Genomic DNA, 544,172 nt, shown 5'->3' on the forward strand with positions numbered 1-544,172 from the left:
TTAGTGATTTTCAACATAACCTTTGTATGGGAGGTGGGCGTGGTTATTATCCGATTTCTTCCATTTTCGAACTGTATATGGAAATGCCTGAAGAAAACGACTCTGTAGAGGTTGGTTGACATAGCTATAGTAGTTTCCGAGATATGTACAAAAAACTTAGTAGGGGGCGGGGCCACGCCCACTATTCCAAAAAAATTGCGTCCAAATATGCCCCTCCCTAATGCGATCCATTGTGCCAAATTTCACTTTAATATCTTTATTTATGGCTTAGTTATGACACTTTATAGGTTTTCGGTTTTCGTCATTTTATGGGCGTGGCACTGGGCCGATTTTGCCCATCTTCGAACTTAACCTTCTTATGGAGCCAAGGAATACGTGTACCAAGTTTCATCATGATATCTCAATTTTTACTCAAGTTACAGCTTGCACGGTCGGACGGACAGACGGACGGACAGACAGACATCCAGATTTCGACTCTACTCGTCACCCTGATCACTTTGGTATACATAACCCTATATCTGACTCTTCTAGTTTTAGGACTTACAAACAACCGTTATGTGAACAAAACTATAATACTCTCCTTAGCAACATTGTTGCGAGAGTATAATTACTGAAAAGATAACCAAGAATGATAGAATGCAAGATTACGACACTAGTTTACAGTTAGTTTTTTCCGGTTTAGCTCTTGACAATTCTTACAAAAACAAATACATTGTTCAACAATTTCGTGACGTAACAGTTTTGCGTTGAGAAGAACAAGCATAGAAATGCATACAAATTGTAAACCGAAAAGTAAACACTTTTTGAAATTCCCAAAATAATATTAATTCATTCGTCTTTGAAGGAAAAATTAAATTAAATTTCTAAGCATAAATATATTAATTTTTTAAAATGAAATGTGCAGTGGCTTGTTGTAATAATTATTATGCAATTAAAGGATCGAAAACGAGTTTTTCAGTTTTCCGGCCGATTTAAAAGTTGCCAAAAAATGGGTGTTATTTTGCAAAAGAAATGATATATTTAATACTAAATTAATAATTTCACAATTCTTTTATCATAATTTCATACATCTGATACATCTGAGCTTATAATATATGTATATATTTATATACAACACAAGAAACGTCTTCTCCATTTGAATCACAACTTAATAGACAATTTTATTATCAATCGGCCGATATATTTCTTTAGAAATGATTCAAATCTTTTCACTCAACAATATTCAATCGCTTCACTAAAACTTTTCATTAAAATAGAAAGAATTAATAATATTTTGCGAATTTACAAAAGTGTTTACTTTTCTGTTTACAATTTGCAAGCCATTTGACAGTTTTTCACTCTTGTTCTTCTCAACACGGAACTATGACGTTTCGTAATGGTGGTCGTCGTAATCTTGTATTCTATCATTCTTGAAGATAACACAAAAATGCAATTTGAGCTATACAGAGCGGAGTCTCCAGGCGCATTAAAAAAAAACTATACATTCATACATATGTATATGTAGCATCCAACCGTAATGTGTGGTATTTAGGCAATCAGTCCAATCTTAACCACCCGAATATCTCTTAAACTGGAATCAAGTTACCATAGCAAAAAACCTCAAACTTTTTACGTTTAAAATTATCTCTCTATCGACATTGTCACCTCCTATTTTTGAAAAATCTCCTTAGGGAGGAAAAAGCGGTCGTTAATAATCCATATAGCAATGTGAACAAAGAGAAACAAGGGTATATACATATGTACCATAAGAACATCAACAACGATTTTTGCAAAAAAATTCATTCATAAAAGCTCAATAAATGCGATGATGACGCAAATGGGGAAAAATAAGCGGAAAGCTTTCCGAATAGTGAATGAAGGAGTCAAAAATGAGTGGGAAGCTTTATTTATTTCACACTATATATGTATATATATTATATGTTAGTGCATGTACATTCACGAAGTATACAAACACAGCCATTCAACAGTTTATGTACTCTTCTCTCAGGCGAATGCCGAACTTCCTGTTTATAGGTAAATCCATAGAGTTCTTACGTAAAATGGATTGAATGAAGGAGGCGGTAACGTCTAAGTAGGCGAAACGAACAGTTAAAGGAGAGAATCAATGAAATGTGTTAGTTATGATGCTGTGTCGGCTTCGTGCGAGCTGAATGGCTATCCCGAGTGCATCTCACAAATGCGAGATTTGCACACGAATGAACACGTTAACTCCAGCTCGGATGGTGTTCCAATTTCGGAGCGCATTATCGACCGTGCCCATATGAGCTAGCTCCCCGACAATTTGGTCCATTTGTCAGCATAATTCATTTTTATGCGCAGCGCCCACGTGCGTCAATGAAGAGAGGCCAAAAATGTGCGGAGTGCCAGATATTTGTTGGGTATGCTGGGCGTACATGTCTAAATGCGTATGTGGGAACACAAAAAATAAATGCGAACATGCATTGAGCGAAAAGCCGTTAATGTATGTACATTGTAGACCAAATGAGTAAATTAGTTAAACAGAAATTATATAAGCAAAACCAAACGATTTGTCGTTCATATGTATGAACCATTGTATACTGCAAGTACAGCAAGTTTTTCGAATATTGAATGAAACAACCAGTACGCCTGAGTAGGTTCGCATATCACAATGCATGAATGGAAATCTCCACAAGCACGGCGAATGTCGCAAATAAATTTGAGTAGCAAAGAAATGGAGTCGGCGTGTATTCACGAGCGCCGGAATGCGGTGGATACAAATTCGAAGTTTTGAAAAAAACGAACAAATAATGTCAGTGACGTAATTCAATTTCCAACGTTTTAGTATGTGACATGCCACATTTTTTAGATTATTGACGGTATTGAAGTGTAAACATGTTTAGACTGATATTGCATGTTAAGCCTAGAAAATATTAAATAGATTTTGTTTGAACAGTTCTGAGGAATGAACAGAATTAAGTTATTAAATTTGAAAAAGTTACATTTAAGATAAATAATAAATATAAGCACATTGTAATGGTCGGGTAGAAGGGTCTTTATCTAATAATTGTGCATTCTACGTCGCAGATAAAGGTTCAACTCTCATCCGCCTATACATTGTTTAATTCAATACACTAAAATTAGAAAAAAATGCATACTATTTCATATTATTTTAGAGATTTTGAATCACATTCGCCTTGTAAATTTCACAAAATTAAGCACCCGATTCACTGGATTACAACAATAAAGGCAGGAATATACTCGTATGTATGTATATATAAGTATGCGGAGTAAACTTGGTAACGAATGTGTCTCTGTGGTATGATAAGTAATGCTTCCTCTCCCGGAAGTTTATAATCGGAAATCACATCAAATATTTGGCCTGAAAGTATGCTAAATGAAGTTATTAGTCTCAACTGCATTTGTGTAGAATCTACATACATATTCCGTAAATAGAAACTACCAACAACCCAACAAACCATTTACTTATGAGCATTTATGAGCTGAACTCAGTTATATAAGCCAGTATAATAAATAATGTATGTAGATCTAACAAAGATTGAAAAATTGAAACAACAACAGCAAATAGAAATAAAATATATGAAAATGTGTTCTTATGTTTATTAAATATGTTTTTATCATTTCTTCGGCAAAAGCATGCTGAAAGCAGAAAAGATGAAAAGCACCCTCATTATGGAGAAGATTGCTGAATTTGAAATTGTATTTTTGAAAACATTGCTTCAGAGCAAAGAAAATACCTCTACATATGATGTTGGTAATAAATAAATAATTTGTACTAGATGGAGACTATTTTTCGATCATATATTCCAAACAATACCAAAATTTGTTAAATCACAATGCATTAGATATGCAGACCCAACAGTATGTAGATCCAAATGTACATACTACATATGTATATACGTACACATGTACACATGTATGTATATGTACAAATCCTTGTATGAATTTTTAACTAATTTCGCATTGTAGCGCGTGACGTCAAAGCACTCTCCGGAAAATTACACAACGGGAGAGAACCAACTGCAACAGAGATACACGCATACATATACGTACATACATACATACAAATGAATGCTTGATGTAGAAGTAAATTTTGTTTCCTTAGTATATTGATAAGAGGGAGTGTTCATATACATACATATGTAGGTCCTGCTAAGGACTATTTTATAATGTTGCTAAGTGTTGCCGTGGCGGAAATGCTTTAGCTAACGGAATTAATTCTCCAATGCATTAAAATTTAAAATTATGAACACATATATATTTGTACATATGTAACGAAAGTGTGTTCTAGGAGAGAAGGCATAAAGCAATACATTGTAATATCCACAGTTCTCTAACACCCACTTGCTAGTCAACACCTAATCAGTTGCTAATTCAATCCAATTGGATTGGTACAATCAGTGCAACCGTGTAGGCAACAGTGCTGCCTCTTTATTCCCTTTTCGCCTTTTCCATTTTGACAGCTGTGCTAAGTACGATGGCATGCAATGTATAAGCGCTCCGCTCCTATCTATCTCACTTAGTGTCAATCTCTCGTATTGTATCGTTCGCTGTCGCATCGGTATCGGTATCGGTCTGTGTACAAAATAATACGACGGGGAAAATATTTTATTTTAATTCAAATATAACTACTGAAGGAATAATTACAAATTAAAATTACATATAATAAATTAAGTATGTGTACGTAAAGATCTTAATCTCAAAACTTGTCGCCGTACAAAAAACTAGGGTTCACCAGCACTCTATAGTATATTATCGTGTATATGTGCATATATCACATTTTAATGTACATAAGTGTTGGTGGATATTAAAGTGTTATATGTATATGCAGATTGTGAGAGTGTATTAAAGAGAAAAAAGTGCGGTGTCAAAAATAATAAATTTGTAGTTGGAAATTGCAAGGAAATATGTATTCTAAGTAAATAATGCAGGAAATACAGTAAATGGAAACATGTAAAAACAACACAAACTATGCAACCGAGGGCAGATACAATAACAGCGGCCATTTATTAAATAAAAGAAGTAAACCATGAAACTCGTATAAATATATAAATAATGAAAAATTACGTAGACAGGAGGAGAGAAGATACATGCAGATGTGTGTTTGTATGTACGAACATATGTATGTAAAGGTGAACCAGTTGGGCAAGTAGGCAGACCGATGGAGATACCGATGCGCTAAGTACGCCCGTGGGTACTGAGTCTATGGAGTTTGTGACAAGAAGCAGTCGGTTTGGAAACTGCTCAATCTATAAAGTATCGGTAACGGTGTCCGCGCGTTCACCGCATCGTTCGGCACATACTACGTCAGATTTTCCCTTTCCAAACTGCGCCAACACCGCATTCATTCTCAACCATATTCTCCATCTCCTCATTATCTGCCGTTCTTGCCACCTCCGCTCCAAACTACTCAAGCTTGTGTCGTAAATGTCGACAGCAATAACACAGTGACGATAATCGTCCAAAGTCATCGCCGAAGTCGTCGCTCTCATTTTTCTTATGTTGTTGTTGCTCCTCGTATTAAAGTGATTACAGTTGTTAATTTTTTTGCTGGTTTGCTTGGTTGTCGACGTCTTCATCCATCTATGTATATGTACATATTATGTATACTCCATATGTACAATTAGATATATTCGCCACCGCCGTCTTTCCCAATATCATCGTCGCCTCCGCCCGTGCGCATACCCTTACACCTATGTATGTATATGTAGGTATATATGTACATATAGATTTTTACATATACATATGTATATGTATTGGCCGTCTCGTCGGTGTCTGTTTACCGAATGGAGCACCATACTAGTGCGCCAGCAGAGAGGTCTCTTGGAGACTCCTCAGTTGCTTTTCGACGTCTGAATTGTGAGCGTGTATCACTCTCGTCGGCAGCGACGTGACCTCCTCTATCTGCATGGGCACAACTACAAAACGCAAAACACATACTAATCCGTACGAGTATATACCATAAATGATACAGTTTATATGTATAAACAAATGTTCATACATACATACATATATAGTCTGCGTAATATCGTTAAGCAAAGCAAAATGATATTATTGGGCCAATTGTTTCCATAACATGCAATTTTCTTGTGGAAAGTTAATTCGCTTTCAATTCCTCAGAAACAAAAGCGGTGACCTGCCGAAATAAAGTGAAAAGTGCATATATGTAGGTACATAGCAAAGTGTAATAAAAAATGCTCTTGTATACATACATATATGTATTTTTATTGGTACCCACAAATCATATTCTTGAAAAACCAAGTGAAATGTGAGAAATAAATATATTGTCATGCCGCAAAATCTACTTAGATGTATAAAAAAGCTCAGCTTGAAATTTAAAAAGGATTCGTTTCCCACTACCAGGTTGCTAGACCAATGTAATTATATGAAGATTTTGTGAATGAACTTCTAATACGTAGGTTTAACTGGATATATAATTGCTGCAGTACCTCGTTGCAGTCACAGCCATCGGCATCACTGCTGCTCTCGCAAGTGTATCACCGTTTTGTCAATTCCAATGCAGTGTTGTTGCCTTCATCACACGTTCAATTCGCTGATTGTACTATTGTGGGGTTGTCACATTTATATGTGTGTGGAATTTTAGATATATGTACACACATACATTTAACTTTGAATTCAAGACGCTTAATTAGAAAAAATTGTCTGTTGAGCAGTTACATGTGTCCATTTGTGTATTGAAATTGCACTATAGCTACTTTATCGGACGAGCGAGTAGCTGCCAGCAGCCTGCTCTTGGCAGTGGACTTTTTATATTTCGAATCATAGTGGTGTGTGTACAAAAATTAATTTTACAAATAATGTAGGTGCATATGTGTAAGTATGTATGTACCTACATACATACATAGGTCACATATAAATCATTTAATTGGCATGATGATCATGCATTTGTTATTGTAATGGAATTTGTTAATTTTCTGACGAACTGCAACTTATTTTCCTACTAACGTTTCCTCAATCCTTTTGATCTTGGGGGAAATTTACAATTTTTGCTTACATACTCACTTACCATACTTCCGCCTTCAAACGAGTTCACTTTCTCAGAGTATCGCAACATAATCGAATGGTCTTAAGTTTCGTCTTCACGTAAATTTCCATTTAGTTCTTGACTTACACCGCTCTTTGATAGCTCTTTTGCTACTCAATCTTACAACCACATAATGGTTCACCAAACACACCGTTTTCGATTGACTGATATCTCAATATAGCAAAGTCTAGATGTTTTCCTCAAATTAATTCCGCTTTGAAGCTAAATTAACAGACATTTTCAGGGCCTTTCTTGTCAGCCAGCTTTCAGATATTTCTTCGTTTGACAAATAACTCGCTTTTATCCTTTTTACCAATTCCACTTTATTTAATTTTCTTCGCGTCTGATCCAAGGTAGAATGAGAACTCGTTGTGGACACATAGCCATACATTCAGCTCACCGGCAACAAAGGCAAATTGTGCTGGTATTTTACATACATACATACATATATTTACACATGCGTACATAGATAATTATTAAGTATGGGCGGTGGTTATTAAAAAGCATTTATGAGCTGGACGTTTAGGCAGGAATATAGTGAAGAGCAGGTTTTCGGAGCCTTACATCCAAACAGAGTTAAAACCGCAGTTGTGATTTTGTTTTCAATGTACATTGAAGAAAATGCTACAACTTTAAGGCAAACCACTTTCGAGCAAAAAGGCCTTACGTCTAAAAAAATGTATAGGTATTGGAAAAATATTGAATTGGTCTTGGGAATAAGTTGGAAATAGAAATTAACGAAATCGAGCGCGGGTTGTTCCTAATAAATTCTGTGATGTGATATCTGTGACCAATACAGATAAAGGGAAGTGGTTAGATCTTTGGACAACTACTCAGTATGCTAATCATATACATTACATACATATGTATGCACAAGATATATATGTACATGTAATATGTACGAAAATTAATAAACAAGGCATAAATTCGTGCGAGGCCGTCGTACTGGCCGAATTTTTGAGATACAATTAATAAGATGGTCAGAAATCAGTATATATGGTGTATGAGACCGAGAGGGATATACACGGTCTGTCGCAAAAGAAACAGAACTTTTTAAATATAACTGTTTCTGGTGGCGCCTCCTATTGGTGGGTATATGAAATAAAAAGTTTGATCTCTTGATGACATTTCGTAAAAATTTTAAGACAATTGGATAACTACAATCGATGTTATCGATCAAAAAGTGACAGCAGCTTTTGGTCATCGGTCGTAAAATGCAAAGAGCAAATATTAAATTTTGTTTTAAACTTGGGAAAACGTTTACTGAAACATTTCAAATGATGAAAAAAGTTTATGTTGATCAGTGCCTATCCCGTAGTAATGTGCATGAGTGGTTTAAGCGATGCCAAGAAGGTCGTGAGGACCTCTGTGACGATCAGAAGTCGGTCGTCTTCAGAAGTCAAAAATAAAGACAATGCTGATTTGTTTTTACAATTCCGAGGGTATTGTACACCGAGAGTTCGTCCCACCTGGCCGAACGATTAATGCTGTGTTTTACCTTGGAGTTATGAAGCGTATTTTGTCACGCATTCGTCGTGCTCGACCACAATACCGTGAGGCAGGGTCCTGGCGCCTTTTGCACGATAATGCGCCGTGTCATCGGTCGACGCTTGTAACTGATTTTTTGACAAAAACTCCATATTAACCATTAATCACTCACCCTACTCACCTGATCTTGCACCCTGTGATTTTTACCTATTTGGAAAACTTCGTTTGCTCATGAAAGGACACTGGTTTCAGGGCATTTCAGCTATCCAAAAGGTGACGACCGATATTCTCAAGAGCATTCCAAAAAATGACCTTAAACACTCATTTGAAATGCTAATTGACCGGGCTGAACGCTGTATCGAAGCACAAGAAAACTACATTGAATAAAAAATATAACTTTTGAAAAATATTAATTTTTTGTTGCTTTTTTTAACAGTCCTGTTTCTTTTGCGACAGACCTTGCATAAACCGATTTCGTCCATTTTACAGACTCTCGCAAATAAACCAAGCGGCAGAAAGAAAATAACTCAGCGAATTACGACTACCGAAAATTCAATACTTTCGGTATATTTCGTTGCAACTCTAGCATATGTATACTTATACATATGTACATACATATGTACATATTCTCCCATATGTTACATTTTGAGGTGTTACAAATGGTCGGTCGGTGAACAAATCCATAGTGCTCTGTACCACATGTTTTAAACGATAACTTTATTATAGATGTTAATAAATAATAAAATGACATTGTTGTTGTAGGACGATAACAGGCTCAGCTAAGTAGCGGAGCCAAATCTACTGAATTCTCTTAATCAGCTATGAACGTGAGAGAGCGCAGTAGCTGGTTCAGTTATTTCTAGCAATATAGAGGAAGGTGGTGGGGAAGGCAGTCCGGTTTATCAAATAAAATTAGATCGGATAAGAAAAATACAATAAAAACAATGGCAACATTACATGTGTATGTATGTATATGTATGTATGTAGCAATTCCAACTGATTACTATGAATTTAAATGTAAAAACAAACAGTTGGACAACACACACAGTACATAACTATAACGAATTACGGCTATTGGAATGGTATATAGCGGAGTGTGGAAGGTTGCACCTTGCTATCGAAGTAAGATTCAAAGTACTGGTAACTTTTAGGCATAAAACTTAGAGCATAACACGTAGGTATGTACATATCCGAGTTCGTAATGGAAGAATAGCTTATATCAATTAACTATTTGAAGATACATATGGTCAATAATAATTCGTATAATATGTATTACTTGAAATATAAATTAATCTATTACTCTACTAATTGCGATTTTCATTTTAAGTGTTTTAATCACTCCTCCAAAAGGATGTACTACTTGTCCTATGGCCGTTACTAGTGATTACCATTTAATCACAATGCCGTAATGGCCGCAGTAACGCCATAGTCTCGAGGTAGCGACTCGTTAAGTATAAATAGAGAATTTACCAAATTTGTTTTTCAGTTGCGATCAAAGACGGTATACTCGTACAGATTATAACGACCTTCCAACATCTCGATAATTGTTTTCTAGAGCGATTTGTCTGACCCTACGATTCTTTTCATTGTCCCGAAATTTCTTTCCAGTTTCATTTATGGCACGATGAATCGGTAAATTTTGAGTTCACATAGCACTCACTTTGCTTTGAGCTTCTACATACTAAATACTCATTAACAATATGATTAATATGTATTATCAATTCTATTATTTTGCGTTGAATATATGTATGTATTTATAGTTATTCTTATAATACAAACCACTAAACTCTAAAAAATACCGAGAAGTGCTGGTGAAATACATATACTATATACATGTATGTACATATGTACATACATATGTAGTATGTACATATGTATACATAAATGTAGAATGGATACATATATAATAAAACACACACACGAAAATCGTAAGGAACAAGAAGCCCACTGGTCGTTGAGTCATTCTTCAACGCTTTTACGAAGCACTCCCAGGGGCATCCGCACTCGCGTGTGTGTGTGTGTTTGCCCGCTTAGCCACCGTAATTGACAATCTTCCGTTAATTTTAGTTCGATCAGATATTTCGAAAACGTACACATAATATGAGAAAAAAGTGATTGCAAAATTTATCAAAACCGGCAATAATATTTTTTTCGAAATTATAAATTATCAATCGAGTGTTTTGGGTTGTAAGGATATCTATGGTCTATGAAAAAAAAAAATCAAATTTAAACGGTTGCTCAAATTTCTCCTGTGGACGATTTGTTTGGCGCTTTCTTAAAGTACGTCGAGCTTGAGTTTGTTGTTCTTGATAGCGTCACCGCCATTGCTGCCAGCCAGTGTTGCTAATGTCGCATAGAGCAACAGCAACCATATAAAGAGACATCCTCGTTATTTTTAACAGCAGTTAATAGCCGACACAACTATTCAATCCCATGATCTTTTGTTCGGTTTTTTTGCCTTGCTTTCCTGGTAAATAAAATAACAACAAGAAACCCCACCACCCACTCCCACATCACGCTAGCAGCAATAAGTAACATCAAATCAAAAACAACAACAGCTAACGCATTATAAGTGTGTAACGCATTTTCTGTTTTATTGATAAATCGGTTGTTCGTCGTTCAGTCGGTCAGCAATTCGTTCACTGTGCTCGTATCATAAATATGCCTTCTTCAAAAAATATAGCAACTTATTTACTGTTTACGACGGTCGGCAAATTTCGTTAAATAAAGTGAACGTTGCTCGTTTTTCACAAATTAGTAATAACCAGAATCCCATCACTTTGCTCTTCACTGCAGTTTTATCCGGCAAAAAGCTGAAATTGTTCACCGGCGGCGGGAGCATACGAAGAAACGCCGAACACCAGATGATTTGTTTATTGGTCGGTATATTGGCACATACATATGTATGTACGTAAATTCCTACGCCACTTATACGTCACCTCGGCAATCGACAGTTGGCGCACAGTCGTATAATACTGAATCGTAGAACCGCATTCAGACATTGGAAGAAACAAAAAGTGCGATGTAAATATTCATAGAGAGTACATACCCTATGTCGAGTCCAAGCTCAAAGTCAACTTATCACTTACCCGACAATTGTGGCAATTTAGGAAAATTAATATTATTAATGAATTAACGCATACCAAAACTACATATGTACACATACATATATTTTTATATTCAGTATCCGTAATAATAACAATACAAACTCAAAAACAAAAACAGAAACCAAAAGCATTGACTTCGCGTTCTGTAAAAAAGTAAAGGAAGTTATCGCCAACTACATAGTACATCAGTTACTTTCCAACACTATTTAACAAAAATCAACATTTCCTTTCCATTCCTTCATGGTTGGAACAACTACATTCAAGTGAATTAAAGTCATACATATATACACTCTGAACTCGACTTTACAACGACTTTCAGTACTCTAACTAATGCGAGACAGTCAGAGCACATCGGTACGACCACAGCATTGCTAATGAGCAGTGTGGAGCAAGGTAAACAAGCTGAAGCAAAAACTTAAAAATGTACGCACACAAATAATATTGAAGCAGGTCTAGCCAGCTTCCTGCCCCCGACAAGCCTTAATATTCGTTCACACAGTCGTAAAGTGGTTCGGTACGAGGAACAAGAGCAGCAGTTGTCAGGCGATAAGCCCAGCCATTGAAATACTATATCAGTGCAGTTGTTTGTGGGAACCTGGGGTGTAGGCGGCGACGGTGTTAATAGTACAAATAGCAAACGCACACGCAGCGATGGCAGCCTCAACTTCGGATAACTACAAAGTTCCCTCGACAAGTAAAATTTCTGTAGATAAACTGCTGCGAGTTGGCTATTATGAACTGGAGAAGACGATTGGCAAAGGAAATTTTGCAGTTGTGAAATTGGCGTCGAATATTGTCACTAAATCAAAGGTAAATACACAGATGTAGTAAAAAGTATTTTATTTTTCGTTAATATTTCAATTATTATAATCTACATAGAAAATTGTGAATCTATCATATTCTTGGATAAATGACTTTCTCACCATTCTCACCTCGTATATATGTATGTATGTCTATTCTGTCCATTGTTTTTACTCGTATATGGTTCGCAGGTAAACTGAACATATACATACTTACATTGCATATACATAATAGTCTCCTCTATAAATGTCTACTCCCAAAAAGTAATACTTGGTTGGTTTAGTGGTGGAGTCTTGAGTTAGTATTAGGATGACGAGAGATCGTAATAGTGAGGGGTACCAATGGCGTGGGTTCCGCCCCCCAACAGGAAGAATTAAGTTCAGGTGTAACCCATCATTTCATAATCGAACAACCGAAAATTCGCTAAGGACAAATCCCTTAAGTACTCCCACCGGCGCTGTAAAAATAAATGAGATCTTACTCAAACTGATGCCGAATATATGGACCCAGGATATACAGAAGAATTTTGACCGAAAAATCAGGTCAATATGTGAGATATATAATTGAAGTTCCGAATTCAGACTGGTCAAATACGGACTAATGTAGTATGGTTACCGAAAACATTACTGTCGACTCGAATTAGTTTGCCAAGCATATGTGTATACATTATACAATCATAAGTACCCAGCAGCTGTTTAGCTTCTTGATAGCTTCATATTATCTGCATTAGTAAATAGTTTAAATAACACCCACAGCTCTACAAAACCAAAAAAAAATTGTGTCCTGTTTAGAGCCACCGCCAACATTTAGATGAAAATCCATATTTCCACACCTACTCGTTACATCCGAACTTAGCCTTCCTTACTTGTTAGCAATAAAAATGCAGTTTTCCAGTCATAATTAGGTTTCTGCGCACCTTTTTCTCGCATACAAAGATCACACGTGCTCCGCTCTCAGGCTTCTTAACGAAAATATGAGAAAAATTATACTGAATGTTTAAAGGTTTAACTAAAAACGTGGTATGGAAAAGCTAAAAAATGGAATATTTGATGCAGCGATAACTGGAAGATACAGATTTATCAAAGGTAGAACTGTTCTGGAAAGTATTGTGCTGATTTCCTAAGTATGGTTATTGACGAAATCAAATCTTACAAACCATTGATAGGACAACAAAATCACTGTGAACCAGCGTAATGATAATTAAAAGTTTTAATACACACGACTATTTCGACTATTAATCGTTCATCCTTACACTAAACATAAGTATGTAGTCCAACAAGGAAGACCCATATTAACAGTAACATATGAGGTTCAATATTTCAAATATACAAATTAAAAAGTATTAATTAAAACAAACATACCAATTAGATTTACACCATTTATTAGCGTTGAAATGTATGATAAGGAATATGATAACAGAATGTATGGTACAATGTTTTAACCAAACTGTTCCGAACAATTTTCGAAATATGAAAAAAGGAGTAGAAATCATGTTAATTCATGTGAACGAGACTATTTGCACGATCAGTCCAAATTTAGAGAGCTGATGTAACATTGCGTCTTATAGCCATGACAGACGAGCAAAATTAATGCGCCTTAAAAAACGCTAATGCGCATTGAAATTTTATGGTGACAGACGGCAGACTTGTGCATTTAGACAGCTGTTAGTGAAATTTGTTTACATATTTATTTAAAAAAAAAGTGAAATAAAAGTGTGCGAAAAAGTTAAGAATATTGGAAAAATGGATAGAAAACTGTGCGTTGTTTATTTTCTACAATCTAAAAATATTAAAATTTGTTTTTGTTAATATACTTGCACATAATTTAATTAGCAATATTAAAACTGTTTACCTCTGAAGCTGTAAACACAAACAAGGCGGCAGATTTCAAGCGACATCTGTCAAACAATAGCAAAAATCTGTCATATTTAACCAATGATGCCTACTAAATTCAGCCAAATGCACGAAATTCTTGTGCATTACAAACTTGCATTCACATGGGTCAAATCCGCAAATAAATGTAACTTAAGCCCGCTAATGCATATTAGCGCTGTCGTCTGTCAGGGCTATTATTATAGAAATATAGATATCAACCATTAGGAAAGGATTAACAGACCGGTCTTTACTGTATGAAAATATAAAAAACCGGAACTGCCGCCTTGCAAGTCAATTGTTACAGGAGTAAAAAGCCAGAAACTGAGAATTGAACTACATATGTATGTGTTCATACTAATCATGGTCTCTAGGATAACAGTAATTCGTAAACTTATCCCAAAGCCCTTTTCAAAGCAAATGATAAGATTTTGATACTTATTTGAATAGTGCTGCACTTTTGGTTAGTTGGGTTGCTTACGCACATGGTTTTGTGGTCCCAACGATTGCAAATACATACAAACAGAAATAAATGAAACGATCACTAACTTAAATAAACGCTCAAATTCTGAACACGCACACATAATGAAAATACAGTGATACCCATACATGCATATGTACATATGAATCTATGTATGTATGTATGTATGTACATTTTCAATTATGCTTTTATATGTTACACATTGAAAAGAGTAGCTTAGCGGTCACGAAGAAACCCCTCATTACTCGTATACTTGTATCCTACGGATCAATGCCAATATTACTTTTAAGTTCAACTAATTAAAGACTTTGTAGGGAATAAGGCGACATACAAATAGACAATTCATAGTCAACGATTATAGTTCACAAAGATTTTAAAAAACCTTAGGCTACAATCTGATAATGGAAACTAAAACCTGGAAAAATAAAGAATAATGCTTATTTTCATTGCAATGCGCCATCTTTGTGTTTCCTTTCCTTCCAACCATTGATTTTATATCAATATTCTCCGTTCGTAATTCTCTCACCTTCTATATCTGCCATTTTTATAAATACTATACTTGCATTGTTATCAACATTAATTTTTGTTTTTGTTCCTTCTTCTTATTTCGGTTTCATTGTTTATTTTACAGTTTCGTTGCTCCTATTTCGTTCATTATCAACGATAGATAAGACAAATATGCATATTGTTTTTTTTTACCGTGATTTAGTACATATTAATAAATAAGAAAGGGCTAAGTTCGGGTGTAACCGAACATTTTAGGGAGCCCGCAGAGTGAACTCTCCAAGCCGAACCGAACGTAAATGCGCTCGGATCGGCTCAGCTTTAAGCGTCCACGATGCCGGCACCTTACGATCTCGCAATTTGCAAGAATCAAATCCGAGGAAAATATGTTCCGAACGTCAATAATATAATATAATATTATAATATGACAGATTGACCGATATTGGGGGCTTGAACACTTGTAGTTCGACTTTGAAAATGTTTGATCATAAAGTGACACAACTTATGCCGATTTATTCATTGATACTTGATTCGTAGTGATTTTTCCCACTTTCGTAGAGAATAATAGGAATATATGGGTGGCTTTATGTACTAACACTAATTGGTTAAAATTTGTCAAGTAGTTCATGAGATAAAGGGTTTCACCTAAATGTTGGCGGTGACACGCCCATAGTCCAAAGTTGACGCCCTTTTCTATAAAGCAATCTCGTAGCATCTTTATGTCTCTGCTGTATTTATTTATAGATTTACCGCACTTACAAGTTTTTAACAGAACCGTTATAAGGAGAGTGAGTGGAGTTATAATCCAAATTTACCCTTATTCACTGAATGGATAGGGTACCGTAAAAAAAATTTCACGTTGGATCACATACAATTTGTCAATCGCCCAAAAACAGTTATAAATTGGCCCTCACAGTATCCGCATCTTAACCTCAGGGTATTCTAAGGGGGTTGCCAAAGACTGATAAGTACACAAATAAATCATACATACGTATGTTGGAAAAAGTTTACAAACTCGAAGCATCCGTACCTCGAGGATTGCAAAAAATGTAAAAATTTAAGGGGGCTACCATAAAATATTAAAAGTTATTAAAATTGTACGTTTGTATGCCCTGAACAGGGTGTATTTAGTTTGGCACGAATTTTTTAAACGAGAAAATATTATTATAATATCATCCCTAGATATCGTTGTGTAATATTGTGTAGTATGCTAGTATGCTAAGTACTGTAATTGTGACAAAAAAGTACCAGGCTCTTGTAAATAAAATGCAAAATATTTAATTATTCAACAATATTTATTTTGTCGCCCTTAAAGTAATCCCCACCAGATGTAATACCATTATGCCAACAATATTTAACTCCTCGAAACACTTTTCGAAAGGAATTTTTTGGATGGCCTTCAGCTTCTTCAGCGAATTTTGTTTTATCTCTTTGATCGACTGAAAAGGGGTTACAGGAGCGGCAATTTCGGTTTGGGGAACAGGAAAAAAGCACATGGAGCCAAATCTGGTGAATACGGAGGTTGATCGATGCTATTCATAGAGTTTTACCTTAAGGGGCTATACCAGTGTCACACTTTCAAAACAATTTTTTTTTTTTGCTTTTTCAATAGTTGCGCCAATTGGATATTCCAAGCGATGCCAGGTCCTTCTCTACTTGATCCTTCCAACGGAGTGGAGCTCTTCCTTTTCCTCTGCTTCCCCCGGCGGGTACTGCGTCGAATAGAGCTGGAGTGTTTTCGTCCATTCGGACAACATGACCTAGCCAGCATAGCCGCTGTCTTTTAATTCGCAGAACTATGTCAATGTCGTCATATATCTCATACAGCTCATCGTTCCATCGAATGCGATATTCGCCGTGGCCAACGCGCAAAGGACCATAAATCTTTCGCAGAACTTTTCTCTCGAAAACTCGCAACGTCGACTATCAGTTGTTGTCATCGTTCAGGCCTCTTCACCATATAGCAGGACGGGAATTATGAGTGACTTATAGAGTTTGGTTTTTGTTCGTCGAGAGAGAACTTTGCTTCTCAATTGCCTACGCAGTCCGAAGTAGCACCTGTTGGCAAGAGTTATCCTGCGTTGGATTTCTAGGCTGACATTTTTGGTGGTGTTTATGCTGGTTCCAAGATAGACGAAATTATCTACGACTTCAAAGTTATGACTGTCAACAGTGACGTGAGAGCCAAGTCGCGAGTGCGACGACTATTTGTTTGATGACAGGAGATATTTCGTCTTGCCCTCGTTCACTGCCAGACCCATTTGCATTGCTTCCTTGTCCAGTCTGGAGAAAGCGGAACTAACGGCGCGGGTGTTGAGGCCGATGATATCAATATCATCGGCATACGCCAGCAGCTGTACACTCTTATAAAAGATTGTACCTGCTCGATTAAGTTCTGCAGCTCGAATTATTTTCTGCAGCAGCAGGTTGAAGAAGTCGTACGATAGGGAGTCAGTCGCCTTGTCTGTAACCTCGTTTGGTATCGAACCCGAAAAACGACGACTGCTTCTACCTTCGGTTGCTATTGTTTAATGTACGCGGTTCAACTTTATTTGAATCATTGCTTACTGTGAATGGTACGGTGGGTGCAAGTTTTGGAGAAGTAAGCCAGCAATTACAATTGCTGGAACACGTTAATCACTGGAATGAAAATGAAGTTCGCACACTTTTCGCGATAATCATTTCGACATATCAGCCTTCAAATCCGCGTCAATTATGGGATACGAACAAAAAAGACATTGCCGAAGACATTTTACATGACCTTCGCTAAAAATTGGAAATGGTAGAATTTCGGTTGATACTTCCGTTGGTTCGATATCAATTCCATCTTCCCTTTGTCAATTCACGAAAGATGATTTTAATGAAATTATCGTAACTACGATTCCTTAAGTGCACGCGCAATGTTAGCTGCCAAAAATACCGATGTTGTTGACTTAAACTGGAAGATTCAAATTCAAATTCCGGGAGACTTGCGCTCATACAAATCGATCGATCGTCTTGACAATGAAGACGGCGCCGTGAATTATCCAGTGGTATTTCTAAGTTCTTTGGACAGGCTTGCTATGCCACCGCACGAAACTGTGTAATGGAACCCGACTGATTGTGACGCACCTATCGAATACAAGGGGCAGAGTGCTTGATTCTATGAATTCCTTTGAGTTCTAACGATTTCCCATTTCAGTTCAAACGTATTTCGTTTCCAGTGAAAATTGCATGTGAGATGACAGTCATCTAAAGATAGTCGCATAGTGTGAGGCATAAATTTGGAAATGTTATGTTTTTCACACGGCCGTGGCGTGCTCACGAGTTGGAAAACCATCTTTTCTGTTCACCGGAACAGAAACCAAAAAATGTTGTTTGTCAAGCTGCGTTACATTGAAAAAAAAAATTAAATGATAAATTTAACTCTTTTCATTTCAAAACACATAATTTCACGCAGGACAACGGCTGCGGGGTCAGCTAGTTTTTCAATATTTTTGTAAAAAAAAAATAATATATGTAGCTAAAAATATACTTTATTACGTCCAAAGAACGTCGAAACATTCAATCTAGTACTTTCTTTTAAAAAAATTAACGAAAATCGCCTAATTTTTCATGCGTCACACTGGTATAGCCCCTTTATTCGATTATTTGAAGCTCCTAAAGCAGGCTCCCCCCTTAAAAACTCTTTTTGAAAAAAATTCAGCTTTATCGGGTCGAGTAGGACAAAAACCCGTTTCATACCCAAAATATTCACCAAAATCATTCGAATGGACTCGCGAGAGATCTCTCTAACACTTCTCTGATGATTTCAATCATTCACTTTTTTAGTATTTTCATCTGTTGAAGAGATCGAAGGACGTCCAAACGAGGCATGTTTTCAACGATCCCTCGACCGCCTTTGAAGGCTTTGTACCACACGTAGGCTTGTCTTTTTGATGAAACTAAATGACCGCAAGCCTTTTCCAACATTCCCAACGATTCTGCACGCGAAATTTGGTTAGAAATATAAAATTTTAGACAAATTCTTTGTTCGATATTTTTATCCATTGTAAAAATCGCAACGCACTACTGAGGTGTACCGACTTAAACAGCTGCTGTAAACAAACTTGTTGACAGATCGCGCTCATATTTGACGTAGTAATTAAGGACAGTCCTACCAACTAAGCAAAATACATATTTCTGAAAAATCATTTACCCGGGGATTTTAATTACTATTTCCGGGTGCTTTTCTGTCACAATGTATGTGCCTTTTGGTGTCAATTAAACGACTGCAGCTCTGGAAAACTCTGAACATGCGAATTCGAGCGTTCAAACAAGCCATATGTAGAGTATATCTTGTTATCGACACGAGCGAGCTTCCAATATACAAAGTAAAAATATGGTAAATACATATGTATGTATGTATATAGGTACTACATAGTATCTAATAAAACATTTATTATTGTAATTGCTCATTTTTTCTCAACAAGTTGCAAATTTATAAATTACACATTTACCAGCGGGAGGCAATACAATGAGCAAGTTATGCATACACTAGTACAGTGAAATAAACCTTTACATTCTAAGTACATATGTATGTATTCTCATATAAATAAATATGAGCATCTGAATGCTCTCGAATAAATACAAAGATCGTTTGTTGGAGCTGTTTGAACATTGTGTGGTGGTCATTCATACTAAGAAAATCACTGCCATACATATATGTATGTATATATGTATACTGCAATTTCATTTTCCCTTAGTTATGGAAATATCATAAAATATGCACATTTAGAGTTTGGACACATAAATAACTCTTGATAAGGGATGAGCACGGCAGGTGATAAAAAGGAAATTCTGCACGCAATTATACTTTTAGCGGGAGCGATAAGAAGCATTCGTGTTTGTTTCTTCACAATACATATATACATACGTATACAAATGCATATAAAGGAAAGACTAAATCAGAACAATAATGAATCATTTTTAGCTTCATTTCAATATTCGCCTTTAATTAAATGTGTGTGAGGTTCGAAATAGTCTACCAATTGACTGGACGGATTTGAACCGTTTTTACCACCAGACCACAGTATGACGTATACATGCGTCAAATTTCAACAGATGCTATAACCGATATTTCCGCTTATCATCATATCTCAATTTTTACTCAAGTTCTCGCTTGCAAGGCGGGAACAGACAGATCAACAACTTGATATACATACATATGTATATGGTATAGTGCCAACCGGAAGCTGAAATTCTTACATTAGGTATATTGAGTCTAGCTGAGTATTCATATGAATTGATCCATTTTAAGCACAAGAGATGCTTTCCTAGTTCCGTTGAGATAACTCATATATAGAGCAATATATGCCGTATAAAATCAGTCTGAAGTTCAAAATATTTTATATGAGGTATATGGGAGCTAGGAATAGTGTTGACCCGATTTTATTCCTTGTAAGCAAAGGTTTATTCCGATTTCTAATTAAGTACTGATTTCTACGAGTACAATGCAAAGTGAAAGAATCAGATGGATTTTAGGATTGTGATATAATAAAAGTAGACTTGGTTGTCACTCATTTCATGACATTCTAATGTCAAAGTAATGTTAAACACCGTTGCGAGAGTACGTACATATGTATATAAAATGTCAAGTGAATATTAAGTACTAAATTTGTTAGAGTAGTTAGTGGGGTACCGAATTTCATTAAAAAATGGGCGTTGCCACATCCATTGTCGACTCGCATGGAACTCTATTGAGCTATCTTGACGCTTAAGTTTAATGCTTATAATGATTTTTTTACAGACATTCACAAATTTAGTAATTTATAGGAGAAATTATTGTGGTTATTTTACATATGCAAATACTGCCGAAGGGAATCCGAAACATACATCGAAAGGTACCTACAAACATTGACAGTTTACTAAGAATTTGTAAAGAGCGGAACCTAGAATGTTGACTAAAGTCATTTAACTATATTTTCTGAGAATACTTTTTAATAGAAGACACTATGTTGGCTTTCCTTATATAGGTACACTTGCGGTATTTTAGGGTTAAATGCAGTAATTTATTTAATAAACAAAAAATGAATTTAATAATATAGTTCACCAAAAGAACTCTGATAAAGATGCATAACGTATGTGTGTGTGTCAATCTATATATGTATTACATTCCAATCATTTAAATATATAATATATTCACACATTCATTTATAATAGCTAAATAAAAATAGAGTTTTAATTAGACACGACATAAATAAATATATGTATGTGTGTTTTCAGGTTTTTTATTTGTTAAACTTATAATTTCTTACTTCAAACATTCACGATAACTTTATTGTCGCCCTCTATCTTTTCACACTCATTGCGCAGTTTTTCCAATTCTTTTTCGTTTTTGTCGCAGAGTTGTATTAGTTGCGTATTCGTATTAATAATGCGCTCACGCAATTCCGGCAATGAGCACTGGCTCAAACGCTGGGGCTGAACATCTTCGCGTATGGAGCTGACCACTTGGCGCAATTCTTGCACTTCACAATAACAGTTGTCCCGATAAGTTTTCAAGCTGTCTTCTAAATACGCTTTAAGGGTTTCAATTTCATTTATCATTTGTGATGTTTTATTGTTTTTACTTCTTCCGCTAACCGGTGGATCCTCATAGTGAGTCGCATTTAACTTGGCCTGATTACATTCGAGATACTTTTGCTGGGACTTAAGACGTGTCAGCTCGCAAAGAAGCGATGTGTAAGATTTTTTCTTACGCAAGCCCAGCTCGGCATTGCCGGCGACTTTTGTCGCTCTTTGTGAAGGCACTGCTTCTAAGCATGTTGTGGGCCCAATTGAGTCTGCAGCCATTTTAGGTTTTGAATTATGAATTTTCCCTACGACCCTCATTATTTTCCAGCTGATTATAGGATTTTTGCCAAGTCGATTTTCTGATTTCTTGATTTGTCGCCTCTTAACGTATCTACTTGTCACGTGCAGATTCATGTGCTTCATACGTTTAACACAATTGTCCACCCGAACTCAAGTGAGCTAAATTTACTTCAACCCTCTTTTCATACAGTCTATCTTTAATAGCCTGGTTAAACGAGTGATTGGCTGTTGCTACTGTTCCTTCTTATTTACGGAATGTAATCAAATCCAATCCAGTTGCCACTACCAACTGCAATCTCCTCACGCCTGTTTAGTTTGATTTGCCCAATACTTACACAATTACATACGTACATATATTGAAGTTGAAACCCGCGTGAATAGTTGCTAGCCACTCTGTCCTAGAAAAATAATCGCATTTCTTTCCCCGGTCGTCAAAATGTCGCAAGGCTAGTAACTCTTTTGTGTAGAGGCTAGTTTAATCGATATGTGCGCGCCTTCTGTAAAAATGTTATTCTCTGCCACCTTTTGCTATTACGATTATTTTACTTTTATATTTTAGCTTTTTAGCTTTGGTTTCGCTCCTTATATTGGCCTCTCGGTTTGGCATGGATTTAAAATCTTTTTCCCTACGATGAGTTTTTGATGCTGTGGTTGGTTCACTACTGCTTATTTTTACTTTCCTTTGATTTCCTACTTTCCAATAAATGCAGACTATGAGTTTACTTGCTATTTCCTAAAACATTTAAAAACTGACTTAAGCTCTCTTGACCGGGCCCGATTCGGTTTCACCTGGTTGCTTTTGGATATTTCAACTCTATACTAGTTTGAAAATTCCTTTCTTGTTTTGCTTAAAAAATATTGTTTTCTTTTCTTTCTTATGGAATAATATTGAAACTTGAAATTTAGTCCAAAGGTTACTAAACCTTTTTGTTTCACAGAATTGCTCGTTCCCATGTCAATGCGCTGTTGAAAATACATACGAATAAACAGTTATCTTTTAAAAGAAAGTTATTTGGCAAAGAGAACTTAAATTGCGACAATGTGTTCAACGTATGATAAACATTAAATAGGCATAACCAATATTTTGTCTGATTCATACCTCCGCTTCTTGTATTCCTTATTGTAATTCTTCTCGTAGATTAAATTTTTGTTTATTTCGAAAGCTCTGAAGATATACATAAGTAGTTCCTAACAGCTATATTATTATATTTATAAAACAACGTGCGATGTGAAAGTTGTATCCTCATTTACAAAATAGCGGGGTTTGGAGAATGTTGAGTCTACGGAGAACACATGTACCTATAGAGAAATGACGTAACGTTTGGAAATTGCTTCGTCTACCGATCAAGATTTGCCAGTTCCAATTGCGACGACACTAATACTTTGTCAATCCGCAACCTGACCTCATTGCCGTTGCATTGGAAAATTATGCAAATATCCACGCTCTGCAGTACCTAACGTAAGCGAAGGCTATAAATGAAACGTGGCGAACATATTTAAATCTATTTTTATAATATACCACACACTTTTGAAGTTCGAACGACAAAAAGTTGTCCTTTCAAAAACATACATCAGCTTATTTAGGCCTATGGCTGTTGGCGATAATCTCTAGTAACATGTGCAGTCTAGTCCTTAAAGCACGGAAACATTGAAAATATGTCCTCTAACTTGACACTCCTGCAAGAGTGTTTTATATTCAGATACGTAAACATATGCATGTACATTGGGGTGTTTCATTTAAACCCTTTTTTTTATTTCTTAGCGGCCACATGAAAATTTTGTTTTTATCTAAAACAAATATCCCTTAATTTTGCATTTAATTTTTTGGAGATTTCACGTTTTTCGCGTATTATTGAAAAAATTAGCGAACAGCCGGTTTTTTCGAAATTTTGCAAAGGATAAGGTATAGGAAAATAAATTTGACAAAAAAGGTCTGTCGATCATACAAATGTTTTGATTCAGAGATATACGTATAAGCGATTTTTCCTCAGGAAGTTTTTCGATAGAACCAGCTGTTCACTAATTTTTTTCATTAATATGTGAAAAACGTGAACAATTTGCATGAAAGTACTCAAAGTCAAAATGAAGGTCCCAAATTTGCAGGGATTATTTTCAACATAAAAAACACAATAAGGACCAGGAAATAAAACGGTTTTTAATACACACCCTAATGTACATATGTATGTACGTTTTGTATTTACGTTTCTTTCCCATACATATGTATATTAAACATAGAGACATCCATAAATGTATGTATGTATTTACAATGGTTATTTCAAAATTTTACAACTACGATAATTTCAAAAAGAGTCCTGACACATATGCATGTGTGCATTTACAAATGTAAAACTATTATGGGTTGTTTTGGCAAACAATACGTATTTGCAGGAAGCAAAATCACATGATTATATAATTGTCGTCATCAGTGTTAGTCATGTGCCATTCGGTAATGGCACTGCTCATATATATGATCCGATCGTAATTTTTGAAATATCAATTAGCAAATGTCCTTCCCGCTTCTCTGCTAAGGATGATCACTTGAAAATAATACATTTTTACATAGAAAGTTAGTTTATGAGAATATTGCAAGTATTTTTAGAATAACCTTCAATATACACATATGTATGTATGTTAGATTTTTCTCGCTAAAACTCGAGAAATGCTTTTGGTTAGTCTCGCTAAAGCTCAAGAAGAGCTGGACCAATTTGGCTAATTTTGGTCTTGAATTAATTGACCCAGATAATTCTCCGAATTGCGTTCTTTAGTGAGTGACAATGGAGTAGATAGACTTAGAATACAACGAGTTCGTGTACATCAAACACAACAACGAGCACGACATAATTAAATTCATAAATTCAGAATATCAGAATATCAGAAAGCTTTAAATTGATTAACAAACTGTATCATAACTGTGTGTGTCTGTCAATATCAAACTGAAACCTTATAAATAGCCAGTATTTCAGAAAAACTCTGTAAATAAGCAACATCATGTGCAATTAATCGAAAATAATAATAATTCTTGATTCATACCGAGCATTTCTTTTATTAATTACGGAATCATCTTGTTTGTTTAAAGTTTATTTTATGCAAAAGTTTAGATCTTTTATTTATCATAATTTATTTATCCGTACAACGTTTACCAAGTCAACTAGTACAATAATACTATATATATACAGTGGCTCAAAGCAATAATAAAACAGTTAGAAAACATGTTAACCTAAAAAAATTTATTAATATATAGAAATTTATTTTAAAAAGTAGTATATAATCCATAAATAAACTACAATATACAAGTAAACTTCGGTTCAAAGAAATAATACTAAATTACACCGGTCAACTAAAAAATTTCATGCTCAAATTTTGAATACAGAGATTGAAAAAAACTGGAATTTTTAATTTTAGCTCTCACAGTTTGCTTTTGCCCGATACGAATGTCCCTGATTTCCCCATACAAACATTATACATACGGAAAAATTTCTATGAAAGCACATTATTAAACCAAAAAAATCATTTATTGAACAGAAATCAACTTCAGTTTAATTCCGAAGCTAGTTTTAAAATTAAGGAAATTCCTCAAAAAGTGTGTTATGTTAGATAATTTGAAATTTTAGTACAGTTTAGTGGAAGTGAAATGACGCCTCGTCCTAAACTGCCCTCTGTTGAACAAAGAGAAATTATAATTCCGTTACTTAAAGCGGGAAAATGTGTGAAGTATTAAGCGAAATTGTTGAATGAGCACCCGCAACTGATTTCAATATAACCCAAAGATGTAAAAACAACACGAACTTAAAAAACAAACGCAAACCCAAAATATGCTTCGAAAACTCCAATTCGAGGAAGAAACTTTGCAAGGAGCACATAAATATAACCTTTTTCTTACTGAAAACGCAAAGCTAATTAAGAGCCAACAAAAGCGAACCTTCATCCTACGTTAAAAGACGGCCTTGCTTTTGTGATAGTAGGGCTTGCGATATCGGCTGCTGGACCGGAAAATCTACGCATCCCAAGCTGTCTCTTAGCTTATTGTTGAAGCTTTTTGTTGGTTATTATCGTGGCCATATAACACCTTTTAAAATTAATTTCGAAATGATTGTTAAATTTCTAGAATACTAGGCATTTGTGTTAACTTATAGCTTTTCTAACTGTTCCATTATTACTTTGAGGTTTATTTATTTAAATATATGTATATTACATATAGTATATAAGCACCATATAATACATATAAGTACTGTACAAGTGACAACTTTCTTTTTCAACTTTTAGGTAGCGATTAAAATCATTGATAAGACTTGCCTTAATCGGGAGTACCTAACCAAAACATTCCGCGAAATTTCCATTTTAAAATCATTACGTCATCCACATATTACCCGCCTCTATGAGGTGATGCAGTCAGAAACGATGATCTATCTTGTCACCGAATATGCTTCAAACGGTGAGATATTCGATCATCTAGCGGAGAATGGACCCATGAAGGAGCTCGAAGCAGCGCGTGTATTCACACAATTAGTCTCTGCTGTGCAATACTGTCATTCTATGGGTGTAGTGCATCGAGATCTCAAGGCGGAAAATGTGCTACTCGATAAAGATATGAACATCAAGGTGTGATAACATTCCTTTGCACTTACATATGCAATTTACTTAAATTTCTATACGCTTTAAATAGCTTGCCGATTTTGGCTTCAGTAATCGGTACGAAGAGGGCAGTCCATTAACTACATGGTGCGGTTCACCACCATATGCCGCACCTGAAGTTTTTCAAGGTCTGGAATATGATGGACCTAAAGCGGATATCTGGAGTCTGGGTGTAGTGCTATATGCTTTGGTATGTGGTGCATTACCTTTCAATGGTGACACACTGCTAGAATTAAAAGGACGCGTAGTTACTGGAAAGTTTCGCATTCCTTACTTCATGTCAAGAGGTAAATTTAAAATGTTCCAATAGCAAATCAGAAGTATCATAACCCATTTAACTTTGTTGGCACAGATTGCGAGCACCTATTACGTAATATGTTGGTAGTTGAGCCGGATCGCCGATATACATTGAAACAAATTATTAAACATCGTTGGCTTAGCGATTGGGCAGCGGAACTGAACGACATCAGTGAAAGCATTGGGGGATGTAGTAGTGGCGCCAACACCGCGGCATATACGCAACAGACGGAAAGTAATTCACTTGTTCAAAGCGATAGCAACATTAGTGTTCATCCGCATGGACCCGTGGCTGTTGCTAATCTGGATACAGAGATAATGAGAAATATGCTGCAGTTGCCCGGACTGACTGCCGATATGATTGCTGAATCGGTGCATAACCAACGATTCGATAATATCTATGCCATCTACAATTTGCTTGCCGATAAACTGCAACAAAAGCGGCGTGAGCATCATAGGATGCAACACCAAGCCGCTTATTCAAGGTACATTGAGCATTGCTACACAATATGCATCTTTCGCGCACTAACAGCTTATTTAGATATCAATACTCTATTAAAGGGTCTCTTAATGTGAATTCATCATCAATTGAGAGTTCATGTACTTCTTTCTCACCGAAGTTCAACAGCAGTCACTGTCGAAGATTACCTGTTACCACGAGACTGAATCTACTTCTGTTAGTAATGTTAGAAAAGGTTCTTTCTTTAGCTTCTTCTTCTTTTTAATTGGCGTAGACACAGCTTACGCGATTATAGCCAAGTTAACAACAGCGCGCCAGTCGTTTCATCTTTTCGCTACTTTACTTTACTACTTATTCCAAGCGAAGCCAGGTCCTTCTCCACTTGGTCCTTCCAACGGAGTGGAGGTCTTCCTCTTCTTTTGGAGGATGGAGTTATGTGTAGAAGTTCACGCAAATGCGGAAAGTTTTCTGATCGCCATTCACTTGAGAGTGGCGAGAAACGATTCTTTTACATATGGCTCAAGCAGCTCACGATTTGCGGTCTTTGACCAAGTATCCTCTGGGTAGCCTAAGAACATCCGTTTGAAGGTGAGCTAAAGTGAGAAGGCGAAACCTTATGTAGGGTTGTGCGCTGGGCTTGGGAACCGCCACGTAAAAAAACACCCCCAATGAAAAGAATCAACAGCCTCGGATGAGTGACCTTGGCAAACGAAATAAGGACTACGAATTGAGTACATGCACCTGGAATGTCCGGTCCCTTAATTGGGAAGGTGCCGTTGCCCAGCTGGTTGATGTGAAGGCGACTTTAACGCCAGGGCGGGCAAAGAAGGTATCTTTGGCACGACGGTCGGTAAATTCAGCCTCCACAAGGAAACATCCCCAAATGGGTTGAGGCTGATCGACTTCGCCGGGGCCCGATATATTGTTATCTATTGTACTAGATTCCAGCATAAGAAGATTCGATCTCCGGATCGAAAAACCACCAACCAGATCGATCATGTTGTGATAGACGGAAGACACGTCTCCAGTGTTTTAGATGTGCGTACGCTCCGAGGTCCTAACATCGACTCGGACCACGATCTTGTTGCAGCCAAGATTCGCACCCGCCTCTGTGCAGCAAAAAACGAACGCCAACAAACACAATGAAGGTTCGACATCGAGAAGCTGCAATCACAACAGATAGCCGAACGATTTTCTACTCGACTTGCACTCCTGCTCTCTGAGTGCACTCGTCAACAACTCGGTATAAGGGAACTGTAGGACGGCATTTCAAGCACCTTACGTACAGCTGCAACCGAAAACATTAGTTTTCGGAAAATGCAAAAGAACATATGGTACGACGAGGAGTGCCGTGTTGCAGCGGAGAGAAAACAGGCCCCAAAGGTGATCTAGTCACCGCTGCCCAGAGCATACTTAATTCTCCAGCCTGATGAATGGCAGTGAACGCACAACGCCAGGAGAAGGCGAACCCGATTCACCAATCGATGACGATGAAGGAGACGTTCCATTGCCCGACCATGAAGAAGTTCGAATAGCATCCGTCTGAAAAACAACAAAGCAGCGGGGGCCAATGGATTACCGGCCGAGCTATTCAAACACGGCGGCGAAGAACTGATAAGGAGCATGTATCAGCTTCTTTGCAAAATATAGTCGGATGAAAGCATGCCCAACGATTGGAATTTAAGTGTGCTCTGCCCAATCCACAAAAAGGGAGACCCCACAATCTGCGCCAACTACCGTGAGATAAGCCTCCTTAACATCGCGTATAAGGTTCTATCGAGCGTATTGTGTGAAAGATTAAACAACAACAAACTGATTGGACCTTATCAGTGTGACTTTAGACTTGGCAAATCAACAACCGACCAGATATTCACCATGCGCCAAATTTTGGAAAATACCAGTGAAAGGAGAATCGACACACATTCGATCGATCTTCGTCGATTTCAAAGCTGCTTTTGACAGCACGAAAAGGAGCTGCCTATATGCTGCAATGTCTGATTTTGGTATCCCCGCAAAACTAATACGGCTGTGTAAAGTGACGTTTAGCAACACCAAAAGCTCAGTCAGGATCGGGAAGGACCTCTCCGAGCCGTTCGATACCACACGAGGTTTCAGACAAGGCGACTCTCTAATTCGAGCTGCAGAACTTAATCGAAGAGGTACAATCTTTTATAAGAGCGTACAGCTGCTGGCGTATGCCGATGATATTGATGTCATCATCTCCTGTCATCAAACAAACAGTCGTCGCACTCGCGACTTGAAACTCACGTCACTGTTGACAGTCATAACTTTGAAGTTGTAGATAGTTTCGTATATTTGGGAATCAGTGTAAACACCACCAACAATGTCAGCCTGGAAATCCAACGCAGGATAACTCTTGCCAACAGGTTCTACTTTGGACTGAGTAGGCAATTGAGAAGTAAAGTCCTCTCTCGACGAACAAAAACCAAACCCTATAAGTCACTCATAATTCCCGTCCTGCTATATGGTGCAGAGGCTTGGATGATGACAACAACTGATGAGTCGACGTTGCGAGTTTTCGAGAGAAAAGTTCTGCGAAAGATTTACGGTCCTTTGCGCGTTGGCCACGGCGAATATCGCATTCGATGGAACGATGAGCTGTATGAGATATATGACGACATTGACATAGTTCAGCGAATTAAAAGACAGCGGCTACGCTGGCTAGGTCATGTCGAATGGACGAAAACACTCCAGCTCTGAAAATATTCAACGCAGTAGCCGCCGTGGGAAGCAGAGGAAGAGGAAGACCTCCACTCCGTTGGAAGGACCAGGTGGAGAAGGACCTGGTTTTCTTTAGCTTATCTCCCCTTAAATCAGACACAAAGTGGAAAATTTACCTAGTCTCAACCAAGTGACAGTGTTAATAAAGTGTTCATTTTACAGATAATTCCATTAATCTTGCCAGTTGAACATCAACGTAGAATATCACGGTTTTGTCTTGCGTTTAATGTTGTGCTAACACGGCTTCTGCTCTTATAACTTCAGATTACGCAAAACCAGCATCACTACGGGTGTAGTCGACCGTTCTGAACCCATTAAGCAAGAATCAGTTGATCGCTTGAGTCCGCTGACCAACACAAATGGGCTACAAGGCGGCTTAGGCTTCCAATGGACTGATGTTGCGGTGGATTTGGAGAAATTTAGCGACTTTGAATTGGAATGTCTGGCGCGACCAAATGAGGTCAGTAAAGGCACATTGCTCTGTGCATTATGAAATATAGTATAATTTTCAACATTTCAGTCACAAAATCAAAATCATTTGTGTGCCAATGCTAGTGGAAACGGTGGTAATACACGGCGACACACTGTAGGACCTGGTGATGTGGCACACGAGCAAGCACTTGCCAACCCAAATGTGGCGCCAATCAATTTCAAATGTTCTCCTGAAAATAAGGATGAGACTGGCCCATACTTGCCGATGAACCTGCCAATGTTACAGAATCAACCTTTGCACAATTTAACTATTAAGGATCAGCATCTTTTGAAACCTCCAATGGTGATGGGCGCAAGTAAGATTAATAAATAATTCACATGCTTGTCTATTAATTGTGTGTTTATCTACTTAGGTTCATTTGGACGTCGTGCATCAGATGGTGGTGCAAATCTGCATATTTATTATCCCTCGACGGGGAGTAATACGCACCAAGTAACTGGGCAAACGCAACAGATGGAAGGAAACACGTACTATATTAACCCGAACGTAGCTAATACGAGCGGACTGAGTGGGGCCTCGACCGATAGACATACGGTGGCCAGTATGCGTGAACAAACCCATTTATCTCAATTGGGAGTGGGAGATACTGTTAGCGAGGAGAACAGCGAGGAGATACAAAAGTAAGTGCAATGATAATTGAACTGCGCTTGAGCAAATATAATTCGTTTCATCCATGAAAAACGAACTTCTTCTATAGTTTGTAAGTTTTATTAAACTATCAGTAACTCAGTAAACTCAAAGTTATCTGCTATATTTTAATTTTTTCGGAGCTTTAGATATGATTCATCTCACGGTTTATGAAACTTCAAATAACTTTATACATAAAATGCTTTCTTGTAAAGAATTTAAAAGATATCTTAAAGATATTCTAAAAAAATGTATACAAATTATTGTTAAAAATTATTCATTTTACATACACATTCATTATCAGATATATTCAAATTCGTGGAAAACGACACACAGTCAGTTGCACCGAAGACCTATCAATACAGCACCATCCGGGCGAAACTTGCCCAGTTTGTGGTGTATATGAACCGCCTGTAGTGCCACAAATTCCCACAATCATGTCGCCACAGTCGGGAACTGGCGGAACAAGTGGTGGTGGTGGAATGCGCACGCGACGTACCGGTCTACTTACAGTTACGGAACGCCCGCCAGGTTAGTTGAAAACATTTCACATTCTTATTGCTCATATGTTTAATAATCTGCTAAACGAACGCTGTATAAACATGCTCATAACAGCAAATCAATTTAAAAGGCTTGCGATGCGCATGCGCAGGTTCGCTATATTGCAGTTATTACTCTATTATAATACTATTATCACACTTATACATATGTATGTATATTTATATTTGAATATACAAGTACTACGAAATAATAACTGCTGATTTTTTAAGTTAATTTTCTGTTTCATTATAAACTTTCTAAACTTATTTGTTTTTATTACATATTAACTTTATGTTGTTTGATTTAATCAATTAAATTTTACTTTTCGTTCTCTTTTCGTTTTATATATTCATACATTATAAACAAAACGTTAAAATTTATTTTATTTGATTTTTGCTTGGATATAATGTATATTGTATAATCAACTAAAAACCAAAATGCCGTGCATTACCTCCACCATTTATCGATCGGCTCTTCCCCTCCTCGACGTATACCATAACACCAAACCATCCATTCCTTTATCCTTCCTTGCATCATAGTTATTAGTCCCGAACTCATACGTGAAGTGGAATCGCGTATGAATCGAAATTACCTGCCACCTGCTTTGAAAATGCAGCAACATCAATCGCATACACATTCTCATTGCGCACCGAATCCCACACTCAGTCAATCCCCTCCCACGAGCAGCCTAATGACTTACCATACGTCGTCAAGTTCCAATATTTTGCCAGCACAGGCATTGAGCAATGCAGCTTTGGCGGGGCAACAAGGTCCTCCAAGCGCCACTGGAAATAATAGACGAGTCCATTTCAAGTCCACAAATAAACTTCCAACAGTCCAAGAAGTTGGTAAGTTTTTGTTTTGCGTTATTTTAATTTTAATTTTAATATTTAATACGTTTATTTTCTGTTTAAGATGATTTTTTGTTAAATTTAAGTATAATATAGTAATTTCTTTTTATTTTATTCTTTTCTTTTGCTTTTTAATTGTGATAGTTAAACTATGATTTTCTTAACGAATTGATTAATTAACATGCGAGCATATAAATACTAATATATACATATTAAAAAACTGTAACAAAAAAATATGGATTTATGAATCTATGTACAGACACTGTTTACAACAATTAAAACTCCAAAATTATTATGTATGTATGTCTAATTATAAAAAAAGAGTTAGCTTTTTTTGCTTGCCAATATTTTAGCATTAAAAATCAGTGCGCTACTTACACACATTAACCACTTAATTACGTGCACATATTCCCGTTATATGTTTTCTCGCTTACAATATTATTTGTTCAAGGTTACTGAAATGCAGCAAGTGAACTATTCAGAAAAGAAATAAAGTTGTAATACTATTATAAGTAGTAGTTGAAAGATCGCATTTAAATTAGAGATTCAAAGAGTTCGCTAAATGTAGACATTTCTCAATTAAAAAGCTTTATTTTGACTAGTTCAGAAGCCTTTGAAAATGATTAAAAAATAAATACATTCATAGTAGGATGAAACTCATCGCAAATGAAAAATAAAATAACAAACATTAAGGGAAAATAATTTACGGGTGATCTGTGGTCAGGAAATCGGTTTGAGGCTGAATTTTTAATAGATTGGAATGGTTTATCTCGATTTCCTTTAAAACTACTAGTCCTATTAAAAAGTTATATGGCAATATTGTAAGTGACGAAAAGATCCATAATATTTGAATACAGACAAAAGTCTATATAACTTCAAAATTTATATGAACGTTCAATTAATATTATTTTTATATGTAAAAATTAGGAGAAAAAATAAAATGTTGTAAACTTAAAATACAGTAAGTTTAAACCAAATTTCGTGAAAGAAACACATTTTTTGTATAAGATAAAGATAAGAAACGCAATAACTTGATTATTTGATTTTTTTACACTGATTTTAAGGTTATGTGAAAAAAACTCTTTTTCCAAAAGTGATAAACTTTTTCAATACCCACATGACAATGTTCATAAAACTTTTTCTTTAGGACTGGTAATTTAGCCGGAAATCGAATTAAACCATTCATAACGCTTGCTATTTTATATTTCTTTTCAGATTTGATTTATCCTACTATTATTTTTTTGCTTTCAAAAATTATATGCCCTGGTCTAATAAGGATATATGCATTTTTACTCAAGAATAAACAGAAAATTTCGAATATTTCCGTGTAATATACATATAAAATATATAAGTAATAAGGATAAATAAATTGTAATTATGCCAATTGTAATAAATAAGAGTTTAGCCTGTCATAACTGTTATATGAATATAAATATCCACTCAACATATAATCTTATACTTACTTTTTCCTCTCCCAATGCATTTTTATCTTTATAGGCCGATATAGCCCAGTACGACGTGCTTCAGAAGGCTCTAAAACGCAATTCCAAGGACCGCTGCAAGAATGTCAGTATCTACAAAAAGTATCGGCACAACGTAACTTTCTAATCGCTCCAACACCCCCACTTTCTGAGAACTCGATTAGTTTGCCTGGTAAGCTTCCAAAATTGAAACATAAAACTTTTAAAATCGTTATTCTTAAATACATTATTCATTTTATGAAGTTGTAAGTCCAATGACATGAAAAAGTTATGAATTCCTTTCAGACATGCTCACAATTTCTTCGGAAATTAAAACCACATATGTATGCTATCTGAATTACATCGAATATATATACATACGAGGTGTTTTCCAACGTAAACAGGACTTAAAAAAAAACAGAACAAATGGTTTTTTCGGCAAAATCAATTTATTTTATTCAAAATAGTCTTCTTCTGCTTCAATAGAGCTTTTTGCATGGTCCAAAAGCATGTCGAACGAGTGTTTTAGGTCGTTGGCCGGTATGGCCGCCAGTATGCCGATGCAAGCCTTTTGAATGGCCTCTACGTCTGCATAACGCTTTCTTTTCATAGGAAAATGCATTTTTCCGAAAAAGAAGAAGTCGCACGGTGCCATATCAGGTAAATACGGAGAGTGGTTAATGGTTCAAATATGATTTTTGGTCAAATAATGGGTCACAAGCGTCAATCGATGAGACGGCGCATTATCGTGCAACAAACGCCGAACACGTCGAATACGGCGCACCAAATGCTTCAAAACTCCAAGGTAGAGTACCGCATTAACGTTTTGGCCGGGTGGAACAAATTCTTTGTGGACAATACCCTTGGAATCATAAAAACAAATCAGCATTGACTTCTCCATGCGAGATTTTTTGTGTTTCGGCTCGTCCGATGTCTTCCATTCAGCACTCTGGCGTTTCGTTTCGGCATCATATTGGAAACACCACGTTTCGTCACCAGTCACAATATTGTAAAGAAAGTTTTTGTCCTTTTTGACCTCATTAATGATGTCCTTCGAGTGTTGGATTCTGAGCAATTTTTGTTCGTCAGTCAATTTGTGCGGAACAAACCGTGTACACACCTTTCGTAAGCCCAAATGTTCGGTCAAAATGCGATAAATCGATGTTTTGGAGATATTCAATTCCATTTCCATGAATTTCAATGATGATTTCGGCTGATTTTTGATGAATTCATGCACAGTTTCGATGGAATTTCCGGTGATCACGGATTTTGATTGGCCCACATGTTGATCGTCATTTTTGTCCTCACGACCACTTTGAAAACGTTCAAACCACTCGTGCACTCTGCTACGGGATAGGCAATCATAGCCATAAACATGCTTCATCATTTGAAATGCTTCGGTAAAAGTCTTACACCGATAACACAACTTATAATGCAATAACTCCACTTCCAATCGATGAAATGTCATGATATTCTCACTGGACAATTGATAAAGATAGCAGATTCTAACGCACCAGTCGACATATAGATGGCGCCACAAGGGGGCGCTATATTCACTTTGGATTGCACCTTGTACATAATTATATTTATTTAGTTTTTGTGTCAAGTTCTGACTTAAATACTTTAATCAAATTGAATTTTACCCATTGCTGATTCGCTCACGCATCGAATTTATTGAAAGTAACGGATCTAACATTCTAGTATTATGAAAAATTCCACACATTAGTAAATAAGTTTACAAGGAAATAAATAATATGCATAGTATATGTTTCAACTTCTTTTCCAAAGGTTCTCCTATACACGGTAAGCCCGCTCCACATATGGTGTTCCGACGCGGTCAGGATCTGGAAGTTCCACCAGAAGCAGTGCGTGCTCTGATGCCACATCTGGATCGCCTCGTCAAGGAGCACCGTCTCAGTACAGAAGTGGCAAACAAAATTGTTTCTACTGGAATTGTGCCTTTGGACTTGGCCTGTCATTTGGGATTGACGGCACATTCCGGAAATGTCGCAGTGAGTGGTGGTCACCTAGATATGACGTCAATGCATCAGGCTGCAATGTATAGTTTAAGTGTTTCGCCACTATCTTTGCCAAATAGCGCCAATACAAGCGTTATCGGCGCTATGAGTGGACCCCTAACTACTCAACAACCATCTTGCAGCCACAATATGGGCACATACTCGAAACAAATGTTAGGGAAAGGACCGTATCAACAGCAGCATCATTTTGGACTGGTGCATCCACAAATGCACCATCCTAGTAATGGTATTGTGGGACAATTCAGTCACATAACCCTTAGTCAGGGTGTGGTTGCATCTCCGAGTGGTGGACTCTTCAGTGGTTCAAATAGCAGCAGTGGTTGTCAGTCACCAATCTATAGTAGCTTTAGTGGCTCTTCTTCGCCAAATCCTTATATTCCAGGCACTGGACCATTTAATTCTAACTCCATTAGTGGCAATGGTGGTGGCGGATCTTCGCCACTTCATCAAATAACCAAAGGTATTTCGGTATTATCTACGGGTGGAGGCGGTTCCATTACCCGTGGCACATCAGCTGCTAGTGAAATTGCATCATCCGCTACGTCCATAGCTTCAGCTGCTACTGCTGTCAATCAGCCCTTAGACCTTTCCATGGATGTGTGTACATCTGACCACAATACTGAGATACCAATCAATACGTTTGCTCAACAACATGTGAATTGGATGATACCACAGTTATCTACCTTTGATCTCAAACCTCTAAATTTGTCCCCAGCGCAACCTGTACGAGTGGTACCCACGCCTCCCGCCTCTCCTAATCTCTGTATAATACAAGAAGAGAATGCTAATGGACAGATGCATCATACAATTTCAACTGGGACACCGCATGTCGGTTGCACCGGTGGCCTTATCAATGAAGACATATCATCTTTTCAACCTTCTCATCCACAAATATGTCTTACGGACGTGCAAGGTAGCGAAATCACACTAGTAGCATTGAGTTCGGAAAATAGTCGAGATAGTGATTGCGATTCACTGGAACCACCCGCACAGCTGATGTCTTTGCAAGTGAGTTTTTCTAAAAATATTCCGACTGTAAATGCTTTGCTATTTTTTGCAATTTTTTGATCACCAATAAATCGAATTTGATGTGGTAATACGACCTGGATCTTTTTTAACAGGGCCTCATAATAACTGAATCCTCCAGTGATATGCCTTCGATCACACGCGGTACCGGACGTAAAACTAGTTTGGAGTGTGCAGGTGATAGCTCGTCAATCCGTTTGGAAAGCGATGCTAGTGCAACGAACAATGTTAGCGAGTCGAATCGCCGCGGAAGTGATAAGTCCCTTGGCTTCTCCGACGATTCATTAAGTAATGATTCCAACAATCTGTCACCATGTCAAGAACCATCTGCCAGTTCAGGTTTTAAATCGGAATCGCATTCTGAGATTGGCGATCATACGGAGGGACATTTGTCGCCCGATTCCATTTGTGACTCTCGCCGTATGTCCGAGGAAATGTGTTACGAAGTTCCGTTACCACATGAATGCTCTAACCTCGATCCGACACGCATACTGGAATTAGTCAAACAAACCATCGACCAAACAATGCCACCGAAAGGAGCAGTCCTTCACAAAGGGCTGTCTGAAGAGTATAGTGGCGTAGCTGGTGCTTCGAGTGCGAATGCTGAGGCACGTATAAGCAATGCTTCGAATGCTACCAGTGAATCATCGGCAACCTCAATGGACACTAACAGTAGCACCTCCGGCTGCTGTGGGAGCTTTGTCGGCATCGGCAGCAGCACAAGTACAAATCTCAGCTTAGAATACTCGGGCGGTTTGCAAATAGAGTTACAAGTGTGCGAAGGTCGTAGCCGTGACAACCAAATAGCCGGCAAAGGTATCAAACTACGACGCATCTCGGGGGACCAATTCGAATATGGAAAATTATGTCAGCAACTGATCAATAAGCTGACCATGCAACAGGTCGCTGGTTAAACAGATTACAGCGGTAACATCACGACCATGATCCCCAAGTTCCTTATACTTACATACATATGACGCATTGCAAAAAGAGTGCATAAAGTGTTAGTAACGTAGCATTTACCAAATAAAAGACAAAGACATACACAAGGAACAAACATTCATATACTAATATCGTGATAGAAGTATCTATAGTTGACAAATACGAAAAAGCTTTGCCAATAAATTAATTTAAAACAAGTAAATATCGTACATAATTAGACTCCTAACCCCACTTTTGTGTACGTAGACTTTTTGCAATTAAATATGATAACATTTTTAATATTACGAAAACGATTCAATTTTCATCTACACTCACTCTGAATGATGTACATAAATATTTGGTGTGTATATATTTAAGAATCGCCGGAATTGATCAGGTTTTATTGATGTTTGTATGGTAAATAATGCGTTCATTTTGGCTTTTAGAGAACACACACGTTAATGTACAAGGTGTGTATGTGTGCATATTCGAATATGCATTATACATAGTATATGTATGTAATTATTGCATGTAGATAGACATGTGTGAAAGTTCGAAATTATTGCAAAATGCATATAAAAAATCGTGTATAAATGCTAAGTGAAACTTCTCGTAAATAGAACTACATTTTTATGTACATATGTATGTAGCAAGTAGGTAAATATAACCAGAAAAAATCATAAAGCATATGTACATATGTGTTAATGTATCTGTATACATACTCGTACATATATATAATTACTAAGGTGATATCAGCTAATATTTTCGTCTTGTGCAATGCAAAATAGACTTGTTAAACAAATTTTAAAATTTTAAAAATATTTTTGTCATTTGCTCATGCATAGACAGTAAAATAGTATAAATTTTACTATTTTAGTTATGCATTTGAAATTCGTATTAAATATTAATAAAAATGTTTATAGGTATAATGTATATTAACAATTAAAATTATAGTTAGTTTCCAAACAATTTTAATTTTTTCCGATAATAATAATAAATCTACAAATGTAGATTAATGAAATTCCTCGCAGACAGAACAACATTTCATACATAAGTAGACACACACACAGAATATACATACATATATATCCCATACATTTGAACATTTAAACATGTATGTAGCTCGATTAAAACATTAAGAAGGACAAAATCCGCAGTAATTTTTCGCATAAATTCAGCACGCCAAGTACGCACCTAACAAAACGAAATTTCAACTGCAATAAAATAAATGTCTGCATATGCATGAGGCAAATGAACGCTACCAAAAAACATCCATTTAAAAAAATGTATGTACATATGTAGCATTGAAATTTTTTAATTTCAACATAAATATAATAACTTCTGAAACCACTAGGCGAAATATATTGCTCATTTCATAGAAAAGTGTTATTTTGGCATTATTAAAAATATTTTACATCATCGAAATTAAATTTGCATTCAAAATGTAATACGTATATTAACTGTGGAATATACATATGTGGACCCATATGTACGTACCTATCATTTTTCAACCTTATTTATCTGTCCAAATGATTTTGTTAGTAGGACACATTTTTAAATTTTAGTGTAATCAGATGTTGTTATTCCTAGTTTAAGGAGAACAGCAAGAAGCTCACTACTTTCTAATGAAATTCGAAGTGTGCACATTAACATAATTCTGGTTGCCTTAAGTCAACAATAAGATTTTGTTCTACAATTTTTAACTTTTGGCACACCAGCCGGAAACCATATTTTCAACCCGAAGAGCTCCCTCGGCAGCAAATGCGGATTGGTGTCCGTCGTTACCGAATGAGTTTCATGCAGGAATTACACATAAACAACTTATTACACAAATATTGACCGAGTGCAAACAAAACCCAGAAAATATTCATTCTTTTATACAGAATATATAATTATATTATTCATATATGTATGTGTTGGCGCTAAGTATGATAATTGTATGTAATTTTATTTAATCAAGTAATATACATTATCAAAAGTTGTACAACTTCACTTGTATATATATAGCGCTATTAAAGACAGCCAGAAATGTATGCAAAAAAAACAAAAAACAAGTAAACGCTTCAATAATATTCTTCAAGTGCAACATCAGTAAGAATATAAATTACATTCCATGTAGTAAAATATTTGCATAAATAAATTAAATCAGCCTTAGAGGACCGAACTATTAACTTCAGCTGATTTCATTTCAGAAATAACTCGTAATTTATATGTTTTACTTTTGACTGGTCTTTAGCCCATATCTAGAAATGTCAGGTCGACAAAACTTTGAGCATTTCCTAAAACAACTGATTGGCAAGTAAAGTACTGTTGTTGCCGTACAAGTAGCAGAGCAGGCATTTGTATGTACATATGTAGAATATATGAGGATAATGGTTAAGTAGTTATCAGCTTTTATTCAAGTGCAGTATTTAGAATTTTAATCATACTTCCAATATGCCTCAAACTCCAAATCCTTAAACGCAGTTAACCCACAAAGTAGTGTTACGTTTCTTTATTTAAAAAAATTTTTATGTGTTAATAATTTTAATTTTTGTGTTTTTCAACTCCATGTTTATTATTTTGTTTTGCTTAAATTTATGCTACAAATATACAGTAATAGCTACCATTAAATAAACACTTCTTAAGAAAATGTTAAAAATTATGTGAACTGATGTACCATCAAATTAATTTTGTGGAATGTGGAATTTATTTAGTAAAAACTAATATATTGTTTATATAAAATATATATGCATACATATATATGAAGACTGCTGTGATTTAAACTAATCTAATAATATACATATGTATATAAAGTAACAGTTATAAACTTACAAAGCTCTAAATTAATGTCTTAATAAATTACGAATAATAAAATCAGAATTAATTGTTTTCTTATAATTTTTTTTATATTTTAAGTTTAATTTGATTAAATATGTCTGCATATATGTACATACATACATTTGAAGATAATTGGTGTTTATGTACATATTTTACAGACGCTTGGCGAAGACGATTGAAATAACCTGATTCGTTCCAAAATTTAGTTAACTAAAGAATTCATAATCATTGCACCTTATTACCCTTGAGTGATTTCCAAAGCAGGAGGATAGAGCTATGTGTAAAAGTTCGCGCAAAAGAGAAAAGTTCTCTGAGCGCCATTCACTTGTGACCAGAAACAATTATTTTACAATGGCTCAAGCAGCTCATGACTTCCGGTCCTAGACCAAGTAAACCCTGGGTAACGCAAGAACATCCGTTTAAAGCCGAGCTAAGGTGAGAAGGCAAAACATCCCCTCCACAGTGTTGTGCGCTGAGGTTGATGTCCTCGTTAGAGCAAAGGCTGACATCACCGCCGTCCAAGAAGTGCAATGGACGGGACAAGTACTGAGACGAGTAGATCCTTGTGACATTTACTGTAGTGGCAATATAAAGGAGCGTAAATTCGGTGTGGGAGGGAGACTCCGTTGCCGAGTCCTGCCATTCCCCCACATGGATGAACGTCTAGCCACAATCCGCATCAAAGCGGGGTTCTTCAACCTATCCCTACGCCCCGACGAAAGAGAGGGACGATGCGAGTGCACCTGTGAGAGCTGTGTTTCTCTAGCACAACGGTCGGTAAATTTAGCCAACATGATGAAGCATCCCCAAATGGGTTGATGCTGATCGACTTCGCCGGGGCCCGAAATATGGGCCGATGGATTGCCGGCGAGCTATTCAAATACGGCGGCGAAAAACTGTTAACGAGCATACATCGGCTGCCTTGTAAAATAGGGCCAAACGAAAGCATGCCCGACGATTGGAACTTAAGTGTGCTCTGCCCAGTCCACAAAACGAGAACTCCACAATCTGCACTAAGTAAGCCTTCTCAACTTTGCATATAAGGTTCTACCGAGCTTATTGTGTGAAAGATTAAAGCCCACCATCAACAAGCTGATTGGACCTTATCAGTGTGGCTTTAGTCCTGGAAAATCAACAACTGGGTATATATTCACTATGCTAAATCTTGGAAAGACCCGTGAAAAGAGGATATACACACACTCTTCGTTGATTTTAAATCTGATTTTGACAGCACGAAAAGGAACTGCCTTTTAGCCGCTAAGTCTGAATTTGGTATAATACGGCTGTGTAAACAGTCGTCGCACTCGCGACTTAGATCCCACGTCACAGTTGACAGTCATAACTTCGAAGTCGTAAAAAATTTCGTCTATCTTGGAACCATTATTAACACCAACAACAATGTCAGCCACGAAATTCAACGCAGAATAACCCATTCCAACGAGTGCTACTTCGGACTGAATAGGCAATAAGGAAGTAAAATCCTCTCTCGACCAAACTCTATAAGTCACTCATTAACCTCAAAATTTTATGAGTCGACGTTACGAGTTTCCGAGAGAAAAGTTCTGCGGAAGATGGAGAAGGACCTGGTTTCTTTTCAAATCTCCAATTGGGGCCAAACAGCGAAAAAGAAGAACGATTGGCTGTCGTAAACTCAGCTATAACGCGAAATTGGTGTCTATGACAGTAAAGAAGAAGAAAACCTTATAACAAAAAATTTCGAATACAAGATTACGAAACGTATTTACCGTTACTTTTTTCGGTTTAGGCTGTAACAATTGTTACAAAACCGTATTACATTATAGCCGCCATTATATGACGTTATACTTATAGAATGAGAAGATGAAGCATAGAACAGAAGGTAAATTGAAAACAAAAACGTAAACACTTTTCTTAATTTGGGAAATAAACTTATTTTATTTGTTTATAGTGCAAGAGTTTTAGGGAAATTAATAGAATAATGGTGTAAAAAATATATATTGCACATATGTACATATGTATGTATATATTTTTCTGTTGACAACATAATTGCTAATTAAGTAATTAAAGGAATGATTAATACTGATTGTGCTTGATAAGAGGCAACAGTGAAGAACCTGCCTATTACACCTTTCCCACAACAGCCTGTCTAATAGCGGGATTCTGTAACCAGTCTCTAGTCTCTATTTGAGACATTTTGAGGTAAAGTCTCGATTTGAGACTAGTGACTATTCACTAAACAGTCTCTAGAGTTAGTCTCAAAATATTGCCTCAAATTTGAGACCTGATAGCTAGCAGGTCACAAAACTAAAAAGAACTCTTGTCTGTCATTTTGAATGTACTGAATAGAAATCATCATAGATATTAATCGATTGTCGTTTTTTTTATATTTTGTAAGCAATTCAAACACGAAAAGGTTAAAAATAAATCAATTTTACATAAACTTCGTAAATATTATGAAACAAAGTGAACATATATTTTTATTTTTATTGATAATTATGTTTTTTGACCATGTTATAGAAAATTTAATATTTGTTATCGACATATTAATTTTCATTCAAGTGTAAAAACATCTCTGAATAATGAAATGTAATAAATTTTGTGATTGTCACTTACAGAATAGCAAAATCGTCTCAAGTCTCAAAAATTGTCTTTAACTTAAAATCTCAAATTTAGAGACTTGAGACTGTATCACAGTACAGAATCGCACGGTAAGCCTCTTCTGCTTAGTTAAAAATTATTGAAAAGGTGGCAACGCTACTGACGCAAATAATCTGGTGTTTTTTGATGTTTGACAAATTATTTTCCTTGTGAGAACATAAAATTAAAATAAAAGTTTTTACTTCACAAAATGTTATGCCGACTCTGTTTAAAAGATTCTGATTGCTGCTTGGAAATATTTGACGTTAATGGCGAACAATTGGAAATTGCGGAAATATTGAAACGACACTTCTGGTTCCAGGTGTTTATATCTACAAACCAATCATCAAAATTCATGTGAAAATATTTTTAATTGTTTAATTCCTATTTCAATCTTTTGCTTCAGCCTCTGCCTTCTGACACCATTTCAACGGTGATATGTCGAATTTGTTGGTTAAAAGTAAGCGATTTCCATCAATTTTATTTGACAATAGAACAAGCACATTCGAGTCTGAGTGGTACCTGCGTGAAACTTGAAACCGTAACTGTGACTGATCAGGATTTTACTGAACAGTCTGTTCAAATTAAAGAGGAATGTTTAGAATATTTAAGCATAAATGAGAAAGTTGAAGAATTGATTAATCCATTATATGAAGCAGAATTAGACCATAGTATGAATGAGGATTCAGAAGAAGATGAAATAAAAACCAAAGAAATTAAAAATGAGTCAAATGCTGTAAACATAACAGGTCAGTCAATAATTTCACTAGTATAATAATAAATGAATAGATTTATAGTAATTTCTTTCATTTAGAAAAAATACCGAGACAAAAGCGGAAATATGTGCGAAGGAAACAATGTAAAAAAATACTGGGAAAGAGTAAACTGGATGAAGATGAAGACGACAGTGAAGATGATGATGATGATGATGAGCAGGAAAAACCAAAACGGCAAAAAGTTATTACCTCAACGCCACAAGACGATGCTATGGTTAAAAAATACATTCCCATGGGCTGTGAACTTTGTACATTTGTGGGTGAAGACTTCACCGCAATGGCTAAACATTTCCGTTTGCAACATCCCATGATTAAACCGTACATTCGTTGTTGCAACAAAAAATTAAATAAACGGTTTAAAGTTGTTCAGCACGCGTATAAACACGAGGATCCTGATTTTTTTAAGTACGATAATTGTTGATTATTTTATATTAGTCCTCCTAGAAAATGGTAAAATAACTAATTAACTGCATTCCAAACGCTTTTACTCTAATTTGCTAAGAAATTAATATTTGAATACATATTTTAATAATGTATTATTTTTAGATGTCAGGATTGCCAAAAAGTGTTTTCTGATCGGTACACTTTAAAATCTCATATGATTGCTGCGCATGCCCCAGAGGAAGAACTCAATTTCGCCTGTGACCAATGTCCCAAAAAGTTTTCACGAAAGCATTTATTAGAGTTACATCGGCCTTCACATGTACCAATGGATGAGCGCTCTTTCATATGTGATCAATGTCCAAACAGTCGATTTGCTAGCAATCATTTATTGAAAATTCACATAAGCATGCGTCATCGTCGGGCAACTAACGTTTGTCATGTGTGCGCTAAAGAGATTCGGGATAAAGCATCATTTGAAAAGCATGTACGTTTACATTTCGAAGACAGCGGACCTCGTGTTAAATGTCCACGACCTGATTGCGATCGGTGGCTTAAGGATGAAGAAAATTTGCGGCAGCATATGCGTCGACATAATGATGAGGGACTGGTTTTCAAATGTGATGAATGTAACCGCGTTTGCAAAAATCGTCGCGCGTTACGAAGTCATATACTTTATGTGCACTCAAATGAAGTTTTCACCTGTGAGGAGTGTAATAAAACTTTCAAAAAAGCAATTACTTTGAGGGTGAGCAGGAATATTACTTTTATATATATGGCCATATGTAGTCATAATTAATAGATATTTACATAAATACATAATTTTAATACAAACTCGTTCTTCAGGAACATATGGCACAGCATACTGGTGAAAGCCTCTACAAGTGTCCATTTTGTACTCGAACTTTCAATTCAAATGCTAATATGCACTCGCATAAGAAAAAAATGCACCCTATTGAATGGGACGTGTGGCGAAAAACGAAACAAGGGAGTTCACAGCAGTTGATAAGTAAACAACAGAGCACTTTGTAAATAAAATGCATAGCAGTAATAATAGCTATTACTAAAATTACCAATTTCAGAATAAGTTTCGTTTATTTTTTGTTACATACATAAGTAGCCCCTATACAGGGCTTTTCCGGAAAGTAAAAGGACTGAGTCGATTTAAAAAATGTATTGAACCAATCGTTACAATTCTTTAAAAACTTTCAAAATAGGCTCCTTCTGCGTCGATGCAGTACTGCCAGCGCGTTTTCCAAGCAGTGAAGACGTCACGGAAGGCACTCTCCAGAATAGCTTTCAGAGTCGAGGTGCATGCTGTTGGATCCCCTCTGTCGTCTCAAAATCCTTGCCTTTCGTCGGGAGAGGCACATCTGGGCTGTAGGGCGGCTGTGGAAGCGTTGGGATGCCGACCTTGAGGTAGCTGTGTGAGTAGGGGCGCAGTTGTGGTGCAACTTCCAACCAGCAGCGATGTCTTATCGGACTCGATTGACTCTTCGTTTGAGTCTGTTGAGTTAAAAAATTAAACGAATGCTTAGTTGACGGTCTGAGTTCAAAACCAAAAAACTGTTGCTATACACGTTTGACCGATTTCCGAACACGAACTCGTTTCAGCCTCTTGTTTTGATTCAGGATCATGATTAAAGATCCAAGTCTCTTCCATAGTGATGAATCGACGCACCAAATCCACTTTATCCTTTTTAGAACGCTCTAAATGTTGCTGAGAAAGTCGCAATCGAATGTGTTTTTGTTCCATTGTTAGCGAATGCGGCACCCATTGTGAACACAGCACTTAAATTTTACTAAATCTCTCTCTGTCAATCGACGATCTTCCAAAATCATATCCTGTATTTTGGCTATGATTTCTGGTCTTCATGCGCTTTTTGGACGTCCTTCACGTGGATCGTCTTCAAGGCGTGAACGACTAGGTCTAAAATCAGCAACCAATCTTTTTACTGTTCTAATCATAGGTGAACAATCATAATACACTTTTAACATTCGTTCGTGAATTTCTTTTGGTGCTTCACTTTCCAAAAAAAGAAATTTATCACTGCACGATATTCAACTTTTTCCATTGTAAAAAATGCTGTGACCCGGTGACGCTAAATGGTTTGTAAACAAAGAATGAATTGACATATTGAATGAAATGTGTACCAACAAAACTAAAAAATTTTGAGCTATTAGCAATGTCCTCTCCTATCGAACGACAAAACTTTTTGAACAATACCAAATCTTCTGATATATATGTACCAAATCGCTGTAGTTTCATTATGCTTTAAAATATATTTATTGAAATTAAAAATTTAAATGACATTTAAAATATTAATATAAATATATAATTTAAATATTATTATTTTATATTACATTATATTAAATATTATTATTTACAATATTTTAAATATCCTACAAATATTTATATAATACTTGTACATATGTACAATGTCACACACAACGTAGTTTTAAAATAATTTGCTCATAATAAAAAAATCCATTAACTCAAAAATTATGTCTACATATACTTTTGAATAATAAAGTTAATTACATTACACAAATGAATTTGAATTCCCACTTTTTTTAATTAATTTATTTGTAATGCTAAATAACATTATTATAATAAAATAGTAAAGCAATCAATTACTATCTTTATGTTTCATTTATATCGGTTATATTCTACATGGGTGAGTTCAACGCACATGCAAAAACACTTTTTCACCACGAGTTAAATGGTCTATTCGGAAAAAATATACACATTTTCTTTGCATACATAGGTAGACGTGTTAATAACGTGTGAACCAGAGAAAGTAAATTATGGTATACGTTCTCTGGCTTTTTTCTTATAGAATATAACCGAGTAGAAATTAAAAATGAACATGGTAAATTTTGATAATACGCAACTCATATTGGTGAATATGAACTACCGCCACCCTGATTCAACACAGACGGCCATGTTAATTTTTGTTTAAAATTTAAGGTTTCGCTACTTCTTTATACATTGATTTGTTCTTTGTGATGTATTTAGTTAGATTAAAATAATTTTTAATATGTTTTGCAAACTGTGTGACAAATATTCAGATGGTTTGCTAGGCATATTCGATGAAGAAGGTGTTGAAATGGGTATTGCTGATATTATCGGGTTACACTTTTGGTTTAAGGTACATATATACATACATATGTATATTGAATAAAGATTTCTTGTATAGATCCTACATAAATAATTTTAGTTACACTCTGATGATGACATATATGCAGCGATTTGCCCAGCGTGCTGGTTAAAATTAAGCGACTTTCACCGATTTTATAAGATGGTAGAGCAGGCTCATTCGGTACTTGCAGATAACAGCATTAAAAAGGAGCCCCTAAGTGAATTAATGGACATTGAATTTATTGATCCTAATGTAACTATTAAAGAAGAACCCGATGAAAAGACAAATTCGAAGGCTAAAAAGTCAACAGACAACTCGAGTGAGGTGATAAATCAATTTTGCGAATTAGAAGTGCCCTCTTCAATTAGTAACGAAGCAACAAATACTGAAACGGACTTGCTAAATCCTTTTAGTGAACTAAGCTCCCATAAAATAAAAAATGACATTTTCGTGAAACTTGAACTTAAAAATGGTGCAAACAATTTACCTACAATTGCAGGTGATATAAATATATGTACATATGCACGAACACTTTTTAACGCTTTCATATTATTTTGCATTCTTAAAGGCATAAAATCAACAAATTCAGAAATCCGAAAAAAGCAAAAATACGTTACACTTCAATTTTTAGGCTCTAAAAACATGAAGCGTAAAAATGAAAGAGATGAATCTACAAAACCAAATGATTGTCCGAAAAAGATTAAAGGTCGATCAAGTATTAAATCGAGTTCGGAAGACAAAGAGATGGTTAAAAAATACATTCCTATGATCTGCGAGTTGTGCACCTTTATCAGCGAAGACTATTCTTCTGTTAGGAAACACTTCCAAAAACAGCATCCAAAAATAAGATCATACGTAAGATGTTGCAATAAGAAATTATTTCACCCTATTGAGATCGTACGTCATGCGTATAAACACGACAATCCTGAATTCTTTAGGTATGTTAAATATATGGATCTATGTTATGGTTTATAATTATAATTCCGTTAAAGGTGTAAAGACTGTAAAAAAAATTTTGCGGAACAGTCAACACTCTCCCGTCATATGATAACTGCACACGCACCAGAGGAGGAACTAAAATACAATTGTGATCAATGTCCTAAGAGATTTCGTTGCCAAAAGAAACTTGAAATTCATAAGAACTCGCATGTGCCCCAGAACGAGCGAATATTCGTTTGTGACCTATGTCCTAATAGCCGCTTCGCCAGTAATGATCTTTTGAAAATTCACGTATGCAAGCAGCACGGTCGACCAACCAATGTTTGTCATGTGTGCGCTAAAGAGATGCGAGATAAAGCGTCATTTGAAAAGCATGTGCGGTCGCATTTCGATGATGGTGGTCCGAAGGTAAAATGCACATTGGATGGTTGTGATCGTTGGCTCAAGGATGAAGATAATCTTCGACGACATATACGAAGATTACATACCAAAGATCAAAAAGCGGTCACATGTGATACATGCGGGCGGGAATGTAAAAATCAAGATGCATTAACAAGACATAAATATCGTGTTCATTCAAATGTCGTATTTACCTGCGAGGAATGCAAAAAGACTTTTAAGCGAGCGATTCATTTGCGGGTAAAAATTAATTCATTTATAATAATTTTATTTAATTTACTCTATCAACGCAAAATTATGTCAGTTTGTCTATATACGTATTTTCAGGAACATATGGCACAACATACTGGTGAAATTCTTTACAAATGTCCATTTTGTACGCGTACTTCCAATTCAAATGCAAATATGCATTCGCATAAAAAGAAAATGCATCCCCTAGAATGGGAGAATTGGAAAAAAACAAATAATGGAAGTTCACAGCAAATATTAAGCAATCAACTGGAAAATACACAAAACTTGTATTCATTATATAACAATTAATACATAACCAAAGTGAATGTTTTTGCATTATATACACATACATATGTATTTATATGTACAGTTAGTATAATAGCTCTTGACTGTGGATATTTTACTATTATCAAATAATGTATGTCTTAAGACTCCACATTTTATGTCACAAATACACTTAGCTAGGGTGAGCTTAACCACCAGCCACTTATAGTGGTGTAATCGCTATATTTTCTAAGATTTAAGTGCTAATGTTTTGGCAAAGTTATTGAGTTTTCAGTTGTAAGACTTTCATTTGCAATAAATTTGTATATAGAGTGGTGGCCTTACAATTGGAAACGATATGCTAGAGAAGATCGCACATTGTAAATGCGTGTGCCGCTATTCATAGTGTGGACAATGAACGGGTTTTGTAAGTGAATACATGGCAATTTGCTAGTTGGTTATTAAAAAAAATCAAATTGATTTCCCGGTTTGTGTTTCTTGGCTGGCTATGCAATTAGAAACGTGGAGTTTTTATGCTCTTGCACCCAGTTGCTACAGAGTATTATAGTTTGGTTCACCTAAAGGTTGTACGTATCACCTAAAAGTAAACGAGATAGATATAGAGGTATGTATATATACATAAATGATCAGGATGACGAGAAATCCGGTTGGTCCGTCCGTCCGTCCGTGCAAGCTATAATTTGAGTAAAAATTGAGATATCCTTGGAATTTGGTATGTGGTTTCCTTAGTACAAAAAAAATCGAATTCATAGATGGGCGTAATAGGACCACTGCCACATCCACAAATCGCCATTAACCGAAAACATATAAAGTGTCATAACTAAGCAATAAATTAGGTGGTACAGAGTGAGCAAAAATTTAAGAAAAGTATATCCTAAACCACTTAAGCTACAACAAGCGAATTTTCGGAGAACAAAACTTCTACCGACAGTGTGAAAATGGATGAAATCGGAGGATAACCCCGCTCACTCCCCATATAATGGTAATGTTACATTAAATTTTACCACCGAGATGGTATGAGAGAGCCGTATGGGAGCCAGTATGAAAATCGGACGATGGGCGTGGCACCGCCCAGTTTTTGGCGAAATCCCATACGGGAAAAATCGATTTGGGCAAAGTTGGTACGTGGCATTCTTCTTACATTCTTATGTCAAATTATAAAAATGGACAAAATCGGACAACAACCACGCTTACTTACCATATACTCGTAGCACAATTTCAAATTCCACTTGATTTGTTCAGTTTCCAGTACACAAATCAAGATGCAACTAATATAACGGGATAAAACTTTGCACAAATAATGTCTTAAATATGTACCACTTTATGACGAAATATTGTTCAAATCCAATCGGATGGAAAATCATATGTAAGGCTTTCTCCAAACATTACCCTAAGCCTCAGGTACTCTGTATAAACAGTATGACTCAAAACACACCTCAAGGATAGTTAAGAGCTGGTTTTCGAATAAAAATACTGATGACCAGCGCAGTCGTCCACAAAGTCCCTATCTCAACCCAATTAAAAACTTATGGGCAATTGTGAAACAAGACCTTAAGAACAAAACCCAGTGAAATAATAACAAATTGTTTCAAATGGTTAAACAAAGTTGAAACAGCAGATTAGACATTGGACTTTAAAAGATCAAGTTGCATATAACCATAACTCTAGCTACATATGTACAGGGATGAGATACCTGAGATTTTATAGGCCTATCTTTGTTGAGACTATAGCGTATATGTAGTATATGTTGGATAGTATCAAAAAATACTTCCTCGATAGCCCAGGAAGGTTTTTTTTGCTATGCTAGGATAAACTATTTAAGTATAAGATTAACTGATAGCATTTATCCTCACTCTGAATGGGATTTGTTGAAACAGTTACAATGTTTCCTTCATATTACTATTTAAGCATTTGCAGCTAAAACACAATGCTCATTGCAAGCAGCCATCCCCAATGCTGGCTCGACTTCCTTTAGGAAACTCTGAAAATATTTAGAATATACTTTTTTGCACTGTACTATACATTTAATACATATTGACTTGAGTTATGTATACGACACCTGATTAGAAACTGTATTCCAGAAAGTGATAACATTGGTCGTTGAATTTCGCGTATGATTGGTACTGCTTTTATTAAGAAAAACAACCGTTTTTTCAAAATAACACCACATATAATCTGGACGTATATTTGCAAAATATATAAATGAATCGACAGCCATTGCAATGCGTAGCGATTTTCCTTCCCATGAAAGTGAAGAGATCTCATTCCCTGGAACCTTTAAAGGGCGTATCAAATGTCGGAATGGGGAGTAAAAATTTACTTGATTCGATTATTTCGAAGTATTGAAATCTATAAGAATTCCACAAATAGAAAGCACGGAACCGTCTTGATTCCACTCAGCAGCTATATTTCGCATACCAGAATCGATGATAACTGGGGCTAAATTAATAAAAACACATAGGCGTATATATTTATTGTTCACGTGTAATTTACACAAAATTACATACCGTCATCGCTTTCATTTCGCATAATTTGCAATTTGCACGTCTCAAAACAAATAGCAAGAACTGGTCGGTTGGATGGTGCCCGTCCCCTATACCAACAAAGTGCCGAGATTCTAAAATTTCTATTTGGACTAAGGGTGACGCACTGTACATTTAGCTTCATCTGTTTTTGATATGAAATGCATAGATTTTTATGCGCTAAACTATTGTACATACTTAAGTATATACCATTAACTTTTGGTAGTTAAATGAATATTCTTTAGCTCCTTCCCCCAAATACGATTTCCATCAACAGAGCCTTAAATTATGTAGCATAAGTACGTATACAATATCAGCTAGGTGTGAAAACTGAGAAATCAGAAAACGTGAGTGAGTGAATATTATTTAAATCTTCATGTTGGTCTTGGGCTTGCGATTTATGTTAAAAACGTTTACGATGTATCACTAGTTTATACGTTAACCAAGTGATTCGAATCCAAAACCGTGAATGACTATAGTATGCACGCATTCAGTAACTCCATTATATATACAAACCTACAATGATGGCGCCATCCTCGTACACTATGCATATTTTAGCTCCATCTGATGTCCAACACATACTATTAACGAACCTACAATGTTTCTACAATAAGCGAAACTGTTACTGCTTGGTGGTTATACGTTTAATTCAAACCGCTGCCTTTGAAACCACATGATGAAAGAGAAACTTTGCAATATCACCTATGACATGGTAATGGAACAGGAAGTAGCGTTAGATACAACTGTGCTGGTCACCAATAGCTTTCAACTAACGAATTTTTCTAATATGATATTTTTTTCTTTACTACAGTTACTCGATGGTTGTGTGATAAAGGTTTTGAGGCGCTATTCCAACCGCATTTAATAAACTTTAAAGGAGAAGGCATAGCTGGGTCAGTGTTTAACACCACCGGAATTGTACGAGCATATCCTGCAGGTAAGTGTAAAAAATATTCTAACTTGCTAAAATTTAAAATTCATCTTAGAGATATGCTACAACGAAAAGATGTGGTCTTTATCTCCGCCGTTACTTAGGCTGAAATGGCAAAGGATCGTGATGGTTTTTGGATATGGGTGGAAACAAGAAAATTAAGAAAAATATTACAGAAACTTGCAAAGAGCTACCAGTAGTAGCAAGGGCCAAAAGTTATGGAAAAAATATAATATTGTTATTATTTTAATGTTCTTCTTCTTCTTTATTGGCGTAGACACTGCTTACGCGATTATAGCCGAGTTAACAACAGCGCGCCAGTCGTTTTTTTTTTCGCTACGTGGCGCCAAGTGGATATTCCAAGCGAAGCCAGGTCCTTCTCCACGTGGTCCTTCCAACGGAGTGGAGGTCTTCCTCTTCCTCTCCTTCCCCCGGCGGGTACTGCGTCGAATACTTTCAGAGCTGGAGTGTTTACGTCCATCCGGACAACATGACCTAGAGAGCGTAGCCGCTGTCTTTTAATTCGCTCAACTATGTCAAAGTCGTCGTATATCTCGTACAGCTCATCGTTCCATCGAATGCGATATTCGCCGTGGCCAACGCGCAAAGGACCATAAATCTTTCGCAAAACTTTTCTCTCGAAAACTCGCAACGTCGACTCATCTTTGCACCATATAGCAGGACGGGAATTATGAGTGACTTATAGGGTTTGGTTTTTGTTCGTCGAGAGAGGACTTTACTTCTCAATTGCCTACTCAGTCCGAAGTAACACCTGTTGGCACGAGTTATCCTGCGTTGGATTTCTAAGCTAACATTGTTAGTGGTGTTTACGCTGGTTCCAGGATAGACGAAATTATCTACGACTTCAAAGTTATTACTGTCAACAGTGACGTGAGAGCCAAGTCGCGAGTGCGACGACTGTTTGTTTGATGACAGGAGATATTTCGTCTTGCCCTCGTTCACTGTCAGACCCATTTGCATTGCTTCCTTGTCCAGTCTGGAGAAAGCAGAACTAGGCAGGCGCGGGTGTTGAGGCCGATGATATCAATATAATTTTTTATATATTAATGTTATAAAATATAAATTTGGGTAACAAATACTTTTGTTAGCGCATAACTAACCTATGTGTTATGCATAAAATAAAGTATTTGTTACCCTTAACAGACTGTAATGAGATTTAATAACAAATATATGTATGTCATTCTGTTAGAACAGACAGCTTGCCATATTTTCCATTAGTTAGAGCGAGAAAAAGATGAATATCAAGTGGCGATGGATTACTTTTTTCCCAATCTCTGAACAAAATTAACAAATAGTTTAACGTTTGCAAAAGTGAACAATAACAAGTCGCTTACACGCTTGCTTACAGATACCCGTCTTCCAGGGGAGTTAAATGGTCTACCCGGATAGAATATACAGATTTATATATAATATTATATAAGCGAGCAGAAATAAAAAATAAACTTGGTTAATATTGATGAAATTTTTGACAATACGCAACTCATATTGGTGAATATGAACTACCGCAACCCTGATTCACCATAGACAGCCATGTTAATTTTTGTTAAAAACTTAAGGTTTCGCTACTTCTTTATACATTGATGATTGTTCCTTGTGATAACATTTGATGTGTATTTAGTTGGATTAAAATAATTTTTAATATGCTCTGTAAACTTTGTGTCAAATATTCAGATGGTTTGCTAGGCATATTCAAAGAAGAAGGTGTTGAAATGGGTATTGCTGATATTATCGGATTACACTTTTGGTTTAAGGTATATACTTATATACATTGAATAAAGATTTCTTGTATAGATCCTATATAAATTATTTTAGTTACACTCTGATGATGACATATATGCAGCTATATGCCAAGCATGCTGGTTAAGATTAAACGACTTTCACCGATTTTATAAGATGGTAGAGGAGGCTCATTCAGTACTTGCTGATAACAGCATTAAAAAGGAGCCCCTAAGTGAATTAATGGACATTGAATTTATTGATCCTGATCTAAGTATTAAAGAAGAACCCGATGAAAAGACAAATTCGAAGGCTAAAAAGTCAACAGACAACTCGAGTGAGGTGATAAATCAATTTTGCGAATTAGAAATGCCCTCTTCAATTAGTAACGAAGCAACAAATACTGAAACGGACCTGCTAAATCCTTTTAGCGAACTAAGCTCCCATAAAATAAAAAATGACATTTTCGAAGAACTTGAATTTAAGAATGATGCAAACAATTTGCCTAAGGTTGCAGGTAATATAAGGCATGTGAATGTATATATATACGAGCACTTGTTAACTCTTTCATATTATCTTGCTTTTTTAAAGGCATAAAATCAACAAATTCAGAAATCCGAAAAAAGCAAAAATACGTCACACGGCAATTTTTAGGCTCTAAAAAAATGAAGCGTAAAAATGAAAGAGATAAATCTACAAAACCAAATGATTGTCCGAAAAAGATTAAAGGTCGGTCAAGTATTAAATCGAGTTCGGAAGACAAAGAGATGGTTAAAAAATACATTCCAATGATCTGCGAGTTGTGCACCTTTATCAGCGAGGACTATTCTTCAGTTAGGAAACACTTTCGAAAACAGCACCCAAAAATAAAATCATACGTAAGATGTTGCAATAAAAAGTTATTTCACCCTCTTGAGATCGTACGTCATGCGTATAAACACGACAATCCTGAATTCTTTAGGTATGTTAAATATATGGGTCTATGTTATGGTTTATAATAATAATTCCGTTAAAGGTGCAAAGACTGTAAAAAAAATTTTGCGGAACAGTCAACACTCTCCCGTCATATGATAACTGCACACGCACCAGAGGAGGAACTAAATTACAATTGTGATCAATGTCCTAAGAGATTTCCTTGCCAAAAGAAACTTGAAATTCATAAGAACTCGCATGTGCCCCAGAACGAGCGAATATTCGTTTGTGACCTATGTCCTAATAGCCGCTTTGCCAGTAATGATCTTTTGAAAATTCACGTATGCATGCGGCACCGTCGACCAACCAATGTTTGTCATGTATGCGCTAAAGAGATACGGGATAAAGCGTCATTTGAAAAGCATGTTCGGTCGCATTTCGATGATGGTGGTCCGAAGGTAAAATGCACATTGGATGGTTGTGATCGTTGGCTCAAGGATGAAGATAATCTTCGACGACATATACGAAGATTACATACCAAAGATCAAAAAGCGGTCAAATGTGATACATGCGGGCGGGAATGTAAAAATCAAGATGCATTAACAAGACATAAATATCGTGTTCATTCAAATGTCGTATTTACCTGCGAGGAATGCAAAAAGACTTTTAAGCGAGCGATTTATTTGCGGGTAATTTATAATAATTTTATTTAATTTACTCTATCAACGCAAAATTATATCAGTTTGTCTTTATACGTATTTTCAGGAACATATGGCACAACATACTGGTGAAATTCTTTACAAATGTCCATTTTGTACGCGTACTTCCAATTCAAATGCAAATATGCATTCGCATAAAAAGAAAATGCATCCCCTAGAATGGGAGAATTGGAAAAAAACAAATAATGGAAGTTCACAGCAAATATTAAGTAATCAACTGGAAAATACACAAAACTTGTATTCATTATATAACAATTAATACATAACCAAAGTGAATGTTTTTGCATTATATATACATACATACATATGTATGTATTTATATGTACAGTTAGTATAATAGGTCTTGACTGTGGATATTTTATTATTATCAAATAATGTATGTCTTATGACTCCACATTTTATGTCACAAATACACTTAGCTAGGGTGAGCTTAACCACCAGCCACTTATAGTGGTGTAATCGCTATATTTTCTAAGATTTAAGTGCTAATGTTTTGGCAAAGTTTTTGAGTTTTCAGCTGTAAGACTTTCATTTGCAATAAATTTGTATATAGAGTGGTGGCCTTACAGTTGGAAACGATATGCTAGAGAAGATCGCACACTGTAAATGCGTATGCCGTTATTCATAGTGTTGTGTATATGTGTATATACATAAATGGCCAGGATGACGAGAAAAGTTGAAATTGACTGTTGTCACTGACCGAGGGAGTCCGTTCACGATTTCTCGTAAAATAAAGGCTAAAGTAAGATATCAAATTAATGAAGAAATTCGGACGATAAGAAGGCGTTTACAAGAGTTGGGCCTTCGTGCGTTCATTGCCAATAAAAACCCCTCGTATCAGAAACAAAATATCAAGAAGCGGTTAAGATTTGCGAAAGAAATGTAAAAATTACCAATACTTCAATAGAGTACTCTGGAGTGACAAATACAAGTTCAATTTATTCCAATCGGATGGAAAACATGACCCTAAATCCCAGTTACTCTTTGGAAACAGTATAAGATGGTGGAGAATCTGTTATGGTTTGGGAAGCCTTTTAATGTCGTGGTGTTGGCTCATTTATCCGTGTTCAAAGTATAATTGACTAACATCAATATAAAAGCATTTTGGAGAATGTAATGGAACCATATGCCTTTGAAAAATAGTATGCCAATCCATTACATTTTCCAGCATGACAATGGCTCAAAACACACCTCAAGGATAGTGAAGAGCTGGTTTTCGGATAAAAATACTGATGGATGGATGAAAAATACCTGCCCTGTCGTCCATCTCAACCCAATTGAAAACTTCTGGGCAATTGTGAAACGAGATCTTAAGGACGAAAACCCGCGAAATAATAACGAATTGTTTCAAATGGTTAAACAAAGTTGAAACAGCAGCCATGCCAACAATTAATTCAAAGTTTACTTCGAAGACTGGAAAATATGTATGTATGTTAAAAATAAGTGTTATCCAACAAAATATTAAAAATCTAATCCATTTTATTCAATTTTATATAGATATTTTAAGTTATTACTTTCGTTTCTAATAAAAAAACCAGACAAAATTTGCTCTTTTATGTTTTGCTCATTTTCTTAAAAATGTGATTAATGTTGTTGTTTTTATGTAAAAATAATATAAAATGTGTTGCAATGTTAATTTGAATTAATCGTTTTAATGTGGCAATATACATTTTTAAAATAAATTACGAAAATTATTTACCGCAGAGTCGGTTCCAATTATAGCAGCACCATTGTATATTACATTTTATTCAATTATAGATGCACTTTCAGTCTATTGTACCCTCCCTCTCTTATTACAACACTTTGTCTAACCTAATCGCAGTCGCCTAGGCTGACTAAATAGGTAGAGATACTTCGCTTCGATAGCTACACTATTTCTTCTTAGAATTAATAATTTTTAAAGAATTAGTAATATAAATGTTTTTTTTTTTATATAATGCTTTGAACTTTACATTAAATTTCAACTGTCATTGAAATTATCAAACTGTGACAAAGAGGACAGGTATGATGTCGTGAGATTTCAACTGGGATGGCACAATGATGACAAATGCCACAAATCCAAATATTGCTGGTGGGTTGAGTGATGGGTTTGCCTGATGACACACATGCTGGAAAGCGAACACCACAAATGCTACAGGCTGGCAGACTAGAAAATATTTATTATTTTACTACACATGTGTATAGAGATATCATAAAAATGAAGATCCGAACCTATCGGGTACCGGCGAGTTGCATGCGTAACATTTAACCATTTCATTTCTGGTATCTTCAGATGTATACTTTGAAAATATATTTTCCGCGAGCCTTTTATATTCCTGAACTCTACACTCCGGTATACTCTCCAAGCATTTTAGCTTGGTAAAAGCCTTGGCGCATGTACCTAATGTTAATTTTTGTTTCGATAAATTAATTCCAATACCAAAATATTTAGTACCCACCAAATGATCGATCTGCACAGCAAGTAAGTGCGAGTATATTATATACATCTTCTGTTGGCAAGATATCATCATAATCGCACAAGCGCAATGCAGTAACGACAGCATTGCGCGTAATACCAAAACGTAACTGACGCTGTGCCAACATCCTGCAGAAAATTCAATATAATAACATATCCACAAATGTATTAATATGTATTAGTACTTGTGCTTACATAAAATGATAAGCTTCCGCTGCATGCCACATATGTTCAACGACGTGTGCGTCTTCTGGACTCATAGTATCCAATATGGAATTTCTATCCACTTTGTAACTCAATTCTACTGTGCTCAACGATTTTAGATGTTCCTCGGATAATAACGCAGCTAGAATATAGAGCTTTTTAATACGTAGCATGCTGGAATCCTTTTCGACTCCCCGTTGTGCCAGTTTACCCAGCAAACGCGCGGCTTCCAAATAAAATCCAGCTTTCTTTTGTAGTTCAATTGCTTCTGTTAGACGATCTTCTTTGATAAGCTGAGCTGCATGCTTGCTTAACAAATCTCCAATCTGTGGCATATCGAATTTACGAGCAAGCTGCACCGCCTCTCCCCATTGTCGCAGATTAACACAAACATTTACTGCCGATTTAGGATCGCCCATTTTTAAGTACGCCTTGACTGCCTCTGTACACATTCCTGTAAGTGAGTGAAGTTTAATTACTTCATATTTATGGTATGGCCTATCAATGTTACTTACCAACTGATGCCAACATCTCGGCTATTTTTGCTAATAATGGACTTTTTTCAGGCAATTTATCAATGCATTGTTCCAATTCATCAAATCTCTCAAGATGATAAAGCGCATTCATTAAACCTTCTAAGTGATGTGATTTTTCATAATATTCCTTTGCGCTCTCCCTGTGAACAGTTGAGTAAAAAAAGCTTGTTTGTTTTTGAAGTACACACTTCCCGAAATTTGGTGACATCTTGTTCTTACCAAGAGCGTAAACTTGCAAAATGGTTGCCAATTTCGCGCCAAGCGGTTTCCATTTGTTGGTCGGACACTCCCGAACCCATACGGTAAAGTTGAACAGCACGGAACCAGTCGCATAGAGTAATGCGTAGATTAATTGCCAAATCTCTGTTCCCAAAACAAGATAATATACATACATACAGAAAGATTTTAACCAAATATCGATGATTATAGTTCCCTTATTTTAGTTACGTACTTACCTTCTATCAGCATCCATGTATAATTTCTCTGCTTCCTCGTACTCTCCATAGAAAGCGGCTACTTCGGCTTTTTGTAACATGGGCGCTGATATGTTTCGCATACGTTTAATTAATTGAATTCCCTGATAATTAGCACTACGCACAAATGCATTTTCAGCAATGCCTAATTCGAGTTTTTTTAAAGCTGCTTCAGCCAACAAGCGCCATAAGCGCGGATGTGGATTATCTTCAATGAACTGCTTCGCGTCTTCTAAGCCCACATGATGCAATAAATCATCAGTGTCACGCAACGATTTAACTCGCAACTGTATAATATGATTAACGGAATTTTGAGTCTCATCACCACTAATTATGTCATCTAGTAGAACACTAGTAATCTCCAAATCTTCAAAAACACATATATAACCGGAACAAGAAATAGGTTCTTCGGGATCATTGCCACGAAATACATACATGCGCGTCTTTTCCATTAATGCGAGTAATAAAGGATTATCCTTGGCCCAACAAACGGCCCAAACATCCTTTCGTTCAACTCGACTGAAATTCAACTGTGATTGACGATCATCGTCCAAATCAAGCAAGGTCATAACACCAACATCATCTATGACGGCTGCACGACTAGAAAAGGGATTTTACTAGATTTTATTACATTCAATAAAATTAATTACTGAGAAAAAATTTACATACCTGGAATTGCAATTAATCGACAATTTATAAGGCTTTGCATTAATTTTATGACGATTTCGAAGCGCTACGTTCGGCACACTGTACTCATTTATAGTGCCCGAGGAACGTGCCACCAACAATATCTTCTCGGACATGGCGAGTGCGCATATGGGATCTATGTTAACATGTTGCTTATAAGCCTTTTTATCATAACTTGCGCCCCCTGTAGCAATTACTAAGTCTTTGGCCATTTCGACACCAGTTGGCGTGTCATCTATATGAAATCGATTCTCTTTACGCACCTTCGCTCCATGCAAATTCGCTGCACTCTACAGATATAAATCAATAAAAAATCTACAAACGCTTCGAAATTATAAAGTTGGATCTTACTTTGGGCGTGTTGTAGTGCCAAATGAGTACTTCATCGAAAGAGGATATTGTTACATGTCCAGAATTAATGGCAATAAAATTTGGTTTCATATCAGTGTATTTTGCTGCCAAAATGAGACCGAAATAAATAACCTTAGTTTTGTGATAAAATCCACACAATTTTTGATTAAAAACTTGTGAACTCTTTTACCATCAATATGATCTTAAAACCACTTTAGGTATATTATATTAAAATTATTACCAGAATGCTATAAGAAAATATTTGCATAAACGAATAGTGTTTATCATATAATTTTCGAAGAACCGTCCGTATAGTATTTTCCGTCAGAGTTGCCTTTGACACCGCTTTTAATTAAATAGATTGTACTGCGTTGGATTTTTATACAACTCAGAGTTTTTAAGATTACAAACTCTTAATTTGCGGCCCGATATGCCATCACATTAATGATACATATACATATGTACATAACAGCCTTATTGTTGTTCATTTTGAAGTATTAGAATAGCACATTCCTTATAGTACTTCAATTACACATTGGGCTTTAAAACATTCCGCTGCATATAACTATAACTAACTACAGGGATGAGATACTTGAGATTTCATAGGCCTATCTTTATCGAGACTATAGCGTATATATAGTATATATTGTTGGATAGTATCACAAAATACTTCCCCGATAGCCCAGGAAGGTTCTTTTTGCTAGGCTATGATAAACTATTTCTTCTGTATCTATCTTGAAATATCAGAACTTTTCCATGCACAGTAATTTGGTCTTAATAAGATCTTTTGAAAGTAGATAAAGTAAAAAAATGTGTTTAAACAATTTTTTTGTGCGGAAATATCATATCATAAAACGCTGGTTGACTTGTAACTAGAATTGGATCACTTATTTATGTAACCTCAAGATTTGATATTATGTTTGGAGTTTTACCATTGAAAGGATATCAGTTGTGTACTTACAGTCAACAGTAGTACCAATAGAATTGCACAACATCAACTGATAGCATTTATCCTCACTCTGAATTGGATTTGTTGAAACAGTTACAATGTTTTCCTTCATATTACTATTTAAGCATTCTACAGCTAAAACACAATGCTCATTGCAAGCAGCCATCCCCAATGCTGGCTCGACTTCCTTTAGGAAACTCTGAAAATATTTATAATATACTTTTTTGCACTGTACTATACATTTAATACATATTGACTTGAGTTATGTATACGACACCTGATTAGAAACTGTATTCCAGAAAGTGATAACATTGGTCGTTGAATTTCGCGTATGATTGGTACTGCTTTTATTAAGAAAAACAACCGTTTTTTCAAAATAACACCACATATAATCTGGACGTATATTTGCAAAATATATAAATGAATCGACCGCCATTGCAATGCGTAGCGATTTTCCTTCCCATGAAAGTGAAGAGATCTCATTCCCTGGAACCTTTAAAGTGCGTATCAAATGTCCGAATGGGGAGTAAAAATTTACTTGATTCGATTCTTTCGAAGTATTGAAATCTATAAGAATTCCACAAATAGAAAGCACGGAACCGTCTTGATTCCACTCAGCAGCTATATTTCGCATACCAGTATCGATGATAACTGGGGCTAAATTAATAAAAACACATAGGCATATATATTTATTGTTCACGTGTAATTTACACAAAATTACATACCGTCATCGCTTTCATTTCGCATAATTTGCAATTTGCACGTCTCAAAACAAATAGCAAGAACTGGTCGGTTGGATGGTGCCCGTCCGCTATACCAACAAAGTGCCGAGATTCTAAAATTTCTATTTGGACTAAGGGTGACGCACTGTATATTTAGCTTCATCTGTTTTTGATATGAAATGCATAGATTTTTATGCGCTAAACTATTGTATCTATATACCATTAACTACTGACCGCAAAATTTCCTTGGTTGTCATAAAGATGACATTCACCATTAGCTAACCCAAATAATATTAAACGATTATCTGGACTCCATTGCACACTAGTTAAATGAGTATTCTTTAGCTCCTTCCCCCAAATACGATTTCCATCAACAGAGCCTTAAATTATATAGCATTATCAGTTAGGTGTGAGAACTGGAGAAATTAGAAAATGTGAGTGAGTGAATATTATTTAAATCTTCATGTTGGTCTTGGGCTTGCGATGTATGTAAAAACGTTTACGATGTATCACTAGTTTATACGTTAACCAAGTGATTCGAATCCAAAACCGTGAATGGCTATAGTATGCATGCATTCAGTAACTCCATTATATATACAAACCTACAATGATGGCGCCATCCTCGTACACTATGCATATTTTAGCTCCATCTGATGTCCAACACATGCTATTAACGGTCGATTTTTTTCGATCATTAGTCATCTCTTCGTACCAAGAACCTTTGTAGATCATCCAAACCATAATCACACCATCCAAATCCGAAGAAGTCAATTTTTGCTGACTTTCGTTCCAAGTGACCACTTTAACCCCTTCCTTATGCCCGTCCAGAGTTTGATTCATTGACAAATTAGATACAGCAGCTAGACTACCCTTATTTGGACCGCTGGACGCTGAATAAATGAAGGCGGTAATAATATAGATAAAAAAAATACTATAGTACTACCTTGCTCTAGTTTCAGGACCTTAAGCAGACCCTCAGAACCAGCGACTGCTATGTACCCGTGCTCCTTATTCCAAGCTATGCAATTTAATTTTACATTGTTCGGTATAGCAATCTAGATGAGATGTTTAACCACATTTTTTTATTGGTGTGAATATCATATGTATATATTAAAAAATAAAGACCTTTTTGCTTAAATATACAAACATGTTGCTCAATTAAAGTATTGGTTGCTATCTTTCGATTAAATTGAACCAAATTGTTTCAATGTCCCAAACATATAATAAAACTTGTTCCCATGGCAATTACGAATGTTAAATTTATATTTGTTTTGTTTATCAAGTGTTGTTTTTACCGCCTGCAAAGAAGCTGTATTAAATCAACGTTCTGCCACCTGTTTATGATTTGTTATGTTCACCGTTTAGTAAAATACTTAGGATACTGCCTAAACTAAATATAATTATCTGGCAGCACTAATATATCTTGTACAGCTGCTACATATATTTGAGTTTATTAACAATTGTACGGAGAATATTTCATTGGACAAAAATTACTATAAATTCAACATTTCATTATTATTTTTAACGTGTGACCGATTAGCGCCTAAAGTAACAGACAATTACCAGGATGACAGAACATATTAGTAATCCTTATGATATGGATAGCTCGGCATTTGATTCTGAAAAATATTTGGAAAAATTATTAAAAGTAAAGCCATACACCCTTATTTCTTAAGACAGTGTTTTGTAAATTTTTGTTGTGATTCACAGGATTGTACTTTAAAACAAATAATGGATACTGAAACTGCAGTAATAAAAGACACTCAAACGCTACATTCCGATATGCAGACACTCGTCTATGAAAACTATAACAAATTCATATCGGCAACAGATACTATACGCAAAATGAAAAACGATTTCAAGGAAATGGAATCGGATATGAATTTGTTGCGAAATAAAATGAATTCCATAACATCGTTTAGTGAGCAAATTACAGATACATTACAGGGGACTCGTTCGCAACTGTGTCGTCTGTCTGAAAAACACTCGCTACTTAAACGACTGCAATTTTTATCCTCTCTTCCAGCGAAATTGAAGGGTCTAATAGAAGAACAAAACTACGCTCAAGCTGTTCAAGACTATTTACATGCACAAAAGGTGTTTGCACAATATGGTCGACAACCCTCATTCGATGGCATTCAGAGAGATTGCGCATCAATATTGCTCGACTTGAAAGGCCGCTTGAGGAATGATTTTCAAATGGCGAGTAATTCAGCTCAATCATTAAGTGAAATTGGTGAATTATTATTGCAGTTAGACGAAAAACCTGCAGATTTGGCTAATGAAATGCTGACTTGTGCTGGAAAACGTTTGCACGAACAAATAGTACTACTGCAGGTATTTGTAATATAATTTAAGGTAATTTTTATATAAATGACTTAATGGTTGTTATATAACAAGGATCAAACTGAACGAGACATGATTGAATTTGTTGATATGGGCATAGAAGGATTTCTCAATGACCTAACATTAGTGGTTACTTCATATTTTGATATGTTTGTAACAAAAAGCTATGATAAAGAAAGGTAAGATTTGCGCTATAAGTTTTTCAAAAGTGCCTTCCGAATTGCATATAAATCCATATATGTTTAGTGATGATTTTCAAGAACATTCCTTGCGCCAATTAAACGTATTTCTTAACCAAAATATTGACAAATACATGACACTCGTTCATGATCGTGTTGAATCAGACATTGGCTTTGGTGATACGCAGATACTGCTTCGAGCCCTAGATCGCCTCCATCGACGCCTTCTGGCTATGCGCAATATTTGTCGTGGATTGGAAATACAACGTAACACAGTAGACATCATAATCGCAGCTGCACATCAACTTTGCGAAGCACATTCTAAATCATTAAAAGATCACTTCTCCGATAGCCTTAGCTCTGTACGTTTGGCACTAGTTTCTGCAAAAAGTGACAACAATAATGGGGCAAATTTGAATGAATTAATTACTAATTTGTATATGTCAATGGTGGAAAAGGTGAAAGGGGTACTACAAGATTTATTGGTATTTCTGCAGACGGATTGGTCATTCAATATTAAAGCAGATTACAAAGGTGGTCTATGCGTTGAAGGTATACGGGAGAGTTTATTAATTGGTAAATATAAATAATGCATGCGACCTCAATTTTGATTATATATAGTATATCAAATTTATAGGATTCCTGCGTCATATTTCTAAAATGATGTGTTCGTTTGCTGAAATCTCTAGTCCAAGTCCTCCAAATCTTCTATTGGTTTTGTCAAAAACATGTGTTGAAATGGAGCAGAATGGTGTACATATTCTGGTAAATTCTTAGGTCTACAGTATTTACAGAAATTAATATTACTAGTTTTTATTTTAGATAACTTTGGTTGACGACTTATATGAAATTGATTCAGAAAACAGTGCAGTATTGACTCATGAAACCGAAATTTGCGCAGAAATGCGCGAAACTGCGCAAACCCTATTAGATGCATATGTTCGTTTACAGGGCACAAATATTTCACAGGTATTACAATTACTATATATGTATAATACATATTCATATGTACATATATACATTATAATCATATTAGATGATGAGGAAGAGCGTAGAAACTCGTGATTGGCTAAACTGTCTTGAACCTCGTTCAGTACGGGCTGTAATGAAAAGGGTTGTGGAGGAGCTGGCGTCAATTGAAACTGTTGTGGCTAGCCTTTATGAAGCGGGCGTTAGGACGACAGCAAGCAGTGATTCTAGTCGTAAAACCCATTTTAGCACATTAACAACAACTAAGCAACATTATCGTTCTAATTGGTCGAATTATACGCCATCACAATTAGAATCTAATTATGTCTCGAATATTCATCGATTATTTTCGGAGCGCATTGACATATTTACTAATGTTGATTTTTCAAAGGTATCCATTGTGACTGGTATCATTAAGATTGGTTTAAAGGTAAGTTAGTTTGGTGAATATCTTAGGATTGCTTCTTTACAATTATGCATATATTTTTAGACTCTTTTGGAATGCGTACGTCTACGCACATTTAGTAAATTTGGATTGCAACAGGTACAAGTGGATACTCATTATCTGCAAATGAATCTTTGGCGATTCGTGGCTGATGAAAAGTAAATATCGTATATCGTTTAATTTACTAATGATTCCTTACATAAAAGTATTTTACGAACTTATTTCAGTCTCGTAAATTTTCTGCTTGATGAGATACTCGGATCCGCTGTACATCGATGTTTAGAGTCCATACTTATGGAACCCAATGCGGTCGAAATAATATGCGAGCGCGGTTAGTATTATCTGTTCCAGTTCATCGCTTTCAAAACAAATCATAATATATAATATAATCAACTGCTGAATATCACTAATTATTTTAATTTTCTGCCCATATGCTAGCCTAAACATGGATATATTTAAAATTGAACAGATTTGTATTTGATATAAAATAAAAATTTATTTCAAGTACCTTACACTAATTTATTGTAAAAATTATACTATTGTCGTTCGGATTCGCGTCTTCGTTATCACTGAAACCTTCTGTTGTCACTAAAATGTTGTGTGTTTCTCTTCCATCGTCTGATTTAATCATAATTAGTTGTGGCATAGAATCATCATCACTGCTGATATCGACTTCTGTAGCATTTTGACTATTTGGAGATTTTGTTTCGGTTGATTTATCTTTATCTATTTTATCGATATAAACATCCGGTTTCGCAGCATTTTCACGCCGCTGTTTGCGGGTCTCTTCGAATTCTTTAGGATGCATTTTCTTACGATGTGAATGCATATTTGCATTGGAATTAAATGTTTTAGGACAGTGTGGGCAACTGTATAACACCTCGCCTGTATGCGTGGTCATATGTTCCTATAAAACATACACATGTATATATATTCCTATAAGTAATTAACGAATGCATATTTTAGAAAATACCTTTAAAGATATGGCTTTTTTGAAAGCTTTCTTGCAAACACTACACTCGAAAACGCGTTCAGATTTATGAACATAACGTTGATGACTGAGTAGGGCGCTGCGGTTTGGCGCCACCTTTCCGCAAATACTACAAACGTGTAAGGTGCCATCGTCGTTATGACGTCGCTTATGTTTCTGTAAACTATATTTATCTTTATGCCATGATCCACATTTTTCGCATTGAACTTTCGGCAAAATAATACCAGAGTGCTCCAACTGATGTCGGGCAAAGGCTGTGCGCCCCCTTATGACCTTCGCACAAACATCACACATAGTGGCACCATAACTCGAATGCATTGTTTTCATATGTGTGCTCAGCATGTTGGCTGATGCAAACCTTTTGAGCAAAAAAAACTTATAAATACTTTTAAAATTACGATAAAGAAAACTATATTCACCCTCTTTTACAAATATCACAAATGTGACTACGTTCTTCATGAATAAGACGATGTTGTTCAAGGATATAGGGACGTGCAAACCGTTTCGGACAGTGTTCACATTGATACTGTTTTTCTTCTTCCGGCTGGTGTTTGATCAAGAAATGGTTGCGCATGCATTGTTTATCGGCAAATGTTTTGTCGCAAGACTCACATCTGGACATAGAAAAGTTTTAACAATCAACAATTACATTTCGATTTGATATATATAATAATATAAGTTTACCTATAACAATCTGGATTAATATGTTTTTCTATATGTCCTACCAAAAGGGCTCGTTTATTAAACTTTTTATTGCAGCAAGTTGCGTAACCTTTACATTGGTGAACTTTCTCCATATGTTTTCTTAATTGAGAAAATGTCTGTTGTTCCGTTGCACAAATATCGCATACTAAACGTATACATTGCGCGATTTTTTCATCAATTAGACGCATTCGTTCCTCATAACTTTCCTGTTGCGAGTCATCACCTTCATTTGAATCAATTTTAGATTTCGTTTTCCCTTTTTTGTCCCTTGTATCACTTTTGATTTTAGGTGGTCGACCTCGACGTTTTCTATTTCCAAAATCTGCCCTTTGACATTCATTGTTCATTATTTTCAATTCGCGTCCTGATGTTCTTTTGATGGGTTCTGAAATTTTCTTAGTTTTAGAGCGAGTGGAACGAAGTTGTCGTTCTAGCGGTAAGGCAAGTGCGTCTGAAATTTATTATATATAAGTATTTAGTAAATATTTATAGTTTGATTTTTTGTTTATAAAATTTATCACCTTCGCTTTCTTCCACAATACCCATAACTTCTTCCATAAATGATTCACTATTTATGTAAGGCTCGTCATTATCTATCGACTGTTCACATTTCAATTCATTCGATTCCACACAGTTTAAGCCTTTGATAGCAGGCTTTTCCGGTGTAATGATATTTTGTTGATTGTTTATTACGTCATCATCATTACTGAAGTCAAGTTTGGGAATTGTGGTTGACAAATTTTGTTCTAACCATTCATTGACATCTTTTTCGTCGGTTATTGAATAGTTACGCTTCCTACTGCAATTGGGCTCTATATCGGTCTTTAATGAAAATCGCTCTGTTAAAAGCCTATGAGCTTCCTCAACACCTAAGTAAAATTCATTGAAATTGGAAACGCTAATCCAACACGAATTGCATATTGCTGTAGATATTGGGTCGTCACTCCTTGGCTAAAAAATAACCTTTCAATAAAAGTTGATAATAAAAATGTTGTTTTGGCAACCTACCTCGAACCAGAAGTATTTAGCAAGTACTGCAGCCACATTCAATTCAATACCTATCTCGTCAAAAATATTAATTACATCTTTAAAATGCTTCAGGCATAATCTACAAATCATTTTTATTTGTTTTTATGTCCTTAGGGTTAATTAAAATTTGATGAAAAACTTTCTGTCAGCTATTAAACCGAATAAAATAGAAAGTACAAATCAATCCAGCAGTAAACAAAACTACACACTTCTAAAGTGTTGCCACTTTTTTAAGAATAAAAGCAGAAACATAAATATTAAACAATAATATATAAAAAAAATTGGATTTACAGCCCTATTCTGAAAAAACCTCTCAACTGAGTTGAGAGGAAAAATTTGAGAGATTTCTTGTGAGGCATATTTTGTGAGGCTATTCTTGCTCAAACCTCATAAGAAAAAAGCTTAAAAAAGTCACCACGTGAGGTAAAAAGCTTTTTGCTGTCAAACAGCTGTTTTAATAAAAATAAACAAACAAAAACACAAGTGGATAATACAGATATGTATGTATGCGTCTGTGCTTGAGGGTGAAACAATCCCAATATGGGTACAATCGATTGCGCCGATTGTGCCCTTGATCCCAAATTTCGTGTAAAATCTTTAAGAGAAAATTTATTTATTTATTTATATTTATTTTTATTTATTTATCTTACCCCTTCTTTGTATCTGAAACATCCTGCTGCCCTTAACATCCATAATTAATTTCGAAATAAAGTGCAGAGCTCTTGACACAGAGGACTGGCTCATAGAAGGCATATTACTATTACCAACGCATTTTTGGTAAGAGCCATGCCCGTAAAAATACAAACACGCCAGGAAACGCAGATCAAAAGATATACTCGACTTCTGCACATCATGCGGCACCAATTCACCTAGAAGTACTTTACATGGCGATTTTGGGAATCGCAATGTATTTATAAATGTTGTGTCTTGCATAGTAAAAGGATCGCTTTTGTCTCGTAAACCCTTCAAAATTTTCCTCCTACCCCCGATTCCTCCTCCACAACAATTGCCGCATACATAAGAACAGTTCCTCCATGCTAGTTATAACACTGAAATATTTTTTAAAAAATGTCAAATATTGATGTAAAACAAAACAAACACAGATGTTTTGTATTATGATGGCTGCTTTCACACGTCACAGATATTTGTGATAATAGTGAGCATTTGAGCTTTTGAATTTTCGCCAGAATAAGGTAAACCTCACTATAGTGAGAAACATCACTTTAGTGAGGTTGGTGACTTTTGTGAGGGCATGAGAGTAGGGCTGTAAAAAAATTATTTACTCACTTCCGGAAAGCAAAATGACTTTAATTTTTGATAGAATAAAATTGCAATTTTTTTTTATTTTTTTTTATTTTATAAAAGCTTACATAATAATACAATTATTATACAAACTTAAGAAAATACGCAGCACTAGCATCATGGGCTATTGCCCATGCAATTTATATTAGCCTGTTCAAAGAATTTTGACAAATTTATTTCTGATCGATAAGATAACCCCATTTCTAAGTAATTTAATCGATATTTTAATACTATAGAAGAACGATTAGCTTAACTATTTGGGAACGAAATTTTATTGGATTGGTTTTTTTTTAAACTCTGCTTGATATTTATCTACTAAATATGAAGGTAAATATTAAGGTGATCTTCTTCCACTACAATATGACATATATGACATACTTTTCATTCGTAGCGTATTAGTGAAAAGAAACTGGAAGCTTTCGCCGTTGGGAACATGGGCAAGCGCACCCTTTCCAAAAAGGAAATTGAAGAACAGAAGAAAAAAGAAGATGAAGCTGCCGCGGCACATGTAATCAGTTATTTAATTATAAAAAAGTATATGCTCTAAACTTCGTTCTTATATGTGTCAGGTATTTAAAGAATTTGTGGAAACATTTCAAGAAGCACCTAGCGCCTCCTCCAAAGTATGGGTGAAAGCCGGTACCTACGATGCTGGTTCAAGACGTAAGTTTAATGATTTTTTTAACTAACATAATATTTGTTATTTATGACATATTATTTTCGAAGGTGAAGATAACCGCGAAAAGGGCAAATTGTATAAACCTGGATCAAAGCTGGATGAAAAAAGCGCAGCAGAAAAGGCACAGGAATACGCTAAAATGCTTGCATCGGACCTTAAAAAAGATGTAGTTCCGCTAAAAAAGAAAAGCCAAGAGAAGAAAAAAAGCAATTTAGAATTGTTTAAAGAAGAATTAAGACAGTAAGTTACCGACAACTTTACCGCACTGTATTAAATCCATCATTTCTTTTAGAATACAAGAGGAACGTGAAGAACGTCACAAATACAAACATCTGGCGGGTCAAGCGGTAGTTCAACAGATCGTTGAGAATGCACCCGAAGCACGGGAGTCGGGATCATTCGACACCGGCGACCCAAATACAACTAATCTCTATTTAGGCAATCTCTGTCCCAAGGTACGTTTTGTTTTAATATTGTAAAAATTTGTTACATATTTTATTTTTACATTCATCATTTCAGATTTCAGAACAACAGCTAATGGAAATTTTCGGACGATATGGGCCGCTGGCTAGCATAAAAATTATGTGGCCACGTTCCGAAGAAGAAAAACAAAGAGGTCGTAATTGTGGATTCGTTGCTTATATGAGTCGTAAAGATGCCGAAAGAGCTCTCAGAACTCTGAATGGACGGTACATAATGGGTTATGAAATGCGCCTAGGTTGGGGTAAATCCGTACCAATTATGAACCAACCCATTTTTATACCACCTACGCTTTTGGAACTTACTTTACCACCACCGCCATCTGGTCTACCATTTAACGCCCAACCACCACCTGCGGAAGCGCAAAATATACCAAGAATAAATTACAAAGAATACACCACAGAAGAAGAGAAGGAAAATATGGAAAGGGTAATAGACGTTGATTGTTTAAATTTAATGTTTTCTCTCTTCAATAAAATGTCTCTTAATTTTTATAGATTCTATATAAATCTGTTGTGAAAGTCTTCATACCTACAGAAAAGTGAGTTGATAAAGTTGCTAAATAAAATATTTAAGAAATGTTCATATTACATTACAGAGCGGTACTGAATATTATACATCGTATGATTGAATTTGTCATACGTGAAGGCCCTATGTTTGAGGCATTGATAATGAGTCGTGAAATAGAAAATCCATTATTTTCGTTTTTATTCGACAACGAAAGTCCTGCGCACATATATTATCGATGGAAACTATTTTCATTATTGCAAGGCGATACTCCCTCAGAATGGAATGAAAAAGAGTTTCGAATGTTTAAAGGAGGTCCTATCTGGAAGCCACCAATAGCAAATTTTTACACAATGGGTATGCCAGAAGAACTGGTCGTTGATCCGGATGCCACCGTGGTGCACAAAGGTGCACTTTCAAATGCGTACGTAATCAAACAGCAAGGATGGAATTTTTTTTTATTCATAACTAAACCGTTTGATTTTTAGCCAACGCGTTCGCCTAGAAGACCTTTTACGTCACATTACACCTGAGCGCTCACGCATTGGTGATGCAATGATATTTTGCATCGAACACGCTGACGCCGCCGATGAAATTTGTGAGTGCATTACCGAATCGTTATCCAATCCAGACACATTGGTATCAAAAAAAATTGCTCGTCTTTACCTCATATCCGATTTATTGCACAATTGTACTGTGAAAGTTTCGAATGCTTCATTCTTCAGAAAAGCGTAAATATACATAAGTAAACATAAATATTTTAATGGCAATATTTAACAACAGCACAACTATTTCAGCATTGAAAAACATTTAATGGAAGTATTCGAAAATTTGCACAATTTTTTCAATTCAATGGAGAGTCGGTTAAAAGCTGAGGGTTTAAAGTCGCGTGTTATCAATGTAATACGAGTTTGGGAGGAATGGACAATATATCCTAAGGAATTTTTGGCAAAACTGAAAAGTATATTTTTGGGAAAACAGGTATATAAGAAGTTCTCCGCAAAGGAGGTGTATAACGTAATGCCGACAATCAAAATCTCGAAATTTAGAAACCCGACACTCAAAATACCGACAAATCAAAACACCGACGAATCAAGAAAAGGTGGCGTTCTTCGTTCGAGGCCCTGCGGCCTCCGGCCACGAACACGCTCAGGATCATAACCCTTAGTCGGCAGAATTCTCTTTCTGTGCTTCGATAGAAATAAGGGCGGACAAGATAAAATATTTTTCACATGTCGGCATTTTGGTTTGTCGGTGTTTTGATTTGTCGGTATTTTGATTTGGCTGCATATTTAAATTTTGTCGGTACTTTGATGTGTCGGCATTTTGAATTTCGATATTTTAAGTGTATCCCCCGCAAAGGAATTCATTTTTTTTACAAAAATTTTGTATTTATATAAGTAAAAATTTATATATAAAAATTAGTTGTCAGGATCAAAGCCAGTATTAAAAATTTTAGGTTTACATTTAGAAAACTCATTTTTTCCATAGTCAAATAATCGGATCTTCTAGTATATGTATATACATAAATATATTGTTTCTCGGAATTTTTTATATAAAGATCGCGCCATCCCCACCTCCAATAGAGGAAGCTGTAGAAGAACTGCAAGATGACATTGATGGGGCCCCCTTGTCAGGTGATGAAAAAGACGACGAGGACTTAGATGGTATACCATTGGATGGTGCAGCTTTGTTAAAGAGCGCTCTGATGAGGGGATTGCCAGAAGCAATGTCAATTCAAAAAACTACACCCACAAGGCGGGGTACTGGTATTGAAGAAGATGACGACATTGATGGAGTACCATGTAAATTCTAAACAAAAGTATTTCTACAAATTACATTTGTTGAAATTAATCCATTTGTTTCTTAATCACAGTGGACGAAGACATTGATGGCATACCTTTGGAAAAACTACCTTCTGATGTCAGCGATGCTCAAATGAGGTCAAATACCAAGAGTGGTGCGTTCATACCATCGAAGTGGGAAACAATTGATCCCGAACAAGTTGAAGCTCAGGCAATCACAACTAGTAAATGGGATACTTTGGATCCACCACAAGCACCAAAGTTTTACGACTCTAGTGATGATGAACAGATAAGCAATAATGTTGCACATCATTACGACGACGATAAACGCACAAAACTACGTGAAATTGAAGTAAAAACAATGCAATATCAAGACGAGCTGGAAGCAGGTTTGAGACAACTAAAATCTGGCTGGACTATAAGTGAACAAGTTGAATACTTTAGACGGAAGTTACTAAAAAGGGTCAGTAGTTCGGCAAGAATTGAAAGTAGATAAAAACAAAATTTTGTTATTTCTTATAGGACACTGATGTAGCAGATTCACCATTATCGTTTATCAATACAAAGGAAAGTCGTCGAGGGAGTGAATCTCCAGATAGCACTAGCAGACGAGCACGTCGTGTTAAGCGGTCACCTTCGCCAGTACAATATAATAGTAGCAGTTCACGATCATCACCAGCGCGTACAAATTATAAACGATCACGTTCTCCACTAACTACACGACGCGAAGTATCGCCTACCACTTCTGGCACGCGCAGCTCTAAATCTTCCAGACGAAATCGTTCACGTTCCCTTTCCGACTCACCAAAAAGGTATGCAGAACGCACACTATATATACCAAAATCAGCTCGATATGAAAATTCACCACGTTCCCGCAAATCGCCTTCCCCCGGCTACTCATCGTCGCGTTCAACTAAACGTGATGATAGAGAACGAGAATATCGTAGCGAGAAGCATAAAAGCCGCCATAAGCATTGAATTCAGATGGAAGGATACATCAGATGGAAGGATACATCATAAATGTATTTAATATAAGCATTTCCAATAATTAAGCAATAAAAAATAATAAAATTTATTTAATGAAACTTACACGTTATCATGATTTAATAAGTTCGGTATGCAGGTATACTTTAAATATCAATGGAATTCAGTTTCAATGGAAATAAACTAGAATACGAGGCAGAAACAAGCCATAGCCAATTTTATAGCTTGAAGAATTTCCTTATCACAAATTTACCATATTACTTTAACGTTAGTATATACGTTTTTTAGATATAAATTCAGTACAGTTCCTTCAAAAAGAATTGATTTCGCTTTCTTGTTTATAAATCTCTATTATATCTTCAATAATTTCCCAGTGTTTTTCTTTAGTCAACTCACTGACAAATGGCTGAAAGATAATTGGTAAAAAGATTATAAATTTCAAAATTTTTTATCGTTAATTGAACTTGCCGTATACCACATGGATGCTTCATCGGATTCATCAGCAAGTGGGACCTGAATGCCATACGATTGTAATGCTAAAGACAGACAACATATTGCAACGTGTGACGGTTTGTGGTTAAGGATTTTTGAACTGTGATGAAAATCTTGAAGAAACGAGGCTGCTGACTTTGCTATCGGTACTGATGACCAAATGGTATGACCTAACCAAGATTGCAGCGTTTTCATGTAGTAAAGCAAATACTGTTGTAAAAATTGTAATACATTTATTTGGTATACATGGAAGCGTATAGTTGCATAATACTACCTTGTGTGGATGTTCAATGTTCAAATCAAATTTCAAAGTGCGAGCGATTAGCAACTCCGCCTGAACTATGGCATCGCGTATTGACCAATATTCCTCTCCTAATTCTAGTGGTGGCATCCCACGATTTAAGGTGTTATGTGTAACATTAATAACATCTCGAATTTTTACAGGATCGTCCTTAATTTTTCCTGCTAGGTATAATGCAGAAGCAGCAATAAGCTAGGAAGAAATCATAAGCACCAATAATAAAATTGTATTATATGTATATGTATGTATGTATGTATAGTTGTAAATTTTTTTATTAGTCGACTTACATATTCATCATAATCAGTGGTTGAAACTTCTTTAAAGAAGCGGTGAAAAATTATAGCTGCACTTGCTGAGGTCAGTGGCTTAATTTGCAGTTTAATAGCGCATTCAAATAGGAAACGTGGCACAACACCAGGCTTATCCACTTTGCTGAAATTATTACAATTAAGTTGTATATTTTAGTTCACAAGTGCGATGTTTTTCGAATTACGATATTAACTTTACCGATAGTCTGTTGGTTTTTGTTTCTGAGTTTTATTCGCTTCAGATCGCTTTTGAACTGACATCACGTCTAATAAGTTCTTCATTGTTATTCCTTTAATAGTCCTGTGTTAATACAAAAATTTGACATTTTTTTAAATTAATGTTTATAACTTATTGAATTTTTATAAAGGCATTACTTTCTAATAAGCGTACTTTATTAGCTATTATGCTATTTGAATAACGTCAAAACTGGTTATTTGACCCCAATGAAAGCGAACGGCGAATATTATTTTTACAAATTTAAAAATTAATGCATTTGTCATAATTTCAAAGGGCTACTCTGAAAACTTTTAATATTTTATGGTTTTCCTACTATATATTTAAAACTAAACTCTTCAGTGGACAATATATGTTAGCATTTATAAATTGGTCTAATATACAGTACACACATGTCATGTACACGTTGTTTATTCCCCCAACCACCCCACACTCTTCCAACGCAAACAAAATATCGCTCAAAAATATTTTGATTTTAATATTAAAAAACGTATGTGATTTTTTTTTATTAGGACTTTGTAATTTTGTTTTGTTGTCGACTTACCAGAATTAACAAATTATGTACACATAAAAACGATACTTTATTAGCAAGCAAAATATGTTATTCACCAAAGTAAACTTTGTAAAGCACTGTAATTCTGAGAAGGGATCGGACAAAACTATCGATCAGTGATGTCAATTCAGAATAAAAATAAGGCCAAAATTTATTAAAAATCATTTTATCGTACAGATAACATAATATTTTTATAAAATACAATAATTTTAACAGTTTGTAATTAACAAAGATAAAAATTTATATATTTTCTATCCATTTTCTCTTTTTAGCTTTTTTCCCTTCAAATTCAAATTTTTGTATGAAACTTGGCAACCATGTTTATTAGGCGTCAATACCTACCATTATTGATTTTTATAATATTAGTAGATGTGTTAACGGCATTTTTGTAAGTGGCAAAAGTTTTTGTCGGCGTTGTTCCTTTTATTAAAGGTGAACGATTTGATAAAACTATTTCATATTATTGAAAGTACATATGAATGTTTATAAACGATGGAATTTTTATAGCGGTTAATTGTAGCAGTTTCCGAGTGTCAAAAGTGTGTTGGAAGTATACACAAATATCACTGTTCCGTACATATTTATGTATTTGAGTGAGAATATTGACCTTCGGTTCATTAGTATATTCCATATAAAAAAAGTTATATAAAATCTAAGAGATGTACAAAGAAAGTTTAAGCCATTCTTCAAGTATAAGTACAAGTATAACATAAGTATGCATGTATGTATGTACGCTGTAGTAGTTTATGACATATGATATACTCTAGTAGTTTTTAAATACACATAGCTAATTCCGCTGTTCAAAACCATAAATAAATAAAGTATCAAATGGTGTTACATATTGAAGACATAATACTAGAAATGGGAATTCACTTAACACACTCATCGTTGAAAAGGTTAGATTGTTTACAATTAAGAGGAAAACGAGCGTTGCGACATCTTAAACAACAAATACATATGTAGGATTTTTAACGATTTTTCTTTGTTTGTTTTTTCGCGTGATTCCTTTTTCTATATTAACTATAATAAAAAATGCTTTCCAACATTTTTCAAATTATAATTGAGTTATGAACATTTTTTCCATCTACATATGTATGTACATATATGTATGTATAATATGTGATTTATTTTTAATAAACACAAATAAGTAAAAATCTATAATAATATTACAAAATTTATATCATAAATGTATATCGGCGTTGGCGGCCTTCTGCCTAGCCCGAATATAAATAACATACATACGCATTAGGGATCATAATGAACCTCGGAGAGCACTTTTGTTGTGAGAGCCTATAAATGTTTATATAATATTGCCAAAAATAGATCTTCAAACATCCAGTGTGTGACTTATCCGTTTATTAAAATTGATTTAAAATACTATGTTTTAAAGCCCAAACCTTTCTTTGCCCCCAATATACCCTTTATCTTGATTTCCGACTTTCCAGCTAACTTCTTTTGTCGTTTTTTTTAAATAGTTGATCGCATAGTTTAAAATCGTTACATTCATGGATTGATACAAAAGAAAAATATTTCAATCGATTTTCATATAGCTTAAGAGCAGAACGTTACGACTGTCAATATAAATCAGTTTAGGCAATTAGTTTGTGTGATCAAATTGATAGCAAGTTCTGGATCGTGTAACTGCAGCGCTAAGCGCTGAATGGTGTAGGTCTAGACCTTGGTCACAATCTCTCTATATACATTTTTAACAAAAGATTGAAAATTTGAAGCTGATAATAAAACTAACAATTAAACTGAATTGTAATTCATTCACGATTTCGTCGAATAATGAATTTTGAATTCTTTCTCAGCATTTTTTAATAATAACATTCCTTAACACCTGAAGGTATTTCCCCAACTTTGTGAGACTATAAAACTTAGCCCTTTCTTACTTTGTTTGTTTTAGATTTCCGAATAACGTCGTTTTTTGGGCGTTATCTGATTCCGTTCATATGCTTTACCAATATCTTCAATTCTCCAATAGTACTCAGGATGTTGTTTCCACGAACTGACTTGGACTTATGGGCTTTCCCGTAAGTTGTGTGGTCGCTTACATTGGAATTGCCGTAAAAGATCCTGACCGCGCACAATTTATATCTGAAACTCGAGAGAGAACTTTTTCTTTCACTCGAGAGAGTTTTTTTTATTCTAGATAATATACGATCTTAAGGAAATTTGAATATAAGCCATGAAAATAAGGCTTCAAAAAATTTAGATTTTTTTTGCAATAATTTTGGTTGCATTAAAAATTGTCTAAAGACTATCAATAGTCTTAGTCGTTTACCGGTTCGTCCTATTCGTCGAATTGTTAAAAAAAGATTTCGTGCGTACAGACTGAAGTAAGTGGATCACATTAAACGTCAAGAATTTCCTGATTTAAGTTTGGAAGAACCTGAAAACGATAACGATTTTTCTAAGAAAATCATCTTCTCGGATGAGACTCACTTTCATCGGTGTGGTGCGGTGCGGTGCTGTGCGAAGAAAATCCACAAATTATTCATGAACAACTACTACATACACCTAAATTAATTGACATTTTGGTGTGGTTTTAGTCTGGTGGAATCATTGGTCCGTATTTCTTTCGAAATGAAGCTGTTGACACTTTTACTGTCGGTGATAACCAACTTTTTATTGTCGCAATTGGAAGAAGTTGATCTTGACAATATCTGGTTCCCTGAAGACGAGGCTATATGTGCCACCCAGCACGTACAACAACCGATTTTGTTTGGAGATTCGATTATTTCAAGAAATTGTGACATTGAATGGCCTCTAAGAAGTAGTGATTTAACACCATTTGGCTTCTTCTTGTTGAGTTGTTTCAAGTTATTGGTATTTAGCAATAAACCAGACTCTCTTCAAGTTTTAAAAGTGAATATTGAACGTGGTATTCATGACATACGAATTGATTTAATGGAAAAAGTACTTTAAAATTGGGTTCAGCGAATTAGTTCCTGCAAAAGAACTCGTGGAGGCCATTTGAATGAAGTTATATTCAGAACTTAATTGTTTCGATTTTACTTCACATTAAATAAACAAGAGTTTTTTTAAGACATCATATAACTCTTATTGGAAAACCTTTTATTTATAATCACTCTAACTAATACAAATTTCTAAATAAGAGTTGTAAAAAGGTGCATACATTTTTCCTAATGAACCTACTAAATGACATGGGACGATTCGCTGTTGTTGTTGTTGTTTTAACGGAAATCTAATCCCCGTTGGGATGGTAAATGTCATTTGTGTTGTCGTCGATGTCATCTAACGGTAGGCCCAAGAAACGTGCTGTTTCGACGGGGTCGGACCAAAGGGAGAAGGGTGTTAGATGGGTGGGGTTTGTGGGGCATGCAAAGAGGTGGTCAGTATCATGCGGAGACTCGTTGCATGCAGGACATACGTCGGGTATGTCAGGGTCTATTCTGGATAAGTAGGAGTTTAACCTGCTACAGTATCCAGAACGAAGTTGCGCAAGGGTCACACGCGTTTCTCGCGGCAGCTGGAGCTCTTCGTCTGCGATGGGTGGTGGTTTAACTCCAAGAACGCCATTCACGGGAAGGGAGTCGGTGAAGGTGTTAATGGCTCCGCTGTGAATGGCGGTCAGTACCTGTCTGAAGTTAGTTGCGTCCGAAGTCCGGTCGGCGTACTGTACGACGTCGTCGACGTAATCCAGGAATGACCTTTTGATGCTCCTAGGAGGCGGTTCCGCTCCAAGCAGATGACTGCAGGGGTGATTTCTGCGAAAGCATCCCAGCAGGAACTGCCTGGAGAGGAGTTTATTATGCTCCTTAACTGGGAGCATAAGCGTCTCACTGTGTAGGTGTTCAATGGGAGACATCAAAAGGCGTCCTGTAGTGGTCCGGAGTGCAGTGTTCTGACAGGTCTGTAGTTTCCTCATCTGCGTAATTGAGGACCGGCCGGCCGATTGCCTTGTATGTTGCCAACAACGTTTCTTTGTCTTTTCCCCATGTGCTGCCGGCTAGCGACTTGAGGATTTTGTTGCGGCTCTGTACTTTGGCGATAATCGCGGTCGTATGAGGAGAGAAGGAGCATAGACTGTCGAATGTTACACCTAAAATCTTAGGATTGTTGACAGTCGGAATTTTGACGCCGTCGACTGCAATGTTAAGCTCAAGTCTATACTCCTTCGTCCAGTTTGTGAATATGGTCGCTGTGGATTTGGGGGGGGGGGGAAAGTGTGAGATTTCGTGCAGTGAGGAAACGAGAAAGGTCGGAGAGGTAGCTGTTTACCTTCGAACACATGCCATCGATTCCATTGCCCGACGCCAATATCGTGCAGTCATCAGCGTACGAGGTTATGGAAACTCCTTCTGGTGGTTGTGGGAGTTTCGAGATGTAGAAGTTAAACAGTAGTGGAGAGAGGACACCACCCTGCGGAACCCCCTGTTTAATTCTTCTCAGTTTAGATGTTTTACCTCGAAATAGTACGGATGACTGGCGACCGCTCAGATAGTTCATGGTCCACCTCTTTAGCCCTGGAGGGAGCGTAGTTGTTTCGATGTCCTGCAGTAGCGTTGTGTGATTGACCGTGTCAAACGCTTTTGACAGGTCCAACGCTACGAGGATCGTTCTTTCGCAGGGTGGTTTCTGGTTGAGGCCACGAACTATCTGGGCGTTTATGACGCTAAGTGCTGTGGTGGTGCTGTGCACTTTTCGGAATCCATGCTGGTGGTTGGCTTGGCTCAGGTGGTGAGTGAAGGTCGGGAGTAGCAAGGCCTCAAGTGTCTTCACTACTGGGGAGAGGAGAGTTATCGGTCGATAAGATTCCCCTTTGTTGGCGGGTTTCCCAGGTTTCAGTAGTGGGACCACTCTTCCGACTTTCCACACATCGGGTATTTGAAGAATGGTCAGCGACAGATTGAGGACCTTGGTGAGATATCCTACTCCCGTCGAGCCTAGATGCTTTAGCATTAGCATGTTGATTCCATCAGGGCCAATGGATTTAGATGATTTAGCTTTTTTGATGGCACCCTGAACCTCCTCATCGGTGAAAGTAAGTGGCGCGCCTTCGTTTGGCATTTTGCGCAGCCGTCGGTTAACACATCGTTTAGCTTTATCTACCGAAGGGTGCAGTGTAAATTGCCGGCTAAAATAGCTCGCGCACTTCTTCGGGTCCGAAGAGGCATGACCATTGAATTGAACTTCAACTCGGTCGTCTTGTCTCTTCGGGTTAGACAGAGCTTTGACAGTAGCCCAAAGCTTACTCACTCCGGTGGAGAGGTTACAGGACTTCAGGTGCTCTATCCATTTCGTCCGCTTATGTTGGTTTACCATTCGCCGAATCTCCAAATTGAGATCCCTTATTCGGGGATCCCCGGGATCGGCATGGCGTAAGGTGTCGCGCTCATTAGCGCACAGCCGGTTCTACGCACCGGAATTGACTCGGATTTCATCCGACCAAGGGCTGTTCTTTCGGCGATCTAACCCCGTTTGGATCGGTAAGTGTTAATTTGTGGGACGATTCGCTCAACAGCAATTGTGCCAAGGAACACGTGACAGACTGAATTCAATTCATCTCACCATCCTGGTTATTTATTTCAGCATCGATATTCATACCATATAACTGTCTCGAAAAGTTTTACCTGTTAAAAAACCCATTAGGTGAACAAAACTTTTTACTCTGTGTCAACATGTCGCTTTAGAATAACAATATAGTATTAGAAAATAGAGAGCTTCCCGTGATATCAAGTCACCTTTGGATCACCATACGAAATGGGTATACAAATTTAAAAACATATGACATATTATGATAAAAAATTGTGTCGAAATAGTAAAGAAATTAGATTAAAATTTTATATGTATATGTATGTATGTATGTACATATGTATGTATATATGTATATGGAAAAGTGTTATAACTTTTTCTGTCGCATGTGTAAAAATGTACATATGTATAGACTCTAAAATTGATACATACATACATATCAAGCTCAATGCTTAATAAGTTTCTTCGATTTCTTATTTCCGAGATTGATAATGTAAACAAAGGTTTTAATGTTTTCTTATGTCTCTACATCCAAAAAAAAACATATTGAGAAGAGAAAAGCAGTAGTGCAAATTATTCATAAATTGAAGAAGAAAAATATATTGAGTGGCAAAGTGAACAGAGGAAAATCATGAGAGAAAATGTGTTAAGTGAAAACTGGTATGATGTGTTTATGAAAACGCCTCTGTGTATTCAGTTCAAACAACAAATTGTTAGAGTTCGGGAAATACACACTAGACAATGAACGACAATTTTCATAAAAATATTACTCACAGACGCGAATGCAATAGACGTCATTGACTAAAAAAAAGATGGATTGTGCCTGGTGGAAACGATGATTGGAACATTGGTATACATATGCGAAAGTATGCACGCACACACATTTGCACAGTGAGTGCGGCTTTGATAGTGGTTGTGGTGATAGTCTAAAAGTTTTCACTTCGAAGACGAAATTTCGCCATCCAAGTAGTCTCCGAGTTCTACTTGACTAGATCGAACGTGAGCATCGACTTTACTGTAAGGTTCCAAAAACATACAAATAATGTCTGTGCATATATACATACATATGTGCATGTATAAAGTGATGGAATACGTTTAAATAAAGCGGTATATTATTAAATTGAGAAATGTTCATTTAAAATAAAATTTCAATTGAAACAACGATAAAATCACATTATTTATCTAATAATAATTTGATTAAGTTTAATAGTATTTATCTTGGAAAACAAATACATATATATATATATATATATATGTGTAAATTTTGGCTCGTTGTGGAAAAAATACCGAAGATACTAAAAATTTTTAAATTTGAAATGCTCAAGATGTGAGCTAAAAATAAATAATTACGGGCAAATTTGTATTTAGTCACAAAACGCAGTGCGGATCGCAAAATTTTATGTAATAACACATTTAAATGAATACTACATGCATAGTACATATGTACATACATACATTATGCATTTAATATAAAAGTAGAAATGAAGTGAATCAAGTATACATATGTATGTACAGCGCGCATACTATATACATAAATATATTTATTAATATGAAGAAAATAACGTGAATACTGCATATACAATACATCAAATTTGATAACGCTTTGCGTAAATGCATCCACCATTTACAGGTGAAAAGTGGTTTTATACGTTGGAGCAAGTTAATGTTAGAACTTAAAGGTGGATAGATTTACATATAAAGTTGTCTTCAGGGCGTTGCATTTGTACATTTAATAATTACATAAATACATAATACATAAACAGACTACCCGATTAGGTTCCGGTTATTACAGCTGTTGACTGTATTACTTAAACCGATTTGGCCGTGGGTTCAAGTCAAGGCCGTGGCAGTGAGGCCACTAAAGTGTATGTTGTACAGATAAAGTGAAAAAATAAATGCTTTTATTAATTAATGGTGAAGTTGAATGCCATAAATTTAATATTTTTACTAATTAATTAATTGTAAATGTATACTTATATCACGGTTTCTCAAATTCAGTTGTTATTATCAGCACCCTTATTTACAAATTATTTATCATAATTTGTTTTTTTTTACTTTACAACAAAATATTCTAGTTGAAGCACATTTATCTTATGTATATATGCATTCATGTGTATATTTGAAATATTATACAAGTTCCAAACTAAATCTACTTATTATTTTTTTACAATGTTGCAAATATGCAGTGCTCAGAAATAGTTAACAAACTGTGACTTATTCGGGCAACCGGAAAGACATCAAATAACGAACAAATCATTAAAACGTATTTTTTTCAGATAGAAATGACAAAATAAAATTCACAAATAAACAGATTTAATGGGAACTACTTTTATCAAGCGGGTGCAACCAAAAAAATCGAAAAACCGAAAACATAAATAGTATAACTACATATAACTACTCAACGAATAATAAAAAATACTTGTAAATAAATGAGAAAATATACACAATAACAAATTTGAAAAATATTTAAAAGCTGAATTCAGAACCACTAGAATATATGTTCATACATATTTGCAATACCTGTGGAGAAATCGGAATATTTTTTATACATATGTACATACGTATGCACACAAATATATTCAGAATATATAGCACATAATAAAGGCCGTAAATATCGAAAAACCAATAAAGCAAAAATGCAACAAACGCGTTCACAGCGGAGGCAATCCAGTCATCTTTTCCAAATGCAAGATGGACTGAGTCCTAAAAAAACAGCCGTCATAATTGTGACCGTAGTTGGTTGCATTGCAATACTTTGGCCGAAGGTATTCTACCCGATGATGTTCGGTAGCAACGTGCCCGCGAAAAGTGGAAATTTAAAGGATCAACTTGGACCGGGAGGTAAGTAGGCCAAAAATTACTCAAATGCACAATATTTGCCAGTTTTCTTTTCATTATTTCAATTTATAATAATCGGTATATTATTTTTCACATTTTTTCTTTTGTATGGAAAACGTATATCTGTTGTAAAATTGTGCGTGCTGTGTTGTGTATCAATATTAAGGTTGTTGTGATGTTGTTATTGACAGAGATAAATTTCTGAATGAAACTCCAACAGAAATCGGTCCACAATTGTATCGCAAGCAACTGAATTTATATACCGGAGAGATGAGTATGTTTTCACATGTTTACACATTTAAATCAAATTGTGTTGCTGACACTACTAAACCTTTAAAAAAATGCATCATTATATCTTTATTTACATGAAATTCGGCCTAACACCAAAATACTTAAAACCGATCGACCCTCTCGAAATTACTTATTTTGTACATATTTAATCGTCTTTAAATTTATTAACTACTAATAAAAGTTAGTTTGCATAACCGAAATGTGTTTAATATTATTTGAGGACCAAAAATACGTTATGTAAAAGTGGTATCCACTAACCCGCGCGTACAAGTTGTTTCACTATGTTTCATCTGCTACGATTGTTAGTTCTAGCGAAAGTAATATTATCGGAAGAAAAGGAAATCGCAAAAAATAATGCATACTAATGCTGTTCTAAATTAAAAATCTAGTTACGAATTTGATTCATAACATTCAAACAATGACTTCATTGATAAGCAGACCGTCATGATATCCTTAGTAGCTTTGTAGCAAACTTTAATCGATTTGTGTCTGCATTTGCACCTTGACACTTTCTCCTTATCGGTCCAAATATCAAGAATGTTTTCATCTAATAAATTATCTTCAGGCCCCTTAGATATGGATTTTATGTAAAGCTTATTTTTGAAAAATGTATACCTTTTTCACCTTAACGGTGTTTTATTTGTTGTTTCGTAGCAACACTAACTCAAGTTTTAGAAATGTAGATTTATTGGTAATCATCATATAACAATAGATTCTAATCCAGGTTTACGGCAGGAGCGTCCAGCACATTTACATCCCGAATCCATCTATCAAGCGATGCGTGAACGGGGTCGTGCCATTCCTGCAACTACACCGACAGTGCCAATTTTGGAGCGCAAAGGATCAGCCAGCAATCCACCGCCACGTGTCGTTGATGGCCGGGTGAGTATAACATGTAGACGGCTTAAACTGACGTCCCGACCTTTAAATCTCATAACGCAATACTCATAATTTCCGATACTCTTCATTTAGTATTATATATAAAAATTATTATTTATATATGTATAAAAAGTACGTGTCACTGTATTGAATAGTATAAAATGTATACCACGGCAACGCGTGGCCGGATCCCCTAGTATAATTATAAAAATATTTCTCGATTTAGTAAGTTTCCCTTTACCGCACTCTGGAATTAGTCAGAGTCCCAATTTATGTACCCCGTAACTTATTCAACCAATTCGCTTTAAATGGTCTGGGTATAAACATAAAACAATTTAAATTTTCATTAACAAAAGCATATATACTATACATATACATATATGTAATAATAGGTACATATGTAGAGATGAATAACACGTATAGCATATATACATAATTCCGCTAGTGTACCATACTACCGATGTTCGTGTATGTACATACATACATATAGCGATAATGAACTTTGAGTAGAAATTAAGAATTTCATGGTCAAAAAAACCCGCATTTTTCGCTCTACCTATAACTTTCGCTTTTCTCTACGAAGATAATTTCGACTTGTTTTGGTTCATGCATAAATTCTGCATTTACATTAGGAACACGCAGCCAAATTTAATAATAAATTTGTTCACATGTGGGTTTTTGTGGTATGAATGTAACGGATATCATTAATGTTTTAATGCTCTCGCAGTCACATACTGAACTCTTACATTCAATGGACCCAATACAATTATAATAAAGAAATATTTTTACATACATCCATGGATTCCAAGTTGTTATACATTTCACTTTACAGCCTGGCCCTATTCCCGGAATGCGCCCACCCATGGGCGCCGGATCTATGCATCAACCGCAGGCCCGCGCTGGTAATAGTATGGGCTTCATAATGCCACTTTATACAATTGGGATAATAGTCTTCTTCGGTTACACGATTATGAAGGTAAACAAATTAATTTAGATACATTTTTTTAGTCTTAGGCAACAATAGTTGTCTTCTATATAGTCTTCAAATTTTCAAAATTCCAGAAATCTCCAGAAAATGGCTTAGTAATTGATTTTCTTATTGTTACTTCGCAGATAGTGTTCAAGCGGTCAACGCCGAATGCACCTTATGGACCCATGCCTACCAACCCCGACTTTAGAAAAGAAGTCTTTGGTCAAGAAAATGGCAGACAAGTTGACGAAGCGCATAATTCTAAACTAGGTGAGTTAACATATCCATATTTTGATAAGTAATTTAAACTCTGAGGTATTGTTTCTAAATCAATGCTATCCAATCATTGAAACAATTATGTGTAGGTGCGTAAAGAAAACCATATGTACATTTTCTCCCAATATTATTGGTTCATCTAACGGGGTTTTGTAGCAATGTAAAAAGATATAACCTTAGCTCTATATTGTGTACTTGTTTGAGTCGGTCCATTCTAATATTGTTATTGAAAATAGAAGGGATCGTAAAAACATACATATCTATATTAAAATTTGTAATTTTTTTAAGTAAAGTTCGCACTAAAAAGGAAATACTTGTGTTTAAATGTTGTTAAAGTAAACGTTACCACAGTTTAAGTCCTGCCATACCAACGTGATATAGACCAACTTATTTAATTTGATAAACAAAGAAACTAAAATTTTTTGAATATACAAGCTCTTGTATTTGGGTACTAATCCCAGACTCTACTTCTCTGTTTTTAAATGTTCGTTGTGATTTTAATGAAATTATAAAATGGAATAACTTAATAAATGAAATTTTCTATTTAAAAAATCATAATTCTTGGTCAAAAGTGAAATAGCTAAGCGACGGCATCTGTCATTAAGTGGAACGTTTTACTTTTTCATACCATGGGTATAAAAATACATCTGATGGTTAAAGTTAAAATATTTCAATCACATATTCGCATTCGTTTATGTACTATGTATGTAAGTATTTTTCATCGTAGGTTTATTCCATACATTATTTTAGTTTTAGAAGATATACATATATCTATAAGTATAAAAATATGTAATTTTTTTTAAATATATACTCAATCGTAACTTACTTCGTTTATCTTCATCTAAAATTATAAATCAGGGTGGCGCGAACATCAAGCAAGTAAGCAAATGTTTTCAAAACAATGCGAGTATATTTTAATGAACATTACACACGCATACCTATAAAACGTGATTACATTTTGGTTGAAAGTATTTTTTTTTTCTAGTTTTTATATCAATCATTTTAAAATATGTCCTACTTTTCTGACTGTGTACTTAAAAGCATACTTTTACTCATGAACGATTTATTGCGATTTCTTTAGAAAGCACTGTAAAACTGATAGATATTAACTCATAACTGCAAAGGGCACAAGACTTTTTAACTTTTCATTATTATTATTTATTCACACCAAAGCCCATTAAGCTTAAGCTAATATCCGACTTTTGTTGTTGTAAAGTATTATGATGTTGTAATAACACAGACACCCATATATTTACATACCATAACTTAAGCCACCTTATTCCATTTTACTATAAAATTAAACATCCGGTTACATACACAACTTATCCCGTTAACGCTTTTATTTACTTTGCGCAATTATGTACGTAGATTTTATCGTCATACCATTTTGAATGTACTCATAATTTTATTAAGTAACAGAATTAAGCAATGTGTATTATAAGAAACTAGAATTTAAAAGTGGAGTGTGTTGTCTATTAATCCACTGAAACAAAATACCGAAACCAATAACATTCTAGGGTCAAAACCATATGAAAAAATCAGCAGTGGTGGTGGCGGCGGCGGTGTTGCAAGTGGCAGCGAGCTTTACAATGCCAGTTTGGCTACTGCCACGGCGGCATCCATTCTTTCGACGCAGCTGAAGCAGCACACTCATGGCATACCCAGCACTTTTGGTGGTGCTGGCACTGGCGCTGGGGGAAGCTTGGCTGCCGGATACAGCAAGGAAACTGAACAATTGATGGAAATTGAGAAATTGCGTAAAAAACTTGAGGATACCGAAAAGGCGATGGCAAAATTGATCGCAGAAATGAACTCAGACCAATACGAAGCTAAGGTTAGATAGACGCTCCCCAAAACATATACATACATACAAACTCATTTATTGCAAACTGTAGACGTTTCCATAAGCAAAGTTCATTAATGCAAACTTATAGTACATACTTATCAATGAATAACAATGAACAAGCGGTTCAAGTCAAATTGCATTATATCTTCAATTTATTGTTCTGCTAGGGACAAATTTAATACAATAAATATACGCTGAAGTTGGTATTTTTTATCAAAATAAGTGTTTAAGATTTAATTACAAGACTTACAAATTTCTATATCTTTCAAAATTTCACTTATTTCCGCCTGCTGTACATATGTACATAAATGTGATAAAAAAAAATGTTTAAACAAATTCCACAAAAAAGTATATAACATAATATACATTGAAGGTTAAGAGCATAGATAATTCCGTTTAACAGAATTATCGACTTTATTTCAATAGATGGTGCATTACTAGAGCAGAAAAAGAATATTTCGACGGAATTAGTTAACATATGGTATATATTATATGTAGTACAGTTATACAACAAAAAATACAACTTCAGCAAGTATTTTGCCAAGTTTTTGCAAGTTCATTTTTGTTGTAATTTTTTAAGTATATTTATAAGAAATTAATTTTTATAAATATTATCTAAATATCGAAGTTAATTGAATAATAATTTGTAGCTTTTTGTGTTCATAATAGACTTCATTAAAAATATGTTTTATTATATTATTTTTATTCATATGTTCATTTCAAGATGATCGCCATACAATTTATAAAGAGTAAAATGAATTAGAATATTCACAACGAATCAAATTAAGAACGAAAATCATCTGAAAGTCAGCTCTAACGCCAACACACCACCAACCTAAGTACTAGCAAATAGATACATACATATACATATGTAAATTGTTTGTCTAATGCATAAATTCTACAATTCAATTTCAAATTGCCTACGACGCAACCCATTGGCTCCAAAATTGTGCAGCACCTACTGAATCAAACAAGAAGTAATTAACAAAGTGAAAGGCATTATTGAAAATAATCCATATTACATATTGGACGAAAATCAGTTAAAATTGTATAACAGAGTTTGCGTTTCTATAGTACTAAGTGGCGCTAAGCCGCTCTCCCTCGAATGTTTTATCTTGCGGTCCCTCATTGGTATACGAGTACGATGAAGCTGTGCGTCCTATACTCCAACTTCCCATGACCCCTAGGCATGCCATACAACTTAAATTGTTTGTGTAAATGCATGTTTCCATAAACACTACTAACTTCCAAATATTAAAAAAGTATATGTATATCGTAATTTAAATCATTCGTAATTAGTTTCAGAAAAGTATTTATAAAATCTAATTTGGTAAAGGAACCAATCAAGAAGAGGACATATTTTAAATGATTTTTTTGCATTACTTACATGTGGTATGTTTTCGAAATTATTCCATAACTAAATTACTATGATATACTTCTGTCTCTATACCATATTTGGGCTATTACCGGCGAAAAATCTCATCTCTTCTCACCACGAATCATTCAAAATTGCAATTTCTTTCAGTCATATTACTTCATTAATTCACTTTCAACACATATACATAGGTATAAGTACATTTATAAAATGTTCTCTTCAGCAAAAATTAAATACCAATCCTTTCTTTTTCATTATTCTTTCCATATGATACACGTGTTCGAACTCTGTTAAAAAAATAAAACCATAAAAACTCGACAAAATTGAAATAAATTCACTACTCAAACAAAAACACATTTACACGTGAAAAAACGAGTAGTTGTAACAGCAATTCAAGGTTTAATTGATGCTGCCGATGAGCAAATAAAATTACGAGAGAATAATGCGACTTCAGATACACCTAAGGTTAGCCCCGCTCACATATGTAAATTTATTTCATGACCGTTTTCACTAAATTCGTACTCAAATTACCTGCTACGAATATCAAAATCTATTTATATTTACTCTAACCAATTGTTTTGAAGCTCAAAATCATTTTTTAATTATCTTAAATATTATTTAAGTTGTTCTTACTTCCATACTAACTGTTTAATTTTGAATGCGTGTTGTGTTGGTCATTTATTTATTACTCATTTTGTGTTTTTAATATAATTTATGTAACTGGAGTATAGCATGTTCTTCACTAAACATTAAACCATATTTGTAGGTATGGTACATACATATAAATTTTTATATAAAATATAGCTAAATAACCGCTGCATTTTGATTGGTTTTGTTGCAATTATCTGAGTCTTTTAAAATACAAAACTTTTACAATATGTATGTGCAAATACAGTATACGAGTATAAGCTTTAACATTTTTACATATCTTAATCAACTCAGAAATCAAGCGAAAATCCGACATCGAACTTTGGAGACATTTCCAATGGGCATACGAAATCTGAGCAGGAACATGAGCATGGAGGTTATAAAGATACAAACGAGCGATATCTGGCGAATAGTGAAACTCCCTCGAATGTAGATAGAGAACATAAACATGAAGTTCAGAGTCCTATTAGTAAAACCACAAGCGATGCTGAACAAAAGAACATCCAACAACGAATGAAAAGGGAAGGCAGTGCTGATCGATCAGTGGCGGTAAGTATTTGATTATAAACTTTAAAAACAGACCAACATATTTTGAAACTATTGAAATGTACATATACATAACAATTATACATGTATTATATTATGTATGCATGCAAAATTCACAAAGACTTTATAGAAAGGGAATTGATATTTGGCATTTTTTGATTTCCGCTTGTTTACAAGAGCCTCAAATTATAAATGCACATTAAATAAATTTTACAGAGACTTGTAATCGAAAAAAATCTCAATAAAAAGCAACTAACAACTATTTGTTAAAAAGTTAGATCTAAATGTTATTATAGATAGCATTGATAGTTATTTTAAAAAGAAATTTTCATAATTTTTATATTTTGTAATATCTTCTAATCTTTCAATATTGTTTAGGTTCTTGGAATGGAGGTGACAGCAAGTTGTGAGGGTGGCCAAAAGTGGACAGGCCGCCCTCCAACACCTGTTTTCTTTTCGCACCATGAGCATGTAAGTGCACCAGGCTACCGCGAATGCAATTACAAATAGGCTCGTACTGAATCTCCCGAGTCATCATAAACTTTGCACAACTCTTCCAATTACCCGATATCCATTTAATTGAATGGTTCTTGTTCATGGTTCACTCATTTAATTATAAGAATCTATCTTAATTCAACACAAAACCCAGTGTGCATTGTAAGGGGTTAAGCCAGTCTAAAAGCCTCAATATTTTAAGGTTAAGGAAAATGATTTTTCATAAAATGGAGGCCTCGTTAATGCTGGCCTAGCTCCTTAAGCTGTTCATCAATTTTTGCTATTATTATTTTAAAGAGATTTCAACTTCAGATACGAAATTAAGTAAATCTGCTTTTATTAAATATGTGCATCGACTGACACAGGCCATGCATATAATTTACACATATTAGAGTTTTTACTTTTAAATGATGGCATACTTTCCATAGTGTTGAAATTTATTTTAATTGCAATAAAGCAACTTCTTTCTGTTAAAATTGTTTAGTCCAATGGTAATAACGAAAGTCAGGCGCCTGAACCGCAATCCATCTACTTGGAAGGTGCTTTGGCGCACGAGTCACAAATATTGGTTACCGATTCGGAAATAAAAACAGAGGAAGTTTATGACAAAGAGTTGAATGGGTCACCAGAGGAGCCAGCGGTAAATAGTGGAAAAAGATTAGTGTAAAGGACCATTTAATTATACTTTTATTTTGATGTATTCTTCAGGTGGTGTTGAGTAGTAAGATGACATTATCGCTAATCAATTTGGATACAAGTCATGAAAATAATTATGTGGAAAATCAACCGGAAATCGAAAGTCCCCTGGCGGATGATATCGAAATAATTGGTGCTGACGAAAAATAGAAATTATATAAAGAAATTAATATGAACTTTACTAAATTCAATTGACAAAATGTTATAAGTAAATTGGATTTCGGTCAAAACTTCTTCAAATGGCATGAACCAAGATCTTCTCAATGTTCCGCAAATATATTCGGCAATTAATAATATACATTAATACTTAGATAAATTTCAATAAAATTATGGTAATCTCTATGAATGAATTATACATTTATAGTATTTTCTAAGTCGTATCGATTTAGAGTTTTAATGAACTTTGAACTGAAATTGTTTTCCAAGACCGAGAAGTTTACGCCATGCATGAATATTTCTAGACTCTGATTATATTTGTTAATTGTATATTTGTCGTAAACAAAAATAAAATCATGTACTTCCGTTGTATGGAAATTCTTTTAATATTGATTTCAATTTGAATATCCATTATATTATTTTATCCATTAAATTCTAACGCTTTTCTTGTTTATCCACTTTTGCTCGTATTCTTATGTACATAAATGTGTACATGTGTGCTCAAAATATTTAGTATGCCAAAAAATCAAAATTAACTAAATTGTCACATTGATGCTCACATTTCCTAAACTAAGTTAGAAAATGTTTTCATTATAACTGTTTATTTAAAAAATTTATATATGTATATTTATGTATGTAACAACATAAATTTATTTAGCTAGTGATTTGTCAAGAGAACATGCATATGTATGTATGTATATATAATTGTTTGTAAAAGACCCCGAATTGAAATAGAATACAATTAGTAAAATAAAAATAATAGTTATTCATTTAATTTTGCAATGAGATCAAATGGTGAGTAAATAAAATTCTTCAGATAAAGGCTTTTTTACAAATTTAGATCGAGTTGACGAAAGTTCCAATTAAGAATAAATCTCTAAATTTGCCTAACTATTTAATAATAATTAAGGTCACGTGAGAAATGTTTAAACGTCGCATTCGCATGCAATTTGAATTTCAATTGTTAAAATTTTATATTCCATTAGGCACAGGGGAATGCAAATACTTTTTGCTGTATTTGATCACTCCAACTCAATACAGGGGGAAAAGTTACCGATTGACTTACTTATACCTCTATTAAGTAAATTGTTTACACAGTTACCATTTTGTATACTCAGATATGAATATACATAGATAGTTATACTGTTATATATCGGGTGATTTTTTAAGAGCTTGATAACTTTTTTTAAAAAAAAAAACGCATAAAATTTGCAAAATATCGGTTCTTTATTTGAAACGTTAGATTGGTTCATGACATTTACTTTTTGAAGATAATTTCATTTAAATGTTGACCGCGGCTGCGTCTTAGGTGGTCCATTCGGAAAGTCCAATTTTGGGCAACTTTTTCGAGCATTTCGGCCGGAATAGTCGGAATAGTTGTCTTCCAAAGCTGGAATAGTTGCTGGCTTATTTCTGTAGACTTTAGACTTGACGTAGCCCCACAAAAAATAGTCTAAAGGCGTTAAATCGCATGATCTTGGTGGCCAACTGCCCATGCACCCCGAAAAATGCACTGTTTGGTGTGGTTTGTACGCTGGTGGAATCATTGGACCGTATTTTTTCAAAGATACGCCACCAAGATCATGCGATTTAACGCCTTTAGACTATTTTTGTGGGGCTACGTCAAGTCTAAAGTCTATAAGCCAGTATTCCAGCTTTGGAAGACAACATTTCCGAAGAAATTCGGGCTATTCAAAAAGTTGCCCAAAATTGGACTTTCCGAATGGACCATATCAACATTTAAATGAAATTATCTTCAAAAAGTAAATGTCATGAACCAATCTAACGTTTCATAAAGAACCGATAGATTTTGCAAATTTTATGCGTTTTTTTTTAAAAAAGTTATCAAGCTCTTAAAAAATCACCCGATACATATGTATAAATGACCAGGATGATATAAAATTGTAATTTTGAAAGGGGGTCGCAGTAGCAAGATAAAAGTAGCCTTGCAAGACATACATAGAAGGAGCTTTCAATAACACCTAGCCTAAGGGCATACTGAGCGCCTTAAAGATCTGTGCATCTCTGAGCCTTTTGGCGCCAAGCCAGGTGCCAAATACAATCTTACACTTACTGCCCCTACTGAGGCATTCGATGATAATTAAAAAGTTCCCTTTTCTTTCAATCACCCCACGTTTTCGAAATCCAATGGAATTGCCACTTGACATATTATATATGCCGATACATAGCCGAGTCTCGGTGAAACCAATCCCAGACTTGCTCGACAAACAGGCAAAGGTGAGAACTCTAGTAGGAATACTAACCGGTCATTGTCTACTAAGCAGATATGCTAGTAGGTAGAGGAGGATGAGACGATTAAACATCTTTTAGCCGATTGCAAGAATAGCAACTATTGAAGGCTTCTTGACGACCAGATATGTATGCAACTTTTCGTAATGAAAAAATGAAATCAGAAGCATTGTGAGGTTCAGAGAGAAGCCACAGAGTGAGGGGACTTTAGTCCAAGTGGTCAGACAGCAATTAGCTTTAAATTATTCATAATGTTGCAAGTATTCTGTATTTTGTTCTTATCAACGGATTCAGTAACATAACTTTCGATCCAATTGGAAAATAGTAGAAATATAAGACATAAAACGGACCAATATTATTTAAAATTGTTACAAATCTGGATTGCTGGCAATGTTGCCTTGGAGACTGCACGTTGCTAATGTTTAGCAATTAATGTCTCAATATGTTTCATACCATTCATTGATAGCAATTTACTGTTGTTTTGGTGCTTTGACAGAGTGGTTTTCATTCAAAACGTGAAGCATGAAAAATAGTAATTACATAAATACATACATTTACATGTATGTGTTAGCGTATGTAAATATCATTGCTCATATATATTTAATTAATTATGCAACAATTATTATATGAAATTTTTTTCAAAAAATACATTTGTGGAAAAAAGTACCAAAATAAAATTTTGTCGTCCTCATACAAATTTTAAACTGTTTAGGAGCTCAAAACATGCACGATAGTGGTTATTTTATTAGATCAAATCCATAAGAGCGTTGTCAACATAAATGGCAATGTATTTCACAGATTGTTAGCCAATTTACATTGGCTGTGTAGATGCAGCGTTATTGCCACCAATTATTTCTCACGAGTGAATCGAATGTCAATTGAATACGTTGCCGTATGCAAAAAGTTGAGAGTTGGTCTACCAAATGCTTTGCCGGTAGATTACGCATTGACAATCCGTCGCCCTCCGTATTATGCTTCATTTAGTCACCGACATGCTGCCCCACCGTAGTTACAAAGTGGTTGTTGATATTCACTCTTGATCACATTTGAGCAATGTTGTCATTGCTCTACTTGTATAAATGGTTTTGCACACATCTAGCTTTTCAGTTTGTTTTTCATAATGGAAAGTATCAGAACCATAATTAAGTTATAAAAATTAGTCCACCTTTGCAAAATATAGTACAATATATTATTATTGGCAACCCTGTGTTGTAAGAGAGCAATCAGCTGACTCCTTTCTACGGACAAAATCCAGTTTTCGCGAATATACCCGTATACGGACGGAGATGTGGACGCTAGAAGCGGTGGCGAGTATTCATTTACAGTGTACTCTCATAGGATTGATCGTATCAGTTGACAGCGTAAGTGCACACTGTCAAATCACTTGCTTACTTTTCCGCTGCGTAAACAATGTATGCACTATTGGCACGCTATAAGTCTGAAGTAAAGGGAAGCAACAGTTTAATTAAGTCAGACATAAACCTTTTGTTCAAAATTAATGTTTACTTTCTTTTAATTATAATAATTTGAACCATTTTATCTCTAGTTTTAGAAAGTTCATCAATATATTTACGTATTTTGTTATTCTTTTATTATATTTTATTTCATACATTATTTTTATTAATATATTAAAAAATAAATGTTTAAAATATGTGGCCACACTACTCTCTAGTTAATAACATCTGATTGTTTGTCAAAATATTCTTTGTGCGGCTACAACTGTTTTCGAAAGGAAATTACGTAAAATTGTGAGTAAATTGTGTTTAAAAATGAGAATATCAAATTAAAAAATGTAGTCGAAAATATCTACACTAATGCAAGTATAAAAACATTGTCGTTTCCTTTTAATGGCATGGTTTTCAGTTTTAAAAATACTTATTTCAAACCATAATGTATATTAAAATATTCCAATAATTATTATAAAACATATTCAATATTAGTATATACTTTTTATGCGTTTTTTTAAGCATTTACAATGTCGATCCTGAAATCACAATATTACGATCATCCTGATGGACAGGATGCATTTGGAAAAATAGTGGCCACAAATAAATATGCCATTGGCACCGGACTTGCATGGTCAACTTTCGATGTATTAATGTTATCCAAACCACAAGGATACCTACCAACATTAGCGCGATTTGCATACAACACAGGTCCAATGATGGGCATGGCAACTGCGTTCACATTGTCAACTTTGGTTGCGACGAATGTACGCGGCAAGGATGACAAGTAATAGCAGACCTCTTAAATTAAACTAATACACCAAATATTAACATACTTTTAATTTCAGATTGAATTATGTTATTGGCGGTTTCGCCGCTGGTGCTGTGTACGGTGCATGGAGACGGAATCATGTTGCCGGCCTCGTTGCTGGTCTGTTTCTTGGTAAGGAAATGAATATGTTTTAAAAATTTTGTAAAATGCATATATATAATTTGTGTATAAAGGTATAGCAGGTGCTGTGAAAAAACTATCAAAGGAAGAAGGATGGGAGTTTTTTCCACCAATCAAACATCAACAAGGTTCTTTAAATGGTGTTCTTCATGACTTTACTCTGATGAAAGACCCTGCCAAACGTACCGCTGAGAATTAAAAATAAAGATGTATGCTAAAGAAAAATAAACCAAAAACATTTACTTTTAAATATTGTAAAAATTACACAACTATGTGTATTAAGAGAGGCAAATTAGAAATTAATACAAGAACAAAGCCTTGTTAGTGTACCGAATGCTTACATAAACCTTTATAATTGAAGTCTCATTAGTTTTATTTCTTTTTTCGTATGATTCCCATAATGGGAAAAATAATTTGGTGAATTCATTTCGTTTTAAGTTCTGAACTGTTTTATAAATTGTAACTCTTGTTCTAATTGCACAGCTCGGTTACCAGTTTATAATGGTATACGAAATCCACTCTTACCCTTGTAAACATAGTTTGCCTAATCACAACAAATTATTGTTAACACTAAACATACCATAACGGGTCAAATGACCCATTTTGAACTTTTGCATTGAAAATGCACGTATAATTTTATTGCGATTGCACATTTGACTTCATGACTTTTTCTAAGTAATTAATGTACAGTTATACAAATATTTTTTTTTTTTTTTTTTTTTTTTTTTTTTTTTTGTTTATTCTGAGTAATCCTTGTTGTATACCGATATCTACCACAACGGGTCATTTGACCCGGAGAGAATTTTTCTGTGTTATGAGATTATCGAGTCATATTTGTAGTCAGTAAGTTGCACATTCTTCCAAAGCTCAGAATAATTTCAAGAAAATATCACATTTTAGATTGAAAATAGCTTTTTAGTGTAAGAAAAAGTGGCAAAAATTGAAAGTCTTGGTAAGTACCTAGCTTATACTTTATTTTGATAGCTATAGTAATACAGATCATTTTTACAAACAAGACAGTACAAGTTCTTAAAAGATATAAATAATATTGGCTTTTCAGAAATTAGTGAAGATGAATTTTCAGAAAATGAAGATATATTGGTTGCAAATAAAAATGAGTTTGATTCTACAGATACTGACGATGAAGAGGCAAATATTGTGAATGTATGTAGTGGCCGAAAAAGAATAAGATTACTCTCAAGTTCGGAAGAAAGTTAAGTAGAAATAAATGAACAAAATATTGCAATTGATGGATCTGTTTGGGAAGAAATACAAATAGGTGGCACACGGAAGACCACCACTTCATAACATTTTCAGGCAAAAAGTAGACCCAACAGGATATGCAAAACGCCATATAATGAAAGGTAAAGTTAGTACTACATTTTCATTGATAATTGTCCACCGTATTATGAACCATATAAGAAGACAATAGAAGAAATTGGAATCTAAAAAAAATTAGATGCATTTATTGGAATTTTATATGCTCGATAATTTGAATATTTCCTTTTTGTGGAATAACATATGGATATAAATTTTTTTTCTGAAACTATGAGCTAAATAATTTTATCGAAATTCTTAGATTTATTCGTTTTGATAAAAAAGTCAGCTGATCCAACGGTTGAACACACATAAATTCGCTTTGGTATCTGCAATTTGGGATATTTTCATTGAGAACAGCTAAAACTGTTACAAACCGGGTGAAAATATTAAATCAAGCTATCTAAGCTGACTTTTGGACAATTCTTTTTCGATAGCATCGTCCTTCCATATAATTTATATATATGTGTATGTATATCTATATCGGCTAGATTTAGGTGTCAAACTTTTAAACTGTACTCGAGATATAATACAAAAAACTATTTTGATATATATTCATATATATTTAAGTAGGGCGTTCATTTTCACTGCGTTCTTAATGTAACTTCATACACTACCATGATTTTGACACCGATACTGAGCTACTACAAAGATCATTCCTACACGGCAATTGGCTGGTCGGTCAAAAATTATAAAACTCGTGTATGTTACTGTGTACGAACGAAGGGAAAAAACTAATTTGGATATAAAAGACTGTTAAGAATGGAGTTGTATCTATGCATGTTTATGTTTGAAGTGTATCTATATCGGCTATTTATGTCAAACATACACATAGTATATATTCATATATATTTAATAGGGCTTAATCGTGCTTCTCGCAGGTGTCGTTTATGTTTGATGTGAATTGCTTCTCGCAGGTGTCGTGTTATGTGAATTGCGCAGTGCAAAGGTGTTTTCTGCATTATCCATGTGTTTCAAACCGAGTTTGAGACCATGACGTTATTAATTCTTATTATTTCATGCCGCAGAAGGCAATGGAGGACGAAGTAACTATTAAATGTTCTTTAGGAAATTATTAGATCACCTTATGAAATTGGTTGTTCTATTATATTTTTTTAGACGCGGATGCTGCCACGACACTTAAATATTTGAATGTACATTTAATTAAATTGTATGTACATACTTATGCTCATATATCCGACTAACAAGTTCTGTTCTTAAATCTTTTGATTTAAATTTTATTTACAATATCTTTCGAAATAATAAAGCTTCTCAAAACGATTTATATATTATTTAATATAAGTAGTTTGAAGTGCATTATGTATAATAGACCTACCAATAACATTTTTTATCATCAATATGTATATATACATATATACAAATATATTATGTATGTACATATGTATGTGTGTATGTAAACAAACAAACGTGCATTTTGAATATATCGAAAAGTGATTATTTTCTAAACGTTCGGCACACACGGATCATGACACACCCGTTGTTGGCATTCATTACTCAATCAAGACCGCATGCATTTATAAATTACAATTGTTGTTCCAGTCTGAGACACCGTCTTTTAAATGTCCATAAAATTGCCACTGACAACGGCCAGGCGACAAGGCGGTACACAAATTCCTCATTGCGGAGTCAACAAAGAAATAAAAAAAATACGCGTTGCACAAAAAATCACATTATATAAGTGCATATACATATATGTACATTCATGCATATATTTATACGAAGTAGAGAAATGTTATTGAAAAACCAAAATGGAGGGGAGGAAAACTGAAAAAGTAACACAAGAACAAATAAGAAATTATAAATGTACATATGTATGTATGTACGAATGTAGGCACTACATGTATTCCACATAATCGGACACTAAACGCCAAGTTTGGTTATTGTTGGTGGTGCAAGCGCTGTAAAGATTACTGCGGATGAAGACAAGCCAACAAATACTTTCAAAATATCGCACTTTTGTACATTTTTACTATATACATATAAATTACCATGCTATGTATATTAAGTATATGTATATGAATATATGAAATATAAAGGTGCATTCATGGCCAGATGTGATAACGACGCGACAGACAAACACTGAGTAACAGTCAAGTTCCAAATACATCTACCAACTGCATGCAATCACAACGGAAAAGGTAAGTAAAAACAAGAAGATGGAAATGAAAATGAAAATAAAGACAATGACAAATATTCAGAAGAAGAGCAGAGTATTCATTTTTTAAGTATTACTAATGTGTTTCGGTATTACTCTTTCTTTTGACGTGGATTGCCTTCGTTGATCAGGAAACTTAACGGCTGAAACGTTATTATTGACAAACCTTTAATATGACTCAGTGTCAATGGCAGGCAGGCCTCAGTGCATAGCAGAAAGTGAGTTCCTAGAATTATGTTGAGTAAAAAGACTAGCTAAATTGAATTTTGTTTCGGGTGCTATAAATAAAAATAATAATTTTACTATCAATTTTTAACAAGATATTTATTCATGTTTCAATAATAAGTTTTTAAATAGAGGATTCAAAAAACTCAGGTTAAAGGGTGCTAACTAAACATCTAAAAAACAAATATATTACAAAATGTTTTTTAAATTTGGTTGTTAGACATGACGTACAGTTTCGTTAGTGACCAAGTTCAAGCTGTTTAACTTTTTGGACACCAAAATGTACTTTTAAATAATTAAGCCATTGAAGCTGCCATAAATGGTAACTAAATACATAGGTACGTGAAAATCATTTCATTCATTTCTGAGATAATCGCAATTTTCTTAATGGCATAGGTACCAAAACAAAACCGATAAAAGCCAAACCAATTAGTCTACAAAAATCATAAACTATGAGCAAACACCATGCCAATAAGTCGGAGAAATTAAGTGGAGGCATCTAAAGTGCAGCATACGCATACGCATACCTACTATGTATGTATGGTCATATACCAGGCAAGCTAAGAAGTTCGAAGTGTTTCTTTGAATTCGGTCTATAGTTATGTAGCTAGACCACATTTTAGGTGAAAAAAGGTTTGATTAAACAAAAATAATTTAAAGTAAATTTTGTGTTTTAATGAAGCCAAGTCCCTTCAGCAAGGGATGTTATCATTTGTTAGACATATAAACCTATACCTAGCTCGATTATTTTAAAGGTTTACAAACAATTGTCACATTAAAAAGAACTTTGTTTTCTATATACGAGTACTCTTACAACTTATCCCAACCCGACACATCAATCAAGATTTATTTCAATTTAATGCCTTTGACGCCTTAAGTAGTTCGTAGGCCCTTCACCGTTTTTGGTCTATTGCATTGTTCATCTAATACCATCACTCATATCAACTTTCATAAAAGCTCTCAAATATCAAATCGAATGTGTGACTCAAAATCCACTTCAAACTGAATTATTTTCAATATATGGTACATCCAGTGAATTGAACAATTTATGAATGTAACAGTGTCCAAAGCCATTAAATTCAATTGCTGAAAAGATTTAATGCATTTGTACATATGTATGTATGTATGTTTGTGCGGTGCAGCATTGCGCTGCGTATATACATACATATGTATGTAAATGTAGCATAGCAACCCAAGAGAAAACGAGGCTATCCCGAGCGTGGTTGCGTACGGTTCCCTTTTTACATACTTAGCATCACTGCAGTAGCAAAAACTTTTAAGAGATGAGTAAAACAGCGAGATGTTGGTCACTGTACAGCAACAATTTTCTGCTCCGAATAAATGTCAGCTCCCAATATGCCTACTGGAACAATTTGACTCTTTTTCTGAGTTATCCTAAGATACGAGACGCGTATCAAGTGTGGTACACATTATTTCATACATACATATGTATATGTATACTCGTAAATATTTCACTTATGTTGCGAGTAAAAAGCAAGCTCAACAAACCAGCGTTATCAATATTTTTCAACACTGCCCGTCGCGCATACCAACGCTTGCTGTCTGTGCATGAGTACAGCAGAGGTCAAATGAACGAGCGATCGTTCACCCAACTCGAGCGCCGCTTCTAAAATGCACAACAATTTACGCATTTACTCAAATGAGCTGCAACTGCAACCAAGACTACAGAATAATGCACCAACAAAAGCTGACGCTACGTCTGGCGTCTGCATTGGTGCACCAATAATCTCCCCACTTGGCTGCCATGCGACACGCGGCAGAACATCGGGGCAGCTTAGTGGCGACACACTTCAACCATTGGCACTGTCGCACAACCTCCTCCCATGGCATCACGCCGAAGCTGAAGAGGGAAAATCTGTTTTGTATTTGCATGTCTTTACCCAACATATTCATTGCAGTCTACGCCAGATTGCCCCATTGAATTGGATTATTTTGATTTTATGTTGCCACTGTGTATTCGCTCCTTCCATCAATAGCTTTAATCTTTTTTGCGTACGGTACTGAGTGCTGGATGGGTGAACGCCGTAGATGAAATCCCAGCCATGAAAAACAGTCAAATCATTGCCAAAAACTTTTTGAAAACAGGTCCTAGTTTACATTGACACAAATCGTTCTATCCATGTTTAGTTCATCTTAAGTTAAAATATATCACATTAATTTGACGACCTCACCAGACATTTGACATTTTCTTTTAGGTAGTCTTCTATTCTCAGTCTTGAGTTCTCATTTTAGTCAGAATGTGCTTATATGTGACCTGGTCTACGGAAAGGGGGCTTAGGTGTCAAAAAAAAAGGAGAACAATTAATGAGATAACGAGAAACTGACGATTATTTTTAACAGCTTTTCCCAAAAAACTAGTTTTCGCACGTTAGCTCCCTTTTCGTAGACCAGGTCACATATAGTTTTATTTTGTACCAAAATACACATTTTTTTCCTGTTACGTAAGATATATGTACTTTTATGTATAAACTTATGGCATGATTAAATAGCACTAACAATAAATTTGTAGCTAGGGACTAAGTTTTAAAAGCGGGAAAATTGATATATTGGTTTTGTCAGCCAGTTTCCCGATTCAGTCCACTGTGGTTGGGAATTAAAAAATGATGGGAGAAATTGTTTTTCCTTTTTTGTATTAGGGCATACATACTTATGTACATATGTACATACTTATGTACTTTTAATTCTCGAGTGTAATTGAATTTCGTTGCATATTAAAATGTCTATTAAGAATTCATTTTCACACAGTCGTTGTTTTTGTTACAATTATTATGCTTCAAAAGCGTGTATGAACTATTTTATTAATTACATCAATTATCAGGAGTAATCACAAAATATTTGAGTGATAATGATTTTATTCATGTTTCTTGCCTTTTGCCATGTAGGATATGACATTCTTCTCCTTAATTGGCGTAGACACGCGATTATAGCCGAGTTTACAACAGCGCGCCAGTCGTTTCTTCTTTTCGCTACGTGGCGCCAATTGGATATTCCAAGCGCAGCCAGGTCCTTCTCCACGGTGTACAGATCTTCCTCTTCCTCTGCTTCCCCCGTCGGGCGAATACTTTCAGAGCTGGAGTGTTTTCGTCCATTCGGACAACATGACCTAGCCAGCGTAGCCGCTGTCTTTTAATTCGCTGAACTATGTCAATGTCGTCATATATCTCATACAGCTCATCGTTCCATCGAATGCGATATTCGCCGTGGCCAACGTGGACCATAAATCTTTCGCAGAACTTTTCTCTCGAAAACTCGCAACGTCGACTCATCAGTTGTTGTCATCGTCCAGGTATCTGCGGGGATACCAAATTCAGACATCGCGGCGTAGAGGCAGCTCCTTTTCGTGCTGTCGAAAGCAGCTTTGAAATCGACGAAGAAGCGGTGTGTGTCGATTCTACTTTCACGGGTCTTTTCCAAAATTTGGCGCATGGTGAATATCTGGTCGCTTGTTGATTTGCCAGGTGTAAAGCCCCACTGATAAGGTCCAATCAGTTTGTTGACGGTGGGCTTTAATCTTTCACACAATACGCTCGATAGAACCTCATACCCGATGTTGAGGAAGCTTATCCCACGGTAGTTAGCGCAGATTGTGGGGTCTCCCTTTTTATGGGTTGGGCATAGCACACTTAAATTCCAATTCCGCTGCTTTGTTATTCTTCAGACGGGTAATTGACTTTAGTCAGTATTTATTAATTTTTTACCTCTTATGCAGCAACGGATGTAAGTTACTTGTGCGCGTAAATTAAATTTCCCTGCTGTTATTTCACACTCTATATACTCTTTTTACTCGAGAATATCTTTTGTAAAGGAGAGAATGAAATATTTTCTCCGCTACCAGTTCACAGTTGACAATCATAAATTTCTGCATTCCAACGGTGAGAAACGAACCTGCTGAAGGTTAGACTCCTGCCACTAAAGCATAAAGAAATAAGAAAAAGAGCAAACGTGAAAAGCACGTTATGTGCAAATTTCTGCATACAAATCCCATTCGCACTTAAATCTGCTTAATTATTCATTTATACCGATGTAAGTATGTACGAACATACATAGTATGTATGAGACCCTATATACATAAATATATACATACATACTTGTTCCTACGTATACAATAAATCGTACACAGTGTAATACATAAAGTATTAAAAAGTATAAATTCAGATGATGCAATCATTATATACCATATGACTTACAGATTTTAATGTTTAAAGGTTTGCAAATAGTTGTAAAAAGTTAGGGCGTTGATACTATGGTAAACAGTCAACAGACATACTGCATACAGTTGCTCAAACAATTGAGAGAACACTTGGCGAAATAAATGATTTATTCGAGTAGTAAAAAACTACTAATAAATGATGAAAATTTTGGGGCCTTTGAATTTTGTGGTACAAATTTTCACAATCTCTAAAACCTGGTTGGGTCGACAACTAGTACCAATTCGAGCAATGTCTCTCACTTTCTGAAATGTTAACTAACTACCCCAAGACTACCAATGTACAACTATCAAAAGTATGTACATATGGATAAAATACGCGAACTTTTGCCAGTGACAGTGATTTTAGTGTAACTTTCTTTTTCATTTTTCCATTCGAGTTGCCTACATTTGTTATGTATAAAGCGAAAATCGAGCATAGATATTTTCTACGTATAATAGGTTCAGGTACTAGCAGTATATGTGTGTACATATGCATATATATACATATATATCGTTTACTATACATACATAAGTACATACTCGTATTCATGCGGGCTTAAGTCTTTGCGTATGCGAAGCAATTATCTGTGTTCATAAGCCTCTGATGATTCATAGAAGAGCATTGATCAATTTAATGATCTAAATGTGATCGACGACCTTGCTCTTCAATTAAATATAAATATACATGCATGTACATGCATTATATTACGGTATATTACATACCTACTTTATGTGCATATTACTGGGTAATTACCGCTGGCGGTTGTGTGGGTTATATACCACCATTCGCAAAGTATCTTATGGTCCGATCTTTTAAAAATATAGAAATATAAAATACAATAATAAAAAAATTAGTACCTACTTATGTTTACATATACATAGATATGTACGTATGCCGAATTCAGTTCAGTAAACTCATATCATAGAAAAATTATACTGAGGTACTAAACGAAGAGCAGAAGATTAGAGTAGAAATAATTTCAACCATTTTGAAAAAAAATTTGAGTATTCTCCCTTTTGACCGAAGCGAAATTAATTTTCGGTATTTATATAATCCTCAGTATTCCTAATTACATTTTTTTATTTTCAATCTCAATAAGTAAGCAGTATGTAAACACACAACATGGTTCAGCTTTCTTTTAATTCTCGCTAAAAGGAACCGAATGTCTAAATATTGTATTTTATTATGTTTTTCTCAGTACCATTACCTCATACTACAAAGCAAATACGTTTCCAGGTGAGGCCAACATGATTTAACTTAATAATGAATAAACTTCAAGCGAGCGCATTCTCATTAGTCGCACCACATGATATCATAACAATGGCTTTTTGCGTCTTCAAGCATTAAATGTGGGGTAAATAAGTTTAAAAAATATCGCACAGTTAAGTACAAATATATATAATAGAGATCGAGCTGCGGGATCCGCGGAATTAGTTTCATGAGCAAAATGGATAAGTTAAATTTTTTGGAAAAATTGCAGGCTTAAAAATAAAGTTGAACTTCCACAACCCGGAGTTCTCCATAACTCGTACACTTTAATTAGCAATAAAAGTCAAATTTCGTACAAATTTCCTTCGATAAATCGAACTATTAAATTGACACGTGATTCTTTAAGTTGCATTTTTCGAGGAAATCCCATTTTGTAAACAGCTGCTCACATAGAAGTCGCCACACGTATTTAGAGCTAGCTATGAAGAAGAAATTATTCAACCGCCATCCATTAATCACTCGAAAATCTTTATATTAGCCATAGGGAGCTCAGGGAAGTATTGAACCAATTCAACCCATTTTTAATACATAGAAGTACTATTATCAGGAGAGGATTTTCTCTGAATTTTAATTGTATAATCCATACATTGACCGATGCTTTCGATCAAAAGTCAATTAAACGAGTAGATACTGGAGTCCACATTTCCGATATTTGGGGGCTTGAACAGTTTTGGTTGGACTTGGACAATTTTTCGTCAAAAGGTAGCATATTTTAAATCAGTTATTAGTACACAGTTTTATCCTCTAATATCTATTGCTTCTTGATTGAAAGAATCAAGTGGAATTTAAAATTGTGCTATATGAGAAGTAAGCATGGTTGTGGTCCGATTTCGCTCATTTTCGCACTGTGGTCGGACCCCGAGATATGTAATTGTACCTGAAAGTGGGCGGTGCCACGCCTATCGTAGAATTTTTACCCCGGCTCCCTTAAAATCCTCTCATACCATCCCGGATGTAAAAATTTATGTCTCGATTGTATTTAGTTATAGATTTATCGCACTTTTAGTAGTTTTTAACAGTACCGTTAAAAGAGGGGTTATCTTCCAATTTCAATTAAGGGATATATCCTTAGTGAATTTGGCTATTGTAGCTTCAGTGGTCTAGAAGACATGTACATTAGACCTACTAGAGGGCGGGGCCACGCCCATTTTATCAAAAATTTTTGCCCAGAGATGCCGCTAATACTTGCGATCCTCTGTGCCAAAGCCTCTGGCTGACTGTAAATTGGTTAAAATTTCATCTCCTTCGGCGTCATCATCATCCTCGCCACTTTCGTTATTTACATAAATATGTGCGAAACATCTTCCAATATGTGGTTATCTGTCAACATACCAGATGGCAACTTCACCGCCAACGTCTACACAATCCTCAAAAGTTTCGAAATTTAGAGAGTTTTCAGGAATAGTTGCCTAAAGATAATCTATTTTCAATGCAGTATCCTTCAATAAACCATAATAATAATATTTTACTGAACCCGCAAGCAGGGAAGCTGTTTTGAATACAGAATATGATAATATTTTTCCACACTTTTTAAGCAATCTGCATAGCTGTTAATATTGTGCAATTTAACTTTTTTCTTCTATGCTGTTAACCAAATTAATAACCATTTCCTGGTGGTATAATGATTTAAAATCTTTTATAATACCTATATCGAGGCGCCGTTCAATTGTCTATGAATAACAATATCATCCGATTAGTAGCATCATTTAGTATTTTCAGGCATTCGTTAATATAGTTGTTGTCATCCACTCTTTCTTATTATGTCGATAATGCACTGGAAAGCTACAAAGGAGTTGGTTTTGCTGACTTTTCGTTTTAGCAGGGGCGTAAATTTTCCAGTGCCATCCATGTTTATTGCAAATGATAGGGTCACTCTTTTCTACAGGATGGATCTGGCAAACTCTTGTACAAAAACCCGGTTTCGTCTGCATTGAATATACAAGGTTTGTCCGGAAAGTAGTATGACTGATTTTCTTCCGCCGCGACTGTACTTGGGAGCGTGCCCGCACTGACTGGATTCGGTAGAGGGCGTTCCTAGTTAACGAACGAGCGGCTGGTTAGTTGTCTCCGAGTACCTGGAGAGTCGCGCGACGTGTTTTTGTGAGTGGTGTAAACCGAAAATTATGGAGGGAACACTTCTCCAGCCTGCTGAATGGCAGTGAACGCACAACACCAGGAGAAGGAGAATCCGATTCCCCAATCGATGACGATGGAGCAGACGTTCCATTACCCGACCATGAAGAAGTTCGAATAGCAATTGCCCGCCTCAAGAACAATAAAGCGGCAGGGGCCGACGGACTACCGGCCGAGCTATTCAAACACGGCGGCGAAGAACTCCACTCCACTCCGTTGGAAGGACTAAGTGGAGAAGGACCTGGCTTCGCTTGGAATATCCAATTGGCGCCACGCAGCGAAAAGAAGAAACGACTGGCGCGCTGTTGTTAACTCGGCTATAATCGCGTAAGCGGTGTCTACGCCAATTAAGAAGAAGAAGAATAAGTAAACCGAAAATGCAGCGTTCGTTAGAGCAGAGGTACGCCGTTAAATTCTGTGTGAAACTCGGTAAATCTGCGACAGAGACGTTTGATATGATCAAGCAGACTTACCCAGATGTTACTTTACCAAGAAGTGGTGTGTTTCGGTGGCACCAAAAGCATTTTTGACATCAAAAGCATCGTCCACCATGAATTTTTTCCTCCTGGACAAACCGCCAACGCCAAGTTTTACGAGGAAGTCCTCAAGAGATTCAAACGAAGAGTGAATCGGGTCCGACAGGACATCGCAGCCAATTGGAAGTTGCACCACAACAAAGCCCCGGCTCACACAGCCTTTCTTATGAACAGCTACCTAACCAAGGCGGGCATCCCAACGCTTCCGCAGCCCCCCTACAGCCCAAATGTGGTCCCCGGACTTTTTTGTTTCCTTGCCTGAAAAGACCAATGAAAAGCAAGCATTTTGAGACGATAGAGGGGATCCAAGCAGCATGCATCTCGGCACAAAAGGTTATTCCGGAGAATGCCTTCCGTGACGCCTGCAATTTTTTTAAACCGACTCAGTCCTATAGTATTACTATCCGGACAAACCCTGTATTCTTTGATTCGTAATCCTTTCATTCAGAACATACGCGTTCATTAACGGACATACTTTCGCCGCACATTTTTTGAATGTTTAAAATGATCTAGCCAGCCACTGCTGGTTTTAATTTATTAAAAGACTAGCTGACCCCGCAGTCATTGTCCTGCGTGAAATTATGTAATTAGAAATGAAAAAGTTGAATTTATCATTTCACTTTTTTTCAATGTATCGCAGCTTGATAAACAACATTTTTTGGTTTCTGTTCCGGTCTATAGAAAAGATGGTTTTCCAACTCGTGAGCAGGCCACGAATATCTGGCCGAGTGAAAAACATAGCATTTCCAAATCTATACCATACACTATGTGACTATCCTTGTGTCTCAAATGCAATTTTCACTGGAAACTGAATACGTTTGAACTGAAATGGCAAATCGTTAGAACTCAGAGGAATTCGTAGAATCAAGCATTCTGCCCCTTTGTATTCGATAGCTGCGTCACAATCAGTCAGGTTCCATTACACAGCTTCGGCGCCTGAAGATTGTGGAACATAATAACGACAGATCCAACTTTGAGACGCAAATGATGCGGTGGCATACCAAGCCTATTCAAAGAATTTAGAAATTCCACGATCGATCAATTTGTATGAGCGCAAGTCTCCCGGAATTTGAATTTGAATCTTCCAGTTTTAGTCAACAACATCGGTATTTTTGGCAGCTAACATTGCGCGTGCACTTAAGGAATTGTAGTTACGATAATTTGTCCAATGTCCGAATATTCGTGATGAGTTCATCTTTGGTGAATTGGTAAAGGGAAGATGGAATTGATATCAAACCACCGGAAGTATCAACCGGAATTTACCCATTTCCAATTCTTAGCGAATACGATGTAAAATGTCTTCGGCAATGTCATTTTTGTTCGTATTCCATAATTGACGCTAATTTGATGGTTGATCATCGCGAAAAGTGTGCGAACTTCATTCCAGTGATTATCATGTTCCAGCAATTGTAATTGTAATTGTATGTAGAATATCAAGATATTTCCGAATAGAGCAAGTTCTCGCAAACGGTTCACTGACGAAAGTTGAGAAAAAAACTCGTAAATGTTAATTTTGTTGCTGGGGGTGTTTTCTCTGTCTGTACTGTATTCTCTGTGTTGAAATAGACTATCTGGTCATTCTCCAAATTAACTGCGAGACGCACAACAGTCGGAAAACGTTCATGAATCGCAAAAGTAAATATCATACAAAGCGCTTTATTGCAGTTCACGTATCGACCGTATCGTTCAAGATCAGTAACCGCCATGTTGCTTCCTTTGGCGACGTATTTACACACGTATTTTATCGATTACACCAAACTGCAATACGCAACATTGACATGACTTTTGAATGTGAATTAGACAACAGTGGCGAATATGATACGATCCATATGTTGTCGACTTCGAAGTGTTGTTAACTTCGATATTCACGCCTCTAAATTGAATGCTAAATGTTCTGCCACTGTCATCTGGTGAGCGACGCTGATACATTGGATATCCATCGTTTCTAGTTTGTGTTTCCGAAAGAAAAGCATCTGGATAGTGTTTGGTACATTTATTGTTAGACATACAAACCGAAGTGGTATTGTGATGCCCGTAAGGTACATGAACCATATTGGTTTGGTATAATTCTGCTTCTATCTCTGGATAAGGAATTTCCGCAGAAATGATTTCATCAATTTGATTTGGTGTAACCACCATCCACCATCCAAAGAAGAATATGTGCGTGCGGCAAACCTCTCTTTTGCCACTCAACAGAGTACATCCAGCATCTAACAGCACCACATATACGTTGCTTTAGGATAAAGTTTACAAAACATCGCAACTGTTGTTTGAAAAGTTGTCCTCTGACATCGTGACGATCGCTTGCTTATTGCCCGCGATCCATAATTTCATTCGTATGTCATCGCATCCTGGGAATACTCGGTCATGTGCCATGGGCTGTCAATATACATACTTATGTTGATGCCAAAACGAACGCGACCTCTTCGTGGCATCGTAACAAATTTTAATCTGTAATTGAGCACTTTGTGTGAAACACACATAACGTTTTCACGGAATAAATTTCAAAAAGAAAAAAAGTTGAAAAAAAAATTTTTGTATGAATTTGTTATTTTTTTGGAATTGTCCAACTTTCCGACTTTTCCTCACGAAAAGCATATGGTTTTTTTATTTCTAAACTTTCATCTATCCACAGCGAACAACCTCTGAAAATTCCATCAAGATTGGTTCAGCTGTTCTCGAGCATTAGCGTTACTAACAGCATTCATTCGTTTGTATGGGAAAAAGAAAAGGGCTCTTTTTAGGGGTTTTCCGGCAATTATTCGAATTTTTTTCGCCATAAAAACCATCCTAGAGCCTCAACGAACATTTTAAAAAAAGAATTGGCAAAATTGGTCCAGACGTTTTGGAGTTATGCGCCAGCATTTAAAATCATGTTCGTTTTTATTTCCTTTTTAAAATCGTATTTGAAAATTTATTTTCCTCATAATATTTTTTTTCGGAAAATTTTCCAGAATTTTCTTAAGTATTCTCCTTGTTTGGGCGGAGACCTGTCCGAATTGGTGGTAATCACCGAAATCGGTCCAGGCGTTCTCCAGTTATAAGCGTAGCGTCACTTTCTTTTATATACATATGTAAGTATATAGAAGATGCTTGCAGAATAAACTCTTTTATTTGTAGAATGTATGTTATGGTTGATGGAGCGATATCAAAATGTTTTGCCACTTAAATTTTTTTTTGTTCCATTATCAAAGGCTGAAATAATGCTTATTTTTGCGCGACTGATAACGTTCTTACGCGTACGTTTTTGTGGCATTTTATGGAATGAAAATTCCGCGAAAACAGCGTGAGAAACACAAAACTCCACATGCACAGCGACATAATGGCGCCATGGCAATCTGCAAATCCTAAAGGTGATTTAACGATAAAAAATTTCAAAATAAATCACGAAACAAAATTCCCATTTATAAGAGGTTTAGTCTTGTTTGAGTTTGGATTCGACTGTATTACTAATAACTAGTAATTGCTAATTGTAATAACATTGAAATTTTAATATTTAGAAAATCGTAACTGTTAATTAATTTTGTATGATTATATACATATATGTATGCATATGTTATATGTTATTTGCCGGCAATGGCAAGAGGATAATATGGATATTTCATTTGTCGAATTTAGTTCCATTGTACAAGTATGTACATATGTATATTTCATATTTCATATACATAGCTGTGCAACATTTAATGAGTATCGGTGCAATTGATTGACGATATGATATGACAAACATTGTATTTGTATATGGCTACATAAGTTCATACATTTTTTTCTCCCCAACAAGAAAATTGAAGAGATACATATTTGTGTACCTACACATCTTATCGCACACATACTTATCATATATAAACACTACAGAGCATAGAGATATGAAAATGTACAGACAACATTTAGGTTATTGATAAGAAAAGAAGTCACTAACGTAGACACAAAAAGCTTTTCGGTTTCAGAAATGCCTGTGGAATAATGATAATAATTAAATAAAAATAATATGAGCATATAAGTTCATAATTTAATATTTTTCGCCTTATTATAAAGATGACGGTTTGCCATTACACCTCTACTGGCTCGAATAAATTTCAGCCGAGAGGCCCAATTTGAGTAAAAAGGCTTCAAATGTTATCACTACTGGGAAAAGGAGAATTATCGGACGATAAGACTCCCGCCTGCTTGCTGAGTACCTTGGTTAGGTAGCTTACTTCCGTCGAGCCTAGATATTTTAGCACCAACGTGTTAATTCCGTCTGGGCCAATGGATTTGGATGATTTCGCTTTGTTGATGACACTCTGCACCTCTCTTGGCTGAGAGTAAGTGGCCCGCAGTCTCTTGGCATTTTGGGCAGACGCCGGGTAACACATCTTTTGGCCGTGTCGGTTGAAGGGTACGGCTAAAATTTCTCGAGCACTTCTTTATTGCAATAAATTCCAACAAGATCGTCAGTTTTTACCGCACCATTATATGGGTAGTGAACGTGGTCATCTTCCTACTTCATCCATTTTTACAATTTCAATTACGAATTGAGTTGTTGTAGCGTTAGCTGTTAAGGAAATATGTTCATTAAACCTATTAGAGGGCGGGTTCACGCCCACTTTTTCAAACTTTTTTGCCCACAACTTACAGTTCTATACCTTAATTTAGTGCTTAGTTATTATACTTTATATGTTTCCGGTTAATGTCGTTTTGTGGGCGTGGCAGTGGTCCGATTATTCCCATCCACGAACTTTTGTACTAAGGGACCCGCATACCAAGTTTCATCAAGATATCTCAATTTTTACTAAAGTTACAGCTATCATGGACGAACAGACAGACAGTTTATATATACAACCGTTAGGGGAAAAAACTATAATACTCTGTAGCCAACATGTTGCATGAGCATAAAAATGTACACATATGTATGTATGCAAACATCAGGGGCGTCGCGAGGATCCAGATCATGGGGGGGTGAGTCCCTTTGAAATGCCGACTCATTTCAAGAATTTGCCGATTTAATGTATATGTTTATAAATACATATAAAATAAGGATATCTTCATTTCGTTTATTAGAACATTTGTTTATTCGAATACTCGTTCATTTGAAAGCCAAATCACTCGCTGATTTGAATTTTTAACATTGCTGTATACCTATATGATACGATATGATAAACTAATCATAATCTCCTTCGTCAATTTAAACAGAACGATAAAAGTAAATTAGGAGATAACCGACTTCTGAAAGAATGACGATCGATAGTAAATTCATTCTTCGAACTTAAAAAAAAAATATATTCAACCACTGTTATTCGAACATTGTAATGTTTTAATAATCCTCGTGGAAATTACGAAAAAGTGTCTTTTTAAGCTTGCTTCCGCAATTATAGAGCTATTTATTGCGTTTTACTGAAGTTAGAATTGTGTCACACCCCCCCTCGCGACGCCCCTGGCAAACATACGTATGTATTGAGATGCATACTCAATTCAGTACGAATCGTCTCGCAGCATTTATTTCCCTGCTAATTCAATCAATATCCAATTAAAGTATCGATGATTGACACCAACTCTTCACATCAAAACAATGAACAATCAATATCTACTTTAATAAATTTGATATTTCACGTAATATACATACAATGTACATATATAACATACAAATAAGTACATACATTTACAAAATACGGATATAAGTACACTCTGCAGAGATTCCCTTGTTTCGTAAAAGAACTTATTACGAAATATCTTTTGAAATATCAAAATCAAATAAAAACGAATACTTCAAACTCAGCTCATTCTTGCTCCTCTTTCATTGGGCAATCAATTAAATTCAAGCCGAGATATGTACATGATGAAATGTACATACATATCTGTGCACAAATACATCCATATGTACTTGCATACTACAGGGATTGTCCGAAAAGTAGTAGGATGGAGTCTATTTAAAAAAAACTTCAACCAATTGTTACAATTCTATAAAACTTATAAAAAATAGGCTCCTTCTGCGTCGATGCAGCGCTGACAGCGTGATTTCCAAGCATTGACGTCGTCACGGAAGGCATTCTCCGGAAAAGCCTTAAGAGCCGAGGTGCATACTGCTTGGATCCTCTCTGTCGTCTCAAAATGCTTGCCTTTGATCGGTCTTTTCAGGGAAGGAACCAAAAAAGTCCGAGGTGCCACATTTGGGCTGTAGGGTGGCTGCGGAAGCGTTGGGATGCCGGATTTGGTTAGGTAGCTGTTCACAAGAAAGGCGGTGCGAGCTGAGGTGTTGTCGTTGTGCAACTTCCAATCGGCTGTGATGTCTTGTCGGACCCGATTGACTCTTCGTTTGAGTCTTTTGAGGACTTTGAGGAGGAATAAATTCATGGTGGACGATGCTTTTGATGTCAAAAAAGACAATGAGCATCGGTTTCGCTTTGGATTTGCTCATTCATAAGCGACCTCTTCCTGGCCCTCCAAAAAGAGCTGGTGCCACCGAAACACACCACTTCTTGGTAAAGTAACATCTGAGTAAGTCTGCTTGATCATATCAAACGTCTCTGTCGCAGATTTACCGAGTTTAACACAGAATTTAATTGCGTACCTCTGCTCTAACGAACGCTGCATTTTCAGCTTGCACCACTCATCGAAACACGTCGCCGAAAATGTTTGTCGTGACTCTCCAGGTGTTTGGAGACAATTGACCAGCCGCTCGTTTGTTAGCTGGAAACGCCCTATACCGATTTCAGTCGGTGTGGGCACGCTCCGAAGTACAGTCGCGGCGGAAGAAAATCAGTCCTATTACTTTCCGGACAAACCCTGTACACACATATACCATATTGAAACATAAACATTTCATCAGAAGTCAAACAAGAAGTGAACTATGCAAATATGTATATAATTCGATAAGTATTATATACATATGTACACATCAGTATAAATTCAGACGCTAACAATTATTTATTAAGATTTTACAGAAGTTTGTACATAAGTACATTATATATTATTTGTACATATACTGTCATACATATACAATATATTGTGATCTTTATGTGCATATGTGTGTAAGTAATAACACTCTCCCTTTTCCAAGACCATATTCCTTTTTTATTTAAAACAAACTTCATTTGACAAAATATTAGATTAGAAATTAACTATAAAGTAATAATAAGTGTTTTTGTATTGTTCTGAGTCCATCCTTTTGAATTAGAAATGTGCTAAAGTCTTGTTGTAATCTTTTAAAAATTTTAATTAAATGTTTAATATTTCTGACTGGTTGAGAAAATATTACAATTAAAGAGCGTTGATTATATCACACTAATCTTATGTAGGCACTTACATACATACATATGTATATGACATTCGAATAGAATGATATGATCTTTTCATCCAATTAATTTCCGAGAGAATTGCTTTCTTTTTATTAACTATTTATCTCCCCTGGGCTACGCTGAGATAAACTATTTGTATTAAAATTGAATAACAATTATACGGTGAAATACATAACTAATCAACCAATTCCCCGTTCGTTGAAGGTATATTTATATTTTGCAGTATTACCCCACCATTAATTCAAGTGCAAACCTTCTTTACCTTTTTACTGCTGCTTACATGATGGGGGGACGTCGTGGATTCTCACGAGACTCGTCAATACTAAAACATTTCAAACTATTCGTCTTAACATGTAACTATACAAAAGCTTCCGCACATTGTCTAAATATAAATCATCTATTCAATTGTCCCAGGGGCACATTGTGAACACAATGAATTTGTTGTTGTACTTCTCGAATCAAGGGTATAAATCCACATGAGTATTTTTAGAAGGCTCCGTAGCGGGTTCACAATTGGTTTGCTTATAAATATTTTCCACCCGCAGAAACTAATTCAGTATACTATGAATGTTTCGAAAGCAATCTTGGGACGTCTTAAGTACGGCATTTAATAAAAAACTGTTCCCACAAGACTTGGTATATTTACATGGTGCGCTCTACACATTTTTTTGCATCTTGTTATATTTACATATGTATATTGTTCCCTATTACCCTTTTCTTCACACTTATATGTACTTTAATATACCATACTAATGAAAGGTGATCCTGACTTTGGGTTCTGCAGCCAAAACATCAATTGACAGCAAACAAAATGAAACATATCCAAAATTAATTTTATAAAGTCAGTGTCATGTCAAACTATTATGTCGTGTGTCCTCACGTTGAGGTTAGCCGGGTAGTGGCATACCGCGCTCGGATGAACTATTTCTTAAGTATACGCACATAAGTATCTTCGAAGAGTACACATCCACACAACAATATAACTTCATTATCTTTAGTACATTAAATACTCAACAGAACAACTAATGCAACATTCCTTCTACACTTTTCCTTGCATACGCACAGGTAGACCGATCGCAAGCGCATTCACTGTCGCATTGCAAAATAGAAGAACTAAAGGAATTGAAAACAGGATCTAGCAAGAGTTGACTATTCCTCACTCAAATTAGTACATACATACATACATAGGTATCCCCGCATTATGAGCACAGCCTAGACTTAACTTGGAGTGCTTTGTGTTGATCTTCATGTGTGTGTTTGTAGTAGATACTTGAAGTTTTCTACAAGAATACCATAGGTTGAGAGTGGCGTGAAAGTGATCATCTAAATTAGCTCCAAAGCAGGCATTTAAATTTTATGACACTCGCCGTCGTCGCACTGTTATTTATGCGTGCAATGCACTGATAACAACAATAACAACGTCGGCAGCAATAAAACATGCGACCACGAATACAATGCCATATAGAATTCGTGTAGTGTCTTTCTTGTTTGAAATGGGAGGGGTTTGTCAGCTGTCATAGCCCCAGCTATACTGCGTGAATTCTCGTACATGGGACCATCATCCATTGCCTTGCTGACAGTTGGCGCTGGTAATTGGGTGAAAGATGCGTGTTGCAAGCCACGAGGCGCTTTTCAAAACAGACGATTACTCAGCTCGAAGCTTTGCATTTTTTATTTCGCGTTTTTTTTGTTTTTTTTTTTCTGTTTCGAAGTGATTTATACACTGTTAAATCTTATAAATTCTTGAGTTTATTTTAATGCAAAGCGACAACGACGATATCCTCTGTTATTTTTCGTTATAATCAAATAGTAGCTTTAGCCTCACAAGTGGGTAAATTAAACAAACAATAGAATGAAGCTTAACAAAAGACATGCTGCTCATACTCGTGTTCATGGTTATTTTGACACGTAAATAAACGAGTTTTTCGCACTTTCAGACAGTATTGGGAGTATTAGGATTGTGAAAGTAGATCAAAGAGACGTTCGTCAATGTTGACCTTGGCTACAGGTACAGTTTTTCCAATTATGTTTTAAGTGTTTTCGAATTACCATCATAAAACAGTTTCTGTTATATACCGAATATTTTGGATGAGATATTGACTTAAATAAAATCAATTTTTTTATTTTTTTCAACTCTGTTTCTGTTTATCAAGTAATTTGCAGGCGAAAATTTCACAAGAGGTTATGTTGATTATATAACATACTAGCTTTAATCGTATTCTATCGCCTTCTAATTATGCGTTATGCATTCGACAGGTGGGCCACCACCGATTGTTGAATTGATTAGCGATAGAATTATGTATAAGCGCTTGAAAGCAGGGAGACAGGGAATGTCTTAAAGTCATGCAGGATCACCACGATCATGTGCAAAAGCCCCGAAGAAAAACATGCATGATTTTTACCCACACGGTCTCGAAAGACTGCAAGACGATTGTTGGACTAATGACAAGTCCCAAACTACTGGCATCACATGCGAGCCCATCGAGTAATGACGACATATGCAGAAAGTGCATTAAGATAGTGAAACCTCTATTATACTTCGTCTTGGATATCTAAGAACGTCTCAGTTCAAGGTACTAGATGACGTCCTGTATGACGAATCTTTAAACTCAAATTAAACTTAACCTTCATCTGGCATTACTAATGACCAGTAGGACCATGATTGACGTGACAGCCGACGAGTATAACCTAACCTAATCTATGTACATTAGGGTGTTTATTTTTTTTTTGAACTTTTATTTTTTTTCAGTCCCGTCACGAAATTTCCTTGGAAATACCCTGAAAATTTTAGCCCTTAATATTAACATTAAGAACTGGACTAAGGCCTGTAAAAAAAGTCCATAAAAAATACACTACAATCGTGAGTTTTTATCTTTAAATCCCTACAGATCAGAGGTATTTTATGGCATCGCTTTGACTTTAGACGCATATTTCTCAGAATTGTTCACTCTACAAAAGTGCCCAGTGCAACAAAGTCGTAACTCACACCAGCGAGGTAGTACAGGGCTTAAACCTGATTTTTCCCTGAAATTCGCATTTCTCCCAGACCGTGCTGGGAGACCTGCGACTTCGACAAACACCGACAATGTGACTCGTATGCGCAAAGTTTTAAACTCAACCCGTCGACTTAGTATTCGTTTAATTGCCCGGATGATATTGTGACGTAGCACTTGAACAAGTGTAAGGTGTGCACGAAGAAAATTTTAACATATGTGAAAGTGACTCCCAATTTTTCAAATAACGTCATCACAGGTGACGAGTAATGAATCTTTGAGTATGATCCCTGAAAAGGCCGATGAAAGGCAAGCATTTTTGATCAAACATACGTAAAACCAAACAAGCCAACTGCCCTTTTTTTTAACTAATACTTTTTTCATTTTGACTTTTCTTAGATGTCAATGATATAAATTCCGCCAGTTAAATACCAACATTTTACTAATGTACCTAAAATTTCCATTTCATTAACGAACAAAACCGAAATGGAACAAAAGATATTTATGTGTATATAGTTTTCAATGAGGTAGGTTATGCAAAATAAGTTAAGAGAATACATTTATAGCGTTAATTCAAAGGAGCGTCGAGCGAAAAAAAACAATTATTCCGCTTAACAAGTTGCGATCGATTAAATAATACGAATAATGACCAAAAACGGGAAATAACAAAATGAATGTTGATGTCAACTTTATGCTAATTTCGTTTCTTTTCAGTTGATTAATTCTCCACCGAAATTTTTATGATTGTTTCGTGAAGTACCTGAAAACATTACACCAACCTATGTAGTATAAGCCAAAAGCGATTCCATATATACATATACGTACGTATGTATATATATAAATATGTATACATATATATACGTATTTGAACTTCTGAATAAAAAGATACACCCACAATTCGATTGTCATTGCTACCAAATAAAACCCCTTTCACTTTTGTTCAAACCTGCAGTCGGGTTTTAGTAAAGAGGACTCTTGGTTTACTAATGTTGCATTTTATTGTCAGTCAAATCATATTTGATACTAGACATATCTCAAACATACCGAGGTAAAGGGTAAGTTTTCAATGACTTATATACATATCTTTGATTATACATAGTTTTTAAATATTCTTACCCTATAAACTCTACATATTTCCACTTAATTTAATAGACGTGGTTGATAATTACAAGGTATCGGTTTTTATTATACTCTTGCAACCATTTGCTACACAGTATTATAGTTTTGTTCACCTAACGGTTGTACGTATCACCTAAAACTAGTTGACTGTCTGTTTGTCCGTCCGTCCATGCAAGTTGTAACCTGCTTAGCTTCGCGGATGGGCGTAATCGGACCACTGCCACACCCACAAAACGCCATTAACCGAAAACATATAAAATATAAAACTGTAATTTGTAACAATTAGAAAAAATGGGTCCCACCCTCTAATAAGTTTAATATACATACATACATATATCTTAAACAACTAAAGCTTTAACAACGAAATTAGTCCAGGGCAAATATTACAAGAGTTCTTTCTTTTCGATGGTGTGTAAATTGATGAAATTGGAAGATAACCCCGCTCACTCCCCATATAACGGTACTGTTAAGAACTACTAAAAGCGCAATAAATCAACTAAATTCGCCAGAGACATTAAATTTTACATCCGATGTGGTATGAGATGATTTTATGGGAGCCGGTGTGAAAGAGGGATGAAAAGCGTAGTTTCGCCCACTTTGTAACCTTGGAATGAAGGAAAGAGTTATGATAGGAATAAGAAAAAGAAAATACAATTGCTTGGGCCAATTTTAGGTTCAAAATCGTAAGATAACTTAATCAAATATGTACCAAGCTCGTCAGAATGTCCATTCTTTTGGAAGAGCTTCGCTTAATTTTAAGGATAACTAAATGCCAATAAATTTCTTAAAACAGTACCCTGTTCGTCAGCCTTTTAGCATTACTGAAAAGAGGAAAATAAAGAAATTCCATGAAAATTCCAAAAATTCAATACTTAGTGCCTTATTCATTCTTTGGCTTCTACATACGTACATACAGTAGTTCAACTATTTGATCACACCTGGGTATCAGAAAAATGTTTTTGTTTGCAACTTTTTTATTTGGAATGGCAATCCAATTTTATTTTATATACAAAATTAAAAGTAAAATAATAAAATTAACACATTTGTTTTTCAAACACTTGCTAGATTTTATAGAATTTTAAAAAATGTCTCCGCTGCACATTTCATCAATTGGTTGACATAAACAACTTTTTTTTACTTAATATTTAATATGACCCCCTTTTGCTTTGATACTGCCTCAATTCGTTTGGGCATGGACTGGACCACCTTCCTACAGAAATCTCCGCTAATATTTTGCCAGGAATTTTTGGCCTTCTGTCATAAATCGTCAAGATTCGGACACTCACCTTGGTCATCAGAAATCGTACGCTTGACCTCAACCCAAGCATGTTCGATTGCGTTGAAGTCTGGCGATTGAGGGGGCTAGTCGAGTTCTTCAAAACCATTATTTTGAAGTCAAATTTTAGCTACACGAGAAGTGTGTTTCGGATCATTATCTTGCTGAAAGAAGACGTCCGACACATTCTTGCCCCACACTTCCAGACTCTTGCACAAACCTTGTTGAAGGATATCAACATATTGGTTGGCATCCATTCGTCCGGCAACACTTACGCACTCTACCCCCTCCATCCTCATACACCCCCACACCGTTACATTACCGCCTCCAAACTTGACCGTTGGTTGAACAATACGGCTAGTCAAAGGTTCTCGGGGTTTCCTCCAAATCCATTGACGCCCGTCTTTTCCCAGACGGTTTATTTTTGTCTCGTCGGACCATATGACTCGCATCCAGTCATTTTGGGTATAGGTTTTCAATTTTTTTGCAAATTGGAGTCTCAATTTACGGTGTCGTTTTGTCAAGAGTGGTTTTTTTACTTTGGCACGTCCGTGGAATCCATTTTTCCGCAATTTCTTCCTTATAACTGCACTTGTTACATTTACTCCATCCCTATGGACACCAAACTTTATCTGCCTAACAATGCGCTTTTCCAGGTTGGCATTCAAAATTGGCTTTCGTCCAGGAGGGTTTTTTACACATAAAGGGCTCATTGATTGCCTTATTTTTGAAATCACGCCTACAGAAACACCAACGAGTCTTGCAATTTCTCTATGCGTTGTGTTTAAATGAATAAAACTTTTGATTTCATCCATTTTTGTTGCACTTAGTTTTTTCATCTATAGTCAAGCCAAACTTAAGAAAATAACAAAGAAAAAACAACTATTAATTAAAGAATCAAAAGAAATACTTGAATTTCAGAGCAATATTACGGCGATCAATACCCATTTACTTCACAAAGTAAACTAATTAATCACATGCCTTTGTCTACATTTGTAAATATTCTCTGAAAAGTAACGGCATATTTTGGGTAATTCCGCACTTACTAACTGTCCTTGCATAGGCCTACTTAGTGAACTTATTTCTTTTATTCAAAAGTTTATTTAAATAAAAAAGAGCAAAATAGAGTGTTTTTGGAAATGTACTATATGTGATCAAATAGTTGACATACTGTATATCCACGAAAATTAACATAAAGCTTAATTATTTTATAATGTGCAATATTTGTTATTTATCTAAAGAAAACCCGTTACCTTTGTAAGAAACTATCGGAAAGCAAGGCCAACTATTATATACGTTTCTAACCGAATCAAAGAGGTAAAATGTCCAAGGTACTTGAAATAATGGCCAATTCACATACCGCTGGAGGAAAAAATAGTAAGATTTTTAAATTTAATTTTCGCGTGATAATTCATTCGTCAAAATATTTTTTTCTAGGTTGTGCCAAATGTTTTTCTGAATTACATAAAGTGCAATCGGTGATTTTTCCGATGAGTGGAATTATTCAACAAAGAGATTTTGTTTGCGGAATAAAATCTGGTGCCGTAACGTTTAGTCGCGAGCAAGTATTTTTGATTGGTACAAATTATTCAAAGAGGGTGGAGGACGCGTTAACGACAAACCACGACCAGGACTATCAACTGATGATCAACAAGTCAATAGAATAAAGGAATTGGTGCTTGAAATTCAACGATTAACAGTCAGAGATCTTACTGGCATCATTGGAATATCGGAAGGATCAGTGAAAACTCTTTTAAAAGATCATTTGGGCCTAAGAAAAGTGAAGGCACGATTGGTACAAAATCACTAAATTTTTTGAAAAAACTGCGCCGCGTTAAGGTCTATGAAACAATGCTTTCCGACTAGCAGGATGTCATGAAACGTATTATTACTGACGATGAGAATTAGATCTATGCCTACCTCCCGGAAACAGAGGATCAATCGGCCGGATATCATGGCAAAGGTGAGCCAAAGCCGAAAAAACCACGTCAAGCAGTTCAAAAATCAAGATTATTGAGGGGTGGTTCACTCCAAATTTCTTTCGACCGATGAAACCTTCAACAAGGAATACTATTTGAACATTATCTATCGTTTGCACGAAGGTATTCGTAAAAAGAGGCCAGAACTGGACCCACCGATCTTGGTTTTTGCACCACGATAATTCACCGTCGCATACTGCAATGATATTTCGTGATATTTTCGTCCAACATCGTGGAGCAACCACTGTTTTGAGTCAATTGCAGACTTTAAACGTGAATCGCTATGAAAGTTAACAACTGTTTCGAGAATTGAAAATTTGAAATTATTATGAACAAAGCCTTACTATTTTTGCTCATAGCAGTATAACTTTTTTTCACTTTACGTCAGACATTTGTTTTGACAAAAAGCTCGATGTACGCTTTGTATAGGACGTTCACATAAAAAATTTTTGACGCGACCCAAGCGGAATGTTGGACAACTCTCATCCTTTTGCGTTTTGCCAAGTAACAGTCGTCATTTCTATTATAGAAGACACTGGAAGCTAAGGTTTACTTTATAAATTATAGCTAATAATATTTATTGGTGTATCCTTTTTTATTTTTTTATATTTTTATTTAAATTATTTAATTGTTTCGAATGGATATAATTTTTCGATTGGACATACAAACATAACATTCGATACGTCTTTATAGTTTAATTTCGGCACACTGAAATATTCGCGTGGCACGTGACATGTGTACATACATATGTATAGTATATAAATAAGTACATATGTATGTCTGATAATTTGTATTCCTATTCCTTATGTTTGTATATACATATCTGATCAACTTTGACTTCAAGAAAAATCAGCCATTGAAGTGACCCGAATGTACTATACGTTCATATTATCGCTCATGCTGACACATACACATATGTATGTACATAGATTATGCACATAGCTCGCCACTGTCATAACTTTCTACATATACATACATACATATGTGTATGTAAATATGTAGGAATTTGTACACCGTAAAACGAAACTTGTGTGTCAATGGCTTTGTTTTAGCTGAGTTTTGTTATTGCTTAAGCTTTTAATTGCATAACAAGAGTCGAATTGCTTGGTGATATGTCACGAAGTGTGTCAACGTATACGTACTATAAAACGCAATGACAGCAAAAGTTGAGAGTTCTTGTTGTGAGTTCATACCCATATAGATATGTATATGTATGTATATAAATATGTACAAGTACATACTCATCTTAGCAAATATTCTTAGTATTGTATGTATGTATGTATGTACTTCAATTACCCAGGTGTAAATATATACTATGTAAGTATATATCATCATTGTCAAGTTTAGTGACAGCGATGACAATTATTAAATATGATAAAGCATTTAAATCGCACTACTGTAACCGTTCTTTCTTTAAGGGTTCGTCTCAGTGTGACCCCCCGAAAAATCACTAGTTTAATGTTGGAATTACCTAATCGGTCCGGTTTCTTTTAATAAATAAATACTTACATTCATGACTAATACAAAATGATTTTTTTATGTTTATTTATTGGGTGTACAATGTACACTGTACATATGGTGTACAATGTACACTGTACATATGTATGTATAATAGTTAAATAAATTGTTGAAATGACACGTAAAAGAAGGTGCTGACGATGTCCACGATAGAGGCCGCAATTTTGATGTAAAACAAAAATTTCGAAACCAAAAATCTCCCAAATGATATCTGGAATATGGGAATATCGACATCCAAGACTGATTATTTTATAACTTTTTAATTTGTGCCATAAAATTGCGCCACTAATTACGTCGTCCTATTTAAGACTTTATTTCTCTATAAGCGAACATCTTGGAGAAGTTCTTAAAAATCTTATTTCATGGTTCTTTCATGTTCGGACTATGATGACAGATTTTAACAAAAACCTATGAAATGCACCAATTCTAATTTATTACCCGGAGTAATAAAGTGTCCACTTTCTTCTCAAAATTAAATGAAATTAGCTTCATTGCCTGCTTCATTTAGTTATACAATATTTATAGTTCATATTCTATGGACATATGTAATTACATAAGTACATTCAAATAAATGGGCGTTTCATATCACTTACTGATCAAAAAGCCACATCAAAATTCACGAACTAAATGAAAAGGACTGGAACGCATAAACACAGTAAATAATTCTAAGATTAACAAAGGAATTGAAACAAACCCTGTTGGATATATGTATATGTTTACCATGTCTAATAGGCGGACATTTGGGGCATAAAATATTACTTCAACTGGCCGTTGATCATCAATATCCGTTGACCATGCAGGGAAAATGAGAAGGAATCGTTAAAATCGGGAAGCTACCAAACTGAACATACATATTTACATACGCCCTTATCTGAGAGAAATATCACCAGTTTAACTCAATTGATTAATATGAATGAATACGAGTATTAAATTAGAAATCACTGAATCTACACTTTCAGATTTTTCATATAATTTTAACATATATGTTTCAACGATATTTAATAATTTTATAATAAAGAGATTTGCTTAATTTCTACTTTAAACTATTTATTAACGAGAGTGGCTTTTCTCCGACCAATTGCTCATAGGAGAAAACCTAGTCGACTTAGTAATTCAATTTGCTGTTTGCATATACTACGTGGTTCAAAACCAGTTCAATTCTTTGTAGGCTATGTACATGTGTAAAAAGACCCAAGCACTATTTACATGTACTTCATTTAGGGTTTATGTCTGTTGGTTAGAGTTTATTTTGAGGTCATATTTCATCAATAAGGTTTCCAATGAAATTTCCCCTCTTGTTGTTAGGGACTTTATTGTTATTTCTGGTTGGCTATATTAAATTGATTTTGTATTGAGAGTGTTGTTATTTAACAAAATTGATGGTTGTCGCGAAAATATAAACACGCCACACATACATACATACATGCCTATAACAATTTTATTCGCCTTATGCTTTAAAACTAAAGCTATAATTACCTCTAAAACCTCAGTAAACTTAAAACAACTCATATTTGCTATAGGGGGTCACAGTGATTGGTGAGATTGATAACGCCAGAAACGTTAAATTTGTCGATAGGATGATACAAAAAGCTTACAAGTGAATTTTTAGTGAAATATCATATCAACATTATCACCAGCTCTCTTCCCAACGTTTGAAAATGAACCTAATCGGGATACGTCATTACATTACATACATACATTAATATATGACTATTTTAAATACACGTTTTAGCTTATTTGGCACTAACATCCATTATTCCCAACAATTGAAGAACAAAAAACAAGTTCGCATTTCATAAATTCTACAATTTTTAAGACTTTACAAATCCATTATGCAGTTATTGCATTTGTTTCTGGTTTCAGTATTTTCTCAGTTATTATTATGCCAAATGTTTCTTGCATATTGCACCGAAAACCAGATTTATCTGCAGAAATATCATTTTTCACATTTTCAATACTTTCTTATATAACAAGCAAACGTACATTAATACATACTTACATACTTATTTATGTACAAACTTATGTTTCTCAATTGCATTTTCGACTTGTTCGTTGCTTGGCACTTCATTTTTACCATTAGATAAACGGTATAACATAAATGTGTACATGTGTTTATGCATTCTCAAAATTGGGGGTAAGTTCTTAATATAAATAACTACATATATTGTGTGAAGCCAATATCACAGAAATAGTTTTAAAGTTTGCATTTCGAAGTTTATTCGAAAAAAATAACATTAATACATTTCTTATGGAAATAATATTAATACATCATTGTTTTGAAATTAAAAAAATTAACATGAATTTATTCTTAAGGTATTTGAACTATTCCTGTGAAGATGCATTGAAGGCCGACGGCTATATGTACACATGCACATTTATACTATGCCTGTTAAGGCGATTATAGGTCAAAAGTTGAGGTTCTTACATAAACGATTACTCCTTTGATTAGCTTTCTCTATCTTGGTTCTTGTTATATGTATATTGGACAAAAGAAAGACTTATGTATATACATAGCTTTAAGATACAGCCATGGGCTCATAAATAGCATATTTGGTTTTCAAAAAAAATCGATTATTTATTCATTAGGTTTGTCACTTGTGGGCTTAAACAGACATTAGTATTATTACTTATTATTTTAAAATTATTAACTTTCATAACACTTAAGCGCAAAAACAATAAATGTTCTATTATAAATAAAATATAGACGGCTTGGCAGCTGGGACACATACATACATACATACCTTAGTAAAGAAATTATATGTGCACGACTTCAAAGCTGTTGAATTTGGAAATGAAGCGAGCTATCAAAGTTTTGGTTTTTGTTTATATATGTATTTATATAGTAACATCATATAACAAAAATTAATTAAAATTCCTGTTGTACATACAACAAAATTAAAAACTGAACATATGCTTCATAGAAAATATTTATATGTGCATGTTATAAAATAAGTTGTTTTCTTCAAATATTCTGATAAATTAGGTTTTTAGTAATTAATATGCTTTCCGTTATTCATTTTGACTTGGTTAAGTCGAGATGGCATCGATTAAACCAAAGATTTTAACGTTGACATGCCTATTGAAGCCCATTCTCTTTGTATTGCCATTTTTGGCTGTTTTGAGGTAGTAAGCTGGCGTCCACTTTTAAAAACTCTAGCAGATAGTATTCCCCACAGATGCTCGATAGGGTTTGAATCTGGACTTATTGCTGGCCACTCCAAAAGCGGAATGTTTCGTGACTCGAAAAACCTTTTAGTAAGGGCTGCATTGTTGATCGGGGCATTGTCTTGCTGGAAAATCAAATTGTCCTCTTAAAATTGGTCTGCAAATTCTATCAATTCACTATCAAGCAAGTCTAAATAGATTTGTGCATTCATTTTTGTTGATATGTAGCTTATTGGAGTTTTTCCTTCATAACAAAAAGCTGCCCACACCTTTATAGAACCTGCGCCGTGTACTCAACGGAGACACGTGCGCCGAGGGTTTTGTGTATGATTCCAATATATATTAAAACCATCAGGTCCATCGAGAATAAACTTTTTTTCATCGCTGAACACAACGCTTCGCCATTCTTCATCTCAAAATTGGTATTTATCTGTAAATGCTAGGCAAAATGTCAGGTTGTGGACCCCGCTGCCGTTGTATTGCGTGAAATTGTTTTGAAATTGTGGTACCATAGAAAGGTGTTTTATGCTAGGATTTTGATGAAAAATTTGACAAACTCGCATTCTTGTGACATCTAAATCCAAATGACGCTTTATTTGTGAACAACTCATTTGATTAACGAGTGCAAGGCGTTTGCATCGAAAATCTATTTTGGATTTTCCACCACTGCGTTGATTAGTGCCATACTTTGAAGGGTTTTTTAAGAAAATACTAAATGTATTTCTATGGCGGTTTAGTACTGTGCAAATTTCTTTTATTTTTATACCACTTTCACGCAAACTTAGTGCTCGTCCCTGCTCAAACTCTGAAAGGATTCTTGACCGTGGCATATTTGAATACAAATCCGAAATTACTTACTAGAATTTTATTTTAATTATTTAAAATTTTAAATTATTTAGTTACTTTTAGATTCTAAAATATAATAATAAATAATGACTGTATATTACAAGAACAATCTATTATAAAAACAAGTGTACAGTTACAGAAAAAAAAGTTACAACACAAAATATGTATGCACATATAATTTCTTTACTAAGGTACATATGTAAGTAGCACAATCTGAACAGAACTTTTGCAAATACAGATGATTTTTGATGTGTACATTTCATATGATATGTAAGCACTGTCTTTTCCGGCATGCAATGTATTCCTCGTCCAATTTTTTACAAAATATCTTCTAAATAATTTTTACTGCCAATAAAAGTAAAAAACACGTTAGAAATTCAAACTAAACTGTGTTCTTAAAAATGTGCTATTTATGTGTTCACTTGTGTCGTCACACAACCTTACATATCAACCTTTCTGTTATTCTAATGTTAAATGGCAATCTATGTATATCTACATATGTATATATATAAAAATCAATGCCACTTTCTTTGTAATTTCATCACTCATAAACGGCTGAACCGATTTGGCTGATTTTTTTTTTTGTTGTATTTGTTATTATTAGGAGAAGTTTCTTATGTAAGGAAAAATTAAGAAAGTTGCCGGAAAACCCCTAAAAACAGCCCTTTTCTTTTTCCCATACAAACGTTTCATTTTGTATGTACATACATACATATATACATAGTATGTATCTTCATGAAATCAGAAGTTGTTCGCTGTGGATCTGGAAAGGGTGAGACATAAAAAAAACCAGATACATATGTACTTTTCATAAGGAAAAGTCGAAAAATTGGAAATTTCCAAAAAGTGACTTTTCATACAATTCTTTATTGTTTTGTTTTTCAATATTTTGATTTGTAAATTATTTGAATCGTTCAATTTCGGTCGCTTGCTTTTTTATTCCGGCTATTTAAAATAATAATTATTGAAAATTATTCAGTGAAAACTTTATGTGTTTTTCAAACGAAATGATCATATAAGAAATTATTTTAAAGAAAATGCCGGCACGTCCAAAATCAAACAAAGAGTATCACTAAGTACAGTGCGACGTCCACGAAATAGATTTGAAGAAGCTCATCATGCGAGAAATCCAGCAAGACCTACGCGAATACGACGTCGTGTTTTGGAAGATATGTATGTTGATTACGACCCTTTAATCGACTATAATGTACATGGATATATTGGAATGATGGATGTTATATGCCCACATTGTGAAGCGGCGAAATTCTCGGGTGAAACGGCTGGAATGTGTTGCGCTAACGGGAAAGTAAAAATATATATACATATATACATATATGTATATATCAAATAATAAGCATTTTTTCAAAATTTGAATATTTCATTTCTTCAAAAAAAAAAACAATAAAAAAACCTCACTTCTATATGTATGTATATAAAAGAAAGTTCTTGTTAGTTACACCATTTATAACTGAAGAAGAGCTAAACCGATTTGGCTGAAAATTGGTGTGGAGGTAGCTTAGAACCAGGGTAAGGACGTAGGATACCTTTTATCTCTTTATGTCAAAATTTAATACAACTCATAAATACTAAAATTATATTTCAAATCATAAGCATTTGTTCAAAACTCATATTTGCAGGAATCATTTGAATATATGCCTACAATTATATACAGATTCTTCTTCAAAAATAATACAATTTCTAAGTATGTATTTGTAATAGTAGAAAGGAACTGCAACTAAATACACAGTTCAATGGATTATAACTGGCTCAGTAATCAGTCCTTGAGTATGTATTATACAACATGCATTCGAAAAGACTGATGTCATAACCTTTCCATTCGACTTTTTCGTCTTTCCACGCCAAAGAACCGGTTCATCATATGCAGTTCACTAGAATGACAGTCGACACACACCGACGCAAAAATTCGGTTTTATTACGATTGAAGAGCGCTCAAATACTTCTCAGAATCAGTTATTCGTTGTTTTCATTGGATTATGAACTTGTGAGGCACCCACTTTGCACATTGCTTTCGAATCTTTAGAGCATCTTTGTCCTCGGTGCTCAATTCGCCTGATTCCAGCTTAGAAAATATCTTTTCAACGGTGGATCTCCCTGAGCCCAAATTCAACAGTATTTTACATCCAAAAGCAATGCTTTATTAACAACCGAAATGCTTTATGATCCATTTTTTTGTAAACTAACACAAGTTGCTTCACAAAAATGCTATATCGCATTAACAAATAGTTATTATCCAACTAATAGAAATCATATAGATGGTAATAGTAGTATTATCTATGTATCAGCCACAGTGAAGCGTGGACGGGTCCTCTAGTATTATATAGATTATTTCAATAATTTATGAAAATAAAAAATAGCATGTACTATGCTGCTATTTTTTATTTTCAAGATATTAGACAAAGCAACAAGTAAGGAAGGGCTAATTGGTCGGAACTTAAAACTAATTAAGTAAATTTAAATTTTTTTAAGTAATTTCTTCTCATCTACAAATCAATAACTTCGTATCATGTGCATACATATACATATGTATGTATGTACAACCCATAAAAAAGTAGCTAGAAAATTTGTTTATGTAAATAATACTGTATCCACCCTGTGCCTGGGGTACATTCTATTATATTCACGATGTGCAGCTGTTTTATTGTTGCACACTGAACTGCAAATTTAGCGTTTCAAATGGACGGCGAATTCTGCTTACATACTTCTGAATGCAGCTGCTGGCGGAAATGAAAAAAATATTGAGAACAAAAGATGAAAAACTAGAAATAAAACAAATTTTGAGTACAATTGCGCGGATCAACTTTTAATAATGGTATTTACATATGTATGTATGTATATGCGAACGTACACATATGTTGTATGTAAGTGTGAAATTAATACCAACATTCAATTGTGTAGCAGTCATCACTCACTCCCGAAATTATATCTGGAAAAACCTGAGGGGGTTGGCACTGCATATGGACCACACCAAAAAAAGTCGCTAATCAAAAGATAGGGAGTGTCCTATCTCAGCCGTGAAGTAATATAACAGTAAGTAACCTATGAAAAATAATTTTAATATACATAATATATAAATTAATTTGTATAATCAAAAAACGGCTCAAAGCAAAATTTGCAATAAGTCTTTATTTTAGTTTGAAAATTGACAAAATGAGACCAAAATTAATTCTTATATGACATCATTATGAGTTCCCTCATTAGGTTAGTTTTTCTTTCCAAAAATTGTTTAAATCGGTTCAGTATGTGGCTTGGCCTTCAAATTCACTCCAAACCTTTATCTAGCCTCCCATATACACATGTATGTACATAAAATAATGACAACCGCTATTTGGTAGACTTGGTGGTTCGGTTAAGGTAGTTTGAAATATTTAAATGGTTTTAGTACTAAAAATGTATGAAATCGGTTCGGTATAAGTATGTAAGGATTAATGAGTTAGATATCTCAATCAATTCAGAAGAATTAGCAATTAGCATAATGTGGTTCCATTTCAAAAATATGGAACATATTCATTCACTTTCATGTCTAATGAAATTAGTCCCACTACTAGAATTCATAAAAGTGTGAAAATGATGTTAATTGTTTACTTTTTTTTGGCATTTCGAAAGTATTAAAGTGACTGCACATGCGCAGCTTAACCGAATCGGCAACAGGTAGTTGAGTTTTGAAACGTGAGTAATACAAAGAACTTTATTGCATGCATGCGTGTCATATTCAATGAAATGGCATCGGTTAATACCATGGCGTAAAATACTACACCGGCATAAGAACATAAGACAAAATAACGAGCAAACCACCCGAAGTAAAGTAGAGCTGAGCAGACTTCGTTTCAGAAGCCATTATCACAACACCGAACGGATCAGCACGTAAAAGCGAACGAATAAACACGGGAATATTCCAAATGGAACGTTGTGCTGAAAATGTGGTTGAATAAAAAACGCCGTAGAATAAAAATATACATACATACATATGTACGAATATTTAGTCAAAAGGTATGAAGAAAATGCACAAGTCTGCATATTTATACACAAATGCATGCATGCATATACATATGTATGTACATATACATATGTATAGATAAACATACGTACATAAATACATTTAAGGTGAGTATAAACGATATAAAACACAGATAGAAAAAATACTGGTTTATGTTACCGCAACCAGTAGCCGTATCTGCCCCTACTTCCAACCGATACTTCCAACGACAGCAAGAAGCGAAAGCCAACATTCACATTCACACCAATGCAACTAAGCGAACATGGCAACTTGGATGGTTTGCTTGTATGTACATTATTTAGATGTGCAAATGCATTTGTATGACAGTGGAAATGCCACCTTTACATACGAATGTAGATATGTATGTATGTACATACTTGTATAAGTACGATTTATAAATTCAAAGGCAACTTACAAAAAATGCTTCTATTTTAGAATGCGTCTGGATATTTCTACTTCAATTTTCAACAGAAAAAAACGAACATCATTATTATGTAGGTCATTTATCATTTAAAGAGAAAATGAATTTTCAAAAGAAAAAAATATCAAATCAATCGTACAACGTGTATACACAATAACCGTTATGTTTAAGTTTGTAAATCGAACGACAATGGTATTACAGTCGTTTTAATTATAATATTTAACAATTACTATTTAGAGCCTTATTACACACGGCAACTTTTGTTGCGGCAACTCTTGGTTTATAGGCGAGGGGGCGACGAGGAGAGGGGAATCGCGCCGAGTTTCCAGTGTTCAGCAACTCGCTTTGTGTTCTTATTCGTAACAGTTCGCTGCGACGTTTTTCGGCATTCGTGTTCTTTCTTTCGTAGTACATAGTTGCATTTGCGTATATTTTTTTGAAATTAATATTTTAAATATATTTAAAAAATTTAATTTCATCTTTTGGTAAGTAATTTGCAAATATGTATACAAATATACATAATATAATATGAATATTTTAGAAAATGGAGTATGACGAAAAAATCGAATTAATTAAAGATATTGTGAAATGTATGGAGGAAGCCATACAAATTGATTCAGATGATAGTAAAAAAGATGATATATGTTTGTTTTAATAAATAAAATGTATTTCTTAATTGACAGAGCTGATAAATATATGTGATAGAGTGACCCAAATACCTATAAGGAAAAAGAAACGACAATGGGTTAAAGTAAAGAGTAGACAATGGGTTAAAGTAAAGTGAAAGAGAATGAGAAAAAATCTCGAACAGAGTTGCGCAACACAAGTTGCTCGTGTGAAGGTAATGGGCGACAGCAAAAGAGAATCGCCCGAGAATTAGCAACTAAAGTTGCCCCATGTAATCGTAGACTTATAGAAAAGCTCTGCATTCATGCATATGTACATATGTACATATGTATATTCAAACACGCATACACTTACAATAAGTTTTTTTTCATATATTGTATTTGTGGTTTGTGATGCATTTACATATTTGTATGTTTGCACGTTCGTGTAAAAATACGTAGCACAGAATCGAGCAGTCGGTGGCGACACTAACAGGAATTCGACAAAGACGTAAAGTAAACAGCAACAGATGGCTCGCCGTGAAGTCGACTCCAAACTAACGAACACGAACATATGTATGTATAAAAGATGCGTGCAACTAATTAACAACGCTAGTAGGAAAAATCTAAATCGGTTGATATTTTCATTTTCGAAAAAAAAATTTCAACTGTATGTCTTAAAGATAAATTGTACATATTTAGTTATTGTAAATTAGCTAATTTTGTTTTTGTTATAAAAGAGCTTTTATAAAATAAAGGCATTTTATGACTTCAAAGCCAGAACTAGGTCGTGCAACTAATTAACAACGTTTTCCTTTTTTTTGGAAGAATTATTTTTTTTCGGGTTTAAAGTTAATATTTGGTTGCAAATCCATTACTGTCAATCACGGCTTGATATCTAAGAGGCATTGACTCTACTAAACTTTGGTAAGATGTCCTTTAGAGTATTATTCCACTATTGTTTAACCTTTTAGTATAATTCCTGGAAATTTCCAACTTTATGGGAACAAATTTTTTTCTTCAAATGTGTCCAAAGATTTTCGACTAAGTTTAAGTCCGGGATGCACGAAAGCCAGTCTAATAGAAGCACCATGTTTTCCTGAAACCATTGTGTTGTACCACGGGCAGTATGTTTCAAGTCGTTATCTTACTGGTAAATTCACGTTACGGGCATATTGTCATCAGGATATGGTAACATTTCATTGTCCATGATTGAAATGTATTTGAACTGGTCCATGCGCTCATTTATTTTACAAATAGGCCCAACACCTAACCACGATATGGCACCCCAAGTCATTATGCAGCCACCACCATGTTTTAAAGTTAGCCTAGTGTATTTGGGGTCCAACTCCTTGCCTCGAGGCCTGCGGGCATAAGTTTTTCCATCTGAAGAAATCTTATTTATCTTGCTTTCATCGAAAAATAATACTATTTTCCACTCTTTTGCTGTCCAATGGCGGTATTTCTTTGCAAACTCTAAGCGACTTCTTTGATTGCGTTCAGAGAGTAATGGCTTCATCCTTGAAATTCTTTCAAAGAGTCCTGCCTCGCGTAATCGTAGTTTTACGGTAACTACAGATAGTGCATCTGAGCTTTCACTAAAAATTGCAATTCGAATTTGTTTTACCGTCTTGTGGGGATCCTTTTTTGAATCGCGGATAATTAACTCGTCCTTCCGAAGAGTAGATTTTCGATCTCTCTTTTTTCTTGGAACTTGTTTTGTCATTTTATTCTTGTTGAAATACCTAACTGCATTAAATAAAACCAACCGCTTGGGGAAATTTAGGGTTTTTTCTATGTCTCCGTAAGATTTCCCATCCTGGTACATCTGTACGATAACATCCCTAATATCCTTATCACAAGACCTGTGCTTACTCATTTTTTTTCACTAAAATTATTTATTTCCTTAATAGTAACTTATTTTAATAAAAATATAAATATTTAGTTACCTGAACATAACTAATTTCTAAGAAATCTTAAGAATTCTACACGCGTTGCTAATTATATGCACGACCATTTTACTCACTATTGCATAAAAGTCCTCAACTATTTCAGAATAACGGGATTTTTTGCAAAAAAAAATGTCAGCTAAATCTGACCATACTTTCATAGAAGATAATTCAAAATAAAATTATATTTGTACCCTTAAAAATTTTTCACAAATCGTCATTTAATTTATAGGGACAAGTCGTTGTTAATTAGTTGCACGCATCTGTATGTAGGGTGGCCCTTAGTTGTATGGAGGAAAAAAAAATATTCTGGATTCTCGATCGCACCCCCTAGAAATATGCGAATAGCCCAAAAATTAGTATATACAAAGTTTTGGGTCAATCAAAAAAGGTTTAGAGGTTGCGCAAGGAGCTTGAAATCCTGAAAAATTAAGAATTTTTGCCATTTTTATGTCTCAGACTTCCATATTTCAAAGCCACACTATCCCTTGCTGGTTTTCCATACCGTAATAAGATCTGCATTTTATTACCTTTCTAAAATTACCACAATCTTAAAAATCGGTTGATTGATGATAAAGTTACAGAAATACAAATATGAAAGTAAATTAAATGTGTTGCACGTGCATTCTCAAGCGTCGCATGCTCGTGGTATACCGTTATAACGGTTCTAATGTCATAAAAATTTATATTCTGTATTGCTAAAAGCTAGTGTGCTAACGTAGTCGCAAAAGTGAGTACAGAGAAATCGTGGCGTGTAGACAATTTAATTTGCAAAATATTATAAAAATGAGTGAATATAATTTTCGGTCGAAAATTTACTTAATTGGAACGTCAAGCTCTCAAATTCTTGGTGCAAAACTACCATCAAATAAACAAGTGTTATCAGTTTTTTTTCATAATCATAACATAGTGAAATTATCAATTCGTAAGAGTGCTAGATTGACTATAAAAGAAGTGTCCGTATTTTGGGAAAAAGCAAGAATACCAATTAGAGATGAAAAACACTGCATTGACAAGTTGGAAAATATGCATAGAGAATGGCAAGCTATTGGAAAAAGTAAAAATCGGCCTAGTGAAAAGCAAAAACAAAAAGTAAAGCAATTTAGTGAAATGTTAGATGATTTATTTGATATTGCTCATGCTAATGCATTACAACTAATTAAAATTGACACCGACAAAAAGTTTTTGATAAATCAACGAAGAAAGGGGCGACCAGGATGTTTTGGTGTTGTTGATACCAAAACTGCCCAAAAAGAGAAAAGAAAGGCAGCGATTTTAGAAGAACAAATGAGAAGAAAGATAAGAGTGGTAGACAATATGGAAAACGAAAATGAGGCAATTAACACAGGGATGTATTTGAATGAAACTGTAATTTGAATGGGGTGACATTTATGTACTTGTAGCAGGAGAATTGTCTTCAGACAGTGATGATGTGCATACAAGTTTGGAAAGTGAGATGGAAGAAGATTCTCATCCATCATGCTCCACTTCCATCAAAAATCGAGGAACGAAGTACGTCTTCACTGAAAGAATCGTATCTGCCCTAGATAAATGCAAAATTAGTGATCGTTCAGCAATGCATATTGTCACTGCCGTTGCTGAAGCACTAGGACATAATACAAATGAACGCATAATAAACCGTACGTCATTGCAGCGCCAAAGGCATTTAAATCGGTTAAAAAAATCAGAAAACAACAAAGAAAACCTCAAGGTAAGTCGTGTACGGATTAGATCATTGAATCGCGGTATTCGGGTAATAAAACTCTCAAACAAATTTTCTTACATATGTATATCCCTTGAAATTTTTTAATTAAAAAAATATACATTACATCTATATAGCACTTGAATGAACAAATTTTGAATGGTAATTTTTTTTAAATAGATACACTGTGGCACTTTGCATTGGGATGGAAAACTCCTTCCGGAAATAACAGGTCGAGAAAAGGTGGAACGACTTCCAGTTGTTGTTACTGACAGGAATGGCGAACACTTAATAGGGGCTCCAAAACTATATGCTGCAACGGGCTCAGAAATAGCTGATACGCTGTACGAACTGATATTTGAATGGGACTTGAAGGATCATATTGTGGCCTGTTGTTTTGATACGACATCGACTAACACGGGCGTAATAAAAGGAGCTGCAACGTTGTTAGAAAAAAACTTGAGCGAAAGCTTTTGTATCTACCTTGTCGGCATCATATATATGAAATATTGTTGAGAGGGGTTTTCGAGTGTTATTTTCCCGTAAATACGAGTAAAGACGTCCAATTGTTTCGCCGGTTTCAAGAGAATTGGGAAAATATTGATAAAAACAATTTTAAAGACTTGTTACAAAACAATGAATTAAATTTACTTTTGAATGATAACGTAGATACTATTTTAAATTTTTGTAAGGAAGAGATGAAAAAGAAAATAGTTAGAGATGACTATAGGGAATTATTGGAATTGACGTCTATATGTCTAGGAGCAAATAACGGCGTAAAATTTCGTGTACCAGGTCCAACTCATCATGCGCGGTGGATGGCTAAGGCATTATATTGCTTAAAGATCTATTTATTTCGTGAACAGTTCAAACTAACGGAATATGAAGAGAATTCGTTAGCAAGTATATGCGCATTTATTATAAGATTCTACGTTAAGCTTTGGTTTAACTGCACCAATCCATCTAAAGCACCTCTTCAAAACTTATCTTTTATTAAAGAAATTCACGAGTATAGAAATGTTAATAAAATAATCTCTGAAATCGCAATAAAAAAATTTTGTAAACACCTCTGGTACCTGTCTGAAGAATGTATTGCATTGACATTATTCGACGATGACGTTTCTTATGCCATGAAACAAAATATTGTGGAAAAAATTAAAAACATCGACAACTGCGACAAGGAAACGGAAAATGTAAAGAGGGTACACATAAGATCCAGTGAAATCAATGAATTTATAAGAAAAGAACTACATGATTTTGTAACAGCAAATACAATTGATTTTTTTGGACGGTTTGGGATTTCACCTCAATTTCTGCAGGTAGATCCACTTTATTGGAAGGATACAGAAACCTATCAAAAAGCTAAGGATATTGTTATAAATATAAAAGTGGTTAACGACACAGCAGAACGTGGAGTAAAACTCATGGAAGAATATAATAGAATACTAACAAATGACGAACCATTCGCTTTCTTCAAAATTAAAAAAAAAGTTAAGTAAGGCTTTGAGACGTCGTTCTTGTGTTTTAACAAAAACAAAGTTATTATCTACGAATCAGTTAAAAATGAATCAAACAATTTAAAGTCGTAATATTTTTTAAGAATAATCTATTTAACAAATTTAATATTACTCACATTAAATTCATCGTTTTACGTGTCAATCCTTTTTAAATTCATAGCTATAAATAAGATAATACAGAAAGTAATAACACTTAATGATCATAAATGTTATGACACCTATTTGAGTTTTGTCATGATTATGAGTTTTACAGAAATATTTATCTCCCGATGAAAATACGTTTGATATTTTTTTATCTGATGCATCCGTGATCTGTATTCGAGAGATTGCTAAGAGATTGAAAATAATTAACTATGAAATTACTATAAGAGAATGTTTATATTATATGTTAATTTGGCCGTTCTTCGTCGTAATGATGAATACTCAACACATTTGAATAGGTATATAAACTGTTGTTTTTCAAAAAAGGGCCTGTGTAATTTATGGAAAGTTTTATATAAAATAAAATACAATGTAATATTGTTTTATTTTTTTTATTTTGATTCTCAAACTCATCAATAATCACACTTTAACCATATACTCTCTACTTCTTTAATAAATTCTGGCCAGTAAAAATCAATGCCTTACAAAAATAATTTATGTTCGTGTTGTATGTATTTGAATGTATGTATGTATGTATGTATGAACATTAAAAACACACATAAATGCATACCACTAATTACACTTAGCTGTCTAGAAACAAATGTCCGTATATGGACTTACATTTGTATATCGTTCTATATTAGTTATTGTAACTACAAGTGGTTTTTCGATTTTGTTTATTTCTACCCTAGAATATTTGGAAAAATATTATGTTACATTTACATTTTTAGATATGTAAATGGGACTACATAGTTGAAAAGTACTCTAAAAAATCGTCGTCACCTTTATTAAGGTATGTATGTATATGTATATGCAGTGTTTAAAATATAATTCATATCAGAATTATTTTTTCGTATCTCATATATTTATGTACATATCCATCAGCGCTATATCGAGCTATAGTTACGTACTTGTATCTGAAAGGACTTCAAAGGGGTAGGGAGGTTTCCCTATGGAACTTATGACCCTTAATGTGTTTTAGTGTTTAACTATATTTCTAGATAAGATATGTGGTATGATTTCGGTTTCAGTTTGCATCCATTACGTTAAAATTTGAATTATTTTAGTATATAATTGAAGACTTCTTCGTACGATATAAAATAAATGGAACCAGAAAAATGTTACCAAAATTATACTGATATCTAAATGCTTTACTTGTGTTTATTCCTTTCAAATAACACAATATTTGTTTGATTTTATACGATGTGTATTTATATGGATATTGCATTCTTTCCTGGATACTACACTCGCTATATTTGAGATTGTCAATATGTTTCTTAAAAAAAAAACTATTTAATATAAATATTTGTTCAGTTATTTTGTGAATGTATGTGCGAACACTTTTTTCTACAATATGTTTTTACTTATAATTATGTACATCACTTTTCCATATTAAATTACTGACGAAAAAATAATTTAAAAATGTATGTATGTATATTAAGCCAATCGCCAATTTACATTTGCATATGTATTTGTGTATTATTTGTGTAAAATTGTACACATTTATGGATTTAAATCCATACAATACGTTACCATTAGCTATGGTCTTAATTTTAAAGTCTTTTACATTCGGTATGAAATGTCAATGGAAGTCTATAATCCAGCTTTATATACGCCAACCTTGTTCATCATCTACATTTGAATCTGTGTCGGATGGTTCTTCGCCATACATATCGGCCAATTTACGGAATCGTGGCCCGAAATTCGATAAATAATCAAAATTGAGATCACCATCATCAGTGCAGGAGGCTAGACTAGAAAGACTGCCATCCGAGTTACCATCACCTTCGTACGCGTAGTTCCGCACATCATCCACCGGATACGTGCCGGCTTCCCGATCACAATTCTCTTTTTTATCACCCAAAAAGCCGCCAATATCGGGAATTTCATTATTTGGATCTTTCATTGATTGTAAGGTATGTGGATCTTTGTACAACTTCTCTTCGTAGAAAGGTTGCGAGCGCAACACGTTAAGATCATAGTCGGTGTCTCGCTCACCACCGCCCTCATCTTCGTAATTGATTATTGTTTCTCTTATATCGTCAATATCCTTTTCATGCCAACCATTCTTTTGCTTCTTCTGTACTACCACAGCCAATAAAATAATCAGCAGAAGAAGTATGCATGCCACAATAGCAATGATAAAGTTGCGGTCAATGCCGAAACTAACGGCCACAGCAACTGCGCGCTGACAACCAGAATCGATGTTACGTGATATTGCAGGCGCTCCCAAATTGTATGTATGATTATTGATCGTCAAGTTACGTATGCAACCGAAGAAACCTTGACGGCTCGGCGTATATGTCCAGTTCAGTTTTCCACCTAGCTGCAAGAGATCCACTGGTGTGCCACCAAGTTGCAATGGCGAATTAACATTTAAGAACTCATTGGGACCTTGCGGTGCTCCCAAACTAATACAAGTTGATAGCCGGCAATTGTCGACAATCATTTCAATACTGGTTCGTTGTAATATAATGTCCAACTGATAAGATTTGCCGACCTGTAGCTGAATGTGCCGATGCTCAATACGTATGGCACCTGAACCATAGTCCACAGTAAGTGTGGGATAACCCTTTATCAACTCTAGTGACAAGAAGTCAGATAGTGGCAACAAAGGATTATAATTTAGCGGTCCAAGATACATAATTAGACCCTGGTCAGTTTGCGGCGCTACCTCGAAGCTGATTTTAGTGTTTTCGCATGGCGATATGGGCTCGTAAAATGCATAGCCATTACCATAGAACCCAACCGATACTAATTCACAGTGGGGTCCGGTAAAACCGTCTATGCAATCGCACATGTCGTTCTCTCCAATGCGCGGAGTTCCACCATTGAGACAGTAAGTGCTTATTCTTGCCTCACAAACGCAGTGCCATTCAATAAAGGCGGTCACGCCAACAAACGACGAAGTATTCGAGTATATCATATAAGGAATATTCGATTTATGCAGCGTGTTCATGCACGATGATTCGCATTTGTACTTTTCAATAAGACATTCGTCAATGTTAACCATTAGCATTTGTAAACCCAACTCGTTCTCGAGTTTTTGTTGGTTCTGCGCCACAATGCCATTCAATTTTTCTGGTGCATAATACGGTGAGCCATGTGCTGAATAACGAACATCTAATGTGTTATTGGCATTTTGCAATACCGTGAACACATCTACATTTGTAACGGAAGTATTGAATAGTTTTGCAAGTGAATATTGTAGGCGATCTTTTATTGAAAGAGAATCGTCAGCTTGAGCGTCGCGTGGCACACTGATAAAACTCTCCTTGGTAATGTTGTAGAAACGAATGCTGCCACTTTTGTCTACAGCTTCTTCAGGCAGTTCACGTACAATAACAGTAACATCAGCATCTACCGAATGACGTGGTATAAAGGTAGATTCCTCAGTAACAACAAACTCAAGCAGATATTCACCCTCTTGTGTTCGCTCCAGCATTGTTATCATGCCAGTGTTTGGATTTAAGCGGAAATTATCATGGGGAAAGCCATTTTTCCAACGAAACTCTTTGTCATCAAGATCCCAATCGTCAGGGTCGTCAACAAAAACACGGCCCACATCGGTGTCAGGCGCCTCACCTTTATAGTTGTAAATGAAAATACGCGAAGAACCCTCTGACATAGCATTGTCATTGTCGTCACCTATAATCAAATGCAAAATGCTTACTTTGCTTTGTTTTGGTTTTCCGGAATCGCTTATTCTTATAGGTATATAATACTCTTTTTGTTCTTCCCGATCGAATTGTACATTTGCGAATAGGTAATCGTTGTCGATGCTAAATTTGGTTTTAATATCTGCGGATGCCTCACTATCGATGCCGAACGTATATGGTGGTCCATTCTGTGGTTCGTCATAATCATTTGCCTGTAATTGCACAACTTGCCCAGGATTACGATTCTCTTGCCAAATTACAGGCATTGTATTCACCAAAAAGGGCGCATTATCGTTTATATCCTGCAGATTGATGATCAAATGTGTAACAGATTTCAAGCCCTGTCCATCTTCATCCACTGCCGCGATTAACACCTGCCAACTCTTGTGACCATCAGGAGGGTCACGGTCTAACGGTTGTATTAGTTTTAAACAGCCATCATTATCTATGGTTATCATCTTTTTCTGTTCCTCCTTAACCACTGAATATTTGATATGTTGATCTGCTGAACGATCCTTTATATCCGGATCATAGGCTTCAATATTCAATATACAATAGTCAAAAACCATTTCTTCTTGTATGGTTTTCGAATATTTCTCTTTAAATTCTGGAGGATTATCGTTGACGTTAGCTATTTTTATTTTTACAGTGGCATAGTCATCATAAATCCCATCAAACGCACGAATTTTTAACACATATTCGGTGATATTTTCGTAATCAAGTCGCTGATTAACTGTTATTTGGCCTGTCTTTTTTTCAATTTTGAAAGCATTTCCAACATTTCCACTTTCGATTGTGTATACAATTTGTGCTGTATTATCTTCGTCAACAGCTTCTACCTCGATCACCATAAAATTTATGTTGGCATCTTCGGGTAAACTGTCATGTACATATTCGGCTAACTGAAAATGTGGCTTATGATCGTTTTTGTCCGCTATTTCAATGCGAAAAACTTGTTGCCCTCGATTTGGTTCACCGTTGTTATACAAACTAGAAGGTGAATTATCACTTGCGATAACTTTCACATTGTAAAAATCACGCTCCTCACGATCGAATGTGGTCAGCGCAGTTATATTACCAGTATGGGGATCAATTTTGAAATACTCTCGGTTATCCGCCAACTCAAAAGACACAATATTATTTGCTTCTGTACCGTCCATATCGAAAGCACGTACCTGCATTACAGGTGTACCTGGTAGTTCATTCTCAAGCAATGTACCTTTGTTCACTTCCGTAAAATATGGTATGTTATCATTTACATCGACAACTTTAACTTTAATGACATGCTCTGCAACTAAATCGTATGTATTGCGCGCAATCATCGTTAGTGTGTATTCCGTTACCGATTCATAATCGAGCAGTTTGCCTAAACCAATCGTAACCGTAGTACCCGTTTGATTGAACACAAATGTCTTTTTACTATTCGTTTGCTCTGTACGACCGGTAACTAATTCAAATATAACTTCTGGTTTATCGGGAACATTAGAAACGGCTCGCAAAGTTGCGATGGGCGTGGAATAGTTCATATAGTCCTCTTTCAAATATATAGGATCTTCGATGGGGTCAACAAACGATGGTGGCTTCTTCGACGATTCAACAACACGAATACGAACTTCAATTTGTGATTCTTGTTTGGAATCTGGACTTATTGGACTACTTGGATTATACGCACTAACAGTAATTGTATAATATTGTCCGGGACGCTTATCTATTGGACGGTTTAGATAAATAATTCCGGCTGCTTTATCGATTTTAAAGTACAAATGATCACGAACAGGTAGGATTTCATATTCGATAATACTGTTATTGCCATCATCCAAGTCACTGGCTGAGATGCGCATTACAATTGCATCAGGCTGCAAAGAGAACAAAACAGAAAGCCAAAATTCAAGTAAGGATATCCAAAGGTATAATAATTTTATGAGCATAAAAATAATGGATTTTCTCGACTAGCCTATAACATATTCATATATACATATGTATATTATATAAATAAAAATGTGTTTGTGTTGACATACACCAAATTTTAATCGGTGAGTCTAACTTTCACAAATTGGTATCGACTTAAGTGCGGAAATGACCGCCAACTGCATGGATAGGTAAACGATACGTGAAACACTCACAAAGGAAACGTTAAATATGCGTTAAAAGGTTAATTATTGGCACTGTTAAATAAATTTGTAATTAATTTTGGCATATAAAATTGTGTAATTTATTTAATACTTTCCTTTAGATGCGCCCATATTAAATAATAGACACACATCTCAGCTAATTTCTTTTGTGATTATGCTCTGATGCCTTCAAGTTACATTAAAAAATAATTAGAGTAAAAATTACAATGACAAGACTCAGCACGTATTTTTCTGCGACATTGCGCAATGAAACTCAGATGCAAAAGGTTTCCATGCACTAAAAGAATGAGTGCTAACAAGGTGTTCGCTGGTGCATTGAACTTTGGAACTGGAATGCTTACAAGAATAAAAAATACCTGGTAGAAAAGCAGCCCACATCTCTAAGTAAGCTCAAAGCAAATGTTACATGTATTATGCATATTTATGTACCTCTGTATATACAGTATTGGAAAAAACTAAAGCAACCCCTATATTAAAAAAAAAAAACAAGAAAAAAGGTTAACTTCGGCTGCACCGGAGCTAATATATCCTTCACAGGTGCATTTCTTTGAGTAACTATGTGCCCAGTTTGTATGGAAGCTATATGCCATAGTAATCCGATCTGAACAATTTTTTCGGAGATTATGTTATTATTTTAAGCAATAATCCATGTCACATTTCGTGAAGATACCACGTCAAATGCGAAAGTTTTCCATACAAGCCCTTGATTCCGATCGTTCGGTTTGTATATAGCTGCCATACTATAGTAAGCCGATCTGAACAATTTCTTCCGATATTACATTATTTCTATGAACAATAACTCATACCAAATTTTGTGAAAATACATATGTATATCGTCAAATGAGAAAGTTTCCCATGCAAGCATTTGATTCCGATCATTCAGTTTGTATGGCAGCTATATGTTATAGTGGTCCGATATCGGCAGTTCCGACAAATGAGCAGCTTCTTGAACAGAAAATGACGTTAGCAAAATTTCAAAACGATATCTTAAAAACTGAGAGACTAGTTTGTATATATTTTCATACCAATGAAAATTAACAATCAGCCTCGGATGAGAGACACCCCCTTTTGATGACGACCATGGCAAACGAAATAAGGACTACGAATTGAGGGCATGTACCTGGAATGTCCGGTCCCTTAATTGGAAATGTGCCGCTCTCCAGCTGGTTGATGTCCTCGTGAAAATAAAGGCTGACATCCGAGTACTATCATTCACTCCGGTTAATGAACGTCTAGCCACAATCCGCATCAAAGCGAGGTTCTTCAACATATCGCTGATTTGCGCCCACGCCCCGACGAATGAGAAGGACGATGTGACCAAAGATGCCTTCTATGAACGCTGGAGCGCACTTATGAAGCCACCAACCAGATCGGTCATGTTGTGATAGACGGAAGACACGTATCCAGTGTTCTAGACGTGCGTACGCTCCGAGGTCCTAACATCGACTCGGACCACTATCTTATTGCAGCCAAGATTAGCCCGCCTATGTGCAGCAAAAAACGCACGTCAACAAACACAAGGAAGGTTCGACGTCGAAAAGCTGCAATCACTACAGACAGCCGAACGATTTTCTACTCGGCTTGCACTCCTGCTCTCTGAGCGCACTCGTGAACAAATTGGTATAAGGGAATTTCGTCTATCTTGGAGCCAGCGTAAACACCACCAACAATGTCAGCCTGAGACGGCATTTCAAACTCCTTACGTACAGCTGCAACCGAAACCATTGGTTTTCGGAAAATGCAAAAGAACAGCTGGTACGACGAGGAGTCCCGTGTTGCAGCGGAGAGAAAACAGACTGCCTACCTCGCAACGTTACGATCGACCACAACACGTTCGGGATGGGATAGATACCGAGAGTTGAAGAGGGAAGCGAGACGCATTTGCAGACAGAAAAAGAAAGAGGCCGAAATGCGTGAGTATGAAGAGCTTGATAAGCTGGCCGACAGGGTTAATGCTCGAAAATTCTACGAAAAAATGCGGCGGCTTACAGAAGGTTTCAAGACCGGAGCATACTCTTGTAGAACCCCCCAAGGTGATCTAGTCACCGATGCCCAGAGCATACTTAAATTATGGAGGGAACACTTCTCCAGCCTGCTGAATGGCAGTGAAGGTACCCGATTCCCCAATCGATGACGATGGAGCAGACGTTCCATTGCCCGACCATGAAGAAGTTCGAATAGCAATTACCCGCCTGAAGAACAACAAAGCGGCGGGGGCCGATGGATTGCCGGCCGAGCTATTCAAACACGGCGGCGAAGAACTGATAAGGAGCATGCATCAGCTTCTTTGTAAAATGTAAAGCATGCCCAACGATTGGAATTTAAGTGTGCTATGCCCAATCCATATAAAGGGAGACCCCACAATCTGCGCCAAATACCGTGGGATTAGCCTCCTCAACATCGCATATAAGGTTCTATCGAGCGTATTGTGTGAAAGATTAAAGCCCACCGTCAACAAACTGATAGGACCTTATCAGTGTGGCTTTACACCTGGCAAATCAACAAGCGACCAGATATTCACCATGCGCCAAATTTTTTAAAAGACCCGTGAAAGTAGAATCGACACACACCGCTTCTTCGTCGATTTCAAAGCTGCTTTCGACAGCACGAAAATATGCTGCCTTTATACTGCGATGTCTGAATTTGGTATCCCCGCAAAACTAATACGGCTGTGTAAACTGACGTTGAGCAACACGAAAAGCTCCGTCAGGATCGGGAAGGACCTCTCCGAGTCGTTCGATACCAAACAAGGTTTCAGACAAGGCGACTCCCTATCGGCCGACTTCTTCAACCTGCTGCTGGAGAAAATAATTCGAGCTTCAGAACGTAATCGAGCAGTTACAATCTTTTATAAGAGTGTACAGCTGCTGGCGTATGCCGATGATATTGATATCATCGGCCTCAACACCCGCGCCGTTAGTTCCGCTTTCTCCAGACTGGACAAGGAAGCAAAGCAAATGGGTCTGGCAGTGAACGAGAGCAAGACGAAATATCTCCTGTCATCAAACAAACAGTCGTCGCACTCGCGACTTGGCTCTCACGGCACTGTTGACAGTCATAACTTTGAAGTCGTAGATAATTTCGTCTATCTTGGAACCAGCGTAAACATCACCAACAATGTCAGCCTGGAAATCCAACGCAGGATAACTCTTGCCAACAGGTGCTACCTCGGACTAAGCAGGCAATTGAGAAGCAAAGTCCTCTCTCGACGAACAAAAACCAAACTCTATAAGTCACTCATAATTCCCTTCCTGCTACATATATAGTGCAGAGGCCTGAACGATGACAACAACTGATGAGTCGACGTTGCGAGTTTTCGAGAGAAAAGTTCTGTGAAAGATTTATGGTCCTTTGCGCGTTGGCCACGGTGAATATCGCATTCGATGGAACGATGAGCTGTATGAGATACATATATGACGACATTGACATATGTAGTTCAGCGAATTAAAAGACAGCGTCTACGCTGGCTAGGTCATGTTGCCCGAATGGACGAAAACACTCCAGCTCTGAAAGTATTCGACGGAGGACCCGCCGGGGGTAGCAGAGGAAAAGAAAGACCTCCACTCCGTTGGAAGGACCAAGTGAAGAAGGACCTGGCTTCGCTTGGAATATCCAATTGGCGCCACGTAGCGAAAAGAAGAAACGACTGGCGCGCTGTTGTTAACTCGGCTATAATCGCGTAAGCGGTGTCTACGCCAATAAAAAAGAAGTTCGTATATATACAGACAGACGGACAGGCAGACAGACGGACATAGCTAAATCGACTCAGCTCAACATACTGATCATTTATATATATGTATACTTTATAGGGACTCTGGCGCTTCCTTCTGGGTGTTACAAACTTCGTGACAAACTTAATATACCCTGTTCATGGTATACAAATAAGTTCAACTTTAAATGCATTTCAATAAAATATGACTTATCAAGAACATTTGGACACTTAACGGGACATATATTAAAGTTTTGCCATCATTTTAGGCAGTGACTTTTACAGTGTAGTAGTATTAAAAAAACGAAAATCATAAAAGACAGATATTAGTCAGAATTTAACGATACAATAATAAATGATTGCAATAAAAGATTGTAGATTGATTGTAAAATATTTTAATAACCGATGTTTGCTACAGCCTAATGCTGTCTTAAATCAAGAGACAAGGCCACGTTTTTAAAAACTAATCATGAATTTTACGATATCAGTAATAGAAAATTATTAAGAAATAATTTTAAAAATATAACAAAGATGTAAAAGAAAGGCATTATTTAGAGAATTGAAAATAACAATTTTTTGACACCAATTTTAAAGAAAATAAATACTAAAAGTTTTATGTGTTTTAATTAAAAAGCAATTCAAAACAAGTAATGAAGGTCGGATGTAACCAAATATTTTTATTCTCGCAACTTAGCTTGGGGAAAACTTTGGGAAACCAGGTGTTGGCAAAACCTTATATTAAACTATGGAAATTATTGGCCTGATTTCATTAATTTTAGAAAAAAGGAATACATCGTTATTAATAGATTCCTTCTGAATTTCTATAAGATTTCTTATATATTGATATAATACGATATATGTATATTATATATTAAAACGATAGGTGTGGTATAAAGTCAACCGGATGTTAGGACAATTTTTTTTATATTACGTATGTATATGTGGACAAAGGGAAGTATTGACCGGCTTTTACCCATTTTTTGGCACAAGGGCATGCTGTCATCACAAAAATATTCTTCCCGAATTTCAAGACTGTTCGAATGGCAGTCCTTGGCCGTATAAAAACGTGGATCCATTCAGGTTATTTAGACCCGACAGTCGTTATAACGGGGTCCACATATTTGGCGTAGATTATACCGGGTTTTCCAATAGGGATGGTATGGATTTTTTCGTTGCAATCAATAATGTTAACAATTTTATCATGGAAAGATATTTACAAAAAGAATGTTTAAAAACTATTAAATTTTATTATCAAAATAACCGTTCACCTATTGCAACTTTTCGTGCGCTTTTGCCATTTTATGGTCACAATAACCATTTGTTAAAGAGTTCGAGCGAACATTTTCTTTACATAATGTTCCAATATCAATAAAACAAAGAATAGTAGTTCAGGCAAGCGTTGCTGAAGACTGTAATTTGTCGATTCTAAGACGTTACCAAGAATTGGGACTGTCTCAAACCACAATATGGCAGATTTTGAGAAATGATTTGGGCTTGCATCAGGTCACCGTAAACGTCGTGAATTTGCGGTACGGTAAATTAACAAAACTGTGCGAAGAAAATCCACAAATTATTCATGAACTACCATTACATACACCTAAATTATGTGTATATACAATTAAAATGACAGTTTGGTGTGGTTTTAGTCTGGTGGAATCATTGCTCCGTACTTCTTTCGGAATGAAGTTGATGACACCGTTATTCGATTATTTCAAGAAAATGTAACATTGAATGGCCTCTAAGGAGTTGAGTATAAAGACCATTTGCCTACTTCTTGTGGGGTTATTTGAAGTCATTGGTTTTTAGCAATAAACCAGTCTCTCTTCAAGTTTTACAAGTCAATATTGAACGTGCTATTCATGACACACGACATGATTTAATAGATAAGGTACTCGATTGGCTTATCGAATTCGTGGCACAATTCCGATTTCTTTGGCGCCGCGATTTGAAAGTAATGTTGGAAAGAGGAAGTCCTCCTGATCCCGCAAACGCTTAGTTTACGAGATATTCGACCTTAAAGTTCAAAAATTCCCAAATATCGAACATTTCAACAAGCTATTTTACCGCATTAAACACACTTTACTCACATTTTTCACTTCAAATTAATTAAATTAAACTATAAACTTTTAAATAAATCCACATTTTACACTTTTGACAGTTTTTTTTACCGAAGAAATCTTTTTAATAATTACATTTTACACTCGTAGTGAACATCATGTGTGTGCTAAAAATGGAGCGCTGCCATATTATAATAAGGAAATTCGCTGAAATTTCTTTTTTCCCAAAAATTCCTCTATCCATTCATATGGAAATGTTCTTTATTTAATTTAATAAAGAAATTTAACTAGTTTATAACGAAAACTCAAATTTTGTTTCAAAATCAGTGCAAGATAACCAAAAAATATAACCACTTTATAACGAAACTCAATATATTTTTTTTTTTATTTTAACGCAGAAAGGAGTACTACGCGAAAGTACTTCAGTCACCCCGGGTATTCGCTCGATCAGGGTTATTTTTTAAAGCGCGGTCGAAGGCCGCCAACGCCGTAAATAGTACTACGCGAAAGTACTTCAGTCACCCCGATATGATATAAATTTTATAATATTATTATAGATTTTTACTTATTTGTGTTTATTAAAAATAAATCACATATTATATATGTACATATGTATATGGAAAAGTGTTCACAACTCAATTATAATTTGAAAAATGTTGAAAAATATTTTTTATTATAGTTAATATAGAAAAAGGAATCACGCGAAAAAACAAACAAAGAAAAATCGTTAAAAATCCTACATATTTGTTGTTTAAGATGTCGCAACGCTCGTTTTCCTCTTAATTGTAAACAATGTAACCTTTTCAACGATGAGTGTGCTAAGTGATTTTTAAATTAATAAATTTAGGTAAAATATAGCAAAATAAAAGTGAAATGTGAACTTATTTCAATGTTTAGAGTGTATATTTAAATAAACAGAGTGAAAAACGTGAAAAAAATTTAGTGAAACTTAGAGAAATACCATGTGTTATTAGTGCAACTTTTTGAACTTTTAATCGTGAATATTTTAAAAAATAAAAGTCATTTTTATATTATTTTTGGATATTTGGATATATGCATGTATAGTTTTAGTCCAATTTCGAAAATTTTTGGTCTAAGCTGATATATGTACATATCTAGAGAACATTAATTGTGCAAAATTTTAATCTAATAACTTCTTTCATGTAATCTCACACCAAATGGTGTGCCACGCCCCTTGTCAAATTTTTCACCTGAACCTACAAAGCCCTTTCCTACAATCTTGGTTGTGAAATATAAAGTTTGTGGGATTTATTTTGAGTTATCACACTTTTGGTAGTTTTCGTTATAACAGTTATACAAAAGGGGTGTCATTGTTATTATCTAAAATTACCAATTTTTACAGTACATGAATTAGTGCTATAAAACTTCTTCTTAGCAAATTAGGCGGTTAGCTTTAGGTAATTTATTTTTGCTCTATTCAATGGCAACTTGCCTTTGGCAAATTTACAATATACAGTTATGTAAAAAACAATAAAGTTTACATGAAATAAAAAAAAAAATCACATAACTTGAACAGACATTAGACATAAATGGATCAAATACAACCTACATTTGGGAACTATGAAGTCATTTTAAGAAAACTTTAACTACGACTAAAAACTAATTGTGATCAATTTAATATAAATAAAAGGTGAAAAAACTGTTTAGTGATGTGTTAGTGGATATAATATTGAATAATATGAATAAAATAAGAAAAATTAAATAGAAAAATGTCATAATTTATTCGTGAAAAATACGAATATCTCGCAAACTATAAGACTCCTGCGACAATATTTCAATATTGTATGTATTGACAAGTATGATTTATTTTCTACAGTATTTAGAATTGAGCAAAACATTTAGTCACAATTTTCACTTTTGTTACACACGACCGTATTATTAAGTTAAATAGCAGTAATCCAGGGTCCGCATATTTAACGCCTAATACCTTCGTAGTAAGAAGCAACTTTGTTTTGTCAACACTCTATACTCTTCTTCAAATTTAGTGTAATTATAAATGGATTATACATATGTATATGAAAATGCATACATATGTACATATATGTATTTAAGAGCACTCACCTGTTTATCTTCCGAAATAGACTCGTCATAACGCGCCTTATTAAAAACTGGAGCATTGTCATTTACATCTTCAATAATCACTTTAAATGTGCAAACATCATCTAATGTGGGATTGCCATTGTCAGTCGCCTGCACTGTTACATACACCATTTTTTCGTATGTCGGCTCATCGCGATCAAATCGATGAGTTGTTACAATTACCCCCGATTTGGGATCAATGTGAAACTTTGATCGCTCTGTAGCCGACTGAACAAGACTATATTTGATTTCTTGATCAAAGTCAGGATCTTCTGCTTGCACCATTATAACAAAAGTATTTTCAGGTTCCTCTTCCCTGACGGACGGTTTGTAGTTAGCACAATTTTTAAAAGCTGGTTTACGATTATCCGAATAATGCTTAGCACTGCTTTCGTGTGTCATCATGGAGGACGAAGACATGCCAAAATATATGGCAGAATTTCCTGTACGCGCTGCAGGTAAAGCCGAATAAAGTGAGCTAACGGAATCAGGAGAAGGGTTGGGTGAACGCCTTTGTCTGATAAAATAGTTTCCTCCAATCATCTGTGAGGAAAACTTATTTGAACTTAGTTCATCTTTTTGCAAATTGGATGGAATGTAAAACACGAAAAATGGGTCATCTCTGTGACTTGAGAGAGAATTGGACGCGCTGGAATAGCCGCAAACTAAAGTGGCTGTATGTAGATTTATTAAAGCTAACACAAAAACTAATGTGTGATACTTGTGCAGTTTTCGACATAAATGCTTTTTTGCTCGCTGGTGATATAGCCGATGATGTTGTAGTTGGTAAACTTGAGTTTCTGAGTGTAGTTGTGGAGACATTTCGTAGCATTACACTTTATGCACCCAAATAAAAATTGTATTATGTTTTAGATATTTAAAATAACTATTTCTTCGAACTTTTAAATAAAATATTAGTTATTTCATTTGTTACTGTTAAATCTTTTTTCGTTAAGGCACACAATTTTAAGGTAATCAATCCAGGGCGTGTGAGTCACCCAGTATTATATATTCATTCACCTTTCTTTTCTGCGTACGATCACGGCGCCGTTGTTGTTTTCTCAAGCACCAATTAAATTCTCTCCGACAAATATTTCATCGTACTTAGTATTGCTTAATTTATTTGAACCTTAATTTGAAACACGTATCGTTTGTACATTTCATAATCGTGGATATATTCAAACAGCAATTTCTTTTAATCTTCACCGTTTTATTTATGTACACATATTCTCACTAATCCTGGTGTCGTCGCACATAGCCCTGTTATAATTGTATGGAAACTGTGCTTTCAATAAATATGAAAAGCGGTTTAATAAGGCACACGAAAATACATCATGTATTCTTTATATTTAAATTACTCATGTATTTCATTTATGTTTAATATAATTTTTGCTATTTGTAAACACACCAACAATTAAAAACACAAACTTCACAATTTAGATATTTCCAAGTTGACTCTCTCCACTGATGCTTTTTGTTTTTTGTTAAACTCGTTTTTCATGTTTGCTTTGTTCTATAACTTCCAACATGCCTCTATTACATACATTTACTTGAAACAGGTAATTCCAGGTAAAAATAGTGGTTAATACGAACACTGTTGACACTCACACAGTCGGATCTATACGATGCGATGTGCGCTGCGCTTCCTACATTTAACCAACGTTTCACTTAAACAATAGAATACACATCATGTATACATTTATGAACGGTTACTCTTACTTCTGTAAATGTAGTTGTTCACGAATCCAACTTAACCGAAAGTTTTTACCAATGAAGTCGAAATTTTCACATTCACATTCACCTAAATTCCATTATATATTTCAAATTTGTAAAGTCTTACTCGAATACCGGTTTTGAAAAGCCTAAACGAACTTTTCGCACTGCATATTAATATTCAAAATTTACAACTCATATGGATAATACTTTAACCGTTTCTTTTATAATTCAAATTAACTTCACTCCTTCCACGAATCAGTCACACAAACACCAAGCACGCCACAGAAGCGGCACAAATTTACCTCAACCAATCTCGACGCTCGTTCAGCAACAAATGAGCTTCCACCAACAAAATAAATGCATTCACATAACCAGTGATGCCAGCTATATTGCAATATTTATATCATTCAGGGGTTGCTTTAAAGATGTGCCCTCTATTAAATCGAAATATTTCTTTATGTAAATTACTTAAATATCTAACATTTCTAGCTCATATTAATAGTCCACTTATTCTCCAACTATTAAATAGTTTTACGATATGTTTATTATTGGCATCTTTGTGCTGCAATCCACAATAAAAATTTCACCGTGAACTGACGATAGAAATGTGTATATACATATATATATATATATAAATAATGCTTTGATTGGAGGCAATATCATAGAGGAAAATAATTTTAAGTTAGTGTATGAAATAACAGCAAGACATTTTATAGAATATATAAAATTTTAAACCATCTGTGGTATAATCAAATGATGATTCTGTAATCTTCTAATGTAATAGTGGGAACAAATTTACTAGTAGCCATCTTATGTGGGTCGTAACTGAACTTAAAACACTTCCCATTCCAAAACAGCGACAAACAACTTCACCCAGAGAACATCAAACATTTACATTCTCTGCTTCACCATTGTTTATAATAAATCTTATTAATACTGAACGGTAAAATGTCGCAAACCGAAGGACGTGTTTTTACTGAAGCTGAAAAAGCACGCATGGAACGTAACCGCATAAAAGCTTTACATCTCAGGCAGGCCAAACTAGTTGCATATCCTTATCGAAAAAAGTAAGTTCACAGAATAAGATTCGTGTAAATATACCTACAAATGATTTATTATAAAACTATGCTATAGAAATGGAAGTTCAAACACCGACCAAGATTCAATAATAAAAGTACAGGGCACTAAATATATTGATAGTGGAGGTGGCTTTCTGTTAGAACAACCCGTTATTAAATCAGCGGTAACTTCGGAAACCATAGAAAATGGATCTAGAGGTTCTAATACAGACATCGTTAAAGTTTCCAATGATGCAATTAACATACCAGTAAACTACGAGGAATGTCTGGAATGTGGAGATGCTTTTGTAGAATCTTATTTGTTTAGCAATTTTGGTGAAGCTATCTGCGACAAATGTCGCGACCCTGATGGTCGTCACTCATTGATTACCCGTACCGAAGCTAAGGCTGAATATTTGTTGAAGGACTGTGATTTTGACAAACGTGAACCTCCATTACGATATATAAGCCGAAAAAACCCACACAATGTTCGGTGGGGAGAAATGAAACTTTATCTTTTAATGCAAGTTGAAAAGCGCGCAATGGATGTTTGGGGTACTGAGGAAGAACTGAGCCGCCAACATGAACTTCGTGAAGAAAAGCGTGAAGTAACTAAAGTGAAAAAATATAATAAACAAATGAAACAGTTGCGTATGGAAATTCGAAGCAGCTTATTTACAAAGAAGACGAAATCGACTCATGAACATGATTTTGGCCCCGATACGTACAATGAGCATGACGATAATTATACACACACCTGTAAAACGTGCTCCTTCACAGAAACCTATGAGAAAATGTAGAACATTTATTATGATCATACAAGTATTAAATTAAATAAAATTATTTCCTTATTAAACATGATTTTTTATATTGCATTAAGATATATTACTTCAAGAATAATACCTATTTTTATTTCTTTACATTAATGATTGTATCCAAGCATACATCAACAGTAATCCAAACCGTTTTTGTGTTTTATAATATTTATTCTTTTTTTATTTATTTTTTGTTGCAGAGAATGTAGAATTATTAATTGTTCTACATTCTCTGGTTTAATGCAGAGAATTCGAGTCTCGAAAATCAATATACTGCAAAAAGGTATTGTAGAAGATGAGCAGAGAAGGTTCACGGCGCGAAGAACGTAAAAATATTTTTGGCTAACTCGGTCGAGATGAAGGAGTTTCACCACTGCCAGCTCGGCAGGAGAAAATTTACCATTTTGGCTTGAACAATTTAATTTTTTCAATCCTAAATGATTTTTACTACGAAATTCATTTAGAACTAAAATTCCGTTGACGATTTCTTCTTCAACTTTCATTTTTGGCGAAATTTCCCCTCTTCTATAGATATATTATTATATATGTATATGTACATACATATGTATATACTATATGTACATATATTAGACTTAGAAAAAAATCTAACTACTTGTATATAGTATACAAAAACTTTTCCAATCAAAAAGCAGAATCCCCTCTTTATCTTTCATTTTGGCGCAATTTCCCCCGTAAACCATACATAGAAAACATACTTTAGAAAAAGTCATATGTAACATACAGGAACTTTTCCGCCAACCAAAATTCACCTGCATTTAAATACACATGTGTGTATGTATATTGCCCTGCATTGGTTCTCTTTTATTTATATTTACATATATTAACATGTTACTTCTCATAGACTCTAATAATATGTTCGGACCGACATTGAAAACATTTTGAAAACACATTTGTATGTTGTGGAATCTAAGTCGTTCGGACCGACAATGTGTGTTTTCGATGAGTTTTCGCTGACAACTATCAATAGCGGCATTCTCTTGCTCTTACAAGATTGCACGATGACACAAAATGCAAAAATCCTATACCGAAATATGCAAGGCCAAGAGACCACCCATTGCAGAACCTAGTGATATATGATGGCACGAAAATAAACGTGGGGTTTGGTCTGACATATGTATTTATAGCCATTGCAAATAATTTTCTGCGTGTGTTTGTGTTGTGCCGTTGCACCATGAGGAAAATTCTGCAATTTCTGCACCGCCCAAGGTTTTGCAAGAGCAAGAGAATCCCCCTAATATGAGAATATTAAGCGACAGCTGTTTCTGTATATGGAATGTAAACAAATATCAAACGACAATTTAGGGCCGGCAAAATATGTCTTCAAAAACATCGATTAAACTAGAGCAGGCACCGATTATAATGAGTGGAATGTAAGTTTTCAGCGCAAACGTTTGACAGATTTTACATGAGCGAAAACACAAGTCCGAACATAGTATAAAAACCCCTCAATCGCTGTTAAATGTGGTGAAACACGCTTATAATTTGTCTGTGGTGAGACTCTCTCATCTCTGACGAGTACCCCTTCGAAAAGTTACGATATCTGAAACGCGAATATTCTCTATTACAAACGTTCTCTGCTCTGCGTTTACGTTCTCATCTGACACATTGATTTATAAATGTCAAATCTATTACTCAGTTGTTGGTGGATATTTATGCATTTTTGTACGGCTGGTGACTTGGTGACTTTTTGAGAAATAGTCAAGAATTTTCCGAATTTGATTTTTACGTTTTAGACGGAATAGTTTTCTAGTGGTTAGTTGACCAAAACCACTTTTCAAATAATTCAGATTATTTATTTGGGTGTGCTGGTGTGTTTAAAGCTTAAATCCTAACATAAGTGAATATCTTAACAAGAAACCTCGCAAGAAAGTTAATCTGTAATCTGAAAAATTCTGCCTGACAAAATGGAACAAACACAAATTACCGACGCCGAGAAAGTGCGAATTGTTTCCGACTTTATTATGCATGCGCCACCTGGTGAATTCAACGAAGTTTTCACCGACGTACGTCAATTGCTCAACAATGATGCGTTGCTAAAAGAAGGGGCTAGCCATGCCTTCGCACTATACAACAAAGAACAATTAACTCCGGTGCACATTGAGGGTAGCGAATATAATGCACTTATATCCGAACATAATGATTTGGGTAAGTATATGTGCTAAAAATTTTGTCAGAAAATATTAGTCTCTGCATAACATACATATATCCACGCAGCTACTACACACGTTGAGTCATAGCCAAAGTGATATTTTGTTCACTACTTAGCTTATCTTAGCTACATACAATATGATTTGTTTACTTGATCCATAAAAAATGTCCAAACAAATATATGGCTGATATCTTGAATTCGATAATAACTATCTAATATTAATAGATCTTTCAGTATTTCGTAAGTTGAGTATCAATTTTACTGATCCTAGTATAAATTTTAAAGTTTTTAATTTTTTGTTAATATACTTAATTAAATAAATTATATATATATAGAGTATTTTATATATATATAGAGTATTTTATATATATATAGAGTATTATAAATTTTAAAGTTTTTAATTTTTGTTAATATACTTAATTAAATAAATTTTATATATATATAGAGTATTGCGGGGTCGTTTCTACTCTCCTATTTATTTTATCGTATATATTGAATTTGCATTCCCGTACTTCATTTTACAAGGACAAGTGAAGAACTTACATACTTAACAACATTTATTATAGAACATTTCCTAATTTTATTAAAAAGTCCTGTTAAGGTAGTTGGAAGCTAGTTTTAGTTCTACTAAATATTTTCCATTTACTCACTAAAATTACATTTTAAAAATATTTAAAAAATTTTTCTGCAGTATAAAAATATTTTAATTTATAAAAAACAAAAAAAAATTTCAGGTAATGGTCGTTTTTATGATCCTCGAACCAAACAATCTTTTAAGTTTGATCATCTACGAAAAGAAGCCAGTGATTACCAGGATTTGGAACCAGATGTTACAGCTGAACCGTGGCGTGCAGCACTTGATTTAGAAACGATTAACTACACTAATAGTCATTATCGTAATGGTGTATGTATATGTATTTATTTTATCACCAATAAAATGTTATTAAGTATGTTTCATTAAAAGGTATCTTCGGTATTTGGAAAGACACAAGGTGGTCAAATAACTTTAACAGTTTGTATCGAGGACCATCAGTTTCAACCAAAAAACTACTGGAATGGGCGATGGCGGTCCCAGTGGAGTCTCGCATTGCAACCTGGAAGTGGAAGTGCAGAACTTAAAGGAATGCTTAAATTACAGGTTTGTATGAGAATTTAGACTAAAGTAATAAGTGTTCATACAAAATATTTAAACATATATACTGTCCCAAGCCATGGAATTATGAAAGATATCCATTTTTAGAATGTTTACTCTTATCTGCAGAATTTATTGAAGTAAGGAAAGTTTTCATTTACTTTCCCTTAGAAAACGCTTATACCTACTCTAGACATCAAATGAAAGTATCAATTTCTCAGACGTTATTTCAATGCAGATTTGTTTACATAAATAATTAGTAATTCATGCAATATTATATTTCTATAGGAATTTAAACAACAAATTATAGAAAAAAAATCTTTTTTCACTTCAAAATAAAAACTCTAGAGGTAGTCAAATGAAAGTATAAACTTTGAAAAATACAAAAGTAAATTTAGTAAATTCTATTTTCACCTTGTTGCACGATGATGTTCGTAGTTTCCGTTACATTGTACTAATGGAAACATCCAAACCAAATCTTTCGACCAACTTCATCGATGGAATTTCAGGGTTTTCAGCAATCTTTCTTCTTATAATTTAAAATTCAGTTTTACTTTGAAAGAAATGAAGCAAAACTAAAATTATACTTTCATTTGACACGCACTCATAGGCTCACCAGCGAAGACTAATCACTTTTGATCATATATATGTACATATTTTTTGCGTATCAATAATAAGTGCAAATTTTACTCCAAATGCTTATTTACATAACGGTGCGTCTTCATGACATGCTTTATAAATTTATCTGAGGTCGTCAGTTAGTAATATATTTAAACTTTCATTTGATGCCTAGTGTATATATAAATACATATCTAGGGTGCTTTAACCGAAACCTCAATTATTTGATTGTTCATACATTTTTCGGCTTATAGGTTCATTACTATGAAGACGGCAACGTGCAACTTGTTTCAACCAAGGAGTTCAAGGAATCAGTGGTTGTATCTAATGAGCAGCAAGTGGCCAAGGAAGTTATACGTTTGATTGAAGAAGCTGAAAATGAATATCAATTAGCGATTTCAGAAAACTACCAAACAATGTCTGATACCACCTTCAAAGCGATGCGCCGTCTTTTACCAATTACTAGAACTAAAATTGACTGGGGAAAAATAGTAACGTATAGTATTGGTAAAGAATTAAAAACGCAATAAGGTTCGGGAGATATTGAGGGAAACTGTGAGAGGAATACCGACATATAAGAATTAAAATATTAAATTTCGGATTGCCCATTCAATCTTCTTATAGCGCTCATAAAAGATCTTAATTCAAAAATCTACAAATTAAAAGGGGTTAAAAGTTAATAGATTTAAATCGCTTAGTTTAAAAATTACAGAAACTCCTCCTATTAATCACATGATGATAATTTAAATAAAAAATTAAAACGCTTTTCATAAATGAAATATGGATTTTTGTAAAATTTTCATTAAAACCAACACTTGCTTTATATATTTTAAAAGATTTATAAATAAATATGTTTAATATATATATATACGTATATCTGGTGACTGTTCGAATGTAACATTAGAGAGCTATATTTTGGAGCAATTCACGCACCATTGTCGCCTTTGCCTTTGAATGCGGAAAATGTGTTAAGTAATGTATTATAAGGTACTAATTTTGTCAAAAAAAAAATTCTGGACTTTTTCGACAACATGAAGATTTAGTAATCTTGAAATCTTGACGGTATACATACTATACATTTATAATATGTGTATGCATAAATATATTAAGGTTGGTCGCGCTCCTACTTCGTCTTTTGTGTAGCAAAGAAGTCAAAACCACTTTTGCAATATATTAGTTAAAAATTTAATCAATAAAATATCGAAGCAAACTTTTTTTTTTGACATTTATCAAACGTTACTGCTGCTTAGAAATATATTCTTAATATATCTACATACATATTTTTAATAATTTTTTGAAGCATATTTCTCTCTTTTGCCAACTATGCGCTCGGCTCGGCTTTGAGCGCTCACTATGAGGCCCCCTTAGGTATTAGTGCTCTTCACGTTAACGTAATGAGAAAATTGTTTTAACGTACAACTTAATCGTTGACTGAGGTTTGCATTGTTTCAGATTTTTTTATAAGAAAACGTTTGTCAGGTTGGGAGCTCAACTCTAATTCTAAGCGATCGATGAACCAACTCGAATCAGGTGTCCGATTCGCCCAGAAATACATTTTACCTAAAAAATAAGTTAGTTATCATTTGCCAGTTTTCGTAATTTTAATTGAATACCTTTATCTTTAACACCTTTTACATGAACCATAAATTGGGCAATTTGCCCGTCAGAAAAATTGCTGCTGTCACTTAAATCAAATCCAAGCTCTTTAATTGGTTCACCAAGCAAACTCGACGCACCTGGAATTACATGTTATAAAATATTTGCTATAAAACTATGATACATACCCTTGTGCTGTCTTAGGGTTTTTAGTGCTATTCGGAAATATTCAGAGTTTCTAATGTTATCTTCAATTTTATAACGCATGTACATTACAGCCGTAATGGAGGCAAATGCTCCATAAACAGCAATTTTTCCTAGTGTTTTATTTGAGGGAAATCGCATGATTTGAACTTAAAATCTCTTTATTTCATTGTACAATATTAATTTTATAGAATTCAGCGATATGGATTTCTTTTGTCTATTTTTTCGGATGAATCAGCTGTAATCACGAGTTGCCAGTATATTTTGCAAGTAAAAATTTAAATATTTGAGACAAGCAGCTCAACTTTTAAAACTATCACGCAACCGAAAATCCCAATTGGGATTTTTCTTTTAACTCACTTTTAGAAGATGAAAATTTTCAACTCAGTAATCCTTGCAGAGGAGAATACGACTCAGCTCCTTTATATATTAAATAAATTATTTTTTAATGGTAGCGCTGTATCTGATAACCAGCTGATTGATATAATTAAGGTTATACAATTCCAACTGTTCAAATCCCATTATTGGTGCTATACCCATTTTATTTAATATCCCAGCTAAAATTTTGTAAAATTAAAAATGAATGTTGCTATTTTCACAAAATCAATATACGCTTTACGGCAAAATTTGATAACACAATCATTATGGAGATCGTATGCGAAGCCAGCGCCTGGTAGGTAATATCTGACTGATGTTGTCCTGTTTAATATTAAGTAATACCATATTTCAGCTGCGATTGGAGGGAAAAAGAAGAAACTAGGAAAGCTTGGTCCAGTAATAGAAAAAAAAGAAATCCCAGTTGAGACCGATGCTAATAAACTAGTCAGTTATGTTTGTGGAAGCAACATCTTAAAAACCGGTGAGGATATTAAGGTATGTACCAACAATATTTTAGTATAAATATTTGTTGACTGTTGCTATTAGCTGAAAGCAGATTCGGAATATCCTGACTGGTTGTGGTCTATAAATGTTGATCGTATAATACCTATAGAGCAAATGGACCCAGAAACAAAGCAATATTGGCGACGTCTTCGGAAGCAGGGTCTCAGACGGAACAATCAACTAAGTAAATTGAAAAAATTTTAGTTTAATATTTGTTATTCAATCGTATTAGTTATACAAATTGGAAAGATATTAAAATTTATTAGTACTCTCCTAATAAACATACTCTTGTTTATCATTGTATATAAATCAAGGGTGATCAAAATATTTAAGTCTGGAACCACACGAACTTATCAATAAAAACTACAGCAACGAAATATTCCGATTAAAAATTAATATTTCTACTGAATAACAAAGCAATGGCTTATCATGTTAATTTCGAGTGATCCACCGGGGATAAAATCCGCGCCACCACCAATCAACTTGCTTGTTGTGGTCTTTTGCATATTATTTTCAAAAATAAGTTGGCTGTGGTAAAATGATTAGTGCCTATACAACATCTGTAACTTTTTAAAGATTTTCAGATATATAGTAACTCAACTAAAAATGATGCCACTGTTAACGGGCTGTGTAAAAAGTTTGGAAGAATAATCAACCGACCAGCATACTAGAGCGGAATGTAAACTATGTAAACATTGTACAATACACAAACATATGGTAATATACGTTCATATGTAGTTGAAAATAAATTGTGCCGTTTCCATTAAACAAGCCATATTCCCACCGTTGCCCGCCTAAGAAAACGGCATTCTTTCAAAAACAAAGTCTGAGACAATGCAATTTTAACATATAAACTTTTTTGAAAAATTTGGCTTGTTGCTAATTTATTAAAATAACGTTTAATCCATTTCATTTTTACAACTAAATCTAGTGTAAATTTATACCATTACCGTATAATGGCAGATAATTTAAACGCAATATACATATATGATACATAAATTTAAATTCTTTAGAAGCATATACTTAAAAGATCGTATCTCAATTAACTTAAGGCTATCACTATAAATAATAAAGCGCATTTTTTACAATGCAAATTTTTTCAGATTCTTATATTTAATTATTCTTTGAGTGCAAAACTTAGTTTTCCGCCTTTCATTTGTCAGCCCTGAACAAAATTCATATGTATCTTTGTTATTTGGTAAGTTGCTATTTTTCAAAGTCCACATTAAAACTTGTATCGCAGTCAGCAATTCGTGGGAATGTAGTTTACACGATTTAATAGTAGTTTAAAAACGCTGCACTACACACCAAACTTCAGGATTTTAAATGGCAAGATATGCCTTGACTAATATTTATTATGTTGTGCCAAGAGCTGCATATCTGTAAGGTATTTGATAATGTGTACTTTTGCCTCGGCCTTCTGTCGTACCCCTAAAGTGTTCAGCATATCGGTCACTACCATACCAAACGACTGATCCTCAGCGCTAACTGCTTGAGTCATTGAATTTTGAAATATTTTAATTGTATTTAGCATATTGTCGTGATTGTCCTCCTCGGTACGTTCTCGTTTTAGTGCTGGTTCATAAAAATACGGTTTTGGGTCCTTGGCGGCGGCGGTTAACTGTGTGTCGCCTGTAACTGTAATTTCTAAACGTGAACCTAGGTGTATAGTATTATGTTGAACTTATGTGGACAAATTTTACAAATTGTAAATCGTTTGATACATACCATGCGGATGTGCTAGAGCCTGCGTTGATGTTGTGGCGGTGCCATTAAACGGTTGTGCAAATACATCCACTACAGCTTGTTGTTGTGTTTGCTGCTGTTGCTGTTGATTTGGATCAACTTGTGCAACCTGATTGTTGGTCTGTTGTACATTATTACATTTGCCTAAGAGAGATTCTCGATATTGTCTGCCAGTTTATTTAGTATATGGAGTAGATAACGGAATTATTAGATTTATAAATATACATAGGTATATGAAAATGAGCAACAAAGTACCTTATGGAATCCACAAGGAATTGCATTTGTTTAAAGTAACGCCAGCGAGATTCCTGACACAATTTCATCTCACGTGCGAATTTATCACGCAAACTTTTCCAACGTTTCGTACATTTTTGTTCTGAAAATAATTTATTTATTGAAGTAATAATGTGTTTTTTGTTCCAAAATTATTCGTTTGGCTGCACATACATACAAATGTACGTATGTATATTAACTGCCACACTCCTTTAGCAAAAAAAAAATATTAATACAGCGTCATATAAATTTTCTTTATGAAACTTCTCAAAATAATGTCTACTCTGAACAAGGTATTGTATTTAAAAAAAAAAAATTAAAAAAACTAAAATAAAACAGTGTAGAAAAATTATCAATGAAGCGGTAAAAGAGGAAAACCAAGAACCGGAAACGAAATGGAATAAAAAAATTGCCACTTGTTAAAAATCTGCATGTACTTGATAAGCTGTTGATAAAGACGTCGCCGCAGACTGTAAATTGAGTAGACTAGTGACAGTGCAGTTCTGCTTTCCAGTTTCCCCCCACAGACGACTGCACCGGAGAACTTAAGGCATAAGTTCTCTGACTGCACTGCATTAACTTACAAAACTCGCATATATAAATACTTTGTTCTTATAGCTGATTCATTCACTCTCAAAGATGTTTATACGTTGTCTAAAACTTTCGTACAACCCGCAGCGCAAGAAGTCAGCAGACGCACTCGGCAACAAAGTACAGCAACGCAAGCAGTAGTCAACAGCGGCATTCGCACGTAGGAGAAACGCGGTAGCTTCGTCTGTTTCGCCGTAAATCGAACATTAGCAGCAGCCATTTCTAGTCACATACAAAATGCCACATTCGTGCATACATACATATGTATGTATGATGTTTGTTAGTGACGGCGCCTTCTTCTGACTGAACTTAGATATATTGTGAAAATAATTTTTGTATACAAATCTTGAAATTTTTTATTTTACATTTTCGACTTGCAAATCTAACGCTCAATAGATTTTTTTTCCCCTGATACAATATATCACCACATACGTTCATAGATAGTACATAAATACCTACCAGGTACTCCAAGTAGTTCTGCAATCTGCTTCCAAGTTTGGGCCTTCCTTACAAAGTGTTTGTAATTGTAATGTGACCGGTCGTATATAACAGGATTTTGCTTTACTGCCTCAATAAGATTAAGATCGAATTGAGTCTCCAAGTTAGCATCCAATTTTTCCATTTTCAGGGAATATTTGTTTTCAATTTTAGTTACCGCTAAATTACTCTTGCACGTTTATTTTTCTGCTGCTGTCTACCGAGGCGCCCACCGAATTCTGCCAATGATTTACACACTTGGATTCTGCAGAAAAATATATATTTTTATTTTCTATCAAAGTCGACGGTGGCTGCTAACCGTCATATATTTGTTTGTTGTTTCTTTTTCTATTAAAGCAGAGAAATTTCTTTTGTAGATGTTTGTATAATCACTTGAAATTCCGAACTGCGAAGCGCCGCAAGCGACATGAAAAACTACTGCGGACAGAGATAGCCGATGCCATTGACGATGGCCGAAAAGTCGACGAAAACCTCGACTTCGGCTGTCTGATGCGCAGCGCTGTAGCAGAGATGCCACAGAATCGGTGTGGGCAGCATCGTTTTAACTCTACCAGATGTATAAATTTATTACACCTGAATATGAATTACGAATTATTAAATACATATATAAAATTTACCTGTAAATGTGACCAGTGTAATTAATTTAAAAATCAGGTAGAGTTGAGACGATGCTGCGCATGATTATTGGCGATACATTTTTGTTTTAGACTATCGACTTTTGTGTAGAATTGGCAATGCGATTATTTTGTATCAACTTGAATGTTTTTTCTAAGCTAACAAATATTGTTGTCATCAAAGCTGTCATTAGTAAATGGGTAGAAGTGAATATTCTTTTATTTTAATTCTTTGTTTTATATATTGACTGAGATCAGAGATGGATACTTGATTTCTATCTTCTGTTCAATAAAATTATTATTGAATTCGATTTACTAAAGAGAAATTGTGAATAGTGGAACTGGTAGGAAAATATTACTTGTTAACATAGGACGAATGAAGTAATAGATACATATGTACTTATCTCACATGATAAAATGTACACAAACCTTTGTTTTTATAAATAATTATCTGCCAACGCAGCATATGTTGGTATTTTGGAATATTGTGAGAATTATTTAGGAACATTTTTGTACAAAGTGGTTCGAAAAGAATATTAAATTGTGATCCAAACAAGGCAAATGTGAAACAATCATTATATTCATTGCATACGCCGAGCTCTTTAATAGCTTCTTTAATAGCTATAACTTCAAATTAATTAGTTTATTATCTACATTGTTCTGTAAATACATGCTTATACTAGACTTGCCTTAGTGTTTATCAGTTATATTATTCTATTAATATCAAATTTTTATTGTTTCCTTCCCATATTTCCGTTGTAGGTTTGTGTACCGATGTGTGATAAGGTACACAATTAATGTTATGTATATACATATGTATGTTGAATATTTAAATATGCGGTCACTTAATTTAGAAGATATCTTTTATTTATTTATTAAAATCAAATCTATTTCTACAGATAAGGCGGGAAATATTGAAACAAATAATTTTTATGCTCCAACATCGATACGGTAAAAATAGCAATATGTACGATATTCCGCTGGGTGTCTGGGCGGTACAAAAGCTAAGTTTGGCGTGCTGTCCACGCTTACAATTGCGTAAAGATTTTATGTGAGTCACTGAAATTACTCCTTAGTATGAATATATATTTATCAAATAAAATATAAAAAAAAAAAAACGTATTTATCTAAAGCTTTAAGGTATCAACCATCATTCTGACTTATTTGGCATATGCTGCTTATCATATGTCCAGAAAACCAATATCCGTGGTAAAATCAGTTTTACATGAAAACTGCACAAATCCAAGCAATACTACAGATAATGACTGCGGCTACCCACCTTTTGGTGAGTATTAAACGTTTAGTGGTTTACTAAATCTATATAGATATTTGGATTTGTTATAAAACCTTGTTTATTTTAGATGTTCCTGATGCATCCACATTGTTTGGCACATTAGACTCGGCATTTCTTGTCACCTATGCCATATCGATGTTTCTTTCTGGCATAGTTGCAGAACGTGTATCTCTCCGTTATTATCTAAGTTTGGGCATGCTATTTTCTGGACTATTCACTCTCCTTTTTGGTGCAGCCAAATCGTGGAATATACATAATATGTGGTATTTTGTTCTTGTTCAGGTATTGGGTGGCATAGTTCAAACAACCGGTTGGCCAGGCGTAGTGACATTGATGGCACGTTGGTTTGGTAGGTCGAAACGGGGCCTTATATTCGGTATTTGGAATAGCCACACATCAGTTGGTAACATCCTCGGTACTTTGATAGCTGCACATTTTGTTGAAAGTAATTGGATGTTATCATTCGCTGTGCCTGGCGCCATTATGGCGGCCTTGGGCTTCGTAATGTTTTTATTTATTGTTGATGATCCAGAAATCGTTGGTTTGCCTTCAACACGAACGCATTTGGCAGTGAATCATAGCAATGCTTACGATGATGACGAACGGATATCAAATGCAGCCAGTTTTGAAGCGGTAAGTTTGAATATACATATATAATCTTAAAATGTAAAGCAAATTTAATAGCGTATGTTAAAGATACAAATACATATTTTTGTAGCTATTTGAACTTAAGATGAAAAATTTTTTCAAATTATTCCAAGTTAAAGATATGTTTTTTTCTTTTTTCACAGAACCGTGGCATTCATGGCTATTCAGATGATTATACTGTAAGTGTATGTATGTAGTAATGGTTTTATATTTACATAATTTCATTCTGCTAATTTTGTGTGAATAACTTACAAAGTTATCTGATTTGCTAACGGTGGATTCTTTTAAATGCGCTTTCTATCAAAACATGTTGTGTCACTATTTCCATTCTTTTGTGGACTGACTGTCTTTATTTGTCTGACCTATAGGAAATAAACCATCGTGCATCTGAGCGTACTCCGATATTACCTCGTAGCAGATCACCAGCAGTTGCACAAACTGAACGCAATGCAGTTGGCATTCTTCAAGCTCTATTGATTCCCGGCGTTGTGGAGTTCTCCTTGTGTTTATTCTTTGCCAAACTTGTCAGTTATACGTTCCTCTATTGGCTTCCATTATACATACAGTCTTCCAGTAAGTTGTGCCGTTATATTTATAAAATTATTTTGTTGTTTATATACATATATTGTCGTGTATGTACTTTTACAGCTACCTTAAGTCCCAGTGTTGCAGCTGACCTTTCCACACTCTTCGATATTGGCGGAATATTTGGGGCTATTGCAGCAGGAACAGTATCTGACTATTCGGGTATGCCAGCCACGACTTGCTTTGTTTTGTTAATTTGTTCAGCGCCATTGGTAAACATCTAATTCAATAATTATAAAAATGTGTAATGAGTTGACCTTTCTGAATTGAATTAATTTAGCTATTTATGTATGTGCACTTTGGGGGCTTATCGTTAGTCATCAATATCATATTACTTTTACTAGCTGGTTTTATGGTAAATGGACCATATGCTTTGATTACGACATTTGTAAGTGCCGAACTGGGGCAACATCAATCGTTGTCGCATAATTCCAAGGCCTTAGCTACAGTAACCGCAATTATCGATGGCACCGGATCAATTGGTTTGAATAAATTTTTATAGATTACAAATAGTTTTATTTATTATAAATTAAAAAACAATTTCTTAGGAGCTGCTGTGGGTCCCTTCATTGCCGGTTTAGTGTCACAAAGCGGTTGGGAGAATGTGTTCAACATGCTCATTTGTGCCGATATATTGGCTATGGTTTTAATATCTCGTCAAGTGGTTAAAGAGCTTCTCAGGCTACGTCGCAGAAACCGTATACGTATAGAGTAAGGCCTTGCATAATGCAGATATTAAATTTATTATATATATAAAATATGCTATATATAGTATATACATATATAATATTGTATTTTATCAAACGCTATTATTAAATACGACCAATAAATCTCGAGATAATATATAAATAAGTTAAATAGATATAAATTATTTAAATAGGGTTTTTTGTGATTTACTTGATAAAAAATCTCTTCCGAATGTAAAAATGGTGTATGCATGAAATACAGCGTAAATGGTATGAGAGTATTTTTAATGTTACTTTTAGAAGAGAAATTATTTTTTTCAGTTACAATTTTAAATTATTTGATACCTTATGAAAATAAAAAAATAGTTTATATATTAACTACTACTCATTATAGAAATACTAATATGGTGTAACCGTAGATAAATCTAATTCGAGTATTCTGGTTTTAATTGCTGTGATCCGCTTTTATATTTAAAGACAATACATTTGAATTGTGATACGCCATTTCACTTTGTAAACGTTGGAAGAAACTATTGAGAGAAATTAAAGAGTTTCATAATTATTATTGTTAAATTTAAGTGACGATGCAAGCAAGGAATTTCGACGTATTTATGAAATAAAATTATAACTTGTGTATTTTCTTCTGTTGTTTTTTATTAACTTACTTCGAAGTTTGCATACAAAATTAAAAAATAGTTTATTAACAAATACTTTATACTTCTATAATAAACATCTGATATACTTATGTACAATCTTAATACGCAGCCAATCTAAAACTTTAACAGGATATACATATTTGGATTCCTACATCTGCTTTTATAAAAATATAGGTGTACATATGTATAAGTATAATACATCACCTTGTATAGCATTTTTTGTTTAAACTTTAAGTTTATCCTTTAATATTTCAATGCATGATGCTCCGTCCGACATACAATTATTGTGCAACACCACGTCCCATTGATTATAGTCGTCCAAATCGCATTCGGAGGGCACATCGTCGACACCATTGGTGAAAACCCAACCTCGCTCAACGCGTATTGTGTCTTTCGTATTAATCCGTATTGTAAGCACAAGCGAACCGTAATTTTCGTGGAAGTATTTAATATCTGTCTTTCGTCTTACGTCGCTAACAATTACAAATTCGGCTTGCGCATGGAGCATTGCAGATCGACAGAAGTACCCAAAATCCGTCATACGCACGGAATCGCTCCACTCTATCATATCTTTACGATACTTTTCCTTATACGGACCGTCGCTCAGCAACTCACTTAAGTTCAGATTAAGACGTTTTGCCCATTCCTCTTTTATAGGCTCTGAAATGTGTACTATTTGACATCTGTCGCCAAGGATATTTTGCAATGTACTCGAAATGTAATCTTTTCCCGACTTTCTTTTTCCGCTAATAAGTAGAATTTTTTTCACACCATCCATTTTACAAGTTCCAAACCTAAATGCCGTTATAATGTTTCCGTTTTTATGTATGTACATATGTATGTGTTGTTAAAGCAAAATTTACTTTTACAAAAACGTATGTGCTTTGTATCTTTAATATATGCACAAATACTTAAGTAAATATTCAACATGAGTTGTTATTTTTTTGATATAACATTACAAATTTCTATACTCTTCCTTTACTTTCTGACGCAGGCATTTGCATTTGAGTATAAAATTCTGAACTTTGATTATAATCTTTTTCTTATTTAAAGAATTTCTTCGTTCATTATAAACTCGACTTTGTCGCAGATAACCTGAAATTCGGAGATATAAAATACAAATGAATACAGACATATGTATATGAGCATATATTAATTTATTTATTATATGAAAATTAGTATTTTATCCCTAAATTTCCCAACAGTTGAATCAAAGTTTATTTATTAATTTATAAGAAAAAGATGTTACAGAACTGTTTAGAACTCATCTTCAAAGTCGTTTTTTAGTTTGAAATGAAGCACTTACTGTATTTACAAATTTTTAATAAGTTTCAAGCTTTAAATACATAAATCATCGTTTTCACTTAAGAAACTAGAGAATAACAAAACTTTCTAAATAAAATCCAATACAAAAAACAAAACTAGAGAAAAAAATTACAACTCAAATGTTGCGTTACCAACCATGAAAAAAATGTAGATTAATGTTATCGAAGTATTGATGTGGCAAGAATTCGGGATATTGACATTATATTAAAAAAAATTTAATGATTTTATTAGCTTGTCAGCTATTTTATTAGATTTGCAGAATATTGCTATATAAATATATATACACACAGTGTATGTGCCAGTGAATGGATATTCTTGGTTGAAATCGATTATATGGCATCACCACGACAGCGCTGCGACGGATTGCTAGGCTGAAGTTTTCGCTGCCTTTTCGGCCATCGTCATCGGCATCGTTTACCTCTGTCCGCAGTCGTCGTTGGAAGTCGTTTGCTTCGCATTGGCGTAGCTTCGCAGTTTGGAGTGTCATATGGTTACAGAAATAGCAAATGTCTACCAGCTAGAATAAAAAAAGTAGCTCTGCTTCAATTGGAAAAAATTTCACTGCATGCAGCGACTGTTGACTGCGATTATTTTAGAGATCTTTGTACGAAATCCAAGAGAAAAATTCGTTGACGAAGTTCAGTGGACGTCTCGGTGGGCAGAGGCAGAGAAATAAACGTGCTGGTTTAATTAAGTGATAAACTCGAAAGTTATTAATTTGAACGATAATTAACATAGAAGAAATGGATAAATTGGATACCAATTTGGAACAACAATTTGATCTGAATCTCATCGAAGCGGTCAAAATGAATCCGGTCATATACGACCGTTCCCACTACAATTACAAACACTTTGTAAGGAAGGCGCAAACATGGAAGCAAATCGCTGAATCGCTTGGAGTGCCTGGTAAGATTTTTCCAGTCCAATAACAGTTGTATGTGTAAGTATGTTCCATTGTAGCTTGCAGATATGGAACATTTAGGTACATTTTATATATCTACAAACCTACATTACACATGTGTATGTATATCTAATGATCTATCATATTGGTCAACCTCGAAATCATAAATATAAAAAATACTATTACAAGGAAATTAAAACCGACGAAAATATAAATTACCATTAGTTTGTATTCTCAGCTGATAGAGTTTTTTTCCAAACGTAATTGTATAAAAACCAAGCAACGAAGAACCTTGTAGCAAAACCTATTTAATATTTCACCGTGTTGCATTACAATATATTAACGGTGCAGTATTAAAATTAAAATAGAACAACATATCGCATATGAGCCAATTCTCTGTATGAGCTGGGTGGCCAACGGGCACTGAGCCTTTTTTACTTTGAACATATTTTTTTTTGTCAGTTATTAACGACAGAGACGCGGGCGGAGACAACTGCAGCAGACTCGTTTTCGTTGCTATCGTGTATTTGGTTTCCATCGCCCCTCGACTTTCGTTAACGTTGGCGGTTTTCAACCATTTCGAAGATGTCGATGTCGTCGTTGCTGACTGCTTGCGTTTGCTGTACTTTGTAGCTTCGAGTGTGACGCGTTTTTTAATACAACAGCCTTTGTGTGAAGGAGTTAGCTATATAATGTCTAATATGTTGCGATAGTACGCACAGTGCAGCATTTGTGTAGCGACGCTTGCCAACGTCAATAAGGCAATGCAGAGGGTCGCAAGCTACAAAGCAGCAGCACTGCAAAGCCAGACAGTGGCAGCAACAATTTTGTGTACATTCTTTGTATTCCCAACGTTTTGCCTTATCTCGTGTCGATTTCACTCAATTTCCTTGGCTGTCGGATTCAATTCGCGCTGCTTTTAATGTTCTCTCGTTCAGTCGCTGTTTTCCATTTCGCAGCGGCGCCATATTCTCCATTTGTAACATTTTTACATACCCCTTTGTTTACATAGCACTATTTCATCGAGCAAATCAAAAGTCAGTCATTCTAATGGTGTTACTTATAAAACTATTATCTTGCAATTAATGACATGTCCATATTCATATGAGGAATTTATACAATATGTGTTTATTTTCTTTAAGAACAAAAATGTACGAAACGTTGGAAGAGTTTGCGGGACAAATTTGCACGTGAAATGAAATTGTGCCAGGAATCTCGTTGGCGTTATTTCAAACAAATGCAATTTCTAGTGGATTCCATAAGGTAAATGTTATTTTTTAATTTTTAATAGTAAAAATAATGGCCGGGATTTAGAATAGCATCCCCGGATTTCGGGAATAAAATGGGTATCACTGGAAAGGTGACGTTCTCCAGATCACAAAAATATGTATATATAGTTGCCGCTGACTTATAGTTTTAAAGATATTTGCATTTAAAGTTGAAAAATTTATAACTTTTACATTGGTAATTTGTATATTGTGAAAAACTTGTTCACTTATATTATGCACTTTTCACTTACTAACACTTCACTATAACGTTTCTGTATATTAATTTTTTTAATATTTGTTGTAAATAAAGCTTTATTTTAATTATTTTATTTTAGTTACATATCTCTGCATTTGCACAATAAGAAAAGGGTTGCCATGGTTATTTTTTTTTGGAGCGCGGCGCGGAAAAGTCACCTTTCCACTGATACCCATTTTATCCCCGAAATCCGGGGATGCTATTCTAAATTTTACCCAAAATAATTTCAATTATCCTTTATTTTGTAGACAATATCGTGAATCTCTTTTGGGTAAATGTAATACTGTACAACAGAATACAAATCAAGTAGCTCAAGTTGATCCGAATCAGCAGCAACAGCAACCGCAGCAACAAGCTGTTGTTGATATATTTGCACAACCCTTTAACAGTAGTGCTACAACTTCGGCACAGGCAATCGCACATCCGCATGGTAAGTTGATCTTATTTACTTGTATAAATGCGTTAATTTTTTATTTCTAATTAATTTTATAATAAGAAGTGGCCATGGCTTACTTTTAACCAAAATAATCCTTTAGTTGCTTAAAAGTAATATTGTATTTTGAATTGGAATATTGTTTTATATCACACTATACACTTAAGTTCACGTTTAGAAATTGCAGTTACAGGCGACACGCAATTGGCCACAACTGGTAAAGATCAGAAACCATACTTTTATGAACCGCCTCTGAAGCGCGAACGTGCCGAAGATGATAATCACGATAATATGTTAAATACGATTAAAATTTTCCAAAATTCGATGTCGCAAGCGGTTAGCGCTGAGGATCAATCGTTTGGGATGGTTGTCACCGACATGCTTAACACTTTGGGTGTTCGACAAAAGGCCGAAGCGAAGGTGCATATTATCAAATATCTTACGGACATGCAATTGCTGGCACAGCATAATAAATATTAAAATAAAAACGCATTGCAATCTATACATCAAATGTGTGTGGGTGCGTATAAACAGTAGTTTTTGTAATAGTCATCTTATGTACCAATAAATACAAAAGATAATTAGCTTAAAATGTAGAGTTGCGATTTGAAAGCAGCTAAGTGTCGTGTGAAAATTTACCTAGAAATATGCAGTTATTATTATTTTATTTTATTGAAATGCCACAAATCTAAATTTAATTTAATTTTAACATAACATGTGGTTAGAATCGTTTAATATACATATTTATGCTTTAAAAAAATTTTAATTATCTTAAATTTAATAATTTCAATAAATTATTTATAAAAAACACAAATGATGTACATATATATAAGCTGCATTATTATATTTTTTGTGTGTAAACCAATAACAGGAAACACTAAACATACAGTCGCACCTGTGAATCCATTCATTGAAATGTATTGAATCACATCAGCGAATTGCATATGTCATTCTAACATGTTTTGCTTAGATATATTCTCTAAGAAATAATAATATATTTTAGATTTTTAATTTATGCATAATAATTCTTAAATGAAACTTAATATACTATATAGGTTTATCGTATATACATAAGCATTTACTATATATACAAGTTTTTTTTATTGGTATCAAGATTTTACTGTTGATGCAACTGATCCCCCCTTAACATTTTGGAATTAAATTTTATACATTATCTTCCTTGACATTAATATTTTTATAGGAATGAAAACATGGGAGCAAAACTTTGCGTAAATGCTGCATTTCAGGTATGTCATCAAAATAACTCCCACATTGGCCAATATACATATGTACATACTTACATATGTCCGAATTTTAATAACATATCTCGCAGAAAGGACTACATTTTATTATTGTAGCTTTAGATGTTAAGGTTATACGTATATTAAACCTATCAGAAGGTGAGGCCACTCCCCTTTTTTAGCTCCCAGATGACGCCTGCACCAAATTACAGTCTTATATCTTAATTTAGTGCTTGGTTAAAGCATTTTATAGCTTTTCGATTAATGACCTTTTGGGGCGTAGCAGTGGACCGATTACAACCATCTATGCCCTCACTTATTTTTTTGGCAAAGAGGCACGTGTATTAATTTTAATTAAGGTATCCCAATTTTTACGCAAGTTTGCGCTTGTACGGGACAGACAGACAGTCACTTGGAATTCAACTTATCATCCGGATCATTTATATATACATATATAGAACTCCATATACATATATGTCGATTAGTTTTAAGTGATACAAACAACCACCACATATACTCTCTATACTCTGTAAAAAATATTGCAAGAGTATCAAAAACATTTATAAACGGACAACGGAAGTTAGTCTAATTGGCTTGAAGGATTTTACCAGTGAATAGTCGTTCCTTACTACCTTGGGTAAATATCACTTTCGCGGTCCTCCAAGGTCTAGGGATATACGCCATTGCAAGACTATCTCTCATCAGCCGAACAAGATGTGTCAGTAGAACGTACTCTCCCTGTTGTAAAAGTGCTGAAAAGACACCGTTCGCCTCCGGAAACTTAAATTTCTCGAACGAAGCCATAGCTCAATTGTTTGAGTTACGGGGGAATACGTTTAGGGGAGAGTTGCTTCTCTCCTAGTGCGAACCTTATTATATGATCCGATATGGAGGGCTCTGATAACACCTTTCATTTTAAGATTATTCCGTACATTAGCTCGTTGCTTAATGTGATGTCAAGCACCTCCATATATACATAAGAGATACTCACATCGTGTGTTGCAATCCGTATATCCCCATTCCAATTGTTGGACATTTGCATCACATCCCAGGATCAGGGGCAGCTTGAGTAGCCTGCAGTAGTTCACCAGGCTGTCCACAGCTGTGGATGCATTTCCCGGAATATAAGCTGCAGCCAGACAAAGTCCACTTCTTCGTTGTCCTTGGCTTGCACAGACACTAGGTTCTGTGTCAGAAACTTTGACATGCAGGTTCAGTTCACCAGGCCACTACAGGATCGGTTCCATGAGGAACTGGTTTTCATCCTCCCCGTGTTCCGCGCTGCCATCCAGCAAGTCCTTTATACCCCCCAGAAGCTTCTGCGTAGAGGTTATCAACCCTTCTTGTAGGCCTGTCTTCACGTCAGGGACTTTCACGATCTCAACAGTGAGAGGCATGCTCATCAGCATTTTTTCTGCTGCTCCGCTCTCAGTGGTCATCTTAGCTTATATGGCCTTGTGTCTACCGAGCTTAACCTGTAGTTTAGACGGAACGTCTCATCGTCTGGTACCGCTCATGCCCGAGGTTTTCATGCCCTCCGGGACTGCCGGCTGATGGTATATGGGGTAATTGGCATCCTTTTCCTATTTCTCTGTTTTTGCGAGCACTCTCGGATCAGTCCGATGCGACTCGTCAGAGCAGCTTGTCTGCTGGGGCAGCTTTGGTGGTGCTCATTGCAGTCGTAGTGGCCGCAGTCGATTTCGCCTGCTGTAGAACTGTGTCAGCTGCATAATCCGGATAGTTAAAAAAATTTCGTAACTCTTAACTTTCTGGGAACTACGAATATGACTGTCTTGTTAATTCAGACAATTTATCGTCGATATTATTTTGTTCATTATCATCATTATTCCTACGAGAGAAATATAACGTATATATACGTTCTCTGCGTAAAAGGAAATTGATTTAGAGCGTTGGCAATCCTATGATGTATAAGTTTATGAAAAACTACCTGTCAAAAGCATATGGAATAAAGTGAGAAACTAATAAAGAAATAAATATCAAAACATCAAAACTCGTAAATAGTTCAATACAAATTTGATTAAGAAGCCAATAAAAGAAAAGAATACGGAGACTTCTTGGTATACAATCGAAAGATTATGTCCTGTACATTAGTTAGAAATTCTGGGACAAAATCAATCACAAAAATTTCTTGGGGACTTGAACGCAAAATAAATATGTATATATGTATATATTAATAGTGAAAATTAAGAATGGTTATTCTTGTGAAAGATATTAATCGAGTGTAAACCACAGGATTATAAAAGTAGTCGCAAAGTGCGGCATAGAATCCAATGTTTAAAAATCACACAAAAGTTGGAATCTCAGCAAAAGGCGCTACCGCAGCAGCGACCTTCAATCAGGTAAGCCTTAAGAAATTAACTATAAGATATTCAAAAATATTGAAACGTCCATACCAAACTAAATCAAAATAATGTTGTCCCAATTTATTGTTGTTGTAACGGTTATGTTATCCTCACTTGGGTGGTAAGGTTCATGTTGGTTGTCATCGAGGACATGTAACATTCAACATGCTGTTTCGACTGGGTCGGTTCATGTGAAGATTGGTATTAAGTGAGTAGGCTTTGCTGGGCATGCAAAGACATATACTTCATATGTCGAGGACGATTCTGGAAAGTAGGAATTTAATCTGTAACACTATCCAGAATGAAATTGCGTAAGGATCTCTCTGGGTTCTCGCGGCAACACGAGCTCGTCGTATGCAATGGGTAATGGTTTGATTTCAAGTGAACTATCTTCTGAGAAGAGTCGGTGGCTCCACTTTAAATGGCAGTCAGCACGTGTCTGAAGTGAGTTGCGTCTGAAGTCAGATCGGCGTACTGTCCAATGTCGTCGACGTAGTCAAGGAAAAACCTCTTGATGTTCCTAGGAGTCGTCTCCGCATTAAGCAGACGACTGCGAAAGAAAAGTTATCAGGAGTTAAGACTTCCCTTTGTGTTTCTCAGGTTTCGGTAGTGGGTTTTCCACTCATCGGGTATTTGAAAATTGATCAGCGTCAAGTCGAGGACCTTGGTTAAGAAACTTACTCCTGTTCAGCGTAGGTGTTTTAGCATGTTTATTCCATCTGGCCCAATGCAGTCTCTTAACATTTTGCTCAGCCATCTGTTAACAAATGGATGGCTTTGTCGGTCGAGGAAAAGCACCAAACGGTTTTTACTCTGTAGTAGCGCACCTATTTTCGGGTGATATTCCAAAGATAACATGTAACAGGAAAAATGTATACATTAAATATTTGGAGCTCGACATCGCCTGACCGGGTAGCTATAACTAATATACTAATTAGAATGGAAGTCATGGTTGTCAATGGTTGGCGCGAGGTGCACACCTGATACAGATAACATAGCTTGTGGTCCACTTCTTTCCTTTGGAGATGGGATAGAGCCTTCTGCCGCAGATGCAGCAGAAAATGACTTCAGGCCGGGGTTTGACTCAATGCCAGCTCCACTCGAGAGGATGCGGAGCAACACTGTTGTTAGGTTGTTGTAAAAAGTTAACGTACAGTTCCAAACAGGGTTATATCACCGAAATAACGGCACGGACAGGCTGTCATACTGTATTTTTATTGTTGTATTTGAGTTCTTATTGTTGCTTATATGGTTGCTGGTATATCCACAACTGTTATTAAAATTTTTTAAATTAGTAATTTAATTTAAATATTTTCAGCGTGAACCACTAATTTTCCTCATCATAATGCGATTAAACTTAAAGAGTTTCCTATTCGCACTCATCGCATTTGTAGTACTTACCGGCGTAGTATTATATTATTTTTTTCCGGAATTCTTATTCCCTCATAATTTGGTACACAGTTGGGATCGCCGACTAAGTATTCGCGACGGTTATGATTCAAACATAATAGGCGATGGGTTAAACTCTATTTCCGCCCCTCTTCAGAATATTGAATGCTGGATTAATCAAGAGTATTCGATACCGTGCAAGCAGAGCACAGAAAACCATGAAGTATACGTGCCATTTTCATTTTTACGGAACTATTTTGACATAAATGGTGCAATGGTATCAACCACAAGCAGTAGTCTAAATGATAATAGCAACAACAGAGGTGATAGTGTGGTACCCCGATTTGCATGGTCACATAGTAACGCAAAAGTAAATGTGCCCAAAGGGAAGTACGATACTCGTGGACGCTTCGCTTACTTTGAAAACTACAATGTGGAGGTAAGTTTATCAATAAAATGTATTATTTTAATTGTGTCGTATTTATTTCGAATATATATTCATTTATGTTTATAGGTACGAGATCGTGTCAAATGCATAAGTGCAGTCGAAGGTGTGCCAATAAGTACGCAGTGGGAGAAAAGTGGATACTTTTATCCTACTCAAATTGCACAGTTCGCTTTGGCCCATTATAGTAAACATTTAGCTGAACCGCCACCAAAAATTAAGGTATTTTATCCTTTATATACGTATGTGCATATATGTATGTAAATTTTTATGAATATTACTATAACATATTCCAAGGTGCTTGAAGATGCCGATACTTATAAGGGAGTGTGGCATACACCAAAATCCAGCAATATTTCACGCATTTGGCATCCAAAATTTAACACATCTGTAATTCAATACGAAACAGCAATTGGCTATGACAGCGCAGTGAACATGAATGTTAATGAAACATTTGAACTAGTACTAAGCGTTGATCTGTTATTGGTCACTAATAGTAGTAGTCTTATGGTTACTCTGCAATCTCGTGAAACTAAACAAAATTACACATTGCACTACATACCCGCCGATTTGCGACTAAGTACTCAGGAGCATAACATATACTATGGCATGGGTACTAGTGCTATAAATAGATGGCGTCATATAACGCGAGATCTCTCAATCGACGTACAGAAAGGTTTAATAAACGGCATTGAAAAGAAACTACAATCTAAGATACGCCGCAATGATTTGCGTGTAACGTCGTTTGCGTTTCTCGGCGTTGGTTTCTTCGACAATATTACGCTTTCAACATACGATCATATGGCACATTTTTACGATGCTGCAGAATGGTTTATACATAATCAGGATGTAAAAAGCGGTGGTTGGCCGAATCCGGTAAAACGTAGCTTAAACGGTTTTCCCGAACTTCGAGCTGGCTGGCTTTCAGCTATGGGCCAAGGGCATGCGATTTCTGTGTTAGCCAGAGCATACTATCATTCCGGTGGTGATAAGCGGTATTTAAAATCAGCGGCATTAGGACTCAAACCTTTCAGAGTTTACTCAAATGAAGGCGGAGTACTAGCGCAATTTATGGACAAGTATTATTGGCAAGTAAAAAGAACATATTAGTGATGAGGAGTGCTAAATGGAAAATTTTTTTATTTGTCAGAATTCTGTCGCTAAATATAAAATATTTATGTGTATTATTATATTTTATATTAAATAGGTACGAGGAATATCCAACAACCCCTCCTTCATTTGTACTAAATGGTTTCATTTATTCCCTATTGGGATTATATGATCTAAATATGACAGCACCATCAAGCATTGGACGTGAAGCTGGTCAGCTTTTCAATCAAGGGATGTTGTCATTAAAGAAAATGTTACTGCTTTACGATACTGGCTCTGGCACCAGTTATGATTTGCGGCATTTAAGTTTAGGTAGTTTTCCAATATTTAAATAAATAAAAAAATCTACCGCTAAAGTCTATGCCGATTTGCTAAAAATTTTAATAGGAACTGCACCAAACTTGGCCCGAGACGATTACCATGCAACGCATGTAAGTCAATTACTGTTATTGTCTACAATCGACAGTGATCCCATTTTAATGGAAACGGCAGAGCGATGGAAAGGTTACATGTTTGGCAAACGCGCCAAACACAACTGATGGCGTAACAGACGTATGCGGCACAAAAAATCGTTTAATCCAGTGCGAAACTGAAACTCCGAGTGATATTAAATTTAATCGAAATTAAGTTTTCTTTTATTTACTTAATTTTATTAACAAATTATGTATAGGCTTTACTTTTATTATTTGTAATTTTTAAATCGCTTTTCAAAAATTATAATACTTTTAGTTGCAAATATCAATGTTAAAAATATTTCATGCGAATTATAGTATTTATATAGTGTAAAATTTCTCAGCCAAATTATACAATATAAAATGACTTTTGGTGTAATTTATAAAGTTTACGTTTTAAAAGCCAATTTCTCTTATTCTTTCATATAACACATATACTATTTACATTTATTACATATGTATTTTGTCCTGGTTTGCTGTTACTTACATTTATCGAAAAAATTTCTACATTTAGTTAAATTCATTAATTCGTATAAACTGAATACTTAGGGAAGTATTTTTCACTTTTATAATAATTTGTAGAATAGTCAGACAATTAGGTTTATATGGTTGTAAGATTCTCAAAGTAAATAAATACGTGTTGTTATACTGTTAAATATCATCGACTTCGTAAGGGGAGTGATAGACAGTATTTATTAAGTTACTACAGAAATATACATTAAATACAAATTAAAATGATATTTGGAAATACAGTTATGGAACATCGGAAACTAATTGCTAATTTTTTAATCAGGGTGTCAATTTTAATATTCGGCGACATTTTTGTTTGCGCCTGCGTGAAGTTGTTCATTACTATCTAGTTCCACAATCAATGCTGATGATAAAATGATTTAGATTTCTGCCTTGTCACTTACATCTTTCTAGATCGATAATAATAATAATTCCTACATTTGTAAACGTATGCAAGCGATATTCATGCTGATTCCCTTCATTGTCTTATTTAATATATAACTGCCAAAGTATTCCGAATCAAGAAATATTGCACGGTAAACCAATTACATAGGCTACAAAACAGATTAATAAGTAAAAAAAAAAATTGAAAAATATTAATATTTTTAATAAGATAACATAGATCTGTATGAAACATTCTTATAAAACTTTTAAAACCACGACATCGCAATTCTTAAATTTTTCTTGAATTTATATTTGTTTCACAATACTTTTAATTAATAAATAAGAAAGTATGCATGGTAGATAGTTCAAACACTATTTATTTAGTCTTACAATTGTACAGTTGCAAATGTATACAATGCTTTCATTAATCTTTTAAAAAATTAATGCAATAATGACATAAAAACTCTTGAATAAAATTAGGCTTATATTTATTTTGTTTTACTCAGCATTTGTCAGGATCTTCGCCATGATAAAATATGCGATTTAATCGAAGGTGGTCCATATCTCCTTTTGGCTTCCGCGACAAAAGCATGCTCCATTTGATCACAAATTAAATCGAAAAATATATTCGCAATATTACTGTGAATCCGGGATTTAAATTCAAAAGCTACTTTAAAATCAACAACACATGATTGCGGAATATCCTTAAGGCCGGGACTAAATCGCCAATCGTTTAATAAAAAGTTGAATAATCTGCCATCATTACATACAGATTTAACCAGATTAGGAGCACTAAGCGAAACATTCGACGTATACCGCTCGCTAAGTGGTGGAAAGCCAACTATAAGATCAGCTTTGAAACCGCCATTTCTTTGACTATGTACAAGGGATTTTTTGACATATGGTACAAATTTATAGTAATTGGAAACGTCAGAAACAACAGCGTACATTTCATGCATTGAATAGCTGCAAATGGGCAAGATATCAACTTAAGTAAGTAATGGTGCCCAAGACTGGGCGCTCAAAGCTGGGCCGAGCGTAAATGGGGAAATGCGCAGTCCTCGACTTTAAGCGTCCACTCTGCGGACACCCTAATATATGCCCTTATGCCTACCCTATTAATTCTTTTTTAACATATTCCCGATTTTTATTCGTCAGATCACTGAAAGTGAAAAAAGCTCTTTGTGCGTAATTTAGGATACCTCCAGCAGCCGTGCAGCTACAAAAGAAATAAATTATAGTTATTTCTTACATTTGTTTCTTTTTCCATATTTGCAATCTACGTTATATAATATGCAATTTCGATTTGTTTATGTATGAATTATTTATACTTACGACAACTGCTTACAGGAGTAACACACAAGCTTTGTATTTGACAGTAAAATTTCTGCATTTTTAAGCATTATAACTTAATAATGCAACGTGAACATATCCTGCTATCATCGCATAATCCTACAAGTAATAATATAATCAGCTGTTTTTTAACTAAACAAATTTTCTTTGAAATTACTTTTGATATTACACGGTTGCATGAAATCATATTTACAAACCGTTCACAAATTTTCTATAGATATGTTCCATAAATTGGGAGCATTTAATAATATTGTGAATATTCGAAGACAACCCGTACCGAATGGGAATTTTTTTTTGTGTTTGTTTAGTGATTGGTTACTTGTAGGATTACACAATATCACCTATTGAACATATAATTTAAAACCCACTACAAAACAAATGTCGGAGTGCTTCTTCATTTTTGCGCTAATGTTTTAAAATGCAACACATTCCCATTAAATGAAAAGGCGAATGATTTATCGAGAACAGATTAAGAGCACATATTAATAAAAAGCATCCCTGTTAAGGGTGCTTGATATTTTTTTAATTATATGTTTCACTAAAATATATAAAACAATTTATCTTGTATGAAATACCGGTAATGTTATTCAAAATATTAAATATTCTAGCATAGGTTAATATTATTTTGTTCTACTGTGTTTATTCATTGTAGTTTGAATTTCTGGAGAAAGAAGAAGAATGTTGTATTATAAAGCAGCTGATTTTACTTTTCTTAAACATACTCAACCTTTTCATCTGCTGTTCATAAGTATTTTTTTTAAATATCGTTAAAAATATGTCAAAAGGCGTTGACGACCCACCAGAAAATACTTCTGAAACCCCCGTCTCAATTGTGAAAGACTCTTGGTCTGTAAGTAAAAGTTCTCTCACTTTATTAAAATTTCAAAATTAAGTTTTAATTCAGATCCGACCATGTTCTGTGTATAAAGACGAATACGACGATTGCACAAGTATAAAAGCACGTTTCCATCAGTATTTTATTTATGGCGAAAGTGTTGATTGTTCCCAGTGGAAGAAAGATTACGATAACTGTGAGCGTTACGTAAATTCCAATGGAAACGATGTGTCAGCTGGAGAAGCAGTAGTTCGTAGTGAAGCGGAGCGTCGACAAAAACGCATGGAGGCGTATTTCGGTAACAGTACATGGAAAAAACGAGATAATCCTCCGGAAGACTGGTCAAAGCCTTTACCAGAGTGGTTGGCTAAGAAAAACGAGAATACGTTTTTAGAGTTGAAACAAATGGAATTGGATGGACGCAAACCAGTTGAAGAGATAAATAAATCCTACTGTGCCATAATGTAGTCAGCAAAACTCAAATGTTAACAGAGTTTATTTTGAAAATATATATACAAAACGATTAGCTATATAAAGCTTATTTAGAGATCATAACACAGTTTCATTGGTACTTATTTTTTAACTTATTTAAACTTCTAAATAAGCATAAAATTACAAAACATGTATTTGTGTTTATATACATCTCCCTATCAATAATTATAGAGCATGTAACCGTTATTCGTGTTACACGCATTTTCACAAGTTATTTGCTCATAAAGTGTTACGTTTAAAAAAAAAAATCATAAAATATTATGTTTTTTTATATCATCTAGTAGCGTCCGTGCGGAACTTGGTGCTCGATTAAGTTTAAACAAAATATTTATATATAAATCATAGCACGATATCCGAAATGACGAGGCCCTAAAAATATATTTCAATTACTGAATTTTTTTTAAATAGAAAATAGTGATTGTTATTAATACCACAAGTTATATTCGAAAATTAAACGTCTGTAAAACCAGAATAAGTAGCTTCGAATTGAACTGTATTTGACGTAAATGCAATGTTGTGCATACCGAGCCATCGTACGTGGTCTATCCACTACATCACCATGCTGTCGACTAATGGCCCGTATGGTATTTAAATTTCTTTCAAAAGTAAAATAATATAGTATTTACATATGTACATTAAGTGATAAGTGATATATGAAATATTTATTTCGATTCTACTTACCGCACTACAAAAAGCATATTTCGGGGCATTTCTTTAAGTGTGCCCATGATTAGCTCAAAATTTTTCTTAGCAACCTGTTGAATATATTCGATGTCACTTTCGCTCAATTTCGTCTTAATACGTCCACCGTGTATACGAATGGGTTGCTGAAAAAGCACTTCCGCAAATTTCATATGATCTTTTATGCCTATTTGTCGTGCGGCTAATTTCATTTTTTGTTCATCTCTTAATACCGTTGCTTCCCAAAACTCACAAAGAGGCTTGCGTACTGATTCGGGTAAGTATTCGTATAATCCATGATCTAGAAGAACTAAATCGGCTTTTCCTGTTTTAGGATTTTTTCGTACATATACTATAATGAAATAGGAAACGTATCTTTTATTCACATTGACAGCAGAAACAATAAGTATTAAACAGTTTAACATCGAAAAATTCGATCAAAACCATATTTACCGTTTCCCGGATGCGGGTCGGCATGAACAAAACCTGTGTGGAATATTTGCTCCGCAAACATGTTGAAAAGTTTTAAGTCTACATCTTTTAGATCAAGATTTTCGCATTGTATGCGTTCAACGTCGTTCACTTTGAATCCATTAACCCATTCCATCGTAAGGATACGCTATATGAAAGTAATATTAATCAATGTAATAATATAAATAATATATCTGCAGAATTTTTGCCGAGCTAACAACAGGATTGTCCGACTACCATGGAAACTAATTTATTGGTAATTACCGGTTTTGTGTAAGTCCAGTAAATATGTGGAACATGCACATATTCAAATATCTTCAGATCTTTAGCGCAACGTTCAGCGTTTTGGCCTTCATTCTCAAAATTTAGTTCTAATGTTAAGTTTTTCCGTAAGTCGCGTAATATCCAACCGAAATTGTAATTTTTAAAAAATATTTCTATGACATCCTGCAGAAACATAATTGTTCCCAAGTCACTGGTAAATCGTTTCTGCAAGTCACCATATTGCACCTAGGTCCATAAGTAGATAATTCGTATTACTAATGCAGCTAAAATTAAAAAATAATACAAACCTTTACTGCGACATCTTCACCAGTTTTTAATTTAGCTTTGAAAACTTGTGCCAGACTCGCTGCAGCAATTGGAGTGTAATCAAAATCAGAGTAAATTTCTTCAGGCGTCGAACCGAAATCTTCATAAAAAACACGTTGTATATCCGTTTTTGTTGTAGGTAAACATTTATCTTGTAATTTCTCCAATGTATTCGTATACTCTTTTGGTAATATATGATTAATAGCAGCAACCCCTTGACCCATTTTAATGTATAGACCTCCATTTAATAAGCACGTCTCAAGCAAACGTTTAGCGCTTTTCAAATGTACTTGTTTAAGAAGGAAATCATAGTCAGAACAATTTCCATTTTTTGGGAGCATATAATAATCCATTGCAATTAAAGAAGCTGTCTTAAGAGAGCGTAGGAAGCGTATTGTAGCTCCACAGTAAATGAATTCATTAACAATTCCATCATAGGTAATAAAACCAGTTATAACTCCTAATAAACTAATGCCCAAGTAATGTTGCCTATGAAGAGGTTTTGTAGATATCTTAGAAAAATTACGATGTAAAGAGGAATGGCGAAGGTGTGTAACTTTTATATATTTGCTGGCTGGAGTTATTCCTTTCCAGGTAGTTCCCTAACAATTAATGAAGCAGTTATTATAATTTTTTACTTAAGTGAATCAACTTACGAAAATTTTATTCATTTTCCTTAATCACATGAATTGGCGGCGATTTGTGCTTACTTAGCTATTTTTGTTTTGTTTTATTCCTCAACTTCTGTTAACAGCTGATTGTTATAATCAAAACAAAAATCAGATGAGCCTTGGTGTATCCTCAAATTTCTTTAGTGATACAAAATTTTACATTTGTACCGTATAGTACAATAGTGGATCATGTGGATTCTTCATAAAATGTTTATTTTTTAGGTATTATCATTTATTTATTTTTCGCTATAATATAAATAATGGAATATATAAAATTATATGGGTCTTTCACGTCTGATATTATTTAAATTTGTTATGGTATTAAAAATACAAACAAATGCAATATGCTTTATCAAAATTTTATGCAACACTGCTTATTGACCCCACACAGCTCCAACTACCCTAAAATCGATAAGGCAATGCATGTGGAGAGGGATACGAAAAATGTTTGATATATAGTGGTGAAAGTTTATAAATATCTGCTGTTAAACATTTTAGAATAATGTATGATTCAGTCTACCCTAATATACTATATATTTTACTACTTATTTGTTTCGTAGTAAATTGTCATGCGTCTATTGGAGATCGCACACAATTCTTCCATAATTGTCGACAAAACTGTGAGCGACAAAATTGTAGTGCTGGTAAGCAAATATTATGGTGTGTATATGCACCAAGCATTAAGAGTACGACAGTGGACTGTCTCAGTTTAGTGGAAAAATTTAACAAAAATAGTACTCCAAATTTTATATATGTAGATGGGATCGAAATTCAGGAGCAGGCCATAAAATACTATCAACAGTCTGTATTTGATAAGGCATTTGCTTGGAATTGTGCAGATGAATGTCAGTATGGTTGTATGTGGCGCACAGTAGATGCCTTTGCAGAACGTGGTTGGGATGTTCCACAATTCTATGGAAAGGTAATAATTCTCTTCTTTTTTATGAATTAACTTCATAATAAAATTAAAAACTTGTTTATGATTTAGTGGCCATTTGTTCGTTTTCTCGGCATGCAAGAGCCTGCTTCGGTGTTGTTCTCCATATGCAATTTAATTGCGCACGTTCGAGCGCTCCGGCGATTTCGAACTGAAGTTCGCGCAGATAGTCCGTGTTATAAGTTGTGGCACATTTTTTCATTTGTAAGTGCTGTTTTAATTTATATATATATAAAAATTCAATTATCCTAAAACTTGGACCCCTTAGGTGTGCATTAACGGTTGGATATGGTCGTCAGTGTTTCACACAAGGGACTTTCCTGTGACAGAGTTAATGGATTATGCATTTGCGTACAGTATTGTACTTGTGACATTTTACTGTATGGTTATGAGGTAGGTAAATCTATTGCGAATCCTATTCTTTAAAATATATATTTGCTTACACATCTTTATAAACAATTTTCAGAATGTTATATCGTCATTCATTGATTCTTCGAGGGCTGATTTCATTAATGTTCCTATCATTCTTCGTCAACTACTTTGCGTACCTGAGCTTAGGGAAATTTAGTTACTCTCTTAATATGACAACGAATGTATTAACTGGTAAGAAAATTTTATAAAGATTACAAATATCTATTAGCTTGACTTTAAAATAATCTTATTTTTATTATCCTCTTAATATTTTCTAATACGTAATTTTTTATCATTAGGCACCCTATCTGCACTTGGATGGTTTATTTGGTGTTACTTTGAACGTCATCGAAGGCCGAATTATCGAAAAATTATCCGCTTCTATATTTTATTTGGGATGTCAATGAGCCTAGAACTATTGGATTTTCCTCCAATTTTTTGGATAATCGATGCCCATGCTTTGTGGCATTTAGCCACAGTTCCAATTATTTCGGTGTTTTACGAGTATGTAAATTAAATTATTTCCTTTTTCGAAATTCTCATCTTATTTATGTTTAGTTTCATCATTGATGATTGCCGCTCGTTACGTAAGGAAATGCAATTTGAGTTTGAAAAGCTAGGCAAGCAGAACTGAGGCTTCCAGTATTTTTGTGATTATGAGGCACTTAAGATTAATTAGCAAATTTTATTCTACTAATTTTAGAATCAAAGCTGTATAAAATTTTATTCTAATTATGATGTATACATGAATTAATAATAAGAATGGTACAACTTTTACATTTGTCCGCATTGTGATATTGTTACTGGTAGTTTAGGTTTATTGTTTGGGCCTGTAGGCACATTTTCAATTTTTCGCATTATAAGGAGTCCGTCTAGCACACGTCCAAAAACAACATGCTTTCCATCAAGGAAGTTACATTTCGCACAAGTGATAAAAAATTGACAACCATTTGTATCTTTACCACTGTTAGCCATAGAAAGAAGGCCTGGCGAATCATGTTTTAGCGTAAAATTCTCATCAACGAATGTGCCGCCATATATGCTCATTACACCTGTACCATCTCCCTAAATATTGAACTTTATTAGAAACACAAATTGTTTAACACTTCACATTACATACATGGACAAAGTCACCTCCTTGAATCATAAAATCTTTAATAACACGATGGAAACTAGCGCCTTTGTATCCCATTGGTACATCGTCCGGCCGGTATTCACCCGTGCAAAGTTGACGGAAATTTTCTGCCGTTTTCGGTACTGTATCCGCAAACAATTCAAAAATCATACGACCAATTTCCTAAACAGAAATTTTCAAGTTTAATGTTGACGGACTGCGAGATGTGTTTATAACTTACCGTCGTACCAACAGATATATCAAAGAAAACTACTGGATTGCTGGGGTTGCGTAGTTGTGATAGAATTTGATTCCATGTTGGCATTATACTTTATATTTGCATATAATTTATTCAACTCAATTTCAGAATAATTGTCCACGTACTATAAGTAAAAAAAATGTTAAATGACAATTAGCGGTTAAGCATATGAGGACGAATGTTGTAAATATGTTTGTATGAATTTAGTTAGCATGCATCGTTACTTTGTATGACAGTTGTCAGTGACAGCCTGTCAGTCCTTAAATCAGCTGTTTTCTTCTGTAAATAGTTTACAAATTCCGTTTATAATTCTGGGCGCAAAAAATATTGTGATTTAAAGTGTGTTAAATTTAATTAATTATTCTTCCGATAAGTTGTAAGTACGCATTCATACGGAAATTCCAAATGTTATAATTTTAATAACAGAATTTAAGTGAGACTCAAAAGCCTTTAACAAGTGTCAGAGGAGAGAAATGGGAAGTTATATTTGATGGTGTATAAAGTTTATGAAATAAAATAAATTTTCCTGGGTTCACACAAACTATAATGTATAACCCATCAGCTTTTTGTTAAACGCAAACGGTACAAACAACATTTAATAATTTATACATATTGCAATTATAGCAGAAACTGCTAAGTATTTGTCGTAGATAGATGGATAATAAATGAGGTTTGCTTCGCGACCTAAGGTCTATGGTGTCCTGTTCTAAGTCACAACACATTGATGAATTCCAATAGGTAGTTACTATTAAAGCGAAGTGAACACTAGTAGGAAACATGGATCCAAGAGCCCTTATGCGTATGCACACTGCTGTACATTCAATCAGCATGTGTTCAGGCCTATGTTATAAAAGTGCGTCTTGAACTTACAACGGTCAGAGTAGAATGCCGGAATTTATTATATTTAGACAAAGCCAAAATTAACTCACTTCGGTGGAGAAGTTGCACGATCATTCCATGCGTTACTGCTTTGAACTTCCTGGTGAAGTTTCCTCTTTTGGTAATGCTATCCCTTGGGAGAATAGCCAATGGTATATCGATATTTATGGCCTTCATTTGCTGTGATGAAATTAGCATTCTCCTGCCAAACTCTTCTGCTGTCATTTGAAGCAATGTATGGTTGGCTGCTGATTGATTCCTAGGCAAAGCGATGTGAGTTCTAGCATGACTTCAAGTGCTTTGGCGGGCACGTACGCATTGCGACCCATATGTAAATAATGTAGTACATCCACCTGATAATCTGTTGCTTGGAGCCACAGGATTTCTCGGCTAATCGATTGCTTTAGTAGTTTTGACCATGGTCAGGTTCATATGTGGCTTCCACTGAAGAGTTTAATCGGATCGATGATCGTTTCCGAGGGGATGATGTGCAAATCAACCTCACTACACCATCCCTTTGCCAGACCTAATCCCCTTTGTACGATGTCTCAGAGAGTGCCTTTAAATTTTCGTTTCCGAAAATCCTTGTCAGCGGATTCCATTACTAATAATTAGATCATGTAGGTCGTTCACGACTAAACTCCATAATAGAAGGGAGAGCACTCCACCATATGAGCAGTCAATTGTAGTGCCGAGACGAATCCTGGTATCTTCTGATTTCAGCTATCCTTGTGCACAGTACGGCGTCTATTCATCTGCGTGCAGGTGCTACCACATTCCTTTTCTCCAGTGCTCTTGCCACGCTTTCTTTGCTTTTTAAACATGCTCTTGCGCATGTACAGGTGCAATTGCAATCAATGATATTTTCCATACTCTTAAGTAAGAAGGAAGTTAGACTTATTGTCCTAAAGGCCAACATGCAGTCTGACATGGTTCTGTGATATACGCCAGCGCAATTTGTCCATTAATTTTCTTTTAGATATGTAAATGGAGCAAAAAAATTAAAATGCCAGTAGCTTTTTAAGTGCAATTGAGAAACAAAAATACTTTAAGAACTGCAGTCGGAAGAAACAATAATATAAGAATATATAACTATGAAAAATGTAGTGGAAAAGAACTTAGCTTTATTTGATAGTTCTAAATCTTTTTTAATTCGGCAAACCCCACTTTTATAATTTCTTTGTCGATAATTATTACCAGAGCTGCAAACCACCGCAAAAATCGACGCGGTTCGGTTCAGTGGTTCAAACCATTCAGAAAAAACTTGTACCGGTTGAACTTATTTAGACTTATTTAAAAATATTCACCAAATCACTTTAGAGTATGCAAATCTTCAATAATTCATGGCGTTGCCATCAAGCAAATTTGTAGCAGTATATCATAACGGAAAATAATTCGAGCTGCAGAACTTAATCGAACAGGTACAATCTTTTATAAGAGTGTACAGCTGCTGGCGTATGCCGATTATATTGATATCACGTCACTGTTGACAGTCATAACTTTGAAGTTGTAGATAATTTCGTCTATTTAGGAACCAGTATTAACACCACCAACAATGTCAGCCTGGAAATCCAACGCAGGATTGCTCTTGCCAACAGGTGCTACTTCGGATTGAGGAGGCAATTGAAAAGTAAAGACCTCTCTCGACGAACAAAAGCCAAACTCTATAAGTCGTTCATAATTCCCGTCCTGCTATATGGTGCAGAGGCTTGGACGATAACAGCAACCGATGAGTCGACGTTACGAGTTTTCGAGAGAAAAGTTCTGTGAAAGATTTATGGTCCTTTGCGCATTGGCCACGGCGAATATCGCATTCCATTGAACGATGAGATGTACGAGATATACGACGACATTGACATAGTTCAGCGAATTAAAAGACAGCGGCTACGCTGGCTAGGTCATGTTGTCCGGATGGACGAAAACACTCCAGCTCTGAAAGTATTCGACGCAGTACCCGCCGGGGGAAGCAGAGGAAGAGGAAGAGTTGGAAGGACCAAGAGGAAGACCTCCACTCCGTTGGAAGGACCAAGTGGAGAAGGACCTGGCTTCGCTTGGAATTTTCAATTGGCGCCACGTAGCGAAAAGAAGAATCGACTGGCGCGCTGTTGTTAACTCGGCTATAATCACGTAAGCGGTGTCTACGCCAATTAAGAAGAAGAAGAAGATGTCATAACGGTTGGATTTTTAAACAAGTTGTGTACTTTTTTTAAATGTTTAAAAATGTCTATTGAATATTTTTATTTTGAACCGAACCGAACAATTTTTTTGAGTTGCTTTCTGGTTCCATTTCCGCAGTTATAAATAAAAGTGGTTCAGTTCGTGGCTTGGTTCAAAGCCAAAAACCGGTTTGCAGCCCTGGTTATAACACCCTGGAGAATTGAAAAATTAATAAATCTTTGAAGCAATTTCTGATGCCACATTTGAGATATCGATCTTAACGTCCTTTTTTCTTCAAGAAGCTGCCGATATTGGATCACTATAGCATATAGGTGTCATACAAACTGAACGACCAAGGACAAGTTCTTGTATAAAAACTTTTTATATTTGACGATTAAATTTTTTTCGCTTGGAATATCCGATTGGCGCCACGTAGCGAAAAGAAGAAACGACCGGCGCGCTGTTGTTAACTCGGCTATAATCGCGTAAGCGGTGTCTACGCCAATAAAGACGAAGAAGAAGAAGATTAAATTTTTTAGATCAGACCACTATAGCATATAGCTGACATACTTGTACAAACTGGCCGGTCAAAATATACTTGTAGTTCTTGCATATAAACTTTTATTTATTTGTGAAGGGTATTATCGCTTTGGTGCTGCCGAAGTGAGGTTTCTTTCTTGTTCTAATTAATGCAAACAGCTTTTGAGTGGTGCAGAAGATATTCGATTGAAGTAGAAGAAATTTTTTTATTACAAACTTATTAAATCTTACAGTAATCAAACATTATATCTATTTAAAACATTCGTCTATACGAATACTATATGTGTATTCTAATAAATTGGCATTAATATTATAAATATACAAACACCTTTATTTATATGGACATACATATGTATATAAATTTTTAATTGACACAGGACTTACATCTAATGTTTTGCATTACATAATAAATAAATAAATAAATACAACTATTCCAGTGAGTATATGAATATGCATATGTGGTGCAATATCTACGTATGTGTGCATAAATGAGTGCGAAAAATCAGAATGTAGATCAGTAGGAACACAAAAAGAGAGGCGAAATGTGACGATAAGGAACAGTTATGCTCTCGTGAAAATCTGTTAAACTAGATTAATACTTAACTAATATAACTTAGACAACTTGAAAACTTGGTCCGATCAGGTTCAAGTTTAAGTTTAAGTATCAGTTTTCAATTATATCTGATACATCGCTCACTTCAAGTATATACATACATAACTGTAATACTACAAGTATTAATTTAAAGGTAATTCGGGCTGAAAATGGGACTGCTGACTTTTTAAAGTAGTATATACTCATGTTTGAATACCTTCGGCATAGTTACATTTTTATACACCGGATATTTAATAATTGTACAAAGAATGGCGGTCATCGCCTAGGACTCTTGATGCTTCAATTTGTATTTAGCCTTTCGAAGTATTGGCTAATTACTAGCCTCGTCGGCTTCTTCATCTTCGATGCCTCGTAATTTCTTCTGATCCGACGTTGCTTTCATAAAACTTTGAAGCATAGTGTTAGAGTCTACAACCAAAATCGGTGTGCAACCGTCCTTGAGATGTTCATTTTGGCTTTCGTACATTTCTCGAGATATACTTCGTGTGAACGAAAAACGTAAAGATTTGGTGCGTGTAAGCTTCTTTTTAATTGGTGGTTTGCCAATGATAGGTTGAGGTTCCGAAACGACTTTCTCCTTTTCGGGAGTTGGGGATAATGCAGGCACATCGCGAAGGATATCATCGGCAAATGCTTTGATTTCACTCCAGGCGTCAGCTGTTGAGAGTAAATTGCTTATTAGGATTTAATTTTTTTTTTTTATTATTTACAATCAAAGCTTTCTAAAAAAAAATACTGTTGCATTAACACACCAAACTTCTATTTATACTCTTGCTACATGTTGCTACAGAGTATAATAGTTTTATTCACCTATCGGTTGTACGTATCACCTAAAATTAATCGAGATAAATATTGGGCTAAATGACCAGGATGACGAGACGAGTTCAAATCCGGGTGGTTATCTGTTCGTCCGTCTTTCCGTGCAAGCTGTAACTTGAGTAACAATTGAGATATCTTGAAACTTGGCATATATGTTCCTTGGCAAAAAAGTAAGGAGAAGTCAGTAGATGGGCGTAATCTGACCACTGCCACGCCAACAAAACTCCATTAATCGAAAACGTATAAAGTACCATAATCAAGCTCTAAACTATGATATAAGACTCTAATTTTGCACGGAGGATCGCAGTGGAAAGGGACATTTGTGTGGGAAAAAATAGCGCAAATATTATAAGAACTCCTACCGACAGTGAGAAAATGGATGAAATCGGATGACTACTAAAATGTCACAGACATTAAATTTTACCTTCGAGATGGTATGAGAGAGCTTTAAAGAAACCCTAGCCAAAATTAAAAGGGCGTGGTAACGTCGACTTTCAGGTGAAAGCACATATGTATATCGAGACCCACCCAAACGTTTTCACACAAGGTGGTACACCTATAATGCATTATTCGTGCAAAGTTTCATCCTGATATATTAATTCATTCTTGATTTGTATACTGGAAAGTGAAAGTTTCAAATGGAATTTAAAAGTGTGTTATATGGTGTAGTAGACGTGGTTTTTGTCTGATTTCACCCATTGTCGCACTGCAATGTAGGAATGTCAAGAATCGTTAAAATTTTACAAAAGATTTTATAAAATCCTTTCCTAACATGTAAAATTGTATACCTCTTGCGCATTTAGTTATAGATTTTTCGCACTTCTAGTAGTTCTCTCTAGCGCCGATTTTCAATACTAACCCTCCTTGAGTGCCAAGGAACATGTGTACCATACCAAGTTCCATCATGATATATTCATTTTTGTTCAAGTTATTGTTTGCACAGGCGGTCGGACGAACAGACGGACAGTCATTAGTCAACTCGTCTTGTCATCCTGTTTTTATATAGCCGAACAAAACTATTTTACTGTAGCAACATTGCAAGAGTATAAAAATTAATTTAATTATTAGTTAAAAATATCAATGATTTATGTAAATAAATATTAATATGTCTATATAAATTTGGCCACATTCCGGTTTTGGCGATAATATTTTACGAAAAATTAGCTAATTTATTTATTTAAAGTGATCGATTTTGGCCGTTTTCAAATTCTACTTACTTATATCCTTCTCTGTGGCATGTTCGTACGTCACGCAGAAGCGTATCACATATTTGCCATTCACCATCGATGGTATCATATGCATCTTGCCCGAGTGATTTATCTGTGCCAGCAGCTCTTGATTATACGTGTCTTCTGCGCGCATGCGGAAGCACACCAAACCCAGGTAAACATCGTTTCTAACCTCGAAGCGATCGTCCTTTCGCACAAGCATTTCGAATTTCTTTGCTAATGCCATATGATTGCGTATATACGCCTGCAGACCCATGATACCATATGATCGAAAGACAAACCACAATTTAAGCGCACGAAAACGACGACTCAACGGTATACCATAATGTCGATAGTCTATAGCCTTCTCATGTTCATGTTGTAAATATAAAGGGTTAACGTTCAAAGCTGTCTTCAAACTCATTACATCCTTAACCCACATTGCGGATGCATCAAAATTTGTAAGCAGCAATTTGTTGGGATTTGTGTTAAAAGAGTCAGCATATTCCAAACCTTCCGAGAATTTACGCATTTCTGGTAAAATGAACGAATTGCCTGCATATGCACCATCCACATGGAACCACACATTTGGTAAGTCCCTACACACTTTACCGATTTCGGTTAGATTATCAAAAGCGCAAGCGCCTGTTGTGCCAACTGTTGCAACAACGAAAAATGGGGTAAGGCCAGCGTTAGCATCATTTTGCATTGCCTGTCGCAACAGATCCACACGCATGCGTCCTCGTTCATCGGCCTCAATAATACGAAGTTTTACGAGGGCCATTTTAGCCGCTTTCTCTACCGAAGAATGTGCTTCCTTGCTGGCATATGCGATCAATTGTGGCAGGAAAACGCTTTCGTGTATCTCTGAGCACATTCCTTTCAGTTTTTGAATGGCACGTGAACGTGCGGTAATCATACAGACGAGTGTACATTCGGATGCTGATCCTTGTAGTGCACCACCCCCTCGACTGCCGGGTAGATCACTTATGAAGGCTTTTGGTAAACCGAGTGCTTTCGCATACCAATCTAGTACAATAGTTTCAAGTTCTGTAGATGCGGGGCAGGACGCCTGTTTGGTAACGAAGCATGTGAGGAAAAATAATGAAAGTAATTAAAAAAATATTGATATACAAACTGCCGTCTAGGCGTAAAGGCTTACCCATGAAAATCCGATCGAACCGATAGCTGAACTTAGCATATCGCCCAAAATTGAAGGGAATGAGTTGCCCGCTGGAAAGTATGCGAAGAACTTCGGATGGTTCCAATGCACAACACCAGGCATTACTTTTTCTTCGAAATCAGCTAGAACATCTTCGAATTTTTCTGGTTTCAATGGCGCTTTAACTGTACAGAAACAAAGCGAAAGAAAATACATAATAATCAATAAATAAATCTACATATGTATATGTATACGTAATCAACAATTCCGATTAGTTCAAAAACAATTGGCATTGAGAAAAGTTCTTTGAATGCAGGTGTATGTATAATATATACAAACATTGTATACATTGTGATAGAAAAGTAGCAGGAAAATATTTAATTTTTCATAATTATTTATTTTATCGCCTTCAAAGTAATCCCCACCAGACGTAATACACTTATGCCAACGATTTTTCCAGTCCTCGAAACACTTTATACAAGCACTTTTTGGCATGGCCTTCAGCTCCTTCAGAGAATTTTGTTTTATCTTTTCGATCAACTGAGAGGGGGTTCCACGGAGCGACAATTTCAGTTTGGGGAACAAGAAAAAATCAAACGGAGGCAAATCTGGTAAATACAGTGGTTGATCGATGGTATTCATTCGTTATTGCTTTAAATTCGGTCACAATTGTACTCTTTTTGAAAAAAATTCAGCTTTATCGGGACGAGTAGAGCAAGAACGCTTTTCATACCCAAAATATTCGCCAAAATCAATCGAAAGAACTCGCAATAGATGTCGAGCTCTCTTGCTATCTCTCTAACACTAGCCTGACGATTTTCAAGCACCATATCCTTCACTCTTTTAATATTTTCATCTGTTGAAGAGATCGAGGCATGTCTTCAACGATCTCTTGACCGTCTTTGAAGGCTTTGTACCACAGGTAGGCTTGTGTTTTTGATGAAACTGAATGACCGCAAGCCTTTTCCAACATTCGCAACGATTCCGCACGCGAAATATGGTTAGAAATACATAATTTTAGACAATTTTTGAGATCAATATTTTTATCCATTGTAAAAATCTCAACGCACTACTGAGGTGTACCGACTTAAGCAGCTGCTGTCGTGCTCATATTTGACATAGTCATAGGACAGTCCTACCAACTTAGCAAAATACATTTTTTTTTTTAAATTTCCGGGTGCTTTTTGGTCTTAATATATATGTGTATATGGCTTTGGGTGAGACTATGCCTCATTGTATGATTAACGAAAATGTTTACGCCCACAAATTAAACGTGTGCATGCGCGTTCGGTACATTTCGGGTGTATTTAATATTTCAATTAACACTTTAGCATTAGTCTTGTAGAATAACATGGCGTGTGAGCTAATTGGGCGCTAGTTTAATAACAGATTGGGCATGTGCACACGATCAACACGTATATGTATACCACACACACGTGAATGCGTCTGCATGCACATTCATTTGTACATATGTATGTACATACGTGTTTGGTTATTTTTGGGCAATGCGTAGAGATATACTAGGATCAACAATAACAAGCGATGCTATGACTGATAAATAGATTATTAAAATTTTCTTTAAACAAAGAGTTTGAATGGCTCATACAAATAAACAAATAAATAAAGGTGCATATGTATGTTAATTTTGGATTTTTTTGCAAACATAAATTTAGCTAACTGTAGGATTAGCAATGCCATTTTTGCTTTAGATGTTTGCTTTTGTTAATCCATAGTTGTTGCTGTTGTTTTTTCGTTTATTTATTGGCTGCTAATTGGTTAGCACCTATGCACATACTTTTACGCTTATGTAAATAGCATGAAAGTAATCATGCAGTCGATAATGTTTACTCATTTAGCTATCTCTCGTTATTTAGCTGTTTCGGAGATTTCGTGGGATCGGCGCGTGTACACGGCAACGGTAAGAGTTGTTAATTGTAGAGGCAAAACGACGAGGTATTTGAAGATGTTTAATTGTTAATATGAGGAGGAGTAATTTTTTGGGTAAAATTTTGTCTTCAAAATTACCCACAACCACGTTATTTACTGCCCACATATTCATATTTCATAATATATTTTATTTAATTTCTCCGCTTATGCATGTACATGTATGTGTATTTGTATTCACTTCAAAATTGGGATAGTTTGTACTGGTGATTTGTGGTTTCCCTTATTTATTTGCATTTTACAAAACTTGTACATATACATATGTATGTACATATACATATGTACATACATTTCTGTATGTATGCATATAATAGATCAAGACAGTAAGCTTGTATTAGCTTGATATAGAAACATATATATTAGAAGTTATCACCCCTAATATCTTGCATTTGCAGCATTTCAATATTAATGCCTTTTCCGAGTTTATTTCACATTACTTACTAATTTAAAAAGACGGAGACTAAAGATGAATATCTAAAACCCGTTGTTTATACTTATGTATGTATGTATGTATATATCATAATTTCGAAATAAAGTTATTTACCTGGTAATAGTTTTTTTAAATATCCTGGATCCAACGTTGGCGCTACGTCTCGCTGTTCAATATTTTGTGCATAATCACAAATATAATCCACCATATCCTTGCCATATTTTCTAAACTCTTCAGCATTCATTTTACTTGTTTTTTGAGCTAAAAGCTTCTTACTGAACTATTAATACTTTTAAAATAAGTCTTGTATTTAGTGTTTTCACTTTGGTTTCGCTTCTGCGATTAAATGATTTTTATTTTTATTATCACCTCGAATGTCACTTTAATTTGAAATGTTTAATTCAATTTGAAACACTTTTATTGAAAAATCAAATTTTCATTACATTATCTTCTTATAAACGGACTATTATATTTGAAAAATTTGCTGGTATCACTCCTTAACCGCGCTTTATTGTATTTTTATGAAAGTGATTTATATGTGGTCCGAACAATGTCTTACCACTTCCTTTACACGAATGACTTGAGCTTTGTCCAACTGAACGTCTTTATATTAGCAAGTATGTGAACGACGAGTTGGTTCGTTTGCCGGAGATCGATCCGTACTTCGTTCATGTGGGCTCGTTCCGTTCATAGCGTTGTAGACACGAAATTAAATGTACATATGCATACATAGGCATAAACAGTAATACATGCAAATTTCGTATGTTTGTAATGCAGATACTACATATGTATAACCATCGCAGGCAGCATTGCTTTATTGCTCTTAACTCGATCGATCGTCACCTCCTCGATGTAGCCGCTTTAGGCGGGGGCAGAACGAGCGCGTGATCATTGATCATTGGGAAGGCAACATGAACACACATACAATACCACTAAATACCCAGCAAGGAAACCCCCAACTAAATGAAAAGTTTTTAATTATATAACTATGGGAAAAATACAAAATAGAATAGAATTAATTATTATTTTGGAAAAATAATCATTAAAATAATATACATACATATGTACATATGTATTTTTGTATATAAGGTATGTACCTTATAAATGTGAAATAATTGGCTCCTTTAGATGGATTTCCAGTAGGGAATGCTCAACCAAATTTCTGATATTTTTACCGAAGAACACGTTGGACTAATTTGTAATGCTCAGGTAGCGACAGATTTTGTCTACATTGCCCATTAGGTTTTTATCGTTATGGGGTCTATTGGTATTTAGGTAATGGGTAGACAAGCAAAAGCTGATTTCATTCTAAGTTTGAAACCTTGTTGCCTGGTGTACCACTTGCATGGGGAAAACCATGAATGAATGAATTTGATAGTTGTGAATTTTCGCACCAATAGAAAATTGAATATTTTACGTAAGTATATATGTGAGCAGTTGTGTATGGTATACATAGTATGTCGTGGTCATAAATATATTTATTATTCAAATGAAAAGTTGATAAACTGTTCATGACGTTTGGCGTTGCGTAAAATATTGACGGTTCGCGTGTCGCCGCAAGCTGTTGTATCCTCACTTAATTAATCGCAATCAAATACTTATAGTTATTATGTACATATGTACATGAACATTGTAAAATATGTTTGCGTTTTCTAACAAGAGTTCCGAGTTGTAACTTTTCGAATTGTTCGGTAAAAAACACAAAAACCAAGACAGTGTTCTTAATACTTATTTCAAAGTAAGAATTTTTGTTCTGTTGCTCGAATTTTTATATGTGCGTAATTAAATTTACATTAAGTTTAGATTAAGTATTCTTTGTTCCATAAACAATATTTAATTGTATTTTTCGTTGATTTTTGAAAATAAATACTTTGAGAAGTGACAAAAAGCACACAATGTGTAAGATGGAAATTTTGTCTGCTAAGAGTGCAATCACAGGCTAACCTTTTCGGACACTAGTTCTGCAATATATTAATGCAGAGTTAATAGTTACCGGTTTTACAATTTTTCTAAACCTAATTCAGATATATTGTGAATCGAACACTCATTTGATAATTTTCCTAACATACTACGAATAGAATGACTCGTAAAATTGTTTTTTTTTTTTGGTATAGTTTCTTAGGTTTTAAGTCGTTTTTGTCATGAAGCACGCTTTTACATTTAACATAAAAATTCCCCAATGTATTTAATACGTAATTGAGTTTATTTAATAACTTAATTTGAACTGGGTAGTACATATGTAGTAAAGGTAATGGTTTTGTTGCTTTTTCCTACTTAAGTATTAATTTGCTATAATAAAATATCGCCTGCTCGGCAATTGGAAGCATGTTTACAAGTAATTACATAGTCTATCGAACTTGTGAAATGCTGTTTGGTTTCTGCAAATTCTTCCACTACTGTGTAATGAATTCTTATAGATGTACATACTTATGTCTCAAGAGTTATTAGAATTGAGTCGATTCATCCCAAGCCTATTAAGTAGATCTTGTCATTGTCATAGATATATTGACCATCATGACGGTGAAAAAAATACTCATACTAAAAGTACTAACCAATTTGAAGTACTGCCATTATAAATCGTAGACGTTCGGGTTATGTACTTTATTGCAATTTATAATACTGTAATCAATTCATATACTGAATATAAAAATTTCACAAAACAAAACGATGTGGGCCAAGTTTTGAGAATCTTTTGAGAACTCTTCTGCAGTGACTTTCAGTTACGAATCTGAGTGGATTTGTTAACATTTTTTCCTTCATTTCCCCTCTCTGAATCCGACACTGATGTATGTAAATGGATATATAAATACATACATACAGGTATGTATATGCATTTCTTTTGTTACACCATTCTATCATCGCTTAATTTACATAATTTATATGTATATGTATATTGTTTTCTTCAACATGAGACAGCATTTTTCACTGCAACAAAGTCTCGTCAAATTTATATATGAAAATGATGTCTGTCCCTTTTAACGAATTGCTTGTTAGGAGTTATAAAATCCTTCTAATTGTTTCATTTGCTAACAAAACATTAGACTTTACTTCAACTTAACATTAATGAATACATGAGACTATTAAAGATGCACAATCATTTAACGGATCGGTTGGTTAGATTAAAGTTGCTTTAACTACTGAAACTCGTAAAATTAAAGGGAATGTCAACACGAATAATAAAAACCGGCAAATTAGGCAAAAAACTGAACTTTAAGCATTCGATTCTATGTATGTTTATATACTTTATGTTAATTAAGGTATCTTTGAAGAATTTAACGAATGCCCTCGCGGAACTTACCATTAGAGTTACAAAAATTTATAAAAGTTGACGCACCAGATAACGCATCGCTTAGTTTAAATCAATTGTTTTTCGAAAATAATAGTTATAAAAATATGAAATTAAAAATCTGTATGTTCTTCATACATATAAAACCGTACAATTCGAAGATTGGTCGTATCAAACTCAAAGGTATTGCGAGGCATAAAGGTATATGACTACTGAAAGAGAGTTTAATGTCAAATAAAATTGCATGATCCTTAATCAATGACTCAATGACTTATGAGTCTGTAGTGCACACTTTGGATGAAACTGGTAGATACGAAGTCAAAACTTCAAGCTGTCTCAAACATTCTGATCACTATCGACTAAACCTGGGGTAATTATTCTATCTAGAAACTGGAACATTACCCATAGCTATTGTCGCTGTATTATATTTAGTATTGAGGCATTTATTATTTAATAGAGGGTATTAGCTGGCAAGCTTAAAAAGAATGAATGATTAACGATGTGTTAACTGCTATTGTATATCGCGTTATGTTATTATATTATCTTCGACGGGAATTTTCGCAATTCGAAGATTCATATACGCCTCCAGTAAATGTATATATGTATGACAATTGCGGTTGGTGGGGCAGATCTCATGCCATCTTTCGCCAGTCCCACCAAGCGTTTCGGTAATTGAGTTTTGAGAATATACTCAACGGAGAACTCTCGGGGAATCACGGCCAAAGAGCTGAAAGTGATACACAGCTGAGCTGACGTTAGACAAACTTTGCAATATCATACGTTCATATCGTAACCCCTCCCTTTATTTCCCTAAGTAATTTGAAATTCGCGTCTAGTATTTGTTTGGCAATTATCGTTAGCCGCAGTTCGCTAAAAAATATTCATCATACATAGCAAGCTCCAAAGGAGATCGGTTTGGAAACAGAAAATGCTAATGCCCAATGCGTATGCCGTGAGTTTCATATTTATTTGCACATGCATGTATGTATATTTGACTTCTGTAGTAATCTTTGTAGGATGCGTCACGTTGCTAAGAAAAAACTTTGCGTTCATAGCGCTCTTCTACGTCACACCTGCCACCTTTACGTTTATAGATTGCAACAGGTTGTCAAGTGAGTTGCTCAAATTCGTGGGAAACACGCTTAAACTCTCGCATAGCTCAATTAAAAACTAAAGTATTTGCCGGGGCACGCGTTCAATTGCACGTTTGTTGTGCTGCCGTTTCCTGTGGACTGGTTTTTGCTATTGGAATTGCGAAATGAAATACATAACATACATACTTACATATGTATGTATTTGTTATTGTATCTATTCAGTTCAGTTTCGATCTAAAAAGTGTCTTGTGCATTAATTTATAATAATAACCTATTCGGAACTTACGATATTATTAATTGATTTAAATGGAATGATGAATGTTTGCAACGGTGGGGAACTCCAAGTTTACATTTGTATATCTATATCCAGCATCTGATTCTCAAGAATGATAATAATATACCAAATATTTCTTTTGTAAGTTGTTGTTAGTAATCGGTACTGGTAACAATATTATGCTGGTCGTGGACGAGTTCTGACCAACAGTGGTGGATCGAAGGATACACAAACTGTATACATAAGTATATACATTTATGGATTTAAATATTTTGAATACCACATTCGTAGCTGCATACTTTCTTTAACGTCTTTTCTATCTTTACTTATTTAAAAATTGTAGAATGTATTGCAAATTATAGTTTATTAGTGATTTCGGCGCAACTCTTTCATTACTATTTGCCCCTTCTTGTCCTAAGGTGATGTCTAAACATTTCCTATTGGCAAATGATCGCGGCATTTCGGCATGATTTGCAAAACATTTCGTTTCTCTATTCGTGAACTGATGTGGGCAAGATTTTATTTTATTTTTATTTTTTTTGCTTATTTCTTTCTGATCTTCCGCTGGCACATAGTAACACTTGGTCGGTGTCTGCGCAACGCTTCAACGCGCCCAACGATCGAACATGACTCATCGGCGTTAACTGAAAACGTCACAGTTCAAAAATCAAAGACACCAACACAGTCACTTTTTTCAGCACAAATACATAAGTATGTATGTGTGTTTTAATTATTAGCGGTCGCAACACTTGGTACCGCTATCACCACCATTCACTACCACTGTCCAATGTGAGCAGAGACAGGGGGTCAAGCACGCTGCTGCACTAACCTCTTTGTAGGTGCCAGTCGGTGTTTCCATTGATTTGTCCATTTGCCATTCGGAATTTGTCCCCTTTTATTCTCCACATTATGTTCGTTTTTTTTGTTTCATACTGGGCATTGTGGAGCTGCTTTTTGTTTCAAGCTCAATGCCGAGTGTTGTTTTATTTTCAGTTCCGTTTTTGATGGCATAGATATGCAGGTTAATTGTTTATCACGCAAATAACAGATATGTACATATGTATGTATATTTGTAAGCTGGTGAATTGATGTTACTACATGATATTTAACAATAACACACATGTGTATTTCGAATATCGGATTGTGCCTCAATGGATCGCCTTAACTCAATTGCGCGGACAATTACCGGCGCATAGGACGCACTTGAGGTTCACTCGATGACGTCGTTCGGTAAATTCAACTCACAAGTTAGCATAAAATAGTCAATCTAAAACATCTAAAAATTAAATAAAATAGCTAGTTCAAACATATTGTATATGTATGTGTTTGTGCCATTTAGGTCTCTCACTCTAGGACATCCCGGGTCAATGTACGACTTTGAATCTCACAAATAGGAGAATTTTTAAACACAAGGTTTCCATATTTCAGTCTGTGAATCAATAAAATCTATGTACATACATATGCACCTATTCCATTGATTTAATTGAATATCATTCCATGTCCAATCCAATTTCCATTTCATAGAGATTTCAACAACATAAAAAAAGATACTATGTGTACATAGATTATTACATACATAAATATGTAGTTGTGAACATAAGTTTAGATGCTGTGCCGTTGAATATAATTCAAGTTGTGCGCGAAGGCTTCGGTAGCATAAACGTGTCCCCCACGCCTATTGTGTTGGCCACTTGATATCAGTGTGCGCTCAGCTGTTGGCAGCTCAGGTGTTTGGACAAAAGTTGACAGGTTTGTTAGCCCGTATTACGTGTGAAGCTGTCTAAAAGCCATGTATTTATTTATTGGCATTTATTGTGTCCGTGTATTTTACATTTTCATAAAGTCTTGGAGGTTGGAGTCTTTTTGTTGTTTATCTTTCGCACGCTCTTCGAATGAAGAATCAATTCGTTATGGATTGTTGTGAAATTATGTTGGATTGTTTTGTAATTTTTTGTATACTTTAAATACTAGTCACTTTAAAATTCGGTCAGTTGTGGCCGAATCTCTTTGTGATATTCTTAAAATTATACGCTGCGATGGCAGTTTCGCATATAAATATACATATATATATTTAATCTATATTAATTGGGCAGAAAGTCAACGTAATTTATTATATTACTTCCTTGATTTCTAAGTTCTTACGTTTTATACCGATTTATTTAATTTTCTACATATTTCATTTTATATCATATTTTTTTTATATTCTTTTTTTCTGAATTTACCCACAGTATAGTTTTACCATATTTAGTTCGAAATTTAAATGAATTCCAATGACGAATTCCAAAAAAAAAAAATCCAATATTCAAATTTAGAGGCGTCAAAACAATATTTATTTATTGATGTACATACATACATATGTATTTTTGAATTGTTTGCAAATCTGGATACGTGAATGCTGCCATGCAGCAAGTATTCCTGCTGAAATGGTGATTGTATTGTCTTTCGATATTCAATAAGTAAAGGTTTAATGGTAATATAAAATACGACAAAATTTTAGGCTTTTTTGTGGCTTCATAATTACACTTCGATGCCTTGCATTTCAAGCCTCTGAGTCGCTGTCGCAGAGTGGAGATACGATTGAAAACGATCCCAAAGAGACAGTCGATTGGACTGGACTAATCACCGATCTACGTGATAGTTGGCAATCACCGCTTTATTACTTAAAAAAACGTGGTTATCTGCCTCCAGGCAATGAAAATTTATTGGAGCAAAAACTAAACGAATTACGAGGCATAAAAATCAATGAACATAATTTTGACGAATTCGGAGAGAAAGCTGATGAGAATATGGAAGAACTTCCTAACGCCTTCTCAGCTTCTTCCAGTGTTTTAAGCTCAGCTGAGCCAGGTTCAATCGATTCCGTTGAAGATGCCAACTGCAATCAAGCCATTATTACATCTGGTAGCCAGCAACAAGAGCCGCAGGATTCTACAGACATTTTGTTCAAAGAACTTTCAGTTGATATGCGTTCTGATGCTGATTCTAATACCGAAACAGACCGAGACTCTGAAGAAGATTTAGGAAGCCTCAAAAATAATATTGCAAACGCTTGTGCTAAAAAGCCGTCTACAGCCGCGACGAAATCCAAGTCCAAATCAAAGTTGAAATGTAAGTCCAAGACTAAGCCAAAATCCAAGCCTGGATTTTTTCAAAGACTAAAGGAAAGCTTTTCATCAATATTTAAAAAACCCCAGGCTGCGAATTCAAAAGAGGAACAGATAAAAAAGCCTGCACTTTCATCGGATTATGCCAACTATTTTGTGAAGTATTTGGCTCATAGAGACATGAATACAGATGCGAACAATTTGAGCGTTAATGATTTAAATAGTCGATATGTTGGTATAAAAAGTTCTAGGAATTCAGAACGTGTTGGTAAGGGTTTACACCGAAGAGAGTACAATAGCAAAGACTTAAATTCCAAGGTTTCAACGTGTGGCGATCTAAGTGATAAAGAAATATCATTGCAGACAAAGAACGATATTGCATTTGAAAAATTCAGTGACGAAGCAACAGGTAAAAAGGATTCGGTGTTGAAAGAATTTCCATTCCAAGATTTCAACTTTGGAGATTTAAATTTAAAAAAGCTAAGTACAAAGGATATCAGAAGTAACAACAAAGCTGATGACCAGTTTTCTGATCTAGAAAACTTTAAATCGAAAGATGAAGAAGTTAATAAGATCGTGCATAGTTTGGCGGAACAACATTCTACTGCAAAGGATCCGTTTAAGAACGAAAAATGGGAGACAAAAGGTGATTCTAGTTTGAAAGAATTAGCACTGCCTAAGGACTCCGAAAATTTACTACTTGAAAATAATAAATTAATCCATGAAGATTATAAAGACCATAATGTGAAAGAAATCGTGCCAATTATAGCAGGAAAAAGTATTGAAGAAGTAATTGGGAATGGGAAGAAGGAAATAAGTTCCAAAAACGAAGTCTCTAATGAACTTACCGCGTCAAGTTTTAGCATGAGAAGACCGAATTTTGATGCGAAAGACGATACAAGCAAGCTTTTGGGTCTCAAGAATTTTGACTTCTCCTTTCCTGACTTAAATTTGAGGAGTTTGGCTTCTACCTCTAAAGATATCATATCCAAAGATAATAGTTTTGATGATTTCGCCAACTTGGGTATGTCCAGTCTTAAAATGAAGGTGCTTGAATCCGACGGGGAAGAAATTGATACTCCCACTGATATTGAAAGTTCTGGTTTCGCTGCCAATGAAGACATATCAAAGGAAAGCGACGTGAACGAATACGGCGTGCGGAAATCAGATGACACAAGCTTAAATATAAAGAGCCACAACGTTAGGGTTGCAACCGGGTTAGCGGAGGCTAAACAAACAAAAATAAATGGCTTCGTGTTAGGGGATCTATCCGCAATATCAGATAAAAATAATCTGGACTTAGATCGACAATTTACGAGGCAAGTTTTGGAAAAGGTTATGAGGAGTACAGTTCAAGAGCGTGAGCTTGACAAGCAGTAGATTGCGGTAATTACTATTTTGAAGTAGACATATTTTGTAGTCGTATTGATACCTTAAACAGTAATTATTTAAATGGTGTTCAGTTATAGCAATTTATTTAAATAAACAGTTTTACGATTTTTACATGCGTTGTTTTCCCCCTCATTTCGATGGCCAATCTCTTGAAACTTAACTGAAACTAAGGTTACAGATAAGTAAGTTAACAAGGAGTATTGGTAGCTGCTTGATATATTCTAGTATATGAAAATATAAATAATTCTACTTCTATGCGTATTTGCATTCCGGTTCCATTTAAAAATAGTATGACTTTGTTTATTTTTCGTTTTATTCATCGAAAATTATTTATCGCTTAAATTTGCAAAAATTGGCAAGCGATTAGGTGTTCCGTTATGAACAAAATTGAATCTTTGTGACCAGTAAAATCTTTGCGAAGCCCAGGTTTTTACAATGAGTTGAGCGATATTTTAAATGCAACGTGCACAAAAGGATAATTGTTTTCGTCATGTTGGCAAATATTTTTTGGCTGCATGAAAACAAAACTGAAGTATCAACAAACATTTTGGTTTTCTCTTGTTACCATCTCCTTCATCCCCTAACCCTTTAAATAATAAATCGTAGTTTACAAGATATTAACATAGGTGTAAACACATCTATAAATAAGCCACACCGAGAAGATCACACCTTTCCTAAACACTAAATGCACATGTTCATATGTACATACATACATATGCACTTACGTATATGTGTGCTAAGTGTGTGGGCCCAGGGGTAATTTTGTTTACACTTATCAATACACACATGGCGACTTTGCATACACATTTCTGACATGAAATGAACTTGTTAAATCCACTATGTATTGTCTTAAAACAATATGTGTATGTAAACAATTCAAATCGCTATTATTTGCGCAAATAGAGCGCATGAGAAATATCATCAAAATATTTCTGCGTACTCATCTTTGCTTCGAATTTACTAGATCGGAGGCCATAAAACATTTTTGGAACTTTTTAAAGACCCCCACAAAATATATTAATTAACTTAGACACTACGAATATTTACTTACTCATGTGTGCTTTGTAAATTTTATAATTAGCACATTGTTTAATTTAGGATTTGTACGTTCTACATATTTCTATAATCAATTATTTGCGAAGCTGAATAAACAATGAAGAAAAGAAAAAAAAATAAATTTTCATCGAAAATCACAACTGCATTTATTTAAGTTAAGAGTTAATGCTTTCTTTGAATTTATATACACATGTACATATATAAAACTTAAAAAAAAAAACAGAAAATGATGCCTATTTCACCTGCAAATTTTTGATTTGTCGTGGACATGTATGTATGTTTGTTCATAGATACGAAAGCATGTGCTTTGCTTCTATGGTTAAAAACTTCGCCTTCCATACATCTACCTTTTTACATTTGTATAAATTATATCCATATTTTCAAAGTTTTGTACATTACTTAAAATGTAAGAAATGAATCTTTAGCGATAGAAGGAGACTTGCTTGTTAATCAGAATTTAATTGACAGATGGCTGCTAACCAGACATTGATAAAATGTCCCTAAGATGGCCAGATAGGAAAATATTGCAGAGATACAGGAAAACATCAATGTCCTGAACTTGTTTTGGAAGTAATTTGTGTTTGTTAATACTTTTTTGTTGTAAAGCTGGCTGCGGAATAGGAGCAATTGTAATTTTTCTGAAAAATATCTCGTCGCGCGATGTTTAATGTTAGTACAAATGATATACATATGTACAAAATTAATTCGTTTTGCATTTCATTTGTTTTGTACTAATTTGAGAATTTAAGTGAAAATTTTACTTAAAGTTGCCACATTATTTAGGGATGCCGAGTGGCATTAATGCTGAGCGGTTAAAAACGCAAAAGTAAAGTAATTCATTGTTCTGTGCTTTGATTAAATATTTTTATGACCAATATTTGTATAACACATCTAGGGATAACAGATCAATATTTCTTTCATTAAATAATAGTATTTTTGAACTTGCAATAAGATCCAATTTATTTAAATGCTATAACACTAATAATATAACTGTTATAAGCAAGTATTTTTAAGGATTTTATGAATTAAATTTTGCATTGCAATAAATAGTCAATTTCGCAAGCAGAATGGAAGCTTCCTTTTGCTGCTCTTGAGACAACGTTTGGAGGCGAACATCTTTTTAGGAGTGATTGCTAGTTGTGGTTAGTGAGAGGCCGCCTTTTCGTGGCGATGATGTAGTTTGCTTTATTGGTGACTTCTTCAGATTAACAAAGCCCAACTCATTGTCAGGTGATGGCGAAGATGTGGCACCGGAATTGCGTCTCGACGAAATTGCTCGTACATTTGTGTCTAAATGACGAAAACTACATTAAAGAGGGAGAAAGAAATATTCAGCTTCTCTTTACTTGTAATATTTGCTTGAAACGAAAATGTAAAAAACTTTGCATACCGCAATGAAACATTACTCTTCTGCCCTCCGTCATCATTGTTACTGTTGAAGAGAAACGCTAAGGGCCAGGAAATCCACGAATTCCGATCCATCGATGTTTGTGTTCTTATAATCGGATTCGAAGAGTGTCCCACTACCGGCGATGTAACATCTAATGACATATTTGGCGTACCTGCCTTATTGATAGCCGGGTTATAGATTTTCGGATCGCTGACCATTCGTACGAAGAATGAGCGTTTCTTAGCCAATGTGTCTTCCTTCTTTCGATTGATGATCTCCGTTAGTTCATCGTGTTGTTCCTTTTCAAGCAATTCGTTAGCAAAATCAACTATGGTTTCCCAGGCATAATCGATGTCATCTTCACAGGCATTTTGTGCCACCGCACAAAATCGTATAATGTATTTATCGTTGACACTAGCAGGAACCATATGCAGTTTACCTGATTCATTAATGGCGCTGAGTAGCTTCTCATTTAGCTTGTCGTTACCTTTCAATCGGAAACAAACCAATCCAAGCTAAAAGAGATTAACCAAAAACAATCCTCAAATAAGTAAAAAAAAAACGGGAAGAAAGAAGGAAAAACGTTAACTTCGGTTGCACCGAAAGATTTCTTATAAGAACTTGATTCCGATCATTGCTATAGTGATTCGATCTGAACACTTACTTCGAAGATTGCACCATTGCCTTAGATAATGAGCTATCCCGAATTTTGTGAAGATGACTCGGCAAATGAAAAGGCTTTGAATACAAGCACTTGATTCCGATCGTTCAGTTTGTATGGCAGCTATATGCCATAGTGATCAGATCTAACGATTTCATCCGAGATTGCACCAATACCTTAGACAATGAGTTATCCCAAATTTTAAGAAGATGACTGATCGTTCAGTTTGTATGGCAGCTATATGCTATAGTGTTCCGATGTCGGCGTTACCGACAAATGTGCAACTTCTTGGCAAGAAGCGGACGTGAGAAAAGTTTCAAATCAATATCTCAAGAACTGATGGACTAGTTCGCTTATATACATACAACCCTGTTTAGGGTTTAATTAAAGAGTACGATGTACTTATAATACAATAATTGTACTCATTTAATGTCGCAAACTTGTGTGCAAAACAGCTGTTGCATGCAGTTTATTTTGCGAGAAAATTGCAATTATCCGAGACTATTTTCAGTAGCATTCATTATTTTTAATTATTTATAAAAAAACGACCTCGGATAAATGAAGAACATTTGACTTATTACAATATTGCGCTAATTTAACTCAAGTTGCGACTTTGCCACTATTACATAATTGCCACATTGAATGAGTCCCCTTAATATTTCACATATGTACTTTTTGGTTTGTTATTTACTACTACGTGGTAGTGTACATATAAACAATTAGTGAAATCAATACGATATACGACATATTATATAATGTTTCACCAATTCATCAAGGCGGTTACAACCAACGAACAAACCGACAGTAACTGCAATCTGTGATTACCCTTTCAAATGTGATGGGTTAGACAAAGAGTCTGCCAGTAGGTTAGGCAGTCAGTCAGCTGCAGTGCTAACCAGTCAATTGATCTGTCAATCAATTAAAAGCACTAAAAAACAATTTTAATAAGTAAGGAAAGCATAAGCGCGGCCGGAACCAACAATACATATGTATGTACAAATATTTACTTATTTAAGTCTTAAAACCTGTTTAACTTAGGCTTGATGGTTATGCGATCTTTGCTCTGATGATATCTTTGACTTTGATATTTGTATTTCTTATTGAGATCTCGCAAATTTAGTTATATTTTCGGTAGAGAGTTAGGTGAAAGTCCTCCTACTAAGTATACTTTTTTATAGTTCAATTTCGACCAAATGTGTTTAAAAATGCTTAATTTACAAAACTAATGCACCTTATGTTGCGGCTTATGAGTGTTGATGTGAAGCTAAGCGCGTCAGCCAGACACAGAGGCGAACTTTAAGTTGTACGGTGCCATACGTATGTATATACATACATATGTACATAACTTATTTACATATGTATTGTAAGTATGTGTAGGTAGACATGCAATGTTTACACGAATCGAGCGATGGAATCACAAAACTTTACTAAGAGAAGCAAAAAAGTTCAGCCACCTACAGGTATTAGTACATGTTATACCTCTACATTAAAGCGGGTCACTTCGGATGATTAGGCGATATGTGATCCATAACTAATTAAATGTTGAATATGGTATATGTATATATATGTATATACATATAAAAGTAATATGTGTATGTATTTTATTTATTTCCACGACAGAACTTGATAAAAAAACCAAAACAAGAAAAAACGTTAACTTCGGCTGCACCGAAGCTAATATACCCTTCACAGGTGCATATCTTCTAGTAACTATGTGTCGAGCTTGTATGGAAGCTATATGCTATAGTAATCCGATTTGAACAATTTTTTTGGAGATTATGTTATTATTTTAAGCAGTAATCCATGTCACATTTCGTGAAGATACCACGTCAAATGCGAAAGTTTCCCATGCAAGCATTTGATTCCGATCATTCAGTTTGTATGGCAGCTATATGCTATAGTTAACCGATCTGAAAAATTTCTTCGGATATTACATTGTTGCCTTAGAAAATAATCTGTGCCAACTTTTGTGAAGATACATTATCAAATGTGAAAGTTTTCCATACAAGAACTTTCAGTTTGTATGGCAGCTGTATGTTATAGTGGTCTGATATCGGCAGTTCCGACAAACGAGCAGCTTCTTGAACAGAAAATGACGTTCACAAAATTTCAAAACGATATCTTAAAAACAGACAGACGGACATGGCTAAATCGACTCAGCTCAACATACTGATCATTTATATATATACTTTATAGGGTCTCCGACGCTTCCTTCCGGGTGTTACAAACTCCAAGGTACAAAACTTCAGGGTATAAAAAGTTAACTAAGAACTTAAGAACTTAATTCGGATCGTTACGTTTATATGGCAGCTGTATGCTACAGTGATCTGATCTGAACCATTTCTTCTAAAATTGTCTTATTACCTGAGATAATGATTAATGATCCATGCCAAATTTCGTGAAGATCTCTTGCCAAATGAAATTGTTTTTTCATACATGCACTTGATTCCAATTGTTCAATTTCTATGGCAGCTTTATGCTGTAGTGCTCTTGGCCGTTCCAACAAATGAGGAGCTTCTTGATGAAAATAGGTGCAAAATATCAAAAACTGAGGGGCTATTTCGTATATACATATACAGACAGACAGAGAGATGAACATGGCTAAATCGACTCTACTATCAAGCTGATCATTAATATATATGTATATATATTTTATAGGATCTCCGTCGTTTCCTTTGGGGGTTACAAACTTCGTGACACTCTTCATACAGACTGTTTAAGGTATAAAAATGTACACACAAACAATTTAAAGCTTGGCTCCGAATGCACCATTTTTACTTAGTTGAATGATACACATATCTATATAAATTGTATACAAAATCGGTGGGTGTTTGTATACATACATATATTCATGGAAATTGTAGATGGGTTGATATGAGCTGGGATTTCCTAACACAATATTCGGCTTTCACAAGCCATTCAATGCAAAAATGCGTTTTTGAACTCGAGTTCAAATGTTAATTAATTTTATACACCCGGAACATGTTACTACATAGTATAATAGTTTTGTTCACCTAACGTTTTTTTAGACATGTGGTTCTCAAGAGTACATAAAACGCATATAACTCAATGTTAGGGCCAGGATTTGGTTTGGTTATAAAGATAAGGGTTTGCCATTATGTTTTAAAAATTACTTCGGGCAAGTGACCGCCGCGGCGAACTTGGAAAATTCCATTCGAGAAGTCGAATTTTTTACCACTTTTTGCCATAATTTGGGATAATGCCAAAAATACTAAAAGTTTCTTTCAATAAATTGATTGTTTCGTTGGCTGTATGTTATGCAGCGTCATTTTTTGGAACCAAAGTTTGTCCGCATTAACATTCTCTATTTCAGACACAAAAAAGACATCAATGTTGGCTCTATACCCTATACCGTTTCCCACTAACATTATGGCTGCCGTCATTTTTGAAAAAATATGGACCAATGATTGTCTCTGCCCATAGAGCACACCAAAAGGTATCTTGTTGAAGATGTAACTGTTTTTCAAAAATGGCTTGTTATGATATTCCACTCCAATTGCGACAATTTTGTTTATTAACGTACTCATCCTCAAATTCAAAAATGCACTTCATCACTGAACAGAATTTTCTTACGCGAATCCGAACCTCGATTCGGTAACAATTTTGTAATCGTTGTTCCGGAATAATTCTGTTCATTTTGAAATGGTAAATCAAACTTAGTATAAACCAAGTAACAACTCTGAAAAAAGTATAGCCTTATTGAAAACTCATGAATCCGAACCGCGTAATATCGGGTAAATCCTTATCCTAACCTCCATATATCTAATATACGAATTTCAAACTTATATATCGATCAATATGCAAAATTATGGTAACATATAATACTGGACATCAGATATATGAAATCGGTCCCCAAATTACCCCTCGTTATTCCAGCAGACTTTATGTTATATCGAATCTTCATAAAATTGTGTGGAAATACTCCAGTTTTTCTCATAACCTGAATATATGTACCTGATGTGTTGATTTCGATCTACTTTTATGATAAACAATTTGTGTTGCTCAAAATGTGTGATATTCTAATAAAAGTAAGTGGACATGTTTTCTTAAACAACAAATAGTTTAGATTAAATTAGATTGAAACCTCATATGCCTAATATAATCAATATTATATATTCTTACATTTTTATACTCTTGTAGCATGTTGCTACAGAGAGTAATATTTTTGTTCACCTAACGATTATACGTATCACCTGAAACTAATCGATATATGTAGATATGGGATTATATATATACATGATCAGGATGACGGGATTAGTGCTTACAGTTGAATTTTTACCGAAATGTGTGAGATATGTAATTGAAATTCAGAGATAATCCTTTCTTGATAGTAGCATGTCCGTGTGCTAGAAATTGCTTGAGTCAATACTTCCCTTAGCTCCCACATACCTAATATTAAAGTTTTAGAACTTCCGGGTGACTTTATACCATATATAACGGCCAATATGGGAGTTATATTAATAAAATTGAAACAGCTTGTTTTTCTAAAAACGGTGCACAGTTGGGCTTTGAATTTATAAAATCGGGTGCAAACTCGCTCTAGACCCAATATAACTAACAAGTTTTATGTTATTGAAGGCACTTCCCTGGCTTTAATCATTTCAAGTTGCAATAATATAAAATGTTCTGTTATACCCCGAACTTATTACTTCCCTACTTGTTTCATATAGCTTTATGCAACACCTAAAAGTATTTTCCCTTGAATCGCAAGAGTATAAAACATTCGGTTGCATCCGAACTTACCCCTTCCTTTTTTGTTCAAATTGTAAACGCTTCAGCTTTTTAGCCACTCACCTTAACTTGATTACAAATCTCGAAGCGTTTATCTTTAAGCACATGCTGTTCGAAACGTTTGGCCAATTGGATGTGACGTCGTATATAGTTCTGCAATCCGGAAATTCCGTAGGAACGCAACACAAACCTATTTAGAACACACATTAATATTACATTTTTCATAAAATTATCATTTGTTAGATAAGAAAATTGTACGATGCTAATTACGAGTACAGATATTGAAAACTGTCAAATTAAATTAATTTTAATTAATTTATTTATAATTCCGCATTCTCCTCATTCTTAGGTACATAGAGAATCTGTCATCTGCCCCCTCTCTGGTTCCTATAGAAGAGATAAAACTTCTGTTTGCTAATGAAATTGCTTTTTAATTGAAAACTACCCGAATCCCTCGATATCAACAATTAATTTTTATAATTAAAATCCGTAATTAATGGCAAGGTTTACAGTACTACCTGTTGTTGTTGTTCCCTTCAACTTCAAGAGTTCGAATAGGTAAAATTAATTTATTAATACCTATTTTAATAGATTTGCTTTCTAATTGATTTTAACAAATTCCTGATCAATGATTTTTGCTCAGTGGTATGTCAAACGGTGTTATTTGATTTGAAACCATTACAACTACATACGTACCACAATTTCAATGAGCGAAAACGTCGACTGAGCGGAACTCCCCAATGACGGTAGTCAATCGCTGCATCATCATAGCAATGCTTCAGATACAATGGATCCACGACAAGTGCTGATGTCAAGCGGATTCGATCGCGGACCCACAATGTTGAACAGTCGAAATTTGTTAATAGCCATTTATTGGGATTCGTATTGAATGAATCAGCGTATTCGATACCCTATGCACAACAACAACAATAGAAATGGTAAGAAAATGCCGGCTTAAGTAATTCACACAAACATTTATATAGTATGTACATACATACATATATAACAGGCATGTGTGTATGGTAGATATGTATGTATATGGGCAATATTAATAATGTACATTCCAATTCCAATTCTGCGAAATTCGCATGCACATCAAAATAAATACGATTAATTGCGTACCGTTAAGAGTGGCTTCAATTCGGGGCAGATGAAAGAGTTGCCGGCATAGGCAGCATCCACATGCAACCAAACACACTGAAACTTTTTCAATTCCTTGCCAATTTCCTCCAAGTTATCAAAGGCGCACGAGCCGGTAGTTCCAAGGGTGGTGGAAACGAAAAATGGCACCAAGCCTTGCAATTCGTCCTCCTCCATTGCCTAAAGATTATAGCAGTACACAAAATGTGAAAACTGTTGCGTAATATTTCTTAACATTTTCAATGCTCACCTCACTCACGGTGCGCCCGCGCAAGCTAGCATTTTCATCTGGCTCCAAAATTCGCAGTTTTACAAAGCTTATCATGGCAGCTTTCTCAACACAACTGTGTGCTTCTTTAGAGCAATAGGCGATCAACTTGGAAAGTAAGTGACTTTCCTCGGTAAACGGATGTTGAGCCATAAGACGTTTGAGCGCCTGAGCGCGCGCGGCCAACATGCTGACCAATACGCACTCAGAGGCGGAAGTCTGTAATAAAAAATAAAAAGAAAGCATTAAGCGTAAGACCCAAGTTTTAATATATTTTTTATTTTATTCATAATATTCCCATTTTACTTTCCTGTATAACTCCACCTCCTGTGCTGCCCTCTTTTAAAGCTAAAAAATGGTCAGGTAAACCGATTGCTTTTCCTAAAAATATGTAATTTTTACCATTTGCATAACTGAATAGAAATAAAATAAACACCCATACCCAGCCAATCCAACACAATTGTTTCCAGCTCCGTACATGCGGGACTTGCGGCCCAGGAAAACCCAATGCAACCGATACCATCCCCGAGCATATCACCCAAAATCGATTCGAATGCATTTCCTGCCGGAAAGTAGGCATGAAACCGTGGATGCTGCCAATGCGTGACTCCAGGCATTATTTTATCTTCCACATCTTGCATTATCTTATTCCATTCCTCCGGTTCGAATGGAGCCTCAGCTGTGTTTAAGCGCATTTTGTATGTAAAATACATATTTGAAATTATATTGGTCAAAGCAAATATTTTCCCTACAAACTCAGCTTTTAATATAAAAGTATAAAGTCACTTCTTTTTGAGAGCGGAGCAGTGAGTGGGATAGTATTTACAATGGATTTGACCTAATTTGCAAGTTTTTTGTAGCCATTATGGTGCGGTCCGATATGTATAGCTAGATATAGTAGATATATATCGAAAATATCGGAATGAGGCAATCATGATGTTTCAGAGAAAAAATAAACTTTCTATAAAACGCCATTTTGCCCATCCATGAAATATGCGTAATCCACATCTTTGCTTGATTTTTTTAATGTTCTATACATATTGGTGCGGTGTGTGAGGGAGATATCTAAGTAAATAATTGTTGTGCCTGAAAACTTACATGGTATTAAATGTCTTAGATAGCCGGGTTCGACGCTGGGTGTGACACGCCGGTCTTTCAGGGTGTCCAAATATTTGCATATATATTCGACCATCTCTGTGCCATGCTTACGAAATGCTTGACTATCCATATTTCGTGAATGATTCTTATACCAAGTTCTTCGAGCCTAAGGAAATGAGTAAAAGGCAATAATATAATATGAATACTATATACACTGTCTAGTGGAATGTTAATATACCAAACAAGTACATTAAACTCTAGAAAAGTGGTTTTCACGAACAGAAAGCCTATCTTAAGTAAGGATAGAAATAAGCAGTATCCTGAGGGTTCACCTTAAATCAAGCTCAATTCATAAGAGAACACTAAAGATAATTTCCATTTATTGTTTTAGGTCTTGGAAGGAAAATTTAAAGGATGATATAGTGAACAGTGAAACACAGTCAGAAATTAACATCTTACTTTTATAATTAATACTTTACCTCAGCAATTAACTTCGTTGAAATTCCTTTTATTTTTCAATTTCTTACACAAATTACACGGTTCATTTAAAATCTGTATGCATAGGTATTATTATACTTGAAAAGATAATCAACGGAAATTGGAAACTTTTACACGCTTAAAAAGCGAATTTATTAAGATTTTAAATTTACTCCAAGATAAATTTATACATCTTTATTATGTATGAATCTACGGGCATGTTTCTTAATAGAGGATATTAACTTTTGAACGGTTTTTCTTGTCACTTTGGACGTATATTCATTCCACAAAGGCAATATTGAGCCATGTTTATTATTATTCACCGATATTTTACTATTCGGCGAAGCTGTCGACAATTAGGCCGACTAAGGATTCTTGATATTACTTTCTCCTTGCTGATTTGACACCACTTCATGGCAATGGAAGAATAATGAATAATGTGTGAACGCCAAATCTGGTAAAATTTTAAAGAATATCAGTGCGTCGAGTAAACGGCAGTCTTTTCTCAAAACGCTTTTTCATATACATAAATATACTATGTCATTGTGCCCTCCAAATTATAACTTTTTGACAGTATTTATCTTTTTTATCCACATTCCCACCTTATTTAACATAAAGCTCTTATCCAGGATGTTGATTTCCGTCGCGTTTGACATAAATTTCGTCATTTATTACAAGGCAGCCTTTGAACTGTGATAAAATTTGATTGTACACAAGCTGTATTTAACTTTCAGATAACCCAATTTTTATTTTTAATTTTATTAATTATCTTCGTTACTAATTTTAGATCAAGTGCTCCTCTTTTCATACACTTTTTTTAGCTCTTTCTATTCTCGTAAGTCTCTAGATTAATTATACAATTATGTCATGCAACTACAAACTGTTTTTTGATTTAATTTCAATTTTTGAACATGTCTTTGGATTGATATCGGATTTGCTACAAATTCGACTCTATTATTTTTCGATTAGCCTACTCTATTTCAGATTTAAAGGACAACAGACATGCATGACATTGAAAGTTCCTATTGTACATACATATATCAATTATGTGCTCAGATCAACTGAACTGATTGAGAAATTTTGAAAAATAACGGAGCAGATCATCAAATGAATAGGACAATAAAGTATGGCTTTTTTAAAGCTCTCCACGATTGATTGGGAAAATATATTTGTGTTGTTATATCGTATATCAAAATTAAACCCAAACCATAAAAATACGTATTTTCAAACGACGTGCTTTAACAAATGTAGTTTGTGGGATTGGATTAACTATTATTTGTAGACGCCGTTTATAGCTAATCTTTCCTTCTATTGCGATATTCGCCGTTGAAAACGCTTAAGTCCATTAGTATTCGTGGAAGGTTCTGCTTTCCAACTAAAAGACTAAATCTTTTCTATTGTTCTTTTTCACTAGCGGACCCAACTAAAATGCATATTTTCTCAAAGGTTCGTTCCATCGCTACTACTATAAACGATAGATTTATATTAGTGTAATGGAACATGTATGTATTAATAAATAAAAAAATCTAGTAAGTAAGAAGTAAAATACTATTTAATGAAGTTCTTGTATGGAAAATTCTTTTTTCATGTTTGACGCGATATTTTCACAAAATTTGGCATAGATTATTGCCTAAATCAATGGTGCATTCTCCAAAAAAAAGATTCCGATCGAACCACTAGCATACACCTGCCATACAAATGGACCGAAAATGATAGCGATTTTTTATACCCTTTTATGCTATGAGAAATGAACATGTGAAAGATATTATGGCCTCGATGTAGCCGATGTTTATGCGTTTACTTGGTTTTGTCTAAAATTTAAAAAAACTTCACACTAAAAATGCTGTTTAACTATAAAAATATTTAAAGCATGTTGCCAGTAGAAATTTGAAATTACGATGTCACAAATTTAAGGCGAATCTGACATTCTAGTTGTGAACATTATTCAATTTTGTAAAGTTATGGGTTATAGATATATTTCGTAGAGGTGCAGGAGGTTTTGTACGACATATTTTTTCAACGAGCACTATAATTCCCTTATTATTTATGGCTCACTTACTAATATTAAACATAAGGAGCACGATTGGTTTAATTTTTGTTTCTTTGCATTTATTGTATTCAAAAAAAAAAAAATTATCCAACACAAACTACCTTTTGGCCAGTATTTTCACTTCTTCTGAACGGAGAGTTCTCAGAATACCGCTCAAACTGCTGCCGCAGCAGTAACTGATCGTTCGTTTGTGATTTAACCAAGATATAACCTCGGTATATTGTTCCGTGTATTGCTTGCCACGCAGCATCCAGTCCACCCACACAAACTTCGCACAATTCCAGCACTTATTAAAGGGTGTAAATAATGGAAATAAGGGAAGGAAACGAGACATTTCTGGGGAGAAGTGTGTGCAAGGAATGTTCGTTGCAGTGAAATAAGTAAAATGTTTGTTTCACCGCAGTCATCATTCCGTAAAGTTGGTTAGCTGTGCATACGCCTGTATACTTACTTATATTTGATTCAAAGAACCACTTTTTACGCTTACAAATGTGTTTATATATTTATGTATGTGAATGTGTACGTACAGACACAGTGCTCCAGACAATTTGCTGTTATCAAAGTTGATTCCTCACACCATTTCTATTTCGGATCCTGCGCCATCACTGTTCACAAATATTAGGTTTGTGTTAGTAAATAATTGCGGTTCCGGGGCTGCATTGGACTTTCGTTTTTGTTTTTATTAAGTCCCTGTTATGAGGTCAAACATTTAAATAGGAAAACGTGAGAAGATGCCAAAGCGCGGAGTTCGGACTGCGTATTTTTTCTTTCTTGACAATATTTAATATGCAATGCCGAGATAACAAACTTACATATGTACGTATGTATACATTTGTGTGGAGGTATGTGATATGGGATTTGTTACCTTCTTTGATTTCCTTCAAGGGGATCTCGTTCTCAATAAGCGAATATAAGTAAAATATACAGAAACATTTTAACTATATGTCTTAAAGATAAATTGTTCAAATATAGTTATTGTAAATAATATATTTTTTATACTCTCGCAACAATGTTGCTAAGGAGAGTATTATAGTTTTGTTCACATAACGGTTGTTTGTAAGTCCTAAAACTAAAAGAGTCAGATATAGGGTTATATATACCAAAGTGATCAGGGTGACGAGTAGAGTCGAAATCCGGATGTCTGTCTGTCCGTCCGTCCGTCTGTCCGTCCGTCCGTCCGTCCGTGCAAGCTGTAACTGAGCTGAGATATCATGATGAAACTTGGTACACGTATTCCTTGGCTTCATAAGAAGGTTAAGTTCGAAGATGGGCAAAATCGGCCCACTGCCACGCCCACAAAATGGCGGAAACCGAAAACCTATAAAATGTCATAACTAAGCCATAAATAAAGATATTAAAGTGAAATTTAGCACAAAGGATCGCATTAGGGAGGGGCATATTTGGTCGTAATTTTTTTGGAAAAGTTGGCGTGGCCCCGCCCCCTACTAAGTTTTTTGTAGATATCTCGGAAACTACTATAGGTATGTCAACCAAACTCTACAGAGTCGTTTTCTGCAGGCATTTCCATATACAGTTCAAAAATGGAAGAAATCAGATAATAACCACGCCCACCTCCCATACAAAGGTTATGTTGAAAATCACTAAAAGTGCGTTAACCGACTAACAAAAAACGTCAGAAACACTAAATTTTACGGAAGAAGTGGCAGAAGGAAGCTGCACCCAGGCTTTTTTTAAAAATTGAAAATGGGCGTGGCGCCGCCCACTTATGGACCAAGAACCATATCTCAGGAGCTACTAGACCGATTTCAATGAAATTCGGTATATAATATTTTCTTAACACCCTGATGACATGTACGAAATATGGGTGAAATGGGTTCACAACCACGCCTTCTTCCAATATAACGCTATTTTGAATTCCATCTGATGCCTTCTCTGTATAATATATAGTACATTAGGAACCAATGATGATAGCGGAATAAAACTTTACAAAAATACGGTATTTGAAAAATATGTAAATGACGTATAATGAAATCTCGATTATCACTTTATCATGCGAGAGTATAAAATGTTCGGTGACACCCGAACTTAGCCCTTCCTTACTTGTTTTTTTTTTTGTTATAAGATAGCTTTTATAAAATAAAGGCATTTTACGACTTCAAAGTCAAAAATAGGTCGTGGAATTAATTAACAACGCTTTCTTGTTTTTTGGAAAAATGCTTTTATTTCGGTTTTAATGTTAATATTTGGTTGCAAACCCATTACTGTCAATCACGGCTTGACATCTGCGAGGCATTGACTCCACTAAACCTTTACAGATGCCCTTCGGAATATGATTCCATTCCTTTTTAACATTTTCGTATAATTCATGGAAATTTCTAACTTTATGGGAACGAACTCATTTCTTCAAATGTGTCCAAAGATTTTCGATTGGATTTAGGTCGGAGCTGCATGAAGCCCAGTCTAATAGAGTCACCATGTTTTCCTGAAACCCTATTTATCTTACTTTCATCAGAAAATAATACTCTTTTCCACTCTTTTGCTCTCTAATGGCGGTATTTTTTGGCAATCTCTAAGCGTGTCCTTCGATTGCGTTCAGAGAGTAATGGCTTCTTCCTTGAATCTCTTCCAAAGAGTCCTGCCTTGCATAATTGTCTTTTTATGGTATCTACAGACGGTGAATTTGGATTCTCCCCAAAAACCGCACCTCGAATTTGATTTGCCTCTTACGCTTACCCATTTTTTATTCACTAAAATTGTTGAATTCCTTAAGGTAGTCTGGTAACTTATGCCTATTTTCATGACTTCTTTGGAGGGTGATTTTGGCTCTTGATGTTATCTGAAATTAAATATTCTTTATTATTCTTATTCTGTAGACATGTCATTCTGGTTGGAATTACTGAACTTAATTTTCAAGACAACAAAATGGCGGACTTTGAAAAAAAGTCATTTTATTTTATCAAAGAAAGGTTTGTAAAATAAAAAGTTAGGGGTGAAAAAAATTCTCGTTAGTACCGACGCGAACTATAAGTGTGTAGAACAACCTGTTAAAATTTGAAAGCAACCGGTTCAGTAAAAAAAGTTAGGACCCGGGCCGGCCAGAAAAACAATGTTTTGAGAAAAACGCGTTTAAAGTTCCGGTCGACCTTAAAAGTTGGACTCCGATGCGCTGTATGTTCAAATTAAGCAAAAAAAAAATTTTCGATTTTTTGAACCCAAGTTACCAGACTAAAATTTTTTCCAATCGGAATCAAGTTCTTGTATGGAAAACTTTCACATTTGACAATGTAATATCCGAAAAAATTGTTCAGATCGGATTACTATAGCATATAGCTTCAATACAAACTGAACACATAGTTACTAAAAGAAATGCACTTGTGAAGGGTATATTAGCTTCGGTGCAGCCGAAGTTAACGTTTTTTCTTGTTTTACCCTTAACAGATTTACAGAAATTGTCATTTAATAAATAGGAGCAAGTCGTTGTTAATTAGTTGCACGCATCTGTACATAAATAAGTACGTACTGGTATGGAGCGAAGGACAAGACCTTTTAAGATACCTTTTTGAGTCTCGATGCAAACACACAGAACCAAAACAATAGGAATTTTGCAAATCTATATCATTTTCCGCACAGAGGCGAAAATTTTGAGCAACTGAAAATGAAAAATTCGATTATCCGAGAAATAATGATGACAACAACAACTTGTAGAAGTTGAAACGAAGCACACATGTTATGCACCGACTCTTGGGTCGCCGGTTTTAGTGCTGGAATGCCAGAAAAATTCTTGCAATATAATGTCCACATACAACTGAACAGTCTTGAGTTTGTAGTGTCGAGTCTTTATGTGTGAGCGCGAATATACCTTACATATATGTATGTATGTATGTATATCATTGGATGGGCTAGAAGTCAGCTGAATACTATGGCAGCGAAATACTCGGAATAAACTTCAATTTCAAATATGTATATGTACATATGTAAGTCTATAGCATATTCATCTTTTACTCATTAAGTTCTTTTAAATGCAGCTGGCTGCCCTCTGCCTTCAAATTTCTAATAATAAATTGAATTATTGTACGTGGCATCGATGACTTTGCAGGCTGAGTTGATGTTATTGTTAACGAAGATACCACAATTTGATGACAAGTCATGCGACATAGCAAAGCGAATGAGGGCCGGAGGCTTGATGGCCTATGAGAGTGAGAGTGTGGATAATAGCGGTGCGCGTTATTGCCGCTAAGGAATTTTAACGCATTCTATTCGAACATTCCTATCACCTCTTATAGTTCTGCTTTTGTTGTTGCTGCTATAAGAAGAAGCATAATAACCATAGCTGAATATTTGAATGAGTGTGTCTGGCATGTCCTTATTGCCAACGCAGATCATGTAGAACTCGTGCTGCATACATCAATTATATTAAAGCGGCAAAAGCGTGGGCTCAGCACACTCTTGGAATGTACGAGTAAATATGTATATGTGTATATGAGCGTATTCGTAAAGACTTGAGCGTGCTTCAAGTGTATAGTGGCTGAATCGAACGTCAGTTTCGTTGCCAAACACTTGTAGATTGCACGGAAAAGTTCAATGATGATAGCTTAATTGACTGGAGCGTGTTGAATATTCCGTCATTTTCCCAATTACGTTGCCTTCAATGCCGTTCTTTTGCATAGCTATTTTTCAATTAAGGAGTAATTTCGTCATTAGTACATGTGTAGATTTGAGAGTTGTTGTTATTTTTTTTAATTAGTTGTCTTAGTAAGAAGACTAGCACTAAGAAGAAGAAAAAAGTGGGATTTTTTCAATATTTCAACGGCTTTTCAAATAAATCTGAATTAATATTTACATTATTAGTTTCAAAATTTATTGATAACAACAAGAGCAACTGTCTATATACATACATCCTTCATCTTTTTAATATTATGCAATAAACCTACCGATATTTTGAGCAGAATTTAACCTTATATATTTATGAACATAGATCGGTGAAGTTATTTCACAGATAACTACTGCTATAAACATACGCAATGAGCGTTTCGAATCGTGCTTATTGGCTTTCGTTTTATTTTAAAACTTTCTCTCGGCAACAGGTTGAAAGAAATTAAAATTTTCCATGAAAGTGGTTGCTCTCATTTATTTGAGCCAACAGGCGTCGTTTTCTTTAACCATTCAGTGTCCTTGGCTCTGCTAACCTAATTTATTGTAGGAAATTGTTTTACAAATTCCTTAAACGAAATAATCCACGAAGAAGAGGAACGACATGGCAAAGACATAGCTTGATAGGCACACTGAATTCATTCATTGGCCGCCAACTGGCACACCCACAGCTTGTAAATCAATTATGCACTACGCTCTACCGCTTCCGTGCGCACTAATGACCAGTTGGAACCACTAAAACTTTCACGTGTTTATACCTGTATGTATTAACGAATGGATTTTCTTTATCTTTCCATTGTAGTCTCAATTCAATAAGCAAAACAAAAAAACGTAAAATATGATGCACTATCGGAAAGGTGAAAATATCGAGCAGGAGTTAACCAAAGATGACTTGCCATTCGCTGATTGTTTGTCCAAGTTGCCACAAAAGGACTTTCTTTGGATGCGCGTACGTACATACATACATATATATATGTAAATATGAACTGTATGCTCATTTTTAATACAAATTTACCCACAATTTTGTGTACTCTTGTATGTGCATATGTATGTACAATATGTAGGTAAGAGGGGGTACTAAAGTACCGAATGTTATTAACTATGCCAAAAATGCTTTGGACAATGGCGAATATCGAACAGTCGTTTGGAGCGGTGTGGGTGGCGGTGTGGTGAAGACGGTTTCTTGTGCAGAAGTATTGAAGCGAAGCTATCCGTTGTATCAGTTGACCCGCATGGATCAAGTTACGTAAGTAAGATAATATATATTAATAAATATAATTAAATGCTTATCAATGTACATGTAACAGATTTATATACAATTCGTGCATTATTTTATAGAAATGAAGAGCATTGGGTGCCGCAGATGGACGGTTTAGAGCCGATTATAGCTAAACGAAAGGTGCCCAGCTTACACATACTGATGACGTTGGATCCAATCGATGAGAGCATTGGCGAGTAAGTTCAGTAACGTTTTACTTACACAATAGATCCTTCATGCTGGTTGATACACATATTCCGACCATTATGATACAACTTCGGTGATTTCACATCGATGAGGCTATGAAAAGATATTCTAAAAACTTAGTCGGTTGTAAATCGTACCGGTAAAAGTGTTACACTAATCTGCCAAGAAAATGATGTTCCCCTTACTCTTTTCTTGGATGAGTCCATCATGCTCTAATCAAAAAATTCAACTTGCAAATAAGTACGGCATATAGATATTCAAGTTTTACAATAAAAAATATAAGTTTATATTGAGTTATAAAAATATCAGTAAAATATCTCGTCTGGTGATAAGATCCAAGTTTTTTATATAATTTTGTAAGCATTGCAGCTAACCATTTCCCAATGTAGTGTGTTTTTAATTTGCATAATATCTTCAACAAGATGCCATATTACATTCCCAAGTTTTATAAAGAATCTCTCGAATGTTATGCCATCCTACCTCTTGTTTTGGCTTTGTTCCAGTTTGAATTTAAAACTTTACTCTGGCATTACGCATCGAATCTGTGTTTAATTTTTTAGCCAAGAATGTTACCCATCTGTTAATATTCATCACATACATATTGAATAACTTTAGAACGCATAATGAAGTTGAAATCAAAGTAACTGTCTGTCCGATCGTCCATCTGACACGGCCACAAAATACAGAAGATACAAAACTGTAATTAAGCTTAATGTCCACTCGACCTAGATCAATCAAACTTGTTGACAACAAGTGTGTTTAGCTCTTCTTCATACAGTGTGTATCGGATAAACTCTAGTTTAATATCGAGAATGTATGAAATCGGTCCGTGAATTACCTAGCTTCTAATTATATGGATTTTCATTATTGTAGCAGACTTTATGTCGAATATGTCAGTCAGAGTATGAGTTATCTTCATAAAATTGCATGTAATAGTGTTTTATATTTGTTGCCTTTTTCCTCATATACAATATATTAAATTTTTATTAATTAGGTTGATTTTAAGGTAAATGTCTCCGACATGGAGAAAAATGTGTTAAAACTAACGGAGTCTACGAATGTTATGATTAATACCCATTAAGTTTCTTCGAAAAATGAATTTTTACTTTTTTAATATAACGTTTTACCAACACTTGCAAGTATTTACTCATCTTTGATCCAAACGAATTGCGAGAGTATAAGCTATTCGTTTAAACCTCAACCAATCCCGAAAATATAAAATTAATTTTCAGTATTTTTTCATTCTAATTATCCGTTTATTTCTTTTTTCCACCACAGTATTCAGAAGCCCAATACGACGACTGAGTACTGGAGATGCCCGAGCTCCACCACGCAACAACAAAGACAGACACAACAAATAGGACAAAATAGCGAAGGCTTGAGACAGCGACGGCAACATGAACAAAAACGGTTGTCTAAGGAAAGACCCCAAAGCCAGGTTGCGCGACAAGAGAAGGTAAAGGATTTGCAAAGAAAAGAGCAAAGCGAAAGGCAACAGAAATCGCAAAATCCAAATAAAAATCGTACTGAGCTACGACATAATAACAGTAATGGTCAACATCGTCAGCAACGAGCTGAAAGAAAGCAAAGTGCGAAACTACAACAGCAATCTGCCCAGGCTACGCAGATGGAAGTTGGAACATCAGGTGCCACATCTGCGCCGCCTACTAATATTTCAAGTTGTATAGACACTATGGAATCTTGATTAAGAAATGGGTTAATTTGATTTGTGAAAATTAAGGAAAAGCAGATCTTAATCATGCGTGCAACACAACGGCGCAATTATAACTTTTTATGATATAGTTAAAAAAATATTTGAAAAATATACCACAAAGATAACATTTAATTCTGTTCGTGTATTTAACTATATTTTAGATATATTAAAGCACTAGTTGATGACAATAAATGTTGATGTAGTAGATACAGAAATAACTGGCAGATAGTCCTTGATCTAATTGTCAGAAAAAAATTTTTGGGGTTCCTAGGTATCAAATTTTCTAGGAAAGCTGTGATAAAAATCTGGGGTATTTTCTATGAGGAATGAGAAATAAGTTCATAACAAAAACTGCTTTATGTGTAAATACTACTGCTAGAAAGGTATTCAAACTGATATCTTACATAAGTTTTTTTTATTCCTTAGTTTTTATATTCATTACAGGTTTATTACATATTTTTTCATTTATTGCTGTTTATTAAATTTTTCCGCATATTAAATTTATGTATGTTGTATTTATGGTTGTTACTTTGTATCTATTGTTAAATAATCAAAAGTGGAGACTACATATAAATATATATACGTATACTTTTTTTTGTTTTGTATCTAATTTGTTGGATGTTTCAATCACTTTTAAATAATTTGATCATTAAAAAAGAATCTACTATGTCGATATATTATATTTAATTTTTTTATGTTTACTATAAATAAAATATTTCGAAAATGAACAGCACATTTTATGACATATAGTTAACGTTTAGCTTCAGTATGCTGCTTATGAAATTGCGAGATTAACTAATTACAATGACTGATTCTCGACGAGTTTAGATTAAATAAATCCCTCACGATCATCATCGCATGTTCTTTCGACAACTAATACATAATTAAAACAATATTTTCGATGTAAAATAAAAAATGTTAAATGTTTGCTCAGAATATATATATTTGGGAATTTACGTGTACTGACACTAAAACAAAGAACCAATTTCTATATTCTGCTTTAAAATCTATAAATAGATTTTTGTTACTATATAGCAAACAAAAATTTCAATAGCACACATTGCAATTTTCAATTAAATTATACTAAAGAAATTTTAAAGCAATTAATTAGACTTATTATTTTTATTAGAATAAATTCTGCCAATACTCTGCTTAATGTTAAATTTTTGCCACGGCATTATCAAAGGGATATTAACAGAATACCTTTTTTTAATCGAGTTTTGAAGGTTTCATCCTTTTTTATAATTTAAAGACATTTTATTAAATGTTTTATTTTGCTTCCAGACAATATATAGATTATAGAAGAATAATTTGCCACATTGAGAAAAATTCCACAATGAGGATTTCTCATACATACTGCTCTTCCTTCTTTTGCATTTTCTTTCTTCTGAATTTTCATTATAATTTCGCAAAAAAGATTGCTTTGATTTCCGGTCTTTTTTATATTTTAATACATATTTTTCATTAATAAATTTCATAATTATTTTTATTGTGGTTATAATGTTTTAATGACTTGCTTTCTAATTATGATTTTTCTAGTTATTATTGTTTTGTTGTTACTGTTGTATGAGCATTTCTCATACGCCTTTGTTTTCAGATTGCGCTGTATTGTGTTGGATATAAATATGTTGCATTTGTTTGTTGCATATGCATTTACACACAATTTTCCAAGCTCTGAATATAAAAGTCCTAAGCTTCACTCTCTCCAGGTGTTGCAGTTTCCTCTTCGTTAATTGGAACAATCAGATTCTCCTTGGACATGAGATTATACTTCGTGACAAAATGAGTGAAGCGATGACATAAATACGTTTCAGCCTCAAATTCATCAAATATTCGCCGGTGATGAAAATACGCATGGGAAAATATTCGGTAAACACGACGACACACTGAACCTAATTTGGTCACTGATGACTCCTTGATTGAAACCCTAGCGAAAAGTGTAAAAATACTGAAATTTAAGCAATAACTTATATAACTATAAATACTACAATTTTGTAAATAAAAAGAAAAAGAATAGGGTAATTCAAGCAATTAATAGTTGTTTTAATAGCGGGGCACATTAAATGCAGAGAACGCTCAATCTAACTTCTGAATATCTGTCTTCTGACCTTCGCCTTACTAATAACTGGCATTATGTTTACCTGCTTGGGAAGTATTTATTACTATTCAAGAGACATGCTGCGCCGTCCAGTGTATGTCGTGTATAATCAATGGCGGGGCATTCTTTTGGGGTTTTATGTGCAGCACATAGGAATATCCATTGATCGGTGGCCGTCATTTGTGTGCATGTCGTAGGTGAGCATTGTTTTTGCAAACGAACAGCCAGTCCATTTAGTTCCATACAAAATTGTCTATACGAAAAGTAAAATTTAATGATCTAAAAATCGTATGTTAAATATTCACCTGAGATGTTCGTATTTCCAAACCCCTTCATCTTGAGCTTCTGGCATTGTCAAAATTAACTCAACATTTGATGGATCACGTTTGATCAGTTGCTGAATGTATTGTTGTACAGCCAAAGTGCTATCCATTTCTTCTAATGGTTCATCCGCCCAGCGAGAGAAATCCTGCAAAGTAAATTCGTTTCTACTTTTTCACCATATGCTTCGACTACATGTTAGGTCTAACTCTGATTGAATGGAAACTGTATTCACATAATAAAGACTAATCACTTTAGCACTTCCTTCCTACAAACCTTTGCTTTTGTTCCTGGTCTGTTTCTTCGCAGAATCGTCGTGCTGTCCGCCATCTTCATGTTTCTTTAGACTCTTCCCTTTTTAAGAAAAAAAGAAAGGCAAGTGAAGTGTTTGTTCCCTATTATGGGCGTGTTAATCAGTTTTATACTACCACTATAAGAATTTAAATATTTGATAATATAATTTAATTTAATTTCAATAAATATTCGTTTTAAATTTAGTATATTAAGAGTAGTCTTTCATATGAAAAATCTTTAGTTTATCGTAATCCTCTTTCCACTAATTTCTCGTTTGTGAAAATTTTTGACAACTCCTCCGTTCATTGATTCAGAGTGGTTGTATGAGATACATTCATTACAGGGTTGAATTTAACGTAACAAAAAATATTTACGATGGAGGAGTGTCACTTCAACTACGACGTAACATTTGTGTTATAATTATTATTTTATTTATTTATTTTTCGTAGACACGTAGTCAGAGCTACTGAATTATATTTTTAATAATTTAAGAGTATTATTAATATTTGTTTCTTTTTTATTTTGCATGTAATTCAGAGTTAGTCCGGTTAACTACACATAAATAAATATTTTGTAGCACCGTTGTGAACTGCTTTCGTGCGACGAAATCCACATGAAATACGTGTGGCAGCATTAATCTCAATACTGAAAATAAAAAGACAAAGGATAGGAAAGTGAAAAGACGATTCTGACTGTAACATAAATTGCGTTTCTATTGTGCGAAAATTAAGTAAAATAACTAATTTTTGTGATATTTACAAATAAGAAAATCAGGAATTCAAAAGAGAAAATGTCGTACGCATATTTATTTAAATATATTATCATTGGCGATACTGGTGAGTCTATAAATTGTTTAATGAAAACTGTCAATTGTGTACACAAATAAATTAAATGAAAATTATGACAATGAGTTCTTTTTGCAAAATGTTTAGCCAGTGCATATTAAACGTAGAGTCAAAACATTAATTTTTAACCAAAAAGAAGACATTTAAAAGTTTTATGTTTTTTTTTTATGTTACACGAATATTAGCAGCTGCTTAGATTATTTTCATTAGTTGATACTCGTGTGATGACGAAAGCAGAGGGTGACATGTACCTTGAAAACCTTTTTGGAAAATCGATATTTTGACATTGTTGCTGTGTTCTAGCATACATAGATAATACTTAATAAAATTGAACAAAGGGTATCGGTATTGTTCTAAGTTTCCTTATAAATTTATTAATAATATGGTAATAAAATACAAGTTAATCTTTAATATTTATTGTGATTTAAAAACTGTTTGTCATATATAAAATATCTAGCTACTCGTTTATTGTTTTTTTTTAACTTTACACGGTCATATTAACTTAATTTTGCAAATGAAAATAATTAAATTTCTGTTATGTTCGCATACCTAAACAAACATACAAAAGAAAAATAACTGTGTGATTAGTATAAAAGATACAAATATTTATGATTAAATTATCGCATATTTATATAATGACATTATTATTACTAATTATTGTTATTTTCTTCTAAGGTGTCGGAAAGTCATGCCTTCTACTTCAGTTCACCGACAAACGCTTCCAACCTGTGCATGATTTGACGATTGGCGTGGAATTTGGGGCACGCATGATTACGATTGACGGCAAACAAATCAAACTACAAATCTGGGACACGGCTGGCCAGGAAGCGTTTAGGTATAATGTTAAACGGCCGATTTAATAAAAATTTAAACAATTTCGATGTACCTTTCAGATCAATTACTCGTTCATATTACCGTGGAGCAGCCGGAGCTTTGTTGGTGTATGACATCACCCGTCGTGAAACCTTTAATCATTTGACTACATGGCTGGAGGATGCGCGCCAACATTCGAACTCAAATATGGTCATTATGCTAATTGGCAACAAGAGGTCTGTAATAAATATCTAGTTGGATATGCTTTATTAATATACGTATGTATGTATATACATATGTATGAATATTTTGAATTTGCAAAACCTTTTTATTAGCTTTTAACCCCACATATATATGATGATTCATTCTCCTAAAGTTTATCTCCATTCTGTTTGCACAAACATATATATATACTTGTGGTATACATAGAATTATTTACAAATCTATATTTGTATTTACCCTCAATGATAAGCTATTATATTTTGCATAGTGATTTGGATTCACGACGTGAAGTTAAAAAGGAGGAGGGTGAAGCTTTTGCACGCGAACATGGTCTAGTATTTATGGAAACGTCAGCTCGCACAGCTGCCAATGTAGAGGAAGCGTTTATTAATACAGCGAAAGAGATTTACGAGAAAATACAAGAAGGTGTTTTCGATATAAACAATGAGGTGATTACTAAATTTATATAAAGATTTATTAATTTTTGTAAAAATAATACAATAATATATAAATAATGCAAATTTGAAATATTATATTTCTTGTATGTTTACAGGCAAATGGCATTAAGATTGGACAACAGCATTCCCCAACGAATCCCTCACTGCCGGGTGCTGGTAATCAAGCTGGATCGGCTAGTAGCGGCTGCTGTTAAGTGGCACTTCACAGCTGCGGCTGAAGTTAGTGATTTTTTCTAACATATACAAAACCAATATAACTATTAACTAGATATTTTCCTTACTTCACAAGTTTATTATATTTTTGTTTAATTTTGTTTATGTTGTTTTTTATTTTAAATCAACTAAAAGTGAAATGTGTGTAACGGAAAACCGGCATTTCAAAATATTCTTATAATATAAGATATGAACGAATCTAAAAAACATATAAGCATATATCAGTAGATCAACAGCACGCAAATAGAAAATCAAAACCAAATAAAGTCTTTAAAACTTATTTAACTGGCTATGAGATTATTACACTTATTATGGAAAGTGTCCGGAGTTTAAGCAGAGAAGTTTTTGAATTATGTGCTTAACTGAACTGAACTGAAACAAAATATACATACATAAAGCCGTTTATCTTTTTTTGCTATAATAACCAACAGTGTGAAAATGAAAATGGAATGGTACATTTAAATTTTCAAAATCACTGGAATATTATTTCTAAATACATGGTTGTTTTACACCACGGAAACTGTTTGTAAGAAAAAGTTACTACTTTGAAAAAACTTATAAATTGGTGAATTTTGGAAAACGTTTTAAAAATAACTATGTATGCCGTGAGTTTCCAATAGTCACCAAAAAAGTCAATGAACAATAATCTGGGCTCCAACCTTAATTAACGATTTTGACTGGTGCTGCTGGTGACGCGGTGACGTTCTTTTTCTCATTTCACAAATTTCGCAAACTTCGCGCAAACGTTCATCATAATTTTAAACGCTTAAAGATTAATGCGGGCAATACAAGCTATTAGAATTAAACAAAAGAGACAAAAACCAAAAGTGTTATAAGGGCTTTTAAAAATACCAAAACTAAATACTACAAGCATATAATTAAACCTTTTAATATAATTATTAATTGGTAATTAACGATTGATCTTACAATACCTAGGAACAATTAAAATATAACACATATACTCTATAAAAATATGCGAAACAAAAACACTAACACTATAATAATCCAGAAAAAATACACTGTTTTATATAAGTAAATTCTAGAAACAAGGATTAAAATTATATACGGACTTAATTACTGTATTTACATGAATACATTCAAAATCACTTAAAAAGTTATCGGTATACATTTTCTTATATAAGTATATTATAATATATAGCAGACGTCTTTTGCTTGTCTTTGCGTTGTTTTGTGTTATTGTTGTATTATTTTTTATATTGTATATTGTTGTTTTTTGGAAAATTTTAATGCGTTAACAAATTTACACTGGAACTGTAGGTGTGCATAAAAAACATTTGAATATTAAAACAAAAAAATCGTAAGGGAAGTGGCAAATAATGGTTAAATAAATGAAAAACTTCTCGATTATATAGATTTCTTGACTGGATTGTCTGTGCTTACAAATTCTAATTTATATTTTGTTCTTTTCTTGGTTCCCGTCTATTTACTGTAAGGAATGGTTATTTTCTAAATTATTTAAGCGCATAAAATAAATGAATTTATTTAAACACAACCATGAAATATATAATAAATTATACTTAAACTTATAAACCTTACATACCTACATACATATTTACACGCGAATATTTGCATTAATGGATATTTTTGAATTGATAATTTTACACAAAATATTGCGAACAAAATATGAGATAAATATTGCAGAAAAATTATTTTAAGATAATTAAAGTTTGATATGTGACTAAATAAAATTAAACAAATAAATACACTTACAATCAGATGAAATGTATACCCTTTTGCTTGCGGAATATTATTTTTTGTTATGCTGAAGTTGGCGGGCAGATCCTCTGGATATCCACTCGTAGCGTGATATCTTAGGAGTGCTTTCAGTAATTTATTCAATAGTTACATACATATATGCATATATGTATATTCCGAGTCTCGCACACTTATTTTTTAATTATTTTATTGGGATATTCGTTAGGTGTGAGTTTACATGTTCAATGAATCTCACTCATCTAACCTCCATACAATTTCAACAAGTTGCAAATAACAGGTGGAAAAACATTACAAAATGCGTCATAACGAAACAATTATGGCCAAAATATGACAGGAAAAGAATCAACGACTTATTAAATAGGTCAAGAAAAAGCATTTACAGAGTAACAGCTACCACAACAGGGCACTGGCCATTTGGTGAACATGCATCCAAAATGGGTATGCCCTACAACGGCATCTGCCATGGCTGCGGAGTAGCAGGGAACAAGGAAACAATCTTCCACTTTCTCTGCGAATGCCCATCTCTAGCACATATCCGACACAAAACACTTGGAATCCATCAAGCACCAAACCTTAAATGGATTTCCACTAAAAGCATATCGGACATAAGTAGTTTCATCGAAACCTCAAAATGGTTTGAGAGAAAAGGTGAAACGTAATAGCAGATACAGGAGGTTCTACGAATAGTGTATCAAAATGGCACATCAAGTGCTAATTGAGCCCGATAGGGCTGCATTCCTACCTACCTACCTAAGCTCCCTCGCCCTATATATGAGTTTCTCTAGGAACTAGGAGCAATATGTAATTGAGATAATTTACTTACCGTAATAGAAACAGGTGCCGCTTTTCAGTTTTCTTATTAAATTAATGTACAATTAGATGAATGACAATAAAAACTAACGTGTATTTCTCCTGAGGTAGATATAATAAATTACAAAAAACTTAGAAACTATAACAAATTTGTCAGCCAAAAAAATTTCTATATTTCGGATACATCACTGGATCTGACTTTCTCTCCCTTGTCGCAGAATTCTATCAGGTAGGAGGCCGCTCCAGATAAGACTATAAACGCTCCGGCGAAATAGAATGCGTCGTCCCATCTGCAATCGGAAAGCATATACATAGTTTATTCGGTAATGTAAATGGAATTGTAAATAAGAATTGTTTATTAGCTTGGATTGAATTTTATTAGAATAGATTAGGACTAGAATAAAACTCCAAAATGAGATTTTCAGAAGAAGCACCAAATGTCCGGTCTGAGATCTTGAACGCGTATATACATACATATATACAATTGTATACATACATATATACAATTGTAAAGATTTCAAGTTCGCAAAATACCTTAAAAATGGCAATGCTTCGTTTCTCCTATAAAAAAAACCTTCCCTACACCTGCGCAAATTTACATATTTTTCAAGTTGAATAAAATAATCTATAATATAGGGTACAGTCTAATCAACACCACTAGATTTTATTATTGATAGCAGAATTGGTTTTTCATTCGGATTGCTGATGACTGAGTCTTTTCTACATCTTTGCATCGCTTCTGATAAATTTTTGTTTACATGGCTTCTAAGGTATACGAACGTATTTTATATACATAAATATAAGGCAGCCAGACAGCAGATTATCTCAGTTTTAGAATTAAAGCGAGGCGTGGAGAGAGGGGTTTCCAAAAGCAATCACTATATAAATTGATTTTAACTCACCTCAGCGTCATTTCAAAAATTGCGCCAGCAATCGGTGGTCCCACTATCATACCGACGCCTTGAACCAACAGCACCAAACCATAGGCGCGAGTAAAATCTTCTAAATTCACAATTCTGACGCAAATGCTTGGCGTAAGCGAATAAGAACTGGCGAATGTGAAACCGAAGGCTATACAAGCTAGCAAGAGTCCAACATAGGTGTTCACCACGAGTGGCATTAGAAGCACCGCGATTCCACAAACTAAAAAAGATGAATATATTAATGACAAAGAAGCAGTATATCAGTTATATTATAAACAATATATCACTCACCTACCATACACGCCGAATAGCAGATATTCACATTCATCCAAGAACGATCACCCACATAACCCAGACCGATCATGCCTATGGTTTGCGCGATTCCAATAACCGAAATCATATGCGCACTGTCCACTGCTTCGTAACCGTGGATTTTCATATGCTCCGGCAGATAAAGATATGGTATCATGAACCTATAATTGTGATTGCCAGTATTAGTGGAACTGTTTTTTGTTCGTTGAAACTCTCGCTTACCAAATGAACAAAAATAATATTGACAAATTAAATAGTGTAAATTTCGCATTTGCAAATAATGAGAAATTAAACGTCGATTTCATGGCGCCAACCGCATATTCGTACCAAGTCTGCAAAACAGGTAATACAATAAATAAATTCAAAATGAATTTTTCTATCTATATGAGTACATATAGTATGTATACTTAAACATCTCTATGTACGCTAAGTACTATTATAATTATATACCTACATAGTATGTATATATAATCCGAAACACCACAGGACATTGCATCATACTTGTTCCTATATAATAACAATAAACACATTTCCTTGTCAAAATGCACAGGAATCCCAATTTTATTTAACAAAGGGTGGTAAATTTCTTCATCGGTGGTACCGTTTCAAAGAGTTTCATACCTTGCTTATGTACAATAAGGAAATGCTAATTTTAAAGGCTGTAAGCCTTTCCCTTTTGGACTACTTTATTTGGTTTTGAGCTATGATAAAGAATATAATCAGGAAAAGGTGGAAAAATCGCTTCCAAAAAAGAATAACAATACACGTAAAAGAATTGTCCTACTCCACTCCTACACATTATAGGATTAGTCAAATTTATTTCGTGGCGTTTACCCTCAATCTATAAAGTTTACTTACGTCTTCTTTCACCTTTGCATGTACCGCTGTCGAGTGCCGAAAGATATTCGGACAGGAAGTCGTACGGCGAAAATATGGTTTCAAGGTTGTACTACGGTCACGTGAGATATTATTGTGTATTCGCATATTCTTCTGGAGATTGGCACTTGGTATTGAGCTAGTTTGTCGTAGATTCAAGCGCGATATTAACTTCATTGGTGGGCTATGAGCTTCTACATAATGTTTTGAGTCTTTGAAAACATCATTTTCCAGCTTCAAAATATTTGTACAATTAGTCAGATTTTTTACATTATCTTCCAAAATTAGTGAAGAACCGTTATTATTTAATCTACGGGCAGTCTCATTTGATAACTGTTTATTATACTCGGCGTCAATAGATTCTATATTTAACTGCTCGACTTCAATTGTAGTCTCAGTAATGTCACCCATGAGTGCGTTAATTTGGGACTCTATAATGACTGCTGTTTTCTTGGGTCCATGTGATGTTAAAGATGGCATATTTCCATGAGAAGAAGATTTCATATCGTCTCTAAATCGTTGTGACAAATGCGGATACAGACTACTGACTTTACACTCGTGATCTAAATTTTGAGATCCCAAGAAGGTAGGAATGAGCATCTCGCTATATAAACGTTTCATGTAATTGGTATCATGGATTTCTTTTCTTAGATTTGCATTACTTTTAGTCAAAATCATATCATTTAACGTTTGCTTCGTTGGATTTTCTTTATGGTTTATAATAGAAATGGGAGATGTGGGTAAACTTTGTGAACGAGTTTCCTTTTCTAATTTTTTTTCTCCATTTATCCAATCGGGAGCACGCATTAATGCACCACAGATGCAAGTGTTCAGCATAGTACCGGCGAGAATTAATGTGGCTATTCTCCAACCGTAGCTATCAATAAGCCATTGGGTCAGAGGTGCATATAATAATGTGCCGATTCCCGTGCCAGACGCAGCAATGCCAGTAGCGAATGTTCGTTTCTTATCGAACCAAAAAGCGATTGATACAACTGCTGTTACATATCCTATTCCCAGACCCAAACCAGAAATGATACCAAATGTCAACATCAACATTTCCACAGAGTTACAAAGTGAGGAGAGACCAAATCCGACGGCTGATAGAAAACCTCCAAATATGGTCATTTTACGACAGCCATACTTATCAACTAGATTCGACCAAATCGGTCCCATTAATAGTGGTACCGAAAAGAATAACGAACTAATCCACGCCGTCTTTGAAGCGGATTCTCCAAAGTAATTTAACAATTCAGAATTAATCAGACCAAATGAGAACCCTAAACCATCAGCGATTAGAGAAACAATGAGTGAGGCTATTACAATGATCCAGCCGTAACCACCATCAGGTACCGCTGGCGTCTTCTTATCTATCGAGTTCGAACCTATCGAGTCGGCCGATTCATTAGAGATAAGACGATTCGACGTTCTCGTGGCATTACGGCTATCAAACATTGTGAGTGTTTCTTTACTAGTTGTAGTAGTCAGGCGGTCATTGCCATCGTTCACCCTTATTGGACAGCAAATCAGCAGACGCTCATTGATAGCATGGTCGCAGCTTGTAGAGAGCCTGGGAAATTCAACCTCAATACAATCCTGTTGGCTGTATGATGGATTACATCTTACTGTTGGTATCACTGGTGTCGTATTCGATCTCATTTCTCTAGTATTTGGGTTGTTTGTGTCTACGATTGGATGTTCCAAAACCATGCTGTTTTCTTACTGATTTTACAACTAGTTGCAAGTCGGCTGTTTAAAATGGCACTGAGATTAAACTTGCTTGTATGTTTTGTTGAATCCTGTTTACGTTCAATTAAATTGTTAGCGAGTTTTGCCGCAGGCAGATTCGTCTTATATTTAGCAATGTAACATAATTAATTTGATTCTTTTCTACTTTCACTCTACATTTATATCACAGTTCTTAGCACAAACGTTTGTAAGCATGTACACGCGGTAACGGAACGTCTGAATCGCTCTGATTACTTTCGAATCTAAAACTAATGGCGCACTTCGTCTGATGGAATTGGCGGACTTATTGCGACTGCAGCGCCGTAGGTGATAACACAGCTCGGGAAGTCTACTCGTAACTGTGCGCGTCCACAAAAGACGCTGCTCTGAACTGAGAGTGGAGCACTCTGTCGGAACAGAATTTCTACACACACATATGTAAGTACAAGTAAGTGATGGTTCGACACAAAGGGAAGACAAGTGCGTGTATTGGACTGATTGAGCTTTTGTTTAATTTAAAAGCCACAAGTATGTATATAAAACATAATTGATATACCTAATACAGATTACCCTGAATTGTAATGTAGATAGAAAATTTCAATTGAGATCGAACTAACAGCGATTCCAGGCTCAAAAAGCCTTTAATTTGAAAAAATGCCAATACGATTATCAACAATGAAAGTACTGACTTTCTCGCCGGAAGAAGAGGTGTTCTCGTAACACATTTCTTCTGAGAGAATGCGAAAGTTTGAACTTAATCTAGATAAGAAACTGATTAAAAATATTTTCAACTCTTTTGCGAAATTGGAGACTCTGAATTCTGATTTGTACCAATCGTGATTTGTTAATTATTACAAAATCTTGCTGTTTAAAGAAAATTTTAATGAGTTTAGTGTGCGTGGTGCGAGTCTGAAAGCCTAAACAATCAAGGATAAATTATGTGGATTATTTATCATTATTTTATTAACGTTCTAACAACTTTTATGACCTACTTTTCTTCGATGTAATATTTTCAGAGGCTTCGTAAGGCAACTTCACCACTTTCTCATAGTACAGAACAGACCGAAACACCGAACGAGTATTGAAAATAAATTGGAGCTTGAATCAATTAGCTTGGACTAGTTGAATTTACTGTTAGGTTCATATACGTTGGCATATATGTACATACATAGTATGTATGTCAGTATGCTTGTATGGATACCAATATTCATAACAGAGTGGAAACTTGTTGGTAAATCGTGTTCAAATAAGGGAGGAGTAAGCATTTTTTCTTCTTAGTAGCAATGTAGGTTAGATTCATGGAATATTTATTTTTGTTTGAGTGCGAATCCTAATGAAAGGAACTAGTTGCTGCCGAGTGGCTGATCGAAACCGAAAAACTAGTTTTTTGTTTTAATTTTCCTCCCTGGAATTGGCGCACCCGATGAGCGAAAGCTTTTCGAAAATAAATGTCTCATCAAAAGCCTATGAAAACAGTTAGTTAGCTGAATACTTGAAGTCCATAACGGGTTTGTTATTGTTTACTTTAAATTCAAAAATTTTAATATTATTTATTTGTATTGCGTAATTTTATATTTATTAAAACATTACTGTTTTACAGTACAATGAGCATAAACGGTGGACATCCTTATAAATGAGTATTTGAGTGGTTTATACAATATTTTGTCGCTGTTTGTGTAAATGTGCATGTGTGTGAATATGTCTTTCCCTCTATTTTAGAGTTTTAAGCCGATATCAGTTTACTCCCCTCCCTCTTTCTCCTAACAATTCCGCACGGATGTATACTTTAATCCAATATTACATGCCCAATTGAATTTTTTGTAAAACTATAGGTTTGTTTGTTAAAAATACATCGTGCGTAATTAAAGAAATTTGTGAATCTAAGAATATTATCAGTGTATCCGAAAAACGTAAAAATATTGAGCAAGTGTATGTCTACAATGTTTAGATAAATGTTTACATAATGGCATAAAAGTATTTTTTTTGCTTTTTGTGCACTAACTTAAGTGTTAAAAGGCTGTGCCTTTCGCCTGTTTTTTGTTTTCATCACAATATTTTTATTTCGGTTTTTACAAAAGGCAAATAAAGGTATGCGAACGCGATAAAATGCTTTGTTGCATGGATATTTCTTCAAAATCTTCGCTTTAACGCTTTATACATATATGTATGTACATACATAGATGTTGGGACAAGCTACTAAAAGCTAAAAAATATAATTTATAGCCAATGAACTCGATTATTTAAAGTTAAAATCAGTGGGTTGTTAAATTAATTCTTCTGAAAGCAGTTTGGTAAAATATAATATATATTGCATATTATATAATTGATTTGTGTAAAGTTTGATTGGCCTGTGGGGATATACATACATATGTATGTACATACATACTTACAGTGCACTCGCACCTGGATGAGCGGTCTATTCTTATACGTACTTTCGCAACAAGTTGCAGCAGAGTATAATAGTTTTGTTCATATAAACGAGCTAATCGAGATTTATATAGAATTATATTATCATGTCAGGATGGCGAGACGAGTTGAAATCCGTCTATCTGTCCATTCGTTATAACTTTTCAAGTTCACAGATACCGAGTATGTCGAACAAAGTGCCTATGACTAATCTATCTGTGAGGTTATCTTAATGCAACTCCGGCAGCATCTTTTTGTTGTAATAATATGTTGTGACATACAAATGGGTCAACACTTCTAGCCTGCGTAAGACTTCAATGTTTCGGTTGGCATTGTACCGTATGCACTGGTCAATATATAAGATACCTAGCAAAATTAAGTGGCCAAGCCTTCATACTCTACATACATACAATGATTTTCGTTGTCCTAGCAGACTTTATGTCGAATATGTCACAAAATTGCATAGAAACATGTTCTAGAGTACACTTGTGTAATAAAAGGCTATTACGTATATAGAATAGGACCTTGATGAAAATGAATATTATGCACAGTCTGTTGTGCAAAAATTACGTTCACTTTAACCAGAGCACACTGTATATGTATGTATATTTTATGTGTTTATCTAAAGTTCTTTAGAAAAAAATGGATTTGTTTTTATATCCCCATTATTTTATATATAGTAAATAGTTCTTGAGCGAAATGAATGTTTTCACCTTTTTGGTTTGTATGTATATCAAAAGTTTTAAGCAATTCTTCTCTCTTGGACAAATGGACTCACTTAAAAAAGTTAAGTTCATTGTAATAAAAAAATCATAGTGGGGGCGTTTTAATTGCTTACGGTTAATTTTTTTGTCGTTGCGTTGACTACATACATACGAGTATAATATTAATTTTGCGCATTATTTGATTCACAGATTATTATTTTATTCTCTGCATATTTATTGTGCATTCTGTGTGTACAAACAAAAAACATACAGAACACAAAAATAATTGTAAAGGACCAAATAAATGCAATTCATACTTACATTAAATATGTTTGAAATCTATATATTGTATAATTTTTAGAATTTTTCGTTCGTTGTAAAAACCTTCCAACTGGCAGATTGAAAATTAAGAAAATGAAAACCCTTGCCACCTATCTGTCAATCTGTTTACAAATTAATCATCAATTAAGTTTTTATTCTTCATTTTATCGATTTACAGAACACAAATTGGTCTGTTGTACTGTTCCTTGATTTATTTATGTAAGTGTGTTAAAAAAACGTTAAGTTGTAGTGTGTGTATTTGTTGTTATCACAAAGATACGAAGTAACTTGGATATAGTGCTGTTTTTATAATAATAAATGTGCATTATCTATGAGTGTATACATGTTCGTTTGCAAATTCTAATTTTTAATCGTCAAGTACATGAGAAACAGTTGTAAGCATGGTTCAGTTCAAATTTAATAAATACATACGTACAATACATAAAATTATTATAATGTATGGTATACTGTTGTACAAACATACATACATATGTACACGCATATCTTGTACATGTTACACAGAAGACTTTGTTGCTATGAACTTTTAATGGAATTTCATGCATCCCCATTCTCTATCAGGGATTCGTAATTTAATGTATTAAATTAGTTCTCTTAGTCTCGGAGACATCGCTGTCGCTGCCTTTTTCTCGCTTCTCACAAAATTCTATCAAATAGGAGGCCACACCAGATAAGGCAACAAATACACCGGCAAAGTAGAATGCGTTATCCCATCTGTGAAAAGATTAGATTAATATTTGGTTTAGTTAAGTTACATACATAATTGAGTGCGTTTAAAAGTACCTAGAAGAGAAGTTTTCACTCCCTATCGACCATTTACGTGTAATCGCCAGGGAAATCACAAATACATAAACCTATGCACATTTCTATTTTTTTTGTTATATTATTGTATGTATATACACATATATGGTATTTGCATACATTTAGGCTCACAAAACAGCAATATTTTACTTCAACATATTGATGTCGAAGGCGAATCATAAGGATGTAGTTAGCTAAGTATAATGGAAACCTGACAAACATCTTTTCGTATTTTGTAAATAGAGTCGTTGTGTTCGTATATCTCCATCGAAAAAAGTTACAGCTGTTCACTAATGAGTGAATTCGCTATATTGTGAAATTTTTGTATGAAAAAGGGAAGAATGCCACGCAAGCCACCAATGAAATTTGTGAAGTTTATGGAGACGACGCTCTATCAGTTTGTGTGGCACAACAATGGTTCACTCACTTCCGTTCTGGAAATTTCGATGTGAAAGATGCACCTCGTTCTGGTCGACATATCGTTGAAAAAGTCGATGAGATTATGGAAAAGATTGATCAGGACCGTCACATAAGCAGCCATTACATCGCTAAAGAACTTAACATTCATCATAAAACGGTTTTGAACCATTTAAAAAAAGCTGGCTTCAAAATGAAGCTCGATTTTTGGGTACCACATGAATTGTCTGTGAAAAATTTAATGGACCATAATAACATCTGCGATTCCTTGCTGAAACGAAATGAAATCAAACCATTTCTGAAGCGAATGGTAACAGGAGACGAAAAGTGTATCAAATGTGACAATAATGTGCGAAAAAGATCATGGTCTAAAAGTGGTGAAGCTCAACAAATGGTCGCAAATCTAGGATTGACACCTCGAAAGGTTATGCTGAGTATTTGGTGGGATTGGAAAGGAATCATCGACTATGAACTGCTCCAGCCTGGTTGATGATTCCACATTTTACTGTCAACAACGGATGAGATTGAAGCAAGCAATCGAAAAAAACGGCCAGAACTGATCAACCGAAAGGGCTTTGTCTTCCATTAGGACAACGCTAGACCACACACATCTTTGATGACTCGGCTAAAACTGAGAGAGCTTGGCTGGGAAGTTTTGTTGCATCCACTATATAGCCCTGACATTGCACCATCGAACTACCATTTGTTTCGGTCAATGCATAACTCCCTTAATGGAGTTGGAGTGAAAATTACTTTTCGCAGTTTTTCGCCGAGAAACCAGAAAAGTTTAACAATGATGAAAAAAGTGATCGACCAAAATAGTACATATTTGGCTCATTAAAGTTCATCATAAATATAAAAAAAATTTAAGTGATTCTGATCTGATTAGAAATACGAAGCGACTTTTTCGACTACCCAATATTAATAATCTACTATTCATTTCCGGTTAGATTTCACAATAGTAGATATCTATGGTTTTGCGTAAGATGTTATTTCTTTGGGATTGCAGTTTGGTCAAGGTTGCACTTACATACCTTAGCGTCATTTCATAAATAGCGCCTGCAATTGGTGGCCCTGCAATCATACCAACACCCTGTACCAAGAGCACCAGTCCATAGGCACACGTAAAATCATCTAAATCGACAATACTGACCAAAATGCTAGGTGTAAATGAAAATGAGCTAGCGAAAGTGAATCCAAAGATGATGCACACCAACAGCAGTCCAATATAACTGCTTACAAGAACCGGCATTAGAAGCACCGATATGCCACAAACTGAAAGTAGAACGAAAGTAAAAGGCCATGAGTATGTGAGTATATAATTAAATATACATATATAGGTTGTCAAAAAAGTCTTGCGGTATTTTCGCTAGTTGGCGTTGAAAGCGCGAAGCTCTAGTTTTATTCGTCGCATCGGGTCATGCTATACCTCTTGGGAAAGCTCATTTTAAGTCGTTCGTGAGTTATAGCGTCGCAAACATGGAGCAAAATAAAGAGAAAATACGGCATATTTTACAGTACTACTACGATAAAGGCAAAAATGCATCTCAAGCCGCCAATAAAATTTGTGCAGTTTATGGACCCGATACAGTTTCCATTTCCACCGCACAACGATGGTTTCAACGTTTTCGTTCTTGTGTAGAGGTGGTCGAAGATGCCCCACACTCCGGAAGGCCTGTCGTCGAAAATTGCGATGAAATCGCTGAATTGGTCGAAAGAGACCGGCATAGTAGCAGCTGTAGCATCGGTCAAGAGCTGGGCATGAGTCATCAAAAATTCATTTCAATTTCAACAAAAAAAAAAAATCAATAAAAATACTGCAAGACTTTTTTGACAACCCATTATATTCATATAACTGATAATACAATCCTTATGCTCCCACATTTAAGAGCTTTTTCTCTTGTGAGAAGTTTCTATGCAATCATGCTGTGCTATAAACTTAGTTTACTCGACAGACCTCACAATCGGCGAATCCTATAGCGGTTATACAAACGGACGGACATTTCTTCATTTACAAATTTCATAATTTTGTTATTATAGTTTGATTATCCTCATAAATTCTTACTACATGGTAGAGTAAAATTATTTATTTTGCCTTCACATATTTTATAAAGGCTATACGTAATACTTTAATCATTTGCCTATTTTTGCACTTCGTACTTACCCACCATACACGCCGAATAGCAGACATTCACATTCATCCAAGAACGATCGCCCACATAACCCAGACCGATCATGCCGATGGTTTGAGCGATTCCAATGGCCGAAATCATTTGTGCGCTATCCGCCGTTTCATAGCCATGAAGCTTCATATGCTCCGGCAGATAAAGGTAGGGGATAATGAACCTGTGATAAAAAATAGAAAAAACAAACTTTTAATCTTTGATATACTATATATTCGCCAAGAATACGAGTATAACAAATAGAACAAGCTCAAACAAATATATGTACAACACTGGCGGTGCAACGCTGCGCTAACATGTCTTCGACGCATATGCAATTGAGTTGCGATTTTTACTTTGGTTAAGAAAATTTTCCTTTCGCATAACTCGTGCCAGAAATTCTTGCTTCCATAGAGGAGATGATAGGTGACTGAGCTTAATCATCCCTTGTTTTAAAATTTCATGATCATATCCAAATACATTGTAATGACATGTTGGGTTGTTTTTGGATAAAATATTTATTGTTACCAATCGAAACTTGCAAATAAATACCAGATATGTGTTTATATACGAATGTAGTGAATTTACTTACCAAATGAATAGAAACAATGTGGATAAATTGAATAGAGTAAATTTCATGTCCGCGAACAATGAAAAATCAAATACTGTCTTCATTGTGTCGATCATACTCTCGTACCAGGTCTGAAAATATATAATTCTATCAATTCTTCACTTTATTGTTATTTAAAATCAAGAGCATATTGAAATAGTTTCAGACAGAGTGCAGATAATAGAGAAATGAGAGCAAGGATCAAAATAGGGACAAATAGTTTTTACGGTTGCACTTGGGTTCACGTTTCAGTACTTCTCCACGTTATATTAAATTTGAGAAAAAAGTAAATTCTAACTAAAGTCTCACAATAAGATAGCGATTGGAGTGATTATGCAGTCCAAATATTTCTGAAAAATCGGCTGAGAATATATGTACTAAGTGAAATTTCGAGAAGTACAGTAGTACCGGCTTCTGCCATTGCCACTGTAATTTGAAAATTTTACAAGATCTTGACTGGGCTAATGGAGGACGATTGAGATTGGGGAAAACCACTATTCAAACGGTGAAAAAGTTTCTATTGATAAGGACAACCACATATGTAGAACACAACATATAAAACTTACGTCTTCTTCTTCTTTCGCGATTGTTGTCATTGAGTTCCGGTAAATGTTCGGACACGACGATGCGCGCAGTCGGTAGCGATGTGTATTTAACATGGCGCCACGATAATGTATGGAGTTGCGGTGTATACGCATGTTCTTGAGGAAGTTGGAGTTCCGTAAGGATGTATTATATCGTAAGCTTGGTCGAACCGACGGTTTCTTTGACTTAGAAAGCCGACGCATGCCGCTAATGCTATCGGTGCGTGCACGTTTCGCTGGCTTAATGCTGGCATCATTTTCCGGTATTCCAATTATTGCCGCATCTTTGTGTAGTTTTCTTAAATTACCATTTACAAGTTCTGTATTACTTTTTTTAATTGACATATAATAAGTCTCATCGCTCAATATATCGACAGAATTGTGCCTCAAGCCGTTAGGTTTAAGGTCCACAAAAGATGTAGTGGCATTTTTTGCACTGAAAAAATTTTCATTCAAGGAGTAACGTGAGTTGGCCATATTGCCATCAATGGGGGAGCTACGTTGGAATTCGCGTGGTTGTGCTTTAGAATTTACACCATCCATAGCTTGTTGCGAAGAAAACGATGTATCTGATGGTGTAGCGCGATCAATTTTTTCAGAGGGCGAGAGTGTTTCTATCGAAGCCAAGAAACTCTTTCTTGCATCTTCAGCGGCTGTTTGAGCAATACCGCCCATCATTGTGTCATCGGGTGATCCAATAATGGCTGCTGTTGGATTGGGCCCAGCTGAAGACATAGATAATAGATTTTCTCGTGAAGGTGCTTCCATTCCTTCTTTATTTCTCAGTGAACGCCTACTGAGGCTCTTGATTTCGTAAACGCATTCTAAATCCTGAGAACCTAGAAACGTCGGTAAGAAGATTTCGCTTCGATAGCGTTTCATAACGAACTCGTGTGGATCATTAATTTGTTGATTAGCCTCAGTGTTATTTTTTGTTACCAACGTGTCAAGCACGGCCTCCTTCGTTATCCCAGTATCCAACAGTTTTTTAATTTCTTCGAGACAAACGCTTGAATTCGAAAATGTGGTCATACTTTGTGAACGACTTTCAAGACGGTTTTCTTCTATTAACCAATCCGGATCACGCATCAACGCGCCGCAAACGCAAGTATTCAGCATAGTGCCCGCGAGAATGAGTGTGGCTCCGCGCCACCCATAACTATCAATTAGCCATTGGGTCAGAGGTGCATACAAGAAGGTGCCGATTCCAGTTCCAGAAGCACCAATACCAGTAGCGAAAGTTCGTTTTTTATCGAACCAAAAAGCGATTGATACAACTGCTGTTACGTAACCAATACCCAGTCCCAAACCAGATATGATACCAAAGGTCAACATCAACATTTCCACAGAGTTACAAAGTGAGGAGAGTCCAAATCCGATTGCAGATAGCAAACCACCAAATATGGTCATTTTACGACAGCCATAATTATCAACCAGATTCGACCAAATCGGACCCATTAATAGTGGTACCGAAAAGAATAGCGAACTAATCCAAGCCGTTTTCGAGGGTGACTCTCCAAAGTAATGCAACAGTTCAGAATTAATAAGTCCAAATGAGAAAGACAAGCCATCAGCAATTAGCGAAACAACGAGTGAGGCTAAAACTACGACCCAACCGTAACCGCCATCTGGTATCTCTGGCTTCTTTTTATCTGTTGAACTCGAATCAATCGAATCGCCCGATTCGTTTGATATAAGACGCTTACGTTTTTTAACATCACTCTCCTCCATCACTAAAAAGGTGGTTGTTGTTGTCGTGGTTAGACCAACATTATCGTCATTCACTGTGATGAGGCAATGTTTTAGGAGCCGTTCATTGACAGCGAAATCGCCGTCATCATCATGTAAATCGCTTGCCGATAGGTCACAGAATTTTACCTCGGGAAAGAAATCGTGTTTAATGGATTTGTTTAGTGGTGTTGTTGTGGGTGTAGGCGTAGGAGTTATTGATGCCACGATTGATTGCACGTCGGTTGGCGTGGACAGGGTCTGATAGACTACATTATCCGGTTTACTTTTAACATTCGTTTGATTCGCAACCATTTTTAGGTTTTGTGAACTATTTTTAACAGGATAAAAGATGAATTTTCAGTATGAACGTACGCAAGTGCCTTATGTAATAACAGACGATGGCTGTTACTATTTTTCACTAATATTTTCCAATTAAGTTTTTTTTGTGTACGTCTGATTTCGTCTTGAACACAGTGGTTTTCAGCAATTTTTGTTATTGTACTTGGTCTTATAATTGCCTATATGTTTATATTTCCTTTAATACTTAAATTTTAACTTTTTCTCCGATAAGGCTGGATTCTCACCGGTTCGCCGTTCTGCAGTTTCAAGTCACGACAAACAACCAGCTTTTTAAAGTTCTTTTTATAACGGTATGTTGGTGAGAGTTTCAACTCCGGTTTAAATGTCACACCACGAAACTCACTGTAACAGCGGCTGTGGCGAAGAATATTGCGATCACGTGCCTGCTTGCACGGTATGCTCGACCTTACACTCAAAGCAGAATACCAACTGTGCACTTCAATGAGTTAAATTTTTGGAGCTCAAGCTGTGAGTTCCTGCAAATAAGCCACAAAATACATTACATTTTTATTACAGTTCTTTGATTTGTCAAAGAGGGGTTAGGTCGAATTTAATAATGTATATAGCGACATATGTATGTAAATACATACTTGTAGTCTTTTGTCTATAATATATGTATAAAATGTTATCGACTTATGGATAATTACATTTATTCTCTATCAATGTTAAAAATAATATATTCGATTAGGTTATGTTGAGTCAATGACTGATCTCTGAAATAGCTCCACACAAGTTCTTTGAAATGGCAGGGAATTTCTGAAGATGAATTTTAGATGGATTTTAGGTATTAACAAAGTGACATGAAATCATAAATCTGCTTGGCCGAATTATTTTTATTTCAACTATGTAGTTCATTTGAATGCGAAGATAGAAGTGTTGGGGGTAGTTCGTTACGAAGGAAGTAACCATAAATTTGTATGTTGTTGCCAAAGAGTCTATTTAAATAAAAAGTACGTGTCACGTTGTTTGTCAGGGATAAATTCATAAACTACATAACCGATTTTTAATAAAATTTATTGTTTAGCTTAAATTCGATGCAACTTTAAAGATAGGGTAGTTTATATCTCATTTAATAGTCAAAAAATCTCATTGACAGTTGAATTTCCAGAGAGGCGTGAGAAACAATATCATTCAAGTTGCAATTAGACCTTTGGCAACAAAGGCTTCGTTAGGCAAACGATAAACTATTCGGCGATACTACCTTACTACTGAATATTATTTCCGACTGACCTTGCCGAAAATAGCGTTTGGTCATAAACAAGATCACCGGACATATTCTTAAAGCAAACATTTTGACTGGGAAATGTAATTGAAAATGCGATCCTGTTGCAGCGTATTTTAGCTACATATTGAGAATCTTTTAGAAGGCTTCAGCTTCACATTTGTTTAACTTTCGTCATGTAAATGAATAAGCCTGAAAGCCAAAAAAATATTTGTTCTTGGTTGACTACGTTGCACTTGGGATCTCCATCTTCTCTGCTCTTTTCTAAATATAGTTGGAATTATTTTTCTCCTTGTTCTCTCAAGAGATTATTACAATAGATGTTTTATGCTTTCGGAGAAGCTTACTATTTAATTTTCCTAATGCTAAGAAAGCCCGCAAAACTAATACGGCTGTGTAAACTGACGTTGAGCAACACGAAAAGCTCGTGCGACTTCTTCAATCTGCTGCTGGAGAAAATTATTCGAGCTGCAGAACTTAATCGATCATGTACAATCTTTTATAAGAGTGTACAGCTGCTGGCGTATGCCGATGATATTGATATCACGTCACTGTTGACAGTCATAACTTTGAAGTTGTAGATAATTTCGTCTACTTAGGAACCAGTATTAACACCACCAACAATGTCAGCCTGGAAATCCAAGGCAGGATTGCTCTTGCCAACAGGTGCTACTTCGGACTGAGTAGGCAATTGAAAAGTAAAGTCCTCTCTCGACGAACAAAAGCCAAACTCCATAAGTCGCTCATAATTCCCGTCCTGCTATATGGTGCAGAGGCTTGGACGATAACAGCAACCGATGAGTCGACGTTACGAGTTTTCGAGAGAAAAGTTCTGTGAAAGATTTATGGTCCTTTGCGCATTGGCCACGGCGAATATCGCATTTGATGGAACGATGAGCTGTACGAGATATACGACGACATTGACATAGTTCAGCGAATTATAAGACAGAGCCTACGCTGGCTAGGTCATGTTGTCCGGATGGACGGAAACACTCCAGCTCTGAAAGTATTCGACGCAGTACCCGTCGGGGTAAGCAGAGGAAAAGGAAGACCTCCACTCCGTTGGAAGGACCAAGTGGAGAAGGACCTGGCTTCGCTTGGAATATCCAATTGGCGCGCTGTTGTTAACTCGGCTATAATCGCGTAAGCGGTGTCTACGCCAATTAAAAAGAGGAAGAAAGCCATTATCACTGAATTCGTTTATTATTTTATAGCGTATGAAATATTTTCGTTTACAACTAGTTATCTAGAATATACAAATATGCATATACATAAATGTTACACACATAATACATACAACTACAACTTTATTGCTGCATATAAAATCATGTGTTGTTTGTTGACATTTCAATAGTTTTGATATTTTTTACAATAAACTTTAACACCTCAGTAATTTCTTTTTAAATTAAGCAGTCGATAAACAGAGAAAATAACGATCTCATCATGATACTTTTGAAAGACTGCTTGGGTGAAAGCAACAACTAATTTTCGCAAACCTAACAAATAATAGATAAAAAACAATACCAAAATAAATACAATCAAGACAAGAATCGTTTGAGTTCCCTTCTATTCAACACCCTAAATATTGGGGAATAGTAGAAATTCAAAATAAACATTAAAATGAACTGTCAAGACGAAAGAGACAAGAGGTTGGTAGATGGCTGGGAGTCGAAATGCGTATACAAATGAATTTAGGAAGACCCTGTAGGAAAAAGTAGAAAACTCTTTTAAAAAAAATTATATTTTTTCTAACGAGACTTTCAAGTAATAGCGTTATTTTGCTACTAGAAAAGCTAGAATTGCAATTATATTTGAAAGAGGAGCAAAAGAAGTAAAGTAATGTTTTCAGAAAAAGACCAAAAATCCATGGGATTAATAGTGAAATTTGGTAATACGTTGTTAAATCTAATGATTTGAAGAAATTTCGAAAACAAAAAAAAAAACTGAAAACGATTTCAGAGCTCTATGCAATGGAAGCTCGTTGAGCATAAAAACAATTATGTTATTCAATAAAGAACTTTGCTTGACTTTTTAGGCAACTACCTTCTTAATTACATATATAAAACTTTATAGTAGTTATTTTACAAAGAAAATTCGATTTTAAACTGGCTTAAGTGGCAAATTTTTATATATGTAATTCAAAAGAGTGACACTAAATCAATTGATCGCTAGTGGTTGATATATTAATACAGTTAAAGAAATGACTGCCAAAAAATAATTTTTTTGAAACCTACTTTAATGTCTAATGATTCTATTTTATTTAGTTTGTTTTAATAAAAAAGTAAGTTATTAATTTCCAAACAATAAGAGTCAAGTTGGTTTCAGAATTAAATGTTTAAATAACATTGCTTGTACTGAGTAAATGAGATATTTTTAGGTAGGCTTTTTACAAAAAGTTGGCCAGAAGATCTAACTTAGCACACTAAGTGTGTCACAACACAAATTCACTAAAAGTATTTCCCTGAGGGGCTCGTATGTGAACACACCGAAAGTGATATATTTACATTTAAAGAGTATATTTACAAATATATACATAAGTGAGACTCTGCATTTTTGCGAATTAACGTCAAACTGTCTGTCCGCTCTCCCCAAGGTTGGCAAACCTAAGGCGTTGATAAATATGAATATAGCCAAAATATAAACTATGTATGTAGTTAAATCAAGAGAGAACGGGTTGCCCACCTTCAAATAGAAGGGCGACGAACGAATAATACTCAAGGGTTGGATGCCTTTTATTTCAACTAATGCCAATTTATCCACTTTTTGGCGTTTAAAGGCATAATATCATACGGCTTGGTTGGTACCAAATGATCATTACGTTAATGTTCAGTTCCGAACCATACTCTTCCTTATGCCATCCGCTATTGTTATGGGCAAATTTTATTACGCAAATTGTACGAGCCGAATGACGTTTAAAGACTTTCACAAATGCACGGTGAATTTCATTCTAAATATTTTTGACGATAAAAATAGAATTTTTGTTTGGCAGTCACTCATACACTCGACTACATGCTTATGTACATACATACATACGTATGCACATTTACAATTTTATAAGCGCAAATTCATATTTCTATAAAATACTAACGGAACAATGTTGTCTGAAATTTCTTGACGATTTTCGCTATCAAATAAAGGTATTTTAAAGATATACAATGCTTTCTCAATCGAAACTTTGTTTGAAACTTAAAGAGAAGACATTACTGAGGTAAGTCGAATACTCGTATTATAAATGCGCAGACTTACCACAAGAACTTATTTTCCACTTCGGGTGACTCTGCGGTCGGGTTGTGTGTTTGCCTTTGTATCTTCTTATATATTAGTTTGTGAGAGTTGATAGCCGAAATAGTTTTACTACGCGAATGATCACTAATGTTTAAGTTGTTACTCGCACTCGCACTCGCACTTTCACTTTCAAATTTGCTATTATTATTCTTATTAATATTACAAGTATGTTTACAACAATTAATAATTTTATTACAATCACAGTGTATTGGTAAATTAGCACTAATAATTTGTATTATTATTGCGGAGGTACCTCCGATAACTTCACCATAAGCGCATAAATCTTCAGTTATTTTCAATTCACTAACACTATCGAACTGGTGTTTATTGATGAAAATCTCTTGATTTTCACTGGCGCTTCTTAAACGCGGATCACGTGGTGTATAGTGTAGAAATACTTTATTCGATTTACTGCCGTTATTGTAAGTACGATGATTGTTCGACGAGAAGGAGTTATTATTAAAAAGTCGTAATTGTACAAAGGCGGCCACCGTGATGTTGTTTTGGTTATTTACTGATGGTAATAATGAATAGAGGGGGGCTTCAGGGATAGCTTTACTAATGCGTGGGATTTGATTGGTTAACGCTGTTGTTGTTGTCTCGATTATAGATTTTATTATATTATTGCTGTTGCTGCTATTGTTGTTATTATTATTGTTTTCTAACACTGTTCTAATAGCTCTTAATATTTTTGATAATATTACAGTTAATTCTGTTCCACTGTCAGTTGCTACTGTTGCTGTTGTTGTTGTTGTTGGCTTATAAAGTGATTTTATGCGAAAGTCATTCATCAAGAATACTAACTTCGATTTAACCGCGTTGTGGTGGAAATGTTGGACGCGTAAATTAATAAGCGATGCAATGAAAATAAATACAATGTCGATGAATAACGGAGACACCGTCGATGGCGACAACGATGTGGATACTAAAAATGCGATGGGCACACACTCGACTATTAATTGGCTAGAATATTGCTTTGGGTTAAAGGCTACAGTTGTTTCTGCTACACTGCTGCTGCTGCTGCTATTGTTATTGTTGTTCTTTTTGTATCTGCTGCTGCTGCTGGGCGCTAAGGCTGCTACGAATGTTGTTTTTGCTGGCGTTTTAGCTGCAACTATTTCTGCTGACAATTGGTGTCTGACGAGCTTCGCTTTGAATTTGGTTGCACTATTGCAGTGCGGCGTCGTCAGCTCCAACAACGTCTTTGGCAGAATCACAAGCACCGATAGAATCCACATGCGGCAGGTAGATTTCCCTTGGCTGAGCGTATTGACCAATTAAAAATGTATACTCGTATAGTTCACCAAAAATGGCTCAAGTATTTTACATTAAATTTTGTAGCAAAATTTCTTTTTCTTATGATTATTGCATTATTTTGTTTTAGTAAAAAAAAACGAGAACAAACTAAAAAACAAAATAAAAATAATTCAAATTGTTTCTTCGCGACTGTCTCACAGCAGTGTTGTTTATCTAATGAGTGTGTGAGATTTATTTTTATTTATATTGACTTTTGCAATTCAACTGCGTCTTTTTCACTTCGTTGTTTTTGTTATTTTTCTTTTGTTACCACATCTATTTGGCGTGTGTCAAATGCACTGGCAATCTTGCTGGGTCGGGTTCATTGTTGAAAATCGGGTTTATTCTACAAAGTAGCAAAATAAATTGCGAAAGTATAGTTGACGAGCTCGTTGGAAATGACTAATAAGCGCTGTTGGTCAACTGTAAAGAACGGTAAAATCAAATATAAGTAACAGATTTTTCATTTGTTTTCAATTATGGATTTTATGTGGATATATGTATGTTTGTACGTATGTATTTGGCTTTGGCATTTTGCGATTATACAATACTTGAAACATTATGTATTTATACAATCAAATTATTGGCAATCCCCACTGAATATAAAATTCCCTTCCAGCAGCCTATATCATATTACAAAAGTAATGGTTTAATAAAATGAGTATAACGGTCTACTTAAATATCTACATATGTATGTGTTCTTTCTAGTATTTTTTTCATTTCCGGAAGCTTCTTTAAAGTGCAGGGTTTGGCTAAGTCTACATTTTGCTGCTTCTTATTAATAAAAGATCTGCATTGCAGTGCTGCCACCTTTTTTGGGCCAAACTGGTAACCATGCTACAACTAAAAACTAACTCATACTACTTAGTTTATTCATGTAATCTATAACAATAAAATTCAATTATAGTATGGCGTTATAAATTCCTTACTTTGCAAATGAAGATTTTAGATTATTACAATATCTTTTGGAATATTGCTCAAACGATTCGTACTATATTTTCCCTGAACATACATACATAATGAATGTGAACCATTATCAGCCAGATGGGAATGAATGACAATTATATCGTTAGCTTCCCTTGAGTCACCACAAGCCAGACAGCGCAAGCGCAAGTGATCGTTTTGCGTAAAGGCAACTACAAATTGTCCACAGTTTTTCATAATAGATATCTTGATTGAGATATTACCAAAATAATGTCCATGTCCGGTCATTGGAACGTACTCATATACGGTTATAGGAATTGGTTTTATATGCAACTATAATTATAAATTTATAACTGTGCGAATTGGGGAATTTCACTGCATATCGACCAGAAATTTTGCACCCGTCCGTTTCTCACCAAGACGCTGCTCATTTGTCGAAACCACTGATATGGGACCACTATAGCATATAGCTAGCATATAAGCCAAACGATCGGAATCAAGTGCTTGTGTAGAAGCTTTGTCTTTTGACGAGATATTTTCAAGAAATTTGGCATGGACCATGATAAAGTACAAGGATACAAACCCAAAATTAATTGTTTAGATCGACCTACTATTGCATATATGTATGTACATAGCTTGCCATATAAACTGACCGATCAAAATAAAGATAAAGATCTTTTTATTCTCTTTTATGCTATAAAAAAAATGCACCTCTGACCATATGGCTGCTGAAGCAGTTGCAAGTAAATGTAAATACAAACCAAAAGTTTATTTTTGCTATTTTTATTGCTTCGAAAAAATTCAAGAAGAATGGGGAAATCGCAGTGCATCATAAGCTGCTTTATTTTTGCACAATACTGTCCATACACACAAACAACAGCGCATACCAGTATTGCATTCTATCAATCAAAATCCGATTGGCGATTTGCAGATTTAGCCTTTGGAAATATTTACTTATATGCTAAGTTCAATGCTCGAAATATGGGGCAGTAAATTTTTTCGCAATTTCCAAATATTGGTCTGATTAGGTGTACAATTAATAAATCGTTTACATTCAAATTTGTGGACATGAATTTCCTTACTTCAAAAATAGCAGATTCCGCTTTTCAGACTTAAAATATTAATTTTAGAGTGTTCACCATGCTTTCCGGCAAACTTGTTTTCCATTTTTTCAAATCTTCGGAGCGAACTAGTTGTTGTGGTGTTTGAAAACTTAAATATTACCATTTCAATTTCACTAGAACCTTGAGCTTGTCTAGTTTTAACTATATTTAAGATTGTATTACTTGTTGTTAGGCTTTGAACAAGCAGACTCAATAAATAAAAAATTATTTGTTTATATCAGTATTAAAGCCATATATCACAGTTTATCTCTGTAACCTCATTCATTAAGATATGTATACATATATGTATGTATAGTTAGTAGATAAATATACAAAAAAGGGGTAGTTTTATGAGTTGCTTGTAAATAAATAATAAATAAATTAATAAATTAATAGGATATTATATTTATCTTAGACGAAGTATGGAGAACAAGCGGCAACGAAAGCTTGTTTTCCTAACACAATTGAAAAAAATCGTTTTTAACCTTTAGCCACCTAACGTCTTTTTTAGACACTCTACCACCTAACGTCGGTCAAAGTTAACTTCATTTTAGTGTTTAAAGTATAAATATAATAATAAAACACGCAAAAACCGCCCATAACTCTTTTGTACCTTTTATTTAATATTAACAAAAAATTAACTTAAAAGAAGTTTCATACTGCAATAACATTTTTTATTCAATGTTATACGAATTTTGTAAGAAAACGTAGATACTTTTATAAAATGAGATCTAATTAAAAAAAAAAATATTCGAACTTAAAATTTTTTTCTTTTTTTTTATAACTTAAAAACATGGACTTCAATAATAAATTGTTTTAGGCGCGAATAAATCGCAATTAAAATAAAATTGCTACTTGCCAACAATCACAATTTTTGGCGGCATGGTATGCACATTTTTTGGGAACATTCGATACAAATTGGATTTTTGCATTCAAAACACATGTGGAATGTCTTGCGTTTCTTTTTGGGATCACATAGTGAACAGGTTTTACGTTTTTCAAATTTTTCTACGTTGTCGGCTAGCAATGTACTGGGTACCTTGATCCATTTTCAGTACATGGCGAATAACGCCTTGAAGTTCTCTGTGTAATCCATTCTGGTATGCACGGCGTTCTAAATGTGGTTTCACGAGATCTTCAGCTAATTTCTTCATAAAATTAAACCGAAGTACCTTTTCCTGTGTTTGGTTCATCTTGCTTACGATATATGCATTTACAGCAGAAATATCTAGCATTCTATAGATGATCGCCATTGGCCATCTCTGCGTTCGCCGAGAAGTGGAGTAAATGGCACATTTTTGATCCAGCATGTCTACTCCGCCTTTTGTGCTGTTATAAAACATTACCATTTCTGTTTTTTTAGTATTAGGATCAATGTTGGAAGTATGATACATGCTGGACAGAATAAGGATGGATTTGTTAGCCTTTGGCACAAAAGATGCCAATGTTGCATCGGACGTGAATCCAAAAATGAAAGAACCAACTTTTCGATGACGACTAGGGAAAAAGTTAGGAGAATTTCTCGTTTGTTCTTTTTAAGGGTACCCACGAGGGTCAGCTGCTTTTTCTTCAAAATGTTCATAAGCTCAACTGAAGTAAACCAATTATCGGTTTTTATATTTCTGTTGGTGCCTTCAATCGAAGATATCAATCTCAAAACAGCCTGGGTAGGTTTGCCTAGTTTATGGTACTCAACAGGTAAGCCTTCACTGTCAGAGTCCTTTCCCAAGTATAGGTAGGCATTCAAAAGGAACCCTGTTGTGGCGCCAGTAATGCACATAATTTTAAGGCCATATTTATGAGGTTTCTTTGGCATAAACATTGTGAACCTGCACTTTCCGCGAAAAGCCACTAACATTTCGTCTATGCAAGCGTAGGTACCAATTGAACAAACTTCTTTGCAGTTCTCCATGAACATATAAAACAGGTGAGATATCGGTGCTGCTATATCTGTCAGACGTCGTTCACTTCGAGTGCAGGCATCATCAAAACGAATACAATTAAGGAGAACTTCAAATCTGTTTTTGCTCATTATACAACGGTAAATTTCTCTACCAGTTCCGTCCGTGCTGTACCAACTTAAGTAATGTGTATGGTTTTCTTTAAAAATTGATGTATAGTATAGCAAACCAATAAAAGCTCTAAGCTCAATTATATCTAAATCCTGAACACATGTTTTGTTTTGATAGTTAGGCCTCATTTTTCTGATTTTTTCGTTTGTGTGCCGTATAATTTCGTCTAACATATCATTTTTTTTTTTAAATAAATTCCATAAATCTAAGGGTTTTGTATTTCTGTGCAACACATCTCTGAAGAGAGGTTTGAGACCAGGTACGTCTCGTACAATGTTATGCTGCGCAGTTCTTGACCTTGAAATCGCGGGAAAAGCAGACCAACGAAACCGGTTCTTACCGAAATAACTCCTATACCTTGCCAGTGGTATATCGTCGTCAGAAGACGAACACTCGATCGCGTTTTCTTTCTCACGCGATCTGACTCATTTAGTTCTATTTCCGATTCTGGCTGACATTCGCCATCAATTACATGGTCTACAGGAGCGTCTTTTATGTCACTGCAGTCTTAATTTGGTAATTCATTGCAACTTCCTTCAAACTGCGACTCCGAGTCCAACTCTTGCAGCCATCTACCGATGTTTTGATCATGCGAAAACATAATAACTCTATAAGACCACAAAAAAAATTATTGGCACTAAAATTCCATAAACACCTAACGTCGGTCACCATGACCGCAAGCAAAAATGTTTTACCTCTAGTTTTTGAATTGGTACACGAGAGAAAAGAAAAAGTTCATAGACGGACAACTGCGCAGCTTGCATAATAACGGGAATATTTAAAAAATAAAAAACGGTAGAGTCACTGAGACCGGCGTTGGGTGGCTAAGGGTTAAGAATCATATGTTTACATACTTATGTACATACATAATACCATATTTCACATACACTAGCACCTTAAACTCTGCAACACATCAACACCACGTGACTTAGTCTAAAAATAAAATTATTTTCTATCCTTTATTTTTACAACCGCGACTTTATGAAAAGGTAATGACCATATATTATTTATGTTGTTACATTACATTTGTTTCGATTCCGGTCCACGTATACTCATTCATTCACACGCACGAAACCTGAGTATGTTTTACTCCCCGAGGAGTTATTGGCTCACTCAACGCCGCAGTCGCCTTACCGGCATTCTGCAATAAATCTGTTTCGTCATGTACATTTCTTACTGTTAACTGCCGATTGGACTATTTGATGGGCCTACTCCATGCCGCGAGTAACCGTATAACAAGACTGAAATAATTCAGCACGTTATTAGATCGGCTAAGCGCCGCAAAAAACTATTCTCCATAAAACCTTAACAAAGGCCTATGTATGTATGTATGTATATCTACTAGTACGCGTTTGTGTGAGTGTGTGAAGATGATGATAAGCTTATACGTTGAAAGATCGGCTGATGGCAGAAGGGAAGTGAAGTCGGCAGAGCCAGAATGCCTCTCCAGTGAAACAACAAACTAAACTCGCGCCTGTCAGAAATTTTACAGTTTGATATAAACTTTTTCGAACTAAAATAAACTAGTCTAAAAAGGACTGTTTTGCGCTATTTCTAGATTGATTTTTCAAAGCGCCATTTTTGTTTGACTTCTAATTATTGAATCGTTTTAACATTAATTAAAATGTACAAAATTCCCCAATACGGACAGTCCTTATAACCGGAAAGCTCTCATAAATGGACAAAATTCATAATATTTTCATACAAAATTCATATTCCAATTCCTATAACCGGATATGAGAACATACCAATGACCGGGCATGGACACTATTTTGGTAATATCTCGTTCAAATTATATTTGATAAACGGAAAATATTTTAATAGTTCCCGATTTTTGAATTTCTATTAATTTGTGGTGTTTGAAATCAGTTTTTTAAGAACAATATGCAAAATGATCACAGCAAACCAATTGACTTGCGCTGCCACCGTTTGGCTCGCGGTGGCTCAAGGGAAGCTAATGTTACGTACAATAATTGTCATTAAATCCCTTTTGGCTTATAATGGTTCGCATTTATTATATTAGTTCAGTGGAAATATAGTTCTGAATTGCAGCTTCGGACTCTAAAAACACGTTTTAAACACAGTCTACTCCCCCATGTCCATGTGGACAGCTCCCTTAGCCGGAAAAAAACACTGTGACGGTGGGTGCCCGATTATGAGGAACTTCACTGTACACTGAGTGCGTGAAAACGCTTTGTTGTTTCAACGACAAATCGTTGTCAATTGTGGGTTTTGAAATAATTTTGAAATATCATTCTTCATTGTTGAGATTAGCCTATTGGCTGAAAGAGCAGCTCATTGAACTCGCTCGCCGTTCAATTCTATTTGCTTAATTTCTCATGTGGAATCGTGTGTGCCTATTTTTAAGTGTTCATTTATTTGCTTATAGTTGTTGACACTAATTTAATAACTGTTCTTATCGGCGAACGTCATTTTATGTGAACATATGAATATACATACATATGTATGTATGTGGCTTGGTTCGACTATTGTAAAACTTTTAGCGATGGTGATTTTGTTACTATTTCTATTTTCTCTGATTGTTTTGCGTGTTTCACTACGATTATGAAGGTGATTATTGTTTATGTATTTAACAAAGGGCCACGCGCCTCACTGTCTTATGTTCATAGTGCGAGAGTGATATTTGAAGATATCGACTTTCGGGGTTAGATTTTGCCGCATTCCGAAATTACTACTTAGGGAAATTGCTTGGTATAAGAGTGCAATTTACACAAATAAGGAAGGACTAAGTTCGGGTATAACCGAACATTTCATACTCAACTTCCAACTTGCAAGGATTAAAGCCGTTGTAATACCTTCAGGTACATAAGGCTTGTTAGTTATATGGGGCCTTATAACTCGATTTTATTCATTAACAAATATGCACCGTTATTAAGAAAACCCGTTCTCTCAATTTCAATTTTATTAAGATAAACGCCGGAAGTTCGAAAATCATTTTATTAGGTTTATGGGGGTTAAGGGAAGTATTGACTCGATTCAACCCATTTTAACACACACGCATACACACAATCATCAGGAGAGGATTCAAAATTTCAATTATAAGCATATCTCACACATTGTCCGACAATTTAGGTAAAAAGTCAACTATAAGCACCAATGTCTCTGTGTATTTAGCTATTGATCTATCGCGCTTTTAGTAATTTGTAACATTACCGTTAGGAGTGGGCGGGATTGTCATCCAATTTCATCCTTTTTCACACTGTCGGCAGAAGCTCTTATAATATTTTCTGTAAGCGAATTTGGTTGTTATAGCCACAGACATTCGGATTTCAATTCGTCTTGTCATCCTGATTATTTATATTCACCCTGTCAAGAAATGTATCGGGAATTCTTCATTCCCCCCCCCCAATCTCCCGCTTATATGAAAGACAGGTAATTTTTTTTCCTAGGTTGTTACAACTGTCCTTAATATGATGCCAAAAATTAGTGTCAACCAATTCACCTGATATGGCCCCCTGTGACTTTACCTTTCTCCACACTGAAATATCCACTTCGGGGAACACCCTTCGACTCAACTGAAGACATCAAAACAAATTTGACGCGCGAGCTGAAGGCTCGGAAAGTGCCTATAAAAAAATGTTTTGACGATTGGAAGAAGCGTTAGCACATGTGCTCTCGATACATTCTTGACAGGGTGTATGTGCATCTTCTTCTTCTTAATTGGCGTAGACACCGCTTACGCGATTATAGCCGAGTTAACAACAGCGCGCCAGTCGTTTCTTCTTTTCGCTACGTGGTGCCAATTGGATATTCCAAGCGAAGCCAGGTCCTTCTCCACTTGGTCCTTCCAACGGAGTGGAGGTCTTCCTCTTCCTCTGCTTCCCCGGCGGGTACTGCGTCGAATACTTTCAGAGCTGGAGTGTTTTCATCCATCCGGACAACATGACCTAGCCAGCGTAGCCGCTGTCTTTTAATTCGCTGAACTATGTCAATGTCGTCGTATATCTCGTACAGCTCATCGTTCCATCGAATGCGATATTCGCCGTGGCCAATACGCAAAGGACCATAAATCTTTCGCAGAATTTTTCTCTCGAAAACTCGTAACGTCGACTCATCGGTTGTTGTCATCGCCCAAGCCTCTGTACCATATAGCAGGACGGGAATTATGAGTGACTTATAGAGTTTGGTTTTTGTTCGTCGAGAGGGGACTTTGCTTCTCAATTGCCTACGCAGTCCGAAGTAGCACCTGTTGGCAAGAGTTATCCTGCGTTGGATTTCTAGGCTGACATTGTTGGTGGTGTTTACGCTGGTTCCAAGATAGACGAAATTATCTACGACTTCAAAGTTATGACTGTTAACAGTGACGTGAGAGCCTAGTCGCGAGTGCGACGACTGTTTGTTTGATGACAGGAGATATTTCGTTTTGCCCTCGTTCACTGCCAGACCCATTTTCTGTGCTTCCTGGTCCAGCCTGGAGAAAGCAGAACTAACGGCGCGGGTGTTGAGGCCGATGATATCGATATCATCGGCATACGCCAGCAGCTGTACACTCTTTTAGAAGATGGTACCTTCTCCATTTAGTTCTGCAGCTCGAACTATTTTCTTCAGAAGCAGGTTGAAGAAGTCGCACGATAGGGTTTCGCCTTGTCTGAAACCTCGTTTGGTATCGAACGGCTCGGAGAGGTCCTTCCCGATCCTGGCGGATCTCTTCGTGTTGTTCGCCGTATTAGTTTCGCGGAGATACCAAATTCAGACATCGCGGCATAAAGGCAGCTCCTTTTCGTGCTGTCGAAAGCAGCTTTGAAATCGACGAAGAGGTGGTGTGTGTCGATTCTTCTTTCACGGGTCTTTTCCAAGATTTGGCGCAAGGTGAATATCTGGTCGGTTGTTGATTTCCCAGGTCTGAAGCCAAACTGATAAGGTCCAATCAGTTTGTTGACGGTGGGCTTTAATCTTTCACACAACACGCTCGATAGAACCTTATATGCGATGTTGAGCAGGCTAATCCCACGGTAGTTGGCGCAGATTGTGGGGTCACCTTTCTTATGGATTGGGCATAGCACACTTAAATTCCAATCGCCGGGCATGCTTTCGTCCGACCATATTTTACAAAGAAGCTGATGCATGCTCCTTATCAGTTCTTCGCCGCCGTGTTTGTATAGCTCGGCCGGCAATCCGTCGGCCCCTGCCGCTTTGTTGTTCTTCAGGCGGGCAATTGCTATTCGAACTTCTTCATGGTCGGGTAATGGAACGTCTGCTCCATCGTCATCGATTGGGGAATCGGGTTCGCCTTCTCCTAGCGTTGTGCGTTCACTGCCATTCAGCAGGCTGGAGAAGTGTTCCCTCCATAATTTAAGTATGCTCTGGGCATCGGTCACTAGATCACCTTTGGGGGTTCTACAAGAGTATGCTCCGGTCTTGAAACCTTCTGTAAGCCGCCGCATTTTTTCGTAGAATTTTCGAGCATTACCCCTATCGGCCAGCTTATCAAGCTCTTCGTACTCACGCATTTCAGCCTCTTTCTTTTTCTGTCTGCAAATGCGTCTCGCTTCCCTTTTCAACTCTCGGTATCTATCCCATCCCGCACGTGTTGTGGTCGATCGTAACGTTGCGAGGTAGGCAGCCTGTTTTCTCTCCGCTGCGACACGGCACTCCTCGTCGTACCAGCTGTTCTTTTGCACTTTCCGAAAACCAATGGCTTCGGTTGCAGCTGTACGTAAGTAGTTTGAAATGCCGTCCTACAGTTCCCTTATACCGAGTTGTTGACGAGTGCTCTCAGAGAGCAGGAGTGCAAGCCGAGTAGAAAATCGTTCGGCTGTCTGTTGTGATTGCAGCTTCTCGACGTCGAACCTTCCTTGTGTTTGTTGGCGCGCGTTTTTTGCTGCACAGAGGCGGGTGCGAATCTTGGCTGCAACAAGATAGTGGTCCGAGTCGATGTTAGGACCTCGGAGCGCACCCACATCTAAAACACTGGAGACGTGTCTTCCGTCTATCACAACATGATCGATCTGGTTGGTAGTTTTTCGATCCGGAGACAGCCAGGTGGCTTGATGAATCTTTTTATGCTGGAATCTAGTACTACAGATAACCATATTTCGGGCCCCGGCGAAGTCAATCAGCCTCAATCCATTGGGGGATGTTTCGTCGTGGAGGCTGAATTTACCGACCGTAGTGCCAAAGATACCTTCTTTGCCCACCCTGGCGTTAAAGTCGCAAAGCACGATTTTGACATCGTGGCGGGGGCAGCTCTCGTAAGTGCGCTCCAAGCGCTCATAGAAGGCATCTTTGGTCACATCGTCCTTCTCCTCCGTCGGGGCGTGGGCGCAAATCAGCGATATGTTGAAGAACCTCGCTTTGATGCGGATTGTGGCTAGACGCTCATTCACCGGAGTGAATGATAGTACTCGGCGACGGAGTCTCTCTCCCACCACTAAACTTGCGCTCCTTTATATGGCCACTGTAGTAAATGTCACAAGGACCTACTCGTCTCTGTCCTTGTCCCGTCCATCGCATTTCTTGGATGGCGGTGATGTCAACCTTTAGTTCTTTAGTCCATCAGAGTCCGGACATTCCAGGTGCATGCCCTCAAATCGTAGTCCTTATTTCGTTTGCCATGGTCGTCATCAAAAGGGGGGTCTCTCATCCGAGGCTGATTGTTGCTTTCATTGGTAAGATTTTTTACGTGGCGGGTCCCAAACCCAGCGCACAACCCTGCGGAGGGGATGTTTCGCCTTCTCACATTAGCTCGCCTTCGAACGGATGTTCTTAGGCTACCCAGAGGATACTTGGTCAAAGACCGGAAGTAGTGAGCTGCTTGAGCCATATGTAAAAGAATCGTTTCTGGCCACTCCCAAGTGAATGGCGTTCAGAGAACTTTCCTCACCTGCGTGAACTTCTACACATGACTCTATATATGCATATGTACATACATATATACAACTAGGTGATACAAACAACCGTTTGAGGAACAAAACTATTATACTCTGCAGCAACAAGTTGAAAGAGCATAATTATACATATGTACATACATATGTCGGTGTGACAATAAAAAATATATAACACTTTAAAGTAGCGTTATTTGAATTATGTCTCTCTGCGATTCCTTATCTTGAATTTATGGCATGCTGTGGAATGTTTTAGAGGCCGCTTCTTCTAAGAAACTCGAACTAGCCCTCGCACCGTCGTTTTTATATCGGCTGATTCGTACGAGTATTTGTTGTAGTTATATTGCATACAGTAATTTGTGATACATATTATTAAATAATAAATAAATATACTTTAGATTTGATTAACATATCTGATGAGCTTTTGATTTATGGAGATATGGAACAGTTAACTTGAAAATGAGAGAAATTGACACACGTCTGAGAAATCCCTTTCAGGCGTGTTTAAATGACTACAGTAGGTGCAAGTGGTACTCACACTTGTTGATACGTGATAATTTTCATTCCGATTGCGTAAAGCCATACAAAATAGTCATATTCATATACATACATATGTATTTATTGTTGTAGTGAGCTGTTAGGTATGAGTAGTATAACAATCACAATTGCTTAATTCAATTTGTATACCCACGCAAAAAACGTTCCTGCGAAAATTTGAGAACCAGGTGGTCTTGTGAATTGGAGTGAGTATTTTGTGTTAATTATTGTGAAAAATTGTGTAAATAAAATATTTATTTAGTGATTTAGCCATTTCCGCCTGTCTGCCCCTCTGTATATAAGCACTAGTTTGCTCAGTTTTTGAGATATCGATCTAAAATTTTGCCCCCTCTTCCCCCCAGAAGCTGCTCCTTTTCGGAACCGTGGATATGGAATCACTTTAGCAGATAGCTGACATTCAAGCAGACGGATTAAAATCAGTATACGTTTTTTTATAAAAGATATTTTTTCATATTAAGGGTGTAAATTGTTGGACAAGAGTGCTATAACTAATGCTTCTTTGAAGGGTACTATTACCTCGGTGGAGCCGAGTTAATGTTGAAAAACAATCATTGCGGAATATTTTTCGAAATAGAAGATGACAAATTAAAAATATAATCCCTCATAAAAGATAAGAATTGTAAAATGTTATGGCAAAATAATGAAGATGTTAGGAATGGGAAAGATTGCAAAGCTTCGACGAATGAAGCCTCGAATCTCTCAATATTTTCTTGGTGAGTTAATTATTGGTTTTATAATTCATACTATTAATTCATGCAAATTTATTGGACAATGTTACTAATTATGCGGTTTTAGAAGCAGCTTCCCAAAATGAATTCGACAGGTAGACCTCAATGTAACTAGCACAATATCTAAAACTATGCAATTGAAAGTTGATCTGAGCCTCGGAGTGTAGACGCGAGAAACAATAATTTCGACAAAAACCCATGGAGGAAATGCATTTACCATACATTTCCGAACCATTTACATTAATAGTGTCATAACTCAAAAAGTATGATTTTTAAGTTGAGCATGTAGAAATGTGCGCAATTTAATAAACAGTCGAGATAAGAACGCGAATTTATTTCAATTGTTTTTTCGTTTGATTTCGTAATCACAACAATGACCCACCTTAGTAGTGCTAGGGCGGAGCTTGTTTGTTTTTGCAGATAGAACGAGATATTTTGTGTTACAACGATATTGTTAAATATGTAATTACTATACTTTCTTCATGACTTTTTTCTCAACAATAACGACACACTTATCTTATGACAGCGAAATTGCTTTATGTTTTTCACAAATAACGTCCTCATTCAAATTGGAAAACATTTATGGCCCAGAAAAAACTTTAGTACACCCTTTTTAGGCTACTTACGCTCAGATTTAAGGAGCTATACCAGTGTGACACTTAAAAAAAATTTTTTTTTGCTTTTTCGATAGTTTATATATTCAAAAATATCCGTGAAATCGGCACCGTCGTATCTTGAATAGTTTTGGAATGGCAGCGCTCAGAGGTGCAAACATATACATATAAGTGAAACTTTAAACGCGTTTTTCTCGAAACGACATTTTTCAAAATTGCTGACATCATAACTCAAAGAGAAATTGACAGATCGACTTCAAATTAAAACTGGGTATAGTTGAGTATGTACATTTGCTATACAATGGACTGCGATCTTTTTATATTGGTTGAAAATTGTCAATTTGGCATTATAAAAAACGACCATTTTTTCGTAAAAAAAAACGATTTTTTTTTTCAAAATTACGCCATTTTCTTAATTTTTGATTTTTTTTCAAAGATCGTAGTTCATTGTATAGAAATTATATTTAAGTTTAATAAACATTTTGAATTTTTTTGTTTCAGCTACTCATTCGACCGGAATCATGCCAGCAGTTGAGGCACTTTTTTCTCGGCACTTCCGCAGACAGCACGTTATTTTTCAATATTTTTGTACAAAAAAAAAATTTTAATATAGCTAAAAATATACTTTATTACGTCCATAGAACGTCGAAACATTCAATCTAGTACTTTCTTTTAAAAAACTTCACGAAAATCGCCTAATTTTTCATGCGTCACACTGGTATAGCCCCTTTATATATTTTAATTTATTCAATGGACTTATGGCTTATTTCGTAAATAAGAGACAATTGAAAACTATAAAACGCTCTCGTTAAAAATCGACTTTTTTGAGTTATGACACTATGCATGTGAGCGACATTCAAAAATTCTCAAATGTGTAAATTTCATCAGTTTGAACACACCACATTAACTATACAATCATGTCTATACATTTGATGTTTATGACTTTCGAACACTCCAAATATAATCGCAAACGTTCATAACGTTCAATCTACAATTCTGTAATTTTACATATTGAGGGTGATATTGATATTGCTGATATTGAAGCTTTGACTAAATAAATAGAATAATATGCGGGACATAAGAGGAACCACTATTTGTCTATCTGAATTTTACGAAACAAAATCAATATCTTAAATAGTGATTTGTTCTTATAATTTATTTCGAAAAAAAGGTTCCACTTACTGTACTGTTCCAACGCTTCCAAGTGCACTTGGACAGGTACGGGTACTTTAGTAAATACTCGTTACGGTGAATTAATGTCCAAAGAACGATTAGTTGCGCAGTTTATTGATAAGATATAGGAGACATACAGATAACTTATCGCGACGCTTATCTTTACAAATATTTTAAAGGCTTTTGCAAGCAATCGCGCATGCTTAAGTGAGTCTACACATCACTCTACTTAGGTACTTTAATGAACTGATAAGTTATTGCAGAAATTGGGTGATGAAGAGCCATTAAACCAACTCCCTCAAAATATAGAACAAACAGAGTATCATGGGGAATAAATATAATACGTTTGCAGGTTGTTTTTTTATATTTAGGGATTTGTTTACCCTATTGTTGAAATCTAGCAACTCACAACTTTATTATGGCGCAAGCTGTTAATGCAAGGTCGTCACTTGAACGACGCAGAACAGTAAATTCTGAGTGGTACACAACCATTTGATTGGCAGTTGTCTCTCCACTCTTCATCATGACAATGCGATCACACATCGACTGAAACACGTGGGTTTTTGAGCATTTAGAACTTCAATTAAAAATTAGACTAAGCGTTTAGAATGCATGGTTCGAGAGACCTCAATGAAAGTGGCAAAAGTGGCAAAAGTATTTCGACAATTGGTTCAAACGCATGCAAAAGCGTATAGATCTGAATGGAAAATATTTTGAAAAACAATAAAGCGATTTTTGATGATTCTTGTTTGTTTTTGTTCTCTAATCATGAAATATAAAAGACAACCCTTGTATAATAAATTAGCCTCCATTAATTAGATCTCATGATATGGGTTTCGAGTACTAAGTGATTGCTACACTTGCTCTAATAACAATAATACACTATAAAATATAAAAATTATTTAATTGTCTGATAAAGCGAGAACTTGATTCCACTATTTATGACTTATATATTTCAGAGATCCTTTTTCGTTTCATTACGAATGTATGTACCTTTATACGTAAGTTCTTATTGGGTGTAATGCTGTTAAAAGTGCGTATATATTTTATTATCTGGAACACTATACGCGATAAGAGTTATGTGTGCATACATACTTGAGTACAATAATCATATAACAGCCAAAGGCAACATTTCAAAAGCAACATTTTAAATACCTGTACACGAAAATAGTTCCACTTTTAATTGAAATAAGGTATCTCAACGTAAATGAGTGTTCTGTTATGGTATGGTATGGTATGATGGTGGTGAATGATGGTATAGAAATCGAAGAACCTCAATTGCATGAATTTTTACCTTTTCATATTTCATCCAAACCTACAACCTATCATACTGGTTAACAACTCCTCCTGACTCCTGTCTTATGTAATGATATACATAATAATGGAAATTTCAGGCAACTGCCAGTTTCCCACAGCATATTGCGAGTTTTGTGGTATGAATACTTTTAACATATTTAAGAAACGTTGCATTCTTATAAGTTGATAGATTATATGTATATTATTCCTTTTTATTTTATTCCATAGTTATTTGGTCTGTAGGAACGACTGGCGTAATAATGAACTTTCAAACAAAGTTGCTCTTTGCAATTGGGTTATACGAGTGCTTGCATGAGTAATACTTTCTCCTCCCTTTGTTGGAAAATGAATACAGGACAAATTTGCATGTAAAACTGTGAACAAATTACAAATTACAATTTCAGAGTGATAATAATTTTGTTTACCTAACGGTTGTACGTATCACCTAAAACTAATCGAGAGAGATATAGGGTTATGGGTTATGTGTATATAAATGATTAGGATGACTAGAAACGTTAAAATCCGGGTAACTATCTGTCTGTCCGTGAAAGGGGCAGAGGTCTAAATTAGATGATGGGTGTGACACTGTCCACTTTTAGGTGAAATCACATATCTCGAGATTCGCCCAATCTATTTCAACAAAATTTGGTGTGTGACATTCAACTGTATTAAGGGTATGCCATTTTACGAGTATAACCAAAAATTGTTCAAATCCAACTAAAACTGTTCAAGTCCGTAGGTCCCGAATAATACCAGGACCTAATGTTGACTTTTACCGCAAATATAGGTCAATATGTGAGATATATAATTGAAATTTAGGGATAATCATTCTCAGACAATGCTATGTCCGTGCGACGAAAATGTGTTGAATCGGGTCAATACTTACTTAGATCCCTGATGTCTGTTACAAAGTGAAAAGCACATTTATTTAAAAATGTTTAAGAGAGAGAAAGTATTCGATATATTTAATCTAATTGCAAATATTTTCTTTAATTACCAAGCCAGGAGGTATAATAATGACATGAACTGAGGATTTTGTTGACCGTTGTTGTCGTGAACATTTGTAACTTAAATTGTCAATCTATTAATGCAGTACCCCGCCTAAACCAAAAACAATATAGCAACACCAACAACAACAGTAAAGCTCAATTTCATTTTTTTATAGTTGATTGATGTCAAACCGCATTAACCGCAGAGTTAATTGAGCGTAAGCTCAGTAGAAACATGAGCTGCTGTAATGCTTAGCTTTGTTATTGTATTCGTGAGTGCTACGCAAGTGATCTGGAATCACTTAATTAGTCAGAAAACGCATGAAGCGGATGGGTGGGCCAATCGTAAGAAGGTGCTAATCCATCTGAGGCTCGTGTGTAACTTTTCCGATTATTTTAAGGCGTGCAACAGTAAATACACAAACGTGTATGCAAGTCTACACATACATACCTTAATGTTCATAAGCTGTCCTAGGTTACATATGTACATGGGAAAAGAAAGGCAAATTGGGCACGGTCTAAATTAAAAAAAAAAATGTTTATATTGGAAAAATTTTTTTTGGGCAAAAACTGAAACTTCAGTTCAAAAAAAAAAGTGCAAACTGTTCAACATACATAGGACATAAGAAGTGCATTCAACAAATGAACACAACAAATTCCTAAAGTATTTTCAATTTGTGTTGCATTATTGTATATATGTAAGTCGATTTATTGAAACGGTTATATGAATGCATCTCAAAGTTTACTTTCAGTCTTATTCAATATTTATAATAATTATACTTAGCATTAACTTTTTTTCATTGCCAAAAAAGTGTTACACTCTTCGACTCTTCGAATAAAATAATCGAGCTAATTTTTTCATTCGGATCTCCTACTATACCATACACATACTAACATATATCGCTTGTGGGTATCAATGAAACAGTATTAATATTAACTGTTACTGACACGCCTGAATTCAGAAATAAAATCAATCTTGCTAGAAGTCTAATTATACCCAGGGTATATTAAGTTTGTCACGAAGTTTGTAAACCCAGAAGGAACCGTCGGTGACCCTATAAAGTATATATATAAATGATCAGTATGTTGAGCTGAGTCGATTTAGCCATGTCCGTCTGTCTGTATATATACGAACTAGTCCCTCAGTTTGTAAGATATCGTTTTGAAATTTTGCAAACGTCATTTTCTCTTCAAGAAGCTGCTCATTTGTCGGAGCGGCCTATAACATATAGCTGCCAAAAACTGAACGATCGGAATCAAGTTCTTGTATGGAAAACTTTCACATTTGATAATGTATCTTCACGAAATTTGGTATGAGTTATTGTTTATAGAAATAATGTAATATCGAAAGAAATTGTTCAGATCTGCTCACTATAGCATATAGCTGCCATACAAACCGAACGATTGGAATCAAGGGCTTGTATGGAAAACTTTCGCATTTGACGTGATATCTTCACGAAATTTGACATGGATTACTGCTTAAGGTAATAACATAATCTCCGAAAAAATTGTTCAAATCAGATTACTATATCATATAGCTTCCATACAAAATGGACACATAGTTACTAAAAGAAATACACCTGTGAAGGGTATATTCGCTTCGGTGCAGCCGAAGTTAACGTTTTTTCTTGTTTTAAACTGTGTGTGACCAATGCAATACCGATCTTACAGGCTTTATTTAACCGCAAATAGACCAACATAGATCTCCACTCACTTAAATTTTTGTAAGAAATTTGGAATGGCGAATAATGCCCCATAATTTTATTGAACATATGCCCGTATCTACATTATACATATGTATTTATATTTGAACTATGTACTTTGTACTCACACTTACACAAATACTTCTGCAGTATTTATGCAGAATGGCGTCAATTCACTGTAACTGCGGCCTATAAATTCAAACATTAAGGCCCAGTCGACATAAAAATGTAAATATATATGTAAATTTCATATTTACATAACCTTGAAAATTTTGTAAGTATTTACGAGCATATAAAACAATAAAATTGTTACCCTAAAATGTCTGCTTATTTTTGAATTATTCTCATTGCAATAGTTTTGGTTTAATCTACACTGCCAGTGTAAATGCAAAGATGCCGACAATATTAAACATTCCCACAGATTTTGCTTCGGCTAAATAATAAATTTATAAACGGTATTAAGGTCAACTATGAAAATGAGGTCATTTTATGTTGACATACTCTAGCTGTGCAACATTTGCCAACCCGCTGCCTCGTAAATCCACCAACGGGTCAAACAATCAAGGCGTTCTGTCTTCCAAATAGAATTCCTGCTCCAACACATAGCAAGCACTCTTTTGGGGAGGTTGGTGGCGATAATCAACACAACGTGTGACTAAGCAAAGTGGGACTCAAGGACAAATATACAATCTCATCTCATTACTGAACTTTCCATAAAAGAAATATGTAAAAAATCCTTGTTAAGCGATGAAGTGTGAATAGAAAAAAAGAAGAACAAGAGCACACACTCAAATGTTATCCCAAAAGCCGAACATTTCAGGCAGAAAATATCGGTTTAGAACTGCAGAACTGGCAAATACTAATAAATACTTGTAACTATACAGCATTGCAGGTTTTACATATTTTTCTTTTAACCGAAGCACTTTGTGAAATTAAAATCGGTTTTTTATTTTATTCCATTGCTGTTATATTTCGAACCATGTGTATGTATTTTACACTAATGAGTTGAGTGCCCATAATCCGCACACTTTTGGGAGCGCGCAACGTTGTTGCAGTGAAATGTTACAAAATTCTTTGCCCAGCCGAAAGCTATGCCAAGGGGAGAACAATACTATGTGTGTCACCACGTGTCTGAAGATATGCATGCTGGTGTGCTTTCCATAATTCATAAGGATAGGCCCAATATAGAATTATAACAATGCTGTGCTAAGTTGCAGCTTTCAGCGGAGGCCGAACAAAAAGGTGTGGAATGCATACAAATCTGAATTTATTTAGAATTCGTTTGTATTTTGTGTTAATTGCAATGCAGCAACTGTTTCGTACATATATCACGTAAAAAGGCTTCTAGGGTCTCATGACATTGCGAATGGGAATATGCAAACGCACGAGAGTTTCTAAAAGAGAAAGGCTCATATAATCTATGTATGTACATGTGTACAAAGCCGTTGCTTAACCACCCACACACGAATTTCACTTTAATTTATATAATGGAGAGCAGCAAAGGGAATCCTACTGATTCATTTAAAGCTGATGCAGTTATACCTCATACATATAGTGTGTATATACCCTTCAAGTGTTTTCCTACGGTCAGAGTGAAATCCTGCAACCGTTGTTATAATATACAAGGTGTGTTAAAAAAACGAGAATTTTCGTCCAATCTTAGCGGCTGCTACACTTTAGAAGCATTTGTATCAACATAAAAAATGTTTTTGACATACAAGTAAATACGGGTATTTTCTGGACACATCTCTTATATAATATACCATAAAATCATCTAAAACACATATAAGTATTTTATCTGTATTGGTGCCCTTTATCCTTGCTTATAGTCTTTAATGCGATGCTATTACTGATACATTTCTTACCAAACGTGTGGGGACTACAACTTTACCACCGACTCCAGATCATCTTATAGCTTCTACACGTGTACCTCTCTATAAACACTGTCGTTCGTCATGAGATCATATACAACACGCAAGGAAGGGCTAAGTTCGTGTGCAACCGAACATTTTATACTTTTGCAACTTGCCGCAATCAAAGCCAGAGCAAACGTGCGAAACGGAATCCAAGCAATTTTATATATACATACATACATATACTATATACATATGTATAACTCCACTGACCGACATATTCAGCATGAGGTTAGTTAGAAAAACGAAAACCATTATATGTAGTATATGGGAGTCGGGGTAGTATCGACCCGATTTTATCTATTAACTATTATCATGCCACATACTAAAAAAATGTTCCCTGGGTTCCATTAAGGTACCTCAGATTTAATCACCAATCATATGGAGTAAGGACAGCCGGATGTTCGAAAATCCTAATATTAGTTAAATGGGAGCTGGGTCGTTTTTACCTTTTTAGGCGCAAGGATACATTGTTGTGGGTAAATACACTCTCTTATTTTCATCGAGATAACTCACATGTTGGCCGACGTATGCAATATAAAGTCACCTGTAAGTTCGAAAATCTTTTTTTAGGTATATGGGAGCTAAGGGAAGTATTGACCCCATTAAATACATTTTTGACAAGCAGGCATACAATTATCAGGAAAGGATTAACCCTGAATTTCAATTATATATCACACATTGCCCGAGCGACAAAAAATTATGGGCCACCTCATATAAATAACGGCGTATAATGGGACCTTTCAAATCATTGTAAACACAATTCGGAAATCAAAGGTTTTACTCACAAATATTTGAAAATAAAAGGAAAAAAGTGAAAAAGCGGACTAACTTTTAGAAAATTTGCAAATTATATACATATGTATGTAGTTATATGATAAGATTTCGTTATAATTGAAGCTTAGTTAACCCAATTTTCGCTTTTCTCAACCCCACACTCAATCATCATTCGGCCGGTATGCAACAGCATAGAAAAGAAACTCTCCGAGAACCACATCTCTACAAATTATGAACAGTCAGCTTATATCGAAGTGCTAAGTTTTACCTATTCACACATTTGAGTTGCAAATGTTTCGAAGCAATCGACGCTAATCTCGAAAAATCACAACTTTGACATATGTATATGTATACATACATATGTATGTATGTGAATTCTTACACATAGATATACATACAAATACGAGGATTGTACAAAAATGTCGCGAATTTTAAATTTTCGCGGGCTGCATGTATTCGACTTTCGATGTTTTTTGGCGTTATGTTGGTACTCATATCCTTTACTTATGCTGAAAAAGAATATTACCTGCAAGATATGCGCAATTTGTGCGAAGCTATCCGCCGGAAACGCTCGGCAGAACAAAAATTGGCTAACGCATCGTTTCGCCAAAAACATCACATTAATGGTGCCGCAGCCACCGAATTCCTCAGACCTAGCCACAGTGATTTGTTTGTTCCCAAAACTGAAAAAAGCCTATGAAAGGACGACGGTACGCTAGTGTTGAGGAGATAAAAACTGCATCAAGGAGGAGCTAAGCAAGATCACCAAAAATTACTTTTTTCAGAATTTTGAGGATTGGAAAGAACGATGGTGGAACTGAAATATATCTGGGGATGATTACTTTCTTAAGAAATACACAATTCGTGAATCGTTATGAGCAAATCTCGTATATGTATACACAAGCATAGCATTTCACAGCTGCTTCTGGCGCCGTAACAATTTGGCGTCGTTGGTAACTAGTTGGTGGCCCAGCCAAATGACAATACCAGCGGCTAATTTAATTTTCACGTTCACTAATTTGATTTTCGAATATACTTACATACTTACACACTTATGTACGATACCAGCCTCAACTTTTGTAAACGTGTAATGTAAGCGTATAAATAATAATAATAGCTTATGTAAATGTAGGTACATACATATGTACGTGTGTAAATAAGCATTTATTTCTATACAATACATATTCTAGTCTTTCCGATATTATCGGTGTTATGTCATATGGTGCAGGCACACCGTGGGTACTCTTGAATGGGCCATAAAGCTCGAAAACGGAAGTTGATGCGCTTGATGTGCGGCACAACGCTGGTTGCACGGAGCAGCGGTCGCTGGACTTGAAAGTGACGTAAGTTTTAGAAATTGAAATTAAAAATTCAACTACCTCATTCTTGCGTGCGGTGACAAGAAGGGCAAATGTATACATAGTACAACCTCTGGGTATGACTGAATGCATTTACGCAGGAGCTTATGCCCGTCAGTCGCGATCATGTTTTATTTTTACAAGTAGACGTGCCGGTTACACTCTCGTTTCTGTTTTGATTTCTATTTCCAATATTTATTTTGTTGTTGTTTTGCAGGCAAAGTGTTAAATCTATGCGACCTTTTATTATAATTTTATTGTGGATTACAATTTGCGTTTATTTTGTCTACAATTTAACATTTTACGTAATTCGAATTCCGCCGACAAATTTCCTTGAGACTTCATTCAATATTATTTGGCCGAATTTAAAATCTTCATTTTGCATTCAGCGTTTACATTTACCAACCATTACAACATTTCATCATTCGGATTATCCTCACTGCTCTGATGCATAAGCAGCGGCAACGCTGAGGATACTTGAGATGAAAAGCATAGGATAGAATAATCCGAAGCGACAAGATACGATTTGCCAACGGTGCTCGAGTGCCGCCTTGTTTGCTGCTGCTGAATTGTATGATATAATCAAAGGCATCGACGCCACAAAGCCACCAAATCTAATTAGCTTGATGGCCATAAATCTTCAGGATCTCCTTGACGTTCCTCATTACGACACTTGTTTACTTATTCCACTTTGTTTTGTTTCGTCCTATGTTTTCATGCGTTAACTACGCTGATGTAGATAAAAGGATTTACCATCTCTAAAAATTGCTTACACAGTTACTTAGTCGCAAGTAAGTTTTGAGTTCAGAACTACTATAAGTCAACTTTGCCAAAATCACACATAGATGGCACCACCAGGGGGCGCTAGATTCAAAAAGTCCTGTTTACTTTGGAAAGCACCTTGTACGACGACATTGACATATGTAGTACAACGAATCAAGAGACAGCGACTGGTCATGGCTAGGTTACGTTCGCCGGATGGTAGAGAACATTCTACGAAGACCTCCACTCCGTTCGAGAGATCACTTGACATCTCGAATTGGCGCCAAATATCGAAAAGAAGAAACGACTGGCGCGCTGTTGTTAACTCGCCTATAACAGAATAAGTGGTGTCTACGCCACCAAAGAAGAAGTTTATAACCAGTTCGTTTCACTGAAAGGCAGTTCCACTTGCCTACAAAAATATGTATGTACGTAGGTGCAGCTTTGCCACATGCAGTTATTGAACCACTTTTTAATGTTTTGATGTTGGTTTTTTTATTGAGTGTTTTCTTTATCAAATAAGTATGTATGTAAGTTTGTGGACATGTGGAAATGCTGGATTTTTAAAAATGTTTTATGTACTTATGTACATATGTACATACTTGTATGACTATAAGTGTGTATACACTCCTAGTTTCTTGATGAAACTCAATCACAGGTCACATACATTGGCATATACATATGTACATACATGCATACACATGGATACCTTTATCTATATATGTATGTACATAAGTATACATATAAGTAAGTATTTGACGTCAACTACGTATTATTGAATCCGACCTAGTTAAGCGCTTAATAGCGGGTAATTAGATGACTTCGTATGTTTTCCCATATCATATTCGAGGCCACTTGAATTATTGCCTACATTTAGGGTGAATATGAATGAAACAAAGAATCAAATTGGGTACAAAAACAAAACCACTCCACGAAATGGGGTCTCAACGTATTTTCCGCGTGCCATTTTGTGAGTAAAAAAGGATCGTCGAATTTCCAACCGGCACCGCTAATGTAAGCATACTGCCCATGCATTATTGTTGTCTCCCATTACATTTCGCTGAACGATATTTACTTATTTTTATTTAATAGTTTATTTGATGGTGATTGTTAGGAAACAAAAAGATAATTTGATGTTTTCTATTCAAAGAAAGGATTGACCTTCTTACATCCTAGAAGTATACACAAGTGCGTGTAAGAGTGCATAAATGTGGGTGGTGTGTATGTTCATACATTGCCTCACCAATTTCAACTTACCAAGGCAAAGTAAACACATTCAACTATAAATTTTATACGTAACTTACTATCGAGATAACCAAACTTAATCCACGCCATGCGGTAATGCAATAAAAAACGCAAATCAGTTTAGGCGCCCCAGTCATCATAATAAAAAAGCGGTGAACTGACTGACACACAGAGTAGAAAACAACACAACATTAACGTCAGTGAAATGAAAATTCCGCAATGTTGGATGTTTTTGTACAAATATGTAAAAATAGACTAACTGCTTTTTCGGCCTCATCTACACGTAAGTGATTATTATAGCCGAAAATATGTAGATATACATATGTATGTACTTAACCAAACATGTGACGGTACCTGTACATACATGTATATGTACATATACATACATATACATATATACATATATGAAATCACGAGACACAAACAGCTCATAAACAAGAACACTCAAGATAAATATATGCATTTATACAGACATGCGTACATATTTTTATAGATAATACAGTGAATGACAGGTCTTTGGGATGTACAATGGATGCAAGGTACTGCGAGGCCCCTAGCTGATGAAATGTCTAACTGAACACTAATTTCTGCAGAATTAAGGCATCTTCAACTGACCGAATAAATTTAATCTGTTGATTAATGAACAATATGTTTCCTCACTTTTTTGTGTGGTCAAACAAGGCAAATACAAGGGCAAAACCGTTATCACGATATTCGGGTCTACGTACCCGAACGGACACATATTTTTATTCGACCAAGGACTGTTAATACGACATTATTCCTCAAAATTATTTGGAGATAGTGTTCTTCCGCTACAACAACAACAGTGAGAAAACCAGCTAACGCAACTCGCATTAGGCCAGTGTTTTTCGAATTCCAAAATTGAATGTACCAAATGAGTAACATGGACCTATGAGCAACTTGAATAATCAACTCAATAAAGTACAATTCTGATATCAATTACATATAAGCACACTCGGCTTTTTATTCCTAGGCCATTCAATGTCAGTAACATCGACTGTGCCGCCACTAATAACCATAATTTCGGATGTAAAGGGTGTCCCAAAATTAACGAAAGCTGACTGTTTAGGCTTAGTAAAAATGGAGCGTTACACGATAGAACCACTTGTCTTCATTATTGAACGATATTTCAAAAATAATGAAAGCTTGGATGCTGATTTTTCGAGCAAAGTTATCTTAAGCGCCAAAATTGCCGTTTTTACGGTTCTGACAAGCCACATATGATTGTGCAAAGACACACAACGTTTCACTGTTTGGTCTGGATTTTGGGCTGAAGTCATAATTAGACCATACTTTTTTGAAAATGACACTAAATCGCGCGATTACGCACAGCTCTGTTGCAAAAAGCGCACAACCACGTGTCCTTTAAACTAGGAGATTCAACGTTGCAACAATGAAATCCAGCCACATTTATGCAGAATAGTTATGGAAAATTTCGACCAAAGCCGTAAAGGCCATTTGCCGATGTTTTATTCCATAGATAGCCCCATCTTATGTACTTTATGATACTAAAAACTGTGTTTTCTATTTAACTCCGATCTTGCGTTAATTTTGGGACACCCGTTATGTACCATACGTCTTTCGTTCATCTAATTACAATTCAATTTGTTATTCAAATTGCTGAAATTATAAACCGAAAACAAGACTCAAAAGGCGTTCATTTAAAATACGACTTGCATGCTATGCTTGAGCAACTGGATAAGCAAGCGTATATATGTAGTATGCTCAGAGATTTGATTCGAATTATTGTGCTTCTCAAATGAAGATTGCATTTGTCAATTAATAAAAGAAAGAGCAGTGACTGTCGATAATCGCGTGCACTCAGACTCACTGCTGTATGAACCCCGCAGAGAAGCATTAAACTAGTCAGGAAATATACTATTTAGTTTAGAATTTCTTTTGGACGAGTTATAAAAACACCAGACATGTACATACAGAATCCATAGTAAAGAATCAAATCTCAGATCAGAAATTAGTATTTACTGTATTGTTAAAAATTAATATTTTTTATTGATTATTTCTCAACCGAAAAACTAAGCTTGTGTTTCATAATATTTTGACACAGCTTGTCACGCTGATCATTTATAAGTAAATACTTATGTACGAGGTAATAAAAAATAAATATTAGTTCGTCTACATTAATGTGTCGCCTTTCCGTATCAAGCCTTTTTTTGGATAGCCTTTAGCTCTTTCAGCCATTTCACGGAGTAGATACCAGAAACTGGAGGAGAGCTTACCGCGCAGATGTCAAACTTGAAAAATCGGGGCCATACAACAAGATATTCATATGGTAACGAGTAATATATGTAGTATTTTTTTTACATTCTCTCATATAAAGTTTTGTGTTTTGCAGAATTCTGGAATTGTGCTATTTTTGAGTGCAACCGAAATCAGTGAACTTTGAACAAAAAAAATTACAAAGGAAAAGTTAATTTAATCCAACTGTTATTTTACAAAAATAAATATAAAATATTTTGACATAAAATTGCTCAATAAAACATGGTTTAAAAAATGTTTTAAGCGTGCTTTTCTCTGGGCATAGCATGTAATAAACGATGAACAAAGCTGGGTTAAGTGAAGTCTACGTTTATGAAATAAAACAACTTTTATCAAGATCAAGATATTGCTGGAATATGTACATATGTATATATCGCTTTGTCAGCAAATCGCGAATACAAAAGACCGCACATACATGTGTAAATGTATGTATGCACATATGTACATGCGTATGTAGATGTTTTATATCGTCGAATATCAGAGTTCACAGCTGTTTGATATGTGTCTGTATCGTTTTTGAAGCTTCCAGAAACGGGTTCTGCTAATTACTAAGACTGCAAAGTGCGTACAATCCAGTCCAACGACGTGCAGTCATCCATATAGTATACATAAGTATGTATAAAAGATATAAATTCACTTAGCATATGAAATAAATACGCCGCTATGTATGTACAAGTATATGGATCGTATATACAAATGTGCAACTTTGTAGCAAAATTGTATACCAATTATAGAACGATTTTCCAATGGGTTTCAATTAGACCAATGGCTTTGCGCCACAATCCAACTATACATGTTTGGCCTATTTTTGAAAAGGTATGAACCGTTGTTTGTATGGCGAAAAGTGTTGATTTTAGTTTGAAGCACACTGATCTGTAGTTGATCTCAGATTTTTTTTCAACATTTTACAGTTCGCATTGAGTTTCATTACTTATTTAAAACTTTTCGCACAATTTAAGTGCAAGTGATTTAATTGTAAAAGCGGAATATAAAAATGCACATCTAATTGACTCCGTTCCGGTCGACGTTTTCGAATATACATACATACATATGTACATACATATATACTTAGTATATGCATATGTAAAACATATTTAATTCCATCATGATACTACATTGAAATGTAAATTAAGAGCACTAATTGTGCTAATGTAATAAATTATATTTTATTATATTTTTATTTAACTAAGGAGAAAACACAGCTACTCACACGGCTGAAGTTGTCTTAAGTCGAAACAGTGCTCCAATTACTTTACCAACTTGGCATTTCTTCCGCCGTCATTACATATGTACATACATACACATTTAAATATATACATACCTACGTAAATTCCTTAGGTCTTATATTTCGGAATAATAGAAATTGGTGTATTTATCATGTGGGGTCTAAGAGATGATATTGACTTCTATATACATATATACATATATTTCTCACATTTTGACCGGATATGGACCTCCAGACGGTTACATATGATGTAAAGTGAACCAGTCTAAGCCATGAGAGATATTTTCTCAAGTAATGGAACTCCTGATGGTACGGACTTATTTTTTTCCGGTTTTGCAACCATATTACATTTTACTAAATTTTAAATTTAGTACTAGATTTGGGAAAATCGATCTTCTAAAAATGGCGGTGTCCCCTTAATTATAGCCTGAATTGGCTAAATTAAGCTTACCAAGAGCAACGTCAGAGACCTTATAAAGTATATACAATCGTATATAAATAATCAGCATGGTGGGCAGAGTCTATTTAGCCACATCTGTCTGTCTGTTCGTTCGTCTGTTTATATATAGTACGTCTCAGTTTTTGAGATACCTACCTGAAATTTTCCACTCGTCCTTTTCCCAAGAAAAAGCTGCTCATTTGTCGGAGCGGCCCATATTGGCCCGCTATAGTATATAGCTGCCATACAAAATGAACGATCGGAATAAAGTACTTGTATGCTATGCTTTTCGTTTGACGAAATATTTTCAAGAAATTTTACATGAATTATTGCGTAAAGAAAGAATGGTGCAAACTCTGAAGAAATTATTCAGATGATGTCACTATAGCTTTTAGCTGATTGATCAAAGTTCTTCGAAGGAACCTTTAATATTACATTTGTGAAGAGTACTATAGCCTCGGTTCAGCCGATATAAATTTTTTTTGTTTTTGAATTCTGATGTATACTTATATACAACTATGTATATAAAGATTGTCACGGCCACTAACCAGCATTTTCAAAAAAAATAATACAAATTTCATATTTCCTTAAACTGCCGAAGAAGCCAAGCAAAATGAAAATCGCTCAAAGGCTTTGAAGAAGCTTGCAACCAAACCCTTCTACATAAATAAAAAAAAAAAAACAAAAGAATAGGGAAAGAGCATTTGAATGATTGGCATAATGACAAAAAAAGTATGTGTTTGTATGCTTTTATACATTTTGGGTTAGGTCAGGACGCTTTTGTCAATGCTACATACACTTCTCAACTCTGTTCAGCTATTTGCCCATAGCAAGAAAACTAAGAAATAATGGAAATAAACGAAGTCGATACATGCAGTCGAAACATTTTTATTTTGGAACGATTTTTAAGAGATTGGGCTGCCAAACCAATAACTTTGAATGGCTTTATTTTCATTTCAAGCTAAAAAACAAGTTCGTAAGTATCCGATTGCTTGTATGCTTACTCAGCTGGAAAGAATATTTGATTGTCGCATGTGAAACAAACTTTTAGTGCATATGTACCTATGGAGGGCGATTTGGTGGAATTAGTACTCAGTATATGGTACATATGGATTTGTGAAAATTACATTCCAGTCTGATTTTCCATTGTAGGTGGCGTGGCTTAGTAAGTGGTCCGAAGTTGCTCTGCGAAATTTCAGCTTTGTAAATTTCAGCATAACTGAGATATGCGGGGGCTAATGAGGGTTGTCAGTGCATCTGAAATTTAATATATGTGACAATCTATTGATTGGCTGTTCGTCAAGAGTCGATCAAAATCAACTGTGTTACGAAGTCAAGTTAAATTGAAATTGTGAAATAAAGCGGGTGTTGATATTGTGTAATAAGTATAAATATACTATATAAAAAACGCATCAAATGTATAGACAGTGAAAGTTTTTAATATGCAAGGAACTGCAGTTCTGGTGCATAATAACAATATCAGTAAGCGTACAGACGGCTTCATTTAATAACAAAACTGAGCAGATGTGCTCGCTGCCACCAATGTGAAGAACAAACTCAGTTTGGTTGCAGAAAATGTGAGGTAATACTTCATTCAAAACAATGCTGTTTTGACTTCCATAATGGATTACCACAACATGAAGGGAAAATAAAAAATATTCAAAAAACTTATCAAAAGAAAAGCTTTGAATAGTTTTAATATGAATTAACATTCAAGCGATTAAAAAAAACTATGTGTTTAAACAAAATTAAAATTTCTAATTCACAAATTTTTTTCAGCATATAGTACACACATCTGCACAATGGGTATTTCAATATTGTGAGTATATTCAGCTCCAGGATCTTAGCGGCTTAAGAATATTTTTTTCTTAGTTTTTGTTTGTTAAGAGAATCCTTTACAAAAACCGGTTATGATTAATTTTACAGGTATTTCTTATTTTCTAGTTTGCTGGAAAGCTTTGATAATACATTTTCTGATTTTTTAAAATGTCTCAACTTTGACCTTGAAAATGGGCACCTATTGATCTAAAGTTTGTCCTGCCTTATAAAGAGTGTATTTGTTTGACATTTCTTCTATGAACTAGGAAAAAAAATCGATATCTACAAAAACTTGCGAAATATGATCCTTCGCGTGAACACTGTTGCGTGTGTATTTAAATACCCATCGGGCAGAAATGGGTTAAAGTAAGTTTTTGTACAATAATTGTTATTTCTTTCACACAATGTTTACGTCAAAGCTGTACAAAAACTTGCTTCAGCTTTCAAATTATATAACACAACTTCTCCATGACAATTTTCCGCTTCATTATCGATTTAACGCGTTTGGAGGAAAATTTCACTCATTACAGCTAGGTATTCTTGTTGCCATTATTGCCGTCAATGCGTGCAAGCAATCGGTCATCTGACCAAATGATCAAGTAACCAACAAGAAAATAAACTATTAAACCCAAGAAATGCAATAATATTCATATGACGGATACATATGTACAAACTATTATATCAATTGAAAAGTTCCCGACCTCACACTTGATGGCGCTATTAGAATTAAATCTTTAGTTAGCCATAACCTTCAAAATGTGCGTGCATAAATTCGTCTGCTGTCGGATAATTTTTTCGTGAATTTAGTTGAAGCTTGATGATGAATTTCAATTCAACCATTAAGGATTGGTATGCTAAGTGCATCAAAGAAGTCCATAAAATAATTTTGGATGATCATAAAGTGAAGTTGTTCGAGATAGCAGGCAGTCTAAAGATATCAACAATATTTTGGTATAAAAACCCTCTGTGGAAAGGGTGCTGCGCGAGCTAACTTTTGAACAAAAGCAACGACTAGATGATGATTCGGCGCAATGTTTGGAGATGTTCAAGCTTAACAACCCCGAGGTTTTGCGTTCATATGTGACTATGGATGACACATGACTCCATAATTTCATTCCGAAGTCTAATCGACAGTCATCCGAGTGGGCTGCCGAAGAAAACCCGCTCCAAAGCGTCGAAAAACGCAACAGTCAGTTGGCAGATTATGGCGCCTGTATTTTGGAATACGCATGAAACAATTTTTATTGACTGCCATAGCACTGTGTCACAAGTCATCGAGTTGCTTCCGCAGCCGCCGTATTCTCCCGTTGTGGCCCCAGCTACTATTTCCCGATATCAAATCTTAAAAAAATATTCGCTAAAGCTGAGGACTATTTTGAAGCATAAAACAAATCATACAACAAAATTGGTATCGAAAAGTTGGAGGATCGCTATACTCAGTGTAGCACTGCAGTCGTTCACATCTAGGAGTTTCTAATTACAGAATGTCTTGAGACGATATTTTCTAAGGGCAAAAGGAAGTCGGCTGGTTGGGCTTTCGGTGTTTTCGAATTGCATGGTAATGCTAAGTAGTTGGTTTCATTGTATGGTATTGAGGTTGGGATATACATACTATATGCACATAGTACATATAACCATATATAGTACACACATATGTTTAATAAATGTTGAAATACGGCCAACAGGTTGCATACTGATTGATTTAAGGGCGCTCAAGTACATTGCAAGCAGACTTCGACTTTTAATAGGTTTTTACGTTTGTTTTCATTATCTATTCGTGTTTACTATATGAAAGGAAAATACCCTACAGTTAGTCATATTGATACCGAAGTGGGTCTTCAGAGTATCTCTATATTGTATCATTAGATTTGAACTCAAAAAGGCCATACCAAGATACATACATATGTTGCGATTATATAATGTATTAGGTATATACATTATTTTCCGTTACTGTCTCTTGTCGAATTATGTAAAAATAAAATTGGTAGGGTATCAACATAGGCATATGAATGATTGTGGTACAAAATATATGTACATACATACGTTTATATGTATGGATATGTACATATGCGTGTGCTTTTGAATAATATTAAGATAAATGTTTAATGGACAAATAATGTTATACGCATACATATAAAAACATTTGCACATGTATAGACACACATATACATACATACATCCATATGTACATATGTATATAAATATCAATTGAATCAGGGCTATCGATAATAACTCTTGGAAAGTATTGAAGTGGCAGTTGAGAAATTGAGAACTTAATACAATAGTTATAAATTTATTTAGAAAAAGTGTTTTCCTCTATCTATTTCCTTCTTCATATAAAGTATCTTATGTACATACATATGTATATCTATGTATGAGTTCGTATTTCTGGTGCAATTTGCTGCCGTGGCCCTCTTTATGTATGTACATGTTTAGAAAATTTGTATTTGTGTTATTTCATTCCCACGAAAAGAGCTGAATACGATTCGTCTATAGAAGCATCAGAGAAAAACAAAAATCTAAAATTATAGTTTATATAATAAATTTGTTATTTTGATGATGAGAGAGCAATTTTAAAGAAAGTCAATTTATTTTAGACAATACTTAAGTGCGTGCGTATATTATTTACGTAAACATCTGACTCAATGACGCAAACAAATATGTCTCTGCGGTGTCTGAATTTCGAATTCAAAGCATTCATTTAAGTTTTTGGCGTTTTCTCAGCCTAAAAATAACCCACTGACATGAAGCACAAGAAACTGAAATAAGCAGAACATTTGTAAAAATGCGGATATTTTTGATGCGCTAAAACTTTGTACATAAATAATGTATTAAGCAAGTTATGCAATTGAAATGTTGATTTTTTATATGCAAAACTGAAATAGCAAAACAAAGGAAAATGACGGGAAAATTTCAGTTTGTAATTATCGCAATTCATTATATGCAAACATGTACTGTAAAAAAATACGTACTAATGTACGCACATACATACATACATATGTAGTACATACATAAATACGAATCGTGCATATACGATAGTAGTCACTTGTACTCACCTTCACAGCTGTTTTCGCTTTGAACAGCTAAACAATTTGTCAACAAACTTTTATTTGCAAAATATTGACGTTTATTGGAGTTTCAGATTTGGTTCGACTCTTTTCCGCAGCTTAAATCCGACGACTGTGTTGTAACTTTGAGAATGCACGTTTTCTACTAAAGGATATTCTAACTTTTTGGGGTTGTTCTCGTTTATAATTTTTTATTTACATACAAATGCAGGAATACTTCTCTCACTGTTGGTTTGTAAACACTTGCGCTCTTTGGCAAATAAATATTGCGTGCTCTCCCTGGTATTTTAGCCGACCAGCAGAAATGTCATTCGCACGCTTTTCCTTCCTGAGTCAATGTCAATTTTATTGCTTCTTCTTTCATATATGTATTTAACACAGTTTCTTAACTGTTTATTGTACATATATGAATTTCTAACCAACACACATGTCTATATGTTATAACAATTTATTAATGTAGCACATAAAGCAATCGACACTTTGTGGCACATTCAATCGAAGATTTTCAAAAAACAGTTTACATTTTAAAACCAATACAAAATACACACCAAGAACCAAGAACCAAAAACGCTAAAGTTGGTTAAAAGGTTGTGTTTTTTGGTATTGTTTGCCTTTGACCGTTAACTGCATTGATAACAGTGCTTCTTGTGGTCACAAATTTACTGAACAAATAGATATTAGCTTCTATTTAACGTTTATGTCGTCGCTTATTCGCTTAGTTCATGAACTTTAGGTCTAATATTCCAGCTATCACTTCGAATAGCATTACAACACTCCGTGACCTCCGTGCTTCTTTTCGCCGACGTTCTGATAGGTGGCTTCGATTTTCCACGAAATGGGTTTGGCTGGTGCTTTCAACGAGAGGGACGAGGTTTGCGGAATCACTGAATACTTTGTACTGGCTAAATAAATGATGTATTCACGAATAAAATTGTGGGGATATTTTCCTTTTCATTACGCTTTAAATTTAAGTAAAAACTTATTTAGCCCTTTCAGTCACGATAGTGAATTTGGTAATCAAAAAAGCTGATAGTGGCGTCTTCCTACTGTGTCTATAACCGTATTTAAGCAAGTACAAAATTTTACTAAACTCATTTCTACTCCCCAGCTGAGTATTTTAACGAATCGCGAGCAAAAAGGCACATGCTCGGTGAGTAATTGGGATATTAACGAAGAGTAGGCGACATTGTTACTATCATGTGTTCAATTGACAACTAGCTCATTTTAGTTGAATGTAATAGATTATAAAGCAGCCAGTGTCAATGAGAAGCATACTTTCAGGCGGAGTAAAATTGGTTAATGATTTTCAAAATTTATATTTAGGGGTTTCACATAGTCTCATAAAGTTATAAGTTATAACGATCCGAAAACATAGCGTTCAGAGCTGAATTTGCGTAAACTTATGTTAGTATGCAATCCAACAACGAACTAGTATAAAAATTTATGATTTTATGATGTTTTATGACACATTGTGAATACTCCAATTGTATGAGGAAAAATTTATTAATATTTATGTACATTTTAGAAATTATGAAATGTATGCCACACTCGTGTCCACGCAAAGCTTACCACTCAAAATTTTCAAGTGTTGTGCATATTTGACCTTACTTTATAGCGGTACTTTTTGCGGTATATAATTTAGTTAGAATTAAGTTACTGACATGTTATTTATCAAAAATATTAAAACTTAAAAACAAAATACATTCAGCTATAGATAAAATCATTTGAAAGTTAGTGAGCTTTACAAAATGCGCTCGAAATGTAACAGACTGGTCTGCGATGAAAAAATTATATTTTTTATTTTTTTAATTTAAATTCATTTGCAATATAGTTGAAATTAATGTTTTATTTATTATTTTTTAATTGGAACACGAAGTTTAGTCGTTAATACTTTAAAAACAATAAAATCGGCCGCTTTTTTATAAGCACAGGAAAGCTAGTTTGTGTTTTACTCATTGCATGTAATAAATTAAAAATTATAATTATAATTACATAATATAATTTAGTTTACTTATGCTTACTGAGAACATAAAAAAAGACAAAATTTAAGAAAATCTCGAACGAACGAACAAGTCCGAAAAAAAAATTTAAGAAAATATATGTAGTGGTAAATTTTGCGTGGCCACGAGTAAAATAAATAATTATGGCATTTTTCCATGTGAACTGAAACCGGCCCATATGCTGAGACCCCTAGCCAAATTAAGTATATATGTATGTATGTATGTCTCATCATTCGGTTTGAACTGGTGAGCACGTGATCGAAAGTACAACTTAATATGGTAAGGTTATGAATATCATAATGAAAGGATATTTATTATTTCGTTTCGCCAGCAATATGACTAATTACTATTATGTCCAATAATATTATTTTCAGTTCGAATCCATTTGTACCAAGTTTATTATGGCGCTAAATACTTTCCTAACTGTAAACACGGAAGACATCCCTACTAAATATCAGCCTTGTTTTTTATTTCAAAGTCATTACTGCATACCACATACATATGTACATACATACATATTGTTTGTGTTAATTATAACTTTTATATTCCAAAGTCAAAATGAGTTGGATTAATGCGAAAATATGAAAATGCCAGACAATCTAGTGATATTGTTAATTTTTCGATTTTGTAAGTCATCAAATTAATGAACAAAGCACCAAAGACAAAACCTATCCAAAAGCAAATACAGTGTCGCGTCCTTCAATGAATATAAATACGTGCATACAGCAAATATACACACTATTAGTTACTAAGTAAGCACCTTCAATTTTGAAATTTTATGGTTTGAGTGAAAATTTTCCAAATCTTTCCTTGCATTGTTTTTCCAAATATTTGTCGTTCCGGAGTGATAATATTGCTAACAATTCGGAATTGATGCTGCTCTTTGCTCTCTCGATGCTCTCGGCTGCTGAGAAGCTTTTCTGAGTGTGACGACCACCGACTGGCACATTTTCGACCAACATATTTGTACTCACTAATATATCATTAATACATACATACATATGTATATTCCTACCAGAAAAATAGATTTTTCAATTTTCGTACCATTCCGATTTTTGTCTTTTTCCTTTGTGTTCAACTTGCGACAAGCACACTAACTTTGAAACACACACACCTAACGAATTTGGTACCGATCTTAGCGATCGAGGCAAAATTCACCAAAATCCTACGAAATATATTTCAGTTGCGAGCGGACCTCTGCACGGAGTGGAACTAAAAATTAAAAAAAAAAATACTAGATATAATCAGTCCGCGGAAAACGTTGAAGTTCATATAAATTTCCTACTACATACTAAATATACATATATATATAAATTTATATACATATATATATAGTATATATGAATATTTTGTACCAAAAATATACTAGAAAAGAGCATAAATATAATATATACATATCTAAAAATATAAATATATCGAAAACATGTTCATTTGAAAGCATCGAAAATTACTTTGAGCGACGAATACATCCGATTTTGCAGCAAATTAAATTAGAAATATTTGGAAAAAATCTTTGAAGTGTTTGAGCAAAAAAATCGGATATAATATTGAAATAATTGAAGTTCTTCAAGCTATCGGAACAATTTGTATAATTTAAAATTAATAAGATTTCAAAAAAAAGTGATCATCCTTATATTGTTTGAGCAACCACCAGCATCAATTACTTAATCGACAAATTTTTTTATATTTTCTCTTTCTGGTTCTAGTTCAATTTTTTTTCACAGATGAAATTTTTAATTTTAAGTTAATTTAAAGCATATATAAAAGCCAACTGCATAAAGTCTACGTCGTGCGGAAAATTCGTAACGAAAAATTGCCAGCTGCATTTTTCCTAAAGGAAACAAAAAGTAATAAAATAAAATAAAATTCATTCGTTCAAGCTAAGTCGGAACGGAAACGGAGCGTAACGTTGCGAGGGGATCTGTGGATCGGGTTAGGAACGGAGTGAGATACATAGAGTGGAGTGTGTAGATTGGAGCGTAACGTTACGTTACCAAAAAATAACGACGGGGTCGTAACGCCAACGACCACCACACATACGATCGAAAATTAGAAGTATGACTTTTTCGCGGAAAAAAGTGCTGACGTTATGCGTGTGCACGCTATTGGCACTCATCAGTTTTCCCGGATATGTAGACTGTGCTAACAAAAAGGGATCACAGGCCACAGTAGCGCCACCACCGGCGCCCATCGAACCCGAGGCTGTAATCGAAGAGGTCAATGCCAAGCAATTGGAGAAATTATTGACCGACAAGGATTATGTTGCTGTCTTCTGGTGTAAGTATTCTAAATATGGGAAGGGGGTTGATACTTTCACTTACATAGGGTCCACATATGTAAATATACATAGTAGGTGGCATTACTGAAATTACCCGGCTATCAGCAAACAGCAATCAGAAACAGCTAAAGGCAAAACTTTTTCTGGAAAAAGAAATGTTTGCAAAGAACCAGTATTTGTTGAGAAGTACCAAAAAATAAAAAAGTGCCTTTCCACAAAAAGAACTGGTGCTATAAAAAAATAAAAAAAGTAAAAGAATTCTATGGACATATGTACCTACAAAGTGGCTGAACTAAATAAAAATCGGGGCAAAAAAGTGTAGTAAAGTGAACTAAACTGTACGGAGCATCGAAACCAGAAGACCGAAATAGTGTTGAGCATTCCAATTCAGTAACGATGGGTAAACATACGTACGTATTATATAAAAACCGCAGCAAAAAATTAAATCACAAAAATGAGTAAAAAATAGAATGGCAAACGTATAACATGCACAACAACAATAGGAAAAGGCAATGTGAAACAAGTAATAGAAAATAAAATCACAAAAGTCGAAATGAATAAAGTAATCGAAAAGCAAAAGAAATTTTGAAATTCTCACACTAAAACGTCTAAGGCAAAAATGTGAACAATTCTGCGCTCGAAAATTTTTGAAATTGTTACGCTGTGTTCATAAATATACATACATCAAAGTAGTATTGGTGACTCTTGAAAAGCTCCGCAAGCATACATGTCGATTGGTAACTGTTTTGTTGTTGTTGCTGATGCCTAACGATAGCTGTTGTTTCCCCACATCAGCTGGCAGCAAATGTTTACGAACACATACGAAGCAGCGAAATATTTGAGTGTAGTTGTGTGCGCCAAAGAGGGACAAACAGTTGGTTTTCAAAGTGCACCTGTGAAATTCACCTTGCTCAGCCAGAGAACATAAAAGAATTTCTTTTCTTCTTCTTTTATGTTCTCTGGCTCAGCTTTCCACGCTACCAACAAGCTCCCTCACTAACAGAATCTAGCCAGAGAGCATAAAATGGTAAAAGAATTGTTTTATGTTCTCTGGTCTAGCGCAGTTCCGCTCTTTTCATCAATTGCATTGTGTGGGAACACTTGAACTTTCCCAACACTGGGAACATTATTCAATATTCACAAAAGAAAAAACAAAACTGAAATGCCTCCCTCGCTATGCTGTTCCATTTATATGTTATTGTTTCGTTCGCGATTTTACCATCAGGGGGTACGTACCATTATGTAAATCGCAAAGATGGAGAATAAACACCTGTTATTGTTGATACCTTATGCTCTTGCAATGCCTTTGAGTCCTAATTAATGAGTTGTGGCGTGGAAATGGCCAATAAAGTATGCAACACAACAACAACATTATCCCACACTTATAAATTGCGTTTTAAGTGTATTTAATCAACGGCTGACTTAGTATTGTTTGAAAAATGTTTTCTGCTACAGCAGTAACGGCACCTTTTATCCTTCGAGCGAGTAAACTCTATTTCTGTAAACTTTTGTCTTCGAGCTGTACCTTTAACCTAAAACTTTGATGAAAAATAATACTCCATAAGAATTTATTTCGCTCCATCAAAAATGTCCTTTTAGTTTTTTCCGTAAAAACATTCCTTTCAAAGATATACTCGGTGCAAGTTTGCTTTCATAAAAGTGCCTTGTAAATTCTGTGTTGCTCACAGGAGGCGGTATTTTTTATTTGAATGCTCAGTTCCTGGATTACAGAGTCCCAGTGAGCTTGACGTATAACTATGCGTATACCTTTCATGGTAAAGAAAAACTATTGCGACCTTTTTTGTAGAACGGAAGATTTTGAAATAGATTATAATAATGTATTTGGATCGTAAGTTTAATTTACGTGTTACTGCAATCTAAATTGGTTGATTGAACGAAAATAATTGTAGTCTACTGATTTTGAGAAAATTAGTTTGAACTATTTTTATATGAGAGGCACACTGAAATTGTTAGTTACAGAGCATAGAATTTTCAAGCGGTTTCTCGCATTAAAACACTAAATGATACTTATGTATTGTATGTATGTATGTATATGGATCCAAGACTTTCTTTACCAGCAGTGCGCAAAGTCAAATTAGAGCAAGAATAATATGGTGACCGTGCTTCAAAATTGAAAACACCGAGTTAATACTATTACGAGATCCAAAAACGAATGGCTTAAAGGGTGATACCAAACATATAATAGAAGCTGCTTAGCTAAAAACTTTTAGATTTTTGGCCAATTGCTTTTCCTACATCCCAGTTTCTACCATATTTCTAAATTCTTTACCGCTTCGGGTTGCTTTCAACGCCGCGATGGGATGCACGAAATTTCAACACTACTACCTTGTTTCGCACATTCGAAATTGCACTCGTAATACATTTAATTAATCTGAAGATGACGGATCAAGATACAAGATCAAATTTGCCTTTATAGATTCTTATGTAGAATAGAGCACATGAATTCTTCCAAACATGTATGGACTCATTCGTTTTGCAGCGAAAAGTTAAAAATCAGCACACGAGCATTATATACATACATACATATGTACATATGTGGAGAAGACAATGAAAAGATAAAAATATCTAAATTTTTGCAGAGAATTATTAAAGATAATTTTCTTATGGGTTTGAAAATATACATGAAAGCTCATCATTGTAATCCATATGTATATGTACATATGTAGCAAAAGCATTTGATGAAAAGAAAACTTGTTGATTAAGTAAACAATTGAGTTTATGGTATAGAGTAATTTGTTTGTGTGGAAAACTGCCTTTCTTGCATTAGAGCACCAGATGTGCCATCAGTGATGTGCGTATTCGGCAATATGGAAAATATGTCTGAAATTGAAATTATAAACTTAATACTGGCGATAATCGAACAAATGTTAAATAACACGGAGAGTAATATATTAGAAGCCGCGAAGCGACACACCAATTGGAGTCCCAGTCTTATGTACATATGTATTTTGAATACTTACATAGGTGTATCCAATCTAACTAAGTGCAGCTTGTAAAATCCTTTATATTGGCCTAGTTCCACTCTTTTATTTTATTTTATCTTTTTTTTTTAATACACGTAGCGTTTAAGAAAAACTCAACTTTATTCATGGATAGATTAAATCTTTATAGTACATATGGTGAATTTAGACGAAGTTGTAGCATCATTTTTGGAAACAAATTTGTAATTTTCAGAGTAAATGAGAATTGTTTTTGTATTACTGCTCTTATCTTGGATAAGTTCGTACTATACTTTTTTACTCTCGTAACATATTGAACAGAGTATAATAGTTTTGTTTACCTAACGGTTGTTTGCATCAGCTAAAAATAATAGAGTTATATAAGGTTATATATGCATATGTATAAACGATTAGAATGACGAGACTAGTTGAGTTCCGAGTGGCTGGTTGTTTGTCCGTCCGTGCAAGCGATAAATTGAGTAAAAATTGAGATATCTTAATGAAACTCGGTATACGTGTTCCTTGGCAAAAAAGGGTGGACGAGTTTGCCATGAAATGAAAACATATAAAGTGTCATAATTAAGCACTAAATTAAGATATACAACTATGACTTGGCACAGGGTATTGCAGTAGAAAGGCGTACCTGTGGGCTGAAATTTTTGAAAAATGGGCGTGGTATCGCCCTCTAAAAGGACCAAATTCGCTCTAGATAAATCCCTACCAACCCCTACCAACACTATAAAAATAGATGAAATTTAATTATAACACCGCCCACTTCCAATGTAACGGTGCTGTTAAAAACGACTAAAAGCGCGATAAATCAATAAATCATACACCAGCGACATTAAATATTAATTCTGAGATGGGAAGAGAGCGCTTTTTAGGAGCCGGGGTCAAAATAAGACGATGGGAGAGTTACCGGCCACACAGGTGAAAACCCATATCTCAGGACCTATTCGACCGACTTCAACCAAATTTGCTAAATAATATTATCCGGACATTCCTACGTTACGGTGCGGGAATGAGGAAATCGGACTACAACCAAACCTACTCTAAATACAACACAGTTTTAAATTCCATCTAATTCTTTCACTTTCCAGTAATCAAAACAAGAGCCAACCGATGTACCCGGATAAAACTTTGCACGAATAGTGCATTTGAAGTGTGCCGCCTTTTGACCAAAAATTGTCCAAGTCTATTGAGCCCCAGATAAAGAATATTTGGAGCTCAGTGCCTATTGCGAACTTCCGAAAATATTGGTAAACTTTCTAGATATACTATTGATATACGAAAGAAATGCTGGCTTTGATTCTTAAAAGTTGCGAGAGTATTAAATGTTCTGTTATACCCGAACTTAGGTTTTTCTTACTTGTTATGGAAATAATGTACATATATACTTGACTATTTTGATATTTTCAACGATAAATTCAGTGTCGCACTACCGCAGGTAGTCTCTCATTTACAAACTATGCTTTCTGTAATTTTTGGGGGAAATCCTTAAAAAAATTGATACTCTTTTCTTAAACTTTCGTTACTAATGCTTTGGACAATTACGTTGGTTTCGGCGGTCCTCAGGGTAATGTTTTATAGAAATTTCCAACTTAAAAACACATCTAGCATAAATCAACAAATTGTGATTTCTGCCGCATAAAGTTAGAGCGAAATATCAGCAAAAAATCATTTCCGGCCTTAGAGAGTAAGTCATTCAAATGGCATGTAATTAACACAACCAAAGGCACCACTGTGAGAGACGACAGCGAACACGTCAGCAACATTTAATCGATGGCAGTTTTGCATATTTATTTTTAATTTCATTTCGTTGTCATCTTTTAGTTTTAAATCAGATATAGTACTCAAAGCGTTGCACGTATTGGCCTACCCAAATGGAATGAGTACATACACACACACACACATATACATGCCAAATAATAGTCAAAATGCATTAGAATTGGCAATACATACCCACAAACATTTTCCTGCACGAACTCTGGCGCAAACTCAACACTTGTAATTACAATTACTAGTGCCAATGCCGAAGTACCCACGCCCCTCGACGACCGAAAGTAGTGCGGGTGCAGGCAGGCGCTGACAAGGGGTTTAGTTGGCAATGGCTGAAAGCGGCGTGCGGTCACTCAGCCGCAACCCTAATCGTTGTGCATAAATTTGTATGATTTAATTCAAAAAAATGTTGGCAGTTTAGTGATCATTAATAATCCGCTCTTGCTCGCAAATGCTCCTTTTACCATTCATTCAAGATCTTCGGATACCCCCACAGGTGTATACGATCACACACACACACACACGCTTACGAATGTTTGTTTGTAGTAATATTAAATGCATTGTTGCATTGGCAATACTTAACGGCACCTCGTCGTACTTGCACATTCAGACATGCAAATATGTCTGTTTTTATAGACAACCTACTGAAGGGATGCATCATCTTTTACAAAGTAATTTTGATTTTGTGAGATCTAAAAATACCTTAACATAAAACGGTAAACACATTCTGCATCATTCGTGCCGCTTTCGAACCTCTACTTTGAAATGGTGGAAATCTCAACAACCAAATATATAGCAGTGTTCGATTCGCCATTTCCTTCTTTGTTATCATGTACACTGCTTTCTTGTAAAAAAATTCGCATTTAAAACCAAAAATCAAGTTATCGATTTGAATTTATATAAGAGAGTAAGCTGATACCTCATTAAAGTGGTATAGCCGCTATCTTACATGCTGTCTAGTTTTATTTTACACACTTAGATCAGTTTGTACCATTTTGAATGGATCCTATGACAAATTACTATCAAAATTTAACATTTTAAAATTGTTTATTGATTTTTAAAACTCAAGACTTGAAATAAATCATAGCTATTTATAGAAGCTGTAAGGCACGAAAGTAAGATGTTGTTAAAACGTATTTTTGTCGTGGGAAGAAGGAATTCTCCATCAAAGAAAGAAGCGCAAGACAATTGCTCATGTCAGTAAACATGTTGTCACAGTATGCAACATAGGTGCTGCACGTTTGTCTGAACAACAACACAATTTGCCTCTTCTCCAACTGTGACAGATCTATTAAGTTTTGTTCGTCTAAATATGTTTGAAATTTTATTCAAGCGATTACTAAAACTGTACCACCCAAGTTATTTTTTCTAAGTCAAGGGATCATTTTGGTCAGAGGTTCAACAGGCACTACTTTATTTTTGAAAACGTGCTCCTGGTATGTCTTTCCATAATTACTTATACAAATTTTCTGCCTTTAAGAAAGACCTGCGTGCTATTTATTTCTCATTTACCATTTCTCTTTCTTTTCCTTTCCAGATGCGCGAAGCTGTATCACCTGTGACAAAGTATTAGCAGAACTCGAAAAAATCGATGATGATACCGATTCATTTGGTGTCGACTTCGTAAAGATTAACGACAAACGACTAGCAAAGCAATACGGAATAAAAAATTTCCCAGCACTCACGTACTTCAGGTAAATAATAAACTAATCTTTGAATACATATATAGAATATATATGTATACATAAACGAGGTTAAATATTAGCACAGTTCAAGATCTCGCGTCCCTTAATCTAAACAAAATAAAAAACCTAGTAGCCATCCAAAGAAAGTTCTCTACTACTTAGGTTTGAATATTCGCTGAAAATGGTTAAGCAGTGTTGGCGAGTTTGGGATAAAGTGAATTTTCTCAAAATTAAGCAGAATTGCAAATTATACGTATATTATTGGTTTCCAAAATAAGTACATTAAGAAACAAAACCGACATGGAAGCTCATAGACACTAATGTAAAAATATTACCCACAGGGAAAAAGAACCAATTATCTATGATGGCGATCTCATGGACGAGGAGGGCGTACTTGATTTTCTCACTTCTCTCGAGGCCATGGACCTGCCCGATCGCATTGAAGAGGTTAATTCAAAGATACTATTAAAGATTATCGAGGATACTGACTTTGTAGCTGTTCTATTCTGTAAGTTCTTTGTTGTGTTCATAAACCGAATTATATTTTATTTTGCTATTTTCAAAAGTTGATTTCACACTTGTTTATGTAGTTGAATTTCGCACATTTTGTAGTGACATTTGAAGCATTTACTATATACCTCTTAAGCATCATTTATGAAGATTTGCACAAACTTATTCAGTCTTCTTTTGGGTTCTTTAAAAAAAGTCCGCAAGCAGTTGCAGTTTTTAGTCTATGAATTACCAGGGATTGAAAATTTTTCACTTATTCAAAAAACAGCAGTTAGGATAAGTCGCAATTTCTTTTACACATAGATAACTAAACTTTTTACAATTAAATATCACACGTCAATTTAATAAAATAATAACAGAAAAATAATTGTAACTAAAATTCAAACAAACACAAAAGTTAGGATGTTTTCCATTTAGGGTATATTAGGACGGATTTCAGCTAACCTTTGCATTTGTGACTAACAAAAAAAATACAAAGAAGTATAGAGTAAATAATGAAACAACCATGTGGAGTCGAATGCGTATCGCTGATGATAAAAAAGGACAAAATTTAATATTGTAATTGAAAACTAAAGAAAAAGAAACAAAGTAACAATATGATCACTATGAGAGCAGCTCATAATATACTTCGAGCGTCTCGCACTACATACTACTTAATGTCTACTAGACTTTTGGATTTCTACTGTACATAAAACTGTTCTGAAATATCGACTACTTCAGGTCCCGATCATGCCACGTGTCCGCCTAGGGTGATGGGTAAGTGAAAGTGTGCGTTTAAAGTTGGATTTTCGAAACTCGCCTATTTATCAGTCAAAATTGCCTACCCTCCAACTTACCAACTGCATCACCACTACCACCTCTACCAAGAAAACAGCAACAACCAACAACAATCATTTAATTAAATCTCTTGTATTGGTCTTGTGTAAATAGTCATTAATTTTCTCCCACGCACTTCATCCTGCACTGAATGCCATGTCCTGAGTGATCCACTTAGCTCTTTTATCACCTTATGACGAACTTCTATTGTTGCCAATACCCTCCACTTGTTTGTAAATATGTATATATGTATGTATATATACACAAATATGTATATTTGTATATGCTGGTATTTGCGCTGATGTTTGTATGCAAAAAACTAACGTCATTTACATTGGTTGTGACAAAAGCTTTGCCGTGTTTGCTTCTGCTTAACGCTTCTTTATGAAACAAAACTTAAATTGCTTCTGAGTCGGTGTGTATATGTATGTATTCTTAGATATGCATTATCTAAGGAAGTAGTATGTAGTATATGTATGGTATATGTATATGTAAGCAAATAGCCCATAAGTAAGTATATTTTGACATTTGGACACACATTTGAAGTTTTGATCCAAAGAGAATACTTATGGTCACAGAAATGAAAATGAAATCATTTAAAAAAGACAAAGAAGTGTACGAATTTATACTTACATAATTATGTATGTATGTAAATAAGTTTGCTGGTGTTTAGTGAAATTCTTGAGACCTTGAGGATTAATTACGTTAGAACTCCGACGCACGGATCAGCAGGCGCTGGTTAATAACCTTTCACTAGAAACATACATATATTCGCTCATCCCTTGTTCACAAAAATAAGAGTGGCGGCATTAAATTAAATATAATAATTGTTTACTTTCTAACAAAAACAAATTTAATTTTATAATTTTTTATTACAAAAAATTCACGGTCGGTAATGATGATTTGTTTTTTAAACAAGCTTGAAAAAAAAAATAATAAAAAAAAATAAATAAAAAACTTACATACATATGTATGTATGTTTCATGAAAAAATGCTTATCCGAGAAATTGACTAGGTTATCCTCTAAGGGTTGCCCACTTTAATAAAATTTCAACAGCACATTCCACTTTGTCTAATATTTTCGTAGGTACCTTTCGAGCCATTAAACCTTCAGGGACCTAAATTGTTCAACAAGAAAATGTACATTCAGTAACATCTTTGAGCAAGTTCCGTACCATTACTATGCTACAATATCAAATAATTCAAATTTGCCTAGTCTCACCTCAAATTTGCAATTCTTTTTTTACTGAACTCATACCAGGACCACTCGTAGTCTGCCTTACCTCAAATTGTCTCTCAGTGCGCAAAGTTCAAATTTGAGCTGAGGTTGCGCCTAGATCGCGTTCCATGTCACATTTGTTTTGGAATTGCTGAATCACATTCTTATTATTTGCGTTTGTGTATCCCTGGAATTGAGCACTACAGCTCCATATCGGTGAGTACATACATTGGCTTGAAAAGCGTGTATTGAAAAAGTTGGTGCAGACATTGTTCTTGCTTTGAAAAAAATTGAATACAATAAGATAACTGCAAGAACAGGAAATGCAATTCATTTAAGCTATTTTCGTAGCAGACTCGCGAACACAAAAGATTAGACAAGTTCATATGGCTCGTATGTTTTATCAACGACAACGAGATGCCCACCCCACCGGTAGCTACAAGAAAGCCACATAAAATTAGAAAAGTAAATTTAATAAACATGAATACAACTCTAACTAAGACACATACATACATATGTTCATACATATGTATGCACCTACATATACATTTGCCAATTTAGATGCTGACGGTGGACGAATTTCATCGTGGCATTCTTATTTGTATGAGAAACTCGGCTATTTGCTGTGTGACTGCATGTAAGAATACTCAATTGTAGCACCAAATGTCTGGGCTTGTCGCCAGCCTCATGGTGATGGCGGTAGCGCTGTATGGCATTGGGCGTCTCTGACATTCTATTTTCATTTGAATTTCTATTTGGAGAATTCTTTTCATTCAGTATTAGTTCTGCATGTTCATATATGCTTTAAGCCAATAATTAACCTGCGGGAAATATACTCGCAGATTTAAGCTTTGATGTCAAAAAATATTTTTGTTGTAGAAACTTAAAAGATTGATTGAAGTGTGACATGGCCCCGCATCTGGTTAAAACCTTAACCCTGAAAACATTTAAGACGCATTTGCAAGGAAATCAACATCCATCGTTAAGGATTTTCATAGGCTATTTTGGCGTTTTCAGTGTAAAAACTGAATTGAGCGAGTCATTATTTTGTTGGACGAGCAGTATTTTACGGTATAACGAGCATACTTACGGTTTGGATAATAATAGAGAGGGTTCAGGATTCGAGCGCCCCTATATCGGCATTCGTTGGATAGAGCATTTCATATTTAGGGCATTTTTACCGCACACTCTCATTTGGAAGAACGCCGTTATTTTCCTCATTCAAACGAAACTTCTGTGTGAAGTGAAAAATAAATCACGCAAATTTTTTTTTACAAACACAAGCGCCACCAGATCATCAGCATATTCGAAAAGCGACTCCACAACAAAACAGAAATGAACTCAAATTTAAAAATAATAATTTTTATAAACAACGCCGCCTTACCGCTTTAGCAGAATAATGATGTGGCGCGTATTTGGATTTAAATATCCGCATCGAATGTGGCAACAACACAGGTTTATGCACACGCGTGACAAAGGCTGGTGCGAGCGACACACGCACTCATACACTCACCGCGCCAGAAGTAAGAAATGCAAAGCAAATCCCCCGAAGTGTATTAGCAAGCATTTTTCGAGCGCTTGCATGTGTGCGTCGTTGTCTGTGTGTGTGTTGTGGCGTGATTGTGAAGCGTAAAGTAAAATGAAAAATCACGAAGAAATCGTGGCCGCGGCCGCAGCCACAGGCAGGTTAGTGTCCACCTACAATCGCTGATAAAAATAGCATTGAAACGATTTCGCGCCAACGACAAGGCGAACACAAAGGGGCAATAAGAAAAAATGAGAAACGCGACGACAGACACATATTGATTTTCTATTCATTTTGTGCAAACCTATTTACGTGGTACTCATATACATATGTATGTAGATATGGACCACCACACACTTGCAATTTGGCATGTGTGTATAGGATTTACCATGCGACCCTACATTTGTACAGCTTGATTTCAAATTTATAAGCAATGAACTCGTAAATAATATTCTCAAGGTCAACTTTTATGGACATATCACATTGGTGCCTATTGCTAGCATGAAAGTAAACGAGTAAATGGAAACGTTGAACAAATACAAAGATAACGTCTTCCAAAAGATCGGAAAGGATCCATTTTGTTGCTGTGTTCGGGTGTCAAGCTAACGATTCAATGCGTTGTAGATACGAAGAAGGATGCAATCGTCTACTAAGTATATCAAGCGGCCAATAATAAAATTATGAATGCCCATTTGAATATCGCAAACAGTTTGCTGGTTTAGCTCCACAACATTGTGGATCCTATCCCAATAGGAAAACCTATTTGGGTAGTGGATTTGGCCACTACTTTCACATACTGGGATTATAGAGACACTCGTAATTCCAATGGGATTCTTAACAATGAGTAATAATTAAACAAAATTACTTTGGGCAACATGCTGCATGAGCACTGAAGTTTATTGTGTACTCCAAAATCTCCTGCAGCTAACAAACTATTTATACACATGCATATGCATATTATGTACATATATTCAACTTGTTTTGTTGGAAAAAAGCAAACAGCGGATAACAATGGAAAACAAATGAGCCTAGGCACTTTCATATAACGTGTAGAGTATGGGGGAAGGGGAGGTAAGCTTCATTTCTGACAAAGCATCCTCATTAAAATCGGCACTGGCTGAAGTGCTTTGCACTTGCTTTGCTAGCTAGCTTCGTCCCAGCTGCTGCTACGGTAAATAAGAATTTAATTTTGCAAAAGCGCCGCTGATGGATTGGTCCACCAATATAAATATTCAACATTAGTTGGTAGCACATTTATGTATGCAGTAACCTTCGCATTGAACCGAAATTGGTTCTTTTCCGACATCACAGCATGAATGTCTTATGTTTATACCCCAAAGGAGGTGTTTTAGGAATGCAATTAAGAGGCTTGCTCTATTTTTCATATCGACGACTAAAAAGCAACAATGCTCTTGAGGGGGCGGTGCATGCAAGTGAGTGCAGTCACGTCCCCCCCGTCAGGGGCTCGCAGGTTGGCTAGCAGTTTGGTCCACTTTGTGTTGCAGTGGCTTTTCGTGGCGCTATTCGGTGTGGCCTACAAGTGTCTCGTATGGGTGAAGGCGAACATAGCCAGCGCGTGTGCCGCCATTGAATGATCTTCGCCATGTTCTTGTTGGCTGCGACTTTCGCGATTTCGCCGCTGACAAACGCTTTGTGAAAATGGCTTACGAATTGACAGTCGAACATTAATTTCTGCGCTTGGACGGGCCAACAGAATTTTTAATTGCATTCGCAGTAAAACACATAATTTAGTTTGGGTGCAACTCGAGCAAGTGCACACAAACACAGTACAAAACTTAGATATGCGAACATAATTACATAGCCGCTTGTGTGCTGAGTGAAATTTAAATGTAAAAACATTTCATTTTGAAAGAAATGCGAGTGGCCTGAATGGTTGGCAGTGGTGAAAATGCACTTTAAATCGAAATACCTGGTGTATACTTTTTAGTTTTTTTCGCGCTTTTAGCTTATTGTGTTTGATGTACTGCAATGGGGGGCGTATACGCGACCAACCCATTCCCACTTGCATATCATATGAGTATACACAAATATGGGCGTGTGTGGTCGCAGGGCACACTTGGAGGCAAACTATTTCTGTTTTACAAATGCAACAGTCGTTAGTGTCAGGAATTCTCATGTCGGCCTCAGGTCTTGTGTATATGTATGAACTCATGTACTTGAAAATATAAATTTGTTTCCTCGCAGCTTCAGTTAAACGGTAAGGGAAACCCACAGCCATGTGCATATGTATGTAAAAATATTAAGGAAAACGTTATGTTCATGAAATCTGTCCAATTATGGGAGATGTCCGGATATGAGGCTGGTCCGTAATGGAGAACTTCACTATACATATGTACATATATGCTTCTTAATAGTATTATTATATTTGTTCAATATATGTGGAACATAATTCCTTTTGACATGTATGTACATATATTAAGGCGACATACAGCAATATAAATACGGTTGCTTTAGTTAGTGCAGTTAATGCTCGTATTGATCAATTGAAGAGTGAACTAAGCCATCTGATCGCTTCATCGAAAACTAAAACATCCGTAGTCACAATTGCAAATGGCTGACATTTACCATCTTAGCCAACCGTTGTGAGGTAAATGTTGTTGCTTTTATATTAGTGTATCGCTTCGAAATAGTCGTCAAGAAGTTTTCGTGAATTATTAACCTTTTTACATGTGGAATATGAAAAATTCAAATTAAACTCATTTTATTACTAAAAATCGTCGTTGTGGCCATAAATTGCTAGTAAATATATAAATGTATGAGCATTTGGCTCTGCACACATCTGCGAACTGTAATGAGTAATTTCACGAAATTTATATGTTAAAAACATTTTAATAAAATACACAATCAAATGCAAATTTGGCTTCGAGCCAATTAAATTTCACTTAGAACTTGGTAAGAAAGATGATAGCAACGGACTAAGAAACGACTTATGTTGACTTGGTGGCAGTAGATACCATATGTATAGAGCCTTGATTTTCTTGTTTTAAGGACATCGTTTGCATTTAGTGAGGATTTGCAACAAAAATAAAAAAAGAAAACAATCATATTTAAATTCAATTAAATATAAATAATTATATTTGAAAAAATAAAATAAAATAATACAAAATATGATACAACTACAAATCTCGCTGTTCTTCTATGAAATTCACCACACCCCGCTTTCGGTGTGTAGGTGTATTTCCACGTTGATTTCTCCCGATTTGCACGAGCATGCGCCCTTATTATAGAAATTCAGAAGAAAGAGAAGTCGGAAGCTTACAGAGAGAGAGCTAAAGCTTTTTAAATTTGAGAATACTCTCTTCACAGAACCAGAACGTTTATTTACATGTCCGCAGCGAACAATGCATTTACTTAGTAAATATGTTACTGCTTAACATGGCGACGGAGAAATTAGAAACAGAAGCAGAATAAATATCACTTTAATTTATCACAATAAAATAATTATAGCCATTCAATAAAATTCTGTTCGGACAGGATTATGCGAAAAATGCGAAATCAATGTGTATGCAATGTATCTGCGGAGCTGATACCGATTTTGAAATCTCAAATTAATACAATCAGTTCCAAATTTTTCAGTTAAGAATCATTAATTTAAATATTTTTAACTGCTGAAAGCTTGCGTCCATCTGTTAAATATTTAGAAATAAGTTTCTAAGCAAAAGTTACAACAATGACTTGAATTCATACTCACAAACAGATATTATGTACAGGGTTGCACCGAAACATTTGCCGAAGAACAGAACTCGTTATCATTAACAAAACTGGTATATATGTGTGTAATTGAGAGGACATTTCTTTGGTATAGCATATGTATATATGTATGAATTTAAGGCTAAACATTATGTTTAATTCTGCATGAACTTGAAATATGAAATATACTTATGCCCTAAATAAAAAATCAAAAAACCAATGGAAATAATATATATGATGTAGAATTTATATATTTTTCATAAAAATATGTACATACATATTTACCACATATGTATGTACGCACACACGTCTCCTTTGCACGCGCAAAATTACACATATACACGCACCCACATATATGTATGTATGTATGTACACAAACGCGCGCTCAGCTCTTCACATACTTGTACTATAATCCAGATGCCCCGCACCGCCCCGCATTGTTATTACACCTACATAGTATGCACGGCCTGCGCTGCTCAACGCCTAAAATGCACCCAATTCCCGATCGAAACCTATCGATTCCTCCACAAATACAATATTATTTGCGATTATCAGAACTCGATATTAACAAATATCTGTTCCACCCCCGAACAGATAAGCCGCAATGTCGCAAGTGTGCCAAAGCTTTGCAAGAACTGGAAAACATCGACGATGAAGCAGATCAGTTGGGCATCGGTTTTGTCAAGATTCATGATGAGGCATTGGCCGAGGAATATAATTTGGGCAATCTTCCAGTATTGGTTTACTATCGCCATCAGACGCCGATCATATATGAAGGTATGAAGAACAACGCAAGTACTGCCACTAAAGGCCGCACATCACAGCTATCCTAATCCCCGTTAGATCAACATTATACTATATAATATATGTGTTATCCAGGTGAATTGTCTCGAGAAGAGGATGTCTTAGAATGGCTGGTGCAAAATAAATCTACCGGTGATGAAGATGACGTCATAGAAGATGTTACTGCTAAAACGCTGTCCACACTAATCAGCAATATCGATAATCTGGTTGTATTATTCTGTACGAATTCGAAATTATAATACTTCAAATATGAATACTGACTGAATACTGATTCTCATACGTTTCACAACTAGATGATCATGGTAATGATGATTCAATGACCGTATTGGAAGAGCTAGAACAAATTGACGACGACTGCGATAAACACGGTATTCAATTTGTGAAAATTGACGATCCAAAAGCCGCAGCCGAATATGGAATCGATACGGTAATGCATAATGAATGACAATTTTGAGAATGCATACATACATATGATTAATAAAAATGTCTATGCGCACGCGTGTGAACAGATTCCGGCAATAGTATATTTCGAAAAACAAATTCCAAATATTTATGACGGTGATCTCATGGCTGAGGAGCAGATACTCCACTGGCTGGTGGGACAATTAGAGCATGACGAAATCGAGGATGTTACAGATGAGATGCTTGACAAGATGGTGAAGGAAGGCCGTGTTATGGCTGTGCTATTCTGTAACTATACCAATCAATTGATTACTCCCCCTTCTGCCTCCTTAGTGCTCCGCGTTAATGTACTGACCCATTTTCCCCATTTTAGATGATAACAATGATAAGAAATCGCAGAAAGTACTCGAAGAATTGGAGAATATCGACGATGAATGTGATGCATTGGGTATAACTTTTGTGAAAATTGACAATCCTGAAGAAGCCATCGAATACGGCATAAACAAAGTTCCTAAACTAATTTACTTTGAAAAAGGCATTCCAACCATTTACGAAGGCAATCTTGAGGATGAGGAGAAATTGCTCAAATGGCTCGAGGAGCAAACCACCTCCGATCAAATTGAGGATATAACCGATGAGATGTTGGATTTGATAATAGAAAAGATGCCCTATGTCGCTGTGCTCTACTGTAAGTTGTTGCATGAAATTTAGCGCAAATTGGCCAATGAAGCTAGTACGAGCTAGCCTGAGCGATCTCGTACTCGCTGCAGTGATATTAGCCCCATTTGCAATAATACATTTTGCTTCCAGAAAGGAAAGGAAGAATTACCCAATTTGTACATAGTCATTTTATGTAGATGCAGATATTCGATGTTCGTGCGTGAGTGTGTTTTGCGTGAAATAGATGTTGTTACAATCTTCTTTTATGGTGTATAAGTCAGACAGAACGTAAAGCCTTTTCGCGCTAAGCCTTAATTATGCTTTCTGTGCTCACTTGGGTATTAATGAATTTAAGCCGCTTTATAAAAATATTTATTAAACTAAAATTATCGCACAAACTACACAGATGTCTGCACAGTCTATAAACGTAGCGCCAAGATAAGGTCAGTAACAATCAAATACTTGTACGGCAATTATTAGAGATTACCTTATATTTCCGGTATTATTGCAAACATTTTATGACTGGTGTTATAAACCTCTCTCAGGCTCATATATTGTTAGTAATAACTTATTAAAACTTCTCAGTATTACGAAAAGCGGCTGACTAGTATTTAGAACTACCACAAACGGTTGTGCAAACATCTGCGTCGTCTACATGAGCTCTTAAGTGTTGTTGCGATCGATATTTGTTGTCGTGTCTACGAAACCTAACCACTAATATCTGATGAAGTGCTGAGATGTGATTTTAAATAGGTCAGTAATAGTAGATAGCCTTAGGCAATATAGTTTCTCCACAAGCGTTTGGCATTTAGTACATTAGTGTATTGAAGTTTATCTGCAACAGGAATAATTAGGTTTTTTGTATATAAAAAGTTCTTTTGTTCGTCAACGTCAATTAATGGTTTTGTTCATTTCCGTCCCCATAGACGACAAGGACCAAAAGAAATCGCAAAAGGTACTAGCCGAACTGGAGAATATCGACGATGAGTGTGATCAAAATGATATCGCTTTCGTCAAAATTGACGACGACAGTGAGGCGAAGGAGTGGGGTATCGATGAAATACCGTCGATTGTCTTCTTCGAACGTGGCATACCACATATTTACGAAGGTGATTTGATGAAAGAAGACGAGCTGTTGGGTTGGCTCGTACATCAGAAGCGCCATTCAGAGATCCCCGAAGTCACCGACGAGATGAAGGACAAGTTGGTTGAAAATACTGAACATTTGGCCGTGATTTTTTGTAAGTTTGCAGAGATCCCTATCGCAATATAACAAAAACATGCAACACTATTCTTTTGACAACCAACTTGTAATTTAGTGCACCATAATGTACTGGATACTTTTCAAACAAAATTATAAATACCCTTAACACTTTAAAGAGGAAAGAATTAATAATCTTTGATGTAAAATAATTTTGTCTGTTGAATGCGTTCCGAACTATCTTTGATATTTCTGATTTAGTGCACATTCACATATGTATTTTCAACGTTTTATTTGTATTTTTTATGATTAAGAAGGCGCCGAAAGAAAAACCTGAAATGTTCTAATGCATTTTATGTACTTTTGATCAGATGACAAGGATGATAAACAAGATATTCGGGTACTCAACGAACTGGAGAATATTGACGATGAACTCGAAAAGGAGGGCATTGTGATCGTACGCATTGACAATGCGGCCGAAGCGAAAGAATACGGATTAGACCATTTGCCTGCGCTCATTTATTTTGAGAACAAAATACCAGCACTCTACGAGGGCGATCTAATGAACGAGGACGAAGTATTGGAATGGCTGATTTTGCAGAAGCGTACCGCCACCATTGAAGAGGTCACCGATGAAATACTGGTCGAATTAATCAATGACCATGAGTATGTAGTCGTATTCTTCACCGGTCCTTGTGAGCCGGGTGAAAAATGCGATAAGACATTGAATGCATTGGAGAGCATTGACGATGAACTGGATGAAGCAGGCATCATTTTTGTCACCACCGAAGACACCAACATCGCCAAGAAACACAACATAAAAAGTTATCCACAACTGGTATTCTTCAGAAATCGTGATCCATTAGTTTTTACAGGCGATTTGGATGATGAAGACGAGGTATTGGCATGGATCACAGATGAAGACACTCTTGAGATTCCGGGTAAAATTGAGGAAGTGAACACCAAAATGTTGGATAAGATACTGTCGGAAAATGATCACGTGGTGGTATTCTTTTGTAAGTGAAAGATGATCGAAGCCTTTTGGAAACTTTTTATGCACGCTTTCCCTTGTAACCTTTTTACAGACCGTGAAGGCGATAAGCGCGCACAAAAGATTTTGAATGAACTGGAGAATATCGATGATGAATGTGAAGAAAAGGATATTGACTTTATCAAAACTTCCGATCCTGATGTTGATAAGGAATACGATCTGGCTAGCTTGCCAGCATTAGCGTTTTACAGACACAAGTTCCGCACGATATATGATGGTAAGCACTTCTTGAGTTGATTCTTATATAATGATTCTTAGCAATTGTCAATTCTTGTATGCGTCAGGTGATCTAATGAAGGAGGAAGAAATTCTGGATTGGGTTATCGACCTTCATGAATCCACAGCTGATGTTATCGAATCTGTCGATCGCAAAACTTTGCAAGTTTTGATTAACGACGTAGAACACTTAGCTGTGTTTTTCTGTAATATAAATAGTTAAAATAAATTTGCATTTCTGATTAAAAATATCAACTTATTTAGATGATGACAAATGCGAGACGTGTCCACAAATCTTGGAGGAATTGGAGACCATTGATGATGATACCGACAAACACGGCATACAATTTGTCAAATCGAATGACGTGAAGTTGGCGCATGAAATAGGAATTTTTGCATTCCCAGCTTTAGTTTATTATGAAACGGGCGTTCCAATCATGTATGACGGTGAGTTGTGAAAAATCTGCTATTATTACGTCTGGTATAGCTTAGGAGTCAAACGATATATTGCATAAATATGTAATCACATGTTTCTTATTTTTCCGACAGGTAATCTCAAAAATGAAAATCGTGTGTTGCAGTGGCTGATCAATCAAAAGAGTAAGTGTTCTTTGTTCGAAAGTTTTGTTTCCCAGTTTCGGTTGAGAACACACATACAATTCTATTCCTAGTCCTTTAACACGAGACACACACGCCACATAGCATTAAGACTCAGTCAACATATTCATATTCTTTGACTCATGAGAACTCTTATTCATGTAGTATATTATACACACACTTAGATCTCAGTCTATCTACATTAGTGAATACACCGATTGAGCAATGATAAAAAATAAAATTTGTTAACTTTGTTAGCGCCATACATTGATCGTATGGCCAAGCGAATTATCAAAGCAATTCTGACAGTCTAGGCCATATCCATAAAGAAGAGGTGCGTATATTTAGTTGAATGAAAAAAACATATGTTTGTAGTTTACGAATACGTCTATCGTTTACGTATTAAAGCCTTCATTACTCATGTGCATTTTTTGAATTCAAATTGACTCGCCTGACTTTCAACCACATTCCTCTACAGCTCGTATCACTTTAACTTTACTGTTAATTGAATACCTCTTTCAATGGTATTAAGTTGAAAGCTATCTGGTTTATTATCAAAACTAAACTGTTGTCGATACAGGTGAGGATGATGATGATGATGATGATGATAATGATGATGATGATGAAGATGATGAAGATGATGATAATGATGATGATGATGAGGATGATGATGATGATGAGGATGATGACGATGATGAGGAAGATATAGACGATGACGAAATCGAAAATCAAATTAAACGGGGAATGAAAAAAGGACGTAGATACATTGATAAATACGATGACATTAACGAAGACAATGACGATGACGATGATGACGATGACGATGATGACGATGATGACGATGACGATGATGATGAGGACAATGATGAAATAACCAAGTTGGTTTACCCCAAAGCGGAGAAAAGTAAAGAAGAGCAACTCAAACGATTAAAGAAAATTATTAGAACACAACAAAAAATTGATGATGATGATGACGACGATGACGCTGATGATGATGATGAAGAGGATGTTGATAACAAAACTAAAAAAAAATATAAACTAATCAAGCGCAGAATTGCATACGACGAAGACGATGAGGATGATGAATCCGGTGACGATGATGCCAATGATGATGGGGACGACGACAATGACGACGAAGGTGAAGATGAACCACACATGCGAGTGCGATATAAAAAGCCGGGTTCACGAAGATTACGATTTAAAAAAATAGTTTTTAAAAGTCGTTTAATAGAGACAGACGACGACAATGATGAGGAAGGTGAAGATGAGGACGATGATGACGAAGAAGATGATGGTGATGATGATGATGATGATGATGATGATGATGATGATGATGATGATGATAATGATGATGATGATGATAATGATGATGATGACGAAGATGACGATGAGGATGAGGATGATGAAGATAAAAGGCAAAGTGTCAAAAAAAGAAAATACATCTCAATGTCAGAACGAAAAAACCAGCGTCGCAAATCGGACGATAATGGTGACTACGATGACCGTAGAAAAAAAGAATATCAGTCTAGCAAACCGAATAGAAGCAAAACATATAAAGACAGAAATGACAACGACGACGACGACGACGAGGACAACGACAATAATGATGATGATGCGAAAGACGTTAAAAGTCATCCAAAATTGCGCAAGCCAATAAAACCTCAGAAAATTCATCAAGCTAATGAACTTTGCAACAAACGATTCTTAGATAAGTTAGGTAAATCCTTAAAAACATTGTTGGCAAACGAAGACTTAGTATTGTGGCACTCCCCACCCCTTCCTTTATTGATGTAATTTACATATAACGAGTATGCTCATAACCTACCTATTAATTACTACATTTTAATAAAGAAAAATTTAACATCGTGTCTGTACATGTTTATCTTAACCAATACAGGATATACCATAATGTCAAAGCATAATCGTGCAATGCCAAAAGGCACGCAAGATAATCATTTCGTACCGGAAGCTGAAGGTAAAACAAACGACTTAAATATGTTCAAAATTTTGGCTCAAATCAGCAACAGTAACAGTGCTTTTCGTGTGCGAAAGTAAATATATGCATCGAATTTGTAATTACCACATACATATGTATAATGCGTCCTGAAATACATAAGCCACCCAGCAAAATGCTTTGCACGATTACGTACAAGTCCTCCTGAAAGGGTTTCTTGTTAAAATAGTTCGAAAGATGCATTCGGAAACGAAAATACGATACTAATATAAATCGTTTGCTGAATTTGTAACACTAAAAACAACAATACACGATTGCCTATACACCTGGGGGCAGAGGGAACTTCCACTAAGATATAATGGCGCATGGCGGGGTTTCCTACTTTTTTTAAGAAAAGACACAGAAATTTAAAATTTAATGGCAACTGTTTATTATGATACAAATTCCATTCTTTGGCATTTATTTTTTTACGTCTCAGATTGTCCATCCGTTGAGTCCAATTTCCGATGACTCGTTCAAGCATTTCGACTAGTAACTCGCGAATGACGCGTGATGCTTTGCGCCAAGCCCTTGCTCTGCATAGACTTTAGACTTTACAAATCCCCAAAGAAAAAAGTCGCCATTGATGGTTACGTTCTCATCGGCATCATTTTTGAAAAAATATGGACCCAAGATTTCATCGGTCGAGCGGCTTCAATTCTTGCACAAGCTGAATTTTGTACGCTTTTAATTTAAGATCTCGACATAAAATGTGCCTAGTCGTTCCATACGTTCCATGCGCATTGCTGCGAACGACGGTGAATCGAGTATCCACGGATTTCGTGTACAATCTCAGCTACGACTGCCATATTTTTTTCATTGCTTGCAGGCCGTGGTATATTAGGTCGAATATTATCTAAAAATTAATGCTGGGTGACGGTGTTGCGAATAGTACGCTCAGTAGTACCCTTCTTGGATCACTCGTTAGAAGCAAGTATTCTGCTTGGGTACAGGTACTTTTTCAAGAACTAACTTCACTGCAACCATTAAATTTAGAGGGCAGACATCGTAAAAAAACCAAGATGAAAATAAGATTTTTATAAAAATTCAACTATTTTTCTTGAATTCCGATATATGTAAACATCGAACGGGATGAACAGGTTTAGTGCTATTTCATTACTCATATTTAGAAAATGGTGGATTTGATTTTAGTATGGTTATCCTTAACAATCTTATAAGAGCATCATATTATTCTATTACTTTAAGCATGTAATTTTAAAATTGAATAAATTCCAATTTGTAAAAGTCCATATTCTTGGCCATCGGTCACCTGAATGGCGCTATTTCAAATGATATCCGTAGTCGTGTGTGTCCAATCAGGCCAATATTTATAAATTAGCTCTTAAGACAGGTGCCTCAGTATGCACGGACGCTTTTTATCCATAATTCGCGAAAGAATCAAGTGTAGAAAGTTTTGAGAGAGCTCTGCAAATAGTTTTCGATCACAAGCACTAACAAATTCTGTCTATTGACCATACGTAGCCTAACGCGTACCCCACATTACGTTCTTTACTGTTTGATACAGAATTTAACCCTGCCTTATTGTTGTGACCTTAGCCAACAGCCTAAAGGCAATGCGATTGTGTTAAATACTTTGAAAATATATGTCCCTTAACTAATGTCTAATAATTTGTATGTATGTAAGTGGTAATACCTACACGAACCGTTAATGCAATCCACTTTAAATTTTCCCAAATTGTCTAACAGCAACAACAATTTTTACAATTTCGTTTGTTCATTCGGTAGTTTTACTGATTTTGGAAGATTCAACGAACTAACAACAACTACATTAAAAATAACATAGCTGACACAATGTTTTTACGAAAAAGACTACAACTTGATTTTTTCGAGCGTACAAAGAACAAGTTAATAAAGAGGATTAATAACAAAATGCAAGGAGTATAATCATTGCTGTTTGTGGAAGATTTTTTTTTTATTTTTGGGTTTCTTATTTTATAAGTAATAGTTGTATTTGTTTAATTATTAATGCGTATTTATGTCCTAAACAAAAACAAAATCATTCTTCCTGTAATATAAACTAAGAAACTACGAAAGAAATCTCAAACCAACTGAAAGTATTAAAAATATAATAAATACCAAGAAAAAAGACAAATTGATTATAAATATATTTAGATACATATGTGTATGGAATTATATAAATGATTATAAAAATTAGTCACTCTTATCGATTTGAATACAATTGAATCGCTTAGCATATGTAGCACATATTTAGAAGAATGCCAGCATCAAAAGCATTTTGTCAGTTATAAATTCTGTTTGTGCCAATTTTGTGTGTTTCCTTGGCTGGGCATACAAAAGAGCCTACTGTGTGATGGAAGTACTAGCAGGTGAAGCACGCTTTGCGCCAAAATCCAATTTAAAATTTTCTAAATTTTATTTGAAAAAAAAAAACACAAACGAGAAAACGTAGAAAAGGTTGATAATAAATAAACAAGAAACTTTTCTAAAACCTATTTGCAACTTAAAATTTTAAAGTAAGTTTTTACTAACTTATCTGTGGCTTTTCATTAGTTTGAATATTTCGAATGTCGCTCCAAAATAATTTGTGTTGAGCATTAAAACATACAAAATAACAAATAATGGGCGATATATCAAAGAAATTGCGAAAAATGTACCGTTACATATGTATGTGTACTACCTACCATTAAAAGCACGAAAGCAAACCTTCTTTAAAGGAAGCAACTAGAAAACTAAAAAAACTATATCGTTACTTTCGTGTATTTTTCCACCACTCTTTTGCGTTCTCTTTTAACTACTCTACTTAGTAACATTTAGTTTGCATATATTATGTTTTGTAATTAAAAGAAACTGTTAAATAACAACCGCAAAACATTCGTTTATGAAGTTTGTATAGACGTGCTTTGTTAGCAGACTTGCATTTTTTGTCTCTAGATGCCACTACTTTTTTGAGAAACAATCTGACAAAATGTTTTTGTTTGTTTGCACACAGATGACGAATGTTTCTATGTTGGATTGGGTCACGACGGCGGCTCAGCACGGCGTGGTAGTAATTTCGCACCGAACGCATACAAACCATTCCAATGTTGTCCCACTAAACTGGAAAAGTCAACGAAAGTTCCCAAAATGACCGCACAACGCATCGGCCACGGCGACGGCGACGCGGCAAATAAGCGCGGCGGCAGCTCCACAGGCAACTTTCAATTTGGACCGGCCACAGCAAGCGGTGGTACAGGTGCAGCCGGCAAGTCGGCCAAAGCAGCTCATAAAAAGGATAAGGATAGCAAAACCTCATTCAGGCAAATTGTGAAGAACGACGCAGACGATGATGACGACGACGACGATGATGCTGATGACGACGACGATGACGATTATGCTTCTGCACCAATGGGAAAAGTCTCCTACACCAGTCCTCGTAAATCTAGCGGCTCCGCAGCGAAGAAAGCTACTGGCGGCAACAAGCAGGTGGCCAATGATAAATCCTATGACAGTGGAAAATCGTCGAAAAAGGCTAAGGATGGCGATAAATTGAATGTGAAGACCGGTATGTTCGGCTTTGGCAAATATATTATCTGGTAGTTAAAGGTGCCAGTTTGTATGTCGATAGAATTGAATTTGTTGCCTAATATGACATACATATGTACATATATATGTAAGAGATATCAAATCAATTATGTTTGTATATATGTATGTATGTATGCTATGACGTTGTGTTTGCTTTACATACATACATATGTACATTTGCATTTTTGGAGAATGTGCGTGGAGACATTTTTTCCTGTTTTTATGTGTTTGTTTTATTCTTCTTCTCTTTTCTTCTGTGTCTTGCAGGCTTTTATTATTTGCATAAACGACTAAAAAATCTATATGACCTTTTTCAGGATATCTCTCTTTGGGAATAAGGAAGCAATATAATTGAAAAAGCAATATGTAACCAAATATAATAATTTACACACACAAACAAACACCCACACTGCATTGTTCATATGTACTAAGATAATTGAAAATATCCACTACTAATTATACCCTGTGAAGATTCATTTTAGAAGAAATATGTACATATTTACAATATACTATATATAAAAAAAAAATAGAAAATACTAACAACATACAATTGCTTTATTGTGTGCAAAAACTATTTGGTCCCGACTAATTAAATTAATAAAATTATGAGAGTTTATTCTAGAAAAAAATTGTATTTAGTACCAATCACGGAGTCGCCAAAGCTACGGTTCCTTAAAAGCATAGAACCCTATCCCAGGTATAGCACAGTAACATTGTATCATGCGCTCTTAAAAAATAGCATCCCAAACCATTGCATATCTTTTTTATGAAACCGATAACAACAACAACAACATAATTTAACAGTTTAAATGGTTTTTAATAGAATAAATTGGACCTCAGCGAACGCATGAATACTAAATTATATCGAATGGTGCTATTCACTATACTGAGACTTTGCTTTCAAAGTTCGGACGTTTTCCGATAGTGAATGGCTTAACTAATGAATATTTAGTGACTAAATTGGTAACAATCGTCACCCCTTTTGCCAAACTATGAAAATCAAAATATTTCAATGAATTAAAACAAAACATCCATGGAACTATACACGCCGACATACAAATGTGTAGCCCAATTAGTTTGTCCTTGAGAAATACTGCCATGGCACACCGCTTACACAAGCGCAATACTCGCCAACTTCGCAACGCACATACATACATATGTATGTATGTATGTATGTCAATATGTTCATAATTTCTTTGAGGTTATACATAAATGTGAGTATAATAAAGCAAAAATTATATCTTGAAAATAAGAACGATATTGGAAATGGATCAGTTTTACTAGGGACCCAAAATATATTATCAAATATAATCACCGATGTGGTGATTTGGATATACAGTTGTCGTAAATGGACAATAACAACAACAACACAAATAAGAACCCCAAAGCGAAGCAACAACAAATATTGCAAACGTTCCACTACTTTGCAGAGATTGTTCGTTCGACAGACAACTCAATCCAATACAATTCTTCAATTCTCAGAAAAATAAAAATTAATTTCAAACAGAAATTAATCGCCTTCTAAGTAGATTTAGTTGTTATACAGCATTTGCGCAGCACAGTCCTTAACGTGGAAAATGTTCAAATTAAGTAAATCACTTATGTACATATGTACATATATCTCAATTGCATGTACTTAATTAAGAAATATCTCGTTATCTCGTTCACACGTTTTCTGTAGCTTAGGAGTCAAAGTTCATGACTCATGACTGTGCTATGCGTAAATCTGTTTTTGTTTTTCGTTAGTTTTCTTTTTGTAGTTGCTCAGAAAAAAGCTCCAATTCTTCCGATCACTCTTTATGCTCCGCTTTTGATTTACCCCAACTAGAATGTATGTATGTATGTCCTCACATTGGTTGATGTGTATTCACATAAGCCACTTCGTTTGCTTTTGCTCTCCATAGCCGTTCGACCAGCCTTCTTGCCAAATCAAATAGAATAAAAGAAGCTCAATAAGATAAGGACTTCTTCCAACTGAAGGCAATTTGTACTTGAAAACTCAATAAATCAAAAAGAAAAAAACAAAAAAACAAAAAAGAAATGTCAGTTAACTATTTTAATTTTTATACTGTTATACTAGAGAATCTTAACTATTTACAAACTTTTATTGTTAAAGAAGAAAACAAAACTCACTTGATAATCTCCAAAGTTGGAAAATTTATTTTATAATTACAACAAACAATTTTTGTAACTGTACTTAACACTTTTGATACTATACATTTACACGTTTTGTGCCGTTTTGTGTACACTTTACAATGTAGGGGACTTGAAAATTTTATTGCTAACTTTTTATTATTTATTTTGCAATATTATATATTGTACTTATGTATTTATAACGCAAAAATCTGTTAACTATTTTCGGGGCTGATAAGAAAGCATAAAAGCATAAGAAGTAAATAAAGAACATTGTAATAATCGAACCGAATGAATGCCGTCCGAAGACAACAACAATAATAACGACTTTCCATGCGTCTATGTAGAAATGTATACTCGTATAAGTATAACTAATATACATAAGTAGGTAAAAAGCGCTAACTAAATTTAGCGGAGGCACGGTTTTCGATTAAAAATTGTTTTTATATTTTGTTATGTAGAAAAGTTTGTAGTTGGTGTGAAAGAGTGGTGTTGCAAAGCGAATGTAACACACACACACAAACCAAAATATATATGTATATAAATACATATACATATGTATGTGGTGGGAGCCGCTAGGTGGCGACCGCTGGCTTTTTGTAATTTTATTTATTGTTGTACCGGTATTGAAAATACCGTTAAACTCACGCCTTTTCCGGTTGGCTACACACGCACATACACACATATGCACGTCAGTGGCTAGTTACATTAGCATCTCGATCCGGTATGTGTGGATGTGTGTGTGCACGCCTGGAAGCGCTGTTATAATTTAACGAAGTTAAAGCACTTGTTATAAATGCAGTTTTCTAATTTTAATTATAATAAAAAATACACTCACACACATACACAAAATTATGATTAATTGAAATAAACAATCGAAATGTAACTGTTTTTCAGAAATACAAAACAAAAAATTAACTTAAGTAACATACAATGTTGAACAATAGCGACTTTTTGAAATGTATGTACAACGGTATAAAAACTCAGGCACACCGAGTTACGTATGTATGCATGTATGCCGATATGAATAATAGTACCACGGAGCGATAGTTAAAAGCAAATAATTTCAATTGTCAAAAACAAATGTTTTACAGAAAAAAATATTAGTAAAATTGTAATTTTAAATTTTTAGAAATTTAATAAACAGATTTATACAAAAATCAAACCACAAACGCATTTAAGAAAACTCAAAAGAGCCTGAATTCATAAAGGATCCATAGAACCCTAAACAATGTATTAACACACATTTATTATTTTCTACAAATGATCCACGCCTTTTATCTCTATTAACCGCTAAGGCCTTCCCTTCAGCATTGCGACTGATAATGTTTGCAAATTCTAGAAAACACTTATGACTGTTATTTTAGATGCAAATTATGGTGTTTGCATAATAATGAAGTATATATACTACATATTGGATATATATGTATAGAAGAATATACATATGTATATATATATGGATGTATGTATATAATTATGAGCCTTTGTGTTTGGATTGTACCCACTTCTGTTATTAATCTCATGTAGGCTAAAACCCTCGAGTGTATGGGATTGGCTGTCGTCTTCCCTCAATGTTCTTCTCATTCTAATTTTTTTGAAAAAATATTTTTAACAAATTGTTCTTAGCAAAATCCCTAACAGACTGCGAACAAGTCATTTAGATCAGATGATGAATTCAAATCAAAAGGGAAAGCCGGAAAAACTAGTTCTTATATGACCACGATCGCGGATATTAATAAAGTAAGAAAAAATACATTTAACAATAACTTAAAAGTTAGTTGTTTCTGCATGAAGAGGGAAATTGGAAATTACAAGAGTTTCCAGCAAAATTGTATTATGCTAATTTTTTTGTTTTTGAAATAGTGCCGGCTTTTCCTCCAAGCCATACAAATATTTAATAAATATGATAGACAAAGTATTCTTGTTTTCAGCATAAAAGTGTGCGTGATTGTGTGTGTCAGCGTAAATGCGTTGGTGTTTTGTGTGAAATTAGTGTGTTATTCTTGATACCGCGCATAAATCAGTTTGTACCTGTAGGCGGTCGACATTGAAGTAAAAGAGATATTCTAAATTCACATTTGTATTATTTCGCTAACAAGAAGGGCGGTATTGGAGCCTTTTGAATGTATTCCGGCATTTGCTGAAATTAAATACGAATTCGATCATTGTGATGGTGCCACACTGCAAATTCAATTTGACTAATTGCGACCTCGCAGCAAGTCTAACTTATCGGGTTATATCCACATGAAAGTTCGGAAGAATGTGTTTTTTTGTTAATTTTTTCTGGAGGGTCTTTTTATTGAATATATATAATACATAAAATATGTGAACCTTTAGCGAATTTCACGTTTTCTAAGAATTCATATTTTATTATTAAGTCTACAACTTTGCTTGCGCCGTTTTTTGTAAATTTAAGGCTTTATTGTATAAAAACGGTCCAAAAATGTTTTCCCTTATTCCCTCAAAAAGCAATGCTTAATTAACACACGAAATGCTTTATGATCCATTTTTTTATAAACTAACACAAGTTGCTTTACAAAAATTCTAAATTTTTTAATACCTAATAGAAATCATATAGAAGGTAGTAGTAGAGTAATAGTATTTTCTGTATGTGTCAGCCTCAGTAAAGTGTGGACGGGTCCTCAGCTCAATTCGGCTCAAAAAGTGACATTTTCAGTTGAGAATAAGTTTGGGATGCAAACAGATCTCTAGAAATATTTTGTTGGATTATTGTTGACACAAATGTCCAAGATCGATATAAAACGATTTAATCGATTTAATCGACCAGTGCTTGACTCTAGAGACATCTATTGGAAAACGGCGGAAGCAAAGTTGTAGAATTGGATTCCGTCGTTCCTGTAGAAGATCTCCTGAAAGTCCTCCACAAAAAGGTGTTTGGAGGTGAGGAAGATATCTCTGATCCAAATTATCTGAAATAAAAAAAACCAAAAGGATTGCTTTAAGGATAGACCAGTGCAGGTAATGATGAAAGAAATAGTCAAAATTTTGATGTAACACAAAATGGAAGCTTCCCAACAAAAAAAATATTTTTTTGCACGAAAATTTACCATCTAAAGTGACTTAAAAAATCTAAAAATTTATCAGAAACTTTATTTCTTCGTTCATTATCTGACAAAAGAAGAAGAAGAAGGATCTAAGAAGATCCTGTGAAAATTTCAAGTCAATTGGTCAAGCCGTTCCGAAGAAATATTCCTCACCGACTTTGGAAAAATCGCTTCAAGACAAACGCATTTAAAGAGCAGCTGCTACTCCGGGTTACGGTTTCGCCTACTTTCAAACGTTCGGAGACGTCTTTACAAATACGCAATATTCTTGAATATATACATATACATTTAAAATATGCAAAAAAAAAATCGATTGTTTTCAAAATTACACGTGGATATAACCCCTTATCGCAGGTACTCGGAAGATCAAGTTTACTTGCCGAGATGAAAGTCGCAATTCAAAATCGAATTTAAGCACAATGCCAACTCGGTTTGGACAGTTGACACATTCTGAACGCAAAACATAATACTGGTCTGCAGGACTTGTTCCCCTAATCATCTGGTTTACAAAATTTGTCTCTGATATCATTCATCCGCCGTTATCCAGATATTCGCACCACTCAACGGAGTTTAAGCCTATACAATACAAATACACATAAATTTCCTGTACTCAGTTAGTTATGTAAATAGAGGGTTTCTAATAATATACTAGACGCTTCGTAACTCTTTTGAATTGATCGGCAAACTGCAGCAAACAGGTAATGAATATCTCAAGACATTTTTTTATAAACTAATCGTGAGTAAAATGAAAACTCCATTTATTTATTTTTTAATAATTTTACATCCAAAATGAACAGGAAATATCGAAGATCCACAAGTCGTCTTCAAATGGATTTTGGAACAAAAGGCCGATGAAAGTATCGAGCTGATAGATCGTGACACTCTAAATGAATATATTAACACCAAAGATTTTCTGGCCGTCGTCTTTTGTAAGTAAAACGCAAACAACAATAACTACAACACTAAGTAGATGTAATAACAAGCTAAAGCAACAACAATATCAGCCAGACTGCAAGTTTACGTTGTTTTTATGACAACACCAAGAACAGCCGATGCAATTAAAAACTATAAAAAGTGTTTAAACGTGTTAGCGCTATTAGTTTAGATAGTTAGCCCACTAAAAACTGTAACTGCTTGTCATAAAACCGTCACAATTCGTTCAATTGCGTAGTGTTTAATTAGTAACCATTTCAGTTGGCTTAATTAGTAGTATATTGCTAGAACATCGAAAACATAAATTTCCTCATTGACATCATGAACTCCGCTTATCGGTTGCAGATAAAGAGGACGATCCCGATGCACCGCGCGTGCTTCGCCACATTGAATTGATTGATGATGAGGCGTTAGAGTACGGTATCTATATTGTCAAAATGAACGACAAGCTAATGGCGAAGAAATACGGCTACCGAAATCCCCCTGGCATAACATACTTCCGCAAAGGCAAATACATCAACTATGATGGCGATATCGACGATGAAGAGGAGGTTTTGGATTGGCTCACCAGCCCCGCCAACATGGAAATGACCGACCACATTGAGAAGGTCAACCGCAAAATGTTTGAGAAAATACGAAAATCATCCGATTACTTGGCTGTGATCTTCTGTGAGTACCGATCGTTCTTCTATATATATGTATATATGTATGTATGTTTCCAATTATGCATTTTCTTCGCAGATAGCGACGAATGCAAGCAATGCCCGCGAGTACTCGCTGAGGTGGAGCACATTGATGACGAAGCCGATAAGGCGGGCATCGATTTCGTGAAGATCGACGACAAACAAATGGCAAAAGAGTTTGGCGTTTTCGCGCTACCTGCAATTGTATTCTTTAAGCCATCATCGAAGGAACCAGTTATCTACGCCGGTGAGTAGACTACGGATGTCCTATGAGCTAGTCGTAGTGCAATCGGTTGGTTTGTTGTTTAAAATGGGGCATAGAAAGAATGCTTGACCGCGGCATTATGTTTAGTTCCATGAAAAGGACCAACATTAATGGGCAGGTGATTTTCAATGACTCTTAAAGCTTTCAATTGCTTTAGAATGGACATTCCAGGTGCATGCCCTAAAATCGTTATCCTTAGTGCGTTTGCCATGGTCGCCATTCGAGGCTGTTTACGCTTTTTCATTGGTAGTGCTTTTTACGTGGCGGGCTCCAAACCTAGCGCATAACCCTGTGGAGGGGTTGTTTCGCCTTCTCACTTTAGCTCGCCTTCAAACGGATGTTTTCTGGCTACCCAGAGGATATTTGGTCAAAGATCGGAAGTCGTGAGCTGCTTGAGCCATATGTAAAAGAATCGTTTCTGGCCACTCCCAAGTGAATGGCAATCAGATAACTTTCCTCACTTGCGTGATCTTCTACACACGACTCCATCCTCCAGCTATAATCGCGTGAGCAGTGTCTACGCCAGTAAAGAAAGCTTCAGAGTGGCTAATGTAATTTGCTGGACATACATTTACATATAATTGCCACAACAATATGTATTTGTAAAACTGATTAACAGAAGATATGAGTCCCTGTGTTTGCTTATAACTTATAGTTTGTTGTATTTTTTATTTCAGGTGATCTTTATGAAGAAGAACAAATTCTTGCTTGGTTGCTTACGCAAAAGGATCCAAGTGGGGATGTTATCGAAGATCTTGAAGGCGAGAAACTGGTTCAACTGATCGAAGATTCCGGTGCGATTGCGGTGTATTTTTGTAAGTAAACAATATCATTTCCTTATGAAATTAGTGGCAGGCTGCAATCGGTTTGGTAGCATTAATGTGCAAAGTTGTAAGCATTTCCTAATTATTTCTATAGGGAATTGTCCATTCTTTCTAATAACTAATTCAGTGTCTCATGTGACAAGGTTGAATGCAAGAAAAAATCTTATTTCAACCAAATCCAAATATAATCATAACAGTGAAAGGTAAAATAAGGCGAACTGCCTTAAATAGTATAGTTCTATCGCTCCGAGCGGATATTACTTTTAAAAAGAAACTGTACAATTTTGCCATGACTCTAGAGAGCACTTTGAGTTCTTGAAAATCACAAAGTAGTTTTATGAATTAGGATTAAAGGAGCGAACATGTCTGAATGCTCCAGCAGTTTATTCTAAGTTTCATTTCAAGGCAAGAGTGCTCATCACATAAGAATAGACTGGCAGAAATCTCATGCTCTGTCAATGCTCTGGCTAAATTCATCACTTTTTTATATTAAAAGTTTTGATGGCCTAAAATGGGCTTTTGTTTCTCACAATAGAGCGATTCATACTTTTAAATTTATAAAATTTGTTCTTGAGATATTGAGAAATATTTCCTTATAAATTTTAACACGCACCAATAAATCGCGTTCCTTCAATTTTGAGCTTGTCAAAAAACGTATGTCCACAATTTTTTGAAGAGTGGTCGAAGGCCGGGAATTGAAAATTGTAAAACTCTTAGTTTCTCGAAACCGTTTTTGTCTATTTAATAAAGTAAAACTAATTTTATTGTTTTGCTGAATTGTCAGACCTACCGCAGATTTCTTTTCAACTTGTTACATTTATTGTTACACTTTTGCGCAAAAAGATTGCAGCACTTAGAAATATACATTACTTGTCTAATACTGATTTACTTAGTTTTAATTTAATTTTTACAAATGTAATTAACGACATAAATACTTTTACTTGAAGCTAATTTTCTAATCCGATCTTTCATTCAAGTAGTTGCGGTTCATTGGCGACAAAGAACTTCTCTTCTGTGACTAACCGTAGAATAAGACAATAGTAGATAATTTTTTTTTATTCTATCGATCGAATTTAATGATATTTTCAAACTTGAATTCTTTCCAATTTTAAATTAATTTAACAAATACAACAACGATGACAACAAACAATTTTAATAAAAACCACTTCTGACTCTACTTAAAACCCAAAATACATAAAAACAAAAACAAACTCAATAAAAATCAAATCAAAACGAAAACCAAATTCGAATTGAAATCAACGCTGAACGTAGGGAACAAAACACAATGTGACATTTGTACTTCAAAGGCAGCACGTAAGGCGAGACTGAAGAAGGAACGCGAGGCGCAGCAGCAGGAGGGCGGTGCGGGAGCAGCAGCATCTTTCGGCGGTGAGAGTGAAGCAGCCGCAGCCGAAGCAGAAGCGGGGGCCGAAGCGAGTGCCGCCAAGACAGCGACTCCATCCTCCGCCGCCGGCAGCAGCAAGCACGACGATGGTAGCGAAACATTACCGTATCACAGAAATTCCCAAGACCCCAAAAATACCGATTGTGTAAAAGAAACTTTTTGATTCCTTGCCACCTTGCGTGATTATATGCATACATATGTATATTTGTATTTTGTAAATAAGTTTGTAGAGTTTCAAAGTTTTGAGCAACCTTAAACCTTAAGTAAAAGCGTATACATACCCTCAAGTTCCGCATTTGTTTTTTTGCACGTCCAACCATTCAAAGTAAAACAAAAAGAGACCAAAAGCTCTAAAGCTCTAAACAACCTCTAGCATTCTCTACCGTTGCCCATCCTCACGTAACAAGAACTACATTTTTTTTACACTAGTCTCCTAGTGGACTTACTACTGGGTCCACCATGTACATATGATAAGCACGTAAATCTCTAAAAATATTTTGATGGGGATTTTAATCTACTAACCATCTTTCCAAAAATATGGCACCTTAAAAAATTGCGATCTTCGATCTTATGCTAACTTTCTCGCTTTTTTCTAACACTTTAATGTCTAACCCCTCTCGTATGCTAATTAATGCATAATTTTATTTTTGCTTTGGTTTCTGTATAGATGCCGATGGTTGTGAGCAGTGCACCAAAGTACTGGAAGAGTTGGAGAACATTGATGACGACTGTGATAAGCACGGTATTACATTTGTTAAGACACGAGATTTCTCTGTTGCTGACGGCTATGGCGTGCACGAGTATCCAGCCCTGGTGTACTTCGAGGGAGGTATTCCAAATGTCTTCGAAGGTAGGTAGCAACATTAGTGAAGTGCTTAAGTCCCTGAACATGTCGACAATGTCTCGAACGACTGATGTTGACTAAAATAGCCCACTTTAAGAGAATTTAGAATAGCCCCCCTCAATACAATAGATACGGAGAAAACAGAGGCTGAAAGCAGGACTATCAACTTAGGTTGCTGGCCAAGAGTTGTTCGCGACCTGAAATACTGACAAACCGCAGCGAAGAGAAATAAGTAACCAATGTCTTTAATACAATGTGCATTATTCTAACCTCAGGTGAATTGAACGAAGAAGAAGAGGTCTTACAATGGCTTATCACCCAAAAGACTGAAGATCGCATCGAGCTAATCACCCGCCAGATGCTGGAAACTATGGTTGAGGAAACACAATACTTGGCTGTTTATTTCTGTAAGTTTCCTCCAAAATTAATGGTAATCCTTTTGATTTACACTTCTTTTTGATAAGTGTTGCTTCAAATATTCTAACTGTTTCTTCCCCTGTATTGTCCATTCATAATGAACCTTCACACTACCCCACATCAACAACACTGTCAATACAACCATAAAAATATTATATAAAAAACAAACGACTACACATTCCGATCCAACACAAACCAATACCGAAACCACAAAACTCCCCAGTACCCACTGAGCGCAAAGGAAAACCACCCGCTTATTGCCGCAGTTTCTGTTCGCCTGCCTCTTTAAACGGAAGCATGAACAACACCTCGAAACACGCATCCAAACAATTTATAAAGAATTACATTTCACGCAAAAGAAAACGTATCGAAAATCAAGGTATTCACAGAAAAATACTACATAACCTACGAAATTTGTACATAACCAATTAATCTAAATACTTACACTCTGACCTATATGGAAAATGGTACATGAGCATATTTCTTTTGTATTTTCGAAACTAATTTTATGCTTCTGGGTCAGCATGATCGCAACTAAAGTTAGGTTAGCTTTGAATATTGTGTTTACTTTTTACAAAATGTCAAACAGCAGAGTATCTTTTCAAACTAAATGTCACTTGTAAAATAATAAATATAGTATATCTAAAAACTGCTTAGTCGAAATTGGTTGGGGTGATACGAGTGGTTGATTCCAAATGTATTATAAGCTACAATTAGAAGCCTTATTCTAAATCTCTGTTTTCAGCAAACTGACGTAAAACATACAAATAATTCCCGAAACTCCTTCTTTCATACAAAAATATATGTATATGTCACGATAAGTTTAGAATTGGTGAGCTCATATAATGCCACTTTACAAGATTTTCCCGAAATCAAAGGGCCTGAATCTTTTAAATACTCCCATGGTGAATAAATAATTAAAGTCTAAAATAATTGATTCTGCGCTTTAATCCGTCAATGCCCATAAAATATTTTGAAAGAAAGATTAAATACAAAATCTAAAGCTAATATTTTCATGTCCGAAACAGTCATTAAACTAAACACAAAAAATAAAATCCAAACATAGCTTATTTGAATGTTATTATGTTGAATAGGTTCTTTGTTGTATGTGACTTCGTAAAGGTAATTTATATTCCTATGCACTGTAATACACTTCAAAGAGATTTCGGCCATGCGCGGCCATTTCCGTTGACCCTTCGGAAAAAAGATGCGCCCCGTTTGGCAGGATATCTCCTTACAGGATCATCTAAAATACGTGTTTTGGTTAAAACCTTAACTTAGAGCTTGGACGAAGGAAAAATAGCTGAAAATTTTATTTTTGGCAGACATTTTTACAAAAAATGAAAATTTTGCGACTTCTTTTTTCAAACAGTTGTAATCGATAAAAATCCTTCGTTCAAATCTTTAGGAATAGTATCTTAAAGGCCTGTGTAAAATTTAATGAAGATCCGTCTTGAGAAATATTGCCAACCGACTTCAAAAACACAGTTTCGAGAAAAAACGCGTTTAAAGACGGCGCACTTAGCCTAGCTAGCCTCGAGCGCACAAGTTCTGAAGGCTGTATCTCCGAAACTATTACTCGGAACAATTTGAAAATTTAGGAAAATATCCTAGAGATGTTGCAGAATTTAATAAGACATTAACAAAAAATCAATTTTGAAACCCGTAAACCCATGTAACCCCTTAAAGATTTATAAAGTAGATTGTTATTGCGTGAAGTTTATATAATACGATTATTAAGAGTTTTTTTTCAAAACGGAAAACGGAATTCCAAGAATTTGCATTGTATATGTTACACATGTATCAATTTATTGTATTTAGTTTGGAAATGAATACCTTAATTTTTGGCGTTTTCTTTCTCTGTCCCCATGTAACACAACTAATTAAATTTTCTTTTTTAAGCTAACTTAATGCACAATTTTGCCTTGCTCCTGGAGGCACAAAAGTATGCAAATCCGAAATACTAAATTTGTAGATATACTATATAAATAGTATTTTTTATAATAACAATAATAACATCTGTCTTCTTTAACTTATTTCTAACCTTCCAAACAATAGATAAATATCAATTGCAATTAATCCAAAGAAATACTAACGATTAATTATTTGAACATCTAGTGCGTTCCATATTTGAAATACACATTAACTTAAAATATTTATAAAAATTCCCACGATGTTACTGTAATAATATCAAATAATGATTCTAGCTGTTGAAATTGATAATTATTGGTTTAAGACTAAAAATCGTTCATTGTTTTTCGTTATCCAGACAAAATCAACTGTAATATTTGCGATCAAATTCTGGAAGGCCTTGAACTGATCGACGACGAATGTGATGTCTTTGGTATCCATATGGTCAAAATACAGGATCCGCAACTGGCAAAACGTTATTCGATAAAGACATTCCCAGCGCTTGTGTACTTCCGGTAAAGTATTGCCAATTGTGTTCCAATTAAATGTCGCAAAAGAAACGAGCCGAATTAGAATATATTGGAAGGTTTTTTTAATAAATTCGGTTGATGCAATGCGAGTGGTTTCAAATAGATTCATTTAGAATTGCCTAAGAAAGTTGGGAGTTTCATTAACGCCATCTTGATAACTCCATTCTCTCTCTCAATTTAATGCCAGTGGATCTAAGAGTTAAATTACCAACAAGTTGTTCAACGACTGAGTAAATATCCGTCTATTTAAAAAGAAACCTTATCTCCAACTGAATCAAAGTATTTACTCATTCAAAATCAAGAAGCACTGAACATTTATTGAGTATTTCATCAACCCCGCAACTAATATGCTTTCAAACTTATAAGCGATAATATCAGGGGGTCCTAGGTCCTACGTTATCTTAGAAGACATCAATGCCTTCTTTTATGTCTGACTGCATTTGTATTAATTTGGCATTTTCTTTCATAAAGAAACGGAAATCCTCTGCTTTTTGAAGGCGATCTACAAAACGAACAATCGGTTTTGGAATGGCTAATTGACGATGACAACCGCGAATTGGCAGATGAAATTGAAGAAGTAAACGAACGTATGCTGGATCGCTTAATGGCTGAGTCTACGCTATTAGTGGTGTTCTTTTGTAAGTAACGATGTTTCTAATTAACTTCAAGATATCTCTTTGTCTGTGGGAATATTTTCTTTAACCAATCAATTTAATATACAAAACATTATAGATGAAGAAGATTGTGCCGAGTGTGAGGAAATTCTCGAGGAACTAGAAGAGATTGACGGCGAAGCTGACATGTTTGGCATTGACTTCGTGAAGATTGCAAGCATCGAAGCGGCTAAGAAATACGATGTCGTGAATATTCCCTCACTGGTCTACTTTAGGTGAGTAAATTAATATTTGAAAAAAGAGTTTTTGCTTCGAATTAGGCGAAAATAGTGAACAAAAAGTTTACCAATAACAATCACTGCCTGATTTATATTTCAGAAAACAAGTTCCTGTTTTGTACGACGGTGATTTGCACCAACACGACAAAATTATAACCTGGTTGACCTCACAAGATGTTTTCGAAATCAAAAATGAAATTGAGGAAGTAAATCGTAAAATGTTAGATAAACTGCTCGAGGAAAACGAATTTATAACGGTGTTCTTTTGTAAGTAATATTAACTCATACAAAATATCGGAAAAGCTTTTCACAACATACGACATAACCCTTTAGATGAACATAATCAGCAAGACAGTATCGCTGCACTGGAAAAATTGGAAAACATCGATAGTGAAACGGATAACTTGGACATTACATTCGTTAAGATGGCCGATTCGCGTTATGCCAAGAAATGGGGTGTTACAAAGCTGCCAGCTATGGTATATTTCCGAAGAAGGTTCCCCAGCATTTATAGAGGTTGGTGCGGGAAATTTTGTTTTAGGAAAATCTGAAATATCTATGCGTTTCGAATTTCTTCGTAGGTGATCTTCTTTCCGAAGATGAGGTTTTGGAATGGTTACGCAAAAATCGCTTCCGCCAGCCAGAACTGAATATATTCATGTATGCGCTAATCGCATTGGCCGTTGGTTTCTTATTATACACTGCCTTCCTGTTGCAATGCTTTAAGCCGGCGCCACCGCCACCGCCGCAACACCCAAAACAGTCGTGATAAATTAAAAACCAAAAAACAATAAATAGTTACCATTAATTAAAGCGTAAAGAGGAATAATGAATACACTGGAAAAAGTCTATAAATTGGAGAAAACATTTCAAACACACATTTCAATAAATACATCGACAAAAGAATTAAAGATTTTTCGAATTATCATCCAATTCTATCGTCTAAATTAGACGTAAGGAGAACTACTACAACGAATTTTTAGCAAACATAGATCCGAAAACGAATCCAAATAAACATTTACAAATAGAGAGAGAGAGACATACAAAGGATCGATTGAAGTACATTTCGGGAATACTATCAGAGAGACAAAAGAAATACTTCTTGGCGAAAAATTAAAAATTAAGTCCACAAATATGCAAAAGCTAGACCGCCGCAACTAAAACCCAAACGAAATCTACAATGTATTTGTGTAAAGGCAATTGAGAAACTTAATTGATTCGTTGCCGTACGATTGTCGAAAATGAATTTGAATTTATTAAATAAACTTCTGCGAATTATTTATTACTGCACGTATATATGTACATGTATGTGTGCAGATATACACGCGCACACGACATTACATGTTTAAGCCGTTTGTATTCGCATATATGTATGTATAAATATGAATTTTTTGCTACAAAATGGATAAAATAAACTATTTTTTGGATGATAAGAAGCGAATGTGTGTTTATTTTCGATTTATGGGTTGGCAAAGACTGATTAACATTTTATCAGTAATTTAGATTGAAATTTAACAGTATTTTTATGTCTCACAAAGTTGATTGAATTTTGGTATAATTTCATGCCCTACGATTGGCAAGCAACGCAAATCATAGTTTTTCTTTGAAAATTAGGAAGGATGCGTCAACTTCGGCGACACTGAAGCCATAATACCCTTCACAATTGCAGTTTTTATAATATAAATGATATGAAAAATTATTTATTTTGATTTTAAACGGACAGTGTGAATGACAGCTAAAAGCAATAGTGGTCCTATTTGAACATTTGGCAAGAGTCAAAGCCAAATTTCATGAAAGTATCTTGTCAAACAGGAAGTTTTCCATACAATGAGTTGAGTTTGATTGTTCAAGTTCAGCATTATCCGATATCGGTTCCGACAAATAGGCCAGACAAGGACGTGGGAAAAATTTCAGATCGATATCTCCAAAATTGAGAGACTAGTTGACGTATATACCGACGGACAGACGGACAGCTCGTCACGGTGGTCATTTATATACATACATACATACTTAATAAGATCTCCGATGTTTCAGAATTTTACAAGCTTCGTGGCAAATTGAATATACTGTTCAGGGTATAATAAAAAAATGTGCAAGTACATTCACATAAAAAGGTTACGACGCGAAGTCAAGCAAAATCTCCGCCAATCTTTTTCATTGAGGCATATCTTTTGTTTCCTTCGCTTCTTTGTTTCTGTATGAACTGATAAGCAAAGCGAGGAAAGATGTATGTGAATGGGCCTATGCAGTCCTCAATGCATCACAGATCATTGAAATATTTTTCTATGATTTCATGAGGGAGATCGTTCATGCCTTTCTTACTGATAGGATGCATAAGTTAACCGGTGTTAATCTATTGGAGTTTCATCATCTTAAACCCTGCCCTTAACAATAACAATAAGTGCACTCAGCTGTTGGTGTCTCTTATCAGAAGATTTTGACAGTTATCCCTTATCAATACTTTGTTCCAAACAGTGTTGCCAACACTTGTACAACCTAGGATGTTTTGCGGATCTCTCCTTCAATGCAGCAATCAGTTTATGAAACAAGTGCTTGATTCAATTATATAATATAACGTCTTGTCGATAGCCCAAAAACAACAATTTGACAAAAGCAATTGGATTCATAATGTCAAAATCAGCCGTTTTCTTTTGTATTGTTTTATTTTTATGATTCAAAAATTAATTCTTAAAAAATTTCCACCAAAGAAAATGCATTTTTTTAGTGGTAACTAGTGGTAACATGAAAACAGAAAACGCATGAAAAAAGAAAATCATAAGTGATTTTGATATTATAGAAACAAACACTTCCTTCGTAAGAAGAAGCACGCTCCGTGTCGACACAACCTTCTATAATTGAATCATGAACAAGTGTAAATACTACATTGTTCGTTCAAATCATTCAGTCAAATATTATTTTTTACTAAAAATCACTCATAAAAACTGTTTGTGTATATTTTCCATTCATTTATAAAATAAGCAAAATCATATCTTGGTGTTTAAAAACCGCAACACTGTTTCGCTTTTCAGAGGTGGGCACAGAACAATCGCAAATAGTTCCAAGTGAAATCGTGAAACAGCGAATAGAAGAAAGAAAATTGACATTTGTTTTGGGTCAGCAGAAGAACGAAATAAAAACAAAATTGAAAAAGATTTGGTTATCCGAATACCAGTAAAGGCAGAGAACTTTGTCTTGCAGCTGCTAGTACATATGTATGTACACTTATAACATTCGTTGCATACGCTACCAAGACTCACTGTGAGCAGCCAAGTTGACAAGTGGAGAGAGTTAGCAATGTGTGCCGGAAGAATAAAACACCATTGAGAGCACTGTTATTATTGGATATTGAGTGGAGCTACGCTCACCTGGAGGCGAAAACAAAAAGTTTACATTTGATTTTGATGTGGAAACCAAATCAAAGGGAGGAACAATTTTCAGTTAGTTTTTGTTGTTCCGCGACTGCTGTGAATTGGATAATAAACGCGCTTGTCTCACGGACATATTATGGTGCCATATCAAATGAGAAGAACACTAAGAAATATTAACTAAACTGGCAGCCGTGGAAAGAATAAAAAATCGTTTGAAAAATAAATGAATTAATAAAGTGAAACGAATTTCAAAAAAATTAATGCGTAAATTGGTAAGTTTGACTTTGTGAAAATAAATTAGTATTTGCAGTTGTGGATTTAGGTTTATTGCTAATATAATTGATTCACCTACAAAGTGTAGCATCGAAAACAGATGTGCTAGTAAACAATAATAATAACCTTGAACTCACTCCAACTAACCAACCTAGACGTTGAAACTACTCTTGGTAAATTAGTGATTATTACAATTTGCATAAGCCGAACTCACATTATCCCAAAAAAGGCCAACACTCGGTACCTAATAAAAAGTTCTAAAAAGCAGATAAAATGCTCTAGCCTCAGCGACGTCTTAAACAGCTGTTGACATGCTTGTTTTACTGCACGCCAAACATATATATTTACTCTTAAATATGTTGATATGTGTGGGATGCATGTGCCTCCAATCATCGATCTCACAATGCGGAAGTCTCAACCCATTTATTTTGTGTTTTGGCACCGTTTATATTAATCTTCTAATATTTTCTTTGTTTTTGAAATGTATATGCCTTTATTATACCGTAGCCATGTATGGTAAATATTTTGTCTTTTAATTAACATTGTCCAGCAAGTCTATTTTGCAATTTACAGACTCTGGATGTAAAGTCGCGAGTGAAGGTGAAAGTTGTCAGCCCCACAGTTTCTGTTGTTAAAATTTACACCAATATTATGCCTTGGGTTATGTATATATATACATACATATATGTATGTATGTTTATGTTTGTAGTCTTGTAAATGCTAACCAGCCTAGTAGGAAACTTTCAGGCTGGTGTGAGTGGTAATTGGACGAAATGTGTTAACATAGAAGATTTCTTTTCTATACAAATGTTTACTCACTTAAATTTAAATTTTATTATATAGTTGTATTCATTTTCTGCTTTCGACTCTTCATTGCTGTTATCAAACAGCTTATGCTTATGAATTTTACACAAAGCTTTCCAATGCAAGCTTGTGCTTAATACTCATTTGGGACCTAATGAGAATGACTGTTCAAATACTGATTAATTGCAAATATGTATGCATGTCTGATAATATATATGCTATGCGTACATACATATTTACATATGTAATGTATGTATCCAAATTTTTCTATTTTATTGCTAATTGTTATGTAGATAACTTTTGTATATTTAAAATAGAGCTATAACTGTGCAAATACCTACAAATAAAGATCTTAGTAACATATATTATCTTCTTATTAGAAAAGATCGATATAGATAGTCTCCTTAAATGTATGGTACACCCAACCACATATTATTCTTCCCAGTAGGGTTGTGACTAACGGATGTATTAGTTGCTATAACTATGGTTTCCCATACATTTTAACTTCATATGTTAGATATAAAAACTCCTCACTCGATCTGAGAACCATTAATAAATATATTTATTTAATATTTGATACGACTAGAAGTTAATTGGATATTAATAACTTCGTGTTCGCTTGTACATGAAAATAAACTTATGCACACCTTTTGTGAAACTTTTACTAACTAAATGAAATTATATCATGGTATAGTCCCAAATATGTTTCAATAAGTTTGATTGCTTATAACAACGAGCACAAATATTACGATAAATGTATTAATATTGTTACAAACGCTCACTTTTTGTTAAGCGACGTATCAGTTCAAAACCATGCTGCATACATACATACATACATATGTATATATGCATGTTGTTTAAGTACCTGCATATAAAAAAAAGAATTTTCTCTAATTACATGTTCATATTCCATTACTACTCGATTGCGCCTAAAAGCACCAAATTAGTGTTTGACTTTCTAAATATAAATGTTTATGTTTATAATTTTATACTTTTTGTCTTATTTGCTCGTAATTTTTTTAATATTTCAAATTTGCAAAACGATTTCAACTAATTCTGACCTAAACTTCATTTATGATTTTTCTACGCTGTTTTGGGTGCAAACTTTTGGTTGCTAACTTGCAGTCTACGGTTATTCCCATAATTTTGTTTTACAAAAAAAGAGCAACAAGCAATGTGACATTGAGAGCTGCATACACAACGTGTATTTTTTCTCTTGTCACATCATGATATTATTAAAATTCAGTGTATAAAAATATATAATATGTTTAATTTTATTAAAGATTCCAATATATTAAATGTAGACACATTAGTTGGGTTTATATGCACATATATTCTGAGTTAATTATGTTGATTTTATTTTAAATACCTTAGATACGAAGCAAAATGTTTTGATAACACTTGAACACCACTCGGGTTTGATCCTTTCAAATTGCTAGTGTATAATTCCAAATTTTTCGGAGCGAGCGATATATAAAGGAGAATATGTACATAAATGCATTATCTATATAATCTACTTAACTATTTCACTATTATTATGTTTATACATGTGGATATTTTCAATTCTTGTTTTCAGATATTTCATAGGAAATCTTTCGAGCGAAATCGTATGTAAACACTACTATGAAATTGGATGAAATTGTTGCGTGGTGAGTTCTTTTCGAAAATGGTATTACAGTTAGACCAGTCTTACGTTGTTTCAGTATGAACTGTTAAGCAAAGCGAGGAAAGTTTTATGTGAATGGAACTTTATATACTTGCGATGCAAAAATTTAACTCACTCACTTCTAACATATTTATTTATTTATTTATTAATATCAGAATAAACTTATGTAATGTCTTCCAAAATATTTTTCTATACACGTAAAATACCAAATACACCATGTTTGCCGATTTTTTTTCCAATTCGCCACTTACTATTATTTTAGGTATCAGAAAAAGATTGGCACCTACGATAAGCAGCAATGGGAGAAAACTGTGGAGCAGAAAATTTTAGATGGTTTTAACAGTGTTACACTTAAAAATGCAAAGCTCAAAACAGACCTGATTGATGTCGATTTAGTTAGAGGTTTGTTTGCCAAAAATCCCACTGAATATGTAACATTTTCAAATACTAATATTTACACAATTTATTTCCCTTTGAGTAGGCTCCACATTTCCAAAGGCCAAGCCAAAACAATCTCTTCTAACTGTGATACGTTTGGCCGTGTTGCGGTACTTCTTCTTGCCTGTCTTTTCACGATGGTGGGTGAAACAAACATCGCCAAACACGTTCGCCGTGCTGCTATTAATGTACATCACACAAATGGTTACTTGGGCAATGTACACCTTCAATTTACAACGATTTGGTGGTATCGATAACACAAACACATCTTCGTCTCTCATAGACACAAATTTGACGAGGAGCAATGCGACCAAGGCCGATCTAAATTATGGAAGTAATCAGGTAGAAGAAGAGGTACGAACATGCATGCGTATGCTGAAAATTTATGCGCACAAGGACACATAATTATTTTGGGTTCCCTTTTAATAGCACGTTGTCACCTTATCGGACCTGATTATACCTATGGTATTGGGCTTGCTGCTCAGTTTTATACACTCGCAAATAGTGGCAACTAATATTTTAACTAGTGTAAAGTCCAAACATAGACGCTGTTCGAATGCCAGCCACAGTGGCAGACCACCACGACAAAGTGGTGAGAATCGTGTACGCAGGCGCAAGAAACTTGTTAGGTAAATTTTCACAGACATCAGTAAAACGCATTTCAAATCACTCACGTAAACATATGCACACATACACATATGAATATATTTTATTTAACATAAATATTTACTATATAGATTGCGTAATCAAGATTCTACTGATGCTTCAACACAACAACAGCAGGCTGCAATAGTGCAACAACAACAACAGCAGCAGCAACAGATAACCACTACACAAAGTACACAACAAACACGCTTAATATGTGCCATGCAAAGAATGCAAGCGAATTCCGGGAAGCTAACCAAAATAAATAATGTCACTACTAATGTCGTGGAATCGGCGCCAAGCAATGGGGCTGCCGATATAAACGACTCCACAACGCCAAAGAAACGGCCACCAGTGCCACCAAAAGTAACACCAGCTCGCATTGGCAGCGCCGAGACCTTCAACAATACGACCATAACCACGACCGGCATTCGTCGCTGCACCAGTCCCGCCAAACTGAAGCTTGATCTCAAATGCGCAACGGAAGCGACGACAACTGCTGCAGACTTTAGCAGTACCAGCACCGATTGCAATACCGATAACCATAGTCCTACGAATAGTCATAGTTTAGGAAATAAGAAACGAAATGTAAATTGGCACTCGCCCATACATAACTATGCCATAGTAAGTAGCGAACCGACTGTGGTGAGTACACAAGAGAAGCAACAACAAACCTCACCGCAATCACTGTCATCCCCCTCCGGCTCCGCTTCAGTATCGGCAGCGACCACCACCACGACTAGTGAAAGCAATTCTCCGAATACAACATGCGGCTCCACAGGAACAGTGCGTAATAAAAGTGGTGCAATTGATGCCAGTTCTACCACTTCGAGCGCTGACTCTTCTCCCAGCAGCAAAATGGTACGCATCGATACGTGCGTACAAGAATTTTATGATGATCTCATAAGGCGAACTGATTGCCTAGTTTCCGAACATCGAAAGGAAAATATGGCGGATCATAGCGCGGGCGGCGTTGCTGCTGCGTCTGTGTCTACGAGTGCGCCCAACCAAGGTTCCTTGGCGATACCAGCACTTCGTAACAACAATCGACGCCAAATCTGTGAAGATGATGGCTTTGAGAGTCTGAATGGCAAAAGTTCAAGTGGGGAGGAAATGAATATAGCACTACCGGTTTCGTATGCAGAGACACCGGCGCTGACCGAAGAGAATAAACTACGTTTGCGATTAAATGCAACCAATCGGATAGAACGATTGGAAGATACCAGCAGTTATGAAGGAGAGGTGAGTTTAGATATCACAAACAATCTATTGTCCTTTATTATAAAAAGTTTTGCAAACTTTTTTGATTTGCATTATGAATGTTGGCGCAGCCACAATCAAACCCTTATTATCGCCTCAAACCGCTGAATGAAAAAATGCGGCCACTCGCCTCATGTGAAATCTATCAGCCATCGAGGAAACTAAATGTTTCCGTTGCAGCAGATGTAAGCAGTGGCGAAACCGATGAAGAGGGTGACGATGGAGAGACTATATCTAGTCCTGCTTCGCTGGGCAACGCTTCTAATTATACTGAGTGTACAACTTCTGCTACAGAATGGCTTGGTGTAACCACAAACAGTAATATTATTAAACTAATTAATTAATATTCCTACAAATCTCTTAAAACTCATGTTATGGAATTTTCACAGGTGAAGAATGCAGTTACAGTTCGGAGTTGGAGAATTCTGATAACTATAAAAGTAATCAGTTTTCAGATGAGGATGGCTACGATGCAGATTTCATGCCCACCACCATTTTGAATCCACACGGCACGTCAGATCGCAGTAAGTTCAGAATGCTTTCAAGCGCGAACCAATAATTTTTTTATTTGGATATATCTCTGTCAGTCAGTTGCACTGTTTGGGAACAACGCGAGATAAAAAAAGCACAAATGTCCGTGCTTGAGATTTCATCCTGTATTATTGAGCGCGTTGAGTCAATGCCGGAAACAAACGACTACATCTATATTGGTCTGGGGTTCTCATTCATTCTCTCTTTAATACCATCTTTTTGTCGGTTGTGTGAAGTATTTTCGTCATTTAGTGTTCCTCATACTTTGTGCTACTTCTTATTTGCCTTAGGTAACCATCGACAGCGCCAATGCCAATGAAATCAATTACCTTGAAGTTCCTATGCTGCTATGGCAAAAAGCAGCATTTTCCTTATGGAAAATATTTGGCTTTGCCTTTGGTAGTACCCAGTGGGAGCGCACTGTGTTGGTCATAAGCTTCCTCCAACGCCTCTGTCTCACTACAATTCTTTTCATTGTGTTCGCTGTGGCAGAACGGACTTTCAAACAGAAGTGGGTGAATTTGCACAAAATATGGCAAAAATATATCCAAATCTTTTAACTCAATTTATAGATTCCTCTATGCTAAGCTCTTCTCACATCTAACTTCATCGCGTCGTGCACGTAAATCCAACCTGCCACATTTTCGGTTAAATAAAGTACGAAATATCAAGACTTGGCTTAGTGTACGCTCATATCTCAAGGTAAAATATATAGGAATGAAATAATTGTATACCTAATTAAAGCTATAGACATGTATATACATATATGAAATAATATGTCGTTATTTTCAAGAAACGTGGGCCGCAACGTTCTGTCGACGTCATTGTGTCAGCGGCATTCATAGTCACCTTACTATTGCTGGCTTTTCTCAGTGTGGAATGGCTTAAGGACTCGGTGCATTTACACTCCCATTTAAATTTAGAGGCGCTGATGTGGTCTACAACAATTGGGATATTTTTGGTCCGATTTATGACTCTTGGCAATAAAATACATCACAAATATCGAAGCGTCTCTGTTCTCATAACTGAACAAATAAATTTATATTTACAGGTATTTAACACATCATTCATAACAGATCTATTTACGTGAGTTAAACTTTGTCATTCAATTATTTTTCGATTTCAACGCAGATTGAACAAAAGCCTAAAAAAAAAGACGAACTTATGGTATCCAACAGCGTACTCAAATTGGCTGCTGATCTGCTTAAAGAATTGGAAACACCCTTCAAAATATCAGGACTTAGCGCCAATCCCTATTTGTTTACCACAGTGAAAGTTGTCATACTCTCCGCTCTGTCGGGTGTGTTAAGCGAGATGTTGGGTTTCAAATTGAAACTTCACAAAATTAAAATTAAGTAAACCGGAAAAATTAAACAAAATATTTTAAATATTCCAAGGATGTAATCTGGACCCCCTAACGTGCTTGAATCGTACAAATTCAACCGAAACAGTAGTAGCACTAAGTTTCAAAATTTATGTATAACCACATAATTTATTATTTAAAATATTTCAAGTGGTCTTATTTTTGCTCTGATAATTTAAATTCAATATTTTAATCGGATACTTTTCATATATGAAAATGAATAAAAAAAATGTGTATTTAATTTCAACTAATAAAGAAGGATACAACCCAAAGGAAGTCTTTATACTTATGTACATACATGAAACGAGCTTTTATAGTACTGTTGAAAGAAAACTAAAGCTATATTAAAGGTAATACCAATTATATAAAAGCAATACATTAAGTATAGAAACAGTACTACTTACAACGGTCTTCCTCGAGACATTAATCTTTCAATTGCAATGAGTTCATCAGCCATTTAGTAACTATATTAATATATTTTATTTTATCACAATAAGACTTTAATTTTTAAATATTCAAGCGTCTTTAACTATTTTTTCTTTTTTATTTTTAATACTTAGAAACCAAAGAAATCTACGCTAAATATTTTTGCTGGTACCTATTTAAGGTAATTCACTTGGATTGATCAAAGCATTTAAATGACCGCTATTTTCGGCGTTTAATTTCGTTTATAAGTTTAAAAACATAAAAAGAAGTTGGCAACGCGATATGACAGTTGTCAAATTCACCTCTGTACGTCATTCTCCATCTTCATTGCTTTCGCCGCAATTACTCGTCGTTGGCTTTGTTAAAATTATCTGAGAATTAGTTTATTTTGAGTCGTGGAGGTGAAATAAAGTACAATTATTGTGCGAAAATTAAAATTGTGTTGAAAGGTGAAAATTTAGCTAAATAAATATATATTTCTCTGTGAATAAAAAGAGCTGTGAAAAAGAAACTTGGCGAGTTACTTACTACTAAGAACAATTCTATAGCAAGAAGTCGTTCCTACTCATTAACGCCTTAAATGTCAGCATATAAAATTCTTGATACGTATATGTACATATGTATATATTTAAAAATGTATGTACATATATAGTATTTGCACAATGTTAGTCGGTTCTAGATGTTGACTTACCCACCCACTCCCTATCGTAGCAATACTTTCCTTAAGCTAACTTATTTTTGTTATTGTGAATGTCTGAATGAAATCAACAAATTATAAATTTGTGCAATATATGAAATAAAATGAAATATATTTAATGTGGTTGTGTTTGTGAGCCAAATATGTCGAAGTGTTCAAGCAATACGAAAAGGTGAAAAATAAATTTTTTAAATGAAAAGAAGCTACAATTATTTATAAAAAAAAAATGTGTAAAACAGCAAAAATTTCTTGTATGAAAATTTTAAAAATTGTAAAAATTTACACAACCCCATATAGATATCTATGTACTTAAACTGTTACCGTGATCGCGTGTTAAATTCTGACCATATATTGCTACTGATATTAATTTTAATTAATTTTTTCTACAGGTTTATATTGAATGAAAAGTGATAGTTAAGAAATAAAAAAAAATTATATAAGAAGCGACGTCGACGTGTTAGCAATCTGGCAGCGAAATGCTAGAATCGCCTAAATTCATAGATAATGACAACTATCAAGGCAGTCGGGCCTTCACTTGGTTGGCAGATATATGTGGCTTATCAGTAGACTTGGTAAGTATGGGCTTTGAGATGAAAATGATGAAAGCTATTATTATTTATTATGTACTATTTTCTTGATGTACAACCTGTAGATATACCTGTAAACTCCACACAGTGAAACAAGAAACTAATTCTTGAAAGACCGCATTGCCATTGAATTATGTACCTCCTTATCAGTAATTATGCTATGCATGCGATGTTTATTGCTGACATCTATAGATGTGATTGAGCAGTGGTATTCATGCTCTAAACTTGATATACTTATCTAGGTTTACTATTTTACGCTTGCTTAAATGATGCTATATTAACATATGGTAGCAAATTGAAAGTCTTAGGAACATAATTTCAATGACAATTGTTCAGATTATCCACTTTATTTAACACTTTGACCTCTTCCTTGCAATAATGTTGCATGAATAATTATAAAAAAATATAACAAATAAAAGATTTGGATGGGTAATGCCGAACGGAGTCATGTTGTGCACGTACCGGTGACGATGATGTATGACGAATTACATAGGAACTCCATGCCTGTTTCAAAGTTACAAACATTACTCTATAGCGTTCTCATGTCTGTTACTTTGAGGGTCGTTAGATACTCGGAGATCACACTCACATTCGCAGCCGCTTTTGTGGGCCCTCTCAAGAGTACATTCACATTTATTATATATACGATTGTGTCAGCTAACATTGCAAAAATATGGGAAATGGAGGTGATAGAATATATACGTATGTATGTACATATGTACATATATCTAAAGAAATTATTGCTGTCACTAGCAATGAGATGTGCGCCACCCCCAGCTACAAATCTGCCCGCATTGTTTGTCACACTAAGGTGCTTCTCGGTGTCGATGATCTAAACTGCACCTTATTTGTGTGTATATTTGTTTTTATTTCACTTTCCATGCTTCTATTTTTATACGCGGTTTGCCATGAAGAATGCATACGCTCACAATTTTATACTTACATATGTACATATACATATGTATGCGTATGTAACAACAGATGTACATTCTTTCCATTTATATCTAACCAAAGATTTGAATAATTTTGTTAGCATCACTGTTGTAACATATTACCCACGATGCAAATCTTCGTTCACCTACTAATAATTTAACTAACTTATTGCTTTGTCAGCTGCATACTTTGTCTGATTGTGTAATTTTTTTATCATTTGCGCAGCTTGTGGACAGTTGTGTACTACTTGCTAGCTTCAATTTATGAATTTGGCACTTCGAGTTCGAAGTTATGGCCTTTCGCCCACAGGCATTTGTACTAAATTATCGTAAAATTACATTTAATTTTGCTGAATTATTGTTAAGCAAAGAAGAAGAGTATTTCTATTAAATAATGAAATGAAATCATGGCGACAATGGTAAATTCCTTTGAAAATATTAAGATACGTATTCAAATCACACTCTTGATTACTTGCAACTTTGTGAAAAGTTCGTTTTTCGGTATCCATTTTTCTTATGCGATAATAGGATATTTAAATAATTTTTGATTTGAGGATGTTGTATTGCTTTGAGGCAAAATGTACGGGTAGTAATCAACAGGTGGTGCCAGGTTCAGCTGCTGTATGGTGAACGATAAGAACGTCTCAACCAAGTTCCCAGGGTTTCTGTCAAGTCACTATCGATATGTGTGTCCTGATGAAGCACTCATTCTTCTCCCTATTTATAGAAAATTATATATCCCGAACGTTACAAAAATTTAAGTCCTTTTTGACTCCATTTTGAAAAATGTAAAGCCACTGAATTGTGGCGAGTAATTTAGAAGAATTAGTCCTCAACTATATTAAAATAATGTATAATACAGCAATCCTTTTTTTGGGTAAATTTTAGAACAGCATACCCCGATTATTACAAATGTTTTCATTTTTTTTTATTATAAAACAATTTCCGAATTGTATACAAAGGCTTATGATTTTATTTGATTAAGTCTGATGTCATAAATGTTTGAAATATGTGCATACACACATACGAATGTACATATGTACATAAACATACGTACATATATACATAAATTAAAAAATTAATAAATTGCGCAGCTATTGATCAAGGTCTCTCTTCAAAAGGTTCCAACCGATTTCCACATTACACATACACATACAAATAGACGCTTAGTTAGATTTACCTTCAAAAGGAATTATATTTTTACAAAATTCAAAACAACGATTACATATGTTCATATGTATCATACATACTCACATGCATAAATATGTATATGAAAAAGTAATTGTCTTGCCTAGAACTTGTTTACGGCAGTACCGCACATGTGTATGGACAATTATGTATGGATTCCGACCATTTACATCTATACATATGTATGTACATATTTCCGACTGACCATATTAAGTGTGGATTTATTGAAATCAGCATCTAATTTTGCGATCATCGCCGAAATGGCTGAGCATTATTCTTTATTGCAACGATCCAAAGAATTTCTTAATTGCTTGGATGCGCAATTATTAACTGATCATTATACCCTGAACAGGGTATATTAAGTTTGTCACGAAGTGTGTAACACCCAGAAGAAAGCGTCGGAGACCCTATAAAGTATATACATATATAAATGATCAGTATGTTGAGATGAGTCGATTTAGCCATGTCCGTCTGTCTGTATATACATATACGAACTAGTCCCTCAGTTTTTAAGACATCGTTTTGAAATTTTGCAAACGTCATTTTCTCTTCAAGAAGCTGCTAGTTGTCGGAACTGCCGATAACATATAGCTGCCATACAAACTGAAAGATCGGAATCAAGTTCTTGTAAGGAAAACTTTCAGATATAACAATGTATCTTCACAAAAGTTGGCACAGTTTATTTTCTAAGATAATAATGTAATATACGAAGAAATTGTTCAGATCGGCTTACTATAGCATATAGCTGCTATACAAACTGAACGATCGGAATCAAGGGCTTGTATGGAAAACTTTCGCATTTGACGTGGTATCCTAAGGTAATAACATAATCTCCGAAAAAATTGTTCAGATCGGATTACTATAGCATATATGTAGCTTCCATACAAACTGTACACATAGCTACTAAAAGAAATGCACCTGTGAAGGTAGGGTTACCAGATGTACTGATTTTTTAGACCCCCGTACTGATATACTGATTTTTCAATGAAGTGTACTGATTTTTCAATGAAGTGTACTGATTTTTGGCGCAAACGCCTTTTTTCGCAAATTTATCCAATTTTATTGGATACACACACGCGCATTCGATAAACGCACCGAACGATTTATAAGCGGATGAAAAGAGACAAAATATATCGATCTTTATTGAGACTTTCGATACTGTTATTCAATATCAACCTTTACTTTCACACAGCAAGACTCGATGGCTTAGTTTAAAAAGCATTAAAAGCTTACCTTTTATCAATCGAAAAACCTGCAAAATTTATGGAAAATTTATTTTCTGATGATTTGGCTGAAAGCTATCTTTTGTTTGTCCACTAATTTATGTTAAATTTTCAATGTAAAATAGCATCAATAGAAAGCGAAGGCAAAAGTGTTCTTTAAATTAATTTAATCATTGAATCCGTTGCTAATTCCTTGCGCGAGAGAATCAAGCACAAGTTTTTGCCTCTTACTCTACTTTCAAATCTTGACACTTTGAAATCAGAAGGAAAAGAAAAGGAATGCCTTGATTTCCATGAAAGAACCGTCAGTGTTTATCAGGAAGCTCTTGAATACTTGTTGAAATGGACTTCATCTTTGTCAATTAAAAGTTTTCCAATGGTTGAAATTTGATCGCACATCAAAAGAGGTTCGATATGAAGAAGTTGTGCAAACAATGCAATTTCTTGAATCAAAAAATGTTCATATCCATGAAGAGAAGATAATTGATCAATTGGTGAATTTGAACAATTTTATAGAAAAGAAAAAAGAGAAAGACGAAGATTCTATAAAATTTTTTTCACAAACTTCAAATTACCAGATTTGTGCATTTTTTAAAGAGAATTCAAACATTGATTCCTTTTCTGAAATTTTGAAAATTGCGCAGTATTCTTCTATTCCCGGACATAATGCTAATTGTGAAAGAATTTTCTCTCTGATCAATTTCTAATGGAGTGATGAACGCCATCGTCTCCTTGTTGAAAATGTTCGCAACATGATTGTCACTAAATATATAGTAATTATAAGAACATGCCATGCAACGATTTCCATAAGTATATAATGAAAATTGAAAATGTTGATATGCTAAAAGCAATCGGCAGTGCCAAAAAATATGACCAAAAAAATGTAAATTTTTCAATGCTGGAAGATAAATAAATTCTACCCATTTGAGACGCTGGAATTTGTGATCCATCTGTACCCTGCTCCTTTTCCTTTTACTTTTTTTTTTGCTTTTTTGATGGAGACGTACTGATTTTTCGCTGGACCGATCTGGTAACCCTATGTGAAGGGTATATTAGCTTCGGTGCAGCCGAAGTTAACGTTTTTTCTTGTTTCATTTTGCATTGGAAGTATTACGTTAGACTAACCATCAATTGAAAGTTTAGCAAATATGATATCCTCATATAGTGTCGTACAAAACATTTTCAAAAAAAATTGGATCCTGCATCTTTACCTCTAATTTTCTGAGGCCTCACAATTTGTCTCATAGGTTTGTATAAAAATATTATATATTTATGACATAAATGTGCGATCAATGCGCTTTTTAACAATTTCGTGACGCTTTTTTGAACATTTGAAGTACGAACCCCTAAATTTTATTTGCATTTCTTTCTCACCACATGGCTTTACGGATAATTTCTATAGATGAACCGATTTCTTGTATTATGAATACGATGAACCGCCGTACCATACCAGAAGCAGAAAAGCATCCACAGTCCATAAGCCATTGGCTTTTACGTTTATTATTTAACTTTATGTTTTTAGGGTTGGAAGAGTATTACATTTTTTTCTTCTTTATGTTAAATGTTTTTTTTTTTGTTTACTTTAAATGTTCAGTCGATCTATTATTATCTTTCTAAAACCCGTTATGTATATACACCCTGTTTAGAAAGTATCGGGGTATTCTTCATTTAAATCTCCCGTTTATATGGAAAACAGGTTAATTTTTTTCCTAGGTTGGTACAACTGTCCTTAATTACGATGCCAAAAATTAGCGCGATCTGTCAACCAGCGTGCTTACAGCAGCTGTTTATGTCATTCGACCTCAGCTCTCGCGTCGAATTTGTTTTGACGTCTTCAATTAACTCAAAACGGTTTCCCCGGAGCGGTTCTTTGAGTTTCAAGAATAGCCAGAAGTCACATGGAGCTAAATCAGGTGAATACGGTGCTTGCTCAATGCTATTTGTTGAGTGTTTGGTCAAAATTTAACACAATACGTTAAACATTTTTGTAAAATTCGACAAACACTACTGAAGTCGACTGACATAAACAGCTGCTGTAAACACACTGGTTGACAAATCGTGCCCCAGGAGATTAGAAAATTAGATTGTTTCCATATAACACTACCACAACTTAAGCCGTATTTCATTGTCTCCCAACAATTTGCCTTAAATACCAAAGTCACAAGTAACTTCAACTTGAAAACAATCTTTTGTGCCCTCTGTTGTGCGTAATACTCGTAAAATAATAACAATGTCTGTTCGTTCTGCCATTATTCGCAGTGTTTGCAAAAAGTGACTAAATTATGTAACTATACTTGACATATGTATCATACATGAACCGAATCGCTTGCTTGGCTAAAATTTAAATTGCAGACAATAGTAATCGTCTGCTCGCATATTTAAATCCACTTTCCTCGTAGTCCTCAAGGCTCATTCATGATTGCGAATCGCTTCTTTTAAAAGAGTGGCGTGACTGGGTAGTTGTTGTGACTTCCCCTTCATTTTGGCTCTGCCAAAATTATCACCAATTTTTAATTCGTTGAGAAGTATTCATTTAGTTCTGAGAGCTTAATACGCTCATAATAACGCCGTCTGTCCGCTTTTGAGTTTTCTATATAAGTATTAAAAGCTCGGGGAAAAACCTATTGAATTGCAAATATATTTTTATTTTCTTGGCATTGGCAAGAAAGTAACTCTGTCTATAAAATGTATATAGCTCCATATGAACCTAAGACCGAACAGCTGGCTTAAATTTTTTGTTTTTTTCGCAAGACCACTTCCATTTGCACATAGTGATTACCCACTTCGGTCGTATTTTTCATCGCCTCCCAATGTAATTTGTTAGAACACCCTCAAAGTGTGTGTGCGGCGCGTCAAACTCTAATTAGAACAGTTGGCTGGTAAACTCGCACTCGAATAACTGACCCACTTAGCAAATATAGTTAAACACTTGCAACTTTTTATGAACGAGTAGGCACACATTCCACATTTTCCAAATTCGATTGCTACAATTAAGCGGCCTGTTTGGAGAAGTGGCTAGTGCCGCGTTGGTAGCCCAGCTGAGCTGGCCGGTCAAGCGAGACGAAAGCACCTGTTGAAGTGGTTTTGCGGTTTTTACTGCCGTGCTATTGCATAGAAAGACACTGAGTTTCATTTGTTCACTATACAATGAGTGAGTGAATTTATGGATGGACTTATGGATGGCAAGCCTGTATTAACCCTTTGGCAGCGTGCTAAAATTGTTAAAATGTTTTACTTTTGATTGTCAGCACTGTCAATCATATCTTTCAGTTTACTTTCAGTAAATTATAATAAATAACAAGTAAGGAAGGGCTAAGTTCCGGTGTCACCGAACATTTTATACTCTCGCATGATAAAGTGATAATCGAGATTTCATTATACGTCATTTACATATTTTTCAAATACCGTATTTTTGTAAAGTTTTATTCCGCTATCATCATTGGTTCCTAATGTATATACTCGTATTATACAGAAAAGGCATCAGATGGAATTCAAAATAGCGTTATATTGGAAGAAGGCGTGGTTGTGAACCGATTTCACCCATATTTCGTACATGTCATCAGGGTGTTAAGAAAATATTACATACCGAATTTCATTAAAATCGGTCCAGTAGTTCCTGAGATATGGTTTTTGGTCCATAAGTGGGCGACGCCACGCCCATTTTCAATTTTTAAAAAAGCCTGGGTGCAGCTTCCTTCTGCCATTTCTTCCGTAAAATTTGGTGTTTCTGACGTTTTTTGTTAGCCGGTTAACGCACTTTTAGTGATTTTAAACATAACCTTTGTATGGGAGGTGGGCGTGGTTATTATCCGATTTCTTCCATTTTTGAACTGTATATGTAAATGCCTGAAGAAAACGACTCTGTAGAGTTTGGTATAGCTATAGTAGTTTCCGAGATATGTACAAAAAACTTAGTAGGGGGCGGGGCCACGCCCACTTTTCCAAAAAAATTGCGTCCACATATGCCCCTCCCTAATGCGATCCTTTGTGCCAAATTTCACTTTAATATCTTTATTTATGGCTTAGTTATGACACTTTATAGGTTTTCGGTTTCCGCCATTTTGTGGGCGTGGCAGTGGGCCGATTTTGCCCATCTTCGAACTTAACCTTCTTATGGAGCCAAGGAATAAGTGTACCAAGTTTCATCATGATATCTCAATTTTTACTCAAGTTACAGCTTGCACGGACGGGCAGACGGACGGACGGACAGACAGACATCCGGATTTCGACTCTACTTGTCACCCTGATCACTTTGGTATATGTATATAACCCTATATCTGACTCTTTTAGTTTTAGGACTTACAAACAACCGTTATGTGAACAAAACTATAATACTCTCCTTAGCAACATTGTTGCGAGAGTATAAAAATACAAAGTAAGAAGAGCATTCACTCCAATATTAATGTTTGGGATTGTGGGAGGAGGCCAGCTGATCACTGTCAACAGTCAAGCATAACTATATACATATCTACATATTTATACGAAAGCAGAGATGTGTGCGAGGAATGCTAATGTTGTCGCCTCGCAGAATGCTAGTATGTTAGAAAGAAGCTCATGTGTGTGGTTGCCGTCAACAGAGTTGGATCACTTCAATGTCATGCACGTAAAATTGGGCCTTTGGTTAAACGTGTCAGACCAGTTTTGTCAACTCTTTACTTACGTAGGTACATATAAGTTCAAACATACATAGTTATTCACATATCGAAGTTCTAATTAAAATGAAAACTCGGCTACATTAATAAAATGGCTGATTGAGTTTTTCCAAATTTGACTCCTGGATAATTATCTTTTATTATAACCTCTTATATTTAAGAAGAAGCATTATTTTATGTTTCTACAACTTTTTTTCCGTTTTTATACCCTTATCAGGTGCTGGCTTAGAAAACATGTTTAGTTAACGAGATTTCTTCACGAAATTTGGCATGTATTTTTGTCCAAGGTAACGGTACAATTTCCGAACAAATATAGATCGAGCTACTTTGTAATATAGCTGTCATTCAAACTGATTGACCGAAATCAAGTTTTGGTATGGAAACAATTATTTTGTTTAATGTGGTTTTGTCAATGAAATATTTCTCACTTCACGTTCAAAGCCATTCGTTTGTAATTTAATTACTCTGCCTTGTTTGTTTTGCTAATTTTTTGTCATGGCTTCACTGCATTTGCTTACATCATCGTCACCGTCATGCATGTTGGACGAATATTCGTCATATTTGCATACGTAAATAGTCTTTTTTCAATTTATTTTTGCAAAGAACACTGACTAATCAATTATTTGTTAAAATTCAATTGGCTTTCGCTAGAAGTGGCAGCCCTTAATGTATAATTTGAATTAACGCAGCTGATTGATATGCCTTGTACAGGTGTAAAGCGGGGAATAGGTGTCCCTGTGAGGTTAAGTCACATTGCTGTAGCTGACTCTTTTCCAAAGTGGTAAAACATAGCAACACTTAAAAGTTTGTTCAAGCTAATCACTACCTAATAATTTTCCTCACCATGCTCAGCTCCTTCTCTTTAACCAATAATAATGTTCATCAATAATGTTCTGGCTCGATATTCACTACAAATATTAGAACTGGAAATAAGTCATTACTGCAAACGCTAAGTTTAAGTCTAATATGTATGTATATATGTACATACATATGTACCTATATAGCCATCTAATCGCAAAATAATTAGTCCGTGTGCTATTTAAATGAAAGGGTTTTATTTCGCAATTAAAAGTGACGAATCAAAATATATTAAGATTTACAGTAATGTAAAAACCATAAACGTAAAACAAGTAAGGAAGCGGCTTAGTTCCGGTGTAGCCGAATATATCATGGTCTTGCCACTTTACACGATCAAAGCCGGGGCATATGGTTTGTTAGATTTTATTCATTTTGGGTACAAAGATACACTGTCTTTAGAAAAGTATGCTCTCTCAATTTCATTAAAATGTATGTAAGCATCTGAGTCAACTGAAAGTTCGAAAATTTTAAAAATGTCGATCTCGGCTTCTTTAACGCTATAATTTTTTAAACAATGTCGGTCGCTATAATCCTTATAGTGACACTTCTATGACGAGAACATTAAACATTCTTCGGTTCAGCAGTTGACTGACCAACCAGAATGCATGTGCGGCGTTTTCAAACAGCGTTCAATGTGCAAAAATAGCACCTAATTTAAATATTAGTTTTTTCCAACAAAAAAAATGCGAGGAATTACTTAAAGGCGATGATTATTAAACGAAGTCGAGCGCTTTTGAAGGCCAATCATTTTTAGTTGGATATCTCTAAGCAATACTAGGCAAATTTAAGTAAGTATGAGTATAGGTGAGTGCGTCCCAAGTGCATTCGAAGAGCTAGCTGAGTAATTGTAATTGCATAAATTAATAATAGCAAAGAGGTGGTAATACGAATACTAAACATATTTATTTATTTACTGAAAAGCTTACTTTAATTTCACAATTCCTTAAGCCCACTGGCGATCACTTTTCAACGAGAAAATAAAAAAAATCTAGCCGGAATACACAAGTATGTTCTATTTTAGGTTAAGAAGTGCTTCAAAGCAGATTGAAAATTCGTATCCATGTAAATACAAAATGTAGTAAATATAAATCCGTTATTTTTCTAGTAGATGGGCCTATATCTCGCATTGTAACTACAAGCTCTACACGGTATTCAAAAACTTCTCAGACAGTGACTAGTGTTTATGATCTCGATGATCAGGTGCGATTTTGGTTTCGGTAATTTTTATGTCCGCACCTGCCACTATCTGGTGATTACTGTCTGTTCTTGCGAAAGGTGTTGCGGGTAAAAAATTCGCCTCAAGAGAATCTTGTTGAAATGGACTTATCCAGTTTAACCTTTAACTTGTTTTGGCTTTAACCTTTCAGCTAGTTCCGCCTTTTTGTTTGAGTTAGTTCCAGTTAACCAATCCCTCCGGTTATAGCTTTCACTGATACATCAATTGGATTTCGCCAATAATAATGAATTACCAACTTTTTCCCCAAGACAGCTGCTGCTAGTTCATGTGACTGTCGGCAACAGCTCTCCAAATGCCATAAAATGGTTCAGATTTGACAGCTATTCTCTCGCTTCCTGCCTGCTGCGCACTTCCCAAACACATGCAGCTTTGTAGCGCGCCATAAGAAGAGTACATGCATACACATACAAACATACGAGTGCATAAATATTTATAAAAAGTTACATGTACCGCCTTCGCCTTCGCGGCGAGCACGAGCTGGTTGCATGCTAAATTGGCACCAAAATTGGTTTTACATAAAATATCAGAAAATGAAATTCCTTTGCCTTCTGCCCTTTTCTCTTTCTGCAAAATTGCTCATTGAAGATTTTCCATTATGAAACACTTGGTTATCGTGTAAAAGAGTTTTGGTGCTCGTAAAATGTATTTAAAAAAATTCGATGGATTAAGAATTTTATTCTTGAGAGCTCACACTTTCAGGGTGACGGAGTCATCCGCTTTCAATGGAACTTCGAATCTCGACTTTCTACTTTCATGATACTGAAATTGCGCAAATATTTTGAAAATTTTAGGAATTCAGGTGAAAAGCGAACAATTCATTCATTGTTCTCTTCCCTTCACATTGTCAGGCCTCTAACATTTATATTGCAACACTAAAAAGTTTTCCATTCACTTTCGCGCTTTGCACTTTTTATTATTAATTGTCGCTCTACCGTATATGTTCACACATATATCGGGTGATTTTTTAAGAGCTTGATAACTTTTTTTTAAAAAAAAACGCATAAAATTTGCAAAATCTCATCGGTTCTTTATTTGAAACGTTAGATTGGTTCATGACATTTACTTTTTGAAGATAATTTCATTTAAATAACTTGATAACTTTTTTAAAAAAAAACGCATAAAATTTGCAAAATCTCATCGGTTCTTTATTTGAAACGTTAGATTGGTTCATGACATTTACTTTTTGAAGATAATTTCATTTAAATGTTGACCGCGGCTGCGTCTTAGGTGGTCCATTCGGAAAGTCCAATTTTGGGCAACTTTTTCGAGCATTTCGGCCGGAATAGCCCGAATTTCTTCGGAAATGTTGTCTTCCAAAGCTGGAATAGTTGCTGGCTTATTTCTGTAGACTTTAGACTTGACGTAGCCCCACAAAAAATAGTCTAAAGGCGTTAAATCGCATGATCTTGGTGGCCAACTTACGGGTCCATTTCTTGAGATGAATTGTTCTCCGAAGTTTTCCCTCAAAATGGCCATAGAATCGCGAGCTGTGTGGCATGTAGCGCCATCTTGTTGAAACCACATGAGTCAACATTTAAATGAAATTATCTTCAAAAAGTAAATGTCATGAACCAATCTAACGTTTCAAATAAAGAACCGATGAGATTTTGCAAATTTTATGCGTTTTTTTTAAAAAAAAAAGTTATCAAGCTCTTAAAAAATCACCCGATAGTATATGTATGTATGTACATATGTGTGCCTATATGCACACGGGAATGAAATGCAGATGAGAATCTCGAACTGCGCATACAATTGCGCTCCTCCTCCCTCTCCCTGGCTATTGTTGTTCGATTTGCTTTTATAGAGTCACGTTGTGATTGTGTGCATTTATGTATGTGTGCGTCGACTAGCCGGGGTAAAAGGGGGCCAAGCCCTCTCCCATCGCCTTAATAGCTAGAAAAGTACAGCGAGCGAATATGTAATGTGCGGCGATCGACATCTTCAAATTCAATATTTGCTCTTGTATTGTCTGTTCATATGTACATACTTATGTACATATGTATGTAGTAGTAAAGTGTTATCAGCTTCACAAGCCTTAATTGAATGTACGCTTTCTCATTTACATGTGTATTTACCATACATGATAGTTTCGCACTTAGGTATTTATGAATTATCTCTCATATTATACGTTGTATTATTATTCGTTCACAAGTTCGATCATTCGAATTAAAAAAATATACAAATTTTGTAAAATAAGATCAAAACACGCGTCAGAAACGTTTCTATAGCTGTGGCAGACATAAACTCTTCATTAATTAGCTCGAACAAATTTTTGAAGAAAACAATTAATAATAACCTTCCGGTTACGGTTTTTTGGCTGTAATTTTTTTAAAAAATGAAAAACTTTGATTCTGCATGTGGATTATTTTTATTTGGTCTTTTAAATTTTTTTACATCAAGTCGAGAATATGATATCATGTAAATGGCCGCCGCCACAGTTGATTGTCATTTGAGCCCTCTTTATGGCATTTTCCATCACTTTGGCCAGAACTTCCGGCGATAGGACCTCACATTCTTGACGCATATTCTCTTTAAGAGCTGCAAGAGTCTGAGGCTTGTTGACATAAACCCGCGACTTCATTAAGCCCAATAAAAGAAGTCTGGAGCGCACACCATACAGTGACTTTGAGCGGGTGTAATGGCTCTTCGTGGGTTACACGTGGATTTTCAGTGCCCCAGACGCGTAAATTTTGCTTATTTACGTACTCGCTAAGATGGAAATGGGCCTCATCACACACGATTATTTTTAATGAAAAATCATCTTCCTCTTGGTGGTGATTAAAGATGGCTTGAGCGTTAGACGCGATTGGCGGTCAGCAGCTAACAGCTGATGCACCGTCTGGACTTTGTACGGAAACATCTTCAAATCTCCTACCAATATTCGCTGTAAACACCGTCGACTGATACCCATTTGCGTAGCACGTCGTCTGGTCGATGTCGACGGCGCCTCCATGACATCATTTTGCCACGCCTGGAAGCATCTCGTGTTGTGCCAGTCTCTTCAAGGCGAGCGGCTAAACATCGCAGTTTTTCACCAGTAGGCGTCGGACCGCCAGGAAATCTGCGACGAAGTTCACGTTGTGCCGAAGTCACCGACCGATTATTGGTCAAATTAATAGTCACCAATAACCCGCGTTCTGGAGCAGTTTATAGTTTATAGCATCTTCTGATAGGAGGATTACTTTTGCGCCACTCTGTACAACAATTAACGGTACATCTACTATAAATATAGATTTTTTTAAACTGAAACTGAGCCCAATAATAAATGTTTCGATGGTTATCCCACTTTTTTCACAAGCAACTATCTTACTTGCTGGCTATACTTCATTCACACCTGCAGTTTTATAGACGAAAACATATGGAGTATAATCGGGATAACCCTCTTGACATTAAAACGTCATGCAAATTTAAACATTTTTCTCTGAAGAGAGTATACAATATATACATATGTATATTGCGGATTATCGCAAAAGTGGCTTGGGTTCTAATATGTACTATATGTACATACATATGTATATATATTGTACGCTGCCGTTTTGTATTTGGCTGATAACGAAACCTCCGAATGAGTTTTCTCTTTGTTTTGATGACCACATCTATATTGGTATTTGGGGTGGCGTGATGTGCCACCAACAAATGCGCACACAAATATGCATGCTTACAAACACAGACATGCATATGCGATTGTAAATGTGTAAGTAAGAATGAAAACAAATTATTCAACAATTAAATTTAGAAATAAAGTTTCTGTGCAAACTTTTGATCTAAATAAACAATCCCCCTTCCCTCCCTCTAGGCTCGTAGTTTAATCAAGAGCTATTCGATTCAATTATTATCGCTATCAGACAAGTTTATTTATATATGTAATTGATGATAACTGTGTGTATAAAGTATTTTGCTTCCGGTCGCGTATTCTATTTATCACTCCCTTTGTCATGATCTTGAAATGAGGGCACAGGTTACTGTATCTAAGCAAGTGATCATGTGGTTCAAGGTGATCTTGGAGAATCGGAAATCATATTGTGTAAACTTTCATTTTTAATAAAGAAGTAAGGAGACATATTTTATAAGAATATCTTGAGGTAAGAATCGAACAGAACAAGTTTTTCGTTGGGCTAAATTCATCTCATTACTTTCTGATGAGTGTTTACGTGTTTAACACAGTTCTAGCAGAAATAAGAAATATGAATATGAAATATGCGTCCGAAATTCCCTTCCGCCGCGGGGATGATAACCCCACCAGTTATCATATTTATTTCTAGAATCATTGAAAATTTGCTTCTTATCGCATGCGACTAACTGATCGCTATCATTTTATAGCCATGACATCCATTTACTTGAGTTAATAAGTAATTGAGCATCACCAGTACCAGTAAGAATACAGACACACTCCTGATTAAAATGGATTTCAAACTAAAATACCGACATGTGAAAAATACTTTATCGTGTCCCTGTATTTACTTTGTGAACAGAAAAAGGGAACTCGCCCCTTTCTACCGAAGCACTAAACGAGAATTCTACTGATTAAGAATTATGATCCTGAGCGTGTTCGTCGCCGGAGGCCTAAGGCCGTAGGGCCTCGATCGAACAACGCCACCTTTTCTTGATTTGTCGGTGTTTAGATTTGTCGGAATTCTAAATTTCAATATTTTATTGTCGGCATTTCGTTTTACACCCGGAATTATTTAATTGGGTCTAGTTATTTCCTTCTAGACCATTATTGTCTTGTCTTATACTCGAAATATTTGACAATTATGTTGTCCATAGATAAATGTATTTATTTGAAAATGACCCACGTATATTCCCATTACATTTTTCTATTAATTTCACTAAAAAATGTTTACTATAAACTAATAAATTAATTTTTTGTTGACAATTTGCAAGCTGTCCTCTGCTTTTTCTCGGCTCAAAAGAATTACGAGTACGTCACAAGATGGCGGTTGGCGTAATCGCGTATTCTATCATTCTTGGCTTGTTATAAAACTTTACGCAACTCTTTTTATTTATTGGATTCAGTGAAGTTCCATTTTTGGCGGAGTTTCACGATTATGTGCGTGGATATGTGTGTTCGATATTGGAGTGAATGACCCAAAAGTCCACTCATGGTTTTAATTTGGACTTTGAAAAGTACAGTTGGTTCATTTACAGTTAAATTCAATGTTAACATACCCTCATAAATATAAAGCGCACTTACAGTTTTAATTTTACTTTATTATGCTTTATTTAATTGCGGTAATTTGCTAAATTGTTAATCTACTTTTGCATTTTATGATCTATTCGACGGCAAACAATTCAGAAAACAGCTCTCCACCAATTTTTGAGTCCCCAAGTCCAACGCCCCATTAATTAGAATATATGTATGCGTATACCGACAGGTGATAATTACAATGTATTTTCTTTGATTTTTGCAGGTTAACTTTTTAATATGTCAAATCGGCGCACTTTTTCTGGCCTCTCTGTTCCGCTCGATTCTGCATCCTTCCAGGGTATCGGCCCATGTGCGACACATTTTCGCGTTAACCGTGGGCTTGGCATTTGGCTATTTCTGCTTTGGTCCACAAGCCATACATATTGCAGGACTTCCATCTGTATGCTACATTGTGATACGTACGCAGGATCCGCGGGTGGTGCAGCGGTAAGGATATATGCATGAACCTTATTTCGTCAACATCAAGTGCTAAATATTTACATTTATCTGCATTTGCTTTACAAATTTACATTTAAATTATTAACTACTGCTCTCTTACTAATGCAATTCCCTGTATATTTGCAGAAATGTCATGCTCGTCGCCATGACATACCTGTTGTGCATCCATCTGATTAGGCAGATCTACGATTATGGCTCCTACTCGCTGGACATCACCGGTCCGCTAATGATAATTACACAAAAAGTAACAAGCTTAGCGTTCAGCATACACGACGGCTTTGTGCGTCAGCATAAGGTGAGTGCGAAAAACTGACAAACTACGACAAAGCAATAAGTAGGCACTAACGGCACGATGAGTGGCAGCCAATGGCGTTAGCAGTAGCGCGTGAGTTTGGCTACAGGGGTGGAGAACCTGCGAAAATTTAGTCTCCTTTAGTGATATTTTTATGAATAATACCGCCTATGATTTCACATGTTTATTTGTTTAGTAATTTCAACTACTAATTTGCTTTTCAATTGCAGGACCTCACAAAAGCACAACAATATCACGCCATTTATAAGGTTCCCTCGGCGCTCGAATATTTCTCATATGTGTTACACTTTCAAGGGTTATTGGCGGGCCCATTGGTATTCTACAAAGACTACATTGAGTTTGTTGAAGGCTACAACCTCCTAAAGCGACCATCAACCAATGTGAGTAGAACAAGCACGCACGCATTTGGAATGCATGCAAATTTTGTATATATGCATGGTGTACGTCAATTGAATAATATTATTGTTCGAACTTACGTTTTGTTCGGTGAAATTTGGTGAGTGCCAACGACTACTGTAGTAACGATGGTGAAAAGTTCTTGACAAAAATTGTCTATTTTACTCAAAATATTGCAAACTTTTTTGTAGTTACAAGCAGGTTAAAAAGTTCGTATATTATAAAAACAATACTCATTCCTCGGTAGAATTACCATTTTAATATTTTCCTTTGATTGGTGACCCTCAAGCAAGCCTTTTCATGGTATTAGCAGCCCTTTTCTCCACAAAATGGTGTCCTTTAATGTACGGAATTCTTTTTCATCCTTTTTTATATCAAAACTTGTGCACTCAGAATGCTATACCTCGCGATCCAATATTATGACACGTGTCCTTTGAGGGTTAGGTCTAACTAGCAATCATATACATATATTTAATTCTGGAGACTCTATCAAATAAACGACATGGGGTTTTTAGACTGTCTGGTAAATAGTATCCCATTATCTTTTGATATGTTCGGATTTCATGTCCAACGTATCGTAATGTATAATACTCACAATGCCTCGTATCTACATGTTAATCTAATGTCATTTGGATACTCTTGAAAATATTCAATTTCGGTAAGAACTTATTTTGCCGAAAGTACTGACCACTACTGAAGACGTTATAAAATTTTCACATTTCTGCATATCTATCTGTCTGTAGACATATAATCTTATTACAAAGCTTTCTACATTTGTGCGCACATCTTGTGATTATTCATATGTTTCCATTTTCCTTCTTATTGCACAGGGCAATTTAGATAATGGCAAATCAGAGTTGGTGTTGGAGCCCTCCCCCGTCAAGGCGGTCATCAAGAAGGTCATCGGCAGTATGGTGTGTGCATTTATATTTATGAAATTCGTGAAAATGTATCCCGTTAAGAACATGAAGGAGGATGACTTTGTAAATACCAGCTCAATGGCGTACAAATTTTGGTATGCCATGATGGCCACATCATGCATACGCTTTAAGTATTATCACGCATGGCTACTAGCCGATGCCATTTGCAATAATTCGGGTCTGGGTTTCACCGGATACGATAAGGATGGCAACTCCAAATGGGACTTAATATCGAATATTAATGTGCTCGGATTTGAGGTATGTTTTGGGCATCACTTGCTGCAACGAAAGTACTTATCTTCCTTTCTTTGCAGTTTGCCACAAATATGCGCGACGCTATCAACAATTGGAACTGCGGCACAAATCGTTGGTTGCGCACCATTGTTTATGAGCGTGTGCCGAGGAAATACGGTACTGTATTAACATTCGCTTTGAGCGCGGTCTGGCACGGTTTCTATCCTGGTTACTATGTGACATTCGCCACCGGTGCGCTGATGGTAACTGCTGCGCGCGTGGTAAGTGCCTTAGCTAATTTCTGTGTCAAGCAGCATTATGAAAAGCGTTTTCATTTTCGTAGGCTCGTCGTATGTTCCGTCATCGCTTCCAGCGCACTCAATTCACGCGTATGTTCTATGACATACTCACATGCCTAACTACTCGCCTAGTAATGGGTTATGCAACATTCCCATTTGTTCTGCTTGAATTCATGGTAAGTTCGAGAAGAAAGCTCTATGTACATGTAGGTATGTACTTCAAAACACAAAAAAAACATGCAACTGTAAATATTACAATTCTGAAAATACACCTTCATGGTCAGGACGTTAAAATTTATTTGAAATCAAATTTTTTTTTAATGAAAACAATTCGGTAAATATATATAACCGAAATAAAATATAGTATCTTGTTATCCAAAGAAAAGAAAGTTCATAATTTCGCGAAACTGAAAAGGTCAAATGAAAAGTTATTCGATATTGAAATCATCCTTCATTATTATCCGATACCTTTTGAATTCAATTTATCCGAAGCAGTTGATAATAAGCGTTTGTCCATTCTATACGCATCATACCTTAATACCTCACATAACTAATGAAATAATTTCTTTTCTGCTTCTCTCACTCTCACTACAGGGCAGCATTAGATTGTACCTGAAATATTATTTATGTTTCCATATAGCTGCACTGGTTACCATTTTTATTTTACCCAAATACATACGCGGCGAACAACGCCGAGAACGCACCCCACAAAAACTACAAAACCCAAGTGAAGAAGATATCAAGTCCAACCACTTCAGCACCGTCTCATTGCCGGCGGCAAACACAGCTGTACAGGACGTTCTTAATGACATCTCAGCGAAAATACCTCAAGGCAATAGTAACGATCTCAACGACGACTATGAAAACCTCAGTGCTCCAGCGACAAAGTCGAACCTCAATGCACCACAACCGGCACCGCTGCTACCCACCGTAGCGTGCGCACGCGAAGCGGTCAGTGTGAAGCACGAAGAGTGCGAAATGGACCAATTAGGCAATAAGATCAAGGAAAAGATCGGAACGGAGACAAAGAACATTGAAGAATTCATTGATAAGACTGTAGCGGAAACTGTTAGCGGCATCGTTGAGTTGAAAAACGATTTGATGCGCAATCGCGACTTTCCCACAATACCCATATCACAAGATGGCCTACGCAAACGTGTTGGAATCGGTGCAAATGTGACAACAGGAAGCGGCGGCAGCGGCAGCGGCAGCGGGAACGAGACTATTGACAAGCTAGTAAACGGTGTCGAAGAGAGTGGCGCTTTTTTGAAGAAAGAAATCGAAGTGATCAATGCGGTGGTGCAACAAGCAAACGTCTTGCCAGCAGTGCTGAGCAATGGACATGCTAAATAGTAATAAATGCCAACAACATTTAAAGACAAGTGGTGGAGCTGACCGGAAACAAAGGCGGCGACGAAAACCACGAGAAGGATGGTGAACGAAATTCAAGCTATTGACAGCGGCAAAGGGAAAGTAAAATATTTATGATCAACAGAGAGAAGAGAAGTTTCCAACAACAATCGCATGAAAAGAGTTTAAAATGGCAATTTTAAAATCCAAAGGACTTTTATACTGAAGCAGGCAAAATAATCGTAAACGGGAGTAAAGCACATCACGGAAAAACACCATACACACGCACGCACACGCAAGCACACAGGAATATTAAGCACAACATTTACAACAACAACTTGCATAAATACATATTACACATTTGAATGTGAAAAAACTTACTTTAACTTTACAAAGGAAATTGTTTCAGAATTGCATTGTGAGCATTTCAAAATTGTCATTACATTGTTTGTATCCATTAATATCCGTACTGTTATTTGCACATTGAACAAAGCTTAAAAATACTTCAAAATACATTTTTATTAATCCATTTACCCGGTATTTTCTCTTTTATTTTGTTATTTTTATTATTTTCAAATTGGAAAACTTAAAGACATTTCATTAAGCAATATGAAATTAAATCCCAAACAAATATAGTTTATAACTAATTCTCAAAGAATATTTCCCACCCAACACACAGCACTAAGTCGAACAAGAAAATTAGGGCAAAACTGTTGTTATATTGTATTACCAAAGTGGTTAGCCCAGGGATGATTGATTATAGTGCTAATTTTTACCGTCGACGTAATTAAAACCTCAAAATCTAAAGGAATTCTTCCCAATGTGGACTATACTATCGTAACAGATACTTACGGTCCCACCAGCAAGATCTGAAGTTGAAAGTATGATCTGATATACTATGTGCCGAAGCTGAGTTGTTTAGTCATTTTTATTATACTCCTTAAGTAGCGCCTAAAAGATGCAAAGTGAAATGGGCCAACTTCAATCCAATGCTTATGTCTGGCTTATCTTTTATAATCTGATTCACAAAAAGCAAAATACTTCCGAAAACATGAACACATAGTAGAACCGCTAACTTCCATTGGTTGTCAGCCAACTTTTTATATATGTACATATGTATGTAAGTACATACTATTATCCACACACATCCATATACATACATACATACATATATATGCTGTGAGTATAAACCACACAATTCTAAGGCAACACTACTAAGTTTACACCAAAAATTATACAAAACACTGCAGAAGTGTAGAAGCATAAATAAATAATAATTATGGATAAAGTTATGTAGTTAAAATCAAATTTTGTAGTTGATTGTCCGATTCAATGTTATAAATGTTTTCCAGTCTATGAAATTTAAAATATGTCTCAAAACAATTTAAATGCAGTGCTAAACCAAAGGGTAATATACAACAAATTTATATATACACATATACACAAACGTAGATAAATGCGCAACAACACGAAAAATCAGCCATAAAGAGTTGCAACAGATAACTCACAATTTTTAGACTGAAAATTTGTAACAGTAAAAGAAGAAACTAAATGACAACAAAACACAGCTGACAAATAAGAAATCCTAAAAAGAAAATAAATTATATGAACAACGCGAATTTATTATACTCAGTTAAAGAACAAAACATTTAACATAAAATGTGAAAGGTAAATTGAAATAAGACGCGCTACAACAAAAATCGCCTCAAATTCCTTTGAATTATTGTGCGGATGCCACTTAGAGCGTGTAACGCATAAATGAATGCGCAAATTTTTAAATTATTTGTTACGAATACTTTGTATACACTTATTAAAATAACTAGTACTAATGGAATGACACACTGTATGTGTGTCTGAAGAAATTTGATATTCGAGTTTATTTTATACCTCCTTTTTGGATGAAGCATTGAATGTTGTGACTGGTTCAGAAAGGATGTGATAGGAGCAGAATCCATTATGATTTTTTTCATCAATTTAAGAGTCTTCGTGTTATAAATAAACTTTCTTTTGATTCCTATTGAAATAAATGCCTAGTGTTTATCGCCTTTTATTTGCGAGTAAAGTTTATCTTATTTCCTAAGCAAAAATATTGGATTCATAACTCGTTTTCTGCTGAAATGACACAACTTTATTTGATTTTTTTAAAAATAAACTAAAAGCAATAAAAGGCTAATACATTAGCATTTTAGTTTGATTTTTATAAAATAAAAATACTATAAAATTATTTCGAAGTTTGCAAGTTAAATGAGCAAGAAATCACATACAATATGGAATGAATTATTTTTTAATTTGAAATATTTTTTCACAATCAAACATACTTACATAAATATGTATGCATAGCTAGCAGATGAAAAGTTATAAACGCTAAAAACAAGTTACTAAAAATCACAAAAAAACAAAATGGCATGAAAATCGGTGTTTACAACATAAAAGCGAACTAGATAAGTGAAAATTTTGAATGTAATATAGTAAACGATTAATTTATTAATATTGAAAGATAAGAATAAATGCAGATATTTTTAAAGAGTGGTTAAATGTGTTTTATTTGAATTTAAAATGATTTCATATTTGAAAGTACTACAAAAAGGGGGGGGTCGAGCAACAAATATTGAGATGAACGCGACCATTTTTATTTGGAAATTAAAATAAAATGTAAATATTGATTTAGCATCGATTTAGAACTTTAAGCTTCCAGTGATTTTGTAGAATGTTCCATGTTCATCACCCGATGTATGATGCATCACACACAGATGGACCTCACTACACTCCACTCTTCCAAAATTGTAATCACCGTAACGTTTTAATATTTCACGTGCATCGAAAGAGCCTGCTGCTTTCGCGTCTAACTGTTTGCGATACCGATTATTCATTATAGTCATATGCAGTTTCACATTATCTCGCTCATAATCATCAAACCCTAAACCACTACGCAAAAATGGCTGCAGTGCCAAATCAGCAAATTTTTGTAATTCAGGGGATTCTACTCGGGCATATAATACGCGTACTGCACTTGGGTCATCATTCATAATTTCCAGTCCCCTAACTTCAATTTGAAATGGTGTTCGTAGGTCAGAGAGATATGCCCTTGATTAAAAAAAACTAATTTATATATATATAAAATTCGAAAACAATACAGTATCTCGTACTTGCAACTTTGTAATATATCTACAGCTTTAGAACGCTCAGCGGCATCTAGCAATACGCATGTGCTTAATGTTAAATGTATGCACTCCTCTGTTTGGAAAAGCATTTCATCAATACCCGGCAAATTAAGCTCCAGTAGTTCTTTCTGAGGTAAGAAAATCTATATAAGTAAATTTATAAATATAAAACTTATTTGTACCTTAAATTCACAGAATCGCTCCTTTATTTCACCATAACTTAATGGTACACAGGCAAAATGTGTTGGTCGCATACGTTTGCGCAGAGAAACTATTAGCAAATTAATCTTTCTACGAGCCGTCATAACGTTTATTCGTGTTTTACCTGAAAAGTTGTAAAAGTGATATAAATTTTATAATATAAATATATTTACAACTGACCTTTTATAGTGATATCTTCGACTTGTTTCGGACCTTCTCTAGCGCGTGGAATAAAAATTTCTGTACGCGTTTCTGATTCAATGCGCCGTTTCGTGCTGCCTTTGAAACCGATCAAGCCACCATAAAAACTCCTAAAATGAAGGGATTCTGATTAAATTGGCATTAAAAACAAGGTAATAGCCTCTTACTGTGCAACATGCATAGTCAGCTTATAATGACCGCTTTTAAGTTCCTCTATTTGCAAATTTTCGCTATCTTCTTGCTCATCATCGTCATCTTCAGCATACAAGTCTAGAATTATAATCGAGTATAGGATGTGTAAATGGTAAAAGCGACATTTGTACATACCTTGCTCCATATATGCAGTTTCGCTATTTGTTGTTTCAAGTTTATGTTCTTTGCGCTGCATAGCTGCTAGTTGATTACCAAAGTCTTCATGTATTAAATTCACACGATAACAGCGATTGTTGTCCATTCGTTGTAATGGTGGCGCCAATACTTCTCGGCTCATTGTACTTTTATTTTGAGATCTTTACCACAAATAATAAATAATAAATAAAACCAAACAAAACGATATCAAAACTACGAATTAAAATATCAAAAGAAAAATTATGATTATGACCAGCTGATCATTAACTGTCAAAAATTATATTCACCACAAAATTCTTTCCATTTTCTACACGTGCATTTCACAAATATCGTAAACAATTTTTATAATTCCTTAAGTTAATATTTCGGTATTTAAAATCAAAACAATTACAAATTATAGGAAAATTAAAAATGCCACCAGTCTTGATAGGAAAGGAGCCACCAAAATCATGGAAAAAAATTAATGAGGAACGAAAAGCTCTAAAAAAGCAACGTAAACAGGAGAAACTGCTGAAAGATTTGGATAAAAATTCACAGTCTGTCCTCGAGGGAGCTAAGGCTAATGATGAAGGTAAAGACAATATTAAAGCCGATCCTTCAACAATAAGCATAGCGGTACCAGGTTCTATATTGGAGAATGCACAATCTGCCGAACTACGTTCCTATGTGGCTGGCCAAATCGCGCGCGCTGCTTGTATTTTCCGTGTACATGAAGTAATAGTGTTCGATGATGTAGGTGTGGCAACGGCACGTGAAACGAAACGTAATTATGACTCTGATGATGGTGAAGAAAAGGCAAACGGTGGTGATTCCCGGCCGCCAACAGTGCGGAGTAGTTGCTTGCAATTAGCGCGTATCCTTCAGTACTTGGAATGTCCTCAATATCTACGAAAGTTCTTTTTCCCCTTACATAAAGATTTAAAGTACTCGGGCTTGTTGAATCCATTGGACACGCCACATCACTTGCGTCAACAAAACGTGTTTCTATATCGTGAAGGCATAATTTCGGACAAAAAGGCAAAAGACGGTCATTCGTATGTTAACGTGGGCTTATTGAATGACGTGTTAGTTAATAAAGCCATTGAACCGGGTGTCCGCGTCACAGTTAAGCTGGATAATGTGAAAGGTATACTTAATTGATTTTATTGTTTATAGAGATTTGATCGTTTTAAATTTTTCTAGATAACAACAAGAAACTGCGGGGCAAAATTGTCAGCCCAGAAGAACCCCGACGAGAAACAGGCATTTATTGGGGTTATTCAGTACGGATTGCTCATTCTCTTGCTGAAATTTTCACAAGGGGTCCCTTTGCTGGTGGGTATGATCTTACAATAGGTACTTCCGATCGTGGTACTAATGTGCACGAGGTGCCAAACCGTTCGTACAAATTCAACCATCTACTTATTGTATTTGGCGGTTTAAAAGGTCTCGAAGAGGCCCTGGCTAATGATGAAAAATTGAATGTAGATGACCCTGCTCTACTCTTTGATCATTATGTGAATGTGTTGCCACGTCAAGGGTCGCGTACAATTCGCACGGAGGAGGCATTGTTAATTGCTTTGGCAGCACTGCAGGAAAAATTCGAACCCAGTGTACCGGAAGTGGAGGAGAAACTTGATGAATACCAACTGCCGCGCAGTGATGATACTGGCATCCGTCCAGATGTGATTAAAAGTAATAAGAAAAACAAAAAACGTAAATTTGAAGAACATGTGAACAGTCATGAGGATAACGAGGAAGAGCACCGAAAGAATATAATGGAAAGTAAAACGACACTTAAAAATTCAAGAGATGAAAACCAGCGTGCACCTTCAGAAGCTTCAATGCAATTTAATAATGCCTCGAGTAAGATTGATGACGACTTCGAAGTAGTGCCAACGAATGAGATCCAATCAATGGTACCAACTAAAGATTTAGGGGATCTAAGTCGCTTTGACTAATTAAGTTTAATTAATACTGTAGGAAACTAAATAATCATTATATTATAAATTGTTTATAAACATTTTAAACAATAGACCTTTGTATGTCCTTTTAACCTGCATTTAAAAGATATACATACATATATTCTTAAGATGAAATTGAATATGAGACTTTTTGAACGAACACTTCCAACTATTGACATTATTTCATCATCATATGCCTTTTTACTTGTTAATGTACAAATGATCATATTGAGATTTTTTGTATAATAAATATATTGGTATATCTAATTTTCCCCACAATGAATCAATTCAAAATGTATGTTTTCTGTAAAGATTTATTATCTATTACTAATAATCCACGCTTACGAATAACTATTTATGCAAGCTCCAGTTAGATGGAGTTAACAGCTTGCATATATGAAGTTTACATACTCTAAACAAAATATATACATAAATGGATCTTTATAAATGCTGTATTCCAGTGAACTTTGCATTTCGCGACCGTGAGCCTTTTTCATGAAAATAAATTTATTTAATAGCAAATAATATTGTACTTGCAACAGATGAAACTTTAGTGTCGCAGTAGTATTTATTGTTCTGAGCAGACCTATGTACACATTTGCTCACATCTACGTCCATCTACGTCTACGCGTCACATAGCCTTATATTCTGATAAAATTTTGAATTTTGTTTTGTGCGAAACTGTTATGCCGGTTATGTTGGTTTTGCCGTTGGTTACATTTTTCTTATATTCTACTTTTGGTTTGTATTATTTTTACACAGCTCACTAACACCTATAATTATTTATAATGTTTTGTTTTAATTGATATAGATTAGACTGTAAAATTAAACCAGTTTTTGTGGTTTCTTCTCAATTTCAATACATTTTGCTAAAAACCAATATTTTTTTTTATGTTTATTTTAGGTACCAGTGCATGTTTTTACATACATATATGTACATAAAGATGTTAGCGCTAAACGTAACCTAAATATTGTACCTGAACATACACATGTGCATATGCACATAAATGAGTAAAAACCGTAGGTACATATCTACAGGAAATGCTTATCTCATTAAAAAAAAAAATCTGCTATGGTGATTGATTTTGGTTTGGAAAATAACTCAATTAGGTGAGTTTAAGCTGGAAATGTGTCAGAGCAGGTCATGTGAGACATTTTTATTTGTATGAAACCTCTAAATGTACGAACCTAAAAAAGTATGGATTATGGAATGACTTCTGATAAACTAACTCATCTTATATCCGTCCACAGTCCTCAGGATTAGCATGTTTCTCAGGATTTATTAGCAACAAACGAATAGAGCTTCTAATTACGAGTAATGAACTGAGAAAGCTGCAAAACGAGGCTTCTTAGAGTATAAGCATTCAAGAGTGACACACATTTTACAGACTAAGCAGAATTAAAAGCATTTAAATAAAAATTTTATTTTGGAAAATACTGCGTATTTAAATAAATTAAAACTTATTACACTTTTCTGCTTCTATTTGCAATCGGTTGCTTTTAAACATTATAATTACTTTGCCTCCTTGCCACATTTTTGCTTTGATATGAAATACGTTCACACATACATATGTATAAATATGGTTTTGGTAGGAAACTTATTAACTAATATATTGTACATTATTTTTTATAATTTCATTTAATTGTAATACTTTTTCAATACATACATACATTATTATTTATCTTTTCGCTACACAAAATTTAGCGAATAGAAACTGCACAAATTTCGTTTGTCAGTCCGGTTCAGAAGTATCCACCAAGCACCGAGTCGGTATATTTGTATATTGTGTAGAACTACGCAGTGCCACCGAAACTAAGTCTTAATGCATAATGATTATAAGACTAAAAACATATAAATTTTATAAATATGTATGTACATAGTAGGTATATGTATGTACCACATTTTTTCTAAAAATTTAGCTTATTTTCGTTGAGTTTTTGACAATATCAGAACGTGACCGCAATAATAACTCAAAATTTAGAGAATCACATTCTAAAATTATATAAGAAGAATAACGTAAAATAATGGACTCCGTCTTTCAACTAAATATAATAAGAAGCCACGTTATCGTCAGAAATTATCAACTATGGAATGTACGTGTTGTGAAAACGAGTCTCTGGAAAGATATCCTCCTCCATTTCAATGCGCGTATCGCTATTGCCCAGCAACGATTCGGCATCCTCATCTAAATGACGTATTGGATAGCTGATGCCATCACCCATGCTGTTCGAAAAGGGGAGAAGAATATGTGTGCTATAATTGCTAATATACATTTTCCAGAATAGAAGCTTTGATATTCGAGCAGATAAATACATATAAATACCAGATGTTTATTAAATTTTATGAAATTCATACAATACTTAACGTATGTAGGAACTCTAACTATGAATTCCTAACTCCCATGATTCGCTAATTTCTGAGCGGAATTTTGTATTGTGACCATTTTCAAGTCCGTTTTCTCCGTATTGATTTCATGGTTTTTCAATTTTCTTTCCACGAATTAACGAACATTTAATTTAGATATAATAAATAAATAAATCATGCACAATTACTCAGTGTTTTCAAAAACGCTGCTGACTAGCGACTGAAAGTGAATTTGGCAAATTAAAAACACAAAATTGTTTTGCATAATTCCATCGTTTACTCAAATAAGAAACTACTAAATACATTTAAAATATTTAAGAATTAATTGTACGAAATTCGGTATTAAAAAGTATATTATTATAGTTTTGAATGTATTACAAAATTACGCAATATGTATGCATGTATGTATGTATGCAGTAGATAGATAAATAGATAAACCAATTACATTTTTCAGTGAAATATACACACTTAGCATGAGGGTATTACATCGATAAATTAATATTTTATACAATAAAGACACTGGTGGTCAAAGAGGAAGATCACTACAATGTCATGAGCTGCGTGAGCTTTTAGCCACTTGGCATTGCATGCCTTTTCTATTTCAATTTTTCCATAATAAGTTGAAAGAGGCTTCAATGAAAAGTAAAAGTGAGAGTTAAATGAAAATATTTTACAATGTAAAACATAAAAATACCAAAAGGAATTAAAGTATAAAAGGCTTATTCTAACAAGCACTTACTTAACATTACTCTAGTGTAAATATGTATATATATATACAGATAGACATTTGTTCATAAGAATTTTTAAATGCTTTTTTAAAACATTAAATTAAAACACACTTATTATATACATATATGACCTTCTAATCATTATTAGGTATGTACTATGAAGATATCGTTGATTCAAAAGGAATATTTTTTCCTACTTTTCTCTTTTGCGATCATATGTATGCAGCTTAGTTTAGTTTTTAAATGCAGTTTATATTGTAAAATTTTCCAGCGTTCTGATATTCGTCAACGCCTTCGTCCTCAATACAAAACTAAAAAAAAATTACTTCGGGAAATATTTCCAATATAATAAGACTAAATAACAAAATCAACAAGATATTTTCCCTACTAAAAAGGAGAATTGTAGGTTTTTAACAATTCAGTTATAAAGTACTGGAAAATCTTCAGAGTCTCGTTTTAACCCGATTTTTTCCTTATATTTTTTCAGCTTTATAAATAACAATTTGAAAGGCCCACCAATGGCCTTCATAATTATCTCAATTCCAATGGCATACATAAAGGAGTACTATGATATATTTAAGCTGATGGCTTAACCGCTAGTGCTATATATATAAATTGTAATTGTAATTAAATTACCTTTTTCAATTTAAAAAAAAAAAAAAAATGATATATTTAGGGGTTCACTAACGGCTTAATTCTATTGATTTCGAATCGCAATTGAAGTCGTCGCGGTCTTTAATTATGTATTTATATAATTTTTAATTTTTTAAATAACTAATCGTTGGATATTCTGCAGCGAACTAAAATATGAATGTAGCCACATATTTAGCTAATTCTAAACGTTTTGATTATTTCGTTGTTGCTGCTGTTCGTCATTACTGCTTTCCAAGTCTCTCATATTGATAATCACATTCCCGTTGGCAGTGTCCATAGTTGGCACAACTAAAACTTCTATGTCGGTCGCTGTTGGTGTGGTCGCTTCCACCGGTTGTGCCGGCTGAACTGGTATTACAGCCACCATTCCATTGACTCCAGCGCCAACAACCGATTTCACCGTTGCAGTGGAAGCCGCAGATACTGAGCCGACAGCAGCGCCAGTCATATTCAGTGGCAGTGTATCGTCTTCGCGCAGCAACTCATGTTGGCTGTGTTGTTTTCGTTTTTGTTTTTGTTTGATGTAGATAATAGCAATAACAAAAAAACAACAAAAAGATGTGTATGGGTATTTACTCAATTTAAAATAAAAAATGTGAAATGTAATGGGCGTGGATAAGAAAAAATGCTGCGAGTAGCATAAAACAGTTCGGAAAATTTTATTTTATTTGTTTTGGTTCTACTAGCGTTGCCAAGCTGCTACATTACATTTGAACTTATCTGCGCACTATTTAACTGGATTTAATGCTTCATATGCTAACCTGGTTCGCTGCGTGGTATCGCCCATGGAGTCGTATGACTGCATCTGATGCTGCTTTTGAGTTGTGTACGTCAATCCATCGCCGACACTGCGACAAATATGAGTGTGGTAATGAAAATTATTCGAGTTTAATTTTGTTATTTGGTTTTAGTAATTTTTCCACGGTCGTTTACAGTTAAATGTGTTATTGTTATTATTTTGTGTGCGCAGCATTTCTATTTGATTATTTCGCATTTTGCACAGAATGCACCGAAGATTTAGGATAGTAAGGAGGACAAGGTATTGACAGAAGGATTCATCGTTTCATTTGAACTAAGTCAAAGCATAAGACACTTTCATTACGATGATTAAAAAAAGCTAGCTATAAGAACTAAGCAACTCTTGTTTCAAGAAAAAAACATTTTTTGGAAATTGGGTGATCAAAATAACTATACCTCAACACACTTTCCAATTCTGGCGAATTCCAATAAGACTGCGTCCAGACGAGGATTTTTTCGTCACTCATTGTTATCAAATTCTCTTTTAATGCTATTTCTTTTATATCACATTCTCAAGTTCTTATATATATTAATGATTAGCTAATTTTTATCGCTATTCGTCTTTTTCAAACCTTACATACTTATATATTTTTGTATTACATACATTCGAAGCCGAGCGCTATTGCAACTATAAAAAAATTTTAAATGAACGGAATGTGGAAGTGCGTACCAGTGACCTATTATGTACACTTCGCCTTTTCTCAAAATAGTCCTCGTGCGAATCAATTCTGGAGTCAGTGACCTACAATCTCATTGTCCAGACACTCAAAACGGTAAGAATATGTTTAATTAATTTAATCTTAATTGCGAAGCTTAAAAATTCGTATTGTCACAAAGCAAGGCACTCTGCCCATACTTAGATACTAAATTCTGTTCGCAACAAATACAAATAAATGGTTAATTTTCTTATTTTCAGATATTATTAAAAACTTACAACTACATTTTCGTTGAGTTAAATGATTAAAATTAAGATTGAATACGAAATCATAGTTAATAAAAATAAAAAAGTAAATGCTCACATTAACTGCGCATGAGTGAACGGATATAACTAACTGATATGTAATAAACATGTTTTTAATTTGCCAAATAAATTTTTTTTTATATAAAAATGCTATTTACATTCAGTAGAAATCAGAAAATAAGAATTAAAGGTATATTTAAGGCAGAGGAGAATTGTTTACTCAGTAGTGCACATTCTAAAGCAAATAACATTTAACAAATTGCAAAAACGAAAAAGCTGCACACACATGTAAATTGCACATATCAGCAAATTTGTGAACAAATAAAAAATGTTGAAAACACACATACTACGAAAAATATATACAAAAATCATATAAGCAACAAAAGTTACCTCGTGTAGACTGGCAAAAACCACAGTTTCCAGTTATCACCGAACACTTCCTGGAAATTGGCGTATTTACCCAAATTGAAGCCATTCTTGTCTGGGCCACCAATGCGGAATATTGGCGCTCGAAAAGCCTCTAAAGAATTTAGGGTATATTCATTAGGAAATTGTTTCAATTTGATAAAATATGTTTTTGCTATTAGCTCACCTAACGTTGTACGATTCATAAGCGTCAAGTAGACATGGTAACCGAATAGGCTCACCAAACTTATTGCAAACATTATCGATACAAAGAACAGGAACACTATGTTAAACCGTCCCATGCCACTATTCAAATCGCCCTGTTGTGAAAGTTCCAACTTCATTTTTGAACAATTTTGTAATTGTTTGATTTTGTATGGAATTCAGTGTAAATAATAACAACTACTTGATCAAAACATGCCACATGCATACAGCAAAGAAAAAATAGTATTTGTGTGTGTGAGTTTGCACTTACCCGCCAGAAGCGTATGAAATACTCCAACGATGTTAAGGCCACATAAAGGCAATAAAGTAACGCATAGCCCAAAAAGAGTACAAAATATTTGTAGTTTGTGAAGTTGACACAATTGTTAACCCACGGACAATGATGATCCATTTTGAGTACACAAGCACCACAGACACTACAGTGATGTGCACGATCTGGCTTGATTATTTTGCATTTTTCACAGAAACGCACCGAACCATTCAGTGTGCTAACAACGAATTAAGAGGAAAGACATACATTTGAATTAAAGAAAATTGATAATATTCATTTAAAGCAAACCGATTTGTGACTGGCAGCGTCTTGGCAAAATTTTCTAGTATTCTCTTTTGTTGATCCTGAGTGTCAGCATGAAATATGTGCTCTATTTCTGCTTCTGGAATTCGCCACTGTGAGAGGTTGAAAAACAAAATTTACTTATACAACAAAAATTATCCGTAAAAAATCCCTTGTATTTAAAATAATTTTAGAGTACTTAAAGTGTTTCGGCTTGAAAGCATAATTATTAACGGTTTTGGAGATATAATTTTGGCCACCATATTCAATTAAAAAATTGTATTTAAATTCTTCCCAAAGTAAGGAAAAATCGAAATTAACGCTTTTAGGTAAAGTCTTGTAATAAGAGAAATGTAAGGTATTAATTTATTTTCGTACTAAATATTCGAAAAGAAAACAGAATTGCAAAGTATTTAGCTAAAACCCAAACCGTATCAAATATGACGTCATAATATATCCGGTTTAGCTTCTCAAATACTAAAGTTGAAAACGAAAAATATACAAACTGACTCAAGCATTGTGATCGGCAAAAAAATTTAATAATTCATACATACTTATAATGGATCGCTGATTAAATTCTTTATAAAATACTGACTCATTTCGATTAATATAAAACATTTTTTAATAAGTTTCGCACCTGTTACATGAAGTAGGGGCTTTCGGGATAATAATAAATTGCGATAACGCAAACATTTCAGATAAGAATTGATAACCGTAAAATGTACGATTGCATTAAACCGCAAACGTATACACATATGTATGTATTTACAACAATGCAGTGCACTGTGTGCTTACACTTACATTCGGGGGAACTGTACCGACTGGTGTAAAGATGGTATTCCAATAGGACCAGAAAAACAATACACATATTATATGATAAAATATCAGAAAAACAATTTGTTCAAAGACGTTTTCGATGGATACTGAAAATAAACATATAACTGTAATTTAATTACTGCAAACGAGGCAATTATATTTGATACGTACGTAAGCAAAGCGACACCACATACGCATAATAGGACCATGCGATAACAGCCGCGATGAATATGACTGGTATCCATTTTAGTGCCGCCATACAACTGCCTAAAGCTGTTGATTTTTTACTCTCACCATCATAATTGCCCATTGCTGCTGACATGAACTGTTTCGGTATAAATTTGTGTGCTTGTTCTGAGGGCTAGCTATAGGTTAATGGTCAGGATTTGGCTTTGCATATATTGCGCACACATCTAGTAAGTGGTGCTCCAAATTTCTTGTAAAACTCGGTGCCACTTTCGAAACTTGCGATTCTTAAAAATTCTCTTAAATAGCTAATATATATTTACGTTACAAAATCACTAACACTCAATTTACTATCTATCGCACTAGTTGTACTTAAGTACAATTGATCACCCGCGCTTCGCCTGCAGTCGTTGGTCACCTCAATTTACGTACTTAATCATTTACTGACTGTTTTATATTTTCAACAATTTCTATTACTCCTCTGCCTTGGTAATCACTTGCAAAACAGTACGTATTCTAGACATGGCTTCTGTATGCCTCTACGTCTTACAATTGGATTATAACAAAAGATGAATACTTTGCAAATTGGCGGCTTTTGTTCTTCGACAAAACGGAAATAGTTGTTTAGCTTAGTGAAAGTGAAATTAAAGTTTTTCGTTTAAAAATTTTTGTCTATGTGCTGTTCACTATTATTGGAAAAGAAGAAAAACACAAAATAGCAACTGTCAAACAAAAAACAACGGATAACTAAACCAAGTGCTGGCAAGTGTTACGGGATAGTGTTGCCAGAAACGATGAATTTGACATATAGGAATCGTCCAAATACAAAAGATTTATGGTACACTCGAAATATTGATCCTCGGTTTAAAAATTTAAATTTATGTAATTTTGATATTTCAAAAACAATTTTTACATAATTATCAGAATAGACAATTTCTGAAAGGTATTGCGCAAAATAATCGAATTTACGATAAAAATAATTCTGAAAGGGACATTATAAGAACAAATTCAGAAACTGCAATTTATATACATATTTCTAGTCTAGAATTCAAAGAACTAATGAATTTTTTCAACCTATCCGAACGCACGTCCGAATGCAAAGCAATCAAGTCTAAGCAAGCGAGCTTAAAAAGAATTTAGTTAACAATATTTAGTATCGGAAAATGTAACCCTACTTGTCCAAAGTACACCAACATACAACTCTGTAGAAGAGAGAATATTGAACGTATGCTAAAAGAGAGAGGGAGGGAGAGCGAGAGCCATCGCAGAGCGTATGCGCCCCAAAACGCTTGAGGGGGGCCATGAAAAAGTATGCAAGTTGAATTGGGTTGCACAGAATTGAGTCAAAGTAAAGACGTTGCCGAGTACAGTGAAGTATACTAGATTATCGGAATATAGTTTGAACGAAGAATCCATCAAACGTATCAGTTTAAGAAAATGTAAATTTCATTACTATAAACCGTTAATTTGAAATATTAATGAATGAAAAGTGTTCTAAAAAATGCCAAAAGTGAAATAAAAACCCAAATAAGCTAATCGCTTATGTATTTGATTCGAGCAAAAGTTCGTTAAGTGAAAAGCAACAAAATTTTTATCATACACTTTGCCCAGCGATTACAAAAGTTACTACTAGACGGTCAGAGTCAATCTTCGTTTTCCTGTACGAATGCCACCGTATATGTACATAATATGAAAATACATACATATTTAGGTTTAGGCATTTGCATTTACGTATGTACAGTCGCTGTGCGGATTTAAGAGAACGAGCAAATGTCCCGAGTGTTTAGTATGTCTGCATAAAAGTTTTTCAGTCTTTTTATTCGCCTGTCTACTCCACCCCACCTAATGCGGTTTAACGAAAGGTGAAATATGATGAAAAAGAGAAATATTTCTGTGCGAGTGTATACGAGCAGGTATACTTTGTATGCATGGATATGTTCGTAGATAAAAATAGTGTGTGAGAAAACTGAGTGTTGTTGATTTTTCGACGACCGCGTTGAGGCTATCGGCTCCAACAACTACGATAAGGCGATAAGATTGTTTGTATGCTCTCTTCATCACGTTTGACTGTTTGTCCGACCCCAACCCATCATCTTCACGTGGACACATCTGTGTTAGTGTGCCGTGTTCATGTGATAAAAGAAACAGTGAAGGTGATATCTCTTCAGTCAGTTAAAAATATGATAAAGGCCCAAAGAGCATTTGAGGGTCTCAGTGGCATTGAACTACCTAGTGGATAACATATTTAATGTAATGCTTGCAGTTAGGCTCATATTATAAGCGCATACATTATATTAAAAAATGTTAATGCGAGTGAGAGTGTGGGTGACATACGGGGTAGCGTGTGATGGCAGTATATTTCATAACACTGTTTTGCCCAGCAATAACATTATTGATTATTTGAGAGAAGCAGCCCTTCTCTCTTCTTCGACGTCGTTATAAAAAGCCGGCTGCTGTGCGGCTGTCATGTCCTAAATTGGCTATGGAAACATATGCATGTCGTATACATTCTACATATTACATTACACATAGTAGTAAGTACTACTCGGTGCATTTCGAATGAGCCAAAGTACAACCCACATCCATACTACCCCATACACCACCTAGGCACAATGTTGATTTTGTTGTTGCCATTTATGATACGGGCTTTGTTGGTGGGTGATGGTTCGCGAGCCAATGTGCGCTCTCATACGGCTTTCGCCACGGTCTTCGCTGCACGACTTGTTGCGATTTCCTTTCGCTACCTATGCTATTAACTCGCCTATATACAAATGTATGTATCTACACAATTTTTGTACTACATATTGGTTATACATTAGCCTCGGCAGCAGCATTTGTAACGAACGAACAAGCGGAAATTAATGCTCATTCATTTTCTTTACTCGACCACATGTCGGCGGGTTCAGTATTGCGTTATCCTTGTGTTTGCAACATTTCAGTAAAATTCAGTTGGTTTTCAAGTAGACATTTTTGTGGAAAATCAATTCGCCTTGCTTTGCAGTAGACCGCGGCGATGATGTACATATGTATGTATGTATGTATGCTGCAGCGATTTTCACCTGCCATTTAATGTTTTCGTTTATTCATTTTCATTAAATTCCATATCCATTCGCTGATTTTTTGACCGAATTATGCGATTCGTCACTTAAAAGGATTGTGCAAGTAAATTTCGCCCGCAAAGTAGTGAAAACAGAAAGTAGAAATATGAATAAAATTGGAGCAATTTGTCGAATATCTCTTTCAATATTACGACTATTGACAAGCGCCGAATTCTTTAGCACTCAGACAAAAATGAGATGAATCTGAAGAGGAATTGGCTTCTTACAGATTAAATAATTATTTTAATAGAAATGCAACTATTTTCTGTATGCAGCTACTGATGAGTTTTTTCCACCTAAAACTTCACGAATCTGTTTTGAAAGCCAAAGTGTTCCTTCAAAAAATCAAATCAGCTGTTCAGCCTTCCTAAACTTTTCCATTTTGAGGATACTATCTTTCATTGCATCCGATAAGCCACTAAATTCTGTCTACGGCATAGCACTACTACATTCCTCGTTCTGTTATAAATATAATAAAATTAAATTGAATACAGATTTTTAATAAGCTCTCAGAAACGCGTTATTTTATCAAATAAATTTTAAGAGCCATATAAGTAAACTAAGTCCAAGATTAAGAAGCTCGCGTGTGTTCACATTTAAAACAATTTTAAAAAGAAGAAATAACGTGCAAATAAAAGTGATAAGTTTTGTTTGTTGTTGTTTCTTGGCGGTGATACCTTTCGGTGTGCCACATACTCGTATGTACAAGCTCTCTCTGGGGGTTGCTTTCGAGACTTGAATTTAATAACTTTTCCTTCTAGGCAGAACCACTGATACGTGCTATTAGCCATCATTTACATGTATGCGTGCGGTATATAAAAATCCGGGGAAATATCCACAAATGGAAAGTGAATAGTTTGAAACAGAGATTAAAGTTTTATATAGACAATTGAGGGCTGTGTTTTGTTAACAAGAGAAAGTGTAAAAGCAAACCTGCTAACTAACTACCACGTCTGCAATCGTTCAGCTGGAAATTGTGAATTACCTGTGTGTCTGTGGTTTTGTCGCCTTAAGAGAACACTTTGGCAGAAGATAAGCTAACCGAAGGAATTGCCATACTAATTTTAGGAACATCAGAGAGAAATCAGGTGAGTCAAAGCAAATATGACATAAGAATAAATATTCAAGTGATCTACGATGCAAAACGTGCATTGTGATCCAAGTATACGTATGCATTGTGTAGCTTGAGGTGGGCATCGTGTAATACCGTACGACTTTGAAATGACCAGCACTAAGGCAAAAAACGCTGATAAGTTTGAAATAATTAACGATAAATTATCATAAATCCCAAAATGCAGAGCCTTGTTTTCCATTTTTTCTAAATATAAATCTTAAACAGTTCTGTGAGCTAAGCAAGACAGTTCAGTTATGTGAGTGTGTGTATCTAACAAGTCTTATGCTTCATTTAGTCACCGACGCAAACTGCGAACCGAATCAGCTGATACGACCTACCACCTTGTACGTGGATATCGGCGAAAATTGGATTTTTTATAACTGAAAAGCTGGATGTGTGCTAAACCATTTATGCAAATTGAGCAGCAACTACTTTGTTAGTACGGAAGGGCGGCATGTCGATGACTAAATGAAGCATTAATGCCGATTTCAGTTCTTATGCGCATTTTCCCCCCACGCAGAATATTTTTATGTCGGTGTGTATTTTCGTTCTGAAGACATTCACTTTAAAGTTTGTTTGCGCAAAGAAACACAGCAAAGTCCGTGACAGGAGGCACAACAGGTCGGAAAATGTGCTGAATTACCGAAGGCAAATTGTAATTTACGAGTTTCCGAGCTGAGCGCTGTTCACGAGTAACATATGCATGTATGTAGGTGCATTCACGATATGTATATACATATGTGCGTATATGCGCACACGTACTTTTTCAACGTGGCACTTTATGCATCGAGTTGATGTTCTGCCCGGTACTTACTTGATAGTGCTCCCGGGAGCTAAGGCGCCGACACTTGCCCGATAGCTTTTTGGTAGTTTGTTCCAATACGCAACATTAATTGAGCTCTGGATTGTCAGCTGCCAGATTAAATAATGAGTTGCCCATTATTAGGTTGCCGCTGAGGCTTTATTTTGGGCATTTCCTGCTATTTTCTAAATTTAATGAGGGTTTCGAAATTTGGACATTGGTTTAAGCTTTTGTCAGTGCATAGTTAATCTTAATTTCACAAAACAATGTTTTTATGAAATATAAACCAAGTTTTTTTTAAGTTTTCTTTTTTGTGTTCGAGAGAATAGCCGTGGTATAGTGCATAGAGAAGCAATTCTTGGTATCTGTCATGGTGGTCCAGATATCTAAGCAAGTCTTCAACTTGAGTCCCAACAAGTTTAACAATTAGTGGTTGGTTCTCAGGTCTCTCTTCGTCAAATAGTTGATAACATCATTTACTTGACCAAAATAATTTATGTGAAAAACTATCCAAATAGCCAATCAACCAAAAATAAAAATGTACATATGTTATGTAGTATGTATAACTTCAACGACAGACGGGTCTAAGTAATCGGAACGGACCCGGATTTTTGTCCGGCCAATGACTGTTAACTCGGCAACCATTCTACGAAACTATTTCATGGATGTTTTCTACCGCTACAACAACAGAAACAAAAATAACAACAACAACTTGTATATATATATATATGTACCACATACTCTTGCTAATATAATACTATCCCTTCTACCTTCACATTAAAATGCACATCAAACCACATCACATTACATGAAAGCAAAAATCGTCAAATATTTCCTCTACAGACTCGCTTTACTTAAAAACTTTAAAAGCTTTACTTTAAAAATATTTTGTTTTTTTGCTTTTAAAAGGAGCCTAAAATTCAACACACAGCAAGAAAGGCTGAATTTGAATATTTACTCGTATTACCGACCCTGAAACCCTCAACGCTTACTAAAAAATTACTCCACATAAAATTTCGCATTTCTTCCTGTGACTAAGGCGTCCTATTAAAGCCTTTTTCATCCCAGTGGGCTGTGCGCACTCGTTTGGTTGTGTATGTGTGTGGGTGCGGTGTTAACCCCTAGCTGCGACTCAAGGTTAGGGTTGGGGCCGTATCGCAGTTCAACAAAATTAATGAGTCATTCATTGCGAATGAGTGGAGGTACAAGTACTATCCAAAGGTGCAGCAGCAGCGTCAACAGCCAGCAACGGTTTCGGCAAATGATGCTTCGTCAACCGCATATTGATGCATGTGTTTGCATTATTCGTGTATGTGTGCACATAGCTGTGTGCTATAAAAAAAGCGTAAGAAATCTGTTGAGCGCCTATTTGTAGGCAATGAAATATGCGAAAATTGCAACACATAGCTGATATGAATAGCTTTTCTTATTAATACTTTGATTAGTGAGTTAGGAAGCGATGGAAGCCATAACTCGAATTGTATTGAAGACTTCAAAGGCGGATTTGCAAATAGTCTTTGGTCGAATCTGTTTAGCGTCTATTTTGTATTTAGTATCAAGATTAGACTTTTATGGTCTAAAGCCTGATGAAATCCCGACTTCGAATTTCTTTCCCGCCGGTGCTCCAGGCACACAAGATCAAGATTTAATAAGTTATATGTATCGAGTTAGCAAAGTCGTATAAGAAATAATTATATTTTTCATCGAACTGGATAAAGGGAAAATTACGTTAGTTAGTATCTTTGAGTTATTCGAAAATCAGCTGTTCTGTTCTTTAGAGATAGCTTGTACAAGCGACGACTTATCAAAGGTAGTGAATCCATATCCGGAAATTTATTTCAAAAACTTCGAACACCGAATGAACTCTTTGTTGATGAATATGCCTGCTCCCGTACACAAGGATATTTGAAAGTTAAATGAGAACGAAGTACACGGAAAGTTAGAGCAAATAGAAAAATAGAGTTTAAGGGCAAAGGAAGTCGACTAAATTGGAGATTAACTTTATCTTGAAAGTAAAACAAATATGCCATCCATAAGGCATAGAAAGCGCATACGTAGGCGAGCAAGTACAGTTACACATATCATAAGAAGAGAAGAGTGAGAAAAGACCGAACGCGCTATTAAATATCGCGGAGCTTCTGCTGAGGGCGATATACAACAACCGCTAATATAGAAATAAACTAGCGCTTACATATGTTCCATGCCGAAAATCATGTACACATATACTTTTGCATAGCCACAAACAGACTGAAATGAGGGGGAAAGCGGAAGTAAAGCCGTCGTCTGGGAAGGGTGTCAAGGTATATTAAATGTTTTTCAACACGAAACCGCACTTTGTGACAAAAGCAGCATAGCAACAACTACAGCAACATACCATCCGTCTGTCAAAGCGCAAGTGCCAGCAGGACGCCAAAAAACCAGCTGCTGTGCGGCAAATTTTGAAAAGGGGTAATGACAACAACAGCAGCTACAACAATAATAGCAAGGCAACATCATAATCATGAAGAGTTTTGTGCATGCCAAAAAATGTACTCATTTTATAAACATTGACGACAACAACAACATACTATCAGGCGTAGCCGCAACAACAACATTCGCGTTAAATCATCAAAGGGAATTTATTTAGTACGAGCAAAAGCCTCGCGGCTCAAATCTGCATAATGACAGACCTGTTTATAGATATTACGAATTACTTTCGAAATGATGAGCTCCTTGCGATTGACGCCCGTACGTGTCTGTATGTGTGCGATATTTTTCGTATTGCTGTGTTCCGTTGATGGATGGCTATATTGATTGATTGAATTACGGCGCTGAGCGCTCGAGCTTAAGATTCATGGCTGTCCGCTTGTCAAATGCCGAATGCCGATTGCCAATTGGTCGGCTCATTGTTGATTGAATCATACCTACACAAATATGAAATGGAGTGTTGATAAAATGTGGATTGATGGTAAATTACGAGCGTTCTTATCTACGAGTAAGGGATTGTTGAGTTGATATTCGGGTTGAACCAACCGGTCGGCGAGGTTCAATTCGCACAACGATTTTGCGTGACAGCTTTTATGTTTCTTGCAGTTTTACTCTGCTGTTCTGGAAGTTATATGATTTCACAGTTTAATAATGGCGTTTGCTTCTTTCTAAATTTTAATTATTGAACGATTACGCCCCGTAAACATGTGTATTAAATATGTTTTGCACACTAAGTACACCCTTATCGAAGACAAACATCCGTTCGATTTTAAGGCAAGGCAGTGAAGGGTTTTATAAAAAATTGATTTCAAATGTTCTATTTTTAGCGAAATAATATCATATTTTATTTTACTTAGATATCGTTTCAACGAGTAAATGTCAATATAAATATAAATGTGTACATTTTAACTACAACAGGCGCTGAAGAGTTAGATAAGAGAGTGAGATAAGATTTACCGGCGGCCAGTGTCAGGGAAGTTATGTTATTATATTGAATATATGCTATATATTTAAAATATAATTATAGTTTTTGTTTTATACACATACAACTTATGAGCTCATAAGTACCCAGTGCCCAAATGTTGAAATCCACAAGTCACAAGCCAACTAGTACGAACGACAGGCTCAACTAGTCGGCCGACAATGCTGGGCTAGGATGAAATGGCAACTGTCAGATTTATCATGTCTCATACCAGTTCAAAAGAAAAAAATAAATAGAGTTCAGTTATGGAACATAACCTAAATTAATAAAAAAACAAGAAAAACTGTTATACTACCTTCATAAATACAAATGTTTTTCATAAAAAAACTTGATTTTGATCGTTCATATTGAATGGCAGTTATATGCTATAGTGGTCCGATATCGGTGGTACTGTCAAATGAGCAACTGTTTGGAACGGAAAAAAATGTTTGCAAAATTTCAAACCTACATATATCTCAAAAGGGTTGGTTAGGTTAAGTAACTCTGATAGACTCGTTCGCCTCGCTCACACCAATTTTTGTCCTTAGCGATGCCAGATGGAGTGCCGTTTGGTAGTCCTTAACGCGAATTTCCTCACTATCGATATCTTTTTCAGTGCCTCATACTGTGATGTCTCTGAATGTTTGAAGCGTTGCCTTGCTAGCGCGGGACAAGTGGTCAAAAGTTGGTCCAAGGCTTCCCTGGTGCCTTGCTCTTGACATTTCTTGCGTTTGCCGCCACCAGTATGTAACCAGTGAGTTTTCCAATCATGTTCTGCTATCTCTTCTATCAATCAGGGATGTTGTGGAATCCAAGACAGAATTGCTTAGCTGTCAGAATTGCAAACCAATTCTGATTTTCAACGGTGCCACAGAATCTGATTGGATTTTCGTCTTTTCGGACATATGCAAAACCAATATTCGAACCAGCTGTTTACTAATGTGACAAAACTTGCAAATGAATACATTTGGAATCAATCCTATTAAAGTTTTTAATGAGTTCCAAATTAAAGAAATATTTTAAGAGATAACATTTATCGAATGAATAAAGACGCATTTAGGTCTTAAATTACGTTTATTACGTTTTGTAAATCTTCTTTAAGGGGAGGCTGCTTTAGAAGCTTCAAAAAATTGATTTTTTTTTGCTTAAATCTCTTTAAAAACTATCTAAGAATATTTCCCCAAAGTTATAGATGGGAATTCGAAATATTTGTCGAAGCTGGAAGGGAAGTAGTGACCGAGCGTCTAGCAGATATACTTATGAGCGCTTGGGCAGAAAGCGAAAACTTTGAAGCGATTTCTCGGTTTTACAGTTGTACGATTTTTCTTAATTGGCGGGCAGGATAGAAAAAAGCTAAACGTCGTATGGAATTGGGGCAAAGTTTATTATCTTTGGCTTTAAATTATCTTCTATTTAAACTAAAAAAAATAAGAAAAGTTAAGTATGAACATATGTTTAAAGTAAAATTTTTTTAGTTAAAACCACTTTTTTTTTTAATTTAAAAAAAATATAAAATTTTACCCTTTTTTCAATTTTCCTAGTTTAACTTGAACATAAGTTATTAAAAAATATTAATCTCTTTGAATTTTTTGTTTCCGATAGAAATGGCAATTGCTTCCCAAAGGCAAAATGTAAAAGATTTCGTATCAAAAAATTCGCGGATGATGTTTAAATATACTTATAACTATAAACCCTAGAAATTTCGCCTTAATCAATTATTCTTTCCTTCCCAAAAAAAACCTCAAAAAAATCGATTTTTTAAGCCTCTAAAGCAGGCTCCCCCCTTAAATATCCGCATTTTTTTCATTGTTGCATTAAAAGCTAGCTCCGTGGCTTTTCAATAACAAAGACCTTTTCTCGGAATATACTGCAGTTGTCCGTTAGGTTAAAAGGCTGCCTTATGCCTAACTGTGGATAGAATCGATACTACTCAGAACAGATTTTCTAGAAAAGTTAAATGCCGTTGAAATGTTCAGGAACAACAACAGCAAATTCCTTATATTCAAGAGTCCTTTCAATATTTAATATCAGTGTATGGGGTGCAGACTCTACTGATCTATCTTTTGTGTATGCGTGTTGCTCTTTGGAAAAACTTCCTGGAGGCGCCGAGGCCCTGAAGTGCACGTCTAAGACTTCCTTTAATGTTTTCTGCAGGAAAAAAGTTAAGCTTACAGGCCTAAGCTCCTTCGCCACAGCACGGATAGACAAAGCACATATTGCAGCATTGTTGGAATAATACCATCCATATCAGGAGATTTGTATGGGACGAATCCAGTGGCGGATTTGCTCTAAGGCCCAGTAGGCCCGGGCCTAGGGCGGCCAGATATTAAGGACGGCAAATCGTGCCAAAAAAAATCACTGATAACAACAAGATTAACAAGAAATAACTCAAATGCAAAGTATCTTAACCGTATGCTTATATAATCTTCCTAAATCACTATTTTTGCGTATCAAAGTATAAATAATTTCGTACATCCTACATATAAAGTATCTAGGAAGAATAGGTACTTAGGTACCTAACCTATTGTTATAACGCGCATGCGGTGCGTCGCGCCGCTGTGACCCCGTGCAAGCCGAAGATATCCCACTCGTACCAGGAGTGACAAGAGTAGGAGTGCAGCCCAATCCTCCGGACCAGGAGCTCTACGAAATCAACGACGATCCAGCTAAATGGACAATCGACGAGTTCACGCGTGATCACATTTGTAAGAACGGAGCCAATCAAAACATCCAAAATGATTTTCCCAAGAGTGAGCGCATTTACAAAGATAAAGCGCGACAGTTGTCGAGATATTTATTCGAACGTCAGCTTCTAAATGGTGAAAAAGTTCCGCGAAAGTGGCTAATTTATTCCAAAAGTACTGGATGTGTTTTTTTGGTCCTTGTTTGCTTTTTAATGGCGGGGAGAGTCAGTTCGACAAAAAAGAAGGTTTCAATGACTGACTCGAATGTCAACTCATGAGAATTCGCCTACTCACAGATTATCTGTTCTGCATATGAAAGAACGAAGCAACGTGTTAGGTCGCATTGACCGCGCATTAACAATGCAATTAGATGAAGAAATAAATTACTGGAAAAACATTCTGAAAAGAGTAGTTGCATGCGTAAAAGCACTTGCATCACGTGGTTTGCCTTTCAGAGGACACGACGAAAAATTTGGATCAATCCACAATGGAAATTATTTAATGTCCATAGAGCTTATCGCCGAGTTCGATCCGTTCTTAGCTAAACACATTACACGTTATGGAAATCCAGGCTCAGGATTTACGAGTTATCTTTCTTCAACAACATGCGAAGAGTTCATTCGACTTATGGGAACCAAAGTTTTGGAAACAATTGTAATGGAAATATTAACAGCAAAATATTTTTCTCTGATCAATGACTCGACACCGGATATATCTCACGTAGACCAGCTCACTTATGTAATCAGATATGTCCTGCCTAATGGATCACCTGTAGAACGGTTTCTCAAGTTTATTCCAAACCCAGGCCACAAATCACAACAAATGACAGATTCTGTTACTTCAACTTTAACTGAATTGGGAGTTGACATTTCAAACTGCCGCGGGCAACCATATGACAACGCAGCTAACATGTCAGGCAATTATAACGGCCTGCAAGCTAAAATAAATGAAATGTCGCCCCTTGCCGATTATGTTCCCTGTTCAGCACACTCGCTGAATTTAGTAGGTGAATATGCAGCTGAAAGCAGCCAAGAAGCTTGTTCGTTCTTTTCTCTACTCCAAGAGTTATACAATTTCTAAAAAACTGTCCTTCGTACAGGAATACGAAAAAGATTTTCGACGCAATCGAAAGCGTAAGCTGCTTCCTGGCGAGACAAATACAGGTGAAGAGATGCCACAAAAAATGGCCGTGAAAATTTTAGAATAAATACTTTTTTAGTAGAAATTGATACATTGTCAGAAGAACTGAAAAGACGTCGGGATTCTTATAAATTACTCTACAATAAATTCTTTATTACCAACCTGACGAATGTAAACATCTCAGAAGTCGAAGATAAGGCCAAGGCATTGCAAAAGATTTATTCTACTGACTTAGAAGACGATTTTAAAAATGAGGAGCGAAAGAGTGCAGTCAGTTTGTTGAAATGGTTACGAACCGAAGGTCTTCAAACCATTTACCCAAACGTGGATATTGCTCTTCGTATGTGTGTGTGTACACCTGCCAGTAACTGGACTGGAGAAAGATCGTTTTCTTGTTTGCGGAGAGTGAAAAACTATTTACGCACAACAATGACGGAGCAGAGGTTAACCGATCTAGCTTTGCTTAACATAGAAGCTGATTTTTTAAGCAAATTGGGTTGCGAAGATTTGATTAATGGTTTTGCTGCGCTTAAGTGCAGACGAGTTTTGTAACACATTGTAGGAGTAAAACATTTATTTTATTAAAAACAAAACCTAAAATCATTTTTAAATGTTTTATTTAAATGTCCAATCATCCCTGAAATCTCGGAAAATATTATAAACTTGCCTTATCCGCTAGATTTTAGTTAAACAATTTTCTGAATCAATTAAAAGTGGGAATAAAGTAAATTCATGAATTATGTCATTAGTCTATAATGATGGGTGCTGAGAAAGGGGCTGCACATGGCCTGGAGCCTAGAGCGGCTAGGACTGCAAATCCGCCACTGGACGAATCCACATACATGTTTCTTGAATTACAATAAAATCGATAATTGTACTTGTAATCTAGTACTACTTCTAGACTAGTGCCGTTTCTGCAGAGTTTGGTATTTCAATGCAGGGTACATTCAATGAGGCAAGTCAGGCCGGCCTATTTTGTTTACTTTCTTCTCTTTTTTCGCTCAATTATTGTAGGTGTGTATGCGAGTCTGATATAAATAGATGCTAAATAATATGTAATTAACAACTTAACGGTTTTATTATAGTGGTACGTGCCCCATTAACATTGAACTTTTCAAGTGAATCTAAGCATTTGAAGCCACTGTACGCATAAGTATGTATTGTATTTTGGATTGCGGGTATGCAACTGTATAATGTAGACATGAAAAATGTAAATGCGGTGGATTAAAATTATTATCGAGTCTTACTCTTTAACATCGGGAAAATATTTGGTTTTCATATTCTGGTCCCGCATACAAGTATTTCAGCAACTGACAGCTCTTGTGAAAACGAAACTTGAAAAAATGTACTTTTAACAAATAAAATTTTCGCAAAAAAAGAACTATATTTACTTATAAATGTATGTATTTGCATTAAGCATTTCTCGGCTGCAACCCAAACCAATCTCTTGTCTTCATATTTTTTGTTTTTATCTTTGTTTACTCTCTGATATTTACTTGATTTTAGCATTCAATTTTTACTTTCCTCACATTGTTTTTCTTTAATAAACATTTTTTTCTGTGTTGTAGACAATTTTAAATATTTCTGTGCCTCGCAGCGGAAAACTCATTTATTTTTCAATCTACAAATGCACACACTCATGTACATATGTACATATATGCTTCTGTTTTAAAATGTATTCGGCTATTCGTGGGATTCCAAGAAAAGACATTTTCTTATATATTTTGCAACTGTGCATATATACATGCCTGTGGCTGTTTTATATACCAGATGTTATAAATTATTGTCGGCAATTTTTAAGTAACAAATTGTAGGCGAATTAACTTTTCTTTGACAATCATAAGATCCAACAAGACATCCTCCTTTCGAATAATTGAATTTCAATTATTGAAGGAAAATTAAACCTAATTAGATCTCAACCGCAGAATCATAGATCTCCTTTTTTGGGAAAAACTTGTAAAAATTCCATTTGAAAGAAAAAGGCTCTTACAACTATTAACATTAAATATTTGTAGAAGCAATGAATCAGGGGCCTCTGTCGGAGTTCGGCAGTACGGTTTGTCAATCAAAATGTCACTCAATTTTTTGCATATGTGCCATATTAATATATTTCAATGTTTGGTTGAAGATGAACTCTGAGTTGTCACGTGAGACTGACTAGCAGAGATACCCGCCCAAATATATACGCATACCTATATACGTACATATAGTATACTTAACCTAACTATTTTGGGGCAATGTTATCGCTCTGCTGTCTGCCGTTATTGATCGACCCCAGGCTTGGTTTCACATGCCAAAGCGAGATAAAAATGTTATAACATCGACGCGGTGCTCTTAGAAGCTTTTCGCTCATACTTTAAGCACACATTAATTGAAGTCTGGTCAGTGGAATTTTGAAAAATATTATCACTTTTGACATTGAAAGCTTTAAAGTTTCTTAAACTGAAAAATACATTCCAGTGTTAACAACATCCTGCCTCCTCAATGGACCCGTCAAGCTTTCCGAAGTGGAACAATCAAGAATTGTAATTGAATATTATTTGTTGTTGCTGCAAAACCTCCAAATATTTTACCTAATTTATACTGTTATTCACTATACAAGTCAAATCCAATGTCAACAAGAAATCAGTCAAGCCGCTACAGACAAACTCGACAAAAGTCGGCTCAAAGAATAAGTGAGACACGAAAAGTTGGCGGAATGAACAAATAACCTTATTAAACTGTTTGTACACGATACAAGCCATTAAACGCACACAGCGAATGAAGGATTGAGGAAAAATGGTTCCATGACCTTTCAGGCGACCCAATGATCAACACACACACTCATGTGCGAATACAGTAGTAACTACATTGAAATAACAAATCAAACACACACATTAACACACTAACACATTTTGTGTATGGATGTAAGTATGAGCATAAGGTTCTGCCACAAGTTGACTAATCGACTGAGGCTACCCAATTGACTGTTGAATAGTGGCTGTCTGCTGTTGGGCAATAGCACTGATTGACGCCAACAATAACAACGACAAATTGACGAAATTGATTTAACAAAACGGCGTTGTTTCTTTTGTTGCTTTTATAAAAGCCCTCCGACACATGTCCAACAGTGGCGCCAACACCCAAGCAAGACAAAGCGGTTGTCTAGAAATCATTGGCAAAGATAACGGCTATTTTGAGTGTAAGAAAAAGACATGGATTCACTTTCGTTTGTGCGAGCAAGTGGAGTAAGTTAGTATCGCAGACGCTTTTGGTACACCTTATCTGAGAAGTCACGCGCCGAAATTGCGAAAATGGCTAATGGCAAATGGCCTTACTGCCCTGGGGCAATAAGACAATAAACATTGTTGTAGCCAGTCATTCTGTGCTTGTTCTCTCGCTCGGTCGCCCACATTCTCGTACGCAACCGTTATTCGCACTTCGTCTAATGACAATGATAAATGAGGTGTGAATTCTAGTTTGTCGCTGCTCGCTATTTTTTTCTTTTCGGAATTTTGCGTCTCGAAGACATGAGCGTTGAACCGCAAAGAACCAATAACATGCTATGGACGTGTGCTATGTCACCATGCGTAACTTAAGTACATCCATTGATTCTGTGAGTGAATTTATTGCCTCCGCCAGACGGCCAGACGGCCAGTCATCCAGTCAACGAATCAACCAGTCTGCCGTTGAAGCAGTGTGGCGGCTAATAAAGCCACGATTGAAGGTAGCAGGTGTGAAAGCGCAAGTACATGAAAGTGAAGTATACAACAACAACAAGTAAACACATTATTTATTTATAGAAAATAAATATTGCGAGCAATAAAGCAAATAAAACGACAACAAAAACTCACTTAACGTCTGGTTGATTGCTATTTAACGCCGCAATTCCATCAATGGAAATAGCGAAAATATCGAGCGGAGCGGCGCAAGGTGAGGCAAGTATATTTCATATGTGAGTGGCTGTGCAAGCGTAAACTTGATTTTGTGCGTTCGATATGTGCTTGCACTTACATGTAAGTCCACACATACGCGATGCTTGTAGGCGCCGTGCCCCAAATGCTTGTCTGCGGACCGGTGTTGCCACCCATACTGATCAAGCGTACACTTAAGGCAGAATCCTGTCTAACGGGTATGAGCGCATAGACATTTCAGGCATCTCGTCAAAGTTCATTGGCATGCAGCAGATTTCAGTCAATATTGGGTCGCATTAGTGTTTTTTTCTACAAATGTTGAAACTTTCGTAAACTTTGGACTTATTAAAAATATTTTTAAGACTTGATAACTCTAAGAAATTCCTGCTTTATCCACTGCCCGCGGTGCGTATGAGTGACTTTGGGTGACGGCTAACGATTAGTTGAGGAAAAATTGCGAATAGTACATACATACATACATACATGTGTTTAATATACATACATATGTACAAGTGTATAATAACTTTAGTGTACTCAATTTTGAAGCACAAGCTGCCACTCAAACCTTACGCTTACAAGCAAATGATGAGAGAGCTAAATATTGAAGAAGAAGATAAGCTTTTTTAAATGCATAAGTAGATATTGGTGATTTTCACTGTAAACGCCTCTGCAATTTTCCATTTGTAGATCACAAAAAATGCTTCCAAAATTATAAAATCAATTCAAAGAATGGCTTCATCAACGTTTGTCATGAACAACCCAAGTACAGACATACATACGTACATATGTCCATATATGATAGCCACATAGCTCAAAGTCAGTCAGACATATCATTTTGTTAATAAACATTTAATTAATTCAATGCGTGTTATTGACAATTGACAACAACAGCAACAACACCACACACATGTTCATCATATTGCCACAAATATACGTGCGCATTTATGTGTGAGTGCACTTGCATGTGTACAGTGTTCAGTAACATGTGGCTGTGCGTGCACAGTTCACCAAAAAAAAAGAAAAAAAATCACAAATACACCCATACGAACATACTTATGGTACATATGTGCAAGCAAATGTAAAGAAACTAATAACTAAAGCGGTAAGGCGAGATTGCGGCTAGATCAGCGATCCCACCGATTCTGCTGCCCTCATGCTTCAATTGTAGTTGACACTGAGTTGCTGAAATGAAATTATTAAAACCAAATAAATTAGTCGTCTGGTCATGATTTGTTTTCGCCTTTCAGCGCAAATTCAGTCAATTTCCGAATTCACGTGATTTATTTACCGAACAACGCGGCTGCCTTAGCTGGACGGCGCAATGTTGCCGACTTCATGTCAATGTGGTTCGCTGGAGCTGCATGTTTTCTTCAGTTTTTCTTCAGCAAATAATTTGAGAATATTCGGCTATTTTCACAGTTATTTGCCTATAGCTATCCGATCTGAGCAATTACTTCGGCCAATCAATAAAAATCCATGCAAAAATTTCTAAGATTGCTTGTAAAATGAAAAAGTTTTTTCATACAAGCACTTCCGATCATTTAGCTTGTATGACAGGTGCATAGTGTACCGATATCGACGGTGTCAAATAAGCTTCTTGGGGGAAAAAAGAGGTGTGACAAATTTCAGATCGATATCTCATAAGCTGACGGACTAGTTTGCGTATTTCAGACGGACGGACAGAAATGGTTAAATCGACTTAGCTCGTCATGATGAACATTTATATATGTATATATATTTTATAGGGATTCCGACGTTTCCCACTGGGTGTTACAAACATCGTGGGTTTCGGATGATTTAACAACTGCAGCCAATTGGAAATTGTAGTTTTGGGAAGAACGGTTCGAAGATAAACTGATGGTACTGAGCGGTTGCATTTTGGAATGTTGTATTTATTTAAATGTATTTAAAATACTCATCGACAATTTGAGTTTGCTATCCGAATATGCAATAAACAATAACTTTTAAAAATTTCCCACAAAGCGTATCTCTTGAGTACTAAATGGAACCCTTGCAAAGTTTGCCCTTTGTTTCGCGGCATAATACAAAATTCAAAATTTCTCCGATTGTCCTAAGTGTTTGTGTGTAGCGTAAGTGAACTGGTCTCATATATGTATGTATGTAATTAGTGTCATCAGCCCAAATGTGCGAGTTTTTTTATATATGTTGGCTTACATTTAAATATACTACATACATATGTCTGTCTTTATAAATACATTTCACTTTTGTTATTGTCGTTTTTTGCTCTTTTGTCTTTTGACAATTAAGTACGCTTTGCTGTCACTTCATTTATTTATTTCCCTTTGTCTGCATCTAAAGTGTTGGTGTAAACATTTTGACTCAATTGACAACTTTTAACATGACTTAACATCTCGCAGATTTCTTTTTCTCCACTTGTCTCTGCTTTGCTTTGTTTTTGTTGTCTTGCTTTGCACATAATTTATCGGCTTAGCAGCGTAGACTTTTTGTCGGCGGCATGTTGCGGTGCGCCGTGATTTCCACACACTCCCACATACCGATATCTGCTCACCTCAGCAGGTGTCTTCATGTAGATGGGCATGTACCAACACATACCCTACATGAGTTCATGCGAGTGGGTATGCCTCCATTAGTGCCCATTGTTTCACTTGCTTTTGCCATTTCTACATTTCGGCCTTTTGAGCTCGCTCGTTCAAACAGCGAAATACTTAGAAATTGAAAGTAAGTGGCAAGTACAGAGCTGATCACATACATGGCTGTGAGTGCATATATACATACACATGAGTTCGTGTGTCAGTGTTCTCGTTTATAAAGAGTGTGACAGTAGGAAATTTGAACTTTCTTTTTTAACTATTTTTCAACACTTAATCTCAATCTTGGGCTTTGAAAGTAAGCCGAGGAGTACCGGGAGATAAAGGGCGTTCCGAAAACCGAGATGTTCAGTTGCCAGTTAGCAACGTAGGCAATTTATAAATTATTTTTATGCTGAACATTGGCCTATCCGTACAATGTAATTGTGGTAAATCCCAGTTATTTTAGGTGAGTTTTGTCGAAGAAAATCGAGTGAGAAAAGCTCTATGCTTTTGCAAGACTTCACAACATTTTGTCTTCAATTACACTCAGGGAAGGGGGTTTACACTAATAGTAAAGTTAATCATATGTATATATGTAAATACATAAAAACGGCGGCAGTACTATTATAACACCCTTTATTTGCAACATGCCAGAAGCCGTCGCCAAATGCCGGTAGCCCATTTACGAACTTGTACACGACGAAATTAATTACTGACGGCACAGCTACTGCCAACGTATTTACAAGCACCTACAAACGTCCATAAATGCATGCAGGTGTGCTTATCTCACCAGCGAGATGACTTGTGTTAAGATAGGAGCCTTGCGCGCTCGCCATGTAACAATTCATTCAGCTGCTCTTCTCATACTCGTCGTTATCTCTCTCGTCTTATCTGCTGTTGTCTATTTCAGCAACTCAGCATTATCTCTCTAGCGGTCAGTGCTTTGGCTGAAATTGGCTGAAATAAACCGAAAATTCGGTGGCTGTTTCTCGCCGGCGATCTCATCTTGTGTAGGCGTTTTAATAGAAATCACACTTTATGGTGCGTGGGTGCAGATGTGCTCCATTTATTGCAAACACACATTTTTGATCGTTTCTTTGTTTCAGAGAATTTGCTTTTAAAATGAAACAATCATTTAATGTATCATTTAATGTGTTCTGAAACATTTTATGAAATTTGAATTTTGCCAGCTCATTTTAAGCAGATATGTAAGTTGTTGGTGTATGTAAGGCGAACTGGGAAATAATGCTTAAACTCGTATTTAATTGGAAAGTGTTTGGGGTGAGAACACGACCACTAATTGGTGGATTGTCGGGTCGTCGCTGAACACTTTTATAAGGAACAGTTCTCCATTACTCACGACACTTTTGTTATTATATTTTATTCACTTATTTATATATTTGCTTAAAGCCTCAGCTTATCGATTCCAGTATTATGGAGAGTTGCACAAAATAATTTAAAATTTTGACGTTTGGTAAAAGGTCGCCTTCCCCACTTTCTAGGGAATGCGCATGTTTTATGAGAGATGTGAAAGTAATGCCTAGAACATTATAAATTCACACATAAATACTGACAATATTGTTGCTCTTTGTCTGGCATCCTCATTCAACATGAAATTTTCGGTCTTTTTTATCCACACTCCCTGTGTGACTTTTTAAAAATGTTTTTTGAGTGCTTCATTAAACAGTGTCTAAATTTTTTGTGATAATGCCGAGTTTATTGTTTTCATTTCATTTATTACCTACAATCTACTTGAACTTTTCACTGCTTGATTTCGATATGTGGTATGTGTGTACGTATCAAGTAATGTTCTTCAAGCTCATTAACTATTTTTCTTTACTTTTTTCTAGGTATGTCCGATAAATTCAATATTCAGGGTGCAACTTTAGTGGAAGTCGTTGTAATATTAGCAGGGCAACACGCTGTAAGTTAACAACTGAAATATGTGCTTTGATTTATTTACCTCTTTTAGGAGTTCTCCAAAGTATATTTCAGGAAAAAGTTGCCAAGTCCAAATTGATGCCCATTCACATGCTCAACGAAACGCTCGTCTTGAGAAACTATTTTCTCCCAAGTTTACAAATACAAACATAGAAACTAGCACCGCTAAACTCTCCTTTCATTAGCAATAGCTAGAGCGATTGCTTGATCGTGAAATCTGAAACAAATTCTACTGAACAGAAATTATTCTGCTTTTCTCTCAGATCTTATGCGTATATGATATGTGTGGTTTACTTCTGAAAGCCGTCACCCACTCTCAATATGCATATTCCCTTCAGATCCTACAATTGCAGAGTTGAGTTTGTGTTTTCCACTTACTATCCTACAAGAGAAAATCCAGATGCCCCTTTCCTCTAGCAAAGTACTAAGTGAAAGTTTATTTGCTTCTGTCAGCAAAGTTCTTCACCTCTTAGCTGAACTCAAATGCCTTAATAAGTAAAGCTTTGTTAAATCAATTAGTTTAACATGTCTTATCACTGTTTGCTCTACTCTGCAGAAGTTTAACAAATTCGCTTAGCGGTGATATTTCTCTCAGCAAGCAAGTTGGAGCAAATTGTGCAAACATCCATGCTTTTGTATGTGTGGACAGGTGTAAGCGTCGCTGAGAATGTCATCGGTGTTAAAATGACGAGCCGCGGGAATTCGAATATATGTATGAGTTGTGTGAGTCAGTGGACTACACGGTCTCCGGACACCTTTGCTTCTAACTAATGTAATTCACTTTGTATTTGGTTGCAGTTTCCTGTCCGTTAGCGGTGGCATCAAACGCTCGCCTCTCGGAGTTGTCTAATTAATTCTGTTTGATATTTCATTAATTACGGAATTTTCTGTTCCGTTATGGAATTCAAATTTCCTTTTACTTTTGGGACTTGTAGAATCACTGGTACCGTTGGAGAGACTTGTGTAATGTTACACCCATATTAATATAAATTTGAATGCAGCTTTAAATGCTGAAAAATTCTATCGAAATGATAAAGATGTGTTAAAGAATTCAGTAAGTTGTAAGCCGATTTCAAACTGCGTTAGATTTTATTGAGAATATGTTCAATCCTATATACTAAGCCCAGCCCAGGGATGCGCCATAGCTGTATCGTGTAGACATAAACTCTCTCTCATTCAATAAACTCATGGCTGAGCTTGTTTTTCCGAATGGCGAACATAAAATAATGAGAAATTATTTACAGCCGCCACTTCCTAATAAAATTTTAAATCAGTTTTGCGCTTCGAAGAACTTGTGCGCCCATTTCAATTCACTCTCAATTTCGCCATCTTGTGCGCTAGATAACTGCACAGCATGGTGTTGAGTTGGATTTATTTTGGCATTACTCGGATTCGCGTTGTGCAGTGTTGTTGTGCTTTCATGCAGAGGACATTTAGTAGAATTTTACAGTTGATCTACTTCAATATGCCGGCACTCAGTTTCCTGATTTTCATAGTGAGTCAAATGGCACTCAAACTGACGACATTCAAATCTTTTTGTAATAAACTTCGGTGCCGCGTTGGAAATTTTACGAATAAGTGCTTTATTTGGGCAATAAACTCGCAGTGTGGTCCACGTGTACATATATTTGCGGTGTGAACCCCCCTTTGGTTGCGTAAAATTGAAATTTGCGAGATAGCTTTTCAAGCGCTGCAATTTGATAACATTTTACATTTAAATTGCATTCATTCTGTACCGATTTCTCGTCGCCTCAACTCATTTTTTTCCTTTTATCTTTCCAAGTAAGCAAAGGCAGTAAGTAAAGGTTCATTGAAAAGTTATCAATTTGGCTTCCTCTCTTTGCTCATTGTATTCCCAAATTGTTTGGTTTAAAGAGTGGGCGGCGTCAGTTGGACTCTTTTGCGGTTAGCCCTGCAAAGGTTGGCAGTTGAATGAGTCGCGTGATACCACCGCTCACCTGGTCACCAACACCCAGTTTGTGGTTTAGTTTACTTTCGCCATATGCATACACCTTCAGATCATTGCCAAAAAGAGATTATTTCTTTGTATTTGAAGTTCTCTTTATGGCAACAAAAAGTTATGGGAAGAATGATCTGGCCATAAGGTCATCATCTAAATCGTTTGTTATAAGAAACTAGATAACAGGGGTTACCTCAATCCTTCGATGAAAAATATACGTCGACTTCGCCATGTTGAACTGCTCTCTCAATCAAAAAATATTATGCGAAAGCAGCCGCGAAGTTAGTCAGTACTATACAATACAAGTAAGATCTCTCCTTAATTGAACCAGACCGTTTGATATAACCCATTGTTTGTTCGATTCGCCAATCTCAAAGTTTTGACGAAACGATGACCGCCATGAGGTATCTTAAATTAGACGTGCTGGGGTGGCTTGAAGCATTAGCTGCAGCACAAGTGTAGTGACACGGTGGATTGCCAAAAAAACAAGCAAATTTGGAGAAAGTCTGGAAAATTTTATTTTTGTGTGGTCGGAGACACCAGCGAGTATAAATACATATAAGTATGAGATTCTGTAGGAAATTTTTGAAGTAATATTACCCTATTATCCGCGTCTTTTTCAGACTAGTCTGAGCATATATTTTTTATGTTTTGCTTTGTAAACCAATGACGAGTGTGTGAGCTAATTACAATGTTTCAGGTAGTAAATTTATAGGAAAACCTCGAGTACTTCGTCCGTATGATGGTGTGTTTGTAAAAGAGTGCTGTTCGTGTCTCCACAACTTTGATTGTGGTAAAGTAATTGTTAGAGCGAGGACTTGTCTACTGATAAGCAATTTATTTGCACAATTATTTTCAGTCTCACACATACACACATACATACATATTATATAAACATCTAATAGTCATAGAGTTTGTGTGCATGTTTGAGTATTCCTACGACTGTCAAATGCAAAGAAAAACTCGCTGTTCCGCAGTCAGGAAAATGATGGAGCAAACATCCGGAAAGTGAACACATTTTGTAATGGAGAAGGATCGGTGAAGGGGCAGAATAGTTTTCTGGTCAACTGTCAAAAGCACACATATGCAAATGAAAGCGCAGCAAAAAGCAAAATGTGATTTTGCAATTTAATCAGGGCATGTCGTTTGTGGTGATAACACTACTTTTGTTGTTGTTATCGCTGTTGTACTCAACATTGTTGGTGAAATGAATCCCTTTGTTTTCACACTTACATAACCGTATGCGAGAAGACGTCTTCCTTGTGACAGGTGAAGGCTTATCAGCAGCTAGTTACGATCTGCAACATACTGCACTGTGAGCTAATAAACGGCTCTTTTGATGTATGTTTGGTTCACCAACGCTTATCATTGCATTTCAGTGTAATTGATAATATAATAATTTGCCCACGGGCAAAAAGCGATAACTTTAAATTTGCTCCCATGAGAAGTTCCAATGAGTTTAACGAATCTGACAGCATCGTTCCTCTCGCACATTGTTTGATTTGTTGAAGGAAGGAATGCTCTGCCATAAGTTAAGTTAGAGAGCTAAACTAATAGATTCCGAAAATTTCATCTTAAAATAGTACATGTCAGCATGCCATCGCCCACTCTCTTGAGAAACCACTTCACTTGCTGGTGTTGCGTGCTGGTATAATTAACCCTGCTTGCAAAATGACGTCATTTGATCCCCATCGGTTCGTTAATGAGCAAGGAGATTAAAACAGTAGCCTTCTCCCTTGCAATAGTATCTACAGCTCGGCTTCTTTCGAATTCAGTCCAAATTTATTTTTTATTTTACATTGACTTTTTTTACATGTACATTATTCGGTGAGGTTGTCGAAAGGAGAGATCGGTTGGAAAGACAAGAACCACTTTTATAAAAAAATGCACTTATAATTGTTCCTTCCTGCTCACTCTTCTATCCTCATGCATTTCGCGTGAAATTCTCTAATATATTATATAAGCACATAATTTTCTCAAATGTTCGACATGTTTCTGCAATTCCTTTAAGAGACGGGCGACCATCTACTCCAATTGTGCCATTCAGAATTCCGGACACGTTGCTGCTTTTATTTCAAACTGTGGCGCAAAATGTTGTCCATAATTTCATTTCTGTCTATAAATACATACATATATGTATGTAGATAGTGCACAGCCGAGAGTGAGCGTGCTGCAGCGAGTTGCTACGTGCACACACACGAGTTCGTGCAAATATGGTTACCGTTATTACTACCGCAAATGTGCGCTTAAACACACTGACGCACACAGAGACCGAAGACATGGTGTCCTCGCTGACGACTAAGCCTGTGGAAGAAATTCTATTACTCTATTTTACGTATTTAACGGTACCATGTTGCAGCAATCAGCCCAGCTGCAACAGCCAGAGCACTTTTCTCTATTACTGCGCCATTTCTCTGCGCCACTCACTTTGCCCAGTTTTACTCGTAAGGGTACTTGCACGGTTTCCTTTGACACTGAATGCTCGGAAGCCGTCCTGGCGAGGATTTGTTGCCTTTGGCTGGCTGCTGTGGGTGTAGGGAGGGAGGAGGTGGTGCTGAGGACTTGTGGCGTTGCAGCACTCGACTCACTTGACTCATTCGCACAATGACACTGAAAATAGAGTGTCTCTATCGCCAGCACAATGGGAAAGAAATATAGGACCAAAGATGAAAGAAGTCTAGTGGAAGTGTGTGAGCCCAAAAAGAAGAAGATAAACTTTTTCGACAATGACAATATGAAATTATGAGCCCGTGTAGGCTGCGCCTCCTGTATTCTCCATGTTCGCGCTATGTGATTGCACTGGTCAACAAAATCAAATTTTTCTGATGCCTGCACTCGTAGACATCTTTTAAAAGCGTCCATGAACCATTGGTGTTGCAATTTTAGTATACTCTTTTATCACTTGTCTGTCATTTTGATGATGGAGTTATATTAATCTGCTTTTTTGAACCAAAAGAAACATCGAAGAGTCCAGGAGTTCAGTAAAAGTGTTAAAATAACTAAATACTATAAATAGAGATTAACAATCATTCAATAATTCAGAGTCAGGTGAGAAGTTCAGAATGAATACTTAGTTAACACCATCTGATCGACTTGAGCAAGAGCAGACACAAACTTCCTTAACCTCAAAAGATGGTGTAGATTAGTGTTATGTCGTTATTTTTCGAACTTTTTCCGTTGTTGTTGCATGCAGCAGCGGGCTCATATAACTGCTTCACGGCCACAAGGCAGAAATGGCAGCAAATATGCGCTTTAATGGCGCTTCGCTTCGCGAGTCTGTTTCAAGGGCAACTGTCTATAACTCCCACATACATATGTACAGGCACATGCACAATGATCGAGGATTCGTATATGAAGCCACCAGCAAAGCAGTAGACCGTATTCGTACCCATGCCGATTCTTTGTGTGTTGATCAGTGCGTCCCAGCTGGGAGTCGTCTCCATGTGAAAGCAAAAGCAAACAAATATATACACAACCTTACACTCCTCGAGAACTCAAAGCACATAATACATAATGCATAATACATGTATATAGACTGATTCTTATTTTGCTTTTTTCGGAGAAAAGAAATTGCCGCTCTGCACATTTTCGGTAAACATTTTAGTGAGTGCTGAGTAAAGAAGGGTTTTGAGCTACAATTTTCTCTCGCTCTGCATCCAAATTTGATTAAATCTAAGTGGGTGTGGGATTGTCTCAGAGCTTTTTAAGGTCTGATTCAGGTACCTAATATCCACCCCATATTTAAGGTGATACCATTTTCGCCGTGTTTGCTCATTTAAATAGTGGAGTAAGCATCGCTATCGCTACTCATCTCATCTTTTCAGGATCATCTTTAGAATCATTTCCTCGGGTTGCTATTGAAAAGCTGTTAGGCCATAAACTCTTATTACTGTGAATTCTAAGAAACTGGTTACTTAATAAGTGAGCACCTGAAGGGTTTTGAGCTCCCTTATTTAAGGTGACCTGGTACTGACTGCTGCATTTCGACGTGATATGTGTTGTTTGGACTTCCGTTGCAAAACAGCCACGCCATTATTAATCACCCCCATAAAGTTCCGTTAGCGCAGTGGATAAGTAGAAACAGTAGAAAATTCAATTCGTATGCAAAGGGTTGTGAGCCTATGAATGCCCGTTTAAAAGGAAATGGAAATGAAAGCGAATAGTAAATTAACTCTCCGATATATGAGTAAAAAGTTGCAAACAGCCAAGGGTATTTATCCGATAATATATTAACAATGAAATGCGTTGCTTGCTGCCACATGACGCAACGTCGGATAAAGATGGATGCCTAATAAAATGAAACCTGGAGCTAAGCTTCGAATACCGATTGAGTAATCACCGAAGTAATGGATAACGTCTCTAAATTGAGCAATAAAAGGTCGGGTTTAATATAAAATGTGGTCACGGTATTCCGAAACCCCGCTACGTCAGTTCAATCGACAGAAGTGTGCACTCACAATCTAACATTATACATAGTTCACAAGTGCAATTGTTTACGTATGTAAATATATGTATGTATGCATGTATGTACGTATGTGTACATGTGTGTGAACATTTTTATTGAGTAATGCAATATGGCCGGTACATGGCTAATGACTCTGTAAAGAGGTTACAAACTACGTCAGTACTCGGTGTATGCCATGGCAACAGAAAGCAATAATTGCAATAATAACAACAAACACCACGCATATGTAGACATAAATCACTGCAAATATTGCCATGCTCACATGTACACTGACCATGTTATGTAATTTTAGAGCGTAAACTGCCAGCTTGATCCCCATGAGGCTAAGTGCCTTCGCTCGAACTTATGGTAATGAATCTTAGATCCTTGTACACTCACTCCGTTACTTAAGTGGCATGTGTATCTAGGTGTATGTGTGTGTGTCTGTTTGCAAAAGTGGAACGGAAATCCGTTGGCGGCAAAAGTGCCGACAAATATGGTAAACACCACAAACATTCGCGCTTATTCATGAGTGCAATAAAACCACAGCCATGTGGTCGTGTGTGGGGTTATGCACGACATCAAGGATATCTTCGCTATGACTTACGAGCGTCAGTTCCTTAGTCGGACGAATCACGCCTCATCCGCGCCTGGCTATTGCTAGGCAAGTGTTGTTGGCCACTGACCACCACCACCGACTTGATAAATATCTATTCCTGTCCCATTGCTTGCCTTGATTGTCGTTCACATTACATGCATACATCATATGCATATATACCCCAGTATATATGCATATGTACATATATAATCATGAATTATGAAAGTTTATGTATTTTTGGCAGGGTATTTGCCCTATTGAATCACTCGTTGCCAATGCGTGTGCGAGCATCTCAATCGATTAATGTTTATATGGTCGGATCGAAACACACATATTCGTATGTGAAAGGGAATGTGTAAATGATTTAGACCAATTCCAAGACAAAATAACGATATATTTGCTTGATAATATTGATATTGATAGTAACCAATATTTAGGTTACTGGACAGTTCTTCGGAGAACGGAGAATTTATTTATTTTTTGTTGTACCGAAAAACGGCAGAAAATTTTTGGAACAACTTTCCAGTAAACTACAAACGACAAAAATATACACTAACGTCACAAACTCCATTTGTTTATGCGTGCACCTTGGGCCAAAGGGCGATGCGGACAAAAGTATCGAAAGCTCGAGCGCACCCATATGTACAATCGAATATGAGCACATTGGCGTGCTGACTGCATGTGCGGTTACCTTTTGAGTGCAGCTTATTTGTCATGGTGTCATGAGGTCGCACAAACACATACACCCTTCATTCCCGCACATGATCACCCACCACACTCACGCCAGCCCTACTTATCCTTATGGCACATCTGACATGCCAATTTAGTATGAAATTAACTCTGAACACTTGTTCCTTAAAAGGTTCAAACGCTCACACAACTACAACAAAGCACGGCATTTGTAGCAGATGCCAGCGAAATGATAATAACTCATACGCCCGTGCGCACCGCCATTGTAACAAAATGTAAGCAGTTAGTGCCCTTGCACACAGCGATGCACACCGCCAGAGACGAAGTCAACAAAGAGCATGAAAGGCAGGGCACGAAAGGACGCACGGGCTGATAGCGAGCGCTTAGTTATTGCAACAAATTTGCTAAGCTGCCGAGTTACAAGCACTCCGGCCAGCACCACCCACACACAAGGTTTGAACTAACGCTTTACGCGCGCGCGTGTGTGTGTGTGTGGATTTCATGTTTGTGCGGTCTGGCGTCCATTAGGACAAATTAGATCAAAATTACGCTCGCATCATGTCTGCTGGCGGTAGGGACAGAGGTCTCCGGCGTAAGTGAGGGCAGTCAGAGTGCAAACCAGGTACAAAGTCGGTGCTTGCACACGAACACATACACAAAGAGTCACATACGCATATAGCAGTATAATCGTGTTTTTTCAGTGCTTCCGACTTCCACGGCTCATCAGTGATGGCACAAAAATGCCAAAGCTAATGACACAAAAGTCCCGACTAATAAATTTGTTGTTGTATCCAAGTTATTTTTTAAACAGACGACAAGAGACTTTCTTTCAGTTATTGAATGCGCTTATTTGTGGTAAAAGTGGTAAAGTGTGGTAAAGCTTCTTGAAGTTATTTTGAAACTAAAACAAGAAAAAACGTTAACTTCGGTTGCACCGAAGCTAAATACCCTTCACAGGTGCATTTCTGTTAGTAACTATGTGTTCAGTTTGTATGGCAGCTATATGCTATAGTTAACCGATCTGAAAAATTTCTTCGGAGATTACATTGTTGCCTTAAAAAATAACATATACCAAATTTCGTGAATATATCTTGTCAAATGTGAAAGTTTTCCATACAAGCATTTGATTCCGATCGTTCAGTCTGTACGGCAACTATATGTTATAGTGGTCCTTGAAGAGAAAATGACGTTTGCAAAATTTCAAAACGATATCTTAAAAACTGAGAGACTAGTTCGTATATATACAGACAGACGGACAAATGGATAGACGGACAGACAGACAGACGGGACATGGCTAAATAGACTCAGCTCGATATACTGATCATTTATATATATACTTTATAGGGTCTCCGACGATTCCTTCTGGGTGTTACAAACTTCGTGACAATCTTAATATACTCTGTTCAGGGTATAAAAATATTGTTTGTATTGCAATTAACCAAATTCTGGGACTATAAGATATTTGCTTTTCCTTCTTTAAATACTTAATCTTCATTAAGCTTCCACTTATTTAATTTTCACTAGTTTTATTTTCTAAAATCTGTGATAAAGGGGTTTTGGAGCTGAACAGAGAGATTACATGACTAGACTTTGCAGAGGATGTAAAGGGACTCCATCTTAATTATTAACTAAGCAGATAAAAGTATAAATATAAGCTCAAGACCTGTTGCCACTTGTCAAGCTTTCACCCAGAATTTCAAGCATACAAGTATTTGGGTTTCTTTTCATCACAGAGAGATTTTCATTCAGACCCTAGCAGCCGGGAAACAGACATTGGACAATTGATTTTCACACACGACACGAAAAGTGCTTTGACAAGAACGAAAACACCCATTGACACAGCACTAATACTATAATAGCGGTAATAATAATAACGGTAAAAACAAAAAGTGAAACTTTGGCAATAAAATATTTGAAAGCAAAAGGCACAAGTGGGATAAAGTATTAAAGCCAAGCAGTTGTTGAGTGGGTAATGGAAAATTAGAAATAAACAACAACAATAATAGTGCAACAACGTCCACAAGGCTACACATGCTGAATCAGTTGTAGGAGGCACTCGCACAGAGGGTGGGCGCGAAACGTACCAAGTGAACTTCGGCCATTTTCATATAATTAATGCGTCTTTTTTGGCAGCTCAAATGTGGTGTCTGCCATGTTGGGCTCGTGGACAGCAGAAAGGGGGAAATCGGTTGCAACAACATTGTAGGTGCAAACTGTGCTATGGGTGCCTCTGTTTCATGTTTGTAGCTATGTGTGTCTGCCGCGCCCGAGACCGAGGTGCTGGGAACCTAGAATTCGAGTTTCAATTGCTTTTAAATTATTATTCTCGGTTTCTTGCCTGCCAAATCGCAACCCACGCCAACACACAGCATCTAATTACAAAAGCATTTGTAAAAACACCCCCCAATCGCCGTCAGTTTTCTATAAGCAGACAGCAGATGTTCTTCTCTTCTTATCTTCAGGCGTGTTTTGTTATATTTTTAAGTCGCCTACGGGTAGCCGAGGCACTTTACTACCGTAATGCCCAATTGGCTAGCACATCAATTCGTTAAGCGCTGACAGTTGCACAGCAATGCCCAATTTATTGTGAGTAGCTGCAAATTAATTGCGCTTGTAATTCGCGCGTTGGCTTAAAAATGGTAAAAATTCGTTGATTTCGTGCACGCAACGCTTTGGCGCGAGCATTGAAGTTGGAACGGGCTTAAAGAAGCGTCGCTCGTTATTTGAGTCCACTTAATTGGTAATTATAGACGCTGGTATTTTTGTTATATAAAAGCCTCCAATTTATTTACAATAGTTATAATGTGAAAAGGGCCATACATTGACGCCATTTTTAACTCAACTAATTCGATTCAATTCCGTCTGCCGTCCGTAATCGAAAGCCAGAAAATAATTCGCGCTCACAATTTATTAGGAAAATAGTTGAAAATGAAATTATTTACTCAACATTAAGTACATTGCTTTACATACCAGATTTATGTGAAGATTGTAATAATACCTGACACAGACGTTTATTAGACGTAGACGTTACGTATACGCCACGGCGGCCAAAGCTGAACTTTATGCAAAGTGTATGTTTGGAGAATTTGCTTAACGGTATTTGTGCTAAAAATATTGCAAATTAAAATTACAATAAAGAGTATAAATAGTATTCTAAGAATATATTCAAATTATTGTTAGTAAGGAGTCTAACATTAGACTTCTGCCATTAATTGCACTTTAACTTTATGAAAATTACTTTAAGGGTTTTTTAAGAAGAGTCTAATTACGGCTCATTCATCTTAAAGATTTTCTATTTTTTTATTTTTATTTAATACTTATATAGTCGGTTTACAGACTATAAAAGGCTTCTGTCTACGTTTCTTTCTAGTGTGAAAGATCGTCGATTAAAAAATAAATACCACATCGAATGTCTTGAAATTGAATCACGGTATATTTATATTGTTTTAAGAATGCAAAGTGAAAGTCGAGAAATCTATTTAGAAAATATACTTTAGTTTTTGTATTCATCTACAGTGTAATATGAATGATTTTCAATGGATTGCTTCGGGCAGAGTCATCACTTCGTAAATTGTCGACATACACACATATTTACACATATATACATATGTATATAGAAGAATATGTAAATGTAAAAAAATAAAATTTGAATTCTTTTATTAATTTTTGTAAGTGTATATTGAATGTGAGAGCCCTAGACGTCACTCCTTATTACAATCGGCTCTGCACCTCTAATTATGTACATGCAATATATGTGCATAAACACATCAGATATATTCATGGAAATGAGCGTTTTACAAATTACCATTTATCGTGTGTTCCATTGTGTTTGCCCTGGCTGCCCTCACATCCGCGCGTTGTTCGGTCCGCCATTTTGTGAATTTTTGTTTATTTTTTATTGTCTCGAAATGCATAAGTTCACGGCAGACGCGTTAAAATGAAATATGGGTCATTCTTTAACATCGCGTTTCTGTATTTGCATGGCGGGCTGACCCTAAACTTACGTATGTGCGCCTGTGTGTGTGTATTGTACATTAACATACTCGCATGTGCGCGCATAATTCACAATAATTCACCTAAGCGAAGAGCGGCAAACGAAATGGCCCCGATAACAAAAAGAATATTTACCTACATTTAAAAAGCCAAATGCATTATTCAGCCGGCGAAAGGCGAACGGCGAACGGCGGGGGCGAAATGCGCAAATGAATATTTCCCAAAGTTTTTAAATCATATTTCAGCTACACACATTTATTTCGCGAGCGTTGAAATATGATTATTCGCTTAAATGCAAATGGAAAGACTCACTGAAAATTTATTTACATATGTGCGCACATGTACAAATACATATGTATGTACAAAATGTATGTGTTTCAGTATCGTTTTTAATTTTCACGAGGCCGCAAGATATGCGCGCTTTCGCTTTTTAATCGAATTTGCTCGCAAATATTCAAACAAAAACTGAATACAGTACGTCTTACTGAGAATTATTTCTGATGTGCAAAATGTGCCGAAATGCGCTGGAATACTTAAGAATATATACTAATTAAAAACGGCCTATGAATCAACCATTTTGATGTTCTCCTGCATATCGTTGATGCAATGAAAGTTGCTTCAAGGCCCACATTTGGCATGCAGGTTCGGTGGTGGTAAATTTACTCATACGTCACCATTAAATGCAAAAAAGTGTCAAGTTCACAGAACCCCTGTTCCTGCGTGAAAGTGCCTAGCGGAAATCAAAATGTGATAGTAAAAAACAAATCAAATAAAACAAGGCCATTTTATGTTGAATTTTCCAAACTTAAATACTTAAAGCCAGGCTAACGCTCTTAAAGTCTGCGCAGGCAAAGAAATTACAAGTCAGAGCTTAATCCCCGGAGCAACAGAGCGAAAGCCATGTAACAAGCGAAGAGAGTGTGAATCCAAAACCAACGAATGGGGAAAATTTGTGCGATTTATGAGCAGAATAGCGCAAAGAGTTGCCAGCAAAAGTTGCGGCGCAAAAGCTGCGACCTCCGTGGAGAGCACAAAGCAGCGTCGCCACAACGATAAGGGCGCAGCCAGCAAGGCGAGATAGCGATAGAAATCTTGCAAATTATTTTTATAATTGAATCGAGCAATGCAAAGGCGGGCGGCGCTGATTTTTGCGTCAAAAATTGCAGACAACAGCTCTAGGGAATACGCGCAAAACATATGACTTATGCGTATACATATGTATGTACTTTTACTTATCTGCAAGTGTAAGTAAATGGATGGTTATACGAGTATAGGGTTTGCTTGGATGTGTATGCGCTACACGTTGTTGTGTTATTTTGTTTAAACAACCAGATTTTTGTTTTTGTGATATTGAAGGAGTGTGAATTTGCTACTAAATTCTCATGAGCCCGACAGTAGGAGCTCTAAGGGGTTAAGCCATAGAAAACTCATTATGTATGGACGGAGGTCTGGTGCTTTTTGGAGATTCTTACTATGGGAGCAAAATGATTTTCAGAAATCCAACCTTGGGACAACGCCTGTTGAGTAAATAAAATGTTTGGTTGTCAAGCTTTCTCCATACAATATTGCATAAGAGTTCATGTTGTTGAAAAGTTTTCCCTGAAGCACAGCTGGACTAGGTTGGCGCGAGAAAGCATGCAATTCTCCGATTCACTTTATTACTATTTGCATTCGCACTTGCTTTGACCTTCGTGCAACCATTTGTTTCCATTGCAAGTCGCGGACGTGACTAAAAGAGCGTCAACTCAATTTCCACCAGAGTCAACAGGCATATACCTATAAATATACAAATATCTATCTAAATGAGCTTGTAGGTATTCCATTAGCTATTAAGCTCAAATAGCAGCTTGTAAGAATCGTTAGGAAATACATATAATTGACTCATTTATATTATTCCGTTTAATAGTAAATTATTGACCTGTTATTAATGTCTCCGACTATTTATAGCGCATTTTGAGAGCCGAGGCTCATTTGCGCTGTTCTACAGAAAAGAAATAAACATAGAATTTTCATTTAATTATTCCGTTTTCTTTCCGTTATTCTTACAAAACTCGTCTGATTTTAGACTGGGGGAGTAACATGCATTTTCCTCGGATTAAACTTGAAAATTGAGGTGTGTCTTTGCTGACAAGTATAAGCTTCACACTAGAACTATTTTCTTAATACTAAATAACTGAGTTTATTTAAAAATGCTGACTTTAGAAGTTTTCAGTTTTAGAGCAGTTCACTAGAATTACTCAAGCAAGTTAAGCTAGCCACATATTCGTTCGAAAGAAAGTAAAATGCGAATGATGTGCCACCTTTACTCAGCTGAATAATTATATGATTTCATGGCTCTTGGCTTGTTTTACCTAACCTCACATTTTGCACATTTTCCCTTATATGTGAGCACTTTAAGTTTTGCTTTCTGTTTGAAGTCGATTTGAATTTCAGAAAACCCTGGCTTCTCGGTAGCGTTGTTTGCCAACGCTTATAAACTAATTCATCAAAGTCTAGTCAAGTTCTTCGTGTACATCGTGTGTGCGCTTGCTGTTTGCAAGTTTCCTCGGCTTGTTTGCGTTCGTTGTCGATAGCATTCCGTTTTCACATAATAACTTGGCAGCCTTTGCTTGGCGGGTCATCATTTATGATATCCTTTTTCTTCACTTGCGTGACTTTGTCAAATTTGCTGCGCATAGCAAAGATGTACTTCATATTTGTTTTGGATTTGCAGAAAGTTCCCTGGCATGTCATGTCTTGGGCGAAAATTCCTTGCAAAATGCTTCGCTGCAGCCAATTTAAATTGGAAGGCAGGTTGATAAAAGGAAAGGAGACATTTTAATCAAATTTAGCATAAATATCTCAAACCTGCGTCAAATCAAAAATGCCGTTAAATGTGTACACGCTTATGGAGGGCGACGCGAGCCACAGAAAGGACAGTAGACACTAGATAGACCCATGGTCGATGCTTTAAGAACTCGGAATACATACGCATCGTGCAACTGTGCTTTCCCCTCTTCAGCATTCCGTACTTAATATTCTATTTTTCTGGTACATTTAAGAATAATATTCAATAGTTCTTCGAACTTCTCTGAGAAAAGTTTAGAATTTAGGAAGCTGTCATTTTGATTGTCCTAAACGACACATATGTGATTTTATATGCGTGTGGATATGCTAGCAGACGAGTGCAAATACAAATATTAGTACATGTTTTACCCCATCCAATGCCTCGTCTCTTTATGGCTTTCTGCATCGATTCTCCGTCGCTCAAATCATCAACTCTGTGTTTACGCAGTTCTCTTTCAAGCTGTTTTATTCACACTCCCGCCATGTAAGCGCTTATATAGAAGAATATAGCTTATGTGTTTATGTGTGAGTGTGTGTGTTTGTGTCTGTTTGCTTGGCTCCCGCTGGTGTTTGCCTTTGCTCGCCTTTTTGCTGCGCTGTCACTTGTTCGCATCCCGATGGGTGAATTTAAGTTGAATTTAATGTCAAACGCCGTGTCAAGTCAACGGGACATTCTGACACAGAGTTACTAAGTTACTGGCTTGTGTGTACGTGACAAACAGCGAACGAGCCGCTGAGGGTAAAAGTTCCTGCATAAACCAACACTCATATGTCATATGAATTTACGTGGGTTTATATGACAGAGCTGCGGAATTTCATTATGTTTTGCATGGCTCCTAAAGTCCATTTAATCGCTAAATAATTAAGATAGCTAGTTGATTTCGAGAAGAGCTTCGAAGCATGTAAAAAAAGCAAAACTTTGTTGTTAACTTTAAAAATCTTAATTTATTCCTCAAAATCAATGTCATTCCGCTCAAAGTAATCCTCCTTGGCCCGTATACACTTGTGCCAACGCTTTTTCCAATCCTTGAAACTGTTGTTAGAATCAAGCGATTTACTTTCAATGCCTTCAATTGACTCAGAACGGTTTTCTCGAAGCGGTCTTTTGAGTTTGCTGAATATCCAGAAGTCACACGTAGCCAAATCAGCCGAATACGGTGGTTGCGGCATGATATTGGTTGAAAATTTGGCAAAAACTCAGGAAGAAGCAATGCTGTGAGCGACGGTGCATTATCGTGGTGCAAAAACTAAAGAGTTGTCGTCCTCATTTTACGAATAGCTTCGCGTCCGACGCATAAAGTTTAAATATTATCCCTTGTTGACAGTTTGTCTGGTCGGAAAGAATTCGGAGTGCATCATAATCGATAATCGAAGAAGACTGTCAACTTAACCTTGATTTTTGTCCTCCTGACGTGTTTTTTTTTTGACTTTGGCTTACCTTTGCCACGATATTCGTCTGATTGATCATCTGTTTCCGGATCGTAAGCATAACTCAAGACTCATCGTTAGTAATAATACATCCTCGTTCTCGACGCTTTTTGAAGAATTTGTACCAATCGAAAACACCTGTTCCCGACAAACACTCTTCACCGAAGGCCTTTTCTAATATTCTGAACGTTTCGGCACCAGAAATGTGATGAGGAGCATACAAAGTTTAGCCGAACTTCTTTGTTGAATGGTTTCACTCAACATAAAAATCGCCGAATGCACTTTATGTACTTCAGAAAGACAAGCCTAAAAAATAAACCTAAAAAAAATATTTCGACAAATGGGTTTTCATGCGAAATTTAAATTAAAAAGTTTTACTATGTTTTGCCCGCAGTAGTACATATGTATGTATATTTTATATTATGATGTCATATATGCCAAATTATTGTCTCATTTATCTGCTTGAACACACACATACACAAATATAGGCATATCTTATTGAGAGCATTTACCAACTACTGCTGGCTGCTGAGTAATTTCTCTCTGGCAACTGCTTTTGATAGCGCTTTTTTTGTTGGCAAGATTCCCGCATTTGCTCCTTCCGCCGACCTTGCACTTAGCAGCGCGAAAATCCCTCACAAGAACGCCTCGCCGTGGGCGCTGTTCGTCATGACATTTGACATTCGTTTGGTCATTAAAAGTCCCGCAATCGCCAAAAAGTCATGGATACGGTTTCGTAGCGTCGCTATGCCTGACATAACGATTGATTTCGCTCCGGCTTGAATTTATTGCTGACTTTCACTTTTACCTTGTTATTTATTGCTTTCATTACGCTTTTGGCTGGGACAGTGGGAAAGCCTTGAATTTATTTCATATTTCTCTCATAGTTCGGCTTGCTGTGACCCAATTTGAGGTTGGACAACCTGCAGATAACAAGGCGAATGCGAAGGCCAGCTGTATTCTCCCATATATACGCCCACACACACTTTGCCGACATCATTTGTCAATGCGAGTACACATAAATCGTGCAATCCGTTGAACCCTTTTCACGAGAATCACGAATTCCCAAAGCAGCTATTCCAGCCATTTAATTAAGCAAACAATCAATTAATTAACTTTCGAACAGCATAGAGGTTCAATACTTATTTCCGATTCTTCAACTGACTCACACACACACGTACTCACGCATACCTATTCACACGAAAATGCTGCTGTGGAGACAGAGCTGCGAGGGCGGAGTAGCGTTGAAGTTTATCTTAGTCAACAACAACAACGGCAACAGCAAATGGATAGTTGGGACAAAGGAGGAGCGTAATTAATTAGACTACTGTTTACATCACGTGTAAACTTGTTGTTGTAATGGAATACAAACACTAGAAAGACAAGAAAAATACTGGAAGCTGTGACCTCGACCACAAAATCAGCAATGATATTTATTATTTTCCTCCACACTTGCTTGACTCTTTTCATACAATTTGTGGAGTAGAGAGGAGTATTGCATGCAAGTTAAGATCAACGCTTTCCAAGCACTTGACATTATTCATGGGCCAAAGTGTTGTTTGAATGAGATATTTTTCATCGTTGCAGCACAGTATTCATCATTACCACCCATTATTTAATATTACTCTCAGATGACAAATACCTAATTTTCATATCACAGTTTCTCTCGATACCACTAGTCATCACTGGTTAATAATTCAGACCTTCCCAGCCTGTTCGAAAATGAAAATGGGATATTTAAGAACTAGAATCATCGCCATATCCAGTGCTTGCGGCGTGTTCTCGTCCGAGGTCCCTTCACTCATTTATTCTGTGGTTTTTTGCAAGCTTTTAAATTTTCTATCATCTCGGTTACCTCACTGGCGTTGTCCTTTGGCACCTCTGTAAACTGTCTCTAAGCAGCTAACTGACATAACCTTTTGCCGTTGCCATAAAATGAATGAGAAATATATTTCATGTGAACATTTTTCAGTCACGATTCTTCCCTGGCGATTTTATATTGATTTATTTCCGACTGTCTTTCTTTTCGTTTACATTGTCGAAACTTTAGAGGGGAAGACCTTTTGTGTCTATCAAAACTGGAAAAATAGTTGCCTAATTATTGTAGTAAAAATAAATTAAAGTAAAATCATTAAGGTAAATTATCGCTGATAAAAGCAAATGTCTTTGAATGACTGAGGTCCTGACTTCTGCACAATTTCTGAGGTTTTGATAAAACAGCCGGTAGGCTGGGTCTATGTTTACGCTTACATGCTTATACACACACACTCATACACTTGCTTTCCACCTGCAAATACGCAGAAACGAATAGAACGCGCTTGGAAAAATATGTTCGGTTGTGCATGTGTGTCCTTCTGGTAATATGAATGGGTCTACACCCCTAATCATCTGAATGAAGATAAGTACTCAATTACAGGCATGCTTGCCGTCATTTACCTGAGCACTGCAGCTTGTGGTCATTTCCTTTGCAACACTGAATATCGAGCGAAACGCCTCCAGGGCAATATTAGCCGTTGCCATGACAGCGGATGCCGGTTAGAAGTGGAGGGCACCCACTGACTATGCGTGCGAGTAAATGATTAACAAAGTGCAGACTTTCCTCGCGGCAAACGCTCTCCTGATGCTTCTGTGGATGGCGAAAATGCTACGTACTTAGTGCTCACATACATACAAGCAAATCCATGAAACAATCATCAGCATATTCTGGACAAATGTGTAAATATGTCTTGTGTCATTCATGGCTCGTGTGCGATGCGCGAGTGGGCGCCTCTATGGCCTTGTCCATGTAAATCGTATTTTAATTGGCGAGTAATCGCAACATCATTCATTCCGTTAACTTATTCAGGCGCACATCCACAAAAGCTCCCACGCTGGTTCGTACGTTTTTCCAATTGACATCTATTTATTATCTACTGTTTATCTTTAGTCATAATTTTAGTGACGATTCCTGTCGTTGTTGCTTCTTAAGATGTACTTTTGGCAGTAAATATTCACGCTCGCATTTACTAAGGTTTCGAAACTCTTGTTTTTATACAAAAAAGTAAATTCTATTCGAACAGATTGAATATTCTAATAAGCCTTCACTAAGAGAGGAAGTGGGAGATTAATTATTATTAATTATCTAAATTTCATAAGCTTAAAAAACCCTTCTTTTCAAAGCAGAAAATTATGACTTTTTCTGTCATTTAGAGCTTGATTTCTTCTGTACTCTCCACTTCTCATGATTGCTTTTACTTCGACTGTCTGCTGTGTCAAATTTCAGAAGAATACGATTTATGGGTTGGGTTGTAATGCAACGGTTTTCAGGTTTGCACAATTATGACCATTTGCCAATTATTTTTGTGAAAAAGTCTAGTCTTAATGAATATCAGTTTGAAACTTTTCTTGTCTTTATTGAAGTCAGAGCAAGAAAAACGTTTATTTTGGTTATCAATTCTGATTTTTATTTAAAGAACGAATCAAAGAATGCTTTATGATTACAACTGCGAACCTACCAATCCATAGTAGACCAAATGTGGCCCGCGAAAATAAGAGAATCATCTTACCGCCTTAACACTCCTCTTAGGCGCTCGTGGGTTATGCGAACAAGTTTTATGATATAAGCATTTATACATATTTATATTTATGTTATATTTGTGTGTAAATTCAATCTGTTTTATGTATGTATGTACATCTCTACAGTTACGTTTGCGTGTCCTCAAGGACACTCGTGCGCGCAATTCCGTTGCGTATTTATGCGTTCCCACGTCCACACCTTCGAAAATGTCGGTTTGTTTATACAAAAGGCGCTGTTGCCGAGGTGCTGATGTATCGGGACCAACCTGTGCCGTCTCAAACAAGAAACCGAAAGTAACAAAAACAATAAACACCGCCTAATTTGTGACGTAAATGAGCCAAACATTCAACGAAACAAAAACAAAAATAAAAAGAAAAACAAAAACAAAAAAGTAAACAGTAAATAGCAAACGCTAATAAAATATAAGAATCATAATATCCAAATATCCAGCGACCGTGAATTGAGTCACAAGAAGCAAGCAAACACAACACCTCAATATGTTAGTAGGTATTTTCCATAGGAAATTTTTCACTTACACATACATAGGCTCATATATGTACATATGTACATGCACATGTGCATGCGCGCAGGGATGGTCGGCTAATAATAAAAAGTGAAATATCGTAAACAATGCTTTTCGGTTGATCATCCATTCGAGTGGCATTTGTGTACCCGCTGTATATCCAGTGTATCTGCTGTGTATCGCAGTGTTGTAGAGTTCTGGCCAGAAATATGTTCCCGTTATTTTAATTTCTCTCATGCAGTATGCACTCCTGCGTTCGTTCAATGAAATCAGGAGATCCCTAAGCATCAGGGTCACAAATATTTTTTTTCCAACGTCAGAGTGGTCATTTCATGTTTTTAAAAACACCTTTTGGTGACTAACATACATACAGGTTTTGTGTTTAATAGCGCTATCCATCAAATATCCATAAGTAAGCACAGGTGCTTACCCTCTCGAACGTAAATACACAAACTTTACTCTGAGGACAGATGTTGCGGTGACCAAATCGTTGATAATTCGCTTGAATTTCGCTTCATAAACTCCGAGGAAGGGCAAAAGTAAACTGGTTTCGTCCGGTTGGTGGTCGTTTGCTGGTCAATTGCATCACTTCGGAGAGGGGAGTATCAAATATCATAATAAATATGAAGAAAACGTGCATTTGATGTTAAGAACAACAAAATAATGAGATTACACTCTGCATGACTAACCAATCGGCCAGGCGTCTCTCGGCACAACCGAAAATACAACAACAAAGATTATAAATATTCAAATGTTTGCACTAATATTTACCTTCAGTGACAGTGCGGCTGCAAAGGCAGTTGCTAATTCGAGGTTTCGCACTTTAACACGCGGGTTTCAGGAATATTTCGAATGGGTTTTTTGTGAAAATGTGTGCCAATTGGACCCAGCGTGGGTTAACGGGGCTCTTGGTTCAGCCTCTAATACACAATAATCGATAAGAAGAGCGCAGTGACGAAATGAAAGCAGTCTCCCTTATATGTTTTTAGTTCCACTACAACTGGGGTGGCAGCCCTCCGCTGCAATACAAAACTTTCCGAAATTCCATTTCTAAACTAGAAAGAGTATACGTAAATCCCTTAGAAGTTGGAATTTCCTGCTCCACGAAATCAACCCCCTCTCCATCGCATGGTGTTACTGTTTCTATTAATATTCCCTTGTGAATATTACCTGATGTAAACATGTTTGTATGTATACCATATGCGTACATATGTACATACATACTTATATAGATATTAGTGTACATTACGGCTGCTGTTTTCGGTGTTCGCCTAGTTGACCCCCACTGGAGCACATTCGTGCATGTACATATGTGTGTATGTTTGCTCGCTGCTCACTCGATCACTCACCCACCAGGCTGTGAGGCTTTCAGCTTTTCTGTATTTGACATTTTATTTATTTGATTGCTGCGCTTTGGCGTCGTTTATTTAAGCATTTGTAAGTTCACGTATTCGTATTCCAATACACGCGTTCGTACAATGCCAACATTACCGAATACATATGTACCTGCTTACATACATATGTACATACAAATGTATAGTTGTTGTGGTCGTTGTTTTTTGCTTTTATTTTAGGCGCTTTCACGTAAGCTTCGCGGGCGCTTTACGTGCTGTTGCCGCTTTTATCGACGACTCGATGTGTTTGGGTATTTCAGTTTGTCCGAATTCGTGCTTGCTTTGACAGTTACGGCGATGCTTTAATTTAATATTAAATTTTTACTTCGAAAATAAGGTGAATCGTTCGAAAATGCTTACACAATGCTCTGATTACTGCCTTACATACATACATACATAAAAATATGACTGAAAAATCGATGTGCAATCATGTTACAAGTATATTTACACTCACCAATATGAGGCAAACACAAAGGATAGATGACTAAGCAAACGCCAACGCTCTTCCGGAGCTGTTTCGCTATATTTCTTTAAGAAAACTCAAGTCTTCGCTTTTGGCTATTCTTGCAGCAATGCTTTGAGTGATTTGTCTCTTGGGTTTTGCTTTTCTTTAAAACATAACAGGAAACAAGCAAAATCTTCCAGACTTCCATAGAAGAAGTACTACATACATATATGTATGTCTTTTATTTGTTATGTGGCAATTTGTATTGCTCGATTGTACCTTCATTGTGAACGTGTATCAAAAATATATAATAAGTATGCAAATCGTGCACATATTAGCTGCAAAAGCCATACTTCACTGAGCCATGGCCCACTTCTGCCAGAAATTACCAATTATGGTATAGAGAAGAAGTATTGAACATGCACATCCACGAGGTATGCTCACACATGTTCCAATAATGCCATCGATTACCTGAATAAATAATCCAAATGGCAGTGCAACATACGAACACATAATTATATTGCATGCAAAGATATGCACGTATCTCTAATTGCCCGTTTGGTGTCACTGACAGCTGAAGCTTTTTCGAGCGGCTAGAAATTCAAACAAAGTCATAATGCGTTTGGTCGCCTCCGCTGGTAATCATTAACCTAATTTGGCATTCCAGACGACAGCTTCAGAGCAACCATAGCGCGCTTAAATTCATAGCAAAAGCAAAATAAATTACGAAAAACAGAAATCAAAATTAATAAATCAAGTCATTACCGAGTGCACAGCCACACATTGATATGTGTTTCGGGTTATTTCGTGTATTTACGAAGTGTGTAAGAAATACCTATTTATCAATTCTGGTTGAGTCTTTATGTGGCTTTAAGTAACCGTTATACATGCAAAATTAGTCGGATGAGTTAATCTTACATATTTGGATTCAACGATGAATTGCTGAAATCGCGGTGAAATTATAGCGATTTGTCTTTATTACTAACTTATGGACTGACACGCCATTCGATGCACACATACAATTATCCAATTTGCTTTGCGCAACTCCTGCTTTGATAATCGAGTATAGCGATGATTTCGCGGCAGCCACTCGAGAACACTACAGGGATTCCAAATTCTTTCAAATGTGGTTGAGCAAGTAAAGTTTTGGATTGCAAGGTGACCCTAAGGCTAAACACTTCTAAGTCCGCCTTCGTTTTAATATGCAAGAACAAAAGAATTTGGTGGAAATTCGCACCAGCCTCGGCTTTCTCAGTGTCTCCGGTTACACAATCCACTGAAACGTTGCTTGCTCGTATTTCACTGACTTTGTTGTTGCAGTACATAGGAATTTGGAAACTGGTTTAGGCCACAATTTCGCCAGAATTCATTTATAAATTTTTGAAACTCACTTGGTACGAGTACATGAGTGTAGGCTGCTGCTTTGCATAGTGCTTGGAGGGTTTCTAATAGCAGCGTGTGAAGAAATTTCAGGGTTATGTTGCACATCATACGAAATTTGATACATATGTTATATTAATATTTCATGCGGCTCTCTGTTTATGTGTGGGTATTTCACACATTTAAGGAGTTTTTTTGGTGCATTCATGATAAGTATGTGTCGATTACTAACGGTTTATCTGTTTAAAAATATTTGTCTAATTGGCCCGGACTAATTCAAATTATCGGTTCGCTTCATTTGACGAACCGAAATTTTTGTGTTGTAATTAGTTAACAAGAACGTAATAGCCTTGACAGACGGCAGCGTTAATCCGGATTAACTGCGCACTTAATCAGATCTAAATTTGTAGGTGACAGACGGCAGCTATGCGAGTTTGAAACTCTCATAAACAGCTCATTGTCCTTTTTATAATATTTTCAATGAAAATTGATAGAAGATAAACATTACAGTTGCTAGCCGACCAATTTTTACCAAACCATTTTTTATTACAAAAACATATCAACACATTATTTTTAAAACTGCATCATAACATAGAAGTTTTATTGATATTATATTGAGAATTTGATAAACAGCTGTCAGGGTTGCTTGTATTTCATTCACAATAGATGAAAATTGGCCATTTTTAACAATGTTGCCAACGAAAATCTCACAAACTCCCTAAAATTTTGAGAGTTATTTTTGGATTCAGTAACGGAGTTAGCTGTGGTAACTCCTGAATTAATCCCGAAAAATGCAATTAATCTGGTTTAACGCTGCCGTCTGTCAATTCTATAAGGCAGCTTCATAGAATCAACAGACTTCTTAAATAAAAGCGCTCTTCTATTTGACGTGGAACTTCTAGGCACCCAACCCCCAACAGGAAAACAGTCTCACCGAATGTGAGATTACATTATTTTATTCCTAAGTATGTGTACAAAGTATCAAATACTAACATGCATGCAGCTATTGCGTACAGCAAATCGTTCGTGGCACCCTGTATATGTGTGCGCTTTTGGGGGTTTGCTAGTGAACATGCACTTTGGCATTGTTAATGGAGCTCCCGCTGGTGGCTTATAAATGTCAATGTTTTATGGCACCTATTCGTGGCAATAGCATCCGCCCCACTGATAAAAATATAATTTATCACGAGACATTAATTTATAATACAGTTATCACAATATATTGCTTAATGGCATGACATTATGGTATAGTGACGGACACGAGGCCTTCGCTGGACCCACAATTTACTGCAGGGAGTGAAATTAAAATGGAAAATGTGTCATTTGAAGTCAAACTTATTTGTAGCGCAAATATATGTACATATATTGCAACAACAAATAAATTTATGGTTTTTGGAATGTATAAATACTCAAAGTGTGTGTATTGTTTTAGAAAACACAATAAAGGTTGTATGATTTCGAAAATGGTTTTTGGGAAATAATTGATTTGATTCCAGCAAAATATTTATTCAAAATGATTTCCTTTATTGATCAATGCTGTCGAGTTTTAGTTAGTTATAGTCTTTGAGAATAGATAGTTTAAAACACATGTTTCGATTGGTGGTTTGAAGCCATTTCGAATAAATTATTGTAGTTTCCTACTTCGGGTTCGTGTACTACTATGTAAAACTCTGACCGTTCGGATCTATGACAAGTAACATTAGCGTTTAACTCGTGGATCAACTTGATGGCATAGATACCTTCTCAAAGAATTATACACAACCAAAAAAAATATAATTTCGATGGCTAGCATTTTCTTCTAGCTTAATTCATTTTCCCATTGAATGAGGCTTGTATGAAAGCTGCGCGAAAACTTCTCATAACCTCAGAGTTTCGAGTTTTTTGTCCGATAAATAAGGTAATCATAAGGTACAAGCCGGCTTCCAACAAGCAATCGACTTTTTAAGAAACTTTTTCGTGGCAAACATGCGACCGAAAGCTTGGCAATCACCATTGCCAAGCCATCATATGAAAAAGCAAACACTTTGGCTTCCAACATTTTCCACTTGAAAGTTCGATAATTCAGTAAAACTGATTTTTATTTCATTAAAATACTTCACAAAGCTGTGTGTGCTTCCATAGAAGAAAAATTCAATATTAGTAAAGTCGGGTGATCTCATACTAAACAGACAACTGCAAAGACAAAAGCAGAAAGAGTGAAGATAGTCCGGCACCAATACAACCAACGATGTCTGAAGGAAGTGAGTGCTCGGATGAGCAACCGCCGAAAGCTCAGGCCAGCAAGACTACGTAAGTTCCAAATATATACTTAGATATCAAATTGTACCCATAAACAAATGGATCATATTTTGAGGTGTTCCTTAAAGCTGCAGCTAGACAAATCTCGGAACTGAAACTCTAGCTATTTTAGTAAATTTATTTACGATCCCCAGTTTGCAGTGGAAACTGCAAACGAGCAACGATGCAAAAGACCCAATAAATAAGGAAAGTTGCGATGAGAATTGATTGCTTAACAGCGTCATAAACAAGAAACAAAAGGACGCCTGTGTTTATGTATACGAAACCGTTATTTACGCTTCATGTTAAGTGCCTCGCTCCATTCGTCGCCATGCAAAACGAGTGCAAACGACTCCATGGCGGCAATCAGGAAATTTTCACTCACCCTGAAAGCTATAAAGCTGCGACAGCATGCGGGACAGCTTTTGCCATCAGGCTTGATAAACATACTAAAGCTTTCAAAAAATTCTAAATTTTCTATTTCTCTCAAAATATGCGGTTCCATTTTATTAGCGATGGTTGCGGCTGCCACTCGTGTCATAAATGGGAATATATAGACTAGCGGGTTGCCACATCTGATATCGAGGTCGACGAAATTATGTAAATGTGTAGATTCTTAAGACTTAACGGTAATGGGCAATGAACTTAGAAGCATACTCATTTGTAAGCTACTACTATATGGTGCTCTTACATGAATACTCACCAATTTTGTCGCCCTATTGACTTCGGACCCTTAACACGTGACATTTCCAACAGGGCAATGCATAACAAAAGTCAAAGCAAACAGTTCAGCAAAAAATGCATCAGTCTACGTGCATACATATCTATCGTCGCTCAGTCACTTAGAAAGGTAGCTTAACAAGCGTTAGCCAAACCCATAGCCTATACAAACGTGTGTGTGCGTACCCCAAGGCAGCCCACCTTGACCCATTATTTTCAGTTGTTGCTATTTCAGTCTAATCGAGGCGACGTGTGTTTGTTGTCGATTACAAAATGCCGACTGCGGCCGAATTCAGCTAATATTATTCCAATGCATCGATTTCATTGTTTATCTGACGCCAACGGCTACGTAGGAGTCTACGTACAGACTTATGATCCTATATACATATGTACATATGTATATATCATATATAAGTAGGTGCATGTCAGACGTCTGTCGGCCTCCTAGTCAGTCGGCGCTGTGTTCTCACAGTTATTTCGCTCTTTATTACTTTCGTTGCGAAAACGGCAAAAACTTGTTCCGTTTGAATTTGTGGCACTTGTCGCGTCCGTGGTGCATTGCGGCATTTGGCGTTAGATTGGCAGCCACACACACAAATACATGCATTACAACAATAAATATGTTTGTATAGCGCTCTGCTACCTTTTCGCAATGCATTTAATTGCGTCTAGCGGCTATTTTCGGAATTCGCAAATAATTCATGGCGATTACGCTAATTTATGGCGTGACTGAGCTAGCTCTTCTGGGCCTTTGTCTTTGTACCAGTCTGATTGTAAATGTTTGCCAGGAAGAGTCACTGAGGCAGGTTATTTGCTCAGCGGGCATCCAGTGCATTTAGTACCCATCCGTGTGGCCTACAAGGAGAATAGAAGTCAATATAACTTATTTTGACTTCTTTTCAGCTTTGAGGCGTTTGCCTCAAACCTCCTATCTCTTTCACTCAATTTAAAAAAATGTATTGAACCAACCGTTACAATTCTTTAAAAGCTTTCAAAATATGCTCCTTCTGCGTCGATGCAGCGCTGCCAGCGCGATTTCCAAGCATTGCAGGCGTCACGGAAGGCATTCTCCGGAATAGCCTTGAGAGCCGAAGTGCATGCTGCTTGGATCCCCTTTCATCGGCCTTTTCAGGCAAGGAAACAAAAAAGTGCGGAGGGAGCACATCTGGGCTGTAGGGTTGCTGCGGAAGCGTTGGGATGTCAGCCTTGGTTTGGTAGCTGTTCACAAGAAAGGCGGTGTGAGCCGGGGGGCGTTATCGTGCTGCGATGTCTTGTCGAACCCGATTGACCCTTCGTTTGGAACTCTTGAGGACTGCCACGTAAAATTTGTCATTGACGGTTTGTCCAGGAGGCACAAATTCAAGGTGGACGATGCCTTTGATGTCAAAAAAGACAATGAGCATCGTTTTGACTTTGGATTTGCTCATTCATCAGCGACCTCTTCCTGGCCCTTCAAAAAGGTCTGGTGCACCGAAACACACCACTTCCTGCTAAAGAAACATCTGGGTCAAACAGGCTTAGATCATATCAAACGTCTCTGTTGCAGATTTACCAAGTTTCACCCAGAATTTAATCGCGTACCTCTGCTCTTCTGCATTTCCGGCTTGTGCCACTCATAGAAACATGTCACTCGAAAATGTCTGTCCTGACTCTCCAGCTGCTCGGAGACTTGGACTGTCGGAGAATAGTACGTTAGCTAGGCACGCCCTCTACCGAATCTAGACGGTGAGCTCATGCTCCGAAATATAGTCGCGGCGAAGAAAATCAGGGTTCCTATTACAAACCCTGTATTTTTGAAATGTTTATATGTGGGAGTTGTGTTATTCTCTCCACTCGTAAGCCGGTCTCTTCGTCTCTTCATCTTTGTTTGTGTACGCTCGAGAGCTTGTTCAGTAAACTGTGGAACTTGCGGCATTCGAATGGCCAAAACGATCGTGCGGTGCGGGTAAATGGTCGAAGTTTGTAGATATGTGAACGCAAGTGACTTAAACAGTTATGTCCATATATATTTACTAATTTGTGAGTTGAGTTTTTAAGGCCCACAATAAGCAACTAATATCAATTCATAATTCTTGAGAGGCATATTTTAATGCGCTATAAAACGCTTACTAAGTATTTTTAATCACAGTTAAGCTTTATCTAAATTAGTACACAATCGTTTAATTTTCGATATTTGGCAGCTAAATTTCACCCGTTTTGGAGCCTTTTCTTGAATCGGCCCGCCAATGAATGATCAAAAATGTAGGGTTGCCAGCTAAATTAAATATATCTTCCTCTTCTGTGTTCCACCTTTACACTAACTACTTTTCACTGTTTCATTATTACTTTCGTCGTTGTTGTTGTTTGTTGTTTAACAAAATATTAACTTTTCAGCAGGAGCATGAATATCAATTAGTGCGGCTTATAAGTGCAGCTGCGAAGTGTGTTTGTATCACCGGTGCTAAAATATACATATATAAATATATAGACACGACTGCAGACGTACCGTTTGTACATGTATGTGCGTGGGGAAGAGAGCGCCAGCTTTCATAATTATGCAAATCGTTTATCCGCAAACACAGAACTTTGTGTTTAGTTTCAAAACTTTTCACTTTCGACTCAAATGCGTGCACATGTACACCCACCGCACCGTATGTACGAATGTGTGCTAATCGCTCGAAAACAAGCACTTACGTTTTATTCCACCCCGTCCCTGCTCCCGCACCGTGCTATCTGCCAGCGCGCTGCCATTTTTGTTTGAGTTGCATGCACCTTAAAATGAATTTCCCTCGCTGGGAACGCCTCGCCGATCCGGCGTGAAATGCCGACGCACGCACACATATACTCGTCCGCCTCGTCTGCTTGCAGCGCCATTAATGCCACCTGGTCTACGGCTGTAAACCGCAGCAAGATCCGTAAGTTGCCGCCTCACCGACTGTTGCTACTTCGAGTATGCGCCCACTGCCGGCTGGGGCTAAACGCTCCCGCTTACTCAAATCAGGCGAATCGGAAAAAGTTTTTCAATTAAATTCATTAATATGCAATGATTAAGTGGTTGCCGCTGCGTGCATCTCCATCGAGGAGCTTAGTTTTGGTACCGCGGTTGCTGTTGTTGTTGATATATGAATGTATGGCTTTGGCATGCCTTACTGTTTGTATTTGCCGTGCAGTCATTCGGTTCAGTCATCGGTTGCTGGCGCTGACGGCGTTGATGATGACTTTGCCACCTTCGCTTCGGCCACCAAATCGCCCAGTAAACAGTTTACGCCAACGAATGTGGGTGGTCCATTAGATATGCATAAGCGAACACACATACTACAGCGGCAATATATAGTAATACTTTTTAACTTAAATTTCACAAAGGTCTTCGGTGATAATTTTTTGTCATGAGCAAGTGTTTTTGATTGGTACAAATTACTCAAAGAGGGTCAAGAATATAATAAAAAAAATTGGTGCTTGAGAATCGACGATTAACAGTCTGAGACCTTACCGGCATCGTTGGAATATCGGAAGGATCAGTGAAAACCATTTGAGCTTAAGAAAAGTGAAAGCTCGAGTGGTTACAAAATTATTTTTTCGAAAAACAACGTCGCGTTAACGCCTGCAAAACAATGAAACGTATTATTACAGGCGATGAGCCATGGATCTATGCTTACAACCCAGAAACAGACGATCAATCGGACGAATAGCGTGGCAAAGGTAAGCCGAAGTCGAAAAAACCACGTCAAAGCAGATCAAAAAACAAGGTTATGTTGACAGTTTTCTGCGATTATCGAGGTTTTGTGCACTCCGAATTTCTTCCGACCGGCCAAACCGTCCAAAAGGAATACTTTTTAAGTGTTAAGCATTGTTTGCGCGAAGGTATTCGTAAAGGGGGTCGGAACTATGGGTCGACAACTCTTGGTTTTTGCTTCACGATAATGCACCGTCGCAGACTGCGATATTCTTCGTAAGTTGTTTGCCAAATTTGAAATCAATATCATACCGCTGATTATGCAGCAAACTCAAACGACCGCGCCGGGGAAACCTTTTTGGAAGACATCAAACGAAGTTGACTCTAACAACTGTTTCAATTCACTGATTGGAAAAAACGGGGAACTTTGAGGAATAAATTGAGATTTTTAAAATTATGAACAAAGTCTTAATATTTTTTGCTCGCAATAGTATATTTGCGTAAAGGCTTTGGATTGCGGCCAACTTTGGCAGTTCCGTTAGTGGGTTTAAGTTATAAGTACAAATTACTTGTTGAAAACGACTTAGCGGTCCGCTTAGGGAACTTGATACTTTTGTTACTCGCTTTTATGGAATTGTGTAATGTCGATATTAGAAGTGGACATGATCTCGGTTAAGTTAACAGTCCGAACGCATTTCTTTGAAGAACTTACTAACGGTGCGATCCGCGCTCGGAAGCGCTGATGTATTACATGAATGCCGTTACTCAAGTTCAGTTTGTGCGCTGGAAAGCACAAATATATATTATTCTCACTTCCTAAATGAAGCCTCTTCCAAAACACACTGCAGTTTGTGATTTGACGACGAATAAGTTTGTAATTAGCAAAAGTTCTCAAAACTTTTAAATCAAAATAACGCGATTGTGTGGCATGTTTTCGGTTGCTGTCGCTGATTGGCACAATAATACTTCGCACTCGTGCCCTCACACCCCAATGTATGTACGGTATAAACACATTCTGTGAAACTCATTATAATGATGTTATAGTTATTGTTGTTGTGGTTATGGACATTAATTTGGCGTTGCTACAGCTGCCGGCAATTTCAGTAGAGTGCCGAGTGATTTAGTTAAAAGTTAATTTGAATTTGCGGTGAAAATAATAACGGACTACACCCATCACTCGTAACATTGCTCATACGCATTGGCTTTGCTACCCGAACACCAACACGAACATACCATTTCAGAAGCACTGATTCTAATTTACGATTATATTTATTGTTTGCAAGTCCCTCAGGTGTTTAGTTGTGCGTTCGCCTTCTTATTTATTCGGCCAAGTTTTCAAATGAAATGCGCTCTTGAGTTATTTACATAGTGCTAATAATCATAGACGATTTGTTTACCTTTCGGTCCATATATCGATGTTTGGCGACCGGTGAGTTGGATGGTGAGACGTCGAAATAACTCATTTACGCCTGGCATTAATTTAGTTTTATTTGCGAGACGCAACTGGGCATCTTTCCATCAATCTCAGCTGCCATTAACTCTTTATAGCCGAATCTGAGGCGGTAAGCTATTGTGGGCGATAGATGCCGAAACTTTCGTTCAAGAACCCCTCGCATTGAATGTTGACTTCTTGTCTGTGTTATGAGTAAAATATTGCATTGTGTAGAAAGACAGTCGCAAATATTTATATAATCAGTCTCCAATCATGTTATGGTATATCTCTGACCGTCTTTTCTACTAGAGCATACTTTCGTTCTCTCAGGCCAAACATGGAACTCCACCTGTGTGTTGCGGTTAAATGCGGCTCGTTTAGGGCTTAGGTTCGTCTATGTAGTGTTTATAAGAATACTAACATATATATTACTATTCTTAGAATTACTTATTTCGCAAATATCATACGGACTTAAGAAATTCCCGAGTTTCGCATCACAAATAACATATGTATGAACCTAACTGTTGTTTTCCAGGAAACCGTTTAATTGAACCTGAAATGTGTTTGAAATGCAAACTTAACGCTTTTAACTTGAAAATATTTGTCTCCATTGCTTTGAAGTCATTCTTAAATTTCGTGTTGTCTTGTACGTAGGCACGAGTATTCGAATGTTTCTGCAAGAGGAGCCGCAAATCACCCATACGTGGGTATTTTCGTGTTCCTTCGACATCTGCATGACATATGAGCTCGTGTTGTGAACCGTAAATGCCGTAATTGCCGCGATATTACCGCATAGAGAATACAACAAAAGGAGAGAAAGAATGTTTGTTGTGCAGTTAGAAGTCATATTTCAAATCTAAATGAGCCATACAAATTATTGCACTGGCGCATTGTTGAGCTCAGTTGACTACGTTGTCTTCGCTGCCTGCCCAAAAGTGCCTAGTGGGAAAAATGTTTCGTGTATCTGCAATGACAACAACAACAGCAATATTGTGAGATTCCATGAACTTATTAGCCCTTGAGAAATTGCTGAAAGGTGTTGGTAATTTGTCACATTGAACTGCAAAAAGAAACTCTTTACGAAGCTTCAAAAGTTGAAACCATTCATGGCGGTCGTGAAGACTGTTTCGTCCCGTTTTCTCTTCGGAAGCATTTTAGATCAAGTAAATCCGTAGGCTGACTTATGTACGTTGGTTTTTCCAACTGGGCCGCCACTTAGGTGCCCAGCGACACCAAGCAACTCATTTATTGACAAGTGGCACTCATGATACCCATTACACGGCAAGTGACTCGCTCTTTAGGTAGCGCCGACGCGTCTCAAATCCAGACAGACGTCGTCTACTGTTTCACCTGAACAGCAATAATAACAACAACCAATAATAATAATTGTTTGCAACAATTTATGTTGTAATCCGAGGCAGCAAATGCAAAGTCGCTGTTGCAGTTGTTGTTGGCGCAAAACACTCATACGACTGCATAACAATGCAAACGAGGGTGCTGACAGCCTCGGCCAGGTATTATGTTTTAATTCTCCTCGATGTTCGAGCAATTTCAGCTCAGCTTTTTTTTGTCGGCTCATTTGCTCTGCTTCAGTTTTGCTCGAAATTTCAATCAGTCACGTACGATTCTATACCGTTAGACGTAAATAGTGAGCTGTGTGCATTTGCGCCGACTTCGGATCGCACTGCCGAAAACAACCGAAATCGTGTGTGCATGTGAGTGTGTGTGGGATATAACTATAAACGTTCGCACACGCCTATAAAGTGGAATGCAATATTTTACGAAATTTCCATATATGTTTTTGCCATAAAGAGCAGCAACGTTTATCGGCTTAATTAGTGCGACGCTGGCAATTCGCCCAATTTCGGGGAAAAAATGTTTTGCACGATTGCATTTTGGCGCCGTCACTTTTCGTCGAACACGATGCACTTAACTTGTATATGAGTTCGTAACATTGGATCTTCTCGCCGTTTAAAGAAAGTTTTGCCCTATGAAAATCGTGTATATATACATACAATCGTGTTTGTATGTAGTTCGCTAATACTTTTGACTCCATATATCGTGCTAGTATACGGGGTTGCAAAAAATGCACCAAGGAAATAATTAAATTAGTTTTGTAAACCCGAAAATTAAAAAAAAATTAAAATTTCGGATCACTTTTTAATCCCAAACACCGAATTGAAAAATAAAAAAAATTAATCCCAAATTTATAACCAAAAATAGAAGAAGTTTGAATTTAAATTTTTTCTCGTTTGCTTAATTCGTGTTCCAAAATTAGAAATAAAATCTGAGAATCAAATTTTGAAACTTTTTTCAGTAAAAAAACTGGCAACTCTGCTGGTATATACGTCTATGTACGTGCGTAGGTAGACGTGTGCGTTAGATATATGGTTGCTTAAGCTATTGCTTTTGAAGAGACTCCGAAAAGTACTCAGATGTGCAAATTATCGAAGAAATTATTAAATTAAAATGATTTGTAAGACATGTTATAGCTACTCCTTGATTGATATGAGTGATTCGCACCGCCTCAAAACGCTCCCTCTGATATCATGTAAATACGACTTTTGTAACGCCAACGCCAGGTGTTTCTTTGTCTTCCAATTCCAAACTTGAAACTTTCTAAGCTGATATTTAATAGAGAAAATAAGCGAAGATAACGAGGGGGCCTGAGGTAAACATTTTCAAGTAGATAAGGTTATACTATATATATACTATAGTATATACAAACATCTACACTACATATACATACTTTCAGGCAACTATTGTTATAGTGTTAAGTCAAATGTGGCGATAAAAAGCTGAATATTCCCATACTGACTCCGCATTCAATAAATATGCATGAACAACAACCGCAACCCCCCACCAAATGCTTGCAAGATAGAACTCCTCGAAAAGCAAGTGCTTTTGACGTATAACGGAAATATATCAACAAAAATTGCATACCAATACAAATGCAAACAACACTGCTGAATGCTGCTTCAATTGTTGTTGGGGCACCCTATCGGCCACACAATCGAAGTGGGTAAGGGGTAGAGTGCATGGCTTCGAATGGTATTGTTAATTGTTGTTGTTACTATTGTGTGCATTTCGATGATCGCAGTGTATGTGACTGTCAAGTATGCCTGTGTATGTGGTATGTATGTGAGCATCTACACATGTTTTGTGCACGAACGAAATAGTTTGACACATTTGCCTGCGAAACGCCAATAATAACCCGAAGCACAATCACATTAAGCGCTTTTTTCGCTTTGTTATCTTCGACACTACCAGATACCCTGCAAAACATGCGACAAGTGCGGGATGAGTGCGCGATTAGTCGCAATGTAGCACGTGACTAGAGGCATTTCTGGTATTTTTATATGCAATAATTATACCCTGTTGTACTCGAAAGTCTGCAAAAAGAGGCTAATCGTAAAAGATAGTACAAAAGGGTAAGTTCTTGCAAATGGTAACACAGAAGAGAAACATAAACAAAGATTCAACTAATCTATCTCCAACTATATCCTAAACACACATATGTGTTGGAACTATGAAAGTTCATTCAAAATTTTACCTTATAGGGAGTCATTCGGGAGTACTATACATACTTACATATATGTTATATGCATGTGCATGTATGTGTTTTTGTGTGCTGTAGTAGTAGTAGTGCTGGGCGACCCTGGAAATCGAGCTCTACATATACGCATACCCACACATTTGTGATCCATCTACCCGGTAAGGAACTTATCGTTGGACCGTACATATAAACTTATGCAATTAGACCTGCCTACCATGACTAGATGCTCGCGCACTCCCACTTAAGTTTTCCAATAAAGAACACCTAAGGTACCTTCAATGGACTTAAACATATTTGCGCACAGCTCAGCTGCAGCTGACCCTCACATATGTATGTTTTGTATGTGTATGTAAGTGCTAAGCCTCACATGTTTATATGTATGTATGTCTTAAGTGTGTAGAATTTGTCAAATGCAACGGTGGTTAGTCTGAAGCCCTACATGTAAGGCAAACCAATCGATCAGCCACGCAAGCCACACTCGTATGTACCATGTATATTTATGTATGTGTGTTTGTATGCGTACACATGAAACAGGGGGTGATAAAAGCCAAAGTTGTCAGACATTGTGATTTACTTGGACAGGCAGATCAGACAGCTAGCCGGCCAATAAGTCAACTCAGAGACAGTAAGTGGGAAGCGCACTGCGTCATACTTGTATTCATATGTGTGTTCAAGTGTGTGTGCACAATAGTCCTAGCAGCCGCTTATGTGTGGAAAACGTGGTCAAACTGCAGCATTCAAAGGCAAATGCGGGCGGAATTATACAAACAGATATTGAGCGGTTTTGTGTCGTTATATGCATGTGTTTGTAGCTGCCGAATAGCCGCCCCAGCACTTAAGCGTACAAACCACTTTGTGGAATTAATTGGGCGCTGAGCACAATCGGCTGGGAGAGTCCCGGTTGGGGTAGGAAAGCACTCATAGCTCCTAGGAACTGCCCTTTGATTATCTAGGAGGATCTGCAACTGCTTTCCTGGGATGCTCCTCCAGATTGTTATTTAGGCTTGATTTTTTTGTGCTGATTGTTAACGACGGAGCTGCTTAAAGGAGTATCAAATTAAATTTATTTATCTGCTGAGTTTAGGGAAATCTGTAGAGGTCTCCACGCTATCGCTTCGATTTCAGGCTGAAATATAACGGTATTTTTCACTTCAATTAATCAGCGTGCTTACCTCCTGTGAATTGCCTCTAAACCTTCACTATTTCCCCCTCTACTCGCAATTACTAGTACAAACAGAATCAAATGAATTTCCTCTAGTTTTCCGCGCTCCAACTCAAGCTTAAGTTCCGCCAGCGAAAGCACGCAAGAGCGGCTTGTTGTTAAGCACGTTCCGCTGCATTGCAGCTCAGCTCCTTTCCTGGCCGCACCCACCATTAGCACTACATATATCTGAATATGTAAAAGTGTACGTAATTGTTGTTGTTTTTTAGTAATTTATATTGGTGTCGATTGAGGAAGGCGCTTCCGCTGGCGGACGCACAAGTGCGTTGATTGGGCAACAACAAAGCGCGCTTATGGCCATTGGCTGGCGGTGGCAGTTGGCACTTGTCCATGCTTGATGGCTGGACATTCATACACAAACACACCTAGATAAATACGTGGAATTGTTTATTTGGACAGACAATAGCGCGCCACAAATGGAAGCGTGTCTGAGCACCCGCCGAGCCATTTATAAATAATGGTCAGCCATGCCGCCGTCTCGCTACGAATTAGCTCCAGATGCTGCTAAGTAGCGGACGAACGCCGACTACTTAAGTGACGTACTTACAGCACGCACGCATTCGCTCCCGCACACACATACATACAAAGGCAAAAGCATGAATATGGGAAGTGCGTGTTCGTGAGTTATCAATTGAAGTTATCTAATTGTGTGAGTGGTTATTTGTTCAAGCACCTACGCGTCGGATTTACACCGAAAGATATGATTCTTCGAAGAGTCCTTAACATACTTTGTCCCAGCTCTCGTTTCTGCAAACTAAAAAGACATTTACTAAATCTTTGACAATTTTTTTCTTTTAGAGCGGAAAACATGTCGACCGATTCTAAGCAGCGAATTCAGGTGCCCGAGGCGTTGAGAGAGGTGCTCTTGGAGTTTTCAATAGCGTATCTGCTGGAACAGCCCGGAGATGTGGTCGATTATGCAGTACAGTATTTCAATAAATTGCAGTCGAATCGTCAGGCCGCTGCAAATTTCTATCGTCCAGATTCCCCAGAGAGCAGCATCATATCACAGGAAGAAGGTAAGCACCATACAGTAGTTTACAAAATCTAAGAAGAAGAAAATGAATATATCAAAAATGTATTTAAATTTAAAGTGAGATTCCTCTTAAATGTGAAACGCGGCTTAAAGTAGTATGCATCGAGTATACATTTGAGCTACTTTAACAAAAGTGCGGCTTCACAATGTCTGATTGCGTCGACATTTACTCAGAACTTAACCGACAAATAGCTAAATAACTTGAAAATCTCTAACAGTATTTTAAGTTCTCATTCACACTGGTTCCTTTGTGAACTCCTCTCCAGTAATAGGACCTATCTGCTGGTCGTCTGGTGACAGCTTAGAGAACACATGTTCGTTATAGCTCAGTGGTAGTTTTACTACTCTCATTCCTCGCTCAAATAGATTTTGTGGTTTCGATGAAGCTACTAATGTCCAATATTGATGGATGGATTCCGAGTGTTCTGTGTCGGATCTGCGATAGGCCTGGGCATATTCACAGAGAAAGTGGAAATTTATTTCCTTATTCCCTACTAGTTCGCAGCCTCGCCAGATGTATCCCAGCGCGTACTGCGTCGAATACTTTCAGAGCTGAAGCGTTTTCATCCATTCAGACGACATGACATAGTCAGCATAGCCGCTGTCTTTTAATTCGCTGAACTATGTCCATGTCGTCGTATAACTCATAGAGCTCACCGTATGCCACATTCGCCGATGCCAATTCGCAAAGGACCATAAATCTTCCGCAGGACCTTTCTCTCGGAAACTCGTAACGTCAACTCATTAGGTGTTGGCAAAACTTGTAACATCGTGTCTACCCATATACTTATGTATCAATATCTATGTGTATATATCCACTCACCTTTCGTTGTGGCATAATTTACGTGCGTGAACAAAATTTCCAACAGTCCTTAGGCTCTCGGCTTTTGAATGTCGTGAATGTCGTCAATGTCATGGCCTTCGCACGGATATTGTGGCATTACATTATGCTTCCATTTGCTTGACTCTTTGGTACTTTTGGTAGCCGGTGTTTTGCATGTTGTGTGTTAGGTGTGGTTTCGGCGAATATATTCACTTTGGCGCTTGTCATCGGTGATAAAGTTTGCACGCAAATTTTTTGGATTTTTTCTCGCGACATTCGGCCAAACCTAATTAAAATGGATAACGGCTGTTTCGAAGGGCACCAATCGACGAAAACTTTTCACACAAATTTAGTTGTACCGTTATATATGCATTTATCTAGATAGTATGCTCATATTAAAACTTATAAATTTGTGCGCCTTCTCACCAAACTGCATGCACTATTAACCGCATGGACGCACTTCCACTTCGCTGTACCCCCACATGCCTTGTCTCGCTTCGACGGGTCAAGTGGCATTTATTAGGTTAGTTCGTTCAGATTATGGACGCTTCTCATTATGTGTCAGCAACTTTCTACATGCTCACATTGTTATTATTTTTATCGTTGTTGTTCTTGTTGTTTTAGTATCCTTCGTGCAGTCTTTCTTCTCAACATTCTAAAAGTGTGTTTGTTTTGTTGTCTTTACGCTCGATCGAACTTGGTTAAAAGCGCTTCACTCAAGCATTTGACCCGCTTTGCTCCGACTTTGGCCACTTCACTCTGCTTGCCACAATTTGCGCAGAGATTAATCAGCTTCGCCCCTGCTGCCGCCGTCGTAGCGTCAGTTTATTTTTGCGGCAGCAGCTGTCAGCATTGCGGCCAACATCGCTTCACTAACGGTTCGGTTCTGGGTTGTGCGGACAACTTGCCTCATTAAGGAACTATTAATTATTTGCTCATTCGCCCAGGCGGTAGATGAGCCAGGTGGTGCTGCGATTCGAAACCTAAGCCATGCCAATCACCTCAAAAGCTGCTTTGTGACCATTTTCACGAATGTCTGTTTATCGCTTGTTATTATTATTTTTGTTATTGCTTACTGAAATGTGAAAAGGTTTTTCAAGAGAGCGGGGAACGCGTAACACTAAATATGCGCGTAAATAATGATTCTGCCTAGCATATTCGATGGGCCTTCAAATGAGGCGCTACCATAGATTCGCTGTAACTTATAGTTGGTTAGTTGAATTCTGGACTCATACCTAAGAAAACATACGCCAAGATAATCTGAATAAAGAATGGGTTAGGGAAGAGACAGCGAAGCGAGGTCCTTACAACCTTAGGTGTCTTCTGATCTCATTCAAATATACACTCACACAAAGCTTCATTCATTGTAGTTTAGTTTATTTCGCTTGATGGCTCATGTGTAGCGCCTTAAGAGTCATTAGAAAAACGTATAAATGCGCACAGTACACACTTTCTCAACTACACGCACACATGGGCATTGAGAGTGCTGGGCCACCTACAAATATTGATCGCCGCCAGTCAATCATGCGGCATCAAAGCCTCTGCACATTGACAATGCCGCATTCATTAGAGAGCAAGAGCATCATTTACATGTACAGTTAATGTTTCGGCCCTCTTCCACTACTGGGAGATGGCTAAGCTGCTTTTTTTAGCGCATAGCTTCTGCCTTTGTTCTAACTCATCCTTCGAATTCTTTTCCGTTTATGAGAAATAGCTTCGCGCTTTAATAGCGACGCTACGAACCACTGCTTCACATGTTTGGCTGTGCATGTGTGTGTGTGGCGATGAGCTCTTGTCGGCCATTAACAACGTTTTAATGCGATTTATTCGAGTGCGCAGTTGCCTCTTGATGGTTCCGTCGCTTTCCCTCTCAAATCCTACCTTCGCTTAATAGCTAACCGTTCCTCCGAGGCAATGAGTGAAAGTGGTGAACAATTTTTGTTGTTTTATTGGTTTGATTGCTTTGTACATCTGCCTTGCCACTAGAACAATAATTTTTGCCTCGGCTTGTTCCTTCTTATTAACCAGTGTGTGAGTGCTACCTTAACATGAAGGGTGCCTCGTTAAGTAAGGACGACTATTACTACTACTATAACGTGGTATATAGATTTTTAAAACTTTTAAGAACTTGGAGTAAACGATCATTATAAAAAAATCGAATTAGTTATCGATTCCTTTTTGGGTTTACTCGTTGGTTTATACAGAAAATTATATAACTTTCAATTATACGGTTACCAAAGCCAATCACCCTTTATTACAACCGTTCTTTTCTTGTGTTTGGGTGTTTGTAAGAGCTTTATGCTTCTGGATATGATGACAAGTACGGCTCTTCAGCTTGTTGGATTCTGTGATTTCAGTCGGATCCAACGGTGTGTGAAGGCATCACTCAGGGGTGGCCGCGGCCTATCGTTGTGTATTTTAAGCCGCTTCATTGACTGCTCCCTGTGTTTCCCTCTTTCCACTCCAATGCGCCCATACCCACATACATACAAACACCCTCCCATACATACATGTACATACATACATATAAGTAAGTTCGCTCAGATGGCGGCGAGGTCCAACCGCAGCCGCAGTCGTTCGACGTCCAGTGTAGCTGTTGGTTCGGCTTTGGAGACACTTATGAAAATTTAACTCGCTGTACTGTGCTCGTAGCGTTTCAAGCGTTGCGCTGTCGTTCCGTTCGAAACGCTATTAGTGAAGGATGTGTTGCTAATTAATTGCGCTCCACGTTGGTCCTCGCGCGCGTCTTTGTCGCTTAATTATCGAAACTGTAGAAAGCTCGACTCATCACTTTGGATTATCCCGTAGCAACCACACCGTAACCGTTATTTGCATAAAACAGCACTTCGCCTGTGATAGGCAAAAGACTGGCAAAGTCCGAATTTCGCAAAAAAAAACAATAAAATTTGCATATCTCGAGGCGCAAGAGCGGACGCCCGCGCAAAGTGTAGACAAAATTTATCGCCGCTTGTTGTGACCCCGTTAACGCGTTGGTACATTGCTAATAGACAAAAGTGCGCACCTGTTACGCGTCAAGTGCACATTATCGCAGTGCTCGTTTTGGTGAAATTCCCGGGGCGTTGAGGCGAATTTACTGTGTTTTGCGAACTTCGCGTACTTCGCCGTCAAAGGTGACGAGAACTCGCTGTCATCGTTGGTGTTGCTGCTGGTGGCACTTGGCAGTATTATTTTAGGGTTTCTTTGTTTCTTTTGCCCTGCGCCCACACTTGCTTGTCGTTTAAATTAATGCAATGCTTAATTAACCCAGAAAAGCCCAAGCACGAAGCATAAAATTTGTCATTAAACGCGGAACAACAAAGGCGCGCCCAGCTTTTTATGTTTTTTGTCGACAATTATGGGCACACACACGCACATCTTTCGGCGGTTCTGCGAAGAATATTATCTTTCCTGTCATCCAACACAGAATTCCTCATTATTTAATTTTTTCCGCTTTCGTAGTCTTCTGTGTGTCATCATGCACACTTCGATGTTTGATAATTTTCCCACTTCGTCTACTTAGATGCCGGACTTCAATTTGGTTTAGCTGAAGATAGTCCATTGCGGTCTGTGATAAAGTGACTTCTTCTAGTTCCTGCTGCAGAAAAGGGCATGACTCTGTTGAAAAAATTGTTGAGATGTGGTGTGAAAACTCTACAAAAGCTTCTTATAGGCTTAACAGACGGCAGCGTTAATCCGGATTAACTCCGCATTTAATCAATGATTTTTTAATTTTTACAAAACCAATTTTTATTACAAAAGCATATCAACACATTATTTTTAAAACGGCATCATAATTTAAAACTTCCTATCTTATTATTAAAAATTTGAAAAGCAGATGTCAGTGTTGCTTGTTTTTCATTCACAATACATTGAAATTGCAGCTAACTCTCTAAAATTTTGAAAATTAAATGGGAGTTAGCAACGGAGTAATCTTCACTAATTCCTGAACTAATCCGGATTAAATCAGTTAAAACAGTTAATCCGGATTAACGCTGCGGTCTGTCAATGCTATTAACACTCGTAGTTTGAAGGTCGTTCAATTTATTTTGCCTTTGATTCTTAGTAGCGATTCCTGTTCCATGTTGATGCTCAGCTTCACTTGTGCTATCAAGTTGAATATGTTCCGGGGAAATTCATTTCTTTCTGTCCGGTGACCGGTGCAATTCATGCCTAAGTTCATAAGTTAATTCGATTTTCTTACCCGAATTCGAAGCAAATCTGGCAGAATATTTAGACTTTCAGCACTTTTTACTTGAAAGTGGCTCTTTATATTTGCACAAATTGCGAACTGGATCTAAAAGTTTTATTCTAAGAATACCCCTTTCACAAATATTTCGCCGTAGTTTTTCGTGGAAGGCTGAATTTGTTAAAATACCCCAAGGTTAAACCATTTTCCTTGGGTGTCGTTTAAAAGAAACATATAAATGCATATAAGTAAAATGTGCTGGCCTAAGTTTTTAAATATGTTTATACAAACGCTTATACATATATGTATTTACTATCCACACATTCCATTTAATTATTTCGGCACTAAAGTCCTTCCTTCATGACTTCGCCACTGGTAACCTTCGCTCCTTTCCGGCGCTTGCTTGCTCATTTCACTTTCGTCTGCTTAATTATACTCTCGCAACAATGTTGCTAAGGAGAGTATTATAGTTTTGTTCACATAACGGTTGTTTGTAAGTCCTAAAACTAAAAGAGTCAGATATAGGGTTATATATACCAAAGTGATCAGGGTGACGAGTAGAGTCGAAATCCGGATGTCTGTCTGTCCGTCCGTCCGTCTGTCCGTCCGTCTGTCCGTCCGTCCGTGCAAGCTGTAACTTGAGTAAAAATTGAGATATCATGATGAAACTTGGTACACGTATTCCTTGGCTCCATAAGAAGGTTAAGTTCGAAGATGGGCAAAATCGGCCCACTGCCACGCCCACAAAATGGCGGAAACCGAAAACTTATAAAATGTCATATCTAAGCCATAAATAAAGATATTAAAGTGAAATTTGGCACAAAGGATCGCATTAGGGAGGGGCATATTTGGACGCAGTTTTTTTTGAAAAAGTGGGCGTGGCCCCGCCTCCTACTAAGTTTTTTGTACATATCTCAGAAACTACTATAGCTATAACAACCAAACTCTACAGAGTCGTTTTCTTCAGGCATTTCTATATACAGTTCAAAAATGGAAGAAATCGGATAATAACCACGCCCACCTCCCATACAAAGGTTATGTTGAAAATCACTAAAAGTCCGTTAACCGACTAACAAAAAACGTCAGAAACACCAAATTTTACGGAAGAAATGGCAGAAGGAAGCTGCACCCAGGCTTTTTTTAAAAATTGAAAATGGGCGTGGCCTCGCCCACTTATGGACCAAAAACCATATCTCAGGAACTACTAGACCGATTTCAATGAAATTCGGTATATAATAGTTTCTTAACACCCTGATGACATGTACAAAATATGGGTGAAATCAGTTCACAACCACGCCTTCTTCCAATATAACGCTATTTCGAATTCCATCTGATGCCTTTTTTGTATAATATATACATTAGGAACCAATGATGATAGCGGAATAAAACTTTACACAAATACGGTATTTGAAAAATATGTAAATGACGGATAATGAAATCTCGATTATCACTTTATCATGCGAGAGTATAAAATGTTCGGTGACACCCGAACTTAGCCCTTCCTTACTTGTTTTCGCTTGCATTTCATTACATATAGTATACAAGCATAATATAATTATTATTTCAGTGTGTGCTTTTGTAGTTTATTCCTTCAGTTTTTCAATGCGGGACCCTTATTTATGGGGAGCGTTTTTTTGAGTGGTTTAAATTTTGGAAAGCTCCCATGTCGATAACAGCGAAAACGAAATCATTGGGGGCATAAACCGAATACGTGAGCAGAGCACCCTTCCGGCAATCCTATTCGAACACCATGACACCATATAATAGCATTAATTCACTCCTTCCTCAACTGCTGAGATCACTAAGGACGTTGGAACAACAGCAGAAGAAGAGGAACCGCAGTTACACAAGTCCCACAACTTGTGTGGAAAGCGCTCATCTACTTTTGTCTTAGAATAAAACAAAATGCCAGTGGCCTAACCTCACTTTTTCTAATACCCACTATCATATACGGCAGAGGTTTACGTAGAACTGATTCCAAGATGGCGGATATTGTTTGCAATATCTTGCAGTTACATTTATCTTTCACCCAATTCTGCACTTCAATTCATCAATGTCTTATCCCGGATCCTTTATACCATGCGCGTTCACAACGCTTTTTGTCGTCTGGTTGGGTGCCGGAGAGCAGCTTGTTGTTGTTCATTGAAACTTGTCAAAGATACGCAACGGGATTATGTCGAAGCTTGTGTCATTTGTTGTATTGTGCACATATTGGCTGCAATTGTAAGGGTTTCCCTTGCATTCCCTTTTCTCGCCTGCAATTTGTAGGTGTGGCAGGGCGGCTCCAGATCCGCTGAATCCTCTCCTGGGTTCTATATTTAGTCGCTTTAGCTGGAAACTTCGCACTGAACTTTTTAATGCCGCACTTATCTGCTGCTTGTAGTCGTGGTGTTTACATACACATGTGTGTGTGTGTGTGTTCGTCAGTTTGGGCGCGCGCGTGCGTTAATAATGCCAATAACAACAAAAATTTCAAAGAGAATACATTCAGCGACTGGCAACATAATTTCCTCCATATACCGACTCATGCGCGCGTCTGTGTGTGTGCCTCCATGTAACACTAGCAGCAGCATTTAGCTGTGAAATCTCAAAAATAGCTCCAATTAAAAGCAAAAACAAGAAGAAAATTGCAAACTAACTACAACTAACTAATACAATCAACTGCGGAATAACTACTTGAGCAAAAATAAACTGCGCCAAGCAGCAACAACATCAACAATAACAGCGCATCAACAACCAGGCATCCGTCCGCCCCCACGCACCGCCACCCACGGGGCAGTGAAGCATTCGCACATTCGTACGAAATTTAATTAAGCCACTCAAGTGTGCGCGTGTGTGTGAGCGCGTACTCGCAAAGCACACACACTTACCAACGCCCGCACGCCGGTGCGTGGGCGTTACTGCATTTCTTCGCATTCCGCGCGCATCGGCTGCATACCCACGCCCTCGTTGCCATAGCCACGCACAACACGGCCGCGAAAACGCTTCTAACAGCGCGGCGCGTTGCTTATAGCTGCGCGCAGTCTACTGTGAACGCGTAATTGCTTGTGGCACGCCTGCCGCCGGCGCATCGCTGCTGCCCTTCACCTCTTCCGCACGCATTTTTCTTTCATTTGAACGCGCTCGGGTGCTCGCGAGTCGGTTGTGTTGGCCACCGTACATCGTCATCGGCAGCGTTTCACCCGAAAATGGCTTCTCAAGTTTCCACTGCCAGTATGCTTCTCGGTAAGCTAAAAACACCCAACACACACTTATTAAGTACAATTATCAAACTTATTATTATGGCAACACTGTCATTAACTCCCGGTAATACAAGCGGGAATGAAAGCTTGCCGTTGAAATTAGAGCAACAACAAAATCAGGACAAGTTTCGCACAACAGTCGGGGAATCCTTCAATGAAATCTTCAATCGAGTTATCGAGCCATGTTCTATAATAATTTAGCTCTCTGTGAGGGCCAGCTCATATAGACTGCAAAATTCCGTTATTCAAAATCTTGCTATAAACTTTAAACCACAAAGGATCATTTAGATTTGAAATATCGGATCTGAGCTTAAACTATTACAAATTGGTGTTTTTGCCTTGGATCCTGCTATTGACAGTGACTAATAAAAAGACCTTTGGTTAATAATCAAAAATTTACTTTTACTTCGAAATCATATAGTAAAATTGTTGTATTTTGTTGTTGTCTTGTCTCATATATAGTACTTTATGTCTTTGCGTAAATTGAGTATTACCGCATTTTTCCAGTATGTTTTCCGAATATGTTTTCCGATGATGAAATTCGCTTTCTTAAGTTTCCCCAACTAGTTGAATGCAGAAAATGCCCACGAGCGCTTCGGAGAGTTCCCAATTCTCCCGCTTCCACATCTTCAAATTGGAATTGCAACATGATTGCAGCAATTAAACGCCAAAGTGCATTCTTAATTGAGATGCGTAAATTAATTGCGTTTTAATGCGCCCATGGATTGGGGGTGGCACGGCCCCACCAACGCAAAGAAAATTATGAATGCCACATGGGAATGTCGGGCTCGTGCCGCCATTGCTGTTGTTCGGCTGCAGCTGCTTGCCTTTGCTTTTGTGGCAAACACAATTTTGTTGTTGTTGTTTTCTGTTGCTGTTACAGCCCCATTCAGTTGCACCGAAAGGGAAGTGAATACCGATTCGGAGAGTCCTCTTGCCACGGACGATGCTTGAATGCGTGAGTGGGTGAAGAAGCGGAAGAGTGGCAGTAAACGAAATAAACGGAATCCGCAATGCAGAGCTCAAGTTTAATAAATTTGATCAAAATGAGTTTACCTGGGGAATATTACGTCCGGAATTTGGTCTTCTCTCATCTTTTGATTTCACTTATTTCATTTCACATGGCAAGTCTTTCTGCTTTACTGCATGCAGACAGGTTCAGAATACAGAGTTGCAGAAGGTAGTCGTCTAGAATCTAGATAAAGGAGAGAAGGGAAACAAGAATGTTTTATGCTGAGACAGGACTTTCAGAGACAAAGGATATGGAAGAGTCGAGACGTCGCACTTTTCGGGCAAACTATCGCAAAGGACCTCATTGTCTGTCGATCGAAGAAAAGAAAAACTTGATAAAGATACAGACATAAATATCCACAAATCGATAGCATATTTTGCGGCTAATCACTTCATACTCACCCAGGCATACTTGTACGTACGTAAGCTTGTGTGTGTGTGCATTCAACACTTTGCACAAGTGAACATTCTACACGCATTTGCATGCGTTTTAATTAAATTTTATGGAATTCCCACTTGTTTGCTGTAAATATTTGTCAGTGAGCCAAACCGGGGACGTGAGCTATTCAAGCACCAAATTGCAAAAACACTCAAATATGTTATTATGCTTTCCTCGCATATTATATTTTGCGTGGAAGTCCACCATGAAATTAACAAATGTTTTCGCACACACATACTCACACGTGCACGCATATGTGGACGTTGGAATGTGCGTGTGTTTACATGATGTGACTTTGTGAGCATAAAAGTCCATCAGACGTCAGTAGACGGAAGAATAATACAATAGCACTAAAAGTTTGCGCTAATTCTATTATTTTTGCTATTTCGAGAAGCATATTCGTTGTGAATATTAAAATAAGATTATGTTCATATCTCATGAATTAATTTGTAAAAAGTAATTGAAGAGTTTACTGCAAACAACATCACGCCCAACGAAACTTTTCGCCTTTTTTGTAGTAAATCTTAACTTAACTTTTATTAGCTCTCAACTTTACTTTTCAGTCAGATTAAGAACTCTTCGCCCCACCTAAAATCACTTGTCATCTGCAAAATGGGTATTCCGTCTGCGTCGGCAGGAAATCGCTTTCGCATTTGCCTTTATATGTGATTTTTAAGTGTGAAAACTCGCACTTTATATCGCCGGCCGCATCCTTCTAACATAACCAACGGCGCCTGCTGCCCGACCCTGCATTTCAGAGAAGGTCCGTTCAAAATGATTTATGCTGGCGCAAATTGCCCGTCAAGTCTCGCACATTTGTTCACTTAAAGTGCAAATCATTTAATTTAATTAAGTTTTTGACGGAGCACCGCAATATTTTGCATATTAAGTGCGACAACGCAGCGTCTCGCGTCCAGCGTGGCGTATGAATAATGCACTTAGCAAACGCGCGCACACACACTCACACACATACTCACATAGCATACATATTCAAATCGTTAGTGGGATTTGAGTGCTGAGAGCGCTGTCATCGAATTCCACAACAAAACATTTAAGCACAGGCTTCCAGCGCCCAACACTTCTCCACATCCCGAATTTAAGAAAAAGTATTTTGCTATTTTGGGGTTCAAGCGACCGATTGCCGATCAAAAAACTGCAACCTTCTTCATGCCAAGACGTTAATTTTTCTCGTTTATTTGTTTATCTTCAGAGCCAGTCCGCCGTTTTACCACACGCCGCAAATCCGTATTTGCCGAAGCCTATGATCCAGAAAACGACGCCGACGATGACGAGGCCGAACGCAAGGTCTATCCCAAATCAGATGAGCAACGTGCACGTCTAACCGATTCGGTGAAGAATGTACTGCTGTTCCGTTCGTTGGACGATGAACAGGTGAGTGCGTGCCATCAGCGGCACAAACACATACATACATTTGCATTTCTTTGAACTGCATTTCATTTGCGGTTTCCTGTAGCGTTTGAAATGAACGCACAGAGATAGAGCATCGCAAGTAAGATGCTTTTGTTCCCCCACGGAATATTTTATAGCATTCCTTTAGGTCCACCAGTGCATGCACTATGTTCAAGGCAACCTAACCTCAGACGCATACGCTTTCAACACCTGTTTGCTGAGCACTAAACAAATTTGTATTTATAACCGAACAGCAACTCAAAGAAACCGAAGGTAGAACGACGCTTTCGTATGGAGCATGAATTACCGTTGCCGCTTGGTGAAAGAGTAAGCTAAGCCTAACGTTTCCGTGAGCCACATAGGAATACAATTTCTGTATTTTCAAAGCTGGTCTCAATAATTTTTCTCCCGTAGAGAGACCAAAATAGATTCGAAGAATACAACACTTCTAATACAAACACACACACATGCAAATCAATTTCAATATTTGTTCTTCATTATTCTCAAATATGAAATTGGTCTCACATGTTTCAATACAAAAACAGACAGACATGCAAATTCGTGTTTCACATACATTCTACATTCAAACATTTTGTTTTTTTCGCAGATGAATCAAGTATTGGACGCCATGTTCGAGAAGCGAGTGCAGCCGGACGAGTTCATCATTCGCCAGGGTGATGACGGCGATAATTTCTATGTTATTGAGTCGTGAGTATCGCATTTCAATTATGGTAACGCCCGGCTAAGTCGTGAGTGAGTGAACTAAACGGGGATTGCTGTGCGCTCACCCTCCGTTCTCATGCAAATTTATTCCCCATCTATGAGTGGAATTAAAAGGGATTGATTTTTTTGTTTATTGCAATTGAATGGCGATGGTTTGGTGAACAGGTTTAAATGATAAAGCATCTCATACAAGTTGCCGTTGCTCGGCTAAAAGTAACGTCGAGTTGAGGTCACAAGCCTCGAAGTTTGGTCTTTTCGTAATAGTGTTTATGCTCCTCGGCTGTGATAGAATCTAGGGACCTATTTTTTTAAACATTAATAACGAGTAACAGTTAATAACAAATTCTTACAGTCAACTCAAGTTTAGTTTCGAATATAATTTTCTCACCAAATTTTCACACCAGCTCGTGCCCTTATTAATCGTTTAATTTCTCTAAGTTTTGTGTTCTCCAAAATTGAAAGCGCTTTCTTCATTTAAATCAAATTCGTCGAATTATGAGGTGTTTAATAAGTTACCACTTGGCAAGCGCTGTAAAATACCTTGGTGAATTGGAGACATGAATAACGCTCTCATCAAACCCGGCAGTCGTTCGATGTGTGATTTAAGCTTGCAACACCCTTAACTTTTTTGTTAAATTACTTCAAGCTAATAAGAATACTTAATCATATTTTAACTAATTCTTCCCTTTTTTCTCTTTTAATCTACTCTTTGCTGCACGAAAAAAAAAATGAATAGTGGAGTTTACAAAGTAATTTGTAATGGTGATCATATTTTCACTTACGACAATACTGGAATATTCGGTGAATTGGCATTGCTCTATAACGTACCAAGGTGAGTGAAAATTCCATTTATACAGCATAAGTATATGTATATAAATAAATATTTATATTATGAAGTATGTAAATGCTTAAAATTTTGTATAAAAACATTTATTTCAAAATTATATGCGCTTGACTACCAATCAGCATTAAAGTGATGAATAAAAGTTGCTGCTCATAAAGGCAACAGAATTACTTTTTCTAGCAAAAAAAACTAAAAATTCCTTGCATTTATAGAAAATATAAATGTTCCCATTAAATTAATGAAATCACATTTTTCGCCTTTTTGGCGCACAAAAGCTTTTTGAATGGAAAAAGTGCTGGAGTTTAGTGCCTTAATTATCCTTAATACAACCTGGCCGAGAGATTGTGTTTGTGTGCGTGGTTGTGTCCGACAGCTGGCAAGCATGTGTTCGCATGTGGTTGTGTGTGTGTTTGTGTGTAATTCATCGTTTTTATGGGAGGAGGCGTTAAAGTTGAAAATAGATGTTTATTCAATTGGAAGTAAAGCTTAAAATAAACTTAAAAAGTCATTTTATCGATTTACCTTTGCTCTACACACAGACACACACACTCATTGTTACAAGCATATGCGCATGCAACTAAATTAAAAAGGGTGATCAGATTGGGAACTAACTCTTTTTAAGGCCTAACATCGAAAAACAGCCATTTATGTAACGATTTTCGATTTCTTTCAGAGCCGCCTCCATACAGGCTGTCACAGAGGGCCTACTCTGGGCCATGGACCGTCAAACGTTCCGCCGCATTCTATTGAAGTCCGCTTTCAAAAAGCGAAAAATGTACGAGACGCTATTGGACAGTGTACCAATGTTGAAAGCGTTGAAGGTGAGCAACCATATGCTTATTACTCAAACAGAAGTGCTCTGTAATTTATACTACAAGAAGCATTCTATACATACAAGAATTTATTTCATTTAATTTTTGAATATTTTCATTTAGTCCTATGAACGCATGAATTTGGCCGATGCATTGGTTTCCAAGCACTTCTCTAGTAATGAGAGAATCATCAAACAAGGTCGGGAGAACGAACTTACTTAACTAAAAGCACTCAAATCTCTACAAAATTATATGCTTTACTCCTTGCAGGTGACGTCGCTGATGGCATGTACTTCATAGAGGATGGCAATGTTTCGGTGAAAATGGATCAAGATGGCAAGGAGATAGAGATTTCGCGCCTAGGTAAAGGTCAATATTTCGGCGAGTTGGCTTTGGTTACACACCGACCACGCGCTGCTTCCGTCTATGCAGATGGAGATGTCAAAGTTGCATGTAAGTGAAAAAGACCACAAAATTAACTCAACTTATTGTTACTTTCGAAAGTTAGTTCTTTTATGTACTCATACCACATCCATTGAAAAGGAAAAAACATCAATTCAACATTCAAAACATTTATTCATTATATTTTAAATTTTCGAATTATTGTTTTCCGCTAGAGACATTATTCTATCAGTGTAAAACTATTCTGGTTTCTCCGCGAAAAACTGCGACAGTAATTTTCACAGACTTCTCTTGAAGTTCAATCTCATCAGTTCTTGACAGTAAAATGTAGAATAAATCGTTTGACCAGGCTGGAGCAGCTCATAGTTAATGATGCCTTTCCAATTCCTTCAAACACTCAGCATAACCTTTCAAGCCGTCAATCCTGGCTCTGCGAACATTTGTTGAGCATCACCACGCTTGGACCCTTTTTCGCACATTATTGTCGAATTTGAACCGCTTTTGGTCTCCTGTTACCATTCGCTTCAGAAATGGTTCGATTTCATTTTGTTTCAGCAAAGAATCGCAGAATTTAATTCGATCTATTAAAATTTTCACAGACAATTCATGTGGTACCCAAACATCGAGCTTCTTTTTGTAGCCAGCCTTTTTTAAATGGTTCAAAACCGTTTGATGATGAATGTTAGGTCTCTTAGCGATGTCATTGCTGCTTATGTGACGCACCTGTTCAATCTTTTCCATAATTTCATCGACTTTTTCAACGGTAGGTCGATCAGAGCGAAGTTCGTCTTCCACATAAAAATTTCCAGAACAAAAGCGAACGAACTATTGCCATACGAAATACGAAAATACTTTTTCGACTACCAATATTTTTAATTTTCAAATCATTGTGTTGAAGTGCTTCAGCGTATATACCGTTAATACTATACTATTTACATTAACCTATACAATGAAATATACACATGAACTTTAATATACGTATGTATGTACATATGTATGTATATATTTAAATGTGTTTGCAGAAATCTTTTTTTACTGAAATCTTTTCCTAGTGGATGTGGTATTTAGTATTCTTTTGCCTTTTAAATATTTAGTTTGCCATTTTATTTTCATTTCTCTTGTGCATTAGCTTGTTTTTCCGCCTATGTTTTATCTTTCTAAGCTTTTATTAATTTAATTTTGTTTTTATTTTTCAATTTTCTTCCTAATTTTCCCCTGCTAATTTTACTCCTTAAACTTCGTTAAACCGTATAACTTCGTATCTGTGAATTCCTCCGCTTGTGCTTGCGTAACTGTATCTGTATGCTTTATATATGCCCGATTTGTTATACAATACGTGGGCCCTATGTTTGTAGTCTTAGATACCGATTGCTTCGAGCGTTTGTTGGGCAAATGTGCGAATTTGTTGGAGAGCGGCATCAGCGGTTACCGCTACCTAGACGATGATTTGCGCATTTATTATGACAATATGAAAATGCTGCAGGACATTAAATTGTAGAGCCATTCCGTTTGCTTGTTGTTTTATCATTTTAATATTAGTTGTATGCTTTCATTACTTAACTTTTGTTATTATTAATTATTTCTATGCAAAAACCGAAAACTCTTCATTTCGATTTAAAAAAGTAAACTTTCCTTTTAACCTTCTTATCCACAAATCTATTTTAATGCCCTTTAAATTCTCCTTAAAAATCATCAATAATAAAACTCAATAAACAATCAAATGCTTGAATCGACTTGTGCTTGGCAATGCGTGAAAGATTTGGACAAGAGCGCTTTCGAGCGAATACTCGGGTTCCTTACGGATGTGCTCAAGCGAAATGCAGAAATCTATGAAGAACAGTTATCGAATCTTGCACGGGAGAATATATTTTAAAAATCTTTCACTTTTCTTATGTATGTATGGACAGTAGTTTTCTGTATACGTTTGTGTTGAATTTCGTGCACTCAATGTTACAAGTCTCCAGGGAAATCCAGAATGGAATGGATGCATCTAAATACATTCCGTTTTGATACTAACGCTGAGTAAATGTTATAAGATTTATATGCATACAAATAAATGCAAAGCAAAAAAATATTTTATAATTATTTCAAGTTATGAAAACTGGCAAAAGATAGAACTGATACACTGTGGGCAAAAAATAGTAAGACTTTTTAATTTAAATTTTGCGCGAAACCCCATTCGCTGAAATATTTTTTTCTAGGCCGGTATGACAGTTACATCTGTGCCAAACGTCACATCAAAATAATCATTAGTGCTTAGTATAAGCTTGTCTTTCTGAAGAACATAAAGTGCATTCGGCGATTTTTAGTGAAATTAGTCAACAAAGAAGTTCCATTGAATCAATACTTCCCGGCTACCAGCATGTTATGAAACATATTAAGCGTCACGTCAAATCAAGGTTAAGTAGACAGTTTTATTTGATTATTGAGATGCCAAGCACTCCGAATTCCTTCCGGCCGGCCAAACTGTCAACAAGGAATACTATTTGAGTCTTATGCGCCGTTTGCGCGAAGCTATTCGTAAAAAGAGGCCGGATTTATGGACCGACAGTTCTTGGTTTTTGCACCGTCGCAAACTGCGTCGATCCTCTGAATCGCATCGCGCTTTAAAGGCTATTTCGGAAATTGACTTTAACAACTGTTTCAAGGATTGGAAAAAACGTTGGCACAAGTGTATTATGGACAAGGGGGATTACTTTAAGGGGTACAACATAGATTTCGAAGAATTAATAAGGAATTTCGGAATTATGAACAAAGTCTTACTGTTTTTTGCTCATATGTAGTAGTAAGGCATCCGGCGGATCCCAAACACAGCGCACAACCCTTTGGAGGGTGTTTCGGCTTCTCACTTCAGCGATGTTCACGCCAATAAAACAAAGCAAAGCGCTGTTTCATTTCAGAGGATACCTCTCTAAGAGAATTAAAATTTCCTTACAATATATGTACACATATAAATCTGTATAACTACAATCTTCGGTTGATAACGATACTGAAAGGTCTCTTAATATGAGCAGTTTAAAAAGGAGGGAATACTCGTATAAAAAAATGAATGAAATACTTGGCGAGACCTCCATTTAGTATACCAAAATTGTATTCTGTCGTCCGATTTGTAGCTCTAATAACAATTAATATCAATTCCATGATATATTATACAGAGGCCGAATTAGTTTTTTACGAGATCCGGTCGGACGGCAGTTTTGTATTTTAGATTTTATTATTATTTTTATTGTTATGTAATTCTTTCATTAACGGAAATACAAAAGCACAAGCTACTAGAGGAAGCACAAGTACTATTCCGAGCTTCAAGTACTCACGAAGGTGTTAGAAAAGCACTAAAAAGTAAATAATTAGATCGGTAGTTGCTTGTTAGAAAGCAGGCCCATAAGTTCTAGGTATGTAATGGTACCCTGCCACTTCCACCGTCATTTTCATCACCACTTTGGAGGCAAGGTCAACTAAAAGGCGCATTGGTAAGGCTCGAGTAATAATTAGAAGAAAATAACGGCGCATGTTAGCTTCTAATCTTGGTCAATTGGGTTACACCGCTTTCAAAAACACAGCCAACCAAAACACACACCAGTACCGATTAACAATTACAAAACACCAAAGAGACACTTGCTCCAATTGGGTAAAAGATATCCTCACCACACACACAAACATGCACAGTGTTTTAACAACAACAACTTATACCTTTTACCAGTTCGCCAAACAGTAATATTTGAATAACAGTTATGAGAGTACCGTTAGACAAGAAAATACCGTTAATGAGCTGAAGTAATGGAAATTATGTTGTCTAAAGTAAAAAAGGGTAACGGTTCTTTTAACACTTTCTGCATTAATATACTCATTGAACCCTTTAATAAACGGATTGTCACACATACACATAAACACACTGACACTGCCAACACACATAAAAGCTTTTATTGACAATTTAATATTCTTTCATGAACCGATTTTTAACATTTTTGGTATTTTAGTGCTCAATGCGTAAGGCCGTTAATTATCGTAATTCCCAGTGTAAGTGGGAAGATACTAACTGCCTGCTCCTCCGTACCAACCGTCTTCAAGACCTGCGATCGACAGTTCAGTTCGTTTCTATTTCAATGGGTCGCAATGTCAGAATTATAGCCCAGACGAGTGAGACTCTGTAAATGCGTGCCAATACCAGGAAAGATTGGTCCCAGATCCCCCAAAAGTTTTCCTCAAAACATTCCAATCTTAAAGTTGAAATTAACTGTTTTTTTCACATACAATACACTCATTTTTCCTAACATAAAAGTTCCCTAGTTATTATATTAATGGAAAATGTTTTAAAATTAATTCAAATCTTCTGAAATCTTCTCAAATCCTCTCGAAAAGTAACCAAATTGTGCAATTTCAAATCGAAATAAAAATAACTTAACTTATTTTTCCTCAGAAATACACTGAAGTTAAAAATTTTGGTTAAAACCCACATTTGAAGAGGTGTTGGTTCCTTAAAAAATTTGACAACAGAACTTAATGATCTACATATGTATGTAGTTCCTGTAAACCTTCGGAAATAAAAGTGTGAGCAAGACCTCAATCAGCCGCAAAACAGTTATTTTTTATTATTCATATATGCCGTTATATACAATATTTACACCGAAACTTTAATTGATTTGATTAATACTCACCGATCCCAACGGGGTTAGATCGCCGAAAAAGCAACCCTTGGCCGGATAAAATCCGTGGGAACTGAAAATATACTTTGAATAAGCAAACGTATACATATGTATGTATACGACAAAACGCAAGAACTTTAATTGATCGAACTCAACAGTCTCAATAGAGTAAATTTGCCTCTCTTATATAAATCCCGTTACAATTGTAAATATGTGTGTGTGAACTTGCTTGTGAGGGTGTTGAATCTTTCTGTGTTTCCATTAATTTTGTAAATAGGAATCTGTTAGTCTTATACTTAATTTTATGTTTTATTTTATGAATTTATTTATTTTTCTGTTTTGCCTTGGACATTTCCACTTATTCCTACTTCAACGAACTGCAGCATGCGAGTAAAGAAGTATTTGTAACATAAGATTTGTGTCTAATTGGCAACTGAAAATCAGCGGAAAAGTGTTGTGCATGCGGCCACACTAAAAGCAAATAATAAAACAGCAACAACAAATATTTGAATTAACTTTTGAATTTCGCTAAGCACATTTGAATAATCTCTGCTCACAATTCTCTCTACTCACTTTATTTAGTCTTGGAGGTGCGAGCATTCGAGCGCTTGCTGGGCCCGTGCATGGAGATCATGAAGCGCAACATTGACGACTACGAGACGCAGCTTATCAAAATCTTTGGCACCAAAAACAACATTAGCGATACACGATAAAAAGTCTGAGTTCCAAGCAAACACACACACAACTAAGAATACACACGCACACACACACACTGACCGCCAAAAGCGCTCACGTGCGAAGTTCACATACACAACAACAACACCAACAAGAACTACAACTACAACAATGCCACTCTAAAAGCGGTGGCAATATAAATCTACTAATAATATCATTAATAATTTAATTAAAATCCAACTGAAGCTGCAGCAGACGCCATTAGTACGTGTAGTTAGGAATACAACAACAGCAGCGGCAGCATCAACAACAACAGTAACAGCATTAAGAGCAGCTTACTAAAATACAATAGTCAATCATGTTGAAAGTCAAAGGAGAGGAGAATCACTAAAGTAACAACAGAAACAGAAACAGAAACAGAATTTACAAATGCATCAAGTGCAACAGCAACTAAAACAGCATAGCATAATACTAGACCAAACCAAGTCCATATTTATTCACAAAACATATTGAATTGTAAGCACAAGAAATTAGTTTAAAGCAAGAAAGTGCTTATGTATGTGTATACTAGTATAGTATGCGTATGTATGTATGTATGCATGTATGTACTATTATCGGCGAACGCCACACAAGCCAATGCATCCCTGCAAAGAGCTTCAGCTAGTCAGGAAATGTAGAAACTCCCATCCGGAATCGAAGTAGACAGAAAACAACAGTCTTCTTCCAATCATAGAAGGATTTTCAGATAGATTTCTCAGAACTGACACAAGGCTGGCATGTTTCCGAAATCTGACAAGCCGGAACTCATAGGACAACATCATTTCGCGCCGGGATGCAAGCGCTCGCCGCCTACATACAAACACAAACACACATACATATGTGTGCGTAAGCACTCACACAATACATACACACATGCATACAAGCATATCTGGTAAAGTAAGTAAAGTATATCTTCTAATTTCTTTCTACTTGTTGTTTTTATAGTTTGTAAAATGGGAAGTAGTGGGTGTGAGCCAGGCGCTTGAAAACTTTTCTTTTGCTTACAAACATACATATACATAGATACACACTGCTTTTCTGCCATTCTCAAGCAAAAGCCTTGGAAAACAAAAGCAACAAATATAAGTAAAAACAGTTAATTTAAATGCTTAAACGCTGCTCTCAACCAGAGCAAGAAGAAGAAGAAAACGTAGAAGTAAGCGAACACACGAAGTCTCAGCACAGTGAGCCGTCGAGGCGAATGTAAACCTTAAAAAGTAAATAGTTAAAAGCAACAAAAAGCAAACACAAAACAAAACAAAACCAAACATAAACATATTTATTAGTGTAATTAAAAGTTTCAGCGATGCAGGCCATTACGAGATTGTTAATGAGAGAACTAGAGAACTAGAGGCGGGAGAAGGCAAAATATGAAAGATAGAAACATTTTAGTGCGGACACTTCAAAGGTGGTAGTTCATTTGAAATGGACCGCGGTCCGCTAGGTTTTGCGAAGATAAACACACGCACACACATACACATACATACATAAACATATTTGTTATAAATAAAATAATTTGTATTATTTATTTTTAATTGCAAAGCATATTATGTACATCTGGTTTATAGCAGAGCCATCAAACAATTAATATGATCTTAACAAAGAAGTTGTAAGCGACGTAAGTAAAATATAAATAAAAACAAAAATATTAAAAATAATATTAAAAATTAACAAGATTATTGATGGGTAAAATCAACATGTAATTTGTACCGTTATTTTGCGTTATTTACAACTCAAACACACAAACATACATAGATATTTCCGACAACAAAGCGACGTATTCTGAGCCACAAACCAGAAAACAAAATAAGTTAAAAGTAAAAGACATGAATTAAAATAACGGTAGAATTGAGAAGTGCGTGCATTTCAATGGAAATTATTAAAAATCCACGGCAATTGTTTGTTTATTTGCTTCAGTTTTGTTCGTTGCCACCAGAGGTGACTCGTTCAGTGTTTTCCTACTACCGAGCAACGGTACCCAGTAAAACCCGAAAATCATATTGAGAGTTAGATGGCATATCAACCCATTAGATGAGTTGCATTTATGGGGAAAGGTTTTTGTCACGAATGTTAAGTCAGTTGGTCGCCGAAGATCAGTGAAACATGCGCACCCACCATTAGATGGCTACACGATCATATACATATATGAGTCCATGTCCTTAAGTTCCGTCAACCTGGCGCTGAGCTGTTTAACCAGCCAGCAGTTTTTAGCTGTATAGAAACTGGATCGTTCTGTGAATTAGTTAAGATGGGAGCATATCAGCCAACCATAGGTCATGACCATTTCCTCAACTACGCCGCACTAATATGGTCGCCTGGATGCAGTGGAACGCAGATAATGAAGCTTCAGACTTGTCAGAACACTGCACTCCGGACTACTACGGGATGCCTCTTGATGTCTCCTATTGAGCACCTACATATTGAGGCTCGCATGCTCCCAGTTAAGCATAATGAACTCTTCTCCAGGCAGTTCGTGCCGGGATGCTTTCGAAGAAATCACCCCTGCAGTCACCTGCTTGGAACATCAAGAGGTCATTCCTCAATTACGTCTACGACATTAGACAGTGCGCCGACCAAACTTCGGACGCAACAAACTTCCGCAGCATCGTTCTGGATACTGTAGAAGGTTAAATTCCCACTTATCCAGAATAGACCCCGACATATCCAATATATGTCCTGCGTGCAATTAGTCTCCGCATGGCACTGACCACCTCTTTGCACGTCGAAACAGCACGTTTTTTAGGCCTTCCGTCAGATAATGTCGACAACAACTTGGCTAATCCTTAACGGGGACTAGGTACCCGTTAGGACAGCATCAACCATTCATCTCAACTGGAGTTATACATATATTTTTAAAAGATACCTTATGATGTCCACTCGCTGACCAACTTTCACCAGATACCGTTTTCAGTTCAGAATTTAGAGATTCAAATCGAGCAAAGCTGGTTCATCCGTTCCCTGAATCGAATGGATAAGGGATTTTCGTATTTACCTAAAATACGAGTATGTACATATGTATACACCAGCAATCCTTTGTTAGTTACAACAACAGAAATGACAATGAGCCCATTTGTGCATATACACTCACTCTCATTATGTAGAAATGCGTTTGCATGGGTGTGGAATCGTCAACACATACACAGGAAATCTATTCACACAAATCCAACTGTATTGTAATTAGCTAGTAAGGACATATTGAAGTACTTGTAAGAATACAATCACCGTTTTACATTGCACAATCGAAATGAGAGGAGATCATCAGAAGAAGTAGAATAAACCGTAAAAAGCGTTAAAAAATACCAAAAATGTGAAAAAAATCATACAAACCGCTCCGCGTCGATAGTGCCGCACGCTTAAGTAAGAAGATATTTGATTGCGAATGGAGGAAAATTTGCAAATTTCGTTTCTTCGCTTCGATTTCAGAAGCAAAGTAAAAATATTCAAGATGTTACCTTAAATTAGAAGAAAAAAATATGAAAAAATAAAAATAATCTTAACATCAAAATAAATCCGTTGTGTGTGTGTGTATGTACCTATGAATTAATGAATATATATAAGCAAAACAAAATGGAGTCCTAAAAGTCAGCATGTCATTAATCAATTGCGGACCTTCTTGCAACATTGTTGGATCCTATTTACGTATGTGTGTATGTAAGATAAATAACTGTGAGCCTCCATTGATTTGATGTACTCGATGTGTTAACTGTATTTTGTTCTTTTTTATGCGTGTAACTAACTAGTCAGAGACGAACTTAAGCAATAATGCCCGTGCTTGTTAAACTCATATTTGTTACCGATAATCCGCAGCACCACTTCCGACGGACGAGGGTTCGAAGTGAAAACTGAGCAAACTGCGTTAAGCGAGTGTGCATTGGCACCGACGACCCCTAACGGGAGCCGGCCATGCCCAGAATGAAGTTCGAAAAACACCCCAAGTGGAAGCTTATGCCACAGCTATCCTCCCTGAAAGTGGTGAAGCTAGCTCAGGCTGTCGTAGCCGCAGAAAGGAAGGGGAATGTAAGCGTGAATCGCAATGGTCAGATTAAAATCAAAATCGTTCAACCTTTTCTGTCAACACTCACCTCTGCGGCGAGATCCTATGGCAATGGATTTTCTTTTGAATAAGACAACTTGCTTAAAGCGACACCCTTCGTCCACTCACTGCTGGCAATCAAATGCACAATGTACCTTGCCCTTCAATATACAAAAATATGCATTTCGACATCTTCAGTTGTAATAGTCGCATGACCCGCCAATGCGTTGCCAAAACTATCTGGTCCAAGCATACTATTTTCAATAGTTTCTGTGGTGGATTTGTTAAACTTCGGGTACGCTTTTCTGTTGTCTTTCCAACTTCTTTTACAAATTCCCTCGACTGCTGCGCACATTCGCAGCGAATGAAAGGAGATATCCAATGAAAGTCTACTAAGGACCCCAATCACTAGAGGGAAGTCCATGGTCGGTGTGTGCGGTTAGGGGTCTATAAGACCCTTGAACCCCGTATTTTTGAGTATGCTCAACATGGATTCCCCTTTGCGTTAACTTAGGCACAAACAAGACCCTCGCTAACATGAGCTTATTTTACCTGAACTGCACTCTAATGAAATAATGTATTTAACCGTTAAGCGATACAATTGAAAAGCAATTTTCAATTAAATTTAATTATAAATAAGTGAAATGTGTAGTATTTAATACAAAAAATAAAAATATTTAAATAGTAATTAATAAAGAACCTAATGAAAGGAAATGCGAAGTTTTAACTTGAACGGCTTGGAAACAAGGTCGGTAAGCGAACAGGGTTAATTAGGCAGCTGGAATACAGTTGGACCGTAGCAGGAGCAAGTATTTCAAAGAGCACGCAGGGGCTACTCGGAACACAAAACTGAGCACCACGAATTATCTGAGCGATATATTTTCGAGATATTATTCCAAATTAAGAACAATCAACCAGGGGGTTCCGGAGACTGCCGTCCTGCGATGATGAATTTAAAAGTCGGCGGTTCATTGCACGGAACCAAACCCAATGATTTTGTTTACAAGCTGGAAGAGAGACATCCGCTTTCTAATGGACCCCATTTCGGACGAGATTATGTACATGTCGATGGCAGCACTACACTCTCACTTCCTCATTTAACGTCAAAGATCTTTCCGACGGCTTGAGAAGTGCAACTACTAACTGTTTACTATCCGTCCCACCCAGTCGGGTCTACGTAATCGGAACAGACACGGACTTTTACCCGACCAACAACTGTCAACTCGGCAGGGTTCCTCCAAATTACTATCAGAAGTGCCTAAAATACCTATTTCTGGATACCGAATTGAAACACCAGGGTCTGTTGGGTGTCCACTAAACTTTATTGTTTTATTTTTATATCTTTAAAAACTTGTTTTTGTTTTTTTCTCGTAATGTTAAAATTAGTTTCGGGTACGCTCGGTTTCTACGTGAGTACACTGAATGGTTCATACCTAGGTGTATGTGTGTGAATGTCGCAAGATGTTTATAATGTTCATTTACAACACGCGTTGGCTCAAAATCGGTAATACTTCAACCGATTTTCAATACTATCAATTTTCGTGTTTTTTCGCTTTCGTAATCGCTTTAGAGGCGGTGATTCGGTAGATAACATCTTACATAGTTGTATTTTCTTTATTTTTATTATATTATTATTTGTTTTATTCAAATTAGAAATTGTTGTTTGTCTTGTTTAAGCATACTTCAATTTGACAAATTGGTTTGTTTAATATTCATTGATTTTAAAACTAAAAATCTAACTGTAAAGATCGTCATCACCATTGTCGCCTGGCGGATTCGCTGGTACATTCGGTCCAGAACCTTGGGAAGTGCTGCTGGCACCCGGGAATCTATTTTGTTATTTTGTGGATAAAAAGGAAATAAATCAATTAGCCCTCATTCGCAGTAAAAATCAGGTCGAGATATTACCTGAAGTTCTGTCCAAAGCCGCGCGATTGCTGCAAAGTCTGTGCAAACATTTCGTATTTCCGAATATCGTTGTCCGACACCGAACGTCTTGCGAACTTCATCGCTTCTTCAAAGTGTGCACGTGTGATTTCCGGGACTGGATCATCCTCGTCCATCTAAATGTTGCGGCAGTTTCGAGTAAGCAATTAAAATCAAATAATTTTTGTTTTACTCAAGTCTTACCTCCATAGTTTGCTTCTCTGCGCGCTCCTTTTCCCGACGCACTTCGGCTTCGATTGCTTGCCGAATAGCCAACTTACAGGCACGCTGACAGATTTCGGTCAAATCAGCACCTGAGAATCCTTGTGTCACCTTGGCAATGTATGTAAGATCGACATCCTTAGCCAGTGGTGACTTGCGAAGGTTTGCCTTAAGAATAGCTTCACGCGACTTGTCATCGGGAAGTGGAATATAGATCAGTTGATCCAAACGGCCAGGACGCAAAATGGCTGGATCAATAATGTCGGGACGATTGGTTGCACCAATGATGAATACGTTCTTCTTAGCACCCATGCCGTCCATCTCAGTAAGAATTTGGTTAATAACGCGATCAGCGGCACCACCGGCGTCGCCTACATTACCGCCACGTGCCTTAGCAATCGAGTCCAATTCATCGAAGAAGAGCACACAAGGAGCAGCCGAGCGTGCTTTGTCGAAAATGTCTCGTACGTTTGCTTCGGACTCACCAAACCACATAGTAAGCAATTCGGGTCCCTTAACCGAAATGAAGTTAGCCTGGCATTCATTAGCAATAGCCTTAGCAAGAAGAGTTTTACCTATGTGCGGAATACGAACAGTAAGTATACTCATATTCAAGGTGGAACAAAATAGTTTTTCAAAACTCACCACAACCAGGTGGACCGTAGAACAGCACACCACGACTGGGCTGCATGCCGAATTTCAAGAATTTATCCGGATGTTCTACTGGATACTGTACCAATTCTTGCAACTCCTTCTTCACACTTTCCAATCCACCGATATCCGACCAAGTAGTGTTGGGCACCTCCACCACAGTTTCGCGCAATGCTGATGGGCTCGACTTGGTCATAGCATAACGGAAATTCTCCATAGTTACGGCCAAAGAGGCCAATACTTCGGCATCGATTTTATCGTCTTCCAAATCGATGAGATCCATTTTTTCACGAATCTGTTGCAAAGCAGCTTCGGAACAAAGCGAAGCCAAATCAGCACCCACGTGACCGTGAGTTTCAGCCGCAATTTGCTCTAAGTCGACGTCTTCATGCAATTTCATATTTTTGGTGTGAATACGCAAAACTTCTAATCGACCGGTGGCATCCGGAATGCCAATGTCAATTTCACGATCGAAACGGCCGAAGCGACGCAGCGCAGGGTCAATTGAGTTCGGCCTGTTGGTGGCGGCCATGACTATAAGATGCGAGCTCTTCTTCATGCCATCCATAAGGGTGAGCAATTGCGACACAATACGACGTTCCACCTCACCATGGGTTTTATCACGCTTAGGAGCAATAGCGTCGATTTCATCAATGAAAATAATAGCAGGCGAATTCTTCTCAGCTTCCTCGAAAGCCTTACGCAAATTCGACTCTGATTCACCGGCAAGCTTAGACATGATTTCCGGGCCGTTTATAAGGAAGAAGAATGCACCGGTCTCGTTAGCGACAGCGCGTGCAATTAACGTTTTACCTGTACCAGGTGGACCGTACATGAGAATGCCACGTGGTGGTTTCACACCGATAGCCTTGAAAAGCGAAGGATGACGGAGTGGCAGCTCCACCATTTCCTTTATTTGAGCCAGTTGCTTGCGACAACCGCCAATATCGTCATAGCCCACAGCGTTAAGCGATTCCTCTTCTTCCTATAGATCATAAGTGAAAAAGTGTTCTTAAACTAAAAATAAATAACTAGTTTCGTATAACTTTACCTCGCGTTTAATTGGATCGCCATCACAAAATATAACGGTCTCAGGTGCTACAATACAGTACGGCTCCGGATCGGTGAGAACAACTTTAAATTCTATCGGACGCATAGCAGCGCGCACAATGAAGTTGTCACCCATGTGGATGGGCCGGTAAGCTTCCAGGAAATATGGTTTCAAGTAGATTTCGAAAAGATTACCAGTCACACCTTCTGCCGTGTCGTCGATAGGCAAAATGCGAACACGTTTGCCGTACTTTACATCTGGACACGATTGAATGGAGACCACGTCGGACAAGTGGACACACAGATTGTTGCGCACAACACGATTCATGCGGATCTTCTCATTAGGGCAGTTTTCATCTGATAACACTATGCAGACAGTTTCCTTACGGCGCTTGCCCTTCAAAATAACCGTATCGCCTCTGAACAATTGCAATTCATCCATTTTTTCCTATGCAATGCAGGGAAATAACAATAATATTACTCAGCTGATAAAATAAATGACGAATTTTCTTTTAAAAATAAAAAAATTAGAAAACGTACGTACCCGGCACTAACTAAATATATATAAACATTTCAATTATACCTGCGACAATGACACCACGGAGTTATCATCGTTGACGGCTTCTTCAACGATTAAACGGTTTGGGCGGTCCTTACGCTTAAGAATTGCGGTAGCTAAATCATCACTGTTGGGAAGAAAAACAATTTTAAATCAGTAAGTGGCTTGAAAAAAGGCGTAATATTTATATATATATATATATATAGAAGTAAAGCTCATCACACCGCTTGTCACTAGAAGCTTGAGCGCAAATAGGTCCAGAATTTGCTCCAGAAGGTTCTCCGCCTTTGCCGTCTTTCTTATTTGGACCCGTCGAATTTGGCGATGGCAAATACAATGAACCTTGTGTTTTTTTCAAACTCTGCTCTTGTTCCTGTCTGTATTTATGTACAAAATTTGTTAAATCTTGATCCGCGTCCATTAAATCATCATCGCAGACATCGTCGTCGGCATCGGGACTCCAATGAAAAGGCACATGATGGCGTCCACTATTGCCTCCACTTCCAGAATTACCACTACCACTAGCCATTGTTTGGTTTATTCTTTTTTGATAGTTTATTTTTTTACAATTGCGCAGACAATTTTCTTTGTTTGAAAGTATTTCAAAATTCGATTCAAAGCGATGCCTTCAAATTTTTGGTAAAACTTTTGAAGACTGAGTTATTTTGAAAGATATTTCAATACAATTTGAAATTTGTAAAACAGGGTGGATTTCTTAAGCATATTGACATTTAGAAGCGTACAGTGGATAGCTCTACTCTTGTTCATGGGCATGGGTAATTACAGCCAGAGCAAATGGCGTATGAAAGGCTGAGTTGATGCCGCAGCAGGTCATTTGTAGCACTGCATATACAAATTGCTGTTTTGAGGTTATTATTTCAAAGCCTTCAAACAAAAGTTTTTATTTAAAAGCATATTAAATAGCAGGAAAACTATTAATTTTGATCATTTTTACGCTATTTTAGGAGGCATTTCATTAAATTAAAATATATTTCGTCGGTGATGACAACGCGAAATTGAAGCTAGCAGTGAACTCGCAGTCGCAGTCTCTGCAGCAGCAACTTAGTTTGACAAAACACAAAGTCGGCTTTTCAGAATTAACGAAAATTATGGTCTTTACACTCACCCTTTAGAATCGGCCATATTGGTTGTTAACACTTTATGCTTAATTCACTAAATATATGGAAAACTTTAAATATTATTTATACCAAAATCACTTAAACGCGGAGGAAAACTTTTCACTTTGCAACGAAGGCGGCAGACAGCGAACGCAAACGATTCTTTTTCCTGAGTGTGTCGAAGGTTCGTTGACGGGAGTCGACGTTCAGGCAGCGCAGCTGCGATTCGGAAAAAATTTCAGAGTTCTACTTTTGAGCAGCAAGTTTATAAGAGTGAAATGATATTGTTCTCCGAAATTTTCATCTTTATTCGGTATTAACATACTATTTCCATGCTCATTACTACTCGCTGTAAATATATACGTGGAATCAAAAATCAGGTAATTTGTGGAACCAAATTTAGTCTCATTATTTTCAATTATTAATGTTAATTGTAATATTCGCATGTGCTATCTAAATACAACACTGAAGCGAATGTTCGCTGACTCATGAACAGTGCTGCCCATTCGTAAAGACACGTCAGATTAAGAAATTTGCATTAGTTTGCACTTTTCTCCTATGTAGCTCAAGACTACTTACGAAGGTACCAAATTTCCCATCTATGAAACTGCAGAGAGGGGTATTTTCAAATCATTTGCAAAATATTAATATTAATTTGAATAAGAGTATAAAGAATTAAGCTCTCGCACTGGTTATAGAGCCATCTAGTGTAATTTTTTTGGTTTGAAGACGTGCTTATGTAAAAATAGTGATGCCACAAATTTCAGTTAGGTTAAATCGGGAAAAATAACTAGACATAGCCAGGGATAATCTATTATTATTTCTGACGTAGCTGTGGACCAATAACAACTAAATAAAGGATATTGTGTATTATCAATTAATTCTTATAAAATTTTTTACTTATTATGTTAATGTTAATCTTTATGTGTATATAAAAGAGAAAGGAAATTTTGTTTGTATGTTTCTCATGGACTCGGAAACATATGGTCATGGATGGTCAGGGACTGTTCCTGTGAAATTTGGTGGGGATCTGAAATTTTTTAATGTTCTTTAATGAATTATCGATGTGCATATCTACTTAGATTTTTAAATACAATTACGCTGACGCTTCCTTCTCCTTGCCTCGCATAATCAATATTTCAAACTCACCCACTGTCTGTCAGTTTCAAACATTTTCCATATGCAGATGCATAGATACCTTAGAAAATCCTCGAATTAACACAATATTTCCTCAAAAAAATAACTGTACTAAAATTTCATAGTACCATCTTTATCAGAACGTTCTATGCCTCCTTAAGTGTCTTCCAAAAATATTTTGTCTCGGAGCATTTCGATTTGTGCCTATTTTAACAGGCACATTTATTTTAGGCGTAGTTCAATAATTTCGTAACTTTATGAGTACGTACCAAACTTGTGGATAAATAATTCGAGTACAAATATTGCTATACTAAGGCTATAACTCACACCAAACATCCAGGCCATCCAGTAAAAATCGCTGGGAACCAGTATGTTGTACTGCCGTGAGTCATCCACGTTATAATCCAAATTTATGGCACCAATCGCTTTCATGTCGTAATAGGTCATAACTTGCCAATGGTTGATAAGTCCCGCTTCATTTACCAACGCAATAAACCGATTTAACGCCGGTTTGTATATGGAGTTCTCGTTAATAGGCATACCCAGGATGAGCCAGTCGTCCAATATAAAATCGGTGGCGAGTCGAAAGAGTTTCCGACGTCTGAGCGATTGTTTCAACTGGATGATGGGCCACAATGAAGTGGTGACAGTATAACCATAGGTGGTGTTTAGAGACAAACGAAGTGACAAAAACTTTGACCAAGACGATATTATCTCAAATCCGTCTTTGTAACGTGACCAGGCAGCAGCGCCAAAAAGATTTATGACAATTGGGACCTCTTTCTCATTAACAAGACAACGAATATCCGATTTTATAAGGTCCTCGAAGCTGCTAATACGCGACTTAGTAGGCGGTTGGGTCAGAAATGTCTTCAAATACACTGCGAACAGGCAACTGGTGATGAGTCCCACAAGGAATATTGTAAAATAAACATAGCTCATTCGCCAATTGTTGTGCGGACACATTGGAAATGTTTGACCTAAAATGCCACGAAAGACTTGTCCAGGACAGCAGAGCGCACCCCAAAATGTTCTACCCGAACTGTGCCGTCGAATTTGAAAATATTCAAATAGATTTAAGAAAAATCCCAATGCAACGCCTATCAAAATAATAAACAAGAATAACTGGGATTGAAAGATGTACACGAACATTTCGTTCACTTCGAGGTCGCGCTCTACCGGCAGCATTATCAGCCACTTGGCGAATTCGAAAGGATATGTGAACTCCTGAACGGGGGCGAAGAATCTGTAAGAACTCAAACTGGTTGCAAAGTCGATGACGCCCGACCGCGTGCTGTTGTGCTGATCTCTTTGATATATAGTTTCGTTGATGTTAATAAGGCGCGGAAAACGCAAGGTGGCGTTTAAATGTTGTCCAAAAGCCTCCACCAGTTTGCCTATGTAACCGGACATTTTCAGTGCACCACTGAGGTCTCGATACAGAAACGATCTCGGTTGGTTCTGATCGGGCTCTGTGTAGATTGGATGACCGTGGAGTTGGCGAGTTTTGTCGGGGAAATAGTTCGTAAACGGCATGAATGGAACGGCCGTCAGTTTGAAAGTAGGAAATGCATCGAACGTGAATACCATATGGGTACTTATAAAATCACCAAAAAGTGCGATGACGTTTAGAATTTGCAGCACTTGGCAATGCCGAAAGAGTTTTTCGACGACTTGTTCTTGGTGCACCTCTGCGTCAGCTTCCGCCAATAGAATTACATGTGTATCACGTATGTGCTGCAATTGTCTCGCAAGTCCACCGATTATACTGAATGAGTCAACGTTGCGCTCCACACACACCATGACGAGCAAATTGTGGTTGAAGAGTATTTTCAATTCCTTTTGGTACTGAGTTGCGGATCGTAGTTGTATCATCGGGGTCTCCATTTTTACCCAAATGTCCTTGTCGAAAGAGTTTGCTGCACAGTTTTCCAGCAAGACAGTTTGGTACCGCTGTCTATGATTCAGTTCCACAAGGAATTCGATGAGCCTTTGATTGCGGACATTTTCTCCTTCCTGTTGAACAGTGAAAGCGAGCGCCCACGAGAGGAAATGTATTAACGCCAGTGACTGCACAAGTTTTGAGAGCGCTAACATTTCGATGCTACTAACAGTTATCTTTTAGTACCGTAGTTCAGGAACCTCGTTGGGATACTGAATGTCAAGTTTCTCGCAAGTAAATAATATTCAAACGTTTGCCATCCCGAAAGCCCGTTTGCCATGATTTAGCAACTTCCAATAATGATGGAGATGACAAAGCTTCCGGGGTTCCCAATTTATGTAATAACAGTGGACCGTTCAACAACAATAATGAACGGTTTTATTGGTACATACTCCAACTTAAATGTTCACGAAGTACGGAAGGGATCTGCTGGCAAAATAAGTACCACTAGTTAACTGTACACCATATTAGGCAATTATCTGTAAGTGTGTATATCCAATAGGCAAATTACTGATTTATAAATTAACGCGAAAGATAATCTTCAAACAAACAATGGAAAATGGCTGAATTCAGCTCGTCATCAAATTATGGCTTCGAAAGACTACGTTGTACTTATAGGCAGTACAAAAGAACTCCACATAATTAGATGGATTCGCCTTCTTTGCTTACGACCGAGGGCTGAAATGGAATATGACGTTATTAAAGACTCAACAGTTTTCTATTGCATCGAAATGCAGGGGCGACCAAAATAAGTGGATTATACTTGGAAGAATCATTCTTTTCTATCAAAAAAGGTACAAAAGTTCGAGCGCTTCTTGAGGGGAGTTTAAGGAAACAATTTGAAATATTACGTCATTACAGGCACTTCGGTATTTATATACAAACATTTTTAGAAGCGATGTAATATCTTATGGGTAATACATTAAGGAGGCTCATTTCAGCCCACAGTGAGACAGAGTGTTTTCGGACGATCTCCGAAGTCCTAATTAGATCGTACTTAATTGAGTCTTTAGAGTCCAGCAAGTGTGTTCTATTTTCCTCGCTCTTCGCCTCTTTATGTTCGTGTTATCACAAATTACTTCTTGTTTGGGAGCAGACTCTGTCTGCCACAATTTAGCCGACCCTCCCCTACTGTTAAAGATTAAGTACTAAAGATTTTGTCATCCATACCACGAGTCGCAGTCTAGTTTACATCCGGAAATGTTACGTATATGGACAATAACAAAAAATACTCGCTAATTCATATAAAATTATGCATTCACCTATGATTCACTTGTCGCTCTATTTTTACTTCCTCTTCGACCTTTTGGATTGAAACAAAAACAAATACGAATCTTCACTGAAACACATATGTTCACACCCACAAGTGAACATATGACGCATCACATCGCGACTAGCAGCTGGAAGGTCACGAGCGCCGTCATTGAGATTGCATCTGATTTAAAATCTCATAATCGAGCAGCAAGCGAGCCAAGATAAACTAAAACACTGAAACACCAAAACTGTGCATTTAAAAGCGGGTATTTGTATGTTGATGGACAAAGAAATATGCAAATGACCAACACTCGACAATTTCGAGTTCGTATTTGATTACGAACAGCATATTTTGTGTTGGGTAATTTCGGTTTTAGTGGGTGACAGCGCACACCGCTGGAACCCAAAAGTATGAAGTGTGCAATAAACACCCATATGCAAATGTGCTGAGGAAGCTTGCGAAACCCAAAATTAGCCAAATAGTTTCGGTATCCGATTGCTTGGTGTTGCCCTCGGCTTTTATTGTGAGAGAGTTGTTTTTAAACACTCCAAAATGAATAAAAAAAAAACCGACCACTGACACTTTACGTGGTCTTTTGAAAGATTTTTATTGCGGTGTTAAAAATATTTATTGAGTCCAATTTGTTACGCTTTTGCTGATTAATTTTTTAAGAAACGTGTTGTCTTTATTAATTAAGTTTTTGTGTTTTTACTCTCGCAACATGTTGCACAGAGAATAATGGTTATACTCATATTCACCTACCAATACTTGTACATAGCACATGGGACCAATCTAGATACAAACAGATGAATCTGTAGTTTACATGATATGTCAGGTACACACAGGGTTTGTCCGGAGTAATAGGACTGAGTCGATTTAACAAAAAATTATTGAATCAATTGTTACAATTCTTTAAAAACTTTTAAAATAGGCTCCTTCTGCGTCGATGCAACGTTGCCAGCGCGATTTCCAAGCTACGATGGCGACACCGAAGGTATTTTCCGGAAGAGCCGAGGTGCATGCTCCTTGCTTGCCTTTGATCGGCCTCTTCAGGCAAGGAAAAAAAGTCAGGGGGCCACATCTAGGCTCTAGAGCGGCTGCGGAAAGTTTGAGATACTGCCCTTGGTTAGGTAGCTGTTCACAAGAAAGGCGGTGTAAGCCGGGGCGTTGTCGTGGTGCAACTTCGTATCGGCTGCGATGCCTTGTCGAACCCGATTGACCCTTCGTTTGAGTCTCTTGAGGACTTCCACGTAAAACTTGGCGTTGACGGTTTGTCCAGGAGGAACAAATTCATGTTGGACGATGCCTTTGATGTCAAAAAAGAAAATGAGCATCGTTTTCACTCACCGCGGCTTCCGATTATAAATATAACAACGCTTTTACGTCTGCCTCAAAGGAGGGCATTCATGGCTCTGTAATTAGAGGGCACATTGACCAATAATACTTGACTTGTGCACTGAGATTTGGCTGCTCCTGCATGTGTGAGCGCATGTGTGCGGCTAAAAATGATATTTGTCTCAAGTGTTGTTATTGTTATTGTTGTTGTTGCTGCTGCTATTGCAACTCGCACTCGAAAGTTAATTAGAAGTTACGCAATTTGGTTGACCGCAACACGATCCGTAACCGAATACTTTCAAATTCGTTTTCAAATTCATTTGAGCAAGTTATGTGTGCGCTGTCTGTGCGCTCGTCGAAGAGATGTTGCGGAAACAACGAGATACGAATGCGAACACAATGCATGGACCACATGAGGGTATGCTTATAGATACATACATATTTACTATTTATCTTGGCGAGCCCGGCAAGTGGTCATGTGAGCAGTTGAGGATGACCTGTATGGTGAGGTCGATCGGTGTCTTACATACTCTCAAGAAATATTGGTGGAAACCGTCTATGACTCGCAGATTTACACTCCTCCTACTACATTAAGGAAACACTTCGAACGATGAATGAGACTCTGCACGCAGTCCTAGCTGCACCGATAGATTTAAGATATAAGAGCACGAATGTGTCTTCCATATTGTAAGGACCAACCTAATACTCATATAAAACATTTGTAGGTTCATTTCCCGTACAACTTTTTTCCACCAATCATGCAGCATTGGCGATTGGAATGGTAAGTGAGTGGCCCAAGATGAGGCACATGTATCGGGATTCACCGCAACAGCAATAACCTGATCAATATCTCAAGCAATTTGTAGCGAAGAGTTGGCTAACACGCGCTTCCAACTCGCAACTGCTGGCTTCGAAAGAATCACTTTAGCCATTCACCTGCCAAAGCCATTAACGACAACAACAAACACAGCGCTTGCAAAATCGCGTTCTACACACAAAAATCATAAGATCTGCAGCATCATTCGCAACGAACAAGAGCCGCAGTCGTTAGAGTGGGCGCCAGTTATGTAATCGACGACGCTTGAGCGGGTCACACGCTAATTCTGGCCGCATTTCGTTTGCTGCTATTCCGGTTCATCCGCTAATCGCCGGCTTGCGTCGCATTGAATCGAGGTGCCCGCGCACTGTGGCTTCCTTTCGCTTTGTCAGATGGACAGACGACGGCATGGCCTTGAGCGGGCCATTTGTTTTAAGCAACGACGCAATCTCAAATGCTGCAGCCGTCAAGAGAACTGCAATAAGTTTACGCTTCTGCTTCTGTTTCGCGTTTCAGTCAGCGGATTGTCTCAGCTGCGGATTGCGCCGAAGCTTATGGTCTTGTGGCTGCGTGCTTTAAGACATTGTTCCGCTGGTAGTCGTAATCGCTGACAATGCAACACCATTGACGAGTCAACAGTTGCGTTGTGTCGTTATGCTCTTGTTTTTCGTGGACCAGCGCAAATTATTAGCGGTGTTTTCGCAAATGACGAAGAAGAAGATGCGCAAATTATAAGCAATTTTGATTGACAAGCGTAAACTTTTGATTTTGTTAAGCTCCGCCGGTCATGGACTCAGCTTGAATGTGTAGCAATTGTCATTCATGGTTCCTGAGAGCGGCGTTTGCTTGTAGAGCGGAGTTAGAGTCCCTTGGGTAGCCAATGTAACCCGAAATGTCCTAATAATGCGGATTGGCAACGCGATATTTCTGCACTTAGTAATTGCTTTGTTGCAGATCTTAACACAATGAAGTTATTAATTTTCGAAAAATGCGACAAAATTGAAGTCTTTACTCAATTTAAGTAATTGCAGCGGCACAAACAGCCATCAGCGAGCCACCGGAGTGCGAAGTGCAACGAGGCGAAGCTGTCACCGCCAGCACTTTCAGACCGAAAACGCTTTCCCATATTGTGGTGTCTTACAACGCACACCCACACACACATATGTACATATGAACACATATGGAGGTTGGAGGGGAGCGTAGGTGCAACAGCGACTTTTGCTGTGGATGAGAATGTCTAATTTTTCGATTTATTTCCTTCCTCATTGTTTGCAGAGAGAAAGACACAAATCAAAAGAAGCAGAAAGCACACACAAAGCAACAACAATGACTGCTTCGCTTAAAGGCGGCGGCACGCACGAGTACTTGAGCGAGATTTCACGCCCGCTTAACTGCACACATGCATAGCTTCATCCAAACACGGAAACAAAAACAACAAAATCAAATGAATGAGGCATCAACAATGCACGAGGCGGTGCGTTCACCAATGTCAACTTTACGCCATCGCATACACCTGCGCTGTCATGGCTAGGAAGGCGCGTTTCCAGATCTAACGGGAAATAAGTCTAATTTCACCTCGCTTAATTAACGAGCGTCGTCCGCGAGCCTCCCGCGAGCTTCCCGCCACCGCCAAGCAAACGACACACTCATATGTATGTATGTCGCGTGTCAACGAATACGCTTGAGTGCAGACCCACAAAAACAACACTTCATCGGGTAATGAATGAAAATAAACAAATATCATGGCGACAATTGCGCCACTTGGCTGGCTGGAGGGCGGTGCGGCGGCAGTCACCAACTGGTGTCAGTAATTGCAGGGCCCGCGGTGGTGAGCGGCGGTGGCCGTAAGGCAACTCAGACACTGGGTCACAAATATGGCCACAACAACAAAGCAAATTGTGTGCAATTGCAACAAGTGCTCACAGTTGTGCATATGTGTGTGTGTGTGTGTGTGTACACTGGCGGAAAGTCAAATAACCCTAACAACAACAATGATATCAGATAACAGTCAACATTAGAAGCATTAATCAAAAGCGCTACAATTGCGTTCCAGCATAACTACTTACATACAGACACACACACACACGCGTGCCCACACAGCCCCGGAAGGGGTTAGCCCCAATGCCGCGTCTTGGTGGACCGTGGCGGCAATAACAACAACAGCGGCGCAGCAGGAGTTCGCTTGAGCGTCGAGTTGTGTGTGTGCGCACGTGCACTGTTGTTGTAATGCTGTAATACTTTAGTGGTGCTGCTAATTGGACACATTAATCGCGGGCTAAGAGATTTGCAACAGAGGAAGGAGTCTGCTCGGACAACCGCCAGCAGGGCGTCCCCATTGGCTCACACAGTATAGATAACAGCAATGTCTTGTACAACAATAACAACACGAACAACACTCTTTTTTATAGGCGGAGCGGTACTAAATGAAAACAAAAGCGCACAAATATTTTCACACACTCATTTTCATGCATAATAACCGCTCGCATACCTGAATGTGCGAATGAATGTATGTATGTATGTACATACATTATATCTGGCTCTGGTTCATAAATATGTGAGAATGCAAATCTCATCGCCGATTTAATTGCCTTTCGTGTCCACAAACGTATAGCTGTGTATTAGAGGGATATTACTGTTCCGCTTGCCTTTGATTTGATTGAAAGCATTTTATTTATTTTATTTTATGCCATTACTCGGCTATAACCGTCAATAAAGAAGAAGAAGAATTGAATGCAATTTTTTAATTGAAACTTGTACAAACTCGTGATCGTTTTTCATTCTCCAACTAATTATTTTAACAGATTTCTGAGTTTTGATGTCCGCTTGGTCGAAGTCCTTGCGGTCCGTCGGAACTATTGTTCCTTGCAGAGGCTTTCTTTAACGTACTCGAGATTCCGAGCCTCGTCCATTTCTCAATAGAATCATTTATTTAATGTAATTATTAGAGTTGGCGGTGGGACTAAATAGGCTTCCATTATTCCGAAATTGTTGATTTTTTTTTTCAAATAAGCTCCGATAGTTATTACGATAAAACCCACACAATTCTCTAATGAATTAAAAAGGACATTTTGAATATCTGAAGGTATATACCGCACACACATACATATATATATATATATATATATACAGCGGCGGATTAAGAAGGGTAATTGGGGGAAATTATAGAAGGAATCGATCGATCGACCTGGCAAAGGCACCAAGTATGATAGACTCGCTGCTTGTAACGTTCCAAAATCGAAGACAAAAATATGAGGAACATTTTCGATCCATTCATTCAGACACGAAAAAAATGGCGACAGAACTGAAAGTTGACGAAGAAAAACCAAGAATCTGTGGCCGGCACACAAAACGTGACAATTTTTGTGTGAGAAATTGCGAGGAATACTACAGGGTGTCAGTGTACATTCCTCTGTTGGATACAATCGGCAAAGATTTGAAGACGCGCTTTTCTAAAGAAGTATTGGATGGATTTCAACTGAGTTCGCTGCTTCCAGAGCCACCTAAAGCGATTAAAGAGAATGTGCTTTGAAAATCAAAGAAATGGAAAATCTTATTGGCTTCTTGATACATATATTCACATTAAATTAATGGGACTTTTGAGTGCTAGGAAGAGCTTATTTGTTCCATCCCGCACTTTTTGAAGACCTTCCTAAACTCGTTCATCTCTCTCAATTTCGAGTATAGCTGGCAGGTTTCCACGTCTGGCTCTCCCATGATTAGCCATGTGGCTTTATGTTTTTATATTTTCACTATGTCCTTGAAGTTTTCCCAAATATATCACTAGAAGTCAAAATTAACTCTCAAGGAGTAGGAGCTTATTTTTGAATGCCTTTGGCAATGAACATTTTCCGGGAATGGCTGTTAGCACAAGCATTAAATTGTAGATTTACTAAAAATTGCTTCACTTACCCAATCTCCTTAAACTGCGACCAATATCAGTTCGCTGCAATGGAAGCGGAGCAATTTGCTTTTACTAAATTTATAACTTAATGGTACAATTATTGTCCATAAGGCTCGAGTGGGAAATGGTGCTTTCATTTTTAAACAACAACAACAACAACAACAACAAGGGAGAAGTGCAAATGCTCTGCACTCATTTAAAAGAGTAATCGAACAAAAACTACCGCGTCAGTTGAACAACAACAAGAACACCAAATTGCAATTATGACTGCAATACCGAAGCAGAGGAGTCCTCTGCCGCCGACCTTTGCGACAGCCAAACTTAGCGACCAATTAGCCATTGCCACACAGTTATTGTTGTTGTTGTTCAGATTGTTGTTGTTTAGGTTGATGTGCCGACGCTGTTGCTGATGACTGGGCAATAAGTACGCAAGTGACTTTCGGTTTCATAAAAATTAACAACAACAACATTTACGAAAATATTAAATAACAACAAAACAAAAGATTGCAGCTAACGCCCCAGCATCTGGCAGTGCTTTTGGATGGGAAGGCTGAATTTGCTGTTCAAAAGAGTAATAACAATAGCAACAACAGTAATCAGATCTAGTTACGGCACTCTGTCTGATGTATTTGCTACAATAACAATTACAATTAAGCTGACATGGGTCACATAGCCAAGAATCGCTTTGCACTTGTACAACAATTACGCAAGATTCTCGCAGAAGACGCCCTCGTTCACTACTACATGTGTAGCAAGTAAGGGGGAAGAGTTCGGTTGCAGTAGAATATGTGTTACTTAGACGCTTGGGATCGCGAAAACGCGGCCGCAATCAGCGTCTCTCCTCTAGCTTGTGAACCACCGTCGTGTTAGTGCTTCAGTTATTGTTGTTGTTACATGTTAAATCCTCTTTCAATGACATTACTCAGCGGGAAAAGAAGTGCAGAACTAAAGCTGATTAATAAGTGCTTGGCGCGATTTAAAGAGCGTAAATAATTAGACAACTCGAATCCGAAGGTCTCAATTAAGGGCGAGCTGCACAATGGCGATTTATGTTGCCCAACAGTGACGGCGGAAAACAATGAGTTCAAGTTGCGGCGCCCCGCACCATGCCTAGAAGTAGCATGCTTAAGCTTGACTTAAACTCTGTTTCCTCAGCAATTCGTTCAGACTCTAGAAATCGTTTTAAATATTATCGATTGTTGTTGTTATAATTTCCAACGCTTATTTAGGTGAATTAACGCTGCGGGTTGCGAATGGTGGGTGCTGGACGTCGTCAAGTCCAAAAGATCGCAGCTCCACAATATTATAACCCAAAAACAAAAACAAACAAACAAACAAACAACAAATGACAACTTGAAGCAAAGGAAGACAAAGGCGAAGATTGAAGCTGAAAATAATTAAATTATAATTAAGAGCGGCGCTTAATTGGCGTAGCGTGCAGTTTACAAACACACTCATTTAACATGCTAATACTGAAAAATGTGAAAAGTTTTGGCATTGAAATTAATGGGCGATCGCGTCGTACGAACGCTACAGCAACAACGCTAAACAATCCAAATAAGCGATTAGAAACACGGCATTTTCGGGTTTTCGGATATTTGGACTGCTGAATTTTGTAATTGCTGGCGTCAGCGTATTTTAGCTTGGTTTTTACAAGCGCTGAAAATATTTGTTATGGCAATTAAAAATTGGAAACAGACACTACGCACACATACATACACATGTCTGAGTAAATGTGCATGAAAGCAAGAGATAATAATGATGGGCTAATTAACATTCGAACAGCAGGCAAGACACTCGTTCGTGGTGCATTCCTAAGAGGTTGCTTATTTCAAATGGCGGCAAATAAGTAGTTGGCCTAAAATTGGTGCTTAAATGTTAGAAATATAGAAATCGGTTTGTGGACAGGTGAATATGAGGGTAGCGGCAACTGGCAGATGGAGCTTATTGCTCGTAATGACGGATTTCTGGCAGGCAATTCGAGCGCTCTGATCATCGTTCAAAAGGATTTTCCCATGAAGAGTGGCACCAGTCATGGCATTAGATGAGTACTCAAGAGTTCGCAACAGCCTTACAAATATGTTTACCTTCTATTTCGCCACACTCGTCGTCCGCTGCGTAAAGGAGATGTTCGACACTATTCCAAGTGGCTAAGTGCCAGCTCATTTAGAAGGCTTATCTCTCAGCTCACTGATTTGGAAATATTTGCAAGCAACAACAAAGCAAGAAATTTAGAGAATTATAAGAGCTTAGGCTTTGTGTGGGAGATAATTATTAAAAAAAATATCACAATTCGACCACAGTGGTCAGTGGTCCGTTTAAAATTGCGTCTCTGCTCGAATTGTGAGTTTTTTTTTTTAAATAATTATCTCGAAGCGCTTGCTTCAGTCAGATCATTGTGAGTTACTGTAGATCGTTGCAAGATATCAGGTTGTTCAACGTGTTCGTATAAGCCTTGAATACGATCTATGTGAAGGACGTCCAAAAAGTGCATCAACACCAAAAATCATAGCCAAAATACAAGATATGGTTTTGGAAGAATCTCGATTGACTAAGAGAGATTTAGTAGAGACTTTAGGCATCTCATTAGGCAGTGTGAGCCATATTTTAAGTGAAATTTAAGGTTTTCGAAAGTTGTGCGCTCAATGGATGCCGCATTCGCTAACAATGGAACAAAAACAAATTCGAATGAGACTTTCTCAGCAACATTTGGATCGTTTTAAAAAGGATAAAGTGTATTTTGTACGTCGATTCATCACTATGGATGAGACTTGGGTCTATCATCATGATCCTGAATCAAAACAAGAGGAAAGGAGTTCATGTTCGGAAGTCGGCCATAACCTTATGGCATCAGTTTTTTGGGATGCGAGAGGAAATTTGTTTGTGGATTACTTGCTTCTTGGACCATCCATCGTACTCACCGGATTTGGCACCCAGCGACTTCCAGAACTAAAAAAATGTATGCGGGGCAAGCGTCTTTCATCAAATGAAGAGGTCATAATGTCTGTTGAAGCGTCTTTTGCAGACCTTCCGGATTCTCACTTCAGGTATGTGATCCACTGATTGGACGATCGTTGGAGCAAGTGTATTCATATTCAGGGAGATTACACTGAATAATAAAGTGTATTTTGAATCATAAAATAGTATTTTTCGTAACAAACGACAATACTTATTAAACAACCTGGTATACCCAAGCATTGCATGATCAAGGAGATAACGAAAATGAAGATAAATCATAAATGCTAATAAAATAGGCAACTACTTGTATGTATACTGGAAGACATTTTTTGAAGGCAGTTCAATTTCAAGTCTAAGTGGAACTGTCAATCCAGTTTGTCCATCACATCCACCATTCGGGTGAAAAAAGATGATTGAACTCTCAATCGCAATGTGTACATCTATGCTCTCACCTCTGAAACCGACCAGACAATAGGGAACGAATTCAATGTCAGTCAAAGAGTTTCCTGTTCGATTTCGAGTTCGAGATGCACAAACGAGTTTGGCATCTCATTATATCAACCAAGTCAAGCTTACGTAATTCACGTTCCAAATTCGTTCAATCGAAAATCGGTAAATTATTTCAGCATGTTAAAAGAAGAAGTAAACTGTACGAAGTCAACGTAAACGAATGCGAGCACATTCAGTGATTTCCGATTTCCATCAACTGCAACAACATATTGTACTTGCAACAACCACATGCGCACGCATTCGCGCTAGAGAAAAAACGGTTCCCAAGGCGCTCTACATTGTGCAACTTTAATTGAGACTTTGGCATTTACTTTGTTTTGAATTTCATTATTTATTCACTTTTATTTGAGGAAGCAATAACCTCTTTGAGCGAAGCTCCATTGCTGCTGAAGTGCTGCGGCGACATTGGCTATTGAACGTGTCAGTCGAGGAGTGAATCTGCAATTTAATCGAAAATGTCTAACCAAATGAGGCATGCCACTAAAGGCATATTGCAACAGCAACAACAATAACGAAAACGCTTATGACTGTAATTTCGAAGTAATTAAGAGGAGTCTAACATTAGAGCAAAATCGAGAGCAGTTAATACGAGTGAGTGAGACGATATCTTCGGGCGGAATCGGCAATAACTATGTATTAAGATGGTAGAATAATTAATCTGCTACTTCGAAGTGTAGCTCTTTTCTTGGCTGCGCAGATTCTATAAAATTCGTCATGGGAAAACTTTGCAGGTGTGAATTTTTCGAAATTATTTTCCAGGTTTAAAATTCGTATTTTTGCATTTCAGTATTTTTCTACATTAAATCCTATGAACATATCTGCAGCTAGTCATATTGACGCAAGAAGACTTCCACAGCAAAAATTCTGAAAATGTTTTCAGCTTTTGAAGTTTTGTACTCAGAGCATAGCGGCACCACGTTTTCTCTTTGTTACCTTAGAGAGCTCCCTACTCTATTTCACTTATCAAACGGGCAGTGCTTCTTCACTCCGACGTCAGTTGTTTCGGCCAAAAGCATTTCGAGCGCTTTTGTTTGTTCGCATGCTGCGCAAACCCTTCTCCCTCACACACATTGCAATTACGCATTGTTAGGCTCTTTAATCCCCATAATCGTCGAATAAAACAGTGCTTTTGACTGCTCATCATTGCCATTATCGGCGATTAGATGCGAAATGCGATCACTGCTGATGATTACAGCGGCCAACGACGGCATTGCATCATACAAATTGGGTCTTCGTTCAGCCGTCTCCGATTGCTGCCACCATGTGGTCGATATTGAGCGTTTTAGTACTTGTTGCCGTCTGATGGTTGGCCATTAGTGATTCGACAAGTAAAACCTTGAACAAATCGTTTTCTTTTATAACGCGCCTTCATTAACAGCGTCTGGTGGGATGTTGCACGAACCAAAAAGATCTATTTATTCATCAATTATGATTAGGAATTTCTAGTTTTTGCGTTCATTAAGATCGCTCATTAATTTTGTGTATTTACAATTAATTCAATTGAAAAGCATTTCGGCATTCGGCAATATATTGTTATTATGTGGCCACAAAGGTCGTATCTTTTGTGAAAAGCCTAAAATAGTGAATTCAGTTATGACTAAGGGAGCAAAATACCACGTGCTCTAATACAATAATATAATAACCCTATTACCATCCTCCCTCCCAACCAACACGAGAAACCCGATTCGATTATGAAGTTGAAGTCTAAGTGAACAAGAGGCAAGAGTCATTTCAGACCAGTTCTTTGCTAAAGAACCTCGCAGATTTTGGTTAACATTGTTTTTCGTAAATAAGTTAAAAAAGCAAGGCATTCTAAAATTTAATAAGGGGAATAAATAAACGAAACAACATACACCAAAATCACGATTCCATACAAAGGGAAATAATATGACTAATGAACTCATTACTAGTCACTGACTGTCACCAAGCCGCATACATACCATATGTCAGTCGACAATCAGATGTCATCTATTAATTGTCAACTCCATTTTAGGATTAATTTAAATAAACGACACACTCGCACACTTCACGTGCCACGAGAAGAAACGACGCCACACCAACGTAAAGTGTATGAGCGCCCTTTCCAAGGGTAAGAAGACAGTTGTTTTGCTCAAACAATTTGGTAGTTGTTGTTGTTGATTGCGTTACACCACTCCCTCCGGAGTAGTCGCTTAATCGTCAGTGTCAATTATAACGGGAATGTGTGTACTAAATTAGGATGAAGGGGCAGCTGAAGGGGAGGCAAGTGGGCGCCACTGTCGATGTCAAAGAGCGCGGCGACGGTCAACATTCATTTCACTTCATTCATTCATTTGTCACTGAAATTTCAGCTGTCAACACGATTACAAGTTGTTGCCTTTAACTCCGATATTTGTTGCTTAAGTTCAATAGAGCGAGTATCGCCAACAAATTTATTGTAAATTACTGTTGTAAGAATTTAATTTTGTTTCCGACTCATTTGTCAATTTAGCCCCAAAGCTTGCAAAATTCAATATTGTGAGCGATTTGTTGGATTGGTTTGGTAGTATGAAACAATTTCGAGGTCAATTCATACCAGATTTGTTTGGATTTAGTCGAGCAGTGTCAAAAAATATCTTTTTTTGTACTCAAGTTATAGTTAGGTTAGGTTTGGTTAATCTAGTCGGCCAATAAGTCACGCATAGACCGGTTTGGTCCTGTGCGATACCAGATGGAGTTCACTTGCTAAGTCCAAGACGAGTATTCATCGTTTAGGATGCCTGCTCTTGACGCGAATTTTAACAGATTCTGCGGCCTCACTGTCGATACCTCCTTCAGTGTATCATATTATGGGGCCCCTCGATCCTTACAGCGTAGTCTTGCCAATGTAGGACAAGGGTACTAGAGATGCCCCATTGTTTCCCTGGTGCCCTGCTCTAGGCATTTCCTGCCTCCCCCTCGTAGCTCGTTCCATCGGGTTTTGATTTTCTGTACCTTGCTTTTGTTACGGTCGTCGTATAGACAATGCATGGGTTTCCCAATGTTGTTCACGTTTTCGGATGTTAGCCTGGCACCATTTTTGGCAATCTCGTCATTATTTCATTGGCCGATATGCGATAAGAGGCTACAGATTTGATTGCTGCTTGGCTGCTTACGTAGATGTTGACTCTGGATTTGCTTGCAGGTGCATTAGAGGCCAACTCCGCTGCTTTCGCAATAGCAAAGACCTCAGCCTAAAATATACTGCAGTGGTCCGCCAACTTAAAAGGTTGCCTTATGCCTAACTCTGGACAGTATATTCCCGCACCAACTCCATTATCCACACAGCCTTCAGTATACATACATAGATATTTAGAGTGCTGCGCGTAGCCAACATACCTTTACGCCAGCCATCTTTTCTATGTTTACTTTGAACCTTTTTTCCCCAGTTGAAAAGCGGAGTCATGCAGTCGGTGTTTGTCAAACCACCATTACCCTCCGAGCTTTGCCCGAGGGCTCTATATGTCATTTCTCCTGAGCGAGTCGACTTTGCTGTGCAGTTTTCAGCGAAGAGGACTCTAGGTGGCAGGTTTAGTGCCAATTCAAGAGCCGCTGTTGGTCCCCGTTATGCACAGCGCAGCGAGCCTCTAAAAGTTAACTTTGACGGTAAATTTTATTTTAAAAAGTGTCTTGACCCCAGCGTCACCTATCGGTTATATTTTCCGAATACAAAGAGATTTTCAAATACGAGGAGCTCTAAAGAGGATTGTACTGACGACTTGGCATGAAAGTCCTTACTCACCACATACTTATTCTAAATACCGTGACCCCGTTTTTCTTAGGAATTTGATTCATTGATGTAGAGCCACCCGTAATAAGGTCAGTGTATGTAAGCGTGTAGGTTAATTGGTTATTAAACCCTGTTTGCTTGCTTCTAATGTTCTTGGTAGTAAAGAGTAAAAGTTAAGTGGCTGTTGTTGTTTTTGCTATTTTTGCACGCTAATTCATTAGTATTACAAAGCGTACTAATCGATCACAATTATAATTTCTTTAAACAGTTAACTTTGTTTGTTGTTATTCAACTCTGAACTTGCCTCCTTTGGCAAATAAAAGACCAATTTATTAGCCAGGAACATATGATGATTGCTCGTGGCAATGCACCTACACTAACACATACGTGCATGTTCGGTTACTTTATTGCCACAGCCCATTTATTTTGGACAGCGTTGTTGCAATAAAACTGTGTTGTCCCCAATGTTTCAAAGTATGATGTTCTGACGGTCTGCTTAGTTTCTTCTCTGTGTTTGCTGGCAGAAGTATTAAAGGGCTGCCTCATTAAACTCGGCTTGAAATATGCCCAAGTTTAATTCCCATTTTGAGTATCTAGAGTTCCGGTACATTCCGAAGTAATATCATGTCAATGCGTTTGCCTCCGTTGTTGAGAATAGTTGTACTACAAAGTACCACTTTATAACGAAAAGTCTCTTAGTCTCTTGTGAATAGTATTACTTTGCAAATAGCATACACTGAATTCTTCACATGCATTATTGACCCCATATTTGCTGCCGTCCATGTTGCCAATCCCTCATTATTCATTGCGTAATATAAACATTGCTAATCGGGTCTCGGGTTACTTAAGATTAATCAAAAGGCGAGCTATCCCAGCGGGTTCCTAATCGAAATGTTGAATTGAAAAATCGATGCTTGACTCTTTTATTGGGTGAGGAAGATTAATTTGCAATACTTTATGTAATAGATTTCTTCTTTTTTACCACTGCCCTGGTTACCTAATCGCACACACTGTTAGCGATTTTGTGTAGTGACGATAGATTCAGCATTTAACCTCATTACAGTACGAAACACATACGAAAGCTCGAGTATACTATATACATACATACATACGTAATATATGGTATGTATAAAATAATGATTCAACACATAAAAAATAGTCATTATATTTTGCCATATTTTACCTAAGGTCACACCGTTAACCGAACAAATTGTGGGGCTAACACAAATTATCGGATCCATGTTGTCAGAGATGCCATCGACGCCAAATAAAATAATAAATGTTGGCAATGCTCGCCGTCAGCGCCTCACATACTCATAATACATACGTCAGAGGAGTAGAGGAGAGTCATTGAAGTTGTATGCACCCTGTATAAAGGCAAACAAGACTTGCTATTATACTGCAATTTAATTTTATTGATGCCATTTTCAATGGCCGTTCTGGTCAACACTCGTTGAATAAAATTTTACTATATTTGCCTTCTGAATTTTAGAAGATCTTCGTCCTGTGAGTGTATAAACCTATTCTATATGCAGATGAGTATAAAAAGGATCTCCCGTAGGCAACATGTTTTAGTTGCTCTACTCTGGAAATTCAGCCAAAATGTACTCCGTGTTATTTGTTCTTCTGCAAATGTGCGTTCATTTGCATTTTGGTTGCTTCGCCGCCGAGCCCGAAATTTTACAGCCAGTCATCGACGGCCAAGTGGAGCCAACAAACTCCTCGCATCTTTTGCTCGAAGCCATACAAAGGGAGGGCGACTTCAGCACGTTGTTGTTGTGACGTCGTAAGCCAATAGACTGCTTTGCTGACCTATCTGACTGGCGTTCGGCGAACTTCACGGCCAAACTAATCTTTGACGCGAATTATAGGATATACTTGAATGCATACTTCAACCGCGCGCTGCTCAGCGTCGTGTGTCTTGACGCTTTTGTGGACTTGAATCTGTTGGAGAGTATGTCTGAAAGTTTGCAGCACATGCGGGAGGTTAGAATATTATTTCTGCTGAAAAATTTCACTACAGCGCAGTCGGACGAGCTGGAGGAACTTTTCACTTTCTGCGACCAGCAGCAAATGTTGAATGTACTCGCAGTGTTTAGAGATTTTCCGGCAACCGGTCGTTTGAACTCTTTCACTCGTTTTCCGAATTTCACTTTGGAGAGTTATCCGTGGTCTGGGATATGCTATCGGAGTCGTCTTAAGGACTTGCAGGGTTATGAGTTGCGTAGCATGCCGTCACAATCCGAACCGGGATCCATCGTTTATACAGATGCTCTTGGTGAAAAGCGCAGTTCTGGTTATGTTTACCATCTAATTTCCACCTTCGCCGGCAAGTTGAATGCCACACTTACTTATAGGGCACCGCTGAATGTCGGTGCGAGCATCGAAATCTCCATTCTGGCAGACTTAACCAGCAATTATGAATTGGATTTGCCCATTGGCTTACAAATGCCTGTGGAGAACGTTTCGCTTTACGCATTCTCAGACATTGTGGAGATCAGCAACTGGATGCCAATGCTGCCACGGTCGGGCTATATTGAGCGTTACCAAATCTACAAGTATATCTTTCAAAGCAATACGTTGATAATAGATGTAACGATTTTCATTATCTTCTCATTGCTCTACACGTACATAATCAATGGCCACGAAAGCCATGTACGAAGCGTAAAAGAATTCCCGTATAATGACGTGGTCTTTAATGATAAAATATTTCGTGGAGTTATTGGACTACCGTTTCAATTACGCCGCAAGCGAACTTACAAATTTTATTTTCTATTTTTTTTGATTTTCCTGCAGGGTCTGATATGGAGCACTGTCTACAGTGCACAATTGCATGCCTTTAGCAGTCAACCACCTTCGGGAGAACAAATAAAAAGCTACGCCGATTTAAAAACTCGTGGCATACAAATCGTTCTTCCGCTAGAAGAGTATGAGGTACTTGAGAAATTCATGCCCGAGTCTTTTATGGTGAGCTACAGAGATCTTCTGCTCGTTATTCCCGAGTTGCGGAATTTCTACACACTTCGGAAGAGCCTCAACACAGGCTTCGCGTATTCCACATATTCGGAAATGTGGGCGATGGTCGAGCGTCAGCAACGCTACTTCTCTCAACGCCTATTTCGCGTTTCCGAAGAGGTGCAGTTCCATCGCCAAATTTTACTAGCAGTACCCTTGGCTGAGAATAGTGTCTATCGCGCTACATTCAATGAATATTTGCTAGAGATGCAGGCGTACGGTTTCTGGCATCACTGGACTGAAATGAGTTTGTTTGAAATGATCAAGGCGGGAAAGTTGAGCTTGGAGGATTTGACTATACCTCGCCACTATGAGCCTCTATATTTTCAGGATCTCTATTATATTTGGTTGATGTATATTTTTGGCATTGGCATTGGAAGTCTTTGCTTCATGGCAGAAGTTTTAAAGGAAAAGTTTAAGCAAAGCAAGAGCTCCAGCGATGGTCAGGGCTATTTTACATTGCTTTGGAAGGAGCTTAAGCATATGTTAGAATAGACATGCAAGAACGATAAACGTTCAATTATTTACATAATTTTGTATCGCTTTTGGTCCTTCACTTAGTCTATACTTAAAAATAAAAAAAAATTGTATAAAGCGATCGATTCGAGCTCAGGCGATGGCTTAAGATTGAAGAATACTAAATAATGAGATATTATTAGTTTATTTCCGCATTTATTTTTTCACTTGTTGTTTGTTCTTTAATTTGAATAAACAAAGTTCGGCAATGAAAACCGCACCGCCTACACTTAAACCACATAACAGTAAATAAAATGGCAATTGGATATCTTGGATGCTGATATTGTGGAATTTTTCCGCGATTTTAGATTCCACCTTCAACAATTGGCCACTTGTTACCATATCTAGGTAAGTCACTGTACGCCAATGCTCCAAAAGCCCAGTTTCCACGACGCGCAAGGTCATCATATTCAGCGGCTCCATGATGTACGAATTCTCGGCCAAAGGTATGCCCATCATCAATAAGCCAAAAAATTTTAGAGTCGGAGCTAAGCAATACAGTTTTCTCTCAAATGTTTCTTGTTGTGCCTTGAAGATGGACCAAAGTGATTCTGGCATTGAATAGGCATACGCGGTGTCATAATCTCTCCGATGACGTTGAAATATTCTAGTATCCTCCAATAGTAATATATCCTTGAATGTTCGATTGAAATCAGAGCCAAGTGAGTCTTTCACCGTTGATATTTCCTTGCGATCAAACATTACTTCCAAATTCTGGTCTCGCATGTCGTCGAAAGTCAATATTTCCTGCTTTAGAGGTGGTCTGGTGAAGAGGGTTTGAAAATATGCCGTGTACATGTTGTTGATGAACAAGCCCAGTAGAAATAGAAACACGTAAAGTGTTTTCAGTGATAGCACTGGGTGTCTTTTTATGATAAACGAGAGACCGAAAATTCCCCGAAAAATATTATCGTTGACCAAAATGTCAGTCCAAATGATGCCATCGGTACTTTTATAGAATTGATGCTTAATAATAGAGTCCAGTACTGAGAAAATAATATTGAGTATTATCAAAATGCCGAACACTTGGGCTGTAACGACTATTGCGTATATTTCGGAGTAATCGAGTGGCCGAGGACAAGGTAGTACAATAAACCAGCCACTCAGTTCCAGCGGATAAGTCAAAAATGAGTAAAAGTCTTTTCCACCATAGGATAGGGGAACCAATGTGATTGCTACGTCCAGCGAACCATTTGTGACAAAATCTAATAGAACCGTTAAATGTAATATTTCTCCTGGAATTACTGGATAGAGGTACTGCAAGGTAATATTGTATTTTTCTGCAAAGGTGAGCAGCAGGAGCCCAACATAGCCGCTCAGGTGCTGTTGGCCGGCCGAATCCACATAAATAAGGCAGCGGGGCACAATTTGTCCCGGTAAGGTAAGGAAATGTTTTCCCTTCAGATCTCTTTGGTGAAGTGGAAAGTAGAACTTGGAGCTATTTAAAAGCTCGCGTCTCCAATGTCCGTTCGGAAATGGATAATAACGATAGAAGTATGACTGCAAATCGCTGAAACCAATAACATTTATGATATACTGTTCCTCCCAGTAAGCAGTCAAGGCGTCTAGCAGACCCGCTGTAGGTTTAGTTGTTCCAAACAGTAGAATAATACGCGTCTGACGGCTACGGTGCAATTTAGCGGCCAAAACTTTGAGTAGGTCGAGATGTAGACGGTTTGCGGGCAAGCACACAATGGCGATGACGTTGCTATTGAAGCGGTCCTTTAACTTGTCATTCGAAGCACAATCTGTGGAAATGATTAGGGGTACTTGCATTTTCTCTTCTAGTTCACTTACAGAAAAGCAAGGCGTTGTTGCTTCTCCCAACACAAGTATTGTATTAAAAGCGTTCTCTTCATAGACCCTTAGGAGTAAATCCACAAAAGCACCGTTAGGAACCGCATCTTCTGCCAGAGGCCAGAGCTCTGCGTGAGTTCCGCAGTTTGAAAGCTGAAGTGAGACCAAGAGAAGCAGACACAACATATTTAACTGTTGTCTAGACAAGTACTGCTAAGTCTCATGACTCTAAGCTCACATTTAGTTCTACAAATCGCTCGTGCGTGCGCAGAACACAACATGTGCCATTAATAATTATATTAATAATAATAGTAATTAATAATAAGAATTAATGGTAATTAATAATAGAAATTAATGGATTTCTCTCACGGAAGGCTCAGGTGGAAGGCGAATATACAAAGAATGTGTCTTCTTCATCCGAGGAATACCGCTACCAACAAGTATGGTTCATCGGTCGTTGACCATAGATTAGGGAAGTGATAATGAGACATTAATAAGATCAACTACCCCTATAATCATGACACCGGGAAAACGGCTACGCAAAAAAGACTTAGAAATTTTGGTTTTTGAAAAGGATTTGAGTTGCTGATTCACCTGTAAGCACTGTACACACGGCAGAGCACAGTTGGTTTTTCCAGCCTACCCTGTATTTTGCATTCCCACCCACCAGCCTTACATTTTGAGAATGATAAATTTGCTTGCTTGTTCTTAACACATGTTTTATCCCACGCTAAATAAAATATGGAGGGAGAACTATGGCAAGTAAATTAATGAGGAGTTATCACATTATTTAGTTTAAAATTGGCTGTCAATTTAAGATGTGATATTCAAGCCAATAATATGTTTACTGCCAACCTTTTTGACACTTCGTCAAAGTTTTTTATCTAGACAGAGAGACTTTTTCTTCTTTATAGGCGTAGGCACCGCTTACGCGATTATAGCTGAGTTAACAACAGCGCGCCAGTCATTTCATCTTTTCTCAACGTGGCGCCAATTGGAAAATCCTAGCGAAGCTAGGTCCTTCTCCGCCTGGTCTTTCCAATGGAGTGGAGGTCTGCCTCTTCCTCTGCCTCACCCAGCGGATATTGCGTCGAAAACTTTCAGAGCTAGAGTGTTTTCGTTCATTCGGACGACATGGCCTAGCCAGCGTAGCCGCTGCCTTTTAATTCCCTGAACTATGTCAATGTCATCGAAGATCTCATACAGCTCATCGTTCCATCGAATGCGATATTCGCTGTGGCCAACGCGCAAAGGACCATAAATCTTTCGCAGAACCTTTCTTTCGAAAACCCGAAACGTCGACTTATCCGACTCTGTCATCGTTCATGCGTCAGCACCATATAGCAAAATTAACGGCGCGGTTGTTGAGGCCAATGATATCAATATCATCGGCGTACGCCAAGAGCTGTACGCTCATATAGAAGATGGTTCTCTATTTAGTTTTGTAGCTCGAATTAATTTCTTCAAGAGTAGATTAAAGAAGGCGTACGAAAAGGAGTCGCCTTGTCTGAAACCTAGTTTGATATCGAACGGCTCGGAGAGGTCCTTCCTGATTCTGACGGAGTCAGCTTACAAAGCCGTTTTAGCTTTGCGGATATACCAAGTTCAGGCATAGTGGCAGTTCCTTTTCGTGCTGTCGAAGACGGCTTTAAAATTGAAAAAGCGGTGGTTTGTGTCGATTTTCCTTTCACGGGTAGACTTTCCACTGGTAAAGTCTAATCAGCTTGTTGACGAGGGGTTTTAATTTTTCACACAGTGCGCTCGATAGAACGTTATATGCGATGTTGAAGAGGCTTATCCTACGGTAGTTAGTTAATTTAATGGGCTACGTGTTCTCTCTTTGATGGCCATAAGTGAAACCTGGTCACCTTAATTACAATAACACTTGTATTGCTTGTTTCCATCGCCAGAAACTCTTCCGTGATATATTAGGTGTCACAAATCATTGCCTCCCGTAATCAATCAAGCCGCGTTTGCCTCCTCATGTTCTGATGACACTCTTAACCGACACTTATGCATTTATTTTCGATGAGATAACATCGTTCACCATATTAATTTCATATTACAACTTTTCTATTAGTTCCTGTAATCCATTAGGAAATTGAAACGAATCGAAGGACAATAATGGAGCATTGTATAAAATACAGCGAAACAATAAACCTTAAATCAGTCTTATAAGTGCGTTCTCAGAGAGTGTTTTGAAGCGGAAATGTTAACTTCCGGCAATATACTGTTACTTTACAACTTGCCACTGCTAATGGGTTATCCAGCTTTGAATTGGAACTCTTCAAATGCCTCAAGTATAAGTTATATTCTGAGGAAAATTGACTTGGAGCGAAAAATTAGCACAGTTATCGTCATGAACGCCTACAACTCCCAGCCTAGCTGCCTCTGTGATGATGATATTAAAATAATTAGCATGAACACGACCGTTAAGCTATTAAATCCGGACAGCTCTGGCTCACCTTCCAAGCGAGCCAGCAGCGAACTGCTTTTAATCCGCTGTCTACCGGAGAGATTTTCTGCTGAGCTTATGGAAGCAATGCTCAACCTCCTTGAAAATAGGCGAAATGCTCGAATGCTCTTCATTTGGAATGAGGAGTATTCGAATGCAACGAGTAGGAAGCGTATACAGTTGCAGAAACAGCAACAACTGCTCTTCGAATATTGCGCTGAAATGCGTTTGCTGAATGTAATCGCCATTTACCGGGACTACTTGAGAGACGGACACTTCTACACGTTCAGCTATTTTCCGGAGTTTCATCTTGAATGTAAAAGAATGGATGAGGATTGCTTCCCAAACCGCATAAGGGACTTAAAAGGCATTGCTTTACGAACTCTGCCCGATCAGTTGGAGCCTTGGACTATTGTGTGGCGTGATCGGAACGGTAACATACAGATCAGCGGCTTTTTTACTAAAATCTTGCGAGAGTTTGCTAAACAGAATAACGCCACACTTTCTTATCCATTGCCTGTGGAAACAGATAACTTTATAGAAATAGGAACTTGGGTTCCCCTTTTACAAAATGATACAATTGATGTAGTAAGTGGAATCGTGATTGCGGGCGATGTTAACAACTTTATAGACATAAGCGCAGCTGTGCTGTCAGTGGATTGGACAATTATGTTACCTATGCCGTCACGAATACCCGACAGCGAAATCTTTGTGTTCCTTCTCAATTCAGTGTTGGGCCTATTACTGCTCAGCTTACTCTTTATATTTTCTTCCGTCTTCACCTTTGAGAGTTTGATTTTGCAACGCCGAACGTCAACTGAAAGTTTTCTCTTTTTCCTTTGGACACTCATCAACGTAGTGCTTCGAGGGATAATTGGCCAACCGTCGTACGTTCGAGTAGAACTTTCAGCGAGATTCTTGAAGCGCTTCTTATATATAATTCTATTCTTAAGTGGCATTTTTATGAGTACATTGATATCTGCAAGTCTTCAATCGTATCTGACTAGCAGTCTTCGTTATCCGCGTATAAAGAAATTCGCAGAGCTGTACCACTCGGGAATAAAAGTAAAAATAAGCAAATATGAGTATAGCTTGCTTCCCAGATATTTCCCCCCGAAATATCTTAAAGTGTTAGATGATATACTGGACATTGAGCCTTCATTTGAAGAAATCCAACGGCAACAATCAATATTGGATCCACGGTATGCCTTCACAGTACTCAGCCCAATGTTGTCTGTCATGAGCAAGTATCAATCTCACTTGCAGCAACCGCTTTTTTATGTGAATAACGATATATATCTAAGTAAGGGTATACCGATGGCCATACCATTGCAGAAGAATTCAATTTACACGGACGCGCTCAATAATATGATCAATGAAATACAAAGCGTGGGCTTGTTGGACTTATGGACCGCCCAAGAATATGACGATATGGTCGCGGCAAAAAAACTGAACACCACTAATCCAGTAAACGATGTGCGAAGCGAAAGTTTGGACTTAAGCAGCTTCTACTGGCTGTGGTGGTTGTATGGCGTCGGTGTAGGTCTATCGTTTCTGGTGTTCTTTGCTGAACTTTGGTGTTATGGCAGAGCGGTAAAAAAGCATCTGGCTAAGCAGGAAAGCGAAAGATCATCAACCGACGGGACAGCCCTTAGGTTGACCAATTTCGGATACCCTTTTCACTAATCTAAGATTAAGAATGTCTTGAACTGTTTCTTTTCAACTATACTATTGACTGCTTTTGATGTGAATCTTTGTTGACAAATAATTGTAATAAAGCTATAAGAAATTGACTAATCGAACTTATTAGGGTAAGGCTAAAGATAAGAAGAGTCGTGGTACCACTTGGACTAAACACGATACTGTCTCCTAAATCCACATGAGACATTTGTTATAGGGATAATTCGGCTGTGAGAAGTTGGCTTGAGAAGATCTCTGCATGGCCCCTTTTCAAACACAGATATGCTTCTTACTACAAGGTTACACAAGAAAAAATATTTTGAGTTTTTTTCCGAATTTTTATCTTAAATTCGTGCTGTAGAAGTAGTAATTTATTATAAAAGAGTTTCCATGAAGTTTATTTTTTTATTTTTTTTAGCATTTTATTATATTTTCTCAATGAAATTTTGATCTATTACGGATAATTAGAGCTAGGCACATATTTATAATTGCGTCGAATATATATGTATGGGGACGGTGCGGAGGCGAGCATAATTAAATTGCATTCCCTTTTTTCGCCCGCCGTCTAACCGCTCTTTTTCTTGACATCTTCTGCTCTTTAGGCGCCACTTTTATTGTTCTTTTGTAATACCAATGCTCCGTGAAAAATACCAGGGTTGATATACCCATTCAAATTCTATAGAGCCACAACAACCAGTAAGAGTCCTCCAAATCTAGTTTTGCATTTCGCACACCCTCCATCCGATTTCTTCGCCCCTATCATATCCTCATGCACCTGCCTTTTCCAAAGGTCAGTCAGTCCGACCGAATGTAATCGGTTTATCATTAGATTGAAAGCTTCTTTGTAAATCGAGTGTCTCTGCAGCGGCATAACCAGCGGCAATCCTTTAGTTAAATAAAGTTTTTTGCTCACATAAAAAAGAGGTTGTTTCAAATAGGTCTGATATCTAGCCAAGACATCCCATAGATTACTGAACATTGTATAACCGTAACGGGTATCTAATATGTACGCTGCCTTTGCAGTTTCTCCAGCGAGTTCGAAGAAATAAACTTTTTTTTACTATGTTCAGGTTGCCTTTACTCACATATAAATCGAGAGCCATGGATGCCATCTTGACTTGTTTTGATAGTTATATCGGACTTTAGGAATTCTTCGAAAGTGTTGATTCGGGGATACCGAACGGGTGTCAGCCACTATGTCAATTGAGTTATTTTGCAATAAAAACATCAGTTCTTCTAACGAGGGAGCCCTTTCTGGCTTGACTGCCATGGGGTAGCTAACCGTGTCATTACTTCGTTTAGCGAACCCTTTTACAAATCTCGTCAAAAAGCCGCCGATCTGTATGTCACCATTACGATCTTATCACACAAGGCTCCATAGCTCTAACTGATCGGGAGCTATTCGTATGGCGACACCTTCTAAGTCCTTTATCCGGGTTGGAAAGCAATCCTCATCCATTCTTTCCCGTTGACGATGAAACTCCGGGAAATAGCTGAATGTGCAGAAGTGTCCGTCTTTCAAGTAGTCCCGGTAAATAGCGATTACATTCAGCAAACGCATTTCAGCGCAATATACAGCTGTATGCTATTGAGATCCGATATGAACAATTTCTTCGAAACTTACATTATTGCCTTCCAAATTTATATCTCAAAAATTGAGGGACTTGTTCGGCTGTATATAAACAGGTGAACATGACCAAATCGACTCATCTCATCACGCTGATTATGTGGAAATATATTTTATAGGGTTTCCGACGTTAAGGCATTTTGACTTACACTTTTCATTCCCAATGGAGTTAAATCACAACTATAAGAGTCCAGATTATACAGACATACACTGCCGGAGGTTTAAAAAATTTGTTCGAAATATTTCCAAACTTGTCCACAGGCCATCAGTTGTGAATACCATTTTCAAAAGGAGTTTTCATCTTGAGAGTATCCGTTGGTTTTGCCCGAATTTAAGCTCTCCTTTAAATTAATTAACACACATACATTTAATCATCTTAGTTCTTGCGGGGTGTTCTCCTTTGTCTACACTCTCTTGATTAATGACGCACATACTGGAAAGCTTGTTTAGATTATAGTTTACCGTAACCGTACCGTATCATCAATATACACATCAAGATATGCGCTATAATTCCTCGTATGTGAGGCTCAGGTGTACTTTTAGGTAAACCTCATTTACCGTAATTTATTTACAGTAATTAATATTTCTCATTAGTTACATATGTACTTGTATGTGTCCAGAGCTGTTTCCACTCCGAGGCAAAAGAGTTACTTCAAATATTCCTAAAAAAATCGAGAAAGTTAACGGTCTTCCATCTATTCCGGTGAAAAGAAATAATTGGAAAGAAAACAGCGAATTTCGTTTCATCTCTTTGATCGGCTGAAAACGGGTTCTACGGAGGGGCAATTTAAGTTTGGGGAACAAGAAAAAATCATACAGAGCCAAATCTGATGAATACGGTTCACCGATGGTGTTCACTATGTTTTTGGCATAAAATTCCGTCACAATCGTGGCTCGATGCCATGATGTATTATAATCTTGTTAAGTCCATGGAGTGTTTTCCAACGGTATTCGACGAATGTTCTCAGGCAATCGCCTCAATACGGCCAATAGAACTCTTTATTGACCATCTGTTCCTACGGAGAATGTGGATTTGAAATTCGCACGATCAAGCATGTCCAAAGAGATCTGTTTAGGTACTTTTTTTGAAAAAATTCAGCGTTATTGGGACGAGTCGAGCAAGAATGCGTTTCATATCCAAAATATTCACCAAACTCATTCAAACGGACGCGTGAAAGATGTCGAGCTCTCTTGCCATCTCTCTAGCACTTGCCTGACGATTTTCAAGCACCATATCCTTAATTTTTTTTAATATTTTCATGAGCTCTCGACCATCTTTCAAGGCTTTGTACCACTCGTAGGCTTGTGTTTTTAATAAAACTTTAACACCGCAGTCTTTTCCAACATTCCAACGATTCTGCACATGAAATTTGATTAGAAATACAATATTTGAGACAAATTCTTTGTTAGATATCGCATCTTTTTTAACTATCATTTACCCGGGGAATTTAAATTACGATTTCCTTTAACTTTTTTGTCACAATGTATATAAAGTGTTAAGAGAACATCTCCAACACTATTTCGTCTCTAAACTTAAGATAAATATAGCTCTTTCAAGTCGGGATATATTTCAGTTTTACTGGAATAATGTTCTTCTGCTTTACTTTAATTGGTAACGCCAGTACATCTTGCTTTCAGTATTATTGGGGCCGGTGTATATAGTAAATATCCAGACAATTGTTTTTTAATAATTTCTAATCCATTCGATGTGGGTGTGGTTTCTTTTACGTGTCCTCAACTAATAATATGTTATTACTAACTAGTTCGATGCGATAAAATCTTTGGACTTCTTGCGGCTAACTGACTAGAATTTGAGTCAGCCGAATCGATACTCAACTAATTTAACGTTAATGTGCAGATGATGGTTAAGAGCTTTGCAATCGAGTTTTGTGCTATTCAGTAGAAAAATTGTATCCAAATGTGGTGCACAAGCAAAATACTGTGGATACTTGTGGCTCTCTTTCATACAGCCAACGCACGTCTAATAATAGGAGAAGATGAAAATGTGAGCTTCGCTAATTTCTCCAAGCTCATTGACAAAATTCGCATGGAGCGTGCAATCGAAACGGTGGTGATGTTTAAGGACTTTCACGACCAGCAATCCTGTTTGGGCGACGAAACTTTGCGCTCACTTCAGCGCTCAAATATCAGCGTTATATTGTTGAATGCCACATCCAGCTGCCAGCTACAAGGTGCCGATGTCAACAGCGAATTGCTGGTAGCGCGTTGCGTCGCTGAGCCGATCCAGCCACATCTGTTGGATCTGATGGTCAGATGCCTCGGAGTGGTGCGCGATGTACGGATCCTCTTCATATGGAACGTCAATTACGTAAACGCGTCGACAGGAAGGCGCAACGAGCTGCAGCAGCAATTGCGGAAACTTTTCGTGTACTGCGCCAACACGAAGTTGCTAAATGTCATAAGCGTGTACAGTGATTTCGATTCTGAGGGCCACTACTACACCTATAGCTACTTCCCGAGTTTCCATTTGGAACGAAAGCAGCTGCAGAACGCTTTCTTTCCCAATCGTTTGAAGGACATGCAGGGCGCCGCCTTGCGCACGCTTCCTGACCAAAATGAGCCACGGTCAATTGTGTGGCGCGATCGTTGGGGTCGTCTGCAAGTAGGTGGCTATATGGTTAAAGTGATTGAGACCTTTGCTGCCCACCACAATGCAATAATTAGCTACCCGAAATCGATCGTGCCGGACGTCACCTATGAGTACGATGTGATATTCAGTATGCTGCAGAACGAAACGATCGACTTTTTGATGGGCTTGACCGGAATCGGTTGGAAGTTGAATGCGTCCCAGGTATCAGCGCCGGTGATTTCTATGTTTTGGGCCACAATGTTACCGCGTCCCCCGAAACGACCGATAAGGGACATCTATGTGCTCATATTTACATCAATTATCGGCATTATTCTGTTGCTTTTGTTGCTGATCTTCTCTTGTCTGCTCACTTGCGAGAGCACGCGTTGGCGTCGCAATCGTCGAACATGCAGCAACACGTGTCAACTCTTTCTTTCCACGCTTACGATTGTCTCTTTGCGCAGCATGCTGGGTCAGCCCACACACGTACACATCACCGCCGCATTCACGAAGCGCTTCATCTGTATTCTACTATTTGTGGCCGGTATTTATGTGAGCACCATCAGTACCAGCTACTTGCAAACATATCTCACTAGCAGTCCCAAACTTCAGCGAGTCAACACATTTGACGAGTTGCTTTGTGTGCCGACACGCGTTAAAATTTCCTTAGCCGAATACAATGCACTCGTAGATTTCGTTGGTCCTCGATTTTTGGAGAAGTATACGAGTGTATTCCTGATCACACAATCCATAAATGATTACTATTATGAGCGCAAAACTCTGAACACCCATTTTGGCTATACCGTTCCGCAATCGTTGTGGAAGACGTTTGTGGAGTATCAAAGAAGATTGGGTGTAAACTTGTTCTACATTAGCGATAAGATGGTCTTGGCTAAAAACATACAAATGGGCATACCCATGAGCCCACATTCCATATACCGGGGCAAGCTAAATGTGCTGATCCAAAATTTAATAAGCGCCGGACTCGTGGACTATTGGGAAAAGCTGGCTTATGGCGATATGGTGGCAGCAGGAAAGCTCAATAAAACGATTTCGACGCCTTACAACTTAAACCACAGTCTAACCTTGAGGGATCTCTATTGGATATGGTGGTTGTATGGGGTAGGAATGTGTGTGGCGGTTGGGATTTTTCTCATAGAGCGAGGCGTTGCGAAAAATCAATATTGAAGGCTTTATCAGGAGTTCACAATCGTTTTCAACACAATAAATGCACATATATTATATACATACATGGACCGATATCATGCAATTTAGGCAGCGAATTACATTACGCTATACTATTTTATGCTTTGGAGAATAGGTCCACTTAACTACACCAAAATGTATAGTAACAATAAAACTTAAGGGATCTTCATATCCGATATACAGTGGCTCGCAAAACGTACCGGGTTTGTCCGGAAAGTAATAAGACTGAGTCGATTTAAAATAATTTATTGAACCAATCGTTACAATTCCTTAAAAACTTTCAAAATAAGCTCCTTATGCGTCGATGAAGCGCTGCTAGCGCGATTTCCAAGCATGGAAGAAGGCATGCTCCAGAATAGCATTGAGGGCCGAGGTGTATGCTGCTTGGAACCCCTTTCATCGGCCTTTTCAGGCAATGAAATAAAAAAGTTCGGGGGCTACATCTGTGCTGTAGGGCGGCTGCGGAAGCATTGGGTCCCGGTCTTGGGAGCTGTTCACAAGAAAGGCAGTGTGAGCCGGGGCGTTGTCTAGTGCAACTTCCAATAAGCTGCGATTTTTGGCTGGACCCGATTGACCCTTCGTTTGAGTCTTCTTGACGACTTTCACCTAAAACTTGGCGTTGACGGTTTGTCCCAGAGGAATAAATTCATGGTGGGCGATGCCTTTGATGTCAAAAAAGACAATGAGCATCGTTTTTATTTTGGATTTGCACATTTTTTCGGGTCTTCATCAGCGACCTCTTCCTGGCCCTCCAAAATGGCCTTGAGCCCCCGAAATACACCACTTCTTAATCATATCAAACGTCTCTGTTGCAGATTTACAGAGTTTTACACAGAATTTATTCGCGTATCTCTGCTCTAACGGACGCTGCATTTTCGGTGCATGCTTAGAATTTGCTTTGCAAACCCTTTGACTTCAGATAATTTTTGATCAAAGTCGTCACACATCAGAAGAAGAAATATTTTCTAAGTTTTGGATCTATCATATCTGGTAAGTGGTGGCAAAAATAAGATCAAATAGGTCTAGTAGGTATGCCATTTCTGACAGTTGGTGACAGATTTGCTTTGCTTTGTCAGATTCATTATAAGATTTTTCATTTAACGGAATTCTAACTTGCGCAAAATGTGGACCTTGTTTCATTGGTAAGATATCTCTGTCATTGTCTTAAGAAAATCGTAAGAAATTGAAATATTGGTATATAAGTAAACGTAAGTGTGCTTCAGATACTACTATGATGAAGTAATTAGAAACGCCGTTATGTGAATATTTCGCTATCGAAACGACATTTTCCCAGAGTTTCTCTTCATTTGAAGTATCTTCTCATGTCGTTTCTTTTAATCGCTGCTAAAAGTGAGTCTAATTAGAAAGAGATTTGAATTGGGCTCGATGGTTGTCAATAGAGAATTGTGCGCGAAGGCAATTTTTTATTTATCAGCACTCAAAAGCCCATTAAAAACACATTAAATCAGTTGTGAAGGCATACAATGATTAATTCCACGAAAGTTATTATTAAAGCTCAGAAATATAGAAAGAAAACGCTTTAAAGTGGTATCTACAAAAGCCACAGCGCATAACCGAAGGAAATCGGGCGCGTGCCAGTCAAACAAACATTGAATTGGATGAATTTTACAAAATTGCTTCGAAGCGACCACCAAGAGGATCACCACATACATACATACATATATGACGACTGTAGCGGTCCAACGCTTACATGCACTGAAATTTGATGCTCGAGCCACCGATTCGCCGCAAGTGGAGACGAAGATCAATTCGCCACAACCAGATGGTGGACAAATCGCTCGCTCAATCCATCGATCAAGTCAAGAGAATCGACAGCTAAGTGAAAAACCCGCAGCTTCGCTCAAACTTTATAACTAATAAATACATTTTTATCGAGCAAAAACAAAAACAAAAGCAAATACAGAAAAACTACAAAACAGCAATCGGCCGTGCTGCTGCTGACAAATTGCCAATATCGAAAGTGAAACCGTTGCAGTCGCAGTGACGTATCGCAGGCAAACCTGTGCTGCAAAAACACTTGTAGTTTGCTGCGGCTTCCCAGTAGGAAATCATGAGTGAATGAAATTTCGGTTTGTGCTTGGTTTTCATAACGGAACTCACTTTGCCCAACTTAACGCATTGAGTGATTATAAAAAACACAAAAAAAGACAGGAAGAAAGGTAAGAAAATCCGACTGAGATTGGCGTCTAACAACCGCTTCTTAATAAGCTCAAAAGAAGCCAAAGATTAATGATTCAAATATGTGGGTTTCTTTCTTTTTGGAGGTCAGCAACATGATCACATAATAAAATTTTTATTAAACTAGTGACGTGATTATTTCCTTGTCTTTGTACGACTTGAAGCTTACTGCTACACACTTCACTTTCCCACAGGGTGGTTAAACCGTCTTGCTGCTTGCTAAAGATAACAGCTTGTTTATAGCATATCGATGTAGTTGGTAAAAACACGATTGGCGACTGCAACTGGCGGTCACTTTGCAAGGGAATGCGCGTAAATTCCATATTGTAAATCAGTCAAACAACAACAACTCAGCAATCGTAGGCTTAACTTTTTGGAACAACTTTTTGCTTTGTCTAATTTTTTTATAACTATTTTTCGAACAAACGATTTAGGTAAATGCGAGTTAAGATGCAAATACTATTGACTCAGTTAGAGCTGAAAATAGACTAGTCCGAAAGCGATCGACTTTATTCCGATTATTGAACGATTTATTAATGAGTTACTCTCGATTCCGTTATTTAAGTACAAAAACACATACAAATTTTGAACATTTTGTTGTGTTGCTTTAAGTGCTCAGAAATTTTACTATAATTGAACCACTTTTGTTTGTTGCTTTTGAAACTTGGCGTATTTCTGGCCGATGTCGGACCATTGACTTCTCGACAACGGCAGGCCAAAGCGCCAGGTTTCCAGTCGCACAGCTGAGTAGTTGTAAAGTAGTTCATAACTGCAGCGCACACACTCATTTATACACATATGTAGTATATGTATATAATATATTTGTATAAATATTTTGTCGATGGGTAGGTATAAATTCCTGTACTTCCTTAGCGCTGACACCGTTATGCTTTCATTCGCGCGTAAAAGCCGATAAAGCTGCAGTTGTCGCCACTTTACAATGTTTCTGTTGTTGTCACTCACTCATTTCGCTTTCGGCGGCATTTTGCAGCTCTGGCGGCCGTGTGTTTTTATTACTTCGGTGAGTATTAATAAATATGAAAAGTAAAAACTCAAGCACCCGAGTACACATATGTATGGCATTACATCGTTAATCCCGTTAAGTCATCGCACTCGTTAATGATAAAATACAGTTTTTACGAATGGCCAAGCTTTAGTGTCCATCCTAAATATCGTGTGTGTGTGTGTGTGTGCATCATAACTGTTTTGTTGTTGGCAGGTCTTGTGGTGGATTACCGCATAATTTGATGTCGTCTCATATACGAGCATTAGGTGTCTGCATACAGTCGATTGTTATTGTTGTGTTTATCGCATTCCACTGTCGCTCCGCTTGCCCCCAGATTTGCATATTCAAATACAAAGAAACTGGTGTTTTGGCATCTCTTTGTCAACCTCACAGATTATACAATTATACAACAATATCAATATGCTAAATGTCTTGATTATCAGCAATTTAATATGATTTAACATTCATTGTGAGTTATGTAATTCACCTTTGGGGTTTTGTTGGTTGTCTAATGAAAAAACTCCTCTCATAACTCCCTAAAAACAACCAGCATTTGCACGGTATGTGGATGGTAAAGTGTTCCGATGTCGATTCAATTAAGGCGTACTTCCGGTTTCTAGTTTTCAATGAGGGCGAGAAAACTCTGTTTTGAGTACTTCAAGTGGACTTTAAAATCCAGTTGTTTTGGATCTCCAAGTTCTACCTACTTGGTAACTCGATTTACGAGATTTACTCCTTCTCACAGCATTCTCGGCGGAACTTCTTTATATACGGTAGTTGAAAAAGTCTTTTCGTATTTTTAATTAAACTTCCAATTATTTTTTTCATATTTATAATGAACCAAATATGTACCATTTTGGTTGACCACTTTTTGTCATTTTCCCGCTGGAGACATTATTCCATTAGTGTTAAACTTTCTAATCCCACCAAACACTCAACATAACCTTTCGAGGCGTTAATCTTGGCTTTGCGACCATTTGTTGAGCTTCACCACGCTTGATCTTTTCGCACATTATCGTATTTGATCCACTTTTCGTCTCCTGTTACCGTTCGCTTCAGAAATAGTTCGATTTCATTTCATTTCAGCAAAAAATCGCAGATCTTAATTCGGTCCATTAAATTTTTCACAGGCAAAACATAGAGCTTCTGTTTGTTCCCAGTTACGACGGCTTATGTGACAGTTCTGGTCAATCTTTTCCATCATTTTATCGACTTCCAACGGTAGGTCGACCGGAGCGACAAAATACGAAATTACTTCTTCGACTTTCTGGGGGTGGTGCCGATCGCTGAAGAAAATATAGGAAAACCTGAAATAATGCTTCCGTTTATTGCATTTCACTTCAAATTGGATTGAAAAGTATTGATTACCTCCTGGTTGCTGGAAAATGTACAAGGCACCCACCACATTTCCAGGATAGGGGTCTTTCTCTTTGTGAATCAAGCAGGTTTAAAATCTGTTCTTCATATTGGGTGTTATATTTTTGTAATTGCAATCTTTAAGCGATTGCGGTTCACTTTTGCTTTATCAAAGCCGGCTCAACTGCACTGATGAAGTGGAGGGAGACAATTCCATGATACTGGTCTCACCGCGCAAACTTTTACACCAACATCAGGCACATAATCACATTCACATAAACAATCGTATGTCATATACAGTTTTTTGGAGCCGCGCATGCGCCTATTTCGGTGCAAGCGTACGCGCCAGGCCATCTTCCGGCTTAAATGTTAAGTCATGAACTTGCTCCGAATGGTGAATTGGCGCTGCTTTTGTTTTTTTAACATTTTCGTCCAACTCTTAATTGCTACTCCATTCGGCTGTGAGCTCAGCGCAGATAATCTGCCACCCAAAGTCAAATGAAAGTAAAATGTTGTATATTTGATCCCATTAATAAAGTGGTCGGGCTGCTGTCTGGCTGTGCTTGTAATTGCGATGTCGAACATGGAAGGTAATGTGAATTACGTGTTGCGGAGTGAACTTGCGTGGCATGAGCGCATCTACACACCGAGATTAATCAAGTCCATTTGCAAGCAACAGTTTGTGAAATCATTTTCAATTGAATTAAGCTTCGAGACAGTTTCACAACCAAAGGGACTTTTACTAGCTTGAAGAAGTTAATGGTCTGGTCTGGAAATAATATTTATTTATCGAGAGGATTTGTCAAATCTTGCAGCTATTTTTTGCTGGAATCTATGGGCAACGAGGTAGAAGAAGAGCAATGGAGCAGTTGTCGCAAAGCAGCTGAACCACTGCTTGGGCACCCCTGCTTCATATCCCTACACGTTTGGTCGACAATAAGGTATCCTGCTCTAGAGTGAAGCAGAGTCAGCCCTTCCATAGGAAAGGTCAAATATTCTAACATGAACCTAATGACCTTTCTGGTACTCGCGCGGCAGCATGTCAACATTAGCGTAAGCATTGCATTTCTCCGAGTGAGGCACTCAGCTGTGCCAAGCACAGCTCAACAGCAGAGGAGTTTCAGCGTTGTGGTGGGTTTTGGTGTACGAGTATTTGGCAAAACCATGGTGAATTTGTGAGCAAGCAGCTCATCTGCGAAACAAACCGCCGCGGTGGCCAGTGGGAGCGCGACCGTCTGCGCTCAACCGCTTCAGCGGCGCGATTATAAACACTTTTACTTGCGCGCTTGCCACAGTTCCGAAGAGACAACGTTTGTTACTGTTGTTGTTACACTTTTGCTTTTCAACAGTTGCTTGACCCCCTCCCTGCCGTTCGCGTTGCGCTCTGCGATTGCACTACTCTCGGCTCGTAGAAGACTTGACGCAACGCGCTGAATGGCCGTCTCGACCGCGCTGCCAGCAGTGATGGTGACGCCGGACAAGCGCATGCGCAACGCGCCGTTGTTTCGCTTTCTACGTCTTCTTTTAGCGCAATTTTGCTGCTTTGTCTCGCTTTTGTCTTTTCGCCACTTCTTGTGGACTTTACTTGTCGTCGGCCGGAGAGCGTCTTTTTTGGCGCTTCGACGGTGTCGTCGTGGTAGTCGAAAAAGAAGCAACCAGCGTCGCTTTGGCCGCCTCACTGCAATTTCAATTCCGTCCAATTCAGTTCAACATTAACCATAACGTCGTACGGTTCGGTGGTGCGCGTGAAACCCTCCAACGATCGAGTGACAGCCGTCTGCCGCACACAAACACACACATACTTTTATGTGCGCTGTTTCAATAAAACATATCGCTGTGCACCCACACACATACAAACGAACTCTGCCTTTGTCTTATGAGAAGGACATTCGCGTGCTGTTTTTGTATTTGTTGTTTATCTCTGTTTCGTGTGTTTAAGCTACTCGGCGCTTCTGCGTAAGTAAACTGCCTGTGTTTTGGTGTGAAACGGATTAATGATAGTTGCACTGCCTGCGCTTAATTTATGCTTGCCGCCAAGTGACACCCAGTGAAACTTTCTTCGCGGCAGTGCGAACTCGCCTTGGCATGAAAAATAGTTACAAAATCAAACATATGCCAAGAAGATACTAATTAACAGTAAAGTGCGTACGGTTATTTGAATTACAACTTTTAAGGTTTTTTCTCTTCGTTTCACTTTCTTCGTTTGTTGTTGTCTGAGTGTAATTGAAATTAGATTTTTTATTTACTTCCCGTTAGAAAAAGTTGTCTTAGTTGAATACAACAACATTTTTATAACAGATATTTGACGCGCTTCCGATTTGCTGCTGCGCCTGGAGATAACTGTTTCGCCCGCAGCCATGAGGATTGCACTTTTTCTGGTAAGTTAACGAGCTGCGAAGGAATAATATACTACACTACATCGTCACCTAAAATGCAAAATAACTTAACATCACTTTTCATAAGTTTGCAGGCGAAGGAAAAGCGATATAATAGCCACCACCAATATAAAAACAATGATTGAGTTTTGGTTATAAAATGGTTATATATTGGTTACATATTGGTTATATATTGGTTATTATATCTGGCAACAATTTTCAATTTTTTTTGATGATACGTTGTTTTGAATTTTAGGTGACGTTGTATATAATATTATAATTGCTATTAAATTCATTACGTTAATTTTCAAAACTTCTTCAACTGAAATCAAAAGACTTAAGAAGCGAACTTGCCGCTGCTTAAAAATAAAGGTTGCTTTAATCCGTCTCAGATTCAGTTTAGAACGGAAAAACAGAACATATTTTCGTGGCAAATTTCAAAATATGAAAACAGCGCCAGTATCGAGAGGATGAATTTGCTTCGCAAAGGTCACTACTAACAACTTCATTAGCGCCAATTCACTTTGTTTAGCCTTAACTAATATGCTTGGGCTATAAATTGCAAGTGATACTAAAAAAGTAATAAAATTTATCTGGCTTTTCTTAGAATTCAATACTTTATAAATAGTAAGTGGGACAAATTGACGGCATTCAAATGGTTATCATAATGACATAATGGTGAAAAGTTCCCAGATCCGCTTTTGTACGTGTGTCAGTGCTTGTTTGGATGCTTGTGTGTGCCCACAAAACGACACTGATTAATTACCACTTGAGCAAATGAGGTACTAACCTGTGCATCTAATTATAGTAATTATGCTCGCTATGGCACACTCACATTCAGATGCTCAAGTGCCTTGTTTCCAAACACATATATAAATGGATGAGTCTTCGCCACTGTGCACTTACCAAGTGTCTTACATATTATACCGCTGGCTCAAAACAAATGAACGAATGGGCTTGCACAAAGCGGCTTGGATGTTGCATGTGTGAAATTGCTTCCGGCAAAAATGAAAGGGAAGCCGGAAGAGTGTGAGCGCTAGATGATGGCACAGAACCTGAGTACTTAGACATGCACTTAGCAGTAAGTAAAAGTGCTTTGCGATGTGCTCAAGTTAGTAAATACTACGCGTGCCTTGACTCCTCTTAGTTTGAGGTTAGGTGCTATTTATGCCTGTATGGCGGTAACGACGAGTATATGGCGCTAAGTTCGAAATAGATACGGGGGTTTCAAATATGTAAAAATGGCTGTAAACAATGAGATTCATTGAAGGAGTTAAGCAGAGCACCGCGAAAATTAGTAAAATAAAGAATCTTTCTTTCAAAAATATGGGAAAGTGATTTACGAGATTTAGTTCCTTTATATTATATAAGGGCAAGTAAGTTTTAAGACCATAAATTCATGCATGTTCAGTATATATTTTTAAAAATATGCAAAAGTGCTTGCAGAGACTGTGAGTGAGGTTCAATGTACTATGAAGCCTCAATAAACGAAGTAAATCTCTATTCTCAATACTCCCTAAAAGGTAGAGGGATGCTTAGAGGTCTCCAACTTCTACACTGAGAATGACTGATAAGACTAATTTAAGGTATTTATTTCGGTTGACGACTTCTGAAGTAAGTTGCTGATGCCCTAAAGTAACAATAATTTGAGGGTTATGATCTCCGCTTCAAAGAGATTGTTTGCCCTTTGCCAAATGAAATCAAAAACTCTAAGCAAAATTTTATACTCCGACTTTCCTAAAGGGCTTGCGTGCGGCAGCTGAGTTTTTATATTTGCTAAGTAAATATTAAAGCAAACAACTGTGTTGAAAGTAATTACGCGTGTGTGCTTGTAAATACTCGCTGCAAGCCAACATATCAACTTACTGTGTACATGCAACTGCAGCGTCCCACTGTCTGGCCACATATTTGCTGTAGCGCGTCATTACTTAACACTTTGTTGCAAATTAACGGCGAAATGCAAATACGCGACCGCTCACGCTCACGCTCACGCTTCCAAAGCTTTGTAAGCGATATGACAACAACTCGGGCCGTTGCGAATCGGTTGTCGCGGCGATGGAAGCCGAGATGGTCGCAACAGGTGAAGAGAAGTGGAGGCAAGCACAGACAAATAGCTCTCTGCGAGGCGGGAAAAAATGCAATTCTGCGAAATGCGAAAACTTCGAAAAAGCTTGAACCCAAAACAGCACAAAGAGCAAGAAGACTAAAACAGTGAGTTATTTGTGCCACCATTCACCCGCTTCCGTTTTGCGATTTGCATGCAGGGCATGCAGCCAAGCTGCTGGCATAATTTAGCGCTGCACACACACACGCATACAGTAATGTGTGTGTGTATGCAAATAATCTGGGTAAAAATGTTAAGCCGGAGCCCACAAACTCGCTTAACTTTCTACACATGACCAAAAAGGCAAAAGAAAACATTTTATAATAACAATAAATACAACGAGACACAATCGATGAGCCACACACACACACACGCGTAAATTATTACGCATTCACCTGCTGGTCGCGCCGAGTTGACGCTTGATTGGAGCTTTGCATGCCGAGTGAATATTAAAATGCGCTTTTCATTACACATTTTGGCTTTAGCGACTAAGTGGAAGGGCAGCACGGCAGCTCAACGCGACAAAAGTCAACTCAGTTGCAGTCATGCGGAACGCCGTTTTCAGAATATTGAAATGCGAACTTCTTTTAAGCACACTCAAATATATCTCAAGACATTGTAGAAAAGATACGTTTTTAACCGGACTAGTGGAGATATGAATTCAGAATTGCAAAATTGACCTTTGGAAGGGCTTCTCAAACAGATGAGAGCAGACAAATTTGTTAATCATTGCCCCTAACAGTAATTTGCGAATGAAATCCGGTAGAATTGTTATCGTTCATACTTGTATGAAAATCAGCGCGGATTTGCTGTATACAAAAAATACTACTGAAGAAAGCAGTGGTCTAATCTAAGCAGTTATACTCTGTAATTTATGCTAATCACGTGCGCTCCCCAAATAACTCCGATAAATCAAAAATATGTTTAGAAATTACTTTCTTTGTTGGCCTGAAAAGCGCATGAAGACTCAAATTTTTTATATATTTGCTTCTACACATACATACATACATGTAAACATGCACACATTAGGTATGGGCACATAATGAGCGGTGAAATTGCTCACTTCCGCAGAAAAACCGATACTGGCAGTTTATTGAAGCATGCTAAGGCTGTGATTGACGAGGCTTGGGGGCTAACCGGCGCAGAGGCTTCCAGCAATGTAGCTGTCTGCTTGCATGAGTGTACCCGAAATTGGAATTTTCGGTAGAAATTTTCAAGAAGAAACGTCATTTAAATTACATTGTTTATTCCATGAGCAGAAGCTTGCTCTTTTTCTGCAAAATTAGTAAACAATGTTATGGTTGGAAATCACACTTGCTTCGGGAGTTAACTCACTTGTGTCGTTCCCTCCATTCAAAGCTTTTGCCGTGTTATATTTGCCTTTAAGAAGTTGGAAAAGCTTGACAGTGCTTAGTAGGACTCACAAAATCATTGTCATTCTTTCGTCATTTCCAGCACACAAACATTTCCAAGGGAAGCTTATCAGTTGCTCTACATCTGTCCCGCCTCGTTTGGTTGGCATTTCAACACTTTCATTGCAATTAATTGGCTCGAAGACCCCACGCGCTGCCCACCCCCTCACTCAGCGGCGCTATCAGTCATTGCTCGATCAAAAGCGGCGACAATTGTACAGTTAATGGGCTATCAATGCTTTCGGTCTGCCACGCTTCTTCTGCTTCCAGCTGTTTGTGTATGCCATTCACACATTTCAGTCACAACATTCCCTTTGTGAACGCTTTTTGAAGGTTTCTGGGTCATTTGTAAAAAACTCTTTTCTTCTCTCCAATGAAAGAAGCCATTGTCACTGGGCGGAGAAAGAAGACTGTAGCAGACACATCACATTAGTATAAAAGGCGAATATTCGAAAAATCAATTCTTTATCAATTCTCAGACAATGCAGAAGGGCCTTTTGGACTATTGTTGTTTAGTTAAGTGACATTTGTGCATTTTCCTCCCCTCCGCACTTGTTCAATTCGCCACCGTTTGTTTATGTTTCGGCTTTGGCAGTGTTTTGCAACAAATTTCGTTGCTTTTGCTTTAGTCTCGCTTAATTTGTGTGAATTGTGTGTTGTTGTGTCTATTAAAATTCACTTGTCGTCTCTTTAGCCTTGGATGTTTATCTTCGCTCGCCACTTCGCCAACTGTGAGCTGCTGATTGTTGTTGCTAACTAATTGGGGCCACAGTTTGCTTTGAATTTCGGCGATTGGCCTGCATGAAATTGATTTCTGTGCATGCGTGTGTGTGTGTCTTGATGGTGAAGCGTTTATTGCAGACGGTTCAGATGTGCACGCATTGTTGTTTTTGCAGCGCCGATTCGCAGTGACCGTGAGCCATCGTTGCTGCATTTGCACATCTTTTGCTGTTGGCATGTGGATCTTCACACACGCACACACACACATGAACACAAATTGCATGAGGTCTCATCTATTGGCCATCAATGTTTGTGTTTGTGTGCCAGAGAATGACTCTTCTGTGGTCGCTTTGTTGTTGATAAATACATTAATTAGTAAATAAGTAAATGCGCTGAACAAGTCTGAAATCAAAAGACTTAAAAAGCGAACTTCATTTAATTTCACTGAATTGGCATTTTAAAAGAGCGCTTTTTATTATTTGTGCAAGTGAATGCGCTACAAATAATCGTCTTAAAGTACAAATAAACATAAATATAAATAAATAAAACAAATTAAGTTGCAGTGAAGTTAACGGGTGCTCAAACAGACATGGTTGGCAGATACAATGGCTAGTCGAAAAAGACTTTTCGTATTTCTAACCAAACTTCAACTTATTTTTTTTAATTATAATGAACTGTAATGAACTATAACTGCAACGATATCTATTGAAAACATACGAAAATACTTTTTCGACTAACCTATATAAAGCGAGGTCAAGGAACCAAGGAAAAATTCTCGAATGAAATAATGAAATAGTCAGAAAATTGATGAGTTGATCTCTCTGTATACAAAATTCAGGGTGCTTAGCGGAGTATGGGATTTCGAGCACCGGACCCCTCAAGTCCACTTTAGTAAACACTAGACCCTCTTCTGACTCATCCTTTATTATTATAATTTTAATAATGAACAGAAAATATTAAGCATTAACATTCATTTACAATAAAAAAAATACTTTTCAATACCATTTAAGGAGTCCAATTAAGAAATCAAATATCTTGCAAATAAATTTTTAAGTTTGTTGTTGTGCTCTCATTTTCCCCGCTACACATTCGCATGTCGTGAATGAAATCGAAATTTGGACTGTCCATTTCAGCAACGAGTTTATGTAATCTTGAACTTTCATGCCACACAAGAGCACAACAGCATTTGCAAGGCAAAAATGGACACCGAAGTGAAGCAAAGATTCGAGACACAAACCGGCTGCAGGCCGTCCGCGCACATTTTCACAGCACACACGCACAACCATACAGTTGGCTTCACCCTTGGCAACCGCTTTGACAACCAGCTGCACTTGTTACGCCAAAAATGGCAGCTTTGCACGCGATTTAGATCGGCTGGCAACACATTAAGAAACACAAGTGCCACCACAAGTTGGGTACGAGGCAAATGTAAAGGTCAACGAGAGCGTTAAGTCGTGTAATGGGTGCCATTAAGCTGTGAAATTCAAAATAAAGGCAACAATAAAAGAGATAAAAATAATTGCGCGACCATAAACATTTTAAATGAAATTAGTTAATTAATTGACTAAGTGCGCTAAACGCGTCTGACTGCTAACCACGCGCGTCGGAGGGAAGGTCACGCGCAATGAGCGCCCTCAGCCGGAAGTACTGTCAACGAACGACCGATTTTGGCTTCTTTGCCCAACTGAAATCGGAATTCGATTGCCAACTAATTGTTGTTGCTTCCTTAGGTCGTGCATATCTGCGACAGTTGCCACAGACGCGCTTATCAAGTCAAGAGGAGCAGTATTCATAATGGCGCTCGCAAGCTCGTCTGTGACGCTTAAGTCATAAAGCGAGCCAACCGAAAATATTACAAAACGCCAACAATTGAAAACAAAATGAAATAATTGAGTCAAAAATCGAAATGAAAACAAAGCGATGATTGTATGTGGATATGTATGTGAGGTAAACGTAAAAAGATGCTCGAACAACCACTACACACACACACACACGGCCACACGCAAGTCATCGCGCTGACAGCATTAACTTGAAGGAATGCCTTTCACTTTTCAATTCGCTGGCGACCGCTGCTGACGACACACACACACACACACATACATGCGCACGCGCACGCTGGTCGCTAAGTGACCGCATCAGGGCGCTTGCGCAGTTGCAACCGCTCGCTGTGCCGGCGGGACCTGTTTGTGTTACGGCTGCCAATGTGACTGCAACTCGTGTGGCGACGTCTTCTGCATGTTCGCCATCGTTTATGGCCACAAATGTAACTTGTAAATGTGGCCTGTCTTGCTGTGGAACGATCATCGCTTGAGCATTGCTTTGCGATTTCGTCATGGGGTCGTAAATGTGAGTGTAGCGCCAAGCAGGCAGCTGTGGAGCAAATCGCTTGTAGACCGTTGCATGCGTTATGTCCGTCGGTGTCACACATGGTACACACATTAATTAATTAATAAATTTTAAAATGCGCGAATTATTGTTTAGTATAATCTCTTTTTCGTTTCTTGATTTTCATTGATGAAACTAGTCATTTGGTTCATTTAATGACCAGTCTCTTAGATTTTAATAATACAATAGCAAAGGCAACTGGATTGCAAAATTACGAGATGCTTGCCAATGCGTTTCTTGTTGTTGTTGTTGCAGTTTTCAATTTTCATCTTATGGTTTAATATCTGTATTTGAGAAGGGATGTTGTTCTGCAAACTGTTTTGTTTTGAATAACTGTATCCTTCTGCGCTCAAACACACAAAGAAACGTCTATATTTGGGCAATGGATGAAAAATTCGTGTCTTAATTAGAAATAGTGACCGTCAGATATAGCTGTGGCCCGATTCGCCGCACTCATGTATGCTACACGCTTGTAAGCTAGATTTAAAAGACAACAACTGAATTTACTGCTGCTTCATATTGGAAAAATGCAAGTAAGCAGAGCGAAAATCAATTCGGATTATACTAATTACCATATATTGGGTAGTCAAAGAAGTCTTTTCGTATTTCAAATCAAACTTCAACTAATTTTTTGATATTTATTATAAGCATTAGTCAACCAAATATGTGTCATTTTGGTTGACCACTCTTTGCCATTTTTCCGCTAGAGACATTATTCCATCAGTGTAAAACTTTTCTGGTTTCTCGGCGAAAAACTGCGACAAGTAATTTTCAGAGGCTTTTCTTGAAGCCAATTCTATACTCCATAAAGGGAGTTCTGCATTGATCGAAAAAAATCGTATTCCGATTGTGCAAGGGCTATATGGTGAGTCATCAAAGATGTGTGTGGTCTATCGTTGCACTGATGGAAGATGAAGCCTATTCTATTGATAAATTCAGGCCATTTTTTCGATTGCTTGCTTCAATCTCATGAGTTGTTAACAGTAAAATGCAAAATCAATCTTTCGACCAGGCAGGAGTAGCTCATAGTGGCTGATTCCTTTCCAATCCCACCAAACACTCAGTATAACCTTTCGAAGCGTCAATCCTGGCTTTGCGACCATTTGTTAACCTTTACCACGCTTGGACCATGATATTTTTCGCACATTATTGCCGTATTTGATCCACTTTTCGTCTTCTGTCACCATTCGCTTCAGAAATGGTTCGATTTCATTTCGTTTCAGCAAAGAATCGCAGATGCTAATTTGGTCCATTTGAAAGTATATACATATTCTGCTGAACTTCATCGGATGGGCTTTTTATATATTGTAATGATTTCAAGATTGGCTACTTGGAAAACATACCACCGAGGGAACATATAAAAGTACTCTCTTGTTTAGTCTATAAGAATAAAAGAAGGATAGATTTCGTTCCATCAAATATGTCCCTGAAATACTGAACAAGCTGAGCGGATACTTGTCTGTCTGTTGTTATTATCTGGCATGCGGATATTTACTTAAGGTTACAAGAAAAGCAAATGGAAACTCCAAATTGAATATTTTTACCCTATAATTAAGTTCATTAACACTCAGCTTGCTTTCTTTTGCCTCGGAGAGAAATCCATTACAAAGTTAATTAAAAAAAAATACGTCAGCGTTGGAGCTGTGAATGAAATTTTTACTGTTGAACTTACACATATAAATATTTTTGAATAAAAATTTCGCAATTCAACAAATCTCTTTCAAATTCAAAGGTCGGTCCTTGTGGTATCAAAACCGATGAGATATAGTTTTCCTTATTTTCTTTAAGTGGACTAATTTTTCGTTGCTGAAATGATCGTGTTTGTCCATTTAGCAGAAGTAATAGCATTCGCTGCCGCAATCCCTAAACATATTTACACTTTTTGACGACTTCTCGCTCTACTTTCGCTTTCATTTCATTTAAGTCGTTTTATTGCCTCCACTTTTGTCTATTTTTATACACGCAGACATCGGTACACACCACAAACACCAAAGAAATTGAATATCTTTGCTCCCATTGTTTTAGCTCTAATGTTGATCCGATGTTCGGCTCTGCGTTGATGGCTTTTGGCCTTTTCGAGTGCCTCGTGGTCTTTCGTGGCGTCGACGCCGCACCACCACACACGCATGCGTCGGTAGCAGCAACAACAACAGCGTGATGTGCGTAACATCAGCCGCAATCTTCTTCACTCTCATAATTAGTGGTTTGCTGTGTTGAAATTAACACCAATGCAAACGATTTCTTGGCCTTTCTCGTTGCTCTCAACTAATTGCCACAGCTGCTTTGTTGTTGGCTGATAAATATGCAGCAGCATTATTATGAAGATAACCGCATAGTAACCTTGTGGCTGCTCCAAAACGCTTTGCCCCCACATTTGTTTGTTGCTCTACCCGAGGCGTTGTTATTGGGTCATTCGGCTGCGGTTTGGTGAATTGCGCCTCATTTGTTGTTATCGCATGTGCTCCGCATGAATGTGTGGGCTGTATGCACCGACCTTGCCCGCGAAACAATCAGAATGCAGCTGTTATGTAATGGATTTCGGATTTCGGATGCGAAACTTCGGGACAGCGAATGGGAGTACATTAGGCGCAAATGATGACTTATATGGATGACAAAGTAATCCGTGTGGACTTCATTTTAAGATAATGTTGGCGAGAACTTCAGTACTTAAGCCAAATACTTGGTAATCATTACCCCAACAATTACATTAATCCATTACACTCACAAGCTGATTCGGTGTTTTTTGCAACAGTTCGCTGGCAAGAGTGTTGACGGCAATAAATGGGTCGCCGCGGTGGTTGCATCGCCCTGACGCATGACTGGTGTTGCGCACAAATTCATAACGCATATTACTTTCAAAAGCAAAAACAAAAGCAAAAAAAAAAAAGTATTATACCCAGAAACAGTTATGTGCAAATGCTATTACTCAACAAGGGTGTGCGTGTGTGTATGTGTGGAAATAATATGTTACAACTTGTAGGCGCTTAAGTAATTGCTCGGGAGTGACACCAGTCACGATTGGCGCTGCAGTCGACTGCTTGCACTCGCTCAGCCAATTTTCGCATAAATCCACCTAAGTGCCACCAATTTGAGAAACGCTGGCAAGTAGTCGTTAACAAACTAGCGGTGAAGTGCCAGTCCATTGAGTTGGCAGGAAATGTGCCTAGATGCCCACAGCTGGTGAGGCACGTGCGGCAAGTGAAGGATTCACTCAAAATCTTCATTAGTAAAACTAAAGTTATTTGAAAGTACTGTTATACACAAGTGCGTTTTATTTGAAGCTCATTTTCCATAATTCACCTTCGTGGCGTAACCCCGATATTACGGCCTTTTGATTGCCGAATCTTCACTCCCTTCACTTAAGTCAACTTATTCCCCAAAGCTCTGCAATTCCTTTAGCTTATTTTCTGCTTTACTGCTGCGCAAATGCATGTGCTTCCCGCTCCCCTTTTTGTTGTATTGAACTGGTTCAGATGGCTTCAGCTACTTCAACAACAACAACTGGTTTAGGCTGCTTAATGTTGTCGCAGTCGAGCTGCAGCCCACGGCGGTGAGAAATAAGAAAAAGTGACCAGAAAAAGTCATTATACTCGCTTTCGTTTTCATTGAGTGCCCGTCGAAAAGCGACTGACCTCTCCAACAACAACTTTTATCGACATTTCGACTGTACACAATCGGCTTGAACTTTTCTTAGCGGTTGTCGTCATCTTGTTACATTTAATGTTTGTTTTTGTTAGTTTTGTTTTGTAGTCTGCACGGCTCTTTAACGGTTTTTACATTCCGATGGTACTTCGATTGGCAGACGGCACTTACAGCGGGTTTTACCACATGGCATGGATTTGGGTTTTCATCACAGAGCTTTCTGCTTTTGAAGCTTTTTGGCAGATATCCCTTGCAAGCGTTGATACCGATGAGTGCTTCAGGGCCCTTTAAGTGCCACTGTCACTTCAGCGTCTGAGTTAACTGCTTGTCCGCATGTGTTATTTGTGGCAATCAAGCGCCAAATGCTGACTCTAATTGACGCGAGTCCCGCCGAGGCGCAGCTAATTTGAATGACATGTAAATGCGCTTGAGTGGGTGTAATTGTGCCGAATTATTGTGAAACAGGGTCCAATCACGTGGTAAATGCATCCAGGTGGTGATTAGGCCTGCCGGCGACACTTTGTGGTATTTAGGAAATCTATTGAAGACTAACGAGACAGTGAGTGACAGTTCGAGCATTTTAAAATCTCTTAGGGCTTTACACCTTACGCTCAATTTCGGCAACTTTCTAGGCTACAATTCGAAGCCGAAGGCCTGTCAGTGAAATTCGGCATTCGTAATATAATATAGTGGAGAATTTAAGTTAAGAAAGCTTCAACTCCAACTCATGGGTCCTCATTGAATCGAAACCTTAAAAGCGGTCGAAGTGTCCCAAACCGAAGACTCCAGCCTTTTTCAACCTTTTTCTATTGTCACTAATGAAAGTGATTACATCAGGATGTTTGACACACACACACACACTCACAGGTTCTTAAATAAAAATAATTTTGATATTTTGCTTTTCTATATAAGTTTGTGTGTAGAAACCGCAGGAGTATTCCTCCCCATGCACACACGCAGACATCAATACATTTACATTCAGAAATTCGAAAATCAGCAGCGGCAATCATTTGACCGGAAAAACTACTTTCACACACACAAAACCCAGTTTTGGCCACCTCACAACTACAAACTCAACCGAACTTGCGCCTGCAATAATTCACATGTTGAAGATGATGCTGTAATCGTTGCATGCAACAACAACAACCAACTGCATTTACTCCAACGCTAAGCTTCTTCTTCTTCTTAGCACCGAGTGGAATAGAGCGCCACTAAGGTTGCAGTAAAATATTCGTTTACGCCGACCAGGCGTCGCTATCGCGAATGTTTATTCGGGAATCCATACATATACACTTATGTAGAGAGGTTTTGAGGAATGAACTCTTGTTGCTTCTGGGTTTCCTTTCCATTTATACCCGCGCAAATTGTCTTCTGACAACGGCTGGTCGGCCAAAGGAAGTCAAACTGCCTGTTTACTGGCGTCCATGGCGCTGGTGACCGTGTTTTCGGTCGCGTGTGTGTGTGAGAGAGATCTAAGCACTGTGTTCGACCAAATTGGAGGAAGTGCGAGATTGGCGCTTTTGCTTTAAGTAATAATTTAATTATAGTTGGTTAGTTACGTCACATGTTACACACACTAGTGCATTAGTGTTTGGTGAATCTATGTGTGACTGTGGCATTAGGCTCTTAAAAGTCGAATATAAACCAGTTCATGTTTCATTCGGATTTCTTACAGTTATCAAACGATTAAGTTGATAGCTGATTTTGCTCGATTTTAAGGATCAATTACCAACACAAATATGAAGTGTTTTGCAACTCACTTCAGGAAGTTGGCAATTTGAGGAAAAATATACTTTTTTAAATTCATGCGAGGAAAAGTAATCTTAGCGTACCATAACTTAGTGCTTAACTTAACTTAATAGTATTCAGTAGAAACAGTGTGTAGGAGCCTTAGCAAAATGATCCCGCAGCTAAAACCATTGGTGAAAATAAACCTTAAGATTTGACGTAGAAATCTTGTCGAAAGCAGAGTTTTAGTTATAATATCCTTAACAAATACAAAAGATTTATTGCAGCTATATGAGCAATTTCTTCAGTGATTTCAAGCAATCGAAAATTACTTGTCGCAGTTTTTCGCCGAGAAACCAGAAAAGTTTTACATTGATGGAATAATGTCTCTAGCGGAAAAATGGCAAAAAGTGGTCGACCAAAATGGCACATATTTGGTTCATTAAAGTTCATTATAAATAAAGAATAAAAAAATAAGTTGAAGTTTGACTAGAAATACGAAAAGACTTTTTCGACTACCCAATATTTACTGACGTTTCTTTTTGGGTGCTAAACATTTTGACTTAGCGAGTCTCATAAAACCTAAATTTTAAAAATAGCCAATCCGAACTGAGTAAAAATACTATGGCTCTGATTGCAATCAACTCAGAATAATATTCACAAAGCTCAAATTCTTTAACTAATAAAAATGTTTCGAAAAATTCGGTTTTTAACTCAGTCCTTTTATTTTCTTATAACTGAGGGCACCGGATTTTTACTTTTCCCGGATAACAAGTGTTGACTATCCGCTTAAAATTGCATAATTTTGAAGCGCTTGGTAATATACGCGTGGTACACAGTATATAAGCTCTTATATAAGCACGTCTTATAAATTATAGCTTTTGCTTAAAAAAACAAGTTAAAGATTAAGGAAAAGGTGAGGAACATAACCGATAACCTCAAATTGCACTAAAGTGAAGTATTTGGCAAATAAAACAAATACATACATACATATATACACTCGCACATCATAACCGATGTACATACTCGCTGTAGAGGCCGACTACAGCCACTCACCGGTTTGGCAGGCAGGCGATGAGTCGGGCCAAGCAGATTGGCAAGTTGCAGGTTTTCATGCGGCATGTGGCAAGTTGCCGAGCAGCTTCTTCAGCGCAAGCATCGAAAATGAAAATGAAAACGAAAAGTGAAAAAACAAACACAAAAAAAAAACAAGTAATCAGACACTTGAACCGCTGAATGCATAATCGAGTGGCATTGCGTGGAGGAAAAGTGTCGGATAGAAAGTGAAACGGCTGCGGCAGGCGACTGCCGTGCAACAGAGTCGTATACATGCATGTGTGTGCGTAATGGTGCTGCCGCAAAGAAATGCTCTGCTGGGCGTTTATTAGCTTAAATTAAGCCAATCATAACTGTGGCCTGTTGCATGCGGAAAATTCGGCGTGTCACCAGTTGGAGTAAGCACTACTAGTTGTAACGGAAATTGCGCCAATTTGAAGTAACGGTTGCTGCAATAATTAATCACGAACAGGTGCAACTATTTTGGCTTGCACACGTACGGCTAAGTACTTGTAGTTTATACATATGTATGTATGTATGTAATAGGTTGTTTCGAAATTATTATTTTTCGGAATTTATTGCTGTCAAAAAGATTGCTCACATACACCTCTCTTTTTACTTAGTATAACAAAAGAAATCATAAATTCAACATTTCCTCATATTTTGCTTTTGTAGTCGTTGAAAGCCTCTTCGGAGATGGTTTCATGACTTGCAACAAATGCATTTTAGAACAAAAGTCGAACAAATGTGAAAAAATACAACGAAACCAAAATAAAATTATAATAACAACAACAACAATAACAACAACAGCAATAGGTAACTGCACAAGTAGCTGTCATCAGATACAAAAACAACCGTTCCAGTGGCATTACACGGCAGCTATCGGTATTTGGCGCCTCACGTCAAACAACAACAACAACACGCTGTGGTCTTCCATGCCGCTATTTAACTGCACTCAATTGTACATAGATTATGAGCAACTGGCAATCAACAATGAGTTCATGGCGTGCAATGAGTCGCGTAAGCGTTCAATACACAGCACGCCGCATGCCCCTAGTCTCCGCTGCCCGCCACCAGTTTGCACCTCCAATTCGCCAAGTCGTGTGTAAACGCTGTAACTTTGCTTTGCTTGCACTCTTGCTGCCAACGGCTCGATTCCCATCTCATTTGATTGTGTTGTTGTTGCTGTTGCATGAGGTTATAGTGCGCTGTTGATATGCTAAGGCGCTTCGGCATGGTCTCTGTGCTGGTGGCATTCATTTCTGCCATCATCGTCTCGCAAGCTGCGACTTCAACTTCGCTTTTCAGCGCATGTACACGCTTCGTCTTCGTCTTCCTCCGCCCGTTGGTGGCTTCCTTATCAACGGCATTTGCAGGCACTTCGCAGTTATGCATTCGCAACTTCTGCTGTGGCAATTAGCTTCTTGCGCGCTCGTTGCCTCTAACTAATGCCGTTGCGTCAGCCGAGCTTGCGAATCTTCAACCGCGGACCGCCCCCCATGCGTCTGCAATACTGTTTTTTGCGTGCATTCGCATGTAACTCGAGTTGTTGTCATGTTTGTTGTTTTTTCAAGTGATTATGCTACCGTCTGTAGCTTTGTTAATTTTCGAACAGTTAGCAGTTGCTTTGGTAACAGTTGCAGCTAACTACAGTTACTCGAAGGTGAAGTTAAAGTGAGACTAAAATGCTCGAAATGATTCTATTTCTTCGCATATAATCATAATGAAAGTATTTTATAACCATTAAGAACGACGGTTCTTTCCCTTCTTTTTTAATACACACTTGAAGTCGTGGTTCATGGTCAATATTTTTGCACAAATTGCAATTATTTGATATTTTTAAACAGCATCCAATCAGCTCGAAGAAAACTAAACAAGAATGTTAAAGTGTTTGGGTTCGGCGGTTAGTTCGAAACTCACACTAAAAGAAAAAAGAGACGATTTCAATGATTTCGGTTCCTCCCTTTGGCATTTCTGTTGATCTGGTGTTTTGAATTCCCATTATAAAATTCGAAAGTAAGGGCCTTTCAGCCTTTAGTCGAACCTGTTATGCAATCCTCGGCTAATCAAGTCGTACTTGTTTGTTCGAAACTCGTTTACTGTTATACATTTGATACTTGCATAGCCTCAAACACTTTGGCCAACAATTTTATTGACCGTTTGGTAATAATTTACATAAAATGTTTACCGTTATACATTATTGTTATTACGAACCATTTCACTTTCAATTCGCTTACATTTTCATCGAAGACAGGAGACGAAAACATAATACCGTTACAAAATAACAACGTTAGGAGAGGAGAGTTGGTTACGACGTCTTATTTCACGTGTTAATTAGTCGCTGGACAAACAAGTCATCCACACCAGCATTTGCATATATATTGGCTTCGCATAAATATGAATATTATGCACAAACATATAAGTACATACATATATGTGTGTGTTGGAGGCAAAACTCTGTGTTCAAAAACATACCTAAAATCGGCTTGGCACGCACCTCACAGCGCACAGAAATACAAATACCGAAATTTATGGGGGCCAGTCTGTCCATGAGCCATTGGCAGCCGGATGGCGGTCGGCGGCGGATTGGGGGCATCAATGGCACTTTGCCAGCTTCTCCATAACGCGCAGCTCATTTGAAATTCATTTGTTAAGTTGTTGCTTTTGCTGCTCCCTGATGTTATATGAGTAAATTGTACATTTGATGAGACCTTCCAATGCCTTAAGTCTCGAATTGAGTCACGAAGGCCGGCTTAATGGAGTAGCCTCTATCGATGAATTCTTGCGCCCCTTCTGGAGACATCTGAGGGCCTTTCCAACAATATGCCTTTTGTTTTTGTATCTATTATCTAAGTAGAAAAGGTCTGGTAATCTCCTTGTGTGTCACGCGACTCGTGCAAAGTTTAATCAAGTAATTGAACGGCATAACGCGAACCAAATTAACACAGCATTTTGCACATTCATAATGTAAACAAATTCAGAAAATATATAGCTGTGTGCGGACATTGTCCATTGTCAGAGCTGCGGTCTTCGTCCGCCGTTGGAGCGTTTGTCACTGTGACACGGAAACATCGTGAGCTTCCACAACAGGTGGCATCACACTCCTACCATTCACGATGTATCGTAAATAACTGCGGGCGGTCATAGTTGGCGTACAGCGAAGCGAATCCGAAGCACTTATTTACACCATTCAGCAACTGAGTTGACCCGCGTGAGAATGACACCTTCCCTTCAAGCACCGCGTTTGGTTAAATGTTAAAGTTTAAGCTTTCTGATATTCTTTTAAGGAAAAGGATAGACTCGTACACTTCCTCAGAAGATCATGCACTAATCGCAAGGAAAGGAAGATTAATAGAAGAAATACGAAACAGATTTATCCATTCTTTACTCAGTACTCTTTTTTAGTAAAATTTTATTATCTGTACAAAATAAGTATGCTATTGGTGTATGTCTGCTTCTAAAGAAGACTCAGATAAGAAACCTTGACTAAAATTTTGAGACTTCGATTCGACAGAAAATAAATGTACTTGAAAGCCAGATGTTTGAAACAGATCGTTCGGTTTGCACCTCTTCTTCTCTTCTAAGTCAAATTATAGCAAAACCGAAAGTGTTTCAGTGTTCATATCAGTGACTGTGTCAGCCAATTAGACTTTTTGATTATTTTTTTACATTTTAGTATTATTTTCTTAGAAAATATTATGCTGAAAACCGAACAAGACTTAAGTTCGTTTCCAATTAACCGTTTCACCGGCCTGTGAGGGTTTGAAGGGCCCTTGGTCCAATTGAAAGTGTGTGTGTGTGTGCATCCAAACAAGTCGAAAATGTGACAATGACGCGTTATGACGTCTCAAACGAGTGTCAGCGCGCTAATCTTCGATTACACGAACTTGCCCCACACACATAAACATGTAGATGTGGATAGATAATTCGACGGCATTGTTCAATCGCCCTCGTTTTTGTGACTCTACTTATTTATGCAGTTATTTTTATTGTCTCTACGCTTTGAAAAGTCACCGATCGCATGAATTATGCAGATGACGGCCAATTTAATTAGTTTTGCTTTATTTTCTCGTCTTTTCTAGTTCACAGCTTACCGAAGTGCAACTGAAAACGAGTGGAAATGAGTTCGACATTTCAGTGCCTCTTCTCTGCGTGCTGACATATCTCATGTATTTTAGAGTCACTTTTTATATCACTCCTGTTGGCATTGACCGTTATTTCGACACTTTTCGCTTTCGATTGGTTTCGGATCATTACACCTGGGACAAGTGTCTCTGTGTCTTGAAAGTTGAGCAGTGGCGCGTCAAATATATAAAAGATAATACATAAATAACACAATTTGAGGGCTTTGGAATGTGTTCATGAACTCCCAGCCGGAGGTAGCATTTATGGTTCTTAAGGAGAGGATTTCCATTTATGATCTTCAATAATTTCTGAAAACACATATGTGTATGGTATGAATGTTGCTCCTCTGTGGTCGAGGTACAAACTATATATTAATGGCGTTGCTTTGCTCTGACTCTGTTTTGTATTTTGGTTTCTTCTGTGATTTTTAATTTAACATCTTCAATACGCCAGTTAGAGGTTATGCCAGTGAGGTTAGGCAATCGCTTGGATGCTGACAAATTAGCAATTCATTATTGTTTGACTTGAGCTTAGGAGAAATTAACCGTTAATTAGCAACAATGCGGAAATGAGATAACACAAAAGAAGCAAACAATATGCAAATTAAAGACGTCTGCAACCAAACAAAACCCGTTATTAGTTAATAAAGTCAACACCCAACACAAAAACAAAACACTCAGCAGAATGCAGAGCGTGAAGAGAACAACAAAAATACTGAAGAGCCGTTTTCTTCCCAAAAACTGACCTAGGCATCCATAACTAAAGCAGAAAAGCATAAAAAGCCAGAAATGAATGGGTGTATTTTTAGAAATGTGTAAACAACAACGACGCGCTAATAGAAATAAAATTAAATAACAGTGATAAAAGCGTTGACGCCTCCACCGAGTAGGCCGGATTGAGCGAATCCACTCGCAGACCAAAAAAGTGGTGAAACATTTGCATAAATCCCCTCATGTGTGTGTGTGTGTATGTGTGTGGACAACAATGAGAGAAAGTTGCAGACGGCTGCCAAGAAATCGGCAATATACCAAGCAACCATTTGTTGTTGTGGGCGAAATGCGATTGCCCCAACAAATTAACAAGCAGCGGTGTCATAGCGTCAAGATCCGCCGTCCGCATCTCTGCGGTAGCGCTGACAGTAGCAAGACGAATGCATTACACAACCACACGCTCACACACAGTGAAATTCATGATACCAACAATAATGAATTCACATAGTTCCTTTTTGAATTCCGAATATGAACAAAGCGGGTGGGCCGAAGTGTGTGGCGCGAGGGGAAGGAGAAACGCATAATTATTATGAAGAATTGCCAGCAAATGTAAATATTGTGAGTAAACAAACGACGAAACCAAAAAACAATGAGACAAGTGGAGCAAGTTGGCAAGCACACACACATACATACATATATACACATAAATGCCAGCGAGAAGACTCTGTGGTAAATTTCACAGATTTTTAGCTTCAATAAGACTGTTTTGTCTAAGTGAAAAAGTCAAAATTTGCGTCTGTTTCGGATAACTGAGGAGCCGTGGTTGGGAAAAGCAGCAAAGTGGTAAGAAAGCTGCAGATAAAAAGTTCTTATGATATGACACCGTTTGACACCGTTAATAGCAGAAACACCGAATTCCGCTACTCCCTCCTTAGTTACCGCCCGCAGTGAACACAAATTGTCAAAAGTTCAGCCCGTAGAAATCAGCCAGTCTTTTTTGTTTTCATTTGAACAATGTTGCCATTGCTCAGAACTCATATGTAGTTTTATACACGTCTAAATTTTCAATTACAATTTTTCATAATATAAATTATATTTATAAAAAATAGCATTCGACTCTGATTTTGAGTTAGTTTAAGAAAATTTCAAACATATTGAAGACAATTTTTATAATTACTACAGTATATGAAGACTGGCAACCCTGCGTTGTGCGAGAGCAATCAGCTGACCCGTTTCTACGGGAAAAATCCAAATCGTGGGGAGTTCTACGGTAGCGTATGGTAAAGCGTGCGGTAGGACCGCTCTTGGCTTATCACTTGCATTGCGCTCTCAAAAGATAGGTCGTGTCAGCTGATTCGGCCTGCGGGTTTACATTGTTATCTGTTTCAGCTTTAACACTTGTCACGTAATCAGGCGAGGCCTGTGGTCACAGGGTCAAAAAGGTGGTCGGAAAGTGAAAATAATTCAGTTGAGAGAAAGACTCTTAGAGGAGTATAAAAATGTGCTTCTTCGAAGATATGGCTTTTGTAGGCTCCAAAATTGCCTAACCAAAGCGGATCAAAATCAAGGGCTACTTTCGCAGTTTTTATTGTTGTGCATAGATAAAATACATATATCCATGAAAACCCCGTATTTACAGTTAATTTTGGCTGAAACTCAGAATTTAGAAAATTAGTTAGTTTAAATTAAAAACTAGATCATTTCTGTCGGGGGACGGAGATTTCTCCAAACCGACTTTAATCCAGTTTGATTGACACTAGAACAAATCCTGAAATGACGACAAGGTATCTGTAACCATTTGTAACAGTTGCTTTGCTTACATAACTGTTGTTACATACATATGTTCATATGTGTAACTGTATGTGTAGGTACATTGTTTAAAAAATATTTTCTCGTTTATCATTTCATAATTAGCCCTAATTTTACTGTTGTGCTTTTGCTCTGTTGTTGTTGTTGAATTGCAAACAATAAAAAGCAGCAAAGAAGTCACAACGGTAAAATTAAACGATTATGAGCGACATTTGGAGCGTGTGCTATTCATTCGTGTCGCGCGTGAGGAATTGCGCGGAAAGGGCTTTTTGGCGCAATAAAGTGAAGCGATAAGTGACTTAATCATTTTAGTGGCGCAAGACGGACTGTTACAGACAAACCAGCTGCACAAGCCACATCTACGAACACAGATACCTATCCATAGCGGATTGCGCGGCCTTCACGTGTGTGGCTCTTATTAGGCCGTTATCATTTTGTTTGACCGCATCGCCGAAAACTCTGGCATTAAGCTATTCAATTTTTTTGGGAGTTCAATGAGGTATTTTCGCTTTCGGATTTTAATAAAATCTTTTTGAATTTAAAAAAGCGATGAAAATGTAATACCTTGCCAAACAGCTGCAATGGTGTCAAGCGAACGTCTGTGAGGGATGAACCTTTCCCTTGTGGTCACAGAAATAGCAGTCGGTGAAAAGAGAATGCTGCTGAGATAAGACTTACTCTAATATCACACATCCTAACTTTTGTCAATACATTAAGTCATATGTCATACCAGAAATTCTCACCTGGTCTTGCTATAAATTATGTCAAAATTATTTCGATTCCTGATGGGTGAAAGGTCCATCCAAATTGAAAATTTTAAAAAATTTTATTCAATGACGTAAGTACTCGCAAACCCATTCGTCTTTCGAAGCTGAGCGCCATCAAGAAACACAGATCACAAATGAGAGGCGAAGCTTGTGAAGATATCAAGCAAATTAATTGCTATTCGACTTGTGTGTAAACATTTATCGTCTAGCCTATACTATTTTGATTAATGATCGCTGGTCGCTTTCATTTCGCTTCGTTTTCAGATTAAACGGCGATTAACTGCAATTTTTCATACTTAACAAATTCATTTAATTGCAAACGCGATTATTTTCGTTATTTAAGCCTTTGGCGAAAATGCTGGCATTTGGCCAAGTCGATTGTATGCGATGTCATTCGTTACTTGTGTGTCTTTCGAGGTTTCAAATCCCCTTTCGCTTTCCACGCGATCGTCTGACATAGGCGAATATTGTTACGCAACTCGGTAATGCGTTCACGTAATGGCTTTCCTGTGGGCTTTCAAATTAGCAGATTAAGTGATTTCGTTGGCAATTTTTTTAAAGTAATTTACTTCTTGCAAAGAGTATCGTAGACAATCTATGAAAGGTGACCAGCCACACACCACATTTAATAATAATTCCTTAAAGTATGCCCCAAAATATATTGTTTGTTTTGTTCTTCTTATGATCCAACAAGAAAACTAATTTTAACTTTCTGCCTTTTGCAGTTGATCGGGATCTCAATATCCATAGCAACAGCCCCAGCCACAGCCGACGGGCCTGATGTCAAACAGCGTGCCAAGGCGACAACAGCCAAGACCACTGCCACTCCAAAGGTCGTAGAGAGCGCAAATGCGAAAGCCACAGCAAAAACATTAGCGAAGCCTGCCACCACAGGACGTGAATCAAAAGCTCTCAAGACAACTACCAGTACCACGAACGCCAGCGATAAGCGCGGAAAGCGCACACTTTATGACTTCGAGAACGCCGGCTACCTCTATCCGGAAATCGCAAGTCGACGCGCTGGTTACGAGAACGATGGACAGGCCTATTATCCGCAAAACGGCTATTACAACGGACAAGATGCGATTGGTGAGTGAGAGTTGTGGGAGAGCTATGAAAACCAAAAAACTGATCCTTTTATTTAATATTTTTTTTTAACCGCTTTCCAGCACAATTCCCTAACAACTATATTGGACCTCAGTACTATCCACAATATTTGGAAGCGCCCGAGCCGATTATCGAGATCATCATAAAGGATTCAAATGAAACGCTGCCTGAGCCCGAACCGCAACCCATTGTCACCAAGAAAAAGAAGGAGAAGGTTCATGTTTTCTATGTGAACTACAAGAAAGACCAAAACAACAAATTGCATTTGGAAAGTCCCATCGCCTCACTCAACAACGATGACAACGAAGAAGAAGAGGAGGAAGAGGAAGTTGTTCATTATCCAGTACCTGCGACACCAGCTCCGCCAGTCAAGACCACAACGCTGCGCACTATCATCCACCCCGATTCGGAGAAATATCACAGCAATAGTGGCATTCATGTGACCTTTGGGTCCGAGGACAAGTCTCAGGCGGGACACCAGCTTGAGGAACATGACGCCGAAAGCGTACAGAGCCAAGTGGTTGCCATACCTGTCGGAAGCGGCGCACAGACAGGCAGTTTCAAGACAGACGCTTACAATACACGATCCGACTTCGGCCCTAGCGCACACAGTCAGTCGCAAGCTGGTGCTAATCAACTATTTACAGGACACTTCCAACAAGCACATCTACAACAACAACAACAACAACAAGGACAGCATCAGTACCAGCATCAGAAGCAACAATTGCCACTGCAACAAAGCGGCAATTACTTCCGTCCACCAGCCGCCCTTGTCCAACAGCCATCTGCGACTTTCTATCAAAAGCAGCAACAATCACAATACCAACACCACCAGCAACAATCCCAACAGTCACAACAACAACAGCGCCCTCAATTCAGCTCATCGCTTAAAAATGTGGCAAATCCACCACCACCACCGTCACCATCTCAGCAATCCTTGCCGACTTTGCAACAGTTACCGCAACTGCAGGCACAATTCCGTAAAACTTTTGGGGCTTCCAGTTCCGCACAAGGCCACTTTTACTCTAATTACAATCAACAATATCAGCAACAGCCCAGTAATCAGCAACAATCCTTCTTCAGCAGTCTAATTCAGAAACCCACGCCCGCTCCTGCGAAGCAATCGGTTGTTTTCCCCACCGCACCACCTAAAACCCAAGAGTTGCCTTTCCGCCAATCGGGCTTACCTTACCAACCAGTTAAGTTCCGTCCGACACTTCCGGCGCAACCCCACATTAAGCAAGTTCCCATACCGGCCAAATTGGAGAACACGAATTATCAAACGCAAACGCAAACGCAACAACATTACCACCAACCACAGCAGCCTGCCAACGTGGTGAAACACCAACAGAGCTATCACTCCCAACAGCCATTCCAGTTCAATCGCCAGCCGCAGTACGTGCAACAGCCGACCTTCTCATTACCCTCCCCGCAGACCACACAATCTAGTAGCAACAATGGCAATTACTTTAAACAGACGTCTCAACAATCACACTCTCACTCTCAGTTGCTGACTCAAAAATTGGCCTCCAGCCGTTTTCAACCACAGCAACAACAACAAGCACAACAGTCCCACCAGCAGCCTCTGCAACAGGTTCAGCAACCACATCAAGCGCAGAACCAGCAAAACACTCATCAACAGCCCTATCAACAGAGCCAACAACAGACACAGCAGTCTTATCAAACATTGCAGAAGAATCAACAACAAAGCCAGAACCAAGCTTACCATAGTCAACAGAGCAGCTTACCAAGCCCCAGCAGTCCCACTACTGCCTCATTGCAATCGCCGTCGGACCCAATTAGATCAATTCATAACTATTTCGGAGTACAAGCTTCCAAGGAAACTGAGCTTCTTAAGTCGATACCGAAATATGAGCAGCACATAACTGAGACTATCGAGACTCCAATTGGCAGTGGCGGCAGCAGCAATGGACAATACAATGGCTTTGGCAGTTTTGGCTACCAAACACAAAATCAGGTATTGCACGACATACCAGCGCCCCATTTGGGACCCACGCCGGCGCCAAACACAGCGCAACAATCGTACCAACAACAGCAGCAATCCAGCTCAAACTTTGCTAGTGGTAATTCGGTGAATACCCATTACCTCACAGCGGCGGCTTTGCAATCGGTAAAAAATCAACAACAACAGCAGCAGCAACAGCAACAATTCAGTAATTTTGTAACCGCACAGAATGGCAAACATTCCGCCTATTCGACGACTACGCCAGCTCCTCCGCACTACGCACAAACTACAGATGGCGAGAAGGTCATGATTATAACGCCTTTACCACCAACGGCATACAATCAATATCACTCCACTCAGTACCAGCAGGAAGCAACTTCCACACAAGTGCTCGCCAGTTCACCCTCATTGCAAGCACAGCCAGCCACTAACTTCGCTCAGCAACCAAGGCAATCTGGTGCTGGTAGTTTGATATCCTCAACCGTTTCCAACGCTGCTGCAGGCGGTTCATCCCAATTTGGTGTTTCGACCTTCCACTCTGATGTCTTCAAAGAATTAGAACAGCGTCGCAATCAAGAAAAGTCCGCAGTGAGCCAATTTAGTTTTGGCTCACAGTCGGCATCAAGCAATGACAAGCCCTACCTACCCGCCATAGCAACCAGTGCCAGTAACTCCAATTACGGTTCAGTCTCCACCGCAAGCAGCAGCACTCCCACTCCACCGATCACACAGAATACTGAAGGTACCAAGAAAGAAGCTAAAGCCTCGCAAACACTACTTCAATTGCCCGACGAAGTTCCCGACGACTTACGCCAACAGCTGCTCTCATCCGGTATTCTGAACAACGCAGACATTTCCGTCTTGGACTACGATAAGGTTGGAGACGTCGCTTTGGAGAATCTACCCGCCGAGCATCTGCAGCACTTCTATGGAGCTGGTGGAGCAGCACAGATCTCCGCTTCGAAAAAAGTAGTCACGGTGGTCAAGCCGAATGGCGATAAGGTTTCGCTTAGCGAAAAAGATATTGAACGCGTCAAGCAGTCGAATGCATTGCCTCACAAACAAGGTGTAGATGTGAAAGTCGTGCATTTCGATGCAGAAAACGAGAAGAGTGTTTCGGAGAAGTACATTAAGACCGATGCGACTGTTGTGCCACCTGTTGACTTGGCGGAACGTCAATACAATCGCTATTTACCGCTTAAAATTAACGGTGCCCAGTTCCCTTTACCTGATAGTGAGGAGTTGCGCGACAAGAAGATCGTGAGTGTTGTGGTTCTGGCTCCAGTCGAAGCGCAACCACCAGCTAATGATAGCACTGAGCGCCGTAGTGAACGTGATGCCGCAGCTGATGATAAGGAAGTGAAATTCATTGGTGGTGACCTTATCAAGACTTTGGTTAAGAAGCCTACAAAAGAGAATTTCAAGCGTTGGCTGGAGAAAGAAGCAAGAACGGACGTGGAACAGCAATCCGTGGTCCTACTAGTGGCGAAGTAAGTAATAAAACCACAAAAAAGTGAATTCCAACTCTGCCCTCATAGTTACTAAAAATGTTTATTATACAACTAGTTTTTTTTAAATGTGGAAAGGTATATCCTTCCATTCAGAAAAAAGTTGGCAAAATTTTCGACAATTATTTATTTTCGATATCTAATATTTAAATTTCCGTTTCCTCTTCATTTGAAATAGATCCAGCGATGAAGCAGAGCAGGAGATCTTCATGTACGACATATCAACGGGGGCAGTGAATAAATTGAACGGTGAACTCTCGAGTGCTTTCGTGAATGTGGCTGAGGAGAATGCCAGTTCAGAAGACTTGGAGCACGCCTCAACCTTGGACCCCAGCGTGCTGGAGACCATGATGCAAAAGAGTCGAAGATGAGCGACAAGCGCTGCGATCAAATGTGCCACCAAAATGTGCGAGAAAGCCATTTAAATAAAGAAATTTTCAAAACACTATCTGCCTGTCAAATGTCGAATGAAATTCTTTACAAATCGGTTGCCAAACGCCACCTACGAAATATAACATGCGGGGATCTCACGCGATCACCCATGACATACTCATGCTATTCTGTAAGCTGCCTTCGCCATCACTTTCGTCCTTACTATCTTCATAATCTTTCGCTTTCTACCGTTATCATTATTATTTTTTTCTTGGTAACGGTTCCCTGTGTGGCTCTTATTTCTTTTTCTCTGTCCGAAATAAGTACACGATTCGGTGGAATCTACGAAGTTTCCTGCTCTTCGGCTACTCTTCAACTTTTGTATAAATTTTATATTCTTTATTTAATTAATTATAGATAATTTTTATACGATAAATATTTTTGTACATATGAAAATTAAAATTAATAATGAAAGAGAACTATATACATACATATGTATGTATGTATGTTATGTAGTCTAAAAAATGTTAATAAAAATTACAAAACCAAATTTTTCGTCTTTCAAAATTCTTCAGGTCTGCACATGAGAATTGTGGGCATTGTGAAAAAAGGCGTGTGTTTATTGTAATAAAGTGAGTGAAGACTATAACAGTTATTTGTGTTTGACTTCGAAAATAAAAAGCGGAAAAAATATAAAAAATAACTGGTGGGTGTAACCCAAGTTTCGTAAAGCGCAACGAAGATAATAAAAGCAGAAAAAGTCAACATACATATCAATCAAACGAATGAAAGCTATTCCCCACTGGGTCGAATGTAACGGTAATAAAAGTTAATTAGTGCGTTAATTACAGCAAATAATTTGTGCCAAGCGAAACGCAACCGTGCGTAATTCACCACGAAATAAAAGTAATTGAAAAGTAATGAATTAATTGGAAACAGAAATTGAAGACGATCAGAGGAATTTTAAACTGCACAACGGGGTTTTTGAGTGCCAGAAATGCCACACGTTCTTGTTTAAAACAAATTTTCTTTCTTAAAAAACATTTTCTGAAACACGATGCCTTTTCGGTAAGAACTGTTTTCTACGTAACTATTAAGGATTATGCAACCATTTTAACTTGCCTTGGTAGCTCTGAGCTAAAGCATTGTTCTCCTGTTCTTGTGCTATTTCCAGTCCCAGATCTTTTCATGCTTGCCGCTGGCGTAAAAATCCCACCTCAGATCCAGATTTTCCTACTTATGATTTTCATTCACGCTCATCCTAATACCCAGTTCACCTCAAAGCAAGCGTATGATTTGAATGAGGTTTAGATCTCCCTACAGGTGCTCTAATTATTCGGAAAACAAACGATAATCACTCATTAGTTCGATACAACATTTCAATCCTTTTGTAGTTACACTCAGGTACACAACACCAGTGTAGAAACAAAGCAACTTATTATTAGATAACGCTGTGATATAATTTTTTGTTATTTAATATAGCCATAGATTAGACAACGAGGTACTGGTAATTATTCTGAGAAGAATTCTCTGCATTAATGTACTTATCTCGCCCTAAGCCCGTTCTCGTGTTTACGTCGCATTCCTTTCTTCTTTTCATTTCACATCAGTCGCTATTGGTGCACTAATTGACTCGTCAGTAGTTGGCACATCCGCGTAATCACTTCATTTAAGCGGAAGCCGAATTCACCTCAGAAGAACTTATCTTCATTATTAAAAATGATACCGAGCTTGCTCAACCAATAGTTGGTGATTGGATGCTCATTGTCTCTTTGAATATAGATAGATTAGTTTCAGATCCCATAAAGCTTAGAGATGTGGTCGATGTGTTATTACCTTATCTGAATAAAAAAGCTTAAGGCTATGCAATGCTTTAAAACCGTTATCGTTCAATATAAATGTTTGTATGAGCGTTTAGAACTATGCAAATAAAGGCAACAACTAATTAATTGGAACGTGCAGGGCCACGGACTGCCAATCAGCACGCTGCATTGGGTAAATAATAAAATTCATAGATAGCAATTGTGCTCCACTCCAGTGCGGTTGCCTACCTGTGTGCTTTATGCACATACATATACATATGTTTGAGTGTATTTTCCCCACTTCCGACTGTTAGTCCCTGGAAGATTGTGCGTCCTTGATGGATGTATTTATATAATTTTCTTCTCACATATAACACTACCACACTTAAGTAAATATGGTAGATCAACATTGTTCGCTATTTGCATACCCCCATCTGGAAAGTCAGAAGAGCTCGCAGACATACCTACATACTTACGCGCTGATGGCATTCCCATTTTCCACCACCCATTTGTCCGGCAATAAAATTAATTAGAAATTCAAACGAAAGTGTTTGTGATAAGGTCAGTGCCACTTAACGGACGACAAAGCGATAGGGATACTCGTCATTTGGCTAGTTAGAAGTTGGCGTTTCGCGTGAAGACATCGTTCCGGTAGACACGGAATACCGTTTCGGAAGTATATCAGCTTCGTGTTTTTTGATTTTGTGAATTTCATGTTGCCTAAGAAATGTCAAAATTTTGGTCGTGTTTACGCGCGGTGCACACATTCGTAGTGGGTAATTTTCATTGCCAAGAGTTCGCTTACATCATTTATCCCTTCGGTCGCATATACAAGCTCCTGGGATTCGCACCAATTCAGCTGCGGCGCGGAGAAGTCTTGCGCAACGGCTGTGACCGGATATTTCAATGGGACACGAAAGCCTGGATTTGCAGTTGCCTCAACATAATGATTTACACAAGTGAATATTCAAAGTGCTTCTTTTCATTGAAATGGTCAGAAGTGGCTGAATTTATAATCAATTCAAGAGAGAAGAGATGAATACTATTATTGGCCCCCTAATTTATTAGGGATCCCTTCTACCCTGTTTTAAAAAAGACATCTACAGTGAAAACGGAAAATTTTAAAAAGTAAAAAGTCAGTTCTCATATAGTCTAGACCTAGGAAGAAAGTAGGAGTCTTAAGAGTATCGAAGCCTTCAGAAAGTCCGAAAAGTGTTTGGGAAACATTTTCTGAACACGTTCAATTAGATTAACGAAACTACTGTGATTTGCCATCCAAACGTATGATTCGTTTATTGGAATGAATAAAGTTGATTTCTAAAAATGAGTCGATGGCTTAAAATTGAGTGCTGAATCATTGTCTACCATTTTTTGATAGGTAATTTTGAGTACAGAGAAACATATTTTGTTCATCTGAAAGATCAAAAAGTGATAGAAGACAAACGAGACCCTGAGTCATGAGTACCGAAGATAAGAATGTAAAACTCCCCTGAAGGCCTCAAAAGAGCTGTATAATGTAGAGAAACTATTCAAAACTTATAGCTAGCTACCTTACTTCTTGATTCAACTTTATGATACATAGAAAGATCCAATCAGTAAAATTCTTACGATTATTTCTGATATTTGAGAATATTTTCAACAGAGAACTTGTGCCTTAAAAGTCGGAGTTACAAGATTATGGTAAAACTCTGTTAATGGTCCATTTCATTCTCTAATTTATCGTGAAACCTCTAGTGGGCTTCTGCTTAGGCATTCTTCGACTACGGGCAGTACCTTATAAACATGGTGACGGCATTTCACGACTGACCAGCTGGGCACAGGTCTTCACACTGTTCGGTCTCGGTCTCATCGCCTGGGTCACAGCTTGGACCCATATGGACGAGCAGTGCCGATTGCATGCACTTATCACGAGAATTGATCAGCATCTTCGTGAAATAGACGACATACAATTTGACTATAAATCGCTGCGGAGACGACTCTTCTGGCAATTAGGATTGCAACTGTTGATCGCATTTCCGTTGTCGATGGTGAATTGCATTATCATTTTGCCCGATGAAATGCCATTCTCTCCATTTTCGACCTGCTACATATTCATTTGTTTCATGCCCATCAGTGTGCTCATCTTCAAGCAGTTCCAATTCTACAATCTAATGCATGTCTTGAAGACAAAATTGGACCTGATCAATAATAAACTGAGCAAATTCAATCGAAATACACGCTTCAACAGCGAGCGCAGGCACATAGTGACGGTGCGGAAAAGCAACTCGGTCAGTGAGGTGCCTCTGACCGCAGTGCCGACGGCTTCACAGAAAGCCGACATGATGAACGAGGAACCAAATGTTGAGCTCTTGCAAAAGCTGTTGACCATTTATTCAAATGTTAGCGATGGTATCGACTTGGTGCTGCGCATCTTCGGCTGGCATCTACTCTTTCTCACCGCCGTCTCCTTCGGCGTAATCACCGTCCAAAGTTATAATCTGTTCTCACTGATAAGTCATTCTCTAGTGATACCCACTTATCACGTAGTCTTCATTGTGTCTTGGATCCTGGTGCAGGTCATGGCGTTTGCGGTGAATATTTTAATATGCGGAAAGACATCAAGAATGGTGAGAGGATTCAAAGTGTAATTACGATTATTGAATTCCTGAAATATTTTATTTAGAGAGCGCACTATTCATACATTTTTACCTTCCAGATGGAGACGACCATTTCGATTTTGCACAAAATTCGCCTGTCTTCGAATGAGGCCCCAGACGCCTGTGTCTTCTACCAAATTCTGCAGATTTTCTCCATGGAAGTCTTGCAGAGAAAACGAAATTTTAACGCAGCGGGCTTCTTCGACATGGACTACAAGCTGATCACATCGGTTAGTGCTGGTATTGTGGTACTGAATTAGAGGGTTGCATAGTTAGTTTCTCTCCTCATCTTCTTTCAGATTATTGCATCAGCTACCACTTATCTGGTCATTATTATCCAATTCCATTTGACCAATATACCGGATTGCCATTTTCCCAAATAAAAATTGTGTCAAACACTGATGTTCAAGGTGCAGCTAAAAGGCCACATCCGGTAAGGATGGAATCGAGTTCCTGGAGCACAGAATTGATATGTCTGTAACTCCCATCGCCACATTTAAGTGTTTAAAAATTGTTGGTTTTTATTTTCGTAAATATGTTTAATAAACACGAAAAAGTTAAATTTCAATTGTGTGTAAGCAGAGAATGTGAATTAAGCTTTTACTTGAATACAAGTGCAAAGCTCTTCATTCCTAAAGCTTTGGTGGTTGCTTTGAATAATAAGAGCTTTTATCTCAGACCCAATGCAGTGGCTTTCAAATGGCTTTCAAACTGTGGTGTTAGCTAAAAGTTGCATTTCCGCCGATTCTTCAACTTTCCGTTTTCAAAATTGTGTTTGGTGAATGATCAAATGAGTTAAATGTCTCTTTATTAAATTTATTATTTTATCTTCAAGTAGGCAATTCAGGCTGTTCTAAGCGGTGTCACAGAATTGGAAACTAGCATGTTTAAGAGTGAAAAAGGAAAAACGTTAGCTTAAGTCGTAAAGAAGCTTTAATACCCTACACAAACTTAAAAGATTCCCGACTGGATTTTTATCAGTCGGTTAGTGTGGCAGCTACATACATATATGCTATAGAGGTCCGCGCTGAATAATTTTTTCGATGATTATACAGGTGCTTTCGACAATAATCGGCCCCAAACTTCGTGAAGATATCTCGTTAAATAAAATTTTCCTTTGACGGATTAATTCCGATCGTTCAGTTTGTGTGACAGTTATATGATATAGTAGTATAACGGTTCCGGAAAATGAGCAGCTGCAGATCAATATCTCAAAAACTGAGGATTTAGTTCGATTAAATGTTGATGTCAACGGACGGACATGTCTAAACCGACTCGATCATTTAATTATGTATATATATTTCAAAGGATCTCTGACGTTTCTTCTGGGTGTTATATATGTATGTATGTATGTATATCGTGACAAACATAATATACAAAGGAAATTTTGAAAAGGCAAATCTCAATTAAATAAATCGTGTTTTTCCGAAACTCCTAGCTTCCGTCGGGCGGGCAAGCAAAATATGTTATCGACAGTCCTCTCCAGTCCTTCTTCATCTATTGTTCATCGCTTGTAGATATTTTCAGTTTTAGGTCCAATGGACTGCGTAAACACTTGTCCAAGCCGGGTATAAATAAAATAAGAGCCCGTTTGGGCTTATTGTAAAGATTGGGCCTAAATTAATATTTGTAGATATGTACGTTATGTATTGACTGTGCTTTGTGAAAGCAAAGAGCGCTGAGTATCACCTGGAACTCTGTCAGGTTAGAGCAATCACCAAATTCAATTAAATACACTAAAAACAAAGCGAACACTTTTTCCGAATAAAATTAAAAGAAAAACAAAAAAATTTAATAAATATATGTATGTATGTATGAAATGTATTTATATGGATGTGTTACTAACCGCCGAATTGTGTCAAATCCAGTTTACACTTTGCAATTGAATGTGAATTTTACAAAATTTATCCCACGAAATAGCAACAACATTAACGAGACTTACAAACATGCCTGCAAGTATAAGCGCGGATCTGGAGACGTGACTGATGGCGTGTATTTTGATCAAAGCTAGCCACTTGCTACACATGCACATATGTACAAACACATACAAGGTGTGCAAAATAATACAGCAAATGTAAATGTACTGCAAGCGGGCTGCCGAGCAAAGCTTCCAGCGTGAGCGCTGAAGAAGGCTTGATGCTGTCAAACTTAAGGTTTTAACTTAGTTTTAAGCAATTCTTAGGTTTCATTCAAATATTGAGGTTATAACAAAAGAAAAAATTATTCCAGATTTAAGTTATTACCCTACACTTTGCTGCCTTAACACTCTGGGATGCTGAACTCGCTCTTTCTTTATTTCGAAATCACCTGTAATGAGGTTGAACACGTTCAAGTATCGACGAAGACGCACCTCAGCGAAAAGTGTACATTTGTCTGAAAACAATTAAGAAATATTGAAAACAATAACTTCAATGAAGGCGAACAGGTCTTTCGTCGTTTATTCTCAAAGACGATCGACGTTGTGTGTATGTATGTGTATAATCGAACTTGGATTGTGAATTATAAAGAGTTGAAGGAAAATTAATCCACATTTTGTGTGATGTTTTCCAAGCAATTTGCGTAAAGTCTAAGTCTGAACGCACACAGTTAAGTTATCAGCAATTAAGCCGAATGTCTCGGTGACATGAGAAAATTAGTAGTAAGACCACACCCTTAAAGCCCCCCGTATTTGTGAGAAATCCCGAGCATCAGAGACCTATCTTGCGTCTTCTTCTTCTTTGCTTACTTGAAATACCGCTGTGAAGTTAAGATGTTAGAACGTGAAGGTCACAACTACATATGTACTAGATAGCTGGTAGTTCTGTCTTAAGCCTTCCGATAGCAGCCCAATGTCAACTTTTATACTCAAACTCTTTTTCGGTGTACACAAAATAGATGTAACGTAATTATTACCTGAGAATGTCGACGGATCGATGAAGTGGCGCTATTCATGCAACACAGATCTAAATTGAGTTTCTAAAAATATCGAAATTCAGCAATGACACAATCTTCAGCAAATCTTTCGCACCACGTCTCGATTTAAATGAGGTAAATGAAGTACGAAAATAAATATAAACTCAAGCGACGTATGTATGCGACTATGTAAGACGACAGTCAAAACAACAGCTACAACAACAACACATCGGCTAAACAGGTTGGCAAGCAGACTCAAGTTGACCGGTTGGTTTATAACCTTTTCGGTTATTTACATTATTTGGTTCCGATCGGCGATTGTCAACAACAAATCTGCGACAATAACAAAAATACCAAAACACATTGACACACACACACATGTGCACACGTGCAGCTGAAGCCGTGGCAAAAGCGAACGAAAACTTGTTGCACAGCGAATAAATCGACTGAAGTGTAAAAAACAGCTAAACAGCTATTTGTTGTTATGTGGCGGCGCCGAGCTGGTTGCCGCATGCAACCATTTAGTTTGAATGCTGCAACAGACGGAGCCAGGAGCGGCGGCGGCGAGTTGAAGCAACGGAATGACGAAGTAAACAACATTGCAACCGAAAACGGCCAAAACGCACAAAAATAGTGGGATTGGTTTATTTTTAGAATCGCCAATAACGACAACAACAAACGTCATCAGCGCCACGGAGTCATCGATAAACAATAATCGCTAACCAGTTGCGGATAAACAACAATTTCAGGCGATTACAACTTCAAGTCGCGTCAAAGCTATTACCAACGCTGCTGGCGCGATGGTGCGAGCGTGTGTGCGAGGCAGCAGCGCAATTACTAGCAATCAATCTCGCGTACCCAGATATAAACAACATCAGAGCCGATCTGTTTCACGGCACAGTGGGCCCAAACACGCTTCCGCCCGATCTAAAATTTATTCAGCGCTTCGATGTCAGAAAAGATCGAGGTCGCTTCTTTTCATTTGTGATTCCAGTTTTCATGTTATACTACAAGAGACGAATTCTACAAGTCGAAGCACCGTCGCGTGGCTAATGAAGTTTGTGCGAACCGTTTTTCCTTTTTGTTAAACGAAGTAATAATATATTTGGCTGTGCGTCTGAGGAACTTTGGACAATCTGAAATCACTGTGCATTTGATCGTTTCCACTGAAAAAACATGATTAACTGCGACTGCGACTGCGGCCGGTCGAGTTCCACAAACAAACGGCTTAACCGGCTTCTGGCTGTTAGCTTAAAACTTCGGTCGGCGGCTCTGGTCGCCTCGTTTGACTGCTTCGACTGCTACACGTAAGCCTGACGGGTTGCTCGAGTGACTGGTTGCTAACTGGCCACTCAAATCACAGCCGCCACCCAACAAACACAAAAGCGCAATTTGAGCTCACTTTGTAATTCCCAATTCGATTGTTTGCAGCAGCCTACTGTATGGTGGTTAGTTGAAGCTTCCTAGCCGGAGAACTCAGATAAGTCCATCTACATACTATACAATATAAATCTGCGAAACTGACGTGGATGGTTTCGGAAAACTATTGATGCCACATGGCGGTGTCGAAAGCAAGAAGTTTACGGGTATGGGTCTGCCAGGTGCTACTGATATTATTGTTGTTGTTGTTTACTTGCAAGTGCAGTGGAAATATTGCAACATCAACTCGAATATCGTGCTTACAACGACGAGCTCAGCTCAGCTGGAACTGGTCCGCCTCGTCGACCACAAAGCACCTCTGGCTATTTTTATTTTTGGAAGTGGCATTTGGTAATTTGTTTACGAATATTATTTTCGCCTTTCGCATTGCCAATTCTTCGGTGTTGCATGTATTTAGATACGAGCCGCGCACCGTCTGTCTTCTTTTCCTGTTGCTAAGCGAGGCTTCAGGCGCAGAGCGCGCGGTTTGCGAACGAGCGAATTGTGTGTGCAGTTTGGTTTTCTTTCGAGAGCCGAAGGCGCACGTGTACGGTTGAGTGAGTGCATTGCCAACGCATGCAACAGTTAGCGGTCTATGTGTCGGCCGTTACGATAGTCAATAGCGGTTTCGTGAGTGCAAGAGATCGTCTCTCTCCTGCCCCTGCTCGAACCACACTTTGCTGCTTGGGCTATGTTTTAGTTTGACATTCGTTTATAGGTTAAGTAAATCAAATAAAATGTCAACATCAGCGACATTAAACGGAAATCCCGTAAACAAGTTCTCGAAATAAAGGATATAAATGCCGTTACGTTGGTGGCTTTTAAATGTTTTTTTATGCACAAATTTCATAATCTGAGAAAGTTTGTTCAGAAAGCTTTTCGGTTTTCATAAATACTATGGAGAAGAGCTTTTGACCTTGTTTACAGGTCTTGGGATCACTAAAATTAAAGTCGTCGCTCATACATTTTCCCAATAACTGTAAGTTAAATTGGAAAATGACGCCAAAAGTAATCAATAAAACTCTCTAAACTTATTCCACTGCGACGGTTTCCATATCTATATGTGTTTCCATGATTCCCTTGAAACGACAAGTGCTCCAGTTCTACATTATTTAGAGTTTTAAATTTCTTATTGTCTCAAACTTCTTACAGACTTAGTGGACTACATTTTCAGCGCGATTCTGTACTCTGGTGTGCCTTTCCTGCTACGGGCAACATAAGGTTAGGTTAGGTTAGTTTAGATGGCTGATCAAAGATCGCACGTGGACTGGTAAATGTAATCCTTTGTGAAATCAAAGAAAATAAAAAACTCCTGTGTTCGGACTTACAGATTAGCAAAGCGCTCAGTAGCCAATACAAATTCGCAGATGCGTTTAATTTCAACACTCGCCAATTCGGTGGTATGTCTGAAGGTATGCGCTCCAAGCGTCTGGTAGGATTCGTAATCTTACAGCATGTACGCCAATAGGGTAATGACCTGTTAAAAACCCCACAACTAGGGAGAGGCTAGCCTTACTGAGAGCTAGATCTCCTGCGATCAATCTTGGGCCAAAGGGCTTTTGCGACTGCGGTAGTACCGATAGTGGTCCAGTGGTAGAACATAAGATGATGCCGGAGCACCGACCCGCTTCCATTCTACCGATAATGATTCTAGGGTGCCTTTCCTTGTTAGCTCATCAGCTTTCTAATTTCTTGCTATTCCGCTATGGCCCGCAACCATACCCGTCTTATCACAAAGACACTCGATGCTAATACACTCTTCGACCAACCCTGAAATAAATGAGTTCAAGGCTAGTATCGCAGCTCTGTTATCTGCGAATTGTGACTTCTCGAAAGGAGGCCGCACTCTGGAGCAGCAAATCTGCTCACCTCTCCTCTAACGGCTTCTTCCCACCCATTGGCAATAGAAAGATCTTATACAAATTGTTGACGAGTTTACTAAACTAGCCTGCAGACGCCTGCCTTCATTCGGTGGATCGTATTTAATGAGCAGCAAGAACAACGGAAGATGAATTGATGAATATACAAGGTGAATTCCTAAATAAACAGGTCTTTAAAAAAAATTCAGAACAAATGGTTTTTTCGGCAAAATCAATTTATTTTATTCAAAATATCTCCTTCTGCTTCAATAAAGCTTTTTGCACGATCCAAAAGCATGTTGAACGAGTGGTTTAGATCGTTGGCCGGTATGGCCGCCAAAATGCATTTGAATGGGTCTACGTCTGCATAACGCTTTCCTTTCGTGGGCAAATGCATTTTTTCGAAAAAGAAGAAGTCACACGGTGCCATATCAGGTGATTACGAGGAGTGGTTAATGGTTAAATTGTGATTTTTGGTCAAATAATCGTCCTTCGAATGTTGGATTCTGAGCAATTTTTGGTCGTCAGTCAATTTGTGCGAAACAAACCGTGCACACACCTTTCGTAAGCCCAAATGTTCGCTCAAAATGCGATAAATCGATGTTTTGGAGATGTTCAATTCCATTTCCATGAATTTCAATGATTATTTCGTCTGATTTTTGATGAATTCACGCACAATTTCGATGGAATTTCCGGTGATCACGGATTTTGATTGGCCCACATGTTGATCGTCATTTATGTCTTTAGGACCACTTTGAAGACGTTGAAACCACTCGTGCACTCTACTACGGGATAGGCAATCATCGGCATAAACTTGTTTCATCAATTGAAACGTTTCGGTAAAAGTTTTATCCATGTTAAATCAAAATGTAATGTTGGCTCTTTGTTCGAATCTCATTTTCGCACCGATAACACAAACATCCTGACACTTAAAACGCCATAACTTCACTTACAATCTATGAGATATCATGAAATTCTGACTGGACAATCGATAAAGACAGATTCTAACGCACCAGTCGACATACATATATGTAGATGGCGCCAACAGCTAAATTCAAAAAGTCCTGTTTACTTTGGAACGCACTTTGTATAGTGCATACATACATATATAAAATATTTATGCGCCCCTACGCACCTTACCGCATTTAATAAGTATTTTTAGTGACTGGCTTTGGCTGAGCTTGTTGACAGCGCGCAATGTTGCGCATGCGCAATTCATATTTGTTTTTCGTAGCTAATTTATGCGCGGTTATTCAAGCGTTTCCAGCCCACAGCATGTCGGAGGTGTGACGGCAGGTTGGCCACTAAACGAAGTGTCATTTAACTGGACTGACTGGAGAATGAATGGCGGAATGAAGTGGCGGAGTGAACTCGTTGCTGTGTTATTTGTTGTCGCTTGCCAAACGTTAAAATCATTTGTGTTTTTACATTCCGAATACGCAGCCAGAGATAATGCATATAAAAACGCATATGCAAAGAGACACGGCATAAAACGGTAGTTCAACATTAGCCGAGAGACGGAGGATTGGATGCATTCATTTCTAATTGTTCACTACGCGCTCTGGAACTCCTACAACAAAAATACAACAATAGAGTATGTATGTCAACTGTCTTTGGCTCTAAGATTTATCAAAATTGAAACAGTTTTTAACTTTTTAGAACTTTCTTTACATAAAACAAATCCAAAGCCCATTGGGCTTGGACCGCTAGGTGTAACCTGTCTAGTTACGTTTAAAAATGGGCTTACGAACTATTTACGCATTACGGAATGACGTTAGAGGACGTTGCTTAGTCAAATTTAGCCAAACATAGACCGAAAACCACTTCGAGCTCACTTTATGTAGTTAAAATGGTAGGCTAAACCTTGAAGCAAACTCCCACAACACGTGGATGGGCTTTATTGAAAAGTTGTGTTGATTTCCAATGACTTCTAGGAAAACCGGTTTCACCCTACGCTTCGCCAGCAGCAGCCAATTTGTTTCCGCGAAAACAGATTTTTATATGATTAATTTTTAATTGTCCATTGTAACACATTAAAGCTCTCTGCATTTCACATACATGATGATCAACAACGCTCCCTCTCTTTTATCGGTCGTACGCTGCCCGTTGGCTCTAATATTCGCTCGCATCCCACATTTGATGTTCAGACTACACTCGGGCCCATACAGAGCTCCCCCGCCAGCGCGCAGTTAATGATGAAGCCAGCAATGGCGACACCGAC

The 544,172-nt window shown here is 36.5% G+C and overlaps 48 protein-coding genes and 4 long non-coding RNA genes across 129 annotated transcripts; 29 read left to right on the forward strand and 23 right to left on the reverse strand.

Annotated features, from left to right (window-relative positions):
• The first annotated feature begins 10,337 nt into the window (after nucleotides 1–10,337).
• LOC126756086 (uncharacterized) lies at nucleotides 10,338–40,403 on the forward strand. Of its 2 annotated transcripts, XM_050468912.1 has the most exons (12): nucleotides 10,338–12,429; nucleotides 26,374–26,709; nucleotides 26,774–27,029; nucleotides 27,095–27,524; nucleotides 30,506–30,701; nucleotides 30,762–31,029; nucleotides 31,087–31,354; nucleotides 31,666–31,892; nucleotides 32,441–32,749; nucleotides 34,250–34,405; nucleotides 36,001–37,259; nucleotides 37,373–40,403. In XM_050468912.1, exons 1-12 carry the CDS (start codon nucleotides 12,271–12,273, stop codon nucleotides 38,189–38,191), a joined length of 4,683 nt encoding a protein of 1,560 aa, XP_050324869.1. In that variant the 5' UTR covers nucleotides 10,338–12,270; the 3' UTR covers nucleotides 38,192–40,403. The 2 variants fall into 2 exon arrangements, with proteins under 2 accessions (XP_050324869.1, XP_050324870.1); XM_050468913.1 differs by lacking the exon at nucleotides 32,441–32,749 and having other exon boundaries at nucleotides 10,340–12,429.
• LOC126756341 (uncharacterized) lies at nucleotides 21,553–23,017 on the reverse strand. The gene has a single exon (XM_050469323.1). The coding sequence runs from the start codon at nucleotides 22,231–22,233 to the stop codon at nucleotides 21,553–21,555; it is 681 nt and encodes a 226-aa protein (XP_050325280.1). The 5' UTR covers nucleotides 22,234–23,017.
• Nucleotides 40,404–43,756: 3,353 nt separating the features above from the next.
• Nucleotides 43,757–57,091, forward strand: LOC126757445 (uncharacterized). Its single transcript, XM_050471363.1, has 11 exons — nucleotides 43,757–43,956; nucleotides 44,041–44,383; nucleotides 44,449–44,815; nucleotides 44,957–45,539; nucleotides 45,638–45,819; nucleotides 45,874–45,883; nucleotides 47,815–47,943; nucleotides 48,013–48,433; nucleotides 48,503–48,872; nucleotides 48,927–49,512; nucleotides 56,656–57,091. The coding sequence occupies exons 1-11, from the start codon at nucleotides 43,846–43,848 to the stop codon at nucleotides 56,866–56,868; spliced, it is 3,315 nt and encodes a 1,104-aa protein (XP_050327320.1). The 5' UTR covers nucleotides 43,757–43,845; the 3' UTR covers nucleotides 56,869–57,091.
• On the reverse strand, nucleotides 52,362–53,111 carry LOC126756536 (uncharacterized). Its single transcript, XR_007666600.1, has 3 exons — nucleotides 52,827–53,111; nucleotides 52,521–52,590; nucleotides 52,362–52,455 (listed from the first exon to the last, which is right to left on the reverse strand). It is a non-coding gene; the product is annotated as an uncharacterized LOC126756536 (long non-coding RNA).
• On the forward strand, nucleotides 54,663–55,729 carry LOC126756535 (transcription factor grauzone-like). Its single transcript, XM_050469656.1, has 3 exons — nucleotides 54,663–55,013; nucleotides 55,075–55,505; nucleotides 55,570–55,729. The coding sequence occupies exons 1-3, from the start codon at nucleotides 54,903–54,905 to the stop codon at nucleotides 55,637–55,639; spliced, it is 612 nt and encodes a 203-aa protein (XP_050325613.1). The 5' UTR covers nucleotides 54,663–54,902; the 3' UTR covers nucleotides 55,640–55,729.
• Nucleotides 57,092–58,070: 979 nt separating the features above from the next.
• On the reverse strand, nucleotides 58,071–64,796 carry LOC126756531 (WD repeat-containing protein 35). 3 transcript variants are annotated; one of them, XM_050469650.1, is made up of 18 exons: nucleotides 64,705–64,796; nucleotides 64,550–64,605; nucleotides 64,112–64,284; nucleotides 63,930–64,041; nucleotides 63,589–63,876; nucleotides 63,221–63,366; nucleotides 62,990–63,149; nucleotides 62,542–62,921; nucleotides 62,277–62,463; nucleotides 61,316–61,419; nucleotides 60,947–61,254; nucleotides 60,260–60,877; nucleotides 60,024–60,167; nucleotides 59,784–59,944; nucleotides 59,260–59,722; nucleotides 59,048–59,193; nucleotides 58,821–58,989; nucleotides 58,071–58,755 (listed from the first exon to the last, which is right to left on the reverse strand). In XM_050469650.1, exons 3-18 carry the CDS (start codon nucleotides 64,133–64,135, stop codon nucleotides 58,563–58,565), a joined length of 3,603 nt encoding a protein of 1,200 aa, XP_050325607.1. In that variant the 5' UTR covers nucleotides 64,136–64,284; nucleotides 64,550–64,605; nucleotides 64,705–64,796; the 3' UTR covers nucleotides 58,071–58,562. The 3 variants fall into 3 exon arrangements, with proteins under 3 accessions (XP_050325607.1, XP_050325609.1, XP_050325608.1); XM_050469652.1 differs by lacking the exon at nucleotides 64,705–64,796 and having other exon boundaries at nucleotides 58,071–58,489; nucleotides 58,562–58,755; nucleotides 64,550–64,639; XM_050469651.1 differs by lacking the exons at nucleotides 64,550–64,605; nucleotides 64,705–64,796 and adding an exon at nucleotides 64,647–64,664.
• Nucleotides 64,321–67,443, forward strand: LOC126756532 (vacuolar protein sorting-associated protein 51 homolog). 2 transcript variants are annotated; one of them, XM_050469654.1, is made up of 10 exons: nucleotides 64,321–64,634; nucleotides 64,697–65,323; nucleotides 65,387–65,511; nucleotides 65,579–66,087; nucleotides 66,149–66,276; nucleotides 66,334–66,480; nucleotides 66,548–66,910; nucleotides 66,971–67,083; nucleotides 67,153–67,256; nucleotides 67,364–67,443. In XM_050469654.1, exons 1-10 carry the CDS (start codon nucleotides 64,554–64,556, stop codon nucleotides 67,366–67,368), a joined length of 2,202 nt encoding a protein of 733 aa, XP_050325611.1. In that variant the 5' UTR covers nucleotides 64,321–64,553; the 3' UTR covers nucleotides 67,369–67,443. The 2 variants fall into 2 exon arrangements, with proteins under 2 accessions (XP_050325611.1, XP_050325610.1); XM_050469653.1 differs by having other exon boundaries at nucleotides 64,322–64,634; nucleotides 67,153–67,443.
• On the reverse strand, nucleotides 67,396–69,856 carry LOC126756534 (transcription factor grauzone-like). The gene is made up of 6 exons (XM_050469655.1): nucleotides 69,630–69,856; nucleotides 69,143–69,572; nucleotides 68,601–69,072; nucleotides 68,336–68,530; nucleotides 67,899–68,274; nucleotides 67,396–67,832 (listed from the first exon to the last, which is right to left on the reverse strand). The coding sequence occupies exons 1-6, from the start codon at nucleotides 69,738–69,740 to the stop codon at nucleotides 67,440–67,442; spliced, it is 1,977 nt and encodes a 658-aa protein (XP_050325612.1). The 5' UTR covers nucleotides 69,741–69,856; the 3' UTR covers nucleotides 67,396–67,439.
• Nucleotides 69,857–71,172: 1,316 nt separating this feature from the next.
• Nucleotides 71,173–75,512, forward strand: LOC126756961 (U2 snRNP-associated SURP motif-containing protein). The gene is made up of 13 exons (XM_050470470.1): nucleotides 71,173–71,279; nucleotides 71,344–71,460; nucleotides 71,522–71,615; nucleotides 71,679–71,871; nucleotides 71,924–72,086; nucleotides 72,151–72,540; nucleotides 72,609–72,652; nucleotides 72,710–73,042; nucleotides 73,107–73,349; nucleotides 73,416–73,599; nucleotides 74,180–74,423; nucleotides 74,495–74,886; nucleotides 74,946–75,512. Exons 1-13 carry the CDS (start codon nucleotides 71,274–71,276, stop codon nucleotides 75,399–75,401), a joined length of 2,859 nt encoding a protein of 952 aa, XP_050326427.1. The 5' UTR covers nucleotides 71,173–71,273; the 3' UTR covers nucleotides 75,402–75,512.
• On the reverse strand, nucleotides 75,472–77,405 carry LOC126756964 (cyclin-Q). The gene is made up of 6 exons (XM_050470495.1): nucleotides 77,288–77,405; nucleotides 76,708–76,809; nucleotides 76,488–76,632; nucleotides 76,174–76,392; nucleotides 75,876–76,109; nucleotides 75,472–75,813 (listed from the first exon to the last, which is right to left on the reverse strand). The coding sequence occupies exons 2-6, from the start codon at nucleotides 76,788–76,790 to the stop codon at nucleotides 75,718–75,720; spliced, it is 777 nt and encodes a 258-aa protein (XP_050326452.1). The 5' UTR covers nucleotides 76,791–76,809; nucleotides 77,288–77,405; the 3' UTR covers nucleotides 75,472–75,717.
• Nucleotides 77,406–77,620: 215 nt separating this feature from the next.
• On the forward strand, nucleotides 77,621–94,183 carry LOC126756962 (uncharacterized). 25 transcript variants are annotated; one of them, XM_050470471.1, is made up of 12 exons: nucleotides 77,624–77,728; nucleotides 85,072–85,636; nucleotides 85,800–85,907; nucleotides 86,637–86,806; nucleotides 87,636–87,779; nucleotides 87,917–88,043; nucleotides 88,908–88,928; nucleotides 89,567–89,883; nucleotides 92,213–92,467; nucleotides 92,843–92,935; nucleotides 93,444–93,599; nucleotides 93,668–94,183. In XM_050470471.1, exons 2-12 carry the CDS (start codon nucleotides 85,432–85,434, stop codon nucleotides 93,803–93,805), a joined length of 1,734 nt encoding a protein of 577 aa, XP_050326428.1. In that variant the 5' UTR covers nucleotides 77,624–77,728; nucleotides 85,072–85,431; the 3' UTR covers nucleotides 93,806–94,183. The 25 variants fall into 25 exon arrangements, 21 of the variants coding, with proteins under 21 accessions (XP_050326443.1, XP_050326428.1, XP_050326446.1 ...); XM_050470489.1 differs by lacking the exon at nucleotides 89,567–89,883 and adding an exon at nucleotides 91,650–91,735; XM_050470483.1 differs by having other exon boundaries at nucleotides 86,649–86,806.
• Nucleotides 94,184–97,712: 3,529 nt separating this feature from the next.
• LOC126756075 (uncharacterized) lies at nucleotides 97,713–98,818 on the forward strand. Of its 3 annotated transcripts, none has more exons than XM_050468900.1 (4): nucleotides 97,713–97,809; nucleotides 98,029–98,293; nucleotides 98,355–98,449; nucleotides 98,512–98,818. In XM_050468900.1, the coding sequence occupies exons 2-4, from the start codon at nucleotides 98,037–98,039 to the stop codon at nucleotides 98,655–98,657; spliced, it is 498 nt and encodes a 165-aa protein (XP_050324857.1). In that variant the 5' UTR covers nucleotides 97,713–97,809; nucleotides 98,029–98,036; the 3' UTR covers nucleotides 98,658–98,818. The 3 variants fall into 3 exon arrangements, with proteins under 3 accessions (XP_050324857.1, XP_050324858.1, XP_050324859.1); XM_050468901.1 differs by having other exon boundaries at nucleotides 97,773–97,881; XM_050468902.1 differs by having other exon boundaries at nucleotides 97,783–97,877.
• A 42,400-nt stretch (nucleotides 98,819–141,218) lies between these two features.
• LOC126756403 (DE-cadherin) lies at nucleotides 141,219–156,532 on the reverse strand. 3 transcript variants are annotated; one of them, XM_050469454.1, is made up of 3 exons: nucleotides 156,518–156,532; nucleotides 154,482–155,759; nucleotides 141,219–146,357 (listed from the first exon to the last, which is right to left on the reverse strand). In XM_050469454.1, the coding sequence occupies exons 2-3, from the start codon at nucleotides 155,319–155,321 to the stop codon at nucleotides 142,449–142,451; spliced, it is 4,749 nt and encodes a 1,582-aa protein (XP_050325411.1). In that variant the 5' UTR covers nucleotides 155,322–155,759; nucleotides 156,518–156,532; the 3' UTR covers nucleotides 141,219–142,448. The 3 variants fall into 3 exon arrangements, with proteins under 3 accessions (XP_050325411.1, XP_050325410.1, XP_050325412.1); XM_050469453.1 differs by lacking the exon at nucleotides 156,518–156,532 and adding an exon at nucleotides 156,219–156,511; XM_050469455.1 differs by lacking the exons at nucleotides 154,482–155,759; nucleotides 156,518–156,532 and adding an exon at nucleotides 146,520–146,642.
• Nucleotides 156,533–156,856: 324 nt separating this feature from the next.
• On the forward strand, nucleotides 156,857–158,129 carry LOC126756408 (DNA repair protein complementing XP-A cells homolog). Its single transcript, XM_050469463.1, has 2 exons — nucleotides 156,857–157,282; nucleotides 157,350–158,129. The coding sequence occupies exons 1-2, from the start codon at nucleotides 157,164–157,166 to the stop codon at nucleotides 158,071–158,073; spliced, it is 843 nt and encodes a 280-aa protein (XP_050325420.1). The 5' UTR covers nucleotides 156,857–157,163; the 3' UTR covers nucleotides 158,074–158,129.
• Nucleotides 158,130–159,734: 1,605 nt separating this feature from the next.
• Nucleotides 159,735–162,882, forward strand: LOC126756407 (F-actin-capping protein subunit alpha). The gene is made up of 4 exons (XM_050469462.1): nucleotides 159,735–160,254; nucleotides 160,993–161,162; nucleotides 161,223–161,396; nucleotides 162,263–162,882. Exons 1-4 carry the CDS (start codon nucleotides 160,014–160,016, stop codon nucleotides 162,536–162,538), a joined length of 861 nt encoding a protein of 286 aa, XP_050325419.1. The 5' UTR covers nucleotides 159,735–160,013; the 3' UTR covers nucleotides 162,539–162,882.
• Nucleotides 162,883–163,169: 287 nt separating this feature from the next.
• On the reverse strand, nucleotides 163,170–164,050 carry LOC126756414 (uncharacterized). Its single transcript, XM_050469474.1, has 3 exons — nucleotides 163,793–164,050; nucleotides 163,622–163,744; nucleotides 163,170–163,568 (listed from the first exon to the last, which is right to left on the reverse strand). The coding sequence occupies exons 1-3, from the start codon at nucleotides 163,947–163,949 to the stop codon at nucleotides 163,429–163,431; spliced, it is 420 nt and encodes a 139-aa protein (XP_050325431.1). The 5' UTR covers nucleotides 163,950–164,050; the 3' UTR covers nucleotides 163,170–163,428.
• Nucleotides 164,051–164,288: 238 nt separating this feature from the next.
• Nucleotides 164,289–164,971, forward strand: LOC126756415 (39S ribosomal protein L54, mitochondrial). Of its 2 annotated transcripts, none has more exons than XM_050469475.1 (3): nucleotides 164,289–164,481; nucleotides 164,539–164,681; nucleotides 164,733–164,971. In XM_050469475.1, exons 1-3 carry the CDS (start codon nucleotides 164,388–164,390, stop codon nucleotides 164,892–164,894), a joined length of 399 nt encoding a protein of 132 aa, XP_050325432.1. In that variant the 5' UTR covers nucleotides 164,289–164,387; the 3' UTR covers nucleotides 164,895–164,971. The 2 variants fall into 2 exon arrangements, with proteins under 2 accessions (XP_050325432.1, XP_050325433.1); XM_050469476.1 differs by having other exon boundaries at nucleotides 164,346–164,485.
• A 569-nt stretch (nucleotides 164,972–165,540) lies between these two features.
• On the reverse strand, nucleotides 165,541–168,224 carry LOC126756409 (transcription factor Adf-1-like). Of its 4 annotated transcripts, XM_050469465.1 has the most exons (5): nucleotides 168,097–168,222; nucleotides 167,760–168,042; nucleotides 166,692–166,812; nucleotides 166,419–166,603; nucleotides 165,541–166,349 (listed from the first exon to the last, which is right to left on the reverse strand). In XM_050469465.1, exons 2-5 carry the CDS (start codon nucleotides 167,920–167,922, stop codon nucleotides 166,036–166,038), a joined length of 783 nt encoding a protein of 260 aa, XP_050325422.1. In that variant the 5' UTR covers nucleotides 167,923–168,042; nucleotides 168,097–168,222; the 3' UTR covers nucleotides 165,541–166,035. The 4 variants fall into 4 exon arrangements, with proteins under 4 accessions (XP_050325422.1, XP_050325424.1, XP_050325423.1 ...); XM_050469467.1 differs by having other exon boundaries at nucleotides 165,541–166,328; nucleotides 167,760–168,224; XM_050469466.1 differs by having other exon boundaries at nucleotides 165,541–166,337; nucleotides 167,760–168,223.
• A 293-nt stretch (nucleotides 168,225–168,517) lies between these two features.
• On the forward strand, nucleotides 168,518–172,265 carry LOC126756406 (glucose-6-phosphate exchanger SLC37A2). Of its 4 annotated transcripts, none has more exons than XM_050469457.1 (9): nucleotides 168,518–168,619; nucleotides 169,312–169,463; nucleotides 169,546–169,697; nucleotides 169,774–170,339; nucleotides 170,498–170,533; nucleotides 170,723–170,927; nucleotides 171,003–171,151; nucleotides 171,220–171,421; nucleotides 171,488–172,265. In XM_050469457.1, the coding sequence occupies exons 1-9, from the start codon at nucleotides 168,533–168,535 to the stop codon at nucleotides 171,652–171,654; spliced, it is 1,716 nt and encodes a 571-aa protein (XP_050325414.1). In that variant the 5' UTR covers nucleotides 168,518–168,532; the 3' UTR covers nucleotides 171,655–172,265. The 4 variants fall into 4 exon arrangements, with proteins under 4 accessions (XP_050325414.1, XP_050325415.1, XP_050325418.1 ...); XM_050469458.1 differs by having other exon boundaries at nucleotides 168,518–168,613; XM_050469461.1 differs by lacking the exon at nucleotides 168,518–168,619 and adding an exon at nucleotides 168,620–168,756.
• Nucleotides 172,255–174,822, reverse strand: LOC126756413 (probable phosphomevalonate kinase). 2 transcript variants are annotated; one of them, XM_050469473.1, is made up of 2 exons: nucleotides 174,728–174,822; nucleotides 172,255–173,376 (listed from the first exon to the last, which is right to left on the reverse strand). In XM_050469473.1, the coding sequence occupies exon 2, from the start codon at nucleotides 173,114–173,116 to the stop codon at nucleotides 172,505–172,507; it is 612 nt and encodes a 203-aa protein (XP_050325430.1). In that variant the 5' UTR covers nucleotides 173,117–173,376; nucleotides 174,728–174,822; the 3' UTR covers nucleotides 172,255–172,504. The 2 variants fall into 2 exon arrangements, with proteins under 2 accessions (XP_050325430.1, XP_050325428.1); XM_050469471.1 differs by lacking the exon at nucleotides 174,728–174,822 and adding an exon at nucleotides 173,588–173,695.
• On the forward strand, nucleotides 174,018–177,297 carry LOC126756411 (transcription factor Adf-1). Of its 2 annotated transcripts, none has more exons than XM_050469468.1 (4): nucleotides 174,018–174,513; nucleotides 175,651–175,771; nucleotides 176,281–176,462; nucleotides 176,644–177,297. In XM_050469468.1, exons 1-4 carry the CDS (start codon nucleotides 174,351–174,353, stop codon nucleotides 176,943–176,945), a joined length of 768 nt encoding a protein of 255 aa, XP_050325425.1. In that variant the 5' UTR covers nucleotides 174,018–174,350; the 3' UTR covers nucleotides 176,946–177,297. The 2 variants fall into 2 exon arrangements, with proteins under 2 accessions (XP_050325425.1, XP_050325426.1); XM_050469469.1 differs by having other exon boundaries at nucleotides 174,019–174,513; nucleotides 176,653–177,297.
• Nucleotides 177,298–177,752: 455 nt separating this feature from the next.
• On the forward strand, nucleotides 177,753–184,239 carry LOC126756405 (D-glucuronyl C5-epimerase B). The gene is made up of 6 exons (XM_050469456.1): nucleotides 177,753–180,066; nucleotides 181,388–181,897; nucleotides 181,973–182,125; nucleotides 182,201–182,991; nucleotides 183,111–183,325; nucleotides 183,401–184,239. Exons 1-6 carry the CDS (start codon nucleotides 179,998–180,000, stop codon nucleotides 183,550–183,552), a joined length of 1,890 nt encoding a protein of 629 aa, XP_050325413.1. The 5' UTR covers nucleotides 177,753–179,997; the 3' UTR covers nucleotides 183,553–184,239.
• A 470-nt stretch (nucleotides 184,240–184,709) lies between these two features.
• On the reverse strand, nucleotides 184,710–185,843 carry LOC126756412 (coenzyme Q-binding protein COQ10, mitochondrial). Its single transcript, XM_050469470.1, has 3 exons — nucleotides 185,695–185,843; nucleotides 185,474–185,578; nucleotides 184,710–185,325 (listed from the first exon to the last, which is right to left on the reverse strand). The coding sequence occupies exons 1-3, from the start codon at nucleotides 185,760–185,762 to the stop codon at nucleotides 184,872–184,874; spliced, it is 627 nt and encodes a 208-aa protein (XP_050325427.1). The 5' UTR covers nucleotides 185,763–185,843; the 3' UTR covers nucleotides 184,710–184,871.
• Nucleotides 185,844–186,399: 556 nt separating this feature from the next.
• LOC126756326 (UPF0545 protein C22orf39 homolog) lies at nucleotides 186,400–187,094 on the forward strand. Its single transcript, XM_050469304.1, has 2 exons — nucleotides 186,400–186,562; nucleotides 186,617–187,094. The coding sequence occupies exons 1-2, from the start codon at nucleotides 186,488–186,490 to the stop codon at nucleotides 187,013–187,015; spliced, it is 474 nt and encodes a 157-aa protein (XP_050325261.1). The 5' UTR covers nucleotides 186,400–186,487; the 3' UTR covers nucleotides 187,016–187,094.
• LOC126756317 (uncharacterized aarF domain-containing protein kinase 5) lies at nucleotides 187,026–189,554 on the reverse strand. Its single transcript, XM_050469293.1, has 7 exons — nucleotides 189,439–189,554; nucleotides 188,764–189,384; nucleotides 188,456–188,701; nucleotides 188,174–188,339; nucleotides 187,721–188,072; nucleotides 187,471–187,635; nucleotides 187,026–187,408 (listed from the first exon to the last, which is right to left on the reverse strand). The coding sequence occupies exons 1-7, from the start codon at nucleotides 189,451–189,453 to the stop codon at nucleotides 187,288–187,290; spliced, it is 1,686 nt and encodes a 561-aa protein (XP_050325250.1). The 5' UTR covers nucleotides 189,454–189,554; the 3' UTR covers nucleotides 187,026–187,287.
• A 308-nt stretch (nucleotides 189,555–189,862) lies between these two features.
• Nucleotides 189,863–191,578, forward strand: LOC126756319 (post-GPI attachment to proteins factor 3). Its single transcript, XM_050469297.1, has 7 exons — nucleotides 189,863–190,097; nucleotides 190,212–190,375; nucleotides 190,442–190,594; nucleotides 190,659–190,783; nucleotides 190,857–190,993; nucleotides 191,101–191,305; nucleotides 191,360–191,578. Exons 1-7 carry the CDS (start codon nucleotides 189,956–189,958, stop codon nucleotides 191,433–191,435), a joined length of 1,002 nt encoding a protein of 333 aa, XP_050325254.1. The 5' UTR covers nucleotides 189,863–189,955; the 3' UTR covers nucleotides 191,436–191,578.
• On the reverse strand, nucleotides 191,499–192,368 carry LOC126756325 (peptidyl-prolyl cis-trans isomerase H). The gene is made up of 3 exons (XM_050469303.1): nucleotides 192,157–192,368; nucleotides 191,922–192,098; nucleotides 191,499–191,866 (listed from the first exon to the last, which is right to left on the reverse strand). The coding sequence occupies exons 1-3, from the start codon at nucleotides 192,238–192,240 to the stop codon at nucleotides 191,576–191,578; spliced, it is 552 nt and encodes a 183-aa protein (XP_050325260.1). The 5' UTR covers nucleotides 192,241–192,368; the 3' UTR covers nucleotides 191,499–191,575.
• A 53-nt stretch (nucleotides 192,369–192,421) lies between these two features.
• On the forward strand, nucleotides 192,422–231,890 carry LOC126756320 (ribonuclease P protein subunit p25-like protein). Of its 2 annotated transcripts, XM_050469299.1 has the most exons (6): nucleotides 192,422–192,550; nucleotides 206,727–206,825; nucleotides 229,382–229,528; nucleotides 229,644–229,825; nucleotides 229,918–230,034; nucleotides 231,323–231,890. In XM_050469299.1, exons 3-6 carry the CDS (start codon nucleotides 229,418–229,420, stop codon nucleotides 231,747–231,749), a joined length of 837 nt encoding a protein of 278 aa, XP_050325256.1. In that variant the 5' UTR covers nucleotides 192,422–192,550; nucleotides 206,727–206,825; nucleotides 229,382–229,417; the 3' UTR covers nucleotides 231,750–231,890. The 2 variants fall into 2 exon arrangements, with proteins under 2 accessions (XP_050325256.1, XP_050325255.1); XM_050469298.1 differs by lacking the exon at nucleotides 206,727–206,825 and having other exon boundaries at nucleotides 192,423–192,550.
• LOC126756316 (aromatic-L-amino-acid decarboxylase) lies at nucleotides 196,059–202,511 on the reverse strand. Its single transcript, XM_050469292.1, has 4 exons — nucleotides 202,041–202,511; nucleotides 199,553–199,737; nucleotides 198,400–199,462; nucleotides 196,059–197,020 (listed from the first exon to the last, which is right to left on the reverse strand). Exons 1-4 carry the CDS (start codon nucleotides 202,168–202,170, stop codon nucleotides 196,674–196,676), a joined length of 1,725 nt encoding a protein of 574 aa, XP_050325249.1. The 5' UTR covers nucleotides 202,171–202,511; the 3' UTR covers nucleotides 196,059–196,673.
• On the forward strand, nucleotides 208,981–211,064 carry LOC126756313 (uncharacterized). The gene is made up of 2 exons (XM_050469290.1): nucleotides 208,981–209,006; nucleotides 209,078–211,064. Exons 1-2 carry the CDS (start codon nucleotides 208,981–208,983, stop codon nucleotides 211,062–211,064), a joined length of 2,013 nt encoding a protein of 670 aa, XP_050325247.1.
• On the reverse strand, nucleotides 212,339–224,158 carry LOC126756315 (tyrosine decarboxylase). The gene is made up of 10 exons (XM_050469291.1): nucleotides 224,070–224,158; nucleotides 221,442–221,607; nucleotides 220,786–221,022; nucleotides 220,654–220,724; nucleotides 220,326–220,562; nucleotides 220,058–220,255; nucleotides 219,632–219,846; nucleotides 218,999–219,125; nucleotides 213,523–214,037; nucleotides 212,339–213,436 (listed from the first exon to the last, which is right to left on the reverse strand). The coding sequence occupies exons 2-10, from the start codon at nucleotides 221,569–221,571 to the stop codon at nucleotides 213,253–213,255; spliced, it is 1,914 nt and encodes a 637-aa protein (XP_050325248.1). The 5' UTR covers nucleotides 221,572–221,607; nucleotides 224,070–224,158; the 3' UTR covers nucleotides 212,339–213,252.
• LOC126756321 (MOB kinase activator-like 4) lies at nucleotides 231,881–234,746 on the reverse strand. Of its 2 annotated transcripts, XM_050469300.1 has the most exons (5): nucleotides 234,606–234,746; nucleotides 234,454–234,531; nucleotides 234,162–234,325; nucleotides 233,900–234,109; nucleotides 231,881–233,706 (listed from the first exon to the last, which is right to left on the reverse strand). In XM_050469300.1, exons 2-5 carry the CDS (start codon nucleotides 234,511–234,513, stop codon nucleotides 233,448–233,450), a joined length of 693 nt encoding a protein of 230 aa, XP_050325257.1. In that variant the 5' UTR covers nucleotides 234,514–234,531; nucleotides 234,606–234,746; the 3' UTR covers nucleotides 231,881–233,447. The 2 variants fall into 2 exon arrangements, with proteins under 2 accessions (XP_050325257.1, XP_050325258.1); XM_050469301.1 differs by having other exon boundaries at nucleotides 231,881–233,685; nucleotides 234,454–234,744.
• Nucleotides 234,747–235,115: 369 nt separating this feature from the next.
• On the forward strand, nucleotides 235,116–237,302 carry LOC126756322 (ras-related protein Rab-2A). Its single transcript, XM_050469302.1, has 5 exons — nucleotides 235,116–235,307; nucleotides 235,992–236,151; nucleotides 236,210–236,365; nucleotides 236,620–236,800; nucleotides 236,905–237,302. The coding sequence occupies exons 1-5, from the start codon at nucleotides 235,262–235,264 to the stop codon at nucleotides 237,001–237,003; spliced, it is 642 nt and encodes a 213-aa protein (XP_050325259.1). The 5' UTR covers nucleotides 235,116–235,261; the 3' UTR covers nucleotides 237,004–237,302.
• A 2,332-nt stretch (nucleotides 237,303–239,634) lies between these two features.
• LOC126756312 (monocarboxylate transporter 9-like) lies at nucleotides 239,635–246,847 on the reverse strand. Of its 2 annotated transcripts, XM_050469288.1 has the most exons (5): nucleotides 241,663–246,847; nucleotides 241,027–241,136; nucleotides 240,784–240,965; nucleotides 240,472–240,712; nucleotides 239,635–239,859 (listed from the first exon to the last, which is right to left on the reverse strand). In XM_050469288.1, exons 1-5 carry the CDS (start codon nucleotides 243,388–243,390, stop codon nucleotides 239,739–239,741), a joined length of 2,382 nt encoding a protein of 793 aa, XP_050325245.1. In that variant the 5' UTR covers nucleotides 243,391–246,847; the 3' UTR covers nucleotides 239,635–239,738. The 2 variants fall into 2 exon arrangements, with proteins under 2 accessions (XP_050325245.1, XP_050325246.1); XM_050469289.1 differs by lacking the exon at nucleotides 239,635–239,859 and having other exon boundaries at nucleotides 240,599–240,712; nucleotides 240,788–240,965.
• A 182-nt stretch (nucleotides 246,848–247,029) lies between these two features.
• LOC126756311 (uncharacterized) lies at nucleotides 247,030–253,476 on the reverse strand. Its single transcript, XM_050469287.1, has 5 exons — nucleotides 251,414–253,476; nucleotides 250,830–250,939; nucleotides 250,240–250,421; nucleotides 249,110–249,350; nucleotides 247,030–247,571 (listed from the first exon to the last, which is right to left on the reverse strand). The coding sequence occupies exons 1-5, from the start codon at nucleotides 253,472–253,474 to the stop codon at nucleotides 247,430–247,432; spliced, it is 2,736 nt and encodes a 911-aa protein (XP_050325244.1). The 5' UTR covers nucleotides 253,475–253,476; the 3' UTR covers nucleotides 247,030–247,429.
• Nucleotides 253,477–253,898: 422 nt separating this feature from the next.
• Nucleotides 253,899–293,321, reverse strand: LOC126756318 (serine/threonine-protein kinase DDB_G0283821). Of its 2 annotated transcripts, none has more exons than XM_050469295.1 (3): nucleotides 292,222–293,321; nucleotides 257,991–259,748; nucleotides 253,899–253,998 (listed from the first exon to the last, which is right to left on the reverse strand). In XM_050469295.1, the coding sequence occupies exons 2-3, from the start codon at nucleotides 259,265–259,267 to the stop codon at nucleotides 253,935–253,937; spliced, it is 1,341 nt and encodes a 446-aa protein (XP_050325252.1). In that variant the 5' UTR covers nucleotides 259,268–259,748; nucleotides 292,222–293,321; the 3' UTR covers nucleotides 253,899–253,934. The 2 variants fall into 2 exon arrangements, with proteins under 2 accessions (XP_050325252.1, XP_050325253.1); XM_050469296.1 differs by lacking the exon at nucleotides 292,222–293,321 and adding an exon at nucleotides 264,449–264,640.
• Nucleotides 270,759–271,942, forward strand: LOC126756328 (uncharacterized). The gene is made up of 3 exons (XR_007666574.1): nucleotides 270,759–271,012; nucleotides 271,069–271,540; nucleotides 271,623–271,942. It is a non-coding gene; the product is annotated as an uncharacterized LOC126756328 (long non-coding RNA).
• Nucleotides 285,167–285,921, forward strand: LOC126756327 (uncharacterized). Its single transcript, XR_007666573.1, has 2 exons — nucleotides 285,167–285,696; nucleotides 285,760–285,921. It is a non-coding gene; the product is annotated as an uncharacterized LOC126756327 (long non-coding RNA).
• Nucleotides 293,322–295,421: 2,100 nt separating the features above from the next.
• Nucleotides 295,422–336,526, forward strand: LOC126754841 (uncharacterized). Of its 13 annotated transcripts, none has more exons than XM_050467012.1 (28): nucleotides 295,422–295,499; nucleotides 295,940–296,510; nucleotides 302,788–302,944; nucleotides 303,277–303,443; nucleotides 304,166–304,201; nucleotides 311,311–311,493; nucleotides 311,596–311,739; nucleotides 311,814–311,947; nucleotides 312,030–312,210; nucleotides 312,296–312,610; nucleotides 313,509–313,823; nucleotides 314,155–314,799; nucleotides 314,869–315,051; nucleotides 315,119–315,256; nucleotides 315,315–315,497; nucleotides 327,179–327,310; nucleotides 327,660–327,983; nucleotides 328,056–328,244; nucleotides 328,940–329,077; nucleotides 330,359–330,580; nucleotides 331,159–331,341; nucleotides 331,611–331,742; nucleotides 334,022–334,178; nucleotides 334,665–334,831; nucleotides 334,926–335,082; nucleotides 335,186–335,352; nucleotides 335,419–335,601; nucleotides 335,667–336,526. In XM_050467012.1, exons 2-28 carry the CDS (start codon nucleotides 296,291–296,293, stop codon nucleotides 335,852–335,854), a joined length of 5,340 nt encoding a protein of 1,779 aa, XP_050322969.1. In that variant the 5' UTR covers nucleotides 295,422–295,499; nucleotides 295,940–296,290; the 3' UTR covers nucleotides 335,855–336,526. The 13 variants fall into 13 exon arrangements, with proteins under 13 accessions (XP_050322969.1, XP_050322973.1, XP_050322972.1 ...); XM_050467014.1 differs by having other exon boundaries at nucleotides 295,428–295,499; nucleotides 295,989–296,510; XM_050467016.1 differs by lacking the exon at nucleotides 330,359–330,580.
• Nucleotides 336,527–338,116: 1,590 nt separating this feature from the next.
• On the forward strand, nucleotides 338,117–345,705 carry LOC126755354 (protein phtf). Its single transcript, XM_050467865.1, has 13 exons — nucleotides 338,117–338,725; nucleotides 341,107–341,179; nucleotides 341,459–341,598; nucleotides 341,678–341,988; nucleotides 342,064–342,263; nucleotides 342,372–343,521; nucleotides 343,611–343,857; nucleotides 343,929–344,063; nucleotides 344,127–344,305; nucleotides 344,361–344,581; nucleotides 344,643–344,772; nucleotides 344,864–345,121; nucleotides 345,202–345,705. The coding sequence occupies exons 2-13, from the start codon at nucleotides 341,154–341,156 to the stop codon at nucleotides 345,427–345,429; spliced, it is 3,225 nt and encodes a 1,074-aa protein (XP_050323822.1). The 5' UTR covers nucleotides 338,117–338,725; nucleotides 341,107–341,153; the 3' UTR covers nucleotides 345,430–345,705.
• Nucleotides 345,706–346,205: 500 nt separating this feature from the next.
• On the forward strand, nucleotides 346,206–366,921 carry LOC126755421 (lysophospholipid acyltransferase 6). Of its 2 annotated transcripts, none has more exons than XM_050467974.1 (9): nucleotides 346,206–346,308; nucleotides 346,946–347,128; nucleotides 362,645–362,868; nucleotides 363,007–363,175; nucleotides 363,403–363,573; nucleotides 364,420–364,767; nucleotides 364,824–365,024; nucleotides 365,087–365,218; nucleotides 365,637–366,921. In XM_050467974.1, exons 2-9 carry the CDS (start codon nucleotides 347,033–347,035, stop codon nucleotides 366,393–366,395), a joined length of 2,100 nt encoding a protein of 699 aa, XP_050323931.1. In that variant the 5' UTR covers nucleotides 346,206–346,308; nucleotides 346,946–347,032; the 3' UTR covers nucleotides 366,396–366,921. The 2 variants fall into 2 exon arrangements, with proteins under 2 accessions (XP_050323931.1, XP_050323932.1); XM_050467975.1 differs by lacking the exon at nucleotides 346,206–346,308 and adding an exon at nucleotides 346,492–346,728.
• A 1,987-nt stretch (nucleotides 366,922–368,908) lies between these two features.
• Nucleotides 368,909–370,528, reverse strand: LOC126755430 (activating signal cointegrator 1 complex subunit 1). Its single transcript, XM_050468003.1, has 6 exons — nucleotides 370,283–370,528; nucleotides 370,123–370,225; nucleotides 369,935–370,065; nucleotides 369,736–369,878; nucleotides 369,539–369,681; nucleotides 368,909–369,476 (listed from the first exon to the last, which is right to left on the reverse strand). Exons 1-6 carry the CDS (start codon nucleotides 370,443–370,445, stop codon nucleotides 369,068–369,070), a joined length of 1,092 nt encoding a protein of 363 aa, XP_050323960.1. The 5' UTR covers nucleotides 370,446–370,528; the 3' UTR covers nucleotides 368,909–369,067.
• Nucleotides 370,529–370,600: 72 nt separating this feature from the next.
• LOC126755425 (putative methyltransferase C9orf114) lies at nucleotides 370,601–372,317 on the forward strand. Its single transcript, XM_050467979.1, has 2 exons — nucleotides 370,601–371,429; nucleotides 371,486–372,317. Exons 1-2 carry the CDS (start codon nucleotides 370,715–370,717, stop codon nucleotides 372,241–372,243), a joined length of 1,473 nt encoding a protein of 490 aa, XP_050323936.1. The 5' UTR covers nucleotides 370,601–370,714; the 3' UTR covers nucleotides 372,244–372,317.
• Nucleotides 372,318–372,542: 225 nt separating this feature from the next.
• Nucleotides 372,543–380,683, reverse strand: LOC126755427 (palmitoyltransferase ZDHHC15B). 7 transcript variants are annotated; one of them, XM_050467986.1, is made up of 8 exons: nucleotides 379,923–380,675; nucleotides 379,737–379,858; nucleotides 378,942–379,048; nucleotides 378,633–378,870; nucleotides 378,345–378,477; nucleotides 378,143–378,272; nucleotides 376,755–376,841; nucleotides 372,543–374,470 (listed from the first exon to the last, which is right to left on the reverse strand). In XM_050467986.1, the coding sequence occupies exons 1-8, from the start codon at nucleotides 380,071–380,073 to the stop codon at nucleotides 374,332–374,334; spliced, it is 1,107 nt and encodes a 368-aa protein (XP_050323943.1). In that variant the 5' UTR covers nucleotides 380,074–380,675; the 3' UTR covers nucleotides 372,543–374,331. The 7 variants fall into 7 exon arrangements, with proteins under 7 accessions (XP_050323943.1, XP_050323942.1, XP_050323944.1 ...); XM_050467984.1 differs by lacking the exon at nucleotides 372,543–374,470 and adding an exon at nucleotides 374,933–376,484; XM_050467983.1 differs by lacking the exon at nucleotides 372,543–374,470 and adding an exon at nucleotides 374,933–376,484 and having other exon boundaries at nucleotides 378,345–378,495.
• LOC126755431 (uncharacterized) lies at nucleotides 376,799–377,870 on the forward strand. Its single transcript, XR_007666486.1, has 3 exons — nucleotides 376,799–376,897; nucleotides 377,027–377,564; nucleotides 377,708–377,870. It is a non-coding gene; the product is annotated as an uncharacterized LOC126755431 (long non-coding RNA).
• Nucleotides 380,684–381,261: 578 nt separating the features above from the next.
• Nucleotides 381,262–461,716, forward strand: LOC126755428 (cAMP-dependent protein kinase type II regulatory subunit). 14 transcript variants are annotated; one of them, XM_050467992.1, is made up of 10 exons: nucleotides 381,262–381,376; nucleotides 383,797–384,123; nucleotides 437,483–437,703; nucleotides 448,632–448,813; nucleotides 449,439–449,539; nucleotides 450,291–450,386; nucleotides 451,072–451,219; nucleotides 451,334–451,409; nucleotides 451,481–451,663; nucleotides 452,968–456,830. In XM_050467992.1, the coding sequence occupies exons 3-10, from the start codon at nucleotides 437,493–437,495 to the stop codon at nucleotides 453,108–453,110; spliced, it is 1,140 nt and encodes a 379-aa protein (XP_050323949.1). In that variant the 5' UTR covers nucleotides 381,262–381,376; nucleotides 383,797–384,123; nucleotides 437,483–437,492; the 3' UTR covers nucleotides 453,111–456,830. The 14 variants fall into 14 exon arrangements, 13 of the variants coding, with proteins under 13 accessions (XP_050323949.1, XP_050323951.1, XP_050323948.1 ...); XM_050467994.1 differs by having other exon boundaries at nucleotides 381,277–381,617; XM_050467991.1 differs by having other exon boundaries at nucleotides 381,277–381,597.
• A 587-nt stretch (nucleotides 461,717–462,303) lies between these two features.
• On the reverse strand, nucleotides 462,304–466,707 carry LOC126755420 (transitional endoplasmic reticulum ATPase TER94). Its single transcript, XM_050467972.1, has 7 exons — nucleotides 466,537–466,707; nucleotides 465,435–465,537; nucleotides 464,853–465,299; nucleotides 463,796–464,786; nucleotides 463,133–463,725; nucleotides 462,911–463,065; nucleotides 462,304–462,831 (listed from the first exon to the last, which is right to left on the reverse strand). The coding sequence occupies exons 1-7, from the start codon at nucleotides 466,551–466,553 to the stop codon at nucleotides 462,738–462,740; spliced, it is 2,400 nt and encodes a 799-aa protein (XP_050323929.1). The 5' UTR covers nucleotides 466,554–466,707; the 3' UTR covers nucleotides 462,304–462,737.
• Nucleotides 466,708–467,920: 1,213 nt separating this feature from the next.
• Nucleotides 467,921–469,762, reverse strand: LOC126757450 (uncharacterized). Its single transcript, XM_050471371.1, has one exon. It carries the CDS (start codon nucleotides 469,760–469,762, stop codon nucleotides 467,921–467,923), a length of 1,842 nt encoding a protein of 613 aa, XP_050327328.1.
• Nucleotides 469,763–486,066: 16,304 nt separating this feature from the next.
• On the forward strand, nucleotides 486,067–487,620 carry LOC126757452 (uncharacterized). The gene is made up of 2 exons (XM_050471374.1): nucleotides 486,067–486,765; nucleotides 486,907–487,620. The coding sequence occupies exons 1-2, from the start codon at nucleotides 486,067–486,069 to the stop codon at nucleotides 487,618–487,620; spliced, it is 1,413 nt and encodes a 470-aa protein (XP_050327331.1).
• A 177-nt stretch (nucleotides 487,621–487,797) lies between these two features.
• On the reverse strand, nucleotides 487,798–489,596 carry LOC126755424 (uncharacterized). The gene has a single exon (XM_050467978.1). The coding sequence runs from the start codon at nucleotides 489,415–489,417 to the stop codon at nucleotides 487,798–487,800; it is 1,620 nt and encodes a 539-aa protein (XP_050323935.1). The 5' UTR covers nucleotides 489,418–489,596.
• A 37,391-nt stretch (nucleotides 489,597–526,987) lies between these two features.
• LOC126757456 (uncharacterized) lies at nucleotides 526,988–531,738 on the forward strand. The gene is made up of 4 exons (XM_050471382.1): nucleotides 526,988–527,034; nucleotides 527,085–527,479; nucleotides 527,560–530,953; nucleotides 531,150–531,738. Exons 1-4 carry the CDS (start codon nucleotides 526,988–526,990, stop codon nucleotides 531,340–531,342), a joined length of 4,029 nt encoding a protein of 1,342 aa, XP_050327339.1. The 3' UTR covers nucleotides 531,343–531,738.
• A 2,068-nt stretch (nucleotides 531,739–533,806) lies between these two features.
• LOC126755426 (putative gustatory receptor 28a) lies at nucleotides 533,807–536,268 on the forward strand. The gene is made up of 4 exons (XM_050467980.1): nucleotides 533,807–534,104; nucleotides 534,880–535,751; nucleotides 535,841–536,011; nucleotides 536,081–536,268. The coding sequence occupies exons 1-4, from the start codon at nucleotides 533,873–533,875 to the stop codon at nucleotides 536,162–536,164; spliced, it is 1,359 nt and encodes a 452-aa protein (XP_050323937.1). The 5' UTR covers nucleotides 533,807–533,872; the 3' UTR covers nucleotides 536,165–536,268.
• The last annotated feature ends 7,904 nt before the right edge of the window (nucleotides 536,269–544,172 follow it).

Source organism: Bactrocera neohumeralis, chromosome 4 (genome assembly GCF_024586455.1).
Source record: "Bactrocera neohumeralis isolate Rockhampton chromosome 4, APGP_CSIRO_Bneo_wtdbg2-racon-allhic-juicebox.fasta_v2, whole genome shotgun sequence".
NCBI lineage: Eukaryota > Metazoa > Arthropoda > Insecta > Diptera > Tephritidae > Bactrocera > Bactrocera neohumeralis.

Excerpts from the sequence above, each read along its gene's own strand:
- LOC126756086 (XM_050468912.1), top strand. The coding sequence starts at position 12,271 with ATGGCAGCCTCAACTTCGGATAACTACAAAGTTCCCTCGACAAGTAAA. Across the intron at positions 12,430-26,373 it reads ATATTGTCACTAAATCAAAG|GTAGCGATTAAAATCATTGA; the intron begins GTAAATACACAG and ends TTCAACTTTTAG. Across the intron at positions 32,750-34,249 it reads TCCAACAGTCCAAGAAGTTG|GCCGATATAGCCCAGTACGA; the intron begins GTAAGTTTTTGT and ends TTATCTTTATAG.
- LOC126756341 (XM_050469323.1), bottom strand. The coding sequence starts at position 22,233 with ATGAAGCACATGAATCTGCACGTGACAAGTAGATACGTTAAGAGGCGA.
- LOC126757445 (XM_050471363.1), top strand. The coding sequence starts at position 43,846 with ATGTTATGCCGACTCTGTTTAAAAGATTCTGATTGCTGCTTGGAAATA. Across the intron at positions 44,384-44,448 it reads AAATGCTGTAAACATAACAG|AAAAAATACCGAGACAAAAG; the intron begins GTCAGTCAATAA and ends TCTTTCATTTAG. Across the intron at positions 49,513-56,655 it reads AGCGAGCGATTCATTTGCGG|GAACATATGGCACAACATAC; the intron begins GTAAAAATTAAT and ends ACGTATTTTCAG.
- LOC126756535 (XM_050469656.1), top strand. The coding sequence starts at position 54,903 with ATGCTCTGTAAACTTTGTGTCAAATATTCAGATGGTTTGCTAGGCATA. Across the intron at positions 55,014-55,074 it reads GATTACACTTTTGGTTTAAG|TTACACTCTGATGATGACAT; the intron begins GTATATACTTAT and ends AAATTATTTTAG. Across the intron at positions 55,506-55,569 it reads AAGGTTGCAGGTAATATAAG|GCATAAAATCAACAAATTCA; the intron begins GCATGTGAATGT and ends GCTTTTTTAAAG.
- LOC126756531 (XM_050469650.1), bottom strand. The coding sequence starts at position 64,135 with ATGTTTGTATATTTAAGCAAAAAG. Across the intron at positions 64,042-64,111 it reads TTGTATATTTAAGCAAAAAG|ATTGCTATACCGAACAATGT; the intron begins GTCTTTATTTTT and ends CATCTCATCTAG. Across the intron at positions 59,723-59,783 it reads CGAGATGTTGGCATCAGTTG|GAATGTGTACAGAGGCAGTC; the intron begins GTAAGTAACATT and ends ACTCACTTACAG.
- LOC126756532 (XM_050469654.1), top strand. The coding sequence starts at position 64,554 with ATGACAGAACATATTAGTAATCCTTATGATATGGATAGCTCGGCATTT. Across the intron at positions 64,635-64,696 it reads ATTTGGAAAAATTATTAAAA|GATTGTACTTTAAAACAAAT; the intron begins GTAAAGCCATAC and ends TGTGATTCACAG. Across the intron at positions 65,512-65,578 it reads AAAAGCTATGATAAAGAAAG|TGATGATTTTCAAGAACATT; the intron begins GTAAGATTTGCG and ends ATATATGTTTAG.
- LOC126756534 (XM_050469655.1), bottom strand. The coding sequence starts at position 69,740 with ATGATTTGTAGATTATGCCTGAAGCATTTTAAAGATGTAATTAATATT. Across the intron at positions 69,573-69,629 it reads CTAAATACTTCTGGTTCGAG|CCAAGGAGTGACGACCCAAT; the intron begins GTAGGTTGCCAA and ends GTTATTTTTTAG. Across the intron at positions 67,833-67,898 it reads AAAAAGCCATATCTTTAAAG|GAACATATGACCACGCATAC; the intron begins GTATTTTCTAAA and ends TATGTTTTATAG.
- LOC126756961 (XM_050470470.1), top strand. Across the intron at positions 72,653-72,709 it reads GTCTTCATACCTACAGAAAA|AGCGGTACTGAATATTATAC; the intron begins GTGAGTTGATAA and ends ATTACATTACAG. Across the intron at positions 73,350-73,415 it reads GCTTCATTCTTCAGAAAAGC|CATTGAAAAACATTTAATGG; the intron begins GTAAATATACAT and ends CAACTATTTCAG.
- LOC126756964 (XM_050470495.1), bottom strand. The coding sequence starts at position 76,790 with ATGAAGAACTTATTAGACGTGATGTCAGTTCAAAAGCGATCTGAAGCG. Across the intron at positions 76,633-76,707 it reads CAAAAACCAACAGACTATCG|CAAAGTGGATAAGCCTGGTG; the intron begins GTAAAGTTAATA and ends TAATAATTTCAG. Across the intron at positions 75,814-75,875 it reads AAGCATCCATGTGGTATACG|CCATTTGTCAGTGAGTTGAC; the intron begins GCAAGTTCAATT and ends ATTATCTTTCAG.
- LOC126756962 (XM_050470471.1), top strand. The coding sequence starts at position 85,432 with ATGCAACAAACGCGTTCACAGCGGAGGCAATCCAGTCATCTTTTCCAA. Across the intron at positions 85,637-85,799 it reads GGATCAACTTGGACCGGGAG|GTTGTTGTGATGTTGTTATT; the intron begins GTAAGTAGGCCA and ends ATCAATATTAAG. Across the intron at positions 88,929-89,566 it reads GTGGCGCGAACATCAAGCAA|GGTCAAAACCATATGAAAAA; the intron begins GTAAGCAAATGT and ends ATAACATTCTAG.
- LOC126756075 (XM_050468900.1), top strand. The coding sequence starts at position 98,037 with ATGTCGATCCTGAAATCACAATATTACGATCATCCTGATGGACAGGAT. Across the intron at positions 98,294-98,354 it reads GTACGCGGCAAGGATGACAA|ATTGAATTATGTTATTGGCG; the intron begins GTAATAGCAGAC and ends TTTTAATTTCAG. Across the intron at positions 98,450-98,511 it reads CGTTGCTGGTCTGTTTCTTG|GTATAGCAGGTGCTGTGAAA; the intron begins GTAAGGAAATGA and ends TTGTGTATAAAG.
- LOC126756403 (XM_050469454.1), bottom strand. The coding sequence starts at position 155,321 with ATGTCTCCACAACTACACTCAGAAACTCAAGTTTACCAACTACAACAT. Across the intron at positions 146,358-154,481 it reads CTATTTCGGAAGATAAACAG|CCTGATGCAATTGTAATGCG; the intron begins GTGAGTGCTCTT and ends TTCTCTTTGCAG.
- LOC126756408 (XM_050469463.1), top strand. The coding sequence starts at position 157,164 with ATGTCGCAAACCGAAGGACGTGTTTTTACTGAAGCTGAAAAAGCACGC. Across the intron at positions 157,283-157,349 it reads GCATATCCTTATCGAAAAAA|AAATGGAAGTTCAAACACCG; the intron begins GTAAGTTCACAG and ends ACTATGCTATAG.
- LOC126756407 (XM_050469462.1), top strand. The coding sequence starts at position 160,014 with ATGGAACAAACACAAATTACCGACGCCGAGAAAGTGCGAATTGTTTCC. Across the intron at positions 161,163-161,222 it reads ATAGTCATTATCGTAATGGT|GTATCTTCGGTATTTGGAAA; the intron begins GTATGTATATGT and ends TTTCATTAAAAG. Across the intron at positions 161,397-162,262 it reads AAGGAATGCTTAAATTACAG|GTTCATTACTATGAAGACGG; the intron begins GTTTGTATGAGA and ends TTCGGCTTATAG.
- LOC126756414 (XM_050469474.1), bottom strand. The coding sequence starts at position 163,949 with ATGCGATTTCCCTCAAATAAAACACTAGGAAAAATTGCTGTTTATGGA. Across the intron at positions 163,745-163,792 it reads AACCCTAAGACAGCACAAGG|GTGCGTCGAGTTTGCTTGGT; the intron begins GTATGTATCATA and ends ATGTAATTCCAG. Across the intron at positions 163,569-163,621 it reads AAAAGGTGTTAAAGATAAAG|GTAAAATGTATTTCTGGGCG; the intron begins GTATTCAATTAA and ends CTTATTTTTTAG.
- LOC126756415 (XM_050469475.1), top strand. The coding sequence starts at position 164,388 with ATGAATGTTGCTATTTTCACAAAATCAATATACGCTTTACGGCAAAAT. Across the intron at positions 164,482-164,538 it reads GTATGCGAAGCCAGCGCCTG|CTGCGATTGGAGGGAAAAAG; the intron begins GTAGGTAATATC and ends ACCATATTTCAG. Across the intron at positions 164,682-164,732 it reads AAACCGGTGAGGATATTAAG|CTGAAAGCAGATTCGGAATA; the intron begins GTATGTACCAAC and ends TGTTGCTATTAG.
- LOC126756409 (XM_050469465.1), bottom strand. The coding sequence starts at position 167,922 with ATGGAAAAATTGGATGCTAACTTGGAGACTCAATTCGATCTTAATCTT. Across the intron at positions 166,813-167,759 it reads AGAACTACTTGGAGTACCTG|AACAAAAATGTACGAAACGT; the intron begins GTAGGTATTTAT and ends AATTATTTTCAG. Across the intron at positions 166,604-166,691 it reads TTCCTTGTGGATTCCATAAG|ACAATATCGAGAATCTCTCT; the intron begins GTACTTTGTTGC and ends ATAAACTGGCAG.
- LOC126756406 (XM_050469457.1), top strand. The coding sequence starts at position 168,533 with ATGCGATTATTTTGTATCAACTTGAATGTTTTTTCTAAGCTAACAAAT. Across the intron at positions 168,620-169,311 it reads TCATTAGTAAATGGGTAGAA|ATAAGGCGGGAAATATTGAA; the intron begins GTGAATATTCTT and ends CTATTTCTACAG. Across the intron at positions 170,534-170,722 it reads GCTATTCAGATGATTATACT|GAAATAAACCATCGTGCATC; the intron begins GTAAGTGTATGT and ends TCTGACCTATAG.
- LOC126756413 (XM_050469473.1), bottom strand. The coding sequence starts at position 173,116 with ATGTACATACATAAAAACGGAAACATTATAACGGCATTTAGGTTTGGA.
- LOC126756411 (XM_050469468.1), top strand. The coding sequence starts at position 174,351 with ATGGATAAATTGGATACCAATTTGGAACAACAATTTGATCTGAATCTC. Across the intron at positions 174,514-175,650 it reads TGAATCGCTTGGAGTGCCTG|AACAAAAATGTACGAAACGT; the intron begins GTAAGATTTTTC and ends ATTTTCTTTAAG. Across the intron at positions 175,772-176,280 it reads TTTCTAGTGGATTCCATAAG|ACAATATCGTGAATCTCTTT; the intron begins GTAAATGTTATT and ends TTTATTTTGTAG.
- LOC126756405 (XM_050469456.1), top strand. The coding sequence starts at position 179,998 with ATGTTTAAAAATCACACAAAAGTTGGAATCTCAGCAAAAGGCGCTACC. Across the intron at positions 182,992-183,110 it reads TTTATGGACAAGTATTATTG|GTACGAGGAATATCCAACAA; the intron begins GCAAGTAAAAAG and ends TATATTAAATAG. Across the intron at positions 183,326-183,400 it reads TTTGCGGCATTTAAGTTTAG|GAACTGCACCAAACTTGGCC; the intron begins GTAGTTTTCCAA and ends AAATTTTAATAG.
- LOC126756412 (XM_050469470.1), bottom strand. The coding sequence starts at position 185,762 with ATGCTTAAAAATGCAGAAATTTTACTGTCAAATACAAAGCTTGTGTGT. Across the intron at positions 185,579-185,694 it reads TACTCCTGTAAGCAGTTGTC|CTGCACGGCTGCTGGAGGTA; the intron begins GTAAGTATAAAT and ends TTTCTTTTGTAG. Across the intron at positions 185,326-185,473 it reads GTTAAAAAAGAATTAATAGG|CTATTCAATGCATGAAATGT; the intron begins GTAGGCATAAGG and ends GCCCATTTGCAG.
- LOC126756326 (XM_050469304.1), top strand. The coding sequence starts at position 186,488 with ATGTCAAAAGGCGTTGACGACCCACCAGAAAATACTTCTGAAACCCCC. Across the intron at positions 186,563-186,616 it reads TTGTGAAAGACTCTTGGTCT|ATCCGACCATGTTCTGTGTA; the intron begins GTAAGTAAAAGT and ends GTTTTAATTCAG.
- LOC126756317 (XM_050469293.1), bottom strand. Across the intron at positions 188,073-188,173 it reads CGACCCGCATCCGGGAAACG|TATATGTACGAAAAAATCCT; the intron begins GTAAATATGGTT and ends ATTTCATTATAG. Across the intron at positions 187,409-187,470 it reads ATTTTCGAATATAACTTGTG|GGCCTCGTCATTTCGGATAT; the intron begins GTATTAATAACA and ends ATATATTTTTAG.
- LOC126756319 (XM_050469297.1), top strand. The coding sequence starts at position 189,956 with ATGTATGATTCAGTCTACCCTAATATACTATATATTTTACTACTTATT. Across the intron at positions 190,376-190,441 it reads TTCCACAATTCTATGGAAAG|TGGCCATTTGTTCGTTTTCT; the intron begins GTAATAATTCTC and ends TTTATGATTTAG. Across the intron at positions 190,994-191,100 it reads GACAACGAATGTATTAACTG|GCACCCTATCTGCACTTGGA; the intron begins GTAAGAAAATTT and ends TTTTATCATTAG.
- LOC126756325 (XM_050469303.1), bottom strand. The coding sequence starts at position 192,240 with ATGCCAACATGGAATCAAATTCTATCACAACTACGCAACCCCAGCAAT. Across the intron at positions 192,099-192,156 it reads ATATATCTGTTGGTACGACG|GAAATTGGTCGTATGATTTT; the intron begins GTAAGTTATAAA and ends ATTTCTGTTTAG. Across the intron at positions 191,867-191,921 it reads AAGGAGGTGACTTTGTCCAT|GGAGATGGTACAGGTGTAAT; the intron begins GTATGTAATGTG and ends TTCAATATTTAG.
- LOC126756316 (XM_050469292.1), bottom strand. The coding sequence starts at position 202,170 with ATGAATGCTGAAGAGTTTAGAAAATATGGCAAGGATATGGTGGATTAT. Across the intron at positions 199,738-202,040 it reads TTTAAAAAAACTATTACCAG|TTAAAGCGCCATTGAAACCA; the intron begins GTAAATAACTTT and ends GTTTCTGTACAG. Across the intron at positions 199,463-199,552 it reads GTTCGATCGGATTTTCATGG|GCGTCCTGCCCCGCATCTAC; the intron begins GTAAGCCTTTAC and ends GTTACCAAACAG.
- LOC126756313 (XM_050469290.1), top strand. The coding sequence starts at position 208,981 with ATGCAGCAAGTATTCCTGCTGAAATG. Across the intron at positions 209,007-209,077 it reads CAAGTATTCCTGCTGAAATG|GCTTTTTTGTGGCTTCATAA; the intron begins GTGATTGTATTG and ends ACAAAATTTTAG.
- LOC126756315 (XM_050469291.1), bottom strand. The coding sequence starts at position 221,571 with ATGGATAGTCAAGCATTTCGTAAGCATGGCACAGAGATGGTCGAATAT. Across the intron at positions 221,023-221,441 it reads TCTAAGACATTTAATACCAT|CTGAGGCTCCATTCGAACCG; the intron begins GTAAGTTTTCAG and ends GCTTAAACACAG. Across the intron at positions 220,256-220,325 it reads GCGGGCGCACCGTGAGTGAG|GCAATGGAGGAGGACGAATT; the intron begins GTGAGCATTGAA and ends TATAATCTTTAG.
- LOC126756320 (XM_050469299.1), top strand. The coding sequence starts at position 229,418 with ATGATGCACTATCGGAAAGGTGAAAATATCGAGCAGGAGTTAACCAAA. Across the intron at positions 229,529-229,643 it reads AGGACTTTCTTTGGATGCGC|GTAAGAGGGGGTACTAAAGT; the intron begins GTACGTACATAC and ends TACAATATGTAG. Across the intron at positions 229,826-229,917 it reads ACCCGCATGGATCAAGTTAC|AAATGAAGAGCATTGGGTGC; the intron begins GTAAGTAAGATA and ends ATTATTTTATAG.
- LOC126756321 (XM_050469300.1), bottom strand. The coding sequence starts at position 234,513 with ATGAAGATGGCGGACAGCACGACGATTCTGCGAAGAAACAGACCAGGA. Across the intron at positions 234,326-234,453 it reads GACCAGGAACAAAAGCAAAG|GATTTCTCTCGCTGGGCGGA; the intron begins GTTTGTAGGAAG and ends TTTACTTTGCAG. Across the intron at positions 234,110-234,161 it reads TGGAAATACGAACATCTCAG|ACAATTTTGTATGGAACTAA; the intron begins GTGAATATTTAA and ends CTTTTCGTATAG.
- LOC126756322 (XM_050469302.1), top strand. The coding sequence starts at position 235,262 with ATGTCGTACGCATATTTATTTAAATATATTATCATTGGCGATACTG. Across the intron at positions 236,366-236,619 it reads ATGCTAATTGGCAACAAGAG|TGATTTGGATTCACGACGTG; the intron begins GTCTGTAATAAA and ends TATTTTGCATAG. Across the intron at positions 236,801-236,904 it reads TTTTCGATATAAACAATGAG|GCAAATGGCATTAAGATTGG; the intron begins GTGATTACTAAA and ends GTATGTTTACAG.
- LOC126756312 (XM_050469288.1), bottom strand. The coding sequence starts at position 243,390 with ATGGTTTTGGAACATCCAATCGTAGACACAAACAACCCAAATACTAGA. Across the intron at positions 240,713-240,783 it reads CTATTCGGCGTGTATGGTAG|TTTGTGGAATCGCGGTGCTT; the intron begins GTGAGTGATATA and ends CATCTTTTTTAG. Across the intron at positions 239,860-240,471 it reads ATTTTTGAAATGACGCTGAG|ATGGGACGACGCATTCTATT; the intron begins GTGAGTTAAAAT and ends TTCCGATTGCAG.
- LOC126756311 (XM_050469287.1), bottom strand. The coding sequence starts at position 253,474 with ATGGTTGCGAATCAAACGAATGTTAAAAGTAAACCGGATAATGTAGTC. Across the intron at positions 250,940-251,413 it reads TCGCGAAAGAAGAAGAAGAC|ACCTGGTACGAGAGTATGAT; the intron begins GTAAGTTTTATA and ends ATATATTTTCAG. Across the intron at positions 249,351-250,239 it reads CTATTCGGCGTGTATGGTGG|TTTGTGGCATATCGGTGCTT; the intron begins GTAAGTACGAAG and ends TTCTACTTTCAG.
- LOC126756318 (XM_050469295.1), bottom strand. The coding sequence starts at position 259,267 with ATGTGGATTCTATCGGTGCTTGTGATTCTGCCAAAGACGTTGTTGGAG. Across the intron at positions 253,999-257,990 it reads GTGGAAAATAAGTTCTTGTG|GAACTCACAGCTTGAGCTCC; the intron begins GTAAGTCTGCGC and ends GCTTATTTGCAG.
- LOC126754841 (XM_050467012.1), top strand. The coding sequence starts at position 296,291 with ATGACTTTTTCGCGGAAAAAAGTGCTGACGTTATGCGTGTGCACGCTA. Across the intron at positions 303,444-304,165 it reads CTTTGTAGCTGTTCTATTCT|GTCCCGATCATGCCACGTGT; the intron begins GTAAGTTCTTTG and ends CGACTACTTCAG. Across the intron at positions 329,078-330,358 it reads TGCGATTGCGGTGTATTTTT|GGAACAAAACACAATGTGAC; the intron begins GTAAGTAAACAA and ends CGCTGAACGTAG.
- LOC126755354 (XM_050467865.1), top strand. The coding sequence starts at position 341,154 with ATGAAATTGGATGAAATTGTTGCGTG. Across the intron at positions 341,989-342,063 it reads GTAATCAGGTAGAAGAAGAG|CACGTTGTCACCTTATCGGA; the intron begins GTACGAACATGC and ends CCCTTTTAATAG. Across the intron at positions 345,122-345,201 it reads AAATAAATTTATATTTACAG|ATTGAACAAAAGCCTAAAAA; the intron begins GTATTTAACACA and ends ATTTCAACGCAG.
- LOC126755421 (XM_050467974.1), top strand. The coding sequence starts at position 347,033 with ATGCTAGAATCGCCTAAATTCATAGATAATGACAACTATCAAGGCAGT. Across the intron at positions 363,176-363,402 it reads GCTTTGTGCGTCAGCATAAG|GACCTCACAAAAGCACAACA; the intron begins GTGAGTGCGAAA and ends TTTCAATTGCAG. Across the intron at positions 364,768-364,823 it reads TTAATGTGCTCGGATTTGAG|TTTGCCACAAATATGCGCGA; the intron begins GTATGTTTTGGG and ends CTTTCTTTGCAG.
- LOC126755430 (XM_050468003.1), bottom strand. The coding sequence starts at position 370,445 with ATGAGCCGAGAAGTATTGGCGCCACCATTACAACGAATGGACAACAAT. Across the intron at positions 370,226-370,282 it reads AACTGCATATATGGAGCAAG|ACTTGTATGCTGAAGATGAC; the intron begins GTATGTACAAAT and ends TTATAATTCTAG. Across the intron at positions 370,066-370,122 it reads CTGACTATGCATGTTGCACA|GAGTTTTTATGGTGGCTTGA; the intron begins GTAAGAGGCTAT and ends CCTTCATTTTAG.
- LOC126755425 (XM_050467979.1), top strand. The coding sequence starts at position 370,715 with ATGCCACCAGTCTTGATAGGAAAGGAGCCACCAAAATCATGGAAAAAA. Across the intron at positions 371,430-371,485 it reads TAAGCTGGATAATGTGAAAG|ATAACAACAAGAAACTGCGG; the intron begins GTATACTTAATT and ends AAATTTTTCTAG.
- LOC126755427 (XM_050467982.1), bottom strand. The coding sequence starts at position 380,073 with ATGTCAGCAGCAATGGGCAATTATGATGGTGAGAGTAAAAAATCAACA. Across the intron at positions 379,859-379,922 it reads TGTGGTGTCGCTTTGCTTAC|TATCCATCGAAAACGTCTTT; the intron begins GTACGTATCAAA and ends GTTTATTTTCAG. Across the intron at positions 378,871-378,941 it reads ACGCTGCCAGTCACAAATCG|CACACTGAATGGTTCGGTGC; the intron begins GTTTGCTTTAAA and ends ATTCGTTGTTAG.
- LOC126755428 (XM_050467989.1), top strand. The coding sequence starts at position 426,053 with ATGTCTGAAGGAAGTGAGTGCTCGGATGAGCAACCGCCGAAAGCTCAG. Across the intron at positions 451,220-451,333 it reads CAATGTTGAAAGCGTTGAAG|TCCTATGAACGCATGAATTT; the intron begins GTGAGCAACCAT and ends ATTTTCATTTAG. Across the intron at positions 451,664-452,967 it reads TGGAGATGTCAAAGTTGCAT|TCTTAGATACCGATTGCTTC; the intron begins GTAAGTGAAAAA and ends CTATGTTTGTAG.
- LOC126755420 (XM_050467972.1), bottom strand. Across the intron at positions 465,300-465,434 it reads CCGTGGTGTCATTGTCGCAG|GAAAAAATGGATGAATTGCA; the intron begins GTATAATTGAAA and ends TGCATTGCATAG. Across the intron at positions 462,832-462,910 it reads GGCTTTGGACAGAACTTCAG|ATTCCCGGGTGCCAGCAGCA; the intron begins GTAATATCTCGA and ends ATAACAAAATAG.
- LOC126757450 (XM_050471371.1), bottom strand. The coding sequence starts at position 469,762 with ATGTTAGCGCTCTCAAAACTTGTGCAGTCACTGGCGTTAATACATTTC.
- LOC126757452 (XM_050471374.1), top strand. The coding sequence starts at position 486,067 with ATGTCTGAAAGTTTGCAGCACATGCGGGAGGTTAGAATATTATTTCTG. Across the intron at positions 486,766-486,906 it reads TCAATGGCCACGAAAGCCAT|GGTCTGATATGGAGCACTGT; the intron begins GTACGAAGCGTA and ends ATTTTCCTGCAG.
- LOC126755424 (XM_050467978.1), bottom strand. The coding sequence starts at position 489,417 with ATGCAAGTACCCCTAATCATTTCCACAGATTGTGCTTCGAATGACAAG.
- LOC126757456 (XM_050471382.1), top strand. The coding sequence starts at position 526,988 with ATGAAAGGTGACCAGCCACACACCACATTTAATAATAATTCCTTAAA. Across the intron at positions 527,035-527,084 it reads TTTAATAATAATTCCTTAAA|AAAACTAATTTTAACTTTCT; the intron begins GTATGCCCCAAA and ends TGATCCAACAAG. Across the intron at positions 527,480-527,559 it reads CAACGGACAAGATGCGATTG|CACAATTCCCTAACAACTAT; the intron begins GTGAGTGAGAGT and ends ACCGCTTTCCAG.
- LOC126755426 (XM_050467980.1), top strand. The coding sequence starts at position 533,873 with ATGTCAAAATTTTGGTCGTGTTTACGCGCGGTGCACACATTCGTAGTG. Across the intron at positions 534,105-534,879 it reads CAACATAATGATTTACACAA|TGGGCTTCTGCTTAGGCATT; the intron begins GTGAATATTCAA and ends TGAAACCTCTAG. Across the intron at positions 536,012-536,080 it reads ACTACAAGCTGATCACATCG|ATTATTGCATCAGCTACCAC; the intron begins GTTAGTGCTGGT and ends ATCTTCTTTCAG.